The 576,716-nt window shown below is 37.8% G+C and overlaps 5 protein-coding genes, 1 non-coding gene and 3 pseudogenes across 11 annotated transcripts; 5 read left to right on the top strand and 4 right to left on the bottom strand.

Annotated features, from left to right (window-relative positions):
- Positions 1-90,093: 90,093 nt before the first annotated feature.
- Positions 90,094-91,282, top strand: LOC134391203 (large ribosomal subunit protein uL3-like; annotated as a pseudogene).
- Positions 91,283-208,101: 116,819 nt separating this feature from the next.
- Positions 208,102-420,200, bottom strand: KAT2B (lysine acetyltransferase 2B). Of its 3 annotated transcripts, none has more exons than XM_063114028.1 (18): positions 419,804-420,200; positions 385,154-385,280; positions 351,050-351,195; positions 346,904-346,996; positions 345,410-345,591; positions 338,578-338,769; positions 335,245-335,339; positions 331,037-331,162; positions 328,467-328,603; positions 325,802-326,010; positions 324,651-324,777; positions 317,762-317,872; positions 315,083-315,226; positions 310,774-310,888; positions 309,177-309,213; positions 308,863-308,926; positions 308,682-308,766; positions 208,102-208,246 (listed from the first exon to the last, which is right to left on the bottom strand). In XM_063114028.1, the coding sequence occupies exons 1-18, from the start codon at positions 420,104-420,106 to the stop codon at positions 208,203-208,205; spliced, it is 2,337 nt and encodes a 778-aa protein (XP_062970098.1). In that variant the 5' UTR covers positions 420,107-420,200; the 3' UTR covers positions 208,102-208,202. The 3 variants fall into 3 exon arrangements, with proteins under 3 accessions (XP_062970098.1, XP_062970097.1, XP_062970099.1); XM_063114027.1 differs by lacking the exon at positions 208,102-208,246 and adding an exon at positions 302,535-304,968; XM_063114029.1 differs by lacking the exons at positions 208,102-208,246; positions 308,682-308,766 and adding an exon at positions 304,875-304,968.
- SGO1 (shugoshin 1) lies at positions 283,489-297,188 on the top strand. 4 transcript variants are annotated; one of them, XM_063115007.1, is made up of 8 exons: positions 283,489-283,630; positions 283,713-283,909; positions 287,559-287,635; positions 289,313-289,371; positions 290,837-290,887; positions 293,538-293,727; positions 293,980-294,086; positions 297,181-297,188. In XM_063115007.1, the coding sequence occupies exons 1-8, from the start codon at positions 283,489-283,491 to the stop codon at positions 297,186-297,188; spliced, it is 831 nt and encodes a 276-aa protein (XP_062971077.1). The 4 variants fall into 4 exon arrangements, with proteins under 4 accessions (XP_062971077.1, XP_062971076.1, XP_062971078.1 ...); XM_063115006.1 differs by having other exon boundaries at positions 290,837-291,652; XM_063115008.1 differs by lacking the exon at positions 290,837-290,887.
- Positions 344,098-344,171, bottom strand: TRNAT-GGU (transfer RNA threonine (anticodon GGU)). The gene has a single exon. It is a non-coding gene; the product is annotated as a tRNA-Thr (tRNA).
- Positions 420,201-439,863: 19,663 nt separating the features above from the next.
- On the top strand, positions 439,864-463,729 carry PP2D1 (protein phosphatase 2C like domain containing 1). Its single transcript, XM_063113367.1, is given in 4 exon segments — positions 439,864-439,965; positions 446,108-446,210; positions 446,213-447,199; positions 462,924-463,729. Coding segments are annotated over 4 exon segments (1,998 nt in total).
- On the top strand, positions 459,209-459,448 carry LOC134390898 (small ribosomal subunit protein eS27-like; annotated as a pseudogene).
- Positions 463,730-463,833: 104 nt separating the features above from the next.
- RAB5A (RAB5A, member RAS oncogene family) lies at positions 463,834-493,237 on the bottom strand. Its single transcript, XM_063113998.1, has 6 exons — positions 492,877-493,237; positions 489,834-490,090; positions 470,233-470,384; positions 469,809-469,931; positions 468,221-468,314; positions 463,834-465,398 (listed from the first exon to the last, which is right to left on the bottom strand). Exons 2-6 carry the CDS (start codon positions 489,994-489,996, stop codon positions 465,283-465,285), a joined length of 648 nt encoding a protein of 215 aa, XP_062970068.1. The 5' UTR covers positions 489,997-490,090; positions 492,877-493,237; the 3' UTR covers positions 463,834-465,282.
- Positions 493,238-498,308: 5,071 nt separating this feature from the next.
- EFHB (EF-hand domain family member B) lies at positions 498,309-548,089 on the top strand. The gene is made up of 13 exons (XM_063113366.1): positions 498,309-499,145; positions 513,559-513,621; positions 514,094-514,237; positions 514,995-515,175; positions 517,546-517,656; positions 522,281-522,410; positions 528,174-528,257; positions 528,842-528,909; positions 532,307-532,461; positions 540,594-540,801; positions 543,606-543,818; positions 545,135-545,316; positions 547,916-548,089. Exons 1-13 carry the CDS (start codon positions 498,309-498,311, stop codon positions 548,087-548,089), a joined length of 2,550 nt encoding a protein of 849 aa, XP_062969436.1.
- A 6,783-nt stretch (positions 548,090-554,872) lies between these two features.
- On the bottom strand, positions 554,873-556,772 carry LOC134390359 (pumilio homolog 3-like; annotated as a pseudogene).
- Between the last annotated feature and the right edge of the window lie 19,944 nt (positions 556,773-576,716).

Here is a 576,716-nt window from a genome sequence, read left to right as displayed (position 1 = left end):
ATTGCTGAGAGAACGTCAACTGTTTAGATAATGTATTTTTTCTTATAACAAACATCCATTTACAGTATATATACTTGTTTATAGGACTGTTATAGTCTCCTCTTTAAGTCTGGGAGGGAGAATTGAACCAGAAGAAAGCAAGTTTGGCAGATCTGTTAATGAAATACGTGTAGAGATACATCCAAACATATGTCAGTTAGAATAGTTGAGGTTAGAATAGAAATGTAACTATCTTTGTTTGGGAAAATTCTACAAGAATCCAGTTGGGATAAAGTTAATCTACAAGGACCTAGATTTGGCTAGAACTCAGGCATCAAAAGATAAGCACTAGATTGTGCCATATAAGTAGAAAATTTGCTTTGCTCCTGGTGTGCAGGGATGATGTGAAACAGAGCCCTGCATGATCTACAAAAGACTTGTAGTGTGAGCAAGAAATAACCCTTTGTTGTTTTAAACCAATGAGATTTTGGAGGGTGTCTGTTGTTGCAGCATAATCTAGACTTTCCTAATTGACACAAAGAAATAAGAAAGAGAGTAGAGAAAGGGGAAAAAACAAAGACACCAAGAGGAGGAGAAACAGAGATCAAGGAGGGTGAAGGGCCACTGGGGCACCTCTCTATGATATGTTGGCTTCAGGCATCTTCAGAATGGTTTAGTATTTCATCTGAAGCTCACTGTGTTGCTGAACATATGCCTCTCTTCCTACTCCCCCACTCTTCCCACCAAATCTTCTGTGAAGCTTATTGCACAAACAAGGTTTGCTGCGGGTTTCTTGTTTTGTAGAAATCAAATAAGCTGCAGTTCACGTTCAGGAGTGACACATGTGGAACACAGTGAGGGAAGCAGAACCCTACAGAAAAAAATGTGACAAGGAGAATGTAATCCCCCTGGAAAGTTGCAACAATCTTGTAGCACCATCTGGCTTTCCCACTAGATATGGAATTGTGGGTTTGAGTCACACTTATCTACTTGTCTAGGGTACACCCAGCTAATGTGTAGATTACATGTAGATTTATGCACAACATTGGTAGCAAGGGAGTGGTTAAATGAATGTAGAGGGCTAAGGTTCCTATTCTGTCCTCCCTGCTGCATCCATCTTTTGATTGTCAATAATGCCTGAACGAATGCGGCTCATATGGGTCCATAGCATTGTGCTCTCATACCATTTGGTTCATACCTCTTTTATAGCACTTGACAGATGTGACTTTATACTTACTTAGCTTTATGTTTCTCTTCCTTCCATAGACTGGTTGCTTCTTGAAGCTGAGTCCTGGTTATATTTACTTATGTGTCCCCAGCACCTGGCATAGACTCTGACACTCAGCAGATGATCGAAATTCTGGTTGATTCAGTTAAAATCTAATATGTACAGGCTTGTTTTAACAGCGCAACTGGCTCTCAAGAACCACCAAAAGCAAAGTCTCAAAAATATTCCTTTTTAGGAAGAGAAGTAAGTAGCTCTTGGTTTTGTTTCCTAATTATTCCCAGCTCTCTACCTGCTGGGCTATTCCTGCCCCTGACCCTCAGTCATGGGGTGGAGTCATAGGACTGGTTCTGTCTAATGAGGTATGAGCAGAAGTGAGGAGTGCTAGTTCAAGGCCAAAGCAGGTAATTGCTGGTGTGAGATGCTCTATGGCCTTATTTTCCTCTGCCAGAGAAAGCAGCAATATTCCAAATGGCAGCTGCTCCATGTACCTGGGCCTGAAATTAAAAGATAATATAAATAGAGGCCCTTGGTAAGCTACAATACACATAAGGAATAGGCAAAAATAAACTTTTGTTGTTTTAGGCCACTGAGATTTGAGGGTTGTTCATGACCACAGTATAACATAACCTATCCTAACTGATACAAAACTCAGTTAGGACAAGATCAGGAGACTTCATTCTCCTTTTCCTGACTGCCAAATCACTTTTAATGTAGTAATAGCTATTAAAACAAGGGATATGCACAAATGATTTAAGAAGGAAAAATAGAAAATGAAAAGCCACGACCTTGGGAGCAGGACTGGATAGTCCAAGCCCAGAGAACAGAAAAAAGGAGATAACAAGCTGAAACCCGTGTAGGTAGAAGGGCCATCTGTTCACGTGCTTGCACGTGTGAGCTGCACAGCTAAGAAAAATGGCAGATCATAGGAATAACTTGTGTGTAAATGGTGCATTAATTTTTGTCAGAGCAGAGGTAACAATAGTGGTTAAAACTAGAAGCATAAAAGCAATGAAGCTTTAGAAAGAAAGCAATGAGGCAGAAAACAGATTTAATAATAGACTGAAAAGAGTTTTTTTTCCCTCCAATACAGTGGCTATCTGGTACCTAACAAGACTGCATGATAAAATTTTCTGCAGATTCTAAAAGGAATTTCTTTTCTTATTTGTGGTCATTTATTTCCCATACAGCACTTACATAAAATTCTGAATGCATCTGGAACGTTTGAATTTGACTGTCATTCTTAGGTCATGAATTACTAGGTTTTTTGTTTTGGGGAGGTGGTTCTTAAGTATTTAATTGACAAACAAAGGTGTACAATGTTATTTGATATACATACACTATGTATGATTATCATAATCAAATTAATACACCCATCACTACCCATGCTGCATATTAGTGTCCCAGAATTTGTTCATCTTGTAATTGAAAGTTTGTACTCTTCGATCAACTTCTTCCATTTTCCCCACCTTTTATCCCCTGGCAACCACCATTCTACTCTCTGTTTCTGAGTTTGACTTTTTTTAATTCCTTATGTGAGTAAAATCATACAGTATTTGTTTTTTTCTGTCTGACTTATTTCACTTAGAATAATGCCCTCAAGTTTCGTCCATATTGTTACAAATGGCAGGATTTCATTCTGCATTCTGGTTGAATAATATCCAATTGTATATATGAGAATATTTCAAAAAGTTCATGGAAAGATTCATATTACATTTGTCTATCTTGCTTATGGCAGAATACCTGAAACAAGGTAATTTATAAAAAAATAGAATTCATTTCTTATAATTTCAGAGGCTGGGAAATCCAAAGTCCAGGGAACACCTCTGGTGAGGGGCTTACTCTGAGTGGAACTCTCTAAGGGTCCAGTGGCAACCAGGATGTCACAGGGCAAGAACGGCTGAGCAGAGAGAAGTAAGCTCATTCACTCTCCTTATAAAGCCACCAGAACCACACCCATTACTCCATAAACAGATCAATCTATTCACAAGGGCACAGTCCTCATAATCTAATCACCTCTTAAAGGCCCCACCTTTCAATGACCTTCATAGGATTGCCCACTCTCTTAACACTTTTACAGTGGGGATTAATACATAAAACTTTGGGGAACATAATTCAATCCACAGCATCTTTTAATTCTGTTTTTCCATGAACTTTTAAAAGTAACCTCATATGTACCACAATTTCTTTATCTATTCATCTGTTGATGGACACTTAAGTAGTTTTCATGTCTTGACTATTGTGAATAAAGCTACAATAAACATGGAGGAGCAGATATCTCTTCCACCAAACGATTTCATTTCCTTTGGATATATATCCAGATGTGGGATTGCTGAATCATATGGTAGTTCTTTTTTTTTTTTTAATTTTTTGAGAATCCTCCATACTGTTTTCCATATTGGCTGTAGCTAACTTTTAATTAAAGGGCATCTCAAGGTCTGATGTCTCCAAATTTGTATTTGCAAAAGTTCCACTGCTTGGCACAAAGCTATTGTTAAAATGGGCTTTGTGCTGAGATAAATCAGTTAAGTTCTTATACTATCTTTTGGGCTGTATGTGCATTTTTCATAATGCTTAATTTTTTTCTGACCATTGTTCAAAACTATGGTAAATACAGAAGAAAAAGAAAAAATAAATGAATAAAAACATTCAATCTCATATTCAGAGGAAACTAAAGTGATCACTTTGTTGAAAATCTATCTAGACTTTTTTCAGGCATGCATACGCATTTTAATATCATTTAGTATTTATTTAGTATTTAATAACATTATTTAGTATTTAGGCCCCTGCTTTTGTCTTCACATGGCATTTAATCATGAGCACTATTCTAAAAGATTAAAAAATCTTTTAAAATTTATGCAATTATTTATTCAATTATTTCCCAATTATTTTGTAGGTCAAGGGTTCTCTGTCTCTCTCTTTTTTAATTATCATAAATAATACTAAAATGAACAGAAATACTTTCCATATCTCTGATTATTTCCTCAAAAAAGAACTAATGAGGCAAAGGATATGGACATTTTAGGATTCTTAAAATAACAAGACAAATTAGTTGCCATAAAGTTTATCCTAATTTATCATCTTACACATGTATGAGAGTACCATTTCCCTAGTCCCTGACAGCATGGATAATTATATTTTTTATAATATTTATCAATTTTCTTAATAAAAATGGCATTGCAGTGTTGTATTGATTTTCTTTAATTTTTTGACTAATACTAAACATAAACATTTCCTCACATATTTAAAAATCATTTGCATTTCATGTTTTATTTAAATTTGTATACTAATTTCATTTTTCTTTTTAGACTGTTAGCAATGTTTTTATTGATTTTTAAGTGCTCTTTACATACTTAGGCTATTAGCCTTTGAATATAAAATATGTCCAATTTTAGCTTCAGAGCAAAGACATTGAGGGTCAATACAAAGAGTGTATGTGAAAGCTGCTTTTAAACATAAAATGCTATAGAATTAAGTTTGGTTTATTGACTTCTTTTTTTTCCTTTCAAATTTTGGATTTATACAATTCCTGCTTTTCTTTTGATATTATTGAACAATTCTACCTGAGTTGGGATCACCTGAGTACTTAAGTCTGCTTATACCATATGTATGCATAATTCCATATACAGGTAATTTTTAGAGTTCCTTGGCAATAGTATTATAGTGTAGTTATTATAAGCACAAACTGGAGAAACAGATTCCCTGGGTGTCAATCCCAGTTGTGTGAACTAGAACAAATTATTTAACCTCTCTATGCCTCATTTATCTCGTCTGCAAAATCACAGAATTTGAAAAAAAAGGACTGAACAGACTTCATAGTATTGATGCAAGAATTAAACAAGACAACTAGCTAACTAGTTAAACTAGATAACTATTTCAATTCTGAGAACTGAGGCTAAGCATTGAGAACATGGACAGACATGTAGGAAGTCAATCTAAATGCTAGCTCTTGATATGGCAGTTTATACGTTCATTGCACCTTTTAGTCTAGTTTTTGTTGTTGGGTTTTTGGGGGGGAGTTTTTTAGGCATTTGAAGTGAACTACATCTCTGCCTCTAATAACAACAGTTAACATTTTTCTGCAGCACTTTGCAAAACTTATTGATATTCATTACTCATTCAACAATTGTTTATTGAATACCTGAGCTGCCAGGCGATATTCTAAGCTCCTCGGCTGTGAACAAGACTGATAAGTTTCCACAGATAGGAAGTTTTCATTCCAGAGAGAAAAGATAAAAAGAAGAAAAAATACAAATAAACAAGCTAATTTCACAGGGCGGTAAATGATATGAAGCAAGCAAGTTAGGAGAATAAACTGGAAGGTGATTGCTGGGCTGATTCTATCAGGTGGTCCCAGCAGGCCAAGGTGAGGAACAGGCAATGTGCTGAAAACTCAGTGAGAAAATTCCCATGACATGGGCATCAATTTTACTCCCATGTTATAAACAGAATAATTAAGTTACTGGAACCAAATTTGTTGTTACTTTAATAAAATGCATATGCTTTTCTCTGATTACAAATGTAATAATTGTTCATGATAGAAAATACAGCTAAGGACCAAAAAGAAAAGAAAAGTCATCTGTGATCATATGACTAACACTCCATGTATATACTTCCTGTCCTCTTTTTCTGCATATGTTCACATAATACGTTAAGCAGAATTGCCCTATATATAATATCTGTAATTTGTTTTTTTCCCCTAAGCAGTATTTTCCATGTCATTAAAGAGTCTTCTGAAACAATATCTTCAGTATCTGTACAGTCTCACATTATATGAAAGCATAATGGTTTCTTTAATTAGTCTCTTACCAATGGATATTTATGTCATTGTAATTTTTCATTATTATAAACAATGCTATGATAAACCACCTAATAATGAAAGTAATAATAATAATAATAATAATAGCTGTTTATACAGTGCTTACATATATATGGCATGCATTGTGCTAAGCAATGTACAACTTTTAACTAATTTAATGGGTACAATTCTATGAAATAGGTATTATGAAAATCCTTTCTTTAGAAACAGAGGAAACTTGGGAAAAAAAGAAGTTAAATAATTTGCTCAAAGTCACACATTCAGTAAATTGCAGAACTAGGATGTGAATCCTCTATATTACGGTTCCAGAGCAAACATTTATTTATTCATTTATTTAATTTTTTTTTTGTCTTTTTGTGACCGGTAAGGGGATCGCAACCCTTGGCTTGGTGTCACCCACACCGCGCTCAGCCAGCGAGCACACCGGCCATTCCTATATAGGATCCGAACCCGCGGTGGGAGCGCCGCTGCACTCCCAAGCGCCACACTCTCCCGAGTGCGCCACGGGGCCGGCCCCAGAGCAAACATTTAACCATTTTATTTTATTTCAACCCCTGGTAGTATTTCCACAGATTTACAGATCAGTTTTAATGGCCATCAGCATTATTTTTTAGGATACATTTTTATAGGTGAAATTGCTCAGAACCTGATTCCAGGTCTAATGCTTCTATACAAGAGCCACAGCTCTCCTCCTTCAAACCTAATGCCCACTCTACAGCACCCTAAAAGAAGGTCTGTCACTCTCTGTGTTTCAGGTTACACACCAGACTGCAGCCTGAAGTGAGAAATAGAACAAGCAATAGTCTAAGCAAAGGGGATTTCAACTCCTGTGAGTCCCACCCTCCTTTGGTTCTCTCTCTAGAGCCTTTGCCAAAGAAAGCTTAGCAAAAAGCAAAGGAGAAGAGGCTTCTGAACTTCAAGTATCATCATCAACCTGTATTCATTTACCCAGTCCATGATCCCCTAAAGAATATTCTCTACACACATTCCCACAGTCTAAACACAGAGGAAAACGGCAAGGCAGAAGACACGAGTGGCTTTGAGCTCAGTAGGTAGAAGCTTTTAATAATGCCGAGAGTGTTTCTCTTAAGCTGGCTGTACCTCCTTTCCTCCCTGTGTGGTCCGAAGAGGCCCCTCAGTGGATTAGAAAACAGATAATTGGACTGCACTCGGGGAGCTGAAGGAATCCCATGAATGTGTGCTGTTAATTGAGACACACAAAGTAGACCCTCCTGGGTGCTTTGGACTTGAACTAACCTAAAATCATGACTCACTAGACACCATTTTATCTCATTTTTCAAAAAGCGTTTTTTTCTTGAGAGTCTGTTCGGACAGAAAGATGAACCAATTCATCTTTGTTACTTTTCCCAAGCTTCAAAGATAACCTAGAATCATAGGTTTCTGTTTTACCAAAGGAGGCTCCTGAGTATAGTAACCTTTTTGTTATCTCATCTGGTCAAATGATAGAGGTTTTACTGGGGAGTGATCAATTGAGTTATCACATCTACCCTGTATAGTAGACTATCACTCTTTAATGAAATAGAATATATAGAAAACTAGATCTAAAAATAGATTAAAGAAAAGGTAATAAATCTTTGTTAATTCACAGACCACTTCTGAATGTTAAAGAACTTGAAAGTCATCAGCACAATCTTGAATTCCCATTGCACAATAAACTTCCAACTGACAACTCGGGTTCCAACAATCTGCTTGTAAAACTTTTGGTTGGAAACCAGGGGTGCATTTGTTATAAACAGTGCCAAAATCCCCAGGATAGCCCACGCAAATATTTTTAATACATAATGTAACTGAAGAAAAGTACTAATAATGCTAAAGATCCTCACTGTCACTTTCCATATCATTCTAATGCTTCTATTAAAAAAAATGTTTCAAAGCTGATGAGCTGAAACACCGAACACATGTCTCCCACATTTTCACGGCAGGTACAGGAGCCTATACTTAATGTCTTTTGTGGCAGGGCCAGATGGTAGGAGAGAGACAATCTCATAGAGACTCCAGCTACAGAAGTTAGAGTTTTCAGGAAGAGCCTGAGATTGAAACTCTTGGGTCAAGACAGAAAAAGAACAGGAGCAAAAGTTATATTGGATGGGCTCAAAGCCACCATTGCAATGTGAGCTCCTTGATGGCAGGTGGTTTCACCTGTTGTGCTCACTATTGCATTCCCAGAACCTGGAACAGTGCCTGGCATATAGTAGGTGTTCAAAATATAGTTATGAATAAATGATTGAATAAATGAAAGTATTAGTGATAGAAGTGGAGTAACACCTGGGAAGAAGAAGCTAGATGCAAGAAATAATTTGTAAATCAGTCAGCCTGCACCACAGTGGAGGAGAAATGCTAGTTAACAAAAAGTTCCTAAAACAAAGGGGCCTGAGGAAACTTTGAGAGGTGATGGATATTTTTATTACCTTGATCGTGGTGATAGTTTCACAGGTATATGCATATGTTCAAACTCATCAAATTGCATCCATTAAATATGTGCAGGATTTTGAATATCAATTATACCTCAACAAAGCTGTATAAATAAATAAATGATAAATATCTCATTTGCATCAGAAAAAGATTTCTTACTTACATAATGTCAAATAACGGAGAGATACTGTAACAATATAGGCACAAAGGAAATTTAGTCATGACAGTCTAATCTTCAAGTGAACCAAAAAGATAATGCACAGCTCACAATTTTCTAAAGATAAGGGGATGAATTCAAGTATCAATGATAACAAAGTCTATATAATTCAATTTTTCCCCATTGAAAAGATGAGAGCCAGCAATTACAAGCCTGACATAGTTGTACCATAATGGATTGATGAAGATGGAGATCAGTGTCACGGCTCTTTATGTAGGGGCAGGTAGAATAATATTATTGTCACCAAGGGATCATACTTGTGAAAGTTAGGATAAACTAGACAAATTAAGACAATGTTACTTAAAAAATAACAGAAATCACTTCCTCTGGGAATGTCAGAGCTGGAGTGTTCTACTGAAGGGCAGACAATGGATTATACCGCAACTGACTGTGAGTGAAAATCTGGCCAAAGTGTCGGGTATCATATAGCTCAATGTGGTCTTTTATAATCAATTTTAAACACAATCTACCTCTTTTCTTTAAAGCCCCACAGAGTGTCTCACTTCATGAGCCTAAGAGTATATTGTAAAAACTAATGACCTTGGCAATATGTTATCAGTAAGACTTGGACTGTCACTAAAATTCCAGCTACAGGAGGAAGCATGTACCATATCCTAAGTCCTCCTTAAAATGGCAACATGGCCATCTAACCATGGAACAAACTCCAGTAGCTCAGTCTGTCCTGTCATTAAGCTGGAGAGGGGAGCACTGGGCTTTGGCTAAGACAAAGGCATCTGGGTAAGTGTCAGGCATGGACAGAGCATCACTTTTTTCAGGCTGCAATGTGGGAGTCAAGTAGGGTGAAATCCAAACAAGATCCTTGGGAAAAAGAAAGCTTGATCAACACCCAGGCCACACACCAGAAAATGCAATCAATATGGGGAGACTCAGGGAAGAGATGGTATAAATGTGTGAAGCAACACAAAAGAGACCAGGAACTCAAAGTTAAAGATTTCTAATTAAAAGATGGAAGGCTGTGCCTAGTGCAATTCCCTGGACCAAAGAGGAAGCTGCTGTTTTAATAGAATGCTTCTAATTTGAACTTGGGCAAGGAGAAACACGTTAAAGTTGCAAAAGTCATTCCAAGTAAGAAAAGTAGTCACAATTTCCTTCTTAGGAGTGGCAAGCAGAGGGGGGAAACACTAAAGAAATGACCTAAGAACTCCGACTTTACCTCAGTCACACAGGTGCAGCTAAGTTAGTTACTCACTAACTGATTCAATTTGGTATTTCTGAGGTGCAACCCACTATTTTTAACCATAATCTCTACATTCTAACTCAACACTTACCTTCATAGTCTTAAATGAGCAGGGAGAGGATTAATAATAATGATGATGATAATTATCTCCTAATAGGAAAAGTTATCTGCATGCCATATTATTTATTTGTAGAATGTCATTCTGGAGAACTACAATGCAGAATATGAAAATGCACTAATTTGACTCGTCATAGAAATGTTCTTTCTTTTAAGGTCCAAGATAAATCAGCAAATTCTTCCAAAGCTGACATTTAATCCATGAATTCAAATCACTGTCAAGATTTATGACCCATTAGAAAGACAGTTTCAGTTTCCCTTGCCCTTGTGAGAGTTTAATGCATAGCTGGCAGAAAACGCATTACACTGCACACATTCCACGACAACAATATCATTTATTGATAAGGCTTTTCAAGTTCAAAAAAATGATGTTGCTGGTTATGTTCATTTTGATTTGTTTATCTGTAAGCAGTAGAATGATGCTTCATTCTGGAAAAGGTTCCTAAACTATGGCAGATTTACAGATATCCATGTAACAAAGATTTCCTATTGAAGTTTAGAAGAAAATTCCTACAATTATAATAATGATATCATCAGTGGATGGGATACTAAGGGCAGACTAGAAGTTCATATAGAGATATAGATTCAGATACAGGTATACACAAAGATATAGGCAGGGTAAAGAATTCAGCCACTCAAACTCATAAAAGGGTGTGACCAACCCAGTGCCAATTTCCCTTATTTCTCTTTCTTTTTCTCTTTACCCTCTGTTGGGTAAAGCAGGATGATCATGCCTGTCAAAAATATTAGCAAAATGTATTACACTCTCAAGCAGAAGTTCTCAAAGCACATTAACTCAGACTTAAGATTCAGAGTCAGCATCGATGGATGTAATACCCTCAGAAAAGATGTCCCTCTTTTCCAGCAATTCAGGTTTTCAACAAATAATTGCTAAATTCCACATATGTCATTTACTATACTAGGAGAGGAGCTATAGAAGTGCACAAGAGAGTCCTGCTCTTGAGGAGCTTAATGCCTTCGTTTATTAAATGAAATAGATTCTATGATAGTGGGTAAGTTAATGTGTGTGTGGTTAAGAAGAGGAAAAGAAATGTTCTCCGTGGGAACAATTTGACTCTGGCACCATTAGGAGTCATAGAACATGCTCAACTTCATACAGAAAAATTATATAGGGCTGGAATGTCAATTTCTTTACTATGCATAGGATTATAAAGGAATTCCAAGGAGGAAAGTGATTTCATCAAGGTCATAACCTAGCTGTAAGATCTGTGACTGCCCCAAACTCGGTATTAGTCTGCAAAACAAAAGGTAGATGCTCTTCAGCTTCATTGGCTACTGCCACGTCATTAACCCCAACACCACCCAAAGATGTCATTCAGCAACTGTATTACTTATCTATTACTAAGTAACAGAATATACCAAATTTCTCAGCATAGAACAGCAAATCTTCTACAGCAATCCAGGTGTAAGCGAGGGCTGCGTCATCTGTTTGACTGGGTCTGGAGTATCCTACCTCATTCATGTAGCTGTTAACAAGAGGCTTTAATTCCTTAACATAGGGGTCTTTCTATAGGGATGTTCATGACATGGCTTTCCTCGGAGTAAGTGGTGATCAGAAATAGAGAGAGAGAGAGAAACAGAAAGAGAGAAAAACAGAGAAAGAGAAAGAGAGAGGAGGAGAGAGATCCCAAGACAGAAGCAGGTATTATTCTACAATAATCTTGGAAATGACCTGCCATCCCTTCTGCCATATGTTATTGGTCACACGGCCCAACCCCAGTAAAATGGAAAGGACACTCAGAAGGATGTGAATACCAGGCAGGAAAAATTAGAGTCCATCTTGGAAGCTGGCAAACATCTCAAAACACAGGGGACTTTTTTATACTTGGGAAGACTCACTAATTTTAACAAATCTTGCTTTTGTCATCCACAGATGAGTCAGAACTCTTCTTGAAGAACACTTTCCATCTTCCCCTAGATCCAACTTGACTGCTTCACATTTGAAAGAAAATGAACAACCTCAGTTCTGAATGATTCATTTGTATATTCACTTAATAAATATATTTTGAGCAACTACTGGATGCCAGGAACGTCCCCCGGGATGGAGAATACAGTGGTAAAGAACGTATAATTTGAAGATAGAGAAGAAAATTGGTGGAGGATGAGAGAGAAGGAAGAGAACAATAGGAAAAAGACAAAAAAAAAAGGTAAAAAACAGTGGTGGAGGAAGAAAGAAGTGAGAAAGACAGGGAAGGAAAGGGAAGCGGAGAGGAATGGAGCTAGAAACCAGCGTTGATGGGAAATAAATGCCATCGTGGAAGTATTTGCTTGTAGTGTTCTGCACTGCGACTCCTTAAACAACTTCAGATAGAACTGCCATACGATCCAGCAATCCCACTGCTGGTTATATACCCAAAGGAACGAAAGTCATCATGTCGAAGGGATGCCTGCACCCCCAGGTTTATCACAATAAACAATTTGCAATACCTCTATTTACAATATCCAAGAGTTGGAACCTACTTAAATGTCCATCATCAGATGACTGGATAAGGAAAATGTGGTGTATAGACACAATGTAATATTACTCTGCCATAAAAAAGAATGAAATTCTGCCATTCTCAGCAACATGGATGAGCTGAGAGAAAATTATGTTAAGTGAAATAAGTCAGGCACAGAAAGAGAAAGTAAGTGGGAGCTAAAAGACAAACACATAAATAAAAGAAAGATACAACAATCACAATAATACACTGAACTCTCCAAAGGAGAACTGAGGTTACTAGAAGTGGAAAACGGGCATGGGGGAGGGGAGGAATTGATGGAGGGCTACAAATAGCAATGACAGTGTATATTGCCAAATATAATAATTATTCTGATTTCAACATCCCATATTGCACACAAATATTGATATTCAAATTTGTGCTACACGGATATGTACAATCAACTATGTTACAATTAAATAAATAAATAAATAAATTTTTAAATTCAGATACTGAAGTTTCAGAAGAATGCAGGAAGATTTTTGCTTACCATGCGTATCAATATGCTCAATGTACAGTGTGTTACCTAAATTTAGAAATTTTGCCTAAATGTATGCCTTTCTAATATTCAAGAAACTCACACCTCAAATCAGAGGTTCTTAAGTCTTTCAGTAAAGATATTGATAAATGCATTGGACCCTCTTTTCATGAAAAACAAGAGATGTGTGCACACACATACATGCTGACACAAATTTCATGGTCCATGGGCCTAACATTAAGAACTCCTGATCTTGAACATATTATAAAATAACATTTTAAACAGTTGGCCATGTTAGCTATTTTTGTGAATATTCTGTGTACACTCTTGTGCAAAGTTTTCTGGATCCTTGTGAAATGAAATATTTAGCCAAAACCAGGCAGAATAGTCGGGTATTTTGCTCTTTAGAATATTTTTCTAGTCTGAGAGGTTTCAACCTGAATGGAAGAACTTGTCTCGACAAGGACAGAGTAAAGGGGATCACATCCAAAGACAAGCTCAGGTCTAAGTTAACCAATTTTGATGTAAGAGCCATTTAGTCCAATTCTGTCTTTTTATAGATGGCATAATTGAAGACCCACTGGCTTATCAGAGCACAATGGCTGCAAATACAACATTGACCAAACACTCAGGATCTATGTAACCTTGGTCCAGATTGTAGGAGGCTTATCTACAAGTATTAGGATCAGGCTTGTTAAACTTAGATTATACACTTCATTCCAGAAGGGGGGCACTAAGAGAACTCAGATTAGCTACAGATGCCTCAGTCAAGCAGGTTGCCAGGTAGATCTTGAATTGAACAAAATAGGGTGTATAAAATTAGGCAGACAGACTTTGGGGAGTCTCCTAGTAGACACTTTTGTGAATTATTACTTAATAGTCTGGTTTCCTTCCCTCCAGATGACACTATAATACATTTACTGTGCAGTGCATTGATTTTACATCTGAAGGCAAAAAGAAGCTTGAGTTTGAAAGCCAAAATCTCCCTTGGAAATATAATTGAAACTCTCCAATGTACCTATAATCCTGCTATGCTGCCATTTATGTCTACTACTTATACCTGGAAAACTTAGCAAATGCTATCAAAAGCAGGTGAGCAAATGGCTGCTATTACTCTTCCTACTGCTGATGGGTTGGTACGAACTTAAAGAGTAACCATGTCAGGGCTTTGCCAGAACTGCAGTGCCTAGCTACATAAAATGATCCCTGAAAACACACACTGCTGTTGGAGGAGTTGTACACTGATGCTAAAGAAAGCTGTGGTCTTATATCAGGTCTCTTTCTATAATCTTTGCATGAAATCTCCTAAGTCTAAACCAGCTGTAGAATGCTTAGTGCTCCACCAGAACATTGAGGGGGCTAGGGATATGGTGCTTACCTTTTCACCATTCCTCCTCAACTCTTTTTGTTTTACTTTGACCTATTTATTATAAAGGATATTACAGAGGATACAGGTGAACAGCAAGATGGAAAAGATTTATGCAGCAAGGTATGGGGTAAGGGGAATGTAGCCTCCATGCTCTCTCCTGGTGCCACTCTCCAGGAAATTCCACATGTTCAGCAATCCAAAAGCTCTCCAAACCCTGCTGTTCTGGGGTTTTATGACTTTATAGGCATGATTGATTACATGGCTAGCCATTGGTGATCAACTCAACTTTCAGTTCCTTTCTAAGAAGAGGGTGGCATTGAAGGTTCCAAACCCGTAATCACATGGTTGGTTTCCCTGGCAATGAGCCTACATCCTGAGGCTACCAGGAGCCCATCAAAAGTCATCTCATTAGAACAAAAGATGTTTCTATTACCCAGAAAATTCCAAAGTCTTCCTCAACTCTTTATGGTTAAAAAAGAGAGAGAAAGGCAAAGACTATCAGATTGTAAAATCCATTCAACAGTTTTTGTTCCCCATCAGAAGTTTTTGAAAGACAATTTATTCTCAATTTATCCCAGGTATAGATTCTCAAAGTAAATTCGAATTGGCTGGTGTTTTTCCTTTCAGTTGAATTATTTCTGCCAGCTTGATCTCTTCTTGCACTTTGCTTTCTGGAATTCCCAATGACCTTCTTCAAAAGCTAAAGGGTCATAGTGCATGACAGGCAGGATTGCACTGGGATGACCTGCCGAAAGCCAATGGACCCAGCACCACACTTTTCAGCTTTGGTTTGTTCTGAGCTGAAACAAATGCCACACACCATTTAGATCTGATCTGAGTAGGAAGTGAGTATAAATATGGTGAACCATTGGGTTGGCAACATGCAAAATGTAACATTTCTATAATTTATGTTAATTCAAGGAGACTCCCAAAATGCCACTAAATAGAGTAGAAAACTGATGAAGTGGATAAGAAAGGGACAAACTTGATTCAAAAATATATAAAGTGCTAATTAGGCATCTAATTTTTCCTGCTATATAGTATTTTATTTAATAAATCTATTACAATTGATTTAGCTAGTTCCTTTCAGTTTGGAGCAACTGTGAATAATCTTGTTATAAATATTCTTGTACGAGAATCCTGCTTCATATGTGCCTTAGTGTTTCTATATTATATAGATAAGAGAGGAATTGCTGATATATAGCCCAGCATTTATGCCAGGGGCTTTTCCAAGATAGTTGTACTAAATTTTGTTCCCATCAGTAATGTATGAAAATTGTTACTTCTCTTCATCCTCACCAACGCAGTACAAAGAGGGACCTAGCAGAGCTGGGGCAGGAAGCAGTTAATTATGGGAAAGATGGAAGTCGCATCACGGCCACAGTGACCCCAACAATGTGAAGAATGCTATGTAAGTTTGGGAAAGTAGGGCACTGCACAGCTCCCGGGATTCCATTAACATAGACTAAAATAAACTATTATATAAATGGCCCCACCTGGAGTCACAGTACACAATATGCCCTGTTATTCATGGTATCCCTGACAGTAATTGTGCTGTCTTAAAGTAATAGATTCAAGTCTGCTAGGCTAGAAAATGACTATCAGCATCTGTGTACTCCCTGGGCTCTAGGGCAGAGACAATTGTCCAATTCAGTGAGTCTAAATCCTAATGAGCTAGAGTAGCAGTACCCAGACGGTTGTGCATAATGGACTGGGAAAAGTGCCCCAGAAGTTTTAAAGAATTGCATAATTTGATTTTGCCAAGCAATTATTTGCCTCTCAAATTGTCGTTGATCATCACCATAATTTCTTAAAAGAAATTTTATAAACACGCATTCCTAATTTTACAGAGACTCAGATAATTTGGTCACAGATCAACATTGGTCCACATTCAAGCATGTGGGAATCACTGAGGTAGCAAGTCAGAATGGAAAGACCAAAGAGAAAAGATAGAAGAGAGGCTATTTTCATTTGTGTCCTTGCCAGAGCCTTGTCCTCCCTCCCCAAAGCCAAAGAAACCTTTCAGACATTGAAGATAATTTCTAATAAGACTCTTACAGATATTTGACCCATAAACTATCTGAAAAGCCTCACTTTGATGAAAGATGGCAAATGGAAATGTGGACCACAGCAGATCAGGGTTATCCAGGAAGGTACAGAACCAAGATAAGCAGATGACAGTTTTCTGAATATAGAGAGCCTTCTCTTTTATATCCTCCACTTTGCAGAGTTTTTGTTTTGTTTTGTTTTTTGTAGGTGCTCAGAAAATGTTACTTGAATTAAATGCAATTAAAGTAAAATGCAATCTAATTTAAGTAAAGAAACACCCAAGGGCACCCAAGACCTTTCAAGTATAGAGGCAGAGCCAGCATCCAAAGAGCAGAGAGGGAGAGAGAATTCCACAAGTGAGTAAATTCTGACCTTGGGTTAGAAGCTGTGCACTCTGAATGTGTACTGTGCATGGCCTGCAAAAGTTTATTGTAGCCAGAAAGGGGGAAAATCTTCTGCCTGACTGAGCACAGGTGGTCAACATTGCTTTATCTGAGGAGCTCATCCTTCCCCTTCAACTAGTTCTAATGGCACGGAGTCATTGCTTCCAACACTGGAGATCACATCTGTACGTTACTTCAGGGAAAGATAAATCAGTCCAGGAAAATTTAAAAAGCACAGCCTCCAAAGTCAGGATTTTGATTCTGAACCCTGCCACTTACTGAATATGAGCTCTTGAGGGAGACAGTTTACTTCACAAAACCTCTACTTCTACCTCAAGATGATAAGAATAGCACCTACCTCACAAGTTTTTGAAGGTAAAATGAGAAAATCTATGACAAAGTCACTTTCTATGCTGAAAGTCCTATGTAAATGCTAGTGATTGTTATCCTTTGGATAACCCAGTTGATCAGGGGTTTGAATATTTCTGAGCTCTGAAGTGTGATAGCAACACTTTTCTGTGAGACTTCAGAGAGATAAGAGGGATTTAAAGTTGAACAAAGATAAATACCAAAATAAGAAGTTTAAAAATATCATTTCTGATTGAATGGAAAATAAATTGACTGGCTATGTTAATCTCCATGAATGCTATCTACTAATTAATAATATATCTTAATTAAACAGAGTCAGAGTAGTTTTCACAGCAAAAAAATGACTATTCTTTTAATTCAGTTTGCTTAATTCCTACTACCATATAAAGAACAGTTTATTTCAAGTATCACAAAGCTCTGGCCTGACCAGTTATCTCAGTTGGTTAGAGCCTGGTGCTCGTAACACCAGGCCAAGGGCTTGAAAAAAAGAAAAAAGAAAAGCTCTGTTAGACTTTAGGAAAACAAGCAATGGGCTAAGTGGTTATTCTTGTCACATGACCAAATATGTTCTGTGAATAGTCTTCTTCCGTCTTGTAATAATCACTGAGAATTTATCATGCACAAGGGTCCTTGATGAGGTTAGTGGGAAACAACACTTGCCTTCTCCTTGCAACAAAGACTGAAAAAGAGCAATTTTCCTCCCACCCTCAAAAAACCCCATGTCACTTTCAAGTGAGATAACAATGACCTCACCTGAACAGAGATTTGTCTTCTTCTTCTGAAGAGAAGAGCTTCCCAAGCAAGTAGGTAAGATGATAGCCAAGCTAGAATAGAGCAGAGAGGCAGGTGTTTAGAGAAGTCCTATAAAGATCTACCAAACAAGATAAACCAGCTTCTACTCTTATTTGCCTTCCCTCTGTTCATTCTCCATACCATTTTTAAAACTCCAATAACTCTGCAAAGTGCAAGTGTCTTAGCTGCTGACAGTTCTTTGGGATTTTCCCCTGCCTGCCTTGACAATTCCTATCTATCCTTCACCTCACCCTTGGCTTCAGCCAAACTGTTTCCCAAAGAAATCTCTCCTTCATCTGTGACTTTGCTCATGTTGCTCCTCCGCAAGGAATGTGGCCTACAGCTGTCACCCTTGGCCAAGGTAAGTTCTCTTTGTCTTGCAAGTCAAAAATTCAGGGACTGCCTCTTCTAAACCACCTCTTCTGGCAGAGTTATTTGTTTCCTATTCTGTACTCATTAAGAGTCTACTAAGTTCATTTTCAAAGGATTTATTATATTCTGTAGTTAGGCTATTGCTGATGTGTCTGTCTCTCCCACAAGACAGTTAGCTCTTTGAGAGAAAGGCTTGCATCCTTTTTACTTAGATCTACAGCATCCAGCACATAGTAAAATCTTACAGGCTCAGTAAAGGTATTTTAAATGAATACATAGTTCAGTGGTTGGCAAATTTTTTCTGCAAGGAACTTTATAGTAAATACTTTAGGCTTTATGAGCCATTCAGTCTCTAATAACTCTGCCATTGTAGTCTATCTACTCAACTCTATCATGGTAGAGCAAAAGAAGTCACAGACAATAGAAGCAAGTAGATATGCTTGTGTTCCATAAAACTTTGTTTACAAAAAAAGGTGGTGGGTCAGCTTTGGTCCACAGACCACCGTTGGCTGACTACTGTAAAAGTAAAAGATTGAATGAATGAGAAAGCCCTAGAAAGTTTTTCTCACAAGGAGGACCTCAAGCCCAAGAGGAGACCTGGTGATATAAGGGTACAAAATAATAACAGAGCCCTTTTGAGTAGAAATAAAAAGGGAGGAGTGACAGAAAAACATTCCCCTGTCCTCATTCTGAAAACTAGGAGTGGTCTAACATAATATGCATGAAACTGCATCCATCAACAGTCTTGTGAAGCCTGCAAATGCAGTGTTTGCTACTGTTGTATTCTAGCTATTAAGCTTTTTAGTTCATAGAATTAAGAGTGCCTCCAAATGAAGGGCAATGGACTGCCCCAAAGGGTGCATTTTTTTTCCTACACTGTGTGGGAGCTAAATACCAAGGGAAAATGTTAGCTACCCAAGACATGATTGTCTATACCATAGGAATGAAATAAAAGAAATGAAATTCCAGGCTTGGTATGAGGGATGAGGAACATTGTGGCAGAGTTCTGAGGGAGATAATTTGGACAGGGAAACTTCAAATGAAAATACACAGGCAACCTAAGTGACACCAAGAGTTTATTTTCTATTCCAAATCAATGCACCATGCTAACATCATTGAATGGGAGGTGTGTAAATAACACAGGAAGCTTTTGTTTTAAGGCATAATTCTGATGCATATATTTTTTCTTCTCCATGTTAACTTTCCTTGGGGAGTTTTGTGGGGCATAAGAAGAAACATCAGATAAGAGAATGCAGCGTGCCAAATCCAATCAGTCAGAAAGAAATTGTAAAAGAAAAGTGTTCACTTAAGTTTCCAGACCGTATTCAAATGGGGATCCAAACTTTGCAATACATTTCCCAACACAAACAACACAGATAAAATGTTGGGAGTGGTGCCTGGTCCCATATAATCCCTTCTCTGGAAGGCAAAACATCTGACACTGCTACAAATGCAGAAGCCAAACTGTCCTATTTGAAGCAGCGTGTCATTCCTAGCAGTACTACCTGGCTACTGCAGTATGGAGTGGAATTACATGGGAAGGGGGATTTGGAGAAGGGAGTTACACAAACATAAAAGAGTCAGACCATAAAATAAGCTGAGCATGTTTATTGCCCTTTGGGGAGGAAAGTGTCTGAATGAATCAAATGCTTATATAGTTTTCCAACCTCCACGTCGCCCCTCTTTCTTTCTTTTTCTAAAAAAGTACCTGCAGGTTTTTAAACATTTGGAACTAGCTATGTAATACATGAAACACCAGTTTACCACAAGTGATTAGTACCCAGTGGGAAAAAAAGCTGGTTCCATGGCCCTTTCTGTTTAATTGGCTTCAGAGGACATATCCTGATGTGCTCTTAAAACATCACTGCTCTCAATCCAAAAATGCCCTGTATGGATAGTCAGATCTGACTCACTCAGGGAGAACAAGCCACGTAGACAACCTCCCTTAAATGGATTCCCTTCAGTGCGAGGCCACTGTGGTAAACCACTTGGCACCTAACAATGAGATTTTTGCCTAAATTTCCTGAACTAACTGCTAGCACATCCCAAACCCACCTGCAATTCTTCCAGTTTGGTGCTCCAGACACAGCAAAACATAGTAACAAGCTTTGTGAATCCTTTAATCCTACTCTCTTCTGCAATGAGAAGTGATTCTAGCACTCAAAGCCATGAAAATACCACTAGTCCCTTTTTCCATTGAGAATATAATAGAGTTCAAATTTGGTTAAGAACTTCTTAACTTCCTTTTTTAACATCTGTGCCACGCTTCGGTTAATAGACTTTTTTTGTTTCTACACTGTTTATGTCAAATGTCTTAATTTGAGATGCTTTCATGGGCCTGACAAATAACAAAAACAGTACTAAGGAATCCAGAGAACCACAGATGGAACTACTACCCAATCCCAACCAAATCTTGCCATACAAGAATTTGTATGAGGATTGTCAACTATTTTGAAATTCAAAGAGATTTTCAAAATCTAGACTGTTATGTATTCGTCTAGATTTTAAAGATTTACAATTAATATTTTAACAAAAACAGTATGAGCCTACAAAACATATTTAACAATCAGCTACAGATCATGATTCATCTATTTGCAACCTTTCCTTAATATCAGCAAAGACACAGTGACTCTACAAGTTCACCAATTACTGGGTGTGTCACAGACAGAGAAGCACACCAGATAAAACACTAGGCCAGGATTTGAATTTGACATTTGGAGACTGTCTCATCTTGGAGAAATTATTTAATCTCAGAATCTCAGTTTATTCATCTACAACCTACTGACAATAATATTTTTAAAATACTGCCTACAAATGCAACTAGAAGAAGGCCTGATTAAAAAATAATAATGATGCTTTTTGAATATTAATGTCTTAAATATCAGTACAAATAAAAAGCTATGTTCAGTAACATTGCAGGATACAAAATAAATGCCCCCAAACCAGTTGTATTTATGTACTCAAATAATGAACTAACAGAAAGAGAAATAAAGAAAGTAAGCCCATTTACAATTGTCACACACACACAAAAAAAATACCTAGGGATCAATTTAATCAAGGAGGTGGAAGACTTCTACAATGAGAACTACAAACCACTTCTGAAAGAAATTAAAGAAGACACAAAAAGATGGAAAGGTATTCCATGCTCTTGCACTGGAAGAATTAACATTGTGAAAATGTCTATACTACCCAAAGTGATCTATAGATTCAATGCAATCCCCATCAAAATACCAATGACATTCTTCACAGAAAAGGAAAAACAACTTTAACTTTCATATGGAGCAACAAGAGATCCCAAATAGCCAAAGCAATCCTGAGCAAAAAAAAAAAAAAAAGAAAGAAAGCCAAAGGCATAACACTACCTGACTTCAAATTATACTGCAAAGCGATTGTAACTTAAACAGCATTGTATTGGTATAAAAATAGACATTCAGACCAGTGGAGTAGAATTGAGAACCCAGAAATCACCCCTCAGGCTTACAGTCATCTGATATTAGACAAAGACAACAAAAATCTACATTGAGGAAAAGACTGCCTCTTCAATGAGTGGTGCTGGGAAAACTGGATATCCATATGCAGAAGAATGAAACTAGGTATGCATCTCTCACCACACACTAAAATCAACTCAAAATGGATTAAAGACTTAAGTATAAGACCTGAAACTATAAAATTACTAAGGGAAAATATAGGTGAAACACTTCAGCAACTAGGTCTGGGCACAGACTTTATGAACATGAGCCCAAAAGCACAAGCAGCAAAAGAAAAAATAAACAAATGGGACTATATCGAAGTAAAAAGCTTCTGCACAGCAAAGGAAACAATCAACAGAGTGAAATAACAATCTACAGAGTGGGAGAAAATTTTTGCTAACTATGCATCCGACAAGGGATTAATATCCATAATATACAAGGAACTCAAGCAATTATGCAGTAAAAAACAAATAACCCAATTGAAAAATGGGCAAGAGAGCTGAACAGACATTTTTCAAAGGAAGACATACAAATGGCCAACAGGTACATGAAAAAATGCTCAACATCACTAGTCATCAAGGAAATGCAAACTAGAACTACATTGAGAGACCACCTCACCCCAGTTAGACTGGCTATAATCAAAAAGACAGTGAATAACAAATTCTGGCGAGGGTGTGGAGAGAAGGGAACACTCCTACACTGTTGGTGGGACTGTAAATTAGTACAACTACTATGTAAAACAGTATGGAGAATTCTCAAACAGCTACAGATAAATCTTCCATACAATCCAGCAATCCCACTTCTGGGTATATACCCAGAGGAATGGAAATCATGTTGAAGGGATACCTGCACTTCCATGTTCATTGCAGCTCTGTTTACAATAGCCAAGATATGGAACCAACCTAAATGTCCATTAATGGATGACTGGATAAGGAAACTGTGGTATAGATACACCATGGAATACTACTCTGTCATAAAAAAGAATGAAAAACTCCCATTTGCAACAACATGGATGAGACTGGAGAATCTTATGTTGAGTGAAATAAGCAAAGCACAGAGGGATAAATACCACATGTACTCACTCATAAGAGAGAAAGTAGGAAGGGAAGAAAGACCACAGTAATGCATTGGTCTTGCAGAGGGAGAGAACATTCCTTGTTCTCCTGGAGACAGACACCTGGTACAAATGCAACTTGTGGTAATGGGTATTCTACCAGTATGAATCTGGCCCTCACATCATGGGCATGAGGGGTGACAATCAGCTTTTTTATCTCATGAATATTCAAATAAAAAATACAGAAAGATATTCAACAAGATAAAATAAACTCACCTAATATATTTAAAGTTCTATTTAAAATGAATGAACTGCAGAGTTATAAAATAGTGTTCCTCAGATTCCTAGTAACTGAAACTATATATTGCCTAAAATCAAATATTCATACAATACAAATTGTGTATATTTAAAAACAATATGGTCTAAGAGCCTACACAAAGCAATTAAGATAGATGATTCATTGCCACAATGTATAAATAGGAGATAACTTTCAAAATATTCCACAAAATTATAAAAATTCACCAATTGTCAATTAATCATCTGTTCTGCTGGATATTTCTTTCTATGGCCTCTGAGAACTTTGCCAGTCATTCAAAATCCATAGTTATTAGAAGATCAAAGACTTTGAATCTCCTGAATCACTTCAGAAGTTAACCCAAAGGCTCTCCCTAGTAAATCCGTGTTTCTCTTCTCAAAAAGGTTGCAGCTAAGAAGGAATCTTCTAGCTACACTGGAGGAATAGTCCTAGATCATTCAGGAGACAGCCAGCCAATCACATACAAAGGAGAAATGACATACTGAGGGTCTTAAAATGCATGCACTGGCAATCAGCATATACATAAAATACACACAAAAATATACTTGAATATAAACTTAGAAATTTAAATATACTTGAATATAAACATATAAATTTTAAAAAATCCCCACATAAGCCTGTTCCCTGTCCTGATCATTAATTCCTTACTCCCATATTTGAACATGTTGAAGGGTTCAAACTCCTATAGAAACTCCCTTCAAACTATTTCTCTTCTCTTTCCTTAACAGAACTCTAGGGAAGAATCTTAACTTCTCACTTTAAAATAGGAATTCAGGATAGAAATTCTCTACATGTGGGAGATAGTTGGTTAGAAATAAATATTCTTTAATATGTTTCCGTCAAAATAGAGCCATCATTCGAAGCCCACTATGACTACTGAGAACTTTGCAAAATCCTGAAAAATATTATTTCTACTTGGATATAACCTTTCCTCTACTTAGGATGGCTGAAATGAGCCATATAAGACCCCAAAGCTGGGTACTCCTTTCGATTTCTCCCTTCAGTTCATCAATCTTCTAATCACCATGCCCAAACCATGAACATTTTTTATGACATTTTTATTGTGCTAAAATACTCATAACACAAAATTTACCATTTTAACTATTTTTAACTGCACAGTCCAGTGGCAATTATGTACATTCATATTGTTGTACATACATCACCACTACTGATTTCCAGAAAATTTTTGTCATCACAAACTAAAACTCTGTACCCATTAAATACGAATTCCCCATTCCACCCTCCCCCTGACCTTTGGTAACCACTATTTTGCTTTCTGTTTCTATGAACTTGACTGTTCTGGGAACCTCATATAAGTGGGATATACAGTATTTGTTCTTCTGTGTCAAGCTAATTTCGCTTAGCACAAAAGCATCTTCTTGGACTTGATTTCACTTGCTTTGCACTCCACCCAACAAGTTCTGTGACATCAGCCTGCACTGTTAGTTTGCATCTGTCCCTTTCTCTCAACTTTCCCTATCATCTTGTGTCTCAATTCCTGCAAGAACATTCTAACAAATGCCCCAAGTTTTGTCTAGCTCCTTTCCTACATAGGACAAACCTTCCAGAAATACATTCTTGCTTCAAAACTTTTATGCTGTCCCACAGACTGAGAAAAAAAAGCCCTAATTCAGCCATGTATTCAAACCCCTTCACAGTGTGGATTTTACCTATATCTTCAGCCAAACTCACACTTACTTCCCAAAGCAAACTGCTTAATCAAGAACGCAAACTCTCTCACCCTGCAAAGCTCATTTGAGAACTTTATTCTATTTCCCCCCACCTTTTATACTCTTGTTTTTATAGATCAAATATGTTCAAAGCCTCCTCTGTTATGCTTATCCCAGAGGGAGCACTCCCTTGCCTTACAACTCCATGGCAGGAACTTTCTCTAACAGGTGTTTGGCCCTTCTTCTGCACTGCCTTTGTATTATCGACCCTTCCGATGTTTGCTTTGTCCTCCCACCTACCCTTTGACTCTGAAACCTATGCTCACTGCACCTCATTGATGCAAGAGATGCTCAATAATTATTTTTTAAACTTACGGTATGGGAAATCAACACTTACAGACAGATGAATTGGTTACCTTTTACCTAAATCCTTTCTAGAGCTTTCTTTTTGGCCAAAGTAGAAAACAATCTAATCTCTGAAGTCCTGAATAAATCTCAAGCCTTTGCCAACACCATGGGTTTTAGCTGAAAAGTACAACTGGTCCAGGAGCTGCTGTGTAAAAGTTTGGCCATTTGGCACAGTAACACTCGAGTATGTGGGTTTCCCGACTGCTCATAACTGCTTTTGCTGATGGGGCTTGCATTCAACTTCACTTAGCATCTCTTCCCCATGCTTTTATTGCAAATCATTTTCTCCTTGTGTTTTAATACATTTTTACTTGCTTACAACTTATTATGCTTCACTGGATGCAACAAATATATTTTTAACAACATAACAGTGCACTATTACTCAAGATTGCTGGCATCTCAGAGACAAGTTAATTTGTCCTATGACAATGATTATGAATTTGGCTTAGTCATTTCCAATGATGGATATTATCCCGCAAAGGATAAGTTTCCATTCTCATACTTAGTATCAGTCTTACAGGTCTCTGCCCACATTTCCCTTCTGTATTTTTTTCTGCTCTTTACCATGTTGGAATATGCATTAGGTATGCATTAGGTATTTTTCTCTTGGCCTGAGCTTCTCCATTTCTCCTGCACATTCTCTCTCTAGTAATGCAGTGCTGTTACAAATGGTGAATGACTTCTAAAAACACACACTACACTCTCTCCTTCCAACCCTGCTCAATGTGACCCCAGCAGTTAAGTGCACTGCCCTTGTTGCAAACCATTTGGAATGCATAACCTCAAGAGAACTGGGAGTCAGATGGCAAAACGCCATCATCTGAAAAACAAATCCATGCAGGAAAATGCCTGCCCATCAGCAAAGTGCTCCTCACGCTGCAGACCAGAGTTAGCAGGTAGATTGTTCACTTGTGCAGAATTTGAGCTGACTCTGCTAACTTAGAAAGACTCCCATGTAAAGAGCCTGACATGTTATATAAAGGATATAAAGGACATAGTTCTCATATGCTTTAATTTTGGATGCACAAACAAGCTTTTCTAAACCTCTCCTGCATTTTGAATGAGAGAATTTTAAATCAGAGTAAAGGAATATCCTATCTTCCTTGCTTTACTTACCAATTCACATTAATGCATTCGCTTTTCTTTTTTTATTTTAAAATATTTAATTGAAAAATAAAAACTGTATGCATTCAAGGTGTAGAACTTAATATTTGATGTATGTATACATTATGTAATGATTACCATAATCAAATTAACATCACCACCCATACTTACCATCTGTGTGTGTGTGTGTGTGTGTGTGTGTGTTGCACAGGGAGGGATGAGCACACTTTAAATCTGTGCTCTTATCAAATTTCAAGTAAACAAATAGGGTATTATTAACTATAATCACCATGCTGTACATTACATCCCCACAACTTATAACTGAAAGTTTCCACCTTTTGACCAACATCTCCCCCTTCCACCCACCCTCCACCTTCCTCCTTGTCTATTTGAATCCATCCTTAAAATTCCAAATCCTCTTAGTCTTCCCTAACTTACATCCTTCCTTCTCCTAAGTCTTCTCACTCTTCTGCCTCCACCCTTGATTTCGATTTTTCTGCTTTGATTTGTGATGGCTTCTGTTTCTGTCCCATACTATAATCTCTCTGAAAGAAGGAAATCTACGTAGCATTTCTTCATACAACTTACCAGGTTTAGCACCACTGCCTTACCCAGAGTAAATATGCAAAAATTTAGTTGATGGATTTTTCTTCTTCCCAGCTCAAATTAATCCCGCTGTAAGACTGTATCTAGAATATCATGCATCATAATATGCCTTTATTAAAGTGTATGTGTCTACCATACAAAGTTTTTATTACAAATAGGACAAGGATCAACAAGCATGAGTTGTGTAAGTAGGTAGGGCCTAGTAAAGCTCCTAGACGTAAATTGACCTCTTAAGACAAAATCTCTTAGAATAAAAACATCCTGGGTGAGGAATTTACTGAAACAACAGACAAGAGAACAGCATGAGAAAATGCACAAAAATTCAGGTGAAAAACCACGAGGACAATTTTAGAGAATGTGAAAAAGCAAGAGATAGAAAGCATAATAAGAGCCTCTAAAGAAAAATGTGGATACAACAGAGAATCCAGTTTGCTTCAAACCTTACCCAGTATCGTGTTGGTACCTTAGCTGAGATAATCCCGAGATGTATTTAAAAATGGCACATGGTTCTCATCCTGAGTGTGTATTCCCATTTCTGTTACACAGAGAGGAAGCAAGCACAGCTGTTTTGTATTCTCAATCCCTAATCATCCTCTGTAACTAAATGTCCCTAAGCTTGTGACTAGGGTTCCGGACGGGCTTCTGGACAACCAGAGGAAACCAGCAGCTTCTCTGGAGCATCGCTGGCTCAGAGTTGGAGAAGACAGGATTTCCTAAGTGTTAGTGTTACATACAAACATTTTAAAGTACCATATTTTCTAAATCAATGATATTTGATTTCAGCAAGGGAGAGAAAATAGGGAAGAAAGCAGAATATAATATAAAGCCAATCAGACAGAAACAGAAACAAACCAAAAATGTAAACATCAACAAAGTATAAATATCAAGGAGCTCTGGCTTGGAAATTCCTGCAGAATAACAGACACCCTTTAAAATCTTTCTTAAATCAGGAACAAAGTAGAAAATCACTTCAAATATTTTCTGTTACTGCTTAACTAACTTTAGTCAGCAAAATTAAGCAATTTTTATTTCCTTGGCAATTGAATAAAAAAGAGGACTTGAAAGCAGTTGATGCTATAAGCTTTCATTGAAAGTTACAGGTAACTGCCAAGGGAAAATCTTATCTGTCGAAAAAGCAAGTTCAGCACTTAGCTGGCTGTAGAGCTATGAAAGACTGAAGATAAGGAGATTTGGTATCATTTAATTAGTAGCCACCCAATGATGGCTCAGACGAGATTAATTCTCCTTCTTAAGAAGTTAAGACCAGCTTTGGTCCCTACGACCGAGAAAACACACTTTAACCTCTGCCGTGCTGAATCCTTCCTCCTCCCTTTCTGTTTCTCAGACATTTTCATATTCTCTCCCTACCCTTGCTCCTAATCTCTCTTCACCTTTTTTGTTAGTAAAATCAGTCTTTTAAATTAAAAGAAAATGTCCAATTTTCAGTTGTTCAAGACATTTCTAGCAACATACAAATATGTTTACTCTTGTAAAAAATAAGCAGCTCTCTTTAAGAAAAAAGGGTGAAATCCATTAACTCAAATTTATATTTTTAATGAAAAAAGAGAGTGTTCTAATATCTGAGGGGAAAATAAAGATACAAAATTTTTACCACAGTGAATAAACCAAAAATATGACTTTCAACTAAAATATTTTAAAAACTGCAATCTCAAAATACCATATCTGTGTAGAAACACATACTGAAGAAAGGCATATAAAGGTCTCACAAGTCTATGAGATTGAAAATATAATACAAAATAAGATAATGCTATCGAGTCATGAAAAGAATCTAGCATGTTCCTATGGATTTTTGTCTCTCTTCCTTCCTCCCCTTCAGGGTCTCTAACCTTGTTGAAGATACTTCCTAGAAGTATGAAGCATCCAATACCATTTATATGTGCACATAGCAGAGAATTCCACTGAAATGGAGTTTTTAGAAAAGATTAATAAAGCCTGAAACAGAGTAATAGATATTTCAGTATTTGAGTGACAGTAAAAATGGATGTGTATAAATCAGAGATAAATTCCTCTCCTGAGACACAATTCAATACAGTGTATTGAAAAGGTATTATAGTTAGGATCAAGAAAGAGTGAGTTAGTGTGACAAAAAGGGAATCTTCATCTGGTAGCCTACTGTTGTGGATATGAATCAACACCATACTCATAAATACATAAAACAAAACCACAGCCTGGATAATTTTTAAGCACACAGAGAACACAGCATAGGAGAAATAAGTAACGAAATTCAATTTAACCACTAGTGCATTTCCCTGGGCCAAGCATAAATTTTGTAAAACACGCTGAACCTCCCTACATGAGTTAAGTATTGAATTTAATAAAATTGGCTAAATATACTTGCCAATTTATCCCTTCTCAACTCTCAGGGCAATTCTACAGCTTCTATATGGAAATAAAATAAACTTAGGTGTCTCTAGCAGGTAATAGAAATTTTGACTTAATTCACAAAATGTTTCATTTTTATATTTATTTTTACTACAATATTGTGTATTTACAACTTTGATACTCCTATTTGTAAAAGTAATAAATGTTTGTTGTGAAAATAATATTAAAATAAAGATCATCAGTAATACCACCAGTCCCAGTGTGATCAGTGCTAACATGCTAGAGTAGAAGTATAATGCTTCAGATATTTTTTTCTTATACACATACATGCCTTTTTGCATATATATGTATGTATATTTTACAAAAACATGATCATAGTAGATGAGCTATGTATAATCTCTTTATTTCCATAATAATAGGTAGTGGATATTTTTTCCAAATTAATAATAGCTCTACATTATATTTTTAATGTATTTTGTAATCATACCATAATTATATAACCAATCCTTAGTAGTAGATATTTCAGGTTTTTTACAATTTTTTCTATCATAATTAATGCTTCAATAAACATCCTCATATGTGTATACTTTATATCTTCACTTTTTTATAAAATTTTTATTGAATCATATTGTATTACACATATTTTGGGGGTTCAACATTGACACATGTTGATCAAATCAATATTACTTGCATATATATTGATGCAAATCATACTTATTCTTTATGCCCCTTGTCCAATCTCTCCCCATCCCCAACTCCCTCCCCCTCCCACCTCTGATAACCTTAGATTTCTTCTCTCCTTCTGAAAGAGTAATGGTTACTCTGTTGATTTGTTGCTGAGATGATCTGTCCAATGCTAAGAGATGTGTTCAGGTCCCCCAATATTATCTTAGAGCAGATTCTTCTGTCTCTCTGGAATGGGCTTTGTGGAGACAGACATCCTCTTCTTTTCTTTGGTCTCTGCTGGTGACTCTCCTTGTGTCAATGCACTCCAGTGGCTGGAGGACCATCTGCATGGTGGTTGTGGTGTCTAGCCATTTTCACAGCAGCTGTGGTTATCGTGGTGGTTGCGGTGGACCACCCACATGGAGGCGATGTTTCTGGCATGCTCCTTACCTAGTTGCTGGTGGCTCCCAGATCCATACCTCAGGACCCTGGGCAGGCCTTGTGGTGCTGGCAGTGTAGCTGGCTGTGGGAAGGGGGTTGGTCTCTGGCTCCATACCTCAGGGCCCTGGGTGAGCCCTAATGGGTACTCTGTTTTTTCTCTCAGTTCTGTGTTGGATTATTTGCTGTTCCCACCACTTAAACTCTGTGCTGGAGCTAATTTGTTGTCCTTTGCTTACTTCTAAAGTGGGGAAACTTCTTGTGGGGACCAGTACTTGAGCTCTGTGGTTGAGCTAAATTGCTGCTTTGCTGCTGATTCCCTGGAGAAGGCTTTTTGTGCAGCTCAGGGTTTAATGGTTGACTTTATAGGCACTTCCAGGTTTAGTGAAATCCAATACACCTGGGCTGTGTAGAAACACTAATCTGGGCTTGAGTATTTTCAGCAAACTGCACCCCATGCAATTCCATATTCCCGACCGGTCTCCTCTGAGTGGTCCTACGCTGATAGTGGGCAGATCAGCTGTCCTTGCTGTGCCCCAGTATTCTCCTGGTGGGCCCGTCTCCCCCACCGCCTGCACTCCAAACACTTCCCATGGGATGGGCTGTGCTCTGGTCCCTTGTGATGACTCACTGGCCTTTGAATATCTCCTTTTTTTCAGTTGTCGTGGCTCCTCACTCCTATGTGGGTCCACAGGAACCCTATTACTCTTGCTGGCCTTGGGGCCACCACCACCCTCTTCTCCCCTGCTGCCTCCAAGCCACTTCATCCAAAGGGCACAGCTGCAGCTTCTGCCGGCTCCTGCTTCATGCACTCAGCAGCTCCAGCCTGGAAATGGCCAGGATTTGAAATAGTCAGAGTGTTTTTTCTTTCTCTCATCATGGCTTCTCCTGCCTTCATGTACTCCGTAGGTCTCTCCTCCTCTTCCCCTGAGCTCTAGTGGCCCCAGCTTGGCTGTTGTTTCTTTTGAATAGTTGTAAATTAGTTGATTTGTGGGAGAGAGTGATGCTGAGGACCATCTACTTTGCCATCTTGACCAGAAGTCTATATCTTCACTTTTAAATCAAACATGAAATTTATGTCTAACAAATCAAAGAGAACAACATTTCTCTAGAGCCCTTCACTACTCTCCAAGTTTTTATCTGACAGGTCTATATCTAGATAAATTCTTGGAAATACTTTGCTAGAACTTTATATCAAGCACAGAGATATACATATGAACACATAGGCACACACACAAAGATACACATACACATAATATCCAGAAAAAATATGGAAGCATATTTAAAAATATAAAGGGCAGATGGATGGCAACCCAAAATATGAATAGTGACAGTTGAGGGTATCATATACAATGTGATGCAAATTTGGCTGTAAAGATACTAGGCATGTATGGACATGGCTATGGCATATTGGCTTTCAAAGGGGTAATTAACTATAACTATTTTAAAGTATTTTTATACAATGTATTATTTTAAATACCTTTTGATGTATGAGGAATGATGTATTCCGAATGAGGAAATGCACCTGCAAAAGCTATTATGATTTAAATATTTGAGATTAATTTTCCAAAATCAGAAACTGCACTATCTGGAATTCTAAAATGTGGACCTGTTTCCCAAGGAGATGGTGCATTGTAATGACCATAGCTGGAAACAAAGAATTGAACAAAATCAGAGTAGAGAATAAGACAGATAAGGTCTCTATATTCTTGGCAGTCACATTTTAGTGGGAGAAAAGACAATAAACCAGCAAATATTAACAAGCAAGATCATTTCTGAAAGTGATAAGAGCAATAAAGGATATATTTCATAAGTCAATGTCCTTGTCCCAATTCTTATTCCCATGATTCTTACAGGTAGGTCCAAACACTGAAGTAACCCAGTCCCCATTGCACATATGTAAGTGATCTTAAACACAGGAGACAAGGAAAAGAGTGTTCTTTCTGTGGTTGTAGAGCATGGTGAGTCCTTCTCTCTCCTATCCATGCCCCAGGCTTTTTCACATTCACTCCAGCTCAAGAGATTGATTTTGCCTAAAACCAGAGACTTTGTCTTGTACAACGTGTATCACCCTAAGACCAAGCACACTCCCTTTCTCATTGCAGGAATTCATTTAATGGAAGATAGTTTAATTGATATATAGTCTCATCCCAGGATTTGAGACAGAGTGAATGCAAACATTTATCCAATATCTTCTTTGCACTACCTCCTCCTCTTAAAACTCACATACGAAATACAGAAATTAAGGTGACCTGAAGAAGGTAATGTCTGCACGGTCCCTTCGGTATTTCAGCTAAACTTAGTATTTAGTTTTTTCTAAACTTTAGAGAAGAACAAATCTCTTTGCTGCTTTCTCTCCTCCTTAAAGTCTTTGACCAGAACACAATGACACACCCCAGAAGAAGCATAAACTATTTCCAGAAGAGTCCATCAGCAAACGATCCTTCCAGGCTCACTCACCAAGACCAACAGTTCTCTGAGAAGACTTTGAAACCTAACTGTGGAGAGGAGTTGTCTTTATTAGTCAAATGGATTTTCAGTTTTTGAGGTTATAAACTCTTACTGATAATAGCATTATTGCAATTTGAGAATTAGCAGCTCCTTGATTTTGGTCATCTTTCACTTTACTTCAGTGGTCTAAATCTTTCAAAGATGTTTTTCTGAAATTAAAGACCTTACCAGGTGATGCTCAAACATTCAAGTCCCATTAGCCACTAAGAACTCACAACAGGAAAGGACATTAACTGAGCAGTCTTTTAAAATACATAAATGTGAAAAGATTATGTGGATTAATTATCGAACCGACGAGCTTCTTACAGCTTTTGGAAGGAGAAATGTACTTAGGCAGTACCTTGACAAACATCTCCTGTTTCTTGACCCTATAATTCAGGTTCTCATGTGTGAGGTTTTATCAGTGTGGAAGCCAATTTTTTAGGCTCACATCTCTGAGGTTATAATAAAAATTAACATCATGATTAAATATACAAATATTCATTTTACACCTTATTATAAAGAGCACATATAATTAATTAAGCAAAGTCAACCTATGTTCTTACTGCAATCCTTCACTGGGATTGCTATGAAATTCACTGATGCTGGAATGGAAGACAGTAGCTGATAGGATAAGCACATTTCTGCTAGTATGTGTAGCAATGGATGACAATTTCCAAAAAAAGTGTGGTTTGAAAGCCGAGTTTCAATAATTTGATATGGTTTCCAGAGTGGGATAGTGATATGTTTCATGATATTTTAGTATTAGAATATATATCAATATTCTCTCATTTTCTCTCCTTTGAAAGATGTTCCATTAATATAGATGATTATTTTATAAAACACTTTTAAGAAGAGATAACAAAAGAGAATAAGAAATGATTAATTAGCTGACCTTGAAGGCTTATTCTTGATTGCTTTCATTGTAACCAAAGTAGAAAATCCGTTTAGTATGGTAGTTCTGATTATCTAAAATGGTCAGATCCAGGCTTAAATACTGTAAATAATGAAAGCAGCAGTAGAGAGGAACAAAGTCAAGAGTAAAAAAAAGAAAAAAGAAACTGTCCCTGTTGGTGAGATGATTCATTTAAGCTCTAATAAATCAGGCCATTCATATTTTTCTTTCAATGGGATGACTCAGCACACATCCAAATTCTTTGAGTTGATAAACAAAGAGGGAAATTACGAAATATATTTGGCCTCCTTTTTAATGTGTCTTTGATCTGCTGTTTTGCCTTTCTTCCTGGAAAAGTTAACACTACCAAGTAACCACATTCAAAGTAGACAGCAATAGATTCTACCTAAGATTACACATAGAACATTCATTCATGTGTTGATGCAAACATTTTACTCCAAGCACATAGCAATAATGGATAAAATATTTTAGAAAGAAAACCAAAAAGCCATCAACAAGTTTAAACACAAGTGAAAGGTCTTGGTGACTGAATCTGTGAAAACTCCAGCGTGACCACTGGACAGAAAATTCAATCAGCTGATACAATTGAATGTTTCTAGGTGAAGATCCCAGGAGGCCTGGTCAAGGCAACATCAAATAGTGAAAGTGAACACAGAAATTAATAAAGCATATTCGCAAACTGAATTAATTTTATTAACTATAAAAAAATATAATATTTGTAGGGTTTTATTTTGTTAAGTTACAAGATACCAATCAACAAAAACAAGAAGAAACAGAATATAAAATGAGTAATGAAAAGTCCATTTTATGCTCAGGAAAAGACTATAACTTTAGAATTTATAAAAATAAATATATATGTACATATCTGCATACAAATACATGCATACATATAAACATACATAGTTAAGTATACATGTTATAAATTTAAGAGTAATTACTACATAGAACAGTAGTAAAATATACAGCTTCCAAACTAGCAGAGAAAAATAAGAATGCAGAAATGTACAAAATGCTTTTAACTTAAGGCAGAAAAGTCAAACAAAATAAGGTCCAAAAAATAGAAAAGAAAAAAGCGATTAGAAAGTACAAAAAAGTCAAAGAAATCAATGATGAAAATGAATATAAACCTATTAATATATCTATTTAAAGGTAGATATTAGTAGGTTAGATTTTTTAACCCACGTTTATGCTTCTTTTAAGAATCACATTGAGAACAAAGCAAAGAAGAAAATTTAAAAATAAAGAAAGGAAAAATACATCTTGCAAACAGTAACCAAAAGGAAGCTGGAATGACAATAATAGCAGAGAAAATCGAATTTAAGGCAAAATTATTGATAAGGACTCATGGAGGAAACTACGTAATAACAACAAGAATAATCTTTCAAGAAGATATAAGAATCATTAGTCAGTGTATACCTAACACAAGAGTTGGAATATACACACATATATATATATTTTTTTTAACTGACATAATTACAAGGATAAATTGACACACATCTAAATCATTTTGGGAGATTTTAACATAGGTCAATCAGAAACCGATAGTTCAAGTTTTTTGAAAAAAGGTATGCGCATACAAAATGGGACAACAAAATCACCAATTCACCTGGCTTGAAGGTGTGTATGTGAGTGTGTATTAATTTATATACACACACATACACACCAAGAAAACATATTCTTTTGACACACATATGGAACAATTACAAAATTATCTATTTCTAGGTCCCAAAGGAATTCTTAAAATAGTTTTAGGAAAATGATGTCATTCAAATTATATAATTGATCATAATTAAAATAGAAATTAATATAAAAAGAGTAAAAATAAAATATTGGAATTTTTAAATACACTACTAAATAGCTCATGAATTAAAAGAAAAAAGCATTATAGAAGTTAGGAAACTTTTACAAAAGGACAATAGTAATAATAATAGCAGTACATATCAATAACTATCGGATGAAGCTAATTCATCAATCCAGCATTTCCACTGCTGCATATATACCCAAAGGAATAAAAATCATCATGTAGAAGGAATACCTGCACTCTCAGGTTTATTGAAGCTCTATTTACAGTAGCTAAGAGTTGGAACCAACCTAAATGCCCATCATCAGATGATCACATAAGGAAATGGAGCATATATACACAATGTAATACTACTCAGCGACAAAAAAAGAATGAAATACTGCCATTCACAGCAGCGTGGATGAACTTAGAGAAAATTATGTGAAGTGAAATAAGCCAGACACAGAAAGAAAAACACACATGTCCTCACTCTAAGTGGGAGGTAAAAAAAAATAAACAAATAAATTTTTTAAAAAAAGAAAGATACAGCAATCACAATAATTTGTTGAACTTTCAAAAGGAGAGAACAGAACTGAGATTACCAGAGGTAGGGAAGGGAGAGGGGGAGGGAAGTAAGGAAGGAATAGGTGAAAAATAACTACACTGTATAATGTTGAATATATTAATTATCCTGATCTGAACATCACATACTGCACACAGGTATTGATATTCAACTCTGCACCCCACAGATATGTATAATCAACTATGTCACAATAAAAAAATAATAAAATAATTTTTTTTAATTCAAAAAAAATTATTAGTATTTTGACTTTTTTTTTGCTCACAGACCACAGACAGGACCAACTGATGAATCAGAGTTCTGAGAACATCAAAACACAAAAAGGAAGGAGATGGGACCTCTCAATCTCTTTCCCCCTGCAGCTTTTTCACTGCAGTCTCATTCACTCTGAGTCTAATTTCTTTTCTTTAGCCTCCATCCCCAGCAGCCATAAAGACTTTTCATGTGAAAAAGAACTTCCTTTATGTCATATCTTGGATACAACTTACACTAACAATTTATAAGAATCTTTGTAAAGTCATCCAAGCTTTTTTCTTTACATGTAAAGAAAATTTAAGAATTTTTTATTTTTTAGAAAACAGTTTTTACTTTCAACAAAATTTAGCTTTTATGATTATTCTCTCACTGGGAATCTTAGTTTAATACTCAGAGTTGAACCATAATATTTTTATGCCAACCAGAAGCTATCAACTCTTGAAGTAATGAATTCCATTGTTCAAAAGTAAGGAGCTATAAAGCTCTATGATATGGGAGGTGTGAAATATATGTTGGCTTAATATTTTCAAAAGCAGTATTCCTATACTTCCAATTTCTGTTTCCACATGTCAGAAGCTTGGAAGTTGCTAATCCATCCTAACAACAAGTAAAAAGCTGAACAGATTGAAAAATCAACTTTTCTGGATTCATAAGAGAGGGAAGACAGGGCAAACCACTGCCCCCAAGCTGGAGAAATTGATGAATACAGGGAGTCATGGCTTACTGAAGCAGATATGAAACTGCCACAGAACCAGTGTCAGGGTAGGAAAACCTGAGCTGTAATTGACAAATTGTTGGAGGCTCAGTGTAAATAATTCTGAGAATTAAAAACCCTGGGGAACCCAGTAATAGGGTAGTCCCCAAATATTGTGTGATTTACTTCCATGAGTTCAACCAGGTTTTCACAATAAATATTAGAGAAAAATCCTTTCATGATCCCACAGGGAGAGAGAAAAAGAACCATTTTAAAATATGCGAGAGCACTCTGTTCTTCTTAACAAGGTCTGCTCTCATGAGAAACTAGTTAACCAGAGCCTAACTTGCTGATGTATTATTAGAGCCTAACTGACCGGGGAAAAAGAAAATATACAACCCCAGTCAGCTCTAGCCCTCCACATGGGAGAAGAGGAACACCCAACCCCAGCCCACTCCAGCTATGCTGCCCCACCTAAGGGGGAAGAAAAATCAGAAACACTTGTGAAGTCCACAGCCCAAAGGCATAAGGTCACTAAAAGACTGAGACTAATCGTAGGACTACAGAATGCCCCTTCTCCCCCAAATCTCACCACAACATTACTAAAGGTCTATTTACAACAGCTCCTTTTATTCAGTACATCATGTCCAGCTATTCGAAAAAATTACAAGGCATATTAAAGGACAAATAAAACATAATTTTAAGAAGCAGAGCAAGCATTAAATCAAGACATAGCAAAGACAATGAAATTATCAGACTGGGAATTTAAAATGACTATAATTAATAAGCTGAAGACTTTAATGAACAAAGTAAACAAATATGAAAGAATAAATGGGCAATGTAAGTGGAGAGATGAAAATTCTAAGAAAGAACCAAAAAGAAGTGGTAGAGATCAAAAACACTGTAACAAAAATGAAGAGTTCCTTTGATGGGCTTCGTAGAAGACTGGACATGGCTGAGGAAAGAATTTCTGAACTTGAGGATATATCAATATAGACTTTGCAAACTGAAAAGCAAAGAGAACAAAGATTGGGTGGTGCGGGGAGCGGGAAGAACAGAATATCCAAGGACTGTGAGACAACTAAAAAAGGTGTAAATACATGTAATAAGAGTATCAGGTGAAGAAAAATAGAAAACCAGAAGAAATATTTGAAACAATAATGACTGAGAATTTCTCCAAATTAATGTCAGAGAGCAACCACAGGAAGCTCAGAGAATGCCAAGCAGAATAAAAGTAAAAAAAGAAAAGAAAAAATATATACACCTAGGCATATCATTCTCAAGCTGCAGAAAATCAAAGATCAAGAAAAAAATCCTGAAAAAAGACAGAGAGAAAAAAACACCTTACCTATTGAGGTACAAAGATAAGAATTATATGTGACTTCTCCTCAGAAACCATCAGCTATGATCTGAATGTCCCCCAAAATCCATGTGTAGAAATTTAATCTCCATTGTGTTGGTATTAAGAGGACGGGCCTTTTGGGATTGGATTAGGGCACTTACAGAAGGGGTTGAGGGAGTGAGTTCCTCTCTTCTGCTCTTCTGCCATGTAAAGACATAGCGTTCACCCGCCTTTGCCCTCCCATCCCTTCAGCAATGGGAGAACACAACATTCAAGGTTCCATCTTGGGAGCAGAGACTGGGGTCCTCACCAAACACCAAACCTGCTGGCATCTTGTTCTTAGACTTCTAGCCTCTAGAATTGGGAGAACTAAATATCAGTTGTTCATAAATTGCCGTGTGTGTGATATTTTCTCATAGCAGCAGAAACAGACTGAGACACCATCCAAGCAAGAAGAGGCTGAAATGAAATATTTAAGTGTTGAGAGAAAATGCCAACAACCTAGAATTTTACAACATCTAAATTATCCTTCAAAAGGGAAAGAGAAATAAGTCTTTCTCAGACAAACAAAAATTGAAGGAACGTGTTGCAAACTGACTTGTCCAAGAAATGTTTTAAAAAGTTCTTTGAAGGAAAGAAAGATGATATAGATCAGGAACTCAGATCCATATAAAGAAAGGAAGACCACCAAAGAGGGGACAAGTAAAGATAAAACAAAACTTTTATTTTCCTATTCTCAATTGATTTAGCAGATAACAACAATGTATTTGGGTTTTTATGTATATATACACACACACACACACACACACACATACATATGTATAAGTGTAAAGAAGAACAGCAATGATAAAAGAATGAAATGGAGAAATTAGAATTATTTTGTTATTATAGGATACTTGCACTACCCATGAAGTGGTATAGTATCACTAGAAAGTGGATTTATATTAGTTGTAAATATATATTGCAAACTCTATGGCAGCCACTTAAAAAAGTAAAAAAAAAAAAAAATTAGTATAACATGCTAAGGAGAGAAAATGCGATCACATAAAATGCTCAATTAAAATAACAAAAGTCAGTAAAAGAGTAAAGACAAAAATAGAAACAAAGAACAAGGGCAACAAATAGAAAACAGCAACAAGTACAGTAGATACTGAACTATATCAATAATCATTTTGGAAAAACCTGCCCACAACCAAGCACCGCAGCTGTCCCCACAGGTCCTCCCCTGGGGTCCTGAGGCAGGAGCTGGGGGAAGCCAAACCAGTCCCCAACTAGGCACACAGCTGCCACCAGGAAAAGAGCACACCAAAAACACCATTTCCACGCAGATAGCCCACCCAGCCACTGCAATAGCCACAGCTGCCGCAAAAGCAGCTAGTAGCCATAGCAGTAGTTACAACCACTGTGCAGGTGGCCTGCCAGACATTTGATTGCATTGACACAAGAAAAGTCACCACCAGAGACCAAAAAAAGAGGACGTCTCTCTTCACAAAGCACACTCCAGAGTAATAGATTCAGCATCTGCTCTACGGTAATGATGGGGGACCTGAACACACCTCTCTTGGCACCGGACAGATCATCTAGGCAAATTAACAGAGAAACAGTTAATCTATCAGAAGGAGAGAACAAATCTATGGTAATTAGGGGGGCAGAGGGAAGGGGATGGGGAGAGATTGGATAAGGGGCATAAAGAATAAGTATGATTTGTAATAATGAATATGCCAATAATAAAGAAAGAACATTAAAAAATAAAAATAAAAAATAATCATTTTGAACATCAATGGTCTAAATGCACCAATTAAAAGCACAGGAACTGTCAAAGACAATTAAAAAAAAAAAAGACCCAATTATATGTTGCCTACAAGAAACACACTTTAAATATATAAAGATGCCTGTAGATTAAAAGAAAACAGATGCAGAAAAATGCACCATACTAACATTAATTAAAAGAAAGCAGGAATAACTATATTAATTTCAGACATAGGCTTCAAAGCAAGGAAAGTTATCAGGAATAAAGACCATTACATAATGACAGAGAAGTCAATTCTCCAAGAATACATAAGAATTCTGAATGTGTATGCCCCTAAAAACAGAGCCTCAAACTATGTGAGGCAAAAACTAAGACAACTACAAGGAGAAATAGACAAATCCGTTATTATATATGAAGACGTCACACCCCTTTATCAGAAATAGACAGATTCAGCAGGCAGAAAATCAGTAAGGACATAGTTGAACTCAACACCACCATTCATAACTGGATATGATTGACATCCATAAGCTACTTCATCCAGCAACAGCAGAATGCACATTTTTTTCAAGCTCATGTGGACTATTCACCAAGATAGATAACATTCTGGGCTATAAAATACATCTTAACAAATTTTTTTTAATTTATTTTTTCCACCGTACATGCATATGGGGCACAGTTTGTTGTTTCAGTATATGCATGTATTGTATAATGATCCAGTCAGACTAGTTAGCATATCTATCTCCAAAACATTTATCATTTCTTTGTGGTTATAACATTCAAGATCCTCTTTTCTGACTATCTTGAGATATACAATAGAATATTAGTAGCTATTGTCACCCTAGAGCACCAGAACTTATTCTTCCTACCTAACTGTAACTTTGTAACTTTGTACTTGTCTACCAACCTTTCCCCAAGCCCCCTCCCCTCTTCCTTTACCTGCCTCTGGTAATCATTATTTTATTCTATTTCTCTCTCTTTTTTCCTCTCTTTTCAATTTATTTTTCTTAATTGACCCATGATCATTGTATATATGTATGGAGTACAATATGATATTTAGGTACATTAATACCATGTGCAATGATCACAGCAGGGTGCTTAGTATTTCCATCACTTCAAACATTTGGCATTTCTTTATGTTAGGAACTTTCAACATCATTTTGACTACTATTCAAAGATACACAGTACGTTGCTGTTAACTGTAGTCTCCCTGTATTACTATAGAACACTAAATCCCATTCTTTTTATCTCTCTACAATTTTGTATCCACTGACCACCCTCTCCTCATTCTCCCTTGCCTTCACCCCATCAACTTCTAGTAACAACTATTCTACTCTCTACTTCTATGAGATAAACTTTTTTAGCTTCCATGAGTACGTCAGAATATATATTTCTCTCTCTGTGCCTTGCTTATTTCACTCAACATAATTTTCTCCAAGCTCATTCATGTTGCTGCAAATGGCAGAATTTCATTCTTTTTTATGGCTGCATAGTACTCCATTGTGTGTGTGTGTGTGTGTGTGTGTGTGTGTGTGTGTGTGTGTGTGTGTACACACACACACCACATTTTCTTTATCCAATCATGCATTGAAGGACATTTTAGCTGGTTCCTACTCTTCACTATTGTGAATAGAGCCATGATAAACATGGGTGTACAGGTATCCCTTTAACATGATGATTTCCATTCCTTTGAATATATACCCAGTGGGATTGCTGGATCATATGGCAGTTCTATCTGTAGTTGTTTGAGAAACCTCCATACTGTTTTCCATAATTGCTGCACTAATTTACATTCCCACTAGCACTATATGAGAGTTCACTTTTGTCTGCATCCTCACCAGCATTTTTTTCTGTCTTTTTGATAATAGCCATTCTAAAAGGGATGCGATGATATCTCATTGTGGTTTTGATATGAATTTCTCTGATGATTAGTAATGTTGAGCATTTTTTAACATACCTGTGGGCCATTTGTATGTTTTCTATAGAAAAATGTCTGTTCAGTTCCTTTGCCCATTTTTTAATCAGAATATTTGTTTTTTACTATTGAGTTGTTTGAGTTCTTTGTATATTCTGGATATTAATCCCTTGTCAGATGCTTTCACTCCCATTCTGCAATATTTTCTACCATTCTGCAGGTTGTCTACTTGCTCTGTTAATTGTTTCCTTTGCTGTGTAGAAGCTTTTCAGTTTTATATAATCCCATTTGTTATTTTTTGCTTTTGTTCCCTGTGTTTCTGAAGAATTATTCATAAAATCTTTGCCCAGATCTATGCCCTGAAGTCCCCTACATTTTCTTCTAGAAGTATTATTCAGGTCTTACATTTAAGTTTTTAATTCATTTTGAGTTGATTTTGGTATATGGTGAGAGATAGGGGTCTAGTTTTATTCTTCCACATATAAATATCCAGTTTTCCCAACACCATTTTTTGAAGAGACTGTCCTTTCCCCAATAACAAATTTTAAAAAAATAATAATTAAGGTTTGCTTCCAGACCACAGTTGAAATAAACTAGAAATCAAGAACAGGAAGATAACTGGAATATCCCAAAATAGTTTTATATTAAACATGTTTGTGAATAACACATGGATTAGAGAAGAAATCTCAAAAAATGCTAAAATATTTTTGAACTAGTAAATATCAAAGCAAAACATCAAAATTGTGAGATGCAGCAAAAGAAACAATTAACAGAGTTAAAAGACAACCAACAGAGTGGGAGAAAATATTTGCAAAATATACATCTGACAAAGGATTAATATCCAGAATATATAAGGAACTCAAACAACTTTACAAGAAAAAAACAAGCAACCCAATTAAAAAATGGGCAAAAGAGCTAAGTAGGCATTTCTCTAAGGAAGATATACAAATGTCCAACAGACATATGAAAAAATGCTCAACATCACTCAGCATCCGGGAAATGCAAATTAAAACCACACTGAGATACCATCTAACCCCAGTTAGGATGGCTAAAATCCAAAAGACTCTGAACGATAAATGATGGCGAGGTTGCAGAGAAAAAGGAACTCTCATACATTGTTGGTGGGACAGCAAAATGGTGCAGCCTCAGTGGAAAATGGTATGGAGGTTCCTCAAACAATTGCAGATAGATCTACCATATGACCCAGCTATCCCACTGTTGGGAATATACCCAGAGGAATGGAAATCATCAAGTCGAAGGTATACCTGTTCCCCAATGTTCATTGCAGCACTCTTTACAATAGCCAAGAGTTGGAACCAGCCCAAATGTCCATCATCGGATGAGTGGATACAGAAAATGTGGTACATCTACACAATGGAATACTACTCAGCTATAAAAACGAATGAAATATTGCCATTTGCAACAACATGGATGGACCTTGAGAGAATTATATTAAGTGAAACGAGTCAGGCACAGAAAGAGAAATACCACATATTCTCACTTATTGGTGGGAGCTAAAAATTAATATATAAATTCACACACACACACACAAAAAAAAAAACGGGGGGGAGGAGAAGAAGATATAACAACCACAATTACTTGAAGTTGAGACGACAAGCAAACAGAAAGGACATTGTTGGAGGGGAGGGAGGAGAGGGAGGAGGGAGGGAGGTTTTGGTAAGGCGCAACAATAATCAACCACAATGTATATCGACAAAATAAAACTAAAAAATAAATAAACAAAATTTGTGAGATGTAGCAAAAGCGTGCTTAGAGGGAAATTTATAGCATAAATGTATATATATATATTATAAAATAAGAAAGATCTAAAATAAATAATCTAAATTGCCACTCTAGAAAACTAGAAAAAGCAAAGCAAATTAAATCCAGAGTAAGCAGAAGAAAGAAATAATAAAAAATAGAGTAGTAATCAATGAAATTGAAAACAGGAGATTAATAAAGAAAACCAATGAAACCAAAGGTCATTCTTTGAAAAAAATCAATAAAATAGATCAGCCTTTAGCTAGTCTAACTAAGAGAAAAAAAGAGAGAGAATGCAAATTACTAATATCAGAAATGAAAGGGAGGACTTCATTATAGATCCTTTGGAAATTAAAAGGATAATAAAGAAAAACTATGAACAACTCTGTACCCCAAAATTTGATAACCCAGATAAAGTAGATCAATTCCTCAAAAGACAAATTTGCCAAAACTCACACAAGAAGAAACAGACAATTTGTGTAGTTTTATTTCTATTATAGAAATTAGATCAATAATTAACAGAGTTCCAAAACAGAAAGCACCAGGCCCAGATGGATTTACTGGTAAATTCTACCAAACATGCAAGGAAGAAATTATACCAATTCTATACAATCTCTTTCAGAAGATAGAATCAAATAAATACTTTTTAACTCATTTGATGAGGCCAGCATTACCCTAATATCAAAACCAGACAAAGACATTACAAGAAGAATAAACCATAGAACAATATCTCTGAGAAACATAGATGTAAAAATCCTCAACAAAATATTAGCAAAACAAATCCAATGATGTATGAAAAGACTTATATACCACAACCAAGTGGGATTTATCCCAGGTATGCAAGTCTTGTTTAACATTCAGAAATCAAGCAGTGTAAACCATCACATCAACAGGCAAAAAAAATAACAAATAACAAATATGTGATCATATCAATAGATGCTGGAAATGCATATGACTAACTCCAACACCCATGCATGATAAAAACTCTCAGTAAACTAGGTAGGAACAGAGGGAAACTTCCCCAACTTGATACAGAAAATATACATAAAATCTACAGCTAATATTATATTTGGTGGTGAGAAACTCGAAACTTTTTCTGTAGAATCAGGAACAAAGCCAGATGTCCCTTCTCATCACTGCTTTTCAACTTTGTACTGGAATTCCCAGCTAATGCAACAAAATGAGAAAAAGAAATAAAATGTATACAGATTGGAAAGGAAGAATAAAACTGTCTTTGTTCACAGATGGCATTATCATCTATGTAGAAAATCTAAAAGAATTGCCAAAAAAACTCCTGGAACTAATAAACAAGTTATAAGAAGGTTGCAGGATACAAGGCTAATATACAAAAGTCATTCGTTTTCCCATATACCAGCAATGAACCAGTGGAATTTGAAACTAAAAACACAATACCATTTATATTAGCACGCCAAAAATGAAGTACTTATGTAAGAATCTAACAAACCATTCATAAAATCTATATGAGGAAAATTACAAAAAAGTAATGAAAGAAATCAAAGAATAACCAAATAAGTGAAGAGATGTTTCATGTTCATGGATAGGAAGACTCAATATTGTCAAGATTTCATTTCTTCCCAATTTGATTTAGATTCAATACAATAACCAAAAAATCCCAGCAAGTTATTTTGTGAATATTGACAGACTGATTCTAAAGTTTATATGGAAAGGCAAAAGACACAGAATAACGAATGCAATATAGGAGGAGAATAAAGTTGGAGGACTGACACTACCCAACTTCAAGGCTTGCTGTAAAACTACAGTTATCAAGACAGTGTGGTGCTGGTGAAAGAATAGACAAATAGCTCAATGGAACAGAACAGAGAAGCCAGAAATAGACCCATGTAAATATAATCAGCTTGTCTCATACTAACTACTCCCTTGCAAGAAAACTTGCAATTAGTTTGTCAACTAATTTTTGACAAAAGAACAAAGAAAATGCAATGAAAATAAGTTAGTTTTTTAACCAAATGGTGCCAGAACTGGACATCCACATGCAAAATACTGAATCTAGACACAGATTTTACAACCTTCACAAAAACTAACTCAAATAGGATCACAGACTTAACTGTAAAATGCAAAATGATAAAACTCCTAGAAGATAACACAGGAGAAAACCTAGATGACCTTTGATAGGTATAACACCAAAAACATAATTCATGAAAAAAAAATTGATAAATTGAACTTCATGAAAACTGAAAATTTCTGCTCTGCTAAAGACAGTGTCAAGAGAATGAAAAGACAAGCCACAGACTGCAAGAAAATATTTCCAAAAGACACATCTGGTAGAACACATAAAGTATATAAAGAACTGAACAATAAGAAAACAAACAACCCAATTTAAAAATGGTCCAAAGACCCTAACAAGTACTTCACCAAAGAAGATATACAGATGCAAGTAAGTATATGAAAAGATGCTTCACATTTATATATCATCAGAGAAATGCAAATTAAAAGGACAGGGAAATACCACTACACAGCTATTAGAAGGGCCAAAATCCAGAATGCTGACAACACCAGATGCCGGCCAGGATGGGGAACACAAGAACTTCCACTATTGCTGGTGGGAATGAAAAATGGTACAGTCTCTTTAGAAGACAGTTAGGCAGTTTCTTACAAAACTAAATATACTCTTAACAAACGATCCAGCAATCATTCTCCTTGGTATTTACCCAAAGAAGTTGAAAACTGATGTTCACACAAAATCCTGCATATGAATATTTATAGCAGCTTTCTTTACAATTTCCAAAATTTGGAAGCAATGAAGATGTCCTTTAGTAGGTGAATGGATAAGTAAACTGTGGTACATCCAGACAATAGAATATCATTCCACATTAAAAAGAAAGGATCTCTCAAGCCTTGAAAAGATATGTAGGAAACTTAAATGCATATTATTGAGTGAAAGAAGCCAATCTGAAAAGGCTACATACTATAGCACTTCAACTATATGACATTCTGGAGAAGGCAAAACTATGGTGACAGAAAAAGATCAATGGTTGCTATGGGAAGGGATGAACAGGTGGAGCACAGAGGACTTTCAGGGCAGTGAAAATTACTCTGTATGATGCTACGGTGGTGGATACAAGACATTATACATTTGCCCAAAGCCACAGAATGTTCTACACCAAGAGTGAACCCTACTGTAAACTATGGACTTGGGGTGATTATGACATGGCAATGTGGGTTCATCAATTATAAAGAATGTACCACTCTGGTGGGAGTTGTTGATAAAGGGGGAGGCTAAGCATGTAGGGGTGGGTAGGTGTATATAGAAATCTCTATCTTTTTAAAAATTTTGATGTCAATTTAAAATGGCTCAAAAAAAAGTCTTTCAAAAAATAGTACCCCCATTACAGACCCACAGTGTTATCATCTATTAATAGTTACATAAGGGAATAATACTGGAAGATAAAATGTCTCCCTTGTCTTAAGGAACCTAGAGCCTGGATGAGGTATGAAGGCCTATCGATGACAAAACAACTTTCCACATACGGTAATAAGTTGGGGTATTAATCGTGTAATGTTGGAATGCAATCAGAGTTGAAGTGGGAGAAGGTAATTTCAAGATGATGTATTCAGACAAGGGGGAACTGATGGGGCTTTAAAGGGTATGCAAAAATGATACATAGGGAGGAGGCTTTCTCAGCCAGGGTAGTAGAGGGAACCTTCTGAAAGTTAGAAAACAGGCTTATTGAAGGGGCAGAGAGTAGTTCCATTAAACTGGTATTGGGAATGTGGGTTTCTTTGCAAGGGGTAGTTAGGGGACATGCTGGGAAAGGCAGGTTGAGGCAAAGTTGGCAATAGGAGCAATAGTGGTGGTGGGAGGGTCTAAATGCTTTATATGTCTGGACTCTGAATGCAGTGGAAACCTGCTAAATATTTCAGGGAAGAAAAATGCTGTAGTTGAAGCACTTCTAAAAAACTCTTTGGAAGCAACATGCAGACAGAAAAAAGGGTACATTAAGTGTAGAGAATGGCTGATCATGTAAACAAATTATTTATCAGTTAAGAAAACTGAGAGAGATTCAATGATGTGCCTCAAGCCTCGCAGACAGTATAGCAGGGAGTAAAAATCAAGGCTATTAACCTATCCCCTTGGATATTTCTATTATCTGTGCCATTCCCTTCAGGAATTATTTAGGCAAAATTAAAACATACGAAGTTTGTGTCCAAGTCCTACAGCTTTCTCTTTCCCTCCAAACTTCATAGTACATTCTCCACCACCATTAATAACTCCCACCTTAGCCCCAAATCACCCCAAATCACATTGTCTGGAATGTTCTTCTCAATCTTCCAAAACCCCTTTCATAAAAAACCTCTTTACTTATTTTATACTGAGATACAAATGTCTAATAAAATTGTGATGAATAATTTCTCTCCTAGATATCTGAATTTAAGATTTAACGCAGAAGAATAATACTCTCAATGCAAACATCAACAAGACATATTTTGGTTAAAAAAAAAAAAAGAAAAAGATTTCCAGAAGAGCCTAAAAACATAGGCCATACGAGGGCCTTCTATTCATAACCATCCATACTTGCGGAAAATTGCTCCAGAAATGTATTTACACTCTCTTGTCTTATCAATGTGAGAGACAAAGGTGATGCTAGACAAAGTAAGAAAAAGAATAAGGTGTGCAGCCCACAGGGAACGCTGGTGGGTCCAGCTGTGAAAATAACTTGTAAGCATCACAAGTTATTATTGCAGCAACAAAGTATGGCAGTGAATCATTGCACAACAAGCTATCTGAGTCTCTGGAAATTGTCTCTCCATAAAGAAAAGAAGTAATACTTGGTTTTTCAAGAGGAAATCAATGCAAACATCTTTGAGTTAGGAGGAGACCTCCTCTAGGAAAGATTGGGTTCAGCCTACAAACAGAACCATTATGCTGGTGGTCAGCAAAGGGAATATCCAAAAGTGTGGTTTAGCCATCAAGAACTTACGATTATGAAATTGCTTTTACTATATATGTTACAGGTCAAATCCCATTACAGGAAAGATTATTATGCTAAAATCTCTATATAAATATTTGCCATCATTTTGTGGATTTGCCTCTACTCTAACCAGCACACTTTTCTTCTGAGCATCCATTATCACATTAGTTTAGACTTCTTTTCGTCTTGGACACCACAGCAAATGTGATCTAGAAAAAGTAACATTTAGTGAAAAAAGGAGTCACAATTTCCTGCTTCCAGAACTATGAAGTAGTGCTGGGGGTTGAGCTCTGTGGTCTACCTCTTCTGTCACATGTCATGACTATAAGAAAATGAGTCAAACTTATGAAGATACAGTATTAGCATATGTTTGCTAATCCTCATTTCATCGTTACCAACAGGCTCTTTGCTTCCTAAGCATTTATCTTTTTTGTTTTTATTGAAACATAATTGATTATACATATTTGTGGGGTACAGAGTTGACTATCAGTATTTGTGTACAATATGTGATGATCAAATCAAGATTATCAGCATATCCATCATTATAAAATGTAATTATTCTTTGTGTCCGTTACTCAATTTTTCTCTAAACCCTCCAAGCATTTCCGCCCCCAGTATGCTGCTATAATACCATTGTATCGTATAGCTAACTCAACTGCCTGCCTCAGTTATAAACCCAGTACTGACCTCCTCTATTTCTCACCCTCTCAATACTTCCATAGCTTGGGCACCCCTCTCCTTCTCACACACACCCATACACATTTTTATTTGGGGGGGCCATTACCCCGCAACTCTTACTGATGCCAAAACCACATGGGCATGGGGTAAGGGCCAGGACTGGATGTACAGACCCCTCCCCCTACCCATGCCCTTCCTGTGTTTGTTTGGAACACTTTTTTGTTTTGCTTTGTTTTTCTGAATATAAAAGATTCCACTAACACACACAAAAAAAGAAAAAAAAAATAGCCAATCTTCTGGCCAGTGACCTGTGGAAAATTGTAAGGGATACTAGTTTTAAAAAATTCTCAATCTCCAGTTTAAAACCATAACAGTGTCCTTTTACCTAATTCAACAGCCCAAGAGAGTAATGGAATAACATTTATTGGCTGAATCAATACTGCATTAAAGAAAGGTGCTATCATTGAAAAGTTATGAATACAAAACAGCTCAATGATGTATTAGTGTCATTTCTCGCTGTCTCTTTCAGTTTGCTTGCATTACTGACTATAAGCAGAAAAGAGCCCTTCTCGTGTTTAGATTTGTCAGTGAGATCCTATTGATATTCCAGTCTGCCCTGTGTTAAGGCATTTTACATTTTCCACTTGAAGCACTGCAGGTACAAAGAAGCAACCCAAATACTACAACGACCACTGAAGCCTATTTAGTGTTTGTTAGTACATCTCAAAGAGTTCATGTTTTAAAAATCATTTAATAACTTGTTTCTCAAAGAAGGCAAATTATTTCTGCCAAGACTCTCTTAGCTTTAGATCCAGGAAGACACAAAGTAATTTTTTAAGGTCACCTAGCACAAACTTCGATGTAATTTTCAAAAATCATTAAGCTTTTTAAAAGGTCAATAACTTTGATAGATAAAGAACTCTTACAAATCAATAAAGATGAAACAAACACCCAAACAGAAATTATAATACTTTATGGTAATGCATGTTTATGGAAGCAGGCATTCTCTTTCTTTGCTGTTAGGCAGTAAATTAGCAAAATCTTCTCAAAAATAATTTGCTTATTTCATATTAAAATCCATAAAAATGTTTTACCCTATGATGAAGCAACTTCATATCTAGGTGTTTACCCAAAGAAAGAGGGGGGTAGCAGGAATGGGCAAAAATGGTGACATGTGATTTTCAAGAGAATTAATTATTAAATTCCTCATAAATTAGACATTACATTAGAAACCCATAATAAGTAATAAGAGACTGTCCAGAACAGGCACTATATCCAACACAATACCTGGTGTATTAGTCTGTTTCTGTTGCTTACCATAGAATACATGGCACTAGGTACTTTATAAGAAAATTAAATTCATTGCTTACAGTTGCAGAGGCTGGGAAGTCCAAAGTCCAGGGAATACATTTGGTGAAGGCCTTGGTGGTGCTGACAGTGACCCAGGGGTCTCACATGGCAGAAAATGGCAAAGCAGAGAGAAAGAACTCCTCATGTGCTCTTCTTTTAAAGCCCTCAGAACCACGCCTCAGATGACCATTATTAATCCATTCACTACTGCACGGTCCTACAATCTAGTCACCTCTTCAAGGCCCCACCTTTCAATTACCATAATAGGATTTCCCACCCTCAACAGTTACAGTAGGAATTAAGCCTCAGTGAGGGCAGGGGGGCATTCAATCTACAGCATCTGGCATGTAGAAAAAACTGAAAAAAAAAAAAGTTGTTACCTGATTAAATACATAAATGAATGCTCATCTTAAAACCAGTGCTACTCAAAATGAACCCCAGAGAGGCAGCACCAGCACCACCCAGGAGCTTTTAGAAATGCACATTTTGGGACCCTAGCTCTGACCTACTACTTTATAACCTCTGGGGTTGGGGATGGGACTGGGGAAACTATTCTAATAAGCCCTCCAGGTGATTCTGATACACACTAAGTTTTCTGAAGCACTAAGCTAGAATACTATGCAGTCTTGAAAAATCAAAATCTCTTGGCTTCATTCTATTTTTAACATTCTTTTCAACTTATACCTCTACCATCACAGCAAGCTATTTAAAATTCTCCTGACAGCAGAGACCTAGTTCCCCTCTAAGCCCAGATTCATCTGGAAATCAAATGGGGAAAGAAACTGAAAGGTAGGGAAGACTTTATTGAATTTGCCTTGTCAAATTTTATTACAATCCTTGCTAGGAGTTGTCGAGATTGTGAAGACAGGCAGAACTGTGTTGAAATTCTAGCTGTGCTACTTACTAACTCGGCACCTGAACAATTTAACTTCTTCAGCTATAGAATGGGGCTAAAGATACCTAATCTATATGCCAACACTTGAAAGAGACAAGTAATATACAGTCTATAAAGCTCCTTGTAGTACCAGGTACATATTAGATTCTCAACAACTATTAATTCCCTTTCCTTAGATTGGTGCTGGTTTCTTTAAGATACTGCATCTTTGCTTAGAAAGCAGGAAGTTATGTAAAGACATATTTCACCATTTGGGATATTTGTTTGACACGTGCAAGGCAATTCATAAATACTGGATGACTGATTGGTGTGATGAGTCAGACTAAGGCAGGGTTAGAGAAGCCAGTTGTTTGAACCTCACCACACTGTGAAACCACTTTAGAGAGAAGAGGAAACGCTTAAGCCTGTTGTCACTAAAAGAAAAATACCAGTGAACACATTAATACTCACACTCCTTACCATGCACAGTTACCCTCCACTATCTATGCCTTCCTTCTGCTAAATGAGATCAGATCTCCCCAAACAGCGGGCAGGATGCCTTTAAAGCAGAAAAACCTGGGATGATATTTACCAAGCCATAATCAGAGATAACATACAACTTCCAGATGTCCCTCGTCTTGGCAAATGGAAGTGTTGAAAACACTGGAAAGATAGAAACTGAAGGAATGTAGTGTTTTGTTTTGTTTTTTTAAATTGGCAATACAAATTGAAAAGGTGGTATTATGAGAACAATTTGAACATGGAACAGAAAAATCTATCAAAATATGGCACTTAATCCTTCTTTGGGAACCCATTATAAGCAGGAGGTCTTTGTGGAAAGAGTCTCTCTCCTTCAACTTAATGAAGCCTCCACATTGCAACCTAATTCCTACAAGAAGAAACACACACACACACTCTCCTAGAGACTGCCTGATGTGACATGAGAGCAGATGGAGAAAGTTGTTAGTACTTACTTCATTTCTAGCACTGCGGTTGTGCTGGTGGGGAGGGGAAGGGGGGTAGTTAAGTAAGACAATCCCTGCCATGAAAAAGCTTATAGACAGGCACACAAATGCATAAATGAAATAAAGAGTTATAGGCATCTTTATAGAGATTGGATTAGGATACAGCAGGTGTACAGAGAAAGAAATGGTTAGTTCTACTAGTTGTAGGGGGAAAAAAGGCTTAAATGGCTTATCTTGAGATAAATCTCTAAAGATGAGCAGGTCCTCAGAAGGTGTGCTCCTCAAAGTGTGGTCCTTGGACCAGCCAGCAGTAGCATGCAGAAGCTTGCTAGAAATGCAAAACTCAGGCCCCACTCCAAATCTACAGTGAGAATTTATTCTTGCATTTTAACAGGATCCCCAGAAGATTCATAGAAACATAAACCTTTGAGAAGTACTGGTCAAAAGCAGTTTCAGAGGAGGGTTAGGGGCTGAAAATTGATTGTAGTAAGTTGATTAAATAAGATGAGACAGCAAGGTAATTAGTGTAGGCCAAGAATTAAAAATTGGAGGGCCATAATCTAAATTCAGCCCACATGTGTGTTTTATTAGGACTGAACAGTGTTTTAAACATTGAAAAATTTAAAATAGATATCCAGATTTCCTGCTTTCCTTGGGAAAAAAATCAGAAGTTTTGGCCAAACTGGACTCCCATTCCCATACGACAGAAAAAGACAGAACAGACTGTCAACTTCAGACAAAGGTGAGGCCACGATTACCTTCCATTCATATGCGTGCACTCATTGCCATTACTGCCTCTCTAGTCTCCACTAGACATTTGATACTGTGACCCTTGGAACTGACTCTGCTTCACAGAACCTTAGGGACTCAAGGGAGAAAAATGGGACAGTAGCTAAAGTGGAATGTAGGATTGATGGAAGAATTCTTTGAATATGTATTTAGCTATGAAGGAATTACCAAAAGACAGAGAGTGTAGTTGTGGGAGAGAGAGGACTAAGGAGCATGATTCTGGATGGAAAAAAAAAATTGTATCAAAAGCACAGAAGGGCTTGGCCTACCTGTTCTTCTGAGGCAGGATGGAAGAGGTGAGGTGGGTTCAGATATAGATAATTTTTCAGGTTCTTACAGAAGGCTGAAGAGTTTCTGCCTGAGAGTCCCAATAAGGTCTCTGCAGTCAGAGGCAAGATCTTCTGCTGAGAGTGAGGCGGTAGGTATGGGACATTCAGAAGAGTGGTCAACAGTTAGGTCAGCAACCCAGTGTGGGTAAAAGGAGCAGGAACGCACCAAAGCATTAGATGGATTTTCAAGGGATCCAGGGAGCCTCGCTGAAGTTGGGGAGCAGAGCAAGGAAATAGCAAGCTCTGTGACAGTGTGATCAAGTGGGTTCTTGTCTCCAGATGAGCATCACAGGAATGAGAAGTGGATGTCTGAATGAGCCTGAGTTTGCAGGGTGCATGCAGAAGAAGATCAGGATGCTAAGGGTGTTGGTAAGAGTAGCAGAAGCAGCACACCATGAGGTCCTGGCTAAACTGCAAGTGAAGGAAAACCCTGAAAGTGATGATAAACTTAGAGGAGGAAGAGGAATTAAGGAGCTAGAGGTGCCAGTGACTCAAGAAGTAAGGGACTTAAAGAGTCTATGAGTTAGTCACTGGTAGAGCCAGGTTCTGAACTTGGGGCTGTCTGACTCCAAAAGCTACACGCTTTCTGATATAACCCACCATGTCCATGAGTTACACAGAAATACACGGATAAATGTGCACTTTTCCGAAATGGCACAAGAGAGTTCATTTGTCCTGCCATCCCTGGTTGGAATCACTAGGACGTCATCTGCATGTGGTTAAAGAAGCAGGTGCTTTCACATTTGTTGCCTCCTCTCTTCCCCTTGAGTCCCCATATCCTCATGTCAGCTGTTTTTTATGTTCTATTAAAGACCTCCGAGTAAGACAAGAGCAGGGATATTTATGTATCATCATCTCTAATGAGGACAAATAAACAACTGTTATACAAGTTCCGTGGGCTGTTAAAGAGGCAGACCTGTCAACACTGATATTTCTGGCTTCAAATTACCAGCTTTGTAATTGTAAAAGGCTCTATTGTCATCCTGCAGTTTCATTAAACTATCATGATGATAACAATAACCATTATTTTTACTCTTACTATTAACACTGAAACATTTGAGACTTCAGGATGTAAATACCAAAAATACTACCTGGACATTGTGTCCACTGAAAAGCAAAGAATAAACAATTTTAAATGTATACTTAATCTCATCTTATATCAGTTATTATTACTGTGTTAAAATTGGTACTTACAAACTTGCATGCTGTTTTTTTTTCAGGTGACTTTCTCATGCTTTACTCTATTCAGCCCACTTAAGTGATTATCAAATGTGCAGTCATCTAACGATTAAAAATATAGTAAGTGTAAACTTGGAAGGAGTGTAATTCCCAGCATGTAACAGGTTTGAAACAATAATAAAGCAAAACTCTCAGTAAATGCAAAGTATTAAACTCTGCTCTAGCATTTGAGGAAAAACACTTAATAGAGGAAGGCAAGAAAGAGCCAAAGAGAAAAAGTTAAGCAATGTGTAAATATGTTCCAGGCACTATTTATTCCAGAAAGCATACTTCCTCTACCTAAATTTGGGAGATGGGGAGAGGAAAGGCATGCAGGAGTCTATAAACTCATCTCTCCTGCAAAGGCAGAAGACCATCACAGGCTGTCACAGTGTTTGCAAAGTATTTGCACTTAAGAAGTCTCAACTCTGCATTAGACAATTTTATATCAAAATCAAAAGGAATAAAAATAGCCAACATTAAAGGCATCTGTTTGGTTAGCTGTTTGTAACAGAGTAAGACTCATCACTGAATTTTAATTACAAACTTTTTGTAGTTGCATAAAAACAGGCCAGGATACACTCCAATTCATATATCAGTTTTTATACAAAAAATGCTTCATTCAATAAAGACCAATATGGATCAACTGAAATATATTAGCAAGGGATGTTAAATTTAAAAAATTAAAATAGGAACCTAGTCCACCCAGACATTTCATCAGCCCCTGATGGCTTTTCATCTATAACCTAGTGAGAAGGAGCTGCTGGTTGACACCAAACCAGCCCTCTGTCTTGAGCATTCTAATCCATGAAAGGACTTCAGGCATTCAGATGCCTTCTGGAATAAAAGTAGATGGAATGTCTATGTCTACATCTATGTCTAAGTATTCTCAGTTTACCTACTTAAAAAATATGCAGTTTATTAGAACGGATTCAGTTGTTTTTAGCTAATCCTTTCAATGTTTTACTATGTGCTAAATCTTAAAGAAAACTTCAAATATTCATTAAAAACAATTGTCTGGACAATATTTTTATATTATTCTCACTTTTCCATATTTTGTTTTTATTTATTTATTTATTTGTTTGTTTACTTATTTATTTGTTTGTTTGATTGTTTGTTTGTTTGTTTGTCTTTGGTGACTGGCTGATATGGGGCTCTGAACCCTTGACCTTGACCTTTTCTGTATTTTTTTCATTGTACCAAAAGACTCATATTGACATTCCTAGACCTTTTTCTTGGTATCCACCAAGTAAGTAGATTCCTTTGACTTATTTTGATGTGGATAAGCCACCTCCTTCCCAAGATCCTGCACTACGTACAGTAAAGTTAAAAAAAGGTATAAAGTATAATTTCTGCACTCAGAGAACCTCTGAAGCAGTGCTGAAAATATGATGTTTCTATTAACAGGGGCATAGATAGGAAAGGTTTCTGCACACCATTCCAACTCTATCTTTTATTATATTATTCCACACATACTCCAAGAATAGAGACACACTCATAGATTAATGCAAAAGGCTGTGATACTTCAAGTCTCCATGACATTGTTTATCCTGGAGACTCAGCCGGAATACCCTTCTCATTTTTCCACAGACACCTTTACCCCACCTACTTGTAATACTTGTAACTACAGGTGTTTCCTCATCTATGAAGCCATTTTGATCCATAATGAAATAAATGACTCCTCTGTCTTTTCTTCTTCCATTATATGCTATACTGTCTTCTGTCATAGCACTCAGAGTTTATAGACTCATACCTTTGGAATCCAGGAAAGTAATACAAACAAGGGAAGCAGCAAGGGCAAAAGCAATAAATAGGGACTGTGGTGAACTGGAGAAAGTTCGCTCAAAAAAAGTATTGCCATTAATTTAATTTAATTGTTTGCATGACTAAAAAGATAAAAGTAAAATTTAACCTATGAACCTCCATTTTGCCATTGTATAATCTATCTACCTTTGCTTCACTTATGTGAATATACTTTTCTCCTTCCCAAAACATCAAAGTACTTGAAGAACAAGACTATCCTACTCTCCTCTGTATCCCCAACTCCCCACATAGTGCCTAACCTATGGTAAGAGCTACCTGAATATTTGTTGAATATGTGGATGCAGTATTAGTCACTAGAAAGTCCTCGAACTTTATTAATATTGTTGGAAATTTTAATGCTTAATCTTGGGAAATGATTTTATGAAGAAGACATACTAAATAAATTTTTTAATTAATTAATTTATTGGGTTTTTTTTACATTCTAAGATGTTGTAGAGCAGTTGGGGGGAGGGAGAGAATGGAAAGGGAAGGGAATATAGTGGGAGGAGGAGGAAAGGGGGGCATGGCTGAGGCCTGCGGCACCTGACTCATTCTGGCAGGGGAGCCCTGGGTGCTTCCAGCTGTGGCCTTGTGGTTGACGCTGGGCTGGATGTGGACATTGGGGGGGCAAGGCTGAGGCCCTTGGCCCTCTCTCTTCCCTGGCTTAGGAGCTTGGGGGTCTTCTGGTAGTTCTAGGTTTTATAGGTGTTCTTTGGTGAAGTGAGACTTTTTCTGGTTAACATGAGAACTTTGTATTTGATCTGTGGGTGTTTTGTGTTTTCTTTCCGTTCTGTGTTGAATTATTAGCTGCCCCCACCACTTAAACTCTGCACTGGAACTAATTTGCTGTCCTTTGCTTACTTCTAAAATAGTGAAACTTCCTGTGGGAACCAGCACTTGAGCCCTATGGTTGGGCTAAATTGCTGCTTTGCTGCTGATTCCCTGGGGGAGGCTTTTTGTGCAGCTCACGTTTTAATTGTTGACCTTATAAGCACTTCCAGGTTTTGTGAGATCTGGCACACTGGGGTTATATGGAAACTCTGGTCTGGGCCTGAGTCTTTTCAGCAAACTGCACCCATGCAGATCTATACTCCTGATCTGTTTCCACTGAGTAGGTCCGTGCTGATGGGAAGGCAGATCAGCTGTCCCTACTGTGCCCTAGTGTTTCCCCAGTGGGCCATCTTGCCAATCCCCCACACTCCAAACTCTTCCCTTGGGGCAGGCCATGCACCGGTCCCTTGCAATGACTCACTAGCCTCTGGGTGCCTCCTTTTTTCAGTTGTCTGTGGCCCCTCCCTCTTATGTGGGTCCATGGGCACTCTGTTAGTGGTCTTGGTGGCCTGGGGGCTACCAAGGCCCTCTTCCCCCTGCTGTCTCAAAGCAACTTCACACGAAGGGCACAGCAGTGGCTTTTGCCATTTCTTGATCCATGTGCTCACCAGGGCCAGCCTTGAAGTGGTTGGGGCTTGACATGCTTGGAGTGGTTCTTTCTTTCATCGTGGCTTCTCCTGCCTTTGTGAATTCTGTAGGTCTTTCCTCCTCTTCCCTTGAGCTCTAGCAGCCTCAGCTTGGCAGTTTTTCCTTTTTTAATATTTGTAAATTGGTTGATTGTGGGAGAGGGTGATGCTGGGGACCATCTATTCCACCATCTTGATTCAGAATCCCATACTAAACAAATGTTGATAAGAAAACTTTCATGGCTAACTAAGCTAAACTACAACCCTTGTTTTAAAATTCTGGTAGTAAGTACAGCCAAATGACCAAAGAAAGTGAAGCTTAGTTTCCTTTGCTTTTATAATTGTGTTTAAACTTCAAATGTTCTAAATAAAATATTTTAAAACCAAAAACAAGTAGATTCGATTAAGAGAAAGTCAAGTTATACACTTTATCTGTTCATGTTTAGAACAAATGTTAAAATAAATGAATACATGGATGATAGATTGGTAGATAACTTTTTTTAAAAAAAAGAAAGACTGAAAATGTGCTGAGATATTCAGCATAACAGCTGTGTATAAGCCAGGGGTTATAGGTGGTCATTCATTCCTCTTTGTAGGAGAAAAGACAGTATATTAAACAAAACCAGTGTGGATACCAATGGAGGTGGAGAAGGGTATGATTCTCCAGTTTCCTAGAAGTCACTTCCCCACGTAAATGACAGTGCAAATGCCAAAGCAATAAACACGTCCCCTGAATTCCATGAAAGGAAGATTCATGCATTAACTCCCCTGCCATCATTTTCTTTTCTATCTCGAGTTCATCATTGTTCACAGTTACCTCTTTCTCTTAAAATTTCATATCATTTCTTCATTCAAAAAAATGATTTTAAGTCATACTTGTTTATAAGGTCCAGGATACCAAAGACACTAAGAAACTAAATTACCATTATAGACCTTAAAGAAAATGGCATTTCCACTGTTTTCTGTATGCTCCAGTGAGAATTATGTTGTTCAGATGACTACAACCACACCTTTCAAAAATGCCAGATTCTAATACCCTACCCGTTTACATAAAACATAGTGTTTACTGACAGGATATAAGCCTGCTTTGGAAGAGTAATATGTTTAATCTCAATTTTAAAACTGGAAAATACTAATTTCTAAGACTTTTTTATTTTATTCCACTCCCCTAAATAAGAATCAGGTACAGAGATAGTAAATAGTCTGCACGTGTTGACTAGCTTTATTTACGTGAGTTGAATTTAGACATATTTAAGTATTTCATGTGCTCTTCATTTTTGCCATGTTCCCACCAAGCTTTATTGTCTTATACACAAACACTTTCATGCATTTACATTACCTGTTTGACCCCTGAAGGCATTTGACTTTGAAATGCCTGGATGAAAGAATAAGAATGAGCTTTGGATCTATAATAAAGATTTGAATCTTAGATTCACATATTAGCAGTGCCACAACTAGCAATTGGTTGAACTTTTTGAGCCTCAGTTTCTTCATCTATGAAATAGGCAAACTACCTTATTTCACAGGGCTTCTGTGAAGACAAAATGAGAAACTGATTATAAAGCAGATGGGGCACAAGGCATACTAAAATTTCACTATTAATGCATCATTTTAACTTGCATTCTCCAGAAAACAGAGCTCAAGGAAAAGCTGTATTTTATATTTGGGAAGTAATCCCAGAGAGCAGAAGGGAGTGACAGATGTGGAGGACAGGGAAGGAGGAAGAAAGCAAAAGCAAGGAGGTGTTATTCTGTTGCTCATCACTACAGGCAACTGGTGTGCAGTTCTCTGGGATCTTCTGAGAACATTTATGAATGAATCTCAGAACTGTCCACCTGGGGTACAAAGGAGGGAAGCATTTATCTGTAGGTTCCTGTCCCCATTATTCATGGGTAACCTTATGGGCATTAACTTGGCCACAGTTCCATGTTGGACATATGTGAATGCAGAGCAGATGTTCTTCTTCTTGATATAAAAGGATCTACAGGAAAGGAAGTGAGAAGTATAGGCCCAAAGCAAGACACTATCAGTTTGCTCCTGCGTGGAACCAAAGTCTGTTTGGACCTGATCACCATAGTAGCGCCTGGAGTAAAAAGTGCGGCTGAGAATGTGGCACACGAAATTGCAATCATGATTATGGGTAATTTACCATATGGTTCCTCAGATTGTTGCATAGTTCACCAGAAGAGCCTTTGATGTAGCTTATGGCAAGTACTATAATCTAATAGAAGAAAATATTCATATCCGACATACATATTTTCTACATCCAGTAAGTTTTTGATACTTATAATGTTCTATGTTTTGGCTGTTCCTAATTTCTTTCAGGCCCCAACTTTTCTTTTTTTCTTTTTTTTTTTTTCTTTTAATTCTTTCTTTCTTTTTTTTAATTGAAACATAGTTGACTGTACATGTCTGTGGGGTACAGCGTTGAATATCAGTACTTCTCTGCAATATGTGCTGCTCAAATCAGGATAATTAGTATATTCAACATTACACAATGTAATTATTTTGGGGGCCCTTTACCAATTCCTCCCTTACCCCCCTCTTCCCTTCCCCACTTCTCGCCTCTGGTAACCCCTTTTGTTCTCTCCTTTTGGAAGTTCAATGTATTATTGTGATTGTTGCATCTTTCTTTCATTTTTATTTATTTGTTTATTTTTTTAGCTCCCACTTATGAGTGAGGACATGAGGAATTTCTCTTTCTGTGCCTGGCTTATTTCACTTAACATAATTTTCTCTAATTTCATCCATGTTGCTGCAAATGGAAGAATTTCATTCTTTTTTATGAATTCCATTGTGTAAGTGTACCACATTTTCCTTATCCAGTCATCCAGTGACGGACATTTAGGTTGGCTCCAACTCTTGGCTATTATAAATAGAGCTGTGATAAACACGGAGTGCAGGTATCCCTTTGAGAGGATGATTTCTATTCCTTTGGGTATATACCCAGCAGAGGGATTGCTGGATCATATGGCAGTTCTATCTATAGTTGTTTGGGGAACTTCCATACTGTTTTCCATAATGTCTGCACTAATTTTGAGTCCCACTGGCAGTGTAGGAGGGTTCCACTTTCTCTACATCCTCACCAGCACTTATTTCTCTGTCTTTTTGATAACAGCCTGTCTAAGTGGGGTGAGATGATATCTCAGTGTCGTTTTCATTTGTATTTCCCTGCTTTTCAGCATCCATGACATATTTTCTGAAACAATATTTGATAAAGATCCATGTTTCTATCTCCTCTATTAATTGATTGTAAATACAATCAATTAATCCACTTTTATTATATTTTTATATACCTCTAACAGTAACAGGGCTTATAGGCTAATTTAACCAACTTAAAACATGTTTCAACCCCAAAATGAAAATATCATCTAGCTTTCTACTTTCATATTTTTCCTCTTACTCTATTTCCCTCCCAATCTCCTCTTCTCTATCTCTGCAAAGTAGTTTGTTTTCATAAATTGGCCCATTAACCCATTCCTGAGCAATTAGGTTTGAGCAAAAATGAAAGCTTCCCAACAAATAGTACAGTGCCTTAGAGTTAGCTCTTCAAACATAAAAATTATAATCTTGTATGAGCAGGGCACAAGAAAGGATCTGTAGATTTGTTTTCTCAATTCACTGGCTTACTCTGAATGCAAGGAATTCTTAAATTTTGCCTGGATTAAAGATGAAAGGAAATCCCATGAAGGAATAAAATATGGACCAAAGTGTTCACATCTGGCTCCTGTCCCCCTCGAGCATATCTACTCCTGGTGAGGAGATATAGGCAGTTCAAAACTGGGCTAGAAAGATTTCTTGGATGAAATTCTCAATCTTTACTGGAAAATTACATTACCAGATGTCTTCCTTCCTCTCCTGTATTCCCTAAATAGATCAGAGCTTCAATATAAATAAAAAGGAAAGGGGTAGGGAAGAAGAAAATGTCTCTGAGCCCTGCTGGGAAACTGGCCCATCAACAATCTTGATGAAGTAAACCAGTGATTTCTCTTAATAAACTGACATACAGCCCTTCAAAAACCATTTAGAAGCAAGAGGCAAAGTCAGGTCCATTTTTCTTTCAAAGGCTAAGGATTCTTGTACCTGCATAAAGTGTTTTTTGAGAGATTCCTGGTAGGTTCGTGAGAAAATATTTTTATTCCCACTCTTCAAGACAGAACATAATCATCTAGATAACATCTGGTACTACATAAGTCCAAACACACTACCCCACATTTTCCACATGCAGGAAGTGCTGGGAGACCAGTGGATAAATTTTCTGGCCTGGCTAAAATGGGGAATAGCAAAAAAAAAAAAAAAAAACATTAACAAGGGTTTTTCAAGGCCTCCTGAAAACAAATTAAAGTACCTTACTAATATTGCAAAGATCAACTGAAGTTGGCAGAGACAAGAAACTATTCCCTGTAACCAGCAGGAGAACAAGGCTTGTTAATTTAATATTTACCATTGAATGCCTTCCTATCTTCAATCTGAACTATCTGGAAGGAAGGAAAGAAGGCAGAAACTAAGGAAAGAAGGGAGGAAGGAAGGAAATGAGGCAGGGAGGGAGAAGGGGACACATTTTGTTATCACCTACTATGAGTTAGAAGCGACTATATAAAATATTTCCATATTCATCATTTCATTTTAGTCTATCTAATTTTGGTGTGATGGGCTGTGTGTTTATCAATGGAAGGCTATGAAATTGTGGAAGGAGTTCAATTTCAAAGAAACAACGCAGTAAATCTATGTTAAAGACAAATGAATGAGGACCTTCAGCCATTCACAAAACCCCTTCATGCATTGATATCCTCATCATTAAATTGAAAGGGTTGGCCTACATAACACTTAAAGTCCATAATGTGGCTTAATGGTATATTTCAATAGAAATCTATGATTTGATACACTTTTCCATCCCATCTCCCACCTCACTGGTTTTATTAGCATACGTTTTATTGGTTTATCTCCTTTTGTATGCAATAGCAAGGGTTTAAACTAGAGAGATGGGAGAAGGAGTATCTGGATTATAGAATGCGGTATTCATTCAAGGACTAAATGGGAAAGACCACCTCTTGAGCAACTGCACAGAAGACATATGGGACATTCAGGACATTTTTCTTCTAACCAAACTTTCTGTATTCTTAGAGCAGATGCTCTTATACATCAGTAGGGTAATCTCAAGAGCCACTGTGTCACCTGCTTTTAAGCAAGTTTAAGGTACTATGGTGTTAGGCTCCAGAACTTAAAGTTTTGAACAGGGAACAGGTGCATAGGAAGGACTAACCACTGAAGCAGTGGACTCAGCTCACTCTCCTCTCATACTCTCACACTTACTCTTTCACTCTCCTCTCTTACTCTTTCACTCTCCTCTCTTACTCTCCCATGAGGACCAAGTCAAATTAAGTACTCACACCCTGCTTCTGAAGCAAAAGCAAATTTACTCAAGGTACATGGGACAATAAAAGATGCAGATTCTGTCCCTAGACTCAAAAGAGGCTTTGGCCCTAGCATTCTCCAAGGTGAGGGGCAGACACAGTGATAATGGCTCCTCCTAGCCCACAGATTGCCCATGCAGAGGTCCTATCTCATGATTCATAATGAGGGGACCCTACAGTTGTATCTCTGGCCATTACTGACACAGGAAAGATGTAAAAGTCAGCAAGGGCATCCTTGGGGTCTAACATCCAGAGTTCAATCTTTTTCTTCTATTCTTATGGTTAGTAAAAATGACAGCAACTAAAATTAATGAACTCTTAGTGTGTGAAAAGCACAGTACTAATTGTTTTACATACTTTGCCTAATTAAATCTGGCAATTACCCTGTCAAGGAAGTACTATAATTATATGCCTTACAAATAAAAAAAAACTGAGACACAGAATTCAAACCCAAGGACACAGTGTTAAGAAAGTTCCAATGCCAGGATATGAGCCCTGACAATCTGACTCCAAAACTCATGCTTAAAACCACAACCCAATACTATGTCCCATAATCAGACATCTTGTTTAAAGATGCCTCTCTCAGTATTCTACATTAGAATCAGAAATTCTTACTAATTATTTGATTTGTTTCTAATACCTCCTAAGAACTCTGGATTCATAATTAACACTCAGCCTCTTTGTCTTAAAAATGCACTGAAGGAAAAACATTCTTAAAATTAACCTCTGCTGTTGGTAGACTGGTACAAAGTTACAAAGTTACAGTTAGATAGGCAGAATAAGTTCTGGTGCCCTAGGGTGACAATAAGTAATAATATTGTATTGTATATTTCAAGATAGCCAGAAAAGAGAATCTTGAATGTCACAACCACAAAGAAATAGGTGAATGCTTAGGTAATAGATATGCTAACTATTCTGATTAGATCGTTATACAATATATACATGTATTGAAACAATAAACTGTGCCCATAAACACGTACAATGACAAAAACTAAAACAAAAAAAAAATTTTTTTTAAACTCTGTTGAGAAATACAATGCATCTTTGTTGCAACTGCTCAAAATAACATATGCTGTATATTTTGTTTAGTACTTGCTTTTCAAAGGGCAATTATAACACTTTCCTTTTTAAAAATCCCCTTCCTTAGAAATTTATAATCCCTATTCATTTATTCAAGTCTCCAAAATAGGTTGATTTAGATAAAAATATGTTCGTTCCTGAAAATGCAACATTCTCCTTCCATTTCAACTGTCACTCTTTCCAGCTTAGCAAAATGGAGAAGTAATATAATAGCTAAATCACTTTGAAATACTGGAAGAAAAGACACAAAAATCTAGAAATAGGTTCTGATAATCTTCCAGAAGATATTAGCACAGTCTATTTATCTTTACCATCCAATATTTAATTGTGGCTCCTCAGATCTGACTATTGGGATTGTTAACCTCCTTCTTACAACATAGTTCCTGTTATTTCCATCACTACTACTATGCTAAATCTCCTTTTATGTTTTTACCAAAAATGTATCTGACCTTAAAAAAAAAAAAAAGTTCAAAAGTAGCAACCATATGCTGGAATGGAAATGCAGGTGTGAAAATCCATGTGCCCCTCAATTTTTTCCAAAGACACCCTGAAGAAAAAAGGAAAGGATTATTTATAATTTGCTAAAAAAGATGACTTGTAATTATAAAAATTGCTTTTTATAAAAGCATGAGGAAAATCCTGCTGGATAACTACTTGCTGTGGTTTGAATGTCCCTCCAAGCTCATGTTAGAGCTTAATCCCTAATATGGCATTTGAAAGGTGGAACTTCTAGGAAGTGATTGGATCATAAGGTCTATGATTTCATGAATGGGTTAATCTATTCATGAGTTAATAGGCATACTTTTGCCACCCTCATCATGAGATACCCTGTGGGAATCTTCAGAAAATCCCCACCAAGAAGACCCTCACCAGATGTGCCTGCTGAACCTTGGACTTCCCAGTCTCTAAAACTATAGAAAATAAAATTTCAGGTTTCAGGTGTTCTGTTATAAGCAACACAAAATGGACTAATGCACTACTCTACAGCCACTCCCCATCACCACCACTGCTTTCTTTTCTCCATATGTTCAGGAAAGTCGACTCATTCCTCAGCTTCAAGAACTGACTGTTGATCAATGTAAGTTAATCATGATGATTCCATCTCCTTTGCTAATGATTGCTTTAGACATGAACATGTGACTCTACTCTGGCCAATGAGACAAGGTAAAGTCTTCTGGAAAAGTTTTACCTTTTTCAAAAGAGGAAAACAATTCAAACATTCTCTTCTCCCTGCCTATTGATATTATTTATGTAAGGCCGAGATGCTTAGAGCTGCTGCAGCCTTCTTGAGAACATGATCATGATAAAGAAGCTGACTTACATTCCTGACATCCTTGAATTACTGATTTATTCAATCATGAAACAGCCTTCCTCTGGATTTACTATGAGAGATAATAAATATTCTTCATTGCATAAACCCATTTTATTAAAATGCTGCACGCAGCTGAAACCAGTTGTAGTGATACATAGCTCCATAGAGAGAAGAATTGAAGCAAAAATATTTTAGCATATATTATAATGTTAAGCATTGCTTTAGACTCTTTATTCATGTTAATTAATCCTCAAACAAAAACTATAAGTTAGATAAGTGTTATTATCACTCTCATTTTGTTTTTTATTTTTTATTGAAACATAATTGATTGTACATATCGGTGGGTTACATTGTTGAATATCAATACCTGTGTGCAATATGTATCACTCTCATTTTGTAGATAAGAAAACAGAATGAAAAAGATTAATGCAACAGCCCAAAGTTATATTGCTGATAAAGGCAGCATTAAGACTCAAATCTTATCCTTTGTCAAAAACAGTCCTCTTTGCATACAGTTTGATGTCTTAGGTGTTAGGAAGGCTTATTTAAAAAAAAAAAAAAAGATATCCTAAAAATTTGAAGTACTCTATTGGGCACCCAGCTTGAGGGCCAGGGATCTACAGCCAACTTGTTTTCCCTTCCTTTAATTACCTTATATGGTTCTCTTATTAGTCTGTAGAGCCCTGCATCCCTTTATCTTAGCTACCCTTTGACATTATGGTATAGTCAATAAAGCTGGAATTCTTTATCTTACCCATTAGGCTGTAGATACAGGAGACTCAGACAGAAACCCTGACACAAATGGAAGTTTAAAATGCTGTTGGACCAGTGCATGTCAAGGTCTCATGAGATGAGCAAGTGATGTATTTTTTAATAACTCTTTCACATTAGGGATGGGAGAGAGCCCCATTTGTAGGTTCATTTCTGACACTTTCTTTCTTATTTGAGCTGTCATCTAGGCATCACATTACCTACTCTCGTGATGCCAATGTATATCATGTTCAGTGAAGTCTTCTAATGGCTGTTCTCCCAACATTTTCCTGGTGATTCAGAACGAGCACATACCTACAGATACTAAAGTATGTAAAAATGTTGCTAGAGGTAATAGTACTTTTAAGTCTAACTCTGACAATGAATGTGATTTAAATAAATAAAACCATGTGTGTATGTATAATATAGATAGGCACAGACATAGACATATAAACATAGACATAGACCATATAAACACAGACATACATGTAGACACAGACATATTAAACATAGACATAGATATAGATATGATATAGATATAGATAATGTGTTGTCAGGGTTCAAAACCCAGCTTACAATTTCCAGTTCAGATTAAATATACTACCTAGACTTCCTAATTTGTAGAATAAAAATTACAGTAATACAACATTAAGAGGGCTTAAAAAGGAAACAATCAAGAGAGTAAAGAAACAAGCTGCAGAATAGGAGAAAATATTTGCAAATTATGTATCTGAAAATGGGATAATATCTTGAATATATAAGGAACACAAACAGCTGAATAGCAAATAATAATAATAATAATTTGATTAAGAAATGAGCAGAAGACCTGCATAGACATATCTGAAAAGAAGGCATATAAATAACTAACAATTCTATGAAAAAAAATGCTCAACATCACTAATCAGGGAAATGCAACTCAAAACCATGATGAGATACCAACTCATCCCAGTTAGAATAGCCATTACCAAAAAGACAGAAAATAACAAATGCTGGTAAGGATGTGAAGAAAAGGTGACTTATACACTGTTCGTGGTCAGGTAGATTAGTACAGCCATTATTAAAAACAGTATGGAGGCTTCTGGTCAAGATGGTGGAATAGATGGTCCCCAGCATCACTCTCCCACAAATCAATCAATTTACAACTATATAAGAGCAACAACAGCCAAGCTGGGGCTGCTAGAGCTCAGGGGAAGTGGAGGAGAGACCTACGGAGTGCGTGAAGGCAGGAGAAGCTACAATGAGAGAAAGAAAAAACTGCTTCAACCATTTCATGCCATGGCCACTTTAAGGCTGGAGCTGCTGAGCACACAGAACAGGAGCTGGCAAAAGCTGCAGCTGCGCCCTTCAGATGAAGTCACTTGGAGGAAGCAGGAGAGAACAGGGCCTTGGTGGCCCCCAGGCCAGCAGGAGTACTAATAGTGTTCCCATGGACCCATATAGGAGCAAGGAGCCACAACAACTGAAAAAAAAGGAGCCACTCAGAGGCCATTGAGTCATCGCAAGAGACCAGCACACAGCCCATCCCATGGGAAGTGTTTGGAGCATGGACAGTGGGAGAGATGAGCCCATCAGGGGAACACGGGCACAGCAAGGACAGCTGACCAGCATGCCAGTCAGTGAAGGACCACTCAGAGGAGACTGGTCAGGAATATAGAATTGCACGGGGTGCAGTTTGATGAAAAGACTCAGACCCAGATCAGAGTTTCTACACAACCCAGGTGCACTGGGTCTTTGGAGAGCCAAAAGTACCTGTAAATAAAAAGTCAACCATTAAAACCTGAGCTTCCCAAAAGACTCCCCTAGGGAATCATCAGAAAAGCAGCAATTTTGCTAAATCACACAGCTCAAGTACTGGTCCCCACAGGAAGTTCCCTTATTCTAGAAGTAAGCAAAGGACTAAAAATTAGTCCCAGCCCAGACTCGCCACCAGCACCTCAGGGCCTGCCCAGGGACCTGAGGCATAGAGTCAGGGATCAGACTCCCCTCCCACAACCAGGCACACTGCCAGTGCCACAATGCATGCCAAAAACATCACCTCCATGTGGGTGGCACACCACAGCCACCAAAATAACCACAGCTGCTGCGAAAATGACTAGATGCCACAACCACCACACAGATGGTCCGCCAGTCACTGGAGTGCATTCACACAGGAGAGTCTCCAGCAGAGGCCAAAGTAAAGAAGAGAATGTCTCTCTCCACAAAGCTCATTCCAGGGTGACAGAAGAAGCATCTGCTCTGTGATAATATTGGGGGACCTGAACACACCTTTCAGCATTGGACAGATCATCTCGGCAACAAATTAACAGAATAACCATTACTCTTTCAGAAGGAGAGAAGAAATCTAGGGTAATTATAGGGGGTATGGGGGAGGGAAAAAGGGATGGGGAGAGATGGACAAGGGGCATAAAGAATAAGCATGATTTGCATCAATATATATGCAAGTAATATTGATTTGATCAACATATGACAACATTGAACCCCCAAAATATGTATAATCAATTATGATCCAATAAAAATTTTAAAAACAAACAAAACATAATAATATGGAGGTTCCTCAAAAAATTAAAAGTAGAAGTGCCATATCATCAAGCAATCCCATTACTGGGTGTATATCTAAAGAAAATGAAGTATGCCAAAGAGATATCTGCACTCCCATGTTTATTGCAGCTTTATTTACAATATCCAGGAGATGAAATCAACCTAAATGTCCGTCAACCTAATTAGGTTGATGAAATCAACCTAAATGGATGAAGACAATTTGGAGTATATACACAACAGAATACTACTCAGCCTTGAAAAAGAAGTATATTCTGTCATTTGTGATAACATGGATGAAACTGAACGACAATTTGCTATGTGAAACAAGCCAGGCACAGAAAGACAAATACCACATGGTATCACTCATGTGTGGAATCTAAAAATGTTGATCTCACAGAGGAAGAGAGTGAAATAGTGGTTACCAGAGGATGGGGAGGGTAGAAAGGAACAAAGATGGGGAGAAATTTGTCAACAGATACAAAGTTATGGGTAGAGAGGAGGAATAATTTCTGATGTTCTATTGCACAGTAGGATAACTATAGTTAATAATATTGTATTGTGTATTTTAAAGTAGCTAGACAAGAGGATTTTGAATGTTTTCATCACAAAGAAATGATAAATGTTTGAGATGATGGATATGCCAAATACCCTGATTTGATCATTATACAATTCATACATGTATCAAAACATCACACTGTACCCCATAAATATGTACAATTAGTACGTGTCAATTAAAAATAATTTTTTAAAAAGAGGGTTTAAAGTAGAGATACTTGGTGTTTAAGTACAAGATCACAGACCTCCCTTAGCTAAATCAAACCTTACCTACAAGTTTAGTTTACACTTTGTGTGACATCCTACATCTCCTTCTATCTCAGGATATTTTGTAGACTTTCAATCATAGGATATGGTTTGTGGTCCAAGTGTTTGCTCTATAGGATCAATGTGATTTTATCACTATCTTTATCATGGATATTAACGCTGTATGTTGGAGAAGACATTATTACTCTATTACCCCTAGAGTCATGACATCAGGAGCACCTTGATCCATAGAGGAATTACTTAATGTGCTGGATAGATGGAACAAATATGTTATCTCAAGGTCCTAAAAATAAGATCCTGAATGAAACCGTAAAAATAATTATTAGATTATTAACCCTTTTTCTTCTCTTACTAATGCTTCCCATTGTTTATTATGAGATGTGGGATAATATGGTGATTGGAAGAAGCTGAATTAGGAGGGGATATATAAAGAGAGATTTGTTCTGTATAAATGACTTCCAACACTAATGCTACATGGAAGGCACTTGGGCTGTCTAATGAGGACAGCTGCTGCTCAACTCCAGTTGCTAGTGACCTAAGGGAACATGAACCTGATATTATCATACAAGAGTACTTCAAAAAGTTTACGGAAAAATAGGATTGACAGATAATACAAATATTTACATGAACTTTTTGAATTACCCTTGTATTATCCACTTTTTGCAAGAGGCACAAATCAAAATTTATGTGGAAAATCTCCAAGTTTATAAATACTGCCAGCCATCTACAATAACTTTTTTGTAAATACTGTGAGGACCAAACACTTATATCAGCAAGTCAGACTCAGCCTGGAATCACCAGTGTGCACCTCTGATATCAACTGTTATAAAGGTTTACGCCCCTGAGCTGGGCATGAGGGCATGTCTGTGTGCATTGTAAGTGCAATAAATCTCTCACATGCTGTGAGCAGAACTGCCCCTTTCTCTCCAGTGAAACTGCAGAATCTTGACTATTGAAGAGATTCCTGGTAGTAATATCAAATGATGCCTACCTTCCTAGTTCTACGGAGGAGCCAGAGAAATCCCACCACAAAATATCTAGCAATACTGTACACATACAGTGGATTCTATAAACAGTTGTTTAGTTCCTTCTTTGTGCTATTACAATCACTTTCCAATCAACCTTTAAGAGTCATTCATCAACGTCTCCCAAAACTATTTAAATCGCTTTCTGGAAAAAGAATGTATGGGTTCACCAGTAAACCATTTTACGATAATAGCTTTGAGATAGAGTTCTCTGTGTGATTAGAATATTAGCTATGTGGTTTTTCATTAGACCAATAAATGCTAGAACTCAGCCACAGAGAGCATAAAGCCCACTACTCAATACCTTTTGTCAATAACAGAGAGAAGACTGTGCTCAGAACATTTAGATTCCCTTTCTGTATTTTAAAGGAAGTGCAACTTTTCTCCAAAATGCCAATCATCTCATGCAGAAAATGTGGATGGGATTCTCTCTCAAGGAGAGACACTAATTATATGTTCTGTCTGTATCAGACCCCTTACTGTGCTTCTACTACGTGACTTAGCATCTGAGCAAAGCATCTGCAATGTTCTGAGTCATCAGCAGAAAAATGGTGGACTAGCCCTAGGAGCAACCTAAAACAGGATTTTCTTTAACAAATGCTAGTGCAAACAAGTGCCCAAAGTCTGAAATATTTTGTTCCCAGAAAGATATCCTAACTATGAGGACAATATGAGAGAGAGAGAGAGAGAGAGAGAGAGAGAGAGAGAGAGAGACTTCAATTGTAAAAGAGAGAGAGAGATTTCAATTGTTTTTCCAAAATTAAAATGGCTCTGGCTGGTTTCTTTTGTATTTGTGGTTAAATCAAATTATCTAAAATTATAAGAGATGGTATGCCTGCCATAGTCCTGTGTCATTTGGGAAAACCTGCACTTTTCTTTTAGCTGTCATTTCCGTTTAGAGTTTAAGGGGTTTGTCCTACCAGAATTTTCACCAAAATGTCAGAAAGTAACTCATCTTTGTGACTGCCAGAGCAATAATAAAGCCAAAGGTAAAACAAGATTGAAAGCTAATTCCAATCAATAGCTTTTTTGACAAGCCCATAGCATGGAAGGATTGGATGGATTTAACTTAACTGTCTTTCTTTTAATTGCAGGAGAATTCGCTCCAGGAGGAGGCTGTTTGGTAGGTACCTAACAGCTAAATTCCATTCACTCTTTGTGAATGTGCTGAACCCAACGTTTGCCTGCTGATTTTATCCTATTTTCCTATAAGCAGCTAAAATGAGGCCAAAGAAAGAAAATGTACCTGCTGCTAAAGCTGACATTGACATATAAGGCAGGATATAAGGAAGGCTGCAACCAGTAGCACATCTCATATGACCATGGAAGTCACCTTTTTTTTTTTTTTTTTTTTTTGGTGTTTGCAGGACAAAAGTGCACACATGAAATCAAGTCCATAGATAATCCAGTGACACTCACACAGCTAATAGTAGGTCCTAAGGAAGCATTCCCTACTGCTGACTAATGCCCTCCAATGACATTTCTGCCCAATTTTTCTACTAGAAACATTCTCTTGGAAGTCATAGGAGACCTAGTCATCATCAAATGCAAAGATCTTTTCTGCTCTTGACATTCTTTGGCTTCTGTCTCATATTTGCTCCTTTCTTTCCTCCTAAGATTCCCTCTTTTCCTCTGCTGGTTTTCTTTTTTTCTCTCTATTCTTTATGTCTTCTGCTGACTTCTCCTATGATGACGTGCAAATGTTCTGCCCTCACTTTTATAATAATAACAATAGATAATATTTATTGATTCTTAATAAGTTGCATTATCTCATTCAATCCTCACATCCAATATACAATGCAGGCGATATTACCGCCATTATATAGAAATGGAAACTGAGGCCTGAAGGTTAAGTAACATGCCCAAGGACACAGAGTCAGAGACAGAATCAAGATTTTATCTCAAGTCCATCTGAACTCTGTACTCTAAGTTCACATTCTTAACCTCTATACTATAATGCTTTTTTTTCCCCTCTCTTTTTAAGGATCACAACTATTTTGCCTACTACCTCTCTGTGAATTACAAATCACATTTTCTCTAGCCACAACTCTCCAGGGTAGCAAGCCTGCTATTTTTTTTTTTTAAGTCTTCTTTTTATAGACCCAGTGCTTGCTATGGATGCCCTCCTAGCACCTCAAATTGAATAACAAAATTGAGCTAATTTTCTCTCCCCAATATCCCTACATTCCAATTTCTGTTAAGAATATTTACCCAATGAGGAAGTTTGGTAAAATATGCCTAGGAAACTATTGTGTTCTTTTATATAAAGATAGGGTGCAGTCAAAACTACTTAATTAATATGAAGAAAATAATCAGAATGGTGCGGTAGTCAGGGAGCTAGCTGTTGACTGTTTATTGAATTCAAGATAGCCCTTTGAAGCCTTAAAATAATTCCAACTCAGCTAATCAGGGGACTTCAAACTATGTCCAGAATGAGGAAAGACAAATAAGTATACAAATTGAGCAAGTTTGCCACCAACCTCTACCATTAGGAAGACCAGGCAGTAAAAGTCCAGGCCAAAACTTGCAGAGGTCAGCTAACATCCAGCCAGACCTGGGAATGAAACCAGTTAAATAGCCATTCACCTGGCAACATTCCCTACAAGCTGGGAAACAATGACAGTCACCTGACCAAGAATGCTGTAAGCAAATCCTCTATAAAGCTGGTAGCCATGGCTCCCCAGGCAGAAGCTAGAGTTGGCTTGGATGACTTAAAATTTTTTGACATATCATTGAATATTGTATCTGAAAATGCTTGTAATATGTATGGACATAATTTAAGTTATCCAATCATTCTGGAAAGTACTTTGCAGCATATATTAAAACTCATAAAAATGTTTGTATTTTTTAGGGCATTAATCCCCCTTCTGAGACGTTATAAATGATGTGGCCAAAGAGGGAAATATATGTGCATAATCTATGTATCTTAGCTACATTATTTAATGATACTAAAAATTTGGGTATAATCTAAATGGCCAACAAAGGAGGGATGCTTAATTAAATATGGCAGAATACTTGACTGGGAAGTTACTAAAAAAACAATTTTGCAGGCAGGGTTAGCCAAATGTTTTCTATAGAATATGATTTGAGAGACGAAAAGAGCAAAATATAAAAGTATATCTATGACATAATTAAAACTACGTAAAAAGTATACTTCATGTAAAAAATATTTTAAAAGATAATTTTATTCAGTAGCAGAATTACATGTTTTAAACTTAATTTTATTTTCATTTCTACTGCTATTAGGTTGTTTGTGCAACAATTTGTCTTGTAAACAACTGGTGTTCACCCTATAAATATGCACCCTCAAAATAATTGCAGGGAGCTTTGTGAATGTGGCCTAAACTCTCCCCACTTGCTTCCTCTTGGTTTTCCCACAGCCATTTGAAATTGCTGCTTGGCACAAGACTGACTTAGTTCTCATAATGTGAACTAGATTCTGAGGCCATCAGAATAAAACAAACAGAAAATGGTAGAGTGACATTTGGTAATGAGATTGTAAGAGGACTGCAAGATAATATTCCCACTCCCACGTAGCATTTCCTACCTTTTCTATTGCTTATCATTAACCAATATCACTGACTGTTTTATATATGATATCAAAAAAAGCTCCAGATCAGAAATTGGCAGATTTGAATTCAGCCATTAATTTACCTTGTGCCCTTGGACAAGTTATCCACCTTCTGTTTCCTTGTCTGTAGTATATGGGAACATGTGAGCATGCACACACACGTGCTGATCTTTGAGGTCCCGTCCTAATCTACCTTTCTGTAATTGCTCTGTCATCTTAATGAAAATAGAATATAGAGTTCTGGAGGGAGAATAAATTGGCACAACCTTTTCAGAGGGCAACTTGGCAGTGCATATCAAGAGCTTTAAAAATGCCCATACTCTTTGACATAGCAATTCAATCTCTGGGTTTTTTCCTAAAGAAATAATCACAGATGCCCACAAAAACTTGTGAACAAGGAAATTTACCTTATATATAATATTTTTTAAAAGGGGGAAAATAAATGCCTAGTAGATAGGAAGTAGGTAGGTAACTCCTCTGCAGACGTGATTTATTTTGAAATCATTAAAAAATGTTTTTAAAAAGTGTTTAATGAAATAAACACAATGCTTAGCATAAAATATTAAATAAAAGAGAAGGCAGTTACAGTCATGATAGATAGATATAAGGGGTCTTCAAAATGTTCATGGAAGATTCTTATTATGTTTTAATTCCATTTTTTCTACTAACTTTTTGAAGTATTCTCATAGATGTATTTATACATATATACTTATATTTATAATATGACTAGGTTCAAATATTAACTTTGCTACTAATTATCAGCTATATGAACTTTGTGACTTAGTTTCTCCGTGCCTCAATTTTCTAACTGTAAAATTAGGAAAACAATAGCACTTATCTGATAGAACTATTTTGAGGGTTGAATTATTAACTGAAAGCTCTTTCATCATCGCCCAGCCTGTAACAAGAACACAGAAGACATTAGCTGGGTAATCAACAAAGACAGGAGAAACCATAACAAAAATCCTTTATTGTCTATGGGCATAAAGCATTCTTACTTACTAGTTTTATTAAGGTCTCATAACAATCCAATAGGGTTAGTAGGCAAGGATTCCCATTTCTAGGTTACAGGTAAAGAAACTGAGATATAGAAACGTATCATAATTGACCCAATGGTACCAAAAGCATCAGTAGCAGAACTGGGAATAAAATCTCTTTTATTCTTCCTTTCTAGGGTCCTTGCCACTATTTAAGCAATACTAAAGAATAATTTACACAATTTGAATTGTTTGCCATGTGCATATATTACATATTCAAAAAAATCTTAATGATGACATATTTTAAAATAAAAAATGAAAAGATGTTAAGGGAACATGTATTCTCATTAAAAGAGAAGAAATAGACTCTCTTACTAGTTTTCTGTCAACTTGCCACCAAAGGCATCTACTACCTGACAATCTTTCCAGGTGTGCACAGGCTCTATTAAATTCTCAGCATGCAGTTCTTATGTAAGTGCTTATTTTCTGCTAAGGCACAAGGAAGATAATGCTGGGACAGACTGGAGATTTCTTCACATCCCATGAATCCCTGGTAGATCATTTCAGAGAAATTGAGAAGGGGCAGGGTCCTTGACTGTTGGTGACTGTCTAGAGACATGTGAAGACGACTGAAGCATCTGCTTGCTTCTAGTGCTGCAAGTTACTTAAAAATCCACTGAGTTCACCACATCCTAGTATAAGGATAGTTTGCTCAATCTAACGAGAATTTGCCCAATTTGCTTGGTGCAGGAATAAAAGCCTGAGCATGGAGCAATAAGAAAAATAAACAGGCATGATCTTTGACAATTTGTCAGACATAAGCATGGGTCCTAATTTTTGTTAGATAAAAACATTCTGCATAGGAGACATTTGGGAAGCAGCTCTCCAGTAAATTCAGCATGTTAGGCGGGATCCTACTGCAGATTAAGCTTTTCTATAGGTGCACTGAGTAGTGTTCAATTAATTCACTCACCTATCTATGTCACAACTCCACCACCCAAGAAACTCATCTCTCTTCTATTCCAATGGTCAGATAAGCAAATCAGCAGACAGTATAGGAGCCCCCTGCAAATTTAGAAATTCTAATGGAGAGACCACCTTAATTCTCCACTGCCATAAAATACCACTTAATATTGAAGACAATAACATAGAAGCATCCCTTTCTTAGTTCATGCAAATTTGTTGCTGATGTCAAGACAGCTGAGTAGAATAATAGTGTGTCTGACTCACTGTCACAAAATGTAAAATGCAGAAGAAAAAAAGCAGAGACAGAAAAGGGAAAAAAATCATTATCTTCAAACTTAAAAAGAATTGGACTCATAAATTTCTCTTCTTCTGCTATCCATCAAGGATTAAAATACTTTCAGCTCATTGCTTCAACCACATCAGTGTGATTTCAGACAGGGAAAGAGTCTGAAATCAAGCAGCTAATGCCCATAGTTCATCTCGGAGCCTCAAAGGGGAAAACAGGAAAAAGGTTACTTATTTGGTTTTAAAAAAAAAAAAACTATTTCAAGCCATTTCTTCCAGTATTATGGACTAGGTAGTAGAAAGCAAGTATAACACATACTGTAAAAAGCAAATGTAGAATACATAAAAAGCAAAATAGAATCATTACCCTATAGGCACATATGGTAGCCTTTTTTACTTACTTCCCACAGTTAACAGCCTTGCAACCTCCCTGCTGTCACCTATGGTAGCACCCACATCCTCCCCCCACATGGAGTGGTCACCAGGTGCTTCATGGCTCTCATCTCTGCTCCCTCTCCTCCACACCTGCCCAAGCCCAAGCCTTCATCCCCTCTCCAACACCAGCTGTCCACCTGTCTTCCTGCCGCAAGCGTCGTCTTCCTGCCCCGTCTGCTCCCAGATTTGGCTTTCTAAAAACACATAGGATTGAGTTGGCTTCCTGAGTATAAATATTTGTGGGTCCTCATTTATCTCCAGCTATAGTTATGAACCACTGGCATGTGGACAGACATGAGCCTTAAAACTGGCTTTGTTTGCCCACAGGTGTTTCAAAAAAAAAATTATTAGTTGCCAGCATTTAATTATCATGAGAACTCACATTAAAAAAAAAAAATAGGACTTCAGGCCTTTCTTGGAAAATAGGTATTATTTGGCAATACAGTGTTTATACACTAGAGAAAAACACCATCTGGAGAATGGAATCCAGCCACCTTCCTTAGAAGGGACCTTACTGCCCTAGTGACCACAGCCACTACTTGGTCACTCATTCATATTTCTTTTCCTGTGACTTACGCCTACAGTATTGAGTCCAAACTCCTTATGATGGCATTCTAAACTTTTCACAGTATTATTTTGGTTTAAATTTTCCAGGCCTAATTTCCCAACACACTCCTATAAACACCTACTGTATGTCCTTCCACCATGTGCCATGCCTCTGTGCTTATGGTCATGCTGGCTTTTATGATCAGGGTACCCTCCCCATCTTTGTCTTGCCTTGTAAACTCTAATATTCAATCTCCGTGAGATAATAGCATCTCTCTCTAGTCTTCCCTGATCACTTCTCGTAGAAGCATCATCATGTGCATTTTCATGATATTATTATAGCACTTGTCAAGATGTATTTAAAAATGTTAAGGATCAGTATCCCTGAACCTTAGTGGGGATGGTGTCTCATCTTTATTTTCTCCATGGAACCTAGCATAAGTGTAGCCAATAGTGAATGTTCTATAAACATTTGTTCAAATAAAATTAGATACAAAGGACCATGACTGACACGCTAATGCTCTTCCCTGCTCCCCTACGTACCTCTTCCTTCCAGTAAAGAGCTTCAGCAAAGGAAAACAGATATGGGATCTGGCTCCAAAATCTCCCCAAACCATGAGGCTGCTTCCACTAACACCCTTGACCCACGTCTTCTCTTTGAATATAACAGTCTAGAAGGATTTTTATCCTAAATTCCTAGTTATCAGAGGATGACCTGGTTGCAACACATGTCCCCCCCTGCCAAGCAGAAGACTGAATAATTCATGGAAGTAGCAGAATGCTGGCCAAAGGTTCCCACATGGTTGGCTTGTGGGGGGTAACAGGAGTATGCTTTGTGCAATTTTCTCTCAAACCCTGTCACTAGCAAGCCATTCTCTCACCCTCTGCAATCAGCATTGACTCAACTCTTGTAATATTGTTCTGCTGAGACGAGAATCAGGATCATCACAGCTATAGCGTTAAAAGTGTTATAGGCTTCATAAAAACAATCACATCAGCTATAAAACGGTAGGTGATCAAGGTTGCTGCTCCACTTTCATCATAACTTACTTTGACGTGCCTGGATGGAGAAACAAATTATAGATAATTCCTAGCCCACCTTCCATTATTACAGAAAATGATACATTGCATCTATATCCGGGCAGACTGCCACCGTGGTAAAGAAAGAATAAATGTTTTTCAAATGATAGGAAATAAGGCTGGAAAAGATATTGCTAGACAGATTTAGATAATAGTTTCTGAGAATTGGAGCCATCCCAAAACCGTTATGAGGAATATGGAGTTCAAAGGCATAGCTAAAAAAACTTAATACCCACACCCCTGGTTTATTATGGAAACAGCGTATAGTCTAAAATCTGATACATCTTAAGTCGCCCAAGGTCATATCACTGGTCCGCTCATTGTATATGACCTTGATCAAGGTCTAGTCTCTTTGTCCATTAAAAAATGTTTGCATCTCTATCTATAAAAAGTAGGAATCCTTCTACTTAATTTACTACTAATCCTGATACTGCTATTTAATCTCATGGATTCTCTTAAGGATTAAATAATATAATACATAAGCAAGCATTAGCTTAACGCCTAGAAGATACCAATTTCTAAAAAAATAAATGTTAGTGACCTTTCACTGCCCACATCTCTGAGTTTCATGCCATTCAAAGTTAACGAACTCCCAAGTCCCTGACCCTCACACACACACACACACACACACACACACACACACAACACATCCATCCTCTGCCGCACCACATAGCCTATCCCTTACCCTAAACTTTCTCTTGCTTTGTCCCACCCACATAGACAACTTCCCAGATGTTTGGAGGTATGTGTGCCAGGGTTTTATACAGTATGCTTCTATCTGGCTATCATGTCACGTTAAAGTCAGATATATAAACTTTTGCTTCAGGGTATAAAAAAATAAAATAAACCCACTTCAGGACATCAGAGACCTCACAAGAGTGACTCAAGGTAGAGTGACTTCAAATGGCCCCAGACTTCAACTTTTTCCTCCCTGAGCCTCACTAAAAAATTTCTTGGAGATGCCCTGTCATGTTTCATTGCACTGCCTTGATCACTGCTGACAGATCATGGAACCATTTGGAAGCTGATGAAGTATAAGTATTATGGTTCAAAACTCAGTGACATAGGTATTACAGTGACAGATGGCACAGCGAGGTAAAAAGAGATGGAATGCACAGGGATGCCTGACTAGCACAAGTCCTATTAATGCAGAGCGACTGTCAATTTGGGGACTATCTGGAAGAGTTCAGCCACTTTAGTAAATCAGCATGGGGAGTGGGGGAGGGGCACTGGTATAATGATAACCATAGACTGGGGAAATGTACACAGCAGGGTAATGGTGATCCCTTCTCTATACCAATCTCTAGGTAACCTGGGCACTGGGCATTTTTTCTCCAAGAATTATTAGTGAGTTTCTTTTATTGGGGGTAGACTAAACCCATTTGTTTACTTCCCTGTGTGCTCTCCCTAGGTGAATCTATGTGAGAAAATTTCTTTTTTTTTTTTTTTCCTTAAAAGATGACCGGTAAGGGGATCTTAACCCTTGACTTGGTGTTGTCAGTACCACGCTCACCCATAGAGCTAACCGGCCATCCCTATAAGCGATCCAAACCGTGGCTTTGGTGTTATCAACACCACACTCTCCTGAGTGAGCCACAGGCCAGCCCTATGTGAGAAAATTTCAAGCAGAGGCGGAGAGGAAGTAAAAAGTCAGGTCCTGTGCCCCCTAGTGTACTAACTGGTACTTGTACTCTAGAAAAGCTTGAGGTCTCACTACACTGCACAGAATCGTTTATCTAGCCAGACATTCCACAGGCGATGGAAGAATGTTCCACACAGATGTCCTCTCTCCTCCACCTCTGGTTCTTTAACAGGCAACTTCTATCCTCCTGCCTTCCCCCCTGAAATCCCCTCCTCTCCTGTCTTTCTCAACTTCTGACCCTTCCCCCTAGCAGTTCACTAAGTCCATTCTTCCTCTAAGTGGTGGGAATTTCCTGGCCTGCAGTGGGACTTTTATGTCCCAGATAATTTTTCCTATATTCATTTCTCTTCCTGAGTAGAGGCACTAGGATGTTTCACACCAACGTGCAGGGACAGAAGAAAGATGTGGGATGCAGTTTGCTTTTTGACTAGGTCACCTTTGGTTTTTACTACCTAAAAACAACTGACATCTTATTTTTCAAGGGGTAATTATCTACCAATAACCACATACAAGATTCATCTTTCCCCAGCTGCCTCTTCTTTCTGGGCCTTATTTTGGTAAACACACATACTCACACATGTACACATATATATGCCTACCCTTCCCGTGTTGGAAGTACAGTGCAGTAACTCCACAGCACGGGATCTTCCCACCTATGGAGATGCTGCACTATACTTCCAACCTAAGGGGTATGCTGTCAAGTGAGGACAGACGCAGGCTATAGATGGGCAGGTGCAGAGCACAGCTGGTAGCCCATCCCTCCACCTGAAGGGAGAAGACTGAATGTGGGGATCAGAGAGATGAAAAGGCCCACAGGGGACACAGGCCAAGTCAGCCCAGGTCAGTGGGCTTGTGACAGGGTGATTGAGGTCCTCACAATGGCAAGCTTCAGTTGATTCTTTAGCCAAGTCATCCTTTTTAGCACCATCCAGCAGCTTCCCTTGGGGATAAGGCAGAAAAAAAAAAATGTTTCCAACCAACACTTCCAGTGAGATGTTTTTAAACTTTTAGTAGGCTAAGATCTCCTTGGTTCCAGGCCCATAAGCCTAGGCCACTTGGGAGAGGAGGAGAGAAATGTAAGAAACCATCCTGGGTTTTCTCTAATGATAATCCTGATAATTAATAATTGGTCTTTGACTAATCATCAATAAATTTAAGCTGGCAGAATTGTCAAAGAGAGAACAAAATAGCTACCCTTCACAGATATGTTTTTAACTTAGTTTGTAAAAAATTATAGCAAGATTGCCCATCTGTGACACACAGTATACGGAAACCACTAAAAAGAAACACCAAGATATGCAGGAGTAGTTAGTTGATTGATTGATTGATTGATTGATTACTGAATGATTACTATAAGTACCTCTGAGTCTTGCAGCAAGATTGAGGTTGGTCAGAAACGTATGTTCTAAACCAGACTCTTATTACGTGTGTCCAAAAGAAAGACACATTTTAGAATTACTCTCTAAACAGATCCATCTGTAAAATGGAAACGGCTTACCTGTTGTTCTTGCTAGGTCTGAGAGGATAGAAATAGATTTTGTTTGCTTTGGAATATTTTTTTGGTGGAAAATTTTTGCACACCTATCAAATAGTCAATTCTCCATCTGAATATGATATCTTCCTATTATAATCTATACATGACTTCTATAAACATTTGAGCCTGGTTTGTGATGGCTGTCAGGAAGAAGGGTGTGTTTACCAACTTCTCCAAAGCCAAAGGACCAATCTATTCATCCCCAACACTGAAAGCTGGTGATCCCCTACAGAAAATCAACCCATTCAGTTACTAACAGGTACGTTTTGCAAACAGCTTTATCTTGAAGAATTCAACTGAGATATTCACTGTTACAATTTAAAGATTCTATGAGAACTTTATTAAGATTTCTTTATGGCTGAAGTAGGCACGTGGAAAAATTTTCCAGGTTAACATTAGAATGGTCATGCTCTATAACATCAAATTAAGAGGACCCATGAGTTGGAGCAGATGCCATTTTCCTTTCAAAGGAAAGTCATGTCACTGACCTTGGGTACTTTCTCAACCCACCTTGATGAGGAGGTAGGGTTTCCTCTTATTAAACATCTCAGATTTCTTGAGAAGATGCCAATACTATCCTCAGAGCAGCAGAATATGAAAGCCACACTAAGTGGGAGAGAATATTTCCAGTCCAAGTGCTTGTCAGAGAGTATAACCTCAAACTCACTGACACTCAAGACTTATCGAAATTTTGGTTGAGGGAAATAATATTTCTGGAAAATTGCCTGAAGGACAAGTAGTCCAGCCAGTCCCCTAACATTCGAAACAATTTATCCTCAGTTTGAACCATAGCCCCACAGACCTATATGGACATGGGGCTCCTTTCTGTCTGTACCCTCTTTCCCCAAGGAAAAATTTACAAACTGCTTTTACTGAATCTTGCTGGTATTATACCATCCACACACTCTGAGGAAGGCTATGAGGATATTGTTGAGAACTTCACTCAGGACATCACCTTATGTCCTCCTAAGGATGACCTACAGGTAAAATTACACTCAACAATTAATAATGGATTGCTTTCTTTGAACAATTGGTTTGTTTAATCTTATAGATGTCTGAACCATGTATCTCAACTGCTTTCATCTTTTATTGATTATCAGAAAGTTCAGAGGCAAATAATGGAACCATTCCCTCAGAATTTTATAGCATACATTCTGCATTCTAATTTTATCACTAGCTTTACCTCATGTTTGTACCTTTATTTTATCATTGCTCTGATCTCCTGGATCAGTTACTTTCATCTGTTAGTGGTTTTTTTTTTAATACTTTTGTTTTAGAAAGATGATAGTTATAAATAATTTAATTCACTTAAACTAAGCTTCTACTATTTATGTAGCATCTTCTAGACACAATGACACTTTTTCTATGACTCATCCTCTGATCAAATATCTTACCTGGGATCTGAACATTTAATTTAAACCCAGGCAAACATTTGTCAATCTCAAGAATGGATAAGAAATACTCCAAGGATTCTCAAGATCATAAAGGAGACTACACTGAGAATGTTCAGAACCTCACTATTTTTTCTCCCTAAAAAAAAAAAAAAAAGCCAGTAAGAGCCACTATTTTCCTAATAAATTAAGTAATCTGCTATTCAATTATATATTTATAAAACTAAATTAATAATTGTAAAAATAAATGAAATCAAATCTTATTCTATAATGACCGAGGGAAAGTTTTAGAGACAAATTCAAGATTTGATGAAATGTTCTCAAGATTGAATTGGGGCTAAGGTAAGGAGAAAATTTCTGAGTTATATTCTTGATATTAACTGGCCTTTCAAGATAACCATGTTCTTCTTCATCAATAACAAATGTGTTGAGTATGGACAACAGTTACGTATCTGTTGCCATCCTCGAGAGGCTTGGGAGTCTCATTCTACTTCCACTATCCTATTGCAAAAGAGATATAATTTCAGTAGCCGTCCTTTAGCTTTCTTCATCTCTGCTTTTCTTTTCACTGCACATTTAAATCTAAATGCTCTCTTGCATTTCTTTATATCTAATATCCTTTAGAGCTAACTATTTCAACATTTTGGGATTAGTGACCTGACTTTACAAGGTTAACTGAGATCTTTGCAAACTTACATGTTAAAGTGAAGCAGAATCAGTTTTACTTCAAGATTATCATTAATTTATCACTTGCTCGTTCTTAAAATAAGACAGTAACTTGGAGAATTACCACTTCTTATACAAGTGCCTACCTTCCCATGGGCACATCTATGGGTCACCCCTGAGGATGCCTCCTTTTGAGCCTCCACAGGTCTTCATTTCCTTGGTATTAGTGCAGCCAGTCACGATGCAAAGTGCTACGAGGGCACCACCCAATGTCTGTCACAGAAACAAAGCTGATCGTGAAATCCACTACTTCATTGTTCATGGCTTTCTTCACTAGCAGTGACTGACAGAGGTCATTTTCATCAACAAACTCATGATGCCAGCAATTCAAGAGCCTCCTTCAGCAAGACGCTAGGGACAAGAGCAGCCTGGCAGTTGGTCTTGTTATTTGACACTATGTGAGAAACATATGCCCGAGGCACTACTTGACAGCCAAAGCTATTTGTGAGCAAATTCCTCCTCTTCAGCTTCCCTGAAGTGTTCAGCCTATATAAGCCTCATTAATCCCTCTGCACCAAAGCAGCTCCTTCTTTCTGCTGAAATTTCAAGAATAATGAGCACCAGAGTTTGCTAGATTGGAAGTTTCAACTGAGGCACCAAGATACCATAGATAGTAGATGCCAAAATGTGCTGTCAAACAGAATAGAAAGTTGATTTCCAAGTAGGTAGCCTAGAATTAGTTTGATGACTGCCCCTCAGTGATGATATAGAAGGATCAAGAAAGTTAGAGGTCACAGAGAGATAATTTGTGAAGAAATTTCTTGGGAAAGAACTGTTCATTTACTGCAATTCTCAAGCACCTCTTTACCCTCCCATCACCAAGAAGCAGAGGTCCGGTGAGCTTTTCTATTCATCTCAAGCCAAGACAGTGGCTTTGCATTATTTCTATTAGCCAAAAACTAGAAACAGTCCAGGTGCGCATCAATAGGACAATGAATAAAAAACCTGTGCTATTGTCATAAGAGAATATCACTCAGCAATAAAAAGGAAAGAACTACGATACAAACAGTAATGTAGATAAGTCTCAGAAATGTTATGCTAAGTCAGAGAAATCATTTACAAAGGAATACATACTGAGTGATTTCATTTTTATGAAGTTCTATAACAGGCCAATCTGATCCACTTTAGTGAAAGACTCAAACAAAACAGTGGTTGCTTCTGGTGGGAAAGGGTGTGGAAATTAACTTGGAAGAAGTATGAAAGAATGTTCTAGGGTGATACCTGCCTTGTGATAAACCTTTGTTACACAGGTGCCTATATTTTTCAAAATTTCTATGTAAATTGTATAACTAAAGAAAAAATATAAATATATATTGAACGCTAGTTCCTCATATACATGCTGAGGTATTCATAGGAAAGTACACAGCTGTCTGCAATTTATTTTGAAATATATCAAAAATAAGATGATGCATAAACAGATGACTAGATGGATACATATACAATAAAATGAGCATAGTAAAATGTAATGATAGGTGGTGGGTATACTGATGTTCACAGGAAATTTTTTCAGTTTCGCTGCATGATTGAAAATTGTCATGATAAACTAGTGAGGAAAAATGAGACAGTGGCTTCAACATGACTATTTGTAGAGCTTGATATCAGTCTCTTGGAGTAAGATAAGCACAGTGGACTAGTACTTGCTCCTGGTTTGAAAAATCAGAGGCAAGAGAGTCAGACTGGACAGATGCTTTGGCAGTGGTGAAAAGGTTGCTCCTGATTTGTTCTGCCTCCTCCCTCATCTGCCCAGCCTGCAAGGACAAAGGATGTGTTAGTATTTCCTGTGGACCAGATATGGGCCCTACAGAATAGTCCAGCCTAGAGACTACTGTGACTGCTGCCCAACAGGATCATATGGGAGGGCAAAAGCTAGAGGAACTGAAAGCATTAGCCACAATAGGTGTGTCATAGTCATAAGGATCCAGCAACAGAGCCTCTGAAACCACCCCCCCCCATAAGTATCTATAACATAAAGTATCCATCTGCCAGGCCAGAGGATGCAGTCATTTTATCCTGGTCAGGGAAGACTCACTGTAACCCCTAAAATGTCAGTGACAGCAGCTCGCTCAGGGGAAGTGGTGAGCAAGCAATAAGTCATCCCACCGTTTTATCCATGGAAGCACATGACCAGTCTTCCTATGCCATGCTGAGGAAACTGGCATGAGTGCTGGGGGAAGGAGTAGGAGATAAGACATCATAGAATAAAATGAGAAGTATTGCTTAATGTGTTAAACTGGGCACTCTATCTTCTTAATCAAAACACTGTCTTTCAATTTAAAGGGACTGTAGGACTACTGTGGCCCAAGAGTGACCACAAAACTATGAACCATAGGGGCAGGAAAAATAAAAATTCCACACTAATTAAATTTCAAGTGGGAAATAGATGTAGTGGATACTGTTGGTACTCCACCCATATCCCCTTCAGCAGGTCACTGCACCTGCCTTCCTGAGAATGTTGGCTGTCCACAGCTTGCTGCAGCCTCCTTCTCCAGAGAATTAATTGCCTGAAGCAGAATAGAAGCCACCTACCCAAATTGCATAACTGTCCATCACCACCCCCCAAGCAGGCAGGGGCCAATGACTGACTCTGGGTACAAAAGCTAAGACTTCAAGGTGGTCCTAACATGGGTGCAATTAGTGCAGCACAGGTCCTCATGGAACAAGGCTCAGCTAGACCTCAGTCAATACCACATCCAGCGGTTTTCTTCCCTTGTCCTATCTTGCTTCCTTCACTCCCCTTCTCCTAAGGACACCCTCTCAATATGTCACTTGCACAGGAGTCTTCAACTCAGACTCCGCTTCCCACAAACCCTACCTCAAAATAGGAGACAAAAATAAAGTTGCTTTTTTATAATATCATATGGTCCCCATCCTAGAACAATTAGCATGTCATAAATGCAGAGACAAACTGTCCCATCTGTGGGCTGATCTTGCAGTCTCTAATGCCCTGTTTGTTACTGCTTCTTCAGTCTTCCTCCATCCATCAGATAACATCAGTTTCTCCCTACGTCCAGGAAAGAACCAGCCTTTCTTTACTGTCTCTACATACGCATCTTCCCTTAGCCTGTTCTGTGTTTAAAAACAACTTTGATTTTTCAACTTTAATTTTCTTCATAGGAACTTCAATTGCAAATTTTTAACATGTTTATCTCTTTAGAGAAAAAAAAATCCCTATATCCCTCATGTATGACAATCTTAGGTAAACATTGCACTAAGGATTAAAGGTGGGTTCTAAACCTCTTTGGATGTAATAATATTTTATCCAGGTCAAATCCTGGTCATGGAGGGCACTGTAGTAGAGCCAGGACAGACAGATGGGTCCAACGCTGCTTCCAATACATTTCTCAGATGAGCCTGAAAAAAAATTATTCATTACATTATATAAAAATAAGAAACCATACTGAGGGAATGCAGCCACTTAGAAATCATGCCATTTGAAAATGTGACCCTTGATGAGTGCTTTGACCACCAAAGCAGAAACCTAGTTTCATGGACATTACAAGGTATGGTATTTAGTTGTAGTTAACTTGGATAATTTTTTACATTATATTTTCAATGATTGTGGTCAAAAGCTAAAAGTTATAAAAGCAGCTATACTCTATACACCACAGTCTTTTAGCTCAAAAATCTATTTATGTCCAGTGGAATGGAGTCTAAATTCTAGAAACCATAGTCACATCTTTCTGGTGATAAATTTCCCTTGGAAATTGTCATGCTGAACTTAACACATGAAGCAGACATAAGATTAGGAGGAAATACAAGATGCAGAAGGGGGACAGGGAGTACAGGGAAGTAATTACCCAAGAGTACAGGGTAATGCAAAAGAGAACTGGGAGACAGATACTCAGCAATCAAGAGAGGAAATGAAACCAGGATCCATCCTCTATTCTCACTGCAAACTTTGAATGTGTACCACATCATCAAAAGAATAGATTCAAACTGAAGTAGATTTAAGTCCTTAATTCAACAGAGAAGTGTCAGATATTTATAGTAATTTTTAAAATAATCTTTCATTGTATGCTAATAAATTAAAATAAAGAAATAAAAATAATAACTAATTAATTAATTAATTAATTAAATAGTCTTTAACGTACTCCTATATAGAAATTCAAGGATCAAATTTCTACATATAGATTCTGTAATTGAGTCAAGAACCTTCCAGAGTTTCTGGACCCCAATTTCCACACATATCCTGAAGAGAAATTTTATTCTTCGGTTTTCCATGGTTTGTTTTGTTTCATTTCATTTTCTTTCAAAGTATGGCCTTTGGATCTTCTATATCTGAATCAACTGGAGAGCTTATCAAAAAGGCACATTTCGTGCTTGTCAATACTTCAGAATTCTGAACCTGGGGCCTGAGGCTCTGCATTCATGACAAGATATCCAGGTGCATCTGAGGCACTCTAAATTTATGAACTACTGAGATAAAGAAGACCTGAAGACTAAGGCTTTCCTTCCATTTGACCCCAGTATTAAGAAGGCAACAGCAGGGAACATAATATACCTAGCCTATCTGCTGTGTCCAGCTCCCAGTAATGCTGTCTTATAAGATACTCAATGTTTCTGGAGAAGTCCACCAAGAGTTGAACAGATCGCTGTTCCTCTAGATCCACCTTGTAATAATGACTTATACATTTTATGAAGGAAGCTAAAGGTTTGCACACTTTCTAAGAAGGAAAACTTCTCTTCAGGACATTGTTAAAAATCTTCTCTCTAGAACTTCACTAAGAAATATTATTTCATGCTACTCCACTTTTAGAAACTCTTTCACCTCTCTTCTATCATTCTCCAAGTCAAGGACTAGGTAAATTAAGTTCTAATGGGGTGTTTCTATAGTGAGAATTTATTAAGTACCTACTGTGTTCCAGAAATGGTGCTAAGCACTATAAATACAAACATGAGAAGGAAGGGCTCATGCTATCTGGGACTTAATGTCTACCAAGGATGGCAGTGCATTGTGATCACTGTTGACAGATTTGCTAGGAGAGCCCAGAAAAGGGGCATCTAAATCAACCCACAAGTTTCAGAAAAGTTTCTTGGAAAAGGCCTTGTCTGCAAATAAGCATAAAAAGGGATTTACCTCCTAGACATGCAAGAGGTCAGGTGGGCAGAGGACTTGTCAACATCTGCATCCCATATGAAGGGGGACATTTATGCTCTGTTGTTCCAGTTACTGTGCTACATAACAAACCACATCAGAGCATAGTGGCCTAAAACAACAATACTCTCTTATGCTCTCTTGTGGTTTTTCTGGGTCAGGAACATCAAAAGGACACAGCAGGGAAGGTTTGTCCTTGCTCCACAATGTCTGTCTGGGGTCTCAGCTGGAAGACTTAAAGGCTGAGGCTGGAAATATTTGAAGGCTCATTCACTCAAGTGTGCCCGTTACTGCTGGTTCTCAGCTGGAGGTGTTAGCTCCTCTGCATGCAGTCCTCTTTGTGTGGTCTGTCTGCATAGGTTAGTCTGGGCTTCCTCACAGCATGGTGGCTGGGTTCCCAGGGCAAGCATAACATGAAAAAGAGCCAGGTAGATACTGTATTCTTTTGTGACCTAGCTCTGGAAGTCACATTGCATCACTTCTGATGCACAATATTTGTCAGAGCAGTAACAAGCTCCCCACCAAGATCCAAGGGGAGAAAATGTAGACCACGCCCCCACCACACTTTAGGTGAAAAGAGTGTTAGTCATATTATAAGAATGATTTGTGGCTCTACTGGTGGGATTTGATGACGAGATGTCTCACAGGAAGTTCTCTGCTCCCAGACATGGATCCCTGGGCTTCTCACCTCAGAAGCACAACAGCAGGCATTCCCGGAAGGTGAAGAACTTCCTCAAGGATGACCCTTCAAAGCTCATTCATCTCACAGCCTTCCTGAGCTACAAGGCTGGCATGACCCACATTATGCAGGAAGTCAACAGGCCAGGATCTGAGGCGAGCAAGAAGGGAGCTGTGGAGGCTGTGATCACTATAGAGACACCACCCATGGTGGCTGTAGGCACTGCGGGCTGCGTGGAAACCCCTCAAGGCCTCCAGACCTTTAAAACAATCTTTGCTGAGAATAGCAGTGATGAGTACAAGAGGTGCTTCTGTAAGAACTGGCATAAATCTAAGAAGAAGGCTTTCATCAAATACTACAAGAAATGACAGGATGAAGATGGCAAGAAGCAGCTGGAGAAGCAGCTGCCAGGTCGTCCACATTGCTGACCACACCCAGATGCTCCTGCTTCCTCTACGTCAAAAGATGGTCCACCTGGTGGAGATCCAGGTGAACAGAGGAACTGTGCCCAAGAAACTGGACTGGACCCAGAGAGGCCAGAGCAGCAGGTCCTTGTGAATCATGTGCTTGGGTAGGATGAGAGATGATCAATGTCATCTGGGTGACCAAGGGCAAAGGCTACAAAGGGGTCACCAGTTGCTGGCATACCAAGAAGCTGCCCTGCAAGACCCACCAAGGGCTGTGCAAAGTTGCCTGTATTGGGACATGGCATCCTGCCCGTGTGGCCTTCTCTTTGGAACAGGCTGGGCAGAAAGGCTACCATCACTGCATTGAGATCAACAAGAAGATCTACAAGATTAGCCAAAGCTACCTTAACAAGGACAGCAAACTGGTCAAGAACAATGTCTCCACTGATTATGACCTGTCTGACAGGAGCATCAACCCTCTGGGTGGCTTCATTCACTACATTGAAGTGACCAGTGACGTTGTCATGGTGAAAGGCCGTGTGGTGGGAACCAACAAGTGAGTGCTCACCCTCTGCAAGTACTTACTGGTGCAGACCAAGTGGCGGGCTCTGAGGAAGACAGACCTGAAGTTCATCGACGCCTCCAAGTTTGGCAATGGCTGCTTCATGATTGTGGAGGAGAAGAAAACATCATGGGGAGACTTAAAAAAGACAAAATGGCAAAGGAAGAAGGAGCTTAATGTCAGGAACAGATTGTACTGCTGGTAAGATCTCAATAAAAGAGGTTTTCGGGGGGGTGGAGGGAGGAGAAGAATGACTTGTGGATGGGAGATATATATCTACGCCCCTATATCTTTACCTTTATAGATATATATCTATCTCCCATTCACATGTTATTTTTAATATTGGTTATAGATATATATGTGTACAGTCATCTTTAGAAAGTATAATGTGCCACATCTAGATTACTAATATAAAGAGAACTTCGTATTATTCAGCTTGAGTGCCCTTCAACATATAAAAATAATGAAAGAGAAAATATTAGCAAACAAATCTAGGTGATAATAAAGCATATCATTTATAAGACTCATGGTCAAGTCTACTCTTTATCTTGTCTCCATGCCTTCAAGCACACAAGCCATATCTACATATATAAATATAATCTTTCGTGATCCTATCATAGCATATCTTTCAGAGACTTGAGTTTTTTTTTTTTTTTGAGAAAAACAGGGAAAAAAAATATGCCCAGCATGTTCTAAAATTTGTTGCAATAAAACAAAACAATGAAAACTCAGGGTCCAATTTTATAGATCTTATGACCGGGAAAATAATGTCATCTCAGGGTCTAGATGATCAGCCTTCCAGTCCCCTGCCTGATGAGTGTGTTGAAAAATTGTCCCCCTTTTGCACTCCACAGTCATTAATTGAACTGATTTGAACTTTATCATAAAATGCTCTTGGGTAGTTTTACAACCAGGGACCAAAGCCGTAATCACAAGAGTAGCCACAGTTCACATTGAAACATTGTGTTATGCACTGGACAGGATGATTCATATGTGGCCAGCCTAGAATCTTATCCAACAAAAGAGAGACTTGCAAGAAAAGAGCATTACAGCTTTGGCTGCCACTGCATTGTGCTGTTTGTTCCCCTCCCTTCTCCCTGAAGGTTGAAATTGAATGCCTGCCTGACAACCTTTCGTCTGCCATGCTGCTGTTACATTGACACATGCTTTCTACCTGATGCAGTGACAGAGGGAGGGCAGGCACAATTGAGATGATGGAGGGGTCCTGTGGCTTACCCTTTAAAGTTGCCAGCTTCCTATTTGCACCTGAGCAATCACTGCTGTGACCTGTGAAGTGTGACCCTGCACTGGGTGGTCACGGATTGTGCATTAAACTTCAGCTCTAATCCTAAAGTATATGTTAGGGGATTTAAAGCCAGAAGTTTTTAATCTAAAGGACATGAAAGCATCATATCGATCCACTAGACAGTGTCAAGAAATAACCATATGGCCCATAGACGTTTGCAACCAGTTAAGGATTAAGAAGGGGAAAATTTTCCACAAAGTCCAATCTCTTTAAAAATCTTTGAAACTCCCCAAGGTAGCTGAAACAACAACCCTTGCTTTCAATAGTTAAAATAATTATAATAAGACAAGGATGTCATTTAGACATAAAGCAAATGTATTTTTGTAGTTCTATGGTCGGTGTTAAGACCATCAGCACATTAGAAATTGGACTTCAAAATGACAGATCTAGGCATAAAGAAAGATTTTTAAGGAAAATTGTGGCTTTTACAGAGATCAAATGCCAAAAAAAAAGAAAGAAAGAAAGAAAGAAAGAATCATTGTTCTCAGCTGTAGTGATTATTTTAAGCTTAAGCACTAAAAAGGAAAAAAAAAAAAAAGAATAAACAGATACAGATTGGCCCAAGAAAATAGTCTTAATATTTAATTTGTAAAACTCTTTAACTTTTGCACGTACTGATTTGCAACTAGCCCCAGAAGTCATCTTGTTGATAAAGATGATTGCTATATGACAGAATTAACACTTTTTATGTGGAAGGAATTTGCCAGTCTGTGGGCTGGAAAACAGGTGTCTTCTACAGTCCCACTGCCAAAACAAAGCCATCTCAGTGAGATTCAATACTGAAAACAGTGCTAGTCTGTACCTAGTCTGAGCTTTGATGATCCAGGTCAATGCTGAGACATTTAAGTTTGTTTTCTTCTCCCTTTGTGGTACTCCAAGACAGCGTCTGGGTATATTAGAACTACAGCTTATATGACTTGTGGCAGTGTGAGTGGAGAAAGACAAAGTCCTCAAATTGTCAGTTTTCTCTGAAGGCTCTCTGCTGTAAAGAGCTGGACTGTGACCACTGGGCCAATGTGAGACTGGCCTTTAAAAGGGGGATGGCTAACACTCAGGTATCAGACATAGATGGCATCCAAGGTTCTGACTGTTTACCTCTGGTCCCACAGCCACTTCCTCCTGGAATGCTTTTAACTCTCTTGGTCTTTCTGTTTCTCCTCCCAGACCATTCAGGAATGTTCTTGGTCTTCTACTTTCAAGCACAGAATATGGGAAACTGGCGCTGTCCAGACTCACCCATTTTTCTGCCTTTTGCCATCACCTCTGTGCCACTGCTCCCGGGCCTTACTGAAAGTAACACTGAGCAGAAGAATAAGCTCTCACAGGGGCTGAGAGCCTTCTCATGACTTCTCCCAGGAAAGTGGCCCACTTGATCTATGCCGTCAGGAGTTCCCTACTTCTCTAGATATTTCTAAAACCATTCCCTTATGCTAAGATCCAGTCTTGAAGACGTAGAATGCTAACCTTTTCATTCTCACTTAGCCACTGCTTCTCTTCTCATAATCTACTTGAATCTATTCGGCCTGGGTTTTGATCTATTATAAAATTTCTTTCTCAAAAGCACCTAGCTTTCAAAACTATTAGTTTGCTCTGGAGCTTTTAAAAGAAATGCCAGTATTGAAACTCAAAGTTGATCTATTTGTCTTGGAGCCTTTAATAATCTCAGAGGAGGGTGCCCCAACATCGGTATTACTTTTTCAAAGCTCATGAGGTGATTCTAACACAGAGCCAGGGCTGACAGTCACTGATTCAGCCCTTCTTTACCTGGAGCCCTCAGCCTCCTGGATCTAGAGATAGAGAGCTACACGGAAACCTTTCAAGAGAGTAATTAAATGTTTGATATTTATACAACAGCATCTCCATTAATATTAGCCTAGAAAGATATCTGAACCCCAAAGGAGCTAACTTCCTTCCTCAGGGTCTTAACACATGTTAGTCCTGACACTTACCCTAATGCCTACTGTTTTAGCCTTCAGATCTCAGCCTTAAGAGAGGGAGTCCCTGACCCCTCACAGTCAATTCCCGTGGCACATGCTCTCATAGCACTTGGCAGCACTTTCCATAGTTACCATTGTTTAATTATTTGGGTGGCCAGTCTCTAAAATAAGATAAGCAATGTTGAAAAGTAGCAAGACAAGAGCAAAAATGTCTATCTAAAATCTCACTATCCTAGAGCAATCATTAATATTAGGTGGGAAAGCGTAGTGGAGAGAGACGGAGGCAGGGACAACATCTAGAACCCTGGCATCTTCCCAGAGCTCTTGCCCTGAAGGCAACCAGGATGAAGGAAGTGATGCCTTTTTGTTTGTTCCTTATAATTTACTAAACAAATATATGCTGAAGTTTTATCATATCTAAGAACTATTATAGCACAGTAGATAAAGTGGAAAAGACACACAGGTTCCAGTTCTTGACATGCTCAAATACTAGCAGGAGAGAGAAACAATAAACAAGCAAACAGATAAATCTGACAGGGGCTATTTTCACAATGTTTACCAGGAGTCTTGGAAAATTTAACCTTTAAAGTTCATTTGGGAAGGTCACAGTCAACCATACTGATCACAGTATGACCTTTTGATGGCAATATCCTGAGTGGGTAAATTTGTGTGAGTGTGCAAGTGGTGTGCATGTGTGTGCATCCAGTTACTGTGACAAATTAGTACCACTGCCATGAATTTCAACATTGGCATAGCATCTCATATCAAACCTGGTCAGTTTTTCTGATCAGCAATATACAAGGCACTGGAAGAGACAGTGTTCAGGGTACCGGGTGTGCAAGACATATCTCTGTCCTCCACACGCTCAGGATCGAATGGTGTAAACAGGCAAGTATACAGGTCATGATAGCAGAAGAAAGAATGTGAGTCCTAGAAGAGAGGAAAAGTCCAACTGTTACAGAATCATCAAGACCGAAAGTTGTCAAATGACTTAACCAAGGTCACATAACTTATCAGTAAGAGAGTTAGAAGTAGAGCAAGTCCTTTTCCCATAGAGCCCCAGAAAATGTCAAATTGACACAAAATCAGCATCTTTCAATAGCCTAAAAATAGAATTATTCCCTTCTACAGGGTTGCCTGTAGATCTAGGATTAACAGTCAGTAGGTAGAACAGCAAATTGGAATTAAATAGGACTAGCTTCTGGTGGGAAATTTGGTAAATCCTTCACTTACGCTTCTATTTCTCCATCTACAAAATGAGATGACAAGACTGACGCCAGTCCGCTATTCTATGGGAAGGTAAGAGTAAAAAGAAACTAACAGTATCTGACCTCTTATTTTACATGAGGGCCCATATTAGACCCCATATCACATGTGTCATTTAATCCTCACAATATCTTGGTGTGGTAGAAATTGCCCCCATTTTGTAAATAAGTATGTAAGTTAAAAGAGGTTAAGAACCTTGCCCAAGGACACACGGCTGTGCCAGAACCAGAATTCACAAGCCATCTGCCTGCCATCACCTTTGTGCTGCTGAGCAGCCACCCTGGAATAATTTGACCTCCTTGTTAAAATGGACTATGTGGGTCCAAGCCAGTAGAAGCAATTTCAGCCATGTGATAAACCGTAATATCATTGTGAATAAAAAACCCTAATTAAAATTTTAATTGTAAAATTTAACCACTAAGATAATATGTTATATAAATGTATGAATTAAAATAACTTTTCTTATAGTAAGTTGTAATTTGAAGAAGTCTCCTATAATTATATCCATGAAAAGAACACAGACAGAATTATATAACCCCTGAGTTAAAGGAAGGACATGAAGAGAGAGTTATTCTACCTGGAAGAGAAGGCAAAGTGTGTAAAATATTTATACACACCAAAGACCCTCCACGTAAGCACCTTCTCTGTGCTCTCCACCTGCCCCTTCCCTCCTGCTGTGCCATGTCAATACTAGTTCACCAGCTTGTCTCACTTTCTTTTACAGCTCAGCTACCCTTCCATTTTTCTCTTACACTCCTCCTTAAGGGCCTAGTGTGTCAGATGATAAAGAATACTCGAAGGCTGATGTGACCCAAATAAAAATGACTAATTATAAGCTGCACAACTATAAAAAAATTATTTCAACCTTCTAAGACTCAGTTTTCTCAGTTGTAAATGGAGAACATGATTTTTACCACTTTGTTGTGAAATAATGGGGGGGTGGGGAATACACTTCTATAATACTGGCAGCTCAGAGAATATTTTCCCCTTTCAAAACTAAAATCACTAAGTGAGACCCAGTAATACTGGGAATGTCATATGCCCTTCCTGTTGCCCATCCTGTTCACCCTCAGCCCTCTGTAGAAGGAAAAGAAAGTGGCAAGGTTTTGTGAAAGGAACACTCGTTTGCTGCTCCTGAAATGGGCAGGAGCAACACTGGAGCAACAAGCTGTCTACCTGAGAAAGCTTTAGTTTAGTTAATATAGTTAGTTGGCTTTGGGCACAGAAGCCAGTTGAATCCTTGCTGCAACACTTGGTTCCTGCGTGACCTTCTGGATAAATGGCTTACTCTGGATGTCAGTCTGTAACTTGGAAATAAAGGCAATATTTGTCTATCCTTTCTCACAGGGAAGGTATGAAGGGCTAGAGGACACTGGGGATGTGAAGGCATCACCTATGCATTAGTCATAACCTAAAAATCATCTCAACTGCCTGGAAAACAGAATTCAGGAGAGTGGGAGGTAGATCTGTTTCAGCTTCTGAAAAGCAAATTACTTCTGTCCCCAAAGGCAAAAAGTCAGTCAGGATTCAGTTTCTTAATAAAACAGATGACTTCCAACCTTCAACTTTCTCAGACCTACTTCAGCACTTGTTCTTCAAAAACAGTCTGAAACTCACTTCATAATTCACACCCTCCACTTATCTTTTATATGACTCTGATCAATGCAGCTAATGTAATTTCAAAATCCATACAACAAATTAAAGTTACCACTCTAATTACATCTTACTAGATATGAGTACCTTGGAGATAGGGAGTCTTATTCATTTTTCATCCTCAGTATTTAGCACAGTACAAAAATAGAAGCTCAATAAATAATTGCTGAATGAGTGACCAAATGAAATATATATATGGGTGAGAGTGAAACAGGCTACCAAATGTACATCCTGGGCAATTTTTCAGAATATTCAGATATTTAAGTTCTACCCAAGACTGAACTCTCACTTCTTGTAGAACTTGCATGAACATTTATTACAAATATATGAAATATTTTAACACAGTCAAGAATTTTCATTAGGCACATTTTATACACTTTTTAAAAAGTAATCATATTGCTTACTCCAACACACTTCAACTTTTCATGCCTGAATTTCATTCCCCACAAATTATGTCCTTATTCTATATCAGACATCCAGACCTTGGCTGAGATGCTGATACCAATGTGGCCACTGCTTATGGGATATTGTAACACCACCAACTATCCACCAGGCCAGCTCAGAAACCCAAGTCCCTAACAGAGATCTCACGCTAGAGGTCTTAACACTTATGATGATGATGAAATGAATAATGTCCACACCAGGACATAGTAGACTAGTTTTGTAATGCTCAAACCTAGCATGTGTTCCATGGAATGCTGCCTTATATGCTGTATATGAATACAGAGGTGGCCTTCACTGCACCCATCTGCAATAAAAAAGCCCTTTGTATGGGTAGCAGAGGATAACAGTTATACAGATCTGGCCACTTTTGCATTGGAAATCCTCCCCCACAAGTCTTTTTTAGGATGGTGTCTCTAACAGGACCACTGGCTACTACATCACCAGATTTAAAGGAGGTGTCCGGCTTCATAGAGAGCTATGCATACTTTAATGTGACTTACATTGCTGAGGGGGAGTTTGTTCCACTCAGTATATTAGTCCATTTCTGTTGCTTATGACTAAATACATTTTATAAGAACATGAAATTTATTGCTTATAATTTCTGAGGCTGGGAAGTCCAAAGTCCATCTGGTGGTGACAACAGTGACCCAGGAGTCACACATTGCAAGATGGTAGAAGCAGAGAGAGCAGAGAGAGACAGACAGACTCTTCTCTCTCTTCTTTTAAAGCCCTCAGAACCACGCCCCTGACCACCATTTTTAATCCATCCACTATGGCATGGTCCTACAATCCAATCAACTCTTCAAGGCCCCACCTTTCAATTACCATAATAGGATTTCACACCCTCTTAACAGTCACAGTGGGGGCCAAGTTTCTAATACCTAAAAGTTGGGGAACACAATTCAAGCACCATCGAGTTTTGGGGGACATAATTCAATCCACTATACTCAGTGGCATCCACTGGTTTAACCCACTTGTTGTATGGCAACCTGCTAGGCCAAGTACCTCCTACCCACCAAGAATGGAACCATGACCTGAAAAACCAATCCCACTTCCCTTAATTTTTGTTGCTGTTGTTGTTGTTGTTGTTTTGGCCATTGGCCGGTATGGGGATCTGAATCCTTGACCTCGGTTTATAACATGGCACTCTAATCAACTGAGCTAACTGGCCAGCCCTTCCCTTCCCTTAATTTTTAACTTTAGTTTTTGCTTTTACTTGTTACTTACATTTCAATGTATCAGCAAAACTATGTGTTGACATACTCAATCCAATTTCCTAGTTTCTTCTTCCTTCTCCTTCTCTCCTATTCCTCTACTAAAAGAGTAAATCGAATAGCTCATTATGTCACAGAGGGAAGAGACCAGTTCCCAAATCCCACTACAAAACATAACACATGAGCAGAGTAGCCTGCTTTTAAAGACATGTGGGCAGAAAAGAATAAAGAGAACAAACATCTTATAGTCACCTAAGTGGAATAGACTTCTGGTTATGTAAATGTAACAGGGTTCCAAATCCTTTTGTGCAAAATTAAGGCTTGCAAAGAAAATGTAGCTTCTTTATTTATTTTTATAATTGATCATATTTTTATATAAACCTTCCTCTTAAGCTAGTTGCTTGGTGGTAACACCAGAGGCATAAGGATGGGGGCAGGGGTTCTTTATCCCAACAGAAACAAATTAATTAGAGACACTTTGCATTAATTTGTGGTAGTTTTCCCTTTTCAGTAGAATTTTTGCCAGTAATTATTTTTCTATTAAGATATTGAGATTCTACCTCTGAAAACTCAGCCTCCTTTACTACCCTTTTAAAGCATGTTCATCTTTTTCTGGATTTGTGGTGGGAAAATAAAAGCTACAAGAGCATCTTAAGATAACCTCATTTGCTACAATAATAATTTCATCTTTTCAAATGATTGAAGATCTGAAAAATAGATGCTTTACTCAGGCTGGCCTAACAGTGGTGTGGAAATTAGTAATATCAGCCTTCTCCCAATTGCCAGTGTTCTCACGCTGACCTAAATTATGTGCACCCTCTTCTTAAGCATCACTCTCCTCCCCAGAATTACCCTATCCAAGTCCCAGACCCTCAAAATCTTGCTCTCTGACAAATAAGCTGAGTAGTTAATCCATTCAATGTTAATATATTATTTCAACAACAACAAAAAAGCTGAACAGTAACAAACTTACTTGCACTTTTGCTCTTACCAAGAAGATTGTCAGAAATCGGATTTATCCTCCTGTCTGAAACAACAACAACAACAACAAATATATGAAATGGTTGTTTTCAAGACAGTGGGCATCAGTCAACATAGTACAGTGATCCCTGAAAGATAAAAAACAAGAGAAGTATGTCCTACATTATCCCCAGATTACTGCCTATAGTAATTTTCTAGGCCAGATTCAGGGAGGAAGACCCTAGGCACAGTATGAGTTGGAAAATGAAAGGTGGGGATAGAGAGAAAGGTGGCTAGAATTACAGGACAGAGTACCAACAAGGAGAAGTACACACACAGAGAACTATAAAGGTCTGCAGAGGTTTCTTCTTCCAGTTTTTAGCTGAGTACTAATCAGCATATGCATGTGAGGAAACTATCCAAGGCTAGGAAAAGAATCACCCAAAGTGAGTAGAAGTAACAGTGTCTGGTACTCACAAAGTGCCAGAAACAGTGTCTGATCCCTCCAGCCAGAGGGGAAAACCTCATAACTCACTGGGCATTGAGTAGAGTACTCCAAAAGGCCTGGCCTCACTAGTATGGAAAACCAGTTCCATTTTAAACATTGTCCTGGTTCTGTCTGACAAACCTTAAAAGAAAGACCTGGGAACATCAAACTGTTTGAAAGTAACAACCATGTTCTAGAAAAAAACTCAAGAACATTTTCAGGAATAGAAAAAATAACTAGTACCTGACAAAGTAAAATTCACAGCGTCTATCATACAATCAAAACTTACCAGACATGCAAAAAATCAAGAAAATAGATACATACTAAGGAGAAAAGTCAACCAATCTAAAATGAGTCAGAAATGACACAGATGATAGAATTAGTAGGCAAGGGCATTAAAATAGTCATTAGAACTGTATTCCAGATGTTCAAGAAATTGGATATGGGTAGAAAAGATAACAGAAGACAAAAATAATTCAAATCAAAATTCTAGAGATGAAAACTGTTATGTGACAGATGAAAAATATACCTGATAGGATTAATGGTAGATTACACATTTAGAAAAAGATTAGTGAACTTGAAGAAGACATAACAATAGGAACTACCCAAAATGAAACAGAAAAAAAAAAAAAAGCCTAAAAAAAAAGAGAAGGAGAACAGAGCATTTGTGACTTGTTGGAAATCTTCAAGAAGCCTCATATAATTTATAACCAATTTAAATGGAGTCCCTGAAATAGTGGAAGTGTGGAAACAGAAAAAAATATTTGGCCAAAAATTTTCTAAAGCACATCATAATTAAGTTACTAAAAAAAAAATAATAATAAAAATAAAAATTGGTTTAAAACTTGCCTCTCCCCTGAGGAAATTGTTTTCTTACATCTCATTTCACTGGGCCTGTAAATGGGGAGGTGTCCTTCTTAACCCCATTGTCACTTCTGGACCATTCTTTTCTCATTTCTTCCTGATAATCACCAGATCTAACTTTTCTGTTATCAGAGTAAATTTATGTCATCTATTGCTCTAATGTGACTGTCTGCCATTTCTTGATATTTTTAGTTCCTACTTCACTGTCCCTCTCCCCAAGACTGCTATTGTGTCATATCTTAGCAATGTTAATATATAAATAATCTTTCTAACACTTTGACCTCTCAGTTTCTTGATCACCTCTTTATCAAAAATTGTCCTCCAGTGTACCAACAATTTTGCCTAGAACTTGTCACTATCGATAACTCCCTCTATCCATATCTCTGTTTTGAACATCTCATTTTTGTCCTTGCTTCATACTTCACTGAGTATATTAAAGCAATCAGAATAGAACTTCCACAGATTTCCCCCAACGATATCTATCTACCTGACAGCATCTGTATTCATTTACTCTGCATTTTGAGGTGTTACTGTAAACAAACCATTTATACAGTCTCTTCCTTGGGTATCCAAGTCTGTCCCCCTTCCTCCATTAAAAACTCACTCTAGTAGTATTTCTCTCTCTTTTTTGTATTATCAGTGATTTCCTCTCTTCAGAATCATTCCCTTCATGTTGTAAACATGCTGCTATTTCACCTATTTTAAAAAATAAATGACAACACACAGACACACACGCACACACACATGAACACACAACCTTCTCTAAAGAAAAAAATTTTCTTTTTTTATTTCTTTATTTTTTATACTAACACTATTTATTTGTTTGTTTGTTTGTTTAGATTTTTATTTAGTGAGGTACAATGTACTAGGTTATCATGTCCTTTTACCAATTCCTTTTCTCACCCTCCCTCTACCCACTCCCCACATCAACATCATATCTGTTCACACGTCTTAACAAGTTCAAGGAATTGTCGTGATTGCTGTGTCTTCTTCCCTACACCCCCCACCATGTATTTGTATATTGATTGATTGATTGATTTATAGCTCCGACAAATAAGTGAGAACATGTGGTATTTCTCTTTCTGTGCCTGACTTATTTCACTTAATATAATTTTTTCTGAGTCCACTCATGTTGCTGTGAGTGGTAGTATTTCACTCTTTTTTACAGCACAGTAATATTCCATTCTGTAGATATACCACATTTTCCTTATCCACTCATATGATGACAGAAATTTTGGCTGGTTCCAACTCTTGGCTATTGTAAATAGTGCTGCAATAAACATTGGAGTGCAGGTATCCCTTTCACAGGATGATTTTCATTCCTCTGGATATATTCCCAGCACTGGAATAGCTAGGTCATATGGTAGATCTATCTACAATTGTTTGAGGAACCTCCATACCATTTTCCATAAAGGCTGCACCATTTTGCAGTCCCATCAACAGTTTATGAGAGTTCCTCTTTTTCTGAAACCTCACCAGCAATTATCATTCTCAGTCTTTTGGATATTAGCCATCCTAGCTGGAGTGAGATGGCATCTCAAAGTGCTTTTGATTTGCATTTCCCGAATCTGAGTGATGTTGAGAATTTTTTCATATGTCTTTTGGCCATTTGTATATCTTCCTTTGAGAAATGCCTATTCAGCTCCTTTGCCCATTTTTTAATTGGGTTACTTGGTTTTTTTGCTGTGAAGTTGTTTGAGTTCCTTGTATACTCTGGATATTAATCCTTTGTCAGATGTATGTTTTGCAAATATTTTCTCCCACTCTGTTGGTTGTCTTTTCACTCTGTTAATTGTTTCTTTTGAGCAGAAGCTTTTTAGTTTGATATAATCCCATTTGTTTATCTTTTCTTTGGTTGCTTGTGCTTTGGGAGTTGTATTCATGAAGTCTGTACCCAATCCTGCTTCCTGGAGTGTTTCCCCTATGTTTTCTTTAAGGAGTTCTATTGTTTCAGGGTGTATATTTAATTCTTTAATCCATTTTGAGTTGATTTTGGTATATGGTGAAAGGTACAGGTCTACTTTCATTCTCCTACATATTAATATCCAGTTTTCCAAGCACCATTTGCTGAAGAGGCAGTCTGTAGACTTGGTGCCTTTGTCAAAGATCAGATGGCTGTAGGTGTATGGGTTGATTTCTGGATTCTCTGTTCTATTCCATTGATCTGTGTGTGTCTGTTTTTATGCCAGTACCATGCTGTTTTTGTTATAGCTTTGTAGTATAGTTTAAAGTCAGGTAGTGTTATGCCAACAGCTTTATTTTTGTGTGTGTGCTCAGGATTGCTTTGGTTATTCTGGGTCTTTTGTTGTTGCATATGAATGTTAGGATTGTTTTTTCTATTTCTGTAAAGAATGTCATTGGTATTTTGATGGGGATTACATTGAAGCTGTAGATTGGTTTCAGTACTATGGACATTTTCACAATGTTAATTCTTCCAATGCAAGATCATGACATGTCTTTACAACTTTTTGTGTCCTTTTAATTTCTTTCAGTAGTGTTTTGTAGTTCTCATTGTAGAGATCTTTCACCTCTTTGGTTAAATTGATTCCTAGATATTTTATTTTTTTGTGACTGTTGTAAATGGGTTTGCTTTCTTGATTTACTTTTCTGCTAGTTTGCATTTGGAGTATAAAATTGCTACTGATTTTTAGGTGTTGATTTTGTATCCTGCAACATTGCTGAAATTGTTAATCAGCTCCAACAGTTTTTTTGGTAGAGTCATTAGGTTTTTCTATATGTATGATCATGTCATCTACAAATGGGGACAGTGTGACTTTGTCCATTGCAAATTGATAGCTCTTTATTTCTTTCTCTTTCCAGATTGCTCTGGTTAGTACTTCTGATATTATGTTAAGTAGGAGTGGTGAGAGTGGGCATCCTTGTCTTGTCCCCATTCTTAAGGGAAAACCAGCTTTTCCCATTCAGGATATTGGTGATTGTTTTGTCCTATTTGGCTTTTATTGTGTTGAGATATTTTCCATACATACGTAATTTGGTGAGAGTCTTTATTATGAAGCCATGTTGAATTTTGTCAAATGCTTTTTCTGTATCTATGGAGATAATCAAATGGTTTTTGTCCTTGGTTTTGTTAATGTGGTGCATCACATTTATTGACTTTCATATGTTTAACCATCCTTGCATCCCTGTGATGAATCCCACTTGATCATGGTATATAATTTTTTTAATGTGTTGCTGTGTTCTGATTACTAATATGTTGTTGAGGATTTTTGCATCTATGTTCAGCAAGGATATTGGCCTGTAATTTTCTTTTTTTGTTGTGTCTTTGTCTGGTTTTGGTATCAGGGTGATGAGAGCCTCATAGAATGAGTTTGGAAGAATGGCTTCTGTTTCAATTTTTTAAAATAATTTGTAGATAATTTATATTAATTCCTCTTTAAAAGTGATAGAATTCAGCAGTAAAGCCATCTGGTTCTTGACTTTTCTTTGTTGGAAGACTGCTTATTATTGCTTCAATATCTTTGCTTTTTATTGGTCTCTTCAGGTTTTCTATTTCTTCTTGATTCAGTCTTGGTAGTTTGTATGTGTCCAGAAATTTATCCATTTCCTCCAGGTTTTCATATTTGTTTGTGTACAGCTGTTTATAAAAATCTCTAATGATTCTTTGTATTTCTGTAATATCGGTTGTAATGTCTCTCTTTCATTTTTGATTTTTGTTATTTGGATCTTCTGTCTTCTTCTTTTTGTTAACTTAGCTAATGGTTTATCTATTTTATTTATCTACTCAAAAAAACAATTTTTTGTTTCATGGATCTTTTGTGCCATATTTTGGGTCTATTTCACTTAGGTCTGGTCTGATCTCAATTCTTTCCATCTACTACTTTTAGGATGCATTCTTGCTGTTTTTCTAGCTATTTGAGATATAGCATTAGGTTGCTTATTTGAAGTCTTTCTATTCTTTTGATGTAAGTGTTTATTGTAATAAACTTCGCTCTTGGTACTGCTTTTGCAGTATCCCACAGGTTTTGGTATGATGTATCTTTATTTCCATAAGTTTCAAGAAATTTTTTGACTTTATGCTTAGTTTATTCATGGACCCATAGGTCATTCAGGAGACCATTGGTTTGTTTTGTTTTGTTTCATGTGTATATATAGTTTCTAGAGTTTTGCTTGTTATGGATTTCCAGCTTTAATCTACTGTGATCTGAAAGATACTTGAAATGATTTTGATTTTTTAAATTTGCTGAGACTTGGTTTGTGACCTAATATGTGGTCTATCCTGGAGATTTTTCCATGTACTGATGAGAAGAATGCTTACTCTGTAGTTGTTGGATGAAATGTTCTGTAGATATCTCCCAGGTCCATTGGTTTAAGAAGTAATTTAAATCCTATGTTTCTCTGTTGATTTGTTGCCTGGAAGATTTGTCCAATTTTGAGAAAGGGGTATTCAGGTCACCCACTATTATCATATTAAGGTCTATCTCTTTTTTGTAGGTCTATGACTGTTTGCTTTATACATCTGGTTGCTACAGTTTGGGGTACACACATGTTTATTATTGTGTGTCTTCCTGCTGGATAGATCCCTTTATTATTGTATAATGGCCTTCTTTGTCTCTTTTTATATTTTTTGGTTTAAAGTCTATTTTGTCTGATATAAGAATAGCTGTGCCTGTTCGCTTTTGGCTTCCATTTTCATGGTATATCTTTTTCCATCCCTTCATTTTCTGTCTGTAGGTGTCTCTATAGGTGAGGTGGGTCTCTGAAGACAGCATATACTTGGGTCTACCTTTTTAATCCAATCAGTCAGTCTGTGTCTTCTGAATAGGGTGTTTAATCCCTTTACATTTAGGGTTATTATTGACAGGTATTGTTTTACTCCTGTCATTTTATTGCTTTTTGTTTAGATGTTTTAAACATCTTTTGTTCCTTTCTTCCTCTTTTATTTTCATCTTTAATGTTAGTTGGAATTTTCAGGTTGTGTGACAGCTTCTTTCTCTTTCTCATTTGTATTTTTGTTTTAATTGCAGGTTTTGCTCTTTCTTGTGTATCCATAATAGTGGTTATTGTTTTTCAGATTCTGGGTGCAGGACTCCCTTGAGAATTTCTTGCAGGGCTGTACATGTGATGGTGAACTCCCACAATTTTGGTTTGTCTGAGAAATACAATATTTCCCTCTCATTTCTGAAGGATAGCCTTGTTGGGTATAGAATTCTTGACTGGCAATGTTTTTCTTTTAGTATTTTTAACATATTACCCCATTTCATTCTGGCTTGTAGGGTTTCAGTTGAGAAGTCTGCTGTTAGTCTGATAGGGTCTTCCTTACAGGTGATTTGATGCTTTTCTCTTTCTGCTTTTAGAATTCTCTCTTTGTCTCTGAGCTTTGCCAGTTATATTATAGTATGACTTGGAGAAGATCTTTTTGGATTGAATCTTTTTGGGGATCTTTGGGCTTCCTAGATCTAAAGGTCTGTGTCTCTCCCTATACCTTGGAAGTTTTCTGTTATTATTTACTTGAATAGGTTTTGAATGCCTTCTCCTTTCTCCTCCCCTTCTGGAATACCCATGATTCAGATGTTTGTGTACCTGAGGTTGTGTGCTAGCTCTCTTAGATTTTCTTCACTTTTAAAATTCTTTTTTCCTTTGTGTGTGTGTGCGTGTGTGTGTGTGTGTGTGTGTTCCACCTTGGTTATTTCAGAAAGACTATCTTCTAGATCAGAAATTATTTCTTCTGCTTGCTCTGACCTGCTGCTCAAGCTCTCTTGTATTTTTTATTTCATTGAGTGAATCCTTTAGTTCCATGAGTTCTGCTACATTCTTTTATAAGGTATTAATCTCTTTGTAAATTTCTTCCTTCATATCCTGAATATTTTTTCTTGTTTCCTTGTGTTCTCTAATTGAGTCTTCTCTTATCTCTTTCAGTTTTCTTAAGATTGTTGCTCAGAATTCCTTTTCAGACATTTCAAGGGCTTCCTGCTCTATGTGATCTGGTCCTTGAGAATTACTGTATTCCTTTGGTGGTGTCATATCTTCTTGTTTATTTGTAATTCTAGTATCTTTTCATGATGTCTGGTCATCTAGTAGAGCACTTGTTTCTTACGTTAGTCTGGATTGAGCTATGAGGAGAAAGACTTCCTCCTTTATTTGCAGGCTCCACTGGTGACTCTTCTTGTATCAATGTAGTTGAGTGCTCATTGGGCTGCCTGTAGATAGGCTTTGTCTCCTATTGTGGTAGTGAGCCATCCTTGCAGTGGCAGTAGGTGTAGTGGTGGGTGTGGTGGACCACCTGCACAGAAATGGTGTTTGTGGCACTTTCATGGGATGCTCACTGTGGCTATTGCACAGGTAGTGGGAGGGGCTCTCTGGTGCTTCAGGCTGGGTCCCTGGTGGTGCACAGGACACCACCTTGGCTCCTATTCATAAGGTGGGAGGGACTTTCTGGGGCGTCAGGCTGGGCCCACATGGTGGTGCACAGGATTCTCACCCTGGCTTAACTATATTCTTAACACTGCATAAATAGTCTCTCTGTAAGTCCAGAGACAGAGGATCTGGACATGGAACTAACTAGACATTTGATTCAGTAGAAATTATTTAAATATTCTTAGCTGAAATTTCTTCACTTCTTGCAAAAGAAGACTTACCATAGGTTTTAAAAGGATCACTTTGCCTGCTAAATCTGATCAAGTCACTCAGAGTCCTTACATTTCTACAAGGCTCTATATTATCTGATCCACCTAATTAACTCTTTGATTTCAATTCCTGATATTCCTATATTTTCCTCTTACTCACTGTGCTCAAGCACACAAGTGTTCCTCCCTATTCCTAGTATATTCTAGGGAATGAGGTAAAACAACGCCACATTTGATTCAGAGGTCTTTATGTCTATAGCTCTCATGTGTCGTATCCACAAATACCAGCTTTCCTTTACGCTTATTCTAGCAGTGCACTTCTTTCTTGAAATTCACCATAGATTGGCAGACAGAATCTTAGAATTAAGAAGCCTTCACTCATTTATCTATTCATTCTGCAAGCATTCATTGGTTACTTTGGGTCAAATTATTAGCAGGTACAGATATATAAGACCAGATGTCCTTTCTTTCAAGTCAAGTGGGGTAAAATAAACACAAAAGAAAAAAGTTAAAACAAAAAGTAGATATGGATAGATTTCAAGGTATCATGAGATCACAGATAAGAAGTACTTCAATTTGGCCAAGGAGAACTATATGTGACTCTCGAGAAGTGACCATGTCTGAGGAATTTAAATCTCCTTTCCATCCCTCTAAGGTGGTGACCTTGGGCATGCTACAGAAAATCTGTGACATCAATATGCTCATTTGTAAATTTGGGTTGATAATACTTTCCTCACAAGCTTCTTGTGAGTGTCAATAGAGATGATATAAGTTCATTAAAGTGTAATGGGAATGTTACCTATAGTTACTCTTCTCTGACCTCTTGTTCACCACTATCCACACAGAAACAAGTACTTTAGAAAGTGTAGTATCTGTTCATACAGTTTCAAGCAATTGAAGAAATGAAATTATTAGCTCAGTTCCAAAAGTTCAATATCTCGAAAAACTTAAGTGCTTCTTATTTTTCTTCTAAGTCTTGCACATTGTTTTGAAGAAATGAGCCATATTTTGGTGAGGGCAATGCTATAACATTGAGCTACAAAAACTCAGTCAATATGCATTGATTTGTGTTCTAATATTCATGAAACAATGGCTCAGTTCAAAAGCAATCGTTGTATTTGGGTCTATTCTATGCAATAGATGAACAGCTAATAGAACTATAGTTAATGACAGCTCCATCAGGGAGAACACTAATGCAGCAGCCAAATTGTCTGCAAGGAAAAAAAATGATTCATGTGAAATTCTCCTAGCAATTAATTTTCCCCCAGATATTTTTCTGAAACCCACTGTGTACAGATGAATGTACTGGGTAATATTGGTAGATAAAGAAATTTGTTAATATTTCTGCACTTGAGTTTACAAGTAAGCACAGGACCCATCTCTGGTTTTCTTCTATAAAATGTCAGATAACTTGTGCTTTTTTGTAAGATAATTAGTAAAGAAAAATCTCTTGAAAAAAAAAAACTATGAACCGGGTGTCATAGTGGTTTTAAAAAATGATCACAAATTTTTTGATACTGCTCCCATAAAAGGTGAAATCTATATCATCTCCCCTTGAATATGGGCAGGCTTATGCCTGCTTTGATCAGTGGAATAGAACAGAAATGACATTTTGTGATTTCTGAAGGTATGTCTCGAAATCCCATGGCTCTCTTAGAACTCTCACCCTACTGACGCTCCCTCTTGGGATATTTCCATTCAGAACCCAACCACCACACTATGTGAAGCCCAGGCCACATGGACAGACCACATATGTGCATTCTTATCAATAGCTCCAGCTGAGCCCTGCCTTTGCACCATCCCAGCCCACATTCCAGACATGTGAGTGAAAGAGATCTCCAAATAATTCCAGCTCCCATTCATTGGAGCCACCACTCAGCCACGTGAGTTTTCCTAGCTGAGACCCCAGACTTCTTGCAGCAGAGATAAACCATCCCCATTGTACCCTTTCTGAATTCCTCACCCAAGGTTATTTTACTCTACTACATTTTAAAGCTCATTGTTTTGCAACATTAAATAACTAGAAATGGTACTTCATGTATGGTAACAGTGAATATTTCTAACATTTAGATAACCAAAAGAGATGAATATGCTTTTTGAAGCTGAAAGCTACACAAAGCTCATGTGAACAGACAGGAAGGTTTCTAGGAATAGAAATTTGGACTTAATACTGAGAAAAGTTTTCAATGAGATGCTGAGATTACCGTTTTTTTTTTTTTTTCTCCACATACCCTGGGATGCACACATAGTGTTTTAACTACATTTGCTAACTTACCAATCAAATCAGAAAGACAAAATAATGATCAGTTTTTGACTGCCTTGTCTCAGTCACAGTCTCATTCCTTAGCTATAAGAGAGATGAATTGAAAAGTAGAAATGCATATGAATGGCCTTACCTTTGTTAACTATAACATCAATCGGAGCCTTACAAAATTACTTAACAGGAATAAGATCGTAGGCTTTTCCCACTGTTGTAAAGAAGGTACAAACTTAAGTTTCAAAATTTTAGATCTTAGAGGCCTGCACCAGAACAGGCAGGAGCTGTGCACCATGGGACCCCCAAGACAGTCAATGCCCACCATCCAAAGAGGCCTGAGAGCTGCCAGGCCCACACACCCCAAATCAGCCATGCTAGAACATGCAGGGACCTTGGGACCCCCAGCCCAGGACAGTGCCCACTGCACAGAAAGGGCTGAGAGCCACTGGGCCCACACGTCCCAAGTCAGCTATGCTAGAACAGACAGGCACTGTGGGACCCCCAGCCCAGGCTAGTCCCCACTGCCCAGAATAGGCAGTCCCTTCAGGATCCAGGCCAGACATAAGGGTGGAATGAGTAGACTGTGATACTCCCTGCCACAATGACTAAACACCAAATGGAAGATACTAGAAATATGAAAAATCAAGATAGTGCATTACAACCAGAGAAAAATAATAACTATCAAGCTTTAGATCCTAGAGAACAGGAAATCCTTGAAATGACAGACAAGGAATTTCAAGCAACAATTCTAAGGAAACCTAATGAGATACAAGAAAACTCAATTAGACAACACAATGAAATGAGAAAAAATATATAGGCCCTGAAAGAAGAAATGTACAAAGAAATCAGTGCCCTGAATAAGCATATACCAGAGCTTGTGGAGCTGAAGCATTCATTCAACAAAATAAAAAATACAACAGAGAGTCTAACCAGCAGGCTAGAACAAGCAGAAGAGAGAATTTCTGACCATGAAGACAAGCTGTTGGAATTAACATGGGAGGACCAGGAAAAAGAAAATAGAATTTCTAAAAATTGAAGAAAATCTAACAGAGATAACAGATAACCTTCAGTGCTCAAATATCTGAATCATAGGTATTCCAGAAGGGGAGGAAAAAGAAAATGGCATTGCAAACATATTCAATGAAATATTAGCAGAAAACTTCCCAGGTATAGGGAAAGTCACAGATCTTCAGATCCAGGAGGTCCAAGGATACACAAACATATTCAACCCAAAAAGATCCTCTCCAAGATGTGTTATACTCAAACTGGAAAAACTCTATGACAAAGAGAGAATCCTAAAAGCTGCAAGTGAGAAGTGGCAAATCACCTATAAGGGAGCCCCAATCAGTCTAACATCAGACTTTTCATCAGACTTTTCATCAGAAACCCTAAAAGCCAGAAAAGAATGGGATGGTATATTCAAAATACTAAAGGACAAAAATTGCCAGCCAAGAATACTTTACCCAGCAAGGCTATCCCTCTAAAATGAAGGACAAATAGCATATTTCTCAGACAAACAAAAACTACTGGAGTTCACTACCACACAACCAACCTTACAAGAAATTCTTAAGGGAGTACTGGGCTTGATACCTGAAAAACGACCATCACTTCCATGAATACTCAAGAAAGAACAAAACCTACCAGTAAAACAAAAATGCTAACAGTAAAGATAGAAATTGTTTATCTACCACCCCAAGAAACCAACAAACACAGAAGACAAACAGAAAATCAGAAAAAAAGGAACAAAAGATACTTAAGACATCTAAACAAAAATCAATAAAATGCTAGAAGTAGATCAACACCTTTCAATAATAACTCTAAATGTAAAAGGATTAAATTCCCCACACAAAAGATACAGACTGACTGACTGGATTAAAAAGATGGACCCAACAATAGGCTGCCTTCAAGAGACTCAACTCACCTGTACAAACTAAGAGTGAAAGGATGGAAAAAGATATATCATGTGCATTAAATGTTTACTTCAGAAGAATGGAAAGATGGCAAATAAGCAACCTAACACTTCACCTTAAAGAATTAAAAAAAAAAGAACAATCCAAACCCAAAGTTAGCAAACAGAAAGAAATAATTAGGATGAGAGCAGAACTTAATGAAATAGAAACCAGAAAAATGAAACAAAAGATCAATGAAACAAAAAGTTGTTTTTTTTTTAAAGATAAATAAATTGACAAGCCTTCAGCAAGGCTAACTAAAAAAAGAAGAGAAGACCCAAATAACAAAAATTAGAAGTGAAAAAAGGTGATATTACAACTGATACCTCAGAAATACAAGGAATCATTAGAGACTACTATAAACAGCTACATGCCAACAAATATGAAAATCTGGAGGAAATGGATAAATTTCTGGATACACAAAAAACTACCAAAACTGAGCCAAGAAGATATAAAAATCTGAATAGACCAATAACAATAAAAGAGATTGAAGCTGTTATCAGAAGGCTCCCAACAAAGAAAAGCCCAGGAGTGGATGGGTTCACTACAGAGTTCTACCAAAACTTCAAAGAGGAATTGATACAAATTCTCCAATTCTCTACAAACTATTCCAAAAGATTGAAGCAGAGGCCATTCTCCCAAACTCATTCTATGAGGCAAACATCACTCTGATACCAAAACCAGACAAAGATACATCAAAAAAAGAAAACTACAGACCAATATCCTTGATGAACATAGATGCAAAAATCCTCAATAAAATACTAGCTAACAGAATACAGCACCACATGTGCAAAATTATCCACCATGATCAAGTGGGATTCATCCCAGGGATACAAGGTTAGTTCAACATACAGAAATCAATAAATGTGATACACCACATCAATAAAAGCAAAGACAAAAACCATATGATCATCTCTATAGACACTGAAAAAGCATTTGAAAAAAATCAGCATTTGTTCATGATAAAGACTCTCTACAAGTTAGGTATAGATGGAAAATATCTCAACACAATTAAAGCCATATATGATAAGCCCACTGCCAATATCATCCTGAATGGGGAAAAGCTGAAAGTTCTTCCTTCAAGAACAGGAACTAGACAAGGATACCCACTCTCACCACTCCTATTCAACATAGTGTTGAAAGTATTAGCCAGAGCAATCAGAGAAGCGAAGGAAATAAAGGGCATCCAGATTGGAAAAGATGAAGTCAAACTGTCCCCGTTTGCAGATGTTATGATCCTATATATTGAATAGCCTAAAGCCTCTCCAAAAAAACTCTTAGAGTTGATAAATGATTTCAGCAAAGTTGCAGGATACAAAAATCAACACACAAAAATCAGTAGCATTTCAATACCCCAACAGTGAACATGCAGAAAAAGTAATCAAGAAAGCTAGCCCATTTACAATAGCCACCAAAAAAATAAAATACTTAGGAATAAGTTAGCCAAGATGTGAAAAATCTCTGTGATAAGAACTACAAATCACTGTTGAGAGAAATTAACAAGGACACAAGAAGATGGAAATAAATCCCATGCTCTTGGATTGGAAGAATTAACACTGTGAAAATGTCCATATTACCCAAAGTGATCTACAGATTCAATGCAATCCCCATCAAAATTCCAATGACATTTTTCTCAGAAATGGAAAAACTATCCAGACATTTATATGGAATAACAAAAGACCAAATCTAGCCAAAGCAATTGTGAGCACAAAAACAAAACAAACAAACAAAAAAAAAAACTGGAGGCATAACACTACCTGGCTTTAAACTGTACTACAAAGCTATAATAACCAAAATAGCATGGTCCTGGCATAAAAATAGACACATAGATCAATGGAATAGAATAGAGAACCCAGATATCAACCCAGGCACCTAGAGCCATCTGATCTTTGACAAAGGCATAAAGTCTACACACTGGAGAAGAGACTGCTTCTTCAGCAAATGGTGCTGGGAAAACTGGATATTCATATATAGGAGAATGAAACTAGACCTATACCTCTCATCATATACCAAAATCAACTCAAAATGGATTAAAGAGTTAAAAATTCATCATAAAACAATAAAACTCCTTAAAGAAAACAGGGGAAACACTCCAAGAAGTAGAAGTGGGTACAGACTTCATGAATATGACCCCAAAAGCACAGGCAACCAAATGAAAAATAAACAAATGGGATTATGTCAAACTTAAAAACTTCTGCACAACAAAAGAAACAATCAACAGAGTGAAAAGACAACCAACAGAATGGGAGAAAATATTTACAAAACATACATCTGACAAAGGATTAATATCCAGAGTATACAAGGAACTCAAACAACTTCACAGCAAAAAAAACCAAGTAAACCAATTTAAAAAATGGGCAAAGTAGCTGAATAGGCATTTCTCAAAGGAAGATATACAAATGGCCAAAAGACACATGAAAAAATTCTCAACATCACTCAGGTTTGGGAAATGCAAATCAAAAGCACTTTGAGATGCCATCTCACTCCAGTTAGGATGGCTAATATCCAAAAGACTGAGAATGATAATTGCTGGTGAGGTTTCAAAGAAAGAGGAACTCTCATAAACTGTTGGTGGGACTGCAAAATGGTGCAGCCTTTATGGAAAATGGTATGGAGGTTCCTCAAACAATTGTAGATAGATCTACCATATGACCCAGCTATTCCACTGCTGGGAATATACCCAGAGGAATGAAAATCATCACACTGAAGTGATACCTGTACTCCCATGTTTATTGCAGCACAATTTACAATAGCCAAGAGTTGAAACCAGCCCAAATGTCTGTCATCAGATGAGAGGATAAGGAAAATGTGGTATATCTACACAATGGAATACTACTCTGCTATAAAAAAAGAATGAAATACTACCATTTGTAATAACATGGATGGACTTAGATAAAATAGTATTAAGTGAAACAAATCAGGCACAGAAAGAGAAATACCACATATTCTTACTTATTTATGGGAGCTAAAATAAATAAATAAATAAATAAATATACAAACAAATGGTAGGAGGGAAGGAGACACAACAATCACAACGATTCCTTGAATTTGTCAAGATAAGTGAACAGCTATGATGTAGTGGGGGAAGGGAGGGGAGGTGGGGAGAGAAATGGATAAAGGGACATGAAAATCAACTACAATGTATATTAAGAAGTTTAAAAAAATAGTATTAATCCACCTATATGAATATATACTTTTAATACTGATACACAGATGAAAACAATTAACAGACAGAAATTATCAGAGTGTATTAAATACCCATCCGTGAACATATCTTAGTTCTCTGGTTATGTTCTTTAAATAATCCATATATGTGTATATGTAGTTGTACTTCACATTTATTTTATTTCATAAATTTCACGGTCATAATTTCCCATTGTTGTCTAAGTTTCCTTCTACAGATCAGTATCACTTATGAATGAAGATTTGGATGTCTTCTTAATAAAATGGACATAGACTGAACTCTTTATCATGACCAAATTGGATTTATTGAATATAAATCAACATTAGGATAGCAATAAATAAATAAATAAAATTTTAGATCTTAATACATGTTAAAGGACAAAACCCGCAAAAATGTAAAAAAAATAATATTCATAACTGCCAAAATCGTAGTGTTTTTTTAATGAACAGAATATCGTAATTGTTAAGACATCCCAGAACCTCAGTTAAACTCAGCATTTTTTTCTAGAAGGTTTTTCATTGTTAATTAACTTTCAAAAAAGTAGAAGATAACTCCTTTTGCACTGATGGTTGTAATTTTCCAAAGCTTTGACTTTTGTTTAACATCCCGTAAAGAACATTGTATATTTTTGCTGAATTTTAAAATGCTATCATTTTGTGAGGTAAAGGACTAAGTACTAAGGGAAATGTGAAACCAAAGTCTTCCTTGGAAATGCATTTCTCTGACAAAAAAATAAAAATGTGCCAAATATATCTCCACAAAGAAAGGTAGGACGTCTCTCCTGATGTCTCCTCCAGGAGCAACCTCCCTGGGGAGAATTTTGATAGGATTTGAGCATTTTAAATGTCCTGAACTAAATTAGTTAGTTAAAAATATAGGTGAGCAAAGTCCACTGAGGTTAAAGGGAGAACAATAGTCAGCAACCATTTATCAGAACCCCATTCAAGGATTTCGAGATACCTGATTAACAGTGGCAATTCTCATTTAGATTCGTTATCTGGTGGAGCAGAGTTGTTATTGATCCAACAGCTGACCTAACTACAGGCTTAGAGTGTGACAATAATAATCTCTCCAAATAGTGTGCCTGCAGTCACTGACAGTTTGAGTAATGATCAGACAAAACAGATGACTAAATAGCTAATTCCAAAAAATTCTCACCCCATTCCTGTTGATGCTTCAAACGTTTCACGTGCTTCATATCTATCTGTCTTTCCTTTCTTCCTTCTTTATTTCCACCTTTTCTCTTTTAAAATGATTTATTAAATTTTCAAAAAAGAAGTTTTATTGCAGTTTAAATCGTTGAAGAGGAAAAACTGTTCCTTTACTGTCTTAGGTTTGGTATCTGGGGCCCTGAAAATTTAATTGATAGAAGACAGATTAGCAGGAGAAAAGGAATACAAATTTATTGATATTTTACATTTATGGGAGTTCACAGAAAAGAAGAAAAACTCAAAGAAGTGCTTAGACTTGGGAGCATATATAACATTTAAACAAAGGAAAGGGGGTTTGGGCTTTGAGGAATGACACATTTTGAGAAAGTGATTAGACTATATGTATGGGGAAAACTAATGGACGACAAAGGTTATTTTAGTAAGGTTTGCTTAGGCAGACATCTCAGTGCCAACGTTAGGTTGCTGGTAATAAAAGTTGCTCTTCTCTTCCTGGTTTGCGGGTAGGGAGTGCCTTCACAAAGGGAAATGTATGCCCTGCTTTCAGGTAGATTAGGATAGGAAATAGAAACTTCTTTCTGCATTTGTTGGTTGTCAATAGCTTTTAGCTCAAAATAAAGCTAAAGTGGCATATTTTGGAGTGGCATATTCTGGACCCTTTCAAAATCCTTACTTTCATTTCATCACATCTTGATTAAGAATGTCTTCTACATACTCTGTATAAAATGGTAATTTAACACAGTAGGGGAAAACTTGACCAAATATTAGGTTTCAAAGACCATAATTTTCATGAAGACTGGAATGTAGACATAAAAATCAATGCTTTCAGAACTTTTTCTGCTAAAAATTCATGAAATGTCTGAGAGCAATGGATTTGATCTACATCAACACAATGCTAAAACATCTGGAGGAGAAGGGGAAAATGCAAGCAATTGTCCAGATACTTGGTCTACACACAATACAGCCATCCAGATATTTCCTTTCCCCAGACCAAACATCTAAATGGTTTGTGGAATTCCTTCCTTTTCTACCTGTGTATGTGAATAGCCCTCATCTACTCTTATTTTAACAAGGAGTCACATTCCCCTGGAGGACTCTCAAGACTGTCTCTCCTACCTAACTCCTTGTCTTCTTTCAATGTATGTGTATATGTTTTTAAAACACAAAGGAATTAAAAAACGGCAAATTGTCTGTGTCTTCTTATTTTAGTATAAAGTAACTGCAGAACAATGACTGGGTGGTTTGTATGTTCTTTACAGCACTTAGCACACCAGGTGCAGTCAATAAACATTAAGCAGTCAAATAATTTGGAATTCCAAACTGTAGTCTGCATTGAAGAACACATTACAGTCAGCTGCTTTTGCAGCAGGGTGAATTTCAGAAAGATTCAATTGATTGGCTTTTCATAAACTTTAATGTACATACAGATCTCCTGGGGATGTTTTTTAAATGCAGATTCTGTTTTAGTCAGTCTGGGCTGGGGCCCCAAGACACTGCATTTTTATCAGATTCCCAGGATACAATGATGTTGCTGGTACCTAGCTGAGTAGCAAGCAGATGGATTACTGGCAACAGAAAAGACCAAATCTGCACATCTATTATAAACAATTTTCCAAATATGTTTAATTATCAAAGGAAATTTTTTAAAAAATAAAACATTGTTTTCTAAATCTAAAAAAAAATTGAATAAATCTAAACCATTGCAACATAAAAATTCTCAAAATAAAATCCATAATCTAAAATTAAAAGGGCTATTTGCCTAGGGAAGAAAACGATGGTTGGCAAAATACTAACAAGATCAGAGTTAATAGAAAGAAAAAGCCAAAAAGATAAGTCTTAAGCTAACTGTACAAATACAATTGGCACAGGTCTTGAAACCCAACCACACCCCGCCCCCCAAAAAGTCAGTCTTTCAGGCCTAATTATAACAAAAAAAATGAAATTATAATTTAATTACATCCTCAAATATAAAATAATAAATATCATAAATGCATCCATGATTTCAATAGATTGATAGGCTGCATGGTCTGTTTTTAAAAACTCTTTATGGCTCATAATTATATAAAGTGATTTCTTAAATTGTTTCCTTTACCATTCCATCTAAATTATCAAGTAGTGTTTGATATAGGGGGAAAAAAGCTTATTCATTTCATCAACACTGAACTAAACCACTTTGGAAAAACACTGTGCTAGGCACTCTCTGGAGGTTAAGTACTGACCTGGCATGGATTCTAGCATGAATCCTGTAGTCTAATAGAGAGAAAAATATGCATATGTAAAAAAAAAAAAGCCTATAATATGAATTCAAATGTCATAATTGTCATGAGAAATATGCAAATAATGGGTTTCAGAAATTAAGAAAAAGCAAAATCATAACTGTGATTGGACAACACTCCTTCCCAAAGTTTCTTGAAATGAAATGCCTGGATGGAATACTTAATTGTCTGAAAAGGCTCTGTGATCCAATAATTTAATGACCATGAGAGTTCTTATTTGTACGTCCTCTTCCAATTCAGGTCAAACAGGATCCTCATCTGATGAAAATGCCAAGACAACATATAAACAGTACCCACAATTCTCAAAGTGAATACCTGCAATACGCAAACAGCTCTCCAAATGTGTCTATAACCAGTGCTGGTAATTAACGATCAGCTCTGTGCAGTAAGAGGACTCTGATTTGTAGTATTTACTGATTCCCACGGTGTAAAGACTCTCACCGTGGCTGCTTTCAGGCTACTAATGTGAGGTCACTGAAGTCAGTTGGGAAGATATGTTCACAATCAGCCCTCACACGTATCTGATGACATTTATGTTTAGTGGCAAAGAAAGATGCAGCTCTCGACAAAAACTGCCTGGGTTTAAATCTTGTCTCCCAGATTAATCAGCTATGAAAATTTTGGAAAGTTAACTTCTCTTGGCTCTGGTTTCTTCTTCTGCTATAAGGAACGAATCATATGTGAATAAACTATTATATATCACTAAGTACTGACTAACTATCATCATTAACCATAACAATTCTACAGGAAAATTAATCTTTGCGTAACTTTCTAATCACGGTCTTTACTCACAGGGTCCTTCCATAAAGTAATATTTCTTATATATTTTTAGAAATAATCCTACCAGTCATCTCCTCCTGGGCACTGTTCAGACTCTGAATCTTAAAATAAGATAGTCTGCACAGTTGTGAAAATACTCGTTCTTTGGACCATTATATGAATATTCTGAGAGATACATCAAACATATCCATTCAATATAGAGTCTATGAAAACTTCACTTGACATAGTGCTTATGATTATACCACTCATTTGGTATTTGGATTTATGCTGCCTTATCTTGGTCTCTAATTACATACAAGCGGTCTTTAAAATGTTCATAGAAAGATTCATATTATCTTCTAATTCTATTTTTCCACGAACTTTTCCAAGTACCATACTAGCCTCTTAGACGATTAAAGCTAGAGTGTTACCCTGAAACTCTTTTTGTGCTATCTTAATCCCCACCACTCACCTCACTTATGGATCAGATCATAAGCTACTTTAGGGCAGAGTTAGGTTCTATCATTGTATCTTTCCATTGCCTTTTCCAGGGTTTGGTACAAAGTACTTTGATAAGTATCTGTTGAATTAAAACAATTTAATATTTTTTCTCAAAATAAATTTCATTAACTTATTCCCATAAGAAGCAAAATAAAGATTCCAAAGCCAAAATGCTGGAAACTATACCCCTTTTTTGGAGAATCATAAGGCATATTAGCATCATAAAGGATCTGCAAAGTTTTGCAGTTAAGAAACCTGTTTAAAATTACTTAACCTAAGATTTTCTATTCAAGAAACTCCTATTCATAGGATAACTATATGTGTTATTATCCAAACCTTGACATTTTATAGAGTAAAATGGTATACTATTAATAATTGTATCAGGAAACAGGCATAAACTGGGACTATATAGTCATCTTAGTAAATGAGGACGTACAGTCATCCTGTCTACGAACATCCTTTGGAAGTGGCTAGAAATATGGAAATGCTCATAACAACTGTTTTATGGAGCAAAGCTTAGAAAACAGTAGTTGACCTAAATCCCACATTTACTAGCAGGAAACATAAGGTCAAAGAGAAATACAATTACTTCCATTGGCAAATCCCTTGGGACCTATTTAGAGACAGAACTGTGACCAAAATCCAGCTCATTGGAATGCCATTTCTAAATCAGATTCTGATTTATCCAAAGGTCTCAAATCCTGTAAGGATTTAAACATACACCCTGAAACAATAAAACTTCTTAAAGAAAACATAGGAGAAACACTTCAGGAAGTAGGACTGGACACAGACTTCATGAATACGACCCCAAAAGCACGGGCAACCAAAGGAAAAATAAACAAATGGGATTATATCAAACTAAAAAGCTTCTGCACAGCAAAAGAAACAGTTAACAGAGTTAAAAGACAACCAAAAGAGTGGGAGAAAATATTTGCAAAATATACATCTGACAAAGGATTAATATCCAGAATATATGAGGAACTCAAACAACTTTACAAGAAGAAAACAAGCAACCCAATTAAAAAATGGGCAAAAGAGCTAAGCAGGCATTTCTCTAAGGAAGATATACAAATGGCCAACAGACATATGAAAAAATGCTCAACATCACTCAGCATCCGGGAAATGCAAATCAAAACCACACTGAGATACCATCTAACCCCAGTTAGGATGGCTAAAATCCAAAGGACTCTGAACAATAAATGCTGGTGAGGTTGCGGAGAAAAAGGAACTCTCATACATTGTTGGTGGGACTGCAAAATGGTGCAGCCTTTATGGAAAATGATATGGAGGTTCCTCAGACAATTACAGATAGATCTACCATATGACCCAGCTATCCCACTGTTGGGAATATACCCAGAGGAATGGAAATCATCAAGTCAAAGGTATACCTGTTCCCCAATGTTCACTGCAGCACTCTTTACAATAGCCAAGAGTTGGAACCAGCCCAAATGTCCATCATCAGATGAGTGGATACGGAAAATGTGGTACATCTACACAATGGAATACTACTCAGCTATAAAAGCAAATGAAATACTGCCATTTGCAACAACATGGATGGACCTTGAGAGAATTATATTAAGTGAAACGAGTCAGGCACAGAAAGAGAAATACCACATGTTCTCACTTATTGGTGGGAGCTAAAAATTAATATATAAATTTACACACAGACAAAAAAAAAAAAAATACCGGGGAGGGGGGAAGAAGATATAACAACCACAATTACTTGAAGTTGATACGACAAGCAAACAGAAAGGACATTGTTGGGGGGGAGGGAGGAGAGGGAGGAGGGAGGGAGGTTTTGGTAAGGGGCAACAATAATCAACCACAATGTATATCAACAAAATAAAAGTTAAAAAATAAAAAAATTTTTAAAATTAAAGAAAAATTAAAGCATAAAGAAAATGTAAAAAAAAAAAAAGGTCTCAAATCCTGAAATTAAAACAACTAATTGTTTGGCTGTATTTTCACAAAGAAGTAAACAAACTATAGTTTACATGCCTTTCTTGGAATATCATTTTGTCATGCAGGAAGTACTGACTTAGTGTACAATCAAATGTAAATCAGATGTCAGCTGGGACCCATTGTCTCTTCAGAGATGTAGGAATAATTGTCTTGAGCCCCCAATAATTTCATGGACTAGCAGTATGCCAAGGTTCTTTTCCAAAATTTCTGCAAATTCCTTTGAGCCTATTTCTTACGGCCTCCTCTGCCATATGGGCTCATGTTTCCTCTGAAACATACCACATTAACCCAGACATAAAGTGCAGCATTGTTCACTTCCCTCAAAACAGGTGTATCCACAAAAGGTTCTTAAAACTTTTTGCCAAATCTTATAAAGGATAAGAAGAAAAAATTTACTTCACAGAAATGTGAATAATAGTTACCATTAAGCTATAACATTCTTAAAAGTATTTGTTGGCTCTCCATCCTATGAAATTTTACTGACCTCATCTTCTTACCATCTTCTGGTTCTTCACCCCTACTCCTCCTCCCTTCTTTTTTTCTCTTCCTATTCTCTCTTCCCTTCCCTACCAGGTATTTAACCACAAAATTCTTCCCCCTGTGGTCATTAAAAAATTATAATAACTTTCCCCTTGCCCTGAAGCCTGGGTATCACCTAATACCTTTAACCACGATGTAATACAAGTGTGGAGTATGTGATGGTGGGTGGGGGGCGTCCTCTATCCCAATCATTCTTCTAATGAAGATAAAATAAACTTTAAAAAGAATCTAGGTGGGTTCCAGTCAAGATGGCAGAATAGACGGTCCCCAGCGTCACTCTCTCCCAAAACTCAACCAATTTACAACTATAAAAATGTAAGAACAGCCAAGTTGGGGCCACTGGAGCTCAGGGGAAGAGGAGGAGAGACCTACTGAGTTCATGAAAGCAGAAGAAACCACGAAGAGAGAAAGAAAAAACTGCTCAGAGCATTTCAGGCACGGCTGCTTTAAAGCTGGAACTGCTGAGCTCATGGAGCAGGAGCCAGCAGAAGCCATAGCTGTGCCCTTCCGATGGAGTTGCTTGGAGGTGGCAGGGGAGAAGAGGACCTTGGTGGCCCCCAGGACAGCAAGACCACTAATCGATTTTCTGTGGACCCACAAAGGAGTGAGAAAAGCTGAAAAGGGGGAGCCATTCAGTGGCCGGTGAGTCATCGCAAGGGATCAGCACACGGCCCATCTGATGGGAAGTGTTTAGAGCATGGGCAGTGGGTGAGACAAGCCCACCAGGAGAACACTGGGACACAGCAAGGACAGCCAATCTGCCCCATAATCAGTGAAGACTGGTTGGGAATGCAGAACTGCATAGGGCCCAGATCAGAGTTTCTACACAACCCACGTGCACCAGGTCTCTGGAGAGCCAGAAGTACCTATAAGGTCAGCCATTAAACCCTGAGCTTCACAAAAAGCCTTCCCTAGGGAAACAGCAACAAAGCAGCAGTTTAGCTCAACCACACAGCTCAAGTACTGGTTCCCACAGGAAGTTCCCCAATTTTAGGAGTAAGCAAAGGACAAAAAATTAGTTCTGGCCCAGGCACACCACCAGCACCTCAGGGCCTGCCCAGGGGCCCAGGATATGGAGCCAGGGACCCAACCCCCCACCCACATCCAGGCACATCACCAGCACCTCAGAGACCTGCCCAGAGCCTGGGGTACGGAGCTGGGGACTGGACACCGCCCCCACGCCCACAACCAGGCACACTGCCAGTGACTTGGTGCCCCACCCAGGAGCCCAGGGCATCGAGCTGGGGACCAGACACCCTGCTCACAGCCAGGCACACCAACAGTGCCTTAGAGCCCTGCCAGGGCCCCAGGGTATGAAGCTGGGAACAGAACACCCCCCGCCCACAACCAGACACACTGCCAGCACCAAGGAGCATGCCAAAAACATTACCTCCATGTGGGTGGCTCACCACAGCCACAACAGTAACCACAGCTGCCACAAAAGTGGCTAAATGTCACAACCACCACACAGATGGTCCACCAGCCACTGGAGTGCATTGACACAAGGAGAGTCACCAGCAGAGACCAAAGAAAAGAAGAGGATGTCTCTCTTCACAAAGTCCATTCCAGAGTGACAGAAAAACCCTCTGCTCTATGATAATATTGGGGGACCTGATCACATCTCTCAGCATTGGACAGATCATCTAGGCAACAAAGCAACAGAGTAACCATTACTCTTTCAGAGGGAGAGAAGAAATCTACGGTTATCAGTGGTGGAAGGGGAGAGGGAGAGGGAGAGAGGGAGAGATTGGACAAGGGGCATAAAGAATAAGTACAGGGCCGACCCCATGGCGCACTCGGGAGAGTGTGGCGCTGGGAGCGCAGCAACGCTCCCGCCGCGGGTTCGGATCCTATATAGGAATGGCCGGTGCGCTCACTGGCTGAGTACCGGTCATGAAAAAGACAAAAAAAAAAAAAAAAAAGAATAAGTACAATGTGAAACAATATACATACTAGTAATATTGATTTGATCCACATATGTCAAGATTGAATCCCAAAAATATGTATAATCAATTATGATTCAATAAAAAAAAAATTTTTAATTTTTTAAAAAGTTAATAAAGGAATCCAGGTGAAAATAATATTCTATGCCTCATTAAGCAATTATGTAGCTCAATTAGAAGGTAACTAAATTTACTCAAAAAGAAATGACAGCAACTTGAACTAGGGTGGTAGCCATGAAAATGGAGAGAAATGGACTGATATGAGACCCTTAGGGGTTAGAAGCCATAGGTATTTGTGGTTGATGGAGTAGGTAAGGATAAGGAAGGACAATCAGGTACAGCACCAAGTTCTCCAGCCTTGGCAGCTGGAGAGTTGGTGGCCCCATATACAAAGACAGTAAGCCCTAGGAGAGAGTAGATGCAGAAAGGAAAATGATAAAATCAGTTTTGGAAATGTTCAATATGGAGCGCCCATGAGACAATCTCTGGGAGATGCTCGCATCCATCTAACTGCTGATTGTGTGTTTGGCACTCAGGAGAGTGCTAGCGAATAAGGACACAGGCTTTGGATTCCAAAATACCTGGCTCCATGTCCTAGCTCTTCCACTTAATAGGTGTGCACCTTAAGGAAGCTACTTAAACTCTCCATGCCCCAGTCTCTTCATCTGTACAATAAGGATTCCTGTTATATTTCTATGCAGTGAAGTTATCTCAGGTATCTCATGATATCTTGAGATAACATAGATGAAGTTTTTACCCCAGCTCAATAAAAATAAGTAATTCAAAAAATATTTATTCAGCAGCTTCTATGTGCCAGACACTTCTCTGAGCACTTTATATATATTTACTCACTTAATCTTTACAACAACCCTATATCGTGGATATTATAATTATCTCTATTTTACAGATGAAGGAAAAAATGTAGAGAAAGTAAGCAGCTTGCAAAACTTATAAAGCTGGAAGTGACAGATTTGAACCCAAGCAGTCTGGCTCCAGAGTCAGCATACCCAATCACTGCATAGGACTTTCTCTTAATGATGTTAACTAAAATTTTTATAATTATAGATTTGGCAGTCATCAGAAAATGATATGGGAGCATGTGGGAAGTCACTAAATAATAATGCTAATTAATAATAGCTAAATTTTATTGAGTGCTTATACCTTGAAAGGCAATATGCTCATTGCTTTATATGGATGTCTCATTTAACTTTCTCAACAGTTCTATGAAGTAGATATTGTTATTTTTCATTTTGTAGATGAGGAAACTGAGACATGGAGAGGTTAAGTAGCCTGCTGAATATCACAAAGATATAAAGTAATGGAGTCAAATTCAAACACAGACAATCTGACTCCCACACTCTAAAATGAAATTTTGGAGTGGCTAAGAAGGATACGTAGAGATGAGAAGAAAGCAGAACACTGAGTCATAAAGAACACCTGGTGCCATGATCCTTCTATGAAATCCTTTTAAATATAAGCAATCACTTTCATTCACTTTGCCAAAAAGGGCTAGAAAAAGCCCCTTTTTTCCACCCACTCACAGCACATTGCCTACACCTCAGTTAAAGCATGTGGCCATGCAGTCATCACCAGACATCCATTTGTTTCAGTAAGATTTAAAATCTACCATAGCAGGAATCCCTCATTCATCACTAAATCCCCTCTAGCATCCAGTGCCTTTCTCAGCCACTCTTTAAATGTTTGCTGAATTAAACTGACAATGGAAGGATTAAGAAGATGGAAAGCAGGGAAGAGATCCAGACAAAAAGGGGCAGGAGAAGGAGCAAGGAGGAAGAAACACACTGAGAAGCAGCAAGAGAAATCTCCTTGTCCTGTCTTTCTACCCTGAGCAGGGAAAAACTAGTTACAGAAAAAGGAGGGAAGTAGGATTCCTTTCCAGATCATTCTACCACCTGGTAGATTCAAAACTCAGAAAGGTCTTCAGAGAGGAGGTGACAAGGCAACAAACCCTTTAAGGAAGAAAAAGAGCTTCCACCAGACATGAGGGTGATGAGGCACGGAAAGAAGGAGACCATTCCATGGCATATTTGAGGAGCCACTCTCTATTTCTTGATTGCTAGGAGAATAAGGCTGAAGAATTCAGCAGAGCCTGTGATGAAGAATCTTGTGTGCCATACAAAGGGGTTTAGGCTTTTGACCAAACAGCTGGGGGTCTCAAACTCAAAAGTCCATAGGAGTCAGGGACCTAAAATCAACAAAACAGATGTAGGGGTCTCCTTGTCAAATTGGAGAGGACCTGCCCAGTACATAGGAGTAGTCTCTATTCAGCCTCAGCCTTCTGTTGCCATACTGGAATGCAGAAGCATTGTGGCCAGATTTTCAATTGCTCAAGAGAAACCAGAAATAAACATGTTTGTATAAAATAACACTAAGTTGTAATACTGAAAACTCTCTCACAGACAAAGGAAGATACTGAATGTTTTTAAGCAGAGAAGTAAAAGGAACTAATTTCATTTTGAAAAGATTACTTGGGCATTCATAAGGAGTATTGACAGTAAAGACCTACTAGTAATAGCCAGTCCTAGCCTGCTGAACTTGGATTGGTCGGCCTCAAGAAGTCTGATCCAGTGATGAATTTGGAAAACAACAGTTTATAATTAAGAGATCTTTAGGCAATAGAAGAACTAGATTTGTAGACTGACTGGAGGTAGGGATTAGTAAATGAAAGAGAGAGAGGATTAAGACTTTTTAAGTCTAAAATTGCATGATGTTCAATGGATAAATTGAATTTAGTCTTAGACATGTTAATTATAAAATGCCTTTGAAATATCCAAGAGGTGATGGGTAACAGCATTAAAAATAAAATTATGAAAATCAAGTAGCCACTTGAAAAGTGATCATGCATTTATATCAAGTGGAGAAATGACTAAAAATATATATCTATGCCATGATTACAAAAATTTCCAGTGATATACAAATTATATAAGGGGACTTCAAAAAGTTTGTAGGAAAATGGAATTAAAAGATAAAAATAAAAAAATAGAAACTTTGTTTCTCAACATAATCTCCATCAAATTCAAGATACATTTGTAAGCAATGATATCAGCCATTTAGTCCATCCTTAAAGAACTGAGGATTCTGGGAATTTAAGCAGGTCAATATAGTCTTTTTTATTAACTGAAAAAACGGGAACCTTTCAAAGATTTTGTAAGATTAGGAAAGAAATAGAAGTCAGAAGGAGCCAAATCAGGACTATAAGGATGCCTAATGACTTCCCATCAAAACTCTCACAAAATTGCCCTTGTTTGATGAGAGAAGTAAGCAGGAGTTGTGGTGGAGAAGGACTCTCTGGTGAAGCTTTCTGTGTGTTTTTCTGCTAAAGCTTTGGCTAACTTTCCCAAACATTCTCATAATAAGCAGGTTTTATCATTCTTTGGCCCTCCAGAAAGTCAACAAGCAAAATGCCTTGAGCATCCCCCCCAAAATATTGCCATGACCTTTGCTCTTGACTAGTCCATTTTTGCTTTGACTGGACCACTTCCACCTCTTGGTAGCCATGGCGTTGATTGTGCTTTATCTTCAGAATCATACTGGTAAAGCCTTGCTATATCTCTTGTTACAATTCTTCAAAGAAATGCTGCAGGGTCTTGATCCCGTTTGTTTAAAATTTCCATTGAAAGCTCTGTTCGCGTCTGCAGCTGGCCTGAGCACAATTTTGGCACCCAGCAAGTGGAAAGTTTGCTCAACTTTAAGTTTTTAGTCAAAATTGTGTAAGCTGAACCAGTTGAGATATCGGTGGCATTTGCTATTCTTTTTGCTGTTAATCATCATTTCTCTTCAATTAGGGCAGGAACGAGATTAATTTTTTCCTCACAAGTTGATGCAGACTCATCTTCAACATTGTTTCATCACTTCTTAACATGAATTGTCTGATTGTAACATAACGATTTCTCAGGGGTATTGTCCTCATGAACTTTTTGTAAAGTATCATTGATTTCACCATTCTTCTTCCCAAGCTTCACCATAAATTTATTGTTTGTTCTTGCTTCAATTTTAGCAAAATTCATGTTGCTCTGATAGGGCTCTTTTCAAACTGATGTTTTACCTTCCTTAGTGCCTCAAACTAGATACTCTTCAAGAGGATGTTATTAGAAGTTAGTATGAGTTTATTTGGTGTGAAAAAAAATTTGTGATCCATGTATAGTCTTTTGTTTGTTTATTTGTTCTGTCTTCTTTTTGTTTTTGGTGGCTGGGGATCCAAACCCTTGACCTTGATGTTATAACATAATTGTATATTTAATATACATTTTTCATAAACTTTTTGAAGATCCCTTGTATATACATACAAAAGGATACAATTTTGAAAACTGAAAATAGTTTAATTTGTTGAAATGACAGGATTTTAGCTATTTTTTCCTTTTCATTTATTCCATTGTGATCTTGCAATAATTGCTTTGCAGTGAAAATAATAAAATACAAGAAAAACATACCAAAACCTATGGGATATTTCAAAAGCACTACTAAGAGGGAATATTATTTTAATGCTTACATCAAAAAAGTTAAAAATCCCAAATAAATAACCTAATGTTGCATTTCAAAAAACAAGAAAAGCAAGAACAATCCAACTCCAAAATTAGTTAACAGAAATAAATAATAAAGATCAGAGCAGAACTAAATGAAATAGAGACCAAAAAAAGATTGATGAAACAGAAGTTGTTTTTTTGAGAAAACAAAAATTGCAAACCATTAGCTGCACTAAACAAGAAAAGAGAAGACCCAAACGTCAAAAATCAGAAATGGAAAAAGAGACATTATGACTGATTCTAAAGAAATACAAAGAATCTATAGAGAATATTATGAACAACTCTACACCAACAAATGTGAAAATCTACAGGAAATAGATAAATTTCTGAACACATACAACCTACCAAGAAGAAATAGAAAACCTGAACAGACCAATAATGAGCAACAAAATGTAATCAGTAACCAACAGTTTCCCAACAAAGGAAAGCCCAGGCCTGGATGGCTTCCCTGCTGAATTCTAGCAAACTTTTAACTAAGATTTAATACCAATTATTTTCCATCTATTCAAAAAAATCAAAGCAGAGGGTATTCTCCCAAACTCATGAGGCCAGCATCATGCTGATACCAAAACCAGACAAAGACACAACAAAAAAAGAAATTCACAGGCCAATATCCTTGATGAACTTAGATACAAAAATTCTCATCAACGTACAAGCAAATGGAATCCAACAGCCTAGCAGAAAGGTTATACATCATGATCAAGTGGGATTCATCCCAGGGATGCAAGTACAGTTCAACTATGCAATTCAATAAATGTGATACACCATATCAACAAAATGAAAGACAGAAATCATATGATATCTCAATAGATGCAGAAAAAACATTTGATAAAATTCAACATCCCTCCTGATAAAAACTCCCAACAAAATAGGTATAGAAGGAAAGTATCTCAATACAATAAAAGCCACATATGACAAATCCACAGCTAACATCTTCCTGAATGGAAAAAAGGTAAAAGCTTTTCCTCTAAGAACAGGAACAGTACAAGGCTGCCCACTCTCACCATGCTATTTAACATAGTACTAGAAGTTCAGGCCAGAGAAATTAGACAATACAGAGGAATAGAGGAAATCTAAATTGGAAAAAAGGAAGTCAATTTGTCCCTGTTTGCTGATGACATGATCTTATATAGAAAAACCTGAAGACTCCCCCCAAAAATTCTTAGAGCTAATAAACAAATTCAGTAAAGTTGCAGTATATAAAATCAATATACAAAAGTCAGTAGCATTTGTATACACCAATAACAAACCAGCAGAAAAAGAAATCAAGAAAGCAATCTCATTTAAAATAGCTACCAAAAAATTTAAATGCCTAGGAACAAATCTAACCAAGTAGGTGAAAGATGTCTACAATGAAAACTACAAAACACTGACAAAAAAAGTAAAGACACAAAAAAATGTAAAGACATTCCATGCTCATGGATTGGTAAAATTAATGTTGTGAAAATGTCCCTACTACCCAGAACTATCTACAGTTTCACTACAATTCCTATCAAAATACCAATAACATTCTTCACAGAAATAGAAAAAAAACAAACCTAACACTCATATGAAACCACAAAGAACTTCAAATAGCCAAAGAAATCCTGAGCAAGAACAGTGAAGCAAGAGGCATTACACTACCAAACTTCAAAATACACTACAAAGCTATAGTAGCCAAAAGAGCATGATACTGGCATAAAAACAGATGCTCTGACCAATGGAAAAGAATAGGAAACACAGAAAAAAATAATAAGTATTTGCAGCCAACTGATCTCGATAAAGGCACTAAAAATATACATTGGGGAAAGGACAGCATCATCAATAAACAGTGCTGGGAAACTGGATATCCATGTGTAAAAGATTGAAACTAGACCTCCATGTCTCACCATATACAAAAATCAACTCAAAATTCATTAAAGACTTAGCTATAAAACTTGAGACTATAAAACTTCTAGAAGAAAACACAGAGGACTAGGCAAAGATGTTATAAATAAGACCTCAAAAGTACAGGCAACAAAAGCAAAAATAAGCAAATGGGGTGTTACCAAACTGAAAAGCTTCCACACAGCAAAGGAAACAATAAACAGAGCAAGCTACAGAATGGGATAGAATATTTGCAAACTATGCATCTGACAAGGGACTATGCATCCAGAGTATACAAGAGAACTCAAATAACTCAAGAGTGAAAAAACAAATAACCCAGTTTAAAAATGGGCAAGGGAGCTGAATGGACATTTGTCAAAAAAGGACATACAAATGGCTAACAGTTATATGGAAAAATGCACAACATCACTAATCATCAGGGAAATACAAATTAAAACCACATTGAGATATCATCTCACTTAGACTGACTATTAACAAAAAGACAGAAAATAACAAATGCTGACAAGGATATGCAGAATGAAGAACCCATATACATATTTTATGGGATTGTAAATTAGTACAGCCATTTTGGAAAACAGTGTAACTACAGATAGAACTACCATAAGATTCAGCAATCCCACTACTGGCTATATACCAAAAAAAATGGAAAACATCATGTTGAAGGGATACCTGCACTCCCAGGTTTATTGCAGCTTTACTCACAATAGCCACCCCAAATGTCCATTGACACGATTGGATAAAGAAAATGTGGTACATATGCACAATGGAATATTACTCAGTCATAAAAAGAATGGAATTTTGCCATTCACAGCAACATGGATGGGCTTGGAGAAAATTATGCTAAGTGAAAAAAAAAAAGAAATATCATGTTCTCACTCATATGTGGGAGAGAGAGAGAGAGAACAAACCAAAAATAAAGAAATAAATAACAATGATAATAAGTTGAAATATTAAATAGAGAGGGATGAACTGTGGTTACTAGAGGTGGCAGGGAAGGGGAAGGGAGGATGCAAAGAGGCTAGTTAGTGGACATAAAATTACAGCTAGATAGAAAAAAATAAGCCCTATTGGTGTACAATCGACCCAGGAATCTATAATTAACAATTATTTACTGCATGTCACCAAATGACCGGAAGAGAGATCAAATGTGCACATCACAATGAAATGATTGGGTTTTGCAAGGATGAATATGCTGATTGCCCTGAATGGATCATCACATATTGCATTCGTGTGTTGAGATATAACTCTATGCCCCATAAATATGTACAATCAATATAGTTCAATAAAGTTTTTTTTTAAAAGATGGCCAGTAGTTTCTGTGGGAATTAAAAGAAGCTTGCCAATCGCTAAATAATTTAGGGAAGGCTTGCTGGAGGAAGTGAAGCTTGCACAAGGCCCTAAAAGAGTGGAAATCAATTACTACCTAAAGATAAATGATCTGTCCATTGCTTCTACCTGAAAAACTGCAACTACTTTTAGGGAGAAAAGAAAAATTGTACTATATATCATGGCAAAAGGTGAACAAAGCCATTTACAACTTTGAAACTAATCTGATTTGCATCTAGAAATCCACTCTGAATTTTCGACTGATATACCCGGGATTTTGTTTAAAAAGTGGCTTGATATGATGGAATTTTCAGGAATCTAGAAGTCAGAAAACCTGGATCTAGTGCAGATTCATCCATTAATTAGCTATTACTCCTATTAGCTCACTGTTTCTCTTTGGGTTTCCATCTTTCTTTGTATAATGGGGCAGTCGGATTTATTGATTTCTTTGCTATGCAACAATAAAAAATTTTCTCTGCTAAGGGTATAGTATTCAGATTCTTCACATGAATCTCAAGGCTTATAAAATTACGGACACACCTTGTTTTATGTTACCATTCTACTGTTGCTTAAGGAGTACATTTTTAAGGTCATCCATGCCTTTCTAACAAATGAGTTCATTGCTCAAAAGCAGCCAACCTAAAAGAACAGTGGAATGATCTGTTAAAGGCTCAGCTAAGGTGACAGCTCAGGAACAACACATTGAGGAGTAAAGACACTGACTTCCAGGATTCAGTATATGTGCTAAACCAATATTTGACATATGGTACTGCTATGGCCTGAATGTTTGTGTCCCCCCAAAATTCATATTTTAAAAATCCTAACCCCAAAGATGATGATATTAAGAAGGAGAGCCTTTGGAAAGTGATTAGATCATGAGGTAGAATCCTCATGAATGACAGTAGTGAAATTTAAAAAGAGACATGAGAGGTACCCCTCATTCCTTCCACCATGTGGAGACACAGAGAGAAGGCTCTGTCCACAAGGAAGCAAGCTCTCACCAGTCATCAAACCTGCCAGCATCTTGATCTTGGACTTCCCAGCCTCCAGAACTGTGAGAAATAAATTTCTGTTGTTTACAAGCCACCTAGTCTACAGTACTTTGTTACATCAGCACAAATGGACTACGACAAGTACTACATCTCCAATAAATGAATACAAAAGTCCAAGAACAAAGAGGTAGAAAAGGAAGTGTCTTCTCTCCTTATTACACTCAGTAACCCACTTGCAGTATTTGTGTTTCCTTTCCCACAACCATAGGCTCTCTGCATTACAGGTCCTGATTCCCAGAGAAGGAACACTTTTTTCAGGGACACAGTGGTGGCTCCACTGAACTAATGTGCTATCTACCACTTGGCTAATTTGAACTCTTTATGACAGTGACAAAGAAAGGAGTTACTGTATTGTCTAAAATATTCAACGTTGATTACCATAAGAAGTTAGGATTATGTCTACACAGTGTGGGCAGGAAGGACCATGTCTATGAATACAGGAGATTCACTAGGCATTTCTTAGTATTTCCATGCCCAGCAATAACTGTCATTGGCCAATTGTAACAATGACAATCTAATAAGGCAAGGCAACAAAAAGCAAAGAGTGATCAGAATGGAGGACTGGCTCACCCCACCAGGCAAAGTATACCTGTGAAAATACTGGCAGAGGGGGAAGAAAACCTACACTGAATGGTGGAGGAAAGAGATGATGAATATCAGTTACAGCCTCAGGACCAGCTGTAGCACCAGAGATTGTAGCTGCTTTTCACTGACCCTCTTTACTTAGCTTGTCTAGGAAAATGCAACTTGAAGGTGACTCTGTGACTGGTTGCCTTAATCTATCTTGCTGTTGCTATAACAGAATACCAAAGACTAGGTAATGTATAAACAATAGAAGTTTATTTGGCTCATGGTCCTGAAGGCTGGGAAGTCCAGCATTAAGGAACTGTATCTGGTGAGGGTCTTTTTGCTGTGTCATAACATGGCAAAAGGCATCACATGAAGAGGAGGTACACACATGAGACAGAGAAAGAAAAAGAGAGGTGAACTTTCACTATGACTAACCCACTCCCATGATACAGAATTCATTCATTCATGAGGGCAAAGCCTTCATGACCTAATTACCTCTTAAAGGCTCCACCCTCTTCATACTGTCATAATGGCAATTAAACTTGAACATGAATTAGGAGGGTACATAGCATTTCATTCCTGGACCCCCAAAACTTATGTCCTTCTCACATGCAAAATACATTCATTTCATCCCAATAGCCCTCAAAAGTCTTATCTTGTTCCAGCATCAATTCAAAAGTCCAAAGTCTCAACTCTCATCTAAATCAGATATGGGTGAGATTCAAGGCATAATTCACCCTGAGGCAAATTCCATTCATCTGTGAGCCTGTGAAATCAAAAGTAAGTCTGAAACCCAACAAGGAAAACAACATTAAGTCTTAAAGATGGAGAATAATCTGCTTTGACTCCATGTCCCACATCCTGGGCACAATGGAGTGGGGTTGAGCCCCCAAGGCTTCAGGCATCCCTGTCCCCTATGGTTTTGCTGGGCTGAGTTCACCCAGGAGCCCTCACTTGTTGAAGTCTTGTGTCTGTTGCATTCCCAGGCTGGAGTTGCACGCTAGTGTCCCTACAGGTCTTGGGGGCTGCCCCACTCCCATGGCACCACAAGGCATTATCCTAGTTGGAATTCTCTGTAATGACTCTGCCCCTGAAGCAGGTTTCTGTCTGGGCCCCCAGGCTGTCCATGACATCTTTTGAAATCTAAGTGGAGGAAGCCATGTCCCCACATCTCTTGAATTCGGCACACCTGCAGAGTTAGCACTACATGGACGCCTCCAAGGCTTACTGCTTGTGCTCTCTGGAGTGGTAGTTCAAGCCACATCTGAGCACATTTGAGCCACAGCTGGGGTGGCTGAGGGGTACTGTGCAGAAATTCGGGAAGCAGAGATCCGAGGCAGCCCTGGAAAGCAAGCCTGTGGAGGAACACTTCAGGCCCATTTCCCAAAACTATTCTGCCTTCCTAGAACTCTGGGTCTGTGAAGGGAGGGGCTTCCTCAAAGATCTTTAAAATGCCTTCAAGGTCATTCTCTCACTGTCTTGCTAAATATAAACTGGCTTCCTTCCATTAATACTAATCTCTTTAGCAAATTGTCACTTGGCCATTGTGGGGAAAATAGAATAGTTTAGTCATCCCCCGCCCCCCACCCCAGGTCTGGTTAGGTGTGGTGCAGCACATTTCCTGTAAACAAGTTGTGTGTGGGTGGAGTTAGTGCACATGTGAACCAATGTATCTTTTTAGTTTTATTGCTATTGCGTGTTCTTCAGTTTGTGAAGCAGAAGCTGGCTGCAGAGCCCCCTCTAAAAATAGAGCATGTTTACTCTGCTGACAGCTGTTCAGTTTTCCTTTGGACTTTGCCTGTAGCAGTTGAGTTTCTCTCTGTACTGCCTAACTCTTAGACGTGTATGTGCTGAATAAAGACTATTTTTTCTTCAACCAAGGCTTCAAGGACCTTTTTCCTGTTACCTAGCTCATAGACCTGCATGTGAAGGGTTTGACAATGGGCTTGAGGGGTCTGTGAGCTCTAGACCCAGCCCTAGCTCTACAATTGGTATAGTCATAGCAGGATTCTGAGCAGGTGCAAGAGCCAAGAAGCCCTTGGAAGAAAGAGGAAATGTGGCTACTCTGGAATATGTTGTGCCCTATGGCCACTTTCCTGTTGACCGGGATCTGGTTGCTTTTCACTGTAATGCAAACCAGCATAGACAAGGCCCTACAGCAGAGGGCCCCTTGGGAGGGGGAGGAAATGTGGCTTCCCTTGAGCATGTGGTGCCCAGTGGCTCACTATGCTGCAAACTGATAGAGAGCTGAAGAAGAAAGCAGAGTTGTTGGAAGCACAGACAATTGTCCTGGAGGATGACGTGCAGTGACTGGCCCCTCCAGCCTCTCACACCAGGGAAGACAACAAACCCAGTGGTGAGTTGGGGGTGACTGTGCATCTCCACGCACAACCTGTCATGCACCAGAAAGTGAAACATGAGAAGCCTATGTGACCAGGTGGACAACCAGTGGGCAATCCACAGGTGACCCAATTCACTACCTATGTCCCATATACCCAGGTTGAATTAGTTGACTTGGGAAGACAGTTTTGGCAGAAACAGGGGGAGCCCCTGGCTGCTTGACTGTTACAGTTATGGGACCTAGGGGTGGATAGTGTGACATGCTCTGGTGAGGAGATGGAGAAATTGGCCTCCATCACCATGCACCCATCCCTGAGGCAGCAGCTGCAGAACAGCCCCAAGTATGCACAAGGGCCAGGTAATCACTCCTTCATGGAATGGGCGAGTGCAGCTGCCCGAACCATGTGGGCAAATGCTGGAGAACTGCCCAAGGTTCTTAGTAAATGGCAAACATGCTGAGTTAGTTCAAATAATTTGAGAGCTGGGGATGAGGCAGTCCATGTTTAATGTGAACACTCATGGCCCAGATGATGAAAATTTTACAGGAAGCATGAGAGACATAGTGCTGCAGAATGCCCCATCAACATCCTTAGGTCACTGATGGCCATCCTGGCCCCATACATTGGTCATCCTATACATGAGGTAATGACCATGATAGCCAGCTTGGGTGAAGTAGAGGATAGGAGACAAGCAAAGGGGGCCCAAAAGGTGGCTAAGATCAAACCCCAAAGAAATACTCGTGATTTTATCCCAAAGGGACTAAGCAAGACTAGCTGTAAGCAGATGTGGCTTGACTTGCTTGCAGCAGGGGTTGACAGAAAGAAAATTGACCAGGAGCCAAATGTGGTTCTGTTTGCCTTGTGGCAGCAATTGCGCTCTGAACAGCACTTCACTAAATGTCCAGAAACAGGTAGTAAGGTACACTCGTGGATTTAAAAGACTTTTTGATTGCTCCCAGGGAGGCGGATGAACTGTCCCATTTTGACTAGGGAGCAGGCCAAGCTGCTCATCTTTTGGGGGCAGGTGAGGACCAGAGGCCTCATGTTGAATTGGCAATGATGAAGCTGATGTGCTGGCTAAGGTAAGGTGGCTGGAGAGAGCTCCAACAGCTGATATAGCTGGGTGGCTACATTGGAGAATGCAGCATGCTGGCTGCAAGACCGGGTGGTTGATGGCTTTCTGGGTGCCACATAAACCTGAGAAAGAATACCCCTGATGGGCAGATGTGCTCCTGATGAGCAGATCGGTGCCCCTGATGGGCAGATAACTCATGTGAGAATGCCCTGACATGTTGGCAGGTGGATCTTGTGGGACCACTGCCAAAGTCAGAGAGTTACTGTTCTTCTGCTTGTATGGCCTTGTTGGGCCCCAAGGCAGGTAAGATATCAGTGGGGAAAATAGAATAGTTTAGTCAGGCTCCCTCGACTCAGGTCCAGTTGGGGGTCATGCAGCACATTTCTTGTAAACATGTTGTGTGGGGGTGGAGTTAGTGTGCATGCGCACCAATGTATCTTTTTAGTTTTGTTGCTATTATGTGTTCTGCAATTTGTGAAGCAGTGCTGGCCAGTAGAGCTGAAGTCTAAAAATAGAGCATGTTTACTTTGCTGGCTGCTGCTCAGTTTTTCTTTGGACTCTGCTGGCAGCAGTGGAGTTTCTGAGTTTCTCTTTGGATTGCCTAGGTATTAGATGTGCATATGCTGAATAAAGTCTATTCTTTCTTTAACCAAGTTTCCAAGGACTTTTTTGCTGGTTACCTAGCTAGCTCATAGACCTGCATGTGAAGAGTTTGTGAATGGGCTCGAAGGGTCTGTGAGCTCCAGACCCAGCCCTAGCTCTACAGCCATACACTTGGTTTGCTCTCCTAAACATGCCTTTTTACTCTTTATATGGCTAGGTTGCAAGTTTTACAAGTCTTTTTTGTTCTGATTCTCTTTTAAGTATAAATTATGTCTTCAAGTCATTTTTTCTCTGACATCTCACTGTATGAAGTTAAAAGTAGCCATGCAATAGCCTGAATGCTTTTCTGCTTAAATATTTCTTCTGCCAGATATCATTGTTCATCACTCTTAAGTTCTGCATTTTATAAAGTCTTAGGACATGGACACAATCTTCCAGGTTTTTGTCAAATGTACACGGAGGGTTGGCCGGTTAGTTCAGATGGTTAGAGCACAGCCTCACAACATGAAATGTACAACAATGCTGGCCTTTTACTCCAGTTTCCAATACCTTGTTCCTTCATTTCTATCTGAGACCTCATCAAAATAACCTTTGCCATCCATATTTCTGCTATATTCTGGTCACAACCACTTAAGTAATCCCTAAGAAATTCCAGACTTTGTCTACATTTCTTGTCCTCTTCTGAGGTCTCCCCAGAACCTCCCTTAGTGGCCCATTTATGGCAATCTAGGCTTTTTCTAGCCTGTTCCTTCAAATTCTTCCATTGTATTCATTACCCAGTTCCAAAGATGCTTTCACATTTTTAGGTATATGTTATAGCAACAGCCCCACTTCTCAATACCAATTTTCTCTCAGTCCATTTTGCTGTTGCTATAAGATGATACCTTAGACTGAGTAATTTATAGACTATAGAATTTTATTTGGCTCATAGTTCTGGAGGCAAGGAAATCCAAGATTGAGGGATTGCATCTGGTGAAGCTCTTCTTGCTGCATCATAACATGGCAGAAGGTGTCAAATGGTGAGGAAGCTCGTGCATGAGACAGAGAGAGAAAAGGGGGGCTGAACTCCCATGATAATTAATGAGAGCAAAGTCCTTATGATTTAATCACGTCTTAAAGGTTCCACCACTTAATACCATCGCAGCAGCAATTCAATTTTAACATGAATTTTGGAGAGGACATTTAAACCATAGTACTGATTGCATTTGTATCTCTACTTTACAGAAAGACATGGTGTTCTCTTGTTCTAACAACAACAAAAAGTTCCCATGTTTAGTTTGTAAATCATATATAATTGGAGGGTGCAAATAGATCTGAATGATGCAAGGGGTAGACTGTATAAGGCACATCTTTTTGCAAATTTTCATATGCTATTGGCTTCACTTGTCTTCCAGAGAGCTGCTACCACAACCAACCTACTCAGTGTAGACTTCGGAATTTTTTCTCTCAAAGACCACTGAGACAACTCCAGAGTCTCTGTCTTCTGCCACTTTCTGACTCAGATTTAGATGTAATACCACACCATGCAGCATTAGTTTTTGACTTCTGAGAAGCTGTTGAAGGTGTTGGATAATACAAACCAGTAGCATTGAGGAGTTAACTTCCTGTGAGGCAAACTTTGAGCGGTGAGAAGCAAGAGATGGGAGAGATCTAGGAAGATAAATTCTTTCCCTTCACTACCATGGAATGTTCTGAATCATAATTTTGCCACAAAGCCTGTCCAAGTGGGCTGGCCTGCTGACTGACCCGCTATCCTTTTCAGTGTGTCATGAAGTAATATCCAGCATGTTACCTTGCACTGTTTACCATACTTCCCTGCCTCACTTCCCTTTTCTCTCACTCTTGCTGCTCTGGACTTATATCATTTAAATAAAGCATTAGCAGTTAGTCCTTTCTTCAGATTCTATTTTTTAGGGAATGCAAGTTAAATGACTACATTATCTAGACTTCTTTGAAATTAGCTATGACCATGCACCTGAATTCTAGCCAACCAAATGAATGTAAGAAAAAATTATGCATACTGCTTTCAAACTTGGCACATAAAAATTTCCATGCATGTTCAGCACTGCTCCTTTCCCCTACCAAACAACTAAAAGGAAAAAAGAAAAAGAAAACCCAGAGCCTCCTTGGAAACCTATATATGATAGAGACTCTATTAGTCTGGGTCTCTGAATGACTGAGTAAAGGGGAGCTGTCTGCTAACTTGTTTACATTCTCACTACTATTACATGAACAATAAATAAGTTTCTATTATGTTTGAACCATTATATATTTAAGGTTTATTGTCATGGAAATCCGCATGCCCTAATTAACAAATCTATGTTGTCATTAAACCAATAACTACAATTAGCAAAGATCAGATTCTTAAAAAGATATAGTGCTAAGTCTGGAAGTTACATTTTCCTTTTTTTATTTATACATTTGTGTAAATAAAGTAAAACAATAAAGTAATGACATAGTTTTTCAAAATTCACAGCTAATAGGTCCTCTTCAAAAGCCACTCCCACCTCCTTACCCTCCAACCACCCTCTACACATCCCTAGAAAAAAAATCCAAATGATCTGAACTGGCAGATGTTTATTAGTATACACATCTTTGTACTGTACTGGTTTTACTAACAAAGGCTACAGTCCTAGGAATGCAAGAGAAATTAAGCCAGATTCAACCACTGGAACTAACAATTATTCACTAAAAAGTAAAAAAGTCCCCATAGGACGAATACTTCATTTCCTGCTATTATAATAGATAGCTCCCTCTAATCTTGAAAACTCTGGAGGACACTGTGGTACATAACCACTTCTCCCATTCACAATCATGCCTTGATCTGCTCAATCTTTTATACAAACAACCCAAGTACTTCCACCCGATTTATTCTCTTTCTCTCTCTTTCTACCCACGCAATCACTCCCCAAAGGTAAGCCTGTGATATAGTGGAGATAGTAAATTTTCTACTGCTCTTCCCCCAGCACTGTATTCAGTACAAAAAGAACAGATGCTGGGTCAGTCATGTGCTGAGAATAGATGGCAGCCACATACCAGAAAATCTGCTAGGAGGGAGACAACCAAGACCAAAGACCACAGAAGGAGTAATTCAGGAATGCTGGGTGAAGCCAACATCTGTGGCTTCTTGCTAGAGGGAAAGAAACAGTTCATAGATCTCATTACATCTCAGCCTCACTAATGGGACACCTTAAATGGAGGAAAAACTTTACATTATCTTTGTTTGTTCTTTCAACATATATTTATTGAGCTCCCTCATGGAGCTTGCCTCCCAGAAGGGAGAAAAAAATGAGTAAAATACATACCTGTGAGAGAAAAGTATTAAAGGGAAAAATAAAGCAGGGGGAGGAAAACTGACGTGTCCAGGCAAGGGTTGCTATTTTAGGTAGGGAAGCCAGGAAAGGACTCGCTAAAAAAAATGACAGGTAAGCAAACGCCCCAGGAGGTGGGGAAATGAGCGTGTGGCCATACGGGAGGGGGGAAGCTTTCCAGGGGAAGGTTACTTAAATGCAAAGACCCCAAGTTGGGAGCATGCTGGCCCATCTGAATTGCAGCAATGAGGTCAATGTGCTGAAGTGGAATAAGCAAGGGTATGAGTAGTAAGAGAAAAGTCAGAGAAGCAAAGAGAAGAACGATCATGCAAAAAACTTGGTGTTTACTCAGTTATTTTAAGAACTTTGGCTTCTCAAATAGGATAGAAAACCATAGGAGGATGCTGAGGATTAGAAAGACGTGATCTGATGTATACTTTTACAGAATCTCTCTGGCTTTTTTGTTGAGAATAAACTGTAGGGAGTTGAGGGCAGAAGCAGTGAGACCAGACAGAATTCTCTTGCACCAATCTAGGTGAGAGATAACTGTGGCTTAAACCAGAGGAGTAGAGTGAAGGTGCTAAGAAATTGCCAGGTTGGGATTTTCTGACAAATCAGATGTGGGTTGTAAAAACAAACAAACAAACAAACAAAGAAGGGTCAGAGAGAACTCCAACATTTTTGGCCTGAACAACAGAAAAAAATGGATTGTCATTTACTACAACGAAGAGAGATAGTGGGACAGAATCCTTAAACATAGAATTCATGCTAAACTACAGGCCATGCCTAGTTCCATGAATATCATAATCTAAAAGTATTATTTCCATTTTTACTTCTCCAAACAACATCAAGGAAAAAGCAAGCAGAAAGCAAATGGTAAGTAGGAATAACTTTGTTTTAATTAGAAAGAAAGTATAACAAGTCTTCAGCAACCTATCATTCTGGATTGATTTTTCACTATGTCCCTGGAGTATTGCCTCATTTCTACAGATCTGGTTGTCTTAGTTTGGTTTCTCCCAAAAGCAGAGTCTGCAACAAGAGACTGGATTCAGGAACTGTATTTTGGAGGCAATTCTCAGAGAGCAGGAGCATGGGGCAGCGGAAGGGCAACAAGAAGGAGGGTAAACCAGTGCAAAGATATGTGGTTGAGCTGGAGACCACTGTGGTCAGCGAGGTTCAGTCCCCTTGGAGCTCTGTGAGAAACCACACAGAGTGCATCTCAGAATTGTCCTTGTGACAACTCTGGGACATTTTGTTTTCCTCTGCCTTTCACCTCCATTAGTTGAAGGGTGCCTGCACAGACATTGACTCCTATGCATTTATGAACTGCCTCGGCTATGCTGAGCAGCCTTTCAGGCATCAGAGAAACACCTGAGGCCAAAAGCAGAGCGACCTTATAAAGACACTTAAGGTGGGACACTGACAATGTGCATGGAACTGTCTAGCTCACTTGACCTGAAATCAGATGGGCAGGGGGTGATATGTGGTACAGGTCACCACAAGTGACTGCTACACTGGGTTCCACATGCTTCCCTGCACCCGGCCTGTGCACTCACCCATCTACAGTTTGCTTGTGCTGTTGTCCTGCCCACCAACCATCACATCCCCAAACACCTTACTACTTCCTCCCTACAATGAGTTATGACCAGCAGTCAAATCCAGGTGAAATCTCACTTCTCCAAAAAACCTAAGACTATTTCCAGCTAGAAGTGCTTTCCACTCTTCTTTATGACTACAGCATGAACACCCTTAACTTCAACACCTTGCGGATAGTTAAATCTTTGCATATGTGCTTTACCTTGCCAAGTAGATCATAAATGCTTGAGGGCCAGAATTCTTTGTACCCACTCTGTTTACTTATCCTACTCCATTCAGATGGATTTTGTCTTGGTTGACAAAGAGAGTAACCAAGGTGGTTGCCATGATCAATAGCATCTCAAGTTACCTCAGAAAACCACTAGGAGAAAGAATGTTCTTTATTCCCCCAAAACTGACAGGCACAACAAGTGATTCCATATCTAGTAACACTTGGCATTATTTACAGTGATTGAAAGTCTCTATGAACTTTCAAGCTAAGATTTTTTACAATGAACCCTTTTGGACGGGCCCCATGGCTCACTCAGGAGAGTGCGGCGCTCCAGCGCTGAGGCCACGGGTTCGGATCCTATATAGGGATGGCCTGCGCGCTCACTGGCTGAGCGCGGTGCGGGCAACACCAAGCCAAGGGTTACAATCCCCTTACCGGTCACAAAAAAAAAAAATGAACGCTTTTGACATGGCAGAGAGGGACAAGGCTTGAAATAGCAGTAGGTTAGTGTAAAGACTGAATACATCTTTCTGCTAATTACGATATCAGGTATAGGCTGGACAAAGGCAATAGCCAGGAAACTTACTTATTCATAGATCGTATTTTGCAAATGGAAGACTCTGCTGGCACAAGGAGAATGTATGTAGTGGCTGGTTCTTCTCTCGGGAAGACAATGGCTTGGGCATACCTGGTGATATTATATATAGCCTGATACATACAGGGTGGGGGAAGGGGAGCAAGGTCCTTGAGCATATTAAGAACAACCCTGGTTGTGATAATGTCTTGGTGGTTATATTATTTTTAATATCCTTATCTGTAATAGATGCATACTGATATATTGCTGAATTAAATAAAATGAGTCTGGAATTTGCTCTAAAATTTCATTTAAAAAGATCACAAAGTGTTGGCATTTGTTAAAGCTAGGTCATGGGTACATGGATAAAATCTCTCTATTTTGTATATCTGAGAATTTTCACTGTAAAATATTTTTCAAAAGAGCTACACACTGGGTCAGAAAGTGTGTACAGCTGAGGTACCAAGCTGTGAGCCTCTAACCGTAGCAGCTGCTACAGAACCAATAAATAGAAAATTCATGAACTTTTATTGCTCATCACCACTGAGGCGTTGCTGCATGGAGTGGGAAGGTTTCCCTATGTTGGGGGAAAGAGAGCCTTAGCGTAGTGAAAAATGTGATTGCAGTCTTGGTTCTCTGAACAAACTTCTTCCAGATTCCAGATCTTCTTCCCACCCCTGTCTCCCTCTCCCTAGGGTATAGTGGACAAAATATCTGAACCAGAGAGCTTCTGCTCTTCACCATACACCTGCAGCCTCAAGTACCTTATTGACCACAATATCCGTTTTATTGCTGACCAGTTTACATTCATCTAATTCTGCTATTTCAAGGGGCTGGCCAGTTAGCTCACTTGAGAATGCATGGTGCTGATAACACCAAGATCAAGGTTTCAGATCCCCATACCAGCCAGCTGCCAAGAATAATAACAACAACAATAATAATAATTCTGCTATTTCAATACATTTCATTCCCACCCAAAAACAAATGCATGACCACCACCTCTAATACAGGACATTTCCCATTTGTATCACTTAATCCGACAATGTTTTTCCATAACACCATGAATATCTTCCCTATTGAGTAATAACTACTATTCCACCAGCTCTTTTTGTCTTTTAAATTTATTTTCCCCCCAGAATGAGCCCATGCCTGCATTGGCCCAAACCTTTTTCCAAACAATATTTTTTTCACTTCCCAATTTCCACAGGAGACCTAGCCCAGTTCTGGACAGAGGGCTGACTCCTAGCAAACAGTTCTTGTTACTGAGCTAAACAATATTGACTAAATCCTAGGATTTAAGACTGAAAAGCTCATTGGCTCATTCATCTATTAAGCAATTATTAAGCACTTATTATGTGCCAGCTCCTAAATCTACAAAAATAAATTAGGTGTCAACCTTGAAGAAGGTTAAAATCTAGTAGAGGAGGTAAGTGCATAAAAACTACAATACATTGTTTTAAAAAATGTAGTTAGAGAGATATGTATATTAGACAAGATGGCAACATCAATTAATATACTCACTTTGAGTTCTTGGAGTTAGAAGGTGGGGTATGAAGAAGGGATTTCCAAAGATGAGAAAACACTTGATTTTAGCTCTTCAAGTGAACAAGTAGTTTGTCAGCATATATCTAAAGGACTGGAGATATAAATTAGAAAAATTCTGTGTGAAGCTCAAATTAATAAAGGAAAGTCAGAAGAGATAAAGTTGGAGGAGTAGAATATGAAGGTTCTTAATGCTATAAACTTTGAGATTTATTCCACAGAAAATGGAAAGTCACTGAACGCTTTTAAGCAGGGCTGTCAAACAATATTATTTGCATTTTAGAAAAAGTACCCAGGAGTAGAGTAGAGGATGACTTTGAAGACTTGGGGTGGGGCAATGCAGTAGAGCAGCAGAGGTGGCGTCAGCAGTTCCAGGGTGATGGTAGCTGTGCAGAGGAGAGAAGATGTGGATCTGCAGGAAGGCAGTGGTAGCCAAAGTGGATTGGACTGATCTATGAATGAATTCGCCAGCCCGATTTAAATTTTCATTTCCCCCCAAAAGAGTTTTTCTGCTAAGAACTTATCCTGAGAGTTTATTAGGGAAAATCTAGGAACAAATGACAAATAACTAGGAAATCTACCAAAAACATAAAGTACCTTGTTCTGCCCTATTGCTCATTCCCTAGAGAGTCTCCTTCTCTCTCCCACCCCACATGCCCTCAGCATGCTCAGGTTCCAAGTCTGTGCTGACCTCTTGCCAGCCACCACTTGGCTTCTTTCTTCTTGGATTTGATCTCCAGTGTTACTCTTCTTCAACTCTTGTCTCTATACTGCAAAGGCTCCTGGTTGTAGAATGATGGCTACTTGAACCAAACACAGCTGCCTGAGTGGACAAGAATGAGACAATGACAGAGAACCATCATGATGTACCGAAGTCAAGGCCAATTTTGACAAGAATGAAAGCTTTCTGGACTGCTGCCCCTGTCTTATGGGATTTTTAGGGTTTAGAGAAATAATTGTCATCTGTCCTAAAATTCTTGAATGCCCACATGAGATTGAATGCCATTTAGATAAATGAGCCATTTAATAGTGATGGTTCATATACCAGAATTATTCAGTTGGCTGCTCTGGAATTTGTTCATTTTATTTTTAAAGTTCAGGGAAAATTAATTTTGGCCAAATATTTTTATAAACTTTGTTGGGAAATATAGTTGGTAAGGTTCTGGACAAGTATCAGTAGGTATAGCAAAGGTGTTAGAAGCATTACATGTTTAGTTAAATAAGTGTTTATGGAGCACTAACACAGATGTACTCTATTCTAAGACAGACATTGATGTTTAAGTCAGAGTCCATTTTTTGAGCAGAACAACCCAGGCAGTACTTCAAGGCAGACAACTGCAGAATTATGATGTATGTGTTATCGGGTGGTATGCCCACTGGGATTCCTGCCATCGCTGTTGCATGGTCACTTTTTTGTCCACTCCGTCCCTCTTTTTATGAAGTCTTGATCACTTCTGCCCCTCTCTGTACATCTGTTCCCCAACTTCCAAGAACTAGGAGACTGTTTCTAGCTTTCCTAAGTGCCCCACTTCTCCCTGCTCAGCACCTTTTCGAAAATATCCCTTGCTCAAAAATTGCCCTTTTTTCCTCCTTCTCTGACTCACTCCAAACAAGACCACAAACTATTTCATCTTCTAAGCTAGGTGTTAGAGGAAAAGCAATTGAAATGCCTGATTAAATCAATTCACACTAAAGGGTATGAGAAAGGAGGCTCAACTTTCATAGCAGCTTTTAGAAGATGTTTTTATCCCAAATGGATCTTTGATTGGTGAGATGGATGCATAAGAGAGTTATTTTTCAGGTGTGGGGAGTTATACTTTTTCCTAAACTATTCATGCTGGCCAGAGCTCTTACTTCCAATTTTTCTTCTTCGCAGAGATTCCCTTCTGAGCTAGAGCCAATGCATGCTATAGCCCCAGGTCACCAGGTGGTAAACTAAAATCCTCAGCAGGAAACCTGACTTGGTTTTACATTTCTTACAATCTGTGATGGAATTCCCTCTCTAGAGCCATGTGCACACACTTGAAATTTATGTTGATTTTCTCTTGCATTATCTTTGTCAAATAGCAAAATAACTAGCTTGAAAGCTAATATTAGATAAAAATAGTGGTGGGGTAGTGACCACAGTGCATACCCTCTTAAGTTATTAAATTAAGATGGAGATTACAAACAAGGGTGTTAGTTTCATCTTCATGGCATTACATTCTAACATCAACTCATTGCATGGACAAACCTGCCCCTGGAAAATTCCTCACATCACCCATAAAAAAACAAGCAACTAGGAAACATACACTGTTTCTCACTAGTGCTTTCAGTCAGTTCTGCCTCCAACTTTACTTCAGACTGATGTTTCTTCAGTCACACACCAGATGAAATCATGGTGTGCTTTCAGGGGCTACATTGTAAGAAAAATATGTTTCTGTTAATACTAGATACACTCACCACGGAGCACTAACAGTGGAATTCCCTTAAGTTAAATGCCTATATAGAGGGAGCCGGCTATATATTTGCCTTTCCTTCAAAGAGCTCAAATTTTATCCTTACAGTGTCTCTAAGCTGGAGAATTATAGCACTAAGGTATAAATAAACTGAAGATACTGTTCTACATGCATGCTGTGACAGAACCCGGCTCCCAGACTAGGTGTGCTGAATCCTAAACCTGTGCTCCATCCCTGCTACGAAAACTAAAAAGCAAGCCCAAAATTCAAAACAGGCCCCTGGAAAATCAAACCTTGGATATAAAGCCAAGTTCCACTACCTTGTTCTCTCAGTAAAACCTTATTGTGTTTCTTTTCTGTGCCAGATATTAGCTAGGCTCAGGTGATAGAAAGGTGAACAATGAGATAGCGCCCCTGCCTTCCTTGCCTGGGCTCATTGTTTAATCACATCAACAGAGGGTCACAATACAGAGTAATCAGTGGGGAGAGAGAGAGAGAGAGAGAGAGAGAGGCTGCAGCCTAAGGGTACACAGGGCAGGAGCTCCTAATTCACCTAAGAGTGGAAAGGAGGGGGTCAGGGGGACATCAGAGAAAACTTGTTGGAAAAAGAGGCATCTGAGATGAGGGATCTTACTTTTTATTTATGATTTTAATTTCTTTAACTTTGTTTTTTGATGTAATTTCAGGCTACAAAAAGGTTGCAAGAACACTACAAAGAATTCTCATATACCCTTTACCATGACGTACTACATGCTATTATATCAAATTTGTTCATAGAAACACCTACACACAAATATACATTTCTTTTTTAAGAAACCATTTGAGAGTCACTTACAGAGATGATGATGTCCCCTTTATTCTAAAATACTCTGGGATGTGTTTCCAAAAGCAAGGGCATTTTCTTGCATGGCCTACAATTAACAAAATCAGAAAATTAATACTGACAGAATGTCATTACCATCTTACCTACAGGCATAATTCAAATTTCACTAATTGTCCCAATGTGTACTTTACAGCAAAAGAAATTCCAGCTCATGCTCTGCCATGTCTCTTCAGTATCCTACAACCTTCGGTTGCCATGTCTCTTTAGTATCCTACAAACTGGAGAAGTTGAGAGTCTTTCAGTGTCTTCCATGACCTTGTCATTTTGGAAGTGTATAGTCCAGTTCTTTAGTAGAATCTCCCTTAATTTGGGTTTGTCTGTTGTTTTCTCATGATTAGATTTAGCATAAGCATTTTGGGCAGAAATACCAGAGGTGATGTTGTATTCTTTCAGATGAGTTTTGGAGAATCAAGAAGAATCAGCCTGCATATCCTATTGCTATATTAATTTATTTTTACATTCAGACTTGGGAGGATAGAAGGTAGAAGACAAAGAGATAGGCTATAACATTATTAGATAATATTTATCAAGTACTTACTAAGTGCCAGGCACTGTCTGAATTGCACTATGTAAGTTAAATCCAAAATCCTCACTACAACTGTTCTTTTCACATTTTTCAGATGAGAAAGACTAAGGCACAAAAAGATGACAAAGCCAACATGTGGCACAGTGAGGATTAAAATCTAAGTGAGACTTTTAGGGGAAGACGACCAACTAGAGGTGTCTGGCACTCATCCTCACATCCCTCCCCCACCAAAAAAAAAAACCAGACCAAAACAATAAAAGACAGATACAGTTTGACTGGAAAGACTGAAGAAATAGGCTGCAGAGCACCAGGGGAGAGACAAAATCCTTGTGAGGCACAGAAGATGGGAAAAGCTCCATAAAGAGCAGAGCAAGGCATCTAGCCTCTGCCCCACCACAAGTACTGAGTCAGAGTCAGGCAGAGAGAACGTAAGCTGGAAAAATCCCAGCTGTTTCCACTGCAGCCATAAACATCAGCAATTTCTGCCACAAGAGAGTCTCCCAGTCCTCTCAGGCCCCAAATGCAGGTGGAGAGTAGCTGAGAGTTTGTGCAGCCACATAGCCTCATAGAAGCAGCCCTGGGAAAGATAAAATCTTCCAGATCCAGGAGCTCAAAAATCCCCAGACAGATTCAACCCAAAAAGGACCTCCCCAAGACATGTTATTGTTAAATTGTCAAAAATCAAAGACAAAAAGAATTTTGAAAGCCACAAGAGAAAAGCATCAAGTCACCTATAAAGGAATCTCTATCAGACTAACAGCAGACTTCCCAACAGAAACCATACAGGACAGGAGAGGGCGGAATGATGTATTCAATGTGCTGGAAGAAAAAACTGCTAGCCAAGAATACTATAGCCAGCAAAGCTCTCCTTTATAAATGAAGGAGAAAAAGTGTCTTTCCCAGACATACAGAAACTTGCAGGAATTCACCACTGCAAGACCAGCCATACAAAAAAATCCTCAAAGAAACCCTGTATCTGGAATCAAAAGAGTGATAACTACCATCATGGATACATGAGAAAGAATAAAACCCACTAGTACATCAGATACACGACTAAAAAGGAGAAAAATCTGTATCCTATCACTACAAAAAAATTCCAAACAGCAAAGACAAACAGTAAAAGTGAGAGAAAAGAACAAAAGAAACATAAAATGACCATTAAAAAAAAAAAATTAAGAAAAGGGCAGGAGGAAGGCAATACCTATCAAAAACAACCTTGAACATAATCAGATTAAATTCTCCTCTTAAAAGATATAGTTTAGCTTAAGGATTAAAAAAATAGACCCAACTGTATGCTGCCTGCAAGAAACTCACTTCACCAGTAGAGACACACATAGGCTAATAATGAAGGAATGGAAAAGGATATTCCATGGAAATGGAAACCAAAAATGATCAGGAGTAGCTATACTGATATCAGATCAAATAGACTTTAAACCAAAAACTATTTTTAAAAAAAGACAAAGGAGGACATTACATAACAATAAAGAGATCAATTAAATAAGAGTATATAACAATCATAAATATATATGAACCCAACATTGGAGCACCCAGATATATAATGCAATTATTGCTAGATCTAAAGGGAGAGATAGACCCCAATAAAATAATAGTATTCAACACCCCTCTTTCAGCATTGGACAGATCATCTAGACAAAAAAATTATCAGAGAAACATTGAATTTAAACTACAGTCTAGACCAAATGAACTTGACAGACATTTACAGAACATCTCATCCAACAACTGCAGAATATACCTTCTTCTCATCAGCACATGGATCATTCTCCTTGATAGACCACATATTAGGCTGTAAATCAAGTCTAACCAAATTTTTAAAAATTGAAATCATATCAAGTATTTTTTCAGACCCAATGGAACAAAACTAGAAATCAACCACAAGTGAAACTCTGGAAAACATATAAATACGTGGAAATTAAACAGCACACTCCTGAATGACCAATGGTAAAAGATGAAATAAAGAAGAAAATCAACAATTTCTTGAAACAAATGAAAACAGAAGCATATTATACCAAAACCTAAGGGAAACCACAAATGCAGTACTAAGAGGGAAATTTACTGCAGTAAGTGCTTACATCAAAAAAGTTGAAAGATCTCAAATAACATTACACCTCAAGGAACTAGAAAAGCAAGAACAATCCAACCCCAAAAGTAGTAGATGGAAAGAAATAACAAAGATTAGAGCAAAACTGAATTAAATAGAGACAGAAATATTTTACAAAAGATTGAAAAAGTTTTTTTAACAAGATAAACAAAATTGGCAAACCATTAGCTAGACTAATCAAGGAAAGAAAACAGAAGACCCAAATAACAGAAATCAGAATTGAAAAAGGAGACATTACAACTGATTCCACAGAAATACAAAAAAATCATTAGAGAATACTGTGAACAAAAAGACAATTATACACCAACAACTTTGAAAAGCTACAAGAAATAAATAAATTTCTTGACACATACAACCTACCAAGACTAAAACAAATAGAAATAGAAAGTCTTAACAGATCAATATTGAGCAACAAGATTGAATCAGTAATAAAAAGTCTCCCAACAAAGAAAAGCCAGGGACTGGATGGCCAATTCTACCAACTTTTAAAAAGATTTATTACCAATCCTTCTCAATCTATTATAAAAAATCAAAGAAGAGGGTATTCTATCAAACTCATTCTATAAGGCGAGTATCACACTGATACCAAAACCAGACAAAGACACAACAGAAAAAGAAATCTATCAAACTCATTCTATAAGGCCAGCATCACACTGATACCGAAACCAGACAAAGACACAACAGAAAAAGAAATCTACAGGTCAATATCCTTGATGAACTTAGATGGAAAAATTCTCAACAACGTACAAGAAAACAGAATCAAACGGCATATCAGAAAGATTTTACATCATGATCAAGTGGGATTCATCCCTGGGACACAAGGATGGTTCAACACATGCAAATCATTAAATGTGATACATCACATCAACAAAATGAGAGACATAAATCATATGATCATCTCAATAGATGCAGAAAAACATTTTTTAAAATTCAACATCGCTTCATGATTTAAAAAAAAAACACAACAAAATAGACATAGAAGGAAAGTATCTCAACACAATAAAAGACACATGTGTTTAGCCCACAGATAGCATCATCCTGAATGCAGTTAAAAGCTTTTCCTCTAAGAATAGGAATAAGACAAAGATGCCCACTCTCACCACTGCTGTATAACATAGTACTGGAATTCTAGCCAGAGTAATTATGCAAAAGAAAGTAATAAAGGGCATCCAAACTGGAAAAAAGGAAGTCAAATTGTCCGTGTTTGCAGATAACATGATCATATACATAGACATACCTAGAGACTACTCCAAAAAATTCTTAGAAGTGATCTGTGATTTAAGTAAAGTTGCAGAATACAAAATCAATATGCAAAAAAAAATAGTGTTTCTATACACCAGCAATGAACGGCAGAAAAAGAAATCAAGAAAGCAATCCCATGTACAATACCTACCCCCCCCCCAAAAAAAACCTAGGAATAAACTTAACCAAGCAGGTGAAAGACCTCTACAATGAAAACTACAAATCACTGGTGTAAAAAGTAAAAAGGGCACAAAAAAAATGGAAGGGCATTCCATGCTAATGGATTGGTAGAATTAATGCTGTGAAAATTTCCATACTACCTAAAGCAATCTACAGATTCAATGCAATCTCTATCAAAATACCAATGACATTCTTCACAGAAATGAAAAAAACAATCCTAACATTCATATGGAACCACAAGAGACCTTGAATAGCCAAAGCAATCCTGAGCAAAAAGAATAAGGCAGGAGGCATTACACTACCTGGCTTCAAATTTTACTACAAAGCTATAGTAACTGGAACAGCATGGTACCAGCATAAAAACAGACACATTGACCAGTGGAACAGAATAGAGAATGCAGAAATCAATCCATGTACTTATAGCCAGCTGATCTTTGACAAAGGGACCAAAAACACAGATTGGGGAAAAGACAGCCTCTTCAATAAATGCTGCTGGGAAAATGTATATCCATGTGTAAAAGAATGAAATTAGACTCCTATCTCTCACCACATTCAAAATCAACTCAAGATGGAGTATAGACTTTAATGTAAGACCTGAAACTATAAAACTGCTAGAAGAAAACACAGGGGAAATGCTCCAAGAAGTAGGTCCAGGTAAGGATTGCATGAATAATATCCCAAAAGCACAAGGAACAAATGCAAAAATAAACAAATGGAATTTTATCAAACTTAAAAGCTTTCACACAGCAAAGGAAATAATAAACAGAACAAAGAGACAACCTGCAGAATAGGAGAAAATATTTGCAAACTATGCATCAGACAAGGGCCTAATATCCAAAATATACAAAGAACTCAAACAACTCAGTAATAAAAAAGCAAATAACCAAATTTAAAAATGGGTAAGGGAGCTGAATAGACATTTATCAAAAGAAAACATACAAATGGCCAACAGGTATATGAAAAAAATGCTCAGAATCAGTAATCATCAGGGAAATGCAAATCAAAACCACATTGAGACATCATCTCACTCCAGTTAGACTGGTTATTATCAAAAAGAAACAAAATAACAAATGCTGATGAGGATGTGAAAAAAGAGGAACACTTATACATTGTTGGTGGGATTGTAAATTAGTACAGCCACTTGGAAAAACAGTAAGGAGTTTTCTCAAGCAACTACAGATAGAAAAACTACCAGCTGATCCAGCAAGCCCACTGCTGGGTATAGATCCAAAGGCTTGGAAATCATTATGTCAAAGGGATACCTGAACTTGCATGTTTATTGCAGCTTTATTTACAATAGACAAGAGTTGGAATCAATCTAAATGTCCATTTACAAATGATTGGATCAAGAAAATGTGGTGCATATTCACAATGGCATACTACCCTGCCATAAAAAAAGAACAAAATTCTGCTATTCTCAGGAGCATGGATGAATTTAGATAAAATTATGTTAAGTGAAACAAGTCAAGCAGAGAAAAAGAAATACTTCATGTTCTCACTCATATAACAAACAAACAAACGACAACAAAAAAACAAAACAAATTAATAATAAGTTGAACTGTTTAAAGGAGAGAGAACTTTGGTTATTAGAGGCTGGAAAGGGGAGAGGGGAGGGGAGATAGTGAAAGACTGTTTAATAGACACGAAATTACAGGTAGATAGAAAAAAATAAGTTCTATTGGTGTCCAGTCAACACAGGAATCTATAATTGACAGTGATTAACTGCATGTTATCAAATGACTAGAGGAGAGGAGATCAAACCAGAACATCACAAAGTAATGATCAAGTTATGCAATGATGAATAGGATAATTACCCTGATTAGATTGTCACGCATTGTATACATGTATTGAAATATAACTCTGTACTCCATAAATACGTACAATCAATAAGTTTTGATTCAAAATAATTTTTAAAATAAGTACACAAATTATTTCAAGCAAAAAACAAAACAAATAAAAAACAATTCCAGGTGGACTGACTCTGTTGCCCATTCTGTTGGAAGAAGGGATTTAATGAAAGCCAAAAGCTTACAAAAAGAAAGGCTGCGGTCTTCTGAACCAGTTGGCTTAGAGAACAGTGCACAGCTGGTCCGAGCAACTGCGAAGTGAGTGAGGCTTGTGGCCGTGGCACTCCCGCCCTCTGCTGGCTGCATCTACTTATTGCATCCTTTTGGCTGCTTTCTGTTCAATTGGACGAGGATGCTGGGGAGGAACCTCCACGCCGAACAAGGATCACTGAAATCCTGCAAAAATCCTGAATTATGCCTGACCTGTGAGCATGTATCAGGATGAATTTGGCATTCCTTCCATTCCTGTTCGCTGTGCGCCTCAGCCCCCCTCCACATTCTAAGGGTTGCTTAGCAGAATAAATCCTTAGGCCCTGTTCTCACCAACTTCTTTTATGAAACTTCCCAGGAGAATCTTTTTTAACCATGACAAATTTGGAATCCACTGAAGCAGTAAGGAAGCTAAAGTTGAATTAATCAGAATACAATCCCCAGACAAGACAATCATTGCAGCTGAGGAAACCTGTAGGGAGGATGTTTGTCCTTGAAAAATATTTGAAAAAGATCCAGTGCAGCTGAAGCAAAGTCGTCTCCCAGTGGGCTCTGAAGAGCTGCGTAAGATCAAATCACTAAGCAAATAAGATGATAGAGGGGAAAAACGCCTCTGAATGAATCATAAGTAGCCTCTATTTTCAAACAAATTCCCCTTCTCTTCACAGGTAAAAAGCCTGCCCCTCTGAGATTCAGAAACTCCTAGGGCTTCCACAAAATTCCATTGTTTTCTCTGCTAAGGAGAAGAAATGGAAGTAAAATAAAACCAGAAGACAACGAAATGGGTCTTAAAAGGATGGCACATTGATTTGTTCCCTATACACCAGAAATAAGCCTGGCAAAATAGAAAAAGCATATGAGTTTAAATTTCAAAAATATATTTATTTGCTCATATATGCATATATATGCACATGCGTACTTATATTTATTTGTATATATATAATAATGTGTGTGTGTGTGTGTATACTCATTCTGCCTGATGGCAAATACAGATATGTCACTGGCCATTATTAAGCCACTTCTAAGTTCCAAGGGGATTGAGAATTTTGCTGGAATTTTGAGACCCAAGAAGGACCTGTGTGAGAACTAACTTGTTAACTTCTAGACGCTTGTCTGTCTATCTGTCAGAGTGGGAGACTCACAAGTATATCTGCTACTACCAGGCAGAGGGCTGAAACCTTTGCCCTAGGATCAAATCAACTCAGTAGATAAATGCCTCCTGGGAGGTGCTTGGGCTAAGCAAGCCTGTCACTTCCAGGACTTCTTGTTTATTTTAATAAAGCACAAGAGTTCGACGAAGAACTCATCACAAATCTATATCTTGAGTCAATCTGGAAACTAGTCCCCTGTATCAGTTATCTATTGCCACAATAATGCATTAACAATTAACCACGAAACATCCACAGCATACAGCATTAAGCATTTACTGCTCATGTGTCTGCAGTTGTCAACTATGCAGCTCTGCTGATATTGCCTGGGCTCTCTCACATGTCTGAGACTAGTGAGACTGTCTCTCATCACACAGCAAGCTAGGCTAGTAACGTTCTCGTGTCAGTGTTCTCAGCAAGAGAACAAATGGAAACACACAACGCCTTCTTATTCTTATTCAAAGGCTGGGAAATGGCATGCTGTCATTTTTCTGCATTCTACTGGCCACAGCAATTCACAAGACAAGGGAAATAGACTCTGTATTCTCATTGAAAGGAAATGCAGTCACAGGGCAAAGAATGTGGATACAGGGATGGGTGAAGAATTGCGGCCATAATTGGAATCTGCCTCAGGTCCAGAAAATCAATAAAATCTGCTAGGTAACTCTCCACTTTCCCACAGTTCAAATATTGTCTTCTCAATGGACGATCTACAAACAGTGTCTCTAGTTTGTCCTGGTAAGATTTAAGAAAGAGGAAATTCTTAAACGTTCAGGACAACTTTTGTTCCTGTGAGACCTGGAGCACCCTAGCTAACTGGAGATGTTAAACCAGAGCCTTTGGTTCTGACATGAAATGCCATCTATTGCCAGTTTCTCATTGCTACCTCATCTAAACTTCATTCAAAAATAAGTTTAAGTCTAAGAAAAAGCAGGAAATTTTTCTTAATGTTTTCTCCTACTATACCACAATCTTTGATCAAGAAATATATACTCATCTATATTTTTAAAGGAAAGTTTTAGTAATGTGCAATGAAATAAGATTTTACAAAATTAGGTTAGCACAGGTTAATTTCTTGATCCCTTGCAACAGGAGTTGTTCTAAGAGAAAATTAAAACACACATACTATCTGGAATTTTTTTTAATTGTAAGAAGGAACTAAAGAACTCTTTTCTGGCTTGTGACTAACCATGCTGAATTCTCTTACTTAATATAATCATATCATAACTGTATAGTTCTTAAATGACAAGATTTTAACCATGTCATTATTTCCTTTGTTCTCAGACTATTTTTCATCTTTTTTCATTCCACAACTGTTCTGCTACCCCTCTAGAAATAATATATAAATGGAAAATAAGATCACTCTTCCTTCAGCTTATAAATCTACAAATGTAATTTAATGGAAGAATCTAATATTTTCAGTAATTATCTTTTCTTTACTATATTCCAAGTGATTTTGCAAAGAGCAAGTGCAAAAAACTTATTCTAGTCCTTTTTTTCTAGTCTGAGTCAAGACTAGAAGCAACAATATAATGAACCATAATACGCTTCTCCCAGTATTTCCATCTTCCTGGATTGATGATATAACAGGCATCCCAATTTTCCCCAAAGCATAGCTGCACATTCAAAATACTGAATCCCAAACAAACATAAATGTTTGAGATCCCACATTTCTTCCCATGTCTGCCAAATCTTTTAACATAGCCCCTTGCCCAATGATCAGCTTACTTCACTGCAGTATGAGTTCTTCTGCTCCACCTCACAGGCTATGTACCTTTTTGTTACAATGTAAAAAACCATTTCAAGAAATATAACCACCTCCTATAACTTATCTCTGCTGATTCCAACCATATTGATTGCTTGACCTTTACTAAGTCTTCTGACTACATGGTATGTAATGTTTGGAGATTAAAGATGCTGACTTAGTTCTTTTCTATGTCAAATTTAAACTCTGACTACCTAGAATCAAACTCTGCAGGCTGTCTCAACTTGTCCTCACTTTGCACTACTCTCTCTGACATTTGGACAACACTTATTGATTGAATTTTTAGCAGCTGTCATTCGAGGACTCCCAGATTTAGCTGGACCAGCATTGGAATGGCAGAAACCCAAGGGCCTAAAAACGACCCAATGTGACACAAATGTGTATAATCTTTTTTCAAAAATAAATGGGCTCAACTAGGTCATCCATTTAACTGATAACTCTCATCCAATTATGATTGTCACAATTAAGAAACAATTTTAGTAACAGGTGTTCAGAGTTAGGGATTTTCCTTTTCAAGAAAGGAAATAAGATAGAAATAATTTAGCTTTCTCATTTCCAACTATTTTGGGTGTGAAATCCATAGACTAAAACCTATTTCTGTCTGACAGATGAGATGTTAGCTTAGTGATGCAGGAGCTTTATTCATGGCCATAAAACCCCACCATAACCACACAAAAAAAGTCTGCCAAATCTGATTTTGATTCTAAAAAACTAGCCCTGGCTGCATATCAATGGAGTTTTGTTTAGCTTGCAATTAAAAGAAAATTTTTCATCTTTCAAAAAGGATTTCAAAACACTTTTAATAAGGCAAATATTTTTAAATTTAAGCACATTGCTCACCTTTGACAGCATATTTGCAAGTTATTCATGACCTCAAAGATAAAAGCCAACTCTTCCATTTTCACCTGGTGACCAAGTCACTTCTACCAGCTTACCCTCCACAACCAGATAAAGACTATAAACACCTCCACTAATAGAAATAATCACTGGAGTACCACTGTTGGCTCAATGTAGAATTTAGACTAAAGTGTACACATTTTAACATCTTGTATGGTTTAGTTGCACATGCATAGGCACTGAAAGACAATAGCCCCAAATTACCTTGAGCAGTTTTCTCATTGACATAGAAAAGACCTTCTAAGTTAAGTTGTGTATTGTATATCCCTACCTTATAACCCAAATACTTTTAAGGTAGTTGAATTATGTCCAGTTTTAGCATGCTGTTAATATTGTTTTTAGAAAACCAGTCTCACTGTATAACGAAATTAGAAAGTATAGAACAAAATCAGTGCTTTACACCATCGAGGAAGAATTACTCCCATAAAACAAATGATGACCTGGAACCAGTTCCTACTGACTCTCAAGAGTTGATTGTGTGCATCTCTTCCCAACTCTGTGCTCAGTAACATCATGTCAGAAGCTTGAAATCGGTCATGGTGGGAGTACTTACAACCATAGACATTGGTAAACACTATAAATGAGAGGGTAGGTTCATAAGTTTAGTATCAGAGAGATGAGAGGAATTCTACAGAAGTTCTGTCTGATAGAACTTTCTGCAATGATAGAATTGTTTTATATCTGCACTGTCCAGTACAGTAGCCACTAGCCACACATGACTATTGAGCAGTTGAAGCATGGCTAGTGTGGCTGAAGAACTAAATTTTTAATTTTATTTAATTTTTACTTAAATAGCTTTATGAGCCTAGTTGCTACCATTTGGGCCAATGCAGTTCCACTGTGATGTAACAAGTGATGACAACTTCCAAGAGTTGGAGAACTGAGGTAGCCAAGACTTGAGAAGAAAAAGGAGCACCCAAGAAAGGGGTCATTCAGGTTTATTAGAATAATGAATGAAAGGTAATGGCAAAGCCTTTGCAGTTCTTCCATCACTTTCTGAATCTGCTGTCCACATACTCATCCATTCAGACAGAACAATCAGTTGTGGGAACAGGTAGGTGAAGAGAGCTCATGAAGGTAGCTCAGTAAGAAAAACTGGTCCCAATGCCCTCAAAATCATGATTCTCAAATTTTTGCATGCATCACAATCACCTGGAGGGCTTGTTAAAACACTTATTTCTAGGCCTTACCCCCAGCATTTCTAATTCAGTACTTCTAGGATGGAGACCAAAAATTTGCATTTCTAACAAGTTCTCAGGTAATGCTGATGTTGAAGGTCTGGGGACCACACTTTTAGAACCACTGCTTTCAAGCTAATTTATGACCATCTCCAACTCCTGCATCTTCAGTTATAGTCTAAAGTGCTTTTCACTCAGGCTAAAGTCCTATTGACAGTGTTTGTCGAGATGGTAGAGCAAATCATTACTCTAGTAATGTTTTGTTGCTAATATTGTTCTTAAGGTCTCGAGTTAAAACTGCAAGAAATCTGACAAGCTCTCCTACTTTGCCTCTTCTGTGGTCCCCGGGGCTCTGTTGTTCCCACTATGCCAGATGCTGCTTTCAGACGTGCAATTTCAAGAGTTTCTGCTCATAGCCCCAGCTGCTTATGAAAACTGCAGACACCAGCTAATCCCTCTCGCTCTCACTTTTCTCTCCTCAGCCCTCATAATACCTTCCAATAGAATACACTTAACACAAGCACAAAGCCCAAATAACCTCCACTTCACAAACTCCTTGACAATATAGATTCAGCAAGAGCTAAATGACTTTCTTTCCTAGAAGGAACGTGGTATGAAGGGATTCTTCCCCAAACGTAAATGCATCTATCTGAGTAGATTGGAGACCCAGGAATTCAGATCATGAGAGTAAATGGCTTCTCAGAGGCTTCTTTAAGCCTATTTTAATTCTAGTTGAACAACGAACCACAAAAGGCTTTGTGCTTTCTCCTGTTCTTGTTCCATCCCGCCTCATTCAGACTATTCAGGACAGTGTTCGGGGGATCATTTTAGAAACTGGTCTTCAGCAAGCTGGGATAAAGAAAAGGTGATGAATGCAAGATTAGTTATCAAGACAGAAACGATAGCTAATAGTGCACGTGGGTCAAATAGAGAGAAATTATAAAGCAGGGGAAATACAAAAGGGTCAATTTCTGAGGTAACAACTGTTCCCTTGACTGATCCGAGTTTATTTCTGATCAGATATTTCCCCATTTTATAAACAGGCTTCTGTTATGTCTAATCAGCACATTGTTAGGAAATTAAGAAATGTTTTTTAAACGACAGCCGAGACCAGACTCTTTTCTTTCAGTGACACAGTTTTTTTGTTTTTTTTTTTTTAATCTATTTTTATCTCTAAGCTAAACCACTTCTAGGCTGGGGGAAAATTCTTTTGCCTTACACTATAAACAAGAGATTAAATCTAAACTCGAAGCAAAGTATTGAAAAATGGATACTCTATTACTTCTCTTTGCATATAGATTGTTTACGGTATGAATTATTTGCATGCTTTTCAATCTATCTAAATTGGCCTTAAATAATCTTCTTAATGGCATAAACAATTGGTGTGTTCAAAATGCAAATTAATTTTTAGGTTAGCCAGAAAAAAATATCTTGAGATGGTAAACTGAACTGTTCCCTTCACATAGACACACACTTAAAATTTCTAGTGCATTCCTAAATCAGTTTTCTGCAAACCCCCATATCTCTTCTTACAGAAAATCAAAAGTTGGCTTATTTGTCCGAGAATATTATTCATACTCTCCAGCCTCAAAAAACAGTACAAATTGAGGTTAATGACATGCCTACAAACTAGCAAGGATACATGTGATTTCACCCCGTACATAGTCCGTTATCAAGAAGCTACTAATCTTTATCTCCTTTCTCATTTTCCCTCATGTGTTATTTTATACCATCTGCATTCACCAGGCCTTGTAGTCGCTTCTTCTGTTTTATACTTTCTTCACCTTTAAATGATACATACTTAAAAACACCAAGAGGAAGAGTTGAGCTGACATTCATATGAACTGAATTTAATTCTTCACTTTGACTAAGTGTTCCTATTCAAAAAGTATTAGGAGTCGGGGAGAGGGAGAGGGGAAAAGGAGGAATTGGTAAAGGGACATGAAAATTAAGTACATTGTATACTGATAAATTAAAAAATAAAAAAATTTTTAAAAAATTATACACTTTGCCCTCTTAAGATGTCCTTTATAAAGAAGAATTCCGAATAAATCATACATATAACACAGGACTTTGGTACCAGAACTTGAAAAGATACCCGTTTCTAGTTTTTTTTTTTTATAATAGAGCAGATATATTAATTGTATGCTAAATATTCCAGAAGTTGATAAGTTAATTACAAAGAGGAAATTGATCTTTGCTTTTCTACTACCCCCTTTTTATCCAGTCATCTTTTCCATTTCAGAGCCTCTTAATAATAATGAGCCCTATCTGTTATTGTATGTTCATCACGTGCTGGACACTATTAGGCAATTTATACCTGCAAATTTATCACTTTATATTAGCTTATTTAATCATGATGACAATCATTTTACAACTGAAAAAACCAAGGTTAAAAAAAGATTAAGAATTGTCCTGGTTCACACAGATTAAATTCCATGCACTGAAGTCTTCCTTAAAGACTGTATTCCCAGCAAAGAGGTCAAAATGAATAAGATCGCAGAAGTTTTTCAAAGTCTAATGAGATCCAAATGTCAATTAAAGCTTCCCATAAGAACTATTCATTACAATTATCAGCACTTGCTGGCTTACAAATAGGTTAAAGAGGAAATTAGCTAAAGTAGATTTTAATCACTTAAATGGCTTTTTTTTTTCCCCTTCAACAGGTGATTTGTTTTACCAGAAGTAAATCCTGCCAAGAGAATTAGATAAATAAGCAGCCTGTAATTGAATGGTTCTTATCTAGTCTCCTTGGAAGTTAGCAGAACTGGATTCATGGTTTCTGTCCCTTTAGCTATGGAAAAAGTTAATATTTCAACTAATATCTTGTAGCAAAAAAAAAAAAAAAAAAAAAAAGGGCTAACAGTGATGTTTACTTTCTTCTATCTTTTACTATGTTCAGTTTTTTGCAACTGTACCAGTAACACCAAAAGTATACAGACTGCTTAGAAACATGGACCTCGACTCTGCAAATTTTTACATGATTTAAAAAAAAAAATCAATGTGACATAGTTCTTCAGGTATTTGTATATTATTTATTTATTTATTTACCCATGGTATATAGGGATTTCATCAACCCAACACTTGTTCAATACTTACAAATGAAACAACTTTCATCTTAGAGAAATTCAGATGATGGGTTCCTCTTGAACTTAAAGGAAAGAAAGGGTTAAGAAGTAATTGAGTAAAGAGGTAAAATTTCCAGTAAGCTTAATTTAGAAAAACCCTAGAACCTATCGTGATAATCATGGGTTCTGAAATGAAGACCCCTTACTACTGGTGGAGTATAAAGGAAAACCTACAAAAACCTCCGTACCATTTGAATCCTACTCATTTGCTCGTCCTTCTAATTTGATAGATAATTTTTGAATGCTTCCTGGGGGCCAGCCACCATGTCATGCACTGGTGATGCAGTAGTGAATAAAACAAAGATGGTTCCTGCTCTTTTAGGGAGCTGACAGTGCTGGTAGGGGAGACTAGCTTTAAGACTCCTTAGTCATAAAGATACACAAATAAAACTATAGTCCTCCACAAATCTGTAGAAGTGTGTTCCCCAGAGAAAGTTCCATGAAACACTATCTGTCTAGAGATCTGCAGCTTTCCCAGATTGGGGCCAATCCCATTCTCTCCAGTTTCACTTCCTGGAAGGCCACAGAAAGCCGATCAAGAATTGCACCTGTCACTGCTGGGGCTGGGAAAGGTAAAGCATTTCCAAGACTGAACAGATTCTAAGAGCTGCAGAGGGAACTAGTGAACATAACCCCAGCTTTTCCACTAAGGATGAGATTCAAGCCAGTATTATGTTCTAAAATCCCCTCTGCACACTTACAAAAGCACCACGTGAAGAGCACGAAGCTGTTGGGACCACAGAAAGATCCAATGTTTGCTGGTAAGAATTCTCCTTCCATCGCAGGTGACAGAAAACCCACATCAAATTAATTCACATTGTAAGGGGAATTTACAGGTTCAGGTCACTAAAAAGTTCAGAGGTTGAATGAGCTTTAAGTGCAACTTCATTAAGGCTTTATTTTCATTTGTCTGATTCCTTAGGCACTCCGCTTTGTATCCACGTGCTCTTCAAGATAGTTTTTCTCATGGACATAAGAGCACTGCTTGCAGAAAGTAGGCTGCAATTCTTTCTCAAACACACCCAGGGTACAAGATTATGGAGTTTTCCACAACAATTGCACAAAAATCCTAAGCTTCACTCTAATTAGACCACCCCTGAACAATTACTGTGACCAAAGGCAATGTCGTCTACACACTGGATTCTGCCCAGGTCAGGAATCCCCATCCTTGGTAGCAAGGGAAATCATATAACCCTAAGGGGCTTTGCCTATTCCCATCCCAGTGCAGGAGACATGAATCGTGGTGGACACAAAAAGTAGGATGAGGCAGAATGGATGCCAGAGAGACAACTAGAATAACAACTTCATCTAGTTTTCTTTTCATTGATTGTTTATTTATAATAATATGCTTCCTCCCAATAGGAACAATGTCCAGGAAGCAAAACCAAGACTAGTTGACTCACAACCCATAAAAGAAGTGCATGAGTATTTCCAAATCCTTTTCCCAGCTAAATCAACAATAATGTACAAACTCTTGTGTTCCACTCATAAAGTTCTATCAGCTACAGTGAAGGAACCTGGATAAAATCCCAGCTAATCTGTCAGCAGCAGCTGGGGAAAGCATCAAAAAATTACTTTTTCAATTGTCTGTCCAAGTACTGTCTGCACTTAATCTGCAGATATCCAACTGTTAACACTAGGGGACCCCACTCAAACAAAGCAACTGTTAGAGTACCCTGGGCACACAGCCCCATGTGACCAACCTCTCAGAATGTTAATTAAGAATTCCATATTCAGAGTAAGCTTTGTTTGAGAAATGTCCTTACATCCAGCAGAGCAGCCTGATTTCTCTGCTAATTGCTCTGATTCCCAAATGCTAGTAGAGGCTTTTTGGTAAAACCTCTTCTAGGTGAAATGTAGGTTTTCAAACTCTTTGTAAATGAACTTATTTATCTGTTCTTCTTTTCAGTTTGAGTTCCCTATAGGAAACAATGGCTTTAACCACTAGTACATTGGTCTTTATAGGCAACATGCCTTTGCTTCTCCATTTTATCTTTTTGCTTCCAAGTACAATATAGCAAGTAAAGCATGCATTTTGTGGTCCAAGAGTCCTGTGTGTCAGACAAGTCTCCACTACCTGTGTAGACCAAGTTATATCAACTTTTATATATGTTAAAGAATATATTTTTAAAAAAGGTAAAATGATGATTCATACAAATGAATACAAAATGAACGTGTGTTAAAGATTTTATTTAATGCATTGATTAATGAGGGAACCAGTAAGATGTTACAATCAGTTCAAAGGATAATTCAAAAAACCACACATATCTAGGCAATAAAAAATGTTAAATTAAATTTTACAAACAGAGGCAAACGGGTCTATTTATCCCCAGGGAAATAATCAGTTACATTTTGGACACAGTTTATTTGTATTTCTAAGCAGAAGAATCAATGATTATTAGTTTTCTAAAGCTTTCAGAGGTATAAGTTAGCTCAGAGACAATAAAAGACATTGATAACCCAGAAAAATGTATTATCAGAACAATCTTTTGTTTTCTTTTGCCATTTTAAAGTTTTTCACAATGTTTTCTAAAAATGCCCACCAAGTAAAAAACAAATCCATCAAGAAAATAGAAAGAAAAGCCATAGACTGGAAGAAAATATTTGCAAAAGACATATCTGATAAAGGACTGTTGTCCAAAATACACAAAGAACTCTTAAAACTCAACAGAGAAAACAAACAACACAATTAAAAAATGGTCCAAAGACCTCAACGAATGCCTCATTGAAGAAGATATATAGATAGCAAATAATCATATAAAGATATGCCCCACATTATATGTCATTGGAGAAACATAAATTAAAACAACAATGAGATGCCACTACACACCTATTAGAGTGGCCCAAATCCAGAACACTGACAACACCAAGTGCTGACAAGGATGTGGAACAACTTATTACTGGTGAGAATGCAAAATGGCACAGCCACATTAGAAGACAGTTTGGTGATTTCTTACAAAATTAAACACTTTTACCACACAATGTAGCAATCATGCTCCTTGGTATGTATCCATGTATGGTGTGTACTTACATACATACAAAAACCTTCACATGGATGTTTATAGTAGCTTTATTCATAATTGCCCAAACTTGGAAGTAACAAAGATGTCCTTCAGAAGATGAAGGACACCAAAATATTCCTCTCTAAAATACTGAGGATTGTTGAGCTAAAGAAGGCTAGCACACAGGAATCCTCTCTGTCCTTTTCACTATCTGTCTTTATGATGGCCTGATGGCAGGATGGTGATTCACAGGACAGAAAACCCATCTACCTTCCCTGCCTCCTTTACTTACTAGAAACAGAGATGTAAATCCTGTCTTTACTGGAGATGGCTTTGAGCTGATAAGAGCTCAGAGACTAGTGCCAGCAGGGCCCAGAGAATCTAGAAGCAGACTTTACTTTCTCCTTATTTACCTTCCTACAGTTTCTCACCTTTGGAAGCCTAAAACTTTTATCTTCTTTGGCCTATCATGTTTAAGATCTATGGCTCTTCGTTAAAATACTATTTAAGATAGAGCTCCAAACCACTACCTTTTTCAGAGAAATACTTTGAACTGAAAACTCTCCCACATAATGAGTACAGCATATGTTAAAAATAAAAATACATGCCTACTCATGCCACTCCTGTTCAACATAGTTTTGGAAGTGCGAGCCAGAGCAATCAGGGAAGAAGGAAATAGAGGGCATCCAGGTTGGAAAAGATGTCAAACTGTCCCTGTATGCAGACGATATGATCCTATATATAGAACAGCCTAAAAATGCTACAAAAAAAAAAAAACTCTTAGAGTTGATTTCAGCAAATGATACAAAATCAACATGCAAAAACAGTAGCATTTTTATACTCCATCAATAACCTAGCAGAAAAAGAAATCAAGAAAGCTAGTACATTTACAATAGTCACTAATAAAATAAAATACCTAGGAATAAGGTTAACCAAGGATGTGGAAAATCTCTATAAGAACCATAAATCACAGTTGAGAGAAATTAAGGAGGACACAAGATGGAAAGATATCCAATGCTCTTAGATTAGAAGTATTAACATTGTGAAAATGTCCATACTACCCAAAGTTATCTACAGATTCAACACAATCCCCATCAAAATACCAATGACATTCTTCACAGAAATGTAAAAAACAATTCTAACATTCATATGGAATAACAAAAAACCATGAATAGCCAAAGCATTACTGAGTTAAAAAAAAAAAAATAAGCCAGAGGCATAACACTACCTGGTTTTAAATTATACTATGAAACTATAGTAACCTAAACAGCATGGTATTGGCATAAAAATGAGACATAAACCAATGGAACAGAATAGAGAACCCATAAATCAACCCATACACCTACAGCCATCTGATCTTTGACAAAAGCACCAAGAACACACATTGGGGAACCACATACCACCTCTTCAGTAAATGGTTGAGAAAATTAGACATCTATATGCAGAAGAATGAAACTAGACCTGTATCTTTCACCATAAACCAAAATCAATTCAAATGGATCAAAGAATTAAATATATGTCCTGAAACAATAAAACTCCTAAAAGAAAACAAAGGGAAAACACATCAGGAAGTAGGATTGGGCATAGACATTATGAATATGACCCCAAAAGCACAGGTAACCCAAGGAAAAATAAACAAATGGGACTATATCAAACTAAAAAGCTTCTGTACAGCAAAAGAAACAGTTAACAGAGTGAATAGACAACCAACAGAGTGGAAGAAAATATTTGCAAAATATACATCTGACAAAGGATTAATATCCAGAACTTACAAGGAACTCAAAAACTTAGCAGCAAAAAAATAAGTAACCCAATTAAAAAATGGGCAAAGGAGCTGAATAGGCATTTCTCAAAAGGTGATATATGAATGGCCAATAGACACATGAAAAAATGCTCAACATCACTCAGCATCCTGGAAATGCAAAGCAAAACCACTTTGAGATATCATCTCACTCCAGTTAGGCTAGCTAATATCCAAAAGACTGAGAATAATAAATGCTAGTGAGAATGTGGAGAAAAGGGAAACCTCCACCACTGTTGGTGGGAATGAAAAATGGTGCAGCCCTTATGGAAAATAGTATGGAGGTTCCTGAAATGATTAAGGATATATATACCATATGACCCAGCTATCCCACTGCTGTGTATATACCCAAAGGGATGGAAATCATCATGTCGAAGGGATGCCTGTATTCCCATGTTTATTGCAGTGCTATTTACAATAGCCAAGAGTTGGAACCAGCCTAAATGCTCATCATCAGATGAGTGGATAAGGAAAATGTGGTACATCTGCACAATGGAATACTATTCTGCTATAAAAAAAGAAGGAAATGCTTCCATTTGTAGCAATATATATAGACTTAGAAAAAATTATGTTAAGTGAAATAAGCCAGGCACAGAAAGAGAAATACTGTGTGTTCTCACTTTTATGTGGAAGCTAATATAAATAAATACACAAACAAATAAATGAGGGAAAAAAGACACAACAATCACAATAATTCCTCAAACTTGTTAAAATAAGTGAACAGATATAATGTTGATGGGGGTCAGGTGGGGAGAGGGAGGGGAGAAAGAGAGGAATTGGTAAAGGGCCACTAAAATCAACTATATTGTATATTGATAAATTTTGAAAAGCTAAAATAATGAGTTTGGGAGAATTGCCTCTGTTTCAATATTTTGGAATCGTTTGTAGAGAGTTGGTGTCAATTCCTCTTTGAATGTTTGGTAAAATTCTGCTGTGAATCCATCTGGTCCTGGGCTTTTCTTTGTTGGGAGCCTTCTGATAACAGCTTCAATCTCTTTTATTGTTATTGGTCTGTTCAGATTTTCTGCATCTTCTTGGCTCAGTTTTGGTAGATTGTTTGTCCAGAAATTTATCCATTTCCTCTAGATTTTCAAATTTGTTGGCATATAGCTGTTTATAATAATCTCAAATGATTTCTTGTATTTCAGATGTATCAGTTGTAATATCACCTTTTAAATTTCTAATTTTTGTTATTTGGATCTTCTCTCTTCTTTTTTTAGTTAGCCATGCTAATGGTTTGTCAATTTTATTTATCTTTTCAAAAAACCAACTTTTTGATTCATTGATATTTTGTATTGTTTTTTGGGTTTCAATTTCATTAAGTTCTTCTCTGATTTTAATGATTTCTTTCCATCTGATAACATTGGGTTTGGATTGCTCTTGTTTTTCTAGTTCTTTAAGGTGAAGTATTAGGTTGTTCACTTGCCATCTTTCCATTCTTCTGAGGTGAGCATTTAATGCGATAAATTTCCCCCTTAGTACTGCTTTTGCAGTATCCCATAGGTTTTGGTATGATGTATCATTAAACTATACTACAAAGCTATAATAACCAAAACAGCAAGGTACTGGCATAAAAACAGACACACTGATCAATGGAATAGAATAGAGAATCCAGAAATCAACCCATACACCTACAGCCATCTGATATTTGACAAAGGCACCAAGCCTATACACTGAGGAAGAGACTGCCTCTTCAGCAGATGGTCCTGGGATAACTGGATATCAATATGCAGGAGAATGAAACTAGACCTATACCTCTCACCATATAGATGGTGTATTAAAGAATTAAATATACACCCTGAAACAATAAAACTACTCAAAGAAAACATAGGAGAAACACTTCAGGAAGTAGGACTGGGCACAGACTTCATGAATACGACCCCAAAAGCACGGGCAACCAGATTTTTGGAAAATAAACAGATAAAGGAAAAATAAACAAATGGGATTATATCAAACTAAAAAGCTTCTGCACAGCAAAAGAAACAATGAACAGAGTTAAAAGTCAACCAACAGAATGGGAGAAAATATTTGCAAAATATACATCTGACAAAGGATTAATATCCAGAATATACAAGGAAATGAAACAACTTTACAACAAAAAAACAAGTAACCCAATTAAAAAATGGGCAAAAGAGCTAAATAAGCATTTCTCATAGGAAGATATACGAATGGCCAAAAGACACATGAAAAAATGTCCAACATCACTCAGCATTCAGGAAATGCAAATCAAAACCACACTGAGATACCATCTCACCCCAGTTAGGATGGCTAAAATCCAAAAGACTCTGAGCAATAAATGTTGGTGAGGTTGCGGAGAAAAAGGAACTCTCATACATTGTTGGTGGGACTGCAAAATGATGCAGCCTCTATGGAAAATCGTATGGAGGTTCCTCAAACAATTGCAGACAGATCTACTGTATGACCCAGTTATGCCATTTGCAAAAACATGGATAGACCTAGAGAGAATTATATTAAGTGAAACTAGTCAGGCACAGAAAGAGAAATATCACATGTTCTCACTTATTTGTGGGAGCTAAAAATAAATAAATAAATACCCAAACAACCTGGCGGGGTGGGGGGGGGAGGAAGAAGACACAACAATTACAATTCCTTGAAGTTGATACAACAAACAAACAGAAAGGAGTTTGTTGGGAGGGAGGGGGGAGAATCAGGAGGGAGGGAGGTTTTGTTAATGGGCCACAATAATCAAACACATTGTATATTGACAAAATAAAATAAAACTAAAAAAAAAAAGAATAATTACAAATTGTAACAATATATATGCTAGTAATATTGATTTGATCAATATATCTCAATGTTGAAACCCAAAAATATGTATAATCAACTTTGATTCAATAAAAATTAAAATTTAAAAAAAAAGCTAAAATAAAATAAAAACATTAAAGTAAAATAAAAACAAATTTTTCTCTTGTTAATCTGACTTTTATTTTCAAGAGTATCTCAACTAAGAACTTACGATGGCTGAGAAAGAAGATTATTTCTTTTCTCCTCTTCAGAGGTGAGTGGATAAATAATCTATGGTATATCCAGGCAATAGAATATTACTGAGCACTAAAGAGAAATGAGCTTTCAAGCTGTGAAAAGACATGGAGGAAACTTAAATTCATGTTAAGTAAAACAAGCCAATCTGAAAATGCTATATACTGTATGATTGCAACTATAGGGCATTCTAGAAAAGGCAAAACTATGGAGACAGTTAAAGGATCAGTGGTTGCCAAAGACTCAGGAGAAGGGAAGTATAAATACGCAGAACACAGAGGACTTTCAAGGCACCACTCTTTGTGATAGTGTAATGGTAAACGCAGGTCATTGTACAGTTGTCAAAACCCACAGAACGTACATCATCAAGAGTGAACCCTAATGTAAACTCAATGTAGTTCCATCAGTTGTAACAAATGATGGGGGACATTAATAATGGAGGAAGTTATGTAACGTAGGGGCAGAGAGTATATGGGAAATCTTTGTACCTTCTATTCAATTTTTCTGTGAACCTACGACTGCTCTAGAAAAATAAAGTCTATTAAAAATAAAAAGTCAAGACTTAGGTAAGGAAAGAATTTATTTAAAAAGACTATTGCAATAAGGGGGAAAGGACTATTGAATATGCTCTGACCATGAGATCTGCAAGCACCCCAAAGGTCTGGCAGAAAAGGGCTTTTCCTTTATAAGGAGGAGTAAATAATGCTAGAAAAACTGGGTGTGAGGACATGAGCTGAGTGGGTGGCTTGATTCAACAGTTGATCAGGGAATGCTTGTCCCTGATGTCAGTTGATTTTCGGGAGGGTCCATTAAGAAGATATTCCATGTTTTAGTGCTCAAGGATGTGCCGAAGTTCCTGGGGGAAAGAGAGAACCCTGACTAAAGTTTGTCACATCAGGTTAGTGGGCATTGCCTTCAGTTTAGTCAATGGCTTCAGTTTAGTCAATGGAGGCAAATATTTCAGCTAATCATTTATGAGGAAAAAATAAAAATAAAAATTTGGAGGGTGTGTATGGCCTTGTTCTAGATGAACAAGGGGTTGGTTCATCCTTGAGTTTTATTTAAGTCTTATGGGGAAGGTTACTTGTGATATTATGAAATATATATTTGGTCTTTGTGCCTATTTTCTGACATACAGCACCTAAAGCCCTTGAAAAACCCAGAGTGATAAGAGCGTCTTTTGTATGCTAATGAGATGCTTGGTGGCTGGGGGCTTCAAGATGGGGGCTGGTGGGGGGTGGAGAGACATGGCCAATGAGTTAATGATTTAATTTAATCAATGATTTAATTATGCCTATATAATAAAGTCTTCATAAAAACCCAAAAAGGACAGGGTTCAGGTGAGTTTCTGAACACGCGGAGGTTCCTGGAGGGTGCTGTGTCTGGAGAGGGCATGGTAGCTCCGTGCCCCTTTCCACATACCTTGCTCTGTACATTTCTCCCATCTGTCTGTTCATCTGTATCCTTTGTAATATCCTTTATAATAAACCAGTAAATGTAAGTAAAGTGTCTCCCTGAGTTTTCTGAGCCTCCCTAGCAAATTAATCCAATCTGAAGAGGGGGTCATGAGAACCCTGATTTTTAACTGGTCAGAAGCATAGATGCCGGCCTACTATTTGCAACTGGCGTCTGAAGTAGGGGGCAGTCTTGTGGGACTGAGCCCTCGACCTGTGGGATCTCCGGGTAGATAGCATCAGAATTGAATTGGAGTACAGCCAGTCGGTGTTCTCTGGAGGAGCTGCTGCAGAATTGATTGTGTGTTGTGTGGGGAAATACCCCTCTATATCTGGGGTCACAGAAGTGTTCTATGTTGTGAGTATAGTAGAAGAAACTGACTTTGATTTTCCTGTATCTCATATAGTGGTGTTTTGTAGTAAACCATTTCCCATAAAAAAAAAAAGGTGGTGAGGTTGTAAGGGGGTGGAGGGGGAGGGACAGGATTTCTTAGCCCTCACTGTTTTCCAGGAGCACAAGGCACAAGTCACAGGTAAAGTTTAACATTATTGATCCACCCTTTTGTTCAGGATAAATGAATGTCGTTGGTTGTTGAACAACTAGTAGGCAAGCATAAACCTGAGTAGGATAAAGCTGGGTCTGAGAATAGCCTTCTGAGGACTCTTGTCAGTATTATTTCTGTAAAAACTGCTGAACTATCTGTTCAAAAGTGGTGGCAAAGGTCACTTAGAAAGAAAAACAGAAATATTACTACAAAATGTTGTATTATAGTGAAGAGCTAAACCCTGAGGATATCTAGCCCATTGGAGTTGCAGAGTTTGGTGGGGGGAAATCTTCCAATTTTGTAGCACTGCTTGTTGGGTTTCTTGAAGATGAAATTACAGTGTTCTTGGTTGTGTTGCTCATAGTCTTGGTTACCTCTCATATACGGGCACGTGTGAGCATTTTGCTGACTTTCCTAGCAGCCCAGACAGTGGTTCATCTAGAGAGAAATTCAGCCTATGTGTGGCCTGCTGCAAGTGATGAGTTCTTCAGGTGTATATCAAGTCATAAGACTTTAGCTCCTAGAGCTTCTTTAGATCCTGGAGGAAAAGTCTAGCTACAAGGCCAGTAAGAATCTGGGCAGTCAGGTTTCAGTTCTCAAGACCATGCTAAATAGGTGAGAACTACTACTGTTGCAATTATTTATTGCTGCTGCTGTAGCCAAAATTTTTTTCTTACACCTTTTTCTTTTAACTTTTTTTTTTTTTAGTTACAGAGATCATCTTTGCGCATTATTTTATGATCCAAGATAAACTCTGCTATGGTTGGAATGTTTGTCCCCTCCAAAACTCATGTTGAAATTTAGTTGCCATTTTAACAGTATTAAGAGGGGGGACATTTAAGGGGTGCTGAGGTCCTGAAAGTCTCCACCACCAGGACTGGACTAATGTCCTCATCGCAGGAGTGGGTTTGGCTCCTCCTGCTCTCTCTTCCCGTTTTCTTTGCTCACTGCCATGTGATGCCTTCTGCCATGTTATGACAGCAATAACACTCTTGATAGAAGTTGGCATGTTAAGGGCCGGCCCGTGGCTCACTTGGGAGAGTGTGGTACTGACAACACCAAGTCAAGAGTTAAAATCCCCTTACCGGTCATATTTGGGAAAAAAAAAAAAAAAAAAAGAAGAAGAAGAAGAAGAAGTTGGCATGTTAATATTGGACTTCCAGCTTCCAGAACTATGAGCCAACAAATTTCTGTTCATTATAAATTATCCAGTCTATGGTATTCTGTTATAGCAGCAAAAACTGAACTAAGACAAATTCTGTTAATAATTTAGTTTATTACTTCTATCACTGCTTATATGAATAAAAATGCACAAAAGCAAATGTCTAAAAGTGAGAGAATAAATGACCAGCTTGTGGTCCAACCAACCAATAGTGCATTTAATAGTAGCCGAGGCAGTCTAAAAGTGGTGTCTATGAAGAGTTTTAATGATGTAGATACACATCAGAATACATTAACTATAAAAAGAAATAGAATTGGATAGTCAAATAAATAGGATAGGATTATGATTGAGAGAGATTTATACATGAAAAATAACAAACACAACATTTCCTATATCCTTAAATATTCTGCATCCTTTCTCTTCTCTATAACATGTTCTGAGCATCTTCCCATTTCCACAAACAGTCTTTGAGAGCATATACACTTAAAGTTATAGCACAAGACATATTCCCTCTATATTATTTTTTATTAATCTCTGACCCTCTCATTAAGAATTACATGGTAATGGATGGAACATTAAATTGGCAACCTCATGCAGCAAGGCTCCAAATAAATCTTCATTTGAGACAGAGAAGAGTCCAAGCCACAAATGCCATGGTCAGGAGGACTAGATGAGAGAAATAATAGGAAGAACATTGGCTACTGGAAATATGAGAGAAACATTAACATTATAGTCTAGGGTTTGGAATGAGCCAATTTGAAGAGATTGAGGTCCCACCTCAAAAGTGAACAAGAAAATCAGAGTGGCCCTTCTCCTATCACTGCTCTTTAAGTGTCAACATTGCCACAGGTCCCTGAGAATACCCATATTTTCCCATGCCTCTCTGGTTTTGCACAGGCTGTTCTTCTGTCTAGAACACCCTCTACCACTTGTCCACCTGGCAAACTCTTCCTTATCACTAAATGTCAGTTCAAAGCTACCTTCTGCATGAAGCTGTCCCCGATTCCCCCAGGGAGAATTGGGTTTTCTTTTCCCTGGGCTTTCTAGGAAACTTCATTATAACCATCCTTTTATTGTAACATAACTCTGCATGTTCATCTCATCTAGTAGATAGTGAACTTCTTGAAGATAAGGTTTTCAACTCTCTCGCCAGTACTTAGCATATTGCTGGTGCAGAGCAATTATTTCATTAATAAATAAATGGACAAATGAATGAAATCATGTAATGGGATGAAATGAAATTTAATTGATCATTTAGGATCAAAAATAGTTATGGGGCCATAGCAGTTTGGGTTGCCTAATTCTTAAGAATTACTAATATTTCCATTTTACAAATAAAGAAACTGAGATCTAAAATGATTAGGTAACTTACTCTAGAGACAATTTTAGAAAGGAAATACAAATGGTTCTGAATTATATGAAAAGATAAATGCAAATTAAAACCATTTTTCACCTATCAGACTGGCAAAAAAATTTCATAATGGACTCTTTTGGCATGGTGTAATAGGCACTTTCATATGTTGTCAGTATGTGTAAATTGGAACCACCAACAATTTGACTTTCAGGATTACAAGGGTATATAACTCTCACACCAGAGAATCCACTTTAGAAATTCGTCCTGTAGAAATACCTATACCTGTTTGAAAAGGTCTGTGAATAAGAATATTCATTGCTGCACAGTTTGCAATAGCAAGAGGTTGGAAAAACTTCTATTTTCTATCAACAGCTAAATACAGTACGACATATCTAGAGCACTGATTCTCAAACTGTGGTCCCAGACAACAGCAACAGCATCTCCCTGGAATGTGTTAGAAATGCAAATTCTCAGAACCTACCTCAGACCTCCTGAATCAGAGACCTGGGGGAAGAGCTCAGCAATCAGCATTTTAACAAGCCCTCCAGGTTAATTATGATGCATACTAAAATTTGAAAAACACTGACCTAAACAGTAAAGTACCACCAGCTGGAAAAACAATGAGGGAGCTCTCTATGTGCTGCTAAGGCAAGATCACCAAAATACTGTTAGATGAAGAAACAAGCTGCAAAGGAGTGTCTGTAATATGTTACCTTTTGTGTAAAGGGAAAAGGAAAGAAATGCATTTTGTTGGTTTTATATAAATTTTTTTGAACTCTGAAAATCTGGATATGTAAAAAACTAAGAAGAGTGGTTACCTATGGCTGAAGCATCTTGGCAGATAGGAAACAGGGACTAGGAGAGAGACTCGTAACTATGAACTTTTTTATACTTCATGATTTTTGAACCACGTGACTATATCAACTCTATGATTGATTGATAAATAAATGAATAGGTAGATACAGACTCTTTCTTTTTTTAAGCGTGTGTATCTATCTCCAAAGCAGTAGCTAGAGAGTATTACTGCCTGAGCTAATTGCTTCCTACCGCTCCTTCCTTCCTTCCTTCCTTCCTTCCTTCCGTCCTTCCTTAGCAGCTGGCCAGTAAGGGGATCCGAACCCTTGACTTTGGCATTATAACAACACACTCTAACCAACTGAGCTATCCGACCAGTCCCCACTGCATTTTTCTTATCAAGACCCTACAGAATTACAATCAGTTCTGGTTGCTTCTTCTTTTTTTTTTTTCTTTCCTTTCTAAGAATTGCTGATGACCCATAATAAAATCAAGTAAGTAACACACATTACTCAGATGCACATAAACACAGCCATATACACACACCTAAAGGACTGGCTACTTTGTTAACAAGATAATTTTCCAGTTGCTATTTCTAAGTTTAAAGACATTTCCAGCTCATGTGCAGGAGTTTGCCCAATTGCAGAAAGGCACATCTATCTACAAACTTCCTAAACTGGGGCAATCATTTAGACCGATCTAAATGTAAGGGCCATTAGCAATGCAAATATCAGATCACACTGATTGATGATGAGTAAATTAAATATAACAGTGCACCTATAATATTGTAATCCTGTAATATGAGCAAAGTCCACCAGTTTAGATAATTTCACATGTGCTCAGTCTGCTGAGACCCAGAAGTGTTTTGTGGTGGTTATACTAGACATCTGTGTGAGTATATTATCATTGTTAATTTGATGTGTGACCTTCAATAATTACTAAAAGATTCAGTTGTCCTTTCTATAAAAAAAAAAAAAACCCTCAAACATCTCACTGAAATGTGATGAGAATTAATTAGGGCTTTTTTTAACTTTATAATATTTTTAGCTCTTCAATTCCAGACATTATGCAAAAAACAAATAGCCTTGTCATAAATGTCTTACTATTGTCCTATTTTCAGTGTAGTGACACTTGAATAGAGTTAAATCCCAAGATCCCTTCCTACTGCCAAACCTCAAAAATGGAATCAACAGCAGTGACCTCACCTAAATCTCCAGAAGGACTGGAAAATTACAACTCCAGGTGGCTCTTTCCGGCTTATGTCCTCAGGAGACCTTTCTAGGCCCTGTGCTGTGGAACATGAGCCCCACACTTGGCATATTTACTGCGCCATTTGTTTTGATCTGAATTTGCCTCCAATAAGTACCTTTGAAGTGCACATATTTCCTAAGACTACTGCCCTGCAGATGCCCAAAATAAGCCATGAGAACTATTAAATTGTGTCTTGACTTGCTGTGGAAGCTCAAATGAACCATCAGTAATAGGATATAAGAGAATGAAGAGAGACCATAGCCAGTGATGGGTACAATTGCTATCAGGATACTTCTTATCTGTTTCAGAGACAGGTTGTAAAGATTTTGGAAAATGTTTGCCAAGTGCTTTAAGCCCTAGAGAAAAAATATTAATAGAATCCTTTGAGACAAAGAAAGGAAGAGTTGTTTTGGTTTTTTGGGGTTTTTTGTTTGTTTGTTTGTTTGTTTTTTGGTTTTTTTTAAGGCAGAAAGCAAAGGGGATAATAGAAATTCAATTCAATAAATACTTGTTGAGTGCCTACCAAGTGCTAGGCACTGGGCTCAGTACCGAGGAGTGTGAGGTACTTACAGGATAGTGCTCTGGAGGAGGAATGGGAAGACAAGTTTAATAACAACAAGACAAATTAAAATAAATTTCATGTGTTTTTTGTTTATTTGTTTTAGTTTCCAGAAACTAGCACTATGCTTCACATAGATGGTGCACTCAGTAATCTGAAAAGATGAAGAAATAATTGGATACATAACACTGGAGAAAGGCTTGATCTTGACCTCTTGTCTCTTAGTCTGCCTTCTTTTCTGCATAATCCTGTTTGTGACATTAAAACTCTACTCATCACTTAAATATTATGTGCCTTCTAGAAGCATCATTTTTCGGGCTTAAAGTTCATTAGTGGCAACTACTCCTACCACTCGGTTGCCATCATCACAGGGGCAGTTCAGAGCCTACACTGTAATAATACAGATTACGTGTTAAATCTAAGGAAACCAACATGTCCCATTTTGCTCAGGACTTTCCCCAATTTAATAGTGAAAGTCCTGCTTTTGGAGAAACTTCTTAGTTCCAGGCAAACTGGAATGGTATGTCACCATAATTAGGGACTACCTATGGACTTTTCCTTAAGTATTTTTTTCCTATACTTTGATGTCAGAAAATTGAAAATATTAGACTGCAACCTTCTGGAACATGGGTAAGCAATTTCTCTTTAACTACAATTGAAGCTCTTGCCTTGTCTCACTTCACTCCAAAATAAGCTTTTAAAAGTTACCTAACTCCAATTGTTTCCACCCCCAAGGATCCCCACTTACTTGCGTCAAAGAGTTTTAGATCAGAAATATACATAGAATGAACTAAGCTAGTCCTTTTTTTACTGTTAAGGAAACTTGAACCCCAGAGAGGTAATTGGCCAAACCCACAAAACTCTTCAGTTGGCAGAATAAGGCAGGTGCTCTTGTCTCCCGGTTTCCAGGTTAGTGCTATTTCCTTTACATGCAGCTTTCAAAAATTATTTTTTTATGTTCAATAATTCTAAACTCATAAGTGTCATTTCGTCCTTTACTAGATTTGACAATTCCTAATAAAATCCTTTGCAACGCTTTTGAGATCAGTATATAATTTGATCAAAAATAGTCTAGTTTTAAGCACAGCATTTGGCTAATGAAAAACTAAAATAACAAAAGCTCTTCTATTCTTGATTACAAAAGTCCTTTAACTCTTCAACAAAAAAGAAATCTTTAAAAGTGCTTTTCTATTTCATTGGTTATCAAACTCTTTTCTCTACTTGCCAGAGCTCATTACTGCCTACCGGGTTCCATGTTCTAATAACATCAAAGGTAAGTCACACAGTATTTATCAGTTTAACAATGTCATTTAAACTCTACAATAACCCTGTCAGGCAGGGTAGTGGATGAATTGTCCTCTGAAGAGTTTGGTTAAAAATAAAGAGTTTCCTCTGAGAGTTGCACTGCAAAATCAATACAATCCATAAATCCATACACAGATGATTTATAAAAGTCAATTGAATCCCAGATACACATAAGGCAAACTTAAAGATATTTATCAATGACTAGGTCATTCATTATGAAGGTCACTGGACAAATCAGAGAAGATGATGGTGGCATTTGCCTACTCGAGAGAGAAGAATATTCCTTTAGTAGAAATAGATACACCAGGATACATACCTGGTGCTCCAAAATTCAAGCACGTAACAAGCTACATTTATTTGGATCCTATTCCCACTTAACAACATTCTGACTTTGATTGAACTTCCAAAATAGCTTGCCTACAGAGACAATATGCCACAGCCAAAATATACCACCGTCCATTCTCAGTGACCTTCACACTCATCATTCTAAATTAATAAATTTTCATGCTGGCTTATAGATCAGTCCTAATTAATTTAGTTAGTAAGTCCTGCATTGAAAGAAGACAACACTCACAGGACATAGAAAAACCCCAGTCTCCATGGATTATGGAGAACACACCATGGAAAATGCCTCCTCCTGAGGCCCCTTGGCACCCAGCTAGTTCACCTCTCCTAGTAACTCATGGTTCTTGGCTCTGTATCTTCCACACAAATGTCACCTGATAATATCATCCTCATTTTACATATGAGAAAACTAAATCTGGGACTTAAATGCCTTGGCCATGGCTACTCAATTAAAGAATTATAGATTGGAACTTAGGCCTTTGACTTCATCTCCAATGAATGTTCCTACCCTGATTTTGTAGCAGACGCCTCAGGTGTCCCATAGCATATCACCTTGGATTTTTGATTTTCAACCACAGCTGAAGTCCACGTGACGTAAAACTATCCTCAGGTTGATAGTGTCCCACATCAAGGGCATGTCGCTCACCTTTCTGCTTTTTCTGATACCACAGAAGCCTCAGCCCATTTTCAAGCACAGTCCAAGGTTGCTCTCAGGGACAGCCCTCAACCCAACAGGAAGTGGGAAGGGTCAGATAAATGTCTCTGACTCCTGTCCTACAGGGTACTTTTGGAAGGTATGCTTCTCAGGAGGTCCCAGGAGAATCAAGTCCTTGTTTCCTGCAACCACCTTGAAAACTACCTTATATTGGATTTTCTTTCATGCCTGTCTAACTTTCCCTCACTCCTGCTTTGTGGGATCCTTCCCAAATAAACTATAAGTGCCCAAATTCTTACCTCAAGCTTTATATTGAGGGGAGCCCAAACCAAGTCAGATACTTTCATTCTGAGAGTAAATCCAGAAAGACATTTTTTCTCCCTGAAATGCAGGAAGTACCTCTCTCGCTGCTGCTCTATGAAGACCTACAGAAAGCACATCCTCAGGGCTGAACAAGAGTCGCAGAAGTAGTTTGGGGCCAGGCATTATGGACCATGTTCTACCCAGCAAATCAGACCCAGAAAAGAATTCTAGATCAGAGAGACCTTTCTGAGTTCTAAAAGCTGAGAGAAGTCCTTACATTCTCTCTGAGTCCAGAACACAAAAGACTCTCCGTCTCGTGGGCTTCTGCAACTACCAGTGGTCAGAGTGGTCCAGTTATCCATTGCTACATAACAAAAGACCCAAAACTTAATGGCTTGAAACAATACCAACATTTGTTTTTCTCACTATACTATAGTTTTGTAAATGCTTTCTTGACCCAATTTTGGGGCCTAGACTGGCCAGTCATTTCCCCTTCTTGATCAGCCAGTTATGTCCCATACTCCCAAGCACCTCACTTATCAGGCTCTCACACTCCAGGCTACTATACGCCTAACCCAATTATCTCAGAGCCACATGTCAAACAACCAGGGATGGTGCCCGGAGCCCACTGATATTTAAATTAGCCAATCCTAAGTGTACTTGCCTTGTGTCACCCTTTCCTTACAGAAACCACAGGAAAGGCATTTGCCCACACTCCCCGTCTCTCCCTCAGCCTCATGATCGACCCTGTTGTTCCCCTGAGTGGCCCTGTATGGCATACTGTGTCCTCCTGAGGGAACCATGAGCATAACAACACTGTAAATCTCTTTCTAATTTTGTTTTCTTGATCTGCAGCTGGCCTCACCATACCTCACCCAAAGTAAAATGGTTAAAACACTGAAAGGTCCTGCAATTTTGGCAGGGCTTGACGGGGCTATCTCCCCACTGCTCTACAGTTTACCAGCAGGGGTGACTCAAAGGCTGGGTGATAGGCTATCTAAAGGCTCACTTATTCATTCTCATGTCTGGCGATGATAATGGCTCTCAGCTGGGACCCTAGCTGGAAATGTGGCTAAAATATCTATATGTGGTTTTGCCATGTGACTCTTAAATTTGGGATGGTTAAATGCCTTAGGCAAAATCACTCAGTAAGTATAATTCTGGACTTGAACACAGGCAGGGTTCTGAGGGCGAGTGTCCCAAGAGTCAGATGGAAGCATTATCAACTTTTCTAACCTAGCTTCACAAATTATGCAGCGTGTTTCATTCCACCTGTTAGAAGTGAGTCACTGAGACAAGCCTCTATTTTGATGAGAGGAATGTCAAAGAATCTGTGGATAGAGTGTCTATTCTTTGAGGAATCTACCGTCATTGACCTTGTCATACCACCTTGTCTTAAGGATCTTATCCTTGGATTCCCTAATCTCCTGGCAACTCGTTCCTAGATTTCCCAAACTAAGAGAACTCAGAAACTTGTGAAGGTCTTTAAAACACATACAGTTCACCTTCTCATCAATCTACCTGGCAGATGGTCACCTAGATCAGGTTAAAATGCTTTATGTGGCAACATGGTAGGTGAGTAGTTCTCAAACTGCCCATTCCACTGTAAACAATTCTGCCAGAATATTCTCCCTTATCAAAGTTTATCTTTCCTTGAAAGCTCCAAGTCTTGGTTTCATTTGTAGCTATACGACTACCCAAAATAAATCTAATCTCTGTTCCACTTGATAGCCTTTAAATACTAGAAAACAAATTTTATCTCCCTAAAACTTCTCTTTGCAAAACTAACGTCTCCAGTTTCCTTAGCCATTTCTTACAGAATGGGGCTTATTTATTCAACTTTATTTATTAAACTGAGTGCAACAATTTAAATTTGTCCCAAGTCAATTTTATGTTTGACAGTCTTTATTCATTTTTCATGTCTGTCCTGGCCTTTTAAAATCTTGATTGTCTTAATCTCAAGTTTTGTCTTAACTGCAAATTTGAAATACGTATCTTCTGTCAATTCATTGATTAAAATGCTAAATAAAATCATAAATGGTCACTGTTTTCTAGGAGCGCCTAAACCACTCATTTACCAGGTGGAAACGAATTCATTCATCAGCTCTCTATAATGCCCGGCATTTATTTAATGAATGCCCAGTGTGTGCCAGTTACTGTTCTAGGCACTTGAACACAGCAATGAACAAAATGGACAAGGACTTTGCTTTCTATTAGGGGAAACAGGTAATAAACAAGTAGTCAAATAAATGGTGAAGATCATAGCAAAGAGTGATGCCTGGGGCAGTGGATAAAGGGATTTACTTTAGTGTGGGTGATCAGGGAAGGCCTCTTGAAAGAAGTGACATTTTTAACTGAGACCTTAATAAAATAATCAGTCTTAATAAAATAATTGTGGATATCTGGAGCCAGAGTGATGCAACAGAAGAATCAATACATGCAAACATCCTATGGCCATGTTTGAAAAATAAATAAAGGAACAACATGGTTGGAGGTAAAGATGAGGCAGAGTGGTACAAAATAGCATCAGACAGATAGGTAAACACTACTGCTTAGGACCCCAAAAGCTATTTTAAGGTGTTCGGGTTTTTTTAAAAGTGGAATTGGTGACCAGCTGCAGGAGTTAAGGAAGTCCCCAAGACCACCTTCACTTCTGACACCACTTGCAAGTTCAGGGATCCCCAGACCACTCTCAGGTTCAATAATTCACTAGAAAAATCTACTGAACTCACTGGGAGCTGTTATACTCAGGTTATGATTTATTAACAGTGAAAAGATACAGATTAAAATCTGCCAAGGAAAAAGAGACATGGAGAAAAATCTAGGAGAGTCCTGCTTATGGATTCTCCAGTTGAAATCTTGCAGTGGGTGATGGGCAGACAAAATTCTCTTGGCAACTGTGAGTGACAATACGCTTGGAGTATTGTCAATGAGGGAAACTCCCTGAGCCTGTGCTCAGAGTTTTTTTGGGGGGTGTGGTTATGTAGCCATCGTCGACTGTCCATGTAACTGACCTATAGTCTCGATCCTCTCTAGAAGCCAAGCTGATACCACATGGCCCTAAGCTCTCACCATAAATCACATTGCTAGACTGTGGGAAGAAGCAAGGATGGAGGAAAGAAATATAAAAAAGTTGGGAGGTGAAAAAACAGTCAATCCAGGACCAGATTAGCTTACTAGTGCACCAAATGTTCAGTTTTCTAGGAGCACCGAAACCAGTCATTTATTAATCTACTCTAAATCCTGCCTGAAATTGCAAAGTTAGCTGTCTTCAGAATCCACTTTTTTCCTTTTCTGTTTTTTAAAAAAAGTATGATGTTTCTATTTCTTTCACTTCTTTTGTTTTTTGAAAATTTGCGTGTTTCCTTAATCATGCGATGACTTGAACAAACTTTCTACAATTGCACAGTAGTGAATAAGACAATTTTTGAGCACCTAATATACGTCAGACGCAGCTAGCCACATTTATATATGTCATTTCATCTAGTTATAAGCAGATTTTTTTTTTCAAATGTGCTGGGATATAATTCAGTTAGGTCTGAAGTCTTGAATTTATCTAAAGACCATTTCTAAGGATCAAAATGCATCTCTCAGGTACTAATTTCAGTATATACATATATTAGTTAATCTTGCTTATTCAACAAATATTTATCAATTGGCTACCATGTACCTGCAAGATGTTGTGTATTTACCCATGAAGATGGCAAATACAGGTGTCTACCCACCTGGAGAGTACTGCCCATTACTGTATGATGCAGTAAGAAACTTACAAATGTTAGTACCAAACGCACCTGGATTGCAGTGAGGACTCAACTTAGTAGCTGTGTGGCTGTGAGCAAATTACTGAACTTCTCCAGACCATAATTTTTTAATCTGTCAAGTGAGACCAACATCACTTACCTCCAAGGGTTGTTGTGAGGCATAAGTGAGAAAAGTTATACAATGTACCTGACCTGTAGTGGATTGTTAGTTTCCTTCTGACCCTGAAGTGATTCAAACTACAAGCTACAGGCCTGTCCTCAATTCCTTTCTCTTTCTTAAAGCCAAGATAGAGTACAAAATGCTAAACATGATGTTAAAAATAATGGAATTATAAAAAAATGGGCAAAGGAGCTGTATAGTCATTTCTCAAAGGAAGATATATGAATGGCCAACATACACATGAAAAAATGCTCAATATCACTCAGCATTTGGGAAATGCAAATCAAAACCACTTTAAGATACCATCACATACCAGTTAGGATAGCTAATATCGAAAAGACTGCTGGCAAGGATGTGGAGAAAAAGGAACCCTCATATACTGTTAGTGGGACTGTAAAATGGCGCAGCCTTTGTGGAAAATGGTATGGAGTTTCCTCAAACAATTACAAATAGACCTACCATATGACCCAGCTATCCCGCTGCTGGGAATATACCCAGAGGAATGGAAATCATCATGTCGAAGGCATACCTGTACTTCAATATTTATTGCAGCACTATTTACAATAACCAAGAGTTGGAACCAGCCTAAATGCCCCTCATCATATGAGTGGATAAGGAAACCATGGTATATCTACACAATGGAATACTACTTTACTGTAAAAAGGAATGAAATACTACCATTTGCAGCAACATGATGGACTTAGAGTAAATTTTGTTAAATGAAATAAGCCAGGCACAGAAAGAGAAATACTGCATGTTCTCTCTTATTTGTGGAAGCTAATAAAAATAAATAAATAAATATACAAACAAATAAATGGGGGGGGGAGACACACAATCACAATAATTCCTTGAACTTGGTAAGATAAGTGAAGAGATATGATGTTGATGGGAAGGGGCAAGGGAGAGGGAGGGGAGAAAAGGAGGAACTGGTAAAAGGACACAAAAATCAACTATATTGTATTTGATAAATTAAAATTTTAAAAAATAAATAATAATAAAAAAAATATTGAAATTGTGTGTTTCCTAAGATAGAGAATATCTATTTTTACAGTCTGTTGGAAGATTCCAAACCCGAAATCCTACTCTTATTTTTCTTCATGACTTTTGGAAATTCATGTTGTGGTAACCAGCCTCCATAATGGCCCCAGTGATCTCTACCTCCTGCTATTCACACCTTTCCACAAGTAATAGGGCTAATCTGTGTAACCAGAAGATATTGTGAAAGTGACAGTATGTGACTTCCAAAGTTAGGTCATAAACATTGTGAGTTCTACCTTCCCCTCTCTCGGATCATTTGCTCCGAGGGCAGCTAGCTGCCATATTGTGAGGACACTCTATCAGCCCTGCTGAGAATTTCCCATGGCAAGGACAGAGGCATTCTGTCAAAAACCAGCACTTACTTGCCATCTACATGGAGGCAGATCCTTTTCTCCCAAAATGGGCTTCAGGCCAGCCAATATCTTGACAGCAACCTCGTAAGAGACCTTGGATCAGAAACACCCACCTAAGCTGCTCCCTGTGTGAGATAAGAAATGTTTGTTTTAAGCTGCTAAATTTTATGGTAATTTGTTATGCAGCCATAGATAACTGATACATATGTAATAGCCCACTTGAAGAGCCAAAAACAGATAACCAAGTATTTTCAAAGGTTCAAATATGATGCAAAGACATTTCTGTTTCCAGCACACTTCAGGAGTTTATTTCACAGCTGGTTTTGTTGTTGTTGTTGTTGTTGTTGTTGTTGTTGTTGTTGGCTTTGGTTTATGCATTACTGACACAAAAGTACTGGCATAATAAAAAATGAGCCCACTGATCATGAAAAACTAGGAGCTAAAAATGTTAGGAGTGTTTCAAAGAAACTAGCCCCAACCTTGTGAATGTAAGTTATTATCTTACAAGGAAACAGAGCAAAAATGCAGTTCTTGGTTTTAAGAAGTTCAAAAGGTACAACACAGACTCTTCTTGAAGTACAGATAGAAAACAGGCCACCAACAAACACTGCTTCCTTCCTGCAGGCAAAACTCGATGCATTTGGTGGCTGAGTCATTTCATATGCCATAATATTATCTGACAAACTTACAGGTACAAAAATTAAATAAGGCAGAGAGTTTGTCTTTATGAAAGGTAGAGATTGAGATTAAAAGTTAAAAGAATCTGAGAACTGGGATTAAATAGTGTAAAATTAATGAACAATTTTCCATAAAAATGTATCTCTTTAGCTAAATTTAGTTTAAATTAAGTTCTAAGAGATTAAAGTCATATTCTCAATTTCTTCTGTTATTCTCTTCCTTTTTGCACTTTCCTTTCAAACCCTCTACACTGCATATTCCACATATCCACATCCATGTCCATATACCCATATCCTTCCATACATGCACACCTCTTTCTTGTTTGCAATAACTATAAATTTCCATAGCTCAACAAGGGAAAGGTAAAAAATCCAAATTCTGTTGTCACAGTCAGCATGTTGAAGGAAAAATAATTCTAAAGTTCAATTTAAGCAAAAATCTGCATCCTCTAATGCAAAGACTTTAAATAGACCTTATTTTAGCTCCCACAAAGAGTCCACATCCCTTTGGTTCTTTTTGAACTGGTTTTCATGTTTACAGAACTAGGCTGCTTAGTTCTGCACATCCCGGGAGGGTTAGCTAATCTTGTACCTGCTGTTTAGATGGCCACATTCCCATCACTGTGCCAGAGCCCTGAGCCACCCGAGAGAATTTTCCTACAGGCCCTCCAAAAGTTGCAGCTGGCACAGCAAATCTTAGAGCTTCACTTACAGAAAGGTTATTCTGAAGTTGCTACAAAGTGCTTATTATTTCTGCAAAAATTACAGCACACAACTTAGTTTGGAAAACTTCCTTTCAGTAAAAGAAATAAGTAGAATAGAAACCTTCACCAACAAAGATTTTCATTCTGCCTCATAAGCACCTTCCCTACATTCAATTCTACCACTATTCAGAGAAATTTTTAAATATTCAACCCTGTTACTTAATCTCAGCTGCCATCCAAGATCAAGAATTATTCTAACAAAGTAAACTAATTGTGAGTTATTTCCTCCTGTCTATCTAAAGGTAATATTCAGATTAAATTATTTGGAACATGGGGATTTAAATTTCATACTCTAACGTTTCCAAGTCTTTTCTGTAACAGTTCAAAATTTTAATCTCCTTGTAAACATAAGCTCATTCACTGGTCTGTTATTCAAAACCTTTATTCCCAAATTATTATTATTATTTATCCACAAATTATCAGATAAGACTGGGATGAAATGAAAAAATATAAAAGACATGAGATAATGTTAGGGCAATTCAAGCATGAAGTCCAAACATATAGGTGGCATATATACTTAGCAAGGTAGCTGGGGCTCATTTATGAAATGTTTTGCTGCTTCATCCAGTTAATTATATATTTTAAATACTAACATATTAGGGTGAAAATAAAGAGGATAGTGTGATTCTGTTTCAGAATCTTCAGGTCTTTCTTTGTTGGAGAAAGAGGTAAAGTGTCACATATCTTGGAGATACTCAAATTTTTTAGTTAGAGTTTCATTTATTGAGTCTGTAGTCAATTTAACTTTTTTTTGCCTATTTTCAGCAAATCATAGGATAGCTCCATAATTATTTGTTTCCACCACTACCCTGCACCACAGACTTTAAATGACTAGACCCAGGGTCTGGCTGATTAGCTCAGTTCATTAGAGCGCGGTGTTGATAACACCAAGCTCAAGGGTTCCGATCCCCATACCAGCTAACTACAAAAAAAAAAAAAAACAGTGTCACTAAATGACTAGATCCATGTCCCACCCTGCCCACACACACTTTTATATAGCACTGTTTTCTAAGGTGCACATATTTAGGTCTTTCTAAATTGGGATAAAATGAAGCTGGGGCAAATTGTCTTTTTAAACTTTTTATGAAGTCTTGTCACAATAAAACCTAAAATTGGAGCAATGTTAAAATAGAGGACATTGTGATGAGGAATCACTGAAGTTTCTGGACTTTCTATATAAATGTGGTTCTCTTTCAAGATGAGCTTTTGCCTTTTTCTTTTTTTTTTTTTTTTTTTTTTTTTATCAAAGCAGGTCCAACAAAGGAAGACCTGCAGATTTTAAAGCAAAATCAGAGAACTAGGTCACGTTAATAGCAATGCAGTGTAATTGGGTGCATCCAAAAGACACTATTGTTCTCATTTTCCATACTTTGTTAAAATAACTCTGTGTGAGTGGGCAGCCACCCTTACAGACTCACATCATTCATAATGTCACTTGGGCATAGGAGCAATCAAATATGTCAAAACAATGTTAAAATAATTTTCCCCTATCTCTGACCTGGGATTCTGATGCTAGAATGGCCAGATTCATGAAGGAAGCTCCTTCAGGTTTTAGCAGTGAGAGAGTCCAACTCTACCACCAATAACTGAGAAATGGTCACCAAAACTCCCTAAGCAATGCTTCTCAAACTGTACCATGTATCAGAAGCACATGGGGGGCTTAAAACAGATTGCTGGCCCCCACCCTCTGAGTTTCTACTTCAGTAAGCCTGAGTGAGGTTTGAGAACACAATCCCAGGTAATACCGATGCTGTCGGTCTGGACCAATAGAAGTGGCAGAGAAACAAGCCCTATGTAGCTTTAGAGAGTACATTATATACACCAGTGGTTCTCAACTTGGATTGCATGCTACAATCACCTGGGAAGCTTTTCAAAATCTCAGCACTCAGTCCACAACCCAGACCACTTAAATTTTAATTGGAGGAGGGACGGCCTCATGTCAATTGCTTTTGAAGTCTTCCAGGTGATTCCAATGTGCAGCCAAGACTGAGAACCAGCAAAGACAGGATAACAATTGTAGTAGCTTGAATTATGCCCCCCCAATACTCCCTGAAGGTTGAATTGTGTCCCCCATGTTTTATGTATCAGAAACTTGACCACCACTGAGACTGTTAAGAGGGTGGAAAATCCTATTATGGTAACTGAAGGTGGGGTCTTGAAGAGGTGATTGGATTGTAGGACCATGCAGTAGTGAATGGATTAAAAATGGTAGCCAGGGGCATGGTTTGAAGGGCTTTAGAAGGAGAGTGCATTGGAGGTTAGCTCTCTCTGCTCCACCATCTTCTGCCATGTGAAACTCCTATGGTACTGTCACCACCAAGGCCTTCACCAGCTATGGTCCCTAGACTTTGGACTTGTCAGCCTCACAGACTATAAGCAAATAAAGTTTGTCTTCTTACCATTCAACCAGTTGCAGGTATTTTGTTATAAGCAACAGAAGTGGACTAATACAACAATTGTTCCCAACCTTGACTGAACATTGGAATCATCAGGGAAGATTTTAAAAATCCTGATGCCTGGCTTCCACCCCCAGACATTCCAGGCATCAGATGATTCTAATGTGTAGAAAAGATTGTTAACCACTGGGCCTTCCTTAACTCAAATGTTCACATTAAGTAAAAAAAGCAATTGACCTTAAGTCATAAAGTCATCATAATCAAGTTAAAGTTATTGATGTATTTTTCTAAATTCAAGCATTTGAAAAACAATATTTTATTAAGCATTACAAATAACTAGAAAACATAGAGGAAAAATACATATTTTATGAATGTATTTTTTATTGGCAAATCACTTATATGACAAAGGTCCAGTTTCCATTTTAAATAAAGAACTCTTACAACTCAGTAACAAAAAGATGAACAACTCAATTAAAATGTGGGTAAAGGATTTGAATAGACCTTTCCCCAAAGAAGATATGCAAATGGCCAACAAGCACATCAAAAATGTTCAACATCACTAGCCATCAGGGAAATGCAAATGAAAACCTCAGTGAGATGCCACTTCATACCCACTAGGATGACTAGAATTAAAGGACAAGTAATAAGTGAAGGCAAGGATTTGGATAAAATGGAGCCCTCATACATTGCTGGTAGAAAAGTAAAAATTGTACAGCTACTTTGGAAAACAGTTTGTCAGTTCTTCTAACATTTAAATAAGAGTTACCATTTGACCCAGCAATTCCACACCCAGGTTTGTACACAAGAGAAATGGAAACCTAAGTTCACACAAAAACATGTACAGGAATGAAAGCAATGTTATCCATGATAGTCAAAATACCCAAAAGATCCATTGACTGATGAATGGATAAACAAAATGTGGTATTATGAATGTATTTTTTAAAGTCCGGTTAGAATTATGGTTTTCTTTTAGTATAATTAATATACGAAGAATTCACCTTTTAAAATGTACAGTTCTATGAGTTTTGACAAATGCTGCCACCACCTCAATCAAGGTATAGAAGAGTTCTATAACCCTAAAAAGTTTCTCTCCTTTGAAAGGAGTTTTGATTTGCTGATAAATCAGAATCTTCCCTGCTGCTTCCTCCATCCATACCCAAGCTGTTGCACAATTCCTTCCTTGTCCTGGCAAAAGGAGACTCGTGGGAAGGTGGACAGAGGGAGGGTGCTGGTGCCCATCTGAGCTGTGCTAGGCAAGCTTAGACACTCTGAGCACACAGAAGTAGACATGAAGTCATCATATAAATTATTATGTATGTGTCTGATATTAAAATGGAATTGTGTCAAGTGTGATTAAATTTGAATCTATTAAGTTATGTTAAAAAGATGGGAATTGGTCACCTTTGGAGGACGGGAGGGAAACAGATCACTCTTGAAAACTGAGCAAAGGGAAACAATAAAGCATTCATCCTTGCTTTCTTTTATGAACTGTGCCATTGGATAACCACATAGTAGATGAGGGGAATTTCCCTTCATTGAAGTTGCAGAAGTTATGGGGTATTGAAATATCATCACATTGTAACTCCTAATGAATTGAGGACCAATGAAAGAAGTTCAAAGAAAGCTAATAGCCCAAAAAGGAGAGAAAACCTTGCATTATGTTCCTCCAGATGAAAAACAGCACCCACTTTGATAAATTTTTGCAAAAACAAAAAAAAAGAAAGAAAGAAAGAAAGGAATTAAACTGGAATCTGATCAAAACTCTAAATCCAACTACCAATTCACAAAAAATACAGGAGACATAGGAACATGTTAGACTTTTCACCATGGAAATGCCATCAACAAAAGTTAGACCATATGAAACCTTAGGAGAAATTTCCCAGTTTCTTTTAAAAAATTAATTCTGAGAGAGACGCAGAGACAGAGATGGAGGGGCAAGTTATACATTTTTTAAAGGTGTAGAACATTATCTGAATCAATTATGGTATGTGGACCTTCTCTGGGTACTAATTTAAACAAATTTTAAAATTTATGATACCTATGTGAAAATCAGAGATGTGAATACTGAGGATATTTGATTTAGATTTAGATAAAGGAATTTAATGCTGTTTTTCAGTATGCTGATTTTTTCAGTATGCTGATGGTATTATAATTATGTTTTTTTTTAAAGAGGGGCTTATATTTTAGATATATGTACTAAAATATTTATGAATAGAATGATATACTACCAGTGATTTGCTTCAAAATAATACAGACGTGGGGAAAGTGAGGGGGTAGAGAAAAAACAAGATTGGCTTTGTTTTTCAACATAAAGAAGTGTTGATAATTGTTTATAAATTTATACTTGTTAAACCTGAATGACAAACACATAAGGATTTATTAGGCTGTTTTGCTACTTTTGTGTATGTTTGAAATTTGCCACAATAAAAATTCACAATGAAAATAAAAGACAAAAAAGACTTTTATGCAAATGTCCATTACAGTATTATTGATAAGAGCCTAAAACTGGAAAAAAAAATTCTATCAGTTGGTGAATGAACAAACGAAAAGTGGTGTATTCTTTCTCTATGCCTGTAATAACCTAATCTATATGGTTTGACCACCTGGAATAGCACCATTCAGGAGCTTCCATCCAAAGGCTGAAATATGAAGATTCTAGTCAGTTACCTTCTCAAAAAAACGATTTCCACTCTGCTCAACATCATATACATCTACGTTTCCCTCACTGAAAGGTGGGTGAAGCAGTGCTGGAACTCTGACATATGGAAGGTTTTAGGTCCTCCAATATCACGCATTTAAAGGTAAGTAGTGTGCTGATTCATAACCTCTTTCTTACACTGAAAATTGATCTATTTCACATCCTGCTCCAGTAAATCCCTGAGCGATCCTGGATTAATCAAATAAACTAAAAAAGTCTAGTGCATTATCTGGATACCTACATGACTTAAACATAGTGACAAAGTAAAAGACCTTTAAAGGAGAAATTATTTGGCACGATTTCAGAGCATCAAGGGAGACATGTTTGATTACGGGGGTAGGGGTTCTTAGGACATCTCAAAAAGCGGAAGGTAGCATCAGACACATTAATAAACATGGCTCCCAGAAAATAATACGGTTAATAAAAAATGTTTCCTTTCAAAATCATTATGTCAAAGGGATATGTGCACTCCCATGTTTATTGCAGCTCTATTTACAGTAGCCAAGAGTTGGAACCAACCTAAATGTCCATTATCAGACGACTGCATAAGGAAATATATACACAATGCAATACTACTCTGCCATTAAAAAAAAAAATTTGAAATACTGTGCAGCAACATGGATGAGCTTGGAGAAAATTATGTTAAGTGAAATAAGCCAGGTACAGAAAGAGAAATACCACATGTCCTCACTCATAAGTGGGAGCTGAAAAAATAGACAAGTAAACTTAAAAAAAGAAAGAAAAATACAGCAATCACAATGATGCACTGAACTTTCAAAAGTAGAGAACAGAACTGAGGTTACCAGAGATGAGAAAGGCAGACGGGAAGGGGGGTAAGGAAGGAATTGGTAAAGGGCCACAAAAAATGATTACATTGTATAATGTGGAATATACTAATTACCCTGATCTGAGCATCACATATTGCACACAGGTATTGATATTCAACTCTGTACCCCATAGATATGTGCAATCGACTCTGTTTCAGTTAAAGAAAAAGAGTTTCCATTCAGCATATTTTTGGGGATTGCCTTCTCTCTAAATGCCATCAACAATGACAACAAAAAGATACAAAATTAATTGTCAGGGCCATATCTGCTCAGGTTGCGGGAGTTAACACCTTCTAGAAAAAATGCCACAAAAGCCAGGTCAGAGACCAAGACAACCAAGGCTGGGATCTAAGTACTTTCAAAGAGCCTACCTGTTCCTCTCCCTCTCCAGTTCTGATTCCCAAGTTTAGGAGTTGTTCAATTTCTGAACAACTACTCCATTTACCATCCTCCTTCTGTAAAATTAATTACTGGTTCTGCATATTTGAATAAAGATGAATTAAGATACATTTTTGTTAGAAACTAGATTGAGAATTTTGCCATACCTCTTCAGATAATGAGAGACACTCTAGAGCGTTAGAATTCACTTCTTGAGAAATGTTTATGGCCAACAGTAAACATGTGGTATAGGGGCTTAGCAGGAAATTGCTGTCAACAAGTGCATAGGGACCTGTCATCAGGGCCCTGAGCAGGAGGTGAAGTGAAGAGTAATACAGGCTGGCTACATCCCCCCGCTGCCCGCACCCCAAGCAAGTGGAGGGTAACTCTTCTGCCCTCTTTTTTCAACACCTGCCTATTAAATAGATGCAACCTCTTTCCAAAGGGTACTTTGTCTGTAAAGTTAACATGAAGACATCAAAAGTGAAACTGCACACGTCCTGTATACAAGGGTCAGCAGGTTAATATTTAAACATCCACCTTTAAGCAAAATGGAAGCTACTTAGGCAAAATCCAGAACTGAATATCTAAATCTAGGTATGTTCAGTCTATTACCTTACACGAATATTTGCTACAAGTTACATGGCAGAAATACTTTTAAATATGAAACAAAAGATGAATCTGGGGGTTTGATAAATTCTCTGAGAATCTGGTGTGCAAAGGTGCAAAGGTGGGTAAGTGCAGTGGAAAACCTCCAGTGCACTCTAAATTTAAGCTTGATGTAAATAAACCTGTCACTTCCATAAGTTAAAGGAGGGTGGTCTGTTCCTCTGCACTGATGTATATAAACACAATATGTATATGCCCTATGTGGGTAGAGTAATAAAACTAAACCTGTAACCATGTCGACCCTTGGTGGTCATGCAGTGGGGAGCAATTTTAGAATAGCAGTCTGTATCCTTTGCTCAAATAGGAATTAATCAAAAAAGCATGGATGAGTACTGTTTTGGTATAATTGTGGTAGTATAAGTATGAGTTAAGGTTAATCATGCACGTGGTAGATTTAAAATATAAGTCCTTTTATTAAAACTGTTCCCTTCAAAAGTTGAACCCTAATTCTCTACCACTTGTATGTGGGCCAGACTTAGTGACTTGTTTATAACAAATAGAATGTGGTAAAAATGATGTCATGTTACATCCGAGGCTAGGTCATAAAAAAAGATGACTTCTGCCTGGCTCTTTCTATCTTGGATTGCTCCCTCAGGGGAAGTCAGCTGCCATGTCATGGGGACACTTACGCAGCTCCATGGAGAAGCCCATGTTGAGAGAAACTGAGGCCTCCTACCAACAACTTGGCAGCTTACAAGTAAGGCACTTGGAAGTGTATCCTCTAGCTCCAGTAAAGCTTTAGATACACAGATCCAGCCAACATCTTGACTACTACTACCTCATGAGAAATCCCAAGCCAGAAGAGCCAAACTAAGTTACTCCTGAATTCCTCATCCACAGAAAGCCAGATAATAAATATTTAGTGCTATTTTAAGCCACTAAGTTTGGGGGTAATTTGTTACACATTAACAACTAATACAGACTAGATTTTTGTTTGCCTGTTTTAAAAGATCAGGGGTTGCTTAAACATTGAGTGTTGATGTGCTCCCAACACCGAGCACACTTGCAGATGGCCACCTAATCTCCATTTCACCTTGTGAAAATTCCAAACCCAAAAGAACTTCACAATTATCCTACAATGCTTTATTAGAAATGTATCTCTCAAAACATAAATTGTTGTTTTAATGATAACATGCAAGTAAAGTGTGAAAAAGCCCCTGGGTCCTTAGGTCCTTCAATGGTTCCTGCATCATCTTCATGAGGAAATTCAAGATTTAGCATAACATGAAGTTTTTTTCATGAACTAGCTCTGCCAAAAATCTTAAGCTTTATTTTTCACCACTCCTTCCTTCATATGATATAATTCACAAAGTTATGGAACACTGATTGTAATGCAGATGTTTCTTGCCTGTACTAATGCAAATAAATTGTGTTCAGTGAAGATGCAGTCAATTATTGTGTTTTGGATATTGACCGATTTTGCACCTATTTGTAAATTCATCCTACCACTCCCAATTGTTTATACTATATCTGCGTGTTTTCTTTTTTTATTCTCTTATGAACCAGTTGTAACTTCTTACTGGTTCCCTCATTAATTAATGCTTGAAATAAAATCTTTGACGTGTTTTTTTATGTTTGTGTAAGAGTTGTGATTTTATTATTTTATCATTACACAATATAAACATTTTTTGTGACCCTTTACCAATTTCTCTCTAACTCCCCTTCCCCTTTCCCACATCTGGAGTCCTCAGTTCTGTTCTCTCCTTTTGAAAGTTCGAGGAGTTATTTTGATTGTTGTGTCTTTCTTTCTTTCTTTTTCTTTCTTTCTTTCTTTCTTTCTTTCTTTCTTTCTTTCTTTCTTTCTTTCTTTCTTTCTTTCTCTCTCTCTCTCTCTCTCTCTCTCTCTTTCTTTCTTTCTTTCTTTCTTTCTCTCTCTCTCTTTCTTTCTTTCTTTCTTTCTTTTATTTCAGCTCCCACTTTTGAGCGAGGACATGCAGTATTTCTCTTTCTGTACCTGGCTTATTTCACTTTACATAATTTTCTCTAAGTTCATCCATGTTGCTATGAATTCACAGCAGAATTCATGTTGCAGAATTTCATTCCTTTTTATGGCAGAGTAGTATTCTATTATGTATATATACCACATTTTCCTTATCTAATTGTCCAACAATAGACATTTAGGCTGGTTCCAACTCTTGGCTACTGTAAATAGAGCTGCGATAAACATGAGAGTGCAGGTATCCCTTTGACATAATGATTTCCATTCCTTTGGGTATACAGCCAGCAGTGGGATTGCTGGATCATACAGCAGTTCTATCTGTAGCTGTCTGAGGAAACTCCATACTGTTCTGTATAACAGCTGCACTATTTATAGTCCCACCAACAGTGTGGGAGCACTCCTCTTTCTCCACATCTTTACTAGCATTTGTTATTCTCTGTCTTTTTGATACTAGCCACTTTAACTAGCATGAGATGATATCTTAGTGTAGTTTCTATTTGCATTTCCTTGATGCTTGGTGATGCTGAGCATTTCTTCATGTGTCTGTTGCCATGTGTATATCTTCCTTTGAAAAATGCCTTCTCAGATCCTTAGCCCATTTTTTTTATCAGGTTATTTGTTTTTTTACTGCTAAGTTGTTTGAGCTTCTTTATATTCTGGATGTTAATCCCTTGTCAGATGCATAGTTTATGAATATCTTCTCCCGTTCTGTAGGTTGTCTTTTCACTCTGTTAACTGTTTTTGTTTTGTTTTGTTTTGTTTTTTGCTGTGCAGAAATTTTTAGACTGATATAATGCCACTTGTTTATTTTTTCTTTTGTTGCCTGTGCTTTGGGGGTCTTGTTCATAAAGTCTTTGGCCATTCCTACTTCCTGAAGTGTTTCCCCTGTGTTTTCTTTTAGTAGTTTCATAGTTTCAGGTCTTATACATAAGTCTTTAATCCATTTTGAGTTGATTTATGGTGAGAGGTATAGGTTTAATTTCATTTTTCTACATGTGGATGTCCAGTTTCCCAGCACCACTTACTGAAGAGACACTCCTTTCCACAATGTATGTTCCTGTTGTCCTTGTCAAATATCAGTTGGCTATAAACATGTGTGTTGATTTCTGGGTTCTCTTTTCTGTTCCATTGGTCGGAATGTCTGTATTTATGCCAGTACCATGCTATTTTGGTTACTATAGCTTTGCAGTATAATTTGAAATCCAGTAGTGTAATGCCTTCGGCTTTGTTTCTCTTTGGATTCTCTTTTTGATTCTCTTAGGATTGCTTTGGCAGTCTAGGATCTTTTGTTGTTCCGTGTGAATATTAGGACTGTTTTTCTATTTCTGTGAAGAATGTCATTGGTATTTTAATGGGGATTGCATTGAATCTGTAGATTGCTTTGGGTAGTATGGACATTTTCACAATGTTAATTCTTCCAGTCCAAGAGCACCAAATGTCTTTCCAATCATGACTTTATTTTTCAAAAATGTATTTTTAACACATGCAGATTCTCTGCTCCAAACCTTTATACATGGTATAACATATAGCTAAACTGGTTCCCCCAAGATCTTCAGGATAAAATCCAAGCTATTTAGCATAACATAAATAGCTGAACCTTGCCAGGTTATGCAGTGCCTCCACTGCCACCCCATTCTAGTGATCTTCCATCACTCATCCTTAATATCCATATTCAGACATCATCTCCTCTCCGAAGACCTCTGTAATCACCTATTTACAAGCAAAGAGATGTGAAATTCCAGGTAAAGGGAGCAGCATTTGGGAAGCCTCTTTGTTTTTGGAGTGAGCAATGTGTGTTTCCAGTACTCAAGAAGAGGCGTGGCTGTCAGTACTGAGTGAAAAAGTAATGAAAGATGGCCATGCCAGTCTATGCCTAGCCTAAAGCCAAGGAGAAGCCATTGCTGTGATTTAAGCATGGGACAGATGATCATTTTTACATCTTGAAAAGATCATCATAGTTACTGAATGGAGAATGGAGGGAATAGATCAAAAGTAGACCATAGGAGATGTAGAGAAACCACATTAGGAAGCTATTGCAATTGTTCAGGTGAAAGGTGATAGAAACTTGGACCAGGGTATTGGCAGTAAAAATAATAAGAAAAATAAAATAAAGATAAATTGAATGGACTTAGAAGAAAAGAAGGAAAGTAAAATAAACAGAATTTGATGATCGGTTAAATAAATGGAGTGAAGAGGTGGCTGCTGTCTACGAGGATTCTGCGTTTCTCACCTAGATAATAGGAGAGTATATCGTGCCACTCACTGAAGGAGAAAACCTGGGAAGAGAAGCCAGACCTACAGACCTAAGTATCATATCATTTGAAATATATAATCTCTAAAATAAAAAGCAAAAAAAAATAACTCATTTTCTAGAGCAAGATCAGTTCTGAAACATAGTTGATTACAAACACAAAATCTAAATTTTCTGGGTGGGATACGTTAGTCCACTGTCGGGTGATCCATTAAAATCAAATTAGTCTCTCATGAAATATCCAGGCAGTGAACTGTAGAGAATGGAGACTAGATAAGTACGCTAAACAATACACAGTGATGAGGGCTCGTCCTGGCTCAGATGACAGCACTGTCTGGCCTTTTTAGAATGATTTAATCCTTGTTCCTTCATCTGAAAAGAACGTCTGAAAAAGGAATACATGAATATCAGCACTACCCCAAATAAAAGATGAATTCAATCCTCCTGAAATGATATTTCATCTGCGATGTTATTCATTCTAATACTGAACCTGAGCTGTCCAATTTGGCTAGCTACCTTCATCAAATCACCTAAACAATTACAAAGTGTTCATATCAGTTTGTTATGTTGACTTACAGACTATAAGTTCAGATATCCTTTCCACTTTTAATTCTAACTTCTATAGATTTAATATTCAGGTCTCCCCAACTTCTCACAGGTAAGAACATTTTGTGTGATTGCCTTGAAATTTTAAATTGTATTTATGATGAATATTAAGTATTTTGTATCAACATTAGGCTAATAATAATCTAAGCTGAATAATGAAAATAATAGCTCAGAAAGTTAAGATAGGGGCCAGCCCGTGGCTCACTTGGGAGAATGTGGTGCTGATAACACCAAGGCCACGGTTTCGGATCCCTATATGGGGATGGCCGGTTAGCTCACTTGGGAGAGCGTGGTGCTGACAACACCAAGTCAATGGTTAAGATCCCCTTGCCAGTCATCTTTAAAAAAAAAAAAGTTAGGAGAGAATCAAAACAGAAAAGTAGTGAGAACAAAATAATGGAAAATTGCAAGAGTTGGGTGTGGATTATTATGATCCAAGTAATTCCCGTAATTCATGTATAGTTAAATGTAACAATAAGTTGGAGAAAAATATAATTGCAGATGAAAAGATTGAAAATAAGGACAAATGCTAGTCCACTTAGACTCATCCTTTGGTTTACACCAGCAGAAAAGTAATAATAGTAATTTTAAGAATTAGTGAAAATTTTGAGTGTGATAGGGTTTACAAATATTTGTAAGAATAACAATGAACTTATTTAAGAATGAGACTGTGAAACAATGCCTCAGTTAATGAGAGAATTAAGGTGTGGGCAAAGTGTACTAAAAAAGATCATTTTTTCCCCTGATAACAAAAGCTTAACTTAACCTTTTTAATTTAGCAAGTCTTAATTGAAATTCTTTTAAATGTATCATAGATGCTTTACAAGAAAGACGGTGGAGCAAATATGTTTATTTAAATCATTCCCAATGCCCAAAAAAAGAATCAAAGTAACAAAAATGTTAAATAAAATGATCTCTACTGATAGCAGAAAGTACCCGACCTTGTACATGAACTATATGGAGAATTTATCAGTTATATATCACTTAGACTAAGTTGAGTACAGAAAGTAGAACCAACCCATCATCTCCCAGTTTAAGAGCACCATGCAGCATTGCAGAAAGGAAGTGTGGAAGGCTGAGCTCCAGAAATCTATAAACCCAACCAATGGGCAGGGTGCAGAAATGCAGGAAGCCTCCTCTTAGGTCAGTTTCCCCTCCACATATCAGTAGTGAAGGAAAAGTTATAGACCAATGTACATATATATTTTGTCTTCAAATTTGTCTTCCTAATCTGAGAGATATGGCCTTGATGATAGCCCAGTTTTCAGCTGGGAATCAAGTTGCCTGTGTTAACACTGGAAACATTCCAATCAAGAAAATAGAAAGCCAATCCTTTCCCGGGCATCCTTTTAATCCAACTTTTTACAAAAAAAAACAAAAACAAACAAACAAAAATCCATGGCTTACCAAGAGCACGGAGATCATTTGTATTTAAAACAACAATCCTCCTAGGATGTCATCCAGCAGGACCCACCAAAATTACCTGATCCAATAGGGAAGAGTTATGCCTTGGTCCATTAGTGCTGCTATCACAAAAGTACCTTAAATTAGGTGGCTTATAAACAACAGAAATCTATTTCTCACAGTTCTGGAGGCTGGGAAGTTCAATATCAAGGCAGTGGAAGAATTGGTCTGGTGAAGGCCCACTTCCTCACAGATGGTACCATCTCACTGTGTTTTTACATGGTTTAAGGGATGAACACGCTCACTGAGGTCTTTTTGTTTCTTTGTTTTGTTCAGTTTTTGCTGGCTGGCCGGTATGCAATCTGAACCCTTGACTTTGGTGTTACAACACTGCACTCGAAACAACTGAGCTAACTGGCCAGCCCTCACTGGGGTCTTTTAAAAATGGGCACTTCTCCTCTCCCAAAGACCCCACCTTCTGATAGTGTCACTTTTGGAGTTAGGATTTCAACATATGAATTTTGGGGGAATATAAACCTTTAGTCCATTGACAGTTACAGAGAAAAATTATGAAAAGGCAAAATTGTTAAGCTTTGGCTTTGCATACCAATCATCACTCTCAAGTCATGAAAATGTAAGCAGAGGGCATATGCTGCCATCTCCTAGGCATTCAGTTCAATTTGTAAGTGGAAGATCAAAACAAACAAATAAACTGACAAACAAAAAAAACCAGGCTACATTAGAACCATATTCAAACCTGAAGCAAAAATGAAAGCTTGGGACGTGCACAAAATTTCTGGAAAAAAAGAAAAGGAATACATAATTTTAAAAATAGGTTAAGATAGTACCAGGTAAGATTCATTTCAGAAAACAAAAGGAATTTTACAGTAAAATTATTTTACACTTTCAAATAAACACATGGACTTTTTGAAATAGAAAATTTTTTAAAATATACCAGAATTAAATAAAACATTTGGCAACACTAAGGAAAGAAAGTTAGGAGAAAAAATAATGGTGTTACCAAACTTAAATTACAAGTAGCAAAGAATGGACTTGGTACTTCAGAAAGCTTAATCAATGACTTGAAGGATAGATTTTTGGAGAAACATAAAGAAAAGAACAACAAATAGACCCAAGATGATAAACACAGAGGTCAGATATTGGTGATCCACTATATACATCAGCATTATGCCTAAAGAACAGAGGGAAAAGTGAAGATCTATCCTGAGAAAATGTTTCTAAAATGCAGGACATAAATATGTTGCTAAAAAAGGCTCAAAGGGTTCTAGGGAAAAAAAAGTTAATAAGGATTGAAAAACTTTAAGCTATATCCTGGTGAATTTATTACATTTCAAAATTGAAAAAGAATTTTACGGATTTCTTTATAGATGGAACCTTTCTACAAAGAAAAGAGAAACAAGTGACTTCCTCTATAACTTTAAACACTAAAAGACAATGGAGTCATATGAGCACGCATGTGTGTGTGTGACTGTACACTTGTGTTTTGGGAAGGTGTACTTAAGGGACAGTAAGAAAAGATACTGAGGAAAAGAGAATATTTAATAATGGAAAACTCTGTTCTGGGCAGACTTCTTCCCAAAAGTTAATTTTGTTTACTTTCCAGGTGTGGTTTCTGAGATTGCTTTCCCATGGGCACAGTGGCTTAAGAAAGCAGCATTCCTTTTCAGGCATTTGCAGAGAGAAATCACAAGGCAAAGAGTAACACCTTCCAAAATTCTTATATTTCATCAATCTGTGAAATAATAGAGTCAAGAATAGCTCTGCTAATGGAACAAGAAGGAGTGAAGTGGAAGGGAGTGGTTATGATCACAGACCACAGCCAGACTGCTCTGTCACTTACTAGCTAAATGACCTTAACCAAATAACTAATTTTTTTGTGTGCCTTAGTTTCTTCATCTGTAAAATGGGGATAATAATAGTACCTGGCTCATAATCATATATTAGAATTAAATGAGTTAATATATGTAAAATCTTTAGAATACAGCATAGTACAATGTAGCACTAAATAAGCATTTGTGATTATTACACAGATGACATTTGCCTTTTAAAGACTGGACTTGAACAATCTGCACACCAAGTGATCACCTCTGACTACATCAACCTGGACTAGTGCAAACCACCAATGAGATGTGGACTGGTACAAGGAAGCCAATGCATGGATGACACAGAAAAACAAAGTGACCTGGAAACGTAGAAAAGAGTAGGACCCTAACTAATAAATGTAAAGATACTCCATGCTTAGCTTTTCATGACTCTGGAACCATGCATAATAGTTCATTCCAAAATGACAACTATATATTGGCTTTAAAAAGTTTTGAGTCAAATGATTCCTGCCAAGATCATTAAGAAGTACCTCATCAGTGTGGATCCACTAATTACATACAGTCAAAATCCTTGGGCACTAATCAATATAACAACATCAACAATGACAACTAACATTTACTAAGTGCTTACACTCTGACACAAACTTGTCTAGAATGAATCTATTTAACCCTCACAAAAATCCTACAAAATAGGTTCTATCATACATAACTGCACCCCCGACAGAAACGTCTCAGCCCTTATAAAAATAGAGCACAATATAAATGTTGGTGGTTTTCTCAGCTTAGGTCCCCTAAACAGAGAGCATAAGACAAAGATTTGAGTATAGCTGATTTATTTGGGAAGTGGTCCCATGATTTGGCAGGGTTTTTTGAAAAAAATGCGAAACCCTGACTTTGGTGTTACCAAGCAGCACTCTATCCAGCTGAGCTAACCAGCCAGCCCTGGAAATAATGCCATGAACCAAGAGTGAGCGACCAGGGGAATGGCACAAGGAAAGAGGAAAAGCCAACACAGAGATGCATGATTAAGTTGGCCACCACTATGGGTGACTGGTGCTTGCTGAGGACATTTATAAAATGTGTCTTGGAACTATCCACCTAGAGAACAGAAGAGGGAGGTATCCGTTCATCAACACCCATCCCCCACTGGTCAAGGATGGCCCCATAGGTGTCAATTCCACTTCATGTGAGAGTGCCGATATGATTCTCACAGGTGTCCCATGCCATCAAGGGCAGAAAGTGAGAAGCACGGAGGCTTTGGCTTGGAGTGAGACACTGTCTTATTGCATCTGCCTGAAGTTCACCAAAACCTGCTGGGGACTGATCACAACATCAATGGCTGGAGCAAGAGTTGGGGCCAAGAGGATCTTCGTTCAATATAGTTTATTGGGATGGCTCTTTGCCATCTGATTTTGCAGTTTGTCTCATTCAAAGGGTGAAGCATATTTTCCACCCCTTTGACTTTGTGTTTGGCCATGTAATTTGCTTTGACCAGTATTTTGAAAAAGATTGTGTACCATATCTGAGCTTAGACCTTAAGAGGCCTCATGTATTTTCACTGATTCTCCATTGCAATAAAAATAACATTCCTAGAAAACCTTGCTGATTCCAGGAGAAGGATAAGAAATTCGTGAAACTGACCCATGCAGCCAGCTAACTGAGCTGAGAACACCCAACCCCCATGAGCTGCCCACAGACACATGAGCTAAATAAATGCTTATTGTTGTATGCCACAAAGTTTTGTAGTGATTGGCTATCTGCTATTTTTATAACAATAGCTAACTGACACAGATATTTACAGGAATAAAATGTGCTAATATTAGCAATCATTAGTCATACGGAATGCACATGTATTCATCATATACCAATGATATACCTGTCAAAATCAAGATGACTTCTCCATTACTTCTTAAATGTCCCATTTTAAGAAAAACGGGGGTACAAAATCTAGATACAATAGGTACTGCCAATTGCTTAATTCACATAAACAGTGGTTATAAATAACAAATAGGTCTATTATGTATGGGCTTTGATTTGCTTTACAAAAAAAAAAGTGTTTGATCACATTTAGGGACTGTGGCTGTATAAGAAAGGTAGTCCTGAAGATCTGAAGGCTACCTTTGAAGGGAATAGCAACTTACCTCAAACATTTATTATATGACTAGCACTGTCATTTGTCAATCAATTTTGGTTAATTCTGTTGGGTTTTTGTCGTTGTTGTTTTTGTCACTAAAAGTTTTTAGTTTTAATTCACTTGAATCAATCCCAAATTTTAACGACTATAATTGCATGCTTAATTTTATTTTTGCATTCCATAGTTCCTGATAATAGAAAACTAATTTCTGTAGCTGCATTTGATGAAAATATGCTGATGGAACTCATATTTCACATCATTGATTATAATGAGCTATTTTATCAAACTGTCCTTATGACAGCATTATAGAGAAAATGATAAATTTACTAATTTATTCACTCGAGATTCCATTTGAAAATTTTAAAAGAAAGGAAAAGATCAATGTAGTCAGGTAATTTAGGCTTTCCTGAACGATATGTCTGGATCTATATGAAACAATAACTAAGCATTTCTGCTCTTAATGAAATGCTAACATTAAGTAAGACTTGATTAATTATTCCTTTTACTAAAATTCTGAAGAACAAATAAGAAGCTACGAAATGACCTGTTTTGAACACATATGCACAATGTTTACTCATAATCATTGCAGTTACTTCCATGATTTTATTTAAAATTAGCTTTTTTATCACATCATTGGAATTTTTTATTTTTACTCAGCTTTTAATTTAGAAAATATCAGTAAGTAGATATATCTGTTAACAAGAGTTACTGATCATTTTGTGGGACTTTCCAAAACTTTGGAGTAACTAGAAACTGTAGCATAGTATTTCTTTCTGGGACTCTGATGTTCCAGGTGGCATAGATGGTGCTAATATTTGTGCAAATAAAATCGCATATACAATATGCTAAAATGTCTTTTGTCAATCATTGTGCTCTATAAAATTTATGCTCACCGAATTCCAGAAATGATACTAACGTGGAGCAGGTCAGGGTATTTGATCACCTGGACAAGCATCTTCAAGCATTATATGACCATGACATTTTGTTTTGGAATATTTTTGTGATATAAGATGAGTTCATTAATTTTTTTTTCCATTTATGAACCATAAGCAATGAAAATAATTGTTGTAAAATTATTTGACTTGATCTCTTCTCTAGGGCTTTATTCTACCATGAATATCTCTCTTATCTGTAAGAAGACACATAAATATAGTAAGGTTATTTTAAGTGACAACTATGTTCTTGATAAATGTTCACAGAAAAATGCAATGATGCTATAACAGTTTCCCTTCCTTTCTCATAGTTCCATTTCTAATGTTTCCCACCTACTTCATTAAAACTTCCACCTTTCTCTCAATTGAATTAATAAATGCTTTCCCCAATACTAAGATAATAATGAATTCTAAAAGCACCCATTAAGATTAGGAGAACGTGACATACTTCGTGGAATTTGATACAGGAACGATGAAACTATAACCTCTGAAAAGCCTAAAATCTTCATTATGCAAGTAATGAAACTACAGTTTGACCTCAGAATTTTAGTGATGAACTCCAGTATCCTCTGAGGCTATCAGATCCGGTCAGGGGAAGCTGCCCTTGTCTTCTGCCTAGGATCCTGGTTTTGCTCTGCTTCTTGCCTGCTCTGGGAAGAGGAGGCTGCCCTTGGCTCCTGCCTAGGACCCCAGACATGCTCTGCTTCTTTGTTTCTTTAAATAATAATTAAAGAGAATGGGAGAGTTGATGCTACCTTGCCTCATTTAAGTACAAATCAGTGGTCTGATGTTTATACAATCTTAAAAACAATGCTACAGTCGTCAGTGAATCTACACTTCATCATAAAATAACCAATCATCATCATAATAATGTGTAAAATTGATTGATTATTATGTGCCAGGCTCCAAGACTTTTTTTTTGTACTATGGATTCTTCACTACAGTCTTGTAAGGTATGTACTAATATTTTCCCATTTTATCGATACGGAAACTTAGGCTCTGAGAGATTCAATAAACGTCCTAAATTCACACAACTATTACAAGTTGATGGTGTAGCTGAGCTTAAGCCCATAACAATCTAACATTTCCTAATGTTGAAAATTTGCTCTAATTTCTGAAGTTTTCATTTGAGCCTCTGTGCTATAATTCATAAAGAATGATAAATGAGGAACTATTTATCTTCATGACGGAAAGAAATATAGCACATAATTATCCTTCCAGAATACCATCAATAAACTACCGAACTAGTGATAAAGTCCTATGTCTGTTAGAAAAATTTAGGTTTGGTCAAGCCAGAATTTTTAGAAAGTTAACAAGTTCCATAAAGGGACCTGTTTTGACAGCTACATTTTCCATGAGAAGATTTTCTAACTCCCTGTCCTTAAACAAATGAAGAATTCTTTCAACTTAGTGATTTTATTTTACACCAAAAACCATCCCACTTTGATTTTTAATAATTAAAATGATTCCTTAAAAAAGTTATATAATATATCTTAAATAGATGAATAGATAAATAAATAGGTAGAAGATGGATGGATAGATAGGTTGATAGAAAACACTTGTTTTTGACTCAGGTAACTTTGTTTTCACACTGAACCCTAAGTGGGGCTGGGAAGAATGTTGTTATATGAGATTGTCCAGTGACTTCTCTGAACCTTTCTGACATTCAGACTCTGCAGCATTCTTGTGCGCTGTTCCACACTAGAGCTGGCTTCGCCAGACCTCATTTTTTTTTGATAACTGAAGGAAACTGCCCAACTACTGGACCACTGGTTCTGCTAAAACTCACCCAGTGTATGCTCCTGCCCTATATGCATGAGTTGATGTTAGGAAAAATACAAAAAAAAAAGACCCAACAACCTCATGTGATCCAGCTGAAACACATTTGTCATAATTCAGTAGTGGTGTAGCTGCCCCCAAGAAAATGATGTATTCTTTTTCTTTTCCACACAGTGAGAATTATGTAGTGAACCATGTTTCCCTTTTTCTTTGACCTCCAAGAAGGTCAGAAGCAAATTTACAGCTTAATCATGAGAGACTTTACCTTGCCTTTTTTTTTCCTTGTGGTATAATTTACTCTATTTTGTTTTTTCCCGAAGCTGATTTTATTTATAATTAAGCAATTTCTCCAACTGGTTTTTCTAGAACACTAGGTCTTATATATGTTAATAGATGCTTTATGAAAAAAAAAATCCTTTTAAAATGTGTTTGGGAAATATTGCATAATAACTATAGCCCCATGTCATCCCGAAGAGTCAGTTTATACTGAATTTTAAGGAAAGGTCCCCAAATTCCAGACAAATTTGAATACGAAGCAGTTTTGTCATGATATCTATTAATATCTCAGAGTATAGTTTGGGAAACACTGTGCTTCCTCATTATGTGTATTTCCTGAAAACCACTTTATATCCTTGGGGAAATGAAGAAAGGTATGAATAGATGGATGGATGGATGACTACATATTTAATTTGATTTTTTTCTAAAATTGCACAGCATATCATTTCAATTTCCAAGTTGAATACTAGAGTCCAATACACAGAAACTTCTATACCCATTATGACCAGCCTATTTGAAGAAAGAATTTGAAGCAGCTTAAAATAAAGAGACACAAATTTAAAAGTTTATTCTTTCTAAAGAATAAACATAAGAATCAAGTAAGATGGGAGAGGGAGAATAGGTTAAACCTAGAAAAATAAAACCAGTGAAAGAGAAGGTACTGTCACAGATCACAAAACTTAACGCCGAAGTTCTTATATTCAAGACAAGAAATAGAAAAGAGAAAGCACATAAGTGTTTTTCAAATTAGTGCTCTTTAATAAAAACAAAGCAGATTATTATGTAAGGTTATAAGAAAACTGGTCATTCTAAATTCTAAGGTTTTATCATGTAGAAACATGATATTTAAGTCATTAATAGTCATATGATAGATATCACTAAGTATGTCATTTTAGATGGATTTAAGTATAGCTTTTTAAGTATATATCACAAGATTTTTAATAAGTATACTGCAGATTATAAGTGTAATTCATTCATTAAATAGAGCTAGAATGATTTGCTTTCAGTATTAATTTTGCCAGTAAGATACCAAGGTGAGTGAGACAAACCCACACTTCATATACAGACTTTATAAGAGAACAAAGAAAGTTCGTGTCACAACTCATAGATCCCTTTGAAAGAGCAAGGCTAAAAAAAAAAAAAAAAAAACTTAGGGAGTAGATTTTGGAGAAGACTGATGAGGAGATTTCTCTGGAGAGAGCCAGCATGAGATTACTTGGTGTTGTCAGCAGGGTTCCCCAGAGGAGGAGAAGACTCAACAGAAAGAAACTGGGAGGGTACCACTGGACAAGCTGGGACCTAAGGAAGAAGATGCAAATGACCATCAGGAATAGAGATGAAACCACAAGTGTAGCCCACTAGACTGTACACCCAGTGAAGGCAGGAACCACAAATGCCATGTTGACCATTATATCTTCTGTGCCCAGCACAGTGCACAGCATTGCTGTCACCTTACTCCTAGCTTGCCTCTTGCACCTAACTACATTACTCAATATCATCATGATGCTCTCTAATTTTCTTAAGTCCTTCTGCCAATCTCCTTCCATGAGACCTCATTTCACCCACAAGAATCCCTTTTCCAAAATTTCCATTGTGATATCTCTTTCAACCCTCCCTTCAAAATTCTCATTTAATGAAAACAATAATTTCAGCTACAATAGTTAAGAAAAAATAAAGTGCTTAAATTTTCAGATTTCCTCATTCTGAGGTGTGTGTGTTGTTTTTTTTTTTTTGGCCTTTAATATCACTGAGAATATTAAAAATATATTTTAAAAATTATTCATATATAAATTCACACACACACACACACACAAACCGGGGGGGGGGGAAGAAGACATAACAATGACAATTATTTGAAGTTGATACGACAAGCAAACAGAAAGGACATTGTTGGGGGGGAGGGGGGAGGGAGAAGGGAGGGAGGTTTTGGTGATGGGGAGCAATAATCAGCCACAATGTATATCGACAAAATAAAATTTTAAAAAAAAAATTATTCATGTATTTAATATAGTAGAATTTTTCTCCCCTTAAATAGTATTAAATAAATGATACATATTGCAATCATTAGTATCTTCGAATGTTAATGATTAACATTGATAGATAAATGGCTGGTATTCCATATTATTTTATTTTTTAATAATAGCTCTTTTGGGAGCAAATGACATAAAACAATTTAATCTAGTTAGACTATAAATTATTTGCTCCCATAATAAAAAGGTCCAGGGGTTCAAGTATGGCTACACCAGGGGATTGACTGATGTCTTCAAGGCTCTAACTCTCTCAAAATCTTTGTCCTAGTTTGTTTTTAATTCTGGCAAGTTATCTCTAAGTGGCATTAGTAGTTCAGAGATTACTTGGCCCTAAGAGTTTTTATCCTGAGGATGAAGAGGGGTACCTTTCCTGATGGATCTGAAAAGAGCCTAAGATTGTTATGGATTTGGTGCAGGGGATAACTAAAAGAAGGATCACAATTGCCAGTGCACTTTCTTAAGTGACATTGCACAAAGAGAGCCCAGACAGTATGGATTTTCCCACTGTTTGAATTGCGTTTGTTAAATCAGAACTGGGCCTCAGTAAAAACGGCTTGTTCTGAAAAATGTTCAGGATCCGGTTAGCATCCTGCAATAAATGCACATGTCCCTAGATTGATTATAGGTGACAAAAAGAGAGTCGCCTTCTTTAAATATCTCTAATCTTTTCTTTCACAGACATTCTAATAACATACCTCTTGGTTTGGTTTTGTTTTCTCATTGCTATCTTAGTGCCCTGGATGTTAAAATGTTATACTCTATGATTTTGCTTAGTCTACATATGTTGTAAAGGAACCAGAGATCATTAGATGTATGATAGAGTGTCACTGTCATTCAGTGTTCCTCCCCACTACTATTCACCTTGTGTTGTAAAGGAGACTCAAATATTAAGACTTACCCAAGGTCACACAGAACAGCAGCAGAACCTGTGCTCTCTCCATTATACATGTTTATAAACTTAGAAGTGTAATTCTGCTTGCAAAATCATTAGAGAGCATTTATCTCAATTTTCCCATAGTTTCATAACTTCAACTCTCAAAGATATTGAAGAGCAACCCTGCTCCAAATAAATGGACGTTGCAACTGAGTTTTAACTCAGGAAATCTTTTCGGTTGGCCCATTGATGTGTATCACCTTAAGAGTGCTTTGGATAAGAGGGAAATGGGGATTTTTGAATCTAGAAGTTTCTTGCATTTCGTTTTTAAATTTTTTTAAAGAACAATTTTTAGTGTGATTATCTCTCAACATGAAAATAATTCCTCCCAATACTCTCTTGAAAAAATTTTCAAGATGCAAAGTCACTTACATTATGCCCAATAGATTTGACCTTAACACCTTAAGAACCGTTACTGTATTCATTGACTCTAGAGTATGAAAAGCAATTCCTCACACTTTATCAGCTTTTGACAATAGGCACTTATGGGCCTGAGTGATCTAAAATAGATTAATGAGCCACTAAAGTACCTTAATGAATAATGGAGCATTTTAAAATTTATTTTGTTTCTTAATTTATCTAACTGCAATCCATTTAAAAGCAGAAACACTCCCTCCTGGGCATATTAAAAGGCATATTATATTGAGGTTTTATTAATTTATTATGTTTCAATTCATTTATCATTTATTAATTTTATTAATTTATTCACTGAGTAGAGCTTTGCCATATAAACATTATAAAAATCAATGATTTTACTGGGCTTTATATGCAGCAAAATAAGTTTTCAGCAGGTTTACCAGCAAATTTAGAATCTATGAGTGAGAACACCATTGGCCTAATGCAAAAATATAGTTATCATTTCAGAGAGTATAGGAAACATAGAGTTCACTCAAGAATTTTGATTCTATCTCGCTTGGAAGGTAGATTTTTAAAAACAATCAAAGAGAGTTTGAAGGCATTTTACAGCCTTCCCCTTTTTCTTGTCTTAGTCATCTATTAGTAACATTTTTCCTCCCTCCCTCAAAAATTCACTCTTTTTAAGTGTACCCCTATCCTCCTCTCACTGATCAAATTAATAAAAATCTTACTGAAGTCATCCACACCAGCAATCCCTATGTGCCCCCATAGACTAATGAGGAGTAAAGATGAAATTTTGAGCATCTATACCCACCATGAAGAAATTTGTAAATAACATTTGGCAAACTAAGTGGGGGAAGATCTTCCTTTCTCGCATGAAATGACAAAGCTTTGTCAGTCATGTATGTGGAAGGCTGTTCTTGTCCCTTAGAATGACGTAAATCTTTTAAAAAAATATTTTCCTACTTAGTGGTTAGAACTTTATCAGTCAGGTTTAACCAGAAACTACCTCATCTTTGGTTCCACAGAACCAAGCCTCTTTGGAAAACAGTCCTTTGAGGAACGCTTGTTTCCTTGGTCAACTCAACTGCCTTGACCAACTTAAACCATCCTCCAAAGCAATTTGAAAGAAATGACAGTACTAGCTTGCTTAGCACTCTGTAACCCCAGAAACTAAGCTGTTGCATGTAAATCCTACCTGAAGGTTCTGCCCACCCCTAACAGTGGATCTTCTCTGGATCATTCTTGCTGTTGAAACTTAACACTCTAATCCTTCAATCATTGCACTGTGGTCTTAATCCCCCATGTATACATTCCTCTCTTGTCTTGCACAGTGTTTTGCTCATTTTCAATAATATTTGTCACATGAATGGATATATAAAAGAATCTCAATTTCCTAGGTGCCCCATTCTTGTCTTGTGCCCTGCTTTATGCTACAAGCCCTCAGAAACTGTATTATTTGCCCGTATCTGAGTTTCAGATACCTGGTGTTTGTCCAAAGACATATCTAGATGGCTCCTAGGAAAGCTTAGATTATTTTCTTTTCTACCCAGTATTGATACCCTTCATCTTGGAATCCTATTTAGATTTTAGAGAATCTTTTTCATGTGACTAGAGATCTCTCCTCCAAAGTTCAATCACAACTTGGAATGTAGCTTCAGGTACATTTTTCATGAGACCAATCTTTAGAATAATGATCCTGAGCCATAATTCCACTCTGAAACCCATAGATTCTGTTTTCTTGATCAAGTCTATTTACTTAGTCCCTGCCTGCCCTCTCCTAATGTAAACTTTTATTGTCCACTGTCTGATTCAGACAGGGGATTCTTTTCTCTTTTTTATGGGGAAAACCAAAAGGAGATTCCAAATACTATTGTTTCTATAGCCACATTTAGAAATACATCCTAGTGTATCCAGTAATATAAAACACTCATAATTAGGGGAGGAAAACCCTCTAGATCATGCCAATTTTCTGCCCTCTCATCTTTTATGTCAGGCTATTGAGTATCATCAGAGGAAGTTACAAAACATTTTTTCATTCAAAAATATTTATAGCGTGCCTATTCTGTGCCAGTATGGCTGATAGAACTGGAAGGTATATTACTGAACAAGACAGACGTGGATCCAGTCCTCACGGCACTCACAGCTGGCCCATTTTTCATAGTGTTTGTCAGCACAAATTCACAGTTTCCAGGATAAAGGGGTTCTCAGTTCTATGCAGTCATCCTGTGTGTTCCCAGACAGTTCTGTCCCACATTCGCGGCTGTGGCTCTTTCAAAACACCTTCACTCTCTGCAAGTTCTTCCTCCACCATGCTCCTTCCTCTCAGGCCATGGCATCACCTCCCACTTCATGGGAAAGAAAGGAGTCATCACTCAGGAATTCATTCAAATATGATCTCTCTCCTCAATTCCAACATTCGGGCAACTTAGCTTCTTTCCTCCTGTTAAACTAGAAGAGGTATCTTTCTTGTCTCTGAGATAAATCTGGTACCACGGCCTGACTTCCACAGATACCTCCACTTACCAGCTGTCTTCAGTGCCCTTCTTTCCTGTGTCTTCAGCCATTCCCTTTCTACAGATTCCTTCCTGCTTAAACAGGCTGAAGTAACTCTCAGTTAAAAGAAAACCCCACTCTGATAAGTGAAAAGTAATAGCTCTCCTACTACTATCTTCCTTTTCCTTTCCCTTCAAAGTCTAACCTCCTGAAAAATTTGTCTCTATCCATGGTTTCTTCCATCCTTGTCCAACACTCCTCTACTGACTCTAGTCTCACAAAAGTAATATCTGTGTTGATAAACACACTAAACTTTTCTATTCTTATCTCATTGGACTTCTTTAATGCATTTAATGCATTTGATACTCCTGATTTCGCTATCACAATTAAGGTGTTCTCTTTTCCTGGACTCCATGGTTTTCCACCTACTAGTTGTCTCTCACCTAGTTAGCTACTCCTCCCCTGTCTCCAGGACAAGGTCTTCTTTAGATGCCTTACTCATCAATGTTATTCTCCAGAGTTCCAACTTCAGCCCCTTCTTTCCACACAACACACTTCCTAGATTATATCATCTATATATATGGTGTCAATTACCATCTATGTACTGATAATATCACAAGGTATATTGTAGATCCTCTATGATAAGAAGACCAAATTAGGTAAATGATATACATAATCTAAAAGAAAAATAAACATATTCCATGGCAACAAGGGAGCACAAGCAATGACTTTCTAAATGGAAATGGAAAGAAATTTCATTCTTTCAATTTCTGTCTAGTGGAACACAGACAGCCTGATTCAAATTGAACAGGGTCCTTAAGAAGACTTTAAATCTGTGTCTAGAACCTTCGTATTTTTTCATAGTCTTTTGGCAAATAATTTCACTTTTAGAATTCTATTATAAGAAAGATTCAGAGAAATGGTCAATAATCATCAGATTAAGATGTTTATCAGAAAATTATAAATTGCCTAATAATGGGTATGTCTATACAATGGAGTATTCTGAAGCCATTTAAAATTCATGTTATTTTTAAAATCATGCTTTTGAAGGATTTTTCATGGTATTGTAAATGCTTATGAAATAACGTCAAGTGAAAATGCACTGTGAACGTTAATTTTAGGTGTCAACTTGACTGGATTAAGGAATACCTAGAGAACTGGTACAGCATTACTTCTGGATGTGTCTGTGAGAGTATATCCAGAGGTGATTGGCATGAGAATTGGTGGACTGAGGAGGGAAAACCTGCCCTCAATGTGGGTGGGCACCATCCAATCAGCAAAAAAGGCAGAGAAAAGATGATTATTTTTTCTCTCTCAGCTGGAGCTGGGACATTCTTCTTCTCCTGCCCTTCAGTATCAGAATTCCAGGCTCTCCAGCTTTGGGACCCCAGGACTTACATCAGCAGCCCCCCATGTTCTCAGGCCTTTGACCTCAGACTGAGAATTACACCATCAGCCTCCCTGGTTCTGAGGCTTGTCAACTTGGACCGAGCCATGCTACTGGCATCCCAGGGTCTGTAGCTTGCAGATGGCCTGTTGTAGGGCTTCTCAGCCTCCAAAATCACATGGACCAATTCCTCTAATAAATCCCCTTTCAAATACTTATATCTATATCTATATCTATATTTATATCTATATCATCTATATCTATATCAACTTCAATTGTTCCTGTCTCTCTGGAGAACCCTGACTAATACATACACACAACATGAAAGATGTCTGCAGTGGATTGATTGGACCCCCCAAACTCATTGAAGCTTAATCCCCACTGTAACTATTGAGGGTGGAAAATCCTATTTTGATAATTGAAAGGCAGGACCTTGAAAGGTGATTAAGTTGATGGTTTAATGGTGGTCATGGGTATGGTTTGGAGGGTTTTTTAAGGAGAGCACTCAAGGAGCTCTCTCTCTCTCTACTTCTGCATTTTCTGCCATGTGACACCCTGCATTGCTGTAGTCACCTCACCAGATGTGTTCCCTGGACTTTGGACTTCCCAGCCTCCAAAACTGTAAGCAACAAATTTCATTCTCTTATAAATTACCCAGTTCCAGGTATTTTTTTATAAGCAACAGAAACAGACAATATCACTTTCCAATATTATGATAAAAGTTTACTATTTTCATAATCAGAGAAAAAACTATGCTAAGAAAAGGATCTATTTTTAGAATAAACATGTTCCACCAGTAATTCTACTCAAAACATAAGTACATACACACATGCACACACACACGATTCCAAAAATGATTGACGCAACACTAACATCAATGTAGAATATTCCAAGGTAACTATTCTGAAAATGATTTCTTGATTTAGACTTTGGGGTCACTTTGGGATTTATAGTGATGACTGGTTCAAAAAATATTTGGGAGTTTGTTTAAATAAAATTATCCTAAGTCAGCCAAGATTTTAGAATTTTCTACCAAAATCAGAGCCATATAAGATGTGGCAGCTTTTGAGTAATCATAAGCGGTCATACAGATTCAAGAATAAACTCAGCTTGAAGAAGGTCAAGATTCACAGGTCTTGCTCTGGTCAAATTTGGCATCACTGAACACATAAAAAGAATGAGGGAATTCATTTTCACTTTTAGATACTATTATGACAATAACTAGTTTAAAAGTCATTCTTATAGCATCTAAGCCTCATTCAAATGATTCTGTAAATTGAAGAGAGGAGAATAAACAGAAAGTAAAAGTATACTAGGAAATGTATTTGACTCTGCAATATTTAGCAATACAATTGCACAGAAACATCTACTGTATTTTTGAATTCTGCCCATAACTTGCCTACTCACTGATATCTCCTAGAACTGTGTGACAAAGTTATCAATTGTCACTTCTCTAAAGTTGTATCTGTTGCTGCTGCAGTGTCATATACTTGAATATAGCTTGATTTATATTTTTCTTCTTGTCTTGAACACAGTTTAAATAATGCTTCAAATAAGCATATTATAAAACCCTCTACAAAAGGGATTTTTGTTGAAAAAGTCTTTGGCCTTTGCCTAAAACTGAAATCAATCACAGATAGAAAAATGCACCTATCTTTTAAGTGTAATTTTCCATTATTTTAGCCTATTATACATTTCATAATTTAAAACATATAAAGCTACAACTTTTCCTGAAAAAAATATCCCATTTGGTTTGTTTTATACATCAGTTGCCCTCTTAAAATGTTTAAGCTTGTATAGATAATTTTTTAATTGATTTTCTACTTAAAATTACAAAAAACTATGTTAAGCAATAAAAATTTAATGTAAAAGCCACAAATACTATACAGTTTGCTAGTTAGAATCCATATACAATACTGAAAAATTACCAGATCAAAATTTAAGACAGAAATAACTAGCATATCTTTTGCACACATTCAGGAAAGTTCAACAAAATAGAAACAAGGAAGTGGGGGGGAGAGGAATCCTTCTTAGAAGTAATTACAACAATTAGATAACTTTTCTGTTATTCTGTACAGCCAGTGACATTCAAAATTCAAGTATTTTACGATAATTATTGATCATGTCTGTGTTTTACAGAACATGATCAAGGGGAATAAACAGGCATTTTTTAAAAGAAATAGGCTTGATTAACTGAGCTAAACATATAGACTGATATTGTTAACAAATCCTGTCTGAAAATGATGGCTGGGATGTCTGGAATCTTAATTAAAACTGGTGAAGCTAGGAAACTAAAAAAGAAAAAAGAAAGAAAGAAAGAATTTCATCTTCTGGATAGCTCCCACACACTAAGTCTCTTCTTATGAGATGATGAAATACACACAATATTAAGGCTAGCACACTGTTGAAATGTTCCCCTTTCTCACTTGTTACTCGAGCCCTCCTAGGGCTAAATCTAACTGAATAAGAAGGTGTCCTGTCCAAGTTTGTAAAAGGTCCCCTGTAAGATACATTTTCTGCCCACTCTGTTAGCTCTGGTGAATCCGTTCACCACCCCTGAACATACCTTTGGTCAACCTCTTCCTACATATCTCCTCTTCCTACAAGAGGAGATAAAGATCCAATTGCAAACATGTATGTCATACCTACCTCTGCTTCTTAGTTTTCACAGTCTGATTTTTCTCTTTTTTCTAAGTTTCTACTTTTCTTTCTGTTTCTGAATTTCTACATTCAAAGTTTCACTTTTTTGTCTTAGAGAGCTGAAATGTCTACACCATTTGTTGATAGTGTCTGAGAATTGATTTTTAATAAATTATTCTGAAACATTTTCAAATGGTTTATCAATCAGGGATGAATGTACAAATTTATTATCCTTGCAAGATATTAGCTCTACAGGTTGCGGCATTAAAATTGAGTGCATAGAATCATAAGACTTCAAAGTCAAAGCCAGGTTTCCCACATAATATTTTAAATAACTGAATATACTTATATTTAATATATTTTAATGTACTTATAGAAAAAATAATATGTTGACAGTGAAAATAGTCTAAAGAAGTGGTAATGGGTTAACTGAAGATTTCCTCAACATCTCATTGCAAACTTTTATTTAATCGCTTCAAAATTGCTATGGGTTGAATATTTGTTCCCTCCAAAGCTCATGTTGGAATTTAGTCCCCAATATATTTGAAAACTGAGGCCTTTAAGAGGTAATTGGATCATGAGGACTATGCCCTTGTGAATGGATTATTCTATTCATGGGTTAATGGATTAATGGTTTAATCAATTACGAGGAAGTAGACTAGTGGCTTTGTAAGGAAAGCAAGTGAGCATAGTAAAATGTTCTTCCTCTTGCCATTCTTGCTATGTAGTACACTGTGTCAACACAGGGAGCTGCAGAGAGTTTACACCAAAAAGAAGGCCCGCACCAGAAGTACCCCATGGACCTTGGACTTCCCAGCCTCCAAAACTGAAAGAAATAAATTTCATTTCTTATACTTTATCCATTTTCAGATATTCTGTTATCAGTGACAGAAAATGAACTAAGACAAAGATCATCTTTGTTTTCTCTTATTTTATTCTGTTGGCAATCTACAAACTTAATAGAATCTGTTAGTTACACAGTAATTTACAGAAGAACACAAATCAATGCCTCTTAAAAAGTGAAGCTTTGAACATTTCTCAGAGAGATGCCAGGCAGCGGTATATACATTAATCCCTAAACCATGAATAACTTGAGTCTGAAAGGCCAAGTTAAACATTCTTAACAGTGAGGCAATGTAAACATTTATTTGCAGTATGCCAGTTTGTCCATCCCAATGCATAGTTTTTTTTTTATTCCGGTATACATGCAAACACTGCTGAAGAGTCATCAGCTTTTAATGTGGTTTTACCAGCCTACCTGTCCACCAGGAGACAACCTCAGAATGTAATTGTTCACAGTTTTACTACTCAGCCAATATAAATTACTAATGTCCTCAGGCAAGAAAGCTAGTTTTACCGTGGCTTAGTCAATGGAAGTATGGCTTAATCAAGAAAACCAGTTCATTCAAGTTTAAGGAATAACATTCTGGTTAATGAAGCTTTTTGGTGATTGGCAACACAACTGATAAGTATTTAATTATAATCTTACTTTCAATGGTATAAACTGCATCCTCTAGGACTGACTAAGAATTCCTTATACTTTATTCATAACCCATTTCCCCATGCTGGTTAACCATGGGACTAAAAGTTCCCAAACTGTGAAATTACAAAAAAAAAAAAAAATGTACTAGAAGCGTAAGTAACAGCTACTACTACACTGATAAATATAGTTTTACATCATTATTCTTAATGGCTGCATGCTATTTCATTGCTACACCTATTTCCAAATACATTCAATCAGTGCTTCATTTACAGATCTTCAGAATGATTCTAATTTTTCATTATTATAAACAATGCCATAATGAGTGTCCTTGGACCTGTTCATACTTTTATCTAATTATCTTTTTGCCCCCAAGAAGTTGAAAATTACTTGTTACTTTCATTCACCAAGTTTCTATAAGGATTTGCATTTTTTTTTCTTATTGATATTTAAAAGCTACTTATATATTAGGAAACTTAAAGATTGTTATAAAATATTTTTCCCATTTTCCATTTACTATGTTTATGATGTTTTATATCTGATTTTAGGTAATCAAATTTATCAATAATTTTCCCTTTCCAATTAAGTAAAAGGTTGTTAGATAAAATAAACCTTAATATTTTTTAGGTTAAGAAAAATCTATCAAGTTTAATATGGAAAAATAGTGATGAAACATTTTTGCAACAAAAGGTTGTATTTTTAGCCTATAAAGAGCTCTTATATGTGAATAAGAAAATTGAAAACACCCCAATAGAAAAAGAGTAAAAGAATTGAATAAGCAATTTACAAGAGCAGAAAATACCCTATGGACATTATATTTTGGAGAAAGCCTGATGAATATAATTTAGTATATTCTTTGACTTTTCTCATGGCTTCTTTTTTATATTTAAATCTTTAGTTTATCTGGAATTTTACTGTAATGTAAAATATGATGCAGCAAATCAATTATATTTTCCCAACTGATTAGCCTTTTGGTTTTTATTGACTGATTAGATTATAGAAGTTTATATTGCCTTTACAATTTATTAAGTGAATGGCAGCTACAAAACTTCACTTTTTTCCTAATAGTAAGACTAAGAAAGAGCTAAGTAGGACTTCAGATACCAACTAGTCCAACTCCATAACTTTACTGATAAAGAAATAGAAGCCACATAAGGTTAAGTGGCTCAACTAAGGTTATGCAGTTGCTTTGTGATGGGGTCAGAAATTGTAATCAGCAACTTATATATTTTCTATTTAGTAAGAATAATCAAGATACCTAACTAGTCTTTTCTAAATCTAAGATAAGTGAACTGATATGCCTAAAGATAAGGTAAAAGTTAATCAAATGTTGGACAAAGATACTTTGAACAAACTTTGAGGGGTATCTAAGAGCCATCCCTACTAATTTAGCCACAATTTTATTCATAAACTTTATTTCTTTTCACTCCACCCCTCGCTTGAGTTCTGCTTAGTGTTGATGAACTGCAAACTGAAGTTTCATAAAACAAAGCAGCCATTGAAAAGCTTATCACAACGTCCAAACTTCCTAAACAGGATTGAGTGTTTGTGGAAAAGTTACATGATTAATTTTAGCTCTAATGAAACAGGATTGAGGATTCTGGATAAGGTAATATCTAGCTATTTTATGTGGCCTTTCCCAAATCCCTTTTAAAATATTCACAAGACAGAGGAAGAAAGAGCACAAAGCAATGCCAGACTAGATGGATATAGCTTGATAATTATAAAATCTGCGTCAAATATTCATCATGACAACACAAATAATGCTAAAGTTAGGGCCTCCCTATGCCTTTTCTCATAACCAAAAATGAAGGGGGGGGGAGTGCACTCCTCCTTTTAGGAAAGAAGATAGAAAGTTCCTTGCCTGCACGTTGCCATGCCTGGTTCATAGATCCAAGTTCTCATCAAACAGAGTATTAGACAGATGTTCTTTACTGTGAGACATCTATTCTCTCTAAGAAGTGGCCTGAGAACTGTGTTTGCCCTCATGTTTCAACATATATTCCATACAGAAGAAAAATCAAAGACATAGTTGATCATTTGGTGAGTTAATAAACCAAGAATCCATCGATCCTCTCTACTGTCTCTCAACCTCCTCATGTTCTCACTTCTCCCCTTTCTTATCTTAAATTACATTGTCAATCTCTATAATCAATCCTTTGTCCTTTTGTTTTATTATATTGCCTGGCAAATCCCCAACCATGATTAAGTGTACTGACACTGCACCTGTCTTATGCACATGAAAGTTGATGGAGAAAATAATTCAACCAGACTGACTAGTCCCAACTTAAATTCCGTCCACTAACTCTAGAGAGGCCTTCACAAGCCCATTAACAATGCTTCATGTTTACAGTTCGTTCACACTCCTGCTTTCCTTGCCAACTACATCATTCATTCTCTTCTCTCCTCAAATGATACCACCTCTTCCCCATATTCATTTTTAGCTAAATGAAAAAATAGAAGGAACCAAAAGAGAGCTTCCATAAATTGCCCCCACCACATTTACCCACCTACCAACTTCTGCATTCATAAACTCTGCCTTCCCCAGATGAATTGTCCAACTCTTATCAACACCAGCACCTAGGCCTATGGACTATACTTAACCCCCCCCAATAATATTGCTCTTACAATTCTTCCCTCTCTTTCCTGCATCTATTTTTCTCTCCACTTGGTTGTTTCCATCAGCATACAAACTTGCTATTATATCTCTTATCTTCATGTTTTTCACCCACCTTAAAAAATATCATGTTTCTCCTCACACTCTTCTCTAGTGATAGCCTTATTTCTCTTGTCTCTAGAAGCTTTAAAACTCCTGGAAATGACTGTCTATACTTGGTGTGCCCAAATTCTCTCCTCTCATTTGCTTTTAGAGCACTCTGATCAGGACATCACCTCAAGCACTACACCAAAATTTATCTCTGACCTCCACATTGCTAAATCCAAAGAATAATTTTCTTTCCTCTTTTTATTTGAACTATAAACAGCATTACACACAGTCTAGCCCTCCTTTCTTCTTGAAACTCTTCACTTCATCTAAAAGGCATCATACTTTCTGGTTCTCTTCCCATAACCCAGGAGTACAAGGAAAGTTCAATAAGGGCATTGTAAGATTACCACTATTATTTTCCATTGTCTCAGAAATTCTAGCCGAGACAAGAAAACATAATAAATACCTGAGGGCCTCAGCCACGACCCCCTGTCCTCAGCAGCCAGGAGAGCAAAGGAGCCAGCTGTGGGCTAACCCTGGCCCCCACCCCCCACCTCTGTCTGTATTTGAACAATACAAATATTTCCATGAACTTTTTGAAGTACCCTTGTATGTTAATTATACAAGCTTCTTGGAAAGTGATTTGGCAATGGACAAAAACAGCCTTTAAAATGGTCATTATCTTTTATCCGATATGCAAGTGAAGATTTATGTATACAGCTATTTGTCAACATGTTATTAATAATAGAAAAAAATAGAAATGATCTACACATATGCACAAGCACACACACACACAAAGACTTTGAAGGAAACAAAATATTAACAGTATTGCTGAGTAGTGGCATTATGGGTGAAATTTACTTTTCTTCCTTTTAGTTCTCTAAATTTCCTAATCTCTCTGGTAGTGTCTATTATGTAATTTTATTCTCTTTACTGTGAAGTAGGTACTCTGATATTTTCTATTCTATTCTTTTTTATTCTGTTCTGTATCTTTTATTTTTTAGCTCACTAAGTTGATTTCATGAGCTTCCAAGGGGTCCTCTTCCTATGGGTGAAAAACACTGGACCAGAAAACATCGAGAATGCTAGCTGACAAAAACCGAAAATGATAATGAGCAAAGGAATGACAACAACAAAAAAATGCTCATAGCAGGTTTTCAGAAATGGAGCAAAGGACAAGTCTGGGCAAAATAGGTATTCACCCATTACAGATCTCTTATACAGAGTTTCTGGAAATGGTGATTTAAAAAGAAAAAGCAAAGATGGTTTTAAGTGCTATGTGCTATGCAGACCTGACACTAAATAACATTGAACAACAGAGTGAGACAGTTACTCTTATTTTGGTTCTATTTTATTTCTTCTTTCATATATGGAAAGCCACAATTGTCAACTCTTGCCAAAGAAAACACTTGTTAAAAGTTATTTATTTTTGAATTGGTCACATAACCACATGGAACCATAATAAAAAAATAATGGCAAATGTTTATATAGCCTTGCTGTGTGCCAAGCACTGTTCTAAACAGTTTTCACATACAGTATTTTATTTCATCTTCATAATTCTATAAGGTTACATAATTCTGTAAGTACAATTAATATTCCCACTCTACAGACTAAAAAACCGAGACCCAGAAATATTGAGTAACTTGCTCAAGAGCACCCAACTGGTAAGCAGCAGAGCAAGGATTTGAACCCAGACAAGAAGCCTATGCTCTTAACTACCATTCCATGATTTAACAAGTCCACAAGGATCTACAGTGAAAAGTAAGGACAATGTCTCCTCTACTCCCAACCATCTACCTACTCTCTTCTCCCCCAAGGAGACAAATACTGTCACTAGTTTCTTGTAAACCCTTTCGGAGATATTCCAAACATATAACAGATACCTAAAAACCTGTGTGTATGGATGTGTACTACAAATGAAACTTTTTCACATAACAATCTGCTTCACATAAAATCTGCCCCAGTGTTTTAACAGCTCTTTTATATTCTGTATGAATGCACCATAACTTTTTACAAATCACTACTGAAGAATATTATCTTACTCTAGTCTTTTGCTACATCCAACAACACTTCAATAAACAACTTTGTGCATTGGTCATTGGGCACAGTCATAAGCTTCAGGATACATTCCTAGAAGTGCAATTTCTAAGTAAAAGGAAATGGGCATTTTTTGTATTTATGCGGACGAAGAGGGTATATGCCTCAGAAATAGAGCCTTTATAGTAAGTCACATTATCCTAGCTAGACTTTAAAAACATTTCTTTTCATTTCCATTGTTTTTACTTTTAAGTAAGGTTACCATGTATTTATGACTAGTTATAATAGTTTTCCATTTATGGTTATTATATACCTTCATTATGTTAGTGAAAAGATGAGTAAATCCTTAAAATATTTATTGTACAAATATTAAAGATGGTACATGAAGGTTGTACGTGAATGGTTAAATGTGGAAAGACTTCTAATGATTGTCAGTGGTTTTCTTGTGCTGGCTATAACAGATCAAAAAGGGGGAGATATATGATCATTTTAAAATACCTCTAGATTCAGTGCTATAGTTTTAATATTTTAAAATATTTTTATAATCACAAGAACAAGTGCCTCCACTCTGGATAAGCACCACCTAGTTCACAGTCACTCTTTCTAACTAGTTTGACAACTTTAGCCTCATTCAAAATGACAGCCCTCTCAGATGTCTCTGTGTGATGGTTTCATTGTCATTCATAGGTTATACTGACCTCTTATTGTAGTCATGCCAACCCTCTTGGTTCCTTCCCCTCAATGCCCAGTAAAGGGTATTCAATGAATGTTGGCTATCCAGAATGTTTATTCATTGCCCAACTGATTTCATGATTAAATTCTATCCACAGACATGTTTCATAGATTTTTACAGACATTGCTGGGCCTATAATTTGTCTGCCACTTTCAGTTTGCCTAAATGCACTTGAGTTCTACTGTGTTGCCATATCGAATATATCTTCATTGTGTTTAAAATGCCCTTGGGATCTAATATCTTCCCTTCCCAACATGGCCATTCTGAATAAAAATAAGTCAATCATTCCACAAAACATACCAATATTTTGGATGTGATCTTGCCCTGTAGACCCACTGAAGTTCTAGATAAGAGGGTCACTTACAAAAAAAAAGAAAAATACATACCTATGCAGTTAGAGTATGCTCTTTAGTAATTTCAGAAATGCTCCATTGTGAACCACAATTTGTTTTGGATTTGGAATTTGTTTCCAAATCATATTCCAAATTCTGTATGCTGTTACCTCATATTACTATATTAAATCATTGGCTAAATATAATGCCCAAATCCATTTACAAACTCTTCTGATCTTTGTCCCAGAGGCTACTTTTTCAAGTCCCAGATTGAAAGTATTTAGTTATACAAACCATGCCCTGTGAACTTATAACCATACTACTGCCAAGTGGCCTTTGTTTCCTTTTTATGTTTCCATAAAGATTAGAGTTTAAAACTGTGTAGGAGTCCAAAAATTACTCGCATTATTTCAAGTGTAAAGTGCCATGGCTAGTTGTTATTTTTAATTGAGTTATTTTTTTCAATAGTATTTCTATTCTTGTTTAAATTCAATATTTAATATATTACATTTTTGCCACTGGACAAAAAATAAAATATTGGTGGAATTATTGACCTCAAGGCTAACAATTCTAGCCCTCAAGGTCTGGAATCCACCCAAGAAAGATAAACTAAAAGTTCTGCAGAGAAAGAGATTCATAAAACAATCACATAATTTCATTTCAATATGTCATGTCAGGTTTCAATTTTATTTCATATACAAGGGTACTTCAAAAAGTTCATGAAAAATAAAATTAAAAGAATATAAATTTTTCCGTGAAATTTTTTAAATACCCTCATACCCAAATGCAATCTAAGTGTTTCCCAAACTTTTCGCTTTCAATCACTTTGCAAATAACTGTTCTTTTAATAATTCTTCATATCCTTTTTAAATTTATTTTAAATATTAGGACAAATATCAGGCTTTCTTTGCCTAGCTAAATAAGGCATATCCCTTTGATAGTGTTTTCCAGTAGTTTGTCAGCTCTTTTCCTTGATCTTAAAAATTAGTGTTTATTGAGAGAATTAATCAAGATCAAAATTCCTCCCACTGTACTTCATAGAATGAATCTGGGCTGGCTGGACCCCACATTTTATCATTGTAATTGCAAATGGTAGTTGTGGCCACCATTTACTGAGTGCTTGCTATTTGTCTGGTACTCTTGTAAGCATAGAAATATAGACTATTTTCTTTAAATATTATAGCAACCCCACAATATAAAATTATTTTCTCCAGTTATAGATAAGAAAACAGAGTTGGAAAAGTGAAGTGTTTTTCCAATGGTGCATACCTCATATGAAGCAGAACGGGGATTCAAGTCCAGGACTCACAGGCCAAACCCTTAAGTACCATGCCCTTCCACTGACAAGCTAATGAGGTGACAAGCTAATGAGGCAGGGTCTTGTGTTTGATTTATATTTGGTCTCCAGGAGGTAAGAAAAAAACTATTCCAAGATCACATGTTGCAAAATTAATATTAATAAATCAATGAAGTACAAGTGGACATTATTGCTTTTGATGATGAATTTACCCATTAATATTAGAAATTACTAAAATGCATGTTACTAACAAATCTGGTCAGTATCTTCCACTTTTATCTTAAGTTAATTTATTCTTCATTTAATTCCATTGCTTGCTGATTCATTTTCAATTTTATACATTACTGTGACCTCTATATTCTTTTCTTTTTGTTCTCTTAAGTTTATATCAGACATTCGTGGTGCAGTAATACAGAATTTAATTCCAAATGGAGATAGATTTTTACATGTTTTATGATCATGTGTCTGCCTATCTCTATGTACATACATCTATATTCACTGCATATAAAATTATTTTTAAGAAACAGAAAACTGGTTTATTCAGAACTACATTCTGTATAATTTAAAAGCTTTCAGGTGCCATTTTATATTTGCAGAGTATCTTAATTGTTTTGAGTAGCTTTTCAGAACAAGATATTATGGCACAGGATGATTATTTTGCCACAGGGCACCTGGAGTTAGAGCAGAATTGGCAGTGAAACTGTGAGCTATTAAATCACAACTCCCCATCTGTTCCTTAATCCACCCAGCAACACGGACACCCAATGGTTTAAATAAACAGAGAGCCATATTCATCAGTGGGCTAAATTTCTTAATTATATTTCCTCATAGAATACAGCGCATTATCACTGCTCTATTGTACTACTAATCAAATAAAAGCACATGTAGCTAAAATACAACTGCATTAACTTTAGAAAATATCTGGAAGTGAAATGCATGGTAGAAGATTGTGCTAGAACAATATGTGAGTTTTGTTACTGGCACCCAAGTGCAGCCACTCTCTTCACCAAAAATGAAGAACTTAAGAGTCCAGCATTGATGCAAGGTAGGGAAGCTTTTATTATCAGGCCTGGGAGACAGTCAGGTTAGAAACTGTCTCAAAGGCTCAGCAAGGGTTTTTAAAGGGAAAAGTATAGAAAACATAAGGGCAGGTTATTCCCATCAGGAGGCTGCTACATGCAATCTTGCAGACTCTGGGCTTTCGTTATCTCAATGTCAGTCTTGCAACTCTCCAACTTGTTCTTGGGACACAGGCATTATCTGGCTCCCACAAGCTGGATGCCATCTTATTCCCAAACAGCTTTGACTCCAGAGGAAGAATGGTTAGTTCTGCAAGTTACTGATTAGCTTTTATTATCTTGCATTTCCCAAGCACTATGTTCTGTAGTGTTTTCTCATGAGCTATTCTGTGAGCTAAAGTTATAAAAAGACTTTATATCTGCTTAAATCTGTATTCTACGGGGCTCTTCTAAGGATAATTATCTACGGCTATTTGCTGTGGTGGCTCTTACGGGTTGAATACCTTTTTTTCAGATACATTTCAGTATTTGATCTGTAGTGTGGAAAAGGATTATAATAAATGGAGATTGAAAGATTTTTTTCTAATTCCTCATACAGATATCATAAAAGGGTAGCAGGCATAGGTGCAATTGATTTACTAAGTTTTTCTTTTAATTAGTTGCTAACATTTAGCAATCAAAGGGTTGATGTAAAAACCCAGCTTTAAGGCTGGCCAGTGGGCTCACTTGGTTAGAGCACAGTGCTGAAAACACCAAGGTCAAGAGTTTGGATCCCTGTGCTGACCAGCCACCAAAAACAAACAAAACAGCAAACAAACAAAAACACCCAGCTTTCCAGCATCTTCAGGTCTGATTATCATAAGGTCTGGATACTGTGGGCTGACTACCTGCTGTCCTCTCTAGACAGAGAACATATCTCCAGTTTACCACTGTCTACCCTCACCTGCCTCACTGGTTTATACTACCTGCCTAGCTTGAGTCAAAGCTGGAATTTGCGGCTCTGAAAAAACTTAATGGGCCCTGAAAAGTACCACAGGAAACTTGACCCAACACAGTAAAGTATGGTAAATCCATCAACAGATCAACTCATTATAAAACCTCAATAAAATCCATTATGCACAGTCGTCAGCCTAGGCCTGGACTACGACATCGACCTACAAACATCATAATCCATGAAAGTCCTATAAGAAACAGATTTGCCCCACTTAAGATTCTTTTTTCCTCCTCAAAAGTATCAAAAACAAGATAAATTAAGAAATCTTAGAGAACTTCATTTTTTACACGTCAATAAATATTATCTGTTTTCCAAAGGCCTATAAATCCTTCACTAAAGTGAGCTTTTTAACCTACAATTGAGTCATTTTAATACCAGACTCCAAAACTGTGCCCAAGAAATGGAAGAAAATCCCTAAATCTAATCCCAAACCAGATTATGTTCAGAGAGTTCCTCAAGCAAATGAGAGGAACATTATAAAAAGAAACATCCAAAAAAATAAAAGTATTCTTATTTGTTTATTTTTTATACCATTTGTGAAGTAAGAAATGTTAGTAAGAGAGAACTTTCTGGAGTTTTCCCATTAATACTGTTTTGTCTTAAACCTTAACATGACGTAAGACTGTCAGGATCAAATAGAATTTGATCCTGTTATAAGACTAGCTTTTCCTCATGTTGGCACTGATGAAGGGCTTAGTTTACATTTAGGGAATGCCCTACATTTAAATAGCATTTACTTTTATCCATCCTATGTTGTTGATGGAAGAGCTCAGCCGCAATGCACTGTCAGGTATCTTTATCTCATGCAAGAGCTTGCTCTCATGAGCAATTATCATATAATAAAAGCCATTAATGTGTATTCTTTGGTGAAATACAGTTATTCATAGACATCAGAATTTTTTATGTTTTTCCATCTACTATACAATTTATATTTGTTTCTCACTTCTGAGACTTTTCAGGAGTTATTTTCCTGTCACCCTAAAATAGAAATGTACCCTGTAGCAATGTTTTCTATATAGCTATTTGCAGTTAAATTAAATAAAAAATGAATAATGTGTTTATTAAGAGTATCAGGAGCGGAGATGCAACTTTTCGCATTATGTTATACTATGTTTCTGCTGAGCTACATGATACTAATAATTTTATAACATAAATAGTTGATTAAGTTTTGAAAAGTCATAACATCTGCAGGTACATACCAGCAAATTCTTCCACATAGTGGCAATATCCTTTAAATCAATGTAAAAGATAAATATGGTAAAAACTTTTTAAATTTTATTTTCCTGGAAGTGTTTTCACTCTTTAAAAACTAGAATGCATGTTTATATTGATACTATAATATTTCTGAGAACACATTATCCAATTCAGCTAGAGGGTCCTCAACCAAATAATATATATATTAGCAAGGTAAGACAAGATAAAGAAATCTTTTATACTGTTTACTTACCACTGCATGTGTCACATACCCTATTTTATGTCAAAGGACAAGTCAGTGTGAATATTAATGAACAATAATGGCTTACAACTTTTTGAGGGTTTACTATACCAGGCACTGGTTTAAATGCTTTGTATGAGTATTCCCTCATTAAATCCTCACACCTTATCAGTATTATCCTCTTTTCTTAACAGAAGGGGCAACTGAGGCACAGAAATATTAAGTAACTTGCCAAAAGATAACCAGCCAGTAAGTGTTGGAGCCAGAAAACAACCTGTACAGTCTGACCTCTACTGTCTTTTCCTGTGCTGTGCTATACTCCCTCCTAAATTGAGGGCTTTTCTCTTTTTGAAGTTGTAGTCATTCAAATGCTACCTATGATTTTCAAACCCTCTTACCATCCTTCACTGATGACTACTGCTTCTGTGACAATATTGCAAGGCAGTTTTTTAAAAAAGTCTATATTCAGACACCATACCTGCCACTTACAAACTGCATGGATCCAGGCTTGTCATTTAAACTCTCTAAGCCTCAGTTTCTTCATTCATAAAATGCTACGTACCTCATAGAACTGTTTTTAAAATTAAACAAGGAATGCATGTAAAGCACTTAGCTAAATGTCTGGATCATAGTAAACATCTGATGAATGTTAACTATTGCTATTACTATGGCTTTAATGTTCAATGGTGTGAATGTAGGGTGCTCTGTTAAGGAGTCAAGAGATTTCCCTGAATTATTAGAAAAAAACAAAAACATAACTTCATATCTGATACAATGCTGTGTTTTTTTTGGTTTTGTTGTTGTTGTTTGAACACTAAAAGGGGAGCCTTCAATAATGTGGATATGCTCTATGGAATAAATAACCAGTGATCTTACTGTGGGAGTTGCAGATTTATCTGATAGATTAAGAACAAAAATTAAAAAATAGGAAAGTACCTATGCCTTTTACGCTAATTTTTTAAAAAAAACAGTATTTCTAATGGTATATAGTGAACATGAATCACAAAAATTTGTAAAAATTTTATAAAAATGTATAAGAACATTCTAATGCCTTCTTCAGCACTCTTTACTAAAAGCCAACAAATGATACTTAGAAAACAATGTCTTAAAATAACATACCTATGTTTATGTCCTCCTTGATGGAAAATATTTTTTAAAATATTTTTACCCAAATTTGCTATCCTTTCACTTACTAATGTCATTAACATAGTGATTTCCAAATTTTTATCACCCTAAAGACAATGACAATTTTAACTAAGTGAAGTGCATTATTGATGAAATGATTTTTAAAAGGTAGGATTACTGTGGCATTTATAAAGTTTATCTTTCAGGTCGCTTCATTTGCATGGGGCCCTTCCAGGACCCTGGGATGCTGAGTTGGAGATGTATTTAGTTTGAGTTTAGTGATAATTATTTATGTGGCTCACAATCACTTCCCTGCATAGTTAAATTATTGCTGGTTCTCTTTGTTTAGAAATAGATTCCAAGAATACTCCTAATGCCCACTGTGGTGAATTATTCAGCACTGTACTGAAAAGGTAAGAGAGAGGTCATGTCATGATATGAACATACCTATTGTATTCAAAACTGAAATTATGTGAGTAGCAGAGAAGAAATCAGATTGCAAATGCATGGAGCCAGAAGTTAGTCTGTGGAAAATTAGTATAGAGATGGGCTGGTAGTTAATTAATAAAAATATCATTATTTTTCTGGATCTTTTGATGTTTCAGGGTTTTCTCTCAGGTTTTCTAAATTTTCAATTGGCTGATTTCTTCTAATTTTAAATAAATGTGAATTTCATTCCTAATTTTGCTTTGATAGATTTATATCATTTTACATAATAGAGCCCCAAAATGCATATGCTTCAAGGTCAATTTTGAAAAAACCTGGATCCATCCTGACCATCATGCATAAGATAAAGCTGATTATCCGATTAATACCCCAGATAGAATCACCTACAGGGTTAAATGAAATCTTTCTTACTGAAAAACACAAGTCTTTTATGAAAAAAGAAAAATGAAGGTATGAGAGTATCAGAACCAAGCCAAGATAAGAAATCTTTAAAATCCCTCAATTATTCTTTTTTTCCATGTCAACATAATGGTCCATATCTACTTTAATGTCATCATTTCATTAACATAGTCAAGATCTGCAATAACTTTATCTTAGCTGACACCTCTGAAGTATAAAAGATATTAATCTAATTTTAGAATTAATCCTTTTGCAATATTCCCACTACCTGAAAGGAAAAATTGGCAAACTTAAACTTTGATAAGGGCACAAAACTATACCTACCCATGCATAAATACTAATATAAAAATCTTGCTTTGATTTTTTAACTTTCGGATGATCAAAGTAAGAAAGGCTCTGATCCAGAATTTTCCAAAAGAGTTAAATTCATTCCAGGGAAAAGTTGCCGAACTCCATAGTAGCCTTCATTTAATGATCACCCTAAAATTTCATGTCAAAGGTTTTGGTCAATATATGGAGTAGCCCTAAAATCTCCAGCCTGTACAGAGAACCCCACCAACACTTGTGTAATATCTAATAGGCATTTTGTTCTGGGCATTGTAAGCTACCTAAAGCCCATCTTGATTTTATAGTAATTAACATGGCAAGTGAAATGATCCTGGGCTGTTAAGTGCCATATGAAATGTGCTAAAATATCACTGAATCAGTAGACGATATACTCATTTACTAATTCCTGGGACAGGGTGGGGTGAAAGGGTTGTGGTGTTGAATTCAGCATGATGAAAAGATTGTAGTTTATTGACTGAATAAACAAAAACCCTTTATGCCCAATAAGTTTGGCATTTACCTATACTCTGACACAATAATAAAGAAAACCATAAAAACAGATTCCCCAAAAGCTATGAACTTTAATATTTGGCAATTGAGAGGTTTAGACTTAGATTTTGCCATTAAACCACTTTCCCCAAGAAATTTGCTGAAAGAGTATATTGAAATTACATAGTATTCTAGCTCCACCAAGTGACAGTTTTATATTGCTGCTATGCTGCTGTTGCCCATCTGCCAACCTTGGAGGATTATGCTAACAAAATAATATGTTCTACGCATGACATGCTCATCCAGCTGGTCAAATGAGGGAATTTTTCTCTATTCATTTATGATTCAAAATTAATTGCATTTGGACTTCTCAAATTCTATCCTCCACTCTGCCTTCCTAAACTATATGTTTGAAATAGAAAATCATGTAGTAATACAAATTTTTGCAATGCATTATTTGACATTTCATTCTGAGTTTATAATTACTTTAGCTGAGGAAATATTGAATTCAATTTTATTATTCTAGCTAGATATGTGTATTTTAAAAATTAAAGTTTATATAACACAGAGTAGTCATCTTATTCTTTAAAAATCTACACAGCAAATAAGAAAGCATAATGAACATTTTTAAAACATAATTTTTGGGGCCGAGCCGTGGCGCGCTCAGGAGAGTGCGGCCTTGGGAGCGCAGCGACGCTCCCGCCTCGGGTTCGGATCCTATATAGGAATGGCCAGTTCACTCACTGGCTGAGTGCCGGTCACGAAAAAGACAAAAAAAAAAAAAAAAAAAAAAACCATAATTTTTGAAGTACAGATATTTCTCAAAATTCCTGTTTATAAACTATGGAATAATAGGGAAGAGCTTTTATGTCAAATAAAAAGCTATATTATATTCTGTTAATAAAAGTAACATTTTTATTATTAAAAATTAAATAATTAACCTAGAACATGAAAATGTATTTTTAAAAGAGAACAAAAAATTTTAAAGCCATTCATAATTCTGGTAGATAATGTTAGGCTATTTGCTATACATATATTTACATAAGTGTCTTGGGGGTACAAAAATAGTATCATATAACACAAGCTATTTTGTAGTATACTTCCTAATAAAGTTTATAATATATAACATTATTTCATATAGATGCATAATATTCCAAAGTATGAATATATCATCCTTTGAATATCCAATGTCCTATTATTACACTTTTTTGTTGCTGCCAATTTTTCTCTGTACAAACCACTAAATATACGATTTTGCCTGGTATAGCAATATTAATAAAATATTGCATTATTTTATTTTATTATTTTATGGGGTCAGAGCAAAAACCATTATTACGATGATGGAATTAATAATTCATGATTAAAAGAGTCATTTAACCAAAATGATATAAAGATTTTAAATTTGTATACATGTAAGGCATAACCCTAAGTTTAAAAGCAAAAATTGACGGGCGTTTCAAGATGGCGGTGGCTGCAGCAGCTGGCGCCGAGTAGCTGAGGTGGAAAAGGCGGCCACTGGGCCTCAGGCAGCCGGGAAACTTGTGGACCTTCCTTTTGCCATCTCTTAAGGGAGGACCGCAGCTGGTGGCCGGTCGTGGGGGGTTACCGCCATTTTGCCCTCGGCAGGAGAGGCTGCCTCATTTACAGGCAACAGCTTTGAAGTGTGGAGCAGGAAAAGAACTGTTTCTTAGCTGCAAAAGTGAGTCTCGAAACAGGGAACACGGTGCCAGGGCTGCTGTGGATGCAGACAGGATCCCAGAGGCCGGGGCCGCGCTGAAGGCGGCCAGCTGCCCTATTCAGGATTCGAGGTTTCAGGCTGGCATTAAAGAAGATTCCTGGGAGCGCCCGAGCCGCGCTGCGACTGAACAGGCTGAGGCAGCAGCGGCCGAGAACGGGGAAGGCGGCAAACCAGAGGCAGAGAGTGAGCTCTCGACCTGGCACATCCCTGTGAGTGACCCCTGGACCAGCCCTGTTTGGGGGGCTGACGCCCACCCGGCTCCCACCTGCATCACTAGGCCACTCACCGCCCCGGGGCTGCCTCCATTTTCCCAGGTGCTGGCAGCTCCGCCCGGCTTGACCGTCACTGAGCCTTCCCACTTGCCTGGCCCGGCACAGGGCTTTCTGGAGCCTGCGGGCCGGCCTCCCCTCCCACTCCCTCCACGGTTCTCTGGTGGGTTGGTGGTGTGGGGCGTCCCCGGCCAGTGGCGGGAGAGCAAGGAAGTACGGGTGGGCCGATTGTCACTCCACCACACCCTGGACTCCGACCCCCGGTAAACTTCCTGTTACTGGGAGGCAGATACCATCTCTGCGACAACCAATTCAGAAAAAAGCCTAACGAATTTCTGGTTGGGAATAGTGTGGTAGGAGAGTTCCCAGGTCCACTTGAACCTGCCGGAGAGCTGGCTGCAGGCGGGCGATAGACTCAGTTTATACCGGGGGGATACAAAGGTGACAAAGTCCCGAGAAAGATCTACACAGTACTACAAAGGCACCCAGAGCATCCGGTCATCTGTGCCTAGCAGAAACCTGGTAGACTTCCTGGGCGAGGCGGTGCCGAGCAGGGTCTTGAAGGCCCAGCTGATAGACGAGGGTTGCAGAAGGCACGCCCCAGCCCAGCACAGTGCGCACAGAGTGAGGAGACATGCGGCCAGGGAGGTGGCGACTCGACAGAAACCACACACCCGGTGGGGTCGCCACTGCATAATCCAACAGCCTGGGCCAGAGCACACGGAACAGAGAGAAGTCCTGCACAGGAAGTGAAAGCTCAACAGCGATCACACACCCTGTGGTACGTGATCCCCCAGCTCAGCAGAGTCCAAGCCGACCAGAAAGGTGGCTCCCTGGAGAAGCCCAAGACCCGAGGCAACCACACACACAAGGCACTAGAGGCCAACTGAGCAGCCACAGACGTAGCCATACGAAATTGGCAACCACAGCAACATCCTAGTTATTCATTAGTCTCAAACCAGTGGACTGTGAAACCCCCTGCCACAATGAATAAACACCAAAAAAAAGATACCAGAAATACAAAAAATCAAAAAAGTACACCACCAAAAGTTAATAAATCTCAACCTCTAGATCCTATGGAACAAGAAGCCCTTGAAATGACTGAGAAGGAATTTCGAGTAATAATACTAAGGAAACTGAATGAGATACAAGAAACCTCAGCTAGACATCATGATGAAATGAGGAAAAGTATACAGGATCTGAAAGAGGAAATATACAAGGAAATCAATGTCCTGAAAAAAAATGTAGCAGAACTTGCTGAGCTGAAGAAGTTATTCAGCGAAATAAAAAACACAACGGAGAGTTTAACCAGCAGGCTTGTCGAAGTTGAAGAGAGAACCTCTGAACTTGAAGATGGGCTGTTTGAAATAACACAAGCAGACAAAAAGAAAGAAAAAAGAATCAAGGACATGGAAGAAAATCTGAGAGAGATATCAGACAACTTCAAGCGCTCAAATATCCGAGTCATGGGTATTCCAGAAGGGGAGGAAAATGGAGATTCCATTGAAAACATATTCAACAAAATAGGGGCAGAAAACTTCCCAGGTATAGGAAAAATCACAGATCTTCAGATCCAGGAAGCTCAACGATCTCCAAACGTATTCAACCCAAAAAGGCCTTCTCCAAGACATGTCATAGTCAAATTGGCAAAACTCAGAGACAAAGAGAGAATCTTAAAAGCTGCAAGAGAGAAGCGTCAAATCACCTATAAGGGAGCCCCAATCAGGTTAACATCAGACTTTTCATCACAAACCCTAAAAGCTAGAAAGGAATGGGATGATATTTTCAAAATACTAAAAGACAAAGATTGCCAGCCAAGAATACTCTACCCTGCAAGGCTATCCTTCCGAAATGAGGGGCAAATAGTATATTTCTCAGACAAACAAAAACTGCGGGAGTTCACTACCACAACACCACCCTTACAAGAAATCCTCAAGGGAGTACTGGGTTTGGTTCCTGAAAAATAACTACCACTGCCATAAAAACCTAAGAAAACTCTAAACCCGCTAGTACAATAAAAATGGCATTCAAGAAGAGAAAACAAGCTAACAAAAACACTATCTACAACCTAAGGAACCAACAAACAAAGAAACCAAACAGTAAATCAGAAAGCAAGGAACAAAAGACACCTAAGACAACCAAACAACCAATAAAATGCTAGGAATAAATCAACACCTTTCAATAACAACTCTTAATGTAAAAGGCTTAAATTCCCCAATTAAAAGACACAGACTGGCTGACTGGATCAAAAAGCAGGACCCAACTATATGCTGCCTACAAGAGACCCACCTCACCCATAAAGATTCACACAGACTAAGAGTGAAAGGATGGAAAAAGATTTACCATGAAAACAGAAAAGAAAAACGAGCTGGAGTGGCTATTCTTATATCTGACAAAATAGACTTTAAACTAAAAACCATAAAAAGAGACAATGAGGGACACTACTTAATGATAAAAGGACTGATCCATCAAGAAGACATAACAATCATAAATATGTACGCACCCAATGTTGGAGCAGCCAGATTTATAAAACAAACTCTATTAGACCTAAAGAAGGAAATAGGCACTAATACTATAATAGCAGGGGACCTGAACACTCCACTGTCAATATTAGACAGATCATCTAGGCAAAGAATCAGTAGAGAAATACAAGATCTAAACAAGACTCTAGACCAATTGGAATTGGCAGATATCTACAGAACATTCCACCCAACAACCTCAGAATATTCATTCTTCTCATCAGCACATGGATCATTTTCCAGGATAGATCACATATTAGGTCACAAATCAAGTCTCAATAAATTCAAAAAAATTGGAATTATCCCATGTATCTTCTCAGACCACAATGGATTAAAACTAGAAATTAATAACAAACAAAACTCTGGAAACTATACAAACACATGGAAATTAAACAGCATTCTACTTAATGACATATGGGTCCAAGAAGAAATCAAGCAGGAAATCAAAAAGTTTATTGAAACTAATGAAAACAATGATACATCATACCAAAACCTGTGGGATACTGCAAAAGCAGTATTGAGGGGAAAATTTATTGCATTAAATGCTCACTTCAGAGGAATGGAAAGATGGCAAGTGAACAACCTAACACTTCACCTTAAAGAACTAGAAAAACAAGAACAATCCAATCCTAAAGTTAGCAGACGGAAAGAAATCATTAAGATAGAGCAGAACTGAATGAAATTGAAAACCAAAAAACAATTCAAAAGATCAACGAATCAAAAAGTTGGTTTTTTGAAAAGATAAATAAAATTGACAAAGCATTAGCATGGCTAACAAAAAAAAGAAGAGAGAAGACTCAAATAACAAAAATTAGAAATGAAAAAGGCGATATTACAACTGATTCATCTGAAATACAAGGAATCATTCGAGACTACTATAAACAACTATACGCCAACAAATTTGAAAATCTGGAGGAAATGGATAAATTTCTGGACACACACAAGCTCCCAAAACTGAACCGTGAAGATGTAGAAAATTTGAACAGACCAATAACAATAAAGGAGATTGAAGCTGTTATCAGAAGGCTCCCAACAAAGAAAAGCCCAGGACCAGATGGATTCACAGCAGAATTTTACCAAACATTCAAAGAGGAATTGACACCGATTCTTTACAAACTATTCCAAAAGATTGAAATGGACGCAAATCTCCCAAACTCATTCTATGAAGCAAACATCATCCTGATACCAAAACCAGGTAAAGATATAACCAAAAAAGAAAACTACAGGCCGATATCCTTGATGAATATAGATGCAAAAATCCTCACTAAAATACTAGCAAACAGAATACAGCAACACATACCAAAAATTATTCATCACGATCAAGTGGGATTCATCCCAGGGATGCAAGGTTGGTTCAACATACGCAAATCAATAAATGTGATACACCATATTAATAAACTCAAACACAAGGACCATATGATCATCTCTATAGATGCTGAAAAAGCATTTGATAAAGTTCAGCACTCATTCATGACAAAGACCCTCTATAAGTTAGGTATAGAGGGAAAGTATCTCAACATAATTAAAGCCATATATGACAAACCCACTGCCAATATCATCCTGAATGGGGAAAAGCTGAAAGCTTTTCCTTTAAGAACAGGCACTAGACAAGGATGCCCACTCTCACCACTCCTATTCAACATAGTGTTGGAAGTACTAGCCAGAGCAATCAGAGAAGAGAAGGAAATAAAGGGCATCCAGATTGGAAAAGATGAAGTCAAACTGTCCCTGTTTGCAGATGACATGATCCCATATATCGAACAGCCTAAGACCTCTACAAAAAAACTCTTGGAATTGATAAATGATTTCAGCACAGTAGCAGGATACAAAATCAACACACAAAAATCAGTAGCATTTCTTTTCTCCAATAGTGAACATGCAGAAGGAGAAATCAAGAAAGCTTGCCCATTTACAATAGCCACCAAAAAAATAAAATACTTAGGAATTGAGTTAACCAAGGAGGTGAAAAATCTCTATAATGAGAACTACAAACCACTGCTGAGAGAAATTAGAGAGGATACAAGAAGATGGAAAGATATTCCATGCTCTTGGATTGGAAGAATCAACATAGTGAAAATGTCCATACTACCCAAAGTGATATACAAATTCAATGCAATCCCCATCAAAATTCCAAAGACATTTTTCTCAGAAATGGAAAAAACTATTCACACATTTATATGGAACAATAAAAGACCACACATAGCCAAAGCAATGCTCAGCAAAAAAAATAAAGCTGGAGGCATAACACTACCTGACTTTAAGCTATACTACAAAGCTATAATAACCAAAACAGTATGGTACTGGCATAAAAACAGACACACTGACCAATGGAATACAATAGAGAATCCAGAAATCAACCCACACACTTACTTCCATCTGATCTTTGACAAAGGCACCAAGCCTATTCACTGGGGAAGGGACTGCCTCTTCAGCAAGTGGTGCTGGGATAACTGGATATCCATATGCAGGAGAATGAAACTAGATCCATACCTCTCACCGTATACTAAAATCAACTCAAAATGGATTAAGGATTTAAATATACACCCTGAGACAATAAAACTTCTTAAAGAAAACATAGGAGAAACACTTCAGGAAATAGGACTGGGCACAGACTTCATGAATACGACCCCAAAAGCACGGGCAACCAAAGGAAAAATAAACAAATGGGATTATATCAAACTAAAAAGCTTCTGCACAGCAAAAGAAACAATTAAAAGAGTTAAAAGACAACCAACAGAGTGGGAGAAAATATTTGCAAAATATACATCTGACAAAGGACTAATATCCAGAATATATAAGGAACTCAAACAACTTTACAAGAAGAAAACAAGCAACCCAATTAAAAAATGGGCAAAAGAGCTAAGTAGGCATTTCTCTAAGGAAGATATACAAATGGCCAACAGACATATGAAAAAATGCTCAACATCACTCAGCATCCGGGAAATGCAAATCAAAACCACATTGAGATACCATCTAACCCCAGTTAGGATGGCTAAAATCCAAAAGACTATGAACGATAAATGCTGGCGAGGCTGTGGAGAAAAAGGAACTCTCATACATTGTTGGTGGGACTGCAAAATGGTGCAGCCTCCATGGAAAATGGTATGGAGGTTCCTTAAACAATTGCAAATAGATCTACCATACGACCCAGCCATCCCACTGTTGGGAATATACCCAGAGGAATGGAAATCATCAAGTCGAAGGTATACCTGTTCCCCAATGTTCATCGCAGCACTCTTTACAATAGCCAAGAGTTGGAACCAGCCCAAATGCCCATCATCAGATGAGTGGATACGGAAAATGTGGTACATCTACACAATGGAATACTACTCAGCTATAAAAACGAATGAAATACTGCCATTTGCAACAACATGGATGGACCTTGAGAGAATTATATTAAGTGAAACAAGTCAGGCACAGAAAGAGAAATACCACATGTTCTCACTTATTGGAGGGAGCTAAAAATTAATATATAAATTCACACACACATACACACACACACACACACAAACCGGGGGGGGGTGAAGAAGATATAACAACCACAATTATTTGAAGTTGATACAACAAGCAAACAGAAAGGACATTGTTGGGGGGAGGGGGGAGGAAGAAGGGAGGGAGGTTTTGGTGATGGGGAGCAATAATCAGCTACAATGTATATCGACAAAATAAAATTTTAAAAAAATTAAAATAAATAAAAATAAAAATAAAAATAATAAATAAATAAATAAATAAATAACTAAAAACACAACGGAGAGTTTAACCAGCAGGCTTGTCGAAGTTGAAGAGAGAACCTCTGAACTTGAAGATGGGCTGTTTGAAATAACACAAGCAGACAAAAAGAAAGAGAAAAGAATCAAGGACATTGAAGAAAATCTGAGAGAGATATCAGACAGCCTTAAGCACTCAAATATCCGAGTCATGGGTATTCCAGAAGGGGAGGAAAATGGAGATTCCATTGAAAACATATTCAACAAAATAGGGGCAGAAAACTTCCCAGGTATAGGAAAAGTCACAGATCTTCAGATCCAGGAAGCTCAACGATCTCCAAACGTATTCAACCCAAAAAGGCCTTCTCCAAGACATGTCATAGTCAAATTGGCAAAACTCAGAGACAAAGAGAGAATCTTAAAAGCTGCAAGAGAGAAGCGTCAAATCACCTATAAGGGAGCCCCAATCAGGCTAACATCAGACTTTTCATCACAAACCCTAAAAGCTAGAAAGGAATGGGATGATATATTCAAAATACTAAAAGACAAAATTGCCAGCCAAGAATACTCGACCCTGCAAGGCTATCCTTCCGAAATGAAGGGCAAATAGTATATTTCTCAGACAAACAAAAACTGTGGGAGTTCACTACCACATGACGACCCTTACAAGAAATCCTCAACGGAGTACTGGGTTTGGTTCCTGAAAAATAACTACCACTGCCATAAAAACCCAAGAAAAATCAATACCCACTAGTATAATAAAAATGGCATTCATGAAGAGAAAACAAGCACACAAAAACGCTATCTGCAACCTAAGGAACCAACAAACACAGAAACCAAACAGTAAATCAGAAAGCAAGGAACAAAAGACACCTAAGACAACCAAACAACCAATAAAATGCTAGGAATAAATCAACACCTTTCAATAACAACTCTTAATGTAAAAGGCTTAAATTCGTCAATCAAAAGACACAGACTGGCTGACTGGATCAATAAGGAGGACCCAACTATATGCTGCCTACAAGAGACCCACCTCACCCATAAAGATTCACACAGACTAAGAGTGAAAGGATGGGAAAGATTTACCATGCAAACAGAAAAGAAAAACGAGCTGGAGTAGCTATTCTTATATCTGACAAAATAGACTTTAAACTAAAAACCATAAAAAGAGACAATGAGGGACACTACTTAATGATGAAAGGACTGATCCATCAAGAAGACATAACAATCATAAATATGTACGCACCCAATGTTGGAGCAGCCAGATTTATAAAACAAACTCTATTAGACCTAAAGAAGGAAATAGACTCTAATACTATAATAGCAGGGGACCTGAACACCCCACTGTCAGTATTAGACAGATCATCTAGGCAAAGAATCAGTAGAGAAACACAAGATCTAAACAAGACTCTAGACCAATTGGAATTGGCAGATATCTACAGAACATTCCACCCAACAACCTCAGAATATTCATTCTTCTCATCAGCACATGGATCATTCTCCAGGATAGATCACATATTAGGTCACAAATCAAGTCTCAATAAATTCAAAAAATTGGAATTATCCCATGTATCTTCTCAGACCACAATGGATTTAAACTAGAAATTAATAACAAACGAAACTCTGGAAACTATACAAACACATGGAAATTAAACAGCATTCTACTTAATGACATATGGGTCCAAGAAGAAATCAAGCAGGAAATCAAAAAATTTCTTGAAACTAATGAAAACAATGATACATCATACCAAAACCTGTGGGATACTGCAAAAGCAGTATTGAGGGGAAAATTTATCACATTAAACGCTCACTTCAGAAGAATGGAAAAAATGCAAGTGAACAACCTAAAACTTCACCTTAAAGAACTAGAAAAACAAGAACAATCCAAACCTAAAGTTAGCAGACGGAAAGAAATCATTAAGACCAGAGCAGAACTGAATGAAAATTGAAACTCAAAAAACAATTCAAAAGATCAACGAATCAAAAAGTTGGTTTTTTGAAAAGATAAATAAAATTGACAAAGCATTAGCATGGCTAACAAAAAAAAGAAGAGAGAAGACTCAAATAACAAAAATTAGAAATGAAAAAGGCGATATTACAACTGATTCATCTGAAATACAAGGAATCATTCGAGACTACTATAAACAACTATACGCCAACAAATTAGAAAATCTGGAGGAAATGGATAAATTTCTGGACACACACAAGCTCGCAAAACTGAACCATGAAGATGTAGAAAATTTGAACAGACCAATAACAATAAAGGAGATTGAAGCTGTTATCAGAAGGCTCCCAACAAAGAAAAGACCAGGACCAGATGGATTCACAGCAGAATTTTAACAAACATTCAAAGAGGAATTGACACCGATTCTTTACAAACTATTCCAAAAGATTGAAACGGATGCAAATCTCCCAAACTCATTCTATGAAACAAACATCATCTTGATAACAAAACCAGGTAAAGATATAACCAAAAAAGAAAACTACAAGTCGATATCCTTGATGAATATAGATGCAAAAATCCTCACTAAAATACTAGCAAACAGAATACAGCAACACATACATAAAATTATTCATCACGATCAAGTGGGACTCATCCCAGGGATGCAAGGTTGGTTCAACATACGCAAATCAATAAATGTGATACACCATATTAATAAACTCAAACACAAGGACCACATGATCATCTCTATAGATGCTGAAAAAGCATTTGATAAAGTTCAGTACTCATTCATGACAAAGACCCTCTATAAGTTAGGTATAGAGGGAAAATATCTCAACATAATTAAAGCCATATATGCCAAACCCACTGCTAATATCATCCTGAATGGGCAAAAGCTGAAAGCTTTTCCTTTAAGAACAGGAACTAGACAAGGATGCCCACTCTCACCACTCCTATTCAACATAGTGTTGGAAGTACTAGCCAGAGCAATCAGAGAAGAGAAGGAAATAAAGGGCATCCAGATCGGAAAAGATGAAGTCAAACTGTCCCTGTTTGCAGATGACATGATCCCATATATCGAACAGCCTAAAACCTCCACAAAAAAACTGTTGGAATTGATAAATGATTTCAGCACAGTAGCAGGATACAAAATCAACACACAAAAATCAGTAGCATTTCTTTTCTCCAATAGTGAACATGCAGAAGGAGAAATCAAGAAAGCCTGCCCATTTACAATAGCCACCAAAAAAATAAAATACTTAGGAATTGAGTTAACCAAGGAGGTGAAAAATCTCTATAATGGGAACTACAAACCACTGCTGAGAGAAATTAGAGAGGATACAAGAAGATGGAAAGATATCCCATGCTCTTGGATTGGAAGAATCAACATACTGAAAATGTCCATACTACCCAAAGTGATATACAAATTCAATGCAATCCCCATCAAAATCCCAAAGACATTTTTCTCAGAAATGGAAAAAACTCTCCAGACATTTATATGGAACAATAAAAGACCACGCATAGCCAAAGCAATGCTGAGCAAAAAAATAAAGCTGGAGGCATAACACTACCTGACTTTAAGCTATACTACAAAGCTATAATAACCAAAACAGTAAGGTACTGGCATAAAAACAGACGCACTGACCAATGGAATAGAATAGAAAATCCAGAAATCAACCCACACACTTACTGCCATCTGATCTTTGACAAAGGCACCAAGCCTATTCACTAGGGAATGGACTGCCTCTTCAGCAAATGGTGCTGTGATAACTGGATATCCATATGCAGGAGAATGAAACTAGATCCATACCTCTCACCATATTCTAAAACCAACTCAAAATGGATTAAGGATTTAAATATACACCCTGAAACAATAAAACTTCTTAAAGAAAACATAGGAGAAACACTTCAGGAAATAGGACTGGACCCAGCTATCCCACTGTTGGGAATATACCCAGAGGAATGGAAATCATCAAGTCGAAGGTGTACCTGTTCCCCAATGTTCATCACAGCACTCTTTACAATAGCCAAGAGTTGGAACCAGCCCCAATGTCCATCATCGGATGAGTGGATACAGAAAATGTGGTACATCTACACAATGGAATACTACTCAGCTATAAAAACGAATGAAATAAAATACTGCCATTTGCAACAACATGGATGGACCTTGAGAGAATTATATTAAGTGAAACAAGTCAGGCACAGAAAGAGAAATACCACATGTTCTCACTTATTGGTGGGAGCTAAAAATTAATATATAAATGCACACACACACACACACACACACACACAAAAAAAAAACCGAGGGTGGGGGGAAGAAGATATAACAACCACAATTACTTGAAGTTGATACAACAAGCAAACAGAAAGGACCTTGTTGGGGGGGAGGGGAGGAGGGAGAAGGGAAGGAGGTTTTGGTGATGGGGAGCAATAATCAGCCACAATGTATATTGACAAAATAAAATTTAAAAAAAAATAAGAAAAGCAAAAATTGACAGAACCAAAAGATGCTGACATTATATGAGGAATTTATTTAGGAAATTTTACATATATAGGAATTATATTAGGAATTTTTACACACTTTTGATTACTGTTGTATTAGATTCTATATACTTATCAAAAAAAGTAAATTTATAGAAAATTTAAAAAACATAACTAACAAGTTGTTTAAAATAGCATATGAAAAATACTGCACCCAACAATGAAAAAATACCTACACTTTTTGAGAATATGAAAACACATATAAAAATGAACCATTTGCTACCCATAAAGCAAATTCAACAATTTTCAAATAATTGTCTTTACATGAACCATAAGACAATTTAAAAATGACATTACAGAGATAATTTTTAAAATGTGTTTGGAAATTAAGAAATTTTTTAAATAATTCAGACTAAAAGAAAATGTGAAAATGAAAATAAGAAAATACGTAGAACTGAATTACAGCAAAAACACTACCTATCAAATTTTTGTTATTTAGCTAGTTAGAAAATTTAAAAAGCTAAAAATTAATTCATTGAGCTTTCAACTTAAGATGTTAGAAAAAGAACAAAAGAATAAAGCTAAAAAGATTAAAAGATAAAACAAAACCAAAAATGAATTAAATGAGGTTAAAAAATCAAAGAAAGAGGATTGACAAACTAAAAGCTGGCTCTCAGAAAATAATGATAAAATTGACAAATTTCTAGTAAAATTGATCAAGAATAAAACAGAAAAGGCTTCCAAAAAATGTTAAAAATGAAAAAGTGAACACTATTATAGATGCATCATTACAGAAATTAAAAAGACTATTATTAACAACTTCATTCCAATAATTAGAAAACCTATTATACAATTTCCCATATTACCATTGAAAAATCATATGATTATCTCAATAGAATCAGAAAAAGTATTTCATTCATTCACTTAACAAGTATTGATTATTGCTTACTATGTGTCAGACACTGTTCCAGATGCTGGAAAAAAATCCCTGCCTCTCTGAAGTTTGTACTTCAATTAACAAACAAATAAGATATATAGAACAGCAGGTGGTGTTATGTGTTATGGAGAAAAAATTAAGCAAAGGAGAGCATTGTGAGGTGCCCAAAAAGAGTAGGAGGTTGAAATTTTATGTAAGATTGTCAGGAAAGACCTCCCTGTGTGATGACCTCTGAGAAGACTTGAAAGAGTCTTCTTCATATACAGAGATACAAGAATTCAGTCAGAAGGCATAGCCAGTGCAACGGCCCTGGGCAGAAAGGTACCTGGAGTATTTGAAGAACTATGTGTTTGGAGCAGAGTGAATGAGGGACAATTGGAGGAGGTAAGATCAGATTGCATAGGATTTGTAACGACTTTGGCTTTTACTGCAATGAATATGGGATGCCATTGAAAGAGTTTAAGAAAAAAAGTGATGAGATGTGATTATATTTTAATAAGATCACTCTGAGGACTGTATCAAAATAGATTGTAGGTGGGAAAGGTGAAAGAAAGGAGACTGACTAGTTAAGATGCTACTGCAATAATCCAGGCAGGAGGTGATAGTGGCATGAACCAGGGTGAGAAGACTGAAGGAAGGAGAAATAATTGAATTCTGAATATACTTTGAAGGTAGAGACAACATTCTTTGCTGACAGATTTGGTGTGGGGTCTGAGAGAAAGACGAGTCAAGTATTCCAAAAGTTTCATCTGAGTAAAGAAGATTCAACATTCGCTCATTATTTAATAATTTAAATTTTTTAAAAAGAAAAAAAACCTACAAAAATAAAATGGATTTGCATCGGAAAAAATAAATAAATAATGAGGCTTTTCAGCCAACTAGAAAATTGCATCCATTCAACCTCCTAAACTAAGTAGAGAAATGAGGAGCTATCAAGAAACTTAAAGATAAGAGACAAAAATTTGCAAGTACTAGTGAATGCCAGAGGGGACCACATTTTCTGAACCATCCTTTCTGACAGCCCTACACCAGTCCCCTCAGTACCCATTGAGAAATGGTTTGTATTCCAAATGTATTTAAGTCCATGTTCTGGAATTCAGGATACATTATTCTCATAGATGCAATGTTAGAGACAATGTAGAATAGCCCACAGAAGTCCACTTAACCTGGACCATAGATGAATTATATTGTCACTAATAAGCCCACAGAACCTAACCATCATTGACATACTGTTTTTCAGGGAAAACTAATGCCAACTTCAACCCAAACACCATAGTGCTTGCTTCCCCTAATGTAGCTCTTGGAATGGCAAGGTAAACTTCCCCCTGCTACACAAAGCCACAGGGGTGAGATTTGAGTGGCTCCAGAAGCACCCAGAAGGAAATTTAGGAAATAAAAAAGCATCCCACAGTTTTAGCCTCCCCCACTCCCCACACTCCAACCAAATCTCTAGCCAGATGGTCTCAGACATAACCAGTGACAGTGAGGAAGGGACCTGCACATACCCAGAAGGCACTGTGATCAGAACTTTTGATCCATTCCCAGCATGCTTTGTGAAGAGGACCTATGACAGCCAGGCCTAAAAATGAGTTCTCTGGTCAATGTTCCTGACTAAGATCAGTTTTTGTGTTCAGTATTAAACCAAGGACTGTCTGAACTGTAGCAAATAAATATTATCAATAGGAGGTTAGGGGATAATAAGGCACTCCCTTACCTGAAGCAGAAGAGACCAGGGAGGCCCATTGGCCTGTCATTCACAGTGCAGGTTTGTGGGTAAATGAACTTCCTGTAGAGGCTCTCCAACACCCTTTGGAGACAAACGAGTAACAGGCACAGTATCTCCCATTTTTCATGAAGAAGAAATGAAGCTCAGAAAGTGTTAGTGGCAGAGTTCCAGAAAGCTTTTCAAAAAGTAAGAAGCTAACCTTCAAAAGCCAGCCACATCTCTTTCTAGGTTAAAAGTTCTGCATCAAGAGCAAGTATTTCATGTTGAGACTTGCTCAAAAGTCTTTTGGGATTTATTGATGAAGTATTGGTCAGGTCTCAAAGGAAAAAAAAATAGCAATTTATAACTATGACATTTTGCAAATGTTCCAACCCTCTGCATAGCTAATTATGCTTCCTAGGGCTTTTCCTAGATTTTTCTTGACTATTTGAATTAGTGATGAATTACTTGGCATATTTCTTCTGATTACACATGAAATCAAATCTTCTTACTTCTAGCTTTTTTCTCCCTTTCCTAATTATCTGGACTACTCAGAAAGAATACTGATACCTACTTTCATTTCTAACTAATATGTGTTATATAATTTTCATGCATACATGTCAGACTTACCAAATTCATCTTCCAAGTCTAGAAAAGATAATGTTGTGGTCTACTTTATGTTCAAACTACCTTTATGAGTATGCAGTGTGCCAACCTTCTTTGAACTTTGCATCTTCCTTAAGGAAAGAGTAATGTACACTTCAGAAGTGTTTATTTTCTAAAAAGTTCATTTCTGAAAATAGAAGATGCCAGTCTTCTCTGACCTCATTTGTAGTCAAGTGTAAGGTCCTTAAAGCTCACTATCTCCTGGAATAATTAGGTAGACAGATAATTAAAACAATACAAATGCCAAAGAAGAACAATAAGAAAGGCTGGTCATTTTCCGATTGAGTTATAGTTCCCAGTGTCTCTGCTGTCATTAGAGTGCATGAACCATCCTGCTAAATAGATGAAAAAGCCATAGGTGGTTGCACAATCACAATGGTTGGCGGCAAGACAATGAATAAGGGAGAATAAGGTGGACCAAAGAACAAAGGAACCAGAGGCAAAATGGACTTCTTCCTTCCCACTGATCAGAAGAGTTTGTGCCTCTTTCTTCCCTGTGACATATAATATCCCCCCACATGTGAAAAGGATATCTAAGGATAAAAAGTGCACTCTAGTCTAGAGTCATTTTGCATTAACCAGAAAGTTAGTCATGTATGGAAACAGAGTCTGCCAGCTTTTCCCGACTGCCCTGAGTGAGAGGCTGTGAGGAAGGGAAGCCTGCTGGCTTTGCTGTCCTGTGCAGGGGAGGAGCAGCTGCGGTCACAGACACCTCTGAGGCAAGATGGTAGCAACCACTGCAGTGAGAATGGGATGACCCCAGACAGAGCTGGAGAGAAGCTCTGCTGTATACCCATGACCAGGAAGGAAAAGAGTCAGGTCACATGTGAGGATCTTACTGTGAGGATCCTTCTGCCTGTGAGGATCTTACTTCAATATATAATTAAGGTTTTTATTCCCTGAGTTTCTCTACCTCCATTTTTTACTGTATAATAGACCAATGTGTGTGCGTGCGTGCGTGCGTGTGTGTGTGTGTGTGTTGAACAAATTAATGGAGTATGGTTAGCTCCTACCTAGTTTTGCTTCAAATCTTTACTGATGCTGGAGCCTAATAATGCTTATAGCAACTGTCTGGAAGATGAAAACGTTCAAGGATATAGCCATGTCAAAGAATTAGTATTTATGTGAAGAGATGGACACAGTGTATTGCTAAGTTAAAAAAAAAAACAACAGTATATCCCTAAGTCTAGAAAACATAGTTACACTATGTTACTATTTTAGTTACAATTATATATACATTCTTTCCTTCAACTAATATTTACTGGGCATATACTACATGCCAGCCACTGTCAGACTTAACAAAGATCCTTTGCCCTGAAAGATTAAAGGGGGAAGGAGAGGGAAGTAAGCATGACAATAAACAATAGATATAATAAAATAAGTACATTCTATAGTATGTTAGAAAATCCTAAATTCTGTGAAGAAAAGCAGAGTGGAGCAGGCTAAGGGAGGCTAGAGGTGGTAGATGCTATGTGGGAGTATAATGTGGAAATGGGTGGTCAGGATAGGCAACTTTTAGAATGTGAGACTTGTGCACAGACCAGAAGGTGAGAGGTTATTTGGAGCAGATTGTCCACTTGGAAAAGACAGCCAGAACAAAGGCTTGGAGGTCAGGGGTGCCCGGCATGGGTAGGCAACAGCCGGGAGGTGAGTGCAGATAAAGTAGGAGGAACAAGTGAAAGGAAAGCAAGTTGGAGAGTTACTGAGGGGACCAGATGATGACAGCAGAAAAAGACATTTGTAGTATTATTTTTTCTGTATAAATCCTAGAAAGGTACAAGCTAAAAAAAAATGTTTTTTTTGTTTTTTGGGTTTTTTCCTGCTGAGAAACAGGATTGCAAATAATTTATATTTTCTTTGTTTTTTTCTGTGTACTGATTTCACAATTAGAAAAGATGTTATCATAGGAAACGATCATAATAAAATCTTAGACTACATCCAAGCTATCCTAGCCCCTTGTTCCCTGCCACAGCTATGTGGAAGGTGCACCTACATAGTTCAGGTTTCCCCTCTAGCTATGAGCACACACCTTGCCAGCCACAGTTTCTGTCCCCACAGCAGGGAAGATAAAATGAATCAAAAGCCTCACGCAGCTGGAAAATCAGAGTTCACATAGATCAGGGCTGCTGCTGTGAGAGCCAGCGCCTCCAGGGGTTTGATCTGACAGACTCGGGGCCCTGTGAGTCTCACCTGACCCATTTCTGCCTTAACCACTCAATTCAGCAAACACTGACCAAGCTCTTATTACCCATAATATGATCTCTGTTGGTGCAGGTTCAAAATCTAGGAGACTATCAGCTAAATCAACAAATACAGTAAGCTGGAATAAGGTACATAATAAAGGTAAATAGAGGGCAACCGCAGAATAGCCTGAGCACGAGGTGGATGGGTGAGAAGGTCTTCCAGGAGGGGGTGTCTGAAGTAAATCTTAAAGGATAAATGGGAATGAGATGGCAGGATGGGTGGGCAGGCAACTTGGCAGAGAAGACAATTTCTGCAAAGGCGCAAAAGCAAGAGATAAACGTGCTTCTCAGACATTGATGTGAACATAAAGCACTAGACTTGCTAAAATGTAGGATCCGATTCAGGAGATTGGGGTGGGGCCTGGGATTCTGCATTACTAACAAGCTCTTAGGTGATGCCAATGCTGCTGGTGGATGAACCACACTTGCTAGCTGTGGGGGACCACACTTTGCTTTGCCAGGTCTACAGCAGTGTGTTTCCAAACTGTTGCACATCGGAATCTCCTAGAGACTTTTTCAAAGTGAATGCCTGGCTCCACCCCCAGATATTCAGATGTAATGGGTATGAGATGTCACCTGGGCATCGGGACTTTTAAAATCTCTCCTAGATGGTTCTATTTTGCAACAGCATTCAGGAATCACTGGCATTCAAAGGGCCAAAAGAGAGACAATGCTTGTGGAGAATTGGAGGGAAATGTAATGGAAGGGCTGCTAGTACCAATCATACCCCCAAATTTCCATGCTAACAAGTCTGGACATATTTATATATAGCCATTGTTTCAACATCTCATCTCTTGAATAGCTAATAAACATCTCAAAACTACTATGTGAAAATCCAGACTCCTGGTTTCCACCCCCACCTCCACCAAAAAAAGCTGTGTTCCTCCTTCAGTCTTCCCCACCTCAGTAACTCAGCCTCATCCTTCCTGGTGCTTAAGGTGTCATCCTTGAACTTGACACTCCACACCCAAACTAGCAGTAAATCCTACTGATTTTACCTTCAAAATATACCCAGAATTGACAGATTTCTTCAAAATTATATGGTAGGAGGAGAATTAGATGAGTGATGTATAAGAATAAAATTGGTCCTGAGTCACTAATTTTTTGAAGTTGGAGGGGTTCCTTATATTGTTCTCTCAATTTTTGTATGTGTTTGAAGTTTCCCACCATGAAAAGTTTGCATGTGTATTTTCATCAGCTTCATCACTACTGCAATGTTAGACACCAGCAGCTCTTACGTGGGTTATTGCAAATGCTCTTAATTGCCTCCTAAGCCCTTTTTAATTGGCTTTCAGTCTTGCCCCATTCCCATACATTCACAACAAAGCAGCAGAGACACCCAGTTCAGTAGGTTTATATCGCTCCTCTGCTCAAAACTCTGACAGCTTCCCAACTCACTCACAAGAAAAACCGAAGTCTTTACAATGGCTCATCAGCTGCACCACCCTGCCCGTGTTTCTTTTTAATTTTTGATCTTATTTCCTACTTATTTTTCCCCTCTAAACACACGAGATTTCTTACTTTTTCTTCAAAACATGTGACACACACCCCCCTCCTCTGTGCCTTTGCAGTGGTTGTTGCCTCTGCCTGGAATGCTTTTCCACTGAATATCTGCACAGCTTGTCCTCACCTCCTTCGGGTCCTCATTCAAATACCGTTTTCTTTATGAGACTTTCCTGACTTCTCTTTTTTAAATCTGAAGCCTTCCTGCTTTATTTTTCACACATACTTTTCATAATCTGATATAATTGTTTTACATATTAATTCAGTCATTTTCTATCTCCTCTTTATTAACCCCATCCTCCTTTCCATAGCCAACTAGAATGGAAGCTCCAAGAAAACCATAATTTTTTTGTTCTTTTGTTCACTCCTGTACTCCAAGCTTGTTGAATATATCACCTGATCGATGGTAGTTACTCTATAAATATTTGTTGACTGATTGAATGAATCAATCAACTAACATTTGTCCTGGCCCTGTTGGATAAGAGACTTCTACCCTGCTTAAAGTACTTAGCATAGTGTGCCACGGCATCAATAGATGATAGCTCCTGTTATAATATATACAGTATTTCCCAGTAGCAGGGGTTGGCAAACTTTGTTCTGTAAAGAGCCAGCTTTTCCTTTTGAGTCATGCAGCCTCTGTTACAACTACAGATCTTCCTCAACTTATAAGGTGGTTACATCCCCCTTCTGGACATCATCTGGACTCATTGGGGATTATGAGAATGTAACCCCATTGTAAATTGAAAATATCATAAGTCAAAAACGCATTTAATATACCTAAACAACCAAACGTTATAGCTTATCCTAGCCTACCTTAAACATGCTTACAACATGCAAATCATTGAACACAAACTCTATTTTATAATAAAGTGTTGAATATCTCATGTAATTTATTGAGTACAGTACACTGTAGAGTAGGGTATCGGTTCTTTACCCCTGTGATTGTGTGGCTGACTGGGAGCTGTGGCTCCCGCTGCCCAGCATCACAAGAAGGTATCTGTAAGGAAAGCAGAAAAAGTTTAGACAGGATCTCTCGCCTCGCTACTGTTACAAATAGGCAAGATTCAGCACATTCACTAGAAACAAGTTAGAAAAAGTAGTGTAACTGCTTATGTGTGCCCATTTACTGATTCAGCATGATTGTTGTAATTATGTAATGCTTGGCTTGTGGCCACTATTGTTACTAAGAGTAAAAGGTAACTGCTCTGAACTGCTGGTCAGCAGAGCACTGAGAGTTGGCAGAGCGTGGAAGGTGGGCAGAGCATGGAGGGTCAGTGGAGAACCGCAGAGCTCATGTCTGAGAATAAAGCATGTCTGTGAAGCTCACATCTGAAGAATAAAGTATGTCTACCTTGCATAAAGCTTCCAGGGTCTTCTTTCAACTACATGACTCACAACCTGCACAGGAAGGGTCAGAAGGATCTGAGATCTCAGCACCACAGTATCATACAGCATATCACCAGCCGGGGAAAAAATCAAAATTCAAAATTCGAAGTGCGATTTCTACTGAATGTGTATTGCTTTCACACCATCATAAGGTCAAAAAATCATAAGTCGAGCCATCGTAAGTTGGGGATTGTCGGTACTCATTTTTGCCGTGGTAGTGGGAAGGGAGTCATAAAAAGCAGGTAAATGAAAGGGCATGGTTGTGTTCCAACAAAACTTTATTTACAGATTTGGCTTCCAGCTTCTGTTTTAGAGCAGAGCTTTCTGGTTTTGTTACTGAAATAAATGCAAAAGAATTGCCTATCTCATATCAAACAAAGCAACCCAAAGCAGTAGGAATAACAAAATCCCTCAAAATAAGTGAACTAACTTCAAAATCATAAAGAACTGATGTGGCTAATTCACTCAAGACTATCATTAAGACATTTTAGCATAGTTTAATAGCACTTGCCTTTCTAAGAAAAAAAAAATGGTGTATCTGATAGTCGATGAAGTTTTGATAAAATATGATGAATTCTTTTCTGCATGAAATATTAGAATAGTTTCCATTTCCTACACTAAACCTTGACTAACATAATGTACATTTGTCTAACTTGCCTAGAATAATTTACATATATTCTATCTATAGCATTCCTTTGATCTATCACTAAATTAACTATATATGTGTGTGTATACATACATATTTTTATATATAGGTATGTGTATGTGTGCATGTGTGTAAAGTTTGGCTAATTTGCTCTTTTGCACCAAGGTTATTTCCTAAAAGTTCCCGCTTCTTAATATAATTGTTTTAAATTACTTTAATTAACTGCTTTAGAATCTTTTCAGAATAGTGAGCAAATTTAGATTATCTATTTTATAGAATATGCTTTATTTATTTTTTAAGACCAGGACTATTTGCCTATCTCCAGTTTTCCAGTTTTCCTCCAGGATGACCAATACTGGCTGACTGATCTAAACTTCAGCTATTTTTTACATTACAAAAATTTATCCTTTATCAATGAGGAAGTTGATTCATTTAGAGTACTAATGTATGCCACATACAGGAATATCTCTGGCAAAATGGATCACTCATACTAACATAGACTGGGGGTGGTGGGGAGCCAGAAATGCATAAGATTTCCACACTAGAGCAGAACAAGGGGTAGGAAGCTAACTCAAAACAGTCTCTCACTTCAGAGAAGCAGCCAGATGGGCAAGGTACAATGTCCAAAAGCATAATGACAGTAACTGCATAACAATTTCCAGTCAGATCTATCTTCTGGTATATTAATTCCATCTTTGGCTGGGTCAAATCTCCTGTTCAATCTGTCCATTGAGTTTTTAGTATCAGTGCCTACATTTTTCAGTTCTAACAGTTCTATTTGGTTGTACAAAGTTACTTCAAAAAATTCGTGGAAGATTCATATAACCTCTTAATTCAATTTTTCCCTAAACTTCCTGAAGAACCCTCATATTTGTTTCTCTTTTCAAATTTTCTTGGTCTTCAGATAGTGTCTGTCTGCTTCTTTCTCATGTTTTGAATTCCCTGTTCATATCCTTAACCATTTTAAGCATACTTATTTCATCTTTTATTCAATACTTCTCTTATGAAGTTCTTGATGGCATATTACTGTTGCTTATTGTATATACTGACTCTCAACTGTGTTATGTTGTGTTCTCATGTGCTTTGTAAGTTTTTATCATGCACTCTTCAGTAGCAGGACTCTACTGGTGGTAATCCTGTGTTATCAAGATGGAGGGTGCTCCTCCAGAGAAGTTTTACATTTATTTTGCCAAATGCCTGGGTCTTCATAGGTTCATATCTCTTTTAAGTTAATTTATTGACTTGGCATTCCCAGAATCACACAGATGGAAATATTTTAATCCCAACTCTGGGTAAGAATAGGGATAAATTTTTAGGAGACATTTTCTATGTGAAACCTAAATGAGGACATACAAGCTTCCAAAGCTTTTTTGTATGTAAAAGTTAAATAAGGACATACAAGCTTCAGACACTATTCTGTACCATTGAGTAGAAGGTTTTCCTAGAGTGGCTCTTCAAAAGCCTTTCCTTCCTATGAAGGTCTCAAATTGAACCTTTAAACTCATGTAATCCCAAGGCATTGTCTCCTGCTCATGTGTAGGCACAAAGACTTAAAGCTCCGAGTGACTGAGACAAAGAATCTATGTCCTTCCAGATCCTCACCCCCCCAGGCTGCCAAGCATACCCCACATCCATGTGCTTATGGCCCTGATTTTCAGTTTGTACTTCATTTTTATCCTATTGGGAATTTCCTTACATGCTTTCTAGCTCAGTTATATATTTTTTAAAAATATTTGTTATATTTTACCCAGCATGTATAAGCGTTTTACAGCAGGAAGCTTGCTGGGGAATCTAGTTTGCCATACTGACAGAAATAGAAGTAGCAAGTGGTATACCATAAAATTTAGCAGAATATGTTAAAACTAAATATCCTAAACCTGAAGAAAAATGACCATAATTTGGGGGGGATTTATAATGTCATGCAACACTAAATATAGAATCTTACCAAGTGTCATAAAATGTGGTAATAAATACTTCAGAAGCTTCTTTTGAGGTTTCTCATTTTAAAGCAAAGGTAAAAACGATAACCACATCCACTGGGGAAACACCTGTTCTTCCTGTTACAGTAAAAATGGCAGAAATAATAACAAAAAAAAGCAGATGATGAAAACTAAAATGCATTTCTTTGTCAGCAAATATCATTGGATGATATATAGAAAGCATTACAGAAGAGTAAAGAAACAAATGCTGGAACAAATTACCTAATGTTGAAGGTTTTCTATAATTTGGATGAAGCACTGATGTTTCTAACACATTTCAGCTATGGTATTTTCTGGATTCTGTTTCCAATGATAAAACACATGAAGAACTTATTTTGTGAGATGCTGGGGGAAAAAATAAATATTTTCCCTTGGTAATAAATAATTTCTTTAAGAAAAATTATGATATATAAAAAATTGTGGGGCAACTATTTGGACTGAAGTTTTTTTTTTAAATTCTCCAGCAAGGGCACAGATAAAATGTCCCACATGAAATGCATTCCTACTGTCATTCATAGACAAGCTATTGCAGCAAGGATGGGGAAGCCATACAGAGCAAAGTGCTACAGAATGGCACAGATGAGGTTAGTTAAACAAAACATTTAACATTTTAGGGTCTCTTTGCACTTCTTTATGGAGAGTCTTTATGGCACCTGAAAAGCAAATTCTGACAAGGAAAGTTGCATATACAATTTTTATTGGGGAGTGTCAGAATGAATACCCTTTGGGAAGTCAAAGAAGCAGGATTGGGCAGAGGGAGGACAGTTACCACAATGTCCTCAACCAATACCATGGGGAACTCTGGCACTGAAGTGGCCCATTAGGATTGCCTCACCTTGAAGCAGGCTGGCCAGGACTCTTTTAAACTTAATTTTGTTTTATTTTTAATTGACAATAATAATTGTATTGTATTTAGGGGGCACAATGTGTGTTATGATAAATGTATATATTGCAGAATGATTAGATCAAGCTAATTAACATATCCATGACCTCACATACTTATCATTTCTTTCTGGTGAGAACATTTAAAATCTATTCTTTTGGCAATTTTGAAATATACAATACATTATTATTAACTATAGTCACGATGCTGTGCAATATTGATCACCAGAATTTATTCTTCCTGCCTAACTGAAACTTTATACCATTTGACCAACATCTCCCCTTTCCCCATCCACCTGTCCCCCCATCCAGACTCTGGTGACCACTATTCTAATCTTTGCCACTGTGAGTTCAACTTTTTTTAGATTGCATATATAAGTGAGATCATATGGAATTTATTTTTCTGCCTGGCTTATTTCACTTAACATAATGTTCTCCAGGTTCATTTATGTTGCTGCAAATGACAGAATTTCCTTCTTTTTCAAGGCTGAATAGTACTTCATTGTGTATGTATGCATTTTCTTTATCCGTCCATTCATTTTTGTACACTTAAGTTGATTCCATATTTTGGCTATTGTGAATACCGCTGCATTAAATATGGGAGTGCAAATATCTATACAAGGTGGTGATTTCATCTCCTTTGGATATATACCCAGAAGTGGTATTGCTGGATAGAGTAGTTCTATTTTTAGTTTTCTGAGGAACTTGCCTACTGTTTTCTGTAAAGGCTGTTCTAATTTACATTCCCACTAACAGTGCAAGAGGGTCTGGCATTTATATCCAGCACAGACCAGTCATTGGGGGAGAGCTGCTCCCTGGGAAGAGTGTGACCTTGGGTGAGGGGGCTTTCTTCCCCCTGAGTGCAATACCTAGAGAATGACAAAGCTGAGAGCAGCCAACCATCAACCTAATTCTGAAGGGCAGCAGGCAGCACACCACAGCATCTACTGATGTAATTACACAGACGATCGCAGGTGATATTGCAAGGAAGTCCTTAACAGAGTTGGCAAATTTACACATGAGTTATTCATTTTTTCTTACAAAAAAAATCAAGTGATCCAAATGTGCTGACCTTTGCTTTAATGACAATTAGCTGACACGAGAATGCAACACATCACAAAAAAATTCAATCTGACACTAAATGAGTGTTTCAGTGTGTTTCTGCTGCTTATAACAAAATACACAGAACTGGGTGATTTATAAAGAAAATGAAATTTACTGCTTACAGTTTCAGGGCTAGGAAGGCTAAAGTCCAGGGAACACATCTGGTGAAAGCTTTCTTTGGCGGTGACTTCAGTGACGGCAGGATATCACATTGTGAAATGGCAGAGCAGAGAGAGCAGAGAGCAAAACAGACTTTCCTCTCTCTTCTTTTAAAGCCCTTGGAACCGCACCCCTCACCACCATTCTTAATCCATTTACTACTAAACGGTCTTACAAACCAATCACCTCTTCAAGGCCCCTCCTTTCAACTACCATAATAGGACTTCCCACCCTCTTTACACTGTCATAGTGGAGACTAAGTTGGGGGGGGGGGACATTCAACCCAAGGCAATGAGAAAATAAGTACTTTTTGAAGGACATTTATGCTATGGAGAAAATTTTTTGAAAGCAGAAGTTTGAATGCATTTCCATTATTATATGCTGTTGTTTGCAAAAATTATGTAGCCTATGAAAACTCTAATACTTGCACATTGAAGAAACCTAGAAAATTGCTTTAATGTGTTAAAATTTTTTCAACAGTTTCAATGCATGTTAAATAAATAGAAATTTCCTAGTCATTTTTTCAACAAATATATTTACATAATTTGGGGTTAGCTTTGAAAGGTAAGTACTACAATTTGGAAAGCATAATTAAAGATAGACTTTTTCCATTCAGATTTACATAACTTCAGAAAAACTTTTTCAATTATAACAGCCATTAAAATCAAGTATCCAAATAAATTGAAAACACAGGTTTTCAAATCCCTACATCACAAAATGTAAACTAAGTCTTCGGGTTTTTTTAAATTCTTTTTTAATTATAAGTGTACGATGTAGTTGATTTGGGTGGTCCTTTACCAATTCCTCCCAAGTTTTGTATTAGAGTGAAACATCTGATCACACAGTGGTGCGAGGTTGGAATTATGTATTTATTCAGAACCAAGATTCTGCAGCTCAGGGCTCCTGGAATCCCACAACAACTCTCAAGTTGAAGTGCCCATTCTTTTGTTTCCAGGTTCCAGCCCTAGAATATGGCTGGTTACCCTCACTGATCCCTTAGCACAGTGGTCTTCAACCTTTTATCTTCACTTGTCATCATTAGTAAAAAAGTTTTTGAACATGTACCTCCATTTATTTGTTTAAAAATTATACACATGCGTTACTCTTCTGTTAAATTATCTGTATTATGTAACATACACAAATGTAGAAATTGTTAAAAGATAAGACAATTCCTGCCTCGAATGCATAAATCCTGTAGTTTGAGTGGCATCTACTCTTCACGAATATTAAGGTCATGAAAGACAAAGAAGATTGAGGAACTGTTCCAAATTGGAGTGACAATCAAATGCAATGCATGAGCCTGGATTGAATCCCAAATCTATAAAGGAAATTTTGGAGAAAATAAGCAAGGGCTGAATGAAATCTGTGGAAAAGATGATTATGTTAGATAAGTGTCAATGACAAAATATTGATTTTTGTAATGTAAATACACCCTAAATATTAAGGAGTTATAGGGCACCATATCTGCAGCTTATTTTCAAGTGGTTCAGGTAAAAGAAAAAAACCTACAGTAGTATATATGTTTGGGGGAGGAGAAATAGACACAGACTGAGACAAATGGGAAGAAAGAGAATGTAAATATGGACGATGCTAACAATTGCAAAATCTGGCTGAGGTTAGACAGAGCTCTATGGCTCTCTGTACTACTTTTGCCACTTTCCTGTGAATTTGTTTCAAAGCAAGAAAGGTTAAAAATCTAATATAAACAAAACAGATGAGACAAAAATAGCCACTAGTTTTTAAATACTATTACATTTATAAAAGTACAAAATAATGTATTAATTTTACTAAAATACTAATAACATGTTCTGTATGAGAATACTGAAAATTATAGATATTTGTCCTGTCCTCTTCTTTATGAAATTATTTCAGGGGAAAGCCTTTAGTGATCTTTCTATTAATGAAAACAAAAAAGTTTCCAGATTGTAAAACCAATCCCTCTCTTAAAACATTAGATTTAATGATTTAAAAGTATCTTTTTATATGTTAACATTTAATATTTGAGAATTAGTGAATCATAAGCAATTTAACAAATACATTTAATATCTATTCATGACTGTTCAAAAGATTTAAATTACTTTATTTATTAAGAAAATGTTTATATTTTCTCATGAAATAACATAGAAATGATTTCCTGTAAGATTAACCAAAATCTTGACCATGTCTGATCGTTTTGCACATTCCCAGTCGTATTAGTCCGTTTATGTTGTTTATAACAAAATACTTGGAACTGGGTGATTTATAAAGAAAACACAACTTATTGCTTACAGTTCTTGAGGCTGGAAAGTCCAAAGTCCATCTGGTGGTGGCAACAGTGACCCAGGGGTCTCACAATACAAGATGGTGGAAGCAGAGAGAGCAGAGAGAGAGAGAAAGACAGTCTCTCCTCTTCTTTTAAAGCTCCCACAACCACTCCCCTGACCACCATTTTTAATCCATTCATTACTACATAGTCCTACAATCCAATCATGTCTTCAAGGCTCCACCTTTCAATTACCATAATAGGATTTTCCACCCTCTTAACAGTCACTGTGGGGACTAAGTTTCTAATACATAAAATGTAGGGGATACAATTCAAGCTTCAATAAGTTTTGGGGGGACATAATTCCATCCACTACACTGGTTTTCTCTCTTCCCTGTCAAAATTGGTTGACATCCCTGGAATGCTCAAGATACAAACATTATGTTGGAGGAAATGATAATAGTTTAGCTGCCAAAAATTGTTCTTCCTCAGACCTTCTCCCTTGTCTTCATTCTGATCCCAGAAGAATGGTAAAATGATATAGTAGAGTTATCATTTAGCAACCAGTGTCATAATAATCCCCTGCTGCCTCCTTCCTTGAGTTCTTCATACCTGTCCTGACTTTGGCTGAATCACGAAAGGGAGAGCCTGCCATCAAGGAAAACGGGGGATTATGTGCTGACCTAAGAAAATCATGTGAGTGATGAGTACACAGTCACTTTCATTATACAAACAGACCAAAAATACATGTAAACATAGATAACGTTTTTATTCAAGCATGTATATTTCACCACGATGTAACACAAGTTGCAGCAAGAGCTAGCATTATTCTGAAATAAGTTTTTGACTAACATTGCAGTATGCCTCCCCACAACTATATCCCTCAGACACTGAGAACCATTGTAGGTATCTACAAATGGCCAAAGTCTTCCAAAAGTCTGTCCCAAATCTACTGTGTACAAGATGTTGCTGAGTACTATGTTCTACATGCAAGAATTAGCTAGAAGAGAAAGCTAGGTGCAAAAAGTCACTATTCAGCAGTTTGCGCATGCACAGGTAATGAACCGTCAACATCATCCATGAATGCTCATCCATGGAGAAATATCGCCAAAGTTCTGTTGGGAATTGTCTCACAGATGTTGACTGACTAAGAATACTGAACACACAGGAAAAGCTACTTTTGCTGCAAATAGTAAAACCTCATAATTACAAACAAGCAGTATGATTTGGCTGAGTTGTTAAGATTGTTATACTTTTTATATCAATCTGCTTAATGGTTTTTCTATATAAATAATGGTAACGAAAAAATCCAAAGACTTTTGTCAACGATTATGTTTCCCCTGATATAAGAACTTGATGCTATAAAAAGGCAAAGTGGGTTACAAGGTTTTAACAAAGAACCTGGCCAGAATGTTGTGACCTTACAGATATCAAGATATCATATAGGAAATTAGAAGGCAAACAGCTATATGATATAGCAGGACATAAAAATTCAAAATTTTTATTCCAATAGCAAAAGGAGGAGAAAAGGAATTAGACCCACAGACAGTTCCTTATACTTGCCAATGCCCTCCAGCCACAGACTGCTGGGGACATACCTGTCATTGAACAGAGTTGGGTTTCCTGATTTGTTGCAAGAATGAAGAACACACTCCATGCAGAACCAGGGGGCATCTCACTAAGGGGTATTAGGAAGGACGTATTATATATAGGATTTGGGCTTGTATTAGATGAGTTGGGGTAGAGTTCCAGGACGCAGGACTTCGCTCTGAATTGGATGTTATTAGGAACTGGAGTAATTCTATGATTGGGTACCTTAATTCTTACCTGAAAGGTGAGAAGATTGGAAGGAGGCTAATGCCATCATTGGTTAAAAAAAAAAAAAGAAAGCAACAGTCATTTCCATCAGCCAGGATATGGGTATGTTTGGCCATTTTTGTGGTTTGCTTCACATTTTTGTCTGTGTTCAAATGTGATTCTCAACTGGTCTTGTTTTTGTCTCAATCCACCATGGTCACAGAGTGGCCTTGTCCAGTGCTGGTGTCTGTGTTCAGCAGAACATCGTGTCCTGGCTGTGTGTGCCAGGCCAGTTGCCAGCTGTCAGGATCTGCTTTTCTCTTTCTCACAGTGATAAAATGTGAAAAAGGCTTCAGTAAAACTTCTGGGAATACTCAGTGCTCAAGATTGGGATGACTTTTAAATATAATATAACCTAGTGTTCATAAGAGATTATGATGCTCTAAGCAAATTTACTGAGCAATAGTATAATATAAAGATTCATATTATAGTTCAAGAGGTCATTGAGTTCATCTCCTTGCCTCCAGGGTTGATATCTTAAAAGCTCTTTGTATAAAATTATACAGTTTCTATTGGCAGATTTATTACTATAATAAGGAATGAAAAATTCTCCCTCGTTACATTGTAAGATAATTTATTTTCTTCTCTGTGGAGATAGAAGACAACTGGTATATCCTCTTCATAATAACACTTTAAAACATTGAAAACCTTTAACTTCTTTTCTCTGGAAAAAGTAGCCTCTTTTCCCAAGGGAGCTAGTTTACATTTCTCAAACCAATCTGCGGCAACCACCTTAGTGCCCAGAAAGCCCTGACTTACTGGTCTTTGTCCACATCACCAGTCACATTCTCTAACATTGATCCTTCTGTGCACTCTAGCCGCACTAAACATCTTTTAATTCTGGGAAACCCATGTTCCTTCCACCTCAGGGCCTTAATGCATGCTCTTCCTTCCTGGAATGCGCTTTCTTCCCTACTTTACCCAACTAGCTTCTAGCCATCTTCCATATCTCAGATTAAACATCATGACAACCACCCCTATATTAGATCAGGTCTCCCTACTAGATGCATTCTTCGCATCCTGTACTTTACCAAGCATGCATGATAGTTATAACTAACGAGTTGCTTATTTTGTCTCCATAAAAGTGGAAATAGCCCCTGTCTTATTTATCATCAGCTCCTCAGGGCCTGCTTAGCATAGTGCCTTCCCTGGGTAGGCACTCAATAAATATTTGCTAAACAGGGCTGGCCAGTTAGCTCAGTTGGTTAGAGTGTGACTTTATAACACCAAGGTAAAGGGTTCGGTTGCCCATACTGGCGAGCTGCCAAAAAAAAAAAAAAATTGCTAAACAAATGACCAAATACATTTCATAATTTATGGACTGGATCCTCTTCAATTTCTACATATTATTTTTAAAACTAGAAAAAGCATTCAAAAGTGGTCTAACATTCTGAATACAGCAGTGGGATTTTATCCAGGACCCCATAAGTACTATTTACCTTACAAACAATGTCACTTCATGGTATTAGATGATTGACATATTGATTTACACCACTAGCTCATTCCACTAATGATTTAAGATAATACAGTAGCTTATTCTATTACTGACCATAATTTAAGTTATTTTGCCCAAGTCTGACTTCTGGTAAAGTCCCTTTATTGGAATTCTACTCTCTCTTAACTATGGAGCCCATTTATTAGAATTTTCCATTCTTTTTAACTACACTAATAATTAAAGTATTATAATCAATGATCTTTATTATTATATTAGGTTCTATTCACATGTCATTAATTTAATTAATTGATCATTATTAGGAATTATGAGCCTCATTTTATAGATGAGCAACTGAGCCAGATGAAGGCAAGATCCAAATCCAGATCTTCTGATGCCAGTCTGTTCCATTAAAATAAGCCTCTAGGAACCAGAAGTCTTCCCGGATGATAACAGGAGATCCTGATACCCACCTAAGTCTGGCTTCTTAAGCCTGGAGACCTCTTTCCTATAGTCCAGCAGAAAAGTGATGGTCTAATTGAGTGTGTGAAGATTTCCTTGCTTTAACAATTGCCCCTGCCTGGCTGTCGATGAACTCCTACCTAGAAGTTCTTGCTGCTACGTCATGATCACCAGGACTGACCGACTACCTGACAACTACCTGAACAGATGATGTCATTGCTGTTATCTTTGGATATTGTGTGTGGAACTGCCTGGCTCTCCTAGCCTACACCAGCTGCTGTAGCAGCTTAGGTCCCACCTTACCAGCCTCTAGTGCAGGTCTAGCTTTTCAACATTCCACAGACCCCACAGATTCCAGCACGCACATAAACTTCCAAAGAGGAGAGAGAAAGAGAGTGAGTTGAGGTGGGGGAAAGTGGAAGGTGGAAGCTGATTGAAATTGTTGCTGAGAAGATAAAACACAAATGATATAATATATGAACAAATGACAACATAGTCCAATGTCAGAATACAGGATTTAGAGAAGACAAATTATGGGCAGTCAAGAAGGGAATAGGTAAATACTGACTGCAGGAATCCTCCAAGAAGGCTGAGAAAGAAAATGAGACCAGCAAGATAAGGAACTACATTACAAAGAGCCTTGAATGCCCTAAGTCCATGTTTCTTAACATGAATTATTTGTGTAACCTCATCACACCTACTCATATAAACCACCTGTACTGCTATTAATATATTTCTTTAAATTGAATCACGTCTTCTACTTAAACAAATTTATTTCAAAAAGAACTTTATACCATTACTTTTTTATCACTATAAATGCTAGTTGTATTTTTCAAATACACGTTAGAATCAAAATTTAAAAGTATGCATTCAAGTACCTTAAAACCATCTCACATACCAGCAGTGGACACACTTTGTAAGACACCAATCCACCTACTTGCAGTTAGTAAACCAATGCATGACTTTCCTAAGCAGCGATGTCATACTTTGTCCTTTCTCCTCCTCCCTGGCACCTCCTCACCCATCCTCCCTCTCATCCAACCTTTTTTTTTTTTTTTTTTTGTCTTTTTCGTGACCGGTACTCAGCCAGTGAGTGCACCGGCCATTCCTATATAGGATCCGAACCTGCGGTGGGAGTGTCGCCGCGCTCCCAGGGCCGCACTCTCCGGAGTGCGCCACGGGCTCGGCCCTCATCCAACCTTCTTTAAAATGCTTTATGACTCTCCAATTCCTCTCCTCCTATCTTCTCCTAAACCCACCAATCCGGCTTTCGTCCCTATCCCTTCACCACTTGTCTTCTAAGATGCCACTGCTTGTCAGTCTCTTCCCACCTTGCTGGACATGCCTCACCTTTCCTTGCTGATTCTAATTTCTCCTCAGTGTTGGGAAAGCCCTCAGGCTTTATCCCCACACCTCTATGCATACTCCCTTGGTGATCTCGTTCAGTCACATGATCCTCAATACATGAAATACAGTCTGTAAGCTGATGACTCCCCAATTTTTTCTCCAGGTCAGGTCTCTCTCCTGAACCCCAGGTGTGTGTACTGCCTACCTGACACCTAAGCTTAGATATGTTGCAGATGCCTCACTTTTAATGTGGTCAAAACTGAACTCCCAATCTTTGCCCCCAAACCTGCTGTACCCACACGTCTTTCACATCTCAGTTGATGGCAATTCCATCCCAAATTGTCATTTCTCACCCACATCTCTGCTCCCACCCTTGTCTGAGACAGCATCATCTCTCTGCTGAAAACACGATTAGCTTCTACCCTGCTTTCTTCCACAGAATAATTTCAACATAAAAGTCTTTAAAAATATAAGTTAGATTGTGTCACTTCTCTGCTCAAAATCCTTAGTGGCTTCTCATCTCACTCAGAGAAACAAATAACATCCTTACAACAGCCTACAGAATCTTAAGTGATCGACCCCCGTTACTTCTCTCACTGCCTCTCTTCTGTCCCCTTCCTTGCTCACTCTGTTCTAGCACAGCGGCTCGTATATTCAGTATATTATCACTAATCCTCCAAGGCTATTATTACTCCCATTTAGAAGATGAGAAAACTGGAGCCCAGAGAGGTTAAATTCCTTCACCAATGTCGACAGCAAGTGTTAAAATCAGGATTTAAAGTCTGTTTTACTCTGGGACATGCCTCTCAATTATACTATGCAGTCTTACATAAACCTTTTGTTCTTCCAAAATAAACCCAAATATATACTGGAATTTTATTATGACAAGGGTGAGATTTCATAACAGTAGGGGAATAGTGTTGGAAAAACTGAAAATACATCTGGGAATAAAAGCAAGCTGAATCCCTTCCTCACTTCTTACACAAAATTGAATTCCAGGTAGAGCAAAGATTTGACTACTAAAGTGAATCGATAAAACTTCCAGAACAAATCACAACTGAAATTATTAATAATATTTGAGGGGAAAAGGTCTTTCTGATCATAAATCCAGAAGCATAAAAAGGAAAAATTGATAAATCCAGTACATAAATTTTTAAAACTGCTATATGGCAAAAATACCATAAACAAGGTCAATGACATACAACTAATGGAAAACATCGTTTGTAATGTGTATGTCAGTCAAACAGTTAACTTCCTTAATTTACTAAGAGCTAGTAAAAAATCAGTATGAAAAAGATAGACAATCTACTCTGAAAATACCAGAGACGTGCTCAAGCAGTTCACAGGAAGAAAGACAGCTCGAATGCACTGAAATTGGGCTTTTCCCTGCATCAGGTTCAATAGATCATGCTCCCATGCTCCCTGAACCTTTGGGCCTCTTCCAGAACATTACTCCCCACCTCGCCTCTTTCTCTGTCTTCTTTCAGGTCATTCTCCTCAGTTATCTATAACCTGGCACTTGACTCACTCCGAGGCCCTGACATAATTGCTAGGGGGTCTCACTGTTCACATGGGCAACTAATCTAACAAGCGACCTCCAAAGCCCCTGACTTCTTCATCTCCAATGTCATTCATTTCACCCTAGCCACCCACTCCCACTCCCATGGTGACACCTTGAACTTTTCATTTCCTGTAACTGTTTTTCCTAAAAATTCTCTATTTCAAACAACCCAGACTCATAAAAACAGCCTCTCTCTCTAATTTATTGTTAACTTCATCAGAACTTCAAGTTTATGAATACCTCTATTTTCTCCCAAGCCATCGGCCCTAATCACCCACCTGTTTTGTTTTTTTACTTCCTTACACCATAGATTCCATGAAGCATCATTTCAATAATATTCTTGACAATGCCCTAAAAATACCCCCTGCCCTTCTCTCCCAGGCCTGCACCAACCCAGGCCCTTTTCTTTTCCCATGCCTGCAATCAATCAGCCAAACACTACTGGAGGAAGTCACATGACAGGGCAATTGGATGCCATTTTACATTAATAAACAATAGTTTTTCACTACCTGCTGTCAGATCTCAGCCCACTTGTTACCACTTCAGAGAAGCCTTCCCAGATTGCCCTGGCCAGGTACAGTCATCCTATCACATGCTCTTATAGGACTGTGTCCCTCTTTTTCATCACACTTATCAGAATTGTAATTTTACATTTATCTAACATTATCTGATAAATACCTGTCTTTGCCATTGAATGATAAGGTCCACAAAGATGAGATTGGGTAGAAAGAAGGTGACTTTCACTTTTCATTTTATTTGATTTTGTACTTTTTGAATGTTGTAGCCATTTATTAAAGAATTTTATTTTTAAACAAAAGTAAAATCATGACTCATACAAATTAAAATAAATAGATATCAGAATTTGTTTGAACTCATTAATGAATGAGGAAACCAGTAAGATGTTAAAACTAGTTAATGGGGGAATTCAAAGAACCATATGCTTATGGAAAGTCAGGAATGCTAAAACGAATTTATAAATAGCTGCAAACCAGATCTATCCCCAGGCAATAATTAGTTGAGTTACACTGAACCAAATTCATTTGAATTTCTATGGACCAAAATCATTTGCACTTTATCAATTTTCTATAGTATACAGTATATAAGTTGTAAAATAGCTCCAAAACACTGAATAGGTGAGATAAGCTGGAAGGGTACACTAAACAAGACAGTTAGTAATATTTTTTACCTATTTTAAACTTTTTCACAATTTTTTCTGCCACATCTATATTTATTACCTATTAATAGATATAATAAGTGAATTATCACTTAATTTTTAATAATATCAACAAAGGCTATCTGTGTAGAGAATTATGGTATAATCTTTTGTAAGGTTTTGTATACAAACAACTCAAGTGCTATTTAAAATTCTTGAAAAATAGAAAAAATTTTATATTCTGTGGTGAATTCTAATTCATTAAAGAAAAAGAACCTAAAAATTACAAATAATTTTCCATTAGCATTCCAATTAATACTCTGCTTACCTTGTTACCTAAGAAGTTTTATAAACAGTATTTTTAAGAACACAGTAAAGTACATAAAATGACAGAATTCAAACCAATATTCTCCTGATCTTTTCCAAAGAATACAATCACAATTATTATGCCCTTTTGCCTTTTACATAACATAAAAATTTGCATTAATATGGTATGTGATGGTTTTTCTCATTAGAGTCAAGAAAGCAGCTAATTGCCTATTAACATTTGTCCTTTCAAAAAGAAAAAAATTCCACATACGAGTGCTATCATGTGGTATTTGTTTTTCTGTGCCTAACTTACTTCACTTAACATGATGGTTTCCAGTTCCAACCATATTGCTGTGAATGATATCATGTTTTTAAATAGGTGAGTAGTGTTCCAATGTGTATATATTCCGCAGGTTTTTTTAATCCATTCATTTGTTGATGGAGATTTAGTTTGAGCCGATCTCTTGTGAATAGTGTTGTGTGAACATGGGAGCGCAGGTGTCTTTTTGATATATTGACTTCATTTCCTTTGGGTGTATACCCAGTGGTGAGATAGCTGGGTCATAAGGTAGATCTATTTTTAGTTCTCTGAGGAACCTCTATACTGTTTTCCACAGTAGATGTACCAATTTACACTCTCACCAGCAACACAGGGGAGTTCCTTTTTCTCCACATGCTCACCAGTATTTATTTTTTGTCTTGTTGATAATAACCATTCTAACTGAAGTGAGATGATATCTCAGTGTGGTTTTAATTCACATTTCCCTGATGATTAGTGATGTTGAGCATTTTTTTCATGTACCTGTAAATATACTAAAAACCATTGAATTGTATGCTTTAAATAGGTCAATTGTGTACTAAGTAAATTGCATCTCAATAAAGCTGTTATTTATTTTTAAAAGTTAGGGGAAAAAATGTATACACAAGGATCCTTCATGTTGCCGTTCTACAAGCATAACCACCTTCTTCCTACCCTTTCCTATCCCCATTGCTATTCCTTGGCAACCACTAGTCTGTCCTCCTTTCTAAAATTTTGTCATTTCAAAAATGTTACGTAAATGGAATCATACAGTATGTTGCCTTTTGGGATTGACTTTTTTCCAGTCAACATAATTCCTTGGAGATTCATCCAAGTTGTTGCATGTATCAATAGTTCATTCCTTTTTATTTATTGCCCTTGGCATGGATATACAATAATCTGCTTAACCATTCACCTGTTAAGGGACATCTGGGATGATTCCAGTTTTGAGTTGTTACAAACAAAGCTTCTGTGAACATTCATGTACAAGTTTTTGTATAAACGTAAGTTTTTGTTTCTCTGTGGGAAAAAAATGCCCAAAGTACAGTTGCTGGGTGTATTAGTCCTTTTCTAATATTCTGTTGCTTATAACAGAATACCTGAAACTGGGTTATTTTTAAAGAAGCAAAATTTATTGCTTACAGTTTCAGAGGCTGGGAAGTCTAAAGTACAGGGAACACATCTGTTGAGGGCCTTGTTGGTAGGTAGTGACTTTTCACAGCCATGCAGGGTGTCACATGGCAAAATGGCTTGAGCAAAAAAGAGCTAATATGCTCACTAACTCTCCTTATAAAGCCGTCAGAACCACACCCATTACCACCCATTAAACCATCAACTTATTACTCCATGAATGGGTCAATCCATTCACTAGGGCATGGTCCTCACAATCTAATCACCTCTTAAAGGCCCCACTTTTCAATTACCATAATAGGATTTGGCCACCCTCAACATTTTTACAGTTGGGATTAATATATGAGCCTCTGGGGGACACAATTCAACCCATCACACGGGGTTATATGATAATCATGTTTAGTTGGTGTATCATTTTACATCCCTGCCGGCGATGTATGAGTAATCAAGTTTTTCTGCATCCTCATCAGCTTTTGGTGTTATTTTTTATTTTAACTATTCTGATAGAGGTGTAGTGCTATCTCATTGTGATGTTAATTTGCATTTCCCTGATTGCTACTAAGGTTAAACATTTTCTCATGTGCTTATCTGCCATCTGTTTGTCTTCTTCAGTGAAATAGGCATGCTTTGCCTACTTTTTTATTTGGATTGTTTTTTCATTCTTGAATTTTGATGTTCTTTATATATTATAAAGATCAATTCTTTGTTGAATAAGTGATGTATCAGATTCCTAAGGCTGCTGTAACAAATTATCACAAGTGGGGTGGCTTGAAACAACAGAAATCTATTCTCTCATAGTTCTGGAGGCCAGAAGTCCAAAATAAAGGTGTCAGCAGGGCTGCACTCCCTCTGGAGGCTCTATAAGAAAATCCATTCCTTGCCTTTCCAGCTTCTGGTGGCTGTCTGCATTCCTTGGTTTGTGGCCACATCTCTCTCCCTGCTCAGGCTTCACCTTGCCCTCTTTGTGTGTCCAGCTTGTGGCTTCTTTACTCCAATTTCTGTCTCTATCTTCCCACTGCCTTCTCCTCTCTGTGTGAGTGATAAATCTCCCTGTGCCTAATTCTTACAAGGCCACTTGCAACGGCACTTAGGGCTCACCCAGATAATCCCAGATAATCTCCTCATCTCAAAATCCTAGTTTAATTACATCTGCAAAGATCTTTTTTCCCAAATAAAATAACAATTATAAATTCCAAAGGTGAGGAATTGATATTTTTAAGTGGTCATTATTCAACCTACTATAGGTGATTTGAAAACACTTTCTCCCAGTTGGTATCTTTTTATCCTCTTAACCAGATCTTTCACAGAGCAATAGTTTTCTATTTTAATGAGGTATAATTTATCAATTCTTCCTTTTACGGATTGCACTTTTGGTGTTCAGTGGACTACTTTTTACAAGATGGGCTATTTGAGAAGCAAACAGGTGAGACCCATCAATTTCAGCCCTGGCTGAAGAGTCATGTGTGCAATCCAAGACAACTATTACAGAAATGTGGAATACTTTGGAATGGAAGTTACAGCAAATTTATTTGTGGCCTCTTTATGTGTGAAGTCCTTGATGGCAAATGGACATGACAACACAGATAAAGCTGTATTTTAAAAACTGAAAGACAACTAAAGGGAAAGGAACAAAGCAACCTGCCTTATAGTAGCAAAGAAATTAGAATCAGTCTTGAGGAACAAATGAGCAGAGTAATTTTGGATTGAATCCTGAACCAAGGGGAAAAAAATAGGTATAAAAAATTTTTGCAACAATTGATGAAATTTTAATATAGATTGTAATTTAGGTAATAGTGTTATATTAACGTAAAATTTTCTGATTTTATGCATTATACTGAGGCTATGTAAGAGAATGTTCTTTTTTCCTGGGAAATACATGCTAAGGGTTTTAGTGGTAGGGGCACTGTCTCTCCAACTTGCTCTCAATTGGAATAAATCTCTTCCGAGGTGGAGACAGGCAGGTAGAGCAGTCTCCAGTGAGAGGTTTTGAACCTGTGTAAGTGGTCAAGAGGATGGGTGCACAAAGGAGACCAGGTGTCCTAGAATTAGTCACTTACCTCAGTGGTTCTCAGACACGACTGTACATTAGAATCATTTGAAAGCTTTTAAAATTTTCTTGTGCCTAGGCTTCACTCCATCTCTCCACTCACTAAATCAAGATATCTGGAGATAGGAAAAGGGTAACAGTTTCAAAGATCCCTAGGTCATTCCAATGTGCACCGAGTTTGGGAATCACTGTCTTAGCATTTTGCTACTCAAAATGTGCTTCATAGACCAGCAGCATTGGCAATACCTGGGAGCTTGTTAGAAACACAGAATCTCAGGCCCAACCTCAAATCTACTGAATCAGAATCTGCATTTTAACAAGATACTCAAGTGATTTACGTGCACATAAAACTTTGGTGAATATCAGAATCAGCTGGAGAACTGATCAAGAAGAGAAAGGCCCAGGTGCATTGAAGACAAGGCACTGTGACTTTGGGTTTTTAACAAGTTCCCCAATGAAAGAGTTTCAGCATCTGACTATCCCAGTCAGACTCTGAGTGACAGAGTTAATCATTGTTAAAAGGAATGACTCACTATTTAATTTTCTGAAATTGAGGCAATTTAACAGTATAATCCACGGGTGTCTAGAGTTAATCATACTTTATTTTTCTTATAACTCAATACTAAATCATGACCAAAGTCTGATGCTACTAATACACACTGCATTTCTATTTGAGCAAAATAATATTTAAAACACAATAATGCTAGATTATAAATCAGTATTTGTTTCTGTTGTTTCACACTGCATGGGAAGCTGATACTATTAATATGTAACCAGCCATGCTAATAGCACTGCTGTAGACAATCTAAAAAATAATTATTTTAGCTCTTTGAGAGTGTGTGGGCATGCCTGGACTATTCTAGAAACTGTATTCTAGTTGTCTAACCTCCTTTGCCTCTTTCTCAGTTGTCAGCCCTCTCTCTTACTCTGAAACAAAGTACCATCTAAAGCTAAAACTTGCCTTCTCTCAGGGCACAAGGCCATTCTAGTGTTTAGAATATTTTATATTATAGAAATGAATATTGAATAAACATGCTTCTAATCAAATGTATAATGTTGAGCATGTATGATTCAGAAAGTCAAAAAACAAAAAGGAAAACTGTATCAGCGTTTAAATCTTTGTGCACTTACTATTTATTTTACTTAACAAAACTTGGAGTGAAGGGGTGTTGGAAGAAGAAAGCAACTGAAACTTGAGACTTGCAGGACTTTTTATGCAATTTCAAAATAATCTTTCTGACTCTGTTGTCTGTATTTCTCCTTGCATTAGAGTAATTAGCCAAACATCTCCATAATGGGTGTTTAATAAGGTGAGGCAGGAACACATTGTTGTGAAAAAATATACAAGAAATCACCTCAAGAAACTGTGATTTTTTAACTAAACAAACTCTGAATCTGATCCAACTTTATCCAATTCTTATAATTCCTTTAAAGTTCATATCTCTTTTACTGATCCATGAGTGCTTACTGGTTCATTATGTCTACGCATAATACAAAATCAAAATTAGCAATAAAATGACATAACATTAGTAATTTAGGTTTATAACACAAAGTTTTAACAAAAATGACATAACTCTGGCATGTATGTATCCCCTCCCCTATGGCCTGCATATGACAGACATAACAAATTGACAACAGCCTTATTTCCCCTCAGCCCAAATCCTAGCTCAGAATCCTTCTACACACAGAGTTCAAAAAACCATTGCTTCATTCATTCATTCAACAAGTATGTATTCTGTGCCCTCTTCTGGGATCCAACATGAAACAAGATAGGCACAGCCCCTGTCCTTATAGAACTTACACATTTTAGGAAAGACAGACATTGAAATAGTAATTATCATGCCTGAAATGTGGTATGAAACATGAAACCTTTTTTACTATACCTGGTTTAGGATTTACACTATTTTTAAGCTAGAAGCTTAAGAAAATATGTCAGGGAGTTTACAGAGTTCCCCATATAAAGATTTCCACTCATTTAGCCATTCACAAAGACTTCTATTCACATTTGTGCATGGTAGGTCTTCAGACATTTGAATGGTTTGATGAAATGTCAAAGCAACAGGACTAGCCAGTTAGCTCAGTTGGTTAGAGAATAGTGCTGATAATGACATCCAGAGTTCAATCCCTGTACCGACCAGCCTCCAGGGGAAAAAAAATGTGAAAGCAACATTAGTAAATTTAAATTATTTAAAGTATGTAGCATCATGATTAGGACACAGGCCTGGAGTCAATATGTCAAAGCTGGTATCTGGCTCCATGCTTACTAGATTGACCACACTGTGCCTCAATTTCTTCATTTAAAAAACAGATTTAGGACTGGCTGGTTAGCTCAGTTGGTTTGAGCGTGGTGTTATAACACCAAGGTCAAAAGTTTGGATCCCCAAACTGGCCAGTCGCCAAACAATAAAAATTAAAAAAATAAAAAATAGGTGTAATAACAGTGCCAAGTTCATAGGCTTACCGTGAGCATAGAATGAGTTAATACATACAAAGAACTAGCACTTTCCTGGCACAGAGTATGCCCTCAGCCAGTGTTAGCTATTATAATTCAATCAAATGTTCCCATTCCTGGCATTGTGCTAAGAAAAATAGGAGCCACTAAAAATAAAAATGAATTCTGCCCTATAGTAAATTATAGTCTTAAGAAAACAATACATACTTCTGAACCACACAAATGATAATGCAAACATACAAACAACATAAAGTGGTATCTATTTCCTGTAGCCTGTCTGCCCACTTTATGCATGTACAGGTTCTCCGTAGCCTATTACTTTTGAGCTGAAGAAAGTACTAAACCAATACAAGCAGATGCCAAAAAGTGGTCACAAAAAATTCGATGCTTTGCTGTCTTTCAGTCCTGACAAATTTCTTATGGCTTTTGGTCACCAAATTGCCAATTTTTGAATAGCTATTCAAGTTAATTCACATTGTTCTACATTATAACTACTGCGCAAATCTTTCTCAAAAAAGATATTTAAAAAATCAATCCTAAGAAGGCAATGTAAATTAATATTCTTGATTGCCAAATAAGCAAAGAGAAGAATTTTATTTATTTTAATTTATCTCTTTAAAAACTAAGGAGAAATCAGAAACTGAAAAAACTAAGTCCATCCAGAATTTCAGCTCCTATAAGTAAAAACCTAAGTCGGTAAAACATGCACGTACTAATAAATGTTAGGGACAAGGCAGTTAAATATTAATAACAAGTAGTTTTATTGGTATTTTCAAAACTTGCAGGGGAGAATATGAGCATTTATTATATTTTAAATACATCATAAACACCAAGGTCAAGAGTTTGGATCCCCATCCATGCCAGCAGCCAAACATAAATAAATACATACATATGTACATCATAAAGTGAAAATTAATGAAATTGGAAATAACATGTATTCACATTTGGAGAAAATCTGAAAGTAATACAGCTACAAATATTTGCTATTATTTGAGAGAAAAATTCTTAAGAAATTAAAATGATTTGAATTATGCCATAACTACTCTCTCTATTTTTTTTTACTTTTTAAATTTGTTTTATTGCAATATTATTGATTGTACATATCTGTGGGATACAGAGTTGAATATCAATACCTGTGTGCAATATGTGATACTCAAATCAGAATAATTAGTATGTTCAACAATATACAGTATAATTGTTTCTCAGGATCCTTTGCCAATTCCTCCCCTACCCCACTCCCCCTCCCACTTTCCCACCTCTGGTAACCACAGTTCTGTTCTCTAGTTCTGAAAGTTCAACGTATTATTGTGATCGTTGTATCTTTCTTTTTTTATTTTTTTACTCGTTTATTTTTTAGCTCCCACTAATGAGTGAGGACATGCAGTATTTTTTTCTGTGCCTGGTTTATTTCACATAACAATTCTAAACATCTATTAAACGAGGAGTTTTGACTAATTGAGTTACCCTTTCATGGGTTCTTCTCAGTTTGTCATCTAGATGGCATGTCCCTATACTATACTTTGCTGATACAATTAAATTATGGATTATCTATGAGTGAGGCTGGGTACTACTGTATATAATAAAATGAAGAAGTAGCAGCACATAGTCTAGTTGTTAACAGTATGGAATGTGGAGCCAGACTTCCTGGGTTCAAGCTCCAGTCTACCCTCTAGTACTGTGTCAGTTTGGACAAGTTACCTAACCTTTCTGTGCTTTGGATTCTTCATCCATGAACAAGAGTAGTAATAGTACATACCTCAACAGAATGCTGTGAAAATTAAATGGGATATGTAGAAAGCTCTTACAAAACAAATAGTAAGCACTCAAAAAAATTGAGAATAAAGTAGAAGTAATAGAAAGAACTTAGAATAACTCTTGATCACATAATTTAAGCAACTGGTATTTCGTGATTCTAGCCTTGTTCAAAGTATGGTCAATGGACCACAATCATCAGAATCACTTGTTTAAAAAAGGCAGCAACTTGGTCCTCATAGCAGACAAACTGAATTAGGATCTCCTGGGATAAGATCTCAGGGATCTGCATCCAAAGTGATTCTTATATACACTACAAATTGAGAAGCACTGCACTAAGCTTAATTATGCTCAAGAGTACTTGCATAATTATCTTTTGCTTTGTTTATCCCCATGTCTTAAATGTGAGCTCTATTTATCCCATTTATCTAAATCCTTCAACAGATATTTATTTGTTGCCTACCATGTACCAGGCACCATTAATTCAAGAACAGACTCCAAGTTCAGCTTTTAACTAGCTATTCCATCCTGGTAAAATAACTTACCTTTTGTCAGAACATTTAAGTTTTGATGCCAGATGGATAATTTGTAAAGTTGAAAGGAACATCTCTAAACAACATGGTTCATGTTAGTGGAGTCCACAGAAATAAGCCACCTCCAGCCATTTTTGTATGCATATACTACTACTATATTTCCTATGGAAGTGAAGAAATTAGGTCTGATATGGCAAATAAACGTGATGTCACATGTCAACTCTGAATAATCATTCATATTATTGGTACTCATTTCAGCCTTGAGTTCTTTGTTCAGGATTCTGATGCTGCCCCTTGGTTAGCAAGAAAAGTTCTGTTTGATTATTGATATCTGCCATGGATGGGAGGAAAGTTTGGAAGCAAGTTATTAAACTTTTCTAGGCCACAAAGTCCTTATTATTATAATATTAATAACAAATTTACAGAGTCGTAGGGATTAATTTAAAAATATACATGTAAAAGGCTTAGCACAGTGTCTGACCCACACAGAGTGTTCATGAAATGGCATCTTCCACAGTTGGGATTACTTCTTAGAAGTTTAAGATGCTATAATCTCAGTGGGAGACTCTACTGTGGGCTACAAAACAATTCCCAAAGCTATTTTTGCTGCTCTTTATCCCTCAAAATCACATTCTTCCATAGTAGAAGAATTTTTAGCTTAACACATTGCCATCCAGAGTAAAGACTACATTTCCCAGAATCTCTTGCAGTTCAGTATGACCATGTGATTCAGTTGTGGCCAATGGGATGTAAGTAGAGGTGTTAACATCCGTAAGAGACTGCAAGCAAGTGCCCTTTGACCCTTTTTCCTTTATCCCTTTTCTTCATTCTGCTGTGTGATACTCAGAAACTATCATGGACCATGAGGGATGGCAAACCAGTGGGCTTGAAAAGAGCCTGGGCCCTTAGGACTTAGAGGAGCAAAGCCAACCCAATAGACAAAATTGCATCTGTCCAAACCTTCCCTTGAAAGAGAAATAAAAGCCTGTTCTATGTAAGCCGATATTATTTAGGAGTCTTCTGCTATTCACAGCCAAACCTAGTTCTAGTTGATAATTACCTTGATAGAAGTGGAGACCAAGAAAGGGGAATTAATGATCATGTTCACTTCTTTCCTGATGAGACACACCGTGAGTGCTGTGTTTCATTTTGGATGCCATGTTAAAAGGAATTTACACAAACTGATTCCTGAGTAGAGCAACAAGGATAAACATCCTCAATATGTCACACAAAAAGTGGTTACAGGACCTAGGAATGCTCATTATGCTAGAAAAAAAATAACCTCATTACTGTCTTCAAATAGCTATAGTTATTTTTCTATCCCAGTATTGGGTATTACCAATTCTCAATGCAACTCTGAAGTATTACATTTGATCTGTGATCTTGTGTTTCATAACCCTCAGCCTCAGTATACCAATAAACTGTATGAAATATGCAAATTTTGTCTGAAAAGGAGTATCTGTAGTTTTCCTGAAGAGAACAGTAGTAGTTTCTACAATATGGTCTAAAACCTGTTGATTCCAACAAGAATATAATCCCCGAAAATAAAAATATACAAAAGTTACTCATGCTTGGACTCTGGTAGTATTTTCCCTCAGTGGTGGGTCAGAGACCCCAAACTCAGCCATTTCTATTCTTCAAGGCTCTTTAATAAAGACCCAGTTTGAAGTATGACTATTTCAAAATGGGAAGAGACAAAGCACTTCCCCAAAAGTCAGAACCTCCATGCCGTTGCTCAAGGCCACCTACATAATCTGTGTGGACCAATGTAAAATGAAAATGTTAGGTTCTTTCTTCAAAATGAAGGACAAATGTACCACTAAAGGTAATAGAATATAGATCATTTTGCCTTTCTTCTATGGTAACTCTCTTGTCATTGTGTTTTTTATTCCATATTTAATACTGTTCTAAGTAAAGCAAAATTAAAAACTTCAAATATGACCATGAATTTTATCATTCATCTTTATATTGTGCAATGCTACTTTTATTTTTTTATTTTTTTAGTGACTGGCTGGTAAGGGGATCTGAACCCTTGCCCTTGGTGTTATAACACCATTTTCTAGCCAACTGAGCTAACTGGCCAGCTCCCAGTAATGCCAGTTTTATGTGCAAATATAAGAGCATTTATTTCATATTTGCACAATCTGCGAAATCACACAATTCATATTTTGTAGCTCTTTCATGCTTATTTCATTCTTATCAGAACTGTGGAAATGCTGTACAAAACTAATTGAGTTGTTTTTATTTCCTTATATTCACACATTCTACCAACACTTTCAGCCTTAGGCTTACCTATGAGTAGAGGAAGACTGAAAAGGAAAAGAATTGTGGGTTATCCTCTCTTTCCTTTCCACTCTATATCATCATTTTTAGTGTAAGTGGCTAGAAAATAGGAGCCCACCAGTTAGCTCAGTTGGTTAGAGTGCAGCATTGATAACACTGAACATCAGGTTCGTGTCCCTGTACCAGCCAGCCCCTACTCCTAAAAAAATTGAAAAATAAATAATAATAATAAAGCACCTTAGTCATTCATGTTTGGTAGAACATCACTGCCTTTCTTTGTTCAGAGCAAGTTCTAGTTCAAATGGAAATTGTGCCCCCCCTCCCCCGCCCCCGCCCCAGGGCTGTCGGCAGAACATTAAACCAAGTGTGAACCCTTCTGAGCACAGGACTCTGAGTACAAAGTGGTATGTCATGGAAGCTGTTTAGTGAGCATCGTGAACACCGTATGGCAATGGGGCAGCAAGGAACAGCAACAGACACATATTGCATGCATCCCATCTGCTCACATGCATAGTCCATTGTCTCATCAGACTTCACTTACAAATCACAAGTTTAAATATAAATTACTAAGCACTTCAAAATGGCAACAGCAGAGCATTAAATCAAGTGCAGGGCCCTTCTGAGCACAGGCTGTGGGCCCATGAAGTGGCTCTGCTCTCTGCTCTCATTTTCTCCTTCATACCCTCTACCTTCAAACAATGGAAAAACCTCTCTGCTTATTCCTTCTTGATGCTTCTGCATTTATGAGCCACATTGCCCAGTGGTAGTAAACTGAGGACTAATGGAGTTGATCTGGTGGATGACATCTGGAGAACAAGAGTTGTTAGCTAGAGAGGGATATTCCAGCCTCTTCCACTCAAGCCAGGAAGGCCCCTAGACTAGGATGAGGATGTAAACATTAGTTAACTTAAAAAAACAAAAACAACAACAACAAAACTTCCTAAGGAATGCTTTGTTAATTTTCATTTATTCAATCCTTTATTGTCCCAGTGAATATTTACTGACTACTTCAAATTGCTAATAAGATGCTGAAAATTTAATTATGAGCAAGGCAAATACAGTTTCTACCTTTACACGACTTAAGCAGTGAATGACAAGTCAGTACCACAAGGAATACTGAAGGGAAAGTTCAGACTAAGTGCAAAGCAGAATACTAAGGGGGCTTTGGGGACAGGTATGCTTTTTGGAAGAATTCACCTCTACAGTGAAACCTTCAGCATGAACAGGAGTTAAGTCAGGCCAAGGCAAAGGAAAGAAAGACTGTTCTTGACAGAATAACATGGACAAAAGGGGCAAGAGGAATTTTAAGAAAAATGAAAGAAAATTCAAAAGAGGTGGAACCAGGAACCATGGGGCTCTTTAAGGACCAAACATCTTAAGGAATTTGAACTTCATCACAAATGCAAAAATATCACTCTGACCATGAAGAACACGTGGTGTAGAGTTTGCAGTCAGACTGGGTACTGGTGCTGTTCAGGGAATCAGCAGGAGGCTGGATTAGGGGATTGAAAAAAGTGGGTGGACATGAGAAATCCTTAGAAAGTAGAGTTGACAGGACAGGGTAACATGACGGGGAAAGGTTAAGGAAGGATAAAAATATCAATAAGGATGATTCCCCAGGCTTCTGGGTTGGTAACTGGATGGATACAGGTGCCATTTACTGAGGGTTAAAGAGCCAGAAGTAACCTGGCAAAGAGAAGAAACATGGAGCTAAAACCTGCAGATATCTGCACTTTCTCTAACAATGTCTCTTTAACCCAAAGTGTGCTCTCTGCCTTGGTTTTCATTTCTCTAAAAGCTGTCACCTTGTAGCATGCCCAATGGCTGCGAAGCAGGCCACCAAACACGGAGAGGCTTCTCACAAGAGGGAGCCCTTGAGCACAACTTCGGAGATGGGAAGGCTGAAGACTGAAGAAACAGGAAGACCGAAAATACTCCCCCCGCCCTTAAAGGTCTCGCAGTAGCTCCACCCCTAATAATCCAGCGACTCCGGAGCGGAAAAGCCCGGGAGGGTGGCCGGACCACTGGGTCCTCCCCGGGGGGGCGGTGGATGCCCGGATGTGAATGTCCGGTCACGTGACGCCGCCCTGCCTGGGTGGTGGTGGCTGCGCCGTCGTCTCACGTGACCGCCTCCAGCCAGCCAATGGGGGAGCGCGGCGGCGAATTTCGAATGTGGTCGCGGGAGCTGCGGGCGACGAGAGGCGGTGCACAGACCTGGAGGGTCCGGAGCGCGGGCTCCGTTCGGCCGTACAGCTTCGCGGAGTCTTGGAATGTGAGGAGCAGGAGGGCGGTAGCTGCGGCAGAAGCAGTGGCCAAGGTACCGTTCTGGACGCGCCCGCGAGAGGAGGGTCGCCGGGCCCACTTCCGGCAGTTCCTTTTCACCCATCCCCGGCTTTCCCGGAGCTCCCCGGAAAAGGAAGAGGCCGCAGGTTTTTCAGGTGTGGAACAGGGGCGTAGTGACCCCTGTTCGGCCAATCTCGGGGTCTCAATATCGTTCTAAATGCGACGGCCAAAAGCTCGGACGGTGGAGTCACACTGACTGGGCGCCTTTCACTGCACAGCAACCCGATTTGCTCTTTCCGATGTTGCACTTTCCTCTTCTGTTAGAGGACTGGGGACCCGAACCTTGCAGAATTGTGTAGATTAAGTCATGTGCAAACACAGCATTTACAGTAGTGAAAAGCCAGGTTTAACGTAAGGACACAAAATAATTGGCTGCCATTTGTTCAGCGCGATGCCGTTGACATCCTTTACTTTGTCCAGGCCTTTCGCTTCCTCGGTTACCCTGGAGCGGCCGGCCCTGACATGTGCCCTACCTGGCTGCCTCCGCAGCAGGACAGGTTAGAGAATTATGGACGGAGATCAAATATTCTAGGTACTTTTGAATGCAGACCTCTTGTCAGAATACTATGTAGATTGAGGCCGTCATCCCGCATTTTGACCTGTCTCTGCTTTCATGGTTCCACTGCTAACACCGTCGTCCCAGACAGGAGATAAAACTTCTCATACGACAAATTTCTTTTTGTGTTTTTAACTTGATTAATAACGAAAGCTTTTTTGATAAGGCTTTGCTTTTAAAATACCTTAACTAAACTAACTTGATCAGTTACTTAATCTGTATGATTCTCAAACATCTCCAGTATGAACTTCAAAAACTTCGTTGTGGTTTTATACAACCACTTACCATTAGTGCTGTTAAAAATAATTGCACTTGCTCTACTGGAACCCTCCCAGTATATATTTTATATACATTGGTAGAAAGAAAATATTTAAATGGGATCTACATTCTACAGTCAATATGTTTATGGAATATATATATCTATATGACTCCAGACACTGTATAGAGGAAAAAAGGCGTAGAGAAAATACTCAAGAAAATGTAAGGTTTAGGACAATTTTTCACTACCTTAGAGGAGATGAAGATATTCTTTATGGTGAAAACTGTATGCATAGATTGTTGTGGAAAACTAGATTTTTTTTTTTTTTTTTTTGCAATTTTAAGATATGTAAAGTGCAATCTAGGGTAAAAGATGTTCATTAAAAGCAGTTTGACGTGCATAGTATCGTGCTGCAGCATATGTAATTTGTCTGAAAAGTTAAGTATACTTATTAACATTCTATAGCATATTTCACTGTCAGTGCATGTTTTGCTGTTTTTAACGGTATGTACATCAGTCTTTGTTTAATGTCTTATTTGCTATGTTCATAATTTACTGGAAGTTAGCAGACCTGAGTTTTAGCAATAACTGAGAATACTAGCATGTTCCTCTGCCTTAGTTCCTGCTCTTTCCAGCTCTATAGTTGTTATAATAACCTATTAAAATCGTATGTAGTGCTGCATAGTTTAACTAAACCTCTGAGGATCACCTTGACTTTCTTGAGAGTGCGTGCATATTTTAAGTGATAGGGGGTTAAAAGAGTGTGGAAGAGAGAGACAAGTGATTGAGTGACCTGATCTGATAATAATTAGAGAAGAGCTGAAAAACAAAACCCAGACACATAATTGTCTCTGAACTAATGTTGTAAGCTTAAGCACTAAAAATTGGTCATAAACATTGTCTATAAGAAACATAATAATGGCATCGATTTCTTCCACATTTAAGTGGCACCTATACAAGTGTGTTCTAAGACATGCTGTAATACTGATTACCACCCCATCGTCAGAAATAGGAGACAAGAGCCATCACAGGGCTTCCCAGCCCAAAGAATGAGCTGTAAGACTTCACTCCTCCAAGAAGATGGGAGTTTGGGGGAAGAAAGGACAGACAAAAAAAGATAAAAAGAGTTCATTTCTGAGGAATTCTATAAGCAACATTTTAAGGAGTTAAAGTTCTTGCTGGAGTCCTAATGTACATTCCCATCAACAGACCAAAGAGCTGAAAATAAATCATGGGAAATGAGTGAAGACTGCCTGGCCTTGGGTGAGCAGCATGACCACTTCAGACCACTTGTCTTGACTCCTGCTCTTCCTTCCACATAGGCTTGCTGTGAAATCAAACAAGTTCTTGTTGGTGAAAGTGGTTTGTTAATCCTCAAACAGTGGTTGAAGATGAAGTATTGCTGATTTCCTGACATTAGTTTGCTCTTAAATAGAGTAAAAGTCCATGGCTGGCTGACCCTATAAGAAATGGATATCAGTTTTTTTAATCAGCATCATTTTGGTTTGGGCTTATATGAGATTTAATTGACTCTTGTATGAGTATGTTCCCTATTATATATTTGAGATTCTTTACCTTTAGACTAAACTGAATTTTGTTTTAAAAAATAAAATAAAAAAGCATTTTAAGAACAAAAAACAAAAAATATGGCATCAAAATGTAATAATAAGCATTTCCCAAAATGCCTAGCATATAGTAAGCCACTATAGAGCATTAATGAATAAGTGGCATATTATGGTATCTTTGAGTTAGAAATCTATATTCAATAAAGCTTTTCTATGAAGTGTTGATGATTATGCCAAAAAATATTAATGAGATTTTAAAGCCACAAAATCTACCAGGTTAGCTAGCTATCTACTTTGAGCTAATTCTGCAGTTAAGTCTCTATTCTTTATGAGCAACCTATGTTTTCAATCTTAAGTTTTATGTTTGATAATATTGTTTGTGAGAAAAATTAAATCTTTTTTTATTCCTTTAAATTCCTAGGCAGAAGATGGCCAAGGAAAGGTGCCTGAAAAAGTCCTTTCAAGATAGTCTTGAGGACATAAAGAAGCGAATGAAAGAGAAAAGGAATAAAAGCTTGGCAGAGATTGGCAAACGCAAGTCTTTTATAGCAGCACCTAGCCAAATAATCAGTAAGAGATTTTTACGTTTTCCTTTTACATCACTTTTTAAATTTATGTTTAACAACTGATAAATTTTTTTATCCTCTTTTAGCCAACACTTCTTCACTGCTGAAAAATTACCAAGACAACAACAGAATGTTAGTTTTAGCTGTGGAAAATGAAAAATCCAAAGTGAGAGAAGCCCAAGATATCATCTTTCAGCTGAGAAAAGAATGTTACTACCTTGCATGTCAGCTATATGCACTGAAAAAAAAACTTACTTCACAACAAACAGAAGAACCTGCTCAGGTATTTTCATTACAAAGTCTGAATATCTTAGAGGAAAAGAACCCATGAATAAATAGTTTAAATCAATTATGCTATTTGATTACTGGTAGCTCTTTTATTGGTGAATTGATTAAAACATCCTTTTTTTAGTGCTTCAGCACAGCTATTGTGTCTGGCCGGTTAAGAAAGCTTCCGGCATGTAGGTGATTGAGGCTTATGCCTTCCTTACTTGGTTCTGAAAGCAGGTAGCACAACAACATGCAGAAGAAATAGTTTAACTTTTTGCACTGCTTATCCCTTTGAATGTTTGACTAAACGAGTCAACGCTAGGGCAATTAAGCTAAAGGTCTAAAGTGGTAGTTGACGTGGTCCAGAAGTTTTAATCAATGCTGTCTTAGCTTTTATTTTAGCTTTTCTATGTAGTTTTGCTATGCCCGGTGGGGTTTTATAAGAACTACTTTTATTTGGTTTGTGGGGATTATTTAAGTACTTTTTGAAGAATCGTTTTTACCTACAAGTTGGCTAAATAAGGAAGACTATATGTTAACTCCCAGACAAGAAATATCCTGAACATTTTGCTGACCAAATTTTTAATCTGATTCTGTTTGTGTCCAAGGTTGTAAAGAAGGGGCTCAAATATGGTCCTGCCAGCCAAAACATAACAGACGTGAAGAAAATTTGCTTTAGGATATTCCTTGTGTCTCATTGTCCGTTAATCCTGAGAAGAGTAACGATGAGCCAGTTTCTCCTTCCCTTTTCCCAGAAGCCACTGCCAGGGAAATTACATGGGGCAGAGAAAGAGAAAAGCAGTGGTGAGTGTCAGGTGTTAACACAACAGTTTACTTTCTTCTCGGGGGCCATCTGTTTGCGTGCCAGTGAAGACAGTTGGATTGGCACTTAGGCCAGAAGGCCAGATAAGAAAGCCAGACTGTAGTGATTGGGGTAGAGGTATGGGGGGACTTGAGAAAGGAATTAATGTCACCTCTCCGTTGACAGGAGAAGTCAGTGAAAGAGTTCTTACTTCCCTGTAACTAAGGTGATTCCTTATTTTTTCTATGTGTGATATAGACATAGGTGCAATATATACATATACGTACATACACATATACAATATGGACATATATAGTGTAGTTGAGAATCGCCCCTATAAAGGTATGATTTCTTCACCTTCGTGTGAGGGTTAGATTATTTAAAACAATTTTTTTTTCAGATTGTAATCTTTCCTAACTTTTTCTTTTCCTTGTTAAGTCAACTAGTAGGGGAAAACAATCCCTCCAAATGCGTTCAAATTGTCTTCCCTTTCCAAAGTTTTTGCTGAAATCACACAAATAGTATGAAATGAATACTCAATGATCACAAAAACAATGGGAAAAAAATTCTATTATTGCAGGCCCCTTAACAATTATCAATGATTTTTTAGTGTTTTTATTAGAACGTGTTGTTAATTGCTGGACAAATGTATTCTTACCATTTAAAACGTCAAAGTTTATTTTTTGCCATATACTTATTGCATGTGTCATTTATCCTCAGTCATCATTCTATATTCATGATTCAGTGTTTATTAAGTAAATTTAGCAGTGATGGAGAAGCTTAAAATGCTTTAATTATAAGAATGTTTTCTTGCCTAGCAGTGTGTGAACTTAGCTCATATGTAATTTCTAACAGCCTTTTATTCCCTAAATTATATAATGGATCTCTTAATTTGTTTTTCAGTTGTATTACTGTATAATTAAATATTCTTTTCTCCTTTTTTTACCTTCAATAATAACACTAATTTCAGAACATTAGCTATATTGATATAAAATTTAAAACTAAACAGGATTAAATTTCTGGTTGTTTTGTTCCTGATAAACAGTTTTAGCCCATTTATTATAGCGTCACCATATTATACATGCATCAAATTTCAAGAAGCAATTGAACTAAATTAGAGTGGCTTCTTAAGAATTGGACTAGAACTATCACCTTCCTTACATGAATCTAGAAATCTGCCTTTATCTGTACTTGTGGTCTCCATCTTCCCTCTTGCTACAGTGGCAGAAGGGTCCCTGCTCCTATTAAAGACCAAGCTCTCCCCTTGTGCATTAAATTCCCTTCCTCTCACTTTCTGTAGGACTTTGCTCAGATATTTGCTCTCTCCTCCATGTGTCTCCCTCTACCAGATCATTCCAGCCACCATAAAGAAGTGCTTTGGCACCTCTCACCTTAAGAAGAATAAATGTAACCTCTTCTTGTCTCATCTCTATCTCCTCATTTCTCTGCTTCGCTTTACAATTAGAACTTTTCCAAAGAGAACATGTACTCATGTCTTCACTTCCTCAGCTTTCATTCACATTTGAAACCATTCTTAATCTTGCTTCTGTCCCTACCATGCTATTGTCCCTGTGTGTCAAAGTCACCAAAACCTCCATGTTATCAAATTCAGTGCTGACTTCTCTTTTTTCTTGACCTTACAGTAATATGCAACACAGGGATTAGTCTTTACTTGAGATACTTTGATATCTTAGGTTTCTTGACATCATACTCTCCTAGTTTTCTTTCTACCTTTCTATTTCATGTCAGTCTCCTCTGCCAACTTCTTTACTTTTAAATGCTAGTTGTCCTAGACTCATCTTATCCCCTCCCATAGCATTAAATACTATCTGATGGTGACTTCACTTCCAAATTTATAGCCCAAGACCTAAACACAAAAACACACACACAACTACTATATAATTTCTCCACTTCAATGTTTGTAAACAATCTCAAACATACTTTATACAAAGCACAACTCTTTATTTTCCCTCTCCCAAAAATACTGTGTACTTCTACCCGCCTCCATAAGTCTTACTGATCTCAGTAAAGTAGCCTGTCCATTTGCTCAGGCCAAAACCATGAGAGGATTCCCTGTCCCTCATTGTCTATACCTCCATTCTCATTCAATCCTTGAGCATGATTTATTTAAGGCCTTACACTGAGCTTCACTGTCTTAGCCACAACTCTAGTCCTGACATATATCATGTCTTCTTTAATTTGCTGTGATGACCTCCTAACTCCTACACCTGGCCCCTTTCAATTCATGCTTCACAGAGTGGTCAGATCTTTTTAAAACTTAGGTCATTTTACTTCCCTGCTTAATATTAAGTGACTTCCCATCACACGTAAACTAAAATCCAAACTTATGGCTCTCAAGGCCCTGCATTATCTGGTTTCTGGATGTACATCTCCTACTGTTCTCTGTGACTGTTCCAGCCACAGCAGCCTTTCTTTCCTAAATACAGAAAGATTTTTCCTATATCATGACTTTTGTATTTGACATTTATACTGCTTTCTCTTCCTCCTGCTCTTTTAATGGCTGGCTCCTTTGCAGTCTTCAGATTTCAGATCAAATTCACTCTGTCTGAAAGAGGCCTCCAGCCTTAATTTCTATCCATCACTTCACTCTGGCTATTTCCTTCATAGCACTTTTCACTATAACATATATATATATGTTTTGTTTTTAATTTCCTCTCCCTGTGCTAGAATGTAAGCTTTAAGAGGGCAAGACTTAATCTATTTTTTAGCTGTTATAGTCTCAGTTCCTAGAACAGTGCATGGCACAATAGTGGACTATCAATAAGTCTGTGTTATTGAATTATTATTTATGAATACTTCAATTGTAACAGTGTTTTCTTTTGTTTTAATACATTAACAGAACCAGGAAGTTTGTACCTCTGGAATGGACTCCAATAGTGATGACAATTCCAGGAATTTATTTGTGAAGGATTTACCGTTAGTATCAAATTCGTTATTATGACTGTTAATACCAAGAAAGATTTAATTCTGTGATCCATTTATGAAAGGAAATTTGCATTACATTGACTCTTATACTTGGAGTCTGATGTTCTTTCTACTGAGAATATTTTTAAGAAAATTTGATGTGTTGAAATTACATTATATATAGCCAAACTAAAGTTATCTTTTTCTTATATTTAGTTACTTTTTTGATGTCTAGGAATAAGAAGGTTTACTAGAATTTTTAAAGTATTCCCTTCAATCATATTTTTCTCTGTATCATGTGTTTATTCTAAGGATTGGTTATTGAAATGATGGTATTTTCCCAGTCCTACAAATAGTTTGGTTTAGAAAAAAATATGTGATAAAACATCATGTTTAACACAGCTGTCACACTCTCCTACTGATCCAATTCATTTTTCCAATCAGATCCCATGTACCCTCTTCCCCTTCTCTTGGATGAGTGTACTTTATTTGTTGCTTATGAATTATTGAGATTTAATTACATACAGTAAAATGTACAGATCTTAATTACACAGTTGACGAGTTTGACTCATATATACACCTGTGGAACCAAAACCTCTATTAAGATACAGAGCATTGCCATCCCTCTAGCCCAGGGTTTCCCAGTCTTGGTACAGTTGACATTGTGGGCCAGGTAATTCTTTGTTGTAGAGGACTGTCTGTGCATTATGAGATGTTTAGCAGCATCCTTGGCCTCTACCTACTAAATGCCAGTAACATTCCACTCTTTAATTGGTTAGAGCCACAAAGGACTCCAAATATTGCCAGATATCCCCTGGGGAGCATAATTGCCCCTGGTGAGAACTATCACCATAGATAGGTCCCTTGTATTCCTTTCAAGTCTATCCCTTTCTCCTGACAGAAGTAACCACTAATATGATTTCTTTGTCCCCGTAGATTACTTTTAATCTTTAGTAGTTTTTAAGCAGTTGAACTCTAAGATCTGACAGAATACTTATGGGCAAAAAGTAAGATGAAGTAATCGAGTTTCAATAAGATTTCTAAAGTAGTTATTAGTTACTATAACCCTATATCTGTTACCTAACCTTTATTTAATTTTTGCTGTCTAGAGTGGAAAATTCTCTACAAAGATTAAAGAATAAAATTACAGTTAGAATAACACTGCCAGGAATAGTATTAGATGGTAAAGAAAATTTCTTGTTTCATGAACCAAAGGAGAACAAGATTTTTAAAGAAAATGGACAGTGTTAAACAACTTCAGGAGAGTTCAATAGTTAAGTACAATAAAAGTGTGTATTAATAATAAATCACTGTTCTACTAATGATAAAGCAGCCTCCTAAAAAGTTGAGTAATCAAACTGCATTTAAAAAACATAAGTCAATTTTGATTGGCTGTTTCTTCAGTTAAATGAAATTGAGTTGTAGTATGTTTTCAGGTGAACTATCCAACTTAGTATGTTAGTTTTTCCAGTGGCAATTGAATGCTAGTTGTAACAAATCAGCCTCCATGTAATCGTGATAATTATTTTTTGGTTTCCCTTGATATAGAATAGATGTATTGATTTGGAATTGAATTATGAAATGATACTAAAGGAACGGAAAAAAACTTATAATTTAGGAAAATATTAAATCTCTTTTTATTACATGAATGCTAAATAAATCCCTGGTTTTTTATTGGTATTTTCTAAGGCAAGTTCCTCTTCAAGAAACTGACTTTCCAGGACAAGGAGAACCATCACAAACAGAAGGTAATTGAAGCAAAAATTACAAAGGGCAAGATAAGATCTTTAAGAACAAGTAACAATTAAATTTCTCTAATTCTTTTTTTTTTTTTAATTTTTAAAATCTGTTCATGTGGTGTTGTGTTTTTGTTGTTGTTGTTGTTGTTTTTTACCCAGGATCTCCTCTTTACCATCATCTGGTATTCTGCTCACAGCAAATCTGTTTATTTTAGACAGAATAATAGAGATTTAAAATACATCCATCCATTGTGCCAAATCTGTAATTGGAAACCTTGACTATAACTATGGCTACAATTTACTGAGTCTTACTATGGGTCAGATTCTGTGTTAGGCATTTTACATTGATTGTCTCACTTACTCCTCAGAACAACCTGCAAATATAATTACAGTCAGTTCCATTCTTTGTAGACTCATAGGGGTAAAGCATCTCACAAGAAGTAGCCCACATGGTAAGAGCTCAGGGTAAACTCAAAACTGAACTTAAAAGCCATGCCCTTCTTACTACTGTTATTTATATTATTTTATTTTATTTTATTTTATTTTTTGGCAGCTGGCTGATACTAGGATCTAAACCCTTGTCCTTGGTGTTATAACACCCCACTCTAACCAAGTGAGCTAACCAGCCAGCCCCTTACTACTTTTAAATTGATGCGTCCCTGTTCTCAAATATCAATCACCTCTACTTGAACCAAGCTTTGAAGAAGGGATAGTTTTTGGTGGGCTTTTTTTTATACTTTAGCGACTGGCTGGTAAGGGGATCCGAACCCTTAACCAAGCAGCACCGCTGCTCTAACTGAGTGAGCTAACCGAACAGCTCTGGGATACCTTTTGAATAAGCAAAACCAGATGAATATCCTCACTTTTCCTAAAAATACAGATTATATTTCTTACCTGAAAGGGTTTCCAATTACCCAAATCTTACTCATTTTTCAAAAACAATTTAGTTCCCACTTCTCAGTATATTTGTCCCACTTTGGAATATGAGGTTCCACACCTCTGAATCTGTACTAACAGACTATTCATTTTTCTTTAAAACAGGGGTATTTAAAACTACATGTTAGAATATTTTTAAAGGTTATGTAAGATTCTTTCACAGGATAGATATAAGCCATCAGTTAATTTACAAGTAAATAGAAGGTAATATTAAGTTCCCCAGATTTCAATTTACTTACAGTAAGTGCAGGAAAACCACAGAGTGACTTTTCTGTTGTTTCTTTTTGTGTGTGTGTGTGTGTGTGACTGGTAAGGGGATCGCAACCCTTGGCTTGGTGTCCCCACACCGCGCTCAGCCAGTGAGCGCACCGGCCATTCCTATATAGGATCCGAACCTGCGGCGGGAGTGCTGCGCACTCCCGAGTACACCACAGGGCTGGCCCCTGTTGTTTCTTTTTAACTTTGAATTCTAAGATTCCTGAAATTCAAATTTCTATAATGTAAAACTGTTTTTCTCATTTATTTTTTAAATTCTCAGAGCACATGCCTACTATGCCTCAAGACACACCAGGATTTGATTTTGATTCAGGTGAAGCTAAATTTACTGATAATATCTTACCTAGAACTGTATCTCTTCGTCGCCATTTAAAGAAACATTATAACAATCTATGTCAGTCTGATACTTTGGATGATTTTGAAACCAGCCATTTGGCAGAGCAGTCTTTTGAATTGGAAAGAATTAGATTAGAAGACCCACAAGTAAATATGCACATACCTGAAAATGTTGAACAAAATGTTTGTCAGTCGAACAAAGACCAAGTTATCTTACCACTAAAACTGATTGACCCAGGAAAGTTTACTAAAATGAAAGAAATCATTTTAGAACCTAAATCTGAACAAACTAAAAGTAAGCATAGAGACGTACAAGGAAGAAAAAGAGAAGAGAAAAGAAAAGCTAACAAAAGAAGAAAATCGAAATCTACATTAAAATATAAAGGGAACAAAAGTGAAAATAAAAAAACTGTTTCCAAAAAAAAATTGGATGAATCTGTCAGTGCCAGTGATGCTTACAATTTTAATCTGGAAGAGGGTGTTCATCTCACTCCATTCCGACAAAAAATCAGCAATGATTCTAATAGAGAAGAAAACAACAGTGAGTCTGAAGTGAGCATCTGTGAATCAAGTGGTTCGGGAGATGACTCTGATGACCTCTATTTGCCGACTGGCAAGTACATTCAAAATCTTGCCAGCAAATCAGATAGGAGACCAGTCACCAGGCCTCGATCTAAAAGAGCACTAAAAGAGATGGATGTAAAAGAGATGGAGGGTTCTAAGCCAACAGAAACTCCCACCAGTAAGTGATCTACTTGTTTGGTTTCATTTTTAATGTTTATGTTAAATGATCACTCCTGATGCTTATATACTGTACATTCCACCTGTTTCTCTGGGGGAGGTTAGAGACTAACCGTCTGTCTCTCTCTGGGGGAAGTTGCCATCTGATTAAATAGTGAGGAGCTGGGGGTGGAAATCAGAGTTGTGTTGCTCTGACTTACTTCAAGCTAATTTAAACACTCTAACAACAAATATTACTTCTTATGGAGAGAGCATTTTTATTTTCAGGAAATGAAGCCTCCCAAGGAGGCAGGGGGACTTTTTTGTGGAGTTAAATTGAATTAAAGTATCTTTTATACACTAACCTGAAATATCCCCTTGAAAAAGAAATCAAACTTGAATCCAGTGACTTGTCATTTTAATGGTTTATATTTTTTGGTTTTTGCTTTATATTTAATATGACAGGAACCATGATTTAAAATTATTTTCTAGTTACTGAAGGTGACCTAATGAGACCAAGAAACTTTTTCCTCAGTTGACAGCTTAGGATTCTTTTGTAAGACATTTCTAAGACATCTATAAACTGTGGTTTTTCAAAATATTGTCACATTATTTCATTTGATCCTCAGAACAACTCTATGAAGTATAGGTGTCATTATGATTGTTTTGTTGATAAGGAAACAAAAGTCTAAAAAAGTAAGCGACTTTCCAAGTCTACCAGTTAAGTGGGGGTAGCACGCAAATATCTTTTAAAAAAACATACCCTAATGTTATTAGAATAAATCAAACAAGTTTGGAAAAATGTTGGTAATTATTGAAGCTAGGTAACTTGGGGTTCATGATATAACCTGATTGTATATGTTGTCGCCATCTTTGTGTACGTTTGAAAATGTCCATAATGAGTTTTTAAAAGAAAAAAAATGTACTTTAAAATAGTGTTACTCAGTTTGGTCTCCAAAAACTCATCTAGAAACTTCTTAGAAATGCGGAATCTCAGGCCTTACCCTACGCCATTGAATCAAAATCTGCATCTTTTTAACAAGTGCCTTTTGTTTCATATGGATTCATGTATACATTAACGTTTGAGAAGCATTATCCTGGGATATAGCAACTGATCTGATATTGTTGCTTAGACGTATTTCTCTAACTGAAAATTGTAATAATATAGTACAATATATTTATGTGGCAATGAAAAAGATAGGCTATTTGAAACCCAGATAACCCTGGAGCATATTGCTGCTTAGTATTAAATCATAGTACAGTTACAATTCAGTTTTTCTGGGGATGCAATTTGCTTTTTAAAGCTGTTCCAGGAGATTGTCTTACAGTGTCCTTACGGTATGCTGGGTATCTGCATCCCAATATAATTGTAGCTCCAAAATGGAATAACTGGGATGTTTATGATAGGAAAAACGATGGGTAACTTTTTAACGTACTAACTTTCCTAGAAGGAGCCTTTGTTCTCCTGGTTTATACAGAGGCTATGATTTAGAGTTCTCATTTATTTAATAGAATGAGTTTAAGTGGCTTTATAAGACTATAGCAAAACAGTCAATGATAACCTTTGGTACTGAAAGAGATAGAGGGGCCTTGATAATTCTAAATAGCAAGGTATGACTAAAATGAAATTCCGTAGTTTAAAACTAACTCATTATGCCCAAGCCATCCTAGAAGAATTTTAAGTTTTAGTAAACTCTTCTATCAGTTCTTCACTTTTACCATAATTAATATTTTAGCATTATCTGGTTTGAAAGGAAGATAAAAAAATGTTGAAAAGGTTGAAAAAAATCTGTATTATAAAGTGCTGGATTTTTGTATACATTTAGGATATATAATTGAGTATAATTTTAGTTCCTGTGATTTTTTTTTTTCCTGGAACTATATTCAGTAAAAGTTGTTTTTTGTAGGTACACCACCTGAAACTCACCAGTCACCTCATTTTAGCCTAAAGGATATCACCAATGTCTCCTTGTGTCCTGTAGTCAAAGTCAGAAAACTTTCTCTTTCTCCAAAAAAGAATACAGAAAGCCCAGCAGTGTCTCTGCCTAAGCGCAGGTGCACCGTCAGCATGAACTATAAGGAGCCCACACTTGCTTCGTAAGTATTTGATTTGTGGGAACTCATTTTTAATGATGTGTGGGGGTAGTAATGTTGTCAAGCTTTGTTCAAGAATGAGTCTTAAAATAGCAAAATATTTTTTAAAAATGAGCCATTTGAAATATAAAAATTTGATAAAAAACTTAAGTGGGCACATTAAAATTGGCGTATTTTACAATAACTTTGTACTGAAAAATAAGTTGATATTGACATGCTTACAATTATACCTAAGATCTCTTTTTATCCTTATAGGAAACTGAGAAGAGGGGACCCTTTTACAGACTTGTGTTTCTTGAATTCTCCTATTTTCAAGCAGAAAAAGGATTCAAGACGTAGTTCTAAAAAAAAAAAAAAAAAAGGTATGAAGCAAATACAATGAAGATTTTCTGTTGAAAATTCATTCTACACGCCTTTCTGTTGCTTCAAGAGAGAATCTCTAAGACAGTCACAAATGGGTCAAACTATTGCCATAGAATATTCTCTTGACAGGACTCTGGATCATAAACATTTCTTCAAAACTATACTTCAAATGTGATTTTTGTCTTAAACCTTTAAAAATTTGATTTATTTCTTCTTTTGAATATAAATAACTGGACTTAAGTACTGTAATTGTTTTGATTTTTTATGCTGCCTAAACCTCCTTAATTTTAGTTAAAATGTATCTTACACCAATATTTTGGAAATTAATAATGATTATGCAAACTAAGATATTTTAATTATAAACTTCTGGCATCTTTATTTTTCTCTTAAGTGGGAGATACTACAGTGAATGATTTTTTTGAAGACAGGATCTTTTGAAACTCCTTATATAATATTTGAGTAAACTAAATCTTTGACATTCACAGTAGGGTATACCCTAAGTTGTTTGTGGATCCTTTATACCATTGTTGTATTTAATTTTTCAGATAAAATGTGTTTGGGATCATGATTAGAGAATTGATGGTTGTTTAGGCCCAGGGACTAGGTAAATGACTAGTTCTGAACCCCGAGCTCTAAATGTTCAAAGTGAATGCCTCAGCAAAATCACAAATTATTACGTCATGGACTTTCAGAATAGCTCCTAATTTAGTCAAAAGTCTCAAATGTATGAATACTAAGGGTTTTTCTGTATTTTTGACCAACCGAAGAGGGAATTAGTTCAGAAAGTTTGATGTCTATACTTGTATATACCTCTTTAAATTTTTAAGGCATTGTAGGTTACCCATTTTTAAAGAGCAATAAAGTTTGTATAAGATAGCACCTGTGTTTTCCTTCTATTTTTTAAATGTGAAAGAATACCTGTCTGGTTGTTTTTCAACCACTCCTCTTAAACTCATTCTTTAAATTCATGGAAACTCTAGAGTGGCTATCTTATCTAAGAATAAATACAATTAAAAATTTCTCAGGGCCGGCCCGATCACTCGGGAGAGTGCGGCGCTGGTAGCACCAAGGCCATGGGTTCGGATCCTATATAGGGATGGCCAGTGCACTCACTGGTTGAGCGTGGTGCAGACAACACCAAGTCAAGGGTTGCGATCCCCTTACCTGTCAGAAAAAAAAAAAAAAAAAATTCTCAGTCCCAGTAGACACATTTCAAGTTCTCACTAGCCACATGTGGCTAGTGGTTACCATACTGGGGACAGTGCAGATATAAAACATTTCCATATCACTTCCAGAAACTTCAGTTAGACAATGCTGTTCTAGACTACCAGTAGGCAAACTGGCCTATGGGCCAAATCCAGTACGATGCCTATTTTTGGATCGTCTACAAGCTGAGAATGGTTTTTACGTTTTTAAATGGTTGGAAAAAAAAATCAAAACACTTGGAATCCATTTTGATGACAGAAAACAATAACTTTCAACTCCAATAAAGTACCTACATAATATCACTGATTTTGTCTCTTAGCCTGTAATGCCTAAAATATTTACTTTCTGACCCTTTATCAAAAATGTACCAACTCCTGCTCTAAACCATTGACTGACTGCTTTGTAGATCTTTCTCTTCAGACACTTTCTCATCTAGCTTTGATCCTCACCTTTCCTTCATCCCCAGTCAACCACTATCCTAAAACCAGTGTTAAAGTTTTTGTACTTTTAATATTTCTGTATTCTTGCTGTAGGGGTTTATTCCTAGACTGTTATTGTTTTGTATTTTAACATTTTACATGTTATCATTTTCCTGTGTACATATCCTTTTACAACTGACTTTTAACTCAACATTGTTCTTGAGATTTATTCACGTTAGCAGATGTAGATTATTTTCATCATTGTACAGTACTTTATTATATAAATAAACCAGACTTAGTCAATTCTCCTGAGCAACAATTTACTTCCACTTTTTCACTATTTACAAATTAGTGCTACAGTTGAATACTCTGCGTCCTTGTACACATGTGCATAAGCTTCCATGAGCTGATATCTAGAAGTGGAATTGTTCTGTTATAGAACATACTGAACTCTAACTTTAATATGGGTTAGCAAATTGCTCTCTACATACAGAATCATACATAATTTAGAGGATAGGAAAATTTTCTGTCTCAACACAGTGATAATACTGGACTCTGGATTCCCTCTTTTGCAACAATTCTGAAACTGCCTTGGGACGAAATATGGGAAGAACATAGGGCTCATTTTGCTTTTTTTCCTTCTTTCTGGGATCATAGTCCTATACTACTTATTGCCCAATATTTGGAAAAAGTTGACTAATATACTTCATCCAATCTTCTTATTTATAGTGGTCAACAAGTCCCATAGTGATTAGGACTTCATAAACAGAAGTGGAAGCTGTTAATTTATCCTGCTTGGGATCCAGTTATTATAAATATTCATTTATAATATTTTAATATGTATTTAATTTTGTATTCACAAAATTTCATTAATTGTGAAAATTCTTAGCTCGTGGAATATTGCCTTGCCCCATTCTCTCCTTATGCAACATCTAATAATCTTTGGGCTTTGATTTAACTAATATTCAGCACACCAACTGTGCTAGGTACTGTTCTAGGTACTTGGGATGCCTCAGTCAACAAAACAAATACTCTGTCCTAATTGAACTCACATTTTTACAGTCTGTCTTCAGTCTCTTAACCCCTTTTTCATATTTTCAATCTTTTTGGCTATATTTTCAGTATCATTTCATTAGTTCTATATTCCAGTTCACTCATTCTATCTTTGGCTGTATTATAGCCTTTTTAACCTGTCAATGTTTTGTTCTCTATTTTTAACCATTATAAGTGCTTACTTTCTTTTAGGATATTGATTGTTTTTTCACATTAGTTACCTTAATCTTGATATTTGTTGCATCTGCTGATCTTTGATTATAATGAATTGTTTGCTCATATGTTTTCTAATTTTTTATCATGAACTCATTCTTTATGGGACTTATTTTTCCTTCTGAGAAAAATTTGTGGATTTTGTTACACAACCTGTAACAACATCCTTACAGACTGATTTTGTATTTGCTTTTACCAGGAGCCCTGTAGATACCACCTGCCTAAGAACTCATATTTATTTTATGCTGTATTTGGGGATTTGTTTAGGGATTCCCAAACCATGTAAGAAATGTAAACTTGAAGCTCAAACTTACTTGAGGTTAAGTCCAAGGGCTTTAAATACTTAGGCTAATTTTAGTCTCTGCTTTCACTAATATTTACAAACCTTTTAGATTCTTTATGATGTGTGTATGGCGGGGCCAGGGGGATGTTAATACTCTGTTTCACTTGACCCACATACATATTAAAACCTAAGTCCTTTAATTAGAGATAGCAACTTTCCTGGGGTGACCAAGGGAAGAATCAGTACATGTGTCGATGTCCTGTGTTTAGTTTCTTGTTAGTTGTGTCACTTGGAGACTGTCCTTTCTTTCTTGTAAACTCAGCTATGTTCTTAAATTTATTGCATTTTACCCCACATTTCCAAGTGTTTTCAGGGGTCAACTTTTTTTAAGTCTTTGATATTATGTAAACCAGAAGTCTCCAGTCCATTGCCAAGATAATTTTTTTTAATCAAAAAATTTGATTATGCTTAACAGCCATTTCCCATTTCTCTTAAGATAAAATTCTGTGTTCTTAATGTGGCCTGTTATGGCCTGCACCATCTCTCACCATCTCACACTAGTTGTCTTTGCTCCCCACCACCCGTCAGTCTCTCAATTCTTTCATTCTTTGCTGCATCAGGTAGTTCTTGGCCAAAATTGTCTCTGCCTGCCTCCCTCCAAATTTTGCCTTAGCCAATGCCTATTCAGATTTCAACACACAGCTGAAAAGTCACTTCTGGGAAGCTTTCCTCAAGCTCACACTTGCCAGATTATGCCTTCCTTTTTATGGTCTCATAGCCCTATAGCAGTGAAAGATCCAGAACTTCCATATAGACAAGGCCTTAGGGTGGTGATGTTTTGAATGGGGGAGGGGAGTTGGAGGACCAGGAGCAGCCTAGGAAACTTATCTAGAAGCTACATTTGCCTAACAAACATCATTTGCATTTAAATTATATTTTTATTGAAGCTACCCTTGGTCCCACCACTGCAAGCTCTACCTTCCAGTTAGCTCTCTTGACACCTGTAATTACTATCCAATGTCTTACCTCCCCATGAAAATGTAATTACAACTTTGATGATTTTGTACCTACACACACTCCAAGTTTCAGTAGCTCACTTGGGCCTACTGCAAAAGTCCAGGATTTTTAGCAAGGTGTATCATGATCCTGTCCAGGCTGATTCCCCACAACACTTCAGCAACTTTGATTCTAACCTGACATTAATCTCTCACCTCTGAATTCACTGTTAACATTTCTTCTCCAGTTTACCTTTCTTCCCCGGTAACAGAATTTATTCCTAGAAGCTGGCAACTCATCCTTATATCCTTACACATGAAGGTACTTCAAAAAGTTCATGGAAAGATTCACATTATCTTTTAAATCTATTTTTCCACAAACTTTTTGAAGTACCATCGTAGGAGATGCTCAATAATAGCAGAGAATGTAAAAGAAATAGGAACTACAGTTAGAGCCTTAATATCCACATACTTCACACTGCAACAACCTAGAACAATTACTCTTTAAATGCAGATGTGGCACTGTCCAGTTTAAGAACACTGACTCTGGATCCAGAATCCCTACATCTGACTTCATGGGAAAATTGCCTTTCTGTATCTCAGTATTTTCATTAAATTGTCATAAGGATTCAATGAGTCAATACATATAAAATGCTTAGAAGAGTACCTGACACCTTGGAGGGTTTGATAAGTGACAGATTCCTGGGTAAAGAAATTACTTGGTTATAGTGATCCGTGCAACCTTCACAGACTGACTACCTGCACTAATTCTGTCTGTTAGTTCAACCCACTTAGTACGAGTGCAGATAAAATAATGTTCATATTATATTAACAATACTTGAACACGGATTTAGGTAAAAAGCCTTTCTAATTTATAATATTAGCTAAAAAATTTATATAGTTTCACATTCACTTCAGATCATCTTCACATACATTATTTAAATACATCCTCACTACAGCTCTGAGCAAAAAGTTGTGTGGCTGATGGGAGAACAGACTCAGAGTGGAACAAGACTATATGCAGTGTCTCATCCATAAAAGGTGCTGGGAAGTAGCATTGGTGCAAGAAAGTATATGTAATAAAATAAAACACAAAACGTATTCCAGCTTGGTATTTATAGAAAATATGGAGAAATATGGCCTAGATAGGAAGTATTAGGAGAGTTCCATACAGCTCCATGATCACACTCAAAAGATTTTGATTTTTGGCATCTTGGAAGTTGGTATCTTGCATCATGGTGGCAAGTTTCATCCTCTCCCTGTCCTGTTCAAAGTTTTTATCAATAACATGGACTTACATAATTTTAACATTACATTTATATAATTTATAAATATATAATTTATGAATGCAAAATCTAGAAGGTATAGATAACAGTGAATACTGAAGCTGAAATCAAAAAAAGCTCCACAGGTTAATACAAATAAGTACAGAAGGAATTTCCTACAAAATTAAGCCCATATCTACTTTGTGACCTAACAATTCCACTTTTAGGTATTTACACAAGAGAAGTGAAAGCTTATGTGTATAAAAAGACCTGTACAAAAATGTTTACAGCAGTCTTATTGTAAAAGCCAAAACCTGGAAACTACCCGAATATCCACTAAAGTTAACTGGATAAACAAGCTGTGGTATATTCCAACAGTAGAATACCACTCAGCAATGAAGAGGAATGAACTGCTGTCACATGCTATGATATGGATGAATCAGACTCAAAAGAGTACAAACTGTATGATTCCAATCATATGAAGTCAAAGAATAGACAAAACTAATCTATAGTGACAGAAATCAGAAGTAGTTGCCTGGAGATGGGGAGGGAAAGTGACTGGAAAGGGACACAAGAGAACCTTTCTCAGGTGATGAAAATACCCTATCATCTTTAGGGTAGTGATTATACTGGTGTATACAATTGTCAAAATTCATCAGACTGGACACCTAAGATCTGTGCATTTTATTGTACGTTCATTATACCTCAGTTTTAAAAAATGTTTAAAAACTGTAGAATGGATATTGAGCTGTGCACACACACACATAGCTACAACTGTATGAGTATGCCTGAGTGTGTTGGGGGGCAGGGACAGTGCTGGCACACTTACTTAGTAGCACTCTGTGGGAAAAGATTTGAATTAGAGCTTGATCACAACTTAGTATGAACTGAGGGTCTATTCTATTCAAGTCTTTAAAACTGCTTACTGTAACCCAACCTAAGGGCTTCCATGTAACCCTTCACTCATTCCATTGCTGGACAGCCCTGTCACACAAAAAGTCAAATTTCCTGTTCTTAGATGTTTTACAGCAGAAACTAGATGTCCATCTGTTAACTGTGTTAGATGGGAGATTGACAGAGAACAAAGATTATTAAATTGGGGTTCACCAGTGAACTTTAGGAGGGTCCAAGGACCAAATGCACTGATATACAGAAAGTATATGTGTGTGGACATGTACATTACTTTGAGAAGGTCCAACAAATTCTCCAAGGGATTTCTTTTAAAGAACATAAAACCTAGACGAACTGAAACTGGTAACCCTCGGTCCAGCTCATAAAATTTCACACACACACATATATATAAATATACAAATACACACACACATAAATTACACATGTAGTTTCTAATTTTTTTCAGCTCCTGACCTTGTGAAGGAGTTGTGTTAGACCTCCCAGTACCAAGAGGGAAGAGGAACTTTGTTTTCTTTGCTTTTCCCTGCTTCTTTAAAAGTAAAGCGTGTTCTCATAAAGAAACCAAGTCATAAATACACATAAATTACATTAAAGAAGCCTTTTTATGATGCTTACAGTTGTTTCCTCACCTCCTTTTAGCATCTTCTGTTTATTGAAGCTCTTCCTCCAAAGGATATCTGGAAACCTTCTTCCACTTGCTCTTTATTTTTTCTTCTTTAAATTTATTTTCATCTCTTTGCTTAACTGGGACATTAGTAACACCGTTTATGCTCTGCCCATCTTCATCATAACTTACACTGATAGCACTGAGGCACCCAAAAGAGAACGTAAATAAGAGGGCACCTCAAAAAGTTCATGGAAAGATTCGTATTATCTTTCAACTCTATCTTTCCACAGACTTTTCTGAAGTACTCTCACACTACTCTAAGAGCCTTAAGACTCAAGTGGAGATGTTGACTTCAGTCTCTGCTACCACTTTCCCTGCCCAACCTTCCCCCTTGCACCTTTCTTCCACCAGCAAGAAAAGTCTGAATAGTCAAGAAATCTATACATATGTTTCAAAAGATGAAAAAAAGTCAATCTCCTAAATAAGAACTTGCAATCACTATGACCTTTGATATTCCAGAGTAGCTGATCTCTTTTCTTTTGGCATTTTTTACTTTGCTAGGAGGAGAATGTTAGTTCAGAGCTACAGCAGAACAGCTTAGAATATGGAAAAGTCTGAAGGCTGCCACCAGGAACCCTTCCTTGTGCAGCACTTAGAATCTCTTTCACATAAACACTGAGGTTGGTCTGAAGAATGTCAGCTTAAAGGGTGACAAATTATTGGTGTGTCCATAGTACTTCAGTCTGACCTTTTTTCTACTTCTGAGTTTCCATAACTATAAATTTTACTTCCAGATAAAATGAAAACCTCAAAGTCTCTTTTTTACCATTTTCTTCTAATAAATATGACCATTTTTTAATTATTGGTTGAATGATCAAAGCTAACTTAATGGAGTTTTTTGACTATGGATATATGAGGTGGGAACGGGAAGGAGATCTTCATTCCAGAAGTTTACTTCCTTGTAGGAGGACATCCATCATCTCCTGGCTTCCCTCTGCCCCTCACCCACTCCTCCCCTGGGAGAAACTTCCTAATTAATGAGGTAAGTACTAACTAACTTATTATAGGTTGTTATGGACATGGGTTGGTTGATGTGCCCCGTTCTCACCTGTCCTGTCTTCAGAGAGCGTCATTACTCCTGGCTGTGTACTAACCTTATGTATTAGTAATGGCCCTGCCCCTGGAGGGACAAGCCGGCGGTGGTACCAAGCTGCTGGCCAGTCACATCCTGCGGTTCACTGTTGGAGAGCCCATTTTCCACAGACGTAAGTAAGCCATAGTCTCCAATATTCATTTTATTAGTAACAAAGGTGATATTTTGGCCATGATATGCCTTATTTTTCTGATTTCTCGGTTGCTTCAGATTTCAGTAGGGAGGCTCCTTTTTCTTTGGTCCTCTCAAACCCCAAGAGGATATGGTTAATTAGTCTTTCCTACACACAGCATTTTGAGTAACATTAGAAGCTCATAAAGGAGATGTTTAAAAATCAGCTGTATTTTTTATCTCTTTATTCATCTATTTCACCACTGCAAAGCAAAAATCTGTTAAAAAGATCTTTTAATTTCTAACCAGTAACACTCTTCTTATGATGGATCTTTTTTGTTGTTGTTTTGTGCCAGATGCACTGGATGACTCAGAAGACAGTGTCTCTCCCTCCTGAAAATCTCTCACTGATGGGCTATGGGTTTTTATGTGAAACTTCCCACAAATGCAACAATTCTAAACATCTTCAACAAAATGGTTAAATGCTAAGAATTAAGGATGGAGTCGATGGTCATCAACCAGATCGTAACTTTGTCCTATTAACTTCAGTCTGCTAGAGGAAGAAAACACATCACCAGATAGAGAGCTTTTTAAAATATAATTTAAAACTATTTTGTACCAGTACAATATATTAATTTACAAATGTAAAATTTTATCAGCTGTTAAAGCATTTGCAAAAACCACACATTCTACTTCAGCTTTATTGCACAATATCTATAAGAAAATATTAATTTTTAAATTAGAAAACATAAAAATGCTTTCAATATAGAAGAGACAAATCTGATTTTAAAGACAACACTCTATAAGAATGTCTACCCAGAAAATAACAAACTTTCACAGGATACCAAGCTGGATAGATGCTTCAGCAGATCCGGTACAAAGTACTGTTTAAAACCAGTCCAAGATACTTAATCCAAACTGTATCATCATTCTTCATTAGAAATCTAGACACCACTCAAGGTGGTTTCTTATACTTAAAAAAGTTGAGGCATTTTTCAGTGTGAGCATTCTGAATATCTCTTACATATCAAAAACAACACTTCCAACTTAATAGCCATTTGCAGGTTTTTTTTTTCCTTCATGCAGATTATCTCTGGCAACTGTTTTTAATGACTATTAACAAACATTTTAATTTATTTATGCTGATAGAAAACATCAAGTTAAATACACTTTTAAAACCTTGTCCTTTACAAAAATCAGTTTATAAATTTGCATCATAAAAATTAGTGTCAAGACCATCAAGATGGCCTTCTTTTATATGGTTGTATATTAGCTGGTTTTCCCAGAGTTGGGATGGCAGATGTCCCACTTTTCTATGTAGTGTAATCAAGAAATAAATCCAAGTACTAAGCTGGAATCCCAAGACAGGTTAATAAGGTTGTATGATGGACTTTAGTGGGATATGACCCTGGACCTATATACCATTGTAGGTGTTAAAATACTGACAGCAAACCTTTGTGGGAATTTAATACACTTCAGACGATAATCTAGAGATGCAAAAGGGAAAATGTTCATATACACATTATCAATGAAGTTCTGTGTATGATAGAAAAGAAAAGTAAAATCCTTATTCATTGGGACAAGGATTCACCAGACTGATACATACACAGATTATGCATCATTTCCTATTAAAGCATGTTGATTCATTCTCAGGTGTTTTCAAGTTTATGCCTTTGTGACCCAAGAAATTACCTTTTGGAACTTATGGCCTGCATAAGCAAAGTCAAATGTGACATTACACATTTGTGTAGAGAAAATAATTATTAAAATAGTGGTTATGCACTCACAAGTTTGTTGTAGGTAGACAGAATTATCAAAAACCCAGATGTTTATAAAAAGTTTGCATTATTTAGAATTTCTTCCTTAGGAATCAAAGCAGTTGCTTTTCTGGAACTGCAATTTTTCAGAACTGCTCAAAGCACCTCATCTAGATGAGTGTTTTAAAAATATATATATAAAAAGTCTACAATGAGACTTCAAACATCACATATTTCACCTTTTTGGGTTTTTTTAAAATCATATATCCCTTCCTTAAAAGTCCTTCAGAATAAAACAAAAATAAACTCTCACATTCCATTAGAAAAAAATGGAAACATTCACTGTCTGAAAATTTTCTGGATTCCCCCAAATCTTGGTACTGTGTGCAATTTCCTCACATACAGGTTTTTGAGGAAACCCCTGATCATCTATCATGGAATAGTTGGCTACTGGACATGCCATAGAAAATTAACATTAATAGTAGTAAATAGATTAAAATCTATTTCATAAAATAAGAATGTTCTATGACTTCAATTTAAATACATATCTGAAAAGCTAAAAGGAGGCTTTTTTTTGTTTGTTTTTTCAAAAGTGCTAATTATTACATTTACAAGTCTCTTCAATACATTATGTCCAGTTCTTTGTAAAACTAAACCACCTTGCTTTAGGCACACTGCTTGATGAGTTCCTAAGAAGCAGAGGGGGAAAAATATCACTTGTCAATTAATCCAGCTTCCTTAATTTTACTGAAGAAGAATTTCTCCAGGATATTGGCACATTTGTAGTATTCACTCTCAGGGGGGTTGTACTCTTTGCAATTGGTAAAGACTCGCTGTAAGTCTGCCATGAATAATTTCTTAGACACGTAGTACCTATTCTTGAGGCGTTCACTCATGGTTTTCAGATCTGCACAGGAAAAAAAGATATTAGCCATCTTTGACTCCTTTTAAACACTAGCTGGCAAAAGTGAGACTGGGGAAAAAAAACCTACGTTGTTGGTTTGATCACATTTTTATCATTGCAATGCCTTTGTTTAAGAGAAATTCTTATGATCAAGGGAAACAGTTTTAAACTCTAAGTTCATTCTTTTGAGAGGGTTTTTTATGTAAAACCACAGCCATTTGAACATTAAAGGAACCATTATTAGTCATCTGGTCCAATCCCCTAGTCAGCACAAGGAAGCTAAGAAGATTAGCAGAGATAAATGTGATAAACTAACTACTGTGAGCTATTCATTCAGAACTATACAGAAGAGGCTCTGACCTACATGGAGTCGAGCAGGTGTAACATTTGTATTGAATCACTGATTTACTTAAAACAATCTTTTGTTTGTTTGTTTGTTTGTTTCCACTAAATTCACAGATGTTGTGGTGTCAGGTAGACAGAACTAAAGAAACTAAATAAATACACCCGCAAATACACCAGTGACCTTGCACATAAAATGGTTCAAATGAATCTTGTTTCATGCTCCATCAGTGAAATAAAAATGACAAACTTTACTTCATTATCGATTTTATAAAGCCAGTAAGCTTTGTGAGACTATTTTAAAAAAACATTTTCCCAGTATATCTACTTTCTTTAATTTGTATGATTTTACACGTAATAACAGTACTTCATCTAAACTTCTAAGATGGCAATGCAGTTTCCTCAATCTTCAATCTCAGGACCAATTTAAAGAATTCCATGCAGATTAGAAGATGATAACACTTGTCTATTTATAGGTCCCTGGTTATCTTTAAGTCTGGTTCTACCACTAAAAATTATAATTCTATTAACTCTACATAAAAAAATAATTCAAAACGGCTAAAGAAACACTTCTGACTACCCATATCTCAGATTCCTACTACATTAGCAAATTTTCCAGAAGGAAAGAAATGTACAACCAAATATACTGGGATTATCATTTAATAATAAGTAAATTTATGTATAACACCCCCAAATGGGAAGAAATTCATTTGCATCAAAATCCTAAATCCACCACAAAGCACTAAAGAAAAAATAGAAAACATCTGCTTCTGACTATCTCTTGATTAAAGCCTATCTCAGTTAGAGAACATGTCATCACATTTGTAAGTTCAACTTTCAATTATTCTTTCGTCTCTAACTGAAACAGTTTGGAGTGAGAGAAAAATCTTAAAAAGTGTTAAGATTCACAAAGCCTCAGCAAATTCCCCACTGAGTGTCTCACCCAAGTGTGACTGAACAGATCAAGATGGTCTCTCACTTAAGGAAGAAAGAACAACAGAATTGTTCCTCTCTAAGTAAAAATAGATATTTACGGTCCTTTTACCTAAATGCCTACCCCTTAAAATATGCTGCCCAATGCAATGCTTGTATTGTTTTAGAAAGAGACATATAAAAAAAAAAAAAAAGGAAAAGAAGGAAAGAATAAAAGAAAGAAAGAAATAAGGGGGGAAAAGAATGAAACTTGATACAAAGAAGTTTGTCCAAAAGCTTTTGAAACTTTTTTTTTTGGAGAAAGGGGATAAGAAGAAATGGGGAGAGCCTAAAATGGAGCAGAAACAAAGCAAGAATTAATAGAGGTGTTTAGATCTTTCTGAATAACTTTGACCAATTCTAAACCCTTCCTTTCTGTATTTCCTTTCTGTTTTAAACCTGTAGAGAACATCTTTCTTTCTCTAGCCTTCTTGGATTCTTTCAATTGACCAAATAACATGAGTTAAAAAAAAAAAGAAGATAGGTTGGCTGGTAGCTCAGATGGTTAGAGCATGGTGCTGATAACACCAAGGTCCAGGATTCGGTCCCTATACAGGCCAGCTACCAAAAACAAACAAACAAAAATGCAATTTAAAAAAACAAACAAGTAAAAAAATACAATTAAAGAAAAAAAAGAAAACTGACTAAATATTGGTGGTACCAAATATGGAGACACAGTTAAATTATTCTATTTTCATTCTGCTCCCCACCCCAACATGGGAATTCTGGACATACAGGAAAACCCTGACTAGCAATCCACAAGTAGTAAGTAGTCATGCTTGGGCCAGACCACTCAGACAATATCCAGTGTGTACCTCCAGAAGTGAAATAGGTTAGACCCCCTCCTTATGAGAGAAAGAGTTTTTTTTAGGACATGGGGGAAAGAGAAATGTTTTTAGAAAAACCCAGGAAGTCAATAAGAAAAAATGTAAAATTATTAATTTTTCAGTCTTATCTTCAAATAAATAACCATCTTAAGGGCAAGACTACATATTTTGCTCAGCATCTAAAGGCACCCCAAGAAAAAATTAACTTTGTTTAGCATACATCTCAGCCCATCACTGGCCATGCTCAAAGGGGCGAATTTTCCCCTCACTGGCACTCAGTGCATACAGGTGGTATCCACTTGGAGAAGCTCTCACACTTCTCAGGCTGGACCAAGACAGATGGAATTTGCTAGATCTACCACTGCATGTGGACAGGGGCTGAAAGAGAATTATCTCCCCAAACTCAAACATTCCCATGAGGGTTTCACAAAAGAGGTTGAGATGGTCCAGAGGGTGAAGATGCAAAAATAAGTTAACTTAAGGTTGGAAATGGACACAAAGGTCTTTAACATATTTTTCACTCGGTGGAAAATAAGACTTAGTCAACCCTCCTTTTTGGTTTTCTTAAACTAAAATAAATAGTAGCGAGGCAGAGCAAAGAAGGAAAGAAAAGCATATAGATGTATGTCCACTTTAAAAAGTACAGGCTACTTAAATAATTACTACAGCTATATACAAAATTCATGTGAAAATTAACACCACAGAAAACACCTGTAAACAACTCTCAGTTATCAAGGAGCTAATGGATCACTTTCATCCTTCCTTTTCACATTTTACCATTCTTGGCACCTGGAATAGATTACAAGTAGAAAAGGAACAGAAGACTCTGACTTTCTCCAAAAAACAGACACACAACTCATGGAAAAGAAAACATTTTAGCTAGTTGTCTATCATCTGCAAAATGCCAAACTGGTTTAATCTGGGGGCTCTCAGTTGATGCAATTAATCATTTTAGCACAGTACAGCATAGCAGCAAATTCCACAATTCTACATTTCTGAAAGTATCTTTTTGTTTGTCTTTGGATGCGGGACAAAACTTAAAATGAACAGTATACATAGTGACACTAACTACCCACCAAAAACATGGCAAATCAAGAACTGGCATTAACTAGAATTTCTCCCTCTGAAAGTATAGCAGTCAAGCAGCTTAATCTAACTTCTTTCGTATTACCTTGAAAAATTCTTAAAAGGAACATCCATTTATGATAAACAGACTCAACCACATCAAGAGGACAAGCTATAAACAAGGTTATATCCAAACTGCCCACTTCATTATCTAGTACTGTCTGCAGTTCCCCACCTGGACTTTCTTCTGCTGCTATTGTTGCTGAGTCCACACGGGTTCTAGAAGATAGCTGCAGAACGTCTCTAATGAACACAGCCACCCACCTCTCCTTTATCTTTCTGCTCTGACATCACTGCCCCCTGCCCCCATGGGCACATGGAATCCCACCCCCCCCTCACACTTGCTACCCTCCAAGAGAGGAGTACAAATCAACCTCAGCAACCATCTGTCCCCCACACCGCCATCCAGAGACTTTTAAATCTATACTTAGAAAACGTTAATGGCATTACCCATGGGGAACCTTATAACTTCATAATATCCTGGAGCTTCTGTTCTCTTCACAGGTTCCATGAAGGGCCAAGCGCTTTGATGGCTCTTGGGTAAAGAAAAAAGTAAGGTATCTAATATGGAAATTCCATGTGGGAAATCATTTCAAAATATTTGCACGAGGCAAATGAAGAGAACACCCACCTTCACTTGCTGGAGGATGCTCTTGAGCGTGCTGTAGAGCTGGTCAGGGTCTCTGGGCTCTTTACTTGAGAAGAGTAAACGACAAGGAGCAATCATTAGTTTTTTACACTTCTGCCAGCCGATTCTTACAAAAACCTAAAATTGAAACCTTTCTTACAAAAACCTAAAAAGAAAACCATTCCAGAACTTTTTATGAAAATTGAAGCCCACAACTGTTGCATTAGTGGTTACAATTAATTTGCTCTTTTTCTCTTAGTTGCTAGGAAAGAAAAAAAAATCACTTCAATTAACATCCTCTGGCCCATCATACTTACTTTTTCTCTTTTCCATTCGGTTTCCAGCCTGTCTCTCCTATACGCCAATGAAATTAAACACTGAATGAGAACTGCTTTTGGTCAAGAGAATAATACAGTCAATACTTATCAAAAGCATAATAAATTACAGCCATGCCTCGGTAAAACTCTATTTCGGGGAAGAGACTGAAATTAACGGCAGTTAGTTACTTCCTTATATAGCTAATAATACAAAACATTTCCAAGACTGACAATCCTGCCCTATATGTTACTGTTTTTTAACACAGGAACTCTAACCTTTCAGAAGAAAGCATAAAAAATAAGTCCGGTACTTCGGACACATGTATTTTAAACTGTAGGTTGAATTTTTTGCGAATCATCCTGTGAAAAAGTTAAGCTTTTATTTTAGGTCAGAACAAACTCTGTCCTGGTATCTATTTTATTTGGCCAAAACCCTGCTTATAATGCGAGATGGTTTAATGTAGCAGATAGAAAACAGAGCCTGGTGGCTGATAGATCTGGAGTTGATTTCCTGCTCTCCCCTTAAAAGTTAATTTACCCTAAATAACTTATGTAACCTCTTGCCTCTTAGTTCATCAATCTACAAAACAGAACTCTAAAAATCAGGTGATGTTACCCCTTTTGAGATTAGTTGATGTGTGTAAAAAAAACATAGAAGAATGCCTAGCACAAGTAGGCATTCCATGATATGGTAGCTATTATGCCATTAAAAGGGATAATATAGGAAAGAAGGGTTTCTGTATTTAGCAATAAAAGATCTGCTAGAGGATAGATATAATGAAGTGATATATCTTACCCAAACAACATCTTATTTTTTCTGGAGAATTTTAGTTTATTTGATTTTGTTTTGTTTATTAAATCTTTAATATACTAGAAGAACCCAGATTTGAACCAAATAAAATTGCCAAATCATATTCAATAGCTTTTGAATTATAAAAACAGCTATGTTATATATGGTTTAACCCAACACAATTCATCTCTAACATACTCACAGACAAGAACCCTTAAGAAAAACTACTGCAAAATATGGAACTTGAAACAATTTTATGATTTCCAACACACATGGCAAAAAACCTGTTTTAGAAGTGTGGGAAAACTGATTTAGCCAAGCACAGATCTCTGCAGGTTGCAACCATGATTGCAATGAGACATGGTACAGACGGCAGGATGTTTGGAGATCAGAATTAGGCTATTTCAAAATTCTGACAGTTACTGGCTATGTGCCATTTAACGTTAAATGATGTAACCATCCTGAGACTCAATTTCCCCATTTGTAAAATCATAATTGCCCTACCTTCAAGGTCACATGTGGGTCATGCCTAGCACTGTGTTACAACTAGCACGCTCTTAATAAATGCTGGATATTAATGGCTAAAACAAGGGGGTGTCTAAGCTCTCCTTGGTTTGTTTGAGTTGGAAGGTAGAGAAAAGACATAAATGGAAAGCATTTGCCACCTTCCTGAAAGACTAAAAATAACACAAAAGGATTCAGGCAGGGCAATAAAGCTTTTCAAATCACTGCACTCTGGAAATTGTTTCAAACACAACTCATGGCATTACCGAAAGAGTTTGCTTTTAAAAGGAGGTCTATACATACTAATTCCAGGGATGCTTTCTATAGGAATCTGTCGAACTCCGTCTTTAAAACATGAAAGTCCAGGGTAGACTTTCCGAATCTGGGCCTGTTTTCTTTCTATCAGCTTTTTAATTATCTGTAAAGCAGAGGAAGAAAATGTGTTTAGTGAAAGAAGTCTATGGATAGAGTTCAAGTCAGTCAACCTATGGAAATGTTTTCCTAACAAAAGATAGTCTTCTTAATGAAACAAAATGGGAGAAAAGGGTGAATGCTATTTAACAGGTAAGAAATGAAAACATTCTACTATACCATGCCCATTTAGTGACAGTCACACAACCATCTTTGAATGATTTGTCCCTGCCATCCAGAAAAGCCAATATGTTGAGAGCACACTCTGCCCCTAGGGCCCACTTGTCATCTTTAACATATGAGCCAATTATTTTGCCCTGCTTCTCTGAGGAGCCGCTGCCAGAATTACAGGAAAGCAGCCCTGAGCATTCACTACGCAGTCAAGCAACAGACCTCTTTACATTACATAACCAGAAACTGTTCCCTTCAGACTGGAGGGGAGACGAACAGGCCTCAGAAAGTCCCAAAATCCTTGAATAGTCATAGCCGAGCTTTAGCTATTATTTAAACTTTTCTAAGCTTGAGCCCCAACCTATGCTGCTTGCATCAAAAAAGCAGCTCTAAAGTATCATCTGCTAAAACAACACAACCATGACCTGAGCCGCCAAGGCTGATTCAGGGAATTCTGAGAAACGTTTTGTTTGTTTTGCAAAATAATTCCTAATGTACTGGGGTAACTATTTCCAAGACAGTTTTCCCTTGGAAAAGAAAAAAACAAAACAGTAGAAGTCACTAACTGAATTCACAAAGGAAAGCAAAAAATTCTAGTTCTTCACTGCATGATTTCAAACACATGGCTGGTAAATCCTGCAGCATGAATATGTCATCCTAATAGTTAAATAAAGAACTTCATAAAATGAAAGGGATGGCAAAAGTATAATACTGAAAAATCTAGATCAGTACTGTCAAATAGAAATATAATGCAAGCCACTCATGTAATTTAAAATTTTCTAGTAGCCATATTTTTTAAAAAGTAAAAAGAAAAAAAGGTGAAAATGATTTTAATTACATATTTTATTTAATCCAGTATATCCACAGTATCATTGTAATATATAACCAACAGGAAAAAATGATCAGATATTTTACATTCCTTTACCCATACTGTCTTCAGAATCGGAGGATTTTATACTTACAACACTTCTCAATTTTGATTAGCCACATATCACGTACTCAGTGGCCACATGTGGCTACTGGCCGCCACTTTGGAAAGGGCCAATCAAGATGGAAGCTCTCCCTTCACTTATTTGTAAGTCCAAGTCTTTTTTAAAAAGAATCCCATGGGCAATATCTTCAATGAACACTTTCATAGAATATATTGAGGACTATGTTTCAATTTGAAAAGTTTTCTTCTCTTTACCAAGGGGTTCTCAAATGTAATGAACTACCAGGTGGCTTCCACAACCTCATGAAGCATTTGAAGACTGTGGACTCCTAAAAACTGACTGCTAATAAGAGTGAAAGGCTTCCTAACCTCTCTGTGCCCACAAGGATCAATTTGGATAAAGGAGACATTTTACTTGTGTCTTCCTCCCTAGAAAAATGTCTTTGCTTCAACTCCCCACCACGATCTCAAAATCAATGCCTTCAAATGAAAGTATGTCCTCATCTTCCTCTCCTTAAACCCATGCCTCAGTCCTACGAAATATTGCTGTCAGTGTTACAGTATCCCAAAACAGAAAATTTTAGGGGGTGTCCCCATCTCTAACACGTCACCAAGTTTTAGCATGTTTCCTTACAAAAAAGAGTACACTGATTTGCCCTTTGGCTCCTCCAAAGCCAGTCCTTTGCAGTCTCACATGTGGATTAAGATCTAAGAATTATCCACCCTCTACCCCCAGCCTACCTGCACGCACGCACGCACACACACACACACACACACACACACACACACACACACACACACACACACACACACACACACACACATATACACAGGCACACATACACCCAATCCTGCTTGCACATAGCCTATTCACACTTTCTCAAATAGAGCCTTCCATCACCCACATACGTGTGATCCTACCTATTCATATGCCCATGAATCTACTTACATTGGACCCTGAGCCTGTGCTCATGCTGATTCCATTACCAGGCTGTCCATTTCAAAGCAAATCTCCCATGAAGCTATCTCAGATGACACTAGGCCCCTGAAGATCCCACCCTCCCCTTGCAGTCAACACTCACAAAGTAGTTCTTAACTCTCCACTCTCTGGTCCACCTGTTCAACTGCACTAGTCTTCTCCTTCTATCTCCACTAATGACAACTACAACTTACTCTGTTCTTATATGCTTTTAGGGGCTAGAAAAGTCCTCAACATATTTACAGTTTGTTTGCTGCCACCATTAGTCCCTACTTTCCTCAGGAGGTTTTTCACAGTTGGAATAAATGATACTTATAACAATTATTTGAATTCTGTGGAAAAAGATAGTATGTGAATCCAAATATGTTATTTTATATGAAAACTTCAGATCTCTTTTAAAAGAACTAAGTTAACAGCTCCAAACCTCCATGATCCATGCTATGGTCTATGTGAGAGAAGACTGGAGGCAGGAAAAGGGATAAGTGGGGAGAGAGAAGGGATCCAAGAGGAGAGGAGAAAAAAGAAGGGAGAGTCAACTTCTAAAAAGTTCACTGCTTTGCTAGCCATCTAAAATAGCTCAGTGTTTCTGGCTTTCCCCTTTAGGTAGGAAGGGCCAACAGATCATGTACAGTTGATGTTGCAGACTCTGCCAAGGGAATCCTGCTCCCAGCTGACACCGTGGGGGTGAACTGATGCTGCCAAGAGGAGGAACGAGGAAAGGGTAGCTGACAGCACGGTGATGGCTTTAGTTGGCCAGCAGCCTCTAATGCAGAACAATGTGCTGCTGAATCCAGAGCTGCTCATTAAGCCCCAAAGAGAACAATGAGGAAAGCCAGCTCTTCAGAGACAGACAGGGAGAGAGAGGAGCTGCTGTGCTTTATTAACTCTTCCAAGTGCTCTATTTGGAATTCTCTCTTAGGCTGACATCTTTGGCCAAGAAGCTACAAAAGTTGCTTTTTATTTTCTAATTTAGGGGGGGGGAAAATGCCTTTTGCTCACTTCCACGGGAGGCATAAGAACAAATTTGAGCCACTTTAAGTAAAAGGAAAATACTTAATGGGTAATTACTATGCACCAGACACTGTGAAAGCAGCTTTATGGCTGTTATGTCGGTAACGCCTGACAAATAACTAAGTACTGGGATTAAAGACATTAGTAGAAACCATTAAACAAAGATGGATTTAAGACAGATGTCTTCTTCAGTTATCTGTTAGAGAACCGTGCACTAGAATGGATAACAGAAGCATCAAGTGGAATTGATGTGAGATGACACTGGTGCAAACTTCCAGTTCCTGAACTCCAAAAAACTTGGGAGAGCTAGGAGGCGATCCCTGGCTCAACACACAAAGTTTGTTCGTTTAACAAATGGCCTTTGTGTACTTCCCAATCCTCTTTTTAAAGGGTTCTTTTTTTTTTTCCTGCCTTAGAGTAATTTAAAATTACTACATAGTCAGATCTATCAACCTTTCCCTTTACTGCCTGTCTTTTAGCTCATTTGCATAAAAGATGTCATCTCAACATCAGATAACAAATCACTTAACACCTAGAAGTATGAGCCTTCAGAACCCACCGTGTAAAAGGAGAGATTAATGCACACTAAGATAATGTCTATGTAAAATGAATAACTGAAATTCAAATAGGTGAAGCAAACCAGTGCTAGAGAAGTTCAAAGGAAGAGCTGCAGCACGGGCTGAAATGGTTTGATTTGCTTGCGTGTTGGGCGAAGGGGGTGGGCAATGGATGAAGACACCAAACAAGAGGACTAAAGCACTGGTAATAATGGCCTTAGGAGAAGAGTGTGGAGATGAAGGCAAAGAGATAGAACTGGGAAGAATCACTGAGGCCAGAACTTAAAGGTTTTGAAGGAGAAGTTAAAATGTGTCACCAGTACTTTATACATTTTGCATTTTACATCAATTTAACAACTACTGATCTCTTAGCAATGGTGACCTACAGAGGTGACAGATCAAGGATACCTTGAAAGAAGAAATCTGGATGAACCATAGCTAACTGAGATTAAGAAATTCAGTCAACCTGTACACACCAAACCCAGAGAAATGCAGCCCACTCTCACTACAGCTGGCCTGGATGGAAGGAACATGGGTCGACCACCTGCTCACCTCCTTCTGCTTTTTAATGATGACAGAAAATTCTGTGTATGGGATTCGTGGATTTAGCTCACATCCCATTAAAGTGGCTCCTTCATAATCCTTGATGTAACCAACATATTTGGTTTTAGGTATTTTAATTTCTTTGGAGAAACCCTGCAAAGGAAATAAATTCATTCATATGAACACTGTGCAGCAAATATTTATCGAATGCGAACAATGTGCCAGGCACTGTGCGAGGAACCAAAACATGCTTCATTCCAGTTCTCATTGTACTATTCTGAATAGGATTCACTTGAAAAATCACACATGAAGTTCAAAAACATCAAAAATCAAATAGAAACCAAGACAACATTAAAAAAAATGACCCCAATGAAACACAAGTAATATTTAAAAGTTTAAATACTTTATAATAAACTAGTAAACAAATGAACAAGTTTGAAACCGAAATGAGTATTAAGGGAAAATTAGGTTTAATTTTGCATTGAATTACCTAATAAACATAACTGATATAAATTGCCCCCAAAGTGGGGAGAGGATCCCCAGGATTCTCAACAAATCAATAACTAACATTGATATCCATCTTGAAAGAAAAGTTTGTCAAAAAATGTAGCAGTTACAGGGCCGGCCTGTGGCTCACTTTGGAGAGCGTGGTGCTGGCAGCACCAGGTCAGGGGTTAAGATCCCCTTACCAGTCATCTTAAAAAAAAAAAAAAAAAAAAAAAAAGTAGCAATTACAACCTTGCTATTGAGGAAATGAAACCCCTTCTTGCAGGCAAATAACTTCCAGACCATCACAATGTGTGGTTATATTAGTGACATTAATGCTCTGCAATATACTCATTTACATATTTTAAGCTATAATAACAGAGTGATACAGGGTATATATTCAAAATTAAAAATAATATATTTTTAATATAAATATAATCTTCCTTAAAGCGTCTATTTCAGTTAAATTAGTTCGATATCAGAACTATGACCAGCAGTTTCCTGCCTGGCCTTTCAGCAAAAACTTATTTTCCAAGCAATTATTGCCATCATCCTCAAAGAGGACAATTGCCAAGTTATTTAAGAACGATGACTGAGATTTCATGCTTTGTAATATAGTTACAGCCTAGAACAGCTGACATTCAAGCTCCCAGCTAAACAATCCCATTGAGTTCTCTTAAGTGAGTTTTATCATAAAGGTCACAAACACATCCCAAAGAATGTGAAAATAAAGATGAGATTAATTATCTGCCATCAGAGCAAGAAAAGCTTTCTAATCATATAAGGACATATTTTTTTAAATGTTAATAGATTTTATGTAGTAAAATCTTTAAAATTCTGTAGATTAATAAAAACTATAAGGAATGTTGAAACAAATATCATAAACGGTTAACATTTATATACAAATAGTTCTCATAAATCGATGTAAAACTAAATATGTTACTAGAAAAAGAGGCAAAATACAATGAATTGGCAATCCAAAAAAAGAAGAAATACAAAGGGTTGATAAACATGAAAAAATAAGTGAAATCTCATAATGACCAAATAAATTCAAACATACAATTTGTTACTTGGAAAAGGGGTAAAAAAGGTTTTTTTTAATAATCAATTATTTTCCTGAGTCCCATTATATATTGCAGATAAGAACAGAAATTGTTACACTATTTAGCAATATATAACAAAAACCTTAAAAATGTCTGGAAGGAACTCTACTTCTACACATTTATTCTAAGCACATTACCATCAATGAGGGCAAAACACACACATACACACACGCAAGCACGTGTACACACATGCACACATGTATACTTACATATAAGAAACACCCAAATATCCAAAGATGTGGTATTGGTTAAATAGTTTTCTATTTATACAACAAAATCCCAGTAAACCATCAAAAATTATATTTAAAAATAATCAGAACGTTAAGTGAAAAAGGCACGTAACTAAATTATATACACAGTATGAGCCAATTTTTATAATTACATACACACTCACACAGAAAAAATATTAGTAAGGTACATATCAAAGCATAAACAGTAAATTTCTCTGGATGGTAGAATTACAAGCAATTTTTATTCTTTGTGCTAAGCTACATTTTCCAAAATTTCTACAATGACTATACATTATTTTTGTAGCCAGAAAAGCAAATGAAAAGTGTTTAGGAATTCTAAATTATTATTGAAATAATATACAGCCAAAGAATAATCTGCAAAAAGCTGAGCTGTAATCTTCTGATAAGAAAGTACAGAGATGCAGGCAGCCAAGCTACTAGCCTGCCAAGTGCTACAGAACCAGGATGGTTTGTAGTCCTTTGTAAACTTCAGGACTGCTCTTCTGTCATAAATGGAGGGCTTCCAGAGACTGAATCCATTCCTCTCATTTATGCAGAACTCTACCCACACAGGACTGGGAATTTCTCCTTAGTCTGGGGATATCATATCTTAGAATGTCAGGATGCATTATTATACTTCACTTATAGATGACATTCATTTATTCACTCAACAAATAGTTATTTAGTACTTACTATGTCCCAGAAACACTCTTTAAATCAGTCTGAAGCTTATTTCTGGCATAGGCTTACAAAATAAACATGTGTACCTCTAAGTAGAACATACAGGGGAGGGGGGAACTTATTTGGATGAAGGCCACCTGACTGCACATTAAGAATGACAGAACAGTGCTGCACAATGAGTAACCTACCTGTTTCTTGAAGTATCCAATTGCATATTCATCTGCATATGTGAGAAAGTTCAGGATGTCATGTTTTATATGATATTCTTTCAAATGATTCATGAGATGCGTTCCATAGCCCTGTGTGGAAGTTAGTATACAGACAAATATATTAGGTTCTAGAGGAAAAAATGTCCCATAAATTCACCAGAAAATGACAAATTTAGAAGTTTGTACTTTGATATAATGTACCAACCAGGACCTTTGCTAAAGGAAATATATTAACACCCTTTCTTGCATGTCTGTACTTTGAAAATGAGCCACAAAACCAAAAAATTAAAAATTGTCGATTTGAGATAAAATCATCATTTGAAAACAAGTTTGGGGTTCTTTGAAAATAAAATACCAAGGCTACAAACGGTTAGTTTAATCCTGAAAGTGTTTGAGTAAATGTTGATTCTGAATTCCTGCTTATCTTTAAAGTATTTGAGAATGTGAGATGAAAAGAGCCATGTAAATGAAAAGTGCTAATCTTCACTAGAATATTTACTAATCCCAGTGTTTGCTGTATACCACAAATCAGCAGCCTTCTAAAAAATCATACCGTCACACACATATGATTCTCAACTTGGTACTATCAGGCCCTTAGAAGCAAGGTCTGAGAAGCCCAGAATCTCTGATCCAGCCAGCAAACATTAGGAATGTAAAGACAGTGAACAATGTTGAAAGAATTAGTAATCAAAATATGAAAAAAAAAAAAAAAAAGAAAGAAAATAGGGAAGTACCAGTGTTCAGTGATATACAGAGCTTAGAGAAAAATCTATAAATTTAATGTGATTGTTTCAGAAGCTCATAAAAAGAAATTAGTAGATCCAAGCATCCAGACACAACTATCTTCACACAAATATTCTAGAATTTGGTGACACATTTTTCTGAAGAATTCAAATGTGTTCACAGGTATGATCTCATGGAATCATAGTACCTTAAGGGCAGGAGGACTTTTAAAAGTTATTTAGTCTAACTCCCTATCCCATGTGAGGCCAGAAATCTTTTGCCTATCTGTCATGAATAGGTAATCTGTTACAATACCTCCAAATGCAGGTGATCACTTGGTCCTGAGACAGACCAATTCATTTTCAACCATTATATGATTGGAAAGTTCTTCCTAATGGTCACCCAAGATCTGGTCTCTTGTTATTTCTACTCATTTCTACCTTAGTTCTATTTCTAGAGTTACAAAGACTCATTCCTGCTTTTAACAGCTAGCTCTTCAAGCCCTTGAAGTATTTACTCTTTCACTCATATCCATCCCTACCTCTCAAGTCCAAGCCAAGCATCATCAAGGGACAATCATATGGCATGACTGGAAGACCATTTATCAACCTAATCCTTTTTTTCAGGGCTTTCTCCAATATAACAATGCCTTTCTAAAACATGTATGTAAGGGCCAAGCACAACAACAATCAGGGGACGGTCTGTCCAGTAAATAGGAGAATAGCATCATCATCTCCCTCTTCTGGAAATAATTCTTCCATCGATGTTACCCTCAAGGACATTTTAGCTTTTCTCAAACATATCAAATACTGAAACACCATGAGTTGGAATAAAACTTGGATAAAAAGACAAATGAAATACAGGTTGAACAAGCCTTATTTGAAATGCTTAGGACCAGAAGTGTTTCAGATTTCAAATATTTTGGATATTGGAATATTTGCAGGTACGTAACATGTTGGCCATCCCTAATCCGAAAATTTGAAATACAAAAATGCTCCTATGAGCATGATGCATCCTTTGACATGATGTAGGCACTCAAAAAGTTTCGAATTATGGAGCATTTTAAAGTTTCAGATTAAATACACTCAACCTGTATCTCTCTCCTTGAGAAGATGATAGTAAAATGGGGAAGATAAACATATAAACACATAATTACAGTATAGAGCTAAACTGTTCAGTATGGTAGCCACTAGCCTCATGTGGTTATTGAGCAACTGAAATGTGTCCAGTCCAAATTGAAATGTGCTAGAAGTACAAAACACACCAGGAAAAAAAATTTCTCATTATTAATATTTTGTACTTATTACATGTTGATATGACAATATTTTGTACTACTAGGTTAAAAAAATCAAAATTAATTTCACTTGTTTCTTTTTACTTTTTTTAATATGGCTACTAGAAATTTTAAAATTATATATGTGACTTGCACCTGAGGCTTGCATTATATTTCTATTGTGCGGCATAGGTACAATGATGTCTTTGTACTTACTCTAGCAAAAAGGCTCAGAAGATAATTAAAGGGGTGGATAGAAGAAAAAGAAGATGCTTCAATTGGGCCTTAATAGAGCTTATGAAATGAAAAAAACAAGGGATGGAGATCAATTGTAAATCTAAGTGTAAAAATAAATAAATAAATAAATAAAAATTTAAAAAAGAAAAGAAACAAAAATAAATTAAATGAACAAATGTAAGGTAAAATGAACTTTACAGAAGTATTATAAAAAGATAGGAAAAGTGGGTATATAACCTAGGAGTGCAAAAAGCCTTCTTAAAGAAAACATAAAATGCAAAAGCATGAAAGAAAAGACTGATTATTAAGTAGACTACTTCAAATTTTAACACTTCTTCAAGAGACCATAAGTAATTTAAGATACCATAAACGTAAGACAAATGACAAGTTGGGAGGGTATAGTTGCAACATATAGTACAATCATTTAATATCAAGAATACATAAATATCTTCTATAAAATCAATACAAAATAAAGAGAGAGAGCCTAAAAGAAAAATTGTCAAACATAGGAACAAGCAATACATATTACCAATAAATATAAAAATATGTTCAACCTCAATAGAAATCAGAGTACTCCATCATAAAATGCAATATTTCACGCAAACGCATGCAAATATTTTTAAGGTTGATGGTGCTCAGTGTCAGGAAGGAGTGGAGGAAATGATACTCTCCAATAGCACAGGTGAAAGTACACATCGGCCAACCAACTGAGAGGGCAATCTGGAAATAAATTTTTAAATTCAGACTGGCCATATTCATTCATACAGCAATTCTGCTTCTCAGTGTCCAGAAAAACATTTCCAAATCGAATACTGCTGGTGATAGAAAATTACTGGAAATAAACATAGATGTCTTCAATCGGGAAATGATTACATAAATTATGGTGCAACTGCATTATGAAATACTATACAAAAAGAATAAAGTAGCTCTATATTAGCATTAATAGAAATTTCTGCAACAATGAAAATATTCTTTATTCATGCTACCCAACATGGTAGCCATTAGTCATATGTGGCTATTGAGTACTCAAGTGACTGAGGAACTGAATTTTAAATTTAATTTAATTGACATAAATATAAATTTAAATAACCACATTTATGCATAAAGTTGAAACATCTCTAAGATACAATGTTACTTTTTTTAAAAAAAAAGTAAGGCAATACATACAGTATAAATTCCATTTATGTAAACAACAACAAAACATAGTCACTCTTATTCCAACATATATAAATCAGTAGAAAAATAGCTGGAAGGATGTATGCCAGGCTGACAATAACAGGATGGTGGAGGGGAGGGGAAATTCCCATTTTGCTTTATCAGAAAATGTATTTGTGTGTGACTTATGTAATTGAAAAATACTCTTAACGAAAAATTTTTAAAAATTGGAGGAAAGGGAACGGTTGGTTAGTTGGAGAGAGGTGCATATGCATAAGAAAAGTAATGCCTAGAAATTAATAAGAAATGTGTCTTTTGATGAAACACTTTAACATAGATGTGGTTGATGCAAGAGAGCTAGGATTTTATTCTATGCACCATCTTTTCAGGAGTTAACAGAACTACAAATTTTCTCCCCTTCACCCACAATCTAATTTTACTCGAGAACAGCGATGATGGTTCCTTTGATAAATAGCTTCTCAAAACTTACATAAGATATTTCTCATCAGGGTCCACTAATTTGTCACCTCTTCAGAGAAATTTTCCAGATTCCAAGTTGCTTGTGAGCATGGGTTGTGTATATTTAACTCGAACCTCCTCTGTATCTAGCACTGTGACTGGCAGGAGTGTAGCTTAAATATCTCCTCGGTTAGAGAAGCACTGGCAACATAAAGCTATTATAAGCAAATGTTTAGATTTTAACCTCAGAACTATTTCCTTGTTTGTACACCATTATTTTTAACTGCCACCAAAAAGATTCTTTTCCAAATTCATGTAATAACCTCAGTGTTTACTTAAATATTCATTATGGTAAACAAGTATTAGCTATGTAATTTTAAAGTTGCACAAATATCAAATCCAAATAGTTTTTAGATGACAAGATACAGTATTCTAAAACCAGGCGAGCCCACACCAGCCAGCCACCAAAAAAAATAAATAAATAAAACCAGGTGAGGAGCTTCAAGTAAATTCTCACATGTTATTCTTGCATGTGCTTTGAGCAAGGTAAACTCAAATACAACTATTAAAGCATTTACATAAATTTGTACATATGCTTGATTCTCCGAAATGACCAGAGACAAATTTTAAAGTACTATTTCACCAAGATTTTTTAAATAGTAAATAAACATTGAAAACCTTTACTTGTGAATTTGCTGTTTCCACCAATAGGTGCTACTGCCACTGGGACCCATCTAGTTTGATTCCATGTTGTCCAGTGCTGATGAGCTGGCGAAGCTCAGTTATATTTATCTTAGACTACAAGTACTAGGGCAGTGCTACGTTTCAGGAGTTGTTCATCAATCATTAACTAATGACACAGGACAGTGAAAAGACCAGGAAATTAACGGAAGAACCATTTCTCCAATTTCTATTTCTACTAAATGGCAGATTAACATTATAACACACACACACACACACACACGCAACTTCCATCAAACTCATCTATTCTGTTTAGTTCTGAAAGACTAATCATTTTCTAAAAACTACAGTTTCGAGTCACTTACAAGAAGTGATTTTTTTTCTAGTTCTTTCTACTGAGTTTGTGATGTTTGGCCACCTTCTTTCAAGTCTTCAGAAAATTACATGGTTTGGGAAAAAAATAAATTGCCCTTCTGGGAAGTATGAAGACAAAATATCCAATTCATATTAAATAACTTCAGATTCCCTCTGGTATCCCTCAAAGTGTCCAAGTCAACCTTAATCAACCTTTCCAAACAAGGCACTTTGTATAGCTATCTTTGAAACAAAAATTATGCAATCTTTTTCTGAAATTATAAACCAAGGACATATTTTCCAGGTGTTCTCCCTATGAAAAGTCAAACAAAATTTTCCTTTAAGTAAGGTCCTATACTCTGGACACTGGCAAACATCTGAACATTTCTCACTTTGGCTAGGGGGGGAAAGAAAGATAAACACAGCAACAGCACCATCTAAAGACATATGGTCAGAATTCCTTGAAAAAGAGACAGAGATTGGTTTCAAGCAAATTTGGATCTTCACCTTCCACGGTCAAAATAATGAACGCAAGACCGCTGAATTGCACTTGCCCTCTGCTGCATATAGTGCGAGAAGTGAAAAACAAAAAGCTCCACTTGTGCTTTGTGAGAGTAAATACACCACAGCAGCTAGAACTGGCACTGTGACCAGAGAGTAAGTTATTAATGAGAGCAAAAGTACCACAGCATTGGCTGTAGCCCTCAAGCAGAGAATGATTCCTTCTAGTGACTTAGTTTTGGTTTTTATAAATGCCATTGCTGCTTTGAAGCTGAAGAAGTCAACATTGTCCTTAGACTGCCCAATACAGGCGCTATAGGCCACATGTGCCTTTTGAGCACTTGAAATGTGGCTAGTCCAAATTGAGATGTGCTGTAAGTGTAAAATGCACACTTCATGTCAAAGGCTCAGTACAGAGGTCTCAATAATCCTTCGTGACATTGAATACCTGTTATAATTGCAATACTTCGGATATAATAGATAAAATAAAGTATATTTTAAAAATTTATCTCACCTGTTTCCACTTGCCTTTTTTTTTAATGTAGCACATGTTTGTAGATGGCATTATATTTCTATTGAATGACATTGCCTTAGGGCTTTCCAATTATTTTTCTCAGCAGCCATCTAAACCTGAGCTGCTTACCTTTCCACTACCCACCATATATTTGCATGATATTTTTAGGACCCCCAAAATATTAGATGAATAATTTTCTAAGGACACATTTTCTGGTTCCCTTTTCCTACGAGCAGCAGAGTAGAACAAGACAAAGTCTAGATGACAGCTCTTTCTGCCAGTTGGGAGTTTAGTTTCTTCCAACCAGGCTGTGATACCAACTGATACCAATAAAACAGAGCCATAGTTCCCAGGGAGGAGGGGACCTATGCCAAGGACAATTGGGAAGGTATATTAGTAACTTGGTGGAAAAAAAAAAAACCCAAACAAAAAACTGCAACACATTCCAAGCCCTACATGAATACTTCTGAAAATTATTTATAAATTTTTCATGACTTCCCTTAGAGAGTTTCTTTAGGCTTTGTCCCTAAACGGTCATAAGAAATCTGTCTGATGTGTAAGGTGCCTACTAATCTACATCAACTATATCCTTTCTGGTGGTTCAGTGTCAGCAGTTGTGTCTGTGTGTGTGTGTGTGTGTGTATGTGTGTGTAAATTAGCAGTGAGCACTGAGATTTATTTTCATTTGCTATAGACTACACTTGAGTTGCATATTGGGTTGCGCAGTGTCCCTGTACCTTGTCCCAAGGTCCAACAAAGCCTTGGCACAACCCTACTTGTTGGTACATGGAACCATTTACTCTCCTCACACACGTACACATACACTTGCAGTGAGAGGATTCTTCCTAGAAAGTCCTGAACTCCACTTTGAACCTTCTCTGTACATGGCACAGAGAGATCTTCTAAGCTCTGCAGCTTTAGCGAGAAGCCCCACATTCTGCTTTTCTTCTGAGACCTTAGGTTACCCTTACCTTGACCTGCTCATTTGATGTTACAGCACAGAAAACAATCTCTGTGAATCCTTGGGATGGGAACATACGGAAACAGATACCACCAATAACACGGCCATCTTTAATTAGAGCGAGGGTTTTGTGCTTCCTGAAAGAATAAGATTATGTCAAAGTTTTACCTATTCATCACATAAATACACTTCATTACATAAATACACTTTTGGGGGTGTTCCTTACTAACCAACTAAGAATGAGGGGGTATGTCTTGAATTTTATGGAAACTTCCTTTCTCTAGCCACTATCTTGCTAGATTATCCTTTTACCTGGTCTTTTTAGAGCAAGCTTTGCCTGCACAAATCTTCATCAGGGCTCCCATCAGAACAAAATACTAGTCACCTAAGAAATGTCTAAGGCTTACACATAGAGAACAGAGTATGTGTGGAGGTGCTCTGGAAGTGGTATACCCAATGCCAAAGGTCCCACAGATGGCAGTCAGGGCAAAGTCATGGTCAAACGTGGCATTCTCTAAAGAATTTAGTCTTACTCAAAAACATTACAGAAACATTACAGAAACATTATAGAAAAGAATACAAAATCCACATGTACAATTTGCCAAACCCTACACTATGGAATTCTCTCAGACCATCTGTCTAATGTGTCACTCTGAATTTTCACATGCATGAATCACAGTTTACATACGCTGTTGGGCTATATGTGTTAAAATACATTCAATTAAAGAAGTTTAGGGGTTTTTTTTTGTTTTTCATTTGTGTTTTTTTAATGGACTTTCAAAGTTAATCTATCTTATATCCCTGGGCAACAATAGTACTGAGTTATGATACCAAAACCAAGAATGTTTTGACGATGAAAAAAGTGAGACATCTTCTTAGGGTTTATATGCTCTCATCACTATAATAAATAAAGCACAAGATAGTCAGCAACAACTTAAAATATAAAGTGTCATTCTTATTAACAAGAAAATTTATAAATTGTTGAAAAACTAAGCTTACTGCTTTTAGACATGAAAATTAGCTTGATGTAGTTCTGCATCCTCAACAGGACAGGAGGCAGCAGGATTCAGTGGGTGGCTATGGCTGACTTTCACTATCTGAACAGTTCCTCTTTCATTTAAAAAGGAAATAAGAAAGAAGAAAGAGTACAGCCCCACTTACGGGTCAAAGACAAGCCGTGTGATGTACTCTTTTGGCATTCGAGGCAGCTGATGGGAGAACACGTTCTGTAGGCCGACCAGCCACATCAGGATCTTCTTGTTTGGTTTCTGGTTCAGAGAATTGCCAACCACATGAAATTCAATTACACCCCTGCGCTCTTCCAGCCTTGCCGCCTCATCCCTGGCTGAATGCGCGGACAGAAAATTGGTCTGGGATGCAGGAGATAGAAAAAAATTACACAGAGCTATTCTCTTAAGACAGTGAGGATGAGACACATCAAAGTTTCTCTTCTTTGTTCTAATAAGATACACATTTGTGGATTTTCAGGGTCCTAAACACATACATGCATACGTGCACACATACGCGCACACACACGTTATGAAGACAAAACAGAAAAGGTAGGTAAAGCATTTTGAAAAATCGGAGTATCATACATGTACATAAATGATATTTGGTGTAGCTTAGGGGTCAGAAAACTTTTCTATAAAGAGCCAAATAGAAAATATGTTAGACACTGTGAGCCATAAGGTCTCTTTCACAAATACTCAACTTCTGTAAATGTAGCCACAGTACAAATGTAGCCAATAGACATTATGTTAAATGGACGTAGTAGTGTTTCAATCAACTTTATTTTAATAAAAACAGCAGACCAGATTTGGCCAATGGGCTGTAGTTTGGCAATCTGTGGCTTAGAGGAACACTATCTAACTGAGCTTTAAAAGACCCTTGGGATAACAGAACCCATATTCTCATTACAGTCCCAATAATGGCAGTCACATTTATATTTTTAGCACCTCTTTTTGGAGGACAGTTTTCTTCCCAGTCATTCACAGCTCATGGTACAACCTTGTCCCGGGACTTTATGCTCCCCATCCTTTTATATCCACCCAGTGTGGTATGTAGGTAAATACTCAATGAACAGCCCTCCATGGAAGAAAAGCTCTGACTGGGAGCACTTGCTCATTTCATTGGTCTACTGCTGGCTATCCCGGTGACCAGGTGCCACTGTGGTCAATTTCAAGCCAGCAACATATTTAACAACCACCTCACAAAATTCCTGAAAAATTAACAATTCTTTTATGCATGCCAGTACAAGCCAGCTCCAGCACACTACTAAAACCACCCAACACATTTTGATATCTGTGAATACATATTCTAAAGCTGAAAAACCTAAGCTTGGCTAATCTTTGATGGTACTAAATCTTTTGGAGAAAAAACAAGTATACAAAGGTACTATAGCCTTGAATCCCCACAGACTGGATATCTGGAAGAAAATGGAAAGAACTATTTTATGATGAGATCTGTTACAATACTGCAGTTCTCTGAATTATCCTCAATATCATAAAATAAATACCTAAGGAAACATGACAAATTAAAAATTGATACTTAATCTAGCAGAACCTCACTAAAAAAAATTTTTTAAGATATTTATAAAATAATCTCCAAGACATTTGTTTCTGGAAGCTGTCAGAAATGTCTTAAACCACCCTGCACCAAAAATGTTTTACTTGAATCTAATCATTAGTAAACAAACAAAAAATAAATTTTAAAAAATAATAGTAATCATTAGTAAACAATCAGACAGATCCAAATAGAGGGACGCTATGCAACACTAGTGACCAAGACTCTTCAACAATGGCAGTGTTGCAAAAGATCAAAAAAAGGGCTAGGGGCTGGTCAGCTAGCTCACTTGGTTAGAGTGTGGTGCTGATAACACCAAGGTCAAAGGTTCAGATCCCTGGACTAACCAGCCCCCCCAAAAAGGACTGGGGAATTGTTTTATATTAAAGGAGACTAAAGAGATGAAAAGATAAGAATTAAATGGAATCACACTCTCTAACTGATCCTTCAGCAACAGCAACAAATATTATAAAGGATGCAATTTAGATATATGGGAGATTTGGATATGGATTATATATTAGGCAAAGGGTCAGACAGCAAACTTCTCTGTAAAGAGTCAAATAATAAATATTTTATGCTTTGTGAGCCACACATCCCCTGACTGAAATATTCACATCTGCTGTTGTATTGCAAAGGTAGCCACAGACAATATGCTTCAATAAAACTTCATTTCCAAAAATAGCCAGTGGGCAAGATTTGGCTTGCAAATTGTAGTTTGTTGACCCTGCATTAGAAAATATTGTAACCATGCTAAATTTTCTAAGAGTGATAACTGCATTGTGGTTATGCAAGAGAATAGCCTTATTCTTATGAGATACATGAAAAAATTATTAGGACTGAAGTGTTTTGCCATCCATTTTTAACTCAGAAATGGTTCCAAACAGTTCACAGGAAAGACAGAGAGACACATGAAAAAGATGTGGCATAATGTTAACAACTGCTAAGTCTAAATAAAGAGTCTATGGATTTTTATCACAGAATTTTTGAAACATTTGTGAGGGTTTGAAATTTTTCAAGATAAAAAGTTAGGGTGAGGAGATGCCTTCAACTGCGTGAGATTATTACTATGTGGCCCCGTGATGTGATATTTATCTGGGGCAATCACCTCTGATCAGCTGTTCCTGCCCTCCCAACCCTGACTACAGGTTAAATGCAAACCAGGGTAGCATTACATGCTCACTCTCAGCATTACTACCCCCATCTCCAGAGTGGCCAGGAGAGTAGAGGGGTCTACCAGATGGTTGCCCAGGTTTATCCTGCTGACCTCTGGTCCAAGCATCACTGCAGGGTCCGTGATGGTAGACATGACCTCATTGATTAATTCCATTGGAATATCCCCCATAACTCGGGGTTTCTTGGCCTCTTCTAGAACATGAGAATCATTCATTTTCCTCTTTTCTCCTATGATGATCAAAATAAAAGGCAAACGATGAGAAGTTTTAAACACAAAACAGAAAATACATGCCAACTAATCCAACTAATTTTCTAAGTGCACGGATGGATATGGAGATGAACTCTCCCTTTGCCAGGGGAAGGGGTGCAGTAGAAGTGGAAAAGGGAAGGCAGGAGATCACAGTAACTGCCAACCCCAGATCACTTTGAATATTTTCTATTTTCTGTGATAATTTTTCAACTTAATACAAGAGCTATTAAGACACACGTTTCTTCATTTGCAAATACAAGGGGTAATTCTAGTTATTGCTAGTTAGTAATCTCTGATACACTCCATTTGTCATCACAGAACAGGGTCCATATCATACCAAAATGTCAAAATTTTTTGATACTTATTCTATAGCCTAAAACAAGACCAAATTTTTGGTAAATGTGCAGTGGATTCTTGGAAATAATGTGTATTTTCCAGTTTTGAGGACTAATGATCTCTATACGTCCACTGGCTCAAGCTTTTTGATCATGTTTTTATGGCTTCTAGATCTTTACTGATATTTTTGTCCACTTGATCTATTAATTACTCAGAGATGTTTGTTCAAACCTTCAACTATTGATTTATTACTCTTTTTAGATATGTAAATTTCCCCCATATATACATATATACACATAAGTTATGTATATGTATGTGTATGCATAAATATGATATATAATGTGTCTATATATTATATATTTAAAATATACTACTGAATTTTTTATCTTTAATAAACAATTTAAATAGTAAATTTAGTCTTTTCATTATAAAATGACTCACTTTCTCTCACAATGCTTTTTTGCTATAAAATGATGCCTCACAAAACGAGCAGGGTCACTAGCCCACGAATAAGATGCAATCTCAACATGCCACAATGTTGGCAAAGGCCTTGCAAAGGCAAAAAGAACTTTCTTCCACTTTATCCATGAGATTATGTGGGCTTTTTTTTTTTTTTTTTGTCTTTCTACTCTCATATTTGGTTTTTCCTGTTTATCCCTGTTATGACATGTATTTATTTTTACAATTAAAATTTTTTACATTTCTAGACAATCAAATCTGATTTATTCCTCAGGTGTGAGTTCCATTGAGCATATTTCCATATAGCATTTTCACTAGCTGTAGTTAAACAGGAGCACAGCAATATAAAGTATCTCATCTAAAGAAGATGATTCCATACATATTACACATTACCTATTCAATGGCCTCTCTTGGGGATCCAAACCCTTGACTTTGGTATTAACCAGCACCACACTCTCCTATTAACCAGCACCACACTCTCCCAAGTGAGCTAACTGGCCAGCTCGAGTTCTTATTTTTATAACTCTTTTTTTGCTGTTGTTTCTGAAGATAAGTGAGAATATTTTCAGACATTTGACCAACAAATCTTCAAATTCCATGACTCCCTGAGAGTAATGCTGCAAACTATTTAATAGCTGAGGTTTGTACCTCAAATGCCCCAAACCTGATAGACTGCTAATTGTATTATGATAAGAAAGCATCAGAGGCTGCATCCAAGTTCTCTGGCAGAGTTTCTGCACAGATTAGTGATGTCTCCCTCGGAAGTGGGAGAGAGAATACTAGCACATGCTGAAGAGTTCGTACTTCATATAAGGCCCTCTTCTCTCTCTCCTTTTTTCATGTATGGCACTTCTTTTATTCCAAAAATTGGTCATATCCAAGATTTGTTTCATGTCAAGTATGTGGACAGAAAAGCAAACTTCAAAATATTCTATAACTGTGAAACAGTTCTAGGATTAAGAGATGTTTTTTTCCCTATGTGGTAATTACATTAACAGCCACTATCCTGGTAGTCACATTCTTTGCCATGTGCCTTTACAGTTCTTCCCACGAAAGGAGTAGACTACATTTCTCCACTTCTCCACCCCTTGACTCCGAGTTTGACCATGTGACTTGCTCCAGATGATAGAATGAGGCAGAAGTGATGGTTTACCAGTTCCAAGCCTGGGCTTCAAGAGAAGGTGTATCTCTCCTTGCTTTCTGATGCTTCTGCCATCATCACAAGAAAGACACATTCTTGACAGCCTAATGGTCCCAGAAGGACAATAAAAATATATGGAGCAGAGTTGCTTTAGCTTATGTTCTGTAACCAAGCCAAGCCCAGAACAGAGAGAAAGCCAGCCAAGATTAAGTGAGACTACCTGACATTAGCCAACTACCAGGCAACACATGGAATGAGTGAGCTATGATAAGTTATTACAGTTTTAAGACTGCATTTTTGGGTTGGTTTGTTACACAGCAATAACTAACCAATACAGCTCAAAGTCTAACACAAAGTGATTTCCAACCATTAAAATCCTGGACATGCACAATCTATAGTGGTCTAAGTCTACCTCTGACATTCTTCAGATAATGGAGCTCCTAGGGCCCTCTCTTATACCCCCTTAAGTGCTTACCTGGGTTTGCCTCAAGCCCCGAAGAGGCTTTGCAGGAAGGACTGGTGCTCTCGCCATTCAGCTGCTCAAGGGAAGATGAGTTTGAATTGTATGAAATTGTACCAGCCACGGGAGGTGGATTGATAACTGCCCCAAGAAAAGGAAAAGAAGGTGTTAGATGATCCTTTCTTAGGCAACAAGAAACCAAGTGCATGTGAGACTATCCCATTCCTGCCCAACACCACAAAGAAGTCTTATGTAAAACAAAAGCCACAGAGCATCAAGATAATAAAGACAGTAATGGATTATAACTCATTGTATAGAATAAGGGTATCTAAGTCCATATTGATCAAATAATAAAGAATAAATAAATAAGTGGGGAGAAAGCAAAGCATTTCCTTACAAAAGAATGACATCAAATAAGTAAAGAAGGAGTGATAAAAGGTAGTAAAATATTCCCATTTGGAAGCTGTCATATAGTAACTAGATTATGTGTTAGGCTAAACCTTATGAGTTTAATTTCAACAAAGACAGGATATTTGTGTAATCTCAAAGCATCTCCCCACGCAAGTACTTTGTGATTACAAAAGGAAATGTGGTAGAACTACAGTTGAGAAAACTGGTGAACACCACCTTTATCAAGTGATCAAACTTAAGGCACATAGTGATGGGACAAGCCTACATCATATGCCTTGTGATGCGATGGAAAAATTACTATAAACCACGCTATTGAGATAAGAGGCAAAAACAGGTGACAGGCTACAGATAAGATAACAATACTGTATCAAGGTAAAACTTGCTGATTTTGATAACTATACTGTTTTCATGTAAGAGAATGTCTCTGTTCTTAGAAGATCATTGAAGTCAGTAAAGGGGCATGATGTTTTTAACTTACAACTAATTTAGGGGAAAAGATACAAACACACATAATTTAGTGGGTAAATACAGTATATATAGAGGGAGAGGGAGAGGGAGAAAGAAAGAGAGAGGTGGTAGGGGTCGGGTAATGCTAAAGCAAATATGGCAAAATGTTAACAATTGATGAATCTGGGTAACGGGAATAAAATATACAGAATTTCTTTATCCTGTTATTGTACCTCTTCTATAAGTTTGAGAGTATTTACAAACAAAAAGTTTTGTTTTGTTTTAAAGGCCATTGTACAGAGCAGGATACTGCTTTGCTAGTTGTGTGGCCGATTTGTAGCTGAGAGGTGAGAGGTGACAAGGGGTATGGATGTTCTCAGTAACACTGGTCAAACACAGGACACAGTGTGGCAGTATAGACAGGTGCCCAGAGAAAATGCTCATCTAAGTTTTAACACAGCCACAGTTCAGTTTGCAGACATCATTCCCAGAAGTCAAGAAGGTGATGGATTAAATAAACCAAGCAACAGACAGACATAAACCCACAACATTTCTAACTGAAAAGTAATTTGTATGTAAAGAGTCAGAATATACTAAAGGACCAAGCTATAAGTTTTTCTTCCAGCATACAGGCCTTCTGAATTTCAAAGTACACGGGAGTGATTCTGAACAAAGAGGAAGCTCTGGTGATTCAGAAGACATCTGAGTATCCTGCAGAACTTCAAAGCCATCATTATGAATGTCGTTTATTACAGTTGCATCGATGTGCAGCCATGCCAATTAAGTAGATGATTACACTCTTCTTTCTCCCCAAGAGAATGCATTGCAATTACAGTAGAACAGGAGAAGAAAGCCTGCTTCTGATGGCTTCATGTAATACTGAAGTGTACAATCCAGCTTAACTGGGTGACAACCTAAGCCACAAAAATAAACATGAAAATCCCATATGGTCAAAGAGAACCTCTGCCTTCTCCATCCTGTGCTGATAAACAACAATGTGGCCGGAAGTTGAGCAGACTGGGAGGGTTTTGAGCAGGCAAGGGTCAAGGGAAGTTTTCACACACATAGAAATCCTCTTCAGATATCCTCCAGAAGAGTAGTAAGTTGATCCTGCTAAACCGCTTTGGTGTCCTCCTGCCTGAAGGAGGAAGCTATGTCCTTCATTCATTCCTTACACAAGCATATGCTTCACATTTGCAATGCACATCAAGACAGTGCAATGTAATGGTTAGAGCTCTGGCTCTTGACGTAGTTAGGAATTAGACCTAGATGTGAAACCCAGTCTGTCACTTAAGAGCTCTGATTTGGGGCAACTTGTTGCTACTCTGTGAGCTCCTATTTCCTCAACTATGTAAAGGTGATAATAATTTCAACTTCCCAGGATTTATGAGAAGGCTTAAAGATATAAAGCAAGCTTCAAAGGCAAGCACTCAATAAAAGTATCAATTATTGTTATTATTATTAGCAAAACTGGATCTCTGACCTGCAAGGAGTTGCACTGATAGGAGAGAAAAGACTTACAAAAAAAATCGGGCTAGGATAACATAAAGTAAGCATATGACACAGTAGTTCTCAAATGCTACCGCACATTAGAATCACCTGGGGAGCTTTTAAAAGTCTCAATGTCCAGGCCACACCACAGGCCAATAACACCACATTCTCTTAGGATGGCACTCAGAAATCAGTATATTTCAAAACTCGATGAATGATTCCATTGTGCAGCCATATTTAAGAACCAAGAATAGGATATATTCAAGGTTTTGTGAAAGTTTGGAAGAAAGGAGATACAGTCCTTGCAGAGGGTATGGGAGGAATTAGGATAGATGTCATTTCAAAGCCAGGTAAGATCAAGACAAAGGTAGGGTGAATATCACAGGTACAGAGACAGCAATGCAGAGGATATGTCCAGTAACCACACAGAATATGTCTAGTAAACGTTAACTGCTCAGGTCTGGAAGGAGCATGTAATAAGTGCAGATAGGCCTCAAAGCACCACAGTTTTGGAACAAAAAGACACGAAATTATGACCTAAGGTTAAAAAAAAAAAAAAAAGGCGGGGGGGGTGGCATAAAGATGTTTTTGAATGTCTTTGGTAACAACAGTTCAAACAAAAAGGGTTTGATCCAAATCAAAATACCTCATTCCCTAACTACTCTGCTCTGTAGGGATTTAATTACATTTACATCCCAACTTGGGCTCTAAATGAAAAAACTTTTTTAACAACCACCTTCTCAAGTTCATTATTCTGAATGAAAGTTGTCAGGCTCAAAAGTTATATGATTCCATCATATGACATTCTGGAAAAGGCAAAACTATAGAAATTAAAAGCAGATCAGGGTTGCCAGGACTGGAGAGGCAGGACAATGAACGCACTCCAAAGGAGTACAAGGGAAATCGTCTGGAGTAATGCACCTGTTCTCTATTTTGATGGCAGTGATCGTTACCCAACTACGTGTGTTTGCCAAAACTCACAAGACACTAAAAAGGGTCAATTTTACTGTATGTAAATTATACCTTGATTTTTTTTTTTTTTTTAAGAATAAAATTACCATTGCTGGTACCATAACTCACTAGCCCCCATATTGCACATTGAGCTAGAGCTCTAGGAAAAACTGTTGATATAAAAATTCTGCATTCTGTCTTTCCCCACGGCCAAATATAAATTGCTGCTTTGACATTTCTTGCCAAATTTCTCCATTGAGTCTTCCTAATGACAAAGGCAAGAATTCAGATCCTCTTTGAGGGATTACTGTGACTCCAGAAAGCATCGTTTTTCCTTCCTCATAAAATGCCAACTGATGCCATTGGCTGACTCAAGGCACTGGCAAGGATGCCCTGGCCCCACTGAAAAAAATTTCACATCCTGAGACTCAGGACTGCCCTCTCCACCCATTGCCCCACCATTATCCCTCGGAGTAGTTGGATGTATAAAACAGACATCATAGATTAAGAAGCCAAACTGGGACTTGATTCCTGGGCATATCTGGCCATTGACTGAGACTATAAGTGTCTTCAAAAAGAGCCAGAACTTGACTACAGAGTTCAGTTGCCTGGTATTTTACACTTCTCATTAAATTGTAATGTGCAAGCTAAGCAAATCCTCTACTTGTTATTGTTTTAACTATTTGATTTGCACCTGCACTCTTCATTAATAGAGACACAATGGCAAGATTTTGGTTTGCACCTGCTTTCTTCTCCTCATTAATAGGGATGCAGATGCAATATATGCCAAAGTGTTAGCTTTTCTGCTAGCTTTAGTCTTCAATTTTCTGATGAAAAACACAAATAAATACAGAGTGAGCTGCAACTATCACTTCAGGTTGCTCTTTCTGGTTGTCCCCTTATTTACATAACAAGAGATTTACCTAGCTGTCCCGTTCTGGAAGAGGCTGAGAGAAAATCTTGATCCCAGATGGGAGAGTTTTGACTATAAACTTCTTCTTCTAACATAGACAAAAACCTAGACAAAAGAATAAGAGCAATAGTAAGATATAAAAAAAAAAACAAAAATAAAAAAAAAACCTAATGTATTACTAGGAAGACAAAAGCCCTAACCATCTATGGCAATCACCTTAACATCAGCATCTCACCTTCAACTCAGAAATGTACTAGAGAACTATGACTCAAATGATGACTTATTAGGCGGCCCTGGTATATTCAAATCCAGAAACACATTTCTATAAGTTTATCATCTTTTGACCCTAAATAGCTTGACACAACATAGGACACACAGAGCACTGCACTAGTGAAAATGCACTACTCTTCCTCAGTAAGTCTCAGAGCAAGATTTCAGCCCTCCATGCAGCTGTCATTGTCATTGTCATTACCATCACAAAAGTTGCTAATATTTATCGAGTGCTTGCTTTGTCCTTGCACTGCTCTGAGAACTTCTATTGCACCCTCATATCAACCCTATGAGTTATATACTTTATTTTTAGTTATCGCAGACATATATAATTCTTACTGTGTGATAGGCAGTGTTGTATGAGGTGATGTATATTAACTCACTTGATCTTCAAAATGACCCTATAAGATAGGATCCATAACTATACCCATTTTATAGATTAAAAAAAAACTAAGGCACAGAAAGGTTAAATAACTGGCCCAATTCCCACAACTACTAAATGGCAGGAACAGGATTGGATCCAGTGATTAATTACTATGCTACCTTACTGTCACATTATAAACCAAATGAATCTCAAATTTTGGGGGCCCATAGATATCACCTGGAGGCCTCGTTAAAAATACAGATACCCAAGTCCCAGATAGGCTTACTAAATTTCTTTTCTAATACATGGAGAAAAAATAGAAATATCTAAAAGCACTAAATGTAGTTGACAGTGGCGAGGTGATGAGTGGTCTTTTTCTTCTGTTTCTCTGAACCAAATTTTCTTCAACATGTGCATTTATCACTTTTAGAAAGAAATACAAATGCTAAACTTTTAAAAAACAACCTTGTAAACAGATGGACGGGGTGCAAGGTGCACGTTAAAGCCAAGTGGAAAAAAAGGCAGCAGATGAATAGGAAGATAAGGAGGCAAGCCCTGAAAATGCATCGGAGACTCATGGAGACCTAGCTGAGGGCTGGGAAGCTGGTCCCAGCTCTCACTCTGAGACAGCACCCGAGACTCAAATAGCACCTCAGACTTCAACATGTGTGATTCTGCTGCCAAAACTGTAGGTAAAAATCCCCACCAGCCTGGAATGTTGTCATATTCAATGTAAAGGGATTTAAAAGGAGAAGTGGGTGGTAGTTTTACCCTACCATTAGTAATAGAGAAGAAAAGAAAGCAGCGTTGATTTTCTAGCTCGACAGCATAAGCATGCCAGAACTATGGGTTGAAGGAAAAAAATACACTATAATTAGCAAATATCTGCAAGAAGCAAAATGAATTTGCTATGGAAAAAAAATTGTTACTGTGCAAGGAAATTAAAATTTCTCCTTAAGCACCATAACAGATGTGTGTGTTGGGGGTGGGGGTCCTCTTTGTCCCTTGTCCCTTGGCTTAGAAACGGAATGACATCACCTGAAAATATAAAATGCTGCTTATGTGGCAAATGTACTAGAGAAGTACAAAAATTGCTTTAACCTCTAAGGAAAGGAGCTTAGACCAGATAAAAGACAACCACTGAAATACATGAGCATGCCCAGAATTCATAACCCATTTTAGGGGCAATATTCAAACTGCAGTTTAAGAGCTTCAGAATCTTCTTCTCTGGAAGACACCAAAATGTTCATCACATGCCTCAGTCTCATGTGCTGGTTCTCTTAAGAAAAATTTGACAATCAGGATGATAGGATACATGTGCAATCATTGGGTATTCAGCTAAAGCCCATCAATATTACCCATGACATCCTCTATCTAAAGTTTAGGATCTGTATTAAACTGCCAAGGAATTTTCAGTTCAATTCTATCAGAAAACCATTTTTGTTTTTGCTGTTCTGGACCTAACCTCTTCTTCCCCTTTTCTTTTGTTCTTTTTTTCTATTGGACCTAACTTATTTTTAAGAATTAAAACTATCTTTCCTGACACACAAATTGGGTAATCTTAATAGTATCTTAATAATAAAAATCTAGTTTCTCAAATACAACAGGGTTTCGTCAATCTTCAACCAAAGATATAACTGCTCCCCTCAAATTCTACTCTGTACATCAGCAGTTCTTGATGGGGTGGAAAAAGAAGGCTCTATCATACGCAGAGAGCCTTTTCAAATTATACCTTATACCTTCCCCACCAAGCACTGATCTGAGCAGAATGACAACCATAAAATGAACTGTCTCATTCATGTCTTGCTGTCACTGCTCCATGAAAAGTCATCAACTGCACCCTCAACCCCTTTTGCCAATAGCCAGCCTCTCAGTTTAAATTTTTGTTCTTAGCATTGAAAATGCATTTCCAAGGTCAATGGTGCAGCACTGCAACTTCCTATTGCTTTGACACATTTCCTTCATAAGTAATTTAAATGATTACTTATGTCTTGGAGCACTGGCAGGTGCAAGAAGCAAGGGGCACAAGAGCATGTATATTCTACAAGAAATTGAGTTTAGAGGGCTGGCTGGGTGGCTCACTTGATTAGCGCACGGTGCTGATAACACCAAGGTTAAGGGTTCAAATCCCCTTACCAGCCAACTGCCAAAACTAAAAATAATAATAATAATTGAGTTTAGAGGTACAAAGTTCATGCTGAAGGAAACTTCTATGCCTGTTTAGCCCTGCTCTTGTAGTCTAGTTTACAAAGGGTGTGGGGCAGCCTACTGTAGCTGAGGCAGGGTGGTTCACCAGCACTTAGAAAGGGTTGGAGAACTGGGATGGAACAAAACAGCCACTTGAGCTCTCTTGCGCTGCTTCTGAGCAGATGAAGACTGCTTCTACACATTCTCTCTCATCCTCCTGTAGCTTCCTGGCAGCTGAATACGCAAAACAAAGCACTACTCCATTCTAAGAGACTCAGAGAAAATGACCCAGGTAGGATGAGGTGGGGCTAAGGGAGCTGTGACTGCAGTCAACACAAAATCAAGCTAATAAACGGATGGGAAAATACCCAAGAACATTCACAAAAGGAACTGAGGGTCCTTTCTCCCTCCTCCCTGGCATGCTTTTCATATCATTCCTAATCTCATTATTTATGCAGGCTTTGGCATGTCTTTAGCAACCTCAAGCCCAGGGATCCAAGACCAGCAAGAGCTCTCCCTTACTTTGGGAAATGGGTAAGGATTAGAGTTCGTTTCTCGAGAGGCAGTTTGTCCTTTTCCTGTCTTGCTTGTTCCAGGAGCTGTCGCCTCATAACGGTGAAGACCGAGCGAAGCAATGTTCTCCCAAACACCTGGGTGGTTTCATACCGAGGTAGACTGTCACAGAACTGTGGCACGTTGCAATAACACAGCCACCTGTGACAAGAAGAGACAAGCACCATCAATATCTGTGAACTCACAAGTTGTCTGAAATATCTAATTATGGTTACTCTCCTGCTATCAACCACAGCAGAATAAACTAGGCCTGTAATGACAAGCAACAATATCAGCTAGTGAAACTTGGGAAGTAGGTTAGCTTGCCCTCATGCCACCACTTGGGTCCAGTTCTATTAAAAATCATCCTCTATCCTCTTCTGCAGCATCATGCAGTGAGTCCTGGAGTCAAACAGCCAAGGGATCATATCCCTGCTTTGCCACTTAACTGGCAGCATAACTTTGGAAATTTAATTATGTTATTCAGCCTCCATTTCCTTACCTGTAAAATGGGGGAAACAACAATACCTACACTTCACTGGGTTCTTGTGAGCATTAAATGAGATATTGTTTGTAAAATGCATGGTATAATTAGAGTTTCTGGAATGTAAACCGTAGTTTAAATAAAAGAAAAATTAAAGGAGAAGCTGAGGAAGTTCTTTTTTTGAGAAAGAATCTGAATTTCACCAGCTACTCCTCTGAGTACAATGTAAGATTTCTTTAAAATGCCTATGTAGCACTCACATATGCCACCATCTTCAGTGGGAAGATAAAGATCGTCAAGATTGTTCAAAACTCAGTCAAAATGCAAGAAGTGATGAGTTTCCACTATCTGTCACCCAGGTACACATTTCAATGACTCAGACTCAAAATCAAAACTGCGCTTCAGCACTGCACGAGGCTGGATGAGGGCCAGACCACAGGGAAACAAGGGGTGTTCTTAAGATCTGATCACAGTCCTAGAGTGTGCTGGTATATAGGTCATCCAATTTAGAAAGCTCATTCAGCCAGCAGAAGCTAGAGAGTAAAAGTCTATTCAAACAGGCCCTCTTTCTTTTTGGTCTCCCAGAGACGCAAGATCTGAAATTCCCAGGATCCAGCAACATGAATGTAACAGTGGGAGTCACGGAAGGCGACACCGTACCAGGAAAAGCTCAAAAAGTGTATTTCACGGATCCTTATTCCTTGGTAGCAGATCCAAATCATCCTCTTCTAGGACAGGACTGCTTTCCAAAAATTAACACCTCTCCTCCCTATGTACTTTCCTGTTCTCCTTTAAAGTGGGGAAAGCTCTCTAACATGCCGCAGCTGGTACAGAAAGCTCCCGATCAACTTTAAGCCCCTTAATGAAGAGTGGGATAATTATTTACTCACGCCTATTGACTTATTTTTTCTCTTTTTCTGCATTACATCATACTTTCCCTGTTTGTGTGTTGGTGGTGGAGGTGGTGGTTGTGGTGGTGTTTTTCACCTTTGGGGAAGAAAACTTTCATCAGTGTTAGTTCATCTGTCTACATTCAAAATTCACTTTCAAACCCTGCTACTATTTCTGTTTACTTTCACAACTTTTCTCTCTTAATTTACACCCAAATACCATTTATGTTTACAATGCTGAAACAGGAATCTTTAGTGTTATTGTACCTTATCCAGACTGAAGCAGTGACCTTGGCAGCAGAAAAAACTAAGAAGTGCATTTATTTTATAATTCATAAGGTACTTCATGTAGAAATTGATCACCTTCAAAGCTCATCTTTGCTGGATGTTAGTCTGTGACCACTCACTAAAGGTAGAAGAATATTTGGGGCTGAGAGGAGGCCAACTCCCAAATAATTAACTATGATTTATAAATGTAAAAAGTTAAATAGTCACAAATCTGAATAATCAGAAGTTCAATTTCATGAGACTTAGGCTATCACATAACTGTATGTAACACTTAATATTAAAAACATAACAAAATATGTCCAATCTTCTTCAATGAAAGATTTAAGGATTTAGACCAGCGCAGTCCAATAAAACTGTCAAGGATGATGAATCTATTCTATATCCACGCTAACAGAGTAGCAACCAGCCACGCGTAACTACTGTGCACTTGAAATGTGGCTAATAAGATTAAGGAGCTTAATTTTTAATTTTATTTAATCAATTTCAATTTTACTTTCAAATGGAAACAGTGTACAGTATTTTTTCCATTAAATACAACTTTATTGTTTTGGTAGGACACTATTTCGCTTTAACTGTTTAAAATTTGGCAACCGAATTAAGATATGCTGTTAAGTACAAAAAAGGAAAGTAGAAATACATCCCTAAAAAGTTTTCATATTACATGGTGAAATAATAATATTTTTAATATACTGTATAAAATAAAACATTATTAAAACTGATTTCCAGTATCTATTTTTTTAATGCAGCTGCTAGAAGATTTTAAATTACATACATATGTATGTGGCTTACATTTGTGGCTCACATTATATGTCTACTGAGTAGTGCTGATTTAGAGTCTAAAGAGCACTTCCATCTATGGAGGGGTGCCCAGATGTCTGAGACTCAGACTGATGTTATTTCTGCTACAGAGATGATAGGTTATAAATATTATCATTAAATCATGAAATGTTACCGAAAAGTGCTTAACAGGTCATTCAATCTTCCCAGGGTAGAGGGAAGATTATTATTATACATTGTAATTATCTAGTAAAAATTTTCAAATAATAGGTTCCCATTCATCTCCTTTGAGAGTCATTTTATAGACTCATCCATGCTTTTGAGTTTTGTTTTTACTTCCAAGAGTAATCTTATTTCATAATCTGTAAAGTGCACAGTATATAAAACAAGGAGACTGAGTCGATGTGTGCGTGTGTGTGTTTGTGTGTTTTTGGTGTTGTATTAATAAATTGACATGATCATTGCATGTAGTGAAATAGAGAAAAGGAAATGGGCATGTGTGGACACACACATTCCTTCAAAGACTTAACCATTAAAAAGATTTTACCTAATGACTGATTTCACATTTCCAAAAAAGAAGAAAAATGTTAATTTTTTAAATAGAGATGGCATTAATATGCTATTTACTGATTGTTCAAATAACTCTCCCAGATTTTTTACATCATCATTATGATTTGTAACCTCCTTGCTTTCTTTAAAACATGAATAGAATAGTGAATCTCCATATAGGCCAGCTGCCAAAGGGAAAAAAAAGAAAAATACATGAATAGAATTGGAAAATTTAAATTCAGAAGACCATGTAGTTCTATTAACTTACTGGACTGAAAATCCTATGGTCTTCAGGAATTAAGTGACATCTCCTAGTTCACAGGAACTAAAGACCAGTCACTATTAGATTCCAGCCTAGAAGCTAGATCCCCTGTCTCCTACTCCAGTGTTCTTTCCATGCCTCCTGATAAATACTATCTTAGACTTACATGCCTAATTATGAATGCTCAGTATGCATGGAGATAGGCCAGACTGCATAGAACAGCAGCTACATAAAACTGTTTCCCCATATCAAGCTCCTTATTATATCTAACTTGCTCTGTGAGGGTAACCTTTAACTTTCAGAAGTTCTGAACAACTCAAAATCTAAGACTCATTGCCATTTTCCTACAGCAGATGTTGTTGGTCAGATGTATTTTAAGAAGTCATATTCCCCTGACACCTTCTTTTAGGGTTATTTCTTCATGGAAATATAGTAATGCACTATCATGAAACTCAGGGAACTTTAAATATTTGCCCAGATTTTATTCTAAACCAGAGTGATTTCTTGGAGTATATATAATGTGTAGTTAATACACACTTATATAAGAATATTTATCTTTTTCCATTATTCAGAAGAGAGAGTATAAGTAATTTAAGCAGTTCTACTGCTCAATCTGCTTTTTATTTTTTATTGGATAAATCTTCACAGGTCAGCTCTATAATGAACACAATCATTTTCTGAGTCTTTTCCACAGAGAGTCCTATTTCACCCCCATTTTCATGTTGATGATGTGCTCCAGAAGTTTTCTGGCCCCTTTGTTCTAATTGCTATGGTAACCGCTGTAAATTATAAGCTGAACCAGCATTACAGCATCTGAAGTTCTCTTATAGCAACATCAAGATAAAGCCTGCTGGTGCCTGCAGCCTGTGCTATTACCCATTTCTGAGATGATTAGTATCAGCAAGACACCATGCTGGGTGGTGTGTGGTTTCTTAAATTCCCAAATGTGGTCACGGCAGTGAGGTTTTACTCTGAAACAGTTATTGATTCTCCTCATTTTCACACGTTGTTCCTTTCTACTTCCTTTTCTTCATACACATGGCGTGATGGGGGGAAGCGGGGGAGGTGGGTATCATCTACCTTCATTTCCTTATCTATTATTAATAGGAGCTCTCGGTCTACGTTCCACCTGGAAATCAGCAGGTTTCAGGACTCATCAGGGCATGATCATTGCTGGTTTCTCTTCACCGTTGTTTGACTCCACTCTTCTGCATTCAGCCATTGGCTCAGGATGCTACAAAGGACTGTTCTACTGTCTTTCTATTCCTCGTTATCTTAGTTTCAAAAGTGATATTCAAATAATTACACTTCATTCAATTGTACATCCGAGGCGCTAGCTTAACAGCCCCAAATTGGAGGCGACTGAGTTTTAGAGAATGACGTGCATGGGAGGAAAACGTTGACAAGTACGTTCCCAGCACCTGTTCTGTGTGTCAGACACTAGGCACAAACCACCTGTGGAGTACTCACAACACTCATGAGGCTTGGACAGAGGAAGAAACCGAAGGTCAGGGAGGTGAAGTGACTGGTCTAAAGCTCACAGCACTAGGGAGAGATGGAGTCAATCACGATTCAAACCCAGCGCTTATTCAAAGCCTGATTTCTATTTTTACTGCTACTTAAGTATTTATAAGTACCACCCATTTCTTGGTAATTCCCAAACGCTGCCTAGTATTTTTATTGTTTTCAAAACTACAGTAATGTCTCCCATACTGCTTCATATTTAATTCTCCCATTTTCTTGGTAAGAGTGGCAAATACATTCAGGAGTTTGGCTTTGACAATATTCAGCTTTGCCAATTGTTCACAGATGGGGATAAAAGATGTATATTTTTGAGAGATTTATTATCTTAACTCTTACTATAAGCAAGAGTGACGATATATAGAACTACTGTTAATGTGAAAACTTAAAATAAAAGATGAAGAAATAAAGCTATAATTTTTAAAAACTGATTTTAAAGAAATCTGTAATTCCTATAAATAACAGTTATTAAGGGGATAATATTTTCGAACTCAAATTGTATATAGTACAAAAGGAGGGAGAAGGGGTATTACTCATGAAATCAGGTCAGTGACAGAGAGGAAAGCTATTTTAAATTACATTCATCCTCCATGTCATCTTCTGTTACAGAAAATAACCTGTGCAAAAGTTGTCTTGACAGGCTATCAAAACACACTGCATACTTTATATTTTTTACTTTTTTATTTTTTTGTTTGTTTTGTGTATTTTTTTTTGACAGCTGGCCAGTACAGGAATCAAACCCTGGACCTTGGTGTTACCAGCACCATACTCTAACCAACTGAGCTAACCAGCCAGCCTGACATTGCCTACTTTAAACCAGGAAAAAAAAAAAATACAAAAACTCCATTATGTCCTCTGAAGTAAGCTTTATGTGCCTCTAAAATATAAATGGGGAAAAGTTATGAATAGAATGGATGATCCAATCACTCTCTCATTTAAATAAAAATAAATGTAGGTCATTACATTTTGTATGGTCCCTGTTCAAGATTTGTAAAGCCAACTCTATTATTCTGCAGTTTGTAAGCAATGAAAATAAATTTCCACTTTAGAAAAAAATATATATATGTTCAATCCAAGAATATTTGCAGAATCTGAATGTTCACTAACACAGAAATGATTAGGTAAATTATTATACATCAACTCATTGGACTATAATGTAACCCGTGAAGTGTTTGATATGATGTTAAATGGGGGGACAAAAAGGATACAAGTCTGGCCAATTAAGCTCAGTTGGTTAGAGCACGGTGCTGTAACACCAAGGTCAAGGGTTCGGATCCCCAAACCAGCCAGCCGCAAAAACAAAAAAGAAAAAGGACACAAAATTTTATATTTTCTTTCATCATAACTAATATAAAATATTTATTTAAAGAAGCAAAGACTTGAATATGTATAATGACATCAGTTCCATCATGGTGCTGGGACTTGATAATCTTTTCTTCTTTAAAAAAATTCTTTAACTCCAATATAATAATGGTTATTGCATTTTTTTTTTTTTTTTGAGTGAGGGCTCCATATATTAATCACAGGGTTATAGTATAGTTTTCTAGTCAGTGATGTTCAACAGAAATACAACACAAGCCACATATGTATTTTAAATTTTCTAGTAGTCACATTGAAAAAGTAAAAAGAAATAGGTGAAATTAACTTTTATATCTCATATAACCCAATATATCCAAAATACTATCATTTCCACATGTAATCAATATAAAAAAGCTATTAATGAGCTATTTTAAACTCTTTTTTGTACAATCTCAGAGATCTTCAATTCAAACTAGCCAATTTCAAGTGTTCAAAAGCCACATGTGGTTAGCAACTGTCACACTGGATCTAGATGATTTGGATCCCTTACACTCCCCACCAATATTGAGATATTAATGAAAAGCTTGATTTTGTAAGTTAAATTGTGCATTCTCTCCAAATTGATGGAGTCACCATGATAAGTGGGCAACCCTCTACTGGCAGAGACAAGCAGCAATTTTGTCTGTAATGTGCTCTATGAGGCCAAAGGAAAAGGACCTGTTATCTGATTACCTTGTGTAGTTCTCTTTGTATCCAGAAATATCATCATTGGGAGATCGCAGTCTTCGTTGAGATGGTGCTTCCAGATGCCAATAGTTGATGCGGTTTAGGAACATTTTTGCCAACTCCACTATTGTTTGTCTTTCTTTTGATGGCAGGTGACTAAATTTGTACTGTACAAAGTTATTCACACCCTTAAAAGGAGGGAAGGCAATTTATTCATGCAGCTATGCAACCACACTGATTCTGAACACCCACCAAGCCAGCACCATTGGTGATTATTAACAAAAGAACAGACATTTCTCTATTCACAGAAACCTCTTCCTTTTCCCTAAAAAAAAAACCCAGTAATGCCCAAAGGGAGTCTTGCCTCAGATCACGGTGGATGAAAAGTGACAAGACAGAGAGGCTATTAGCTGTGATTCTATGCCTGCTGCAATTCTAGAGCATTAAAGAGAAAATCAGAGCCATGAACTAAAAAGGTCAAAACCCCTTAAACAATAAAATATGACTGTTCTGCACAATAATTCTTGCTACACTATCAACACTGTAACATATATAATGTGGATCTTGGATAAATATCATGTTTTTACATTATGAAAATCCTAATCGAAAGGCTGCTATATGCCTTCTACCTAACTAAACCACTAAGATGTAAACGCTTTATTGTGATTCTTGGTTTTAGCAAACTTACAAAAAAAATAAAAATTGTATTCAAAATTATGTTCTTTTTTAAAAAGCTGTGGATTAACATTTTTGCAGAACACTCACATCTCATCTAATTTCAAATAAAAAAACAATGGATTTCTATTTAATAGAGTTTGGAGGCAAAATAAACTTCATCCTTTGGAAAAGTGACTGATAAAAATACATTTATTTTTAAGGACTCTGGTTTCATGTTTTCTGTTGTTGTTCTCATCAAGAAATTCAGTACAGAGTGTTTTGAGATTTATTTAGCCAAACAATGAAAAGCTAAAAAGTGATGCTGACAACACCAAACAGAAAAAGTCTATACATTTTCACAGATTCCCCGAGTAAAACAGCTTCTTTCCAGGAATCATAATGTAGCAGGAAGCCAGTTTCGGGGTACAAAATCTCATTTCTTTTTTGCTTGACTTACAAGATTTTTCACATTGCTACTGAATTCCCTCACCTCAATAGGCTTTTTCAGACAGTGCCAAACAAAAGGACAAAGACTTGATTTTAAAACAAGAAAAAGCACATCTCATGTGTTCCTATGAACTACACGTTCTACTTAATTTTTTTCTTCCTCAAACACACAGTGAATTCTGAGTGTACAACAGCCCTAAAAGACAAAAAGATAGGTCATTTATCAAATTAGGCACGTACTTCTGATCCAGAGAGTTCAAGTCAATTTCTACAGACTTGGTGAACAACTCTCTGCCAGTGTGGAAGATGGAAGACGTGTACAGAAATGTGGAAGGAAGATTAAAAGGTTTCTTCAGCCTTAAACCAGTAAAAAGGAGCTTCTTTTTATCGTTTTACCTGTTCAATACTAGGTTTTTCAAATGGAGGTTTCTTTTCCAGAGAGCCTTCAACCACAGGTTTTCCTCTTTGTAAAATAGACTTTCTCAAGAGCTGCAAAGAAATCATTAAAAACAAAAACAAAAACAAAAACAAAACTTAGTCAATGTCTCTCTCTCTCTCTCTCTCTCTCTCTCACACACACACACACACACACACACACACACACACACACACCCTTTAAGGGAAGTCACTACGTTCTGTTTATCTTAACAAATCAATAAAACGGTAACTATCAGGCAACCCAAATTTGCCTTCATGCTCATAGCCAAAATTATGAGGAATTAGACACCTTTCATGTTCTGAGCAGCTGACACCACCCAGACATGACTATCCCACTCACTTTCCCCTTCTCCCCTGTTTCTCGCTTCCCACTGACCCAGAGGTCTAGTCTACAAACTTGCACATGCTCATTTAGGTCACTGCAGGTGTGCTGAAGCTATGGGAGTCTTATTTAAATCCCTGAAAGGCCGAGATCCATTCTGTACAAATGAGGCTGGGAGAGAGGAGCTATCTGTCCATAGCAGCTGGATGTCATCTGCATAATCTGGGGCTCTGACTCTTTGGGAAGGAAGTCTGCAGGGCTCTCAATTGGCAACTTTCACTGTTGCAGTCTTTTTTCATTTCCCCTCCATCCATAGAAAGCAGGCCAAGTGTTCTAACATCTCAATGCCCACAAAATAAAAACACTCCTGTTAATTCCTGCCACTGGAATTTAAAGCCTTCAAACAGCAAATATCACAGTAAAAAGGGAACACAGAGACACTTACCAAGAACTAAGTTGAAAATAAATTTGATATTGAAATTCTTTACCTTCAACCTCTGCTTGAACCTTCTGTAACTTTTACATGCAGGCCAGTTATGATATGGCTATGCATTTATTTAATTACATCTTTCCCTCCTTTCTCCACTCACTACCTTTTCAATAGAAACAAAACACAGCAGCCATTCTCTCAGGAGTTGATGGAAATGAATTAATCACTAAGATTAAAGATGACCATATGTCACCTCCAGCTGTGTCTTACAAGGACCTCAACTCCTTCTAGGGGTGCCATATAAAGTATGAGTATGGGCCATGGGTTGATCCTTTCAATATATTATGCTGATCTTTATAAAAACTAATTTGCAATAAGTATAAGTCACTGTATGTGTTTCTAAGGACATATAAAAATTGATCATAAAATTTAAATACAAATAACTCTGGTTGCCTACTTTTTTCCCCAGTTAAAGTCAGACCATTTGGGAACTTGGCCCATTTAGGGTTCCAATTTAGAAGTAAACTGATGGATTCAGAGATGCTGAACCCCAATTTCTTTATCTACAAAATGATGGAGCTGGGATAAGTGGGCATATAAAAAAATTTTATTAATAGTGGCAAGCTCAGTTGGTTAGAGCATGGTGTTGATAACATCAAGGTCCAGGGTTTGGTCCCTGTACCAGTCAGCCACCTACACACACACACACACACACACACACACACACACACACACACACACACACACACACACACACACACACACACACACACACACACACACACACACACACACACACACACACACACACACACACACACACACACACACACACACACACACACACACACACACACACACACACACACACACACACACACACACACACACACACACACACACCAGCAAGCATTTACGTCCTTAGTTTTGTCAGACACTCTTCATACTTCTTTACGTGTATTATCTCATGTAATACTCATAACAACCTTTTGAGGTAGGTCCTACTATTGTTTGTAATTTACAGATGAAAAAACCGAGGCAGGGTTGGCTGCTTAGCTCAGTTGGTTATAATGCGGTGATGATAACACCAAGGTCAAGGGTTCAGATCCCTGTACTGACTAGCCAACAAATTTAAAAAAAAAAAAAAAGAAAGAAAAAATGAGGTAAATAACTTATTTAAGGTCACTTTAGTGATAGAGCCAGGTTTTAAACCCAGGTATTGGGCTCTGCACCACATATGTAGGCACCAAGATACACTTCAGCTTTAGGAAGCAGCTTTCCATTGGGTTTATTTTCAACATCTAAGACCAAAGTTTTTTAAATGCTACTAAAATACATAATACATTTTAAATGAATTACTGACACATATGAGACACAGGAACCGCCTTTCAAAAGCTAAGAAATGAATGATCTATAATTCATTTGCCCTAAGAATGTTTTTTTTGGAGAGGGTAGGAAAGAAGGGGAGAGAATGCTGAATATTTTGATTGTGTTTCAACAAGTGAGTATATTTGCACTACTATTTAAAGATGAAGGAGGTAAGAAAGAGAGAGAAAATGTATTTGAAAGCAGAGCAATGCTTTCTGGCCTGTTTGGTTGGTTATAAACCAAGAGGAGCCTGACAGGATGGAAACCTTGACATCACCTTCACTTCCAACAAGGCAGTGAAAGCTGCCAGGGAGCTCAGTTCCAAGACAAATAATAGCTGCAGTCATGCAGGCCTTGTTTTTCCTCAACCAAGATCTTTTTCCAAAGAAGCTCTAAATAGTATGAACCTGCCAGAGTTCAATCTGGATGACTCAGGCCTCACAGCCACGTCAACAAGTTGTCACCTGGAGTGGTGTAGTGCCCACTGGTATCTGTGGGGACTTCAGTTGTTTATTTTCTCTCTCTCTCTCTCTCTCTCATTAACCTTTTTAGTCAAAACCCCCAAATTTTAAAAATATAATTGTCCCTCCCACTCCTGTCTCCTATCCACACAAAAATCCCCATTACTACAATAAAAGACAAAAGTTAATAAAAGGGGAGAAGGGAAAACTATGAATTAAAAAATTTCAGACAAAGAATATAGGAATAGAGCTATAGGAACAGAGCATACAATTTGCACTGAAATACCTAGCCTCCAAGACAGAGGAGGGAACTCAATGGAAAATTTAGCTATACTCTTCTTATAAAACTGAAGCACAGCCCCTTTATAAGAAGAGGCAAACTTTTGCTGGCTATAAGCTATGGTGCTTTGTTTTGTTTTTTAACATCCTTGTAAGGATTACACAATATAACATAATCTATGATGCCCTCAACAGCAGGTATTTTTTTTTAAGAAGTTATTCCTTCTGACAGCCTTCTTTATGAACCTATTTTTACAAACCTAACATTTCTCCGTCCATTCCCACTAGCAGCTTCCCTCCCACACATGTGATTCCTGACTGTAACCACAGCTCGAGGACACGGACATCCGTGGGAAGGGAAGAGACGCGACCCAAACGGAGTCGAGGTGAAACCACGAGAGGCAGCTCTGGGGACTGGTAGCAATAATTGGCAACTGGTGTCAACACAACACAAATAACAGTAGGTAAGATGCCAAAACAAATTTGGAAAGTCTTGGTTCCTCCCCTTGAAGCATAAGAGATGGGACTTAGAGCTGCTCCTCCAACTGCATCTCCTCCCACCCTCCCCTTTGCCTCCAGGCTGCTCTGATGTCACATCACACCCAGCTCACCTGCTGCACGGCCTACCAGCTTGTTCTTTCCTCCACTTGCAGGGCTCTTCCCTCAGCCCTTCAGAGACAGAATTGTCACTGTCTTCCACTCAGTTTTCTGCTCAATTGTCATCTCCTCAGAGTCTTTCCTAACTGCCCTTCCTCAATGGCATCACCCCCCTACCATCCCTGCCATTCTGATTCCACTTACCCTACTCTCTTTCTCTTCACAGCACTTACCACCACCTGCAAATAAATTATTTACGTGTTGATTGTCTGCCTCTTCTACTGAAATATAAACTGAAGGGAAGGACTCTTGTCCACTGATCTATCCCCTCATGCCTACATTAGTGACGTGCATAGAGACGTGTGCAATAAATACCTGCTGGGTGGATGGAAAGAAATCTATAAGCATATGCAAATCAAGACATTCAACTTTGCCTACAAGTGTGAAGGCTCTCAAGGACAGTGTTCAACATACGGCAGGTCATTTTAGAGAATCCATCATGAAGAAATTCACACTTCAGCAAACCCTGAGGATAAATATATCATGTATGAGCTGAGAGCCTCACATCCATGACCTGACATGTGGAGATTGAGCACATTTGAACAATAAGAGAAAGAAGATAGGCCTTTAAAATGTTAAAATCTCACCTTGAATAGATAGAAATAAACTTGTTTGGTATCTGCATCTTCTTCCTTATGGACACAGGTAAAGAGATATTCCACATCCAACACTATTCCCAGGAGTCTGTTCATTTCTTCCTCTGACACATTCTCCAGGTGGGAAACATGAGCAGCTAACGATAAGATCAAAGGAATATACATAAGAAGTCAGTTGGAAACCACAAACATTCTGCCTTTTAAAATACAAGTTTCTTTCTCACAAACCTTCCCATCAATCCACTAGGCTACACAGTAAATAACAGGAAATTTCTGAACCCCTGTAAGACTGAAGTCCTCTCACAAAATCTACTTATAATTAAGAGACCATATTGTTGAGCCTTAGCCTCCCTGCCTAACACTAAAAGTGGGCCAGCGGCCCATATTCAAATATCATATATTTTAAGAATCAAACTTGTAGCACCAAATCTGGTCATGACAGGGTCAAGTTCTCAAGTTTTCATATAAGCAAATTCTCCACCACACCAAGAACGGCTCATATTCAAATAACATATATTTTAAGAACCAGAACTTGTAGCACCAAGACTGGTCCATGACAGGGTTAAGTTCTTACACTGTCATATAAGAAAATTCTCCACCACACCATGTCTGCAGTCCTAGACATGGACCCAGGATTTGTAGATCTGTGGTTCAGAGTAGCAGAAAACCAAGCTCTCAAAAGGCTTAGTTCTAAGTCCTGTGATTAGCTCAATCAGCCAAGAATATCCTAATAGTGTGAAGACTAAAGGTCCTTTCCCTCAGCCTTTCTGACTGAGACACACTAAAACCTCACTATCTCTGCAGCAAAGTCCAAGGCCTATTTTAGCTTGCAATTCAACATCCTCCATGATCAACTCCCAAACTCATTTTTCTACCTTTGTTCTGTTGTCTTACTATAGTTTTGGTGACCTATCTATTGACCCTCTCCCCCATCCTTGTGATCTCTTCTACCCAAATCCAGTTCATCTTTCACTATTATTGCATTTAATCTTCATACAATCCTGTGAAGTAGGTATTAGTAATCTCATTTCACCATTGAGGAAACTGAGGCTCAGAGAGACTGAATACTGTTTCGTCAAACGTAACTCAGCCAAAAAGGTAGAGCCAGGGCCTGAAAGTGAAGAATGTTTGACCCAAATTCTAAAGCACCCACAGACATATTTTTGCTGATTAATTGATTTATTTCTCACTTGAAAAATGATCTCTAGATAAGCCACCCAAAAATCACCCACTAGCCTAGAAGCTTCTCTGGGCTGAGATCATGTCTTTTCATTTCTTTTATCCCCAGCACCTATCACTAGGCTTACCACTTCAAGAGTAATCCTCTTAGGAGCAGCTCTGGGTGTGCTAGATTTAAAATGCTTGAATATAAAAATGCTTGTGATGATTTTTAAAAACTAAAATATGTAGAAAAATGATAGGCTTTTCCTCACCTTTTTAAAGGAAGATGGAACTAAAGGTTACTGAAGAATACCTGCAAGGTGTTGGGCATGAGAAAACCCACTCAGGATACCAAGGTGTTCTTGATGTTAAAACACAATGCTCAATCAGAAGCCTGGGATAGAGGCTGCCACTAGTACCCACCCATTTTCCCTCTCCTTATGACAACTCCTGGCTTCCAATTACCAGTAGCTCCATTTCTCTTCCTAAGAGCTTTTTCTGTTCTTGTAACCTGCTCTGCCATTTATACACCCCTTGAGAGCAGCCCTCAACCAAAGATTAAAGAAGTCAGTATATACACACTCCAGGCCCATGGACCCTCAGGTAGAATAACTCAGAGGTAAGTATTCTACATTGGCTCCCAATATTTCCCCCACAGAATTAAGTACCAGTGTACCACACAGCAGAAGCAGGCTTAGTAATTCACCCTTTACTAGCTGCCTTTTCCTCCTTGTGTTATTTTTCCACTCCCCTACTTTCAAACCAAATAAACCTCATGCTTTCAAATCTTTGTCTCAGAGTCTGCTTCTGGAGAAGCCCAAACAAAAGAATTTTCAGAGAGTTAAAAAAATTAAATACCAGGGAGTGGGGGGCTTCCAAATGTCCTCAAGGAGCAGAAATAGCCATATTTATATCAGACACAATAGACTTTATGTCAAAACTATAAAAGGAGAAAAAGACAGGCATTATATAATGATGAAAGGGTCAATATATCAAGACAATATAACAACTACACTTATATATGCACCCAACATCAGAGCACCTAAATATTTAAAACAAACATTAATAGATCTGAAGGGAGAAACAGACTGCAATACAATATTGGTAGGGGGCTTCAATACAACACTTTCATCAATGGCTAGATCATCCAGACAGAAAATCAATAAGAAAACACTGGACTTCAACTATGAATGGAACTTTGAGACCAAATAGAACTAACAGACACATACAGAACATTCCATCCAATAATAGCAGAATACACATTCTTCTCAAGCACATACAAAATTTTCTCCAGGATAGATCATATGTTAGGCCACAGAACAAGTCTTAACAAATTTAAGAAGAATGAAATCATACCAACTGTCTTTTCCAACCACAATGGTATGAAACTAGAAATCAGAAACAGAAGGAATTTTGGAAAATTCACAAATATGTGGAAATTAAATAACATGCTTCTGAATAACCAATGGGTCAAAGAAGAAATCAAAAGGGAAATTTAAAAATATGTTAAGACAAACAAAAGTGAAAATACAACAACGAAAACTTAGGGGATGCAGCAAAAGTAGTTCTAAGAGAGAAGATTATAGCAATAAATGCCTACATTAAAAAAGAAGAAAGATCTCAACTAAATAACCTAATTTTACACCTTAAGGAACTAGAAAAAGAACAGACTAAGCTCAGGGTTAGTAAATGAAAAGAAATAACATCAGAGCAGAAATAAATGAAATAGAGACTAGAAAAACAATGGTAAAGGTGAGCAAAACCAGAAGTTTTTTTTTTTTTTTTTTAGAGATAAGCAAGATCAACAATCCTTTAGCTAAACTAAGAAAACAGGAGAGAAGACTCACATAAAATCATAAATGAGAAAAAGGTAACATTACAACTGATATCACAGAAATACAAAGGATCATGAGAGACTTCTATGAACAATTATATACCAACAAATTGAATAACCTAGAAGAAATGGATAAATTCCTAGAAACATACAACCTACTAAAACTGAATCATGAAGAAAAATAAAATCTAAACAGTCTAATAACAAGTAAGGAGTCTGGATCAGTAATTTTAAAAAACTCATCCAAAAAAAAGCCTGATGGCTTCACAGCTGAATTCTATCAAAAAGAACTAATATCAATCTTTCTCAAACTCATCAAAAAAATTGAAGAGGACAGACTCGCTTGGTAACAACAAGGTCAAGGGTTTGGATTCCTGTACTGGCCAACCACCCTCCACCCCACAAAAAAAAAAAAAAAAAAAAAAAAAAAAAAAAAAAAAGAATAAAAAAAAAATTGAAGAGGAAGGAATATTTTCAAACTCACTTTACAAGGCCGGCATTACCCTGATACCAAAGTCAGATATGGGCACTACAAGAAAAGAAAATTATAGGCCAATATCCCTGATGAACATAGATGCAAAAATTTTCAACAAAATCCTAACAAACTGAATTCAACAACAAATTGAAAGGATTATACACTATGAGCAAGTGGGATTTACCCCAGGGATGCACGAATGGTTCAACAATAAATGTCATACATCACCTTAACAGAATTCAAGAGAAAAGCCATATGATCATCTCTATAGATGCAGCAAAAGCATTTTGACAAAATTTAACATCATTTCATGATAAAAACTCTCAACAAATTAGGTACAGAAGGAATGTACCTCAACACAAAAAAAAGGCCATATGTGACAAACCCACAACTAACATCACACTCAACAATGAAAAGTTGAAAGCTTTTCCTCTATGATCATGAAGAAACAAGGATGCCCACTCTTGCCACTTCTATTCAACATAGTATTGGAAGGCCTAGTCAGAGCAATTAAGCAAGAAAAAGAAACAGAAGGTATCCAAATAAGTGCTGGCTGGTTAGCTCAGTTGCTTAGAGTTTGGTGCTGATAACACCAAGGTCTGGGGCTCAGTCCCTGTATGGGTCAGCAAAAAAAGAAATCCAAATCAGGAAGGAAGAAGTTAAATTGTCTCTGTTTGCAGGCAACATAATCTTATATAGAGAAAAACATAAAGACTCCACCAAAAAAATGTTAAAACTAATAAGTAAAGTTGCAGGATATAAAATCAGCATACAAAAATCAGTATCATTTCTACACTTAAAACAACCTATCCAAAAAAGAAATCAAGAAAACAATTCCATTTACAGTAGCATCAAAAAAATAAATAAGTAAAATATCTAGGAATAAATTTAACCAAGGAGATAAAATATATGTACACTGATGACAGAAAATGAAGAAGACATCAATACATGAATATCTCACATTCATGGATTAGAATAATTAAAACTGTTAAAATGTCCATAGTATCCAGAGTGATTTACAGATTCAATGGAGTCCCTATCAAAATTGCAATGACATTTTTCATAGAAATAGAAAAACCAATCCTAAAATTCATATAGAACCACAAAGAAAGACTCCAAATAGCCCAAACAATCTTGAGCAAAAAGAACAAAGTGGGAGGCATCACACTATCTGATTTCAAAATCTACTACTAAGCTTAGTAATCAAAACAAAACAGTACTAGCATAAAAACAGACACATAGACCAATGGAACAGAATAGACAGCCCAGAAATAAATCCATGCATTTACAGTCAATTGATTTTCAACACATGCCAAGAACACACAATGGAAAAAAGACAGTCTCTTCAGTAAATGGTGTTGAGACAACTGGATATCCACATGCAGAATAATTAAAACCTTATCTCACACCATACACAAAAATTTACTCAAAATGGACTAAAGACTGAAGCATAAGACCTGAAATGGTACAACTACTAGAAGGAAATACAGAGAAAAGCTTCTTGACATTGGTCTTGGCAAAGAATTTTTAGAAATGACCCCAACCAAAAGCACAAACAAAAAAACAAAAATAAACATGAGACTGCATGAAACAAAAAAGCTTCTGTACAGCAAGGGAAACAATAAACAAAATGAAGAGACAACCTATGGAATGGAAGAAAATATCTGCAAACCAAACATCTAACAAGAGGTTAATACCCAAAATACATAAGGAACTCAATAGCAAGGAAACAAATAACCTGATTTTTAAAATGTGCAAAAGACCTGAAAAGACAGTTCTCAAAAGAAAACATATAATTGGCCAACAGGTATATGAAACTGTGCTCAACATCAATAATCAACAGTGAAATGTAAATTAAAACCACAGTGAAATATACCTCACACCTGTTAGGATGGCTATTATCAAAAGGACAAAAGCGTTGGAAAGGATGTGGAGAAAAGGGAGCTCTTACACACTTTTGGTGGGAATGCAAATTAGTATAGCCATTGTAGTAAAAAGTACGTAGGTTTCTCAAAAAATTAAAAATAGAACTCCCATATGATCCAGGAATTCCAATTCTGGGTAAATATCCAAAGGAAATGAAATCAGTATGTTGAAGAGGTATGTGCACTCACATGTTTATTACAGCATTCATCACAATATGCAAAATATGGAATCAACCTAAGCGTCCATCAAGAGATGAATGGATAAAGGAAACATGATAGGCCAGCTGCCAAAAAAAAAAAAAAAAAAGGAAAACAAGATATAGTAATACAACGGAATACTATTAAGTCTTAAAAACGAAGGAAATTCCATCATTTGTGACAGCGTGGATAAACCTGGAGAACATTAGGATAAATGAAACAAGCCAGGCATACAAAGACAAATACCACATGATCTCACTAATGAGCAAAATCTAAAAAAGTCAAACTCATAGAAGCAGAGAAAAGAATGGTGGTCTCATGGACTTGGGGTGGGTGGAAGGGCAGAGATGTTTGTCAAGGGTACAAAGTTTCAGTTACTCAGGAAGAGTAAGTGCTGGAGATCTACTGGACAGCATGGTGACTGTAGTTAATAATAATGTATTTATGGTACACATGAAAATTACTAAGAAAATAATTTTAAATATTGTCACCACAAAAAAAAAAGTGTGTGAGGTGATGGACATGTATACCAAAACATCACATTGTACACCATCAATATATAAAATTTTTATTTGTCAATTATACATTAATAAAACTGAAAAAAAGTTAAAAACAAATGTTGTTGAGGAAGTCAGATTAAAGAGGTTAAAATTAGACGGACAGAGGCCACACCTCTCATTTCTTCTAATGCAGAAAAGTAACAGAAAGGCAGAGTGATGGTCCCAAGGCGATGAGGCCCCTGCATGTGTGCACACCCCAACAGAGCATTTTTAAAAGGTGAGAGGGAAGAAAGGTATCTGTATAATCTGTCTGCCTTCAGGAGTGCTGAATAAAGCTAGTAGAAAAATCTAAATTTGAAAACGCCAGCATTCTATTACTACGTTATCAAATAGAAAAGGAGTAATTGATTAAATTGTTTCTAAAAAACATAAATAATTCACCTCATGAAAGTTACACATATATGTGAGTGTGTAAACACAAAACCTAATGTTCAAATCTATGACTTCTTATTTGGCTATACAATACATGGCTTCATCACTATCTAAAAAATACCAGAAATGAGACATCGTCTCAGGTACACTGTTTGCCAGGTCACTTTTTTCTTAAGACTGTTTAAAATTTCTTAAAATTTCCCTTGAGGTTCATCTTAAGACGTTGGGAGATGGGCCTCATTCTGGAGACAGCTAGGTCAAAATTTTTATGTCAGTTATTTACGGAAAAAATGTTATGAAAATTATTTTTGCCTTGTAAAGTTTTAATCTCTTTCCAGTGATAAACTATGAATTCAATCAGTACACACTCTAATGTAAACTCCTTCAGATTCTCCATAATATAAAATACTCTAATTAAGGTGCTAATATATAGTGGGTTTAACTCATGGAAGTACATGCCATGATTTATTTCTGAAACCAGTGGCTCACTTTTTTAAATCACAAAACAAATGAATTCTTAATCCGAATTACATAGAGTCGCTCTGGTTAAAACACAGGTGGAAGCTTCTATTTTTAGAAGGAAGGGGTCCATCCCCTTCCCTCCCAGGGATTTCTCAGTTTGAAAACCACTGGCGGGTACCAGATTCTTTAATATTTTGAAGAGTCGACTAGATGAAAATTAAAATGCTTAAGTGAGACCTGAGGAGGCTCATTTCCCTCTGACTCTGCCCATCATGGAATCTGTGGTCTCTCCTCAAAGCTCTGCTGTAATCCAAAGTAGAAAGGAACAGGGAGGTGGACAGTGTGGGGAGGAGGTTGATGTAAATGAAGGAGCAATAGGAAGGTAGCAAGGGACAGGCTCTGCTGGACAAACGGTGGGTAACTTCACAGTAGAAGAGGGTGTCTCTTCCTCTGAGAATAAAGGAGAAGTAGGTCTGGAGTGAAAGCAGGTATACTGAGGCAGGAGGAGGATATTGTACAAGAAGGGGCAAGCTTCCTAGAATGAATAATGGGGTAGGGGCTATCAGATGAAAGTAGATGGAGTGGACCATCTGCAAGAGAAGGGAAAAAAGAAGGTATGGACAAGTTACTATGAAAGAGAAGCTTCCCTATACTGAGAAAGCCAGACAAGAACAATTATGACTATACTGTGTACACAGTCATCTAGAAGTGCTGAGTTCTTGGACTCTCCAATGAGGCCCCTCGCCAAGCAGGCCCTCTATGGACCTCTTTTGACCAAGGCTCCTTTTCTTTATTTTATTTTTATTTATTTATTTATTTATTTATTTTTGTCTTTTTCATGACTGGCACTCAGCCAGTGAGTGCACCGGCCATTCCTATATAGGATCCGAACCCACCCCACGGCAGGAGCGTCGCTGCGCTCCCAGCGCCGCACTCTCCTGAGTGCGCCATGGGCTCGGCCCCCAAGGCTCCTTTTCAATCCTCACCCAACTCAGTCTCTGAGCATCTAACTCTCAGTGCTTTGCTGTCACTAAATCCATATCACCAGCCACCTTTTCTCAAGCTCCAATCTTCCAGCCACACCCCACCTCACAACCTCTCCATCCCAACAACACAGGTGCACCAACATAATGGTGAACTCCTCATGGCTCTCCTCAAAATGGCAGCTCCCTGTTGCTGGCCCTGTTTCTGCCAGGAAGCCCATCATTCATTCCTTCAGTGTCCTTTACCTTCCACACATTATCAGCTACCAGATTCAGCTGAATTCCTCGGCCTCTCTAAGTCGTCGTGTTTCCCTTCCTACCTTTGTGGCCATCGGGATTTCAAGCCTAGTGAAACAACCCCCAGGCTGTTCTTTCTGTTGCCAGGGAAGTCTTCCTAAAACACCACCTTCCTCAAACAACCCCATCTCTACCAAACACAAAGACTGCTTAGGCTGTCTGGGCCAGAGCATCGGGGAGGAAGGGAAGAAGCGCTCCAGTCATGCACTGCTTCTGTGTGCGGCCCGTGGGGGGCTGTGAAACACCTAAAGATTAGACTATAAGAACGGAAAATAGAAGCCACGTTTTGATGACCTGTATTATATCCGTTTGTAAGACAGGTGTCTGGAAAAGCCAGCAGTTTGGTTCTTGAATGATCTCTGAATCTTGTGCAGTTACTTTGGTGACTGGGTCAGGACCCTGTCGTGAGACAGGTGGAAGGAAAAAAATCCAGTCACAATATTTTCTCCAGTAACAAATGTGATGCGGCCATCAGGGGGACAGTGAAGTATACCAACTGGGTGATGCCATTCAAAAGACAACAGGGAACAGAATATTAGTATTCCAGCCAGGCTTCAGAGATGTGGCCTATCAGTATGTGAAAGAGGGGTCTCGAATTTATGTGGAAGAGAAAGTAGACTATGATAAATACTTGGGTAAAAACAGTGTGAGGAGGGCTGGCCGATTGGTTAGAGCACAGTGCTGACAGCACCAAGGTCCAAGGTTCCATCCCTGTATTGGCCAGTTATAAAAAAAAAAAAAAAAAAAAAGTCAGGTGACAAGCAAAAACAATTACAGCAGAGAACACTATAATTCTGAGTGACCAAACAAAAGGGAAGGCATAGAACTGATGACTCTTCTTTGGCCATTGTTTGGTACAGTCTCATTTCCAAATCATGTACAGTCTTTATAGTTTTTAAGGGTAAGAATTAAAATACTCATTTATACATTTCTTTTAAAAAGACAGCTCCTGATTCTTTGGGGCTGCTGACCAGAATTAGACATGTTTAATCTATCTCTGGGCTTACTCAGGAGCCCACCCCCTCATGCCCCACCCCCCACCCCCTCATCCCCTACCCCCATCAAGCCCAATCCATGCCAACAACTAGGTGTACCTCACTCTAACTGCAAAGCTAAACTATTTACTATACTGATAACCAAACTCATATTAAACCAAAAAGGGTCACTTGTTATTAAAAGAAAACCTTCTACGAATCTTTTCTAAAGAAGACTTTTTAATGCAAATAGCCTCCCTTCAATTACCTAGAAGCATGTTTTCTTAAAGAGATATGCCTCTATTACTTACAAGTCCAGGAGCATGTTATCAAAAACTAAAAAATAAATCTGTAAACGACTATGTACAAATCTACAACAGTTAACCTGTCACAGAACTCATGACACAAAGTCACTGCTTTTCAAAGCCTTGATGAATGCTCCCTAATTTATACCCCCCTCATGAAGTTTTCATAGATATACACCCTATCAGTAGTGTGGGAGAACACCCCTTTCCCTACACTCTCGCCTACACTGGAGAATTATTCTCAGTAATTAGTTTTTTTAAAATTACTGAGAATCTCCCAGTGTTTTGATTTGCATTCACTGGAATGCCCTGGGAGTTGTTTGTTTTTCATATTACAGGCTATTTCTCTTTGTTCTCCTGAGTACTGTCTATCCAAGTTACTTTGCTTGCTTTTTTAGGATTCTGGTGTTTTTCTTAGTGGCTTAAAAGAACTTCATGTACTAACCTTTAGTTTCTCATATTCACTGCAAACGCTTATGGATTTTGTTGGGGCTTTCATTTGGTTGGTTTGGTTGTACAGAAATTTTAAATTTTTTAGAAAGTCAAAACTATGTTTGGCATTTCTTTAAGGTCTTGCCTGCAAAGGTCTTCCTACATAACTAAAAGACAATAAAAATTTATTTTCCCCTAGCTCTTTAACAAGTTGCTTTTAAAGTTAAAACATCGCTCCACAAAAACGTCAATGTCCTAATAGACAAAAACAGCCAGATTAAAGAAGACTACAGAGACATGACAACTAAATACAAATGAGATTCTAGACTAGATGCTTAACGGAGAGGAAAGTATGCTGTAAAGGACATTTTTGAGTCAACCGATAAAATTAGAATACAAACAGTAGATTAGATAAAAGTATTACATTAATGTTAAATTTACTGAAGTGGGTAATTGCCCTGAGGTTACATAAGAAAATATCCTTATTTTTATGAAATCTTCATTAAAATGTTTAGGGGAAAAGGACTATAATATACATACCACATGAAATATATATATGCAACTTATTCTCATATGTTCCAGGAAAAACAAGTATATATATAGATATATATATATCTTTATAAATATAGATATATATATCTTTATATATATCTATATTTATTTATCTATCTATCTATATATATGAACAACTATGCATATATCGGTATATATGAGACATAGCAAACAGGACAAAATGTTAACACTAGGTAAATCTGAGGAAAGGATATATTGCACATTCTTCATTACTATTCTTGTGACTTTTTCTTTTTTTTTTTTTTTTTTTTTGGCAGCTGGCCAGTACAGAGATATTCTTCTGACTCCTACGTAAGTTTTAAATCATTTCCAAATAAAAAGTTTTAAAAAAATTTTTCTTCCACCTGAATTTGATGATCAAATGTGAAAGATCCCACTTTTATTTCAAATCAACGTCCAAGAGCCTGTTGCAAAGCCATCGATATAATTACCCAAGAGTGCCCAGCACTCGACTTGTGGGAAAAGCACATTCCTCCAGGAGGACCGGTTCCCCCAGAGTCCATTGTGGGTGGAGGGCAGGGGGACACAGAGAGAAGTTTCAAGTTAGAGGACTGAGGCAGGCTGTGCCTTCTTTATGTCTCTCCAGGAGGGTGTAACTTGGTACCTCTCAGTGCTATATCAGACTTGCAAAAAACACCCAGGGTGCCACTGAGTGGCCTACCATATGCCTGTTGCCAGGAATCATGGTGCAGCTGTTGCCTTGCTAGGAACAGGAAGCACACTGTCACCGTGTGCTGTGACCCTCACTAACCTCTGGCACCATGTATCACTGGCCTCACTTCTCATGAAGATAGCCTGCCAGTCCTTATATGCCCTGCAGTGTGAATAGGCAGCAGCTGGGCGGTCAGCTAACACATCCCTGCTCCTTTGGACCAGAAGCAAACAGCACAGTGTCCACAGGATTTCTAAGCTGCTCAAATACATTTTTTGTCCATGGGAATGTGGGGCCAACGATTAGAAGAGATAAAATTAATGACTGCAATGAAACTTGTTGAATTGACTAATATGTAAAAGGCTTATCATTTAAAAGTGGTTTCAACTTTTGTAATCTCACCTCTGGAATGGTAAAAAAGAGACATCTAAGAGTTAGAGCCCATTAGATAAGTGCAGTCCATGAGAATACAAATTTAAACATTACAGTAACTGTGTTAAATAAGGTAAAAGAAGTAGGTGAAATTTATTTCAATAATATGTTTTATTTAAACTAATATATACCAAATACCAAAGTATTACCATTTCAACATGTATTCAATATAAAAAATTATTAATATTTTACATTCTTCTGTCATACGAAGTCTTCAAAACCAGTGTGCATTTTACACTTGCAGGATCTTTCAATTCAAACTAGCCACATTTCATGTGCTCAGCAGCCACATGTTGCTAGTGGCTACTGTATTGGACACTGGAGGTACATATTATAAACTATGAAATCTCCTCCCAAAATAAATGCAACCAGTCCTCTTTGTAGCATTGTTGAATTCAATGACTATTTATCAATGAAGGAATAAACCCAATTATGTCCAAGGAACTAAATATATTACCAACTAGAGAAAAAGAAAGAATCATAGCTCAGTACAGAAAACCAAGAAGGGAATATAATTATGGTTATATGAGATGGAACATTGCAATAGAGTTCCAAGAAGGCAAAGTTCTAGGGTATTACAGAAATAGGGTGTGTTGGTATGGGAAATTCTCTTACTCAACAACCATAAAAAACACAGATCAACTTCTGACTTCTATGACCAAATGTGTGGGGATTTCTCCCTACTGGCAAGCAAGGCTACAATTCTTCACTGGACATCAGTGGGGTGTCCTCCAGTTCAATTCCGACACTATCTACATGAAGACAGTGTCAGATCCCACAGGGTGAGAGCTCAGTCCCCAAGACTGCCCCCCACTTCAGATGTCAATTACAAATCCAGGCCTCTGGAACTCCTGACCAACCAGCTATAAATCGAGGCTCCTGCAACCCTTCTTTGCGTTTAATTAGTCTGCTTAAGTGGCTCACAGAACTCAGGGAAACATGTACTTACATCTACTGGTTTATTATAAAGGATATTGCAAAGGATACAGATGAAGACATGCACAAGGCCAGGTATGGGAGAAGGGCATAAAGCTTCCTTGCCCTTCCTGGGTACCACCCTTCAGGAATCTCCATGTGTTCAGCTATCTGGATGTTCTCCAAACCCACGCTTCTTGGGCTTTTAAGGAGGCTTCATTACATAGGAATGATTGATTAAATCATTGGCCACTGGTGATCGGCTTAACCTTCAGTCCCTCTCCCCTCCCCAGAGGTTTGGGGGTGAGACTGAAAGTCTTGCTTTGGTCTTTTCTGTGACCAGCCCCCATCCCGAGGCTACCTGGAGGCTGCCCGCCATCATTAGCATATGAAAAGACTCTTATCGCTTTGGATAAGCATTTTAGGAGTTGTTTTTCAGGAGAAGGGGATGCAGACCCAATATATATTTTTACAATATCACGTAGGGCTTATGTTTAAAAAAAAAAAAGAAAGAAAAGTTCTAGCATAGTCAAGCCTTGGAAGATAAGCAGGATTCCTTGGCAGAAAATGAAGAAAAGGCAACGCAAGTGGTATAAACCTTCACGTCTAAAGCAGAGGTGGTGCTGGTTGGTAGCTCTGTTGGTTAGAGCACAGCCTTATAACACCAAGGTGAAGGGTTCTCAGAGGAAGGAAGAAAGCTTTCTTTTTGGCAACCAGCCTTTAAGGGGATCTGAACCCTTGGCCTTGCTGTTATCAGCATCACGAACTAACCAACTAAGCTAACTGGAGAGTCTGGGTGGGAGAAAGTTTAAAGAAACTTCAGATAACATGGAGCAGCCTGACGGGCAAACATTCAATGCAGGTGACATCAAAAGCCTAAAAGCATAAGGGCCTCCGATGGCTCACTTGGAAGAGTGTGGTACTGATAACACCAAGGCCATGGGTTTGGATCCCTATATAGGGATGGCCGGTTAGCTCACTTGGGAGAGCGTAGTGCTGACAACAGCAGGTCAAGGCTTAAGATCCCCTTTAAAAAAAAAAAAAAAAAAAAAAAAGCCTGATAGTATAGAGACCTGAATGATCCGTCAAGCTCATCTAAAGATCAGACTTCACTTTCTGGGAAAGCTGGGTGCGCAAGAATGGAAATAGGAGCTCCAGGAGCTGCAGCAGACATGGCCAAGAAACAACAAGGAAAATCCTGAATTCGAGCAGTGCTAGAGGGAGGCACGTTGAGGGAGAATCAACAGGACTCCATGACCAGAGGACAGCAGAGTGAAGTAACATATCAAGTGAGCAGGGAAAATCTACCAGTGTTATCCCCTAACTCCTGCTGTACCAGACTCACAGCTCCCGACAACACTGAAACCTGCATCTAAAGGTTGTATTAGCCAACAGAGGACACTAGACAAGAGAAATATGCTGACCTGACTCAGTGTCTGTGTCAGTGTGCTAGCGGGGCTCCATATTTATGTCATTTGGCATCTGCTCAGTACATGTGTAAATAAGAACTAAGGGGTGATTAAATGGTAGAGATCTGTATAAATGTGGTATGGTCAAAGAAAAAGTGTGGTGTTCACATAATCTGCCTAAGTGATTTAAATGTTTGGAATACATCATGAGAAAAATACTGGTACTCTCTTCATACTACTCAAGAAATAAGCTCAAAGTAATAATAATAAAAGAAAAAAAGAAGCTCTAGTGTAATTGTTAAAGCTAGCTCTTTACTTTCCTTAGAAAGTGATGGGTCTTGGATGTGAATGGCACCATCTTGGACGTGACCAGTGCCATTTTTACACACACTGAGCACAAAATGGCCACCAGCCTTTCCCTTACAAGAAACCTCCTGGTTTCTGAGAAATAGAAACTCCCCTGGGTGTTTCTATTCAAACTTCCGCATGGGTGCAACCTTCCACCTGATTGCATCCACCAGCCTTATCTTCCACTCCAGCACCAAACCCCTCCCTGATTACGCTGGCCTTCCCTACAGCCTATGTAAGCCCTCCCACCCCTACATCTGGTGCTGCGCTCCATTCTGAGTACAGCCTGGCAGATTCTTTTCCTTTGATAAAGTTTGATCGGTACCTGGCGTTTTGGCTCATTCTTTCATTTTGGTGCTGAAACCTGGAAAGGGTCCTGACTCGGACCTTCAGATGATCCCCTCTCTTGGCTTGATTGGCCCCCAGGCCGGCCTTCCCAGGCCTGCCGAACCGGGTACCTCTGCGACTCTCTCTTTTTGCCATTTCAAACCAACACATCCACCATTGGCCTCAATTCAGGGTGAGTCAGTGGGTCTGTCCTACTTCTATGGGTTCCCCCAACTACTTTCTATGACTACTGTCGACCACTATTGTCTACTTCCCAAAGACCAGGCACCTGGCTGAGGGAACCCCTCCCGTGCCCTCCAGCTATTGGAGGACACTCCTCTAGCCAGTTGGTGGCTTCTCTCTCAAAAAGGAGGTGCACACCAACGAGGATGCTCCTTGGTGTTACCCTTCTTCTACTGGGACTGATCACTCCGTTTCTCACCCTCTAAATGGGATCCTCACAACCCAAACCTCCACGTTCTATGCCCTTATGCTATCTCCTAGCCAATTTACAACCTCTTGGCATCCAGGGAGACATTAAACACAAACACCTCATTTTCTACTGCAATGAGGTTTGGTCTTAATACAAACTAGATAATGATCCCAGTGTACAGAAGATGGCACTCTCGATTTAGATACTCTTAGAGATTTAGACAACTTTTGTCACCAAAATGGCAAAGTTGGTGAGATTCCCTACGTTCAAGCCTTCTCCTATCTTTAATCGTGTCCTTCTGTCGAAACTGTCCTATATCTCAAATTCTCCTAGCTCATGCCTGACCTCTCCTTCCAGACTCAGATCAATCTTTTGATCCATCCGACCACTCTACTCCCCGACCACCTCCTTATGCTCCAGATCCTTCACCAGCCCCTCCACCTTTTCCCTCTCTTCCCCACACCTGGTCTCCAGACGCTCGTCCTCAGCCACACAACCTCTCCCCTTCTCCCCCTTCATCAGGTGACAACCCTGCCTCAGCTCTGGCTCCTTTATACCCCCTTTGTGAAGTGGCTGGGATGAAGGGAATTGTCTGGGTCCATGTCCCCTTTTCTCTTTCTCATCTTTTCCAAATCGAAAAATGACTGGGATCTTTCCAGTCCAACCTGGACACATATCTTAAGGAATTCAGATATCTCACCCAGTCTTATGATCTCACCTGGCATGATGTTTTCATGATTCTCACTTCTACCTTGTCCCCCGAGGATAGGGAGCAGGTCTGGATAACAGCCCAACAACAGGCAGACAAGGTACATGGTCAAAATAATAGGCAGCCTGTGGCAGCTGTTGCTGTCCCTCACACTGACCCAAATTGAGACTACCAGGCCAGCCACAGGGATCGGGATCTCCAGGATAACATGATCACATACTTGATTTAAGGCCTCCCAAAAGGCAACTCACAAGTCGATCAATTATGACAAGCTTAGAGAAATCACACAGAAATCCACCAAAAATCCCAGCGAGTTCTTAAACCACCTCTCTGAGGCTTTACATAAATACACACATATAGACCCAAACCCCCTGCAGGTATGGCTCTCTTACACTCTCATTTCATTACCCAATCAGCCTCTGATATTCGAAAAAAACTAAAAGAAAACTTGAGGATGGTCTAAATACTACCCAGCAAGACCTCCTCAATGCTGCTCTCAAGGTTTTTAACAATAGGGAGGAGGAGAAGAAATATCATTACAAAAGAGATAAGGCCAAATACCAGCTCCTGGCCAATGCTATCTAAGGGCAAGCCACCCAGGAACTGCTTCAAATGCGGTCAACCGGGCCACTGGGTATGGGGCTGTCCTAACCCCAGGTCCCTTCCCAGGCCCTATCTTCACTGCAAATAGCCAGGTCACTGAGGGTTGACTGTTCCACTCGCCAGTGAGGGAGTGGCCCAGTCCCTAACCCACAACCTTTAGCTCTGCGGCCACCCCTACTGGAGCTTCTCGGCTTTGCCCAGAAGGAGAACTGATGATGCCCAGGGCCCAAGGCCTCCACAGAGATCACCACGTGTGAGCCCAGGGTAACTCTCCTTGTAGCAGGTAAGCTGATCTCTTTTGTCATCGATACAGGGGCCACTTACTCTACCCTTCCTGAATACACAGGACCAACAACCCAATTCTCTTATCACAATAGTAGGGGTCATGGGATCAGAATACTGCCCATGGATCACTCCACCCCTTTCCTGCACCCTACATCACACCCAATTCACACCCAAATTTTTAATAATGCCTCAGTGCCCAGCTCCCTTACTGGGATGGGACATCCTTTCCAAATTCAAAGCTACCCTTACCCAAAACACTTTAACTCCAGCTACAACACTCCTGTTACAGGCCACCCCAGACTTGGCCCCTGAGGCCTGCCCCTTCCCCTCCGACAAGGTTAATCCTGTAGTATGGGACACTTCTCCCTCCATTGCGACACACCATTCCCCTATCCTTGTTAAGTCGTGGAACCCCTCTTTGTTCCCTAATTTCCCATAGTACCCCATCACTAACAAACGCCCAATAGGCTTAAAACCCATCATACACAAACTCCTTTCTTCTCATCTCTTACAGCCTACCCACTCGCCTTTTAATACAGCCATCCTTCCAGTTATAAAGCCTAATGGCTCATACCGTTTAGTTCAAGACTTCAGGGCCATTAATGCGGCCCTTTTTCCCATAACCCCAATCATTTCTAACCCCTATACTCTTCTATCCACAATCCCAACAACAACCCATTTCTTCTCTGTACTTGACCTCAAAGATGCCTTTTTTTCTATCCCCTTACACCCTTCTTGTCAAAACCCGTTCTCCTTCACTTGGACTGATCCTGATAAGTGTTGCTCCTAACAACTCACCTGGATGGTACTACCTCAGGGGTTTCAGGATAGCCCCCCACTTCTTCAGCCAGGCCTTAGCTCAAGACTTATCTGAACTTCCTCCAACCTCCCAGCACTTTAATACAATATGTGGATGACCTCCTCCTTTGCAGCCCCTCCTATGAGGATGCACAGGCCCACACTGTTGCTCTCCTTAATTTCCTGGCCTCCAGGGGATATCGAGTGGCCCCCAGCAAGGCCCAATTTTCTTCTCCTTCAGTCACCTATTTGGGAGTCCACCTCACCCCCAACACCAGAGAAATAACAGTGGATTGCAAGTTTAATTTCTGAACTACCAACTCCTACCACAGAGAGTGAAATTCTCTCTTTCCTGGGGCCTGCAGAATATCTCTGCGTGTGGATTCCCAACTTTGGCTGCCAGCAAAGCCACTTTATGAGGCAGCCAAAGGGGATCCTGCCATTCCCTGAGATCCCACAAAGCTCATTCATTCTCCCTTCCAGCGATTAAAAGCCACTCTCCTCGCAGCCCCAGCTCTATCCCCCCAAACCTTTCTCATCCTTTTGTCCTATACCTCACCGAAACCCAAGGATTGGCAGTCGGGGTTTGGGGACAAGAGGCAGGAGATATTTTCTCCCAAGTTACATACCTCTCTAAACAACTAGACACCACAGCCTGGGGATGGGCTCCCTGTTTACAGGCCTTGGCAGCAGCCACCCTTTTAGCACAAGAAAGCTCTAAACTAACCGTCTTTACAACAAACAGTCATTTGTTCCCCCTATCATCTTCAAGACCTTCTCAGCCATAAGGTCATGTCAATTCTCTATCCCTTCCCACCTACAACTTATTCACCTTAACTTCATTGAAAATTCCCAGTTCTCCTTAAACCTTGCCCTCCCTTAAATCTAGCCACTCTCATCCCAAAACACTCATGACCCTTAGAACGTAATTGCATGGAGGTTTTAGACCTCTTTCTCAATCTCTTTCCACACATCTCCCCACATCCCAGCATACATTGTTCATAGATGGGAGCACCACCTCGATGCCTGCCACGCGGGTGGGTCATGCCATAGTAAATCTAACACAAGCTATTGAGGCTGTCCCCCTCCCCCCAACACTACTTCCCAACAGGCAGAACTCAGTGCCCTCACCAGTGCTCTCATTCTGGCAAGTAACAAACGAGTCACTATATACATTGACTCTGAGTATGCTCACATCCTACACACCTGCACGGCCACATGGAAGGAGAGAGGATACATGACCACTCAGGGAGGGCCCATAAAAAATGGACATCTTATCAAGATACTTCTTGAGGCTGCACAACTCCAAAAGGAGGTTGGGGATATACACTGCAGAGGACACTAAACCTCCAATGACCCCATAGCCCGGGGAAACAAACTGGCAGATCTAACTGCAAAACAGGCTGCTCAATCACCAGGCCCCCACTCTTCGTGTCCTGCTCAGGTCCTTCTCATGGCCCCTACGCCCTTACCCCAATACATACCTCAAGAAATACAACACCTGCAACAGTTGGGAACACAGAGGAAGGACAACTGGAATACTCTCTCAGGTCGCTATGTCCTCTCTACCACACAAACTGAGCAAATCCTTTTAGATTTCCATAATTCAATTCATGTAGGCTATGAACCCTACTATGCCTTCTTCAGCCCTTATATTACTCTCCCCAGGTGGCCAAGTTACTTAAACAAATCACTCAAAATTGTTCTTTGTATACTCGTTGCTTCAATCAAGGTGGCCTCCAAGTTCAGTCCTTTCTGAAGGACACACTCCTAGTCAGGATTGGCAAATTGACCTTACTCACATGCTTCCCCACAAAGGACACGCTATCTTCTAACCTTAGTAGATGCCTTTTCAGGTTGGGTTGAGGCTTTCCCTGCACTTCAGAGGATGCTACAGCAGTAACGCATGCTCTCACCTCAAAAATCATTCCTCATTTTGGCTTGCCCACCAGCCTCCAGTCTGATAACGGCCCAGCATTCATTTCCCAGATTACACAACTCACAGCACAGGCATTACATATAAAATGGGACTTACATTTACCATATCAGCCTCAGTCATCAGGTAAAGTAGAAAAAGCCAATCACCTCATAAAAACATACATCACCAAGTTGTCCATGGAACTGCACCTCCCTTGGACCCAATCTGTCCCTTTAGCACTCACTCACTTGTGAGCTGCCCCCTGCAAACCCACTGGCCTCAGCCCCTTTGAATTTATGTACAGTAGACCCTTCTCTCTCACATCTCTCCCTTCCAGCTCATTGCCGTTAGGCCAATATCTATTTAGGGATCTTCAGGAACAGGCCAACCTTCTATTACCTCATCCTTTCCCCTACACCCCCTCAGACTTTAAACTGAGGCCAGGACAGCAACTGTATATTAAAACCCGAATCCCAAAGCCCCTCTCACCATGTTGGGAAGGGCCTTATACAGTACTTCTCACCACCCCCATGGCAGTAAAACTACTAGGAAAGGCCCTTTTGTATAACTTATACTTGGTAAAACTAGCACCTGAGACTTTAACCAAAGAATCTGTTAACACCAAGCCAGAGGGGTCCCTCTGCTCAGCCCCCAACCCAACATCTCCTTACACTTCATCCATTTTAGGACCCACAAAATTAAAAATCTCCAGGACCTCAACTCTTCCCCCAATCCCAGAAGAAGGATGATCTTTACCCCAATGATTATCCTCTCAGTTTTGCAGGCCTGCTTCACATCCTTCACACAGGAGCTGCTCCAAGACTGGTCCTGACCGACAACCTCTAGTGTTGAAGACATCCTTGAGTGGGTAACTGAATTAGCCTGGCAGGGTGCCCTCTGCAATTATACCCCCAATGAGTTTACCCTTTACTCCTTTTTCCTACTATGCACCCTCTCAGCCTCTCAGCCCCTGAACACTTGCCTTCTCTCTTCCTCTTGCTTCTTTTCCTAACAGAGACATATGCCACACCCTAATTCACAATGTATAACCAAGGTCTTGGTGGGTGGAGGGACACTTTCCAACCTCCCAGGTCTGCCACCCCAAATCCTCGGGGGAACCCTACAGGACACATTCACATCCCTGACATACTTTCCCACAGCATGCTATGACCAGACAACTGCCACATCATGTTCTTATGGAGGTAAAAACTACTGGATAGTGCTTTCCAGAGGGGATTCTACTGGAGTCCAGTGCCCACCCCCATAAAAATATTTCTGCTTTACCCAAACCACTCACCTAGGCTATAGCGATGGGGGAACACTTCAGGACAAAACACGTCGGTCCCCTGACCATGATGGGACTTATCCTCCTTCTTGGTCCCTGCCTCTTTCAGTGTTTCTCTAGTTTCTTAAAGGACTGTATACAGGCCTTCACCAATCAAAAGGTCACTGAATTCTTCATGGGAGGGGGATATCAGCCCCTGAGAACCATCGACCCTTCCCCAGAAGAATACAGCCTCCCCACCTGAAACCAATATTCCGCCTAATTATTTTACCTGCCAACATAAATCTTTTATTTTTCATATCTTCACCCATCTCCAGCAGGAAGTACCTTCAGAAGAATGAGACCTTCACCCCTCTTCCCTTCTCCCTATACTTAAAAGGCAGGAATGATGGATCTTGGACATGCCCCGCACCATCTTAGATGTGACTGGCGCCATTTTTACACACAATGAGCACAACAGTGGCCACCAGCCTTTCCCTTACTATAAGACTCCTGGTTTCTGAGAAACAAAAACTCCTCTACATCCACATGAGTGCAACCTTCCACCTGATTGCATCTGCCAGTCTTATCTTCCACTCCAGCACCAAACCCCTCACTGATTACATCAGCCTTCCTTCCACCCCCACCCCCTTCCACCCCCACGCCTGGTGCTACCCTCCATTTTGAGCACAGCCTGGCAGATTTTCTTCCTTTAACAAAGCTTGATCGGTACCCAGTGTTTCGGCTTTCAGAAAGTTTCTACTGTAAACAAGTAAGTAAACAGAGGTAACTATGGTAACAAAGAATTGTCAATTCCCACTACTGAACGTACATCCTCATATACATACATATCAGAAAAAGGTGACGACATTGAAAAATAATCAAAAAGCTATAAAAATAATCATAAAACTAAAAAAAGGGACCAGCTGGTTAGCTCAGTTGGCTAGAGCACAGACTTATAACACCAAGGTCCTGGGTTCGGATCCCCTTACCATCCAGCTGCCAAAAAAAAAAAAGAGATTACTAGTCAAATTTAATAATCAACATGTTCTGGCACAGTTCAGAATAATGGACTCCAAACTAACAACAGAAGTTCCAATTGTGTTTTGATCACAATGGTTTGTTTCCTCCTTTCCTGGTCATAGAAACAGGTTGCTATTTAAATAAGCAGTCCCCAAATAAGAAAGTTTCATTAACACTAAAATAAAAAGAAAAGTTGGGGCCAACTGAAGTGCTTTGTTAAGTCCCTTCATCAAATTTTTGTAAATTAAATTTGATTGTACTAATCCCAAATATCAAGTAATTTCAGAGAATGAACTAGCATGTTCTAAGGCAGCACGGTCCAATAGAAATATAATGTTAGGGCTGGCCAGCTAGTCAGTTGATTAGAACATGGTGTTGATAACACCAAGGTCAAGGGTTCAGATCACTCAACGAGCCAGCTGCCAAAAGGAAAAAAAAAAAGATAAGAAAGAAATTAATAAATCCTTGGCAGTCTAAGACTAAAAAAAATAAAATAAAAAAAACAAAGACAAATATAATATGACTCATACATGTAATTCTAAGTTTTCTGGCAGAAACATTTTAAAAAGAAACAAGTGAAATTAATTTTAATACTATATTTTATTAACCCAACTTATTCAAAATATTATTATATCAACCTGTAATCAATATAAAAAATTATTAATGAGATATTTCACATGCTATTTTTGCATGCTAGGTCTTCAAAAACTGTGTCGTTTACACTTACAACACATCTTAATTCATAGTAGCCACATTTCAAGAGCTCACTAATGACACGTGACCAGTGGCTACTGTATTTGTCCAACATAGGTCTAGACCAACCATTTCATTCTGTGATGAAGATACTAAACTGCAAAAAGACTAAGGGACTTTGTAAACAGTGGGGCCAGGCCCAGAATTCTCATTTCCTAGTCCCAACGAAATGCTCTTTGCACTTGATCAGTCTATTTCACTCCTGAGTTTTATGTCCAGAAGACACAGAAGAGTATCAAATCATGGCACGCTCAGGATGCCGGGGATGAAAGTAATTATCAGGAGACTATGTAAAACTAGAGCGTACTAACAAAAGGACATGTACAGCTGAGGCAAAAGATACCCAACATCTAATCAACAGAACTGATACTTTCTCAATAGATAAGCCAGAGTGTCTTTTCAGGAACATTATATATCGACATGTGTGTACAGTTACTAATGACTAAATTAACTATGGTCAGAATGGTGACTATGTGAGAACAGAACAGTGTACACCAAGTGAAACGTATTTGAGAATTCAGGCTTGCATAATTCCTGACAGAATTTCCTAGACCCCAACCTCTACTTTGTTGGTAACACTTAAGAAGTAATTATTTGATGCCTGTACCAGCCAACTGCCAGAAAAAAAAAAAAAAAGAAGAAGAAATCTATATTGTTAAATAAAAATTATAAAAGGCCATTGTTTTGGACTAACTTCCTGCAATAAGTCCCAAAAGACCTGACCAAAAATTAAAATGGAGTCACCTCTGCTAAGTTCCAAGCCACTGAGGTTGTGCTCTGACCTGTGGAGAAGTAAGAAGAAAGAGATAGCCAATTTCCCAAACAGGCTAGTTTAAATCTTCAATAGATATGATAATGAAGTTCCCACAAAAGAGAAAGCCTGAAGTAACCAGATGTTAACTAGTCAGCTATTTTTCTATTGTTCTGTCTTCCTGTCCCCACCTTACAAGGAAAGTAACTTTGAAATGACCAGTCTGCTTTTTGTTCTCTGTTTCTGCTCTCTTCAGCCTTTCTCTGTCTATAAAATCAACCTCCTCAGCTTGTATTCTATTTTATGGAATAACGTGTCGCCCGATTCTACAATAGCTATCAAGCCAGTTTAGTCAATCTTTAACTAAATCTGTTGTAATTTTGTTCTTTGGCAGCATGAATAAACTAAGATAAAATGTCTGGAACTTGCTTAAAATACTCTAGCAAAAAAGGTGGGGGGACACAAGGAGAAGTTAGATGAAACAAAATTGGCAAATGTTAAAAATTGTTTAAAGCTGGGTGATGCGTACAAGGCAGTTTATTAAACTATTCTTTCTACCTTTACATGTGTTTGAAACTTTGCATAATAAAAAGTCTTTAAAAAGCAGGGAGGGAGAGGGGGAAGAAAGGAGGAGTCATCTCAGAAAAAAAAATTCTAGAGCACTTATACTAAGACCAATAAATAAACTATGGCATTCCAGCAATAATTCCAAGAGCACTTGAAAATATACAGACATTTCAGTTTTAAGAAAGCAAACTAAAGGATAGAGGGGAAACAGGAAGAAAGCAAGAAGGAGGGGGAGAATATTTTAAAACACATATCACTGCAGGATCCTGAGAAAATCACCATCAGTAACTCAACATACAGTACATCCTTCCAGACCTTTTTTCTTTTTTTATTTTTTCTTTTCATTCTCTCTTTTTTCAGATCATATATATTAAAATACATGTTTCTGGTATAATATTAAACATATTTGGTGTTTATCCCCAGTTCCTGTCACAGAGCTCCTAAAACCTGGGAATTTCCTGAGTGGAGCATGTTTTGTTATTCATAATGAGCCCCTTTTGATCACACCAGGGTTTATGCTAATGAAGTGACTTAAGGTGGGGCCCCTAGATAGTCCAGGATGAGGGTGGTCACCAGAAAGACTAAGTGATCAGAGAATTAGAGGATTGGAATTTTCAGCCCCACCCAGCAAATTCCAGGAAAGGTGGCTGGAGGGTTGGGGGAAGGGTGTTGTTGGAGGTTAAGTTCTATAAAAACCCTTGAAGAAGAGATTTGATGAGTTTCCACGTTGCTGAACATGTGGAGGTGTCTGGAGGGTGCTGCACTGGAGAAGGCAAGGAAGCTCTGTGCCTCCTCCCCCGTACCTTGCCTTATGCATCTCTTCATCTGGCTGTCCATCTGTATCCTTTATAACATCCTCTATTATAAACCAGTAAACTTAAGTGTTTGCCTGGTTTTGGGAGCCCTCCTAGCAAATTATAGAAACCAGAGAAGGAGGTCATGGGAACTCTGATTTATAGACAAGTCACAGGTCACAACCTCGGACTTATGATTGGCTTCTTCAGTGGGAGTGGTATCGGGGACTGAGCCCCTAACCTGTAGGATGTGACACTATCTCCATGGAGATAATGTCAGAATTGGGTCAAATTACAGGACACCCAACTGGTGTTCAGAACGCTGGAAAACTGCTTGGTGTGTGTTGGGGTGGGTAGTGGGGAAAAACTCACATCTGGTCACAAAAGTGTTATATGTTCAGTGAGAGTAGGGACGGAAGTTTGTTTCTTCCCTTTACAATATTATATTTTCTAAACTAACAAAATGAGATTATACTCATAAAGAATCAATGATCGGTTTGGTGGGGAGTGTAAGACCCCAAATACCCCAAAGGATCACACCGAGGAATGTAAGAACCCAAATGCCCCAAGGGATCACACCCTGATCACATAAGCCCTTCTCGGCCACACCCCATCATGGCGCTGGTTGCCCTTCTCTTCCGTACTCTCCTTCCCGCTGGTGTGAATTGCACACCAATCAGCTCACCCCAAGCCCCATGCGGTATGCTAAGTAGGGATTGTATTTTAAGCCAATCAGCCTTCCCTAAAAGCCCTATATGTGTGTGTGTGTGCCGCCTAATAAACAAGCTCTCTCCAGCGGATGGTCAACTGGTGTCGACTCGTCCCGAAACCCGGGACGGAGCTTCTCTCGAGCTGCGACACTGCAGCAGCAACACCTTCCAAGTTGCCCCTCAGGGCTCCCTTGACTGTAACACTTTTCGCACTTTCCAAGTCGCCCCTCGGGAACTCCGTCCGGCCAGGACTGGCCTCCCTTCCACCACTCACCGTTGACGGTCCACCCTCGTCCATTCTTTTCGGCGCTGGCTCCTTCCACTCACCAGCGGCTCATCATTAGGCAAGCCCCCTTTCCTAAAGGGCACCAGCCCTTTTTCAGGCTACCACAGGTAGTCTAGATCATCTGGTAGCCCCTAACGCCCATACCCCATCCCACCACGGTCTTCACGACCACCATAAATTCCCAAACTATAACAGGTTCCAAAGCCCCGGTAAACTTTTACTTTCATTTTTGGAGGTTAAAAGCCCCATTCTGTTCTCTTCTTCACCCTCCTGTCCACCACTCTCTTCTCTCCACTTCCCGGGTCCGGGACCCAACCAGAAAATCCTGGCGCTAGGTTCCTTCAGGCACCAGAACTTTTGCCCTAGAGAAGTGGAGGTCTGAGTGACAACCCACACCTCCCTTCTCTCCTCCTGGTTCGTACCTGAACCTGCCGGGACTGACGTGACCTACTGGGGATGCCCTCTAGGATCCCGCCTTTCCCAACCGGCCAAAGGATCTGTCCTATCACTAAATCTCTGTCCGATTTCTGTCTAAATTCCCATTAAGAGACCAGGATGGGCGCTTCCTCCTCCTCCCTAGGGGACTCATTCTGAAAAACCTCACCAACCTTTCCCTCAGGCCGGATATTGAGCCTAAACTCCTCACCAAATTCTGTACACAAGATTGGCCTTATTATCCTTTAGATAATCAAAACACATAGCCCCCTGAGGGCACACTAGATCCTAACATCCTACCAGACCTCTTTAACTACGGTCAGCGCCTAAAAAAATGGAAGGAGATCCCCTACATTGAGGCTTTTCGCCTCTTGGCTCAGAACCCCACCCTCTGCTCCTCCTGTGCTCCCTCTCAAATCCTTTTAGCCTGTAAACCATCTTCACAGTCACCCCTTGATTCTTCCACCTTCGACCCTGCTGATGAACCCCCACCCTACCGACCTCCTCCTCCCCCAGCGCCTCCGGCGCCGCCTCCTCCTCCCCCGTCATCCGCGTCACCTTCTGCACCTCCTGCGCCATCCACTCCTCCGTCTTTACCCTCCCCTACTCCTGACCCACTAAGCCCCCCCCTTTCACCCGTTCCTGAGGACCACCCCCCACCCCTTTAACAATCGCCCCACTACGCGAGGTAGCTGGGGCTGAAGGAGTAGTTAGGGTTCATGTTCCCTTTTCCCTAGCTGACCTTACAGAATTAGAAAAAAGACTAGGCTCTTTCTCTACCGACCCTACCACCTACATTAAAGAATTCCAATGGATCCTGCAGGCCTACAGCCTCACATATCATGACATCTTCATGCTCCTAGCCAATACCCTCCTCCCTGAGGAACGCCGCAGGGTCTGGGATACAGCCCAAACCCGTGCCACTGACACCCATTGTACCAATCCGAATCACCCGCCAGGCCCCCAAGCAGTCCCAGAACAGGAACCTAATTGGGATTGTAACACAGCCCAGGGAATCCAGGCTCGAGACCGTTTTGCCTCTTGCTTAATAATTGGCCTCAAAAAATCGGCTCGCAAGATCATCAATTTCCAAAAAATTCAAGAAATTGTCCAAAAAAAGGAAGAAACTCCCTCCGAGTTCCTCAATAGATTAACTCAGGCCTTTCAACAATACACTAACTTAGACCGCAACTCAGAAGACGGCCGGCATGTCCTTATGACCTATTTCCTGGCCCAATCCTACCCCGACATTAAAACTAAACTTAAAAAACTAGAGCAGGGTACTGCAACCCCTTAGACCGAAATCCCATCAGTGGCCTTCAAGGTTTTTCATAATCGGAAGGAGGAAAAAGAACGTCAAAAAGAAAAGGCCGACCACGCCAACTTCCAGATGTTGGCCCGGCTTATCAAACCCCCTGGGCGCCCTCCCACAGCCTCCACCTTTAAGCCTCCACCTGGAGCCTGCTTTAAATGTGGAAAGGAAGGGCATTGGACAAAGGCTTGCCCCACCCCCAGGCCACCCACCACTCCTTGTCCAAAATGCAAAAAGAAGGGACACTGGGGATCTGATTGCCCCCTTGCCCGAAGGGGTGAGGGACCAACTGCCCCACAGTCCCCGAACCATGGACACCACCTACGGTGGGCCTCGCTGAGGAGGACTGAAGGAGCCTTGGGCCCTTCCCGACCATCTCTATAACAAAGCAAGAGCCCAGGGTATCCACGGTTGTGGACAGCCACCCAATATCTTTCCTCCTGGACACTGGAGCCACCTTTTCGGTCTTAAGGGAATTATAAAGGCCCCACCACCTCCAGCAGCTCTCCTATAGTCGGGGTAGGAGGTAAACAAATCTTTCCACAAAAAACCCCTCTTTTAACCTGCTGCACTCAATCCGTTTTCTCCCATTCCTTTCTAGTCATGCCACAAAGCCCCGTCCCCTTGTTGGGTTGGGACATTCTATCACGGCTTCAAGTCTCCATTACTTTGCCCCTGTCCTCTTCCTCTTCCCCCATTTCCTTCCTCCTAGCGCTAGTTCAAGCCCAAGATCCTACTAATTCCACCCCTCCAAAGAAGTCCTTACCCATGCTAACGCACCCTGTTAACCCCACAGTTTGGGACACTGCCAGCCCCGCTCTGGCCCAGTGTTCCCCTGTACACATAAAACTAAAAGACCCCTCCAAATATATTTGTCAGGCTCAGTATCCATTAACCACAGCAGCCCTCCTCGGGTTAAGCCCCATCATTCAGGACCTATTAAAAAAGAGGTATCTCCATTCCACTCGCTCCCCTTTCAATACTCCCATACTCGCTGTAAAAAAACCTAATGGTGCCTTTCATCTCGTCCAAGATCTCTGCCTTGTTAACGCCGCTGTCATTCCCATTCACCCCCTTGTACCTATCAAAACAGTTGGACCTCACTGTACGAGGCTGGGCACCCTGTCTAAGAGCCCTAGCAGCGGGGCAGTTACTGCATAAGGAGGCATCCAAATTAACATTTGGGGCACCTCTCACCATTCTCTCACCACATCACCTTAAAGACCTCCTTACCTATAAGGCTCTCCAATCCCTCCCACCTTCTAGAATCCTAACTCTCCTATCCTCGTTTCTGGAAAATCCTGCCCTATCCTTCAATACCTGCCCACCCCTAAACCCGGCTACCCTACTGCCTATACCAGATTCCCCCAACACCCCTTTGCACAGCTGCATAGAAAGCCTTCAGAATTTCATACCTTACCGCTCTTCCATCACTGAGGGGCCCCTGTCTCACGCTGATCTCACATGGTTCACGGATGGGTCCTCATTCAAGGAAGGAAACACTCATTACGCAGGTTATGCCATAGTCTCCCTTGATTCAGTTATAGAAGCCCAAACTTTACCCAAGGGTACCACCATCCAGCAGGCTGAACTTATCGCCGCCACGCGAGCCTGCATTCTAGCTGAAGGAAAAAACTCTTAACTTATACACGGACTCCAAATATCTTTCATATACTTCTCTCTCATGCCGCCATATGGAAAGAACGCAGTCTGCTTAACACCAAGGGTAACACAATCACCAACTCAGCTTTAATCTCCACATTAATTGAGGCATCCCATTTACCTTGTAAATTCAGAGTCATTCATTGCAGAGCCCACCAGAGGGACGATTCCCCAATCACTCGCGGGAACTGTAAGGCTGACCTCACCGCACACACTGCGGCAACGCACCCACAGACACAAAACCAACTTCCCATTCTTCCTTACGGTTCCCAAGGTTCACAGACACCCTGGCGGCCTCAACCACCTAATGATGATAAGTCCTCTCTCTTTCGCTTGCTCCATGACCTGTTTCACTCTAGCCCCCAAGCTTTATCCCAGTTTTTACAAGCCTTCTTCTCCGTCACCCCATCTGACAAAGCCCTCTTACAAAAAATCTCCTCCTCGTGCACAATCTGCCAGCGTACCAATCCTAACACCCCTCTCAAACCTGGGCCATACCCCTCCCACCAGGCCAGAGGTCTCACACCCGCGGCCGACTGGCAAGTTGATTTTACACACATGCCTTCCGTCCGGCGCCTCAAATACCTCTTGGTGTTTGTTGATACCTTTTCAGGATGGGTAGAGGCATTCCCATCATCCAATAAAAAGGCCTCCACCCTAGCCCAGACTCTCCTTTCCCAAATCATCCCACGATTTGGGATGCCCACTTCCATTCAATCTGACAATGGACCTGAATTTACCGCCCAGGTAATACAGAAACTCTCCCAGTCACTCTCTCTCCCCTGGCACTTACATTGCCCTTACCGACCTCAGGCATCCGGAAAGGTAGAGAGAACCAACAGAACCTTAAAGGACATACTAACTAAATTGTCTCTGGAATTACACCTTGATTGGGTCCGTCTTCTACCTCTCACTCTACTCAAGACCAGAGCTCTCCCAAAAATGCCCTCCAATCTTTCCCCTTTTGAAGTCATGTATGGTAGGCCCCTCCTACCCCCGGGGATCACAGCAACTGAAGGACCCATACCACCCACCATGGCCTTACCCTTGCTCTCCCACCTTCGCACCAAATTATGGAAGTACCAGGACTGGCTACTTCCAGATCCATCACTTTCCAAAAATAACCTTTCACTCAGCCCAGGCCAATTAGTATTCTACACTTCCCCGGAACCCAAAACCCCCCTAACCCCTAAGTGGGAAGGCCCATGTCCTGTCATCCTTGGCCTTCTCCTGTTCTTTTCATTTCACCCAGGGAGCTTTCAGGCCCCTCTGCTAGCTCCCCAGGGTCACCCATTTACACCTGGCAACAGATCATTTCTGAAACACTCATCTTTCTCTCTCTCTCCCGGAAATTGTTTTATAACCACACCGTCGCCCCACCAGGCACTTTCTTCTGGTGCAATGGAACCCTCTCTACCTCCATCCTGCCTAATCTTACTGCCCCATGCCTTCTTGTCACCATCGTCCCTCAACTCACTCTGTACACCAGTTCAGAACTGTTCCATCTTCTTCATCCCCCCTCAAGGCAAAAAAGGGCCGCCTTCCTCCGGATCATGGTCGGTATTTCCCTAACAACATCAGCGGTCGGAGCCGGCCTGTCGGGAGGAGCCTTAGGACACAGTTTATGGGCGGTCGAAGACATTAATGCTAAACTTTAAGGGGCTCTGACCTCCACTGCCGAATCTCTTTCCTCTCTACAGAGACAAATTACCTCTTTAGCTCAGGTCACCCTCCAAAACCGCAGAGCACTAGACCTCCTCACTGCAGAAAAAGGAGGTACTTGCATCTTCCTTGGGAAAGAATGCTGTTATTATATCAATGAATCCGGTCTAGTAGAAACAAACATCATCAAACTCACCGACTTAGCTTCCAGCCTACGAACCACATCCAGTTCTAACCCCTTTTCTTCTTTTATCTTAAACCCTATCCTAACTTGGATTTGGCCCATTTTGGGACCTCTAATCATTATCCTCATAACCTGCCTTTTCTTGCCCTGCATCATTAGGTTTCTTCAAACCCAAGTGGGAAAAATCTCTAATCAGGCCTTTAACCAGCTTTTGCTTAGAAACTACCAGCTCCTAGATACCGATGAACCCCCCGCCTCATCTCGTGATGCTGAAGAGACACCACCTTACAGAGGGAACGCATCCTACACGCCCTCGCCACCGAAGCCTGGCTGCTCCCTCCAGTCTCCAACTACAAACAATGGAACCGGTGCATATTCGACTTGTGGCTTCAAGGAACGTTTATGGACTTTTCCCCTTTTGAAATTACTTATTTCTCCACCCTCCTTTGGGGTTTCATAATGGGTATTTATGTACCTTCCTCCCTTTGCCCCCCCCCCCACAACGCCCCAGTTCAGCAGGAAGTAGCTCGATGACTTCAACGTCCCCTTTCCTAAAACAAGAAAAAGGGAGGAATGTAAGAACCCAAATGCCCCAAGGGATCACACCCTGATCACATAAGTCCTTCTCGGCCACACCCCATCATGGCACTGGTTGCCCTTCTCTTCTGTACTCTCCTTCCTGCTGGCGAATCGCACACCAATCAGCTCACTCCAAGCCCCATGCGGTATGCTAAGTAGATTGTATTTTAAGCCAATCAGCTTTCCCTAAAAGCCCTATATATATGTGTGTGTGTGCCGCCTAATAAACGAGCTCTCTCTGGTGGATCATCAACTGGTGTCGACTCGTCCTTTCAGGGGGTTGGTGGAAGGACAGTACAGGGATCTGAATCCTTGACCCTAGTGCTACAACACTGTGCTCTAACCAGCTGATTCAACCAGCCAGTGCTCAATGCTGTTTTTGAGTCACCATTCCTGCATTTGGGGTAGGATCACTTTCCATGGTTAGTTATCTGAGGGTAAAACTCAGAGTCAGGCACATGAGAGGCACTATGCCAGTCAGATCCCCTCTGGCTGTTTAAATCCTGAACCAATACTCAAAGGGACAGACACAGCTGGAGCTGAATCATTAGGTGGCAGCATCCTTGACAGAAGGTCCATGAATTTCTGTAGTTGAGATCCCCAAACCACACTGAAACCTGTTTACCCATTGTCTTCAGCTTCTGAGGGCTACCAAGAACCTCCTTATAAACACCATTTTCTTATTTAAACTATACTGAGTTTATATCTGTTGTTTGAAGTGAAAGAACCCTGACAATGTTGTCATGCTACTACTAACAACAATAGTGCCTAATAATAATGTATATATGTGTCAGGTACTGTTCTAAAATTTCTACATGTGTCATCTCATTTATTCCTATTTCTTTTAACCCATTTCAGAGCTGAAATCACTGAGGTCCAGGCAGATTAAGAAATGTGCCTCTACTCACAGCTACTAGCTGTAGAGCCAGGATTTGAACTCAGGCTGGTAGATCCTGTAGTTTATTCCTAAACTATAAAACCTCCAATCAAGCTGCTTTATGACCTGTTTTTTTTTTCATTAATATGTTAAGAATGTCTCTTTGTATTGGAAAATATATCTTTTTTTAAATAGCCATATTAAATTTTATAATATCAATTTTCATAATTCAACTAATTATCTCCCACATTAGAATATTTAGGTTGTTTCTAGTTTCTTTAAATCATAAATAAGGCTATAATAACTGTCCTAAATAGTTTAATTCGAGGACACACCTCAATTTATACATAGGTTAAATATCTGGCATGGATTTGCCAAGTCAAAGGATATGTACTTTTTTTTTCATCTTCATTCTTGGTTATGTATTGGCAAATAAGGGCATTTGTTTCTAAGCTTGTTAAGAAATATAAAAGGGAATGAAGCTGGCAGGTTTTTGTGAAACACTGTTTCTGCCTTCAAGCATTCATGTGTGTTTACATGCTCAAAATGGAGACAATATGCCCAGCTAAGAAAGAAAGAAGATTCTGTTTTTAAATGTTAATTGATGTAGGATAATAGGATTTCCCAATCAATATCAAATACAGCTCAAGCCCAGGGCTTAAGGATTTCTTGAGCTCAGCTTTTTATTGCATCATATTTCTTGAAGCTGTTGTAAATCACATTCACTTCATTCACTTATAGACAGATTTTTTTAAAAAGGTAAATTACAAGCAAAGGCGGTTCTGTAACTTTTAGAATCTTTCCTTTGCACTGGCTACTTCAAAAGTCAGAGCTTAAGCATGGCCAGTTAGCTCGGTTGGTTAGAGCACAGCCTTGTATCATGAAGGTCAAGGGTTTGGATCCCAGTACCACCCAGCTGCCAAAAAATAGAAAGAGAAAGAACTCGTACTGGATTAAATGATGCAAAAAGCAGTCAATTAAAAAAAAAAATCAGAGCTTACATTACTTTAGACACCAGTTAAATCAACACAATGATGTAATTATTAGTGTGTTTGTTTCTTCTGTGAGATAGATGTTATTTCCTTTTTCAGAAGGTGACTCCATTGCAGTGGCTTCCTGGGAAGATCACACTATCTATGTTTTTGCTCTCTTAGTATTGAAATACTCTCCAGCCGAGTACAAAATAAACTTCAGAGTCTACCTAACACCAAGTTAACCTTGGAGACTGATGCTGCACCATTTGATATCAGCAGGAAGCTTGGGAGCAAGATGACGGCAAAAGAAGCCACCCACTTATAAATGGTTGGATGGAAAGAGCAAGTACCTTAGTGAGAATGTTCTGCCCAGTGCTATGTCCTTGTAACACTGGACAGTAAACCGGACTTACTGACATTCTTTAGGAGACTGGATAACTGAAGGCAGAGAAGTAAGAACAGTATTCCAAAATTCTTTGTGAACTAGAATTTTAATATCTAGGAAAAACTAATTCTCCATTAACCTTTATCTACTCAAACAAAATACAATTACAAAAAAATTTTTTTGTCCTGAAAGTAGTATTAGGACACAGAACATAATAACACAGTCCTGTTGCATAACTCTGCAACAGAGCCTATCTGGCCATCTTGCAGGGATAGATAAGAAAGTTGAAAGGGAAATCAAATAAACATCCACCAAACACAAGGAGGAGCAGCAACATTGCAGGGTTTGTCTCTTACATGAAACCTCCCCAGGAAACTCATGCAACTAGAGACTCTCTTTGTGGTTGGCCTCATAGATAGAGGTAAATACCATTCAGTAAATTAGGACTCGCAGTCAACAAAGAACTTGTTTGTTTCCTCAAAGATTTAGGAACTCACCTAGGGCATGGCTACAACTCCGACAGGATTCCGTTAGACTGACAATTATTTGCTGCAGGTCAGCTCTGGGAGGAGTGGGAGAGGGGTTGGGGTTTTTCCAGCCATTACATTTACAGGACTCCTCAGCCTAAAAAAGAAATCAAGAAACATAAAATTATGTAACAGGCATCCATGGACTGATTGCTTTACATGAGCATACATTCTAGTTGTACAACAGCTATCCCTACCTCCATTCTGATTTTGTGAATTGCTGTACATACAAGAGAAACAAAAATAGAGAAAAGGTAAAGGGAGTGTTTGATTTGGGCATTGTGTTTTGTTTTCTTTTGTTTTCTACTGGCTGGCATCCACCGCTGCAGCTCAAACAGCTGACCCACACACTTTGCTACCATTGCTCCCAGTGCACGTCCATGAAGGGGTCCAGGAAGACAGTCCACCTCAATAGCTTCCCAAAGTGACAAGCCAGACTCCTGAGTTCCCACAAACACAGCTAGAGCCTAGGGACCAGAAGGGAAACCCATGGAACTGAAAAAGGTAGCAATCTTAGTGAGATGAGATGCATGCACCCAGCTGAAGCCACACTTGCAGGCTCCTCTGCGTCTTTGGTGGCCTCCCAGCTTTAGAAATGGAGAGGACCTCATCATGTAGTCTGGGGTTTCCACCTGTATGTATTTCCCAGGTTTCCTGTACTTGAACACTGTATTTTAGCAACACTTGATAGAAATCTTAACTTTGTCCACATACTATTCATACGTCCCTACCTTCACAGAAAAAAGTGAACGTGATTTGGACATTTCGAAGTAACTTGGGCTATGAAGTGGAGGGCAGGCATGGAAAGATTATCAAGGACAGTACCAAGCTACGGAGGTGTGTGTGTCAGGGGGTCCTAAGGTATGAAGGTAAGCGTGTTCACACTGAATGATCCCTGCCACCTACAACTCTTCTGCCCCTTCCCTGCTACCCTTTACCACTCCATCACCCTCACCACTCATTTACTGCTTCAAATCTGCTATGGGTGAAAAACCAGAAAATAAAGTGTTAGTATAACATTCTAGTTGAGAGTCTTCTGTGTATACCATCCAACATGGTAGCCACTAGACACATGTGGCTATTGAGCACTTGAAATGTGGCTAGTCCAAATTGAAATGTACTGTAGATGTAAAATACATACCAGATTTAGAAGACTAGTACAAAAAAACCCCCAAAACTCATTAATTTTTATGTACTGGCCAGCCATAAAAAAAAAAAAAGAAAAAAACATTAAATAATTTTTATATTTATTACATGTTAAAATAGTATTATTTTAGATATATGGGTTAAATAAAAGGTATTATTAAAATTAATTTCACTTTTTTTTCTTTTTTTACTTTTTACTGTTTTGTCACGATGCGGATGGAGAAGACAGGGCCAGGAGAAGGACCTCACATCAGCAACCCCCATACGTACATCTCCCAGTAAGTAGCCCTAGTGTCCCTGTTCTGGCTAGGCATCAGGCAGGGCCCAACTCTTGCCCCCACTGCTCTGTAACCAGGCTGAGTGAGCTTGGCCTTGAACTTCTCTGCAATGAGCCATCCACCTCTGCAGAGACTGCAAAGGTCTCAGAGGCAATGATCTTGAGGGGAGCTTTCATGAAAAGCTGTACTCAAGAAAGTAAAGGGTAGGAGAATATGCCACCCCAAAATATGCTACTTCAGCATAAGGCTTATTAATAAGCAGGTATAAGAAAAACTCTCTGTCCTCCCCCCCATTTCCCTAAAAGCAGGACATAAATTTGTAAAGGTGTCCCCTCTCCCCTCTCTACCAAGAAGGACACAGGTTAATAACTAGAGAAAACTCTAGAACCTGATCAGCACAGAGATGGCACCAAAGGAATCTACATAACAAACCTTACGAATCTAGCCCTTATCTCCCATTAGTTTCCCCATACATTTGCCTTCCCACAATATGCTGCCTCAGCAGCTCAAAGTCCTTTTCCTTTGTCTTGTCACTTCTCTCAAAATTCACTGTTCTTTGCTGAGATGTTATATGTCCAAGTTCTAACCACCCCTTTCAGTCACTAATCACTGAGTGTTCCCATGTTAATGCACGATATACATGTTAATAAATTTCTTTTTATTTTTCTCTTACTAATCTGTCATTTGTTCTTCTAATTTACAGGGCCCCAGCCAATGAACCTAAGATGGTAGAGTGAAAACAGTGTCCCTCTTCTACAAAAGCATCCCTAAGATCTTCCCAGAGATGGAGAAAACCACCCCCATGTGGACCAATCACTCCTCACAGCAGAATAGTTACTTCCAGGGACTCTCGAAGCCTCCAGCTTTCCTGAGCAGTTGGTCTGATCCAGCTGCCCTTTCCAAAAGGGACTTTGGTTGGGGAAAAAAATGATGACAAAACAGCTCCAACAAAGCAATTAAGCATGGCAGTCCAAACCTAAAAGGAAAACACGGTAATAGCCAAAAATCTTTGAGTTTGGAGAAGTGCATTTCAGGCCAAAGAGCTACTATGCATATTGATTCATTCGTTCAACAATATTTATTGAGGGCCTACTATGTGCCGGTACTTTTGCTAGCTATGTAAGGAAACAAAGATGCTGCTCTCGTGGAATTTACATTAGAATGGTGGGGGATGGGGCAAACAGGCAACAACAACAAGTGAATTACATAATATATTAGAAAGTGGTAAAGACTTGAAGGAAGGAGGGATAGCTGGCAGAAGAGGAAACAGCCAGTACAAAGGTAAGAGAGGGCCTGGCTCGCTCAACGAAGAGCAAAGGCCGGCATGGCTAGAGCACAGTGAGTAAAGAGTTGTATGGTTGGCCAGACAGCTCAAGTGGGTTAGAGCACAGCCTTGTGACCCCAAGGTTGTGGGTTCACATCCCCATAATGGCCAGCCACCAAAAAAAAAAAAGGGAAGGAGTTGTAGAAGCTGAGAAAAGTTGGGGTGGGGGGAACCCTATAGCTTCACTACTTAATCTATTCTCTCCTGCTCAAACAGGATCCTCAAGGGCTTGAAATAGGGGTGGGGACAGAAAAGGACAATGTGAAGCAGGATGTCTCCAAACTCAATTCTTTCTCTCTTTCACGTTTTCCTTTAGTCATTACTACAAGCATCTCCATTCTCTTCTTTAATAGTAGTCATGAGGCTAAAAAGAAAATCTATCCATTTTCCTTTCTGATACTAATTTACATGAACCAATCATCCTATTTCCTTTTTCTTTCAACTCCTATTTCAGGATCAGCTACGTATTCTGTTACACAGCAAAGCACAGTAATTTTTAATGCAGCCCGAACTTATAAATCCCTTTGACATGTGGATGGAAAGGAACACCAATACCTTAACCAAGGCCCACCCAACATGGGATTCTCCATGAATTATCATAAAGACGCCAAGTTGTCTAGCCAAGGGTTTCATTTCATTAAGACCCAAGATTTACTTTAGGGTTAGGGGTCAAGTGGGTAACGACCAAGTTCAAAACTTTGAGGAATCATGTAATTTGGGGAGTCTACCTCATTCACTTAGGTAACCACTTTAACTTTAGACAAAATGATGGATTTTGCCTCTGGGCACATTAGCAACCACAGCTTAAGTCTCCTTCCGGAGCAGGTTGTTTACAGGCAGGGAGTAAAGGTGGTAGAAACTCTGTAGGGACCAAAATAAAATTAACTCCAACCAGTACTTGTAACTCCAGTTACAGTGGAGGGGGAGAGAATGGAAACCACATCTTTATCAAAGACCACATTTAAGTATTCAAGGATCCAAAACTTTTCTCCCTGTTGCATTGCTTATAAACATCCCCCACTCCACGCCCCTCCCTCATTGAGATTCCTGCTATCAAGTAACAAGCTTTCAGTTCTTGGAGAAGACAGTTCAGATTTTTAGAGATGTAGTTCTTAACTTCATTATTGCAACAGACTTAGTGCAATTGGCCCAGAAAGAAAAGTTTATGCCCCTTCTTGTCTTAACATGACAGTATAATGGCCATGTTCACTGGGGGCTCATAATTGGGTGAGTCACAGATCTCATGGCAGGGAGATTTTTTATAATAAAGTCTGAAATTCTCCCTATTCAATTAAATGTGACATGCCAAATATTAACCACACTTATTTAAGCCATTTGTGATTGTATGCTTAATGAATTCTACCACACAATAAACATCCATGCTTAAGACTGTAACTGAATAAAGGTCTTTTCTTTTAGAACTGGCTAATTTTGCTTCCTCCGCTCAGTCTTGGGATCCCAGTAGTTTTTACAAAGTAGATTTTTATTTCTTTTCTTCAGAATGACTGAAGCTTTTTCCAAATAAATAGAAAATTCCCTGAAAACTAAGGAGGAAGAAGGGAGGGAGAAAACGTGGGCTGAAACACTGAGAAGTACAAAAGTTTTGTCAGCCCCACAGCATTCCAACTGTGCTGACCAATACATGGCCGGCAGCCATGAGTGGATATCGAGTACTTGCAAAGTGGCAATCCAAATTGAGTTGCGTTATGAGTGTAAAGTATACACTGGGTTTCAAAGATTTAGTACAAAAAAAAATAATGTTAAAATATCTCATTAAGAATCAGGACTGACCAGTTAGTGCAGTCGGTTAGAGCATGGCCTTGTAACACCAAGGTCAAGTGTCTGGATACCCGTACAGGCCAGCTGCCAAAAAAAAAGTATTTCATGTTGGGCTGGCTGGTTAGTTCACTTGAGAGAGCATAGTGATGGTAATACCAAGGTCAAGAGTTTGGATCCCAGTACTGGCCAGCTGCCAAAAAAAAAAAAAGAATTTTTTAAAAATTTTTTTAAAGATGACCGGTAAGGGGATCTTAACCCTGGCTTGGAGTTGTCAGCACCACGCTCAGCCAGTGAGCGAACCGGCCATCCCTATTATAGGGATCTGAACCCGTGGTCTTGGTGTTATCAGCACCGCACTCTCCCATGTGAGCCACGTGCCAGCCCCTAAAAAAAAAGAATTTTTTTATGTTGATTACAAATTACAATCATGATATTTTGGAATATTAGGTTAAATAAAACATTAAAATGAATAAAATTTAATTTTGGGTTTTTCTCATTTTTTTTTTAAATGTGGTGTAGTGGGTTGAAGAGTGTTCCCCAAAAGTTCATGTCCATCTGGAACCTCAGAATGGGACCTTACTTGGAAATAGTCTTTGCAAATATGATTAAAGATCTTGAGATGAAAATATCCTGGATTTAGACTGAGTCCTAAAATCAATGAATGTTGTTTTTCTATGACAAATGAGGAGATTTGGACACAAAGACAGACAAACAGGGAAGAAGGCAAGTAAAGATAGAGGGAGAGATTGGAGTGATGCACCTACAAGCCAAAGAATGCCAAGGACTGCTAAGGGCCACCAGATGCTAGAAAGGAAAGGCAAGGAAGGATTCTTCCACCAGATCTCTTTTGGCCTCCAAAACTGTAAATAAAGGGACGTTATTTGTCTTTTTAAACACCTATCTTGTGGTAATTTGTTATGGCAGCCCTAGGAAACTAATACATGGGGCTACCTGAAAATGTTAAGCTATATATGTGGCTCACATTGTATTTCTATTGGACATTGCTGTGATAGAGTTTAAAGGGAATCCAACCACCCTAAACCCCAAGTCTTTACTATGGACCTTAACAGTTTAGGCAGAGAATGTATCTCAATATCCACAAGTGGATTTAAGTGGTTAAAGTTATACCCCAAAGAGATCTGGGAGTCCCTTGAGTTTTGCTCATTTGTTTCAGAATTTTTTTTTGGTAGGATATGAAAAGTACTTCCTGCCCATGTGCATGCACCATGGGACACCTAGCAACCTAAGTGCACAAAATTTTTAATACATGTGGGACTTATCTTCCAATTTCCTAAAGAGGACATACTAAGTCCTTTAAAAAATATTCAATGCTGTTATGGGTAAATGTGTCCCCCAAAGTTGATGATTGGAACTTAATCCCCACTGTGTCAGTGTTAAGAGAGTGGGAAGTCATATTACGGCAACTGAAAGGTGGGGCCTTTAGGAGGTGATTAGACTGTGAGAACCATGGCCTTGTGAATCAATTAATCCCTTGATGGTTTAATAATGGTCGTGGGTGTAACTCTGATGGCTTTAAAAGGAGAGCAAGTGAAGAGTTAGTTCTCACTCTTCTGCCATCCCCACCATATGACACCTTGAGTTGCTGTGAAGAGTCACCACCCTACAACAAGACCCTCACCAGATGGGTTCCCTGGACTTTGTACTTCCCAGCCTCCAAAACTGTAAGAAGTAAATTCTATTTCATTATAAATCACCCAGTTTCAGGCATTCTGTCATAAGCAATAAAAATGGACTAATACAAATGCCATTATCCTTGGATGTCAGCAAAGCTTTTTCTGCCACGTGTTCTGAGCTGCTGCTCCCATGCCCTCCACCTTGTCCTTCATCTCCCCCTTCCAACTATTAAGGCCTGACCACTATTCTTTGAGATAAGAGGTCTCCCTTCAAAGCACCTTTCCCATGCCTCTCCTTAATCAAGTATGACAGCTGCTGTATAAGGTAATTCTCAAGGGGGTTGGCCTTGCAGCTTTAACAAAGTACCAGCTGAAGGACAACCTTTTAAAGAGTGTACTGCCAAGCCAATTACTGTAGCAGCTAGCAAGCTGGGCGCAAGGAGGGGAAGGCTGCCCAGATGACTTCATCTCCCCCAAGAGCAAGTCTCTGCAGACATGGCAGAACCAAGAAGGAAGAAAAGGCCACTGCACTACTTTCGACAGGCCTGGGATAAAAATATTTTTGTCCCAATAGGATCCAGAATTAGAGGGCAAGAGAAGACAATAGACTTTGTCATAGTATGCAGAAGCCAGGATGAAGGATGAAAAGGAAGCTAAACTGGATAAGCAAGTGATTACAGATAGACAAAGGGAGGGGGTACTTGCAACTCACTGAGTGTTAATGAGTAAGATGGGTGTGAGGATATTTGGAAAAGACAGCCAAGCAGTCTAGCAGGATTCTGTCATGCTTAAAATATTGAAAAGTCATATTTTCTGGAACACTTAAATGAGTGACATAAAAGAGAACACACCTGGGGTCCTAGGCAGAAGCCAAGGGCAGCATCCCACACCTGGAATCAGGCAAGAGAGCACAACAAAAACACCACTTCCACGAGAGTGGCCCAACCACAGCCACTACCACAGCCACAGCTGCTGTAAAAGTGGCAGACACCACAGGAGTAGCCACAGCTACCATGCAGGCAGCCCGCCAGACACTTAACTACATTGACACAAGGACAGTCACCATCAGAGATTGGGAAAAAAAGAGGACATCTCTCTCCTCAAAGCTCATTCCAGAGTAATAAAGGAAGCAACTGTTCAACCAGATGACTAGACATCAAAATAGAGATACTAGAAATATGAAAACCCAAGAAAATATGACACCACCAAAAGAATACAGTAATTCTCAAATGCCAGACCCTTCAGCAGGAAACCCTTGAAGTGACTGAAAAGGAATTCTCAGCAACAATCTTATGGAAACTCACTGAGATACAAGAAGACTCAGTTAGACAATATAATGAAATGAGAAAAAAATCCAGGATATGAAAGAGGAAATTTACAAAAAGATTAATACCTTAAAAAAGAATGTAGCAGAATTCCTGGAACTGTAAGATTCACACAATGAAATAACAAACACAACCGACAGCTCAAGCAGCAGGCTAGAATAAGCAGAAGAAAGAATTTCTGATCTTGAAGATAATCTTTCTGAAATAATGCAGGCAGACAAAAAAAAGGAAAAAAGAATTTAAGAAAATGAAGAAAATCTAAGAGAGGTAGCAGACAACCTTAAGTGCACAAATATTCAAATCATGGGTGTTCCAGAAGAAGAGAAAGGAAAAGGCATGGAAAATCTATTCAACAAAGTAATAATGGAAAACTTCCCAGGTATAGGGAGAGACACAGACCTTCAGATCCAGGAGGCTCAAAGATCCCCAAACAGATCAACCCAAAAAGATCCTCTCCAAGATACATTATAGTCAAACTGGCAAAGCTCAAAAACAAAGAGAGAATCTTAAATGATAGTCACTACCACAAATACATAAGAAAGAACAAAAACCCCTGGTAGAACAAAAATCCAAATGAGAAAGAGAAAGAAACTAAATCTTACCATCACAAAAAGCCATAATGACAATGTAATAATGCCCCTGATTTATTTCTGATTTTGGTAATTTTGGCCTTCTCTTTTTTTTTTCTTGGTCAGTCTAAAGGTTTGCAAATTTGGTTGATCCTTTTAAAAAATCAACTTTTGGTTTTGTCAATTTTCTCTACTGTTTTTAAATTCACTATTCCATATATTTCTGTTGTAATCTTTATTTCCTAGTTATATTTGCTTTGTTTAGTTTGCTTTTCTTTTTCTATTTTCTTAAAGTAAAAGTTTATATACCTGATTTGCAATTTTTCTTATTTTTATTATAGGTATTTACAAGTATAAATTTTCCTCTAAACACTGCATGAGCCTTGCATCCTAAAAATTTTGATATGTAGTGCTTTGATTGTTATGTCAAAGTACTCTTTCCCTGTGATATTTCTTTTTACCCATTGTAAAAGGGACGTGCCAGGGTCTTTTAAACAACCAGCTCTCACGGGAACTAATAGAGGGAGATCTCACTCAGGCCCCCAGACCCCAGGGAGAGCATTAATCCACTCATGAGGGATCCACCCCGATGACTCAAACAGCTCCCAACACTGCCACACTGGGGATCAGATTACCATATGAGTTTTGGCAGGGACAACACATCCAAATTCTATCAGGCAGACAATGACAAATTGTCAAGGATGCAGAAAATGGGAATCCTCATACATTGCTAGTGAGGATGTAAAATGATGCAGCCACTTTTTTTTTTTTTTTTAAAGATGACCGGTAAGGGGATCTTAACCCTTGACTTGGTGTTGTCAGCACCACGCTCACCCAATGAGCAAACCAGCCATCCCTATATGGGATCCGAACCCGTGGCCTTGGTGTTAGCAGCACCGCACTCTCCAGAGTGAGCCACAGGCCGGCCCCGATGCAGCCACTTTGGAAAACATTTGGCAGTTTCTTAAAACATTAAACATAGACCAATGGAATAGAATAGAGAGCCCCAAAATAAATTCTCACATATATAGTCAAATGATTTTGACAAGGATGCCAAGACCATTCAATAGGAAAAAGACAGTCTTTTAAACAAATGGTGCTGGAAAAACTGGATATCTATATGCAAAAGAATGAAGTTAGAACCTTACCTAATACCATATACAAAAATTAACTCAAAAATTACCTCAACATAAGACTTGAAACCATAAATCTCTTGGGAGAAAACATAGGGGGAAAGCTTCATGACACTGGATTTGGCAATGATATCTCAGATATAACACCAAAAGCACAAGCAGCAAAAGAAAAATAGATAAATTAAAATGAATCAAAATTTAGAACTTCTGTGTATCAAAGACACAATCAAATGAGAGAAAAGGCAACTCACAGAATGGGAAAAAGTATTTGCAAATCATATACATGATAAAAGGTTAATACCCAGAATATTATAAAAAAATAAATAAAACTCCTACAACTCAACAAAAAAACAAACAACTCAATTACAAATGGGCAAAGATCAAGAGTCCAGATCTCCTTACCAGCCAGCTACCAAAAAAAAAAAAAAAAAAAAAACCAATGGGCAAAAGACTTGAACACATTTATCCAAAGAAGATATACAAATGGCCAATGAAGACACAAAAAGATGCCCAACATTATTAATCATCATGGGAATGCAAATCAAAACTACAATGAGATACCACCTCATTGTATGGTTAATGGTTAAACCCCCATTGGCATGGTTAATGTAAAAAAAAAACAGAAAATAAGTGTTGATGAGGATATGAAGAAATTGGAAACTTTGTGTGTTGCTGTGGAAATGTAACCTAACCCAGCTGCCGTAGAAAACAGTATGACGGCTCCTCAAAAAATTAAAAATGGAATTACCATATAATTCCAGCAATTCCACTTCTGGGTGTATAACTAAAGGAACTGAAAGCAGGAAGTCAGAGATATTTGTATGTCCATGTTCTAGCAGCATTATTTAGCACAATAGCCAAAAGGTAGAAGCAACCCAAATATCCATTGACGAATGAATAAATGAATTGTAGTGTACACATACAATGGAATATTATTTGACTTTAAAAAGGAAAGGGAACTCTGATACATGCCACAGCATGAATATAACTTGAGGATGTTATGCTAAGTGAAATAAACCTGTCAAAAAAGGACAAATGCTATTATGACTCCCCTTATAAAGTTGCCTAGAATAGTCAAATTAAAAAAAATAGAAAGTAGAATGGTGGCTGTCAGGAGATTGAGGGAGTGGGGAATACGCAGTTATTTTTCAATGAGTACAGAGTCTCAGTTTTGCAAGATGAAGAGAGAGTTCTGTGGATAGATGGTGGGGATGTTTGCACAGCAATGTGAATTTTTTTTTTTTTTTTTTTTGTGACCGGTAAGGGGATCGCAACCCTTGGCTTGATGTCGCCTGCACCGCGCTCAGCCATTGAGCGCACCGGCCATCCCTATATAGGATCTGAACCCGCCGTGTGGCAGTGCCACTGTGCTCCCAGCGCTGCACTCTACCGAGTGAGCCACGGGGTCGGCCCTGAATTTTGTTTTTTAGTTTAGTCTTTTTCTTTTTTTTTTTTTTTGGTGGCAGGCCGGTACAGAGATTTGAACCCTTGACCTTGGAGTCACCAAGCAAGGTGAATTTCTTAATGTCACTGAACTATACACTTAAAAATGGTTAAGATGATAAATTTTATGTTATTTGTATTTTACGACAATTTTTTAAAGTAACAATAATTTTTTTAAAATATAAACATAAACTTACCACATGACCCAGCAGATCTACTCCTAGGTATCTACCCAAGAGAAATGAAAGCATATATCCACACAAAGACTTGCACACAGATATCTTAGCAACATTATTCATATTAGCCAAAAAGTGGAAAGAGGTTTTTTTCCATTATCATCAACTGGTTAATAATGCATAAACAAAATGTTGTATGTCCATATAATGGGATATTATTTGGCAATGAAAAAGAATGAAGCACTGATACATGCTATAACATGGATGAACCTCAAACACATTATACTCAGTGTAAGAAGCTGGTAATAAAACCACATACTGTATAATTCCATTTACATGAATACCCAGAGAAGGCAAATTTATAGAGACAGAAAGTAGATCAGTGTGTGTCTTGGGCTGGGGGTGGGAACAGGGTTGACTGCAAATGGGCACAAGGATCTTTTTGAGGTTATGGAAACTTTCTAAAAGTAGATTGTAGTGATGACTGTACAACTTGATCAATTTCCTAAAAATCATTGAATTGTATACTTAAAACTGGAGAACTTTATGATACCTACATTATGCGTTAATAAAGTTGTTTTTAAAAGAAGGCAAGAATTAATACCACATCAGTGGTTCAGATCCCCATACTGGCCAACAGACAAACAAAATAAAAATTCAATTAAAAAGGCAAGAATTGCTAGTAGCTAATTATCACCTCAAAGAAGAGTCTTCTATGGAGTTTCCCCAAAGTGCATCCCAGAATTGGGGTTTAATTTCTCCTCACAAATTAAGGAAGCTTAATAAGCTACATTAAAAAAAAAAAAAAAAAATAGAACCAGCACATGGAGATCTTCTCTGTGCAAAACCCAGTCCTTTTCTGATCTGAAAAAGCAAAAGAAGCTACAGTCTATAAGTCACAATCTGTCCTGGTGAAAGAGAAATAGCAACTGACAAGAATAAGTGAGTCATTAAGTAGGTTGCCCTGTTTTTAAAATTAGTGGAGAGTATGAAACAATTAAAACTTGCTAATAATAAAGACTGACGTTGCTGGTGTTCATTTTGGATTCCCTACTAAATGCCTTTGACTTGCTGACATCCAACTCTCTGGTCATTTCACAAATTCATTCAAGCCAAATTGGAATCTTTTTTTTTTTTTTTTTTTTCTTCAAAAGATGACCAGTAAAGGGATCTTAACCCTTGACTTGGTGTTGTCAGAACCACACTCTCCCAAGTGAGCTGACTGGCCATCCCTATATATCAGAACCACACTCTCCCAAGTGAGCCACGGGCTGGTCCAAGCCAAATTGGAATCTAAAGTGAATTTCTGGATGCTGAATTTCCCTCCTTGAATGACAGTATAAAATGTAAGATGTGGCCTCAGGAGGGTGGGGGAGCAAAGACAGAGAGCTTCTGGAAATGGTTAAAGGGGAACGAAGAGTGAGACTGGGGATAGGGAAGAATTGTGTGAGGGTTTAAACTTTCATTTGCTACCATTGTGAACTGCTTGAAGTTTCCTCTTCACTGTGTACATGTAGAAAGGTACTTTAAAAAGTTTATGGAAAGATTCCCATTATCTTTTAATTCTATTTTTCCATAAACTTTTTGAAGTACCCTCATATTACTTGGAAAAAGATCTTTTAATCCTATTTTAAAACAACATCTGGAGTTCACTGTCCGCAGGTGTGATCTCAGCAGAAGTTTTCCCTTTGGAAGTCAAACTTTAATTTGCTCAGGAATCACCCGAAGTTCTTACCAAAATGCAGATTCCGATTCAGTAGGTCTGGGGTGGGGCCTGAGATTCTGCATTTCTAAAAAGTTCCCTGGTGAGGATCACTCTTTGAGGATTTGAAGAGATAAAGATGGTTTGATGGACACAACACCTTTCTTCTTCCTAGATTAACTTTAGCTTTCAATATATAGATTAAGTTTAAATGGCTAAATAATCCTTTCTGGAACATAACCCCTTTTTTTCCTCCACCGTGTGACAGTCCTTCCAGTTCACACAGTTGTATGTGGAAGGTCAGCAGACACTACACTGCTATGACTTAAAACTGGGATTTTAAAAATCTGGGAACTTCTAGCATAAGTGAAAAGAAGAAACTGTACCAGGTGGGATACACAAGGGGTTCCCTCAGGGGAGCAAAGTTCCTGGAATTGAGATTGCAAACAAAACTGGAAAGGAGAAAATAACTGGTGACATAATTCACTGGCAGTAGCATCTCTGAACACCTTAATTGAGTGCCATTTTAGTCTGGAGAGCCACAGGGAACCACTAAAACAAATATTGAAGAGAGTAGTCAAGGATACAGAAGGAGAATGGAAATCATATCTTGAGGAAATGACCCAGGGCAAAATAAACCAGGTGTAAGTACCCCATTCAGATGCTCTGCAGGGTTACTCCAACTTCAAATCAAACAGAAAATCTTCCTGACATCCCTGTCTGGAAGCCCTTGCGCCTATGCTGGGGTTGATTAAGGAACCACCCTCCCTTTGCTAAATACTTAGATCTGGCTGAATCAAAGGCCCGGAACCCTCAGTATCTCCGAAGGTGCTGGAATGGCTCCAGTGCTAACAAATGACCTAGAGGTTGGCCAGACCCTTCTTTGTATCAAAGTCATCTCTCCAGGACCAAACCCAAGCATGCATCACCCCTGGAAGGGCCTCAGGAGGTCCTAAGTGACACCCAGGCCTAGAAACTGGTGCCCTGGAACAATAAATCCAAACCACTTCTTAATCTAAAACACACACACATACACACACAGTGCACACACACATATTCTCAGACGTTATCTTTGAAGAGACCAAAGCAGTCGGCTCAGTCTTCACAGTGGAAAGATTTGTCAAACTGCTTGGCTGGCATTGAGTAGCTCAGACAACCAGCTGACTGACAGAATTTCTCACTCTTCCGCCTGTTGTTTTGGCACCAAGTCAACTGGGATGAGCAAAATAAGCAGAGCCTTATGCAAAATAAACAGAGCCTTATATGTTGTTTCCTTGGACAGCTCACGTTCTCATGGTATCAGTCATTATCTGAGGTGATGACTCTCAAATCCACATAACCAGCCCAACCTGCAAAGCAGAACTCTCAGGCCGCATTCTCAACTGCCTACATCTGGCATCCTGACCAGTAAGTGTTACACCAAGGTTTGCCCTCAACTCCAACACCCCTTTTTCACAGATCCTATTCCCTTCATTGACATTACCCTTCTCCCAGCTCCTGAGGCTCAATACACCTGTATTCAATGCCTTCTCCCAAGGCCATCTGATTCTCCTTTCAAAGTTTCTGACATGTACACCTCCACTCTCACTGCCAGGACCCTACTTCAGGCCCTTTCAGCCAGTTAGAAGAAGCACTTCCTCCCCTCCTCCAAAACACTCCCACCCCCAACCCTCCACCTAAGACCTGCTCACATCACTCTACTCTAAAATGCCACTTAACGTTGAGCATTTGTGTTTGACACTCTCCAAGGCAACTGCGGTCTAAATCATCCTCTTTTTCCCTCCCAACAACCCTGGAGGACAAGCAAGTCAATGCTTAGAGAAGGGGTGTGCCTTGCCTGAGTTTACCAGCTGGCAAAAAGTAAGGAGCCAAGACCAAAACCTCAAACTCTTTTCTGGCACTATAAAATATCTTGTTCCTCCTCCTTCTTAAAGCACAAACTCACTATTATCAAACGGATTCAGTTCAAAATTTTCTACCTGAAATTCAAGACCTTCTATCAAGTGCTTTCTTCCTAACCCAGCAGACCCGATTTCCCACTGTTTCTCTTTACTCATTTTTCCTCTTTTTCTCCAATTTGGCCAGTCTCATTATTAAGGTCAATAGTTATTATTTAGCACTGCTTTTAACTATAATAGTAGCTAACATTTACTGTGCATTTAGAATGTTCCAGATTCTATACCAATCTGCTAAATGGATTTTCTCATTTTATCATCAAAACAACACTTGACTAACAGACATACCTAATTTAACACCTCCAAAAAAGAACTCTTGATTCTCACACATCCCAAACTGCCTTCTCCCATGGTCTTCCCATCTTGGTAAATAGAACTACCATCTTTCAGCTGCTCACGCCCACAACCTAGACTTTATTCTTCACTTCTGTCTTTTCTTCACACGTCCCATCCCCCACCAACAAATTAAGTCCTGTTGCTTCTACCCTCATATATATAGTCCCAAACTGTATACTTACCCTTTCCACTGCTACTACCCGGGTCCAAGACACCATTCACTCTTATCTATACTACAATAACTTCCAACTGGCCCTCTTTTCTACTATTTCTTGAACAATTTATTCTTCTCAGAGCAGCCAGAGAGGTCACTTTGAAATGCAAATCTAGGGCTGGTTGGTTAGGTCAGTTGGTTAGAACATGGTGCTGATAACACCAAATCAAGGATTCAGACCTCTGTACAGGCCAAAAAAAAAAAAAAATTAAATAAAAAACAAATAAACTGTAAATCTAATTTGAATCCATTAAAAACACCCCAGATGTCTATAACTGGTAAACAGATAAACTGTGGTACATCCATAAAGTGCAATACTCCTCAGCAATAAAAAGAAATTAATTACTGATGCATGCAACAACATGAATCTCAAAAATTTTATACTGAGTGAAAGAACAGTATGTACAGTGTGGTACCATTTACGTGAAATTCTAGAATAGCAAAACTAATCTACTGTGACATAAATCAGATCAGTAGTTGCTTCTGGGGAAGACAGACCTGAATGTCAAGGAGCAGGAAGGAATTTTCTAGGATGATGGGAATGTTCTGTCTTGATATATATTTATCGAAACTGATCAGAACGGCAGATCTGAACATCTCACTGGGTGAAAATTACACTTGGGCAGTCTGGCCATTTATCTCTTCCACCTCACATCATACACTACCCACCTCCTCCCACCCTGCGCCCACTTCCAGGTAGCCGCATTAATCTGCTGGCAGCCCCTGAACATGCCAGTTCTGGCCCCAGAGTCTTTGCACTCCCTACCTGGCACCCTCTCCCCTAACTTCGTGTTACCATTCAGGCTGCAGCCCTTCTGCAGGGAGACCTTTCTGGGCACATAGCTGAAAAAATTCCCCAGGCACTCTCATTTAATTCTCTGTTTTCATTCTCTGTGTGGCACTTACCACTTTCTGGTATTTTCTTGTTTATTGTCTGCTTCTGCTACCAGAAATCAAGCTCTGCAAGAGTAAGGACCCATCTGTCACTGTATCCGCAGCATCTAAATAAACGTCTGGCACATTAAATAATTTGTTGAATGAACAGGAAATGTTGATATTGTCGCTATCTCCACTGTATAGCTATGAAACCTGAGGCTTGAAAAGGGTCAGTAACCTCCTACGGTCCACAGACAGAAGGCGGCACGTCAGGATTCAAACCCAGGCAGTCTGGTGCCCAGGTCCACGTTCTAAACCATGCGGCAGTCTTGCTCCCTTCAGTTTTGCTTCTCTGCTTGGTTTTAGTTTGTTCATTCCACCTGGGCTTGGCCTCTCTCCTATACTTTCACCTTCCCCTAGCTCATGATGGTTTCTTTCTGCATTGACTCTATGCTTGAATATTCATTTTAATTTTTTGTTCCATCCATATCTGTCTCCCCAGCAAGACAAGTGGCTTCTGTGGCTTTTGCTTCCATTTGCACATCTAGCACAAAGCTGGGCACAGGCACCTAACCAATACGTGTTCCTGGGGAGATGCGGTGAGTCAGGTAGTCCTATGGGTATGTGCAAATCCTGGGTTACATGACTCACTTCGTTATTGCAAAGTATGCTGGCCTTGGCTTCCTTGGCATTCTGCCATCCAGTTTCAACACCATTTTCTTAGAACTGATGCAAATTAGCACTGCTACTATCAGTCACTATGATATTACTCAGGTGTTGTTCCTGTACTTCTGGAATCTCCTGCATACCATACAAGCCTCCCAGATGGCTGCACAAGCCAAGAGCATGCAATGAATGGGAACTGATTAGAATGATATGGAATTTAATGGAATCATCCCACACATCTTGCACTACGGTCACTGAAGAGATTACTCGAAGCCTCCTCTTGAGATTACTAGGTGGTGTATCATTCCAAAGGAATCATTGCAGACATTATTCACACTTTTTCCCAAAATAAATGAATGCGTGTCCTAATTTAAAAAATAATAAGCCCAAACAAAAGAACACATTTTAAGAAGTCTATTGCAGACTTTAGTTAAAGTGGGCAGCAAAGCAACAAAAAATATAAAATAGTAGTTAGAAAATATGCCTTTACATGAAACTGATTTTTTTTCTAGTTCACTAATAAAGACTTTTAGAATACATGGTAAGACCTTTTTCTCATTTCATAGATTTTAACCCACTTGTCTCACAATATTCATATACTTCATGAGAATTTAATTCTAATTTGCAGAAGAGAAACTGGCGGTAGGAGAAGTTCACATCATTACTTCAGAGAAGGATTAAAATGTAGGTGTGACTTCTCTTTGCTTATCTTCTAGCAGAATTCCAGGCCACCAGACTAGTGGGGGTTTTTCTGTTTGATTTTGGTTTGTTTTGAGAGAATTTTTACTTTTATTTATTTTTATTAATATTATTCTTTTACATTCTATGTGTTGTTGCAGAGCAGCTGGCGGGGAGTGGGAGAGGGGAAGGGGGAAGGAAATGGGATGGAAGGAGGGGGACGGGGTTGAGGCCTGTGGCACCCCCCCCCCTCATTCCTGCAGGAGAGACCAGGGGGCTTCCAACAGTGTCTTGATCATTGCTGGGATGGATGCAGATGTGAGGGGGGTGTGGCTGAAGCCCTCACCCCCCAACCACTCCAGCTCAGGAGCCCAGGGCTCTTCCTGCTGCAGCTCAGTGGTCATTGCTGGGCTGTTTGCAGGTGTGGGGGGACATGGCTGAGGCCTTGAGCCCCCCACCACCCCAACTCAGGAGAGCCTGGGACACTACCTCAGTGGCTTGGTGATTGTTGCTGGGCTAGTAGCAGGTGTCACAGGGCATGGCTGAGGACCTCAGCTCTCCCTCCTCCCTGGCTTGGTAGCTCAGGGGAATTCTGGTCCTTCTAGGTTTTATAGGTGTTCTTTGGTGATGTGAGACCTTTACTAGTTAATATCAAACTTCGTCTCTGGTCTGTGGGTGTTTTGTTTTTTCTTCCAGTTCTGTGTTGGGTTGCTCGCTGTTCCTACCACTTAAACTCTGCACTGGAACTAATATGTTGTCCTTTGTTTACTTCTAAAAGGGGGGAACTTCCTGTGGGGACCAGCACTTGAGCTCTGTTGTTGAGCTAAATTGTTGCTTTGCTGCTGATTCCCTAGGGAAGGCTTTTTGTGCAGCTCAGGTTTTAATGGTTGACTTTATAGGGACTTCCAGCTCTCGTGAGATCTGGTACACCTGGGTTGTGTAGAAACTCTGGTCTGGGCCTGAGTCTTTTCAGTAAACTGCACCCCCTGCAGTTCTATATTCTTGACCAGTCTCCTCCGAGCTGTCCTGTGCTGACTGGGGGCAGATCAGCTGTTCATATTATGCCCCAGTGTTCTCCCAGTGGGCCTGTCTCCCCACTGCTCACACTCCAAGCACTTCCCACAGGCTGGGCCATGCACTGGTCCCTTGTGGTGACTCACCGGCCTCTGAGTGGCTCCGAGCTCCTATGTGGGTCCACAGGAATCTTATTAATGTTCTTGCTGGCCTGGGGACCACCAACGTCCTCTTCTGCCCTGCCACCTCCAAGCAACTTCATCCGAAGGGCACATCTGCAGTTTTTGCCAGCTCCTGCTCGATGCATTCACCACCTCCAGCCTTGAAGCAGCCAGGGCTTGAAATGGTCAGAGCAATTCTTTCTTTCTCTCATTGTGGCTTCTCCTGCCTTCAGGCACTCTGTAGGTCTTTCCTCCTCTTCCCCTGAGCTCTAGTGGCCCCAGCTTGGCTGTCATTGCTTTTTAATAGCTATTGGTTGATTTGTGGGACAGAGTGACACTGGTGACTGTCTATTCTGCCATCTTGACCAGAAGCCCATCAGACCAGTGTTGCTTATCATCAGATCCACATGAGCTAATGTAAACTGTACTTAGCTACAAGATGCTGTTTCAGCCCCAGCTGGCACCTGCCCTGCTGCAGTCCACAGGGCGAGTTACTAACCCTCTCTGAGCCTAAGTTTCCTCACCTCTACCACGTGATTTCCTTTCCTCCAATACCACAAAGCCTGTGAATACAAAAGTACCCATTTACTCAACAAATATTTATTGAGGACCTACTATGTGCAAAGTATGGTCCACCTGGAATATGAAATAAACCAAATTCCCTGTTTCATGTAGTCTCTGTTGTCATAAGAGAAGCGGATAAGAAATTATTTAAAATATATACATGATTTCCAAGTATTGGTAAGTGCAGTAAAGGAAAACAAAACAAGGTAAGATTATAGAGTGATGAATGGGGTGCTATTTTTTTTTTTTTTTTTTTTATTTTGTCGATATACATTGTGGCTGATTATTGCTCCCCATCACCAAAACCTCCCTCCCTTCTCCCTCCCCCCGTCCCCGCCAACAATGTCCTTTCTGTTTGCTTGTCGTATCAACTTCAAGGAATTGTGGTTGTTATATCTTCTTCCCCCCCACCATGGTTTTGTGTGTGTGTGTGTGTGTGTGTGTGTGTGTGTGTGTGTGTGTGTGTGTGTGTGTGTGTGAATTTATATATTAATTTTTAGCTCCCACCAATAAGTGAGAACATGTGGTATTTCTCTTTCTGTGCCTGACTTGTTTCACTTAATATAATTCTCTCAAGGTCCATCCATGTTGTTGCAAATGGCAGTATTTCATTCGTTTTTATAGCTGAGTAGTATTCCATTGTGTAGATGTACCACATTTTCCGTATCCACTCATCTGATGATGGACATTTGGGCTGGTTCCAACTCTTGGCTATTGTAAAGAGTGCTGCGATGAACATTGGGGAACAGGTATACCTTCGACTTGATGATTTCCATTCCTCTGGGTATATTCCCAACAGTGGGATGGCTGGGTCGTATGGTAGATCTATTTGCAATTGTTTAAGGAACCTCCATACCATTTTCCATAGAGGCTGCACCATTTTGCAGTCCCACCAACAATGTATGAGAGTTCCTTTTTCTCCGCAGCCTCGCCAGCATTTATCGTTCATAGTCTTTTGGATTTTAGCCATCCTAACTGGGGTTAGATGGTATCTCAATGTGGTTTTGATTTGCATTTCCCGGATGCTGAGTGATGTTGAGCATTTTTTCATATGTCTGTTGGCCATTTGTATATCTTCCTTAGAGAAATGCCTACTTAGCTCTTTTGCCCATTTTTTAATTGGGTTGCTTGTTTTCTTCTTGTAAAGTTGTTTGAGTTCCTTATATATTCTGGATATTAATCCTTTGTCAGATGTATATTTTGCAAATATTTTCTCCCACTCTGTTGGTTGTCTTTTAACTCTGTTAATTGTTTCTTTTGCTGTGCAGAAGCTTTTTAGTTTGATATAATCCCATTTGTTTATTTTTCTTTTGGTTGCCCATGCTTTTGGGGTCGTATTCATGAAGTCTCTGCCCAGTCCTATTTCCTGAAGTGTTTCTCCTATATTTTCTTTAAGAACTTTTATTGTTTCAGGGTGTATATTTAAATCCTTGATCCATTTTGAGTTGATTTTAGTATACGGTGAGAGGTATGGATCTAGTTTCATTCTCCTGCATATGGATATGCAGTTATCCCAGCACCATTTGCTGAAGAGGCAGTCCCTTCCCCAGTGAATAGGCTTGGTGCCTTTGTCAAAGATCAGATGGCAGTAAGTGTGTGGGTTGATTTCTGGATTCTCTATTCTACTCCATTGGTCAGTATGTCTGTTCTTATGCCAGTACCATACTGTTTTGGTTATTATAGCTTTGTAGTATAGCTTAAAGTCAGGTAGTGTTAGTGCCTCCAGCTTAATTTTTTTTGATCAGCATTGCTTTGGCTATGCGTGGTCTTTTATTGTTCCATATAAATGTCTGGAGAGTTTTTTCCATTTCTGAGAAAAATGTCTTTGGAATTTTGATGGGGATAGCATTGAATTTGTATATCACTTTGGGTAGTATGGACATTTTCACTATGTTGATTCTTCCAATCCAAGAGCATGGGATATCTTTCCATCTTCTTGTATCCTCTCTAATTTCTCTCAGCAGTGGTTTGTAGTTCTCATTATAGAGATTTTTCACCTCCTTGGTTAACTCAATTCCTAAGTATTTTATTTTTTTGGTGGCTATTGTAAATGGGCAGGCTTTCTTGATTTCTCCTTCTGCATGTTCACTATTGGAGAAAAGAAATGCTACTGATTTTTGTGTGTTGATTTTGTATCCTCCTACTGTGCTGAAATCATTTATCAATTCCAAGAGTTTTTCTGTAGAGGTTTTAGGCTGTTCGATATATAGGATCATGTCATCTGCAAACAGGGACAGTTTGACTTCATCTTTTCCAATCTGGTTGCCCTTTATTTCCTTCTCTTCTCTGATTGCTCTGGCTAGTACTTCCAACACTATGTTGAATAGGAGTGGTAAGAGTGGGCATCCTTGTCTATTTCCTGTTCTTAAAGGAAAAGCTTTCAGCTTTTCCCCATTCAGTATGATATTGGCAGTGGGTTTGGCATATATGGCTTTAATTATGTTGAGATACTTTCCCTCTATACCTAACTTATAGAGGGTCTTTGTCATGAATGAGTGCTGAACTTTATCAAATGCTTTTTCAGCATCTATAGAGATGATCATATGGTCCTTGTGTTTGAGTTTATTAATATGGTGTATCACATTTATTGATTTGCGTATGTTGAACCAACCTTGCATCCCTGGGATGAATCCCACTTGATCGTGGTGAATAATTTTACGTATGTGTTCCTGTTTTCTGTTTGGTAGTATTTTAGTGAGGATTTTTGCATCTATATTCATCAAGGATATCGGCCTGTAGTTTTCTTTTTTGGTTATATGTTTACCTGGTTTTGGTATCAGGATGATGTTTGCTTCATAGAATGAGTTTGGGAGATTTGCATCCGTTTCAATCTTTTGGAATAGTTTGTAAAGAATCAGTGTCAATTCCTCTTTGAATGTTTGGTAAAATTCTGCTGTGAATCCATCTGGTCCTGGGCTTTTCTTTGTTGGGAGCCTTCTGATAACAGCTTCAATCTCCTTTATTGTTATTGGTCTGTTCAAATTTTCTACGTCTTCACGGTTCAGTTTTGGGAGCTTGTGTGTGTCCAGAAATTTATCCATTTCCTCCAGATTTTCAAATTTGTTGGTGTATAGTTGTTTATACTAGTCTCGAATGATTCCTTGTATTTCAGATGAATCAGTTGTAATATCGCCTTTTTCATTTCTAATTCTTGTTATTTGAGTCTTCTCTCTTCTTTTTTTTGTTAGCCGTGCTAATGGTTTGTCAATTTTATTTATCTTTTCAAAAAACCAACTTTTTAATTCGTTGATCTTTTGAATTGTTTTTTGGTTTTCAAGTTCATTCAGTTCTGCTCTGATCTTAATGATTTCTTTCCGTCTGCTAACTTTAGGTTTGGATTGTTCTTGTTTTTCTAGTTCTTTAAGGTGAAGTGTTAGGTTGTTCACTTGCCATCTTTCCATTCTTCTGAAGTGAGCATTTAATGCAATAAATTTCCCCCTCAATACTGCTTTTGCAGTATACCACAGGTTTTGGTATGATGTATCATTGTTTTCATTAGTTTCAAGAAAGTTTTTGATTTCCTGCTTGATTTCTTCTTGGACCCATATGTCATTAAGTAGAATGCTGTTTAATTTCCATGTGTTTGTATAGTTTCCAGAGTTTCGTTTGTTATTAATTTCTAGTTTTAATCCATTGTGGTCTGAGAAGATACATGGGATAATTCCAATTTTTTTGAATTTATTGAGACTGGATTTGTGACCTAATATGTGATCTATCCTGGAGAATGATCCATGTGCTGCTGAGAAGAATGAATATTCTGAGGTTGTTGGGTGGAATGTTCTGTAGATATCTGCCAATTCCAATTGGTCTAGAGTCTTGTTGAGATCTTGTGTTTCTCTACTGATTCTTTGCCTAGATGATCTGTCTAATATTGACAGTGGGGTGTTCAGGTCCCCTGCTATTATGGTATTAGTGTCTATTTCCTTCTTTAGGTCTAATAGAGTTTGTTTTATAAATCTGGCTGCTCCAACATTGGGTGCGTACATATTTATGATTGTTATGTCTTCTTGATGGATCAGTCCTTTTATCATTAAGTAGTGTCCCTCATTGTCTCTTTTTATGGCTTTTACTTTAAAGTCTATTTTGTCAGATATAAGAATAGCTACTCCAGCTCGTTTTTCTTTTCTGTTTGCATGGTAAATCTTTTTCCATCCTTTCACTCTTAGTCTGTGTGAATCTTTATGGGTGAGGTGGGTCTCTTGTAGGCAGCATATAGTTGGGTCCTGCTTTTTGATCCAGTCAGCCAGTCTGTGTCTTTTGATTGGGGAATTTAAGCCTTTTACATTAAGAGTTGTTATTGAAAGGTGTTGATTTATTCCTAGCATTTTATTGGTTATTTGGTTGTCTTAGGTGTCTTTTGTTCCTTGCTTTCTGATTTACTGTTTGGTTTCTGTGTTTGTTGGTTCCTTAGGTTGCAGATAGCGTTTTTGTGTGCTTGTTTTCTCTTCATGAATGCCATTTTTATAATACTAGTGGGTTTTGATTTTTCTTGGGTTTTTATGGCAGTGGTAGTTATTTTTCAGGAACGAAACCCAGTACTCCCTTGAGAATTTCTTGTAAGGGTGGTCGTGTGGTAGTGAGCTCCCGCAGTTTTTGTTTGTCTGAGAAATATACTATTTGCCCTTCATTTCGGAAGGATAGCCTTGCAGGGTAGAGTATTCTTGGCTGGCAATCTTTGTCTTTTAGTATTTTGAATATATCATCCCATTCCTTTCTAGCTTTTAGGGTTTGTGATGAAAAGTCTGATGTTAGCCTGATTGGGGCTCCCTTATAGGTGATTTGACGCTTCTCTCTTGCAGCTTTTAAGATTCTCTCTTTGTCTCTGAGTTTTGCCAATTTGACTATGACATGTCTTGGAGAAGGCCTTTTTGGGTTGAATACGTTTGGAGATCGTTGAGCTTCCTGGATCTGAAGATCTGTGATTTTTCCTATACGTGGGAAGTTTTCTGCCACTATTTTGTTGAATATGTTTTCAATGGAATCTCCATTTTCCTCCCCGTCTGGAATACCCATGACTCGGATATTTCAGTGCTTAAGGTTGTCTGATATCTCTCTCAGATTTTCTTCCATGTCCTTGATTCTTTTTTCTTTCTTTTTGTCTGCTTGTGTTATTTCAAACAGCCCGTCTTCAAGTTCAGAGGTTCTCTCTTCAACTTCGACAAGCCTGCTGGTTAAACTCTCCGTTGTGTTTTTTATTTCGCTAAATAACTTCTTCAGTTCAGCAAGTTCTGCTACATTTTTTTTCAGGACATTGATTTCCTTGTACATTTCCTCTTTCAGATCCTGTATACTTTTCCTCATTTCATCATGATGTCTAGCTGAGGTTTCTTGTATCTCATTCAGTTTCCTTAGAATTATCACTCGAAATTCCTTCTCAGTCATTTCAAGGGCTTCTTGTTCTATAGGATCTAGAGTTTGAGATTTATTAACTTTTGGTGGTGTATTTTCTTGATTTTTTGTATTTCTGGCATCATTTTTTTGGTGTTTATTCATTGTGGCAGGGGGTTTCACAGTCCACCGGTTTGAGACTAATGACTAACTAGGATGTTGCTGTGGTTGCCAATTTCGTATGGCTCCCTCCGTGACTGCTCAGTTGGCCTCCAGTGCCTTGTGTGTGTGGTTGCCTCGGGTCTTGGGCTTCTCCGGGGAGCCACCTTTCTGGTCAGCTTGGACTCTGCTGGGCTGGTGGATCACGTACCACAGGGTGTGTGATCTCTGTTGAGCTTTCACTTCCTGTGCAGGACTTCTCCCTGTTCCGTGTGCTCTGGCCCAGGCTGTTGGATCGTGCAGTGGTGACCCCACAGGGTGTGTGGTTTCTGTCGAGTCTCCGCCTCCCTAGCCGCACGTCTCCCCACTCTGTGTGCACTGTGCTGGGCTGGGGCGTGTCTTCTGTAACCCTTGTCTATCAGCTGGGCCTTCAAGACCCTGCTCGGCACCGCCTTGCCCAGGAGGTCTACCAGGTTTCTGGTAGGCACAGACGACTGGTCTCTCTGGGTGCCTTTGTAGCACTGTGTAGATCTTTCTCAGGACTTGTTCACCTTTGTATCCCCCCGGCATAGACTGAATCTAGCGCCCACCTGCAGCCAGCTCTCTGGCAGGTTCAAGCGGACCTGGGAACTCTCCTACCACACTATAACCAACCAGAAATTGGTTAGGCTTTTTTCCGAACTGGTGGCCGCAGAGATGGTATCTGCCTCCCAGTAACAGGAAGTTTACCGGGGGCCAGAGTCCAGGGTGTGGTGGAGTGACAGTCGGCCCGCCCGTACTTCCTTGCCCTTCCGACACTGGCCGGGGACGCCCCACGCCACCAGCCCCGCCAGAGAACCGCGGAGGGAGTGGGAGGGGAGGCCGGCCCGCAGGCTCCGGAAAGCCCCGCGCCGGGGCAAGCAAGTGGGAGGGCTCAGTGACGGCCGAGCAGGGCGGAGCTGCCAGCACCTGGGAAAATGGAGGCAGCCCCGGGGCGGTGAGTGAACCGGTGATGCAGGTGGGAGCCGGGTGGGCGTCAGCCCCCCGAAAAGGGCTTGGCCAGGGGTCACTCACAGGGCTGTGCCAGGTCGGGTGCTCACTCTCTGCCTCTGGTTTGTCGCCTTCCCAGTTCTCGGCCGCTGCCGCCTTGGGCTGTTCAGTTGCGGCGCGGCTCGGGCGCTCCCAGGAATCTTCTTTAATGCCGGCCTGAAACCTCGAATCCTGAATAGGGCAGCTGGCCGCCTTCAGCGCAGCCCCGGCCTCTCGGATCCTGTCTGCATCCACAGCAGCCCTGTTTCGAGACTCGCTTTTGCAGCTAAGAAACAGTTCTTTTCCTGCTCCACACTTCAAAGCTGTTGCCTGTAAATGGGGTGCTATTTTAAAGAGGAGGAATCAGGAAGGTTTCTCTGAAAAGTTGGAATTTGAGAACAGACCTGAATGAGGTTTGAGATCAAGACAGAGATACCCAGAGGAGAAAAGTATGCAGTGCAGGGGCCTACCATATGCATAATGTGATGCCAGAGATGAAAGTGACCCAAAATTATAAAGGACTCAGTTCTATTTCAATTATAACTAGGTAGTAAATTGTCATAAGAAGTTTGAACAGGAGCTACCAAAGCAGAAATATTCTAACACAGCCCACAGAAAATGTTAAATGAATAAATAAATTGCAATAGGTATAACACTCCCCCCCATGCACACTTTTTAAGTACACTCAAAAATGAAACTCCCATTTTGTTAAATATGAGTATATCAACTATAGAAAAGATTAATTTATAAGTGGATGGTCCACATGATTCCATTATAAGCTCATCTTATATATTCAAGAGATGCAGTTGTTTTGAAAAAACTGTGTGGAGTTATATAGTAATCTGTGTTTCTCACTGCCATTCCTGGGAGAAGCTGGCATTTAGTGGCCTCAGCAGGTCGTTCTGGAGAATGTGGGGATGACCGTTCTCTTTCCAACATCTCCACCAGCTAGGCTGACCTCACAGAGGTGGCACTGCCCACTGGAGCCTTATGTGCTTGGCTCTGGCCATACTTTTAGGAAAACATGAAAGGTTCTGCATGGATTGCAGAATACAATGTATACCAACTCTACTCATCTTCCAGAAACAGGGGTGGGTGGCAGTAGGACTTCACATAGATATTTACCACATGGATATTTATTCACCAATACAGACGCTAGGGAGAAGGAACTGGGCAGGCTGGACATTCCACCAGCTGTGACATCATCGACCCCCAACCACCACCCTATCATTCTGTCTCTCCTCCACTCCATTCCTTATTTACCTCTACTTGGCCAAGTACACCTCCTTAATTTCTTCTCCACATTTCTGCCCTTGTGGGTTCTTCCAAATATACCTGAATATCGAATTACCATCCTTTCTTTCAGAAGCCTAATTAAAATTCATTCTATGCAGTTGTCTACATCCATTGACTTCCATCCTAAAAATGGCTGACAATTTTTAACTTGTTTTTAAATTTAAAAACATGTCTTTACAAACTACCGCTATACACAACAACGCAGATGCATCTCACAGACATAATGTTGAGTGAAAGAAGCCAAACACAAAGAGTTCATACCGTATGATTCCATTTATGTGACATTTAAGAATAGATAAAACTACTCTCTGGTAATAGAAGTCAGAATAAGGGTTACCAGGTGTGGGGAGGGGACACAAGTGAGCCCCCTGAGGTGCAGAAAATATTCTATAGCTTTATCTAGGTGGCAGTTGCAAAGATGTATGCATATGCAAAAATCCATTGAGCTATATAAACTTATGACTTGAGCAATTTATTGTATGCATAATAAAACAAAGTTTTTTTGTAAATGACTTTCCTTTTGATTGTGCTGAGATACTGCTATGCATACAATCTTATATAGAGCTGTTTGGGAACTTGTAAACTTTCAGGACTGTCAATTCCTTACCTTTCTGGCACATTTGGTGCCTTTGACAGCCTGAGTAGGTACCTCTTTCATCTTCCCTCAACTGGGAATTCTACTGGGCCAGCACAGCAACCAGTCTTGATTGTCAGCTTTAAAACAATCAAGGGCATGCATATGTCTATCCAGGGCCAGTAATAAAGAACAGTTATTTTGTTTCCTTTATGGTCTGAACAGTTTCAATGGACTAGAAAAGCCTTTGAACATGCCTCTCAATAGGAGTACAATAAATGTCCAATGAGAGCAGTAGAAAGCCTGAAACAAATGAAATCCTCTCTCCGGAAACCATTTGGAAGAAGAGTTACTCCCCACCCCACCATGAGAAAGTTTTGGAAGAGAAGGCAAGATGCTGGAAAGAGAATCTAAGTGGGCCAGCACTTTCCTAAGCAACCACCGTAGCTTGGGGAAGTCACTTAACCTCTTTGAGTCTCAGTTCCCTGCAAGTAAAATGACCTTCCTTACCTTCCTCTTACCCCGGGCAGAAGAAGCAAATGACGTGAGATAACACTTTGGCAAAACATGAACTGCTGATACCACTGGAACGTTTTTAAAAATAAAATAGACATTTGTGGAATGCCTGTCTTACAAGAACATTAGCATACGCTGAGTTATTTAATCTCCACGATCAGGCAGTGAGGTGGCACCTTGAATTCCACTTCACCAAAGGAGAAACTGAAAGAAGGCAGGTAAGTGGCTACCCACGGGAGCTCAGCACGGAGGAAGGGGGGGGAGGGTTCCCCTGGTCTCCTCCACTCTGTTGTAGGTAGCCAGTGTGCCTGTTATTCTGATTCTGCTGGAATCACATTACCACAGCAGAAAGGCACCTTGAGTAGCTCCAGGAGTAGGAAACTGTTGACAACTCTTCTTAAATAGCTACCTTTCTCTCCATGACAGACTAAATCAGAAGCCATTGAGCCTAGAAAATCCAAATTCCATTGGCACTGCACTGAGTATTCAGATCTTTCATCTGAGAAGCAGATGTGCTGACTGTTCCAATGTATCTCACATGAAAGTATGTATTTCAATCCTCAACACTCCCTGTGACTGGTCAGACTCTGGTTTTACCCGATAATCACAGAATTAAATCTGGCCAATGTGGGTAAGCAACGGGGTTTAAATCTGCTGGATGGTTAAAAACAACAAAAAATGTTAAACAGTGCTGTATCACAAATTGCTGTTTGCAAGCACACGCTTCCTAAAACAAAACAGTCCTCGGCAGATTTTGTCGCGTTTTGCCCTGTAAACTACTTTCTCAGTTATATAAAACTACAAATTACAATCTGAAGGCTTTGCAGTCTTGAATTTCCATCTTCCTGAAAATTTATGAGGACACAGAATTAAATTTGGACATCTTTCTCTCAGGCTCTTTGTATTGTGCCTGCCAAATGAAACGATTTTCCTGTGGGTGCTGGGCTCTATGACACTGCCTTTTAGAGAAGTCACCACATACGAAGTAATTGTATGCTACAATTTAGGTGGCTAAAGACTAATCTTTTAAAATAACATTTTGTCTATCTCCCCTCATGTTTCACGTTTTGCTGTAACAAGACTGCCTACTTGAAGAGTCTCCAAAAAGATATTTTTTATTTGGTTTCTATTTGCAAACCAAGAATGAATTGATACAAAATGTCACCTTAAAAGGTGCTCACAGAAGGAGGAAACTTTTCTGGGGGAAGGAAAATAAAACTGGATGGTCGTGATAGACACACAAATGGACGGTGGTGATGAATGCATTTACTCAAAAGCATCTGACCGCACACTTACAGTGGGTGGGTTTTATGATGTGTAAATTATACCCCAATAAAGCTGTTTAAAAAATATGCCCATTACACCAAGGTCAAGGGTTCCAATTCCCACACTGGCCAGCCACCCCCCCCTCTAAAAAAAAAGCCCATGATTCACAAAATGAGATTTTTCAGATTTCACGTTATTCAAATTAACATTTAAAACATTGATTTTTCCCCAAAATACGGATAATCAATTATGATTCAATTAAAAAAAAAAAAAACATTGATTTTTTTTTTCTACGTCGCAAAGGTATCTATGGTATTATGGGACAGTACAATTTTCCTCTAAGCAGGGTTTCTCAACTTCTGCACTACTGACAACTCGGGCCAGATAATTCTTTCCTGTGGGGAGCTGTCCTGTCTGTGCCTTGTGAGATGTTTAGCAACATCCCTGGCCTCTACTCACTAACTAGTTGCCAGTAGCAGTCCCTTCCTCCAACTGCAATGACCAAAAATGTCTTCAGACATTGTCAAATGTCCCCTTGGGGTCTAAATAGCTCCAGGATCCAGGGTGGGAGCCACTGCTCTAGATGCTGACAGTTTAAAAAGAAATTTGCTCTCTGGAGAAGTGACTGACAAATACAAACAACTACATTTGGGGCTCTCCCCACCTGTAAGGCTTGTTCTAATGCCCTTTCCACTAGCCTCAGCCAGTGGAGGATGCTTTTTCTCTTCTGGTGGCACCTCTACCTACATTCTCTGTATTCTACAGCCAGTGTTATTTCTAGATTATAACTCATTAGTTTTAAAATTAAGACTAATTTTATAGTCCTGTGACCCAGAATCCAAGCAACTGGGTTTGTTCATAAATGCTCTGTGGCCACTGACTCTGATATAAGAGTAAAGCACCAGGCAATTCAGCTTAGCCAGCATTAACATAGCACCTTTATATTCTAGCAACTTTGGGGATTTATTCTCTATTAACTTCAAAGTTGAAGTTACAGTCACCATTTTATAGATGCAATAATTGAGGCTCAGAGAAAAACTAAGAGATTTGAGCCCAAGATCACAGAAGTGGCAGAGGTGGGATTCAAGACTGAGTCCCATGTTCTTTCCTGACCTCTCATTTAGCAGTTTCCCCTACCCTGAGCTGCTGTGAGGGCTCACCATGGGCCAGACACTGTGCTGAATGCCTAATAGAGCCCATTTTAAATCCCCACTGTTATGTCATGCGGGATTAGCATTATTCATACTTTACAGACAAGGAAATGGAGGCAGAGATGAAGTCCTTGGCCAAGGTCACACAGCTGGATATCCTAAAATTTGAACTCAGATTAGTCTTAACTCTGAAGCCCATGTTCTTAGCCACTGTACCCTACTGCATCCCCTCATGTATAAACGGACTATTTCTTTAGGAAGAGTCAAAGAGCTTTGTTTTTGTTTTTATGTTAGTAGATAAATTACACTTTAATTCAAGGAGATTTGGATTTGGGCTACTCATACATTCACTTGAGGTTTCTTTTATAACATTAAAAACCCAGTCCCACCAACACATGGGGGATACCCAGAAATGCCCTATTTGAAAAATCTCCTCTACCCAATTGTCAAGAAATGGTCAAGCTAAAATTTCACAACTGCTAATCATTTCCTCCATTTTCTCTTCTATAGTTCATTCACTCAGTCCATAACCACATCACTTAGAATCTATTCAGAGATTCTGAACACATATCAAATAATCGCACTTAATTACAAACCACAATAGTGTTATGACACCAAAGTCAATGGTTTGGATCCCCTACCGGCCAGCCTCAAAAAAAGAAAACAACAATGACAACAACAAAATTCATGATAAAAGCACCAGGAAGGAAGAGTACAGAGGAGTTTAGATAATTTCAAGCGGAAAGGCTGGCGGGGGCAGGGGGGAGGTAAAGGAAAGGCAAAGAATCTGAGATCTGCAGGAAGAGTTGAAAGTTCATTTTAATTTGAGGAGAGAAAAGATAAAATAAAACAAAATAAATTGAGGTGAGAAGAGCTTTCAGTCCCAGTGAACAGCATGTGCAAAGGCCCTGAGGTGGAAGGAACCATGTACTTGAGGCCCTGAAAAAGGGCCAGAGATAGCAATGGGCCAGGCCATGCAGGTCCTTGTGGATTCCAGTAAAGAGAAATTAAAGGGTCTAAACTAGGGGCACAACATAATTATATATTTTTAACAATCACTCTGGCTGTGTCAGACAGGAGCAAAGTGACTCTCTGAAGCAACCTCTGCCAGGTCACAGTTCAAAGAAGTCTACCCCGGATCCTGCAAAACAAGTTTGCTTCTTTTTTTTTTTTCTTCTCTCTGGGGTGTGGCCCACCACCCTTCATTTTCTGTTTTGTGAAGTTTAAAGACTAAATCTTTTAGTGGGTCTGGGACCCGTCTGTCTTTCAATAGCCCCCCCTGCCCCCACCCCACCCCCCGTGAATTTCCTCATCACCTTCCAGGTCACACCTCATTCTCTAACCTCTCTACTCTCTCCAATTTGCTAAGAGGCCTGCAGCAAAAGGAAGAACAATCTTCCCTTTGGGCCTTGCTTATATCAAGTGCAGAGACAAGCTGAGAAGGAACCAGATTCTGCTCTTTCGCATGTCCTCATACCCAATCAAGCCCAGTTTAAAAAAAAAAAAAAAAAAAGAAGCAGCAGCAGCAGCAGCAGCAGCAGCAAATCTGAAATAATGTCACTCCCCGGGTTAGGATTCCTGGATTCCCCAGTGCCCTCTTGGCCACTCCCCGCCGCCCAGCCCAGTGGCCCAGGCCAATGGAAGTCTGGCTTGGGTTGGCTCAGCTCCAAGCTTTCAGAACTGCTTTCAGTTTCCCCACTACAAGAAGCTTCACCCCACCCCACCCTGTGCTGACAAGAGTCTTTAGCAGCCACTGACACTTCCTCCAGGAGGCCACTCTCACTCCACCTGCACTCCAGCCCACAAATTGTCCTGCTCTGGTCCCCACACCACTCTGAGAAAGTGGTCTTTCTGAACTTCATTGTGATTGCCCCCCCCCCCCTTAGGCCCCCAACGAGTGCATACATGCACAGTCAGTAATTCCAGAAGGACAGATGCTGGGTATCATAGGCCCAGCACCTTGCACAATGCCTGGCACCTAATTGGGACCCCTCTAAATATTTATTGAATGAATGGGCAAATAAAAATTGACACTTTTGGAGTCTCTCAAGAGCAGGAAGAGAGGCCTTTAACAAGACAGGTTTTCCCTTCCTATAAGAGTGTCATGAATGTGAACAGGAAACACTAAAGTCACAAACTTTAAAAGCGGTGCTACATTTCACTCATGGAAATTTTAAAGGATCAAAAATAACGCAGGACACTTATGCTCACGGATTTAGAAAGAAACAAAACTTCGGGGAAGCTTTTAGGTATTAAGACAACATCAGGCAGCAGGTAGAAGAGCTACTAGTGATGGGAACCCAATAAATAAATTTAAAAAGTAAAGCCAGGCTGGCGGGTTAGCTCAGTTGGTTAGAGCGCCACCTTGTAACACCAAGGTCAAGAGTTCAGACTCCCCCCACTGACCAGCTGCCAAAAAGAAAAAAAGAAAGCCAGGACAGAAACACTGAGCTAACACAATTCCTACATGAGCCCACTCAGGCTGCAAAGCTCCAAAAAAGTGCACTGAATAATCAAACTTGTTCTTGATTCTGTGCAGAGCACTCCCTTCTACCTATTACACTCACGGTTCTATTCTCATGAGTCTAATGCCCTTCATAGCCAACTCCTGGGCTTTCACCTTTCCCAGAATCACACTCCCCATTTTATTATTTGTGCATTCCTTCTTCAGAAATACCAATCGCATTGTATCATTATTTCACAGTTCCCATTTTCTCTCCTGAATTCAAAAGGGATTAATAATATACCATCCAGGTCTGAACTGGGGTTGTGCTACTTGGAATGTGATCCATGGTATAGCATAGCATCACCCGGGAGTTTGTTAGAAATGCAGACACTCACTCCATCCCAGACCTACTGATTCAGAATCAGCATTTTAACCAGCTCCCCAGGTGATTCCTGTGCACACTGAACTTTGAGAAGCACTGGGCTAGATCCCACATTCATTCAACAAATATTTATTCACCCGGGAGTTTGTTAGAAATGCAGACACTCACTCCATCCCAGACCTACTGATTCAGAATCAGCATTTTAACCAGCTCCCCAGGTGATTCCTGTGCACACTGAACTTTGAGAAGCACTGGGCTAGATCCCACATTCATTCAACAAATATTTATTCAACCAGTACAGGACACATAATAGGTGCTCAACATATACATGAGGATATGGTGTGGGAAAGGGGCAAGCACAGACATTCCATCGAAGCTCCTGTGAATACTAAAAACAGCACCACACAGGAGAGGTGTTCCAATAGGATTAATAATCCTTACACCAAAATTTAGAAGTGGCCACCGCAGCGCCGTTGAGGAATCTGGAACCTGGGAACTTGACCCTGTTTGCAGCAGGCGGGAGGAATACATCTGAGGTGTTCAAGTGTGTGTGAGTGTGTCTCTTCCCCGCCTCAGCCACAGGCCGCAGGAGCTGACAAGGCCAAGTCCCCGCCCCCCTCAGCTGTCACCCTGTCAAAACAAAGCCTCTGCTGACAGCGCAAGGCCAGGCTGCCCCGCGGCCTCGGGCAATCCTTCCAGCCCCGGAGCACGACCCCCATATCTAGCTCTGCAGCTGGAGGCCACAGGGTGCCTAAAACTGGCATGGAGAGGGAATGGCAAGAAATGTATGTCCTCAAACTGAGCAGTAGCGCCCGCCGTGCTGAGCTGTCACCTTGCCAAATCCTGTTTACACCCCGAGCAGCTGGGACAGCGTTTTAACTAAACAAGTAATAATACAATGACAAGGCTGTCACCGCGCGCAGCAGAGCCTCCGCCCCCAGCCGAGGGCGCTAGGCGTCAGAGGCCCGGTCTCGGGCTGTGCCCACCTTCCCACCCCGCGCGTTCCTCCGCCTGGCTTTCCCAAAGCGCCCGGAGTCCGAGAGTCTTCCTTCCCCGTCCTCACTCCTTAAAGCCAGCTCCTCCCGGTGGGGCACGGGGAGAGGCCGAGCGCAGAGGGACCGCTCAGAGCCCCCAAAAGATGCTTCCGTGGCCCTGGGTCGCCCGCCACACCGAAAGCAATGCCCCAGTCCCGGGAAAGTGCCTCCAGAGAGCTCCTACAGAGCAACAAAGCCCCAGGGTAGCCGGGAGCTCGGACGCCTAGTCTACTCCTTCCAAGGGAAAGGAATGAAGCGCTCTCCGTCTGGGCGATCGCTTCTTCCAGCCCAGCAGGACTCTTGTCCTAGAAGCAGCTAATTGGGAGCGGGCGACAGCAGCACTTCCGCGGTGCAGCGGCCCCAGGCGAAAGACAGGAGGCGGGAGGCGGAGGTGGGAGCGGGAAGGGGACAGGGAGGGGGCGGGGGCGGGACCCCGCGGGCTGGGCCCCCAGCGCCCCTCGGCGGTCCGGGAGCGGCAGGAGGGTACCTTGCAGGCGGAGTATACTCCGAGTTTCTCCAGTTTCTTGGCCCGCGGAGCGGAGCGCAGTTGCGCCTTTTTCACGGCGATCCGGGCCGAACCACCGCCTCCCGGTCCTTCGGCCGTGCCCGCCGCAGCCACTGCCGTCGCCGGACCGCAGGCGCCCGAGCCCCCGGCGGCGGCGGCGCAGGGGGAACCCTGCGGGGGCGCGGGCGGCAGCGCTGGGGGCTGCGGAGGCAACGCCCCGGGCCCGGCCCCTGCCCCGGCTCCTGCCCCGCAGCCGCCCGGCCCGGCCCCGCCAGCCTCGGACATGCCGCCCCGGAGCACGGCAGGAGGCGCCGAGTGTCAGGCGCCGCCGCCGCCAGGGTCTCCCTCCCGGGCTCTCGTCGTCTGGAGAGCGAGACCCTCCCCCCCACGCCCTCCCGCCCCCTCCGCCCACCCCCCTCCCCGCCCCCGCCCTCCCGCGCGCGCCGCTCGCCGGACTCGCTCCGGCCGCGGCCCGCGCGCTGGTGGTGGCGGCGGCGGCGGCGGCGGCGGCGGCGGCGGCAGCGGCTGCAGCTGCTCCCCCAGGAGGGAGGGGACTAGCGGCTTCGCTGCCGCCGCCGCCACTGCACACGCCCTCCCCCGGTTCTCCTCCCCGGGGCTCTGCTCCGCGCCCTGGCCGCGGACATGTTCCTTGGGGCTGCGGACCGGGGGTGCGTGCCGGCGGGTGCCAGCCTCGCGGTGTGGGCCCGGGGGCCTCCCGCACGGCGTCTTTCCGATGCCCGCGAGGTTTGCGCCCCCCACCCCGGCGCCTCGACACCTAGCGCTCGCCCGCCAGGGGGCGAGGCCAATTTCTGGGTGTGGGTAGGGCGGGGATGGGTGGGGGTGGGGAGCTGGAGCCCAGGCACCTGCCGGCCGCCTCCCTCCTCCGCCGCCCTCCCGCCGACCCTCGCACTCGCGAGCCGGGGGGAGGGGGAGACCTCCCGTCATTTGTCCTTCTACCCGCTTCCACCCTCTCTCTCACGGAGCAGAGACAACTTCCTCCACCCTAGCGGGAGCCAGAAGAAAAAATATATATTTTTGAAAAGTACCCGTCCATGCTAATAATCCTTTTCTTTGTTGCTAATTCACCAAAATAAAGGCGTGATGTTTCCGCTCTCTCTTTTTAAATACTTTCTGTCAAACTTTTTTTTTTAAGGACACTTTCTTTTTATAGCAATTTCTGGCCCAAATCTGCCAGAGGAGGGGAAAGATAATATTTTCTATAATTTTTCCCTGAGTGTTGTTTGTTAAAAGAACGATTGTCTAAAAGCGTCAAAATAAAAACTGTGCGCAGTGGGAAAAGCTTGAATACAAAGTTTGTTAACAGGATTTATCTCTGGGTGGTGGGATTCTAATCTGTTACTGTTTTATATAATGCTAAGTCGTTTTTAGAAATTGATACCAGCAGCATGCATATTCATCAGGAAAAAATAATTTAAGTAGCATCCGAAAGAATGAGTATTGATTTTGGTCTCAAACTTAAAAAAAACAAGCAAAAAATACCTCAACTCAGTGTTTTCAACTCTCGTTGAAGGTGATGTTGAAAACTGTTGTCTTCCTGTTGATGACAATGAGGGTGATGGTTAGTACTGTTGGAGCACACATTTCAATTTTTCGTTTGAAAGTTGTGCACCATTGGTCGGCCTTTCGAAAAGCAAGTTTTAAAAGCCCAATGTTATGTCTCAGGACCCTTCACAAATGCCCTACTTTTGCAGAGTAAGTGTTATCATATGTAATATGGGTCATAATGTGCTTGCTATCAAATTCTGTGCAGACCTTATAGCTCTTGTCCAGCTCTGTCCAGAGATGCCTTAAGGGGTGTGCTTTTTCCGTGGAAACATTCCTCTTCCTGACCCGTTTTTTTTGTTTTTTGTTTTTTTTTGCCTATCATTTTCTCTAACCTTTTCCCAGATTTTCTATGTTCTTTTGACTTTTAATGCTTAGTGATATGTAAAGATGGGGGGTGGGGAGTTTGTAGATCTAAACAGTGATGTTACACGTGGCAAAAGGAAATATCCTCTCCCAAATTGAGTCCAGTCTTTAGGTCTGAAATGGCAGACTCTTACCAGGTTCCATGTAGACATTTAACTTCAGTGATTCCTTTCTTAGCTTGATGTGTTTTGCTTTATCCCTGTTACTCCTGGCTCTGCTGAGGTGTTTTGCAGATATTTTGCCATTCTCATCAAAGGAGAGTGAGAGTCTTAAAAGGCTGTGATTCTCTGACCAGACACTAACATGATTCAAAGATATTGATAGGGGTTTGGGTTCCAGCCATAGGTGTTTGTCAAACCAGTGGAATAATCCATTTGACATTCTTGCATCTCACTGGGTGTGAATATTACCTCAAAAAATTTTTTTAAAAAATTATAAGCATTGTACTCTAGTTAACGGTGTTCACTGAAAGTTGAAGGATGTGGTGTCTTGCTGTCTCAAGGTACCCTTCGTACTTTAAGATGCATAAAAAAAGTAGATGGATGCATCCAGGCATGGGTAAATGGGAAGATGAACAGAGACGTGATAAAACAAGTAGAGCGCGATGTGTTGGTACTGTCTAGGTAGTGCGTGCCCAGTACAGTTCTTCCAATTTTTCTATATGTTTAAAAATTTCCATAATAAAATGTTGGGGAGGGAAACCCAGATTTAATACTAACTCACCCATTACCTCTCCCTCGCAAGCCACTCTCAGAATTCAGGAGGCAGGCTTTTTCCAGGACGTTTTGAAGCAGAAGTAGCCAACCTCATTTCATTCAATTCCGAAAACCATCACTGTCTGAATGGTGAATGGCTTGTGACATCAACCGAACATTATTTTTTATTATTTCCCTGCTCAGAGCACTCAGATGATATACTGCCTTAGGCTGAAGGTCCACAGTTTCAGGGCCTATTCAAAGTGTGTTATAAGCACCAGACAGGGATATTTCAAGGGCAAAGAATTCAGGAAGCTTGCTGCTTCTTCATACCCAGGCTGTTGTAAGCATTTAGTAAGCTCTTCGTGCTCATAGAGCACTTTTAAGACATGAGTACCTAGAAAATAAAAGGCAATGTTTTCGTGTTCAAAATATTTACCACTTACTGAGGTAAAGAAATCAAATTCAGAAAACACCAAGGGCTTGGGGAGTGGGCACGGTAGGGGGCAGGTTGACCACTGGAGGTTACTTGTGGTATATATACAGCTGTCACAAAGAATGAAATGTAATAACATAGAGAGATCTCCAGAAAAACTGATGAATGAACCCTGGTGTAGTGTAATATTATTTAAGATTTAAAAAAATCATATTGAGGCTGGCAGTTTAGATGTTAAAATGTGGTTAAAACGCGGTTAAAACATGGTGTTGATAACACCAAGGTCAAGGGTTTGGATCCCCTTACTGGTCAGCTGCAAAACAAGCAAACAAACAAAACAAAACAAACAAAAAACCTCACATTGTCATATAAGCACAATTCTATATATGTTCAATAAATGCAATAAGTGCATATAAATAGCAAAAGAGAAAAATTTAGAAAGATACATAACTACCTCTTAAAACTTGTTGCCTTTCACAGGGCACCTTGGAGAGTAAAACTTATTTTTCCCATTTTTGTATTCCCAGTTCCTCACACATAGTAAGTTCTCAATAAATATTCATCATTTCTACCCGAAAAAAATCTATCTTAAATCTGTTCATATCTGTCTCCATGGACATCATCTCTTACCCAGATTACTAACAACAACTTTATAACTGATCTCTGTGATTTTACCCCTTGCTCTACCACAATCTCCTCTTCCCAATACAGTTTCAAAACTGTAAATGCAAACCTGACCCCACAGTTCTCTGCCTGAAACGCTCCAATGGCTTCTCATGACATTTAAAATACAACACAACTACAGAACATGAGATCACATACCATGAAGTTGACAAGGCCCACCTTTCCTGGTCCTTTTCCCCAGAGTCCTGTATACTCCCATACTTCAAATTCAGAAAGCACTTTCCTACGTCAGGACCTTTGCATTTGCTGTGTTGTGTGAACACACTCCCCAAACAGCATGGCTGGCCCCTATTTATCTAGTATCCCTTGCTCAGAGATGCCTTCCCATCTAAAAGATATAAGTTTCACAGCCATCTGTGGTTACTCCACCTAGCAGCACCTTTACCATATTCCTTTCTACCAATCCTGTATAGCTTCTATAATGCACCGGTAATGCTGAACTCCATAAATGGATTGAAATCATCCCCACTGAAGGCACAGACTCCAAGGGTACAGACCAAGTGATCCCAATGCAGGTTGGGCCCAGCACATGGCCCAGGACTGACATCCTTCCTGGCACAGCCACCAGCTTTTTAGAGATTATGCCTAAATGGAGATCCTTGGGCCAACTTCCCATTTGAGAAAGTGGCAGTGATTACTGGGCATTTATTTTAATAACTGCTAAAATAAAACCTATCTTTCTAAGGAAAAATTATTGAAAAACAATTATAAAATGAATTCTAGGATGGGCAGACATAAAATCTCCTTCCCTAGTTTTCAAGCATTTATGCAATTAAACCATCATTTCCAGTATGAATCTTAATCATGCCCCAAACACCATTAGTGCTATTTTACTTATTTTCATTTTTATTTGCTTTTCATAAGATTCTTCCATATTTAATATGAAAAAGCCTAAGTATGTTTGGCTGAGCATTGCTTTTATAAAGAGGGATTTTTTTTTCCCCAATGCTTTCTGTTTTAAATATGAACACATAAACTTGCTTCACCAGCTTACCTACCATTTACAAGGAAAGCACAATGTAAATAAAAGAAATGAAGTTTGCTTTCTTCTGAATTCAGGCTAAATGACTTGCTGCTTTTCTAAAGCAGTATGTGAATATCTATTGCTTTAAGCAACTTGAAAATTATATAAGGAAATCAAATTTCCGAAGAAACAAATTTTGGTGTGACCTAGATTTTCTGGAATGATCTGAATATCATAAATTTTATTTCTGTTAGTGTCAGATAACTATTTAAAATAAATCTAAGTGGGATTCTAATTCCCTAACTGTGTAAAAATGTTCATACATATAATTTCACAAATTAGGGAAAAAATCTTTCTCAGGACAGGTTTTCTAGTTTAGGGTCCCCTTATAAGGAAAAACCTGCTTCAATTTCTTAATCTTAATTCCTGATTAGCTGAGCACACAGCTGCTGATCTTTTAAGTCAAAAATCAAGGCTCAGAGCAGTGTTCTCCATCCTATGAAATAGGTGCTAAACATCAGTGGCCACTTTGGGTAAAAAAAAAAAAGCAAAGAAGAAAAATGGAAAGTCACTATAATAATATGATATCCCTCCCAAACCACAACACTTTCATATTGTTAGAAAACATTTCAAACAAACAGAAAAATAGAGTGTTATAATATCTATATTTACCACTCTGATTTTTCAATGTTTTCATTTGATATATATATATATATATATATATATAGATAGATATATATATATATATATATATTTCATTTGCATATATATATGCCATTAAAGAACTCCTCCTTTGTATATCTCATTTCAGGTGGTGCCTGAGCACCTCAGAAGTAAAGATGAATGGACGTGTATCCTACTTGTTCATGTTTTTTAACACTTACAGAATAAACCCTGTGGAGAGGTCTTCAGTGAACTTTTACAGTAAAAGGCTACATGTAGCTGTTTCAGGCTTTGTGGGTCATAGTTTCTATCTCACCTCCTCCATTCTGCCAAGGTATCAAGTTCTTTGAAAGAAAATTTGTTTATCTTACATAATTGAAAATCAAGCAAAATATTAGCTTGTTATAACTACTCACCAAACACTTCCATTGTTCGTATTATTGTTGCTTAGCATTTTTTATCTACGTTTTTTATGACACAAACCAACTTTTGATTTTATTGCAGTACTTAAGTTTGCTAAGGACTGCCATACGAAAGTACCACAGATTGGTGGCTTAAACACAGAAATTTATCTCCTCAGAGTTCTGGAAGCTGGGAGATAAATTCAAAATCAAGGTGTCAGTAGTGTTGGTTTCTTCTGAGGCCTCTCTCCTTCCTTTGTAGATGGCAGTTGTCCTCCAGTGTCTTCACATGGTCTTCTCTCTGTGTATTTCTGTGTTCTCATCTCCTCTCCTTGTAAGGACATTAGTTATGTTGAATTAGGGCCCACCCTAATGTCCTCCTTTAACCTTGATTACCTCTTGAAAGACAAGCTCCAAATACAGTCACATTCTGAGGTACTAAGAGTTAGAACTTCAACATTTGAATTTGGGGGGGACACAATTCAGCCCATAACATGCAGTAAATAGATCATTAACCTTGCCGACATATTTTAGCAATTCCCATGCTCACTGTATTCCTTCACTCTGTGTTGGTGTTTTTCTTGCTAAAGATAGCCTTCAGCAGTTCTTTCAGAGAAGATCTAAACCATTACAGTCCTCCCTCCATATCTGTGGAGGATTGCTTTCAGGAGTCCCGTGGATACCAAAATCTGTAGATGCTCAATCCCTTATACAAAATGAGGTAATATTTGCATATAACCTATACACATCTTCTTGCATACTTTAGATCATGTCTGTTTTTCCTTATAATACCAAATACAATGTAAATGCTATGTAAATAGTTGTTATACTGTATTGTTTCTTATTTGCATTTTTTCCAAATACTTACATATATGTATGTTTTTTCCCAATATATTTTTGGTCCACAGTTGAATCCTCAGATGCAGAACTCGTGAATACGAAGTGTGGACTATTCATCCAGTCTGCTACTGGAAGGCCTTAAATCTATAGAAGGTAAAATATATGCCAACAAATGTATTACATTGAATCAGGTTGAGTTTATTTTTTATTAGCCTGTAAAGAAAAATGATATCTTTTACGCTGAAATGGCGTTTGATGTCAATTTTTTAAAAAAAACATTTATGAGTTTTTTGTTTGTTTGCTTTTGTGGCTGGCCACAGAGTACACTAATTTGTTGTCCAGCTCAATGAATTTTTATATATACATACTCTAGGTTACTCACCACCCAGATCAATATATAGAACATTCCCAACATCCAAGAAGTCTTCCTTTTGCCCTTTTCTAATCAATAACCTAAGATAATCGCTATTCTGACTTTATCATCATAGATTAGTCTTGCCCATTCTTGAACTTCATATAAATATGATCATACAGCATGGACTCTTCTGTTGTTGGGCTCCTTTTTGAAGATCCTTACGTTTATGACACCCATTATGTTTAACGTAGCCATATGTCACTTTTTTTTAATACCTCATAATATTCCCTGTATGATTCTACCACAATTTATTCATATATTTTCTTGTTGATAGACATTTCCAGTTTTTTATTAGTATAAATAAAGTTCTGAATATTCTTAAATTTTTTTTGTGGTCATATGCATTCATTCCTGCAGGGTATTCACCTAGGGGTACAGTTGCTGGATCATAAGGAAAGTGTACATAGAGCTTTAATAGATTCTGCCAGTTTTCCGAAGTGATTATGCCAATTTAAACTCCTATCCCCAGTGTATGAAAATGACAGTGCTGCAAATCCTCATCAGACTTTGGTTATGTCAATCTCTTTAGTTTTTGCCATTTTGTTTGGTTGTATGGTGATATATTTTTGTGGTTTTACCTAAGGCATAATACCATTGAGCATGTTTTCCTTCTCTTATTGGCATTTTTGATATCCTCTTCTGCGAAATAAATGCCTGTCTAAATCTATTACCCATTTTTAAATTGAGTTGTCTTTCTCTTATTGATTTGTGATATTTATTTATTTATTTATTTTGGGGTGGCTTGCTGGTACAGGGATCCAAATCCTTGAGATTTTTAATATATTTTGGATTTGAATCCCTTGATGAATACATGTATTACAAATTTTCTCTTAGTCTGTGGCTCACCTTTTCACTCTCCTAATGGTGTCTTTTGATGAATAGATTCCCTTACCTTTATTGAAAGTCTGATTTATCAATATTTTCTTTTATGTTTAGTGCTTTTCTGTTTTGTTTAAACTCTGCTTAATCCATGGTTGTGAAGATATTCTCCTAGGTGTTCTTTGAGTTGTATTACTGTGTCCTTCACATTTAGGTCTCTGTTGTATCTCATTCAGTCGCTGAGCACAGTGTAAGGTAGTGGTCACCATATCTTATCAATTTTCACTTCATAGTTTATAGGGTTCCTCATGAAACACACACTCAAAAAAAGGTATGTGTATGTGTGTGGGGGTGGTGGCGTCTGTCACTTGGTAAGAGTCCTAGACAGGGCAACCCTGTAAACCTAGACATTCACCTTCTGCCTAACAGTCTTTGAGCCCCAGAGAGACGCACTTCCTCCTCTCTCTTGCCCTAGATCCTCAAAACAAAAGACACCCGCGTCAGAATGCTGAGCTCTTTGGTGAGAGAAGCTCAGCTTTGGAGTGCAGGAAGGATTTGAGTGGCAGGACTGCTTAGAAAAGAGAAAAGACAAATTAATTAACTTGTCAAATCCTCCTCCTTGGCATGAATGCAAAAAATTCTTGCATAAGAAAGTATTGTTTCCCAGAGTGCCAAGCAGCCGTTTCTTGCTTCTTTTTGTTTTCCAATTCATGGTTCTGAAGATCCTCATAAATTAGCATAGGGTTCACTAACGTTACACAGAGTAGCTAAGGAACATTTTGTAACATTAATTTATTTCACCCTTAAATTTACATGTGTCGAGATCTAAACATTACTTATGGGAAAAGTGACATGGATTCTCTCACAGGCAAAGAGATGAACATTGAATGCAAAGAGTAAATAGTTTTATGAAACTATTTGAAAAGGCTTCATTCAATTTTCAAAAAAGCTAATAAATGCTCAGCTTTATTTAAATATCTTTGACTAAAAATTTGATAATGATTAACCACAACTTTATTTTGCTGTTTAGTTTTAACAGCTTATTTTGAATATTAGAAAAAAGATAACATTTTTTAAAAACGTGAAAAATTACTTTTTGGAATTTTTTTATATTTACTATCATTCATATTTTTTGCATGAAAATGCATTTAAAAATTGTACACTTTAAATACAATTACATTTTAACCATGTACATGTATTACTTTGAATTTAAAATTAAACAAAAAAAAGAAGAAAAGGAAAGTTCATTTAAAAAATGAAGTGAATAGTATTTGGCAAATGGTGAGTATTCAGTAAATATTAAGGTCCCTTTGTGCTGTCCCCACCTTCTCTCTCTTGGTTTTAACTTGACATCAGATTAAACATCATTTTCCTTCCTCCTTCTTTTCCCACCCCTCCCACCCTCCAAATACAAACATACATATCCGATTTGGAATTTGGTTGTCTTATGGAAACAGGTCTAAAATTTGGAAGACAGCAGAGCCAGCAGAATTGATAGGAGACGTTAGAGAAACCTAGGTGAGGCCAAATTGAAAAATTAGATAGAAGTTCAATTGTTTAAGATGACCAATACTTTTTAGTAGAATTCTGTCTTATAGCATTTGCCAGGCACTTCATGCCAAGTGAGAAGTTGTGGGCACTCAGAAATGTGTGTGTGACAGAAGAGAATTTAACTCTTGCCGACAATTTGAATTACAGGTTGGGTTCCCAACCCCCAGGAAAGCCAAATGAAAGCTTCAGGAAGTTAGCACTACTGGCCCACATCCACACATCTACAAACACACACCTGGAATGTTTTAACAGCTGGATTCCAACTTCCAAAGTGATTCATGAGAAAGCCAAATTTGTTATAGTGCTCACCAGTAATAAAACAAGAGGAGTCGAATGGTTTGGGGAAATTACTATATGCTAGGTGCTATAGTGACTCCTTTTTGCAAAATATGCCATCTAATCCTTACCAGATAGAAAAAAGCTATTCTCCCATTTTTAGAGATGGGGCTCACAGAAGTTAACTTACACCACAGTCTCTCCCAGTCTTAACGCTGACTTTCAGCCATTAACAATTGTGGCTACCATTTATCTAGAGCTGCCTAAGGGCCTGAACCTGAATTCTGACTAATTTAATCTTCAAACAACCCCATGTGGGAGCACTTAGAAGTTCCATTTACAGAGAACCTTCAGCTGCAGCACATGGAACTGCATGTAATAGAAGCAATAATAGTTATGGGCACAGGGTATCTTCCCCACCTTTTGATTTGACAGCAGAAAGGAAAGTAGACTATCTTCTGTCATCCTGTTAAGAATCCTATGTACTGGTCCCTGTACCAGCTAGCTTTTCCACCCCTTTCACCTCCCTGCCAAAAAAGAATCCTGTATATTGAGCAGAAGAGGAAGTTTTTTATTCCAAAGCAGCACTGTTCTACCGACCTTTCTCAAGAACAGGACTGTTCTACATACGCATTGTTCAATGGTAGTTACTGGCCACACGTGGTCATTGAGCATGTGAAATGTGGCGGGTAGGACTGATAATCCAAAATTTTAATTTTGTTTAATTTTAACTAGTTTAAATTTAAATAACACATGTGGTTAATGGCTACTATATTGGCCAGCACAGTTCTACAGAATAAGACTACTTGGTGGCCCAGTGCTTAGCAGATCCGAGTTTCTGATATTCCACTTTCCTTTCTCTTAGCTCTGTTGTCGGCTGTCTTTCAGGGCATGTATCATCAGATGAAGGCGTTGCTAAGAACTGAAGAGGAGGAAAAAGCATTGGGATTTCTCTTACTCCCTTTATGAAAAACTAAATATTTAAGTGCTCGCTTATTTAATTTGTTCATTGATTTATTCAACAAATATTTATGGAACTTTTACTACATGGCTGGCATATCTATTATAAGTCTATTCATTTGCTCGGGTTAAAATGGCAAGCCAGACAGAACTGAAAAGACAGACATTACTTAAATAATCACACACATATGAAAGTACTTCAAAAAGTTCATGAAAAAAATGAAATTAAAAGATTATAAAGGCTGGCCAGTTAGCTCAGTAGGTCAGAACGTGGTGCTGATAACATCAGGGTGCAGGGTTTGATCCCTGTACCAGCCAGCCACCAGGAAAAAAAAAAAAATTGTAATGTGAATCTTTCCATGAACTTTTTGAAGACCCTTGTACATCATTAGAAACTCAAATAAAGGCAAAGTACAAGGAGTTGCAGAGGCATTTGACAAAGGGCAGAGGACTTGTGTGAGGAATAGGGAAACATCTTTCTGATGATGCTAAAATTCGGCTTGTGGAAGTGAGGTTTTAAGTGAGAAATAAAGAATGAGTTAGAATTAACTGGGTTACAGTGGAGGTAAAAACTTTTTGAGGTGGAGGGAATAGCGAGTACAGGTCTGAGGTGTGCAGAGTGTGGACATGTTTAAGGAACTTTAAAGAATAGGAAAGTGGGTCAGGCTTTTACCAGGCCCTACACAGCCTTATTCATCATATTAGGACTTTTGACCTTTATCCTAAAAGCAGTAGACAGCTACTGAAAGGTTTTAAGCAGAGGAGTGACATGATTAGAAAATAAGCTTAAAAACATAACAAAACAAAAACAAAAACTTGGCTTTTTACAAGGGTCTTATTGTTCCCTGTTCCTTCCTTCCTTCCTCCTTCAGCAGGCAGGCAGGTGACTGCCCCAGACACAGGGCTGCAGCTGGCCCCAGAGGCAGCTCCTCAGAACAGACTAGAAGTGCTTGGTCCCCGGCCCAGGGGATGAATGGAGCTAAGCTGTGTTCTTTCCTCTAATGCACTGTGTGTTCTCTTTGTGTGTTTTTGCCATTAAATAAATACTGGGGTATTTATAAGAACTGTCAGCAAACCACCCACTCCATTTTCTCTGCTACAAGCCCAGAAGCCCTTAAACAGTAACAGCCTGTACCAGAATCTTTGTGATATCCAAAGAGCTCCTAAAGGAATACTAAATATAACTCTCTTCCATACAGGCTGATGCCTGCTGCCTCGACTTTTATGATCCTAGTTGTCCAACATCTAGGAAACTTGAATTTGAGGGGCAGTTTCACTTTATTTTATTTTTTGGTGGCTGGCTAGTAGGAGTAACCAAACCTTTGACTGTGATGTTACAAAGGCTGTGTTCTAACCAACTGAGCTAACCGGCCCGTTTTAAGCTGAATAAGGGCAGCCTACTGGAGAGGTTTGGCTTTTGCTGTTTTCTAGCCTAGTCACCTTTTCATTGAGCTATATGTATTTGACTGTTTTGCTCTTGGGAGGAGGATAAGCCAAAGAATTTATTCCAGCAGGAGAAAGGCAAGAAATAAAGAGTGAAAATGAGGGATTAAGATTTGTGAATATATATATATATTTTTTTTTTTCTTTCTTTTTTTTTTTTTAAAGATGACCGGTGAGGGGATCTTAACCCTTGGCTTGGTGTTGTCAGCACCACGCTCACGGAAGTGAGCCAACCGGCCATCTATATATAGGATCCGAACCCGTGGCCTTGGTGTTCTCAGCACCGCACTCTCCCAAGTGAGCCACAGGGTGGCCCTAGGATTTGTGAATATATTTGAATATCAAAGTTTTCAAATAATGTGAAACCAGCTTGTAAGTAAAATGTATCACTGGCTGTCCTCTTTTTCCAAGACAAATTGATTTTTACCTCTGTCCCCAGCATAACAGAAAAAGTCACCCGTTCTGCTGTTCAACACACCTGGGCTTAAATACCAACTCTGCCATTTACTGCAGTGAAGTTTAACTCACTTTTGAGAGCTTCAGTGTCCTTGTCTGTAAAATGGGTTATTAGTGCCTCTCTGCAGTGTTGTTGTGTGGATGTGAGACAATGTGTGTGCAATGCTTAGAAATAGCCCCAGCATGTGGTAAGCAATGATATTGTTATTATCCAGTAGTGCATCTGTGTGCCTGTTTTCCCATAACACCGAGTTCATCGAGCATAGAGACATGCCATTGGCCTGTATGTCTGGTGCTTAGCCCTGCAGGTGCTCAATATATAAAATAATTAATTGGTACAACCATCTTAAAAGAAAGAAATTCTTCTCTTCTGCCATTAACCTTCCCAAGGTAGCAGTCTATCTTCCAATTTCCTGCAATGTTCACTGTTTATTTGTATCTGTTTTAGATGTGAATTAGGGAAAAAATTATTGGATGCATTTTCAGAAAGATATTTTCCTAGAATGTTTCTATGTATACACACACACACACACACACACATTTTCTAATTAATAAACTTTGTTTTTGAGTAGATTTAGGTTTACAGAAAAATTGAGCAGAAAGTAGAGTTTCCCATATACCCCCTTACTCCTTCCCCCACTCGTTTCCGCTGTTATTAACATCCTCAGTGGAGTACATTCGTTACAATTGATGATTCAGGGCTGGCCAGTTAGCTCAGTTGGTTAGAGTGCAGCTTTATAACACCAAGGTCATGGGTTCAGATTCCTATACCAACCAGCTGCCCCCCCCCAAAATTGTATATTAAAAAAAAAATTGATGAGCCAGTCTGATACATCATTATTAACCAAAGCGCATAGTGTATATTAAAGTTTGCTCTTTGTGTTGTTCATTCTATGGGTTCTGACAAATGTATGGGAGGTATCCACCACTACAGTGTCATATGAAATAGTTTTGCTGCCCTACAAATCCCCTGTGCTCCCTTTACTCATCCCTACCTCCCCTGAACCCCTAGAAATCACCAATCATTTTACTGTCTCAGTATTGCCTTTTCCAGAATATATCATAGTTATATATTATGTAGGCTTCAGGCTGCCCTCTTTTACTTAGAGATATGCATTTAAGGTTCCTCCATGTCTTTTTGTAGCTTGATAGTTCATTTGATCACTGAATAATATTCCATTATATGGATATACTATATTTTGTTTATTCATTTACCTATTAAAGACATTGTGGCTGCTTCTAAGTTTTGGCAATTGTGAATAAAGCTGCTAGCATGTTTATAGCAGCTTTATTCACAATTGCTAAAACTTAGAAGCAGCCACAATGTCTTTAATAGGTAAATGAATAAACAAATTATTAAACATTCATGTGCAGGTTTTGGTGTGAACATGTTTCCAATTCATTTGGGTAAACAGCAAGAAGTGTGATTACTGGATCATATGCTTAGAGGATGTTTAGTTTTGTAAGAAATGACTACATTGGGCTAGCTGGTTAACTCCGTTGGTTAGAGCGTGTTGTTGTAACACAAAGATCAAGGATTTGGATCCCTGCACCGGCCAGCCACAAAAGAAAAAGAAAAGACCACTAAACTCTTCCAAATGGCTATACCATCCTTCATTCCCACCAGCAGTTAATGACAGTTCTGTTGCTCAAATCTTCATCAGCACTTGGTGTTGTCAGTGTTTTGGATTTTGGTCATTCTCATAGGTGTGTGGTGGTATTTCATTGTTGTTTCAGATGGCAGTTCTCTGATGACATGTTGTTAACATAGTTTCATATGCTTATTTGCCATCTGTACAAGGGTACTTCAAAAAAGTTCCTGGAAAGATTTGTAATATCTTTCAATTCTATTTTCCCAGGAACTTTTTGAAGTACCCTCATATATCTTCTTTGGTGAAGTGTCTATTCATTTTTAAATCAGACTGTTTGGAATTTTTTTTTAAATTGAATTCTAAGAGTTCTTTGTATATTTTGAATACCGGTCCTTTAACAGATAAGTCCAACTTGTCTGTTTTTTCTTTCATGAATCATATGTGCTCCTTGCTGAAAAACTTTGTTTACTTCATCATGGAATCCCCAGTGCTAAAAACAGTGTCTGGCACATAGTACATTCTCAATAAAGTGTTGTTGAATAAATCTGAAAAATTAAAAATGCACTTAGTCATTGGCAGAGGAATTCTATGACTGGGAATTTACCTTATACACATGTACAAGGATTTTTGCTGTTGTCATTGCAGCATTGTTTATAAAAGGCAAATGCTATTAACAGACTAAATGTCCATCAATAGAGAAAACATTAAATAACTTTTTGTATACTCATATAATGGGATATTGTGTTGCTATGTAAAAAAAAAGGTAGATTTATACAAGCTAACATGTAACAATGTCAGCAATATTATTGCTAAATAAAAAATCAAACTACAGAATATTCTCTATATTATGAGTATATGTAAAAGATAATTAACTTGTTTTCTGACTCATATTGGAAGGATTCATGTCATCTAGTGAGTCTTTATTTGGGTGGCGGATTGAGGAAAGAGGAAAAGCATGCTTTCACTTCAGAGACTACTTACTTCCTTACTTTTTTCCACTTAAATAAAAAAGCAAGTACAATTTTTTATGATTTTTTCTTTTAGATTGATTTATTTTTTAAAAGATAAAAATGTGCAAAAGTTTTTATGTGAAAAGGGAAAAAAGGGCATAGATTTATTTGAAAACAACTCGATTATTTGAGAGAAATGATACATTCTCATTTAAAAACTATATAGAAAAAACTAAAAAGAAGAAAGTGAAAATCTCTTACAAAGAAACTAATATTAGCAGTTTGGTAAACATCATTCTAGTTATTTCTTTATGCATCTTTACAATTTCATGTAAATGGGCTAATCCTACTTATGCTGCTCTATTATCTACTTTTTTTTCCTTGGTGCCTGACCAGTACTGGGATCCAGACCTGTGGCCTTGGCATTACAAGGCTGTGCTCTAACCAACTGAGCTGACCAGCCAGCCCTAGTTTGCTCTTTTAATTAAACCATATTCAGTGGACTTCTTTCTGTTTTGTTGTATTTTTTTTTCCTTTGGATGGCTGGCTAGTACAGGAATCTGAACCCTTGATCTTGGTATTGTAGCACCATGCTCTAACCAGCTGAGGAAGTGGACTTCTAAATAAATAAATACAGATTGTTTATATAGGCTGTATTGATGACTCGTTTAGTAAACCAAGTCTTATTTTTGAGCACTATAAACAATGCTTGCCCCATTCATTTGTTGAATAATGAATAGATACAAAGTAGCATTTTAAACATAAACATAAAATATAATAGCAATCCTATGAAGAATAACCCCTCTCCCCCATCATCTAATCAGCATTGCCTTGAAGGCCTCAAGTCCATCTCTTTTCCTGGTCTGTCTGAGGTAAGTGCTATTTTGGATTTTGGTTTATCATTACTGTTTTTCCTTATAATTCTATTCCACATGTTTGCATCCTAAACAACGGAGTTGATTAATTTCCAACTTCATGAAATTTACAAGGATGGAATCTACCTCTGTATGTTCCTAGTGACTGGCAGTTCTCTTGGTTAATATATACTTCCTGATATTCTTCCACATTGTGGGTAGTTGGAACAGTTCTTCCCACTGAGGTATAATATTCCATTGTGTAAATACACGGGATATATTTATACATTCTCCTGCAGTAGTCATTTTGAGGCGACCCCCAAAGATCATCACCTTCTTGGTAGTCACATCCTTGGAAATTCCCCTCCCCTTGAGTATGAATGGGAACTGTGACCTGCTTCTAACCATTAGAAGATACCAAAGGTAATGGGATATCACTTCCATGATTATGTTATATTTCATAAAATCCAGTCTTGATTGCATACTCTCTTCTTTGCTTGCTTTGAAGAAGTAAGGCCGCATTGGGAAGCCCACATGGTGAGGAGCTGAGAATAGCCTTTAGAACCCAAGGGTGACCTCCAGGCAACAGACAGCAAGAAACCGGGATCCTCAGCAAGGCGATTAATCTTGCAAACCAATCTGAGTGAACTTGGAAGTGTATCCTCCCCCATTTGAGCCTCCCGATGATCAGAGCCTTGCAGAGAACCCAGCTATGCTGCATCTGTACTCCTGACCCACAGAGACTGAGATAATAAATATGTGTGTTTTAAGCTACTAAGTTTGTGGTAGTTTATTATGCAGCAATAGATAACTAATATACTCATGTTAATAGATCTTTGAAGTCTTTTGAGTTTTTCATAACATAACCGCTCTGATGCATGTCTCCTTGTACAAACACATAATACTTTCTATAGGGTAAATAACTCAAAATGGACTTGCTAAGGCACAGGATACGTCAGAGGTTGGCAAATTTTTTCCAAAAAGGTCCAGATAGTAAATAATTTAAGCTCTGTGGGTCCTCTGGTCTCTGTTGTAACTATTCAATTCTGTTGTGGTGGTAAAAAAAAAAAAAGCAGCCATAGACTATATGTACACGAATGAGCATGGTTGTGTTCCAATAAAATTCTATGAACATTGATATGTAAATTTTGTATAATTTTCACATCACAAGGTATTAAACTTCTGATTTGTTTCAACCATTGAAAAATGTAAAAATCATTCTGAGTTTGCAGGCTTTACAAAAATAGATGGTGGAACAGATTAACCCATGGACCTTAGTTTTCAGATCCTTGGGACAGGTGCATCTAAGTCACAAGATAGGACAGTGTTGTTTTCTGAAGTGACCGTCCTGATTTTTCCTCTCCGAGCAGTGTGGTAGATGAGTCCTCCTGGCTTCACATCCTCACCAACATTTGAGATGATGAGACTCTAGTGCATTGTGCCAATGTGGTGGATGTGAAATATCCATCCTGTGATTCAAGTCTGCCTCTTCTCGGTTATTATTGAGGCGGGGTCATTTTTCATATTTTTATTGATAAGTCATATTTCCTTTTGTGAAATGTCTGTCAAGTTTTCTGCCTTTTTCAGAGAAAGAAATGTTTGTCTTTCTATTAATGATGTGTTTGAATTATTTATATCTTTACATATTCTGGATTCAAATACTTTGTCAGTTATCAGTGTCGTAAATATCTCCTCCCTATGGATGGTTTGATTTTCACCCTTTTAAGGTGATATCCACACAACATCCAGTTTTCCAGTCCAAGAACAATATGAGTCTCTGCCTGTATTCATATTTTCTTTTACATTCTTGGTAGAGTTATATATATATATATATTTTTTTTTTTTTTTTTTGCGGCTGTCTGGTACAGGGAACTTTGACCTCGCTTGGTGTTACGAGTCTGCACTCTACCTATAGTTTTGGTTTTGGCGGGGTTTTTGTGTGCATTTTTTTTTCCTAAAACTTTTTTGTTGTTGTTTATTTTTATTTTTTATAACATCTAATGGGTTCTTTTTTCTTTTATATTTTCAAATTAGTTGTTTTGGTTTTTCTACATTGATTATGTAATCCTCCATCGTACTAAGTTTCCTTATTTCTGAAATAGCTGTACCTTATATTTCCTACCTACTCTTCCTTTCAATTTGCTTTTTATTTTATTTGTTTTGTTTTGTTTATTTGGTGGCTGGTTAGTATGAGAATCTGAACCTATGATCTTGGTGTTATCAGCACCATGCTCTAACCAGGTGAGCTAACCAGCCATCCCCTAAGTTGCTTTTTAAATGTGTGTTAGTGTGTGGATGTAAGCATGTACGTGTCTGCATGCATCTTTATACATACATGTATATGTAGGCAAAGGTGATAGGAAGCTCGGGACATATGTAGTTATAAGGAGGGCCAAAAGTGTGCAGGAAGAAACTGATCAATGAAAGTAGATCACGGGAAGAGAACTTAGTGGAACTATGCATGCAAAGATAGTTGTAGAATGTGGAATTACTAAATAATATCCCTAGATTAATATTAATGATAATAACAATTACTTATTGGGCCAGCCCATGGCTCACTTGGGAGAGTGTGGTGCTCATAGCACCAAGGCCATGGGTTCGGATCCCTATATAGGGATGGCCGGTTAGCTCACTGGGGAGAGCATGGTGCTGACAACACCAAGTCAAGAGTTAAGATCCCTTTACCAGTCATCTTTTTTTAAAAAATGGAAAAAAATTTAAAAATAGCAATTACTTATTGAGTATCTGTCTTGTACACTGTGCTCAGGGTTTGAAGGGTATGTCTCGTTTCACACTAATCCTGCAAGGTTACTATTATTATCTCTATTTCACAGGTGACAGACCTGTGGCTTAGACCGGCTAAATAAGCTAAGGGCACCCAGCAAGTCACCTGCAAACTGGAATTTGAGCCCATGTTTTTGACCCTCTACAATTGCTCCTTCGATTTGGCCATGCAGACTTCTGTGGTTTGGACACCCAACGAGCCACCAGCATGAACACAAAGAGGCCATACACATGCATTCATGTTTACTGTAATGCTATTATAGCAAAACAAATTTCCATAATTATAGGTAAATGGTTAAATAATCTATGTTACATCTTTACACTTACTATGGAATATAATACAGTGGTTAAATAGAATGGGGTACGTTGATGGGTATTGATTTGAAAAATATCCACCTCATACTGGTCAGTGAAGGAAAACATTTACAGAATAAAATGATAATTATGTTGCCAATTTATTGAAGAAAATACAGAGACAAGACTAGAGTCTACAAGTGTATTCCTACATAAAAATTCATCAAGCTCTACATTTAAAATTTGTGCAATTAACTGTGCAAATTACATCTAAATGCAAAAATGGATTCTGCTTATGTTTTTATGTGTATATAAAGATATATAGAATTGGTCTGGCGTAAAACACACCCAACTTTTGGCAGTGTTTTCTTTGGAAAAAGAGAGACCTCTGCTTTTCCTCTATATACTTATGTATTGTATTATGTAATATTTTATAAAGGAGAATGCATTGAGTATCTAACAAATAAATAAAAATAAACAAATGCAACCAATTTTTATTTAATAACAAATAAAATAATTATTAGATAGGCAAAATTAGCACATAAATATACTTTGTGAAAAAACAAGCTGCTAATAACCCATGTAGAGATGTACCCATCCTCACTCTTGGGAAGTATTTCAGAAATACGTTTTCTCTATTTTTGCCTTTCTAGGGAGAAGTTGACATTAAGTCATCAGTTAACTTCTGTAAGAGGCCTTCCTACTACTCTAATCACCATCTGGCCTGAAGGCGGCATGTGGAGGTGAGATATGAGCACCACAACTGCCCTGTGAGATGCCAGACCCCACCCCAGTGAGCGGAGCTTACAAGAGTTTCAGTACTTGCTTGAAGGAGGGGCCTCACTTCTTCCCACCCGCAGTGGCACGGGGATGATGCAGCTGCTAGAAATGAATAGGCACTACCTGCATACATGGTATGATTTTAAAAGCAATGAATAAAGAAATTCAGACTAAAACAATCAAATACCATTTCTTAACAAACTGGCAAAGGTTTATTTAATGACTCTGCACAGTATTGGCATGGGGTGAGGGGACAATGATTACAGAGGAGGCTAAAGAAGCTAGCAGAAGCCAAAAGATGCAGAGCTTTGTCAAACACACTAAGGAGTTTATCCAAAGAACAAGGAAGGACAAGCCAGTAAAGGGCCTTAGGCAGGGGATCACATCTGGCTGCTCTAAGGAGAATGCACTGAGAGGAAACCACACTGGAAGTGGGTTGAACAGTTGGGAGTTAGTGTAGTTATCTAGTATCCTGGAACCACGAAATAGCAGTAAGGATGAAGACAAGTGGATGAACAAGAGGATTTTTTTTCTTTCTTTTTTTTAGTTTTCTTTTTCTTTATTTTTTGTTGCTCTTTCTGTTTGTTTTGTGAATGAATAAAGGACTATAAAGAAAGAGATTAGACAAGTCTTGGTGATCAATTGCATATATCCTGAAAAGAAAGATGGGGTGGTTGTGTTACCTGTGTCAGCTAGGGTCCAATCAGTAAAGCAGAGCACCATATGTTGTGAAATAAAGGATTTATTGTTGAAATTAGTTTATGGAAGAAGATGGACAATTGAACATTTGGGAAGAGAAGTTGGAGGATCAGAGAAGTCCCCAACCAGCAGTCTGAGAAACTAGGGAACATCCAGCTGCCAAAGTAGGACCACAAAGGGAAGGCTGATGAAGAAGTCTAAAGTAAGCATTTGCTCTGTAGGACAGAAATGGGTGTCTGTGGACAGGCCTAGCACTGGTATTGGTCAGCAAGGCCTGTGGTCTGGAGGGAAATCTGTAGGCAGAGTAGCAGAGAGCAAAGAGAAGTTGAAATCTGCTGGACACTTGTGCATCTGTGAGTAAACTCATTGAACAATGACAGAATTCAGATATAATGTCCCCAAAATCTTGTAAAAATTATTTTCTTGGCCAACCCTAACTTGAATCCACACAGGAAAATGGGTTCTGAGAAACGATTTCCAGACTAACCAAGCTGATGGCTGGAGAAGATTCTGGAGGAAAGTTAGTGAGTTGCATTTTGCACATGTTTACTTTGAGATGACTATGATACATCCTCATGGAGACATTTGTCCAAACTTCTTCAGTGTGCAAACAAACTACTCCAGGACTCTTGTTCTAACCCAGTCTGGGGTGAGGGAGTGGCATGCAGCCGTGGATCAAAGATGTAGGAACTGAAGATATTGGCCAGGAGTGAAGGCAGGGTCAGGAACCAAAAAGACAGTCCACACAAGATTTATAACTCTCAAGTAGTGAGTTGAGACAGCAAAATGAGTGGGAAGGCTCTATAGGGTGAGTAGAAGGAAGCATCCTAGAGAGATAGCTTGAGGTATCCTACCACTGGGTAGGAAGGCAATTGGTCTGTACAGAAAGACTAGTCTCCTAAAATCACTATTTTGAAAGTGCCACAACTTATCAGAAAAAAAAGTATTACTTGATTGTCACTCCTCATGTTTTTATTTTGTTACATAGGCAAAAGACAGTATGTTTAATAAATGATCCTTCTTTAAGAAACGCCAAAGGCAAGTTTGTTACTTAATACAACTTGTGACCTTATTGCTTTACAATCCTTCTGAATCATAAAGTGAGTTCTTGCTGAGGTTCCAGGTGATGTAGCAAACATTCCACACAGGGAGCTCTACCATCAAGTAGGGGAGCCCCACTACTGCCATCATCACCACTGATACTGCCTCTGCACAGCCACTACTACCATCACAACCTCCATCATCATCATCATTACTCAAGTTGGAAGAACAGAGGATGGGGAAAGAGGAAAGGCAGGTCAAAGAAAGGTAACAATTCCAAAGGAACATGATAATGAACAGCGCTTTAAGGTAAATTTTCTTAATTTTGTTGTATAATAAATGTAGTCAATGAACAATTTTATCTACAGTATTCTTTTCCTTCACTTTCTTAGTAATCCAATGAAACTTTAGCTTCCTGTTTGTATTAGTCCGTTTCTGTTGTTTCAACAAAATACAGAGAACTGGGTGATTTATAAAGAAAATGAAATTTATTGCTTACAATGTCTAAGGCTTGGAAATCCACAGTCCAGGGAACACATTTGGTGGTGGCAGCAGTGATCTCTCACATTGCAAGAAGGTGGAAGCAGAGAGAGCACAGAGAACAAGACAGACTTTCTCTCCTTTTAAAGCCCTCAGAACCAGGCCTCTGACCTCCATTTTTAGTCCATTCACTACTGCACAGTCCTACAATCCAATCACCTCTTCAAGGCCCCACCTTTCAATTACCATAATAGGATTTCCCACCCTCTTAACAGTCACAGTTGGGGCTAAGTTTCTAATACATGAAACTTATGGGACACAATTCAAGCTTCGGTGAGTTTTGGGGGGACATAACTCAATCCACTACACTGTTAGACTATGTATATTGAGGAGTGATATATTCCTTTACCTTATATAAAAGAGGGCTTCCATTCCTCTCTATGCTCTTATTCTGCTACATTTATATTTAATTTATTATTATACATGAGGAATAAACATACAAATGATGTATCACATAAGAACTGCTTCATGTGAGAGAGCTGTGCTATGGCTCTCCCCTATATATAGATAAATGAAGTTCTTATGTAATTGATTGACTCTACGTCAAATCATAGTATTATGGTGCCTTATACCATGGTATAAAAAGTTCATGGAAAAATGGAATTAAAAAATAATGCAAATCTTTCCATGAATTTTTTGAAGACCCCTTGTATATTGTCCCAACTGTCCATCAAAACTCATAAAAATTGCATCCTTTACGTGAATATTACAAAAAGTAAAATAGAAATTAAAAATATTTTTAAAATAAAAAAAGAATAAAACAAAACAAAAAAAGAAATTAGAAATATTTAATTTTGGTCAAAAGAGCTTAAATGCTTTAACAGTACCCAGTTTCTTTCCCTGCTTCTCTGAGCGCTTGTCCCTTTCCCTTGCTGGGACCTCTTCCTCCTTCTTCCCACTAACTGGTCATTCCCTTGATTTGGCCTTGGACCTGACTCCTTGCTAATATCTCTCAATTGTGAGTTTTCCTAGGTCCATTTCTCAGGTCTCACGATGCCATTTCTGGCTAGATGAAGGGCTAGGCCTCTGTTTGGACACTATAATGGGGCTGTGTTTGGCAACATCTAACTTCTTGAATCCTTTTGTTAATGACCTAGATAAGCATATGACGGAACTGTGAACTTTTCTCCTCATAGCTTCAAGGGCAGGATGCAAGCGTTATCCATCTGTGAGTCTTAGCATCTTGCACAGTAACTGGCCCACGGTAGGTATTGAAGGAGTGATTGAACGCTGATCAAATTTGTTGATGAGACTGAGGTATTTACTGGGGAGATTGATAAGATTTGGGGCTTTAAATTAAGCCAGCAGAAAATATAATTTAATAATATAAAAGAAAGCGGATGGGGATACAAAAAAAAAAACAGGAGTGAAAAAATGTTGATAACGGTTGAAGCTGGTGATGAATATATGGGGGCTCGTTATACTCTTCTCCCGACTTTTGTGTAATGTAAACATTTTCCATTAAAAAAAGAAGCAAAAATTTGTTGGTGAGGCAATGCTAGGAAAGCTTATTAATATGCAAATAGTTTCAGAAGCATTTATGATGTGAAAATTTGTAAATAAAATTTTACTGTAGGGATGAGTAGTACTGTGAACTTCAGGGAATTAAATACAAATTTAAAAAATGGTAGAACACTTCAAACTTAACAGAGCTCTGCCTGTTTCTTTAATTCTTAATTATATTGCCACAAGAGAACCATACATGAAGATTGCTAAAGCCCTTTTGCCTATGACATAGTACACCATTTTATTTACCATTTATTATAAGACTTTCCTTCCTAGAAATAAGATTTTTGCATAATTCACAAAATGCAAATTCTACTGGCAAGAATCTTAAAGTTGTTTACCTATATTCTATAGCCATTATATTATTTTACTTATTCATTCATTTTTAATTAACATACATTTTTCAAAATTGTGTTCTATTTTACTTTTTCAATGTATTATTATTTGTTAAACTGTGTAACATAACTGTAACTAAGTGATGACATAAACAACTTGCCACAAAATATTAATAAATACACATTACCCAATTCTGAAATACTCAGATTTGGGTTCTGTTAAAACAACTCTCTCGCACTGATTTCTTAGTTTTTTTCTTAAGTTAGTTTTACACATGTCTTCCTAAACACTGCAATTTCGTGCATTTACATTATAGAGTAGAAGCAACAGCCATATTTTGAGTGCCTCCTATGTGACAACTGATTCATCTTTTACTTCATTTGATGCTAAAAGCAATGCTGTGCACTTAACAGATAAGAAAGCACATGTTGGAGAGGTTGAATGACTTGGTTAAGGTCATGGAGTTAGTAAGTGAAGACAGTTTTTTAAAAATTCAGTCTACATTTTTCACAGTATATTGTTTTGTCTCTCCACATTCAAACTTTCTGTCCATGACATAGTATTTACTGAAAACAGGAGATTCTAGGATGGTATGAAAATGTGACTCCACTTACTTTTCAGAAACTATTACATATATGAGGGGTCTTCAAAAGAAATTTTTTTTTCATGGAAAGTCCTGTACCGGCCAGCGGCAAAAAAAAAAAAAAAAGTTCATGGAAAGATTTAAATTATTATTATTATTTTCTTTGATGATGAAATAATTTAATTGTTTTACAGATGGGTAGATTTTATATTTTTGTATATAGAAAATACATTTTTTGACATTAGCTAAGATAACATCAGGCATTAGGTTGTTTGACAAAACATTTTTTAATTCTATTTTTCCACAAACTTTTTGAAGTACCCTCGTGTGTGTGTGTGTGTGTGTGTGTGTGTGTGTGTGTGTGTGTGTGTGTGTGTGTGTGGGTGGGTGTTTGTATCTGGGAAGACAGATAACAAACTGTTAATTACCTCTGGGCCTGGAATTTGTAAATTGGAAGTGGAGTGGGGAAGCAAGGAGAACATTCTTTCATTTTCTACTCTGTATTCTCCTGCATTGAACTTAAAAAAAGATTATGCATTATTTTTATGCTAAAAGATCTTGTTGTTATTATTATTATTATTACTATCATATTGTCCTTACTAAATGGGCTCATTTCCTATCTCAATAACCACCAACATTCTTGAATACTTATTATGTATGGGGATTTTTTTTTTTTTTTAGATTTATTTTACTTTATTTATTTATTTATTTATATTTATTAAGAATAGTCACGAGATCAAAGCTAATTTTCACCCCTCTTGCCCATGATGTGAGGGCCAGATTCATACTGGGGGTATACCCATTACCAGAAATTACTATTGTACCCCTTGTCCCCACCCAATTATGTATGGGGGATGTTTTAAGTTCTCATAGGCTCTAGGTATTCTTATCATTGTAGGTCCCACCCTACATTAGATTTAATACATTAAAATGCACCTACATCAAATATAATTTATATATGAATTTAGGGCAGGCCAATTAGTTCAGTTGGTTAGAGTATGGTGTTGTAACACCTATGTCAAAAGTTTGGATCCTTACATCAGCCTCACACACACACACACACACACACACACACACAAATAGGACATTATAGGAATTGAACTGAAGTTAATTAGTTTTCAAAATATCACATTTCATAAACATTTAAACTTGCTGACTTAGATTTTTTCAGGTTTTAAAATATTTTATAACCAAAGTATTTGTTTTCAGGTATCTAACTTTTCATATGCATAAAATGGATAAAAATGGACTTGTGCTGAGCTCTGTGCTAGATGCTCCTGATAGGAAGGGGAGCCTACTCTTTAGAAATGCATCATCCTGTTTGACGTCTTTTCTTCACATCACTTCCTCAGCCTACACCTTTTCATTGTAGTCTTAAAAAATTCTGTCCTGACCATCAGTTCTTTTCATTATTTTGCTTGGTTTGGCGCATCTCATTCATTTTCTTGTAAACCCTTTAATAAGGATGAAAGTGTTTTAAGCCAGACAAAATGGATTGCAAAAGTAATTACGGTCATGTTTGAAATTAAAATCCTAGATCTCAAACATACACCCTCACATGCCTGGGATGAAATATTGTGCTGATTTCTGTGAGTGTTTTCTTAGATGTCTGACTGACTTTGTGGAGATTTTGCCTGATTTATTTCAGGCAGACACAGATCAATCATCCATTTGTTGAGTACATACTATGGGTTTTGGGGGGGAACACAGAAAGATGAATCTGAATTTTCAGTTCTAGGCCTATATAAAATTGTGAGGAGCTAAAGCAAATTGTAATGATAACATACTTGAACAGATTTTCATTAAATTATTCCTAAATGTCAATTCTTTCATCTTGCTTGCAGTGTTTTGGAAATCAAGGACATGGAATATGAGAAAATCAACATTAGATTCAGAAGAAAAAAGCCTTTTAGAAAGAAAAGGTCAAGACCACTGAGAGACACTGGAGATCATGATGAGCAGGTCTGTGATCAAGTGATCACATTACCCTGTTCCATATGCAAGCACGAAATTAACGTAAATGGTATTTTTTCCCATAAAAAGCAACATGACGCTATGGCCACATTGGGTTTCCAGTGGATGGATGGAAAGAAACCACAGCGCTCAGTGATTGCTCATCAGAGACAGTCTGTAATTTCTAAACTATTGTCATCTTTTATATTTACTGAAAAAACGCTACAGAGCATTAATAATGCTTTTGAGCTACTTTGGAAGAAACAAATACCATCATACTATAAAATTTTTGATAGCATTGACAGTAGTTCCATATATTCTCAAAAAATCTGTCATCTGTTAATTAAAGGAATAGCCATTTGTGAAGACAGGAATCCTACATGGAGAGCTGACATGAATGATAAATTCACTGTAGTGAATAATTTTGGCAATAAACCCAATGTGTGTTTTTTTGGTTTGTTTGATGGACATCATGGTGCCTCAGCAGCAGACTTGGCATCAGTGGAACTTCCAGTTTTACTTCTCCATCAACTTTCCAAATTTGATCCTTCCTACCAAATGACGCCTAAAGAGGAAGAAGTAATCAATTCCTTTCACACTGTGTTTAGAGAAGAATACACAGCAATAGAAGACCTCTTCTCTTCCACACACAAAAGTACAAGAACATCGAGGCATGAGTATGAGGACATACACAAAGCCTTTGCAAAAGCATTTTGGAGAATGGATAGGCTTTTACGTCTCGGAAGGAAAGAAATTTCCAGGGTTCGATGGAGTGGCTGCTCTGCAGTTGCTTGTATATTGGAAGGCAACATTAAAAATCTTTGTGCTAATAAGAATTGGAAAATAACCAATATCTGTGATGGATTGACAGAGAACTCCCCTTCCCAGACAATGCCAAAAATAATTTCTGGAGTATTACATGTTGCAAACACTGGTATGTATGTTGAATAGTGCCAGATAACACCTTACCATTTTTGATTCCTGGCAGCAAAATCCCTCACGCTCCCAGAATTCTTTAGTGGTCCATTATTTAGTGACTTATTAATGCCTAGAGATTGCATTGACCAGTTTAAGAAACAACAAATAACCACAGTTTAAATGCTGATTACAGGCACAAAAATAATTGTAATTATTTTTCAAGGAGGCACAGATATGAAATAATATGACAAAAAAATTTTTTTTTCCAAATGGGGTAACAATAGAGTTGTTGATAAAGATATAAAAGTAAATGTACTACATATGCTTAGATCTGAAAAAAATGAAAAATGTTTCACACTTTCTTTTTTCAGGAGAAAGGAAAGTGGTTTGATTATTGTTAGTGTAGTTGTTCAAGCTGGTCGGTTATCCTCATAACTAATACATTTGCAACAGGTCATTCTCATGCTCAGTGGCCACGTAGCATCAGCTGCATCTCAGAGTGAATAATAGTTCATGTCTCAATTTTATGGGCATGTATTCTCTTCTCCAAAAAGTTGGTTATAGTCTTTAAAATTTATTTCAAGAAGTAATTCTCCTAACTTCCAGTGTTTAAAGTCTTAGCTTATGAGCTTGCCAAAATGGAAAGCCCAGAGTTAAAATAGTGGCCACTTACTGAATATTGAATAAAGAGTAATTTCCTCAGTTAGTCTTACAAGAACCCGGATATGTAATGTATCTAAGTATTGTTAACCCAATGTTTCAGATGAGAAAATGGACAGATGAGATGATTTGTTCATGGTCTCAGAGGTAATAGGAATTGGAGCTGGAAATCAGTCCCATTAAATCATGCTCTCTCTTCAGGGGATTGCTTCCAGAGCCTGAGGAGACTGGGCCTCAGGGAGTGGGACTTTATGGCAGAGATGATGGTGTGAGGGCCAGGTAGTCACAGAGACCATTACAATGTCACGGCCCCTGAAAGTAAGCCTGTTTCTAATCCAGCTCTGATTCTGAGCCCAAAATGAGGAAGACTCCAGACTAAGCAAAAGCCAAGTCAAATGCCAATTGCCTCAGAATCTTCCATCATTTCTCAGTCTCTATGATTAGGTTCCAGATAATTCATGACCACATTCATTTCAGATTTCAGGCCCATCTAGCAACTGATCCACAATCTTAGAATTAAGACCCCTATTACGAAATATCATTAAATATCAGGGCTTTTGTAAAAATAAATGAGAAATTATGAAATATTCAATATTCTGTAAGTGGACACAGTCATTACATGTCTATTGTACTATGTGATTCACTCCTTCTAGACTCACTGCTGTTTGGTTGGTCCTAATCTCCAGGTCAAACATTTGTTGGATTTAATTTCTAGGCCTACATAATTGGGCTAAACTGTTTTTATTTAGGCATCTCACATTTTAATATGAAGATATGTGAAAAAATTCAAATTGCAAAAGGGAGAACCTGAGGTCAGGATTTATGCTACAAAAGTACTTCTGGAAAAAAGCACCTTAAATGGATTTCTTTCATCCATTTTAAAAAATAAACGTTTATACAAATTTATCAGGAACATATTTTGTTTTTTTGTTTTTTTTTTGTCTTTTTCATGACCGGTACTCAGCCAGTGAGTGCACCGGCCATTCCCATATGGGATCCGAACCCGTGGCGGGAGCGTCGCTGCGCTCCCAGCGCCGCACTCTCCCGAGTGCGCCACGGGCTCAGCCCTATCAGGAACATATTTTGCATTTTATAAAACAGGACCAATTTTTAAGCATCTTATGGAATTCAGCATGGAGTTCAGGTTAACTTCGCTAAATGTTTTATTGCTGCTTTCCTTTTTATCGCTGAATAATATTCCATTGTATAAATGTACCACTTTGTTTATCCATTTATCAGTTGACAGTCATTTGAGTTGTTTCTGGTTCCTGGCTATTATGAATAATACTGGCATGAACATGTGCACAGGTTTTTGTACAGACATATGTTTTCACTTCTCTTGGAATATACCTATATTTCCTTGAAATATATTTCTCTTGCTATATACCTGGGAGTGAGTTGCTGGATTCTATGGTAATTCTGTATTTAACCATTTGAGTAATGCCAAATTGTTTTCCAAAATAGCTGCACTATTTCACTATCCTTCCAGCAGTGAATGAGTGTTCTAATTTTTCCACATTCTCCCAACACTGTCTTTTTGTTTCTAGCCATCTTAGTGAATATGAAGTGGTATATTATTGTGATTTTGATTTGCATTTCCCTGATCACTAGTAATGTTGAACATCTTTCCATTGCTTGTTAGCCACTTGAATATCTTCCTTGGAGAATTATCTATTCAAATCTTTTGCCCATTTTAAAAATTGGGTTATTTGTCTATTTATTGTTGATTTGTAGAGTTCTTTTTTATATTCTGGATACAATCCCTTATGAGATACATGACTGGAGATATTTTTCTTCCTTTCCATGGATTGTTTTTTAACTTTGTCAATGATGACCTTTGGAGCAAAAAGCAAAATTAGATTTTAATTCTGATGAAGTCCAATTTATCAATTTTGTTGTTGTTGTTCTTGCTTGTATTTTAGATGATAAGTCTAAGTGACCATTACCTAGTCCAAGTTCACAAAAATTTACACCCATGTTTTCTTCCAAAAGGTTTATAGTTTTATCTCTTACATTCAGGTCCATGATCTATCCTGAGTTAACTTTATGTCATGAGATCGGGGTCCAACATCATTCTTTTGCATGTGGATATCTAGTTGTCCCACCACCATTTACTAAAAAGACTCCTTTTCCCATTGAATTGTCTTATTGCTGTTGTTAAAAATCAGTTGACCAGTGTAAGGGCTTATATCTAAGGTCTTAATTCTATTCCATTGATCTATATGTCTATCCTTATGCCTATACCATACCGTGTGATTGCTGGAGCTTTGTAGTAGGTTTTGAAATTGTTAAGTGTAAATCTCCTACTTTGTTGTCTTCAACATTGTTTTGGTTCTTCTGAGTCCCCTGTTTTTTCATATGAATTTGAAGACTAGCTTGTTAATTTCTCAGAAAGATCCAGCTGGTATTTTGATAGGGATGATGTTGAATCCATAGACCAATTTGGGGTCTTTTTTTTTTTTTTTTTATGGCAGCTGGCTGGTATGAGGATCTGAACCCTTGACTTTGGTGTTCGAAAACCATGCTCTAACCAGCTGAGCTAACTGGCAAGCCTGTCATCTTAATACTAAGTATTCTGATTAAATGGAAGTCTTTCTATTTATTCAGGTTTTCTTTAATTTCTTTCCATGATGTTTGCAGTTTTGGGCATGTTTTGCATTTCTTTTGTTTATTCTTTTTGCTGTTACTTTAAATGCAATTGTTTTCTTAATTTTATTTTTGGATTCTTTATTGACCATGTACAGAAATAGAAATGATTATTATATATGAATTTAATATCCTGCAACCTTGTTAATCTTGTTTATTAGTTCTAATAGTTGTGTTTTGGGGTTTTTTTTTTTGGTAAGTGTGGGTTCCTTAGAATTTCTGCATAGAAGATCATGCTGTCTGCAAGTACTTCTTCCCTTTGATTCATTTCAAAGCATTTTATTTCTTTTATGACCCATTGGTTATTTATGGGTATGTTTAATCTTCACATATTTATGAATTTCCCAAGTATCTCTGTACTGTTGGTATATAATTTAATTTCATTTGGTCAGAGAACATACTTGGTAACATTTACATATTCCAGGAATTAGGTTTTGATATCTTTGGGGCCATTATTCAGCCTGCTGTCATGTTGTTTTGTTTTTTAATTCTTTCTGCCAATCTCTTCCTTTTGATTTGAGTATTTAATACATTCACATTTAATGCGATTATCTACAGGATAGGATTTATGTTTGCCATTTTGCTATTTGTTTTCTATATATTCCATGTATCTTTCAATTCTCTATTCCTCTATTACTGCCTTCTTTTGTGTTAAATGAATATTTTCTGGTATGGCATTTTAATTTCCTTGTTTCTTTGATCATATTTTTAAAAATTTGTCCTGGTGATTATAATTAATAATTTTAAAACAATTTGCCTTGGGTTAATGACAAATTAATTGAAATAGTATACAACATTATTGCTCTAATATAGCTCAATTCACTCCTCCTTCCTTTGTACTTTATTTTTATACAAATTACTTCTTTATACAAGATGATAAAACTGTTTTATAACTGTTTTATACTGTTTTCTTATAAATCAAATAGAATGAAAGCATTGAAAAATAAAGTACATTATTACTCTGTTTTATACTTACTTATATAGTTACTTTTCTTTCTTTGTGTAGATTTGAGCTACTGTCCAGTGTTTTTACTTTAATCTGAAGGACTCCTTTTAGTTTTTCTTGTATGTCACATCTGCTAGTGATGAATTCTCTCATTCTTTATCTGAAAATGTCTTTATTTTTCCATTTTTTAAAAAGATGGTTCTGCTAGATATAATATTCTTGGTTGACATTCTTTTTCTTTTAGTACTTTGAAAGTGTCATTCCACTGTCTCCTGACCTCCATGGGTTCGGATGAGACATCAGCTGTCTCAATAGAGTATCTTTTGAGAGAGCTGATGAGTATCTAACAGAGTATCTCTTGTATATGATGAGTCACTTTCCTCTTGCTGCTTTCAGAATAATCTGTCTTTTGACAGTTTGACTATCATATATTTACACATTGACCTCTTTGAGTATAACATGTTTGGAGCTTTTTGAGCTTCCTGGACATGTAGATTATGGTTTTTCAACAAATTTTGGAAGTTTTTGATGATTATTTCTTCCAAAAAAATTTTTTTCCACATCTCTCTTTTTGGTTCTCCAATTTTGTGTATGTTGGTATGCTTAGTGGTAGACAACAGATCCCTGAGGCTTTGTTCATTTTTCCTCAACCTTTCTTCTTTCTGTTCTTCAGACTGGATAATCTAAATGACCTATTTTCAAATTTGCTATTCTTCTGCCAGTTCAATTCTGCTGTTGACCTCTTTCTAGTGAATGTTTTATTTAAGTTATTGTACTTTTCAACTCCAGAATTTCTATTTGTTCTTTTTTATAATTTCTATCTCTTTATTGATATTCTGTATTTGGTAGGTCCTTATTCTGATAATGACCCTTTAATTGTTTAGCAATATTTTCTTTTAGCCCTTTAAATATATTTGTATTAACCAATTAAAATTTTTTGTTCAGTAAGTCCTATGCCTGGACTTCCAATTCTTTTTTCCTTCTTTTCAGTGAACTATTTTTCCCCCCTGTGCATGGGCTATTTCATATTTTTTGACTGTCTCAAATTTTTTTTTGTTGAAAATTGGACATTTTAAGTAACATAGATACTTCCCCCTTGCAGAGTTTGTTTTTGCTATTTGTTTACTGACTTTCCTGAACTAATTTTGTAATGCCAGTGTTCTTTGTCATGTGTAGCCATGAAGGCTCTGCTGGTAAGCTTTGTGGTCAGCCAATGACTGGATAGAGATTTCCTTAAATGGCTTGAACCAATAAGTCTTCCATTCTTTGCCAAGGTGGGTCTAAGTGCTTTTTGAAGACAGTTTACAACTCTCTGTTAGCTTTCACTTCCTGCTTGGGTAGAGATTCAACATCAGTCATAGATGAGAAATTAGGATCACTTTCTTAACCTTTATTCAAAGCACTGCAAGGGCCCTAGAACATTTTAACTCCATTCACCCTAACTTGTATTTTATTGTTGTGTATTTTAATTTAGCTTAAAACAGCTTTACAAGATATTATTATTGCTTTATAGATTTTGTATTTATTTATCTTCATTCATTGATACTATTCATTTTTTATTTTATTTTTAATTTTTGGCAGTTGGTTGGTATGGGGAGGGGATCCAAACCCTTGACTTTGGTGTTATAACACAGCACTCTAACTGAGCTAACCAGTCATCCCTCGTTCATTTTATTGTCTGTATCCTTCCTTCTTTCATCTGGACAATTTTCTCTTCTGCCTGACATACATCCTTTAGAATTTTCATTATTGAGGCTTTGTTGGTGGCAGACTCAGACATTGTGTGAAATTTTTTCTTTTGAATAACTTTTTGTTGAATAAAAATTTTAGTTTGGCAGATATTTTCTCTCAACATTTTTAGGATAGCTTTACACTGCCTTCAAGCTTCTATTGTGGCTGATAAAAAGCACATGCCTTGAAGGTAATTTTTTTTTTTCCTGCTTGTAACATATCTTTGTCTTTAATGTTGCACAATTTTACTGTGATGTATCTACATGTGGGTTTAAAAAATCCTATTTGAGATCGTTAGTTTGGCTTTTTGACTGTGTGAATTAGTATCTACCACTATCTCTTCAAATTTGTCTGTGTCCCATTCTTTCTTTTTATTCTGGAGTTCTGATTAGGTTTATATTAGGCATTCTCACTCTATCATTAATGTAATCTAACTTCTCTTTTATTTTTCCTTTTTTGTGTGTGTGTGCAGTATTTTGGACATTTGTTCCACCTCACTCTTTGAGGTCTCAAATTCTCTTTTCATATGTTCAAGCTGTTCCACTTTCCGAATCTTTAACTTTTTTATGTACTTTTTTTTTTTTTTTTTGTATTTGCTTGTCTTGTTTTCTTGTCTTTTTTTTTTTTTTTTTTTTTTTAACACCTTTGGGTCATTTTTATGGTTTTTTGCTCCCTGCATGTATTTTTGAACTTGTTTTACTTTTAAACATATATCACACAATTACTTAATATTTTGTGTCTGATAATTCTAGTATCTAATAGACTCAAAGATCTGTTTCTTCTATTTGATTTCTGCTGGTTCTCATTCATGGTGTTTGGTTTCAGTCTGTTAATTCATTTATCTTATAGATTAATTTAATTCTATCGTGGTCACAGAAAATATGTTACATGACTTGAATTCTAAATTAGACTTGTTTTCTGGCCCATAATATGGTCTATCTTGTTAAATATTCTCTATGCACTTAGAAAAGAATGTGTTCTCTGCCATTGTTGGGTGAAATGTTCTATTAATATCAATTATACCAAGTTTCTAGAATTAAGTTCTGGTCATCAATGTCCTTGCTGATTTCCTTCTATGTCATTATTATTAATTGGTGTACCAATTATTGAGAGAGTGCTACTGGAATATCTGACTATAATTGTGGATTTTTGTATTTCCTCTTGAAGTACTATAAGGTATGATTCCAGTATTTTGAGGCCCTGTTATTAAGTACATACATGTTTAGGATTGTTATATTCACTTGTCTCATTAGCTCTTAATCATTTTGATATATCTTCCTTTATCACTAGTGATTTTTGTTGTTCTGATATCTACTTTGTCTAACATTAGTCACATCAGCCCTCCATCACTGTTATCATGTCATATCTTTTTTCATTCCTTTACTTTTAACACACTTTATTTTCATATTTAAAATGCATTTATTGTAAGCAGCATATATTTGCATCTTGCTTTTTAAATATACAATCTGTGCCTTTTAACTGGGTGTTTATACCATTTATATGTAGTGTGATTGTTGGTCTGAATCAAATGTACATTTATCATCTTGAAAAGTTTTTTCCTAAGTCCCATTTGTTGCTTGATTTTTTTCTTTTACTACCTTCTTTTGTCTTTTTTTTCTTTTATGATTTAATTCTCCTTTTGTTGGGTTTTTAGCTATAACACTTTGTTACATTCTTTAGTGGTTTCTTTGGGATTTATATTATACATCTTTAACTTCTCACAATCTACCTTTAAGTGATATTATAACACTTTACATATAGAATAAAATCCTTAAAACAGTATACTTTTATTTCTTCTGTCCCAGACTTCATACTATTTTGATCACACATTTTACATATATGATATATATATACACCATTGTTTTTTGTTTAAACATTCAATTATCTTTAAATAGATTTCAATAAGAAAATATATTTGCCTATGTAGTCATAGTCCTATTGTTCTTTATTCTTTTGTGTAGATTTCTATTTATTTGGTATCATTTTCCTTCTGCCTGAAAAATTTCCTCAGTTTTTGTAAAACAGGCTTTCTGATGATGAATTCATAAGACTTTTTTTGCCCCTTTGTTTTTTAAAGATATGTTCATTTGGTGTAGAATTCTAGGTTGACATATTTTACTATCAGGGCGTTAAAAATATTTCTCCAGTGTCATCTTCTTGATTCCTTTGCTTATGAGGAGAAATGTGCTGTCACTATTATCTCTGTTCCTCTGTACATAATATGGTTTTCCTCCTGTGGCTGATTAAAAGATTTTTTATCATTGGTCTTAAGCAATTTGATTGTTATTTACTCAATTTGTTTTTCCTCCTCACCTTTCTCCTCTCCCTTAAAAACTCCAATTATGTACTTTAGGCCACTTGAAATTGTTCCATGGCTCCCTAAAGCTCTTTTCATTTTTAAATCTTATTTCTTTATATTTTGTTTTATATAGTTTCTTTTGCTGTGTCTTCAAGTTCACTAATATTTTCTTCTGCCATGTCCAATCTGTCATTAATCACTTTCACTGTATTTTTCAATTCAGACATTGTACTTTTCATCACTGGAAGTTTTGGAACATATGGAATGTGATAATAACAACTTTTAATGTTTTTGCCTGCTAATTTCAACATCTGTGTCAGTATTGGGCTGATTTCAATTGTTTGGCTTTTCACTTATTATGGGTAATATTTTTCTGCTTATTTGCATACCTGGTATGCTAGTTTCCTCAGGCTGCCATAACAAATTACCACAAACTTGTTCACTGAGAACAAAAATTTATTCTCATGGTTCCAGAGGCTGGAAGCCCAAGGTCAAAGTACTGGTAGGAACATGCTTCTTTGGAAGTCTCTAGGGGAGATTCCTTCCTTACTCTTTCAGCTTGCAATGGCTCCAGGCATATCCTAGCCTGTAGCTACAGAATTTTGATCTCTGCCTTCATCTTCACATGGTCTTTTCCTATTCTTCCCATGGGTCTCTACTCTGTGTGTCTCTTATAAGAACATTTCTCATTGGATTTAGGGTCCACCTGGATAATCCAGGATTATGTCATTTCAAGATCCTTAACTTAATTACAACTATAAAGACCTTCCCTCCCTCCCCCAAATAAGATCACATTCACAGGTTCCAGGAGTTAGGATGTGGAAATATCTGGACATATCTTCTTCAGCTTTGTTCTGGGATAAAATTATTTGGAAACAGTGTGATCCTTTCAGATCTTCCTTTTATTATTTGTTAGGCAGGTCTGGAGCAGTGCCCAAGTTAGTCTAATTATTCTCCACTACTGAGGTAAGACCATTCTAATTATGCTACCCAATGACTCATAAATTATGTGCATTTCCAGTCTGGCTGGAAGGAACAGGCATGGTTGCCAGACCTGTGTGAGTCCTGGCCAATGTTCCTTCTAATCCTTTTCAAATTATTCTTTCTTCCATGTTGTGGAGTTTTTCTCACACAAACACATTGATCAGTACCCTGGTGAACACTTGAGAAGAACCCTCTGAAGATCTCTGGAATTCTCTGTGCAGCTCTCTTCTCTCATGTATTCGATTCTAGGTAAACTCTAGCTGCCTTGGCCTCTCCAGATTCTCAGGTCTGTCTCCTCAGTCACTGTTATTGTATCTTGGCCAGGAGAAAGAGAAATTTTCTAGAATTTGTTTTGGGAAGTTATTTGAGGGCTGCATCATTTAGAGAGTACTGCATTCGCTCCTGCCTAGTGTCTGCCTGTTAATACCATTGATATGAATTAAATAATCCATTGAGGTTTTCAGACTATAAATACATGAAGGTTGGTGGTTCCAAATTCTTTATGGCTTCCTTTATTTTCTCTTTCTCTGTTCAGCATCATAATTTGAGATAGTCATTTTTTCTGCAGTCTGGGTGGTTGTAAGGGATATAGGCTTATTTTTGGTTCACTGTTTCAGTGATGGCATGGTCCTTTGGGATCCTACCTTTGTTGAGGACAGCCATTTAGTCTTCCCCACCTTCAACAAGCTTTAGGTTTTGTCTCCTGTTCCACAACCCTATGAAAATTCAATGAACATCTATTCAGCTCAATATATGATCGCAGGTAAAAGCAGGTTTTTGCTCTTGGCATAGTCTGCAATTCAATTATTACTTTCTTGATGTGAGAATTTTGTACTTTCCTGCCAGCTCATCAAGGAATATTTAGTAGTGTATTATCTATGATTCTTGTTCTCAGTGGGTCAATCCAAGATTCAGACTGGCCCATTAGTGCTCCTTTTTAAAATTTGAGTGTTTAGCGTGTCTGCTATTTCATTATCTTTATGTTCAGATTGTAATTTGTTCTTAATAATTCTTTTTAATGAGGTCCCATAAACTACTTTTATTTCATAGTGTCCTAGCTTTCTGTTCCATGAACTCACACTAGATTCAGAGACCAGGCATTTTACCCATACTTCTCTATTATCCACAATTTTTATTTTTTATTTATTTATTTTTTATTTATTTATTACAATTACTATTTTGTTTTTAATATTCTATGATGTTGCAGAGCAGTTGGGGGGCGGGGGAGAGGGGAAAGGGGAAGGAAATAGTGTGGGAGGAGGAAGGAGGAGGGGCAGGATTAAGGATTCTGGCACCCCCCTCATTCCTGCATGGGGGACTAGGGGGCTTCCAGTGATGGGTTGGTCATTGTTGGGCTGGGTGCAGATGTCAGAGGGGTGTGGCTGAAGCCCTTACTCCCCTGCTGCCCCAGCTTGGGAGCCCAGGGGACTTCCTGTGGCAGCTCGGTGGTCGTCACTAGGCTACTTGCAGGTGCCAGGTAGGCATGGCCAAGGCCCTTGGCCCCCTATTCACAATTTTTAAATTGGTGGCCACTTCAAGTCCCCTTCCTTCTCTTCTTCTCAAGTTTGCAAAGTGACTCACTTCATCTAATCCTCAAAATCTGTGAGGTAAGAATAATCACATTTTTAATACGTGAGAAGATTTAGGCTCAAAGCATTAATATAAGGTTACATAACTAGGGAGTGAGCCAGGACTCAAGTCTTTTAGACTAGAAGTCCAGTTTGTTCAAATGAACACTATCAGCTTTCTGTTTTTAGGGTGTGTCTTCATGCCTATGTGGCCCTCTATTTCTTTGTTCATCACTGACATTGTATCTGCAGATGTCATTTAATTTCATTTGATTTTCCTGTCAATGTAATTGTTTCTACAGATGTGGAAACTTCTGCTGTCTTACACTGTTTTAATAATTTATTAAAAAAAAATATTTCCAGCCCTATCCTTTCCCCGTAAAACCCAGTTTAACACCAGAATCTCCCTCATTTTGTGCAGGAAAGAAACTATATTTTTAAATAACACTAACCTTTTATATAACTTCCTTTCCCCCTCTCCATTATTTTTTGGGGGGGAACCTCACATGTATGCAAATCTGACTTAGAACATTCAACAAATATTTCACAAACAGTTGAGATGCATGTGTAAAATATTAGGCTTTAGGGGTACAATAGTAAGCAATGTATGATGTACAATGATCATATTTCATAACCATACATCTTGCAAAACAAACACAAGGATCTCTTAAACATCCAATGAAAACTAACTCCACAGCAGTAAGGCTCTTTTATACTAACTCTTAGTAGGAAGAGTCACAAAGCTGCTATCCATGCATACAATTAAAATAATTCAACCTCTTTTTCTAAAATTAGAGCCTTGAAAATCTGGGTATAGGTTGTTTCCCTAATCTTATTTGCATGCACTTTTAGTTTATTTATGCTCTTTTCCAATTGCTCCTTTTCCTTTCCCCAATATCTATTTCCTCTTTCCCCGAGTTCCCAGTGACCGCTACCTCTCTTGAGTCTGCAATTCTACTTTATAAAGATTTTCTCATGATTATTTTTTTAATAAACAGGTCTAAAATGAAACATTTGTTTTTTCCCCTCAATTTCTTTTGGACAGCCTCTCTGTGCTTGTTTTCCCCTTCTTGGAACACAAAATAACTTTTATTGAATGTCTACCTATTAAATTACCTTCTTGAATCCTCACAATAACCTTGACAAATAACACTGCAGCCTTTCCACCACTGAAGACCTCCCCACAAGAACATGCCTCTCACAAAAGATCTCCATCCCTCTCCAGAAGAGGACAAGAGGAAACACAAGAAGAGCCTGGTGCAGAGCCCTAATTCCTACTTCCTGGATGCAAAATGCCCAGGATGCTATAAACTCACCAGTCTTTAGCCATGAACCAACAGTTTTGTGTATTGTTGTTCCACTGTCCTCTGCCAGCACACAGGAGGAAAAGTAAGGCTTACAGAAGGATGTTCCTTCAGGAAGCAGCACTAAAAGCACCCTGAATCAAGATGAGTGGGAAACCATCCCAATAAACACATTTTGAGTTAAAAAGAAATTTGCAGGTGCAAAACTCTTAATGAAGGACACAAAGTTGGGATTAAAGTCTAAGTGTGTCAGGCTCCTAAGCCTTTCCACTTCTCCATGCTGTTTCTTCTATGCCACCCATCTTTATTATGCCAGGGCAATCTTGTGTATCCTAGATATGTTTTTCTTATCACCACACGAAATTTGTTCCTCTTTCCCTTTCATTGTAAAGTTTCTTAAAACGTTCCTGTTTTCATTAACACTAAGTAAGCTTCCTGGCTTTATCTAAGAAATATCTTGATCTTGCCCACTTAGGTCTAGAATTCCCTGCTTCAGATTCTAGAGTTCATCTTGAAGTTTACTGGACTCTTCCTTTTCACACAAGTTGGAGATAACCTAGTAATTGCAGGAGGCAGGTATATCACTGCCTTCTGCATAAGAAACACTCTACCTGACTATACATGCCACCCTAAAAAGGCTTGAGCATCATCTCAAAGCAGCTCTTTTTAATCCCCAAGATTACTGTCCCTAGAGATGTGCTCTTCCAGTAAACTTATACCATTTTTATTCTGATAACATTTTCTGAAGAGCACAATCTCTCCAACTACCAAAGCTGGTAACTTCACATCTAGGAATTTGAATTCTTATTTATGCTCAGATTAAAATTTTTGTGTTCGCTGCTTGGTTATTTGTTCTCATTTCCTCCAAAAAGCTGTTACAGGAACCTTTCTTTAGTCTGTCCGCTCTCAAACTATCAAAGACTTGCTCCTCTCTCTTCGGTTCTCCAGACTATATGCACATGAAGAGTGATATTTTAAAATCTTCCTCCAACTACCCATCTTCATGGGGCCTTTTGTTCATCACCCTATTCTACCTTTCAAGTTAATGTAGTCACTTGACTTCGATAACCCCATTTATAGCTGACAGCATATTCAACTCCACGTTCAAGAAACAAAACCATTGACTCTCTAAATCCAATTTTTTAAATGTCTGTTCCATTAGTGCTCTTTCAGAGTCTGAACCTTATTTATCCTTTACCTCCTAGGTTACATGCATGAATAGTTGAGAAACACCAGCTACCTCTTCTTCACTTTCTTTCCTTCATGCACCATCCACACAGGGAAAGGATGTCCTTTTCACAGGACAAATGAACTGTCAATTAAGTAACTTGCTCAAAGTCAGACAGCAATCTGATGGTAGAGTTAAGAGCTATAATCAGGATTTAATGTTCCTTCTAGAAAATTTTATTGTGCTAAACTCAAGGGATGCTCACAGTAGTAAAATGAGCCAAAATGGCATTTCCTACTCCCTATCGTGTGAGCGTGCAAATAGTGCGTATGGCTACATTTACCAAGCTCTCTGCAGAGGCAATTAAAATCAAAATATCTATTTATCATACTTCCTTCCATTGTAAGTTCATATTTGTTTTAAATTCTTTAAAAATAATATAGCAGGGAAATAATGCTTTTTCCTTTTGCTGAATGGGCTTTGGCTCACCACATGCAAATAGACATTTAGAAAGTCAATAGCTTTGACTATTTTGAGCCAAATTATGTCCCATGTTTTCAGAGCTTTGGTTACACTATTCTTATGTACAGACAGTCTCCCACTTAAGATGATTCAACGTATGAGTTTCTGACTTTACAATGAGTTTATCGAGGTATTAAATGCATTTTGACTTAATGATGGGTTTATTGGGACATTAACTCCATTGTAAATAGAGGAGTATCTGTTTATGTACACATGTAAATTTTTTCCTAATTTAAAAGAGGTATTGAACCATATGTCCTCCTAATGTAATAATTCAGCTTACCCAGTCGGCACGTAAAATACCATTCCATGCTGCTTTGCTGATACAGTAAGAATTTACAACCCAGCCAAAGTCAAGAATTACTTTACAGATTTACTTTCTGCTGAATCTAAGTAAAATAAGCAGTAGTAAAAATACAAAATAATAAAAACCAAAGTATAAAGAAATGAGAAGTCATATAGTTTTATGAGCTGTCATTTATATAGTTGTCAGGTTTCCAAAATACTTTTTATATACATCATCTTTTGGTACCAAATAGCTCAGATATTAATAATTTCCACTAAGTAAGTGAGCCAGTACTCTCTGTCTATACCTGACACTAACGCTACATCAACCTAGGCTTTCTGTCCAATCCTACTAGTTGCGTGGACCTCAGCTACGTAAGCCTAAATTCTTCTACCTAAAAAATTGGGGGCCCTGCAAGCAACAAAATTCTGACATGGCTAACACCAGAATATTTTATCTAAAGTAAATTTGGTACACTATTCCTGGAATTTTTTTTTTTTTTGTGACCGGTAAGGGGATCGCAACCCTTGGCTTAGTGTCGCCCGCACCGCACTCAGCCAGTGAGCACACTGGCCATCCCTATATAGGATCCGAACCCGCGGCGGGAGCACCGCTGCGCTCCTAGCGCCACATTCTCCCGAGTGAGCCACGGCCCTATTCCTGGAATTTTAATTCTCAAGTGCATTATAATATTCAAACAGCACTAATCCCATCTTCAAACAATTTAGAACTTTTTATAAAAAAGTACTGTATCAAGAAAAACTACTGCCTATGCTTGAATATATAATTATGTTCCTGAAAACTTGGAAAAAATCCATTTTTTCCTAACTCAAAAAATTCTATTTTTTAATAAACAAAAAAAAGTTTTAGTAATACAACCATCCCTCAAAATGTTCACAGCATGTTTAGATCTTAACATTTCAATGAAGCACATATCCACAGGTTCATCTGAACCATGAACAACATACAACCAACTTTAAAGATTTAAGTTTTCAACCAAAGGGTTTAATTTAATGTTGGCTGTCTATTATCCATTTAATACATTAATACATATTTTTTCTTCACAGCACCAATTAATTTTTTAAACCACACATTACAGGAACCTAGTAAGACTGACATTAATAGTGGCATTCTAATTTTTGCATCACCCATGACCTAAGTATGTTTAGGTTTTAATTTTTACCAGTTAGAAAATTGTCAAACTCAAAGTTTGGTTTTAACTGAAAAAACATTTATTTAAACATTTAAAATATCTGCTATATATATATATATATATATGTTGATTATAGAAGATTTCAACTCTTGACTCTCCAAAATAAATATTCTAAAGCTGTTTCATAAAAATATTTAGAAGTTATCTTTTATTGTCTGTAGTTTTATTTTAATACTAAGTGCAGTATGTTAAACACTAAAAGTTGCTTAACGAGGAATAAATTGGCCTCCCAACTTGAAATCTAAATTACTGTAAATTATCCAGTCACGATATCAATATTACACATTTTATATTTTTACATGGTCTGTTTTCTATTTAGCATTGAAACACATAATTAGTAAAGCTAACAGCATACTTTGATATAAATGGTTATTAATCTCTAGAATAATTTTTTTTTTAAAATAATCTTTTAGGTAATGTGCAAGCAGTCTTATGCAGAAATGGAAAAGGTTTTTGCCTAACCAAAGAACATACAACGCGAAACATAAACGAAAGAAGAAGAGTACTTCAGAATGGAGCAGTAATTAGTTCAAATGAACAATATGGACTCCTAGAAGGGCAAATAAAAACCACACGAGGACTTGGATTTCATGGAAATCTTAAAATTAAAAAATTCATTATCCCAGCACCTCAAACCATTTCTGTCCCTATAGATGACTTATGTCAATTCCTTATATTAGCTACTAATGGACTTTGGGAAGTTTTGGATAAAAAGGAAGTCACTGCACTGGCAATGACAACGTTTCAAATGTATAAAGAAACATACTTTTCTGTTATACAAAACAAATCATCATCCAAAGGGCCCCTGTGTTTTGCAATCAGTGAACCAAATATTACTAAATCCGAAAGTAATATCCACGTATTGTTTCAGTATAAACCTGAATCTAAAGAACATGTGTCAACTACAAATTCAAAGCAAAATTTGTCTGATCCAAAATATTCTGAATGTTGCACTTATAACCCTGAAAATGTAGAAACATTTCTATCAGAAATGACTAATCATGAACCTTGCAGTAAGAGAGAAACTGATAGACGGACTACTGCAGATGATGTGCCAACAAGTGAAAATGAACCATCGTGCACTAAGAACTTCTATGAAGGTGCAGCTGAGTATGTTAGCCATGAACTTGTAAATGCTGCTTTAGAGGCTGGCTCTAGAGACAACATTACAGTTATGGTAATATTTCTCAATGGAACTGATTATCAGTTTTTGTCATAAAAATAAAGTTACAATTATCCAGAACACCAATATATCATACCACAAAGACAATTTTTCAATGAGCTAGATGATAAGATGATTCATCAATTCCATGCAAATAATTTTTAAGAATGTAGCAAGGAAAACATAAAAGCAGATATCTGGCTATATAAAATTAATATATGTTCACTGCTTCATGACCAAAAAAAGAGAGAAAAACCAATACTTGCTTTTTATACCACTTTATTCCAACCTGAGCACCTCAATATAAAACTAAACACTGGTGAACTGTTTTCCTTACTAATTCTGAATTACTGTAAATGTACAAGTTCTGCTAGCAGTTCAACACTTAAATAGATTAAATCATCTCTGACACATGGTAGATTTCATATAATGAAAATACCTAAAATAATTAGTGCAAGTTACTGAACTGATCAAAATAAAATGAACTTTGGAAAACTAGGCTGCAAGATTGTTACTAACATATTGCAATACTTCTGTTACAAATTACAGGTACATTGTTTATTATGGTTCTAGCCATGTAGGAACAACTGATGCCCCTTCCTTTCAAAGGAGGAGAAAACAAAATAATTAGCTGTTTTAGTAACTGTACATTTTGTATACTTTTAAGCAACACTTAAATATTACAGAAAAGTAATAAACATATGGAGACTACAATGCAGTACCCTATATACAGTACAGCTGAAGATTGAATTTAAAATAATCAAGTTTGAATGTACATAATTGTTAGTGCACTGACTATATTATGTCCAAAGGGAACAAAAGCCCCTTCCCTGCCCCCCAACAAAACCTATGTAATGGCCAGCAGTGATTAAAAAGAAATCACAGACACCTGGGTTTGTTTCATTTTTGTTGAAGAGTTCACGTTTGATGGAAACACCATCCATTAAGATGCATTTATCAGTTAGTTTTCATATTCTGAAAACAAGATGGTGTTACATTTGACTTTCTTATCCCATTAAAAAAATACCAGAAGTGGCTATAATTTAGATGCTATTAATGTCCGTTTCCCCCCTGGAGATGTGGGGACTGTTTTCTTGTAGTTAATTTATTAAAATGTGGAATGTATACTTTAAATACAGATACCAGGGGAAATTACCATTTATTTGCCTGAATACTGAGAACTAAGCATAATCTTTAGAATCTCCTTTTAAAAAAAGAACATTTTGAAGAGTCCAAATTAATAAGTTCCAGATCTTTCCCACAGATGACTAATATGTACCAGTTTGGAGAAACTGGCTGGTTAACTGTGGGTCATTTGTCTATATCCCTAGTGATGAGAAACAATTCCTCCTAATCTTCCAATAAAACAAGTACACACATACTTGTAATTCTCATTTTCCCTTTCTATTGCTGAAACATTAGTCAGAGGGACACATGCATGTTATTAAAAATTAAGTTCAAAACACTTAAAATAATTCTGTATTAGAAACTTGACTCTTATCATAAGTCTCTTCTTTTTGGAAGTCACACTGGGCTGGTTAAATGCTCCAATTCCACTGTTATAACATTTAGGAAGCAGAAGAATATTCCAGCTAGTTCAAACTGGAGGTTTAGTTACTACAACACTGACTCCTAGTTGGCTGTGTGGGTTCAGTAAGGTCTACTCCTCTTCCTCTGCAAGAATTTCCTCCTGGATTCTGTGGTTCATTCTTTGGCAACTTTTTAGCTGAGAGATAAATTACCAAGACAAAGACAATTAGAATATTTATATTAAAATTACTTTTGTCTGCTTATTTATAAGCTTTCTTTCCCGTTAGGGTACCCCCCAAAGTATCACATAACCTATGTTCATTCCTTTCAAATGTTTATTGAATATCTATTAAATGTCAAAAAATTGGGTACTGTCCTAAGGCTGTTTAATTTCTGGGGAAGTTCTATTCAGGGAGGGATAGATGGGGACCAGTTGTAGACACACAAAACTAAAAATTGACTAGAGCTATAATAATTCTTTACATAGATTCCCTTAATACCAGAAAAGTTGTATTTTATTTCATAATCACTAATACTTCTATTATTTAAAGAAAATCTAAGTGAATAAACATGATGGCCAGCCAATAAGTTTATCAGGAAGTTCAGCTCCTATTAATATTCTCTCTGGATTGCCACAAACGCTTTTTGGAACAAGTCAGGATACAAACAAATATGATTAGTACCAGCACCCCAACAAAACTTGTCCTCTACTGTGCTGCCTGATTATCACTCAGAATTATGAACAATCACATCTATTTCCTTCCTGGCTTCTACAACCTTCACCCTTCAAATATCCACAGTTCTTCTCCTATGGGTTGATAAAGAACCCTATCTTGATTCACCAGTAGCTATGCCTAATATAAATGTACTTGCTTCTTGATGTGCTAGACTAATTTTTTGAGGGTGGGGGGAGGTAGTAATATTAAATATGTATATGAATACTGATTTTAAGGGTAACTGGACACAATGGTCTCTATCAATCAACCTTGGGGATGGACTACTACTTTACCATAGCCCTTACTCAGGGTTACTCAGAAGTTGAATGTGCTCTCCTTCAAAGTTTGAATGCCTAATTGCATTGAGAATCATTTATCCCTTATTTGTTCTACATATTCCACATCAGCATTAATTAGTTTTAGAATCCTAGATGCTGAGCTGGGCAATGGGTCTGGGAGCCAGGAGCATTTGAATTTGGGAAAAAAGTCTTCATTTGGGCCACTTCTATAGTAACGGCTCTAAAGATGGCAGAATGAATGGTAATACAATAGTAAGTTTCCAGTCAGATGTATTCAAAAGCAAAGCCCTCTATGTGCTGAACTCTGGCACCCTGGGGGAGAGAACCAGCTACCATTATAAACTGTATTATAATTAATACCAAGTCAGGTTCTGGATTGAGCCATCATTTCTCCCTTTAGCAAACTTCTCCAAAGGCTTTCTGTAATTAGATCTGAGTGAGATTTTGAAATAATCACCATGTCATTACTAAATTTAAATCATGAAGAAAATGGAAAGGCCACAATTCTACTTACACTTGGGATTTCTTTCAAGGAAAAAAATTGTAATTTCAGGAAAAAAAAAAAAAAAAAAACGACCAAAAAAACTCAAATATATAGGCTATTTTCTTTCTTTTTTCTGGTGGCTGGCCAGTATGGGGATCCTAACCCTTGACCTCAGTGTTATCAGCACCACATGTAGGCTATTTCTTGACTGAAAAATTACCTTATTAGCACATCTGAATAAAAGATACAAATTAAAGCCCATCTGGTACAGTCTTAAACCATAAGAAACGTTTAAATTTCACTCTGATTTGGGGAACCTATTGTCTCCTGTTCCTAACTTTTCAGATGTGGTTCTGGTTATAGTCTGTCCAATTAAAAAAAAAAAAAAAGCATATTGTCCCACAATCCTTCATAACTGTGCCAGTATTTCCCTAGCAAACTGCAAGCCTGAGATTTTCAGGAAAATATTGTACACAACAAATAGGCAACTGTTTTCCATTTCAAATGAGCCACCAGTAAACTGTTACCTAGTGAAAAATAATGTAAGAGTACACACAGCTTTTACTAGATTTTCATTAGCCTCTGATTCAGCTATTGTTAATTTGTAGGAGTTCAATTTTAGAGTATTTCTTCTTTGGGTTTAGGATTGTGACATCCCAGTTAAGAACCACTGCTATATAATAAAAGATGTTATGGGATGATTAGAGTGCTGGGCACATGAAAACTGTGAAGGCAGGAAACTGTGATAGCTACCAAGTAGACCCTTCAGGTAGAACCTATACCGTAAAATTACTGGAAAGAGGTTAGGGCCAAGAGAAATATCTCTATGTTTGTTACAGAAAAAAGGAGGCTTATTACTACTCCAATTACAGTGTTTACATTAAAATAATTTGTCAATCTGTATACTTATGTATCATATACTTTTATGAATTATATTTATCAATAATCTGATTCAAAAATAACTCTTGAAGAACAAAAATTGTGCTCTGTTCAGGACAAAGATCAAGTCATTGATTAGTGAGAAAGAAATCTCATTATGCCTACATGTTGCATTAAAAAAATATTGGTATGTGTTTAAACCTAACAGAAAAACATGAGGGGCTAGCTGGTTAGCTCAGTTGGTTAGAGTGCAGTGTTACAATACCAAGGTCAAGGGTCTGGATCCCTGTACAGGCCAGCCACCCAAACGAAAACAAACAAAAAACCACACGTATTTATTCAAATTTCTCAGTGACACCTCTGGAGGAAAATCTATCTGCTTGAACTATCAGGTCAAATTCCGGCCTTAACTCACTGGGAAGAAACCTTAACTTACAGTATTACAATCTAATAGGAAACAATCTTTCAAATTTTACAATATTACTAAAAAAGTATCACTTGGTGGAAGGGACCTAGAAAAGTATATAATCATTAAAGAAAAAGGAAAAAAAAATCCATGAAATTTTTTAAAAAAAGAGTCAAACATATTCCACACTTGTTTTACCAATGTTTATCATTTGAATAAAGATATTAATCTTACCTATTGCCATGAATATTTCATTTACATTCATTGATGTTTTAGCTGATGTCTCCATGAATAATAAACTATTGTCATCTGCATAGGACTGTGCTTCCTGTTTATAGAACAAAAAAATGAGATATATCCCTTGGACATATAATATACCTGCTTTATTTCTGTAATAGAAAATACGAGGTTTCCTTCTTACCACTCCAACTTGATTACCTATAGTCAATAACTGTGTAATAAACTATAACAAGCTAAGAGCACTGTGTAGAATACTTTTACAGATTTACAATAGGATTATTTTCTTTTTTGCCTTAACTTCTTGCACTCTCCTATCCTGATTAATTTGGTCTTACATTAAATCTGCTTTCAAATAATGGGTTGGGAGATGGTTCTCTGATTTTAAATATAAAACACTCTGATCTCAATGGCAATTTATACTTATGCCTATCATATGCAATGAAGACAAAGGGAAACGAAATATCTAACACTGGCTTCAACTACTAAATGACACATTCATACTTAAGTTTGAATGACTTCTATAGCAACACTATAATTTTGAATATGTGATGAATCGTTTCTTTGAAAATTACATTATTGCCCTACATTTCTGTCACGCTTTTACACTTTACATATATTACTGCCTTTGATCTTCACAGCTGTTGAGGAGCGACCAATTATCTTTCCTATTTGACAAAGAAACAACTGAAGTTCCCTTGAACTGTTATGTTATGGGGCCACTTTTGACTTAATTTAAGTGCTCTCTCTACCACTCTATGCTGGGGTTAGGTAACTATCTTGGAAAGAGTAACAGATGATACTACATTTCACATGGTTGTCACAAGAATTAAATGAAACTACATGTGTATCATGCTCAGCTAATATGTAATGGTGCAAGAAATATTAGTTTCCTTTATCTCAGTGCATGTATTCCATCTACTGCCTACTGTCAAAAAAGAAATTTATTCTATCACTGATATTATATATAAATGGTCACAACCCAACTTCAAAAGTTAAAGAGCAAGAGAATAGGGGCAGTTTTAAAAGGTCTAAGAGTATTTCCTATGTTTTAAAATGATTGCACTTACTCTATTTTGCAGTAGGGAACATTATGAATTAGCTATCACAGATAACACATATAGATACAAACTGGATTTTTCGAGCCTTTATTTTTGAATGCCCTTTCAAGACAACGCATGAGTATGTGCATATGTATGTATGTGGGTACACATTTAAGTGTTCATATATACTGACAGATGAGTAGAAAAAGGTTAGGAAGGACACTAGTTAAGGTACGTGTGGGTGTGGAGCGATTAGGGTAGAGGGAAATCACTTTTTCCTTTATATATTTCTACACTGTGAATAATTCTTTTGTAACTGTTTAGGTCTACAAAACTTCCGAATGAATTTATACATTACAGTAATATATATTTTAAAATTGAGGTTTAACAGGAGAAACATTTTATTACACGTAGTATTTCACGTTTTAAAAAATATTTTCTATTGTTGTATGGTTTTAAAATTACAACTAATTCAAATGTAAATACAAAAGAAAAATGTGCAAAAAATATGTACCTTCAAGTGAAAGTTAAATTCAACATACCTGGAAATCTACAGCCCTTTTATTTGCTAGGTCAGCCTTGTTTCCTGATAAAGCTATTACAATGTTAGGACTTGCTTGCCTCTGAAGTTCTTTAACCCAGTTTTTTGCTCTTGCAAAGGACTCCTGTTAAACAAAGAAACAGCTATTTGGCACAGGCTCAAAAAATGTTTAGGAAGCATCTTTGTGAGATAAGACTTTAAAAGAAAGTCCAATGTGACTGTGAGAAAGAATCTCTTAGAACTACTATACTTGTTGAAGTACTTACATCTTATTTTTTTAAAATCAGATTTTCTAACTCTCAAAAACTCTGGCATAAAGGTCATGACTGACTATCAACAAAAAGATTTTAAAAATCTAAGCGAAATTCTAAATACCAAAAATATATATTCAAACTAGGTCCATTATAGAATGCACTTGTACTTACCTCATTTGTGATATCATATACAACAATGGCTGCTTGTGCTCCTCTGTAGTACATTGGTGCTAGGCTATGGTATCGTTCTTGACCAGCTGTATCCCATATTTCAAACTTTACCGTTGTGTCATCAAGACACACAGTTTGGGTTAGAAAAGCAGCTGAAAGAAAATGTCTGCAATAAGTTCATTTTTTCCCAGATGTTTTCATAATAGAGAAAACACCTGGAAACATGACATATTGTATACCCACAGTCAACAGTGGCTTTAAATACTTGCAAAATCTGTTTCAAAGCTAGATGCATAGATACTTACATATAAGATCCTTGCAGTAAAATCACAGATTGAAGTTTTTTTCACATTAAAATTTTTTTTGTTATAATAGTAAATAAGCTTAAAACTGTCTTTATAAATTGCTTTATAACTTAAGAAATGTATATGATATTCCTGAAAAATGGAAAAAAAAAAAGTCCCAGTATACTTATTAATAGATCTGCAACATAACCAGCGCCACTTTAGACAAGCCCAAGTACAAAATGGTGCCGTCTACCTCCTCCCCTCCCTCCCCACTTCCCTTTACGAGAAGCCTCCTGACTTAAACAGAAACCCCCAAGGACGGCAGTTCTCCACCCCAATCCACATTAGCATAATGACCCTCCCTGATGGTATCAGCCAGCCCTTGGCGCACCATATAAGCTCTACCACCCCCACACCTGGTGCTGTCCCCCATTTTCAGTTCCCCACTTTGGGCACAGCCCAGCAGATTCTTTTCCTTTAATAAAGCTTGAACAGTACCTGGCATCTCCACTTTCTTTCACTTATAACCACCATCTACATTGCCAACACCAAGCCCTGTTCCATTCTCCTGGTTTTTACTGGCATAGTCTGATGATTTAGTCCCAGTCCGTTATCTTTTAAAACATTATGCACTTAAATTTTGGTAATCGTTATTACCTCAACCAAGATTAAATTTGTTAAACATATTCAATAGTCAATCCTACGTCTTTGACTCCTTGCCATAAGAATCTTTTGGATTTATACTTTTTCATCTGTGCTTTTCTCTAATTTTAACATTAAGAAAGTATCAGTATAAAATGATACTTTATTGTTAAAAATTAAAAGACTCCCACATAGCCAATTTCAGCAGCATGCTGACAGCAAGCATACCTTGCAATTCCTCTCCTCCATTAACTTTGCTTACTTGGACCCCTGCTGGTGCCCTATCATTCACTGTAAATTAGTATGTTCCTCCCCTTTCTTTTTACTTTCACCTCAAGGTGTGATAGTCAAACCCTTTAATTGGTATGGACTCGAATTACAAAATTTTTGAAAACTCCAACCTATCATGCAAGAGAATTATGATCCATTTCTCTAAATTGTAGCAGTTTATCTAGTTATGCCAATCTTTCATAAGAGATTATAAATTACAATAATAACAAAAGTGCTGAATAAGCCAAGTCTAATTAGATATATCTTTTATATTAGAGATGACATTTATTTTTCATGTTATTTTTAGGTTACCTGGTTGCTGGCTTTAGTGCCAGCAACTAAAATCTTCTGAATTTTGCAAATATTACAATCGGAAATGTTTTTATTTTGAGCTAGATCCTAGTGAACAGTTCTATAAATTTTCACAAGTAGATAGTCATATTTTATGACTAATAAATATATATTCTAATTCAGTTCAAACTTCTTTTTCCAAACAAAATTAGCAGAAATATCCATTTTCTAAAATCCTGTATTTATGGTAAAGGATACCCAGAAAGCACTACTATACTTTTTCACTGTCATAAAAGGTTCTCCTGTAGAATTAAAAAATATTTTTGAAAATGTAAAATTGCGTTCCTAAGGCAGTACTCCTTTTTCAATAAAAAGGAAAAGAGGAAAAGGGTGAATGACTGGTCCCTTGTGAGGGACTGGTTCCAGGACCCCCTGCACATACCAAAATTTGCAGAACCTCAAGTCCCTTATATAAAATGGCGTAGTATGAGGGGTCTTCAAAAAGTTCACAGAAAGATCCATACTATCTTTTAATTCTATTTTCCACAAACTTTTTGAAGCACCCTAGTATTTGCATATATCCTATGCACATCCTCCCGTATACTTTAAATCATCTCTAGATTACTTGTAATACCTAATCCAATGAAAATACCATGCAAATAGCTGTAATTTTTATTTGTATTTTTTTTTATTGTGATATTGTTACTTTTCATTTTTTTTTTCCTGAATATTTTCAATCCATGGGTGGTTGAATCAATGGACACAGAACCCATGGACACAAAGGGTTGACTGCACAAGCCTTTTCTTAAGTATGGTTTGAAGCAAACTTGGAAAAAAAATTTACAATTTGCATTCAGACATTGTTTTCTCTTTTAAGACATCATATGACCCTAAAGTGCACTCCCGTAAAAACATTCATTTATACTTCCATAAATCAACTCTGGGCTTAGGGAACTTAGTTATGCTGCCATAAAAAAACATGATCTGATTCTCAAATCAGTTAAAGATCTCACAAAAGCCCACCAATTCTTTTTATAAATATATGTAAGAAAATGCCAAATAAAATACAGGAATTCCAAAAAATAAAATAAAGAAATTCCAAAAAATATACTAAAAGAACAACAGCCCAACTAGAGATTCTTTCAGAAATACAAAGCTATTATACAAATATGCTAAAAAAGAAAAATCATTTTTATTTGAATAAGTTACAAAAGGGCACTTGAGTTAAAATCCATTCCTAATAAACACAGGATTCTTCCTTTAAATTTAGAAAGTGTCCCATCCTTAAACCTGAAATCAACAGTATACTTAATGAAGTTCTCAGGTATTCTCTCTAAATCTAGGAATAAAACAAGAATTTCCACTATCACCATAATTAATATCATTCCATATATACTTATTACAATAATTCTAAAAAGCAATTATCAGAAAGAGACATTATTTGAAAGAGGCAAGATTGTCATGAAAATCCAAAGGCATGAGCTAAAATAAAACAGGTAATGAGTTCTCTAATTTGGCTGGAACAGACTTGTCAACAGCCCTACAATAAACTGGCAATAACCAGGGGAAAACATTTTCGAAGGGGAATGAATCCCAATCCTACAAACAAAAATAATCAATTTATTCTTCAATTCCGCTTAGAAACTCTCCTTCATCCCACCCTAGTTAGTATCTCCTACTCTGTGCTCTCAGAGTTCCCTGTGGAATAACATGCTTCACACCTTTTATAATCACTGGTTTATATATTTTTGTCTCTTAGACTGTGAGTTCCTTGAGAAATGACTATTAGCTCTTCTCTATATCCAGCATCTAATATAAATCTTAGTTCATGCAGAAGTTCAAAAATGTCTCCTGAAAGAATGAAGTTCATAAGAGATATGTGAAACATTTAGGAGCTATTTTAGATAACATTTGAATAGAGAGAGACAATACCCAAATGAGAAAAAAAAATAGGTATTTCAAAAGGCCTCTACTCAAGTTATTATATGACTAACACAATTTTAAAAAACCATTAAGATATTTTTAACTTGGTAACACTGTACTATTGTTCATGTGGTACAATAAACAGAGCATACTTTTGAGAGGAGAAAAGATCAATATTAGAGGCCTGGGGGAATGAGTTTTCCAATATATCAAAAACAATGAAAAGTGCTGCAACATCACAAGGACAGAAATATCACTGGAAAGTGATAGCCAAGTACTATAATAAACTCTTGATATAACTAATATACCTCAAGACCTTCAAGACCCCCCAGAGTTCTCAAGTTTTCAAATACTACTACAGTGTTTATTAACTTCCCTATCAAATTCAGTGAAGTATAACCAGCATTTAAGTGACATCTCTTCAAATCCTTAGTGCTCCTAAAAATACATTACTAGTCATTTGTAAAGATATAAAAATAATTCTGCCACTCAAAATATAAACTACGACATCAATACCGTAGCAACATTAACCAATCAGAAACTTACCTCAATCTGCAAAACCACTTTAATTTATCCAAAATGTCTATTTTCTGGCTAAGAACCATCTTAGACCTCTTCTTTTTCTCTTCACTTCCATCACCAGCACTAGCAGTTGGTTTTCTTTTCGGGACCATATTTCATAAAGAAACAGCTTTTATCACTTCGAGAGTTACTGCATACTGACCGACGACAAGCAGAGAAAAACAAAGCTGCGTTGAGATGTGGGTGCTGGCCTGTCTGACAGGCTCCCTCTTTGAGCTACTTGGTCAGCTCCTATTTGCAAGCCTGGCAGCAAGCAAGTAACATTTCAGCCTCAGCAAAACTACAAACTACTTTTTCATAGACCCTGGGGTCAGTTGAGAATAGCTGAAACTGTAAATGTTAAATCTGCAAATACCAAACTCCTATAATATGTAAGATGCTAATAAATAAGAAGCAAGGAGGAGACATTGCAATATACTGGGCAAGGGAAAAAATATCCAAATCAATGGCATTAGACCAAAGATTAACAATTAAAAAAAGTTAAACCCCTCCTACAACAAAATTGATTCTAAATGAATTAAACAGAGGATGGAAAAATGGAAAAACCGAGAAACCAATACACTAGTACAACCTCCAACTTATTCACCAAATCGAATAGGAAAGAATTACCAGAACTGACTAAAAATTCTATGTTTGCAAAACTTATGTTTGCACATCCAATCCAGAGTAAACACACTGAAAAAAATATTCTACAGTGGATTAATATTTTAAAACATATAAGACTCATATAAATCTTTTTTTAGTTTTAAGGAAAAACTTTAAAAGCCTCAAGAATAAATGTGTAAATACCATTGTCAAAAGGACTGTAACAACATCAAAAAAGTAGTCAACATCTTTAGTAATCAACAAAATCATCCACACGGCAAAAATAATTTTTATCTTCTAAGTTAGCAAAATATAAAAAGAGCAGATGGCAAAAACCCATGCAGTTGATGATACTGTACAACTCTACTGGAAAGAATTTTGTCAACATGTAGCAAAAATGCTGATACTTATTAACCTAATAATCTCATGGAATCTCTAAAAGATGGTATGGGGGCAGAAGAGTAGGGAGAACAAATCTTTATGCTTAAAGAATTTAAAAATATTTAACAATTAAAAACAACCTGAATGTATAAATGATTTAGTGGCTTGCTAAGTATTAAGCAGCAACTAAATTAAAACTGGTTATAAAATGACCTATTTAATTAACAAAAAGTTAAAAAAAAAAAAAATTCACACACAGGCACATATTTATTCCTGGTAAGAACAGGGTACATGTATATAAAAACATGAATAGAAAAGCATAGAAGATAATAAACTAAAATAATAATTGCAATATCCTTGCAATATCCCCAAAGAGGGATCATGACTATTTGTCCTCTTTTCTATAAAAGAGAATGTAAAATAGAAGGCAAGAATATAGTGACTAGAGAGGGGAAGGGCCTTATTCAAGAGCTCAGAAGCAGACGAGGGGTAGTGATCACAAAACCCAAATCAGAGATTGTTTGAAAAGTGGTGTATAGGCGCTGGCTGGTTACCTCAGTTGGTTAGAGCTTGGTGTTATTAACACCAAAGTCAAGGATTTGGGGGTTTGGATCCCTATATGGGCCAGCTACCAAAACACAAAAAAAGAGCACCAGACAGTGGTATGTAGGGGCAGCAAAGGTTTTTAGAGCCAAATAATTCAATGAATAAGTTAAATGGATCTGTATGTCAGGCACTGAAACAAGTAGCATCAAGAACTAGGTACCAAAGTTATTGGTGAAGGTTTGCTGGGAAAATGAGTATTAGCAGCAATAATCTAATGTAACAGATTTTCATAGCAGACAGATGAACACTGACTTCAGATGATAAAATTATAGTTCACAGAGAATATATGGTCTAGAGCCAACAACAGGCAAAATAAAAACTGAGGACATTTTTATTCCCCATAAAATTGTATGTGTTCATAGGGAAGCACCTAGTACATGATGGCAGGAAAGACAATCATGTAAGATGATCAGGGAACCTGAGTTAATTTCAATTAATGCAATGAGGAAGAGAAAAAGGGATAAAAATAGAACAGGGCAGAGTAAAGCATACATTCAACTGTGATTAAACCCAAACAGAAAATACTCCAAAAGCCTAGAAATAAGGGAAAAAATTAATACATAGGTAACATATACAGGATAGCAATCTTCCCAGAAGTAAATCTACCTAAAAAGGTGATCTATAGATACTAATTATATAGAATTTATTCTTAAAAATCAATGAGCATGTGATAAGGGACTGGTATCTAGAATATATAAAGAACTCCTGTAACTCAGCAAATGGATAAAAAGACTTGAATAGATACTTCTCTAAAGAAGATATACAAATGGCCAACAAGCACATGAAAAGATGTTCAATATAACTAATTATTAGGGAAATGCAAATCAAAACCACGAGTTATCACTTCCCTGCCATTAGAATGGCTACTATCAAAATAAGACAAAATAACAAGTGTTGGTGAGGACGTGGAGAAACTGGAACTGCTGTGCAGCCTCTGTGGAAAACAGTATGGAGATTCCTCAAAAATATTAAAAGACAATTACAATATGACCCAGCAAATTCTTCTTCTGGTATACCCAAAAAAAGTGAAAGCAGGGACTCGAACAGTATTTCTGCTACAATGTTCATAGCAGCATTGTTCACAATAGCTAAAAGATGGAAGCAACCCAAGTGTCCAGCGATGGATAAACGAACAAACAAAATGCAGTATACTGGTTTACATATAATGGAATTACTCAGCCTTAAATAGGAAGGGCATTCTAAAACATGAATGAACCTTGAGGACATTATGCCAGATGGAATAAGTCAGTCACAAAAGGACAAATACTGTATGATTCCACTTATAAGGGGTACCTAGAATAGTCAAATTCAGAAACAGAAAGTAGAATGGTGGTTACCAGAGTCTTGGGGGCAGGAGGTAGTTATTGTTTAATGAGTACAGAATTTCAGTTGAGGGAGAAAAAAAGTTCTGGGTGGTTAACAATAAAGTGAAAGTACTTATTATCACTGAACTGTACACTTTAAAATGGTGAAATCTGTGTTGTCTACTTTACCTCAATCTAAAAGAAAACCAGTGAGCAACATCTAAAGATAATAGTTGACAAATGAATTACAATCTTGGAAAATATTAATGATACATAGGAAAGAGTGCATGAATTCAAGAAAAATGAGGTAAAGAATAAGAATTAACTAGTGTTTATCCATAATTGTCTAGGATAAAAGATATTACTTTAAAAAGACTAATTCATGTAATTTTTTTCAGAAATAATCCAGGAGTAAGGGAAGTCAATGCTTTTTACTGTCACAGTTTGACAGCTACCCTTAAAGGACACCCAACTCTAAGGGAATCCACTAACAAGAACATAAGCTAATCACATGTAACCAGCTGAACATTATTATTACTAGGTATTTCTGATAGCACTGATGTACACTGTTTTAAAGTAGTCTTAGGAATTTGGTTAGTATTAAGTTAGTGCCACAAACCTGATCACTCTAGAATAAACTGATAAAACCAGTATTTGAACCTTCAGAACCAGGAGTCTGTGGTTACCTCGCCAAGGGGGCACAATTCCTAATAAAATGTTTGCTTAGATTGGATTTATATAACAGGAATGTACCAAAAACCGAATTGGGAAGCAAGATGAAGGTATACATTACATAAAGGAAAGGTGAAGAAAGGAGAGAAGGGGGAGAGGTTGTTACAAATTATTAACTAGTATCAGACAAAGGCTCCCAAACAAATATCAACAGAGTTAATGAAGTTAATATAGCTTTAAGGGATATATATAAAAATGTCTATGAAAGGCACTTTATCTATACACAATAGGTACTTTACTTCCCCCTTCTTCTTAGTGATACTCCTTTCTCCTGGTTCAAGAACCTAGCACATAATGCTTCCTAGCCTTCAAGAGAATGTTCCAGACCTTTAAAACATTGGCCTTGAAAGTAATTCTTTCCGATATCAATAAGCCTATATACCAAGTGAGTTTAAAAGTTCTAATATGTGAGAATCCTATAACACAGGAATGAAAAAGAAGGTTAAAGGAAGAAGAGATAGGGAAGAACTTAAGCCCCAGATTAACAGTTACAGGAAACTCATAATCTCAGAACTTAATTTCTCTGCTAAATAACGTCCAAGAAGAAATTGTGAGTGCCATTAAGGGAGAAAAAATTGATGAAAAGACTAGAATACTTGTGATCCCATAGTAATTAGATAAAATTCTGTTTGGTTCAATAACCAACTCTAGAAATCGATCTTAAAGAAATAAGGCCGGGGGAACAAATTCCAAGAATATATCCACTTTTACATAATCACCTAAAATAGAAAAAAAAAATTTAAACACTGTTGCTATTATTTCTAACAATAAGAGAATGGTTAAAAAAATAATAAAAAGGTGAAATTACCAGCTACTAAGATAAATATAGTACAGAAATACTGAGACATATTACCATTAATAAAATGAAATTGAAGACAATAATATAACTATTATAAGTGAATCTATATAAAAATGAGGTTATGAACAGTACACAGAAAAAACAAACACAGTGGGCTTTAAAAATATGTAATATGCACTGCTGATTGGAGGGTAATTTGGAAAAACTGATCAGAATTACAAATGTATATAACCTTTGACACAGCAATCCACTTCTAGGAATTTATACTATAGACATAATGAGAATATGTGAGATGACTATGCACTGTTATTCACTGCAGCACTGCAATAGCTAGATATAAAACAATGTGCACATCTAAAACTAGAGGACAGAGTAAATATATATTAATATGATCCATACAATGGCATACTGTTACATCTTCCCAAAATGAGGAAGCTCTGTTGATATGGACAGATCTTATGACAACAAGACTTCCCATATCACATTCTTACAATGATGTTGACATTCCTCCCTTGAATCTGTGTAAGTCTGAGAGTAGAGCAGAACTGATGCTATCTGTGTGACTTCTGGGGCTAGGTCATAAAAGGCAATCCAGCTTACACCTGGTACTATCGGGCCACTCACTCTTGAACCCAGTCATCATGCAGAAAAAACCCAGGCCAGGTGGCAAGGCCACATGTTGGTAAACTAGCTGACAGTTCCAGCTGAGGTCCCAACCAACAGCCAGCATAAACCACCAGATATGTTGAAATGATTCCAGTCTCAGCACTGCAAAAGCACCAAGAGAACAGAGTGAGAACTGTCTACCAAGCCACTCACCAGAACCATGAGAAGATAAAATGATTTTAAGTCTCTAAGTTTTGGGGTCATTTGTTTCTCAGCGATAGATAATTGAACAGTATTAAAGTAAAAAATATAAGGGCTGGCTGGTTAGCTCAGCTGCTTAGAGTGCTGCCTTAAAAGACTAAGGTCACAGGTTTGGATCACTGTCCTGGCCAGCTGCCAAAAAAAAAAAAAAAAGGAAAAAATATGAAGTATATTACAGTAGGTCTGGTGTGTTAAAAAAAGATTATTTATTTTTAAACAATTCATTATACATATTTGTGGGGTACAGAGTTGACTATCAATACTTGTGTACTTTGTATGATGATCAAATCAGGATAATCAGCATATGATATGCTTAAAATTTTAAAAACCAGGGAACAAAAGAATACACAGATTTGGGTATAACAGTAACTCTGCAAGGATACAACAAAGTGACAACATTATCTGGGGAAAATAATCGGGCTGGCCAGTTAGCTCAGTTGGTTAGACCATGGTGTTTTAACACCAAAGTCAAGGGTTTAGCTCCCTGTGTCGGCCAGCTGCCAAAAAATAAAAATAAAAATAAAGAACTGAGTGGGCTAAAAGATGGGAAGGAGAATTTTCACTATAAACCTTTTCCATTTTGACTTGAACAAATTAATGAAATAATTAAAATATACAGTGTGATATATGGATGACATAAAAATAAAAACAGGCTGGCTGGTTAGCTCAGCTGGTTACAGCAGTGTTATAACACCAAGGTCAAGAGTTCAGATCCATATACCAGCCAGCTGCTAAAATAAAATAAAAACTGTGGTGGTAGTTCAGGAATATGGTCAATTTAAATTACCTAATATTCTTCTTAATTTTTTCCAAAAACACTCACATTATTTTCCTTGATATATAAAATCAGAGGGCTCATATCTGTTAGATACTAGACATTATATAACAGAATGCTTATCATGTGCACCCTAACTCTTTGAACTGGATTTTCTAGTCTAATAGTTTCTTGCCAAGAAACACACACACACACAATTCCAGAACAGGGGTGGCATTGAAGAAAGATCTGTCTTGAATCCCAGCTGTTACTTAGTTGCAAAGCCTCAGGCAAACTACTGTGAAAGTAGGAAATAATCCTTAGTACTTTACAAATGTTGCAAAACAGAATATTTGAAGTAGGTTTCTGAACAGCATTCATTCTTTCCAAGTGATATACATGTAATATACATGAGGAAGGGTAGAAGCAGGATAAGGAAACAGTCACTTGAGGTTTTTATTGCCTCAGTTTCCTCCTCTATAAAATTAGTATTTGCACATGTAGCCATGGTTAAGATACAGAAGAGACTTGTGAAAATGCTATTTAAGTTCTATGAATCTATCATATGACATATAACCATTTCAAGTATCATGTCTTAAAATTACCCTGTATTTCCTAGAAATAGCATTTTTTAAAAATTTATGAATGCAATAGGAGAAATAAATCTATTCATGAGGTCAACTCAAACAGAACTGACAGCAACTAAGTGGAACATATTCCAGCTCTAGTTGATGCAAAGATAAAAACAGTTTTTTGACTGAGAAAAACTGAAGGTATCTGATAATTACACAGTGTCTAGAGTTACATATCAGATTACCCTCCTCTTTGGAATTCAAAGCATCTGCTATCACTTCAACTGTGGAAACTGAGGCTAAAAAAACCTCAACTAACTCAATGGTTTTTCATTCTGCTTCTACCGTTTCTCACTTACATTAACTTGCAAAGAGGATGAATGCTGTTCAGTAACTTACTTCAAATATTCTGTTTTGCAACATTTGTAAAACACTGAGGATTATTTATTTCCAAAGTCCAACACAGGTAACTTCAATAACACATTCTCAAGAATTCAGTAATTAGGTAATCAAGATGGCCAATGATTTAAAAAACAAAAAACCTCCCCCAAACCTCTGGATTACTCCTATCACTTTTCTTGCTTACATATTCCACATCCCTATTTTCTTCCACAGAGGGGCCTGTTGACAATGCTCTCAATGACTCCAAATGTTATGCTACTATAAATTAACTCAGCACTCTTCATAAGCAATATTATGTATATATAACATCAGATCATTATAGGGAAAGACCTAGAAGGGGAAAACAGTTTTCTGAAATTTCCCATGTTTTTATCAACTCCAAATTCTTCTTTATATTGAAAGCAAATTTTAAAAAAAGCTTCCCACCCCACAGCACCCACCAGTCACTATTCAAAACCAAGTGCCTCTTACTATTTCTACAAAATGGTTAATTATCCAGAAACTTTAAACATTCATAACAAAGAACCAGCAAGCTAGCAAAAATGAACTGAACGCAGCCAGAACAGATCTCACAAAATCCATGCACTAAAGCTTATGTAAATTTACAGACTTCTTCAGAATGTAATGACAATACACTTCATTTTCATGCATATCCTCTTTTGGGGAAATATATAATCAATAAACCACAGGAAGATCTGATGAAGATTTAGGCTTAATTTAAAAAATGGTATGTACTAGCACTTTTACATACTTTTATTTTAATATATATAGTACCAGATTATATTGTAATGTTTATTCTCAATCTGTCTCCCACACTAAACTAAGAGGTCATCTTTGATTCTAATACTTAGTGTAGTGTTAGGAGCTAGGTACCTTTGTTGAGTAAATAAGTTTTAGACAACCTAGTTATATAATAGAATAAAAGCAGCAAATTAGTGAATCAATAGAGGCAGTTGACTAAGTTAGAACTATTTGGCAAAAATCATTCTACCAAACAGCTTAGACTACTTCAACAGCACCAGAGGGTATCAACAAACTAAGTAAGACAGGGCAAACACTGATGCTCATAATGATTCCAAATCTCGGAATAAATTTTAAAAGGAAAAAAAAAAAAGGTTAAACTGTATTGTTTAATGTGGAGAGAGTACACACTTTACAAGAACATCTGCTCTACAGGAACTCTTACTTAGTTCAATACTCTCATTTTACAAATGTATAAACAGGGCTCACACAAGTCCTTACAAAAGGGTGCAAAGATTAACCAAGTCTGACTCCTAATCCACAAGAAAGTTTAAGTATCTACATATAACATTTTAAACTAGGAAATTTGAGAACTGATATTAAGATCATTAAAGACCATCTTTTGAGGTCATAAGCAGTACAAACTGATATATAATATCAAATCTCTAGCAATTTTTCTGAGTAATACAACATCTGAAATCCTGAATATGTACTTTCTAGGAGGAAATAATATTATGCATAAATATTCTTTCACCTGAAATCAAATGACTAATTTCCACAAATTTTAACTCTGTTTCAGGAAGTACAATGAATATTTCAAAAACCATTTTCCTTGTGAATCAAAAATATGCTTGTGGTTTGATCTCTGAGTCTTGTCTTTTCTCAGAAGTACTTTTAATGTGCGGATACAAAAAGATAAAGGCAGATTAAATAATTGCACAGATTACAATGATACAAACAATAACCTTTCTGAAGGCTAATAAGTGAATGGCGATAGTAGAAAACTTTCTACGTATACTGGAAAAACATGAGTTATTCAGATTTAAATTTTCTAGCTGGATTTTATTTCTCTGTTTAGGAAGCAACTTTATCCTCCCTCCCAGCTTTATTAAGGTATAACTGAAAAGTAAAATTTGTATGTATATTTATGGCATACATGTGATGTTTTGATACATGTATACATTGTGAGACTATTAAATCAAGCTAATTAACATATTCATCACCTCACATACCGGTTTTAATGGTGAGAACATTTAAGATCACTTAGCAACTTTTGAGTATGCTATTATTAACTATAGTTACTGGAAGAAATTCTCTTTAATATATGCATATATGCAATATTCTACTTAACTGTGTAATTTCTCCTGAGAAAATGTCCACAAATAACAGTTGATGTAAGTTGTGTCCATTTAATGTAGTACACGTGACTATCCACTATCACTATTTAAATTCTGTATGGCAAATTCATATTAATCCATATGAATTAAAAACTTGGTTGTAAATGCTCATGGTATCTACTTAAATGAATTTGCAAAACTTGATTTTTAGGAGGGCTCAAATTTAGGAAGTAGTTGCTTATAGTTTTTCTATCTTATTTGTTACTCCCATTTTTAATAAGAAATCTTATCTTCCAAGTGAAGAAAGCCAGTGCCTAAATTTCTTTAAAATTTCCAAAACCTTGATCAAATTTTCTAAATCCTAAATCAGATGCATGTACTAGGTATAAGAGTCAACATTCCAAAATAATGCTATGTCATGACAATATAACAAATATATGAACAGTAATAAAAATGACTCAGCAAAAAGTAACAGCGGTGGTAGTGGTAATAGCTAATAGCTAACCTTTAATAAGCATTTTATTCTGTGACAGGCATTGTGATAAGAACTTTATATGCATTATTTCATCTAATCCTTAAAAAAATCTTTCAAGTGAGGTACTGTTAGTTCCACTTCATATAAGAGGAAAACAAATCTGAGTGTGACTTGCCTAAGATCATGCAGCTGGTATGTGCTAGCACAAGAATTTAAAACCAAACAATCTACAGTCTGCTTTCTTAACGCTTTATTCTTGAGAAAGACCTGGTATATTAGTCCGTTTTTGTTGCTTATAACAAAGAACACTGAACTGGGTGATTTATTAAGAAGATCAAATTTATTTCCGAGGCTGAGAAGTCCAAAGTCCATCTGGTGGTGGCGACAGTGACCCAGGGGTCTCACACTGCAAGACTGTGGGAGCAGACAGAGCAGAGAGAACAGAACAGAGAGAGACAGTCTCTCTTCTTTTAAAGCCCTCAGAAACATGTCCCTGACCACCATTTGTAATCTATTCACTACAGCATGGTGCTACCACCCAATCACCTCTTCAAGGTCCCACCTTTCAATTACCATAATAGTATTTCCCACCCTCTTAACAGTCTCAGTGGGGGCTAAGTTTCTAATACATAAAACGTGGGGGACACAATTCAAGTTTCAGGGAGTTTTGAGGGGACATAATTCAATCCACTATACCTGGCCATCGATTATTAAGGTAAAACACTGTGTTAATAACAACTTTGAAATAAACCTTGTTTTTCTTAATTTTAACAATTTTTTTCCCTATTAGAGGTTGTTTTAAAATAAAAACAAGCCATGCTAAGCCGTTAGACAGATGTTAAATGTAGAAGCAGAAGCAGCACTCCATTTAGGGTTAATAATTGCTGATAGCAGCCTTAAAAGAAGGCACTTAATTTCTGTAATTAATTTTGTGTACAATCAGTCCTTGATTACTTGCAGCAATAAAGGAGAGCAACATTGGTACAGATGACTGAAAAAACCAGATAAATCCTAAGTTGAGAAAAAGCAGAATATCCTCGATAGGACAAAGAATGGGGCCATCCTCTCTTAAAGACACTTAGCAGAAGCCTAAAACAAATTAGTAGGAAGGGGTTCCCGTATGAAGAGATACAGATATGTGATGTGAGCAGCACACCATACTTATTCTCAAACCTGAGCAGTCATATGAACAATGCTTTAAAAAATCCTGCAAAAACCACAGTTCAAGAAAAAAGGCTGGCCAGTGGCTCACTTAGGAGAGCATGGTGCTGGTAACACCAAGGTCAAGGGTTTGGATACCCATACTGGCCAGCTGCCAAAAGAAAAAAAAAGAAAAGAAAAGAAAAGCAATTATTCCACTTGTGGGGGAACCAGATTTAGTTTTGGTGTAAGATCAACTACTCAGAACAAATAAAGCAGAGGTTCTCAAACTTTAGCATGCATCAGAATCATCTGGAGGACTTGTTAAAACCTAGATTGCTGGTCCCACCCAGTGTTTTGATTCAATATGAAAATGTGCATTTTAACAAGTTCCCAGATAATGCAGATGACTCTGGAACAGGGGATACTGTGAGAACCACTGCTCTAAACTAAAGCTCAAAAATCACAGCACCATCGAGAGGAACGTTAATTTTTTCATGTATAATCCCATCACCAAAACTTTAGTCTGTAAGGCATTTGTTGATTAGTGCATACAAAATTAAAAATGTGGTATGAAGCATCTCTCCAAAAAGAAAAAAAGAACTGTCTGACTGCAAGCTCTTTGTATATTTTAACGTACACTGAGGATTTACATATTTACAAGTATCACATAAATTCTGGGGGGGGGGGGGTTTGGCAGCTGGCCCATATAGGGATCCCAACCCTTGACCTTGATGTTATCAGCACCACATTCTCCCAAGTGAGCCACAGGCCAGCCTGTTTTTTAAAAAAAATAGATATATTTTTTTGATACGGGGACCACAATAGAAATTTTTAAAAATTTCAAGTATAAAGATGGCCATCCCTACCATTCAACAAGTTGTTTACTGAGGAGCACACCTGCCAGCTACCAAAAAAAGTCTATTTACTAAAGAGCTGCTGAGCCTAGAGATAAGACAGCAAGTAAAAGGAGACAACCAACCCTCTGAGCCTAATGCTCTGTTAGTCCATTTCTGTTGCTTATAACAAAATAAACGGAATTGGATATTTTACAAAGAAAAATAAATTTATTGCTTACAGTTTGTGAGGCTGGGAAGTCCAAAGTTCATCTGGTGATGGTGACAGTGACCCAGGAGTCTCACACTGCAAAATGGTAGAAGCAGACAAAGCAGAGAGAGAAAGACAGACTCTCTTCTCTCTTCTTTTAAAGCCCTCAGAACCATGCCCCTGACCACCATTTTTAATCCACTCACTACGGCATGGTCCTACAATCTAACCATCTCTTCAAGCTCCACCTTTAATTACCATCATAGGATTTCCCACCCTCTTAAGTCACAGTGGGGGTTAAGTTTCTAATACATAAAACCTGGGGGACACAATTCAAGCTTCACTGAGTTTTGGGGAAACATAATTCAATCCACTACATGCTCCTTGTTAACCTCTGGGCTAATTTTAGACAAACAAAAGGAATATAAATGTCATGCATACTTTAACCCCTACAAACAAGCCCACACTCCCAAAATTGCTAAATCCACCACCTAGCCACCTAATCTCATCAAGAGTATGCTATAGGGTCAAGAGGTATAGGGTATAGTGAAGTAACAAGGATTCCTAGATCAAATTATTATCATTTTTAGAAAAAACAAACTACAGAAGAAATATTGATATTCTTGATGAATATAAGGTTCTAGAATCCACAAACTTGGGGCTGACTGGTTAGCTCAGTTGGTTAGAGTGCAGTGTTGTAACACCAATGTTGAGGGTTCAGATCTCCATACTGGCGGGACGGGGGGGGGGGGGGGGCAGAATGCTTACTAGAATCCACAAATTCAAGAGTGCAAACATGATTTCCACCTTAGAATCAATCAAATAGAGGTGAAAGTTTTAAATGAGCTCTTCGGAACAATAACTAATGTTACTAGATATAAACAGTCAAGTAGAAGAAAAGACAACAGTTGAAATTCAAAGTAGTTGGCCAGGTTCATTTCTTAGATAACTTCTCCCACACATCAGCCAAAACAAAAATACATATTACTTACAAATTACGGACCTTTGGGGTATATCATTAAATAGTTCAAAACGTGGAATCCTTAAATGTTTAGGAACTACAATAGTTCCTAAGGGTGAAGAGCTGTTAGCAAACATCATAAAAGGACAGTGTTCACATGCGTAATCATAATGGTACTGTCATACCTCCCGAAGAAATTAATACGCGGTAAGCATACTGAAGAAGTGTCCAATAACCATTAATAAAGAAATATGGACGCAAATTCTTTTTAGAGTTGTTTTTAAACAGCCAGACTTACACCAAGGTCAAGGGTTCTGATCCCTGTACTGGCCAGCCACCAAAAACAAACAAACAAAAAAAACAGACTTGATCTGTACAAGTAGAAAATATTAAGATAGGGCTAGTTGTTTGCTCAGCTGGTTAGATCATAGTGCTGATAACACCAAAGTTCAGGGTTCGATCCCTGTACCTGCCAAACGCCACCCCCCGCCAAAAAAAAGAAAAGAAAAGAAAAAGAAAGCAAGCATTAAGGAATCTTTATACATAGGAACAAAAATCTTTATGAAAAATTCACTAATGAAATGTAGACAATCAAACTGGTATTAAATGGAAATGGAGATTATATGTAGAGAGATACACACAGAGGATATATATATTTATGATGCACTGATACAGGGTTCAATTTTTCTTTTAAACATCCTTCTTGAGAAGTCATCAGGAAAAAAATAAACTTAGAAGATAACTGAATTATACAAAACAAAAATACGAATCTTAGGCTCCTGCAAAGCTTCCCAGGAATTAAGTTCTGTACTACAATACCTCACAGAGTTTTTATTATTTTAATATATACAGTCAGCCCTCTGTATCTGCAGGTCCCACATCCATGGATTCAACTAGCCTTGGATCAGAAGTATTTGGGGAAAAAAATTACATCTGTACTGAACACATAGACTTTTTCCCTTGTCATTATTGCCTAAAAGATATAGTATAACACCTATTTACACAGCATTTACATTGTGTTAGGTACTATAAGTAACATAGAGATGATTTAAAGTATACCGGGCCTGGCCAGTTAACTCAGTTAGTTAAAGCTCAGTGTTGTAACACAAAGGTTCAGATCCCTGAACTAGCTAGCTGCCAAAACCAAACCCAAACAAAAGAAAGTATATGGGAAGATATGGATAGATTATATACAAATACCACACCATTTTATACCAGGGACTTGTACATCTGCAGATTTTGGTATCCTTGAGAGGTCTTCGAACCAATCCCCCACAGATACAGAGGGACAAATATACTGTGAAAGGGAGAAGGAGGGTAGCATATAGCAAGTCCCAAACCTATCTGGCCCAAATATTTAACCCAGAATGGATATATACTTTGGGAAATGCTGCCATTGACAGTCAAATGGTTTAAGGCAGGTGGACATAACCTAGCTAGTCTTTAGTACTCTCCTACTAGGTGGGCCAGTTAGCATTGGCCCAAATTGCTTCTGCAGGAGGCTAAACCTTCTTGAGAAGTAGTATTTCATTACTAAAACAGAAATAATGTATTAACAAAGAAACCACAAATGATGTGTAATATATTATTCATTAACATTTTTTTAAATGCCAAAAGATTTCTGACTCAAAATAAAAGTTCCATGATATGGACTACATTTCTGATGCTCAGCAATTGCTAAATAAATAAATAAACAAACAAACAAACGAAACACTAAAACTGTGTAACACTGTAACATGATATACAAAGATAAGAGGCTGACAATCACCATTATCCTGCTGAGTCTATTAAAGTGGAAATACCATATACCTAGTATGTGTCCCTAGGTAGGAAAGTCAGAAGATAGTTGAGTTCTGTAATTTGTCTTTCTAGAAGGGTTTGAAATTATGAATAAAATTTTCAAGCATATTTGCTTAAGAACACCCACTAAATACGCAGTATAAAATATTATTGCTTTTAAAGACAAATTCTAAGTTGCTACATGCCAGTGACGTGCCAGTGGGTATCTGTCTTATGTATTCCAAAAGTCTGACTTAAAAGTATGGGATTAAGATATATTTATAAATACCTTAAAAAATACAGTGCTGCTTAATTATATATCCCTTGCAGAACAATGAGAATCTTAAAGCCATGTGGTTCTTCTGACATCACCTAATTCAAAAACTTCATTTTACAGATGAAACTGAGGCCCAAAAGAGGCTGTCTTACCCTACTATATAATTGAGGGTTTCTTCGATTAAATTCAATTATCTAATTTCCAGTCTTCTCTCGACAACACTGTACTGTTAGTTATCTCCTCCTGACCTGCATCTTACCTTCTCATCTCCATCTTAACACAACCACTGTGTACACTGCTTACTCTTCCTATTCTCCGTTTCTTCTTTCACCAGGTCCCATTTTCCTGTCATGTCCCTTTCAATTAATCACTCACTTTTTCTCTTCCCTCACCCTAGGAGCATTCTTACATGCATATCCTAATAGCGTTTAATTAAATTCATTTGATATTATAAACTGATGTAAATTAATTTACAAATAGTTCAGTTATAAGAATTAGAATTTAAGATTAACTCTTACTATTCATTCTAAAACCAATATAACTGAGCACAAACATATTAAGTTGAAGAAGATTCTAATCATTATCAAAAGGATACCAGATTCAAACCTGACACTTGGGACATAGATTCTACTCATTTTTGTATCTGTATTTTAGCTACAATACCACGTCTCTGAGGATTAACCACAAGTCAAAATGTCATCTTAACAAAAATCAAGGTAGGTTTTAAAGCCTGATGTCTGTTAAACAGCTCTTTTCTTCACTGTACGACCTATTTACTTATTCATAATCACACAATTGGAACACCGAAATATTTTTTGTCAATTAAGCAAGAAAAAAAGAATCTCACCCCCAATGGTACTCTCTTGAAATTCATGAAATTGGCCCTTCACAAAACGAAGCACTAGGCTTGATTTGCCAACAGCAGACTCTCCCAGAAGTACTAGTTTGAACTGGCATATTTTATTTCCAGTATTTGGCCCATTGGGTCTTGTTGCTCCTCGATTAGCCATATCCAAATATGAAAGAAGTCCCTAATTTCAGACTCTTAAATGAACTTCCAGGATGCAAGGGGCCAATTTTTTCTTTTTCTGGAGGTAAAACAACCTGTAAAGAAACAAATATGAAGTAATTAAATATACGAATCTGTAAAACAAAGCAAACCTAATACTAATCACTTCAAATTTTGCTTATAGTATATTACTGTATGACAATTATGAACTATACTGGACATTCAATGCCATTTAGTTTATTTCACTACCTTTTTAAGAAAATAAAGGCATAAGATTTGAGCCTAAAATCACTGTAATTTTCAGGGCTTATTTTTGATTTTTTTTAAAAGCTATCCTTTATTAAAGGCTCAACTTTGTGCCAGTTAGTGCTTTATGTACTTAACCACTAAACAATCCTATAAAGTTAGATACTATTATAATCCTGATAAATGAGGAGAGAGGCACAGAGTGGTTAAGTAACTCGATTGAGGCCACATAGTTACTGTGACAGAGGTGAGACAGAGCTGACCTGCAAACCTAGGCAACCTGAGAGGTGACTCAAGACTTAAGGTTCTGGAGCCAGACTACTTGGGTTATAATTGTTTGGAGGAAAATTAAGTTAAGAAATGAAAAGATCTTACCTAGAATTTAGGATTATCTGAAGGCTTCTGTTAAACAGCACGTTTTTCATTCAATTCATGATAATTTTGGAGAAACAGATATTTTAAAGCTCCCAGGTTCATGTGCCTAGTGGCTAAGACTTAAAACTGTTTCTTCATCTGCTCAAGTAGACCATACAGAGAAATGCTAAGTTGTTCTCTATGTGGTGGGATTATTAGTGAAATATTTACTTATACTAACAGTAACTTTTTTTGTAGTTTTTGGGCTAACAATACGCATGTCATTATTTTCTATTTAGCAACATATTTAGAAAAAACTAGCCTGAACAGCAGCTTCTATGTCTTCTCTTCCCATTATTTAATAGCACTAAATTTCAATGTCAAAGGAATTAGTGACTATTTGAAGAACTCTTTTTCTATCTAATCACAAATCAATCCTAATAGTTTACTCCCATCTTTAATCAAAATCTGATTATATGCTTACTAATTAAATAAATTAAATCTGATGACTACTTCCCTGAAAACCCTGCTATATTTCATTTAGCCACCTCATGAGAAATTTCTCTTCCCTGTATACTCTGAATTTAAACAAGAAACACTCTTGATAATCGCTTCATAAATAAACATATCCATGAAATCTTAGCCCTTAAAACAATAAAATCACCTCCTTGTTTTATTTCAAAGCTGGCTTTTTAGAGTCCTTATCTTCTAACAAATACATAACGAAACATCCACAGATGAAATGATAAGATGTCTGAATTGCTTCCAAACAATGGGGTATAAAGAAAACTACCCTCTCATCCCTCCTTCCCCTAAAACACACCAGTTTTGGAGGGTCTAATCCTGGACATACCGATTTCTGCCTGAGAAAATTCTTTAATTTCCAAGCCTCAATTTCCAGAACACCTAACTTGCAAAACTGTTGTGAGAAGTAAATGACACAATACAATCTCTAATACAGTGCCCACCGCATAGTAAGGATTGAAATTGGAAATTAAAGTAGCTCATTGACGAGATGATCAAATACCAATAGAACGTCATTGTAGATTGAAAATGTCCCGACACACCTTCAGATATTATGCACACAATATCAACTGAAACACTTCCCATTTCTCTCTTATCTACAAAACAACAAAATTACTTATCAAGGGCAACATTTCTATAGTACTTCCAAAATTTCAGGGAAAACATCAGACAGCATAATATTAAGGTTAAAAACTACCTACATTTACAGTTACTGAACTTTTGTCTTGTTTGGCAAAACAAATATTTTTCACAATACGCATTTTTAATCTTTTGAAAATAACTGGTATTCTATAGCTAAAGTCCTGCCAGGTACTCTTTGATCAAAAAATTTACGGGGCACTTATTTTGTGCCAGGCACCATTCCATATACTTTCCTTACAACAGCCCTATGAGTTCATATTGTTTCCATTTCACGTTAAGAATAAAGTTCCTGAGCAGTCCTCGTATTCCCAGAAATGTGCACGTGTTTTTTTCTTATTAGTTATATGAAAAACAACTGATTCAACACTTTGAGGTCACTTAAGGAAGACAAAAACCAAACGTGAACCATGCCGTTCAGAGCTTAAAAATAAAAAGCCAGCTTCCAGGGAAGAGAACACCAGATGTTTCATGGTCTCTACCCAATGAATGAATTCATTGGCCCAGTTATCTTGAATGTCTTTCAAGCTGCGGTTCACCACCCTGCACAGACGAGACAGGTCTCTAGACAGCCTATTTTGACAAGCCGCCCAGCCCCTCCATTACCCGTCTTCGGAAGTCGAAGGTAGGCGGAGCTCCCCAAATACACACCTGCTGTAGGCTCGGTTCCTGCTTGGAGAGCACCTGAGTAGCTGATAGCCAGCTCCATATAACCTGAACAAGCAGTACGCGCCAAACCCCTTGGCCTTTCCATTCGCCTCCCCCGAACATTGCCTGACTTTGACTGAGACCCCCTGGGACTGCCAGGACAGGGGCGAGGAGAAACCACGGCCTCCAGTACTCTTTCCAAGGCGCCATCTTGAGAAGGAAACAGGGTGACACCCGTCGCTCCCTCAGCCAGTCCCCAAATCCAGTCTCTAGAGCCCCTTGAGGGATGAGTCACCAGGGACAGAAGAACAAGACGCTGGGTTCGACAGCTCTTTGGCCCAGAGCACTGACGCGCGTGAGAAAGAAGGAGCGGGAGGTGCAGTGTAGGGAAGGCGGAGGGCAGCGAAGGGCCTGCGGATAACCTGGGGTCCGGGCCCGCGCTGCGGAGGGGGAAGGGCGGTTTGGTTACCTGAGACCGCAGCACGCTGAGCCGCAGGGCCGAAGCTTCCGGCAGCAAGGCCCAGGCGTGGCCCGAGGGACGAGAGTGAGGCTGCGGCGGCGGCGGCACCGGCGGCGTCTCCTCTTCGCGCCGCTCCGCTCACACTGGACGGTGCGCTGCTCGTGCCGTGGTGCCGCCCCTGTCGGGCTCCGTCCCCGCCTCTCCCCGCTCCGCCTTCCTCTTTCTTTTCTTCTCCGCCGCCGCCGGCGCTCGAGTACCAACTAATCCTTCCACCTCCTCCCTCCTCTGCCTCCTCCCCTCAGGCTGGCCGCCGGCTCCTTCACGAACCAAAACACAAACACTCAAGTCCCAGCGCGGGAGCCACTTCCGCTGTCCGGAGCCGGCCGCGCCGCCACGTCGCCGCACGCAGCAAACTACGCCCTTTCGTCACTTCCTGTCGTCGCCAGGACGCCCGCTCCATCCGCTCCCCAGCCCCATTTGGAAGCTTGCTCGCGGGGCGGGCGCGGCGCGTCGCGTGACCTTCGCGCGCGGCCTAGGTCGGGTCCCGCCTCTTTCCTCCCCCACCCTAGGCTCGCGAGGCCCCGCCCTGGCCAGCGCCATTGTTATCTGGGTTGGGGTCGCAGGACTCCGGGCGGTGGGGATCTGGGGAACTCCTTTACTAACTTCCTTTGGGGGAAAGACCGACAAGAGCTTGGTTTGTCACGCCCAGCCCTTGTGGGTTGGCGATGTTCCCTTTGTGAATATTAATTACTCAGAGTCCCCACTCCACTCCGAAACACTCCAGTCTTGGCAACTTGGATAAGTTGCTTTATTAAGGGATTTGTCTAGTGCGAGAGACTCCATCCCCAGCATGTCTTTGGATATAGGTGGGCCTTTAAAGGTTTCTAAATCGTACTTATCTCGGGGAGGAAGGAAGGAAACTCCCCATCCCAAAAGCTGTTTTTGGGTGCTAAAGCTTAAAAACTTGCTTGTATTGAGAGTACTTGGTTTGGTAAGGGGTGGGGAAGGGGGCGGGCAAATCCTAAATTAAGAACTTTAGAATTTTCCTTGGAAAGTTACTGCACTAAGCGCTGTACAGGAGTTATCCCATTTGATTCTTACACTATAAGCCTTTCATTCTGAAACAAACTTGTTTATTATGTTTCCCTATATTAGAATATTAACTCCCCAAAGTGGCCCTAACCTCTGTAAAACTGTGTCTAACATCGTGCCTGGCAGCCAGGAGTCTTCAGTCATGGTTGTGGCATTATTACCTTTTTTTTTTTGGAGGTTGTGGAATTAATGAATGAGGCATGACTGTTTTACAGGTAAAGAATTTGAGGCATAAGAGATTAAGTAACTTGTCCAAGATCACCGCCTGTTTGGTGATGGAGTTGGCTTCTAACCTTTGGGCTGGCTCCTGAATGTGAGTCCTTAAACACGATTCCAGTGAAAAGTAACCCAAGAAGTTTATTAGATCTTCCACAGCAGACTTACTTAAGATATGCTTCTTTGGGTCAATCACACACCAAAGGCAGTCTCTGGTGAGTCATCTGAAACCAAACCAAAAAAAGAAAAAAAAAAAATCTTAGTAACTTGGTAGGAAAATGTTCAATTGATTTTCCTTCGGAATAAGGGCTAGTTTTTTTTTTTTTTTTTTCAGTTTAAAATTTATGTTGTGAGGGCATGCATATTGATTGCTTTTGAAGTGTATCTGGCCTAAGATATCCTGTAGGTGCTCAGTCAATATTGTGCAATGAAAATAGTTGGAACCCTTGAACAGCCAGTCTTTCAGATCAACTCCTCAATTACCAGAGAGAATAATGTGTCATAAGTAAATGGTATCTGTGGCATGTTATCCCCAAGGGGTTGTTCCAATACTCGTCACGGTAATAGCTCTTGGACAATCCCAGGAAGAATCAGGAAATAGGATATGTCACATCAGTTTTGTCATGTCAACAGCATGTCCAAAATCAAATCTATTGCACCCCAGACCTGCTTCTGCTTAGTGACTGGCATTAACAGCCTCACAGAACAGCAGAATCAACTTCAGATCTTCCTTCTTTTCCTCATAAACCATTGTCCATTCTGTCACCAAATTCTCTAATCTCCCAATTGAGGTCTAATCCCAATGACTGGGCCATGGTAGGATTCATATAAACTGGAATTAATACATACTGATGCCCTTTCAATCCATTCTTTACATTTTAGCCAGTTGCTGCCCTAATCAAAACCATCACTGCTGGTCTCTTCTCCTCCATGATGCCAACTTCTCTAGACAGCATCTAAAGATACTTCTAGACCGGCTGGTTAGCTCAGTTGGTTAGAGGGTGATGTTATAACACCAGGATCAAGGGTTTGGATCCCCATACCAGCCAGCCACCAAAAAAAAAAAAAAAAAAAAAAAAAAGATACTTCTATTGGATTTAATTGTCTTTTTTCTGTAGTTTCACAATACTTTGCTTTATGCTCTGTAGTGGTTCTTCTAAAATGTGCTTTAATTTACAGTTAAAGAGTGACTGGACTTAGCCTTTCATTCCCCTTAGAATTATAAAGTTTTTAAGGCCCAGGACCATCAGTTATGAAAGAAAGTGAGCCAAGATGCCGGGTACTGTTCAAGCTTTATTAAAGAAAGAAATCTGCTGGGCTGTACTCAAAATGGAGGACAGCCCGGGGCTGCCCTGAAAATGGGGGACAGCACCAAGTGTGGGGGTGGTAGAGCTTATTATTGGTATGTTGGCTCCAAGAGCTGGGTGATGTAATTCCGGGGTGAGGATTGAGTTAGGTCATGGGAATGGAGTGTTCTGCACATGTGGAAACGCCTAAAGTTTAATTTTCTCCGAAACCATGAGGCTTCTTGTAAAAGAGAACGGGGGAGGGGATGGGAGGAGGTGGATGGCACCATTTTGTACTTGGGCTTGTCTAAGATGGTGCTGGTTATGTTGCAGATCTATTAAGTTATTCATCATTTTAGTTCCTCACAGAAGAACTTTGGTTGATATAATAAGGACCCCCAAAATATTAGTGAACTTAATTACATTTAGAATGATGAACATTTGACTTAAGACCTCACAAATAACACATGGGATGCTGAAATTTATAAATTGCTAAGAACTCCCCCTTTTCATCATTGTATATTGCTTCCGCATTCATTTCTGTTTGCTGATTTTGTCTTTTAATTTACTTCCTTCATGAATACATTCCACAATATTTTACAGTTTAGTCATAATGTTTGCCTGTGAGGGTGCTGTCCCAGTGGCTGGCACTTCTAAAGATCCAGTGGTAATTTTAGAGAAATTGAAATACCACAGTAAAGCTTTGCTGTTGTATTGCGACTCACAATATGTCCGTGTTTTCTTTTTCCTAACCCCAGATAACTGAGGAGGACTGCTAATGTATATATTTTAGTGTCAAATGTGGCATCCTGCTAGTTGATAGAATTTGTTAAGGAGGCAACAAAATGGTTGGGCCTAAATAAAGTAATAAAGACTGAAACACTGTCCTTAGTCTTATATTGCCCTCAAATCTCCAAATGCCTAAGCCCCCTGTATCTTCCACCTTCTCTTCCAGGAATTCTTTTCTCCCTTGTGTAGTTGAAGAATGAATCCTTGCATAGATGGTAATGAATGGTTACATTTACATTATCTGGGATTCTCTGGAGACAATTCACAATTTTTTTCTGGAGACCAACCAAATGGTAATTCTAACATAAGTCATGGTGGCAAGGCAGTGAGAAAAAGGCTCTGGAAACTCGAGCCAATCATGTTTAAAAAACTTTGTCTTTGGAGGGCATCATTCAGACCTCAGCTTAAATGTCCCCTACCTGCAGGAATCCTAAACCCACCAATTCTAAAGTGCTTCTTCCACATCAAAATATTCTATTTTTTCCATAACAATCTCTATCTGAAATTATTATATTTATTGGCTCATTTGATGATTATCTATCCTCACTAGAATATAAGTTCCATGAGGTATGGACTGGTTTCTATTCCATTGTATTCCCACCACTGACACAAGGAGAGACTCAATACATATTTGCGGAATTAATGAATTGAATAAGCTCTTCTAATGCTCATACAATCATTACCAAGGTCAGGGGTTCAGATCCCCATACCAGCTAGCCACACACACACACACACACACACACACACACACACCCCCAAAAGGGGAAAAAAAAATGCCCTGATTTACTCAATATTAAGTCACTTAAAGAGCTTAGGGAGAGAAGAATGTTTATGTTGACTATCTAGAAAGTTACAGTAAACAGCTTTTCAAATGTGAAATAATGTCCCCTACTCACTTTTTTTTTTATTTTTAGATTTTACAAGGTTTTCATAGAGTACTTGTAAAAACTGTAATCCTGTAAATTTTATTCAAATTCTAAACTATTTGTTTTATATTTCTATATGTGTAGAACATGACAAATATTCACCAAATGTACTCTCATTAAAGTCTGACAGAAAAACTGGTGGCTCGGTTAGAGTGGGCTGTTGATAACACCAAGTTTGAGGGTTTGATCCCTGTTACCAGCCAGCGGCAAAAAAAAATCTGACAGAGGCATAAACCCTATTTAAAGAAAATTCCATACTTAAAAGTTTTTTTTTTTTTTTTTCCCTTTTTATCCTTATTGTTGATATGGAGGAAAAAACCAAAAGTTTGAGTTTGCCACGATATTTTATTTTTTTTTGCCACAATATTTTAAAAAATACAATATGCATTATCATGTATCATATCTCAAACTCTAACATATTTACTTTAAATGAGATTTAAAGCCTAGTTATTAAAGTTTAAGTATTCTCAAGGACTTTAAGGTGTTTCTATGCCACAGCTGTCAAGTATGATAACTTTCCAGAATTAAATAGTTATTTTGCGCTAAAATAACTACATGCAATGTGGAGGTACTTGGGCAAGGAAAGACCTAAAAGAAGTGGTCAGCACCAGAAAGTTTATTTGTTCCCAGATCACCAGTAAAATTAATAGGCTAATGGTCAGACAAGCCAATGTTTGAAATCATCCTAACAGGACTGCCTTGCTTGGGAAATCAAAAAGAAGTTGGTGAACATTTGTTCTAGTGGCCAAAGCCATATCACTCACGTTTTCGTGCCCTCCAAATCTAGTAAAAAAAGTGGGAGAGATGAGGGAGGAGAAGAAAAGACAGGAAGGGAGGAGGATAGAGAGGGAGATGGTGGGGAAGAGGGGAGAATGAATGAGAGATAGGCAGGTCCCTGAAGAAGCAGGAATTGCGCGCCAAGCCCCGCCCCTGTTTCCCAGGTAACCGGGTAAACAGACTCCATCTCCTTTTCCTCAGTGAACTCCGCTAGGTCTTAAGAGACGCAGGAAGCGGTGGGCAGGTAGTCCATGTAGGGATGTGCTCATTCGTGAGAGTGGGGTCTTCCAATGTATTGGGACCCCCCATGGGATTGGAAACTTCCCTTGAGTCAGGTACAGCTTTCCCCTTAGAGATGAGTGCCCTTGAAGGAATGAAGGAGTCTGGGGGGAAATCTCCCCTGAACATGGAGGTCGGACTCACCCACGAACGAAAGAATGACTTAGAAGACAGGAGGGTCTTCATGGGAACAGAAGTTCCCATGGATTTGGGGCTTGGAGTGGGATTAGGAAAAGAGGATTCCCGATGCGGGGAGAGCCCTGTGTTTAATAATAAATATGGGCGGATGGCAACACCCGAAACAAAACCTCCATTGAACAAGGGGCTTGAGATGGGATTAGAAAGACATAATATTTCTAGGACCCCCATGGAAAGGATTAATTTAGGAGTCAACAGGGTCTCAGTCTCACAGGGAACAAAACCTCTGGATATGTTGCCAGGAAAAATGGGGTTAGAAAATGAGCGTATTCTGGCAGGGTGTCCCAGTGGAAGGATAATACAGCCTCCCTTGGGCATGGTATGTAGAAGTCCACAGGCTGTGCGAAGTAGGAGAGGTCCTGTGGCTAGTGGACCTGAAAGGATAGAGGCTTTAGTGGGAAAGCAGCCTGCTTTGGGTATGGAACCAAGACAGGAACTGGAAAAAGAGTCTACCTGTGTTGTGATGAAACCTAACACAGAGATGAGGCCTCCTGTGGAGGTGGACATTGGGCTACCCCAAGGAGAGGAGCCAGATGACACTAAGAATGCAGAGCTCCAAATGGGCCTGGTGATAGAACATCCCCAGCACAAGTTTGTCCAAAAACCTGAAGAGAAAAAAGAGGCTGGAAACACTGAACGAGGAGTGGAACATCCAGATTACATCAGACCTATATACTCTGGGAAATTTTTTGATCGGACACCTTGCTGGCCAAGTGTAAGTTTTCTTTCCTGGTATTTTTGGTAGAAACTATGTATAGCCATGCCCCTATCGAGATGATAAAGTGACAAGATTTAGTTGGGTTTGTGGAGACAAATCACAAAGGTTGGGATTCTAATATCCTTTGCTCCACTGGATTCTTTCCAGATATTACTTTGATCTCATTCTCTGCCTCCCTTTCTAGTTGTCAGTTTTGTTTTCTGTGAACATCAGTGATTCCTCCTTTCTCCCTCTTTTCTCCTTTGACCTTTGTTTTATTCCCCAACCTTCATTATTTCAACCCTCTCATATGTTGAGATACATGGAAATACATGTTGTGTCCTAATATTCATGTTATGAATGAAGAAAGAAAAGTGTTTGTTTTTCCATTCAATATTTAGTCTGTGAGTTATTTGTTCTTTCAGCAAAGATTTATGGTGGCCATTGTGCTGGATACAGGACAAAATAAAATGAGAAGTACATGATTCCTACCCTCTCGGTTTAGGCTCACTCCAATGATGGAGACAAATAACTAGATGAACATTATACAGACATATAAATATATAGAAAACAGACTGTGATTCTTCCTTCATAGAACTGCACTCTAAGCACAGAGCTCAGTGGAAAGATTGTACAGTTCTGTTTGGAGGAAATGGGAAAGGCTTAACAGAGGAAGTAATATTTGAGCTAACAGTGAAAGGTATCAGTATTTGTCAGATGGAAGAATGAGGTTAGAGCACTGGGAACAAAGAAAGGCACAGAGCATTACCAAATCTTATGTTCAGAAAGCATAAGCAATTCTGGTTAGCATGGTGTTGAGAGATGAAGATGAAGAAATATGTAGAAGAAATCTAAAGATAAAGAATGCAGGGGTAAAACATATGGATACAGGATCAATGGTGGATCTTAATGAGGAAAGAAATAAATAAAATTTGTCTTTTAGAAAGAAGATAATTTTGATATCAGTAGTAATGACGAACTAGAATGGGGACATATTGAATGACAGGTAGAAAGCTACAAGGTCATGCCAAAATAATGATGGACTAGAATTAATGTAGAGTTGGAAAGAACAGAAAGGAGAATATCACTTTGTGGTTTTGTTTGTTTGTTTGTTTGTTTTGGCATCTGGCTGGTATGGGGATCCAAACCCACGACCTTGGTGTTACACGGCTGCATTCTAAACAACTGAGCTAACTGGCTGGCCTAGGAGAGTACAAATTTGAGAGGTTTAAGAGATGATGAATTTATCACCACCCAGTTGTGGATCTATGTGATGAGAGTGAGGGAAATTGATGGAAGATTTAGGAGTTTCTACGTGGGTAATGATCTCTTTGGGTTCGGTGGCAAATGAATATCCCGTGTTTTGCTATCTTAAGTTTAAGCTATCAGGTGAAGAAGCCAAGGAGACAGTTAGTAATGTGAGGCAGTTGAAGCCACGGGTGGGGATGGAAGAAGGAGGTCTAGGTAGGAACCTTGGGAAACACTAATGAGGTGGTCATTGAAAGAGATGTCAATAAGATGAGTTCTTGAGAGCAAGGACAATATCTTATTCACCATTTACCTCCATGGCATGTCACGATTCCTGGCATGTGGTGTTCATTTAGTAAATATATGTTTGATAAATGGAAGGATGTCTGGATGATTAGATGAGAGAACAGTTAGAGAAAAAAGAGGTAAGTCGGAGAGGGTGGTATTGAGGAACATAAAGTAAGCAACTGTGTTTGTTTTTGTTGCATATAACATAAATATCTGAAACTGGGTAATTTGTAAAGAAAAAAGGTTTATTTGGCTCACAATTCTGGATAGCGGCATTGATGTGGGTCTCAGGCTGCTTTCACTAATGGCAGGCAGTCGGTGAGTTCAGGGAGATCACATAGCAAGAGGAAGAGGGAGAGAGAGAGAAGGTGCCACAGTTCTTTAAACAGCCAGCTCTTGCAGGAATTAATAGAGTAAATCTATTCATGAGAGATCATCCCCATGACCCAAACACCTCCCAACACTGCCACATTGGGGATCAGATTTCAACATGAGCTTTGGAGGGACAAGGGTTGGGGGAACAAACATATCCAAACTATATCATCAACCTTAAAGCATTCTGGGAATAACAGATTCCACACACTGAGATTTGAGAATAACACTCAGCTGAAGAGGGTACAGAATTTCTGTAGAATTTTGTCCTGGTCTGCAGACTTTTCTGTTCCTCTTGGGACTCAGGATGTCTTTTTGTCATTGACCCACTTTGCTTTCATATTTCCTCATTGGATTTCCCCAGCCACTCTCTTTTTACTTGACCACACCTGTTTCAGGTTCCTGGATCGGTTCTGCAGTTTATGGCTTCTGATCTGATCTCACACATGCAGACACCACTTCTGGTCTCCAGCACAGGCAGTTCTCAAACCTCTGCTTCCTCCCACTTCTCACACCCTTCTTTCTAAATGGGACAGGACAGGGAAGAGAGTGTTAAGAGAGAATGATCAGCAATGCTAAAGTATTTCCTATAGGGCAAATAAAATGAAGACCGATGAACTTTGGACAGTAAGGAAATTAGCAACATTGTTAGGACAGTGTAATGGATGGAAAATTCAGATTACAATATACTAAAGAGCAAGTGGGATATTAGAATTGGAGAAAGCTACTGTGAATTGTTTTTTCCTTAAGAAGTGATGGGCAAGAGAAGGCAGTAAAGATTCCATTTAGTAATGTTATTATTTACTTAGTGAATCAGTAGAGGAATCTGAGATAACACAAAGGAGAAAAATGGGTGGAATCAGATCATAAATAAGCAGGAAGGAATGTAGTTAGTATCATGGGCAAGAGGGGGATTAGCCTTGATTAGAAATAAAGCTTTCTTTTCAAATACTTTTTTAAATGTTAAAATATTTATTTTCATTATGAAACAAAAAAAAAACATTATAGAAAATTTATAAAATAGGGATAAAAACAGCTATCATCTTATTATCCTAATACAATGCCTATTAACACTTTGCTGTATTCACATTAACATTTATTGGGGGCTAACTATATGAACATCACTATTCATGGAGCTTTGCAGGTATTAATTCATTTGCTCTCATAACAACCCTATGACACATCTTCTATTGCTAAATTCTATTTTATAGGTGAGGAAACTGAGGCAAATGAGATAATTTGGCCAAAGTTGTACAGCTAGGAAGTGGTAGGATTTGAAGTCACAAATTCCTACTTGAGAGTCTGAGTTCTTGATTACAACTATACTTACTGTGACACTTTTCTCCAAATGCATTTTTACATAGTTGTTACCATACTGAGCATAAGAATTGTCTTGATTTTTCACTTATTGTTATTTAATAAGCATTTTATTGTTATTACAAAGACTTCATAAAGATATTTTAATGATAAAAAATAATAGTCTTTTAAGCCAATGTATGATTCTTTTTGTTTGTTTGTTTTTTTGGCAGTTGGCCAGTACAGGAATCTAAACCCTTCAAGCTGATATATGACTTTTTAGTTAAATCATTCCGTCTATTGTTGGGCATTTAGATTTTTTTGCAGAATTTATTATAAAGATAGTTTGTCTGTGAACATATTTATGCATATGTCTTCTTGTATGTATTGTAATATTTTCTTAGGATAGAGTTTCAGCAGAATACAAAGGTATGGATTTTTTTCTAATTCCTGTTTCCAAATCTCTTCCTAAAAGACTGTATCAATAAATTTAAAAAATTGATAATGATTTGTTAGGCATTGTTTTAATTCACATTTCTTTGACTTATAATGAGATTGGAAATTGCACCATATGTTTGTTTTCATTGTTTTTGTTGTCCTTTTATCTGGTCACCTTGTTAAACTCTTATTAATCATAATTGCTTATCATAATTTCCTTTGGATTTTCTTTTTTTTCCTTTTTCTTTACCCAGCATTCAGTTCATTCCTTTGGATTTTCTAGGTAGACAATCATATTGGTTGACACTTTTGTCTTTCCCTGTTTAGTATATATACCTTTCATTTCTATTTCCTATCTCATTGCATTGACTATGATCAAAAATATAATACTGAAAATAAAGTCTCTTTTCTGAATTTTGTTTGTTTTGGTGGCCAGTGAGTTTAGGGATCCTAACCCTTGACCTTGGTGTTATCAACACCATGCTCTAACCAACTGAGCTAACCAGCCAGCCCTCTTATCTGATTTTAATGGGAATGATTCTAATGTTTCACTACTATGATTTTTGCAGAAGATTTCTGATACATCAAGTTAAGAACATTTTTACCCATTCCCAGTTTGATAAGAATGTTCAAAAATCAGGAATGAAGTTTGAGCTATGAAAAGCTTTCCCCATGTTTGCTGCAATATATTTTTTTTCCAAATTAAAATTGTTGATTTTCTGAATTAACAATCTTCATATTTTGGGGCTAAGTTCTACTTGGTTGTGATATATTATTTTTGTAATATATTATACGTGATATATTATTTTTATAATATATTCCTGGATTTGATTTGCCAGTATTTTACTAGGATTTTTGCATCTATGATTCTACATAAGTTTAGACAGTAGATTTCCTTTTTGGGCTAGCTTTCTCTGTGTTTGGTATTTTGGTAATGTTAGTGTATAAAAAGAATTAAGAAGTCTTCCATCCTTCCAATTGTCTTTATGTTTTATTTGTATATTATGTATATTATCTGCTTCTTGTAGGTTTGATGGAACTAACATAGCTGAAAGGGGAAAGGGAGGTGATCTCCAACATCCTGACCAAGGAATGGGATGGTAAAGTATTTGATGCTCTTGAGTTCATCCAGTCTCAGAGTAGGAAGGAAGTACATTTGAGTGAGGTTGAAACCCAGTGTCAAGCAAGGCTGTGAGGAGAGTTTAGATGGAAATCGTTATTGTGAGTAGCCTGTAAAGATCAATTCTTGAGGACAATTGCTTTTCATCAGGGTGCATTCAGGGAATTGAGGGAGCTCATCTCAATGAGAGGCCTTTCTGTTCTTGGGGAGTGGGGACCAGATACATCACTTTGTAGGGGCACTCATTCTGTGGTTTGAAGTTGTTGCCTAAAGTTGGTGTTGAGCTGTAAGTAAAGATTTGTACTGATAAATTTATGAGACCCATTAAGTGAGTCCTTCTAGTAAAACACTAATGGCTATGGAACTAGTAAAACAAGGAAAGGTTTCCAAAATATGGTGGCCTGAGGAGAGTTTATTGGAGTGCCCTTCAAGACTAAACAGATTTTGATGAAAAGAGGCCCTCTCCATGTGGAGGCCTGGTAGCCCTTGAAATAGTACTTGGTTCTTGGAAAGCATTCTGGCAGAGATCAAAATCTCTATAATAGTCATTTCCCTAAGACATCCTGAGACTGTCCCTTGCTTTCCATCAATGCACTGGCTATGAAAGAAACCTGGGGTTATTAAAATAACTGAACTGTACAAAGTGCATTGGTAAATAATATTGAGCCCTGAAGTAGAAAGAGAAAGAAGCAAGGAAAGGTTTAAAGGAAAGTTAAAAAAAATTACAGTGTCTACAGTGACTGGACAGTGTGTGGGCAATGGAGCTAGATAGATGAAAAATTACACAGTACCTGTTTTTAAGGAGCTCAGAGTCTAAAACATGAGACCAATAGACAAATAACTTGATAATATGTTAAGTGTTATGCAAAGGGGTGCCTTATTTTTTCCTGTTCTATAGTAAGAGAACCTGACAGCTATTTTGGGGATAGGTAGAAGAAAAGAGGCCACCCCTTTATAAATCTTTCTAGTTATACAAGCCTTGGTATTGGGGAAAAAAGTGCAAAGATTCATTTGTTTGAATTTGCAAAGCCAATCTCTATGGCTTTGGATGGAGTTTGGATGTGTTGTCCCCTTCAAAACTCATGTGGAAATTTGATCCCCAATGTGGCGGTGTTGGAAACTGATTGAGTCATGGGGGCTGATCCCTCATGAATGGATTAGTGCTCTCCCTAGGTGGGGGGAGTAATGAGTGAGTTCTCGCTTTATTAGTTCCCGTGAGAGCTGGTTGTTTAATAGACCCTGGCACCTCCCCTCTCTCTCTTTTGCTTCCTCTCACCATGTGATCTGCTTGTACCCGCTGGCTGCCTGCCCTGTTTTCTGCTGTGAGTAGAAGCAGCCTGAGGTCCATGACAGATGCAGCTTTCCCAGAACTGTAAGCCAAATAAACCTTTTTTCCTTATAGATTACCCAGTCTCAGGTATTTCTGTTATAGCAAAACAAAACGGATGAAAACAACAAGATTCTGGAGAACAGAGTGATCTTGATCAAGGACCAGTGAGAGAGATGGGACCATTCTACTAGCCCACCTTGAGTTTGGAAAGTGGAAAGTAGCATAATGATTATGGGTCTTTGGATCTTCAGCAGCTGAAAATGGTCATGTATCAATCTTTCTGAGTTGACTTTAGTCTTGACAACCAGTTGCGTGAGAAGTGGAAGGTACTTAGCCAATGAAAGCTTTAAACACTGGGGGCTGAGTGAGGAGGTGGCTAAGCAAGGTGTCACTGGTATGATTAGGGATTGAGCAAGGAGGTAGCTGAGTAAGGAGGTGGTTGGTGCAGTTGGGAGTTTGGTTACAAACAGAAGACCTAGGCAAATAAGTAAATATATTTAGGACAATAGGTACCAGGTTTCTCACTGATGGAGAAAAGAGTTACAAATATGGACAGAAGGGTAGAATGAATCTTGTTGGATTGTATTGTAATTGGAGGTATTGATGGAAACTCATGATATCTATAGCTATGTCTATGGGCTCCATGTACACATATTTAACTAGACAGAATATTATAGAATTAATATAGATGTAGGTGTGTGGGAGTATGTGTGCATTTATATGCATTATACATTAAATGTATACAATATACCTTTCCTATCTCTATTCTCTAAGAGGACCTAGAAGCAATGTTTCTCTAGTGGCAATGAATACACCTAAATCCAGGTCTTGTTTTCTTTTCCTTTTTTAAATTACTAACGAATTTTTACTAGAGCCTGTCTGTTACTGGAAGGTGACTAACATGTCCATAGGCAGAGGATTTCATAGAATTTCAGGTTCCACATTTTAGTTGAAGTCTAAGATGTTCTGGAGATCAATGGAATCTGCGATTTATTTCTTCCTACATAAATGCTTTATTTTTAAAAATTTTTATTTATTTATTTTTGGAACATAGTTGATTATACATATCTATTGGGTACAGTGCTGAATATCAATACATGTGTGCATATGCGATGTTCAAATCAGGATAATTAGTATATTCAACATTATACAATATAATCAACTTTTGTGGCCCTTTACCAATACCTCCCTTTCCACTCTCCCCTTCCCCCACCTCTGGTAACCTCAGTTCTGTTCAACATTCTATTGTGATTGTTGTATCTTTCTTTCTTTCTTATTTATTTACTTATTTGTGTATGTTAGTTTCCACTTATAAATGAGTACATGCAGTATGTCTCTTTCTCTGCCTGGCTTATTTCACTTAACATAATTTTCTCTAAGTTCATCCATGTTGGTTTTTTTATGGCAGAATAGTATTCCATTGTGTAAATATACCACATTTTACTTATGCAGTCATCCAATGATGGGCATTAATGTTGGATCCATTTAGGTTGGATCTTGGCTATTGTAAGTAGAGCTGCAATAAGCATGGGAGTACAGGTATTCCTTCAACATCATGATTTCCAATTCTTTTGGTATATACTGAGCAGTGTGATTGCTGGACTATATGGCAGTTCTATCTGTAGTTATTTGAAGAACCTCCATACTATTTTCCATAATGGCTGCACCAATCTATAGTTCCACCAGCACTGTAGGAGGATTCCTCTTTCTTTGCATTCTCGCCAGCATTTGTTATTCTCTGTCTTTTTGATAATAGCCACTCTAACTAGAGTGAGATGATATCTCAATGTGGTTTTGATTTCCATTTTTCTGATGCTGAATGACAGTGAGTATTTTTTCATGTGTCTGTTAGCTATTCGTATATCTTCCTTTGAGAAATGCCTTTTCAGCTCCTTTGCCCATTTTCAAATCTGGTTATTTTTTAATTTTTATTTTTTTACTGTTAAGTTGTTTGAGTTCCTTATATATTCTGGATATTAATTCTTTGTTGGATGCATAGTTTTCAAACATTTTCTTCCACTCTAGATTGTCTTTTCACTCTGTTAATTGTTTCTTTTTCTGCACAGAAGCTTTTTAGTTTGATATATTTCCATTTGTTGCCTTTGCTTTTGGGGTCGTATTCATAATACTGTCTAGTCCTACTTCCTAAAGTGTTTCCCCTATGTTTTCTTTTCAGAGTTTTAAAGTTGTAGGATGTATAATTAAGTATTTAATCCATTTTGAGTTGATTTTGGTATATGGCAAGAGGTATGGGTCTAGTTTCATTCTTCTATATATGGATGTCCATTTTAACCAGCACCATTAATTGAAGAGGAAGTCATTTCCCCAGTGTGTGTTCTTGGTGACTTTGTTGAAGATCAGTTGGCTGTAAGTATATGGGTTGATTTCTGGGTTCTCTGTTCTGTTCCATTGGTCCACATGTCTGTTTTTATTCTAGTATCATGCTGTTTTAGTCACTATAGCTTTGTAGTATAATTTCAAGTCAGGTAGTGTTATGCCTCTGGCTTTATATTTTTGGTTCAGGATTGCTTTGGCTATTTGGGGTCTTTTATTGTTCCATATGAATGTTAGGATTGTTATTGTCTATTTCTGAGAAGAATATCATTGGTATTTTGAAGGGTTTGCATTGAGTCTGCAGATCACTTTGAGTTGTATTGACATTTCACAATATTAATTCTTCCAATCCAAGAGCATGGAATGTCTTTCCTTCTTTTTGTGTCCTCTTTAATTTCTCTCAACAGTGATATGTAGTTTTCATTGTGGAGATGTGTCCAAGAAGAAATTAAACAGGAAATCAAAAAATTCCTTGAAACTAATGAAAATAAAGACACATCATACCAAAACTTGTGATATACTGCAAAAGCAGCACTAAGAGGGAAGTTTATCACAATAAATGCTTCTACCAAAAGAACAGAAAGATTGCAAATAAACAACCTAACACTATACCTCAAAGAACTAGAAAAACAAGAACAATCCAATCCTAAAATTAGTAGATGGAAAGAAATAATTAAGATCAGAGCAGAACTAAATTAAACAGAAACCTCACCATCAAAATACAAAAGGTCAGTGAAACAAAAAGTTGTTTTTTCAAGAAGATAAACAAAATAGACAAACCATTAGCTAGGCTAACTAAAAAGTGAAGAGAGAAGACTCAAATAACAAAAATTAGAAATGAAAAAGAAAACATTACAACTGATACCACAGAAATACAAAGAATCATTAGAGACGATTGTAAACAACTATATGCCAACAAATTTGAAAACCTGGAGGAAATGGATATATTTCCAGATACATACAAACTATGAACCAAGAAGAAATAGAAAACCTGAATAGACCAATAACAAGCAATACAATTGAAGCAGTAATCATCAGTCTCCCAACAATGAAAAGCCCAGGACTGGATAGCTTTACTGCTGAATTCTACCAAACCTTTAAAGAGGAGTTAATACCAATTCTCTTCAAACTATTCCATAAAATTGAAATGGAGGCCATTCTCCCAAACTCATTCTATGAGTCCAACACATCCTGATACCAAGACCAGACAAAGATATAACAAAAAAAGACCCAAATTAAAAACCAAAACAAACAACCCCCCCAAAAACTACAGGCCAATATCTTTGATAAACATAGATACAAAAATCCTCAGCAAAATATTAGCAAATAGAATACAGCAACACATCAAAAAAATTATACACCATGATCAAGTAGGATTCATCCCAGGAATGCAAGGATAGTTCAACATATGCAAGTCAATAAATGTGATATACCACATCAACAAAATCAAGGACAAAAACTATATGATTATCTCAATAGACACTGAAAAAGCATTTGACAAAATTCAACATCCCCTTATGATAAAGACTGTCAGAAAATTAGGTATAGAAGGAAATTATCTCAATACAATGAAAGCCATATATGACAAACCCACCACCAATATCATGCTGAATGGGGTAAAGCTGAACACTTTTCCCTTAAGAACAGTAGCAAGACAAGGATGTCCACTCTCACCACTCCTCTTTAAGATAGTATTGAAAGTACTAGCCAGAGCAATCAGGGAAGAGAAAGAAAGAAAGGCCATCCAGATTGGAAAAGAGGAAGTCAAATTGTCTCTGTTTGCAGATAACATGATCCTATATATAGAAAAACTTGAAGACGCTACAAAACAACTCAGAGTTGATAAACAATGTCTTTAAGATTGCAGGATACAAAATCAACATAAAAAATCAGTGGCATTTTAATACTCCAACAATGAGCTAGCAGAAAAAGAAATCAAGAAAGCTAGCTCATTTACAATAGTTACCAAAAAAATAAAATACCTTGGAATAAAGTTAGCTAAGGTGGTAAAACATCTCTACAATGAGAACTACAGATCTTGTTTCTAAATATCATTCTCTATTAAAAGGAATCAGAACTCCTTGGAGAAATGGCTGACTGTAGGGCTGGAGCAGGATGTACAGTATGAACCTGGAATTCCTTTGTGAGCCAAAAAGTAAGAAAAATCTCAAAGAATGGTGCAGAAATTTAACAAACTTGAATAAACGAAATTGAGAGGACTCCCACTAACCCAAACTGGTATACACTGAGCATTGAATAAAATTACCATTGAATAAAATAGAAATCTATGAGTCCATACTGATATAAATATATAAGTGAATGAATAAATAGCAAGAAAAGAAAGCTTTCTTGCAGTATAATGCCAATTAATAAATATAGAAAGAATGTTAGAATTAGAAAGTCACTGGCAGGCATTATAGAAATTATTTAGGCAAGACTCATCAGTAGATATTAAAACAATAAGTGAAAGTTTGGTGAGGAACTGGATATTTACATAGAATAATCAGTAGGACAAATTATAATAAATAATAGGACAAACTGACAGCATGTACTCTCTGATAGAAGAACACAGCACTGTGTCTGTGATAATTCATAAGTTGAATCTAATCATAAGAAAACATTATGAGGGAAACCCAAACCCAAATTGAGGGATACTTAATGAGATAACTGGTCTATACTTCAAAAAGTGTCAAGATCATGAAAGATAAAGAAAGATTAGGAAGCATTCCAGGTGCCTGGCTCAGATCTCCCTTCAAGAGGACCTGCTGTGGGTAGCATAGCTGATTGACAGCCTCTATGTGCTGCCCTCATGGATCTACTACAGAGTGCACCAGGGCACACTCCCGATGACTGAGCATAGCAGGGATTCTAGAATTGGATTATTTTTCCCCCACATGGGATTCATGGGATGGGAAACAGTCTCAGAGATAACACATTGGCCTGACCAAGATTTTATTAAAACTGTATTGTGGACTGAAGCTCTTCCGTCTTTTTTTGGCAGCTGGCTGATATGGGGATCTGAAACTTTGACCTTGGTATTACAAGGCTGCACTCTAATCAACTGAGCTAAGCAGCCAGCCTGAAGCTCTTCCTTCTTAATACTTCCTTTCTTCTCTCCTTTTATAGGTGTCAGACCTATCATGGTCTTAAAGTTTTCCTTCCATACTCCTCCCCCTTTATTCTTCACAGGTGTTTTCCTTAATAAATCTTCTATATGTCTAATCATACAATGGTGTCTGCTTCTTTGGAGACCCACACAGTCACAGCTTCCATTTTTGTGTTCCCAATCAAAAGACATGAGAGCATGGAAGCCTAATCACTCCTACTGATTTGCAGTCAAACTGCTTTTTATATGGGCAACTCTGTGGTGAACACCAAGGGCATTGTGTTCAATAGATGGAAATGTAGACTATCCATTGTTAAACACTTGGAAGAAAAGCAGTCTGGAAGAGAAGCAGACCAGAGACAAGTTAAATTATCTATCACGTGATGGATTTATTGATCCATCCATCAATCCCTCCTTTCTTCTATCTCTCTAACCCTTTGCCACCCAGATGGTACCTTCCTGGGTATCACCATGTTCTTCAGCCTTATGAAGTTACCTTTCCATTGAACTGTTGGGGAGGAAAAACTTTCCCTCTGCCATCTTCAGTTCAGTAACTTGAAGGAAAGGGGTGTGAATTAAACTAACAAAAGACAGATTAATAAGAGAAAAAGCACACTATTTTTATTAATATTTACATGCACAGGAATTTACAGAAAATAAGTGAAACCCAAAGAAGTGGTTAGACTCAGGGATTCATATTCCCCTTTAACAAAAGAAAGAGGGTCTGAGGTTCAAGGGATGATAAATTATGGGGAAATGACTAGGAAATATACAGGCGAACTGATGGAAGATAGGGACTATTTTAGTAAGGCCTGTTTGTGCAAACTCATCTCAATTGACTATCGCTCTTGGGTGATAAGGGTTGCTCTTTTCCTGGTTTTTGAAGGTTAGAGGGCACCTTCACAAAAAATTTGTGCCCTGCTTTAAAGCAGAATAAGGGGAGGCAGAAAACTCCTCCTGTATCTGTTGATTCTTAATTGTCTTTAGCTCAAAATAATCCTTCTGCCAAAGTGGCATTTTTTGGGGTGGCATATTCTGATTCCCTTCAGAATATTTAAAAGAATGGCTTGATTTCCTGTCGCAAGTATAGTGAGAGAGACTTAATATTACCTGTATCACTGAGATTTCTTACAATTTCCAGCTGAATTTTAGAAAAATTGATACTGGATACAGGTCCAGCTGCCTGCCCCCTTTCAAAAACAAACCACTCAAAAGTCAAATGTTGGTGAAAATGGAAGTGAGCTTTGATTCAGGAATACCGGTGACCTGAGGAGAGATGTCAGGCTAACCCATCTCTCTGGTAAGCCTGAAGGAGAATGGTGAGACTAAAGTCATCTAAAAGACTCAGATTTATTGAAGGGTTTTTAAAGAGGAGGCTGAGGGAATGGAAAAGGGAAAATGAAAAGCAGGAGAGAGGGGGACATGCAAGGTCTTGCCAAGGATCCATCAGTTTTCTGTTCCCATCTTTGCTGTTATCTCAGGGTCTCCTCCTGGCAAGTCTGCAGCTTCAGGCTGGTTGGAAAACAACTTACATTCATGTAAGTTATGTCAGCTTGCCCCATAACCAAGGTTCAAAATTTTAAAAAATAAAAAGGGAAAAGAGGGAACTCAGAGAAATGTGTGCCAGGAAAAAAACTATCCTTTTAAAATTTTCCCGCAGCCCATGTGGTTTTAGGTCCTGCTCACTCCAACAAAATCTCACTGTATCTCTTCTCCCTTTCCTCTCTGCCTTGCTTTAGTCCAAGTTAGAACACAGCCCGTTTTCTTTTTCACACATAATGTAATTGTGTGAGTAGAATTTACTGAAGATTTGGCATTAAGTCCAGGCTGCTTCTCACTAGCCATTTTCCCACCTTGGGCCCCCTGGCCTCTCACCCTGTTGCTAGATCTTGACCTCCACCCACCTTCTTCTCAATTTATCTGTCATCTCTATGAATCCTTCCTTCTTAGTCTATTGCCTTGGGAGTTCATATTTTCTCTCACTTTTTAGCAAAGCAATTTAGTTCTTTGCCTCGACATGTCTGTGGGCTTCCTCTTTTATACCTGGAGATGTTATCAAGATACTCTCTTAAACCCTGATTTTTCTTCCCCTAAAAAGAATTCTTCACCTGACACTTAACATAAGAGAAAACTTTCATTTTCTCTCTCTCTCTCTCTCTCTCCAGAGACCCAGAACACTGTTTATGGGAAGTTTCTTTCTCTCAGTTTTTCAAAGAGAAACTTAAACATTACAAAAATAACTATCAGCTGCCTGGAAATAGATAAAGGGGAGATAGATAAAAGTTGCATTTCTAGAATGAACGATTTACTTTTTGCCTTGGGCAAAGGAAGCACAGATAAGACCCAAGTTATTTTTGAGTGGACAAAGCCAAGTGAGATTTGGGCGATTCACTGAAAGGGCTGGGCCAGAAATGAGATGCTTTATATGTCAAAAGTAAGTGTGCTGGAGAAAATATACTCACACACAAACACACCAACACACAATCAGACATACTCAACATTGTCTTTTGATCTTAGCTTGAATACAGACAGCTCTACTTCCACTTCACTGTTGATATAGGACAACAAATGATTAACCTGCGAACTATGACAGATTGTTTCTGAAAGTTGAACCTCTGCATGTCACAGAGGTCCTGTAATTGGATGAATCATTGATAATGCTAACACTGTAAAAATGCATACTTAGAATTATATTATGTATACATGTTTAGCATGTAATGTTTATGTTGTATATCTGGATTGCTTTAGATTTCCTATTTGTTCTTCCTTTTTTCCCGTGTTGAGTGGTCGAAAGTAACTTTATAGCATTGATGGCATAGGCCAGGTTTTAAATTTCATTCTTCAAAATGCTTCCCTTTCAACTCTGACAATAGTCAATGATTGCTTTTTTTTCCCGTAGGCAGGGAAAGTTATTCCAGTTGGACACAGAGTGGCAACCTGCTTGACTGAAAAACTTCCCAGAGTGAGCACTTTCAATATGCCTTTATGTTTCTAGTTTTACCTTGCTTATGAACATTGATAGACACCCCTCAATATTCCTTAAGAAAGTTGAATAAATTTAATGTAAATTGGATTTTTCTTAACTTATTTTGAGGCCTTCTATTGATCTTGTCCAAGGAAGTAAAAATTCCAGGCTTACAATATTTAGGTCTACAAAAACTATAGGGGATTCAATTTATTTTGTTAAGAATAATGGTATGCTTTTTAATCTGAACACTTCCTCATTGTTTTCTTAATGTAACTTTTAAAATATGTTGTTTATTTCCCCAAATAAACAACTTTTAGAGGAAATTTTATTATTTGGGGCTGTAGTTCTTCATGCACTTACTACAATCATGCAATTAAGGGAGTTGATTGATGATGTAGATCAATCCTGTAAATATTTTTAAAACTGTACTTACTAATTCTATTTTCTTGCCTTACTCTCTTTGTAGCTAGTTACTCCACCTGAGGCAAAAAAGTACTTCGACTTCAGATATCCACCTCCTGGAGCGGAAAGAGTATTTTATGGCAGAGCAAATGATCCCCAAATTGCACCTTATTTGACACATGGAATAAGATCTAAAATTTCAATACCGGTAACTTCTTTTTTCCTGTATGTTATTAATTTACCAAGGTGAAAATGCACAAATGAGGTCTTAGGGAAATTCAGTCAATTAGTGAAGTTCCAATTTCCTTCCCACCCATATTTTTACCAGCCTTTCCTCAATCTGTCTTCTAAGCAGCTGCCAAGAGAGTGTGAAGAAATGGTTTAAACCACAGACTAATGTATTTATTCTCCCCCCTCAGACGATAAAAGTCAGTTGCACTACATTTTCTCACAACAGAGAGAAATGCTGTCAGGCTTTGTTAGAGAATAAAGAGGACAGAGTCTCGGTGCCGGTGACTGTTACCTACAGGTACTATGGAGTGCTTACCTAGACACTGAATGCAGGTGGAATCAGAATGTTGTCTGCTGTTGACTGAATAAACAGTCTAGATTCAGAACTCCTGATCTATGTATGTATCGAGAGAGAACTTCTGGAAGTCAAGTGGCTCTCGTACTTGTCATTCTCACTTTTCTTGAATATTTGAGTCAGTAACCTGGGAACTCCCATCATAAACCTTTTAGTACAATTAAAACCTTTAAACTCCTTTAAAGTTCTTTTTAAGGCATCCTTAGGCTTCATAGTCCCAATTCTGACATTTCTTATGAAGGTGAGCAAAGACAATGATGATGATGAAATGCTTTTCCACAATAATATATTGTCCTCTCCCCAGGTATTGATTAGGGTTTCAGTTTTCAGATGTATACTTTTTTAATTGAAATATCTATGTGTTGTTTGATTTCTTTAGGTGAGCACATTGATAAATCCAGAGCCTATTACCACATTTCAACAGAAACTTAAAGATAAAAAAGAATCTATATATTTTAGCAATCAATGGGCACCATTAGGAAAATGTCATGATCAAACACCAGGATTACCTAAAGGAATGGATATAATCAATACAACATTTGGGACAGCAGTCATCAGAGGTACTAAAAAAAAAGAAAAAAGGTGTGGAGGGAATGGTGAAATGAATGTTCTTGAAAAATTGTATTAAATATCCCACTGGTATGGTGTTTGGTGATGGTGTAAATGATGATTTAAGAATGGGAGGTGGGAATCAACAGGAAAGCGCTGATATGGAGGAGTTCTGGTGTGAGCACTTTCATGGGGAGTTGAAAAGAGCTGGGTTGGCTATAGTATTTTCTGAGTATTTTCTGGTCAGTGGAGGTTGGTATAGCATCAGCAGTAGGTTGGGAGGAAGGTAAAAAGTGGAGGTTTTGGGGTGATGGAACTCTTCTGAATCCTGACTGTGGTGGTAGTTTCATGAATCTGTACATATGTTAAAATCCATGGAATTGTATATGACAAAAATAAAGTTAATTTTATTGTGTGGGAAAAAAAAGGAACAGAAGATGGGATTGTAGCAAGAAAGTTACTCTCAGAACCAAAATCTGCCGAGTTTATGTGCCTAAGCAGTAAAAAGTCAGGTTTTGGAGTGGAGATGTAGTGAGCATAGTAGACATGATGTAAAGACAAGAAAGAGACTCAGAAAGTTGGCCTTGGGGCCAGCTGTGAGGGCTGCTGTCCCTTCTCCCTGGACATGCATTTGTGTGTTTTATTTCCACCAGTGCTTCTGATGTGTTTATGACTCTTAACTCTTTGTGAAACAGTTTCATGGGAAAAGTTAGTTTGGTAAATGCATACCGCATTCCATTCATGCAGATTCATGATATGTGTACTTGCATACTAATCAAACATAGAGCACAGTGTTAATTGACTTTCTCTCTGATTTTGATAGGGAATAGAGCACATCTTTCAACAAATAACTTATTATTTCTTCTGAAGGTTCAGCCTCCTACCACATTGTTGAGTGCCTTTCTTTACACCTTTCTCACATTCCTCTCCTACAATCCTTTTCAGGTTTCTTACCCCATTCCTCTGGGTGTCTTACCACAGATGACCTCAAATTTCATCTTTCCTTATCCACAGAGAAATTTAGTTTTATCTTTGTCTTTCAGTACCCATCAAGGCTCTTCTCCAGGAGCCTTATCTTCATTCACCAAAAGGCTCATTAGATTATTTTCTTTAAGGTAGTAACATACATTCTGGAGATAAATTGTGTTTTGGAATAGAAAATCTGCAGTTGTACCTTATTGCATTGTATCTAAAGTTAAAATTTTAAAAAGTTTGAAACATGAAGAAATATATTTCAGAACAGATAAAATATCTTTTTTTTTGTTTTTAATAGGATTAAGAAATCCTATTTATGCGAACTGTCAGTAGGCATGACATTACAGTAATTATATCATAACTTATATCTAGGATTAGTCCATTTAATGTGAAAAGTACTCTCTAGGTATACCTCCTTTAAATATATAAAAGAAAGACTATGTTTTAAAACTGGTTTGTATATGTATTCATAGGTGTAATGGTTCATATATCAAAAAGAAGTACTGCTTTACAGGATTATTTTGAGTGGGATCACCTTCTGGTAGTAACTATTAGTTTACAAATCTCAATTTTTGGCAGAAAGAATACTTTTTTTTTTTTGTGGCTGGCTGATACAGGGATCCGAACCTGTAACCATGGTGTTGTAGGGCTGATTTCTAGCTAACTGAGCTAAACTGCCAGCCCAAGAAAACATCTTAATCTATATTGTTAGGTTGAAAGCAAAGAATAAAATTGTAAATGGAATTGCATTTAAAAATTATTACATAAAATAATGAAAACAAATAATTTACTATATGCAAAACTGGGGACCACCAGTCATGGGAAAGCAGCTATTAAACAAACATTTCATCTAGGTTTGGGACCAGGAGGAAGGAGAATTTTTTTTCTGATTCCAATGATTTCCCTGGTACCTCTGGCTACACTGAGGATGAAGATTCAAATCAAAGCAGAGTCAGGGTGTGTGCTTCAGTCTACAGCTGCTAAAATTTGCACCGTGGCTACCCCGCAAGGCATCAGGGTTTGTGATTCATTGTGCTTAGATTGTCTTGAGAAGTCTGGAGCAAACTAAAATCAAAATTGTCCAGAGATTCTTAGGTTGGGAATTTAACTGGGCTTGGAAGATGACTCAGGACAACCTAAATAGTTAACTGATACAGAGTGCTAATATTCTTCAGAATTCTAGGGAGTAAGCCAAGTCAAGTGGGGTTCCCTAGCACAATGAAACCTAGATCATGTCTTGTCTTTCTTGATAAATCTTCATTTATCTTGGCTTTATGATCTCCCAGGATGTCTATGTAGCTTATGCAGTCAGCATACCTCATTTATCATTTGTTCTAGTCAATTTAAATACATTATAAATTCATGAAAAAATAGCTTAAAGCTGATTTTATTTGCTCTTCCTTCAGAATTCTCTGCTACAGATGTGGTGAATCCACCAAAATCCTATGAAGAAGTGTTTAAAGAAGGAAAGGAAGGACATGATTTGTATGTTGTTTCTCACAATGATTATTATGTAGGTAAGTGTTGACCAATACAAAATGGGCCTGAGGGTATGGAACCCTCAGATTTCTGAAGAGGAATAAAGGAGGTAATGTGCACAAAGTTAGATGCCTGGCCTATGACAGATGATTGATAAATGATAACTTATTATTCATAAGGTCACAAACCCTGATTGCTGGGAACTCATGTACTTAACGCATTTTGTATATAAAGTATAGAAATATCATGTATCATTAAAATGAAAAAGCAGATAAGAAAGATGAAATGTTTTATAGTTTTATTTTGTTTTAGTGGTTTAAGGTTTAAAATTACATGTTCTTATTCAAATGTCAGGCTTATTCTAAGTGCTTAGTTTTATATGAAGAATACTGGGTGAAGGTCAAGTGCAAATATTTATATCAGATAGATCAGGTTCAAATCTTAGCTCATCTATTATTTATCTTTTAGAACTTGGGCATTTTACTTATCTGATCACTTTCTATTCTTCTTCTTTTTTTTTTTTTTAATAATCATTTATTCTTATCTCCTAAATGGATATACTAATATTGTGAGGATTATTTGAGTGCATGGAAAATGCTTACCATAGTGCCTATAATATAGTAAGTGTTCATAACTATTAGATATTACTATTATTAAGTGGTCTTGTCTAATAGAAGAGTATTACTAGGATTATCCTATAGGCATTAGATGCCTATAAGGCACTAAATGTTTATAATGCTTTAAAATACAACTTAATTGTCAATATGTTCGTACTAGGTAGAGTCTTGATATCACGGAGGATTGAGAATTCAACTCTGATACATGTCCTGAGAAAGCCCATGGATTGTGCATGATTCATGAACTCTGTCTTCATTAGCTAGAAGCAAGAGCAACCCTTCACCGCAGCACAACACCCCCTCCCCCTTGCTCCTTCTTTCTTATTTCTTTACTGTTTCTCCCCCACTGCCCTCAAACACCATATTCACTTTCATAGCTGGGGCTTGTTTCCTCCCCTCATTGCTCCACTGTCTGGAGTCTGCCGTTCTCTTCTTTCATGGCCAATCTCTGCTGGTTCCCCACACTCCCTAACATGTTCCCAGTACTGATAATGTCTCTCTCTACCCTCCCATTCAAACTGCCACTGTTTCCACCCACTTGGATGCCATATTCCATCTCCCAACCTTGACTTTTCTCCATATCTCTACCCCTTCTACTTCTCTAGCCTTTTCTTTTCTTTCTTCCTCCTTCCCTCCTCCTCTTGGGAAAGTATTTTATTCACGTTTTGAAAGTCTAGCATCTATTGAACTATCTAATCTAATGCCTTTTAATTATTTTTAAAAGAACTATATCAATCAATAAATATATAGACCATTTAACAGTCTGAGGAAAATTTGTGTAGTTTCTTTTTATGTTTAGAAGATCTCTAATGGACTGTAACATGACTGAAATTACCTCCATTTGCTGAGTTTTACAGAAGTTTCATTAGCCTCTAGAAAAGTCATAGAATCTAATATTTTTAATATTGTTCTTATTTTTTGTTATAAGGAAAGTACCTTTATTTTTATTATAAAAATACATTATAATAACACCAAGGTCAAGGGCCAGCCACCAAAAAACAAAACCCAAAACCAAAACATAATAATTGTAGAGAATTTAAATATCATTCAAAAATAAAGAAAAAGTAACAGTAACCTTGAAATCCCTTTAGCCAGGGCTAACTACAGTTTATAAATTGAACATTTTCTATTTCCCATTTACTGAGCCATCTATCTTTATTTTAAAAAAATTTGGGGAGGTGGCTGGTCGGTAAGGGGATCTGAACCCTTGACCTTGGTGCCACCAGTACCACTTCTCCCAAGTGAGCCATCTATCTTTAGATAATGGGTAAATGGGATAATACTCTCCATGCTTTTGGGGAAACTGCTATGTACCTCTAATTTTTTTTACTTAAAATAATACATTAACCCCTCACCAGCCAGCTGCTTAGAAAAAAAAAAAAAAAAAAAATATATATATATAATGTGAAGAATGGCTGGCCGGTTAGCTCATTTGGTTTGAGCAAGGTGCTGAGAACACCAATGTCCGAGGTTCAATCCCTTTACGGGCCAGCCAAAAAGAAAGAAAGAAACAAAAATTGTCAAGGACATTATTCAATAGTAATAAATATAGATCTGCAACATCTTTAAAATATACTTAATTTTAATCATTACTAAAATGATAGATATTTCACTTTATGAAATGTAAGCTATATAAAAAGTTGTAATATACAAAAAATCTCATAATTTCCAATCTTCCACAGATGATACTTTCATAGATGTTTTTCTTTGCACATTCATATGTATGAGTATCTGTGTGTGTTTTGCTGCATGCTATATGCAGGTACTTCAAAAAGTTTGTGGAAAAATAGAATCGAAAGATAATACGCATCTTTCCACGAATTTTTGAAGTGCATACATATGTATATACATACTTTTTTTAACCATTTTTTTTCTTATAAAATATTTTGGAATGTCTTTACCCTTGTGAATGTGATCTGCTATTTCCATACATTCCTATATTTCTGAGCATTTGAAATTTTCACTTTTAGAGCCAAAGTGTCAGCTTAAATAACTGCCCCAGCTTTCCTCATACTCAGTTTATGAGAATTTTCATTTCCCCACAACTTCCCCCATAGTAAGTTTAGCTGACCTTCTTTTAGCTGTTTTTGTTTACATTATTTACAGTATTTGCTTTTATTTACATTATTTGAGCTACTAGTAAGGCTGAATATCTTTTGCCCGTTATTCTTACCTTCTTATTTGTTCTCTAATTTCGGTCCTATTTTCTTAACTAGAAGTAGAAAACTAACACTACATCAAGACTTGAATAGAAAAAAGTACAGTATTAGATCTTAAATAAAAAGACCTCCAGGGCCAGCCCGTGGCTCACTTGCGAGAGTGTGGTGCTGATAACACCAAGTCAAGTTTTAAGATCCCCTTACCAGTCATCTTTAAAAAAAAAAAAAAGACCTCCCTGTTGGTTTCTCAGCCCTCAGTCACTCTTTGAATGTTTCTAATATGAGATAAATGATCATAATGAAATACGAGGGTTGCAACATTCTGATGATCTCACAAATTTCAGTGGAACAAACACAAAACACCAGTCTCTCAAATCTTAGCATAGTGGAAAATACCGCTGGGATCCCAAAGCATTGCAGTACCTCCCCTGATCTTCAGGATTTCTTTAATATTGTTGGGGCCTGCATTTTTCATAATTAATATCTCTCTTTTCCCACATCATTTCTGTATGTACTTTCCAAGTATTAAGGTCCTTTGTTCATTTTTTAGAAATCAGATTATATGTTTTCTTCCTATTGAGTTGGAAGAAAACAACTTTACATATTTTGGATATTAACCTCTTATTGGATGTGTGGTTTGCAAATAGTTTTTCCCAATCTGGGTTAGGTTGCCTTTTCATTTTATTGATTATTTCCTTTGCTGTGCAGAAGCTTTTAGCTTAATGTAGTTCCATTTGTTTATTTTTGCTTCTGTAGCTTGAGCTTTTGTTGTGATATCCAAGAAATTTTGCCAAGGCCTATGTCAAGGAGCTTTCTCCCTATGTTTTCTTCTAGGAGTTTTGTGGTTTCAGGTCTTCAGTTTATGTCTTTTATCCATTTTGAGATATTTTTGTGTATGGTGTAAAATGAGTCCAATTTCATTCTTTTGCATGTGGAAATCTACTTTTCCCAGCAGCATTTATTGAAGAGACTACCCTTTCCTCATTGTGCCCTTGTCAAGAATTAGTTGACTGCATAGTTTTGGATTTATGTCTGGGCTCTCTATACTGTTCCATTGGTCTATGTGTCTATTTTTATGCCAGTACCATGCTTTTTACTTACTGTAGCTTTGTAATATAATTTTAAATCAGGAAATGTGATACTTCCAAGTTTGTTTTTCTTTGCTTTGTTTTTCAATTGCTTTGGCTAAGTGGGGCCTTTGTGGTTCCACACAAATTTTAGAATTGTTATTTCTATTTCTGTGAAGATTGCCATTGGCATTTTGATAGGGATTGCATTGAATCTGTATATGGCTTTGGGTAGTATGGACATTTTAACAATATTAATTCTTCTGATCCCTGACCATGGAACATTTTTTTCATTTATTTGTGTCCTCTTCAATTTCTATCATCAATGTTTTGTAGTTGTCAAGTCTTTTACCTCCTTTGTTAAATTTATTGCTAGGGTTTTCTTTTCTTTTCTTTTCATTTTTTTTTTTTTAATGCTATTGTAAATGTGATTGTTTTCTTGATTTTTTACTCAGCTTGGTCATTGTATTTGTACAGAAATGCCACACATTTTTGTATGTTGATCTTGGATCTTGCAACTTTATTGAATTTATGTATTAGTTATAACAGTTTTTTGGTAGAATCTTCAGGGTTTTCTGCATATGTCTTTCCAAATATTAACACAAGGAACTTGTGTGTGTAGCATCCCACTGTCTTTCTGTTCACTTCAGGGAATGCTTCTATCATCGGTAGCCAAATCTGTGCAATTTCCTGAATGATTACAGTTTCATTCTTTGTCCCACTCTTATTTTCAATGTCAGTGAGAACATACTGTGCTTCTTGCAAGATAAGGTTATTTGTGTTGCTCAAGTCAGAAGTGTTCTTTTTTTTCCCCTACAGGAGAAGCAAAGAATCGAAAGTATAATCCATCAAGTTTCAATAGGTTTAACTTGTATGGAGTCCCAACACCACATTTTAATGATGGACGAACCATGGCAAAAACTTTATACTGGCTCCATGAACTACAAATGTAAGTTAATTACACTATGTCCAGGAAGAAGTGTTAGATATTTGACATTTGGACTTAAAAGAAAAGTTTATTTTTTTAATTTATTTTTTGAAGAGGTAATACATTAACATTGCTCAAACATAAAATTAACAGAAAAAAAAATACAGTGAAATGTCTTCCACTTCTGACACCTGTTCTGTTCTGTTCCTCAAGAGGTAACCATGATACTGTTTTTTGTGTGTATCATTCTAAAGTTACTTCCTGCTTTTGCAAGCAAATGTAAAGACATGTATGTATATTTTGAATCTATGAGATTAACTCTGTTCATGTTTCCTAAAGATAATCTTTCAAATCTCTACCAAGATACTTATGTCACATATAATTGTCCATATATTTATCATTCTGCTTTGTTTAATAGTTATTTGGGTACCTGAGCTTCTGACTTAACTTTTTCAAATTGTGACTTTTTAAATGTCTTTATTCTATATATAACTACTTCCTTAGAAAAATAAAATGGGGTCCTTAGTTTTTCATTTCCTGTGTTATATTTTATATCTGAGCTAATTCTTAAACATTGGGAGATTGCTCATAAAAATCTAGTTTTTTGTTAGGTTTGAAAAATCAGAAGATTGTAAACATTGATGCCTCCCCCCAAATGATATGTCCATTTTCTAATTCCCAGAACCTATGAATGTTGCTTTATGTGGAAAAAGGATATTTGTAGATGTAACTGAGTTAAGGATTTTGAGATGAAAAGATTTTTCTGGATTATCTGAGTGGGCCCTAAATCCAATGATAAGTATCCTTAGAAGGGCAGAGGGAGATTGTCAAAGGAAGAGGAAAAGACATGCAGTAGCCTCTCTCACCTTATCCATGGAGGATACATTCCAAGACCCCCAGCAGATGCCTGAAGCTGCAGATAGAATGAAACCCTATATACACCATGTCTTTTTCTGCACACACACAGCTATGATAAAGTTTAATTTATAAATTAGGCATGTTAAGAGATTAACAATAACATCTAATAATAAAATAGAACAATTATAACAATATACTGTAATAAAAGTTAGATGGTTGGTTAGCTCAGTTGGTTAGAGCATGGTGCTGATAACACCAAGGTCCAGGGTGCCAGGGATCCCTGTACCAGGTCCCACCAAAAGCCAGAAGAAAAAAGTTATGTGAATGTTGTTTCTCTCTCTATCTCCCTGCCCCCCACAGATGTTCCTTGATTTACAATGGGGTTACCTCTCAACAAATCCATCATGAAGTTGAAAAATCTTAAGTTGAACCATTGTAATCTGGAACCATCTCTATCTTATTGTACTGTACTCATCCTTCTTCTTGTGATGCTGTGAGATGATAAAATGCCTCTATGATAAGAGGAAGTGAGGAGAATGATGTAGGCATTGTGATGTAAATGAAAAATTCCATAAATAAACAATTCGTAAGTTTTAAATTGCATACCATTCTGAATATGGTGATGAAATCTCGCTCTGTCCTACTCCATCCAACTTGGATTGCAGTCACTTAGTAGCCATCTAGGTTATCACATCAATTGTCCCATGGTATTCCAGTGCTTGTGTTCAGTAGCCCTTATTTTATTTCTTAATGTCCCTAAAGCGCAAGAGGAGTGATACAGTAATTTTAGATGGTAGTTGACCTTGGGTAACTGAAACCACAGAAAGTGAAGCCTCAAGTGAAACTCAGGTAAGAGTGAACTCCTTTACAGAAGAGAAGGTAATGCGAAAATGGAAGCAGAGATTGGAGTGATGTGGCTCTACACTAAGGGATACCAAGTAATGCCAACAGCTACCAGACATTGGAAGAAGCAAGCAGTGGATTCTCCCCTAGAGCCTCTTGAGGAAATGTGGCCTTGCTGAGACCTTGATTTCAGATTTCTGCCTTCCAAAACTGTGAGAGAACACATTTCTGTTGTTTTAAGCCACCAGTTTGTGTTAATTTGTTATAGTAACAACAGGAAACCCATACATTGGGCTTGCATTCCTATGTGTCACTGGTAAGGATAGATTTGTTCTGCCCTCTTCCATTTAAAGGAGACACTGGCCTTCTAGGTTTCCAGAGGCCCCACTCTGCACACAACATTTGCATTCCCACAGGCATCCAACTACCTCACTTTTTTGTCTGTTTTGTCCCTGTGAATAGCTCTCAGTTATAGAGGCAAAGTTCCAAGCACTTTGTATATGAGTATTATTAATTTAATCCTACCAAGAGCTCCATGAGGTAGATGTACGATAACTTTTATCCTTCCCATTTTACATATGAAAAACTTGAGGTACAGAGGGGTTAAACCATTTGCACATGATCATGCAGCTCAGAAGTACAGTGGTAGGAATGACTGTACAGGGGTAGGTGTGGTTGCAGAGGTTGCCTTTAATCACTGCACCAGGTTTCTAGCCACTTGATTTTGTGATCACCTGTTCACTGACTTGAAATATGATTTCCATTCCTCTTCTATTCCTTTATTATATAACTCTCTGATACTTGAATTATTCACAATAAGAATGGCAAAACACACACAGAGAAGAAATTCTTACAGCATTATAGTAAACCCCTATGTGATGGTTTTTCCTTAGTGTCTAAAGGAAATACTCATATAACAAATATCCGTTAATTTATCATTATTAAAATGGTTAAGCCATACATAAAGGAAAAAGTGAAGATATGATTTACTTATTTAAAGACTGCAGAGATTTATAAGTAAATATAATACAGAAATTGATACTTAGAGGGAGATAACAAATATGGTTTATACATTTTGAAGGCTTGGAAATATAAACCTGCTGTCAATTTATAAAAGAAATGAAATAAACACATTAACAACAATGTGTTGCTCAAGAACACCCTAAGAGCAGAGCCTTTGGGACATTAACAAGGACATGTTTATCAATGATTTAGGATAGTCATAGAAAAATACACTAAATTTATAAGGACAGGCAATATACAGGGCATTTTTCCCTGCAAATTGTCTCTACCCCCAAGGGAACATCATTTATGAAACTGTGTTTTATTTGATGATACTTTTTGTGTTTTGTTTGTTTGTTTTTGGTGGCTGGCTGGTACAGGGATCCAATCCCTTGACCTTGGTGTTTGTATTTTGAAACTTAATTGGAATATTACTGCTAAAGCAGTACAGAAATTCTTTATTCCTTTGGTTTGTTGGGTTTTAAAAAGAATTCACTACTTCATTCTTCAGTGTGATTTCTGTTATAAATTTGGAGTCAAGCATTTCAGTCTGCATTTTAGGGCATCTAACTTTATACGGACTATTTAATGTACATTTGGTTTACTCTTAACTTTTAAGGGATATATTTCCCCTCTAAAATTGTATCTGTATTCTATTTATGACCTTTGGTTTGAAGAATTAGTTCAAATCATCAATGGTAGGCATATGTGAGTGTGTGCGTGCGCGTATGTGTGTGTGAGTGAATGAATGAATTCATCGGCACACAATGACCTTTATCTGAGTTGGTTAGTGAATGCTGTGAAGTTGTGTAATGACATTGTAGTTATTGATATTCTGACATACATGGCTGCCCACAGATACTTGCTGATTCTCCCAGAAGCATAATCCAGGCACTTTTAGACTAAAAAAGAATAGGCTCTGTGCCTTACAATCTTTATTTTTATCATCCTGGCATGTTCCTAATTATGCTCCTTGGAGCTGATTATTAGATTGTCAACTCCGTTTTTTTCTTAAACTGCCATTGATTTATTCTGACTTTATTCATTCTTTTTTCTCTAACAAATGGGAAGGAAATGAAGAAACAAAAGATGAATTACTTTATATTTCTTCTTTTGTTTCTCCACAGATTGTCACTCTTCTCCAGAAATTTATTCAGCTCAGTATTTCAACGTGCAGAAAATACTTTTAAAAGCAAATGCATTTTAAGAACTTAATGTTCATTGTTTTCAGTCTTAGCAAAACAATGAGGAATTTATTAATTTTAATGTTATTAAATAGTAGTGTTGAAATTTTACAGTTTTCAAAAGAAATTTTACTCATTTAATTACAATGGTAGAAGTAACAAAATTATATTACAGAAAACTGGCAAAATAAAATCACCCATAATCCTGTTGCCTTAATTCAACAATTGTTAATGTATTTAAATATATTTCTTTCTAATGTGACTTTCTTTGTAGATTTTTGCAGTTTTCACCTGAGTGCAATCCTATTTTATATTCTGCTTTTTCACTTATCATGAAATATTGCTGTGTATTCTTCATAAGCAACATTTATGTTTTATTATTATTTTAAAAATTTATTTATTTATTATTATTATTTTTTACACTCTAAGATGTTGTTGCAGAGCAGTTGGGGGGAGGGTGAGAATGAGAGAGGGAAGGGGATAGGGTAGGACAAAGAGGAAGGAGGGAGGTGGGGCATGGTTAAGGTCCATGGCACCCCCCCACCTTCTGGCAGAGGAGCCCAGGGGGCTTCCGGCAACCGGCTCGGTAGTGGCTGGGCTAGCTGGGGACTTTGGGGGGACATGGCTGGGGCTATTGGCCCCCCAACCCTGTAAGCGTGGGGTGCTTCTGGCTCAGTGGTCATTGCTGGGCTGGATGCAGATGTCAGGCGGCATGGTGAACACCTTCGGACCGCCACCACCCCAGCTTGGGAGCCTGGGGTGCTCCGGCAGGCGGCTCTGTGGTCACCGTTGGGCTAGATGCTGATGTTGGGTGGGGGACATGGCTGAGGCCCTTGGCCCTGCCCACCCCCGCTTGGGAGCCTGGGTGCCTTCTGTGGAGGTCCGGAGAAGCGACATTTAACATGCACGCAGAGTGTATACTTGTTAATGTGACATAATTTAATTACCCTCCGTGAATGAACATTTTGATTCTTTTTTCTTGTATAGTCAGTGAAGATATAAACTTGTTTTTTATTTTGGTCGCTGGCCAGTATGGGGATCCAAACCTATGACCTCGGTGTTATAAGGCTGAACTCTGATCGACTAAGCTAACCAGGCAGCCCCTTTTAAACATTTTTATACATATAATGTTTGCACATTTTTAATTGTTATGTGCATTATCTACTTATTATTGGTTCTTAGATGTGCTTAAAAGGGCATGAACATTTTTATGCTTTTGGATTCATATTACCCAATTATTTCCCAAAGGAAAATAGGAATTTGCACTAGCAATGTGCAAGTGTTACCATACTTTTTGTCAACCTTAGATATTCTCTCTCTCAAAATGTATATGTTTGTTTACTAGGTTAGAAGTGGCACTTTATTGTTCTCTTATTTTACATTTATTTTATTACTAGAGAGTATTATAATTACTCCATATATTTGCTTACTAGGTGTGAGTTACCTGTTTATATCATTTGGTTATTTATTTATTTGATGGTTAACTTTTTTTTTTTTTGGCAGCTGGCCGTGAAAGGGGATCTGAACCCTTGACCTTGGTGTTACAGGCTGGTGCTCTAACCAACTGAGCTAACCAGCCAGCCCTGATGCTTAATTTTCTATTAGCAACTTTAGGAGTTGCACTTATAATAATGATATTAAAACTTTGTTTTTATTTACAAAACGTGTTTTTAAAATTTGTTTGCTTTATTCTTTAATCAAAATTTGTTTTTATTATAGAGTACAAATGATAGAAAAATGAATACACAAAGCTATCTTTTTAGCATAGAATTTCTCTTGAAAGTAGATTTGTTCTTTGAAGTCCTAATAATACTATGGTATTTCTTACCACAAGTATATTTGGCAGCCAAGAAGACTTTAGTTATTAGAAATACCTGATAATTTTCTAATTTTGCAGGAAAAGAGGAGCTAAGATTGTATCCAAGAGAGTCGATGATTTCAAAGAAAAGTTTCAACATAAACTTGGAAGAGTTTTAGATCCGTGAGTTAATGATTAACTTCAAATTGGTAGTGTTCTTGCATCAAATTAAAAAAGTACTCTTCTGGTAAATGTTGATTTGTGCTGTATTGATTCTGTCTATTAAATAAGAAAATCATTCTTTTATTGTTAATCCGCAGAACTCTGTTATCAGCTATAGAACTTGGGGTTCCAGGGAGGTGATGAGTTCTCCAAGATGGAGAGGGCATTTAGAGAAGAGGGAGGGAGAATTTTGCACAAAGCTTTATTTCTGGAATATCAGAAATTTAACTTACTGTGTTAACATCTTCTCTGTCTTCCCTGTCTCTATCTGTCTTACTTTCTATTTATAGTTTGGTAATTTTGCTTTGAATGTATTTTATTTTGTTTTTTTAAATTGGGCTACTTAAAGGCAGTGAAAGCATTCAGCCATCGTTAATGCAAGTGGAAGATCAGACAAAAGATCTGTTGGGGGACTTTTGTTTGATCTCCGTAGATTGGCTACAGGAGAAAATATAGGCTACTGAGAACGTATGGCAAACATATTTTAAATTCCTGGGATGCCGTGGGGTGGATATTTTAACTAAAGGATCTGTTTTATTTGATAGCATTGCAGAAACAATGAATGTTCCCCCAGACCACACATTTGGAGCTTGTCTCCGTCCTGAGGAGTATGGTAAATATACAAACTTTCTCCTTAAAAAACAAACAACAAAATCCTTACAAAGTTATGCAGTTAAGTTCACCATCTCCTTCTTTCAAAACTTCTAAGTTTAAAGGCTTAAAATGTTGGTAGTAATGCTAATGAGAAAAATATAAAAAACACGAGAAAAAAAAGTTATTTTTCTTATTGTATTTGAAATAGGTACAGTTTAAAGCTTTTGTGATGAATACCTTAAGTGTAGTTAAGGCTTTGAATTTTATTTAGGATATAAGTATGGCCTGCATTAAATAAGCCAAAGTGAAATGAAGCAGCTTTTTAATGAATTCAGATATTGTCCTAGGCCCTTGCAGACTGGCAGTATTGACATCCTCTGCTGCTTCTTAGAAATGCAGAGTCTCAGGCCCCATTCCAGAACTACTGAATTAGAAACTGCGTTTTAACAGTATTCCCAGAATTGTAAACACATTCAAATTTGAGAAAGCCCTCTACTTTAAAACCACATAATTAAGAACTATTATCTCCCCACCAGCCAGTCAGCCAGCCAGCCAACCAATCCATCAATAAATCCGTATATTGGCAGAAGAAACTTACTAGGATTTTGTCTTTATTTCTAAGCAATCTAAACAGCAGATATCCAAAGAGGGGAAAAATATGTTACAGTTTATCAGGATTGAGCTGTATATTACTGGTTTTGAAAACATGGGCTCTATACTGTCTGCATTAAAGTCATCCAGGGAGTTTATTAAATATTCAGGTTCCTGGGACCCATGCCCAGATATTCTGATTCAGTAGGTTCTTATGAACACTAAGTTTAAGAACCACTACTGAAAATGTTTTATCTCAAGTCCACTCACTGACAAATAAAATAGTCATGTGCATATGCAAGACAGTGTTTTGGGGACCATTAATCACCACATTAGGAAATTGTATCTTGGTTCTGTTTTAGATGAGATATTACAGGTTTAATGGATGCTTGTCCTTCTTAAAGACTCTTACTGTCTTTCGGAGGCGGTAAGGGATGATTAGGAAACCCATCAATTAGCCTGAAAAACAGGAAGGTGATCATGGTAAACTGGCTACTTGAGGGCGAGCTTCAGGCTGGTGGATGCTCTGTCTTGCTGTGTGTTTGATCCTCGGGGTCCAGCACATGGTAAATCTTTCACCAATATTTGTAGCATGAACGGGTGAATTCAACGCGCCGGTTCTCATTTTGACAATTTGGCAACATTAACAGATTTCTTGATGGTTGATTGACATTATCTTTTTACGTTGAATCATAAATGAAAAGTCTTATAAAAGAAAAAGGTCACTGACAATAGTTTTAAAAATATGGAAGAACAAGGAGCAGCCTTGGTGCTGTATAGTGTAGCTGTGAAAAGTGACTATTAGTCCTTTCTGAACTTTTTTTAAAACTCATGGGTGGATGCAGATTAACTCTTCTCTGGGTTCTGGCCTTTTGTAACTATGATCAGGGTCAACTAATGGCATCTATTCTGTGGAAAGCTCCAGGGTTTGATTGATTCCAGGGAAATACTGGGCTTGGATTTCTCTCTTGCCCGTACTGAGGAAAATAAAAGCAGCCGCACAAGGAATGCCTCATCCCTATGGTCTGGAGATACTGATTATGTTAATATGCCTCGAGGACGAATGCATGGCCTGTGCCTAGTTCCCACAATATACCAGGGCAGGGGCAAAGTAAAGGAGAATCCAGCGCAGATGAACAGTGATGCATCGTGGGAACTGGTTGCAGGCAGAGTACAGTTGAAGAGCCCGCTCAGCTTTTCTGACTGCCATGGGGTGGTAGCTAAGTCATAGTCCTCTCTCTTACGGCCAGAACTCTTGTATTCCTGATTTCAGCTCTTTAGAAATGGCTCTTGAGTCATTGCAAGTGACTTGACACCAGCTTCATAAGTATTCTTTCAGAGCCAAGCCAGAAGAAAGTATCAGCATAGGTCTCACCCACCAGCCAGTTAAACCTGGTGGGGTAGTGGTGGGAAAATCATAGAGTTGAAAAACAACCATTCAAGTGATGATCTTTGGATGTTAATGAAGAAGGAAGGCCTCTGAAAATAAAAAAATACTCAACCAAGAGCCACCTCATAGAAGAAGACCTTTATTACACAAATAGCCTCCCAAAGGGTTTATATCTGAGGAAGAGGTGTGGAGGATGAAAAGAGGCCATGCTTATTTGTAAAAATTATCCCTAGCAGGGCCAGCCCATTGCTCACTTGGTGGTGCTGACAACACCAAGTCAAGGGTTAAGAGCCCCTTACTGGTCTTTAAAAAAAAAAAAAAAAATTATCTTTAGCAGTCTTGAGTTTCACTTCCAGAGCCTCTCTTGTGTCTTCCCACTGTAGGATGGTCTGATGGTAGCTGACCCCATTTCAGACAGCCTTGGTCCGAGGCACTTGCCCTGTCCCTGGAACCAGCATTACTTGTGGGCTTCTCACCCATACTCAGGATCTATCCTTTGAAACAATACTTTTATCAGCATGTGCCTGATTAGCTCCTGATTTTATAAGAAATAAGCAACTTACAGGTCCTGTGAGTACTGATTAAAACAGACCGTTGACAGAGCGTACCCTTGATTAGGCCTTACACAGAGTAGGGATAAATATTAGTTGCCTTGAGCTGCTACCAGTGTTGCAATTTAAATTAATCCATCCTGAGTATCACAGCCAATTGCAGCATGACCTTGCTCCAAGAAAGCTGAGAGTTCTGGCAGGAAGGCGGCAGGGTGTAGGCCAGGAGAAAATGAACAGAAGCAGAAGGTCTCCTCTGGTGACATCCACCAAGCCACCACATCTGAAGCAGCATGGTCAACTCTAGTTGAGGGTTTGGGTCAGGGGTCTTAGCTAATGGAGCTGTGGATGGGGCAGGACTCTAGTGCCAGTGGTGGTATAGGGGGAAGCAGGGCTGAGGAATGGGAACTTGATATACTAAAGGTCAACGGGAAACTCATATTAGGGGGGAGTAGGGAATTAGAGTCTAATTTTACAAGGGCTCCCAGACGTTTAGTGAATTTGGAGCCACACTGAGTGGCCCCCATCCAGTTTCAGATCCTCAGCGTTTCAGATCCTCAACATACGTCTCTCAAAAGGTAGTCGAGTAAGGACTTCACTGTCTTAGGAAAGGGCTTGCCAACTGAGTGGGGCTGATGATGCCTCCATAAAATTTATTAAAAAAAATTTTTTTTTCTTGAGCAGAGAAACGACATAAAACAAATATTAATTTTTATCAGTTATTTTATGTACTTTTTTATACACAAGGATTTTCTAACGTGCTGTATGATAGTGAGGTTTTTATTTTATTCACAGAGATTGCTATTTCTCTCTCTCTTTTTGTTAAGGTGAAAATAATATTGACAGACTATAAATTCATATAAAAGACTTTTTTCCCTTTTCAATAGGAGTTGGTGATCTTATCCATAACAGACTTCCAGGTGAATACCTTCGAGGCAAGGATAGACAGCGAGCCCTGATTGCAGCAGTTCGACATCACTTGAAGAAAGTTAATTACCAAAACTTTGACACTTTGCTGGCAGCCTTCAGGCATTATGACAAGGTTGGTAGTAGGGCAAAGCTTTTTGGTATATGCTTGGACATACAGATCCCAGCAGGTTGGTTTATATCAGGAATTAGCAAACTATGGCCTGTAGGCCAAATACAGCCTAACACTTGTTTGCGTAAGTAAAGTTTAACTTGAAAACAACTGTGCCTGTGTTGTTTTAAGTATTGGCTGTGGCTGTTTTTGCACTACAAATGCGGAGTTGAGTAGTAGCAACAGAGACAGTATGGCCTGCAAAACCTAAAATATTTACTATTTGGCTCTTAGTGAGAAGTTTACTGACACTTGGTGTAGATTAGTGATTGTCAAAGTGTGGCTCCCCTACCACCATCAGCCTTACTTGGGAACTTGTCAGAAATGCACATTCTAAGGCCGACTGCAGGTCTACTGAATTAGGAACTCTGAGATGGAGCTCCACAACTTCAACAAGCACTCCAGATGATTCTGATGCACATTCAAGTTTCACAGCCACTATTGTGAATTATTAAACTCCAGTGTGATGGGCACAAGGGAGAGGGGGCAGCACTATGGATCCCTGGGGAAGACTCAACAATCTATACCTAAGTCTGAATATGTACACACAGTACCTTCAAGCTACATCCATGTCCACGTCAAGCTTAGAATGTCTTTCCCCCAGGGAGCAGTGTGTGGTTTCAGTTTTGAGAGTTTCAAGCTACTCTAAATTTTAGCCTTTGATAAAGCCAGACAAATCTAGGGCTACATAATTACATCACATCATTTTGGGCCATCACAGAATTGCTTTTAGCAAGCTGCACTGCTTTTAGCTTACATTAAGGAGCACTATAAAAAACTGCTCTTGAAACGTGGCATATGTTACAAGAAACCCTGTCTTACTGAGGGAAATAACTCCTTCATTTAAGTATCTGATTTGTTTATATCTCATGGATAGCATGAGTTTTGTATTGATTGTGCATAACTTTTTGCATTGGCTGCCAGAAAGCTCAGAGCCAATTCAACAAAACACATCTAGTTTGTGAACATCATTTCATAGCATATATTTCATGTGATTTTTTATTTCAGGTTTTATCTTATCTTATTTTTTTTCTCCTCATTTTCTCTTTGCCCTGATTTTCTCACTTGTTTTTGCCCTAATTGTACCTATTTTTCTGGAAAGTCCCAAAAACATTTTAGAATGAATCTAATATGAACAAATATAAGGTAACAAATAAACCCGAGGTGATGCAGTGTATTGCAATCTTGATAGGAGAGGAAAAAAAGCAGAATAATTTTAATTTACTTCAAAAGGAAAACAGAAACATTCTTTTTTAAAAAAAATTATTTTATTTTATTTTTGGCCACAAAACAAGTCTTAATACATTTAAAAAGACTTAGATCATAGAAAATAATCAAAAGTATATTCTCTGACCATAATAACAGAAGAAAATTTAGAAAATTCACAAATGTGTGGAAATTAATGACACTCTCCAATATAAAAAATGGGTAAAAAGAAAAATCACAGGGAAATAGAGAGTACTTTGAGATAAAAATCAAAGTGCAACATATCAAAATTTTAGGATGCAGGGCTCATGCAGTGCCTAGAGGAAAATTTATACTTATAAACACCTGTATTAGAAATAACAAAAATCTCAAATCAGTAATGTAAACGTCTACCTTAAGAAAATAGAAAAAGAAGAGCACACTAAACCAAAAGCAAATATAAGTAGGAAATAACAAAGATTACAACAGAAATATATGAAATAGGGAATTAAATACAAAACCAAAAGTTGATTCTTTAAAGAGATCAACAAATTTGCAAACCTTTATCTAGATGGACCAAGAAAAAGAGAGAAGACCGAAATTATCAAAATCAGAAATAAAGAAGGGGAATTGTTATATTGTCATTATAGTTATTTATAGTAGTAAGATGTAGTTTCTTTGTCTTGCTCATTTGCATTTTTGTTCTACCAGTGGCTTTTGTTCTTTCTTATGTATTAGTGGTAATGATTATCATTTTTACGATTCCAGATGCAGGACTTCCTTGAAGATTTCTTGTAGGGCTGGTCATGCAGTGGTGAACTCCCACAGTTTTTGTTTGTCTGGAAAATACAATATTTTTCCTTCATTTCTGAAGGATAGCCTTGCTGGGTATAGTATTCCTGGCTGGCAGTTTGTTTCTTTTAGTATTTTGAATATATCATCCAATTTTCTTCTGGCCTGCAGAGTTTCTGTTGAGAAGTCTGCTGTTAGACTGATAGGAGCTCCCTTATTGGTGACTTGACACTTTTCTCTTGATTCTTTTAAGATTCTCTCTTTGTTTTCGAGCTTTGCCAATTTGACTATAATGTGTCTTGGAGAGGATCTTTTTTGGTTGAATCTGATTGGGGATCTTTGAGCTTCCTGGATCTGAAGGTTTGTGTCTCTCCCTATGCCTGGGAAGTTTTCCATTATTATTTTGTTGAATAGATTTTCCATGCCTTTTCCTTTCTCCTTCCCTTCTAAAATACCCATGATTCAAATGTTTGTACACTTAAGGTTGTCTGCTAGCTCTCTTACATTTTCTTCATTTTTTAAAATTCTTTTTTGGGCTGGCCCCATGGCTCACTCGGGAGAGTGTGGCACTGGTAGTGCCGAGGCCGCCGGTTCGGATCCTATATAGGGATGGCCAGTGCGCTCACTGGTTGCGATCCCCTTACCGGTTAAAAAAATAAATAAATAAAGTTCTTTTTTCCTTTTTTTGTCTGGCTGGGTTTCTTCAAAAAGAGTATCTTCAAGATAAGAAATTCTTTCTTCTGCTCTTCTAGCCTGCTGCTTAAGCTCTCAGTTGTGTTTTTTATTTTGTTGAGTGGAAGCTTTCAGTTCCATGAGTTCTGCTACCATTCTTTTTTAAGGTATTAATCTGTTTTTAGATTTCCTCCTTCATATCCTGGATTTTTTTGCTTGTTTCATTATGTTATCTGTCTTCTCATATCTCAGTGAGTTTCCTTATAATTGTTGCTTGGAATTCCTTTTCAGTCCTTTTAAGGGTTTCCTGCTCTATAGGGTCTGGTGTTTGAGAATTACTGTATTCTTTTGGTGGTGTCATATTTTCTTGGATTTTAGTATTTCTTGTATCTCTATGTTGATGTCTGGTCATCTGGTAGAGCAGTTGCTTCTTCTACCACTCTGGAGTGGGCTTTGAGGAGAAAGATGTCCTCTTCTTTTTCCAGTCTCTACTGGTGACCATCCTTGTGTCAGTGAAGTCCAGTATCTGGTGGGCTTCCTGCACAGTGGCTGTGGCTACTGCTGTGAGGGGGAGCCTCTATTGTGGCAGCCATGGCTGTGGCAGTGACTGTGCTGGGCCACTTGTGTGAAAATGGTATGTTTGGCATGCTCTCTTGCCTCCTTCCAGTGAAGGGTGCTGCCCTCATCTCCTGCCTAGGACTTTGGGCATTGCTCTCTTGCCATTACTGGCAGAAGGGATGGCTGCCCTCAGCTCCTGCCTAGGACTCTGAGCATTGCAGAAAGGAGGAATATTCTTATCTCTCTTTCAATGTTGAGTACAGTTTTGGAAAAGTTACAGTTCCCTTTTTTTTTTATTTAAAAAAAACTTAAAAGAAATCTTGATCACTCTTCAGTTAATTCATAGTAAGCCCAGTCACTTTATTTTTTTTTAATTAGAGGCCTGCATACCTGTGCACTAGTGAATGAAAAGTTGGTTAAATATCTTGTTTAAATTTGTACTAATTATGTAAGGGTCCTACATAATTAGTACAATACCTACAAACCAATATTTTCAAATACCTATAAACCAGTATTCAGCTACATTTCTCACAAACTGTATTTAAAGAAAAGGTAAACATTTGACTGTCTTTTAACAGAGACCACTTGTTATTACAATTTCAAAACGATTCTTCAGAATTAAAATATGAAAGCTAAAATAAGCACATTTAAAACTTTACTCAAATCTAGGTATCAAGCAAAGATGAAATCGGGGGAAATTTACATAGTAGTGATGTGAATAAGAGAACATACCACAATACAGAGTGCTTTGTTTTTTAAAATTTTTTATTTTAAATGTAATTATATGAAAGATGATCATATTAATAGCTGTTGATTATCTGGGTAAACCACCAGGCACACTCCTTATGATAAAATTCGATTAAGTAGGGAGGAAATTATTGAGAATTATTTAATGCTGATATACCTCTTAAATAGTTAACTTTTAATATGCACAATGTAGTGTTCAGTGTCCTTAAGGAGCTTTTTTCCGAGAAGGTAATAAAATGTGGGTCTAGTAGAGCTGTAGGATAATTTTTGATTACTTGAATCTTATATTGTTGGATGCCCAGATTTAACTTAATAAAAAATAAATAAATAAAACAGAGTAAATAACCTATGGTTTCCTAAATGAATCTTCTTGGCTTATAAAATTAATTGTATTATTTATTGAAAACTCATAATATATCAAGCATTATTTAAGATAATGTGTAGACCTTCCACTTAAGGAACTTAAAATCTAGAGGAGGAGTTAACCATTAATTAGAGTAGCAGTGGTATGCTAGAGGTGGCTTGAGAGAGCATGCTGTTAACTTTTCAGGTAGCTCACAGACCGGTTGACATCATAATGATAGCTAGAAATTGACCATGATGAGAAAGTAACATGGAAAGTAACAACTGCTACAAATCGGGGCTTCCTTCCATCACACACCAGTTGGTAAACATTTAGTAGTGGAGTGAGGGCCAAGTGCTGTGATAAACTCGGAGTTGCAGCCAGGTATTTTGGATCTTAGCTGTCATAGAGTATGTTGACTGTTATGAGGGATGTTCTTGGAAATGCAGGTTAGCTGATGATTTTTTTCTTTTAATTGTCTAATTAAGCATGTGTTGAACTCAGTAATCTGTGCTCACTTAAGGAGTCAGACTGAAAATGGTCCAGAAAGCAAAACACATGACTCAGATTAATTTCATGGGCCATACTGTTGTGATTGGAGCCAGCTAATTAGACTGGAATATCAATTCCATAACTTGAAAAAGTGTCAGATTGGTGAGGCACCACCAGTATCTTTGAGGGAGGGTCAAAGCTTCAGTGTAGTCAGTCTACCAGAAGCATGGGACAATCCCTGTGTGTGGTGTGTCCTCCCTCATCATGAGGCAGATGGACCAGCTTTTGGCAGGAGTCACAAGTTTGGCATGCAGTGGTAGCCTCTGCATTAGAAACAGAGTCCTTTACTTTGTGCCCTGTGTATAATGGTGGGTGTGTTGCCATGTCTAGTGGCAGTGGCAGCAATCTGAATGGTTCAGGTTTGATTAGTGGCTTGATTCCAATAACTCCCATCAGAGAATAGACCCTTATTGTGGAGAGCTACATTAATTACCCAGGTGACTCAATCAGCAGCCACGATTTGTTTCCAGTTTGCAAACCTAAAAATGGGTATCTTTAATCCACTAATCTGTAGTTTTCCAAGTGGCAAACCAAACAGGTAGGCCATTGGCAGCAGCTCAACACTTAGTAAAAATATAACAGGGGAGTTTATCAAGGGGAGTCTTGTCCAGAGCCATAAGAATGGCCTTTACTTCTCGTCACTGAGAAAGTGACTACATCTATTTTTGTTTCTTCATATCTTGCATTGAATTTGAAAGCCACAATATCCCAGGGAAGACCACCAGGTTTCAGCTTAGCCAAATAATCAGCGAACCGGGCCCAGGCATTTATCAGAGCCTCTGTGATTTGAGGGTCCACTTGAGCCAGTGGCTTTGCTCTATGTGGCAGAGTTGTGAGTAGAATTTTTCCCTGACGTATTGCTACCCATTTTGATGTAAAGCTGAAATGTTACTGGGGTCAGGCTGACTGCATTCTCAAATATATCATTTCCTCTTGACAAATGAGGCTTGTTGGGTCCTTCCCATCTTGTGAGTCATTGAGTACAAGTTGGCCCACCTTAAAATGATTATCAGGCTGGGGAGTCGCAAGGCCTCCATGGGCTAAGTGTCCACTTTCAACAAGAGCTCAGCAACAAGCTACGAGCTGCTTTTCAAAAGGTGTCTACCTGGTAACCGTGTTAGGGAGGCAGTGAGTCCTAAACCTCAAGCTGCACCTCGAAGTGGAGATTGCCTCTCTTTTCCAGACACTCTGGCAAAATCGCCAGTCAAAGAGACTTGCAGCTAGGAGGGGTCATTAGGGCTTTGTGGGGCCCCAAAGGAACTAGCAATTCTCTACATATGGCTCCTCTTAATCAGGATAATCCCTTCTGGCACTTATGAGTATTCAACAGTACAGCCATGGAAAGCATCAAAATCAATTACACATTCAGCCGTGGAAGATACGGCAATAAGAGCTTTTGTTCTTCCCTGCAAACCCTGCCCAAACCCCACTAGCTGAATCCAGACATCCCCCCTTTTCCTCCTGCAGGACTGATTATGATGGTGACTTTGGCACTGTATCCAAAGCCATAAAAATTTGAGTCCCCACCCCCCTGCAGTTCCACAGCATACTTAGACAGATGCATGTGGCCTTTGGTCCCCCTTGGGAACAGGGAGACCTTGATCCCACTCATAATCATCTTCCTCCTTAAAGCAGTTGAGGTCGGAGTACGGGGCAGGGAGGAATCAAGGATGTAGAGGGAGAGAGAGGCTCTTCCAGAAAGTAAGAAACATTTCCTTTGAGTTTTGAGTGGTATGGTGGTAGCTTGCAGCTTAATGAAACAGACCACCAATGTTTTCTGTCCACACAAAGCCCTATATTAGGCAGCAAAATCATCATTATTCACAGTATCTATTTCAGTTTTGAGGACCTATTGATTCAACAGCCACACCCCACATTGCTTTTCAGCTAGGGAAGTGGGGTTCACGTTTTTGGTCAACTTGGGCCTGCAACAGAGAATTTTATAAAGAAGTCTACCTTAACCCAGGGCATTCACATCTCCGTTGTCAAGATAATATAGTTTAAGTTCTCATTCTGTTTTAAAATAAGGTTTAGGGAAGTTTTCCAGGGCTTTGGGTGTGACTGCAAGAATTTATCTAGAATTCTATGTTATCTATCCTAAGTGGATCATTGTGCAATATATGCATGTGTTGAAACAATACGCTGTACCCTACAAATATGTACTAGTAAAATAAATTTTAAGAAAGAATTTATCTAGAATTCATTGGGCCAATTTCTCCAGGGGATCACCTTTATCAGCATTGTAACTTCAATCCTGGGCAGTAATAGCCTGAATACTACTTAATCATTTATGGCTTCTCTTGTGAGTTTTTCCCTGTCAGGGAAATTTCTGTGAGGGGGGCCAAAGCTCCCTCATAGCAGCCAAGTTCCACTGCCAAAAAAAAAAAAAAAAAAAAGAGAGAGAGAAAAGAAAAACAGCCTCAGATTTTTACCATCATCTCTGAATGGATTTAAGGTCGGCTTGATAGACTACAGGAAGGACTGAGTGATAAGATGCCCCAGCTATTGCCATCCTTCCTTAACAATCAGTACATGCTCTGCCTCCTCATTTCCCATGTGAATCAACCAAAGTTTCTGTTTACAGCCCTCATAAGTTTCCCTCCCTTCACTTCCAGTGTTGGTATTTCTGTCTTTAACTGTTGCCTGAAGGAAGGTGAGACTTTCCCCCTCCGGCCCCATCAGGGTAAATCTTAGTGCTAACTGTTACAATGGGGCTGATCACCAGATTGGTAGCATGCCCATCCTGCCCATAGGAGTGTTATCAAAACCAGGCAACTGTCTTTCAATCTGCCTCTCTGAACTTGGCCTGCAACAACCTGCCCAGTTTCTTCTCATTAAAAGGCAGTGATATGAAGGACCACTTACTGCCCAGTTGAAACACAGAAGGTGTTAAAAACGCAACACTGGTCAATTGAAATGTCAAGTGCATATCATGGTTATACCTGCTCTACCGCAGTGTAAACAGCAAATTTAAAGAAAATGATTAAAATAGAGTGACCAAAGCTTCTGAGCCACACCTTGTGCCAACCAGGGTTTGAAATTACCATGTATGCGTATTAGGTTGACACAATGAGAGTCAATGTCAGTGTCACTTAATACTTGACTCCTCTTATGTGAAAATTGAGACAAATTTTTTGAATTTATGTGATAGAGCTATTTCCTTTTTCTTCAAGTAAATAACAGATGTTGGCTACTCTGCTCTTGAAGATAATGCTCATTTCATATTTTTTTGCTTCATATCTAACAGAAGGGAGATGGGGTGATAGATAAAGCTGAGCTGCAGGAAGCTTGTGACCAGGCCAACTTGAATTTAGATAAGAAGCTCCTGGACCAGCTATTTGACTACTGTGATGTGGATAATGATGGCCTCATTAACTACCTAGAATTTGCAAATTTTCTTAACTGGAAAGACAAAATGCTTCTTAAAGAGTATGAAGAGAGGGTCATTATTAAAGGTAATTAATTTTTGAAGGTTTGCTGAATTCTTAATTGGACTTTTATGTTTTCATTTTTCTAGGAGCTCAACTCTTGTCAACTTTAATATTATATAAAAATAAAAAAAATACATGTATATGAATATTTATTTACTTGCTTGTTTATGTATAGATTATCCATGGAAGGATAGGAAGGAATCCAATAACTTATTATTTCCAGGCAGAGGGAATTGGGTGGCTGAAGAATAGGGTGACAATGAGACTCGCTTTTTAATCTATTTTTTTTTGAGGGGGGGTTCTTTTGAGTTTAAAACCAGGTGTTATTCATTAAAAAAAATTAAAGGCAGAAAAATTTACACAGAAGCTTAAAATATGAAAGACAGTTCCTCAGGAAGCCATTTGAAAACCATTCTTTGAGTAATTAGCTCCCTTCCCTCAGGAAAAGTGAATAGTAAAAACAGAATCTGACATGAGAAAGTTTGATTTTTAAAATTTTGCACAAAATGGAAAATACCATAATCTTTACTATTGATTCAAATATTTTCATGTTTACATATTATCTTCTTGTATCATTAACTATAACAGATATACATATACACATATGTGTGTGTATATATTTTAAACATATCTGAAATAAGAAATAACAGTGAATATACCATTTTTTCTTTTTCTTTTTTTTTGTTTTGGAGTCTAGCTGGTACTGGGAGCTGAACCTTTGACCTCAGAGTTACAAGGCTGTGCTCTAACCAGCCAAGCTAGCTGACCAGCCCCCAAAATACCATTTTCGTTGGCTTTTTAAAATTTGCTTTCACGGGCTGGCCCGTGGCTCACTTGGGAGAGTGTGGTGCTAATAGCACCAAGATAACTGTTGGGATCTCCTTACTGGTCATCTTTAAAAAAAAAAAAAAATTAGCTTTCAAATTTCCATGGAATGAAGAGATACTTTTATGGTTTCTGTGAACTCCATTTTCAGTTACTCCCTGTTGGTGTATTATGATTTACTAAACCGTTTCTTCACTCTTTGAAATTTAGGTTGTTTACGAATATTTTAAAAGTGATATTATGGGTGATGCTATGATGATTACCATCTCTCAGAAAGCTTTGTTTCTAATTACATCTCACTTCTTATGAATGTTATTATTGTCCCAGAAGTAACTCTTTCTCTATATTTTCATTTTACTTTTCTAAATGATTGTACCAATTTGCAATTTTGTCAGCCAAGGCTGTGAGAAGGTTTTACTTCTTTTGCTACCGTTAACTGTTATTTCAAACTTTCTTGTAATTTAGTTGGTATGTAATGAGACCTCATTTGCTTTAAATTTTGTATCTTGATTATTAGAAAGAATTAACTTTATAAAAAGGTTATTTACATTTTTGTTTCGGCTTGGAACGTCTCTCCTCTAAAAAGTGAAGCTACTACTGTTTTCGCTTTTATTCCTGAGTCATGCCTTTCTGTAAGGCCGAAACCAAATTTTGGTCTTTACCGGTGATGTGAGCCCTTACCCATGTGTCTGGGACAGCCATTCTATTTGGTCCGCTAGGAAAGCAGCAGAATCTTCCCTGCCTAATGAAGCTTTTTGTAAAAAACAACTCTAACCCATCCCTCTCAGAAATAAAGAAGAGGGTGACAAAATTTTTTCCTTTTTGGCACAACTCATAAAGTAGTGGGGAAAAGCAGAAGCTTGCCTCTTTTCACCAGATAGTTCAAATCGATTCTGTTTTATGAATCCTGACTTCATCAGCCATTTTCAAAGGATTCCTTGAGGACTTTTATTTATCTTCTAAGATTTTAAGGCAGAAACTGCCATTTAGTGGCCAGTAGGTCCAGAGGGGGCCAGGGAATGTTTTGCCAGGAATCTTTTAAATGTCAAATTCTATCAGACTGTTGACTTTTGAAAAAAAGAGTAAGTACTCTATGACAGTGGCTTTGAGTTTTCTAAGGAATTGTTTTTCAAACTTTGTCCAGACTTCTGCTTTTTATTGGGGTGGGAGGGTAGGTGGGATTAGAGGATCTAGAACTCCGGATCTGAATGCTTTCGTGGCAAGATTGGTAGGAGCTGAGTGGGGAGGCGAGGTAAGTCTTCTTGGGTTTCCACAGTCACCACCCTTCTGGCACATCACTTGCCTTCTGGCCCTTCTGCAGAACTTTTAGAAGATTGATACACCACAGTGCCCTCTAGTGGTGTCTGTGGAGTACCTAGTTCTTTGAGAAAGATGTCTCAGAATTTAGTCCTAAATTTCAGAATTGACTCAGCAAAGCAAATCTGCAGAAGACAGTCTTACAATTTCAGCTCTGCCTCAGGGTTTTCTTTTATACTCTGATTTGTAGGCGGTTAGTTATGTAATCAGTTTCTGAGCTCACAGTGAGTTCTCACCACCTCTCTGGATGTTGCAATACATATTCCCCGCCCCCGAAATCAAGTATGTGTGGAATCTTCAACTCCAAATATATCCTCTCCTATCTCTCTCTAGGGCGTAGTTCTAGGAACAACTCTGTAGTCCAAATTATGTATGAAGATAAGCTCTAATTAAAAAGAGGTGAAATAAAATAACGTTTACATTTGGTCTCTCAGTTTTTGGAAGCTTTATTCCAGAATAAAGTGGCAAAAGGAAATTTAGGACATGCTTGGATTTCCTGGTATATGACATTGGCCTGAGCTTTCTATTCCGCAGTGGGGTGTTGGCATTAGCGACGGAGGGTTGAGCCAGCTCAGTTTCCACTAGCAGGAAGAGGCTAAATGGGAGAACTCATCTTGTTGCAGAGCAACAAGCACCCAGTAGTACAGTCTTTCTGTACTTTTTTCCCTTTCCTTTTTTTCTTAAAGGTAGAAAACCAGATTGTGCAAACCCTACTGAGGCTAATGTTGAGGAATCTGAACCAACTCTCCTGATAAAGCCCGAAGATATTGTCTTAAAAGAACCAGGGAGCTCGGAAAAGACTCTCCGGACACTTCTGAGACCAAGTGATAAAGTTTCTAACTACTATAAGACAACTTCTTCTGAGAGCAATGCAGTTGTAGGAGCTGTTCCTTCTGTTTGTGAGTATGTCACATTATTTGTCAAGTTTTAAAAGGATCAGTGAACATGGAGGTGAAATGTCTTTTGTCTGTTCTTGCATTGTCCTCAGCCTCTCTCTACATTAGACTGTAAGTGTCTCAGAGCCTTAGACCTTTCATTTAATTCTGTGTTCTAAGCACCTAGGGGGTCTCACTTATAAATGTTGGCTGAACTGAATTATTCCTAATGATGACCCAAGTAAAATGATTCTTTATATATTAGTGAATTGAAACCATCATAGATCAGAACTTGAATGTTACACAATGTAGTAATTCAGACTTCTCCAATTATTAGCAGAATTTTAAACCATATGATTCTTAGCTCAATAAGTATCTGCCTTCAAATACTTAAAGAGCTTTTACAAAACATTTTTCTACATATTCATTCCCCATGCATTAGTTTGCTAGGGTTGCTGTAACAAAGTACTGCAGACAAAATTTTATTTTATTGTCTCACAGTTCTGGAGGCTTGAAGTCTGAGATCAAGGTGTTGGCAGGGGTGGTTCCTCCTGCAGGTCGTGAAGGAGAATCTGTCCATGCTTCTCCTCTAGCTTCTGATGGTTTGCTGGTAATATTTGGCATTCCCAATCTCTGCCTTCATCTTTACATGGCATTCTGCCCATGTGAATCTGTGTTCAAATTTCCCCTTTTTATAAGGACTTTGGTCATATCGGATTAGGGGCCCACTGTACTCTAGTATGATTTCTACTTAATTCATTGCATCTGAAATGACCATATTTTACACTCTGATGTATTGGGAATTAGTACTTCAACACACGAGTTTTGGGAAAATACAATTCAACCCATAACAACCATATCTCCATATCAAGCATAAGGAATATTGGTTATTTAGAAAGACTATTTTATCTCTGTTGAGATCAATTCCTTGGACTAAGGACATGGTTCAGGATTTACATATTTTTCTCACTGGATTTTATAGACATGCCACACATACTAGTGTGATAAAATCTTGCTACTCCCTTTAGAATGGTGCTCTCCAGTGGAAATATAATCAAAATCATCTATGCATTTAAAAATTTTCTAGTACATTAAAAAAAAGGTGAAATTAAATTTAATAGTGTATATATATCCAAAATGTTATCATTTCGACAATTAATATATAATTACTTAATATTTTACTTTTTTTTGTACTTAAATCTTTGACTTTTACACTTACAGCATGTTACAATTCAAACGAGCCACATTTCAAGTGCTCAGTAGCCACATGTAGCTGGTGGGTACTGCATTATACAGCTTTGTCTTAGAATGTCTGTTTTTCTCCCTTATCTATGACCCAGGTTATCCTATCTATGGCGTTCCAACCATCCGATCTGATATTCCTGCCCCCCGAATTCGTCGCATCAGTGATAGAACTAGTTATGGTGAAGAAGGCAATGCTTATTCATTATTACATCCTACCATCTTTGCCCGGAAAGGAGTGTTTGAAAGAGACTTCTTCAAGACCAGATCAAAAGAAGAGGTATAGCATATTATTTCAAAAGTCACTTCAACCTTATATAAACACAAAAAGATGGAAATGTTTACTTATCGATGACTACTATTTTAGATTTTTCAAAACTTGAGCTTTTATATTACAGAGGTCTACGGGACCCCAAATACAGGATTCTTGATGAATGTCCAACTTGGTTGTAACACTCTGGTACAATTCTCGAAGTAGAAATTACTCTGTGACCAGAAGCATTTTATTTATGTCCTGTATCCACTATGGCCCAAAGTATTAAAAAGAAAAATATTTTTCTAAAACATTCAATACTACTCTCACTTGAGAAAGGAAAAAAAAGGAACAATATCTTCCTTGTGTGAGTGAGAATCCTTATGGCCTTGGGCCTCCAGAACCAACGAGCAAGCATGAGGAGGGCCACACTGCCATGCTTCCTGTCCACTGCTGTCACATGTCTCAGATTATTCATGACAAGCATTGGTTTAAAATAGTTTGTCCCATGGCCATACCATATGTCAGGCCACGTATCTTGTTTTATTTGTTTGTTTTGATTCAGGAAACATTGTCCTGTATCCCAGGTGATCCCTTCCTAGATGGGTTATAAAGTGGGAGCAACCAGCTAGGTCAGAATAGCTAGTGGGGTGCTGAGGGCACTGCCTCTGATAGCAGTGCTCGGTTAGAGCAGCCCGTCTACATCTGTACCCACGGAAAGCAGGGTCTAATCCAGGGAGCAACTGCTTCTTCAGAACCTTCACATCCAGAGCTAGAAATGGTAGGAAGAAACTTATGATGCTCTCTGGGACTTTAGATGAAGGGCTGACAACTTGAAAACTTACTCAATAATAACTTAATTAATGACAGATTCATTTCAACAATTCATTCCTGCTGAGGTAGGGGAGAGAGGAAGGAGAAGTTCAGAGGATGATGCCTACAGACTCGGCCCCAAAGGAGGAACCCAGGATCCTCCCTGGGGATCAGAGAAGAGACACACAGACTATGTTTTTAATTCCATCAATCACTCTAAAGTGTCTGTGAAATAGAACTTCAGGCTTGCCAAAAGAAACAAAAATTTCCTGCTTGTTTCATGATGCCTAAAAGTTCCTTTAACTAGGAAGTCATCCTTTATCACCCAATTCTAAATGAAAAGTAAGATTCAAAGTCTTGGTTGGAGTAACAATGTTAACCTGAGAATGGGTAGGTTTCAGTAAAAGTATAGGCTAGTAAATACACTGCTGATAGAATGCTGAACCAGTGGAGGAATGCCTCCTGAGGAGTGGGAAAGGAAGCAGGGGAGGTCTGGGATGCTCAGGACTGACTATTTCAAGAGTTCACTCTGTGGGGATAATTGGATGGGGGACACAGGGTACAAATGCAATTTGTGGTAAGGGACATGCTGCCAGTATGAATCTGGCCTCCTCATCTCGGGCACGAGGGATGACAATCAGCTCTTTATCTCATGAATATTTATAACCAATAAAAAAAAAAGTTCACTCTGTGAGGTCATTCTTTACCTACTACTGGGTAGTGACAAATAGTGGCTACGCACAGGGGTGTTGAGATGTTTTTGCTGTATAGCTGCAGTTGCTAGCAGCTCTGCCTTTTTGAATTTCAAAATTTTATTTGTATTTGATTACACTGCTAATTTCCCACAAGGGTGCATTATTTCTAGGGAATCTTTTAATTGTTGTTGAGATTCTGTTTAATAGATGTATTCTATTTCTTTGGCTTTCCTGTTTACTGTATAAGCTTTCTTTTCATTTCCCTCTTTATTTTTTTCTGTAGGCTTCATAGTAAATACTTTTCTCCTTTTAAATTTAGTTTCTTTTTTAAATGTTTTTTTTTACATCTTTATCCCTTTCCTTGTTCTATCCTTTTTTCCCACTACTAGTTCTTACTTTCATTTCTTATATTTTTTACTGGAACATAAGAAGCATGTTTTTTTCCATCCCTTCATCTCTTTTAATAATTATCACTGCAGAGAGATGTTTAGTAACCAAAGTTTGCTGGTTTTCAGTGTTTTCAGCTTTTAGTGTGTTTACTTGATCACATATGCACTTTCTCTCTGGCACTTGCATACCCATGACTATAATTAAGCTTTACAACACACCAGTTAGATACGTTTTATAAATGTTTTCATTTTGAAGAAGAGAAAACTAATATTTAAGGGGCTTATGTGGCATACGCAAGATCACGATGACAATAAATGACTCAGATGCAAATCAAATCTAGCAAGTCTTCTACCTTTAATTCTTTTACTCTTTTTAAGTTAATTTTGCTGCCTTTCTTTAAAATAACTAGAAACACTAAGAATTGAAAGTAATTTTATATATTCAGTAGAATAGGTGAACACCATTATATTCATAATAACATAATGATTCCCTAGTAGACTTTTGATATTTTCTGATTATATATATACAAACACATATACATACACAAATACACATAAACACACATAAACACACACAAACACACACACACACACACACACACACACACACACACACCCTTTTCTTGGGATAAATGTCCATAGTTTTAGATGCTATAAAGATATTTTTAAATACAAATTTTAAAACATATAAATAAATCTTGGTCTGACTTTAAATGCTTTATTTTTTAGATTGCAGAGATATTATGTAACATTGGTCTCAAGCTTTCTGATGAAGAATTTGAAAATGTATGGGATCTTGCATCAAAAAAACATCACAGGGGAGAAGTTTGTGTTGAGAACATCAGAAATGTTCTAGATGAGCTACAGCATGCAGACCGGATCAAGTGTAAAGCAACCATGTGATATTTTTGGAGTTCATTCATTTAAACAAAGGAACTGTTAAATATGTGTTCATCTGAAATGTTCAATCCATTCTGGCTTTAGATATTATGTGAGAATTCAGCAATCACTGTGGTAGGACTCATATGCCTGTACATGTTGCTAATAAATTAGATTTTTGAATTTTAAAATTTATTTTATTGTTTTTTATAAAACATCCAAGAATTTGACAAGTGCTTGAGGAGTTAACCTTCAACCTCACCAAAGGCATAGTTCAGAATATTAAAAGTTTGATAATGCTTAGTAGGTCTAAGAATTCCATCATTTTAGTTGGTTGCCTGAAATTTAAATTCTGGTTTATGATGCCAAGTTGATAAAATTTTGTCTTCAGCATTTTGTTATTCTTCTCTTTAGGTTTCACTATAAACAGAATTAAGCTTAGCAGGCTTTTAGTCTTTACTAGAATGTGAGGAAAACAAGGAGCAGAATTTAGACAGCAAAAGCTCGAGTTTCAGCAATTACATAATTGCCATTAGTTCTTAATATCTTTCTATGGCCAGAGAAACACATTGTACTTGATGTCTCTGAAGAGGACACAGCTGACTATTAGATGTAGCTTTAGATGGTTATTAGTAGCAAATTGTGCTGAATCATTGCCTCCCCTGTGCCTTGGCTCTTTGATATACAAATTTGATGCCCAGGCCAGGATGGGGTGGGCGTGGTGATGATGGGACACCAGCACAGTGTGTTCTTTCCGTATATCAAACAGGTACCAGGTGGGTCGAATCCATGACGGAAGCTTTCTCAGTAATATAACCTAATTGATCAAATGATCAGTAGTGTGTATCCTATCTGTATTTCTCTATGATAGACCGTGGCCAATTTATTGTCTATTAGTATGAAAAATACTGTTTAACTTAGATATTGTGGTTAAACTGTGATCGACCATTACTTAAAAAAAGAATGAGATCTAAAGCTTAAAAAATTGCTCTACTTAATCTTTAGAAAAAATAAAACAAATCAATTCTATAATAGATTTGTTATATAGGTGATTCATGTTAAAAAATTTAACTTTCATATTGAAATAATCTCAGACTTCCAGATTCGCAAAAATAGTACACAGAATTATACAGTGGTGTGCTAGAACCTGCTGTTTTTAAAAAAATCTTTTTTATTATGTTGACAGATAAAATTGTATGTATTCACCATGTACAACATGATGTTTTGAAGTATATATACATTGTAGAATGACTAAATCTAGCTAATTAACATACGCATTACCTCACATAATTATGGAACCTTCTGCTCTTTAAAAAAAAATTTTTTTTGGCAACTGGCCGGTATAGGAATTGAACCCTTGAGCTTGGTATTATCAACACCACACTCTAACTGAGCTAACTGGTCAGCCCTACTGTTCTTAATGGCTCAGAAAAGTCAATTGTGACCATCTCTTCCCAGCACTGCATTCAGTGACCTCACATTGGTAGCTTGAAATCAGCTATATCAGCTATGGTGTGAGTATTTACATTAAGGAAACAAACAAATGCTACAAATTCTGGAATTATTTTCACCCCAGAGAGTCAATGTATCTTCTATCTATCCATCATCCATTCATCCACCCACCCACACATATGCACACACACACTAACATGTTATATATTATCTTTTAATTCTATTTTTCCAGGAACTTTTGAAGTACCTTTTATACTTGCAACTGTTTGAGAGTAGGTTGCAGTCACATTACTTCTAAATACTTTGGTGCGTATTTCCTGAAAACAAAGACATCCTATTACACAATTACAGTGCAATTTTCAAAAACAGGAAATTAACATTGCTGTGGTATTATTACGTATCTAATCTACAGACCTTATTCAAATTTCTCCAATAATCTTGCTAATGTCAGTTATACTGAAAAACATTTGTTTTTGGTCTAGGTTGGATCCCATCTACAATCACATGCTGCATTTAGTTGTTATGTCTTTTTCGTTTCCATTAATCTGAAATCATTCTTCTATTATTAAGCTTCATGACCCTTGATGTTATTTTTAAGCCAGGCCAATTATTTTGCAGAACTATTTTGTAGAAGTTGTCCGTTACCATGAGTTATATTAAAATTGCAATTTAGCAATTGATTAAGCTACATAAGTAAAATTATATGAGAAGCATGCACCTTGCCTCCTGAAAACTATTTTTGGACTAAATTGAATCTAATCCAAATATTATGAACAGATAATCATTATTTTAAGTGGATGGCTAATCATATTTATTCATTTCCTTGTCTTCTAGTGAAAGCACCCTGGTTCTTCCTGAGGAACCACCCTTTCTTTGTTCTAGTCTATGTGGTGTGGGGGTATTGACCCCACCCCTACTCCATGGCTGAGCATGTGACTTCAGCTCTGCCGGATCATTGTGTCCCTCTGTGCCGAGCGTGACTTGTTCAGGGATAAGCATGTAGCCCAAACCAAGCCTGTCAGAGCAGAGGAGACTAAGTTCTAGAATACCGTTAGGCTATGAAGAAAGTAATTCTGAGAGACTGAATTGCTGGCCTGAGCGACTAGCCACTCTTCTTTCCACCATAAGGAGAGAAAGCTTGCCAGAGGTGGGAACTTCGACAGAAAGGAAAGCAGAGCTGACAATGAATTCTGAGGACATCATTTTCCGGTAAAATGTTTACAGGATCCAGTATGTGTATGTCACCAAAGCCATAGAAGAGACCTAATGGTATCTGAATGGAGGAGGGAGTGGAGGAAATCTTGATTTCAGCCTCACCAGGGTACTCGTCAGTAGGTGTGAACCAGAATTCGTGATTTATGAACTTAAACTAATTTGGGAGAAATGAGTTTAATCTTGGCACTATGCATTTACTGAATATGGGCTAAAAATTCACTTACATATATATATTGGCTCCACTTTTTGGAGAGTGGCATTTGAGACATTATTTCCTTCTTGCAACATTTAGAAATTTGCAACAGCAGCCCAATCAGCAGTTTTTGTTATGAAGTGCCTGTCTTTCCTAACCAGTCTGTTCAATATCTCAAAACTTCCATTAGCCTTTGAGTATCCAGGGACTGAATTGAGTGGAGGCACTACCTAGCATCGTACTGTCAACATTCTCTTTGTGAGTGGGCCCCTTCAATCCCAGTGCTCGGGGACTGTTTCCATTGCTTCTTGCTATGGAATTGCTTAGGATTCAGAAACTTCCCTCTTGTGAAGGTTTCTCCTATGAATTAAAACATCTGGAGTCAAAGTGGGACATGCGATGGGGGTGATCCTTGAGCCACGTGGATACAAATTAAGCTGATTGATGGCTTGCACCGTGCCCTGAGTGCAAGATGGCTTTGCAGTGATGGACCTAATGATAGTTATCTGGGCAAGCCCTGTTTAAAAGTTTGAGCCTCACTACTGCACGCTAGCATAAGCATACCTGAATTACTTATTTAAAAGTTTCACCTCCTACTGTCTAGAAGGTTTACATACAGGGAAAAACTCTTCTCTAGAATGGGATTTTTGCCTCAGCTGCTTCTTACTGGGTCTCGGCAATTTGTTATCAGCTGAGGTCACTGTCACCCACAGAGTACACCTAGTGTTCTAACAGAAATTTACAGTTAAGTTGCAGCAGGAGGCACCCAGAGGCTTCTTCCTCCTGTTATAGGCCTGCTGGCTGGTGTTTGTTGCCAGATGTCTGGTTGAGAACTTTCCCAAGGCCACCTTGCGTTTTTATAAAAATTGTCTTTCCTAATGTCTGGGCAATTGGAATCTTTCCACATTATCTTTAGTAAGGCCTGCATCTCTGCTTTTAGCTTGACGTCACCTGCACATGCTGTCCTGTCACTGAAGAAGAAACAGCCTTTAACTTGTGAACCCTGCTAGTGTGAGTTGCAGTCATCCTTGACCAGGGCTCAGCAAAAAGCCAATGGCCCAACTGTGAAACCAGCTGCATTGTGCCACATAGAGTACTGAATAAAACAGTTGTATAGCTGTACATGGTGCTTTTTGATGGTTGGCTGGTGAATTTTCTTTTCATATAGAATATGAACATTTATGATTTACATTTCTTACCTTTGGCTGTATTGATAAAGTATGAAGAACTGTAATTTTAATCAAGTTTCATGCCTTCAGTGATTTCTAATTCATTATTTAGTTTTTTTCTAATATTTGCTACAATGATACCCTTTTCACAAATTGTATTGCATCAGATATGTAGGGCTGATTTCTTGATTCTCACGTGCGGGAATCATAATCCCCAGCTTGACACAGTCTTTCAGCCCTCATACTTTATTTAGTCTAACTGCAATGTGTTATAATGCTTAGTAATTTTGCATCACCAGTCAGACCCCTCCTGAGGAGCAAACTGGGAGCATTAGATATGAATAATAAATTTGTCAGTCACTGAATTTATGACCTTGGAGAGAAATCTAACGTTACAAAGTCACGGCTTTTTTATTTATAAAAATGGAGATAACTATGACTGCACTATCAACTTATAAGTTTGTTGTGATGGTTATGGAGATAGTGGATATGTAAGCACTAACATAGTTTTAGCTCAGTAAATGTTAATCAGAAGGCATGGTTCAGGTCATAGCTCAACCCATCTACGTGTAAGTACCCCTGTGTTATCCATCTAATAATACAGTCATATATTTACCTGTTGTTGGTTTTTCCCTCATCCCCGTGATTCTCATTTTTCTTAACTGGATGTCTGTTGTTGACTTTGGTAGATTCGACAGCTCCTATTGGCTTCTCGCTCTAGGTAATTCAGGATTACCTATCATACCTATCACTTCTTCTATGCTTTGAGCATAGCTTATTTCTACTTTTTTAAAAAACGTGCACACATACAATCTGCTGGGATTTTTATTGTGATTGCACTGAATGTACAGATCGGTTTTGGAGAGTTGGCATTTTTTACAACATTTTGACTTCTAAACAATAAGGTACATCTACACATTTATTTAGCTTTTCTTTATCTCAGTAATACGTTCTAGTTTTCCATGTTGAGATATTGTACATATTCCATTAGACTTATTCCTAGGAATTTGTGGTTTTTAGATGTTGTGGTAAGTGGTATCAACTTTTAAATAGGGTTATTGAAGTATCATCTATATACAGTAAAATGTGCCCTTTTTAGTGTGCAACCATAACCATAAATAAAATATAGAACTGTTCCATCACTCCCCCAAATTCTCCTGTGCCCCTGTAGTAAATATATCCCCTTTCCCATCATTTTACCCCCTCATAACCACTGATCTGTTTTCTGTCCCTATAGTTTTGTCTCTTTCAAAATGTCATATAAATGAAACCGTGGAGTTTGTAGGCTTTTGAGACTGGCTTCTTTCCATTAGTACAACGCTTTTGAAATCCATTCATGTGCTTGTATGGATCAGTAGTACATTCTTTTTATTGCTGACTAGTATTCCACTGTATGAATATACCACAATTTGTTTATCCATTCACCAGTTAAAGACATTTGTGTTGTCTCCAGTTTGGGGGGATTCTTAATAAAGCTATATAAACGCTCAAGTATAGGTTTTATGTGAACATAAGTTTTCATTTCTCTTGGGAAAATACCTATGGGTAGGATTACTGGGCTATATGATTAGCATATGTTAACTTTTTAAGAAAGAGACAGGCTGTTTTCCAAAATGGCTATATTGTTTTGCATTTTCACCAGCAATTTGTGAATATTCCAATGTATTCTTGACAGCCTGTGGTATTGTCAATTTTTCAGAAATTTTAGCCATTTCAATAGGTGTGCAATAATAGCACATTGTGGTTTTAATTTGCATTTCTGTAACAACTAATGATGTTGTGTATCTTTCCATGGGCTTACTGGCCATGCATACACCTTCTTTATGAAGTTTATGTTCCAATATTTTGCCTATTTTTTTTATTGGCTTGTTTATTTTCCTATTATTGAGTTTTGAGAGTTCTTTATTTATTCTGGATACAAGTCCTCTATCAGATATGTGATTTGCAAATATTTTCTCCTGTTTTTAGCTTGTCTTTTTCTTTTTGGCAGCTGGCTGGTACAGGGATTGAACCCTGGACCTTGGTGTTTACAGCACCATGCTTTAACCAACTGAACTACCAGCCAGCCCTTTAATTTTCTTAACTTTCAAAGAACAGAAGGTATACATTTTGATGAAGCCCAATTTATCAATATTTTCATTTATAGATTTTGCTTTTGGTGTCTTCTCTATGACGGATTAGTAATTCAAAATCTCAAAGATTTTCTATGGATGTTGAATTGTTTCAGCATTATTTTTTGAAAAAAACTATTCTTGCATTGAATTACTTGCTTTGCATTTAGGCCATAAATCAACTGGCTATATTTGTGTGGTTCTATTTACATACTCTTTATTCTGTTCCATTGACTTATGTGTTTATTGTTTCACTAATACCACACTGTCTTGGTTGCTGTGGCTTTAGAATAATTCTTACAATCAGTGTGAATCCTCTAACTTTGTTTTATATTTAGAATTCTCTTGGCTGTTTTAGTTACTTTGCCTTCCTTTTTTCAGTTTTAGAATCAGCTTGTCAATTCTACAAAATCCTGCTTGGATTTTTTGGGGGATTGCATCATATTTATAGGTCAGTTTGGGGAGAACTGACATCTTCTCTCATTCTCCCCCTCTCTATATATTTAAAACAATTTTATAAATAGACACATACAAGGAAGAAACACATATATAGAGCACCTAAGTTACCATGCAGGTGGACCCTAGCACTTCTTTTCTGCACTGGGAAAACAAAACAAAGAACAGGAAAACTATTCCATCTTGTTCTTAACTGTTTTTACCTAAGTGGTCATTTTTCAAGTAGAGTTTCTATTCCTTTGCTGGTGGTGTTTTTTTTCAAGGTTGGAATCAGGCTTTTCAGTCCAGCTTTGACTTTGTTTACAACTTTCTGTCCAGAACTCTGGAGAAGGCTGGGAAGAATAGCAGCACCTTGATTCACTCTAGCCCAGGACTTTAGGTTCTTCATACCAGCATGCTCTACCAGTGTTTTTGCAGAACAAAATTCTCTTCCATTTTCTTTCATCTTTTTATCTTGCTCTATTAGCCACTTCGGAACTAGATGTCTGGTAGGATGTTCTGCAACATGAAAGCTCTTTGTCTTTGCTCCCAGGGTGCAGCTGTGCTGCTGCCAAGCTGGCGATGGCACTCATGGCAGGCTGAAAGTCTCCAGTGGCTGATCCCAGAATGCTGGACACCAACACACATGTAGACTTATTTAGCGCTACCTCTAGGGCATGTTTTTGCAGGTAGCTTAACAAATCTGGAGAAATGTATTCTAAGAGCTTGTGTTGGCAGATCTCTGTATCTTTCTTACTGTGGGCATTTCCATCTCCTTTCTGCAGAACTTCAATGATTTCTAGTACCATATGTGCAGGATTTCTGGGGCTTAGTAAATACAACAGGACCTTCCTTCCATATTTGTCATTTACTATGTTTACTAAGAACTGATCATTTCTGATATGATTATCTGCTTCACAAGCTTAGTATCATCAATACAAACAAATGCTGCCAGTAAAACCAAATGGGAGTATTGGCCATTAGCCACCTTTTCAATGTAAGTCTTTATTGTTTTCAAAATCACTTTTCTTTCTTGGGCCTGCTGTGCCACATGCACTGCTGGCCACTCTGGCGCCATCAAATGTGTGCCAGGTATACTGCTGCTTTGCGGATGGCTTCAATCAGTTCTGATCTGAGTTTTGGGGGTGCACAGGTAAAAAAGTCCAAGAATATTTAACGCACCTATGAGCACTGAATCACAGTTTCCTTTTGGGCTCTTGGAGTTAGAATCTGTTTCATTTTATTCATAATAAGTTCTGATTTTTCTGGCTGTACCTCTAAAACTTTGTCCAGAGTTGGGTGATCTGCTGACTTGTAAAGCTGAAATGTGTTTCTGTAGAGCTCTTCTATCAGCATGTTTCTCTGCTCCAAAATGGCTTTGTCATTGCACGTCTACTCCACGATGGCTGACACTTCTGCAAGCTGCAGCATCTTCCTTGCATTGCCTTTAAAACTTCAGACTGTCTCTGCAATCTGTGTTTTATCATACATGAGAAATTTCTTAACAATATTCTGGAATATTTGGCTTTACTTAATCAGATCATTTCGCAAATCTTCAAAAGCCTGCTTTCTCTGTTCCTCACTATTGTCCTGAATGTAAGACTGGATCACCCGAGTTGAAGCATGTGCAAATGCGACAGTTTTAATTTTCCTTTGAATCAACTTCTGCAAATCACTCATCAACTTTACTCTTTTTTTTTTTGTTATGGTCTTTTCTTAAAATCTCCCAAATCTGCTTTGCCCAAAAAACAATGTCATAGTTGGTTTCATCACTGTGTTGCCTGCTCTGCTTCAGTTCAGTCATCCTATTTGGGTTTCTTGGCTGCTGATTCATCACTTTTACTGTCCGGCTGGAATTTTCTCTTCTTGTTGAATTTATTTGCCTGCTGGAATTTGTTCTTTGATGCTTTGTCCCCTTGATGCTAATTCTTAAATTGTTTCACACCTTTTTTGCCAGGTTTTGTGGCACTTTTCTCGACATTCTTAGAAGTGATTTTAGGTCCACCTGCCTTAACAACTTTTCTTGGGTATGTCTTTGAAGAACCAGAATCACTATTTTTATGAAATCTTTTTTCTTGTGATGATTTTGTATTATTTCCTTAATTTTTTTAAAATTTCCCTTTGACTTCCATTGTAGCAACTCTGTACATGGGGTCGAGGCCCACGTGGGTGGTGGACCCCAGACCGGCTTCTGCTTCCTCCTTATCTCATTCTACATTAAGCTTAGCTCTAGTCCCAGCTTCAAGCCACCAGTTTCTTGTTTCTGCCTTCCATCCATTCCACTTCGGAATATCTGTAAATCTGTTACTGCCTTTCTATTCACTGGCATTTTCCTTGTTTAGTAGTGTTTCACCTGTCCCTTTGGTTAGTTTTTCTACTTCTAATCTTCTCTTCTTTTCCATCCTACACAATCTTGCCACTACTATACCTTAAAACTTTCAACAATTTTCCTATTTTGTGGAGAATAAAATGTACATTATTAGCCTAGCCTTTTAAGGTACAACATATTCGTCATCGAATATTTCTTTTTGAGTTCACTTAATACCATTCCTTTTCATTTATCCTTTGCTTCTCCAAAAACTGAACTATATGGTGTTCCTGTGACTGCTACTCAACAGGCTCACATTTTTTCCCCTGGAAATCCTTTTGTCTTCCCTACCCCATTTCTGCATATCTAAGTTCTACATATTCTTTAAGGAATAGTGTAAGGCCTAATTTTGCCACAAATTTTTCCAGAATTATTCTCTAGCTGAAAATGATCTGTCTTTCCTCTGAACTTGCTTAATTCTCTCTGTACCTTTGTAAGGAAATGATTGCTTTGTATTTTGTATGATAATTAGCTATATACTTGCCTCTTTTATTTAAATAATAGTATACTTTTCCTGAGGACGTAATTCAAATGTGATACATCTCTGGGTTCACATTATCCATATATTAGTTTCTCAATAAATATTTGGGGAAATAATAAAAAAAATACTGCCTAGATTAAACACTGACAATAACATGCAATCAATCACAGAATATTCAAATAAGAATAAAGATTGGACTGCATATGCAAAGTCCTTGCTATCTATCACCTGTATAAAACTTAGATTAAAAAGCTGTCCTCACCCTCTTTTTTTATTTGTACATTGGGAATCTGGGAGTAGTTCTGCACTCAATATTTTTGGGATCATTCATTCAAGCAGACATTTATGGAACACTTAGCCAAGTGAGGAAGGTATTTTGAGAAGGAGGGAGAAATTAACAGTTAATGCTTTTGGGAGGTAAATAAAGGTAAAGCTTGAAATCTGACGACGTGATGTCACTGGCAACCTTGGCAAGAGTTCTTTTGATGCTAGTGGTGGAGTCACAGTTTCATGAAAATGGGTTCACAAAAGATTAGGGGGTGAGTAGTGGAGAAAGTGAGCACAGAAAACTCTTTAGCAGAGTTTGCTATAAAGAAGGCAGAGAAATGAAGCCGTTAAAAATATGAGATATTACAGTACATTTGGTGTTGGCAAAAAATGTACAATTGAGAACAAAGTGGTGATGCAGGAGTGAGAGGAAATATAGCAGGAGCAAAGTTCTTGCAATGGAGAAAGGGGTTGGGATACAGTGCAGAAGTGGAGGGGTTTCCCTGGGACAGCTGCCATTGGGTGGGACGACAACAGAAAGGTAGGATGTATATATATATATCAGCTGAGGAGGAGGGGAGGGTATGTTGAGGGCTGGAAGAGAGATGAGAAAATATGAAAAGATGGTCTTTGAGAGAGTTGACTAGGGAAATATGGTAGGATTGCCAGCCCTCCTGAATTTTGTGATTATAAATTTAAAGTGAGACTGACCACTTGGTTTTATGTTGTTCTACAGGCAATTTTCTTCAAACGCAGCTGCTAGACTTTGGATCTAAAATAAGTGAAGATTTGGATTTGGCTAGGGTAGGAATGTAATCTGCTGAATAAGATGGGAGGAGGAAGGGATAAAGGAATTGAGTTCATGCAAGGAAATGACTCTAGTAATGTACCATGAAAACGAAGATGTGTAAAAGGAAGCTCAGAAATGAGATAAGACTGAAAAAATGGCAGGGCCAATAGATTGGGCCATTCAGTGGGTTAGAGAATTGTGGAGGAGTACTATGAAAAAAAAAAAAAACCTAGAAAAATAGGAGTTTGTGATCAGAGAGTGGAATGCTTGCGAGTGAGATTGTGGAGGTGGTTGGGTTGTTGGTAATGACAAAGTTTAGGAGACAGGTGGAGATCATTAAAAGAGTGGCTCACTAAAGGAGAGGAATTCAAGAAGTAAAAAGGTGAAGTCTGATGTTAAATAGATGGATGTTGATATCTTCAAGAAAGATAATAGGGAAGGTGGGTGGAGGGGCAGGGGGAGAGAGAGAGAGACCCAGTTTACATATTACTTTGAAATCATAAGGAAAGCTACAAATGATAAAAAAATCTACACTATTATTTTAGAAAAATTCATATACACATATACTTTTGATCACGTAATATCCCCCCGCCACCCCCGCCATAGATCTCTAGACCAGGTGGACATTAAAATACCTTCTAACTACAAAATTTTAAATTTATCCTCAGGTAGGTTTTACTATCTGTTCTATCCATCCGTCCGTCCAACCATCAGTCTAATCATCGCTTATCTGTTCTTTGGTTAAATATCCTTTCTTGCAAGAATCCTGTTCCCTGAATGGAGTGGCAAAGAACCGTGTTTCCCCATTTTCAACAGTAGGGGGCACCCTAGCATTTCCAAACAGCGAGGAGCCTCGGTGGACTGTGCAGAATAGCAGCAGCTAGCTCAATAATACTTTCAGATAAAAAGATGTTAAGCGGGAAGAAGGAGACTATTTGCCACTACACTTTGCAAAACCCAGGATGATCCATGCAGTTTCTTTTTTATTATTTAGTGGCAGTAATTAGGCTGGAAAGGAATATTTTAAATAGTAAGATAGACAGGACGTTTGTTTGGTGTCACCTCTTAGTGAAACAAGCACTGTGAATATTCAGGTGAGATATAAATAAACATCCAAATACATCATCATGTTCTCACCTAAGTCATGTTTCTATAGTGCTCAGGACAGTCTTAACAATAAAATATATTAAACCTATAAAATCTTTAAAAAGCCACTGTTTCCTAGCCTAGGCAAATAAACAATGTATTTTGTTCACATCATAGTTAACAAATCGAGAAACTTGTTGGAAATATTATGTGGGCCAATAAAGGGTAATTTTATTTTATGTAATAACCACTTATAAAAACTCACTGTGGCTTGATGTGAGGAACTGGGCTAGTTAGAGGTTAACACCCCAATCATAAACCAACAATGAGGGTAGACTTGAAGGGCATTTCTTCTATTATGAAACATTTACAATAATAACCTTGTAAAAAATAATGGGATCTATTTAAAGCTCATTTATTTCCCAGCTAAGTGGCAATTTCCCATCACTCAAAATGCTAAGACTTCCTCCTGGAACCCTAGGGATAATCCAATTCATGTGTGTTCATTAAAACCAAAAAACAACAACAAAAAACCTGGTAAAACAAGCAGGTGATTTTGTTTTAATAATGTCTGTCCTGCCAGCAATAAGATAGTCTCAGTTGCAAATAAATATATCAACAAACAGATTTTCTTTAAAGCACAGAGGGTCTCAAATCATTCCCAAATTAGCCAATTATCATGATTCTGTTGGAAGAGCTAATTAAAAAGTGCATTTAGGCTAAGAAATGTTTCCTGAGAGTAATCTGGAATTTATAACTCTTATTCCACTTGTAATTACTCTGCCTGATTTTCTACTCTGTAGATAGAGGTGAACAAACCTTCACCTGGACAGAAGAAAATAATTTATCATCCTCTCTTTCAGTGAACTCATGTATACCAATACCTTGAACTGATCAATACACACTTATCTTTTTAAAAAGGCACTCCCTGTACCTAGTCTCTAAGTTGTTAGAGTGTAGTTAATTAGTACTTCAGAATGCTGTTTTTGTCCGGAGATCCAGCCTGTCAGAAATATCTTCATGGTTAGAATTTTTGGTCCATGGTAAATTCTTCAACTTTTGCAGAAAATATTTCTATCAGAAAAACTGAATTCTTGAGATTTACAGAAAGAAAAATTTTGCTGGAAGAAGGTAGCGATTGGAGAGTACAGGGGATGAATAGGCAATTTATATTTGATATTCTCTAAGGCAATGTCTTTTAAACGTTAACATGCATATAAATCACCTGTAGATCTTGTTAAAATGCTGTAGATCCAGAGTGGGGCCTGAGATTCTGCATTTCTTTTCTTTTTAAATTTTATTTATTGAATCAAAATTGATTATACATATTTTTGGGGTTCAACATTAAGATATGTTGGTCAAATCAATATTACTAGCATATATATTGTTACATATCATAATTATTCTTTATGCTCCTTGTCCAATCTCTCCCCATCCCCCTCTCCCTCCCCCCTCCCACCTCTGATAACCCTAGATTTCTTCTCTCCTTCTGAAACAGTAATGGTTACTCTGTTGATTTGTTGCCTAGATGATCTGTCCAATGCTGAGAGGTATGATTAGGTCCCCTGTTATTATCATAGAGCAGATGCTTCTTCTGTCCCTCTGAAATGTGCTTTGTGGAAGGAGACATCCTCTTTTCTTTATCTCTGCTGATGACTCTCCTTTTTTCAATGCACTCCAGTGGCTGGCGTACCATCTGCGTGGTGGTTGTGGCGTCTAATGGCTTTTGCAGCAGCCATGGTTATTGTGATGGCTGTGGTGGGCCACCCACATGGAGGTGATGTTTTTGGCATGCTCCTTGGTGCTGGTGGTGTGCCTGGTTGTGGGGTGTGTCTGGTCCCTGGCTCCATACCTCAAGTCCCTGGGGGGGCCCTGAGGTGCTGGCACAGTATGCCTGGTTGTGGGAGGGGAGTCCGGTCCCCTTCTCCATGCCTTGCGTCCCTGGCCAGGCCCTGAGGCGCTGGTGTGGTGTGCCTGGTTGTGGGAGGGGAGTCTGGTCCCTGGCTCCAAGCCCTGGGCCCCTGGGCTGGGCCATGAGGCACTGGCAGTGTGCCTGGTTGTATATGGAGGGTCCAGTCCCCGGGTCCATGCCTCGGGTCACTGGGTGGGCCATGAGGTGCTGGCAGTGTGTCTGGTTGTGGGAAGGGTGTCCGGTCCCCAGATCCATACCTCAGGTCACCAGGCAGGCCCTGATGTGCTGGCACAGTATGCTTGGTTGTGGGAGGGGGTTCTGGTCCCCTTCTCCATGCCTTGGGTCCCTGGATGGGCCCTGAAGTGCTGGTGTAGTGTGCTTGGTTGTGGGAGAGGGGTCTGATCCCTGGATCCATACCTTGGGTCACCAGGCGGGCCCTGATGTGCCGGTGTGGTGTGCCTGGATGTGGGGATGTGGGAGTGGGGTCCAGTTACCTTCTCAGTGCCTCAGGTCTCTGGCCAGGCCCTGAGGCACTGGTATGGTGTGCCTGGTTGTGGGAGGGGAATCTTGTTAAAATGTATTAGACCCAGGGTGGGGCCTGAGATTCTGCATTTCTAAAGCTTCCAGGTGATATAGTGCTACTGGTTAGGGATCCCACTTTGAGTAACAAAGCTTTAAGCTTTCTGGCATTTCTGTGACTATGCTTTATGCAGATCAGCTCACAATTATTCACGCTCTTAGTTTATTTAGATCTTTTACTACTTACATTCTTCCTGTCTGCATGTGTGTTCTCTCTTTTGGTAGTATTCATTTTCTTTTAATTTTAAACAGTTTTAGATTTACAGAAAAATTGCAAAGATAGTCCACCACGCACAGTTTCTGCTAATATTAACTTCGCACATTAGTAAGGTTTACTGGTTACAATTAATTAACCAATACTGATACATTATTATTAACTAAAGTTCACACTTTACTCTAATTTCCTTTATTTTTACCCGATATCTTTTTTCTGTCCCAGGATCCCATCTAGGATACCACATTACATTTACTTGTCATGTCTCTGTAGGCTTCTTGTGGCTATGACAGTTTTTTAGACTTTCCTTGTTTTTGATGAGCTTGGCAGTTTTGAGGAGTACCGGTCAAATATTTTGTAGAATGTCCCCTGATTGGGGTTTGTCCCATGCTTTTTTTATGATAAGACTGGGATTGTGTTTTTTTTTTTGAGGGAGACCGCAGAGGTAAAGTGCCATTTTCATCACACACTGTCAATGTGACTTATCGCTGTTGATATAACCTTGATCATCTGGCTGAGGGAGTGTTCATCAGGTTTCTCTGCTATAAACTTACTCATTTTTCCCCCTTTCCATGCTGTACTCTTTGGAAGGAAGTAACTTGTGCAGCCCACACTTAAGATGTGGTGCTGTACAAAGGTCGGAATGTTTGTGTCCCCCAAATTCATATGTTAAAATCCTAATTCCCAAGGTGATGGTATTAGGAGGTAGGGCTATTGGGAGGTCATTAGGTCTTGAAGGTGGGGCCTTCATGAATGGGATTAGTTCCTTATAAGAAGAGGCCTGAGAGAGCTGCCCTGCCCCTTCTACCACATGAGGATCCAGCAAGAAGGTACTGTCTATGAACCAGGAAATGTGCCCTCACCAGACACCAAATCTGCCAGCACCATGATCTTGGACTCCCAGTATCCAGAACTATAAGAAATAAATTTCTGTGGTTTGAAAGCAACGTAGTTATGGTATTTTTTTATAGCAGCTGGAACAAACCAAGAAAAGTGGGAAATTATGTTCCATATCCTTGATATTTACGTAAATTATTTGCAGTTCTTGTGTGTGGGAGTTTTGTCTGTTCTCTTCCTGTTTATTTAATCATTTATTTGTAACATAGATATTTATTTTATATTTTATACTTTGGGTTTTAACCCCATACTTCCTTATTTTGGTGCTCAAATTTTTTTCCAGCTTTGGCCACTGGGAGCTCTTTCAGTTGGCTCCTGTGTGCCTTTGACAAATCCCATCATTGTGGGGTTTTCACTTTTGTTTTGTTTTTAGCACTTTCTTGATTTATGGCATATAAGATGCTTCAGGCTCATTTTGTATATTATCTTAGTCATTTCTCCAAGGAACCCTAACTGGCTCTTTTAATGGTGAGTGACATTAGAAACCAAGTTGCAGGCACTAAAGTGTGTTCATTGCTACTGGGATCTTGTTGCTTCTAGGCCCTCTCAGCCATCAGAGCAAGAAAATACGTGTGTGTGTATTAACCTGTGTAAATACACATATTTACAAATATTTCTGTCAACATTTGTATCTATAGTAAGCTAAATATGAATGTATATTGACGTCTCTGAGTCTAATCCTTTACTACATGGATCATTCCAGCCTCCTCTTTTTGTTTATCTATAATCTCTCATTCCAACATTGAGAATTCTGACTCCCACCATCTACTGTCTATTTATTAAATTGTCGAATTCCATTACACATGTATAATGGTATCAGAATTGTTAATGTAATCCCTGTGGTTAACAACTTTATCAACAGGAGTACAATGCTTATGTACAGTTTCTTTTGCCTTTATTCTTACATATTCCACTCATCTCCCTAGTTATATGGGTTAGCACCTTCCCCCCATCCCCTTCAATAAGACAATTTCATATGCTTGCAATATATTTAGATTCTGCTATTACAGTTTGCATTTCTTCCTGGGTTCCCCTGATGTTCAAAGTGATTTTTAAAAAATTGCATACATTAAGATTCACTCTTTGTGCTGTATAGTTCTATGAGTTTGGACAAATGCATAGTGTCATGTATCTGCCACTACAGTACATATAGAATAGATTCACCACTCTAAAAATTCCCTGTGCTTCACCCATTCAATCCTCCCCCCTCCTTCCCCCTGGCAACCGCTGATATTTTATTGTCTCTATAGTTTTGCTTTTTGCAGAACGGAATCATACAATATATAAATTCTTCTCAGACTGGCTTCTTTCACTAAACAATATGCATTTCAGATTCATCCATGACTTTTTGTGTCTCGTTAGATCATTTCTTCTTATTGCTGAATAATATTCCATTATGTGGATGTACCACAGTTTATCCATTTGTCTGTCAAAGGACATCTCAGTTGCTTCCAGTTTTTGGTGATTATGAATAAAGCTGTTATAAGCATCGTGTGCAGGTTTTTGTGGTCATAAGTTTTCAAATTGTTGGGTAAATACCTAGGACTATGATTGTTGGGTTGCATAGAAAGACTATTTTAGTTTTGTAATTGTTAAACTGTCTTCTAAAGGGAATGGTGCCATTTTACATTTCCACTAACAATGAATGAGAAGCTTCTGTCCCTAGTTTGCTGAGAGTTTTTTTAGTTTTTTTTCATGAATGGATGTTGGATTTTGTCAAATGCTTGTTCCCGCATCAAGTAATATGATCATATAATTTTTCTCCTTTAGTCTGTTGATGTGGTGGATTATAAAGATTGATTTTTGAATGTCGAACCAGCCTTCCATATCTGAAATAAATTCTAGTTGGTTGTGGTGTATAATGCATTTTATACATTTTTTGATTCAATTTACTAATATATTGTCAAGAATTTTTGCATCTATGCTCATGAGAGACATTGGCCTATAGTTTTCCTTTCTTGTAATGTCTTTATCTGATTTTGGTATTAGGAAAATGTTGGCCTCCTAGAATGACTTAGAAAGTATTTCCTTTGCTTCTATTTTCTGGAGGAGATTGTGAAGAATTGATATAATTTCTTAAATGTTTGGTTAAATCCATAGGTGAAATCATCTGAACCTAGTGCTTTCTTTTTTGAAATGTGATGATTTATAAAAATTCTTTAATAGATATACGCCTATTCAGATCACTTATCTCTCTATATGTAAGTTTTAGTAATTTGTGCCTTTCAGGGAATTGGTCTGTTTCATCTAAATTATCAAACTTGTGGGCACAGAGGTTTTTTGGTAATATCCTTTTATTATCCTTGTGATGTCCATGGGAACAGGAGAGTTGACATATCTTTCATTTCTGGTACTGGTAATCTGTGTATTCTCTCTCTTGTTCTTGGTTAGATTGGCTAGAGGTTTATCAGTTTAATCTTTTCAAAGAACTAGCTTTTGGGTTTACATATTTTCTCTATATTTTTAATTTAATTGATTTCTGCTCTAAGTTTTTATTATTTCTTTTCTTCTGCTTGCTTTAGGTTTATGTTGCTTTTCTTTCCCAAGTTTCCTAAAGTGAAAGCTCAGGTTATTGTTTTTAGATCTTTCTTTCCTAACATATGTATATAGTGCTATAAATTTCTTTTTAAGTACTACTTTTGCTGCATCCTACACATTTTGATAAGCTGTGTGTAATTTTTGTTTAGTTCAAAATATTTAAAACTTTTCCTTGTGACTTCTTTGACCTATGTGCTATTTAGAAGTGTGTTATATAAAACTGAAATATTTTAGCACAGAAGCAGGTGGCCCAGGTGGGAAAAGACCTGGGAAGCCCTCCTGTTGCCTGCATAGAAGGCAGGAGTGCCACTGCAACTGGGAGGCCTTACATCACTTCTGTGGAGGTGGTCCACAACAGCCACCACCACAGCTTCTACCACTGCAAGGACAGTTTGCTGCCACAGTAGCAGCCATGACAACCATGCAGGTGTTCTACCACATATTTGACTGCACAGGGTCACCAGAAGAGCCTGGAAATAAAAGAGGAAGTGTTTCTCCTCAAAGTCCCTTCAGAGTGATAGAAAAAGCAACTGATCTCCAGATGACCATACATCAACATAGAGATACTAGAAGTATTAAAAAAAAAAAAAGAAAGAGAAAAGAAAAAAAAATGACACCACCAAAGGAGTATAGTAATTCTCAAACCAGAACTTACAGAACAGGAAACCTTTGAAATGTCTGAAAAGTAATTCCAAGTAAAAATCTTAAGAAAACTCAGTGAGATAAGAGAAGACTCAATCAGACAACACAATGAAGTAAGAAAAAATATCAAGGATATGAAAGAAGAAATTTACAGAGAGATTAATACCTTAAAAGAATGTAGGAGAACTCTGGGAACTGAGTGATTCATTCAATGAAATGAAAAAAAAAAAAACACAAGAGCTTAAGCAGCAGTTTAGAGCAAAAAGAAGAAAGAATTTTTGATCTTGAACATGGTCTTTACAAAATAACACAGGCAGAGCAAAAAAAAAAAAAAAAAAAAAAGAATTAAAAACCATGAAGGAAGTCTAAGAGAGCTCACCTTTAAGCACACAAACATCTGAATCATGAGTGTTCCAGAGGGGAGGAGAAAGCTAAAAGCATTGAAATCCTATTGAATAAAATAATAACAGAAAACTTCCCAGTTATAGGGAGAGACATGGACCTTCAGATTCAGGAAGCTCAAAGTTCCCCAGAAAGGTTCAGTACAAGAAGATCCTCTCTGAGATACATTATAGTAAAACTGGCAAAGCACAAAGACAAAGAGTGAATCCTAAAAGCAGTGAGAGAAAAACATTGACTCATGTATAAGGGATCCCCCATCAGACTAACAGCAGACTTCTCAACTGAAACTCTATAGGCAAGAAGAAAATGGTATGGTATATTCAAAATACCAAAAAAGAAGAAAACAAACAAACAAACAAACAAAAGACAAACAAAACAAATACTCAAACCAAAAAACTGCCAACCAAGAATATTATACCCAGTGAGGCTATCCTTTTGAAGTGAAGGAGAAATAGTGCATTTCCCACCATGTGACCAGCCCTGCAATAAATTATCAAGAGAATCTTACATCTGGAATCCAAAAAACAATAATCACTACCATGAACACACAAGAAAGAATAAAGCCCACTGGTAAAACAAAAATGCAAATGGGAAAGAAAAAGAAACTAAATCTTACCACCTCCAAACACCAACAGATAGTGAAGATGAATAATACAAGGGGAAGAAAGGAACAAAAGGTATTTAAAACATCTAAACTAAAAGTGATAAAATGCCAGTAGTAAGACAGTACTTCTCAATAACAACCTAAATGTAAATGGATTAAATTACCCCCTCAAAAGACACAGTCTGACAGAGTGGATTAAAAATAGAGCCAATTATATGCTGTCTTCAAGAGACTCACCTCACCTGTAAAGATGAACACAGACTAATAATGAAGGAATGGAAAAAGATATACCACACAAATGGAAACTAAAAATGAGCAGGAGTAGCTATTTTATACTAGATATAATAGACTTTAAACCAAAAACCATAAAAAGAGACAAAGAAGGCCACTATATAATGATAAAGGGATCTATCCGGCAAGAGGACATAACAATCATAAATATATATGCACCCAACACTGGAACACCCAGATACATAAAGCAAACACTAATAGACCTAAAGAAAGAGATAGACCCCAATAATAACAGAGGACCTGAAACCTCTCTTTCAGCATTGGACAGATCATCCAGGCAACAAATCAACAGAGAAACAAAGGATAGCTATCTATAGAATATTTTATTCAACAGCTACAGAATATACATTCTTTTCACCAGCACATGGAGTATTCTCCAGGATAGGCCACATGTTAGGTCACAAACCAACTCTCAACAAATTGAAAAAAACTGAAATCATCTCAAGTATCTTTTCAGACCACAATGGATTAAAACTAGAAATTAAAAACAAGTGAGACTCAGGGCACTATATAAATACAGGGAAATTAAACAACAGGCTCCTGAATGACCTATGGGTCCAAGAAGAAATTAAACAGGAAATCAAAAACACTGGTTTCTTGAAGCCAGTGTAAATAAAGGCACATCATATTGAAACTTGTGGGATACTGCAAAATCAGTACTAAGAGGGAGGATTATTGAAACAAATACTTACCTAAAAAAAAAAAAAAAAGAAATATTTCAAATGCATAACCAATGCTACACCTCAAAGAACTAGAAAAACAAGAACAATCCAATCCCCAAATTAGTAGATAGAAAGAAATAATTCAGATCAGAGCAGAAGTAAATGATATAAAGACCCCCAAACAGTACAAAAGATCAATGAAACAATTTTATTCAGAAGGCAAACAAAATTGACAAACCATTAGCTAGGTTACCCCCCCCCCCAAAAGATCCAAATAGCAAAAATCAGAAATAAAAAAGGAGACATTACAACCAATGCTACAGAAATACAGAGATTCATTAGAGAATATTACAGACAACTATACACCAACAAATTTGAAAACATGGAGGAAATGGACAAATTTCTGGACACATACAAGCTATCCAAACTTAACCAAGAAAAGAAAACATAAAAAGACCAATAACAAGCAACAAGATCGGAGAGGTAATCAGCAGTCTCCCAACAAAGATGGCTTTATTGCTGATTTCTACCAAACCTTTAAAGAAGAATTAATAGCAATTCTCTTCAAACTACTCAAAGAACTTGAAACAGAGACCACTTTCTCAAACTTATTCTATAAGGCCAGCATCACCTTGACACCAAAATCAGACAAAGATACAACAAAAAAAGAAAACTACAGGCAATTTTGTTTAACTATGTCCTTGATGAACATAGACATAAAAATCCTCAATAAAATACTAGCAACCAGAATATAGCAATACATCAAAAATATAATACACCATGATCAAGTGGGATTCAACCCAAGGATGCAAGGATGGTTCAACATATGCAAGTCAATTAATGTGATACACTACATCGAAAAAATCAAGGACAAAAACCATATGATCAACTCAGTAGATGCAGAAAAAGCATTTGACAGAATTCAACATCCCTTCATGATAAACATTCTCAGCAAATTAGGTATAGAAGGAAAGTAACTCAACATAATAAAAGTCACATGCAACAAACCCACCTCCAATATCATCTGGATTGGAGAAAGACAAAGTCAAACTTTGAAAAAGATGAAGTCAAACTGTCTCTGTAGATCACAGTCCTATGTATAGAAAAACCTAAAGACTGTATCAAAGAACTCTTAGAGCTGATAAACAATTTCAGTAAAGTTGCAGGATACAAAATCAACAGACAAAAATCAGTAGCATTTTACTCTCCAATAATGAACTGGCAGAAAAAGAAATCAAGAAAGCTAGCCCATTTACAACAGTCACCAAAAAAATAAAATACCTAGGAATCAATTTAACCAATTTAATGGTTAATCAATTTAACCAATCAATTTCTATGAATAGAATTACAAATCACTGTTGAAAGAAATTAAAGAGACCACAAAAAGATGGAAAGGCATTCCATGCTATTGGATTGGAAGAATCAACATTATGAAAATGTGCATACTACCCAAAGTGATCTACAGATTCGATGCAATCCCCATCAAAATACCAATGACATTCTTCACAGAAATAGAAAAAAAAAATCCTAACATTCATATGGAACAACAAAAGACAATTATAGAGCTAGGGCTAGGTCTCACAGACCCCTCAAGCCCATTGTCCAGACTGGGTCACAAACCCTTCACACACAGATCTATGAGCTAGGTAATAGGAAAAGGTCCTTGGAGCCATGAGTGAAGAAATAATAGGATTTATTCAGAACTAGGAACAGTCAACCTGATATGGCTTCCTGGAGTGTCCTCTAGAAGCTTCACACATCTGCGCCATTAGTCCTTTTTACTCAAGTCCATAATCCAAAAACAAAACAAAACAAAACAAAACAAAAACCCAGCTGCACATGAACAATCACATTAGACAATAACAAGGAACACCCGTGCACACATGCATACCCACCTCAGATGCTCGGCAAGACTCCGAACATCCGAGGGGCCCTGACCATTTTCCTTATATTTTTCCAACAATCCACCCCTTCAGTATCCCTCACCTTACAATCTATGTATTCAGAATCTTCCACAATGTTTCTTCAGCGAGGATAAATGACCCTTACATTCATATAACCTATTGTGTGTTCAATATGCCTTAAGGCTTATCCTGTAGTTCTGTCCTTTCAATTATTAGCTGCACATGTCAGGTTAGTAGTCATCATTGGTGGGATTTTCCATGGGAATGCTGTAGTTATACTGATGGAAAGTTCAATGCATATTCAGTAGGCCGACACATTGATCACATTACTCTGGTGCAGTGCCTACAGCCAGAACACTATGGGTGAAAAGACATAAGGGTTATTGGTATCAATAGGGGAAGTTCTTGCCCCTCTGGTAAGATACATGCCATTTTGCCATCCTGAGAAAGGATGGTTGCGGGAATAGGTATCTTACCTGGTTTATGATACCATACTTTATCCGCTAACACTGTTGGAGATCTGTAGGTTCTACATATAACAGTGTAGGGGAACTCATAATTGGCCATAATGATAATACAAAGGTGCCCTTTGGAATAGAGCACTTATCTGTTTCAGACCATGTTATCTTTACTTGAGGAGGCCAGGTACTTCTCACCCAAGGTGAAACTTGCAAGTTTTCTTCTAATCCTTTCCCCCAAGGCCCTATTGGGCCTACCCAGCATATATGGGGGGCTTCTATTCTACAAGGCCATTTCCATTGTACTGTCTGTCCCTGTTGTAAACAGGTTGGGGCCGGTAAGAGAATATTTCCATTCTTGCCATATCCTGGCTTCAAAAGCTTATCTTTAGTAGTGACTTGCAGTTGTATAGGTGCTGCAGTCCTATGCAACAGAGCTTCCACTGGAGAGGGCCTGCCCTTGTGGGGTCTCTCATTTAGTATCCTGACTGTCGGCCATAACTGCCATGTCCATGCCTTCAGGTTGAGCGGATAGCCTTAGTCCCTTACTGTACATGTAACTTCCACTGAACAGACAACTGGGACGCCCACCTCTGAACCCCCTGTCCAGTAAAGTGGGTTCCATTATCACTCTCTGTGACTACAGGTCAGCCATACATGGCCAAAAGGCTATTCAATGCCTTCACAGTGTTTACCTGCTCTCTGGCCTTACAAGGCCACACAAACAAAAGACCAGTAGCCATATCAATAGCAGTGAAGATGTATCTGGAATTCTCTGATCTTGACAGTGGTCTGACAAAATCCACTTGCCATCGAGTCAGGGGCAACCTTCCTTGAGTTATTTGCCCATCTGTATGGGACATCCACCAGGGGTGTGGACTCTCTTGAGCACATACTGGATGAGCATGACATGCATTCACTACATCTTCCCATTTTATAGGCAAGGCCCATATTTGAGCCACCATCCACACGGTTTTGCTGCCAGCATACTACATTCGTTGATGTAACCACTGGGCTACATCAGCAGCTGGGGCTCTCTTCATCCATCTTACCTCAGCCAAGGCATCAGCTTCGTCATTTCCTGGACTGGCTAAGGTGAAGTGTCCTGTGACATGGAAAAGAGTTACTTCTTTCTCATGTCCCAATTCCCATAACTCTTGCCACATGGCTTGTCCCCACAGGGGTTGAAGGCCTACTATCCACCACTGATATTTCCAAGTAGAGATACAAAGGGTTAAACCTTTGTACACAGCCCAGCTGTCAGTATTGATGGTCAATGGCCCAAGCTCATTTTTTATCAACATCCATATGCTCTCAGTTCAGCCAATTGAATGCTTTGCCCTGAGCCGTTTTCATACCATGGTATCTGTTAAGCAACAGCTGTCCACAATGCTTAGGGTCCCATGCTAGAGCAACTTGTATACCAAGCTTGCTCTGTGATAGTTCCCTGTCCCCCAAGGAAAGGTGTAGCCTTCACCTCCATGGGTAAAAGTTGTGCCAAAGTTCCCTCCACAACCTCTACTGGTCCTAGCACAGTTTGCAACTCTTTGGACAGAGAACTCATTGACACTGTGCTTTTTTGTTCTATATATGCTCCCTATTTAGACAGAGTGGGAGTCTGAACTACACCCATTTTAGGGTTGGTTGCCCACATGCGCAGCCAATCTGTTATGGGGTATGTTATGCTTACTAGGACTCTGGCAGTTCCTATGATAGCTTCAGTGGCCATCAAGGCAGAATACACCGCTGCTAGCTGTTTTTCTGTTAGAGAATAGCATACTTCAGCACCCTTCCAGAGCTGAAATCAGAATACTACAGGTGTTTGGAACCAGTCTTGTCTCTGCCACAAATCCCATCCTAACCCCTCTTGGGTTATATGTACATCTAATTCAAAAGGCTTAGTTGGATCAGCCACTTGTAAACACTGTACTTGCTGTATTGTCCTTTTTGTAGCCCAGTAAGTCTGTTCTACTTCCTCAGTCCAATTCCAGGGGGCTCCTTTCTTTGTGAATGCATATAGTGGGCATGCCACTTGGGCCATATGGGGTACAAAAGCTCTCTAATACCCCAGAAGTCCCAAATATGTCTGCAGCTGAGCTACAGTTGTGGGCTGAGGGTATGTCTGTATCTTGTATGTAATAGCTTCTGGGATGACTCTTGTCTTACCCAACCAGACCACTCCTAGGAATTTGACTGACAGCCCAGATCCTTGCACCTTGGCTGTGTTCACAGCCCACCCACATTGTTCCAAATGACTTAGCAGTGTTGATGCTGCCTGGGTTAAATCTGCAAAAGAATCAGGAGTTAATAACACATCATCAATGTAGTGAAACATTGTAACTTTGCTGGGCCTAGTCCATTTGGCTAGGTCCCCAGCCACCAAGCTATGACGGATGGTTGGGCTATGCAGATAACCTTGGAGCAATACTGAAAGGTCCACTGTCTCCCTTCCCATGTGAAGGCAAATGGATCTTGGCTATCAGCTGATACTGGAATGGAGAAAAAAGCATTTACAAGGTCCAACACATAATGATAAGTTCCCAGCTGAGTCATCAGCTGATCACCAAGTCATGAACTGAAGGCACTGCTACATGCAAAGGAGGCACTACTTTGTCTAGTTCTTAATAGTCTACAGTCATTCTCCAGGTACCATCAGGCTTTTTCACTGGCCATACCAGAGCATTAAATGGGCTGTGAACCGGATGAATAATGCCGACTTTCTCTAACTCCAATATAGTGGCGCCTATCTCTGCATGTCCTCCTGGTAGGCGATACTGATTTATGTTAACTACACATCTTGGTTTGGGTAACACCTGTGGGTCATGTTTTGCATATCCCCATAACACAGGCTTTACTGTCTGTATTCGGAGTCAAAACTCTCCACCTGTTGTTTGCAGATGCAAAACATAAAGTACATCCATACCCAAGATGTATTCAGCTACTGGAGATATATATACAGTGTATACACAAGGAAGTAATCTTCCTATGCCCAATGGCAATGACACAGCTTTGCCTTCAATAGTATGTCCTCCATAGCCATCTACATGAACTGTGGCCCTTGGAAACTTATCTGGATTGCCATGTATCAGGCTACATTCTCTGCCTATACCCACCAGTGCCAAAACACTCTGCACATTTGTCCTTGACCAATATACTGCCAATTCAACATGAGGCCTCTGGTTCTCACCTGCCCCCAAAAGACAAGTACCTTGGCCTGTTCCCTAATCAAAATGGAATAGTTCATCTGCCTCCTCAGGAGCAACCAAAAAATCCTTTAGATCCACTGAGCGTACCTTGCCACCTGTTTCCCAACGTTTGGTGAAATGCTGTTCAGGGCACAATTGTTGCCACAAGGCAAACAGGACTGCATTTGACTGCCGGTCAATTTTCTTGCTCTCAACCCAAGTCAAGCCACATCTGCTTATGGCTAGTCTTGCTTGGTCCCTTTGGGATAAAATCCCAAGTATTTCTTGGGGATTTGGTCTTAGCCACCTTTTGGATCCCTTTTTCTTGTCTGATGTCCTCTACTTAACCCAAGCTGGCTATCATGGTCATTACCTCATGTATAGGATGACCAATGTATGGGGCCAGTATGGCCATCAGTGACCCAAAGGATGTTGATGGGGCATTTTGCAGGACTATGTCTCTCATGCTGTCTATAAAATTTTCATCGTCCGGGCCATGAGTGGTCACATTAAACATGGACTGCCGCATCCCCAGCTCCTGAATTATTTGAACCAACTCAGCATATGTTTGTCACTCACTCATAATCTTGGGCAGTTCTCCAGCATTTTCCCACACAGTTTGGGCAGCTGCATTCACCTATTCCATTAAGGAGTGATTACCTGGCCCTTGTGCATACCTGCAGCTATTCTGTAGCTGCTGCTTCAGGGATGAGTGCATGGTGATGGAGGCCAATTTTTCCATCTCCTCATAGAGCAAATCACACTATCCACCCCTAGGTCCCATAACCGCAGCAGCCAAGCAGCCAGGGGCTCCCCCTGTTTCTGCCAAAACTGTCTCCCCAAGTCAACTAATTCAACCTGGGTATACGGGACATAGGTAGTGAATTGAGTCACCTGTGGATTGCTTGCTGGTTGTCCACCTGGTTCCATCGGCTGCTCATGCTTCACTTTCTGATGCACAACAGGTTGTGCCTGGAGATGCACAGTCTCCCCCAACTCACCACTAGGTTTTTTGGTCCTCCCTGGTGTGAGAAGCAGGGGTGGCCAGTTGCTGCACGTCATCCTCCAGGACATTTATCCGTGTTTCCAAGAACTGTGCTTTCTGCTTCAAATCTCGATCAGCTTACAGTATAGTGAGCAGTAGTAGTCAGGCTCCAGTCAACAGAAAAGTGGCCACCGGGCACCACATACTCATGGATAGCCACATTTCCTCCCCCTCCCAAGCAGTTCTCCAATGTAGTGTCTGATCTACGCTGACTTGCAGTATTGTGAGCAGCAACCAGATCCTGGTCAACAGGAAAGTGGCCATAGGGCACAACATATTCAAGAGTAGCCACATTTCCTCCTTCTCCCAAGGGGCTTTTGGCTCCCGTACCTGCTCAGAATCCTGCTGTTGACTACACCAATTGTAGAGCTAGGGCTAGGTCTCAGAGACCCCTCAAGCCCATTGTCCAGACTGGGTCACAAACCCTTCACACACAGGCCTATGAGCTAAGTAATAGGAAAAGGTCCTTTGAATTGTGGGTGAAGAAATAATAGGATTTATTCAGAACTAGGAACAGTCGACCTAATATGGCTTCCCAGTGTGTCCTCTAGAAGCTTCATGCATCTGTGCCATTAGTCCTTCTTACTCAAATCCACAATCCAAAAAAAAAAAAAAAAAAAACCCACCAAACCCTGGATGCACATGCACAATCACATTAGACAATAACAAGGAACACCTGTGTGCATGTGCATACCCACCTCAGATGCTCAGCAAGACTCCAACATCCAAGGGGCCCTGACCATTTTCCTTATATTTTCCCAACAACAATGAATAGCCAAATTTATTTATTTATTATAAATAAAATGAAAAATAAAGCTGGAGGCACGATACTCCCTGACTTCAAACTATACTACAAAGCTATAGCATAGTACTGGCATAAAAATAGACACTCAGACTAATGGAACAGAATAGAGAACCCAGAAATCAACCCACATACTTACAGCCAAGTGATCTTTGACAAAGGTAAGAAGAACATACATTGAAAAAAGATTGCCCCTTTAATAAATGGTGCTGGGAAAATTGGACATCCATATGCAGAAGAATAAAACTAGACCTGCACCTCTCACCATATATCAAAATCAACTCAAAATGGATTAAAGACTTAAGTATAAGACCTGACACTATGCAACTACTGAAGAAAAACATAGGGAAAACACTTCAGGAAGTAGGACTGTGCAAAGACTTTATGAATAAGACCCCAAAAGCACAAGCAACAAAGGAAAAAAAAGTAAACAAGTGGGATTATATCAAACTAAAAAGCTTCTGCACAGCAAAGAAAACAATCAACAGAATGAGAAGACAAACTAGAGAATGGGAGAAATATTTGCAAACTCTATATCTGACAAGGGATTAATATCCCTGATATACAAGGAACTAAAACAATTACACAGTAAGAACCAAACAACTCTAATAAAAAATGGGAAAAGGAGATGAATAGACATTTTTTGAAGGAAGACATACAAATGACCAACAGGTACCTGAAAAAATGCTCAGCATCACTAATCATCAGGGAAAGGCAAATTTAAGCCACATTGAGATATCACACCCCAGTTAGACTGGCTATACTCAATAAGACTGAGAATAACAAATGATGGCAAGGATGCAGAGAAAGAGGAACTCTTCTACACTGTTGCTGGGACTTTAAGTTATTACAGCCACTATGGAAAAAGTATGGAGATTTCTCAAATTACAGATAGAGCTACCATATGATCCAGCAATCCCACTTCTGGATATATACCCAAAAGAATGGA

Source organism: Cynocephalus volans, chromosome 11 (genome assembly GCF_027409185.1).
Source record: "Cynocephalus volans isolate mCynVol1 chromosome 11, mCynVol1.pri, whole genome shotgun sequence".
Taxonomy (NCBI): Eukaryota; Metazoa; Chordata; class Mammalia; order Dermoptera; family Cynocephalidae; genus Cynocephalus; species Cynocephalus volans.
This window is presented reverse-complemented; position numbering and strand designations above follow the sequence as displayed.

Excerpts from the sequence above, each read along its gene's own strand:
- SGO1 (XM_063115006.1), top strand. The coding sequence starts at position 283,489 with ATGGCCAAGGAAAGGTGCCTGAAAAAGTCCTTTCAAGATAGTCTTGAG. Across the intron at positions 283,631-283,712 it reads AGCACCTAGCCAAATAATCA|CCAACACTTCTTCACTGCTG; the intron begins GTAAGAGATTTT and ends ATCCTCTTTTAG. Across the intron at positions 283,910-287,558 it reads AAACAGAAGAACCTGCTCAG|AACCAGGAAGTTTGTACCTC; the intron begins GTATTTTCATTA and ends ATACATTAACAG.
- KAT2B (XM_063114027.1), bottom strand. The coding sequence starts at position 420,106 with ATGTCCGAGGCTGGCGGGGCCGGGCCGGGCGGCTGCGGGGCAGGAGCC. Across the intron at positions 328,604-331,036 it reads GGGGCTTGAGGCAAACCCAG|GAGAAAAGAGGAAAATGAAT; the intron begins GTAAGCACTTAA and ends TGATCATCATAG. Across the intron at positions 309,214-310,773 it reads AGAAAGCATCCCTGGAATTA|GAGAGACAGGCTGGAAACCG; the intron begins GTATGTATAGAC and ends ATTGGCGTATAG.
- RAB5A (XM_063113998.1), bottom strand. The coding sequence starts at position 489,996 with ATGGCTAATCGAGGAGCAACAAGACCCAATGGGCCAAATACTGGAAAT. Across the intron at positions 469,932-470,232 it reads TATATGATATCACAAATGAG|GAGTCCTTTGCAAGAGCAAA; the intron begins GTAAGTACAAGT and ends TTTGTTTAACAG. Across the intron at positions 465,399-468,220 it reads TGAAATATTCATGGCAATAG|CTAAAAAGTTGCCAAAGAAT; the intron begins GTAAGATTAATA and ends TTTATCTCTCAG.
- EFHB (XM_063113366.1), top strand. The coding sequence starts at position 498,309 with ATGAGTGCCCTTGAAGGAATGAAGGAGTCTGGGGGGAAATCTCCCCTG. Across the intron at positions 514,238-514,994 it reads GATCTAAAATTTCAATACCG|GTGAGCACATTGATAAATCC; the intron begins GTAACTTCTTTT and ends TGATTTCTTTAG. Across the intron at positions 540,802-543,605 it reads AGAGAGGGTCATTATTAAAG|GTAGAAAACCAGATTGTGCA; the intron begins GTAATTAATTTT and ends TTTTTCTTAAAG.